Genomic DNA, 576,716 nt, shown 5'->3' on the forward strand with positions numbered 1-576,716 from the left:
GGGAATGTACCTAGCAGTGTGAGTGTGCTCACCAGCACCTTGAAAGACTGGGCTGATCTTTGGATGCAGTGTAATACAAAGAAAAATTAGAGTACAATGATAGAAAACACTGTGCTTGAAATAGGATAGCTTGCCACACCCCAGCAGAAAAACACAGAAATGTGAGTTCAGAATACCTGTGGGAAAGCAGTGGGACCAATTGTGATTTTGCTGATGCTGCAGGTGTGCCAAATGTAACAAGCTACTTGTGGAGCCACTGCTATTGGCAGCCATCTCTAGAGCAGTGATCTGCATCTGCCAAAGAGAGAAGCTGCTAGAGTGAGTTAGTATCACTGATGATCTGCGAGGCTGCTGAGGGCTAGTGAGCACTTAGGAAGGAGAGACACTCCAGTAGAACTACTCCACTCCCCTCAAGGTCAGGAGCAAAGAACTAGATTTACACCCCTTGTTTCCTTCCTCCTTTGTTCCTGTCCAATATACACCGTCCCATAAACACAGCAGATAGCTTCAGTACTTCGGTTTGGATTAAAAAAAAAATTTCCAATGCAAGAAAGACAGACAAATCTCACAATTTTAAACATTCCCTCTCCCCCCCACTCCCCCCATGCAAAAAAAAAGAAAGCCAGTGCATTCATCAAAGTAAAGCTCTAATGCAGAAGCACAACTGCAGGATGCTGTGAAACCAAGTAACAGTTGTTTTGGGCTCTCCCTCCCACTGTAGGAGGTGCTCAGAAAGCATAAATGAGATACAGGAGGCAGAAAGAAAAGACCCAAACGTGATGAAACAAGTACAGTAATTTCACGAATACAAGCCGCACCAATTTGACCAAAATTTTGGTGGAAACCTGCAAGTGCGGTCAATATTCCGGGGCGGCTAATACATTAACAAAATTCTAAAAGCTGCCAACACGGAAGTGAGAGCCCGCGGCAGCCCCAAGCCAAGCTGGAGCCCGGCCGGCCCCGGCAGAGGTGGGAAAGCCTGGCAGAGGCGGGGCCAGCAGTGTGGGGGGTGGGCGGCAGAGCCTGAGCCAGCAGGGCGGGGCAGGGGGGCGGCAGAGCCTGGGCCAGCAGGGCGGGGGAGCCCGGGAGAACTGGGGCTAGCAGTGCAGGGGAGCATGGCAGAAGCAGGAAGGCCGGCGGGTAGGGCTGCCTGGCAGTGGGGGAAGCCCAGCAGAATCGGGGCCAGCAGCGTGGGGGAGCCCGGCGGTGCGGGGGCCTGCAGTGCCGGTCAGGGCGAGGAAACGCGGCGGCGGTGCAGACGGGAGGGGGCGGCCGGCGAGCCTGGCGGCGGCGGCAGCCCTGCTGGCGGGGCGAGCGAACGCGGCGCGGCGCGAGCGAACGCGGCGCTCGCGAAAGCGGCGCTCGCGAAAGCGGCGCGGCGCGAGCGAACGTGGCGCGAGCGAACGCGGCGCTCGCGAACGCGGCGCGGGGCGAGCGAACGCGGCGCGGGGTGGCCGGTGAGCCTGGCAGCGGCGGCGGCAGCCCTGCCAGCCGGGCGAGCGAACGCGGCAGCGGGGCGGTGCTGACGGGAGAGGGGGGCCAGCGAGCCCGGCGGCGGCAGCACCACCCGGCCAGCCCCGCCTAGCCGTGGCGCTGAGCTGGGCCACCCGGCCCCGTCGGCAACCATGAGTGGGCCGAGCCTGCCTGGCCCCGCCCCGAGCCAGTAAAGCCCGCTATGCCGCGATCCTGTTACTAATTGGCCAATTTGTGAAAGCTGCGCACGGATTCTCGTGAACGAAAGTGCGGCTAATATTCGGGGTGCGGCTTATCTATTGACAAAGACAGCAACATTGTCGAGGCACTGGGGCTGCGGCTTATAATCCGTGCGGCTTGTATTCGTGAAACTACTGTAGTTGGAGCAGAAACCAAATTAATACAGATATTGATGATTTAAACTGCTGCATCAATATTACTGATTGGCAAATTATTTATCAGAGGCTTCTGATCATCTTTTGAAAACAAGTGATTTTAAGTGCTGCACAAAAGACGGATCTTAACCTGAGAAATTTTCAGGTTTTCTTGCCAAGATGTCTAGAAAACAAGTGTCATTTGCTGTTTGTAGCAGCGCAGAACACAGCCACATATCTCCCCTAGTCATGAGTTGAAATCTCACTGTGTTAGGGATGCTACATATAGTTGGAAGTGAAAGAGATGGAAAACAGCCAGATACAGGGAAAACCAAAATTTTATGAGTAAATACTTCTGGCAGAGGAGCCATGATCATAATTTACAGTTCACAGAGGTTTTCCTATAAAGATGCGTTGCCTCAGGAGCCTGACTCAGCTTTGCTTCAGTGCAGGTGAGAAAGCTCCTCCAAAAAAGAGGATCAAGAGGTAGAAGATCGTACAAGCTGGTATTTAAAAATTGTAGCAGGGAGCACTTGAGAAACCAATTAATGGTGGCTACTGGCTTTCAATTTGAAAAGACAGGGAAGACAAAGATGATAGGATATGAGGCATATGAATCTGAGGACAAGCCCAGAAGATCAGATGCAGCAGAAAGAGAGATTGTAGGGTGCAACAGTAAAGATGTTGAAGAGAAAGAAAGGTGAAGTGATTTAATTTAAAATAACAATTTTTTAAAAGCCAAGATTGTAAAGCATAACATAAACATCCTTATTGTATGAATATAAAGCCTCTTTTCATGATTTTTCTAATATTAATATTCCCATGTAAAGAAAATTCTAGCAATTCCCATAGCAATATACAGCCCAAGGTTCTGCCACTACACTGCTTCCAATCTGAAAAGTTTCAGAGTCCCTTTGGAGTGGCAATAATTATTTCCCCAATATAGTTTCCAGGTACCAAAAGAAAACCTGATTCCCTGTAAAATCCAACTTCAAATGTTGCACTTCGAATTCAAGGACTGACATTCATATGCAGCACTAAAAAGACATAAAATGTGTTTTAAGGCCACAAAATATATTTACTTAGGTAGCCCAGGGGAACACACAACTGTGCAGCATGGTCAGTAACTGCTGATGCAACTGCTGCTACACAAGCATCTGACTGTGAGGGAAGAACTACACTATGGTTTTGATGTGGAAGCCAAGGTAGAAATTTCATTCCTGGCTGCTAAGCAGTATTCAAAAAAGCCACAATACATATATATAAAAAAAGAGGTTCCCACTCTGTGTTTTTATCCCCTATTAGAGGGTGAAGAGTTTTTAATGTTCCTTAGCATTTAAAGATTTTCACAACATGGGTTGTGGGCTGTGAAAATGGAAGTATAAGATAGTTTTGGGATATCCAGCTACAGCTCCATATTGGTTAGAGCTGTCCTAAAAGTTGGGACAAGCAGGAGATGCTGAGCTGGCACATTACTCCTGCTACCCACAATGTGTTAGTGTAAGCACTGAGAGAAGCCAATAAGCAGCCTTGTCTGGTTGAGGAGAGCTGCCAGAGGATGTATTTTTTGAGGCCTTGATAGTGCCTCTTTCATAGTGTGCCACTTGTGGATGATATATATGAGCTATTTGCTGTAAGCAGTGACTGTAAACCTTACCTCTTTGATTCAGCCCTCTCGTTTTGCATGAGGTGCAGCGATGCAGGGCTGGCTGGCAGATGTAGCTGGGCTCTGCAAGTAAGGGTTGGAATCAGCTGAAGAGCAGAGGACATGGCTTTCACAGGCTCACAGTACGTGTTCCAAGTCTGTGTTACCATTCTGGTGTCTTCACCTACCTTAACAGTTGTCCACCTCCTTTGGAAGAAGCTGCTGATAGGAAGGATTGCAGACATTCAAGAACGTCTGCAAAATGGGAGCAATTTCATGGTGAAGAGGTTGATGCGGCAGCTTAAGGTTTCTAACCTCAGCTATTGCTGCAGCTTTTCTGAAAAAAGGTTTAAAAGCTTAATTTCCCCATGAAACAAGGATAACAGGACTTACCACTCAAGAGTATTTTACTAAATACAAGCCTGGACAGGGATGGAAAATAAAGACTAAGCATTGCATTCATAATGATTAAGCCTAATGCTAATCCTGCTTATATTTCCACATCAGTTTAGCTTCTGAGTCAAAGCTTCACTGCTTCCTTTCTTTTAACCATCTGTTTTTCTTACCTCTTACCTTGACTTTTATGACGTCCTTCATCATAGAGCCTAGACTTAATGTATCATTTACTTATGTGGGTTTTTTATTTCTCTATTTGTTCAGCAAAGTTTTTAGAGCTTATAGTGGTATTCTGTGGGGGAAAACATCATTAGGGTCCAAGGGAGATCTTCAGTCAGTGGTTGAATCGGAAGTTATCTTCAGCTTTAAGTGGCTTTTTGATAGGAGGTTGAACCTGGCTGATGCAGAAACAGAATTAGACCTTGACATCAAACTTTCCATAAAACAGTAATCTTAGTAGGGGAAAGAACTTAGCCCTTTAAGATGGAAAGTTTTAACAGGAATGATACTAATAGATATTCATTGAATCACTTGCATTGTAGGAGGGCAGGTGAATGACAGACAAGAAGTGTTGAGGTATTGTTTTCCCTCCTGCCTCACTTGGCAAGGTTTTCCTCACTATGGAGCTGCTTCTCTCCTTGTAAATACAACAGTGTCTTCATCATAGATTAGTCATAACGGGATAAGAGAAATTCGAGTAGATCCTGCCAGCACACCTGAAATAGCAATGCAATATAGGCATAAAACCCCTAAGAAATAGCAGCTGAGTCTTTGCCTTATGAATTAGGAATACTTTGAGAATCTATGGGTAAAATAATGAGTTCCATTAATCCACACAGAACAACTGCAGTATGAAATTTATAAATATTTTTAGTTGGGATATACACCTTTTCAAGGAGAGAATGGCCTGATCCCAAAGGCTGCCTCTGTGACTGAGCTCTCAGAGGGACACCCCAGCTTTTCTGCAGACAGTAGAGGGGCACTCTTCAAAAGCTTTTCCTCTCTAGTTGAGTAGCTGAGTGAGGGTATTCAGTCACTACATGTGCTCATTGTTATGAAAGCAGAGACAGCCCCACAGTTTAGAATACCACAAAGGAAAGCTCTTCCAGCTCTTGATTGACTCACATTCTAAAAGTAATTTGTCTTCTCTGCTACAGTCATGAGCTCTTGTCATGTTTCAGGTAACACTCTCCTCATAGTTAAAACCAGAATTTCCCATATATAGGAGTCAATAAAAGTAGAGCACAAGCCGAAGGCTTTCCTATGGCCTGGCTGTGTTGTTCCCTCTTAAGGAAAAAACCTTTCAGCCCTAGAGAAGTTACTTCCTACCTCCACCCATAAACTGTCAACACCTTGTTAATAAACAAAATCCTCTGAATTTGCTTATGTTCGAGATGTGGGTTATTACAGCATGCTAACTGCTTCATGAAGACCATCTTTCCAGAGTACCTTTTTATATTCTGCAGATTTACGTGAGGAGACACATTATCTGAAAACTTATTTCACACATAAAGAGATAGGGTTCAGAATTATGAAAATCCAATATATTGGTCTGAAATGCTAATGGTGAAAGACCAGCTATCACTGGCAAAACCCCAAAACTAATCTAGCTGCCTACTGAAGCATGAACAAATGCAGTCCAAATGTCTCCAAAATAATTAAGAACTATTTCTTCACCCCACATAAGATTCAATGTACTTCTTCTGAATGGGACAAAGGAAGGCAACTCTATCTTCCAGGGCTGCAAACCAGGTCCCAGAATCCTAACCAGAAGCCAGATTGGAACTAAACCAGCAGAAATTCTGCCATCCACATCCTCAGCAAAATCCTGGATTGGATTTGATCATATTTTTCTGGCAGTAGATTTTTGAAAGAAATATTCAAATCTGACTTTATTTTACCCTGAGATTCAGAATGGCAAAATCAGTGTTTCATGTATTTGATTAGCACCTAAAAATAATTTCTGTCATCTTTTGCAGCTTCTTGAAACACATCTACTCTGCTGCATTAGATTCCAAAGATATGTTGTTTTGATAAGAGACTGCAGTAACACTCCCTTTTGCTTCACCTAATTTTTCCATAATCTCATGTCACACAAGTTGCAGGTGTGATGCTGGACAGTGAGTTATGCATGACAAGTTAGTCTCTTGCTGGCAGCAAGGAATGTTAGATGTTGCACAAGCAACATGTGGAGGAGTAAAACACAAAAGGGGTAGTAAAGACAGCCTTGTCCAATCCTGCCTTTTCTCATTCATTTTGAATCAGTTTTAGGCTTCACAATTTTTTCTTTTTAGCACTATTTTCGCTTTCTTCATGGATGTCACCTGATTTACATCAGCACTTAGCTCAGTGAGACAGCTGCTAATTTCCTAAATTTCTCTTGAGATACCAAAGGCCAAAGAGGTTTTTAGGATAACTTTTAGAAGGAAGGATAAGTCAATGAGGAAAGGGAACAAATACTGAGGATCCTGAGCCTCAGCAACTTGAATGGTAATGAAAGAGAAGAATCCCTGCAGGGACTGAACTGCAACTTTTGAGGGCTTTACTGTCCCTCCATGGGATATTTTAGTGTTTGGGCGGCAGGGTGTGGAATGAATTACTTAAGGTACACTTTTACTGTAGGTTCAGAACAAAAGCATATGTAATCTTTGTGTTGGAAAGGCACACAACCCCAATGGTGTGCCTTGTAACAAGAAATACCCTGATGGAGAAAGGGTTTGTCATCCACACAATCCAGGGCATAACACAGATTCAAAGCATGTTCTTATTTTATATAAGAAAAAACAGGCAAGAAATACTCCATGAGGGTCTCCAGGGAGGGGCCAGGAAGAGCAACAGGGAGTCCGACACCCCAATCTGGCTTCCCACTGACCTCTGGCAGACAGATTCTCACCAAGAAATCCCAGCATTGGCAATTCCATGTGCTAGATGAGCCACCCTGGCCCTGGTGATACACATTTCATCTAGATGAAATCAAGCACTTTTAATAAAAAGTATCTAAAAAAAACCCCCACCTACACATATATCCCTATTTTCCTTCTGTACAAATGATAGTGGGCATGACACAGAATCAAAGAATCATAGAATGTTTTGTTTGAGAAGTCCTTAAAAATCATGAAATACCAGCCTCCCTGCCATGGGCAGGGGCACCTCCCACTAGATCAGGTGCCCTAAAATTCTTTATAGCCCAGCCCTGAACACTCCCAGGGATGGAGCACCCACAACCCCTCCAGCCAACCTGTGATGGTGCCTCACCACCCCCACAGCAAAGAATCTCCTCCCAATATCTAATCCACACCTACCCTTTTAAAATAGGAAGCTATTCCCCCTTCAACCTATCGCTAAATGCTCTTGTCAAAGTCTCTCTCCAGTTCTCTTGTGTGCCCCCACTAGGAACTGATAGGCTACTATAAGGTATCCCCAGAGCCTTCTCTTCTCCATTCTAAACAACATCAATTCTCTCAGCCTGTCTTCACGGAAGTGCTCCAGCCTCTGAGTATCTTCATGGCTATATATGTATGTATGTATGTATGCATGTATGTATGTAATACATGCTCATGAATTAACACATTCTTTGAACTTTTCTCCTGCTGCCACTTAGAATGACTTAGGTCTTTCTTGAAAATTTTGGTCATTTTGGCAACTTAACTGTTATAGCAAATGTCTTGCCATAAATAGTTCAATTTCATTAATACTTGACAACAATGCAATTTCTCTGTCTCACTGAAGAAGAGCCCCCTGCCTCTCCAATGAAGTTTATACTACTCGTCTCATAATCTAGAAATATAAATAATATTTTATTTGCTGCATTTGCATTATAGATGGGATTTTTTGGGGGGTGAGTCAGTAAATATTGAATTCACTAAAAAACATAACCATGTTTTGTTCCTTGTTAGCTTGGCTTGTACCACAAATACATCCTCTTAATCCTTCCTAATTTTTTTTAAAACAAAAAAAGATACAACTATGTTTCCTTCTTGTACTGCTGTATCTCTAAAACAATTTAAAATGATACCATGCTAGTTCAGCTCTAAAATGAATATAGCTCAGAGCACTCTGCTTCAGGAAAGTGAGTAAGCAAGGACAGAGGTTGCAGAGGGAAGTGGTAAGAATGATCAGAGAACCAGCAAATGTGATTTCTGAGAAAGTCTTAAGATGCTCAATGTACAGAGAAAGAGTCCCAGGGAACAAGACGGTATTCAAGCAGTTGAAAAAAACATGTTTCACAGAAAGAGGAAAAACAATTTCCTCTGTGAGATAGAGTAGATGAGGCAAGAGTAAGTGGGCTTGATTGAAGAAAGGGAATTCATACTGGATATAAGAATAAAACCCTAAAAAGAAACTCTGAAATACAGAGAATCACTGGTTTTATTATCAGATGAGCCCTGGGAGCTCCACTACTAGATAATTTCAAAACAGATATTTTGGCAAATATCTGTGAATCATGTCAGAAATGCAACTGATCTTTCCTCAAAGCAGGGGTGAGTGATCTTTTGAGGTTTTTCTGAATGCCTTTTCCTATGATTCAGTCTTTAGTCACATCACTTAAAGCAGTGTGGAACATCATCCTATGTGGCAAAAACTGAGAAGGGAAATTAAGTCTAAAAACTGCACCTTTGCTACAAAGAGACACGAAAGCAAGAAAACAGTAGTATCAAGAGACACACTAACCATAAATCTTAATGACTTGAATAGGGAGTGAATGGTTCTATGAAATGAAAACATATAGTATTGGCTATTAGTTGTCAAAAGGATTTCAAAACTAAAACACATCCTACATTATATTTAGCAAATTAAAATGGAATCATTTATGGTATTCACTGCATGATAATGTGACATATACCTTGCATTTAAAAAAAACCCAAAAGCCAAAAAAAGTCAAGATAACGGTATCAGGAAAACTTCTAAAATCCACTTAGCCAATTGTATAAGAGGAAGACAATGCCCAATTCTACTCCTTTTCACTTTCATTTCAATGAGGTTTGTCATTACCTGACAAGGCAGCAGGGGGTTCCCTTCCAGAGGGCAGTGAGTGAAAGACACCTGGTGCACACAGGAGCTCTACAGCTCCACCACCCTGCAGCACAGCTGCCTTCAGTAATGCCACATGAGATTTCAGGGCTCTTTTTCTGCATCTTATTGGAAAAGTGAAGGCCTGACCTAAGTTAATGTAAAGCTATGAAATTAAACTTCCAAGATTTAAAAAAAATGTCCGTGTCTTAATGGAAAAGTATTATGAAAATGACACTGGAAATTCCAACACTTTGTAACTGAACCTGCCCAGCACACAAATAAGCAACTGGCTCTTTCTTGCCTCCAGTCATTAAATTGATTCCACATTCAATCTGTGATCTGAAAAATTATTCTCCTCTGTAAGCTCACAAGCACCAAGACGACAAAATTTTATCCATTCAGATCTGTAGACAACAGAAAACTAGGACCTGTGTTGTTTCTTATTTACAGTAATTTCACGATTACAAGCCGCGCTGACTATAAGTCGCATCTCCGGATGTCGGCAATTTTTTGTTCTTTGTCCATATATAAGCCGCACCTGATTATAAGCCACACTTCAGGTTCAGACCAAAATTTTAGTCAAAATGGTGTGGCTTATAATCGTGAAATTACTGTACATGACCAGGCTCTGGAATTGCATAAGTCTGAACAAAAGAAGAAATAGACTACTTTGTTTTTTTTTCTTAGACATGTTAATTTGGCAGCTATAGCAGGAGGAGCTTGTTTTTGTCACTAAAATAAAGTTCAACCCAACTCTTACAGGGAGCACATTACAGATAATAGCAATTTCCCAGTCACTTTTCAGACTGAAATGGCAGTTAAGGTGGAAAGGCACACATTCTGTTAATGGCAAAAGAAAGCTGGAAGAGGAGTGAGAAAGGTTTCCAAACAATTATAGTTATGGAAAGAAAGAAAAACTTCATGTTTCCCTAATGGCAAAAGGAAAAGCATCATCATTTCTTAAAAAGCTTTTCAAAATAAACGTATGATAAAAGGGAAGGCTTATTTTAAGGGTAAAATGTATTTTAGTGTTATTATTTAAAGCTTATAATTTTGATTTTTTTCTGTAAGGATGTTTTAAGGTTTCTTTTTAAGGTAATTTTAAGGCATTGTTTTAAGCTGTAATCAAGTGGTATCATGGAGGACACCTGACAGATGACAGCAGCAGGGCAGTTACTGGCTCACAAGTTCATGGCCAAAATCAGCTGAACCAGCTCAGGATCCAGAATAGATCCACAGCCATAGGACTATGGCAGCAGGAGAACAGATGTATTTTCCTTCTTAAGTTTCATGTGAGCCTGCAGTATTACAAATAAACCTTTCAGATTTCTTAAAACAGTTGTGGAAATTCCTAATATTGCAGGTGCTTTCATTAAAATAATTTTAGCCAAATTTCCCAACACCTTCCCAACACACTTCAGCCTTCTTTTGGGTTTCGGGTACACTGGGAGCTAGAAATGGAATGTGGCTCTCTCACTAAATTACACTTACAGGGGGATGAAAGGTACATTTCAGCCTTGCCATCCTACCCTGAACGGTCCTCTGCAAGGCACCCAAACATGCACCAGTTCTCCTACAAAATCTGGTCGTTTTGCACCTGCAAAACTGAAACAAAATTCAGGCAGAAACAGACACAATTCTACTTACCCCAGACCCTAAATTTCCAGTTCCATTACAGATCTCCATTGCTCCCCACTATAGTCAGACCTTGAGCTGCCAACTGGAAAAGATAACCAAGTCATATGTTGTTTTGCCAAAAGGGTTGGCATATAACAGAACCTTATTTTTCTTTACATAAACCACCAAAATGAAATGAGAAGTACAATACAAAGGCTTCCAATCCAACTCTCCTTTCACAGGGGCATATGGCAAACACAACATAATTGTGCAATGACCGTGGTGGTTTAAGGGGATCATGCTGTGCTTCACAGTGGACTCTCATGGTGGGCAGTGCAATTCCAGTAGCCTGGGAATTCTTGCTATACCAAATGTCTGATAAATTACTCAAGTGAGATCTGTGGTTCATGTTTATCACACAAGACCTTGAAAACACCAGAAAATCTAATTTGTTAGCACTTTATTAGACATTCTTGTATGTGCTTTCATTAGTTCTTGGAGACAGGAAATACAGGAGAAATTTAGTACAGCAAGAACAGAAAATGCCAGTATTGACTGCTTCTCTGTAGGCTTGTTAGAGGACCAACACATTAAAGGTGATACCCCTCAAAATAAAACATTTTCATTGTGCAGCAATTGTACAAGGATTTACCATTCTTTCCTCCAGATTCAGAAAACAATGCTCTGGGCTAATGCAAATCAAATTAACTCAGCTGGAAAATGCCAGACCTCTAAGGTGAGAGGAGACCTGGGAATGGAGCAGAACAGCACAATTCTGGTGTACAGGGTCCAACAACCAGTGGAGACCCTGAGTGGATTATCTAAACCCCAGATGTAGTTCAGGTAGTTGGTCATTCTTCTGTGAACCACAGAAAGAAGGATTTGCTGCAAGAAAGTGAGAGAACAAACCTGGACGAAGATACAACTCAAATACTCTGGATTTCTGGTCTGCTTTTAATTATTTTATCAAGCCTTCCCTCCTCTTCACATGAAATCTCTTAATAATATTTATGAGATACCTTATTCCATGAAAATTTGTGTTAATTAGAATTAGTCCAATTTCCAAATATGAGTTGAGTTTGTTTAGTCAAAATGATGGAGGTACAAAAAGAATAGAAAAAAAATACTCTTATCATCTGTTAAGACTTCTATTTGGACTTGAGAAGCACATTTTAAACCCCTCCTATCACCTCCTCCAGAATAGAGTGGATGTAGGATAATATAAACGAAGTTTATTTCAGTATCAACAGGTCAACCTGCTTCCATTTTGTATAAAACATTTACTGCTGGCCAGAGCAGGGACTGATGGTTGGGCATCCCTGGGTCATGACCTGCTGATTAGCTCCCCGGCCAGCCAGAGGCACAAGTGTTTCCACTTCCTCTAAAATGGGACCTTTTTGGCAGAAGAAAGGCTCCATAGCACAGTACCTACTGGGATGACAAAGATTAGTTTTGGATTTCTGTCTCTAATCAGGAAGAATAAGGGTGAACTTATCTCAAATGTTGTCAGCATATTCTGGCCTTGTGTGTATCAACCCATAACAGCACCTTCTGAAGCTCCTTTAAAACTATTCACTAAATTTCTTTTCTTCCCAAATTGTCAGTTGTTTCAGGTTTGGGGTTGGGGCATTTTTGGTTTTCTGTTTGTTGTTTGCTTTTGTTTTGGTTTTGTGAGGTTTGTGTATTTGTTTTGGCTTGGTTTGGGTATTTTTTTTCCAAATCTTCTGTCTTAGAAAGCAGCAGCCCCAAAAGCTGACTTTGCTGCATGGGAGCTCATATATATTGTTTCTTTGATGATGAAAAACCATCTACTGGAGTACAATGTGAAAGCACAGTTTTCAGGTCATGGGTTAATGCTGAATTCTATTTTCAGTGGTTTTTTTCTTTCTCCTTAGAATCTACAGTTTAATCTTCTGAGCAGAGCAATCCTGGGAAAAAAAATCTCACATTTTTCTGTCTTATCTGCCACTCTACTTCCTATGCAAAAATTAGAGTAAGCCACTTCCATAAATATTGTTATATTCTGTAATTTTTAAAGAGTATCCACAGCAAAACCCTCGAAGTAGCTTTACTGGCAAAATATACATCAATAATAAACTATAACCTTTCTACATTTTTTTTCACATTCTGCTTCATTCTCTGTCCTGCTGCACCCTATATCTGCTCTATCTATGGATCCCTAAGTATTTATTCTTCCTTTGGCAGTCCTACCCTCTGGCATCAAGTGCAAAGGTAATGGGGATGCTGTGAGACCCAGCTGTGAAACAGCCTGTTAGACTTACTGATGTTACAGTGTGGATACTGTGACACTGAATGCAGGCATGGAAAATAGCAGTCCCCTCACCTGCATATTGCCTAGAGGAGCAAAGCCACTTCTGTAAGCCTTCTGGCCTTCTTCCTGGTATGGAGCCAGCAGACACTTCCACAGAGACCCCCCAGAGGAGGCTGCACTGGGGTAGCTCTGTCTCAGGAGTGCTCTAAGCAGGAGCACCTTTCAGCCACCACCACACAACCTGTCAGGCACCAAATGGGGTGGTGGTGATCAGAGGGACAGAAGATCCCAGGGTTCACCCTTTTACAATCAAACTGGCCATTGGCTTCTGCCACACATGCTTTATATTCACTTAATGAAAAATACTCAGTATTAAATGAAACAGAAAACAATGGGGCTATTCCATATCTCATTTCCCTATACGAGTCTGTATTTCAGAGCTACAGAAGGATCTTACTAATGCCAGCATGGCCTAGAGATCCCTGCTTAGTTCAATTGCCTTGTACTCAGCCTCGACTTTTTGAAAATGCTTTGTACATAAATGCTTTGTACACAATGCACTTTAAAACTTATCTATGTGCAGTGATAAATATTTCATTTAAGCTTGGCTTGGGTCTCAGTTGTGTGAATTCCTCTCTGCTGTGACCAGAAAGCATGCTTACCTCCGAGATTTTATCAGCACAGCACTGTCTTTTTCATCATCATCACTCTGTAAATATATTTAGAATTTTATTTCCTTGGTGGCCCATGTTCCCAGCGTGATATACCATCATGGAAAAAGGCAAACGTTCTGATAAAATCTTGATGGTTTATATAACCTGTTTCCTAATCTAGTTCTTTACGCCATAGATACTTTCAGACCTATTTCATGAAATTGTTTCTGAACCTCACATGCCTCACATTTTCATTAGTATGATTTCTAACACTGAAATGGGATGTGGCTCATGCACCTTATATTTTTACAGATTGGAAATTGATATTTCTGTACCCCCAAAGGGGTACAATGCTTGATGCCAAAGAGAAATATGACATTTGGTACACTCAGCCAATTCCTTCAGACAGCCAGGCTGTACTCCACTTTCAATCACTGCCCATCATTTATCTAAAACTCAGGTGCTGTTCCTATTATTTAATATCCATCATACTAACTTTATTTACATAGATACCTACCTAAAGATGCTATTTTACACTTAGTGCAAATCAGCAAGCTTCATCAGTCCAAATCAAGATCTGAAACACATACCCATAAAGGTATGGAGGAATTTACTCAGGGAACCCTTGATCTGAGTCCCAGTCACAGCAAAAAAGAGAATAACCCAATTCTCTAATTCTCATTTAAGATAATTGCTGAAGAGTTCAAAAGTGCATGAGGAATAAACCTCTCCTGTGCTAATGGAACTGCAGGAACATAAGCTGCCTGCATGCTGCCTGCATGTTTTAGATAACATTCTGATGCAAGTTGCTGACTCTGACTGGCATCACATCCTGCTGCTTCTTATAAGTGTTGGTTTGTTTTCTTTCTGAAAAGGAATCCTGCTAAATAAATTTCATTTTTTCCAAAGCTGTAAATTCAATTATTCAGCAGCATTATTAAACTGAAAACCATCAGAAGTGAAGCACTGAGAATATTTTCTGAATGAGAAACAGAAGCAGATTTACTATTTCTTTATGCTGTAGTGTTTTTTTCTCAGATGTTTGACATAGCACGAGAGAGATTTAGCTGATCATTGCACAGCCTTGGCCTTCCTACCTTCATGTTATTGATTTTTCACCAAATCCTGCTCATTTGTCATCTAACAATGTGCTTAGGGGAAATGAAATGTGGCCCTTTTAAAGACAAAGATTTATTTTAAGCTTAAATTTCCAAAGTGACCTTTTGGTCACTTTTGGGTAGAAATGAGATAAATATACCTCCAAAATTTGCACCATATCTGCTTGTGTCCCGATCTTCTGCAATGGTAAAGTGAAGAGCAACACAGTCCCACCTCCTTCCCTTTAGAGAACTGAAACAGGCCTGAGCTGGGAATCTTGCTCTTCATTTTCATATCATATAAAAGAGTTTAGCCTGGGGCTTCTACTTTTATGTTCTTCCCCGTCCCCCACCCCCACCACCCCCAAAGTCAGATTAAAAAAAACCTTCTTTTTGAAAAGGTATAATTGGAAAATATAGGCAAAAAACCATTTTCTGTAATATTCTTTCTATAGAGTTCTTTGGCTAGAATATAAAGCAAAAAAGTTTCATAACTTATATTCTGATGGGGGAAAAATCCCCAACCAAAGAAGAAATCTCAGCTCACCTGTTTTTGTAACTTGTGCAGAGAATGCATTTAGCATCTAGATTTTCTCAGAAATCTTCACAGTATTTTTCTCTGCTCCAAGCTAGTTCCTGCTTAATTTTTTTTAAATTTTGCTTACGTCAAACCAAAATTGAAATAACATCCATTTACACTTGTAGAGAAGCCAATATCCCGAATAATTATTTTTCCTTTCAAAGTAAACAAGCCTAGCTAGCAACTTGCAGCCTTAACATGGTGGTCACCAAAGAGGAACACTGATTGGTGAGGTGATGGGAGCAGCCATAAAGGCAGCCTGTTTAGAAAAGGCAAGTTACTTAACAGAAGAAAATATCTACTGGAAAAACACTCTCAGAGGAAATTCCTGCCAGTCTGGGGACTTTGAACCTATGACAAAGAAGCATTCTCAACAAGTGCTCATCTGGCATCTTTGAAGTACACCTGAGTATCTAGAAATTGGAAACCTCCAGAGATATCATCAATAACTGCAAAAAAAACAAGGAACTGTAACAGCAATTTTTTATCTGCAAAGGTGAAAAATAATCTGGAAAAATGGGAAAGTAACCTGAGAAAGTATGAATTAGTAGGTGCAATTGGCTGTTCTATCAGCAAGAACATGATAACAGTTTGAAAAAAAATTGATCAAAAAGAACAGAAAACATTATCATCTATCATCCACCCCAGACAAAAATCACCAACTAACATCTATTGGCTGCTCAGAGTGGTGGTGCCCTGAGTACTCTTATGTCTCTGTGATACAAAAAATGCTTATATTTTTTATCCAAAATTGAGCTATTTTCTCTCTTCCTGTGCTGGACATAATTTTCATTCCCTAATCAGGCTGAATTCCCTACATGAACTTTCTATAAAGTCTTGGATTGTCACTGGGGTGCCTCACTGACCCCAGTTTCCATCTCTGAAGTAAGAGTGTTGGTTCCCTTTGGACCCATTTCTGGGGCTCATATGATTTGTCCTCCCATTTTTGGACAGTTTGTCCCCTTCTAATTTGCTTAATACTGACATTATATGTTCATATAAGTAATCTAAAATAAGTATATCTGCTGTTATATTGATAAGTTGCTTTACTAATTAAGACTTTTTAGTAACCTGTAACAGTACCTACCTACTTGGCTACTGCTACAATACTGATGGTCACTCTAGTTGATCGTTGCTATACCATTGATAGATGCTATATTATTGATTGCTAGTCTTATTGATTGTTGACATACTAGTAATTGCTGAGAGAAATTTTTAAAACTTGGGAGATACATATTCCCTTTATTAACATAGGCCTATTTGCTAAGGCTGATTTTTGTGGTAAAAAGTGGTAAATTTGAACAGGCTTCTCAGGGAAATGATGAACTCACTATCCATGGAAGTGTTCAAAAAAACAAGTAGACATGTCACTTTGAGATATGGTTTAGTTGACACTGTGGTATTCAGTTAAAGGTTGGACTTGATGACCTTGGATTTTTTTCCAGCCTTAATGATTTTGTGATTTTATGCTCTGTAATTTAGAGGATAAAGTCTCCATGTCCTTATGTATCACAGAATCTTTAAAACCCATGGTTGTGATCTCCATACATCCACAGGCTGGGAAGCCCTTCAGGCATGACATGAGGAGAAGAAAAGTCAATTTCCTCAAAGAGCTCTGAGCCAGATGTATGTATGTGCTTGCGAGGTTGGCATTGGTGATGCGGCAGCACCACGGCCAAGATGGGTGTGCTGAGAAGCGAATGTGGAAAACTGGGAGAACAAACACATAAGGAAAAGCTATAAGCAAAACAACACGAGTCAAAATATGCAGTATGTCTGCATTTGTGAAATAACTGAACTTGATTAATTTTGCAGATAAAATTGTGAAAATCATTGAATGCTGCTAGGAGATGATGGTTGGACTTGGTGCTTTCCTCCGCTACATACGTGCATTTAATGAAAGGAAAAACCAATTATGTCCATTTGTATTTAACTCTTCTTTTGCTTCTCTTGAAGCACTTCAGGTCCAAATCCTATTTATTTACAATGTCAATTTACTTTTAGTTCTCAAGCCCAGTTTTACTGCTCACCTGGTAGTTGTTTATACAGGCAGTTGCTAGGGAATAGGATTAAATAGTCTTCAACTCAGCATGTGAGAAATCAAATCTGCTACCTTGCTGCTGCATTTGGAAGTCAATAGCAAAGACAGAGGAGATAGGAGAGAATGAGCTTTAGGGTATCTCAGCAAGAGCATCACTATGAGCTGATGGAGATAAGATGACTCTCTGACTGCCCTCCTCCCAAAAAAATGTAAAAAACAGTTTTAACCAGGGCTGTTTAGAAAGGTGTTTTTTAAATCTCCTAAGTCCTCTTTTCATCCATTGAAATAAAAATCTGGAGATCTGAAACTTTGACATTTGCTCATATGGCCCAAATGTGTTGCTGCAGAGGAGCTCTCCACTGCTTGCTCCTGGAGCCAGACTCTTCCCTCATTCACTCTCTCTTCTTTGCAGAGATGCCAAAGCAGAACCGTTGCCACAGTGCATTTCAGGAGACACCGTCATCCGACAGCTTGGTGAGGACAGCAGAGGCATGAGACAGCCAAGGAGTGACTCCCACAAACCATTGGCAACAGTGCCAAACGAATTTTTTCCACACATCTGGCCAAAATGTTTTGGCTTTTGCCATTTAGTCTTTAGAGGGAAGAGAAAAAATATATAAATTTTCCATTCAAAGCAAGTTCTGTCTTGTGAACAGAAAAATGTAAATAGAACTTCAAGAGAGTTTTGAGAGAGATTTTCCAACCAGTGGCCTGGTAGAATGGAGGGTTCAGAGACGATGGTTGCACAGGCAGTGTCCTCTCGTGCCCTGGCAGCTAAATGGAGATTGTAGGAAATCTCCAGAGCTCCATGGAGTTACTCAGGAGGGCCTGACCCCCTTTGCTTTGGAGGCCATGCAGCACTCTCAGTGAGCTCACTAAAAGGATCTCAGCAAAGAAATGAAAGGATCCCTCTTGGATCCCGAAATCTGGAGGACTAAGGGGCGCCCTGGAGATCAGGAGTTCCTTCCTGAAAAATCAAATTTTGATATTCAAACCACTTATTATCCTCTTTCATGTGTGTTTTCTTTCTTTTTGTGGTTCTGATTCTGCAGCAATATTATTGTCACTGGAATTTATGGATAAACTTGCCCTTGCTAAGAAGGAAACCTCTACAGCAGTGACATATGCCCAAATTGGTCATTTTATTGCTTTTCCAAAGTGCACTGTTTGCAAAAAAAGGTGGCTGCTCAGCATTTTTTTTCCCCACTTTAATATCTGCAAGATTTTGGTCTTGTCTTCTCTCTTTCATGCGCATTAACTTGAGAAATAAGAACTGTTTCTTAAATCCAGATAAAAAGAATACATAATAATCACCATCTGTGCAGCTTCCTGGGATGGTGTCTCCACCATGCTCTCCTAAATTAATAAAACTAAATGTGAGTAAGATATCATTATTACTATTCACTGGCCACCATATTTGCTCACAATGGCCAATTTTTCCTTTTAATAACATGCAGAGGTAACTCACAAGCAACCCCAATATCTGTATCTTTGCCCATATAATCATTCCAGTTCCTCTTCTGCCCCCACACTTCAAAATCTCATCTCTGATTCTCTTCTAGAGACAATTTTTGTCAGGCAAACAGCCTCTCTTCATGGTCCTTTCAAAGGCAGATTTAGAACATTTATTCTCAAGGCTTTAATTCAGCTCTCTTTCTTAAACTTTTTTTTAAAAGGAAAGACTGAGTTTCTTTTGTAAGTCTCCTAGGTATCATGTTCTATACAATTTCCTCGATTTATTTTTTTCCTGAATTCTGAAACTTGCTAAATAACAATATTTCAAAAAAGAAAACAATATCTAATATGGTACTGCATAGTGTGCATTCATGCTGAAAGGGAAATAATTTATTACAAAGGAATTCTGCAAAGGAAAGTACTCCTAAGAGGAACATAAAACTACTCTAAAAAGATTAAAAACAACATATGGTATTTTTCCCTTTCTCCCCCCAATACTAGATCGACCAAACACGTAATTTAGCTTTTTATGATCTGGCATCAGCGAGTGCCAGCTATCATTGTTCAGTTGCCATCACACAGCTCCTTAACAGATTGCAGTATAGTTGCAATTAATTAGGAGAGCTTGCTGCTGGCACTGCCACTCCAGGTCTCCAGCTCTCCTGGGGAGTATGTGGTCACTCCCCAGTGGAGAGCTCTCAGCAGGCAAAAGCCAGCAGGCTCTGCAGGACCCTTAGCACAGATTTTTCCAGAGATTCATTGCATTTAGCACTATGTAATGACAAAACCTCAGCACCAAGGGAGGTGTAGAACAAGCTTTTGAGTACAGGAGACAGCTACAAGTGGTGAACTTAACAAAATACAGGAGCTCACTAAGTCTTTTAGCTGTCACCTAAATGCATAGCTGTCATAGAAATGTTCAAGTATCTCAGTGAAGCTACCACTCTGACACCATCCAGCTCCTCCCTGGGGCAATTCCACAGCTTTCAATGTGACATCTATAGGCCTTGAGGGGCCCAGCACAGCACCAGCAGAGCTGCAGTTTCAGTGCTGTGGGATTTTGAACTCCTGTCTATCCAATAAATCTCATTAAAGGAAGCTAAAAATAGAATAACATTATTTCTCCACTTGCTTGACCAGTGAGGGGAGGCCTGTGCTGGGGACTGGGAGAAGCAGTCTGTGTACGTGTCTGCAAAGCCAAGGAGGCATGTCCTCCAAGACTGATTTTTATTAAGCTGCATCTCAGTGAGAAAGTTGGTGAACTCTACTTTAAGCCCAATAAAGGCTTTTAGCTGATTTATATTATTAAAGAAAGTACATAATTCTCAGACTACCAGTGAATTAAACATTTGTGTTTGGCAATGATAAAGAATTAAAGTTAATTGTCAGAGTATGCAGACTGTACCCTCCCTTACAGGGCTGATCTTAAAGCAGAGAAGGCTTATGCAGTTGCAATGAATTTTTGCTTAATAAATCTCTATCTTTATGTATATGCAACAAGAAATGCTGAATACATGAAATATTTTAATTAGAAAATTTCCCTTCACTGTTGTTTCTTCTATTACACCTTTCTTCATAACGAATGAAGAAGTAAGATCTCCATCACATTTTTAATACTGTGTTGATATGCTGTCCTCTGCAGTTTTCAGTGACAGATGTAAAAGTGAAAATGCCTACAATGCAGTCCCAGTTCAAATTATATGCAACAGTGTTTTCCCTAAAAGTAAAACACTCGCTGCCTCCTAATATACTTTTACTAATTTGGCCTTGTACTTCTGTGATAATCCATTCACGTGTCTCTTTCAAAAGCCCTGCAAAGCAGGAAAAGACTGGTGTCTTCACAGATCCTGAATCAGGGAATAAAAGAGGATTATTTAACTTGATTAAAACTATTCAATGAGTCAAACAAGTGGCACCTATTATCCAGTGTTCCTACAGTCTGTCTTCCCCTCTTCCCCTCTCAGTTCAGGGGATCTTTTCATTCTTATAATTTCTATTCAGAATATATTTTTTTTTCAGTGCTACTTTCATGCTCTTCAAGGAATATGAGACAATTTGAAAACAATTTCAGAAAAAAATTACATAAAGAAGTCAAAACAGAAAATATGAAAGGAGTTTTCTTCATTCTGGTGCATAAATTTTGTGAAGCTTCTTACTTCACGTTCCGTCTTTCATGGGAAAATGTTTAAAGTTAAAGACAAGGGGAAAAAAGCACTAAAAATCATAGAAGGAAGTAACAGGATTATTTTCTGAAATATTGGAGATGTTTCTGGCAAAACACACTTTATAATGTGCTTTCCAATGGATTTTGTATTATTAAAATTAAATAGTGTAAGTTAAAATTACTTTCATTTCGCTATGAGGAAATTGATAGCTGAATTAAAAAAGGGAAATACCATCTGTGTTCCAAGGTGATTGCTTACAAATATTTTAATACTCATGACTGAAAATGCTTATGATTTTCAGACCTGATAACAGAGGGAGTTTTTCCTGGCAAAAGAATTTGAGGCCTCTGTTGTTGTTTTTCTGGGTGCTACAGTCCAGAGCCATGGAGCAGATTCACATCAGAGAATGTGGACAAATGCAGCCTAAGCATACAGAAAAGGGAAATAAAGGGTCTCTCATAAGCAGTGAGAGTTTCAAAAGCCTTACAGACTATTAAATATTCTCCCTAAAATTAATTTACTTGTTTTAATGACATAGCTTGACAATCAGCTGCAACTGATCCTCAATGAAGCACAAACAGTCCAGGAAGTTTCTGGAAAGCACTGGTGACAATGTCCTGCATAGGTAGTGGAGGATTGATCCTACAAGGAATTGTGTGCTGTTACTGCACTAACAGGGAAGGCCTCTTTGGAGATGGGAATGCTGGGCACAGCCTTGGCTGCAGTGACACTGAGGTTGTGGAGCTCAGTATTGGGCAAGGAGGGAGCAGGGCAACGAGTAAGATGACAACCATGGACTTCAGAGAGATCACCTTCACCTCTTCAGGGGTCTCCTTGGAAGTGTCCCATGGGGAAAGGTCCTGCAGGGAAGAGGGGTCCAAGAGAGCTGGTTGATACTCAGAGATCACTTCCTCCAGGCTCAAGAAAGATGCATCCAGAAGAGCAGATAATTGAGCAAAGGGAGAAAGAGACCTGCAAGGACGAATAAAGAACTCCTGTCATTACTGAAGTGTAAGCAGGAAACACACAGGAGATGGGAGCAGAGTCAGGTCTCTTAGAATGAATATAGAGGGGTTGTCGGAGTAAGGAGAAATGAGACAAGGAAGACCAAGGCCCATCTGGAATTAAAACTGGTCAAAGAGGTCAAGGACAACAAGAAAGGCTTTTTCAAATACATCAAAAACAAAAGGAAAACTAAGGATAATATGGGCTTGTGACTTTGTGGAGGGGGGAACCTGGCAACAGAGGTTGCAGACAAGGCAGAATTTTTCAATGCCCTCTTTGCACTGGTCTTCACTGACAAGACCAGCCCTTGGGAATACCTGACCCAGGAGACCAGGGTAAAGGAGTGTTGGAAAGAAGACTCCCCTTCATTAAGACAGATTGTGTTAGATGAAACTTGACATCCATAAGTCCATGATCCCTGATGAGCTTTGCTGCTATGCAAAGTTCCTTTAATTTTTTTTTTACCTTATGTGTATCTTTTGAACTGTGAACAAGCACTGTGTCCTTTCAATCAGAGAACTAGTAAGCTCCTTCAAGTAGCTTGCTAGTTTGCAAAACTACTGCACCTACCTTCCTTTCCTACCTCTCACCTCAAGTTCGATCCTGATTCTTTGGGGAAGGACAGCTTGGACATTGAAGCAGAAGCCAAATATAGAGAGAGCTCAAGTACTATATAGCATTTTAATACAACTGTCAAAATAGCAAGTTTTAATGTTAATGTATTTTAACAAAATGCTATGATTCAGAAGTGAAATTTCTTGTCCTTCTCTCTCAGGGAGCCTGAGTGCTCAGGATGAGGTGGGCATCAATGTGGACAATGACAGAATTTAGGATTGTGCATGCAAACTGGATTTTTGAGAAAAAGACAACTATACAACCTTTATTCATGGGGCTGGAAAACCCATTTCATCCCTGTGCAGACATTGGCTGGTGTGGGGTGAGGGTCACAGCACCCAGAGAAAGGCAAGGTACCACAGATTTATCAGCTATATCAGCTACTGTCAGAGGAAATTGCCTTGTTAGATGGCCTGGAGGCAGCACAGACAGTGGTGACTATAACCTGAGATCTACAATATTATCTAATTATCTTTTCACAGAATCTGAAGAAAGGACATTCAGTCTTTTGCTGGGACTTTATAAATACCTCTTTTTAAAATACTGTATGAAAGCACTCAGCAGTGCGCACCTCTAAGTAACACCTGAAATTTCTTCCTCACAGCCCTCTGTGGTACAGGATAAAAGCATGGATGGCTCTAACTGCATTTTTAAAAAACATGATTAAGAAAACGAATTGTGCAAGTTCTTTGCCTCGTGATTAATATTAAGGAGGAGAAATCTCAACTACTAGTCAAAGCATGTTCTTAATAAGAGAACATTTGTACTAAAATAAAATGTCAAACATTTTCTGGTCAGCTGCATTCTCAGCTTGATGTGCCTCCTACTCTCCCACAAGCTCAGCGTCACCTGCTAAGCTCCAGAGTGAAATCAGGCCTACATCTTGGTGGCTTTTCCAAAGTGTCCTGGTGCCACTGGGGAGTTGCAGTGCAGTAGTGGGAACAGTCAGCCCCTGTGGAGAGTGTAGGCACAGTAGGGAGGCAGGAGACCAAGATTTGAAGGGACCTGAGGGGAAAGGCACCTTTTGGATTTGCAACTTTGGAAGAAAAATGAAAGTTGGAGAACACAAGTAAGATAAATACTCACAGATAATGTACAAGACTTTCAAGAAGGTCTACTCTCCATGGCCAGAGGTATTCCTTTCCACCCTAGGGAAAGCCATCAAGGGCCAAAAACCTGAAGGATCTCTGGGCTTTACCAGCATCCTTGTGCCCAAGGCATCTGGCTCCCTTGAAGCAGTACCATAAGACTGTGTGACAAAAGAAAAGGCTACAATGGAAAAGAAATGTTAGGTCAAACAAGGCATCTGCATTGACCTATATATTTACAAACTACATTTCCAATCTCTGCAATTAACAGTGTATACATCAATGACAAAAAAAAAATTTGAAAAACTTTCATTGGAACATGATCAAAGAGGTCTTCTTTAAAATATAGCCCTCACCTGCACAAAGTATTATTATTGAAGAACTGGGAAACATGAGGAAGTGGTAGTCTGAAAAAAAAAGATTACTCATAGCTGCAAGCAACAGAAAAGTGAAGCTTATGAAAACAACTGTTTCATAATCAAAATTATGGTAAGTGATAAGGCAGTTTATCCTCTAGTGTGGAAACTAAGAAGTTGTTTTCATATAAAGATATTTGGCTTATTAAGTTAACTGAGAAGGTCACAGTGAAGCAAAATGATGTTCCCAAGAAACAAAACCCCAACAGTTTTTCTCATTATTATATCTATATTCCACACAGTGAGTAGGCACCTAGATGTTGTTGCGACTACATATTAGATTAGTTGCAATGATTTCATTGAAACCCTGTGTTCTGCCTGGCTTTTTCTCTCCTTTTCAATTCAGACACTAAACTGAAAAAGCTGCAGTATTCTATCTGTTTTACAGTCTACTGCAGGGAGAGAAAAACTCCTAAGTTCTGGGATGCAGGTGACTTTGGGTCAGCTCTTCCAAAGCCAAGGTGGAAATATAGTTCTGCAGGACCATATCTACCCACACTTGTGGGGCATCTTTGCTGATTTACAGCAGGAATCTCAGCTGCAACTCATCACCCACAGAGTTTACAGAGCTATGCAAAGGAAGGAAGGGTCTTCCTAAGCCCCTACAGCCCCTCTTCCTTTCATCCCATGGATCTGAGATGTTCAATTCTTCCTCCTATGTTTTGAAAAACCCAAACTATGAATTCAGGACCATTTGGATCTCAAATTTGATTCAGATTTATCTCCTTTTACTGACATCTGTTTTAATCTTTAATGAGGAAAACTGTAGTGTGCAATTTGGAAGAGAACCAAGTAAAACAGGGTTTGGATTTTCAGTTCATTTAAACACCAGACGGTCAAGAAACATCATCCTTCCAGTTAATTGAAGTCTGACTGCAGACTGCTGCTAATCTGGGCCTGAGTTGTGAGCTGTATTGTATTCCTGTGTCACCAATCTGCATGCAGCCGCCACACTGAAATGTGTGCAAAACAGATAATAGGAATACTTCAGTAAAACAAACAGGAAAAGAAAAATTGATGAAGTTGTAGGGCCAGAATACTGTAAATGGAAACTTTCTCTAGCCAAAGCTTTAAGCATCTTACAAAGCAGCTGTAGAATAAAAATTCCAATATGACCATGGACCTCTTGTATTCTGTGCTTGTCTGGAAGGGCACATTTCCATGCTGCTGCAGGTGTGGCTTTGATTTATTCTAGCAGCACATGAGCTACCTTTACATGAGCTGAGATGGAGACCAGCAACAGACCTCCCACAGCAACAAGGAAATTAATGTAACTTTATTTACCTGTCCAAAACCTGACACAACTTCTGTGCAAATACACCTCAAGTTCAGAAACTTAGGGTGACATATGTTTCTCTTTCTAAGTACCTTCAATTGTGTTGAACACATTAGGCTTTCATTTTAAAAAAATTTTGGTTTTATTTCCTGCTCAGAGGTTGCCACAGCATTGTGACAATCAAAAGAAATAAGATGTCTCATATGGCAATTAAAGCAATGAGCCTGGTGAATTCATCATGATTGCTTTAAATGTCATTCCTTGGGCCCACAGTTTGTTCTTACCGTGTTTTTATTATTTTTTTTCTTTTTAATTTTTTTTTATTTTTTCAATGCTGATATCTGCACATTTATTAAGAATAAATAGAAAAGATACCATTGTTTGGAAGATGCTGTGGAGTTGACAAGCCCCTGGGAAACCTTTAACACCAGAATGATAATTTTTAAATTGGAATCTGAGAAGACTATGGCCTGACTGAAAGTCAAATAGAGTAGAACCACTACCACATTATTTCTGGAAAAAGAAAATATCTTAATATAACATTCAGAGCTCATTAACATTTATGTGGCAGAAATCCAGTAAAACACACAGAACAGAATCTGGATTTGTTGGTCTGGACAGGTGAAGAAATCATCTGGGCATTCGTGAAGAAGCAAACTGAGACAGAGATGAAGCATTAATAATGTTTTTGTTCTGGTGAAAGGTAAATATTTTGGAGGAGGACTTGGCAGAGTGTTCTGGGAAGGCTGTGCAGGGGCTGGGGTCCTTCTTGACTGTGCCACTCTTCTTTAGCTATGCTGCTTGGAAAGTACTGTTTAGCCTACAGGCAAGTTTATAATGCTGTGACATATTCATCTCAGTCTGAAAGCACAGAGGACACTGCAACTCTATAAACAGTACTCTTTGCTTCTATTTTTTTTTCCCTTTCTTTCTTTCTTTCTGGCCACAGCTAACTGCTGTCTCCATTTCCTCTTTGGGTTATTGCTAGAATTAATCTCTCCAGGGAATTCAACTGCAGAGCTCAAACTTACTGACTGCTTCCTCAATGGCAATGTGACAGACATTTGAATAAATATATAGACATGTAGAGGTAAAGGGATAGAGTTTTGTAAGTATATTTTAGTCCCTTAAATAATTTTTAGCCCAGCTTGACCTGGTGTGCCTGGCCAGTAATACCAGCTTAATAATTTTTTAATTCCCTGGGAAAGAAAGACCAAGAGTTATTTAGTTTTAATGATCTCTTTAAGTACAATATATATTATATTTTACAAGAAACTGTATCTATGATCTTCCCCAGAAACCCAAGCCCATTGCATTTTATACATTGTATGAGATTATTGCCAGAAAGACTGAAGCCAAAGCCGTTCTGATGTCCTTTGCCCAGCAAAGAATGGCCACCAGGGAATGTGGTGGTATCTCCAGCTCCTGCCTCTGGCTGCTTTCCAGCCTCTGGTCCCCCACAAGGAAGATAAGTGGGATGGCAGGAAGAATGCTCCTCAGGCCTTGCCTGGGAGCCATGTGGAAAGTTTCTGATGGGAAGCTGGTTGGCAGCAAGGAAAGTTTATGGACGGAGTATGTGAGCCAGCAGAGAAGATGCTGGGTAAGTCTAAAAATGTCTGGGCAAAATACACAAGCCAAAGTACATATACACAGGAGAGAGAATGCAGGGCAGCGGGTGGATAAACAGTAGAAGAATGAAGTAGCTGCATAAACATTACTGGAAAACTTCAGACTGGTACAGAAAGGACTGTGAGGCCACTTAGATAAATGAAGGCTTCTATAGATGTACTGGGGTCTCAATTTCCACTACTGCCATGAGATCGAGGGAGCAGTTCAACAGGTCACTCACGGGCAACTGAAACGCCTCCTAATATGAGCTGGCTGTTCCAGCTGCTCTTCCAGAAAGGCAAGGGTCACATCTGCCAACCTCTTACAAATGTCTGGGCAACCCTAAGGCTCTTCAAATGCTTTGAAATGACAGGTATAGGAAACAGAATAAAGCTCTTAACCAGCAGAGCAGTGGAGCATGTCTTGGCTCATAGTATACAGCCGGGCTTCAGTAAAGTTATGCTGTTCCAAGCACAATGGGATATGCCACGTGGGCTCTCATGCATCCTGCATCAGATCTGCCAGCTTTATGAAGCTGCTGAGTGTCTGTGGTACCTCTAGTGACTCCCTAGGCATATGAATTTTATTTTCCCATGGCTGGTGAGCTTTAGGCTCTACTGGCTCCATCGACCTACCTTCTATGTTATGCTCAGAGCTCAGACACCTATAGATTTAAAGACATTCAACTTCAGGTTTGCCACTCTTGATCTGAGCGGCATCCCAAATGTTTATCTAACCAAAGTAAAATGCTGAAAGACCCCTTAGAGCTACTCATTCAACCAAGAGAAAAGAGAGTTTTATCAAATGTTATCAACAATTTGAGGAAGATTGTATTGGCTAGATTGGATGGGGTTTTGTCTTGAAATATTTCTTGCCACTGAGCAACCTGTTAAAAAAAAAAAAAAAAAAAAAGCAGTAACAATTGAATCTGTAAAATAATCTATAGTATTCTCTGCCCTGAGACATTGGATGGTTTGTTTCAAGAATTTGTCAAAGAAGCCTATCAAAGGAGAATTACTATTTTTTAAAAAGGTATTTGTTATTGCTTTTATTGTTTTAAAAGCGGTGTGGAAAATTTCACCAAATTAAACTGGGAACTAAATAGTACAGCAGTTTTCAGTACATTTTCTCAGTTCTTGGAATGGTTATAATTATTCTTTCAGAGACAGCTCCTAGGGACCAAAATCTATTGCCTGTGTACAAAATCAGGCAAACAGTCCCAATCTCTAAAAATTTACAACCTGACAAAAATCCTAATCCAGAAACCCATCTATTCATTCATTTTACAGTAAGAGTTTAAATAGCTAGGGCCTCTTAAAATCATACTTCAACAGATGAGCCGTGTGAATATAAAATATGCTTGTCACTTTCTGAGTTTTGCCAGAATTTCCATAACTTATATAGACACAGATCTTAGGAACATGAGAGCTGAAATTCCAAGCAGTATTTTTATACATACACACATACATATTCTGTGTGTGTGCGTGTTTGTAGTATATGTATAGATCTGTGTATAAATAAGTATTCATGTACAGATGTGCATCCAATCACAAACCTTGCACTACTGCTGGGAATCTTAGTCACTGTTGTGAACTGGAAAGGTCACTTGAGCTGTATGAATTCAGAGAACTTGCTCTGGGGACAGAGTCTGGAAGCATCAGCCCATATAGCTGTCCAAGTATGGGAAAATAATTCTGGAATATTTTTTTTTAATAGGGATGAGCCTGAAGAGCAAAACATAGAGCCAAAGCATTCAAATGCAGCAGAGTTTGAAAGTGAGTTATAAATTGATTTCTCAATACAGAAACAGTCATTTGTCATTTGGAAGGACAATCAGGAGGGTCCAGTCATAATTCTGGGTGGGAGCCACCACTCAGTCCTTCAGCCCCAATAAGGTCATTCATTAAAACACTTGGCAGAAATGTGCTACATACCTCTCTTTTGCATTGCTCTTACTGACTCAGAAAACTACAGTGGTCAGCTGACTGGACAGAGAGCAGTAGCAGTTTGAATATTTTAAATTCTTTTCTGGATGACCCTTCATCCTTCTCTCCCATGTCAATGTGTACATGAGTTTTCCTCCATGTCTGATGATGCTTTTAGGTCCTCAGTGAAATTTATACCAGGACTGCACATCAAAGCACAGATCTTCATCTTTTGTGTCAGGGACTCCTGGCTACATTTGACCCAAGTGACAACATTTGCAAAACATGTTAGTGAGCCATGATTACGGGAGCCGCCGCTCACCCGTCCCTATCCAAAGCCAGCTGTATGGCCCCAGAGGGGAGGAGATCATAGGGATATATATTATTACTTTGGGAAGAGTACTGCAGATGTCAGGAAATTCCCTCCACTGATGGAGTACAGAAGGAGCAAAGTGGGAAGTGGGCAGTGCTCTGTTGGCACTGCCTACCCCTTAACAGCGTTAGCACAGACTGATGTTGGAAGGGGCACTGAGTGTGTAGTTTAACTTTAGTTGACATTTAATGCTCCAGGGCATTTACCTGCTGAGGGATAACTAGGGTAGTTGTAATGTGCTTATTTACATGGCACTGAATACAGCACAGTAATCTCCTTTAAGGAACATTTGTTCTATTTTCTTGCATTTTGTTTCCAATTCCTCAAGATGTAGTGGTTGCTCTTGGCAACATTCTCCAGATTCTTCCCAAAATCTATGAAGACAAAATGGCACATTTGAGGATAAGCCAGTTTGGAAATTGAACAAACAATCTCCTTCCATTCAGTAGCAACGTCAGAGCCATAGGTCTTTTGCCTTGGTAGTTCCCTGAGATTACTGTCATCTATTACCAAAGCTACTGGGTCTTGCATGAAAAAGCCCAGTATGCCCCACTCCCAGGACAACCCATCTCTTAGCACATGGGTTGCATCTTGGGATGTGCACAATCCTGCTACTCAGAAAACAAGAACTACTTCATCAAAATACTTGATGAAATTATCCTCTTTGAAGTTAACCATCTAATAAAAAAAAAAATTATTTATTGTATCTTCATTCCATACTACTTTGAAATATTACCACATACTTAAAAATATTTAAAATTAATATCAGCTCTATAGTGGTTTTCACAGAATTTTTTATCTAACATTCCTAAGTGGATGACCTGCAACTGAATAATGTTTCCGTGGCCCCCAGGTAGTTTAATAAAAATAGGAAAGCAAAATAGACACAAAACTACACAATGGAAAAGAAAAGTGAGAAAGATGAAGGAAAAAAATCAGTTATTCTAAATAAATCCTTAACACCATCTGCACAGTATTTAATTATAGGAAAGAAAGAAAATCAAACCCTTTAGAACCAATATTTTCAGGCAATTGACACATCTTGGCATTAATACGATCGTATTACAGTGAAATAGAGTACTTAAGCCTGAAAAACCTTTCTGTGGCTGTAAAACCAGATTTTCCCGAAGATGGATGAATGTAGAAGAAAAGAAATATTATTTGCTTACAGACTGAAGTACCAATTAGGCAAAACTATATGCAAAATAGGCCACAGAGGTTAGAAAACATGTCACTTAAATATAAGTTGCTGAAAAGAAAAATAATTTGGAGAAAGCAATGTGGTGAAGTTAATTGAATCAAGATTCCACCAATTCAAGTTAATAAGGAGTTAACTCCTGGTTTAGGTTTTTTTTAAAGAAATTTTACAAACTGTGTTGGCTTGAAAAAAGGCACATACTCACAGTGCCAGTAACAGACATTTGTACTTGTCAAGAAGGAAATGGAAACTTTCCTAGTAAAAGATGTACTGCGGTGGGGCTAATGTTCTGATTTTGACCTTGTATGTTAAGATTAAAGCATATTGTTGTGGCATGGCCATCATTTAGTCCTTGCCGGCAGTACAGTACATCTTCACTCTCTTGATCTGGAAGTCTATTATCTTTTTAACCCCTTTTATTTTAAGAGGGACCTGAGTGCTTTTGTTGTAGAGCAGGCACAGGTGAATTTATCACAGGTCAGCTTGACAGAGGTTTTACCAACCCACCTGCTCAGAGCTTGACCAACCAGACAGGAATTAAGTAAGAATTAATTCATAAACTATTTTATCCCTAATTTCTTAATAATTCGGACAAAAGTTGATAAATAGAATCAGTTGTCTAAAAATCAGCTGTTATATAAGTAAATGAAGTTAAATGAATTTACTAAATTTACTCCAAAGAAAGATTATTTTCTCAGCTCCATATCTGAACCACTTCAAATTCCATATCTGCAGTTTAAAGCTGACAAATAAGCAAGAGGGGAAATACTGTTCAAATGAAAACTGGACTCCAAGAGAGTTTAGGGTGAAATTCCCAAAAGCACTTTCCCATTACCTAATGGGGATGTTACCACTTCGCTAGGAAGAGTGGCATTGAGCATTTCTGAACCCTCAGAGATGTCCTTCTCATCTCAGGTGGGCTGTATCCTGTGAGGTTTCACAGCAGTACCCACCACAGGGATGGATAGGTTAAAGCTTGTTGCCTTCAGTGTTGTAATAAAGAGATTTTATAGTGGTTTAGCCACCTAGCCTGGCTGTGGGTGTAACACATCAGCCCAGTCTGGCTCATGGGCTGTTCTGCTCTTTGCTAGCTGACTTCAAGATGGGAGCATGGCTTCCCAGAGCCAGCCACTCTGCCTGTTACCTGTGCAAGTGGATGCTTGAGCTCTGCTCCCAGCCTGTCCCAGCAGGATAGGGTAGCATGGCCACAGATCCAGCTGGAAGACATTTGCAGTGCTTTGCTTCACTGGGATCCCGTGGGAGCATATTGCAGCCTATCACCACAATTCCCTCCTGCAGAACCTCCCCTGCCTCCTCAGAGCACTGAGCATATTTACCCAGGCTAAATTATCAGGTTCACGACAACATTTGAAATTAAGCTGCTGACCCAAGTTAAAATTGAACAACCTGCTGTTCACTACTCTTTAAAAACAGGTTAGTGAACCTAGATTAAGAAGATACCCTTTTTCCTATACTAGTAAAGGCATACTTCCAAAGATGCTCTCTCAATTGTTTTGTCAGCTTGTTTTGGCGTTTGGTCTCACCAGGTTTTATGTACTTTACACTGGTCTGCTCCTTTTCCACCCAAAGGCAAACAAGGAAGGCCATTTCTGTGCAAACTGAATGTATACTTGTGTGAGATGTTTTAGTAACAGCAGCCTTGGAAGGTAAGGACAACATGCCCAGCTCTGTTTACAGAAGAGGCTGAGGATGTTACATATATTTACATATCATTATTGTAATAGGGAAAAGTAACTTTTCCATACCTCTGAGCACTTCTCTTGCATCCAAAATCGGAAGAAGAGACAGATCAAATGAGGAGTCTATCAGAAATAAAAAAGGCCTGATATAAAGGACATATGACTGAAGGCAAAATATGACCAAAAACCCAGGGTGGCAAAAAAAAGAGCTTATTTAAAATTACATCTGTAATTATTAACAGTTCACCTTGTTTGTGTATTTGGTTCCTAGAGGAGATATTGTTATGAAATTAAGGTGAACATAACATGCTGTTCAAAATAATCATCTTTATATTTTCAATACAATTCAAATGTAGGATAGTTCACTTAAATGTGAACTTCTGAAGTTCATACAATAAGACAATCAGATATAAGGAAAAAAAATAAATTAGTCCCAGCTTGGATATAAGTACCCCATCCTCCCTCCCTTAATTCAAGGACATGTAAGTTAATCACAAAGCAATCTCCTCTGAGACTGCTCTTGCTGGAGAGGGTGACAGGCAGTAACAAGAGATCTGCTCCTCAGATGGAAGACTTTAGGTAGCAAGGGGAGCACAGAACTGGTCTAAGGCAGGAGGGTTGGCTGAGGGAGCAATTACTGGGTACTGCCAGTGCAGTGGGCAGTGACAGCTGTTTTAAAAACATGGAGAGGAATGTATAGGACATGAATAAGAAACATTACATTAACAAGAATGGATTTATAGCTGTAACTGGTCTTACTTATTCATGAAAACATTGGTCATGCTGCAGGAGGAAATGCTCTAAGGTCTGGCCTCAAGTTCTTGGTGTCAAAGTTAATGGTGTCAAGCTCCAAGAACACTTTAACTGCCAACCTTAATTGAAAATATGTACTTTTGCCAGGTCCCAATAACAATTAAAGGGAGGGGATTAAATTCCATCTCTCTGAGGGCCCTTTTCCAAGAGTTTTCTGAGCTGAAACCTCCTCAGCTCCACTGGCAGAGGGCTCCTTCTCAACCCCTGGGAACAGCTGCAAAAGGAGACGACTGAAAAGGTCCATGACAGCCCTAACCACATTTATGGGCAATGAAATATGCAAAACCTAGCTGGCAAGTCAGGACAGTGATTAGCAGCTCAGTTAAAAGTATTAGTTATTGAGTTTGGTGAGGTCCAGGAGACTTAGTCATGCAGCAGCTTAGTCAGCTCTGAGTCGCTTCAGCCTGTCCCAGACCCAGAGGGATCAAGATCATTATGTGGAGAAATTCAGAGCCTGCAGGATGGTCTCCTGTCACTGAAAGTCTCAGCCATATTCATTGTCTCACCTTTAATACTCCATCCAGCACCTAGGCGATAAGGATCACTCAGGTAAGCGACAGAGATCCAGGCCTATTTCCCACATAGCTGTGAGTACAGACAACTGAAAATGGAAAGTTTTCAACTGAAACAAGAATACACCATCTGCCATGGTGAGCTGAACTTACATTTGACCAAGCATTCTTTCCTGCGATTAAAGTGTCCCATTGTCACACAGATATGAGTTTCTCAACAAAGAGTCTCTCCATTCCTATTGGAAAGGATACTGTAACTTTCCAAATACAGCTACAACTACTTTCCAAAAAGTCAATCCCTCACCACTGGCTGTGTCAAAACGGCTGCTGTGGCATAAGCTCACATCTTTCCACAGCCATACAAATTACTGAGTAGCTTATTAAGCTTAAAATAGGATCCAGAGTAATTTGGAGAGCATGTGAGCTTGCTTCAATACACAGAATGTAGCTGCACTGTTGATTGATTGACGCTTTTCTACAAACCTTTGTTTTTTGGGAAGTACAAATGTGTTTCTACAAATGCAGTGGAGGGGGATTAGCTCTCAATCCACCACTGTGGCCTTTTGTCTTTCAGCTTTGCCATGGAGTAACAAACAGAGCTGTCACCATTCTCCTAGTTACATTTCTTTCTCTGTTCTTACGTATATAAATCCCTAATCTCTTATGTAAAAGCAGTGGTACACAGTAGGCAAAAATCTTCTTTAGAGACGCCTTATGGAAGGTTTGGATTACAGCCCGGTTAGAACATTTAATAACAGCAGCAGTGTTCCCAAATTCCTTTTTCAGAGTTTGCACAACCAGTAAACGAAGCTTTAAACTCACACTGAAAATTGATACAATTTGTTTGTTGATATAGTTACCGTCATCTGCAGTTGTATAATTTATTATCACCTACCGCTGCTGGGGATAATAAAAGAGTGAGTGGGTTTTGAGATGTGAGTAAAACATGAGCACAAAATCTCCACTGGAAATACTGAGTCACTTAATAAACATGTAGACCACAAATTCATTGTACATTATTCATTACACAGGTTACAGATGGGCCTGAAATAGAGGAGTCTGCCTAGGTTTGTGTGCACATCTGCTCGAGCAGGGAGGAAGGGAGTCCAGCTCTGGATGTCACTTCAGCCCATCTGCAAAGACAGAGGCCAGAGGGAAAGCTTGGATGCAACAGAGTGGACTGGAGCCACCTCCAGGCCCATCAGCATGCAGTTTTGTAGGTTTTGGGTATTCTCCAATGTAAATAGTGTTAAAGATGTTGTTGAAGAAATAGTGATCAGGTGTGTCTATATTCTTATAAGCAACATAAGATATTGGAGATACCACAGCTTCTTTTTGACTCTGGTGTCTACCCCAGCACAGCACCAGCAGCAGCTGGGCAGGGGCAGCATGGCCTCCTGGTAAGCAATGCAGGCAGGGACAGAGCCCAGGTATGCCCACAAGGTGCTCTGTTATGGTCATGTACATGTGCCAGAGCAGTGCAAGCTGACCAAACATCTGGTGGGACCATCATCCGACCATCAGCTCCATGGGACCAATCCTGCCCTGAAGGTAGAGCCTGGGCAGCACTCACTCACAACCTGAGAGTCAGACCACAGGTTAGAATTGGTAAGGTTAGCACTCATTTTAGATTCCTGGCAGGAGAGAAGCACCTGCAAAGAGAAATGCAGGGGATGTAAACACACTGGTGGTTTCACAGCTGCAGGGAGCAGGGATAAGCTGGCCTTAGAAGGTGGCTCTGAAGCAGGTTTTGCCTCAGAGCTTTAGCCAGAAGAATAAGGGCAGTGCTTCTTCTTGGTGCACTTGCCTAACCCAAAACAAGCAGCACAACCTGTCTTTTCAAGGCTGGAAACTTGCTCACCTGCTTGGGGGCGGGGGAAGAAACCAAACCTTTGAAGATTTCATGTAGCTGTGCCAACTGGTGACACCTGTCATAACATGAATAAACTACTAGGAGTTTGCATTTGCCATTTGAAGTGCACTTTGTAGCAGAAATACAAGGAAATTGGTGTTCAGTGTAAGCCCAAACGTTTATCCTGTGTATGTTTTGGAATGGGGGAGGGAACAGCAGAAATTGTGGGAGTTCTATTTTAACTAAGTAATCCCCATTGTTCTGCTAATTTCTTTCCAGCCATGGACCATTGTAAGTTGTGGCTCTTGTGAGATAAGTAACCACTTTCAGATTTAGCCATCATGGCAGAACTGACAGACATCAGGAGAATTCCCCCAGACTGAAGCACTTAGTTGCTTTTTCATAGTTTTGTTGCTGTATTTTAAAAAGGCTTATTATTGATGATTTCCAGGAAAAGCTCTGCAGTCACATTTTTGTTCATTGCATAAGCCTTTAGATGCATCTCAATCATTAAATGTCTTTTATTGTTCTTTTATTTTTTTTCCTCCTCCCCCCTTTTTTTTCTTTTTTGGAAATGGTTGTGCAGTGCTGCAGTCCAAATGTCTAGAAAGGCTGTAACTTCCTTGGATCATCATAACTCTGTTGTAATAAAACGGGCAAAGTGCTTAATAGCAACCTTAGTACTGTTTTTTGCAGTCATGATTTGATATTTAGATGACTGCTAACCCAGGTTACAAACACGAGGGCATTCAAGCTCAGGTGCCAAGGCATGGCCATGCATTCCATCTGTGATCCCTTTGTACAGCTGTCAGGGTGCCTACAAAATGCCAATCAGAAAGATAGAACCACCATCTTGCCCAGAAATCACATTACAGGCATTTATATTTTCTGTGCATTTTACACTCTTCCCCACCCCTTGAAAAGCCACTGTACTCACTTGCAGTTGACAACACATCCATCCAAATTCAATCCCACAGCAGTTTCCTAGGTAACTGGCACAGAAACCCTCTATACAGCAGAACAAGCCAAAATACCCGTTAGCATTTCCACTTCTTTTCAATCCTTTTGAAACACGAAAAGATACAAAAAATCCACCACAAAAGCATTTTAAAAACTCAAACCCAAAACTAAATCAAACCAACCAACAACAAGAAAGCCAATGGCAAGGTAAGTTCAACCACTCTGTTTAACCTTCATCCAGGGAATTCTTCATCTGCCAAAAAATTAGCTCAGATCTGGAGACAAGACTAATTTAATGTCTGAAATGATTTCTCAAGGGTTGGAATTCTTTGAGTTATCTTCACAGATCGCAAAGATCTTTCTAGGCTCTGACTCACACCAGTAATGTGGACAGATACTTCTGAATCATGCCGGGAGCTAACAATTTGTGTCTCTGCTCTCCTAGCCCCCCTTACTGTAGCCAGTTTCCAGTGGGACTTTACAAGGGCTGCAAGGCAAGGACCATTAACTCCAGCCTATTAGTGTACTTGCAAGGAGGTGTTTCCTCAGATTGCCTTGTAACATCATTCGGTTCAATACTCCCCTGGGATCATGCCAGCTCTCATCTCTAGTGCTCTGTATGTGGCTGCAGCTCACTTACAAAGGGTTCCTCTATCCAGCTCGAGAGACTCTGCACTCCCCACTGTGGGACTGGTGTCTAGAGACTCTAGAGGAGGAACAGCAGTGAGGAAAGGGTGAGGCCAGCAAGTGCATCTGGTTCGACAGTGCAGCTGCAGTTGCAGCAGCTGTGGTGAGGCAGAACACATTTCCTTGTTTCATGTGCAAGAAAAATCACATTCTTGCCCCTGCCTAATATCCACGTGTTGCACTTAAGCACTGGGGGAAAAAAACCTGCAGCCTGAAGCTATAGGATCATAGAAGAGATTGGGCTGCAAGGCTACACTGACAGCCCTTCCTACCATTAGCATGTGCACACACACACAGAGCTGATCCCTACAAAAAGGTAATTAAGGTGAGGGGGAGTGGCTGGCATAAAATACCCTGAAGGGGAGGAGTGGGTTTAGGAATGTGCATCTGAAGGGCTTGGTCTGGTATCAACTTTTGTGAACAAGTCCTGCTGAATCTTGCTCGCATACCCAGGTGAAGCCAACTCGGCAGGCTTTCACCAGCCCCATTCACAAGGAAGTAAAAGAGCTTCAGAACTGGAGGCTGCAGCTTGCAAGCAAGGCCCTCCCTTCTCTGTCTGCAACTGTGATAGTGTGCTGAAGGGCAGCATGGGTACATCAGACTGGAGCATAGTTCAAAAGAACTAAGTGTTGCCTGCAGCTGTCTTCACTTCAGAGCATGCTACTGCAGGTTGAAGGCTGCTGTAAGATGTGCCAATCACTAACTAGAGAAGCTTTTCTAGCAACCAAGAATTGCCAGGACATAAGGATACATGAGCCATGTCCCCTGGAATGGCCTCTTTTCCTGGAGCTTGGTGGAAAAATTCCAAGGACACTTTCTGTTGACCCCCTGTGTCTTACACAGAGAGGGAGCTTCAAGCAGATGGAGATGCAGGGTTAAGTTATGTTCTGGGACCTAGTGCAATGCTGACACCAAGTCCAGCTATCCTGTCATGCCAGCTAATTTGAGAACTGGTAGGTTTTCCACTTGCAGACTTTTATGCTTGGGATCTTCCAATGCATAAAAAGTAAGCACTTATAATAAGTAAGCACTTCTCTCATTGCCATCTAACAGAACACTGTTGCTGAAGCTAAACAAGCAGGGGAGCAGCAAAGTATGTTGTCCCCTGCTCATTTTCAATGTTATACCAAGTTGAGCATCATTCTTCTAGCTGTGCTTCCTTTTTAGATTCCCAACAGCTGGGTTAGAGTCCTAAGCCAGGGTCCTGTGTTGTTTTCCCACTGAGATTTGTGCAGAGAAGCTCTAGCACTGGCCTTAGGGCTCGGCCCTTGCACATTTGCATTGTCTGATGGCCTTCAGCTGAACTGTATAGTGCCAGGTCAGCCTGTGCCCAAATCCCAGAAGAATTTAGGTTTTACTGTTTGTTGGTGAGCTGAAGGCATGTAGACTTTAATCCATTCATTTGGCAGCTTAAAGGCCATGCTAAGCTATATGGTGCTGCACAGAACAGTCCAGTGCAGTTCCCTACTTTAGGCTCTTCATGGTGTTGAGTGCTTTTTTATGGCTCAGGTTAAACTAGACCTTGCTTCCCAAGTTCCCTCTGACTTAGCTAAATCTTTCATTTTATACCACTGCTGACTTAGCTTTCTTAGATACCAGCTAGACAAGCAGTACCTGAGTTTTCAAACCCTTTTGGTTGTCAGCAGCAATATCTTCTTTTTCTTCTTAAAGAGGTTATCATTGAAGTCTAGTAATACTCCAGCACAAGGTTTCGTTGGTTGCCAGAAAATTCTCTTGATGCATCTGACTTGCAGCTTAATGGGAAAGTTACGAAGGTGTAGTGAGGGTACAGCACAGCCTAACAATAAAAGCAGCACTTGGAAAACAAAATGAGCCTTGTCGCCGAATGACACAGTAGCCTGACATTAATCTGTCAGAGCAGCCACTGGTAATAATGAAGGAATGGGGAAAAATGTGTTTTTTAAACACTCCTTAGAGGAACTACATTGATTTAAGTGAGTTCATAATCACTACTGAATCAGAGAATAGGGTGGACTGTTAAATATAACCATTATTTCTTTGTGTGTTTTATGAATTCCCCTTCAGAACTTTCGACTGTTTTGAGAGCTATTACGTGTAACCAGCAGACAGGCACAGCCAGTGATCACACACCCGGTTTCACTGCACACGCAGGGAACATCCGACACTTGGGGGGGAAAAAAAACCCATACAGCTGCTTTTTTTCGTTTTCCCTGCCATAAGAAGCGCCTGACAGAGGCAGCCGCCCGTTCCCGCACTCCCGCCGGGGCCCGCGCAGGGGCGAGGGGCGGCCGGGCCGGGCCGGGCCGGGCCGGGCTGCCCGCGGTGCTGCGGCGCCCCCCTGCGGCCGCGGGCCGTGAGGCGCCGGGGCTGCCGCTCGCCCCCCGTGCGGCTTCCAGGGCGCTTGGGCTTTTCCGCTGCTGGCGGCCAAGCGCGTCCCTCCCGGCGCGCTTCCCCGAGCAGATTCACGTCTGCCTACCTAACATTATGTACTTAATTATCAGTTATGAGATTCTACATAGCTAACGGTACTCGCAAGGCCTGGGCTGGGCAGCCCGCGGTGGCGGGTTCTCCATCCCGCTGCCCCTCCGCCGCCCCAGGGCCGCCCGGGCTGCTACAGCCCGGAGCCCTGCTCTGCGGCCGCTCTTCTTCTTCCAGAAGACGCCAGCTTTTGCTCTTATTTGCTATGGCGTTTGCATTATGAACATAAAAACTGAGGGCGCTCATCCAGGAGCCAGGCGATGTCCTGTCGCAGGCAGAGGCACGGACCGGCGCCTCCTTGGAAGGCAGATGGAGCCCTGTGCTTTGCGTACCTAGAAGGGCTGGCGTCCTGCTTTGGAGTTGTCCCCAGAACCGCCATTCCACACTGTGTGCACTGTGTATGTCAGGCACCTTTTGTCACAAAAGCACTTTGGGTTAGGCCTCGTTGAAATCAGTGGCCAAGTTCCATGTTCTATAGTACAGACAAAGCAAATACAGAGTCCATAAGAATGCACAGTGTGCATGAGATACATGAGGAGGGGGTAATAGTGGTGTTAAACCAGCTGCAAGACCAGCCACATACAAACTGAAGAGCAGCCCCAGAGAGGAGAGGTAAATGTAAATGTTGTCAAATACAACAGATATTCTTTGGAGACAACAAGATTCAGCTCTGAGTTGGTATCACACAAAAAAACGATGGGAGAACAGGACTAAGATGAGGGCTGGTGTTGGGAGGGTGATAGGGAGATACCTAAAGAACAAAGAGGGAAGGTTAAGCCCTGCCATGGCGACATCTCCCTCTCCTTTACATTTTGGGGTTTTTTTTACAGAAGTATGATTTAAGCTTGGCATAACAGACATCTAACAAAGAAGTCCACATGTAATTGTGGAGCTGAAGGATTATATGGATAGCACAGCAGTGACTTGTGGTGCGGCTGGAATTTAATTCTGTTTTGAGCTCTCCAGGGAAAGAAAATTTGATGTGTTTTTTTCTTTTGTCTTTTTGTGCACACGATAAATAAAAAACGTCTAAGGATTGCATTATTTGTGTTTTAATATGAATGGTTTAGGGATGCTGGTCTGTTCCACCAATAGGCGTGGGGATCTACTGCACTGCTGGCAGCAATGAAGCAGAACAGCTGAAAGCTGAGTCCAGGCACCAAACTACACTAAACTTTGCCTCACAGTTTGGCAAGAGCAATGATCAGAAAAAGGGTAAGAGGAGGGCATAAGAAAATTTCTTACATTTTCTAGAAGAGCAGATACTGTACTTCAGCTGTCTCACAAATCTTGGGGCCTTTTTCCTACCAGGTAAAAAGAAGCAAAACCAGTCAACAAGCCACTCTCTCGCTGCCTGCGAGAAGCTTGTTGATGCTTCCTATTCCCAGCAATTACAGACTTCATGTGCCCTTTGAGACGAGGTAACAGACAGCAGCCCAAGTATAATGCTGTTGCTGGCTTTGGCTTCTTGCAGACTTTGCTCAGTAACTAATGTTTAGAAAACATTTCCCTCTAAGCTCTCTCTTGCTCTCTGAATTAGATAGTTTTAGATCTTTTTTGATGTTAGTGTAATATTGCTACATCCTTCCCTCTGTGTGGATGCTTTCTGCAGTATGCATATACAGTTATCAAACAGACTTAAAAATGTATTTTTAGTATATACTGTAACATTTAATTGAATTGCTATTTTACGGTATTTGCTGAATTTGAAAATCTTAATTTTTGGTTTAAATTGCATGACAAGAGTTCTTAAAATATCTAGGATTGTCTTACTGTCCTCTGTATGACCTTGTTGTAAATGGAATTATTATTCTGCCTTCTGTAATCAGTGGTCTAGCATGGACATGGGCATCTTGGTCCTGTGGAGACCTGCTGTGATGAAGCAGCCTAGGCCAGTCAGACCACACAACAGGAGGGTGCTGGAAATGCTGAGGTGATAGTGCTGCTGTATTTCTTGGAGAGTAAGGAGACTGGAACATGAGACATCTTCTCTTAAAAATTCTTTGTATGGGTGTTGGCATAAACTAAAAAAAAATCAGCATCTTGCTTTGGCTCAGGAACTTTTATTTGGCTGTAGCTGGTCCCTGAGGACCTCACAAATGCTTTTTGAATATTTATGTTCTGTTCTTTCTGTATTTATGCAATATCTCTTAAATGGGGAATTACACCTACCCCCATTTAATTAAACGATGAGTGCAGAAACCCATAACTAGGTTCTCAAAGTCACACAGTATATCTCACTGATATAAATAAGAAGGAAATGTGGAAAAAAAACCTCAGTCTTCACTGAAAGGAATTCTTTCGGACTTAGTGAAAACCCACATAAATGGTGATATCACACAGCCTTTCATTACATACCACTGCTTTACCATGTGGGCCTCTGCTGATTTGTAGCTGCATTTTGGCAGGGCTCTGAAGCTGTAGACATGTTAAAAGCAATCAATTCTGAGTTGTCCAATGAGCATTCTAATAATGAGCTGCTGCTCATGACCTTTTGAAGGCAAGTTTTCCAGAGACTACCTAAGAAATTCTGTAAAACCCTTAGGTGTCACCCTTCTAGCAGCAAGCAGCTGAAACCTCCAAAAGACTTGGCTCTTGAGAATGATGTTCTCATGCCAGCAGAGGTAAACATACAGCTGTGTATCTTCCTTATCTGAATTTCTTTATTGGCAAACTGTAGTCTGCAGATTTTGACAACTTTATGCCTTTTCCCTCAGTACCTTCTAAGACATTTTGACTTGACAAGACAATGTATAAGATTTTATGTCCCGATGCAAAACTGTGGCTTCAAAACATACCAATGACTAGAAAATACCTAACTAATGAGCATTTTGTTAGACCAGGGTCTAATGACCCTGGGTCTGCAGCTAAATCATTATCATCACCCAGAAGACAGTTTCCCCTCCTGTCTCTGCACCCCAGGGAGGAGTTTGGATCACAAAATTCAGAAGACCATTTGATCTGTGTGACATGCCTGCCACACACAACCTCTTTCATAAGTATGGTATTTAACTATCAGCATACATCGTCATTCCTGGAGACACTGAGAAAATTCATACATGACTTGTGCATTTTCTTCTTCTCCTCGAGAGCAGCCAATGGACTGAGAGGAGAAGTATTGAGACTCTACTCTTGATAGTTATTAGAAGAGTTTGTAATCACTTATGACAACCAGAATGCTCATCATCTGGCTTGAGAATGAAATCTCATCCTTTGACAGCAGTAAACTTTCTTGCAGATTGCTTTCTGTTATGCTTGCTATGCTTGCAGAATTGTAGTAGGGTGTAATGGGATGAGCGTTTGGGGCTTTAAAGGAAGACTGCCATGATTTTCTTCATTTAAGGCAAAAGAAGCATAAAACTCCTGTAACTCTTTTTCCTTGAGTTAAATGGGCTGTAGATAGGGGAGTAAATGACTGCACAGGAGCTGCAAGCAGTCAACTTCATAGAGGACAAGTTACAGGCGTTAAGTTAAATCTTGGAGGACACAGAACAGCCATTGAAAGCCCTCTCTGATCTTGTCTTTTGTGTATACCATATCATACATGGGCTGAACCTGACTTTGGAGAAAACAGGCAGCCAAACTGTACATGTAATTTATCTGTGAATTATGAAAACATGAGGTCATGAAGCTCTGGTTTTTCATATCCATTCACAGCTGTTCTGATGCCACTCTAACACAAACGTTAAGGCCAAAAGTTTTTTCCTCCAAAGAGGTACACAAAGAGGGATATAAATTTGCATTTAAATATAAAATTTAGAGCATTTACTCATCACAAAGAAAATAACTGTCTGATTATATGACAGGGATTATGAGTTTAATAACCATTGCTTTTCCCCTGCATGACATATATATATATAAGGCAGTACTGCATTCTTAAGGGAAAACCAAGAGGGAACTTCAGCTGATTTATTTATGTATCATAATCCCAGCACTCAGCAATGAGTTTTTAAAAGGCAGCAGTCCCTGGGAAAGGAGTTTAGCACACAGCTTATCTGACCTAGAATGCTCTACTACCTCATTCCTGAAATCTTGGCATTTATGATCCCCGTTCATCAGAAACACATAAATGAAATAGTTTAGCATGTTCTTTTGCTGCTATATTTTCTGTCCTCTAGGGGGAGATCAGAAATGCTGGACTTTATTTATTTCTCAGGATCAGTAAGGAAAAGATATCCTAGTATTGGACACAGTGTTCAAAGTAATGAGATTAATAAAGTTGAGGGCTTTTTGTAACAGCATGAAAAATTCTGTATTTAAACAGATCATTCCCACCACACAGAATAACATGCCTTTTGTTCAGAGATTTACCATGTTTAATTAGTAATTTTTTCAGTATCTTAATCATGTATTCAGTTAAATAAAGTAATAAACAAAAGTGTTCAAAGTGAGGCAATACTGTCTTTATGTTATTTTTAAATTGTGATCAGATATCTGTGGGACATGGAAAACTAAAAAAAAAAAAGTACATAGTCTTTGCTTCTCTAGTAAAATTTTAGTGCCAAATTCTGCTCTCAGGTAAATTTCTATAAAGCATTGTTCATAACAGCATCACAATACAAGGGCATGTTCATGGGTTTAAAAAGTGCCAAAGGTCAGTAGTTGTTCTCATATCTTAAAGGCTCAGCACATGCCAAGTGGACCCCTGGTGCCAGACTTGCATCACCCTGCTGCCCTACTACGTGCAGCCACAGCATCATTCCTGTCCAACAAACTGATTTGATTTAAACAGATAATAATTTGGCTAATTTATTTTTTAACTTCAATTTGCCTGCTTCAACAAATGAGAGCACAATTTGGCTGCTTTCTCAAGGAAAAGGAAGCCAACCAAACATGACTTTCACCAGGCCTCAGTTTTTGGCCCCAGATTTCAACATACACTATTACAGCAATCAAAAGAACCATAGAAATTACTTATTTTACTGTTCCTTAACACATATCACACAGTCCTGCAACAAGCAGAATCACAGATGAACCTCAGAACATACAGAGAGCACAACTACTACACTGGACATGAAAAGGAAATTTTATTAAACATGTTTACATAACATGAGTTGGAAGTTCATTTAAAAGCACAGGGGAGTGTTAAGACAAGTGGTCAAAATAGAAAGATACTATCGAATTATAGCTAGTTGGTTTTTGGCCACTAAGACAGAACAGGATCTAGTAGTAGTGCACCAATGCTTGAGTTCTTCCTGCTCAGCAGGTCGAGCAGTAACCAATCTGTGCCCTATGGAAAGATGGGCAGAATAATTCCCATGTGTTGAGTAATAATAAATAGTTCACTTGGTGCAGGCAGTATGTCTATGAATTAAAACCTAGTGTGTACACAGTTTCTACATGTGTTACAGCCCCACAGTAGGAATCTACACCAAAATAGTTATTAGAAGGAATTTGGTCCGTACTACATCACGTTTTCCATAGGGTAAAAAATAAAGTCCATCTATAGACATTTAGCACCAGACCCACAGACCTAGCCTGGCTAAAACCTGCAAAATGTCTATAAGAAAAATGGATGGCTTAGATTTCTTGGTTACTTCAGTATAGTAATTACGAGCAAACTGTACAAGTACATGCAACATACAAGCTGGCCTATGTGGAACTAACATACATTATTAAATAACCTTTTTCATCTCTTTTTACAAAACGTGCATGCAGCTTTGAACAGTTCCAAGTCATGCTGCTCTATTTGTGTGATCACAAAATTGAATGGCCTGTAAAAGGAGGGGAAACATATCAATGCACCTGCAGGAATCTGCAGTTCTTCGCACATTTACAGAATATCACAAGGGATTTCAAGGCCAAGAAGAACTCAAATGAATAAAAAGCAAATTTAAATTTGATTTTTTTTTCTCCAAAAAGTAAGATATCTTGCGTTAAAAAATCAAGCCTTGTGCTTGCATCAATCTCAAAGAAATGTAAACTAAAATTTGATAAAAACATTAGTAAGTGCAGAATATTTCAACTGGAATTTCCAGTGAAACATTGAACAACTCATACCATGCTCTATCCAGGGCAGACAGGTGCGTCTGAAGCGACACACATCAGAGAAGCCTGGGTACAGCTGAAAGTGTCATATGCTCAATTCATTCCTGGTCAACATTTTGGGAAGTCAAATATACATTTATACACAGAAACATAAGTATTTCCTCTCCATTTCTAGGAGGAAAATTGCATTACCAGTAACATATTCAATGTCAAAATTAAGACTAAAGCTGCTTTATACCAGTCCCCAGCAGTAGTTGCAGAATTCTTCAAAATTCTTCCATGCAAAACATCATAAACAGAAAAGTTATTTTATATATATATATAATGCAAACATATCTGCTTTTTACAAAGAAAAAGTGGCACTGTGATGATTTCTACTTTTAAGAATATAGCTTAGATTGGTCATTTGTTCTGGGTTTCCACGTGAAAGACTTGTAAGTACCAGAACTGAGAAACAATTTGAACTCGCTGGAATTGTAACTGTGGCTGTTGAACACTTTAACGATGCTTACAGAGATATGCTTCAGCCCTTTTTTGTTTGGTTTAGAAAAAGAAAGGAAGGGTCTCTGTTAGCATTGTGAGGACTTCTACAAAACTAGCAGAATCACGTGGTAAAAAACTAGTGGAAGTGACAAGTACAGAAAAACTGCTGAAACACCAGGAAGGTAACACTGCTTGAGGGCTCTCTCAAAATGTGAAAAGTACAACATTGTTAACAGAGTGAGAGCTTCCAGTTTGGGTCATCTTTGACTTAGGTCGAATCTAAAGGTCCCTCTCTTTTTTCTTTTTCCTTTTTTTTTTTTTTTTAATCATTATAAGCATCAGTGATAGCTGCTAATAGATTAGCTGTATGTGATATACCTTTGTTCTGTCAATTTAAGCCATCTCTGAACAGACAGACATATGTTTGAATAACTACTACAAGCGAAAACAGAAGTGATTGTCTCTCTCCAACAGTGTTTCTTGATCATGTGAATATCTGGTTCCGATAGTTTATCCTGGGTGATGTTTTGAATAGACAGCACCTGCTACTATGATCTAATGCAGGGAGGCCCAGTTGAACTTTCCAGAGATGACTGGGAAGCCCTACGTGTCAGGGGAGTCAATGTTGGATCCACTAGCGATGAAGGTGGAAATAATTTATACCAGCCTATTACCACACTGGACAGATCCAGTTCCTCCAGAAGGATCTGGGCAACTCCCATGAAGCATTTGTGGTCCATTCGGCCATAGTCTCCCCAGACTATTACCTGGAAGAAAATAAAATTAAGGTTCATGATTGTCCCCAAATCCATGATTATACAGTAATGTATGTATGTTCACTCAATATTATATGTGCTAACATAAAATGTTATTCTCAAGAGTGAATGATTGTTTTCCTTTCATGGGAAAACCTCATGGGAAGACAAGAACAAATTCAACAATAGAGAAATGTTTAATGCAACGAGACATTTTGCAGATCTGAAACCATAAGCCACAAGGATGTGTTTAATGGTATTTATAAAATTAAATGCTTAGTGAATTGGAATGGATTTACACATACTGGTTAAATTTAAGTAAACACACAAGTGGTTCCCCAAATGACAACCTAAAATGGGATTAAGAAAAAACTGACCTGAAGGACTTTACCCTGTGGACTTTCCTCAAAAACCAGTGTCTGTTGGTACAGAGGATCAAGCGTCTTCCTTGCAATTCTTGTCTTCTTCTTAGCTATACATGCTCCGTTTTCCAGTAAATACACTTTGACATACGGAGCTGCAAACAGAACATCAAGACTGTTATGTTTGGATTTACAGTGCACATCTGAAATGGAGGACAAATGCCTTAAAAGGAAGCAGAGTATGAAGAAAATGACATACGTTATTTTCATTTTATTCTCGCAATTGTATAAGCTGCATACAATTATATTCATAAAACAGATGACACAGCCCACAAGAAATCAATTTGATTTTTATAAACTTTGAATGTAATTATCTAAGATGTTGCTAACAATTACATTTCATATCTGTTATTAAAAAACATTTTATTTTTCCAGGAATTAACAGCTATTCTAAAGTCTCTATAAATGCTTAGGGATCAGAGATAGTTCAAAGCAAAAGGAATATTTAAAACTATGCCACTCCAATGACACAGACATGAATTGCTCTTTCATCTCTAGCTTCTAAGGAGATTGCAAAGTACCATTTTCACTAAATATTATATAAAGAACTGTTCCAGGTGTTACAATAAGCAGTGGTTTGGTATTGATTCTAAATCTCTTCTAATAATTGTTTCCATAAATAACTAGAACTTCAACAAATGTCCTTATAAAATTATAAAATATTATTACAATAGACATTATGCAAATTATTGACACTGACAGTTACACTAGCACAATGCCTTCTTGAAGCATTATTGTGTACAGTTTTTTCCCATACCTGGGGTAGATTTGGAGCCAGGTTTTTGTGTGAGGCCACGGGCTCTAATGACTTCTACTTCTAACTGGCCTTTTTTATCCACCATTCCAATCTGGATGTCGCCTGAGAGGGAGAAGAAAGAAGCCCCCATTTTAGAGAAGCAGTACAGCACAGGAGATAAGGTACATGAGTGAGAAAGACTAGTTTGATATTATTCTTCTGCATTAGTGTGCTTGTTGTCTCCTGATGATCCCTTTAGCTTCTCCATCCTTAAACAAGGGCTAAATAACATATATTTAGGGAGCATGGTGCCCTCTCTTGGTATACAGCTCATATCAGCTAAAAAGTGGTATCTTTTTTTTCAACAGTCTCCACCAAGCACACAGGTGACAATTTTCCCATTTTTGTCAATATTTCACACACATTTTTTGTGTGACTAAAATGTCACAACACTTTAAAAAAAAGAAACTGCTTTCATTTCTAAGTAGTCAAACTTGTTTCCTTGCCTGACTTTTGACAAATGACATTTCCTGCAGAAAAGGAAACTGCTTTCTCAGAGACCAAGCGCTGTTCTGATCTAGATCAATAAAATATAAGGGCAGTAAACTATGTGCTGATGCTTAAAACATTACATCTCCATGCTTTCATATATCATGGAATCAGCTGAGTAGAAATCTAACTTAGTTTAAAAGAGATTAAAATAGGCCATTTAGGATAAAATATGCACAGTATGACATGAGCAGTTACATGACACTTGAGCAAATAAATGAACTTCATCCATGCAACATATGAGTATGTATATATTTGATATGTAAGTTGATGATCTAAAAAACACAAATTCACAAATAGATGATCCTGAACTATAGAAATTGCAGTCTGGATTTAGAGAAACAGCATTGTGAAATTAATTGGCCGTGAGATTTTCTCGTGTTTCTCTAACAGCATATTAAAGCAGTGTTGATACCTTGGTACGTGAGGTATGACAGAACAGAAACAATTTTTTTTTTATCAATTAAACTTGCTTGGATAAACATAGCCATGTTTTGCACTAAAAATAGTTCAGAGAAAAATTACAACAACCTTTTTTAAGAGCACATTTCTGTATCACATATCCAAAATAAATGCAACAGGTAGCCAGAAGGGGGAGTGGTAATCCAAATATTTTGAAATCATCTCTAGTGAAAGAATATCACAGAGCATGTATTCTAAAATTTGTTTAAAAACACAGTGGAGTGTTTTTTTTTGGGGAGGCCAAAAAAATGAGCCTATAGTAGATAAAGTTCTAAAAAAGTCAGAATAAACGTTTTACTCGTTTCTCTGCAGAAAAATCTTTAGTTGCAAAACAAGATTAAAATAAAGAAACAGAAGAAATGCAGACCCTTATATGCATACCAATAAAGCCATTTATATATTTATTGGAAAAATAATCTCACGAAGACATTTTCTTTCAAAATAATAATAATAATGTTAATTTAATAAGTTTGATGTTTATGAATGTTTTAGTAGCAGTCATTAGAATTTATACAGCAAATTTTGCCTAGAGGGTCCTCAGAGCATTCTGAAGATAGTTTGCCTTCTTCTCATGAGTTGGGAAGGGAACACTGTCTTTTGCAATTTTTTTTTTCTCTTTCTCTCTCCTTTTTTTAGATTTGTCTCCATAGCCCTTCCTAAAGGTGGTCTTCCCAAGACAGTTGTATTAAAACTTTGGCCATTTATAATTTCCAGCAGGAGAACTATTATTACAATAGTAGCTCAAGGACTCCTCAATTAGCATCCTAAAGCATGTCTAAGAACTGCCCATATATAAGCAAAAACCTCCAAAAAACTCCATCAACAAATCTTTCAAAAAACACTTACACAGTTCTACACTCTTGCACTCCTTATACAACTCATATTCTGTTCATAAACAAGCTACAGTTAATGCTGCTAAAGGAAATTACAGACTGGTCTGCAAAATAGAGAAGATCACAGACAGCCCCCAGTAGCTGTTATAGAAAAGGACTTTGTGTCTCTCATGACAAGCACTGGCTTTATCAGTGACTGATTATTGGGCACTGCAGATGTTCCCAGAAGTTTCACTTTCTGGAGTTAGATTAACTAAGCTTGAAAAAGTACAGTTTGGCCAGAAACCCTCTGTCACATCCAATACAACCTGTGTCAAGTAAATATGAACTCTGAATGGTTGAGCTTTTGCAGCAAGCTACTATTGGAGAAGCCACAATAATTTTGTGCAGGAAGTAAAATCCCTATCTTCAAATTTCAAAAAAGATTAGCCAATACCTCAAATGGAGCAAATACTGTTTCTCACCCCACTTTGGATGCTGCCATAATAGGAACACCGGTGACTACAGATAGGACCTTCATGTTGACAATGAAGGGAGACGCTTGGTACAAGTCCTTTTGGTGCTATAGTCTGGCAGTGTGTGCATTAGTTAAGTGTCTTATTATTCATTTAACAGAGAAGAACATATAATTCTTACCCATGGCAGGGGTTGCTAGTGTTTGTCGGCCTACTAACTGTGCAGGTCCCAATCCATCGAGGAAATCACTGAACTGACTATCAGCGCCCAGCCGTACGCCAGGAAATATTAAGCTGAAACAAAATAGAAGCTGGTTAAGCATAAGAACAGGATTAATTTCTGTTGTCCTACAGTATTTACCTCAAAAGTACTACTGATACAAAGCAAGCAGCTCAGGATGCACAACCCCAAATCATTCTGCAGCTTCAGGGACTCCAAAGCAATGTAGAGAAATTCTGCACATTGACTTGAAGAAGTCCATAAAATAGGTCTTGCTAAGGAGGTCTCTGGGAACAGTGAAGAGTCTAATAGGTAAATAGACTAAGAATGACCTTGTATGAGAAAACATTAAAAGCTTGATGAAATTTAATGGCCTATTCTTCATTAGTGAGTGTGAGATTTACATAGATCCAAATCTCATCAGTTAGAACAAACAGGGAAAACAGATGTATACACTAAATCTGATTGCTGCAGCTGTTTAATGAAGCAGTAAACTGGCAGGTAGTAGCAGTAGTGGTGATTAGAGCTAAACTAAGGCCACTCACTAGCCAAAATATTCTGGCAGACAAATCTGGAACCACAGTTGCTACCCACCCCTCTCTCACGCTATGTAACACATCAGCACAATGTATTTGGAAACATTCAAGGCCAGGTTAGACAGGGCTTTGAGCAACCTGGCCTAGTTGAAAATGGCCCTGCCCAGGGCAGGGGATAAGACTAAATGACCTTTGCAGGTCCCTTCCAACTCAAACTATTCTATGATGGTATAATGTGTATTTTGCCAAGCTGTTTTCTTATATTCTATAGTGTCCATTAATATTTTTTCATAGATAAATAGTCTCCAAACAATAACAAATGAAAAAAGACAAAGAGTTATCTGTGGTGGGAAGACTCAGCTTTGACTTCCTTATAACAATTATGAGAAATTAAAGAACAGACTCTGAACCAAGTCTAGACAACATATTCCCCAGCAGGCCATCCACCATTCTATATCTTCTTATTCCTCAAAGGAAATCTCCTATTAGACTGCAAAAATAATAAAAACCCTCCTAAAAAAACCAAAAGCATATAGTGTTAAAAGCTTTGATTTCTGCACACCAGGCTTGTGTGCTTCAGCCATTTAATTCACAGTTCTTTGCAAACCCAGTGGTTGCATAGAAAAAGTCCATTAAACGCTTCTTGAACTCTATCAGGCTTGATGCTGTGACCACTCCCTGGGCAGAAATACTTTTTCTAACGTAAAGATCTAACCTAAATCTCCCCTGATTCAGCTTCATGCCATTCCCTTGGCACAGTATTTTTCTTTAGAACTGTGAGGATGCTGGAATATTTCTGGATATTTTTGCGTCAGAACTGCCTTTTTTCTCCTTTCCCACATATCAAATTGTTCAGCAGTGAATGAAAACAGCTGCCCCATTCCCCACAGCTGTTCTGTCTTACTTCAGCTGATGGGGCAGTTGGGCTCTGGATTTACAGCTCTTAATAAGAGACTTAGAACAACCACATTAAACTTTGTATGTAGTATTACTGAACACAGTTTCATATCACAGGGATTCACATACAATATCTGAACTTTAACTCTGAGGGAATCCAAACACATCTCAAAGGAAAAGTATTCCTGTGTTGTGTTTTGTTTTGAATAATGCAGTCTTGATTTAGTTGTCTTTTGATGAACAAAATGCCTCACTGGCTGACAGGGAAAATAAGAATTCTTAAGAAGTCCTGTCTCAATTTCAATTTCCATGAAATTTGTGTTATGTACCTAAAACAGTTCACTTTTTCAAATGCTTCAAGAGGAAGAATCTTTACACAGGGCTATCTCCTTTAACTAGAGTTCGGGACATCCCAAGTAATGGGAAAGAAAATTCTACTACATTAGGAACTTCTCCTACATTACTGATATTTTTAATGCCACTTACTTGCCCTCGGAGCTATAGCTATTTATGCTGCCGTCAGTGGATTCTCGACTTGGCTGTCGAACCATACGACTTCTCATCTCTGCTGCCATTCCTGTTTCTGTGCTTCTCTGTATCGTGCTCTTTAGCTTCTTGCTGCCAGCCTCTGAAAGAAGAGAAAAAGAAGCAACAGTTAGAATAACTTGCAGAAAAGCCTTCCCTTGCACTTTTCACCAGAGAACAGTGATCTGACTTGGTCATTACTATTTACTAATATAAAAAGACTATTCTGATTGAAGAACAGTCTCTCTTCCTCAGTTGCAAACTGGAAATGACTTCTCTTTAAAAGGCTGCAACCTGAAGATCTTCATTAGGGCAAACTGTTAGAAGTTAGATGTCTTGTTAATAGCCTTTACAAAGCTGGAATGCAGACAGGTCATGACACTGTCTACTAACCACATACTTGGAAATGTGCCTCTAGCCACCTTGCTAGGTTGGGTGAATGCAAAAGAAGATACAATTCTCACAGAAAATACAAAAAGGGAAAAAATCCTTCATACATGCCACAGAAAAATGTTAAATACTAAGATACTTAGTATCAAATGTATAATAATGTATTTTAACATGGCAAAATCTTACTTCTCATCGCAAAATGTCTTCAAAGTAAACAGTGAACTTTACAGAACGTATGATCTCAGCAGTTCTGAAACAGAAATAATTCTTGGGCAATTTATTTGGGAAACCACAGAATAGTTAAGCTGGACAGGACTACAGTGGAGCATCTGGCCCAACCTCCCTGCTTCCTAGAGCCCAGTGCACAGGATTGTGTCCAGACAGTTCTTGAATATCTCCAATGAGGAGACTCCACAACCTCTCTGGGCAGTCAGACTCTAGGCTTGCAACTGTAAGATTAGAAAGTAATGTAAATATTTTGAAATTGTTTGGAGACTTCGTCCATTTGGTAAAGCTTCTATCCCACATCCTTTAAAATGCAATTTGATTTTCACCAGGAAGTTTTCATGTATCCCTTGACCAAGAGGAGTTTCCAGTCCTTTGCAGGTTCTCTATGTGTTATGGCTGATCTAGAGTGAATTCTGCTGTCACATGGCAGAAATTATACTTCTAGATGATGATAAATGTTGTCAATGATCTTTAAATTTCTTCCACCTCCATGTGATGTAATAACATGTGTTGTCTTCAAACTCAGTGTCCTGGTCTTTTTCATTTAGTTCAAAATAGGTACCCAAAGTTCAATGGGAAACATCATTTTCTCTGAGAAAGTTATAGATTTGACAAAGTACATGCTAAAACATTCTTCTGCATTTACCCCTTCATTTCCGTGCTCCTTTATTCACCTCTGAAAAGTCTGTGCACATCTTTTTCATGGTCTGTTCATGGAAACAGCTGAAAAAGCAAATTATTTCTTCCATCTCCACCTGCTGTGGAGACTGAATTGCTCTGAAAAATTTTTCACCTTCCTGTTTCACAGGCACATTGTTGAGTTTGAAACTGACAGATCTGGACAGATCTTATTCACCACAATAAAACTTAAGACTTTTGTAGCCCCCACACAGCCTGTCCATTCCCCAGGCCGTTCAAGCATGCTGCAGAGATCAGCTAACCCTTGCTCTTGGGTCTGCAGAGCTGGTGGAGGGCAAGGAGAAATCACACCATATAGCTATCAGAGTAACCTCTTTGAAGCTCTCAGGGAAACAGCAAATGTCACCAAAATTAAAGAATTATTATATTGGGCTTAGAGGACACATGCCCACAGCTAAAGGGGCTGTTTCCCTCTTAAGCTTTTTGGAGTAGGGCTGTTTATCTACAGCCACTAAGCCACATCCAAATGCCTCTCAGTGGAAGAGATCAGCTACTTCCACAGATCCTTTCCTCCCCTGCGAGGCCAACAGCTCTGCGGTTTTCCTCTGAGCCACTACAGCTCATCCACATTGCCAGTCCTTGGTCAGCTGAAAACACATTATCCAGTGCTGCTAAATGTGAGGTAGAGTAGGGTAGGCAGGGAACACCAGGCACACCAGGCTCCACTCTTACACAGTGCAGGTGGCTGTGGAAGGGATTTGCTGGAGCTTCAGTGACTCTGTAAACCCAAACACAACATTTGGTCCTGAACTTTCTCTTTAAAAACTGAGGGTGTGTTCAGCATATCAATGCTAATAGGCAGGATGAGCCTCAAAAATAACTCAAAAAGGACCTAGGAAGTATAAGCCACCTACAGAGTTGTACTCCAAAGCAGGATTTTCACCTTTTCTGAAGGCATGCATTTTCCACCCGCATTGTTTTCTCAATCTCACTCTCTCTTTCTCTCTCTCTCTGTCACCAGGACCTGTCTGAAAGTGCCTCTGTTTCCATCTGCTCCTACAAAGCATGTGGTTTTCCCTGCTGCCTGCATTTCCAGAGCCAGCCAGATCAGGAAGCATGGCCTGGATGCTATAATAGGGTAGAGCCTGAAATGTGTTCAGCTTAAAAGGGATGCTTGTGAGTATTCAGGGCTCAGGAAAAGTAAATGAGGAGACTCTAGAGGTAGCTACAAGACCATCATGGTCTTGGCACAGATTGGCAAAGATATGTTTTTCTGGACGAACTGGACAACATGGTGGGTGCTGAAATTTAGCAATGAGAGCCAGGTTGTTGGGACAGATAACGAATACAGCGATAGAAATAATCACTGTAAAAAATGCCCATTGACTAAATTACAAAAATTTGTATTTTAGCTTTGAGCCACAGTAGAGATTGAAAACAGCAGGTGGAATTTTTGTTAAAGAGCAATGTTACATTGTCATGGATAGCATTGATATTGCTGGATAAACACACTTCTTTGCTCCACAGATTTGAAAAGTACAGACCATGAAGTAGGAATCCTTGTACGTGGCCACAAGCAAACCCAAAACTTTGTCTCCCTGAGCTGCAAGTAACGATTGTCTTTTTCCAAGTACTTTACAAGTTACTTCTCTGGGTCTTAGTGTCAGATTCTACTTCTTTTTCTTTTCTCATCAGTATTTTTTCTTTTCAGGTTGAAGAATCAAAAGCATCCTTTTGCCTCCCCTTATAACTGCTATTAACACTCACAATGTTTCCCAGGAAAACTAGAGACGTCCAATTTATTGACTTTTATAACCTCAATCTTAATATTTTGAAGTACAATCAGAAATAAAACAGTAACCCAACAGAATGATAAAACACAACAAGAGTTTTATGGCATAGAGAAAATTGCTTTTGTCCATGGATAAGAATCAAAATACTTGTTGCACAGGTTTAGGAAGTTTTAATCTTGGTCACTTATGTATCACATATCTTACATGATATAATAAATTATTTTTCCAATTTTAACACAAAAAGTTAAGAGATGGTTTATCTTGTTAGTCTGCTCATGTAAACTTCTCAGCAAAACCTATTTCTGTAAGGGAAGGAGGTGCTCAGCATGCAGATGAGTTGGGAATGGTTTCTATTTCTAAAGATGCCTTGCTAAAATAAACTCACTGTGAGGTACAGTTCCAGTCCTGCCTTGACTGCACAATGAAACAAGGGATCCAAACAACTACTACTGTATTCTCTGCTATTGATAATATTTCTTCTAGAAAATTTTCACTTTCATCTTGTATTACTTTTAATCTAACAGCTCTGCATATATCTTTGGAATGCTGTCTTTACATGAATAATAGAGGTTCATAAAATATTCAAGTTCAATATCTATGCCATGACATACTGAGAAGATTTTCTGCTCTTGTCAGGGTGTCTGTTGGAGAATGCTTGATCCTGCTCCAAATTTTTATTAGTTTGATATTTGAAATTAAATTTTATAATACATTACAGTTATTTGCCTGCACTGTGTAAATTACACTGTATTCATTGTGCAGACTGAGGATGTCTCTATACTGGATATCATTTCAACATAACATTTACTCCAAATGGTCTGTGTGCTTCTCTGCTGCATCGATTGTGTAAGGATTTCTGCATGCAGGAATGCAGACTGATGTGCATAAATTATATGCAAACACCTGGCTTAACAGGTACAAGCTAGAGAAAAACTATTAAAAAGCATTGGTGATGAACAGTTTTGCGGATTTAGTAATTGATGCCAAAGCATCATAAAGCACCCACCTGCAGCTAGGAAATAAATACATCTTGTAAGCATTTTGCAATTAATCAACTGGCTTGTTGCAGCAGTCCTGCTATAACACGCTGATGAGTGTGTGCAATGTGCTATTTCTTATATTATATATATAATATACTCATTATAAATATAGATATTCCTATTTGGTCTGACAAGAAACTGGCTCCTGATTTTGGTTTTCCCAGACAAAGCAAGTTAACAAAGAACGGAACCTGAGTAACCAAGTGCAGCAAAAAGCAAGTATGCTCTACCTTATATCTGCACAAAATATCAAAGCAATTAATGTGTTTCAAATTTCTGTACTTCCTAATCACTCTTAAGTCTAGGAATCGGGAGCTACTGACAACAGCATTATAGTGAGAGGGTCAAGGATATTATCTAGAGATTTAAGATGGCCTGCTACAGATACCTTTACATTCTAAAGGCATCCAATTCAGAGAGGACAATGCCAGACATTCCCCCCTCCCAGCCTCCCCCACTTAGCAAAGGCAGGGCTGCACATGGCATCACCATTGGCCTGGCTTTTTTTCTCTGCTCTGTGTGGTGCCTGGAGGCAGTTACTACATTTTGCTCTTGTTTCAGTTCAGGAAATCTGAAATGACAAGAGGGGCTGCTGGAGCAAAGCTTTCATCCAAGGTGCCAAGGTGTATGTTGCATGCCATGGGTCAAGTTAGGGGACATACAAGAATGTCCAAGAACATGAGCTTGGCAGCTTAGTCAATAGGACAGCATTAGAGACCACTGTAGGGCAGAAGGCAATCCTGACATGACAGAAGCAAATTTACACACATGCAGCACCCGAGTATGGGAAAATTCATGACTGGTTCAAAAGAACATACCAGAGAACAAAGCATACAGCACTGATAAATCCACTAATGAATCACAAGAAGTGTCATTGCATGGCTCAAGGGCAATTCATTCGCAGTATCAAATATGCTCCTGTGTCCAAAGAAATCCTAAAAGTACTACAGCTCCAAGCCAGCTCAGACCAAAACCTGGCAGGACTGTGACCATGTGGCTGGTTTGTACACTGACTGTGTGAGACACAATGAGATTATGCCAACTGGAATAGTAAGGGTCAACCTTAATTCAAAGATCGAGAAAAAGAAAAGCCAAGGGGCACATTTCCTTCTGGTCCTCTCTGATGTATTACTGATTTTTACAACTTCAAATTTATCTGCTTGGAGACCAGCTGAATTACAAATTCTGCAGCATCCCCCTCACTTTCCATGTAGTGCTTTTAAACAAAATTTATTTGTGTATGAGTTGACAAAGTGCCCCGTGGCTTATAGTCCTGAAGCAGAGACAGAAAGAAAAGAATAAATAATTCAAAGACCTTTTTTTTTTTTAAAATATGTGTACATCTCTCAGATGAACTCAGCAGTAGATTAATCATTAAGACTGAAAGTGCATAGTGACCATGGACAGAAGATAGATAGTAAAAAATTGTACATTTAAATACAAATTTCAACAATACAAGTTTCTAGTCTTTATATCATGCAATATTCCCCTGTATTTTTCATTCTGTGTATTGTGCAATACTCTCCTGAATATCATGTTCTTTGTAAAAAGACGTGAAATATTGCAGTAATTGTCTTTTAAGTGTTTCTTCCAAACATCACACAATATATTCAAAGAAAGGAGAATGCTGTTGCTGTTCTGTGGTGTTAGATCCTGAGGTTTAAAATCCAGATATAAACCATCATGTACTTCTTCCCATTTCTATTTATTAAAACAAATCTATAAACTAAATTTACACTAATATAAATTACAAAACCTTCTAGAAAGAATATTCACCTTTTCAACTGGAAAAATTCATTGAGAAGAAATTTTATCAGAAGTTTGGAATAAACTGTATCTCACAATGGCATTCACAAAGTCACAAACTCATGGCAAACACCCAACTTTCCCAATAAATACTTTCAAATAATACATAAGAGATAATGCAATTTATCCCTTAATATACCCCATATCTTTTTCTGACATATGTACATCAAAGGAACAAAAAGCACCAATCCTGAAAAAAGGAGACTTCACTGAATTGCTGTCAATGATTGTATCAATGCTTTGATGGCATTTTAGACAGTGTACACCAGAATCTCACCTTTTGACTGTATTTTTCACTGAAAATCAAACTTGCAGATTCAGACTCTTAACAGTTTTAAATTTCTAAGTAACTTATCCAACAGCTCCTAATGACTTGCATGAAACTGAAGTAGCACTTTGAGAGCAAATTAGAGGAATAAGTCCATGCTCAAAACAAAAGCAAACAAGACAAAGAAAGCAAACATTTTTTACTACCTAACAGTGATCTCAAAACCTCAAGCAACTTCTTTTACAACTTGTATCTTCTTTAGATGTCTTAGACATATTTAGTGGAAAAAAAAGTAGAAACAAGCATGTGTTTTATATGTTAATTCTGATACTTATTGTTTTTTCATGTCAGGAAAGAAAACCTGTGTTTAACCAGGAAATATGTATCTAAAGGCAAAGCAGGGATGTCTGGCCAGGAAAAAATCAGTTATGGCTTCTAAAATTACTTAATGAAGATTAATTATTTCGTCCACATACTTGAAGAGAAAAGAGTCACTGTCTTTCAGCCAAAATGAGGCAATCAAAGATGATCTATAGCAATGAGTTTCTACTTCTGGGATTGTGCTAAGCAGACTTTACAAACATATAGAAATGAAAGCATCTTAATTATCTTCTTCACACATGTGTAAAGAGCTATACAAAGCCAGAATTTGTCAGTAACGCTGATAATAGATACACATGCCATGTTCTTCAACTCTGAAAGCCTATTTCAATTAAATTCCATTAGTAAAACAACAAACCCATGTTTCAAACAAATTATTTACTATATAAACAGTTTATAATATATCAAGCACTCACTTTCTCATACACTCTGTGCTTTTTTGTTCGATGCAAGGAAAATGGGAGACAGTGAAATAAGTTCAGAAGAGCTATTAGCACTTCAACAATAGCATTTTTACATTAAAACACAGCCCTATATAACAACATTATACATCACCAGCCAAGCCCTCTCAGAGAGAACTGACATATAGTATAGAGATAACATTTGTCCAAGGCAAGGGTGCTGGGGCACAGCTTGCAGTTAATACAGCAGGGTAAAATGAAATGGAATGCAGGAAAAAAAAGAGAGATTTTTCAGATAAACTAGACCAACATTTCATTTCATTAGGAACTTATACATATTTAAGTAAATTTGAGACCTTTTAAGTAAGTTTTCACAATTACAAATAGTTCACTATTTATTAAAAACATAACAGTATGATTAATAAAAGACAGTATTTTACTACCAATATGACAATTTATAAGGCATCAATAATAAAGAAATTCACTGTTATTGTGCATCTTCAGAAAGTTTCCTGAGAGCTATGTACTGTACATTATGGCAGCCCAAAGTCTAATTATTTTAATAACCACCAAAAAATTGTAAATTGAAACATTGTCAAAACCGTTGGTGCTAAAGTATCCTCCAGTAAAAAGAAGTTACATGTCTTTTTGTACAGTTGAGAAGTTTCTGAATAATAGCTCAACCCTAATACAATTTCACAGCAAACTAATCAGGAGACATTACAGCTTTAGAAACAGTCCCTTCCTTTTCATCTCAATTACCAACCATGAAACAATCTGAAAATGCTGTTTACCGTTTCAGTGGTTTGATTTGCTCCGACTGTAACTTTCAAGCCCTCTAAATTTTATTTTACCACTACCAGCAACTTTCAGGTGGATATCACATTTCCTTTTAAAAATGTTAATAACCTGCTTTTAAGAGCTCATTTCTAATATATCAGATCAACACAGTGTCACACCGACTGGTTTTTCTTCAATGACTGTAGCATTGCAAGGTTGTAACTCCAGACTACCATACACTGCTAAAGCAAGACTCATGAACAGGCTCATCACAGTAAAACACAGAAAATACAGGCTTACCTTCAGTTTAAGCAAAATTAAACACTGGCTATGATCAAATCCTTAGCAAGCAGTCAGCACCTAAAGCAGTTTCACCTTTGTTTAAATAACTTGTGTGGTTTCTGGGAAGAATAAATCTTTGGGGTCCTGGCGTTGCCTCTCCCTCATTATCCTGTAACCACTTGGCACCGCAGCACTGCGAGGAATGATCAAGTTGCTTCACTCACAAGTTCCTTTTACAACTGTGATTACATTACAGGGCCTTGTAGTGAAAAAGGTACTGAACTACATGCCAGCTAGCACTTCATAATATATTGCTGAAAGGTTAAAAAACTCAGTCAGCAGTGCATTTTCCAGTTATGTGCAAGCATAGAAGAGCACAAAATATTCTTAGCAACCTTGGTCAATGCATTTTTTAAAATGTTGCTGGTCAAACATTGATGAGAAGTCCGATAAATCCAGAATCACATTTCTCTGTCCTGTTGATTTTGACTAATTTTGCATGAATTTTGGTTAAAAACACCTGAAACATCAAACACCTGTTAAAAAACACCCGAGAAAACATTGAATTTGCATTAAATAATGTTACATTTATGCAAGAGAAGTCCAAATAATGTTACTGTCTTAGAGGGATTTGAGCACAGAAGAGTTAAAAAAATTTCACTGCCTCTGAAATGCCCATGTGCATTCTGAGAACAGAAGTTCATTTTTTAATTGCTCCTTTCATCTTTAAACTTCCTTTTCAGGAAATGGACTTTGCAATATTTGTTTCTATGTCAAATTGTTCCATTTCTCTAATACTCTATTCTGACAATGTATTATACTTTCATTTTGTAATTGGTTAAGAATAAATTAATTTAACACACCTTTATCGAATGGAATTTGAAATTGTAGGAGCCAATGTGCCTTCTCAGGGTGATTAGAGACAGAAAGGAGAAAAAAAATTACTCAGCATTTGTCATGCCAAAAGAAGAGAATTGTTTCAAACAGAATTATAATGAGGAAAAAAATTAAAACATCGCAATACAGGTCTGTAGATCTTCAAGTTATGGTAAAGTTCTGATCATTTAAAGTATCATAAAATAATCAAGGAGAAAAATGCCAGAAATTAAACTGTTCATTTCAGCTAATAAACACATAACAGGATTTAAGATTGCAAATACTGTAGAGGTGACGAACTCAAAATCCTCCCCAGTAATGGTGCAGTATATCACGTCACTTCTATGCAGAAATGTTCATGTATTTTCACTGCTTAAGCACAGATTTCATATTTAGTGCAATAGTTGAAGTAATCTTTATCTTCTTGATAATTTTAGAAATTATGCTTAGAAGGTGATATTGGCTTTTGGAAAAATACATAGCTGTATGGTATGTAATTCTTTCATGATGTGTGTTAAATGAAAAAAAAAATAAAATATGAATAAATGGAAAGACTTATCTCAGTACAATACCATGGTAGGAATGAAATACTGATATTGGGAGCTGCTAATGTGTGCAAGTCAGTCTCCCAAGATCTGCCTCCAGACTGCACCTGGCAAAGGCTCCAGGACCTGCCTGCCGCCTTGAGCAGTTTTACACAAAGCACTGCACTTGTGTCAAGTGTACAGAAGTTCCATCCCACACAGGTTCTTCCTTAGGAACCTCAACAGGGGTTTAAAGTTGAAATAAAAAACACACAGAGAGAAAGCTCCATAGTTCTACAGCTACAGAAAGCTCCTTGGGTCACAGCCTTTCCTCCTTTATGCTCCTTCTCCTAGTCCCTAGGAAAAATAATCCAAATATTTCTTATTTTTAGGGACAAACCCCCTTTCCAGGACTTACTCTTCTGGATGTGTGACACAAAGGTTGTCCAAAAACTTGGTTTGTTCTTCCACCACTGAATCCTGAAATATTAATCTCAAACTCTCACAAATTTTTTCTCAGTAGCCTCCAAAGCACCACACTTCAAACAAACTTTTATTTACATTTTCCACAAATTTAGACAAAATTTTGCATGTTGTTTTTGTAACCTTGTTTGCACTACTGTCCCTTGTACCACCATCAGTGATTCCACTGAAGTTTTGGCTACAGTAAACTATAACCATGCTTTTTTTCCGCCAAATACCTGTGATAATGTTTACTTTGCTCTTGAATTTCTTTTAAAATGTAACTACCTAAAGTTCCAAACCAGCTAGGTTGTGATGACGTACAGACATACCTCTCACCTCTGAAGCCAGCCCGGGTAACAACTTCCAGAAAGGAGGCTGAAAACTCAGGAAATGCTCCTTCTTTTGATCAACTAGAGTTCAAATCCAGTTAATAGTGGTGCAAAATATATCTTTTGAAACAGTTTTTTATCCACGTTAGTAGTTAAGAGAGGTAAGTAGTGAGGTAGATAGTAATTTAATGTTTCTGTTTCCAAAGAGCTGTTTGTGGCATTATGCTCAGACTGGTTTAGTTACAGCCATGTGTGGGTTAAAACACCTATGCCTTGTGCAGCGGATCTGGGCTAGATAAACACTGCATAACTCTAAGATATAATTGTTCCCTTTGTGTTTATATTCTTGAAAGTGGACAACTGCACACAAAGACCTGGTTTAGAGACAGATCGTTCAGCCAAACTTCCCAAATGAATACTCCAGCATAACTCTGCTATAAAATCCTAGGGTTTACATCCAATATTGCTGGTTTATGTTCATTATCAAATACGCTCTGAGGAAAACCCTACTGACAAGATATAAAAGTTCAGCTGTGCCACTGACAGACACCAGCACAAAAAACATGTCACAGCATCAGTATTGCTTTGATATCTGGGCAGTGTGAGACAGCAGGATTTTCTGTAACACCTTGCATTTTGCCATCAAAGACAATTGCAGGTTATTTTTGCAGGTCCCTATGGCTGCTCATTTCTCATTCTCCCCAGCTTTCCTCTCTTGGTTACAAACTTTGTTTAGCAAGGAAGCACTTGCCTTTCTCAAAGGTGAAGCAGATGAAACAACAGTCAACAGACACAAGGCACAAAGCACACAGGAAGAGTTGTTCTGTGATTTCCCTGGTAAATCACACTACATTTTTACTACAAAGCAAGATTTTTTTATTGTTATTGTTGGTTTGTTTTATAATAGATTTATCGCATAAATAATCTGTTATAGACATGATAAAAAGCTAAGAGAAATGTAAGCACACGGGAGAACTAGCCATATATATTATAAAATAATATTTGAGAGCATCTGAATTACAGCCAAATAAATATAAGCAGACAGTGAGCGTTTACAAAATTTTAAAGCCCTTTCAAACACAAGGCAGAATGAGATGGGGAAAGAAAAGAAGTGGTGTTAATACAGCCTATTTCTACAGAAAAAACGGATTCCCTCCTGTGAACGGCGGCGTCCTCCCAAACTTCTAGTTACTTCTGAAGTGAAAAACTGCTGTGCCAACTGAAACAGAACACTATATGAAATAAATCTTTTAATGCCACCGTGCATAAATACTAGTAGGATACTGAAGGATCAATGGCACTTGTCTTGAACTAACACAATATCCAGAAATGTTGTTCCATGTAAGCTAATAACAAAAAAATACAATACAAAGCTAATTTCACAACTTCTGAACTATTTACCAGGTCATTTTCCTCCCTGTGTATTATTTAAAAGCAGACACTAAGACTGAGCATTAAATTTTCCTGCTGTATTGATACAGAGGGCACTAACAAACCTATCACAGATGAAGAATTAAAAACTAGTTAATAATAAACTGAAAATAAAACTTGCACATCAGCATCAGCACCAAAGAAAATGAGAAAGGACAATGGAAAATTGCACAGCTCTGTACAAAGAGAAATTTTCAAATCCACATCATAATGACAAACATGAAAAAGCCAGTCTGAACCACAAATTTCAAATTCTGAATTTACTTGTGGATACCACAGAAAAAGATGGCGCCCCAGAGTACACAGCACAAAATTAAGATATAATAAACAAACCTTATTTTTATGGTCCTAGGCTTACTATTGGTTAAACAGAAAAGTGCCTTTTAGAGTAACTTTAGACTCTATTACTCAAGCCAAGCAGTACTAAATCTTTCCAATGATTTCAATATATATTAGCTCATGGATGAAGATCATAAAATACAAAAGTAAAACAAACTTGCCTTTCATAGCAGGATTACAACCATGGTGCTTGAATCTTGCAGAGCTAATGGTTTGAAGGTCAGGCTCTTTGGAACAGATGCACTAATCTCTTATTATCTCTATATTACACAAATTATTTCAGATAGTATTTTTTCTTGGAACCAAGAGATAAACCTCTGTTTGCTGCCTAGGATTATTGTGATCATTAATGAGAGTGGTTCTTTTTGGGTTTGTTCAAAGTGTGAGAGGGTAGCTGCTATTGAGTACAAGTTGGCATAAAAATAGCAATGGCCAGTTAAATAGCAGGGAAAAGTAAGACACATAAATTCCATGCAGGTAATATGCTGTCAAAACAAGGATTAAACATAATGCACAGAAAAAAAGGATTCCTATGTACACAATGAATCAAAATCACATAAGGTAAAATCCAAGATCAGAGCACAGTCTTGCTTTATTATTAGGAAATACTGTTTAAGTAAACATGCAGTTTTGTTATTTTAACCTCTATAATAGGTCAGACTTTCAAACTCCATGGGTACAATAGAATCTAATATGACAGAAGATTTGAGGTAAAACAAAAAATAATAAAAAGTGCATAAACCCTGGCTTGTTTATATATAGCTGATATTACTACCTTCCTGACTAATTAAGGTCTGATAGGACATAATAATTATCTAGTTGGCAGTCAACTTCTAATAAAATCACAATGAAAGATGACATCAAGAACATGTAAATATCGTAAAACAGAAATTTTGAGAATCTCCTTGATAAATTAAAAAAATAGCTACTGCCAGAATAAGAACAATGTAGAAGTGACTGAATAAATAACTATTAATAAATAAATAACTATTTCCCAGCCTTTAAATCACCATAATTATATGTTATTAAACACACCATCTCTGGGCTCTGAAAAATATCAAAACTAGTATGTCAGGTATTAGAAAAAGAATATTTTTGAAAAAGAGTCTGCAATCACAAGATTTACCCTATTAGTGACAGCACTGGAGATAGGTAATGAAGACAATCTCCTCTTCCTTTTGAAGTGAGTTTTAATCTACATTTCAGTGGTAAAAGAAGCCAATGTCACTGACAAATGACTCAAATCCAAAAATTATTTTACTTAATGATCCTTTCATACAATGTGCCTGATTGCATACTGTTTTCAAAAGATTATTTTTATTCATGGTATCTCCTATTTTCCAAAGCTGCTAATATATGTATTTAATTTTTAACAAGAACTTATTCTAGCAGAAAATTGAAAGCATTTCTCTCAAGTCAGGATCTTACAATATATAGTCATAAAAATTCTTAGAATAATTTATGATATTTTCCATTGAAATGTTTAGAGTAAAATCAATTTTTCTAACCCTTGCTCAGTGGTGGTCTTTCTCTGAAAACTGCATTATGTGTAATGCCACATTGGGAAAGAGGAAGATGCCCAATGAAGACCAATACTTTTTCAAAGGCCTTAACTTTTCTATACATTTTTCTGTCATCCTCAAAGGAACTTTGGGCTACACAGAGTCATTGACTACATCAAATGAGATATAAAAGCATGGGTTATTTAAAACAAATCTGAAGTGCATGGCATTGTTAAATATTTTCTTTTTCCCTACACACAGAAGAAGTGGGGTTTTTTTTTGTTTTACATATTCACAAAAACACGCAGAATTTTCACCAAGTCCAAGTTCATCATGTGCAGATCTCCATGGAGCTATTCCCTGTGAAGCATGCATAGGACTGGACCTCACTGTCACGAGGATACCTAATACATCATATTTAAATAAAATTCCAATACTTTTGTAATGTGACATTATTTGTTTCAACAGTGAGGAAACTGAAACACTAATATAAACTCCTGTTCCAGCACATTGGTTCCTGAAAAGTTGAAATATTTGCTACTAGCATATGATTTATATTAAAAAGTCTTATGTCTTTAATGTAACTCTCAATCTGTGAGTTTATATTATGTTCTGTTCTATTCATCCCAACAACACAATGATAAATAAAGCACCAACCCAGGACCATGGTGAAATTCTGGTCTGCTTTTCTTCAGAATTACAAAGGCAAAGAAGAACATTTTGTGTACACTTAAACAATCTCTTATCATACCATCTTCCTATTCAGCAAGGCAAGTAACCACAATATTTTCAGATATTTTGTAAGGATAATTTTGACAGTGATAATTATTATTTTGGCAAAAAAGCTAGCAATTGTAATGAAAACATCTTGTTACAGAGTTCAGCACTGTGCCATCAAGTAGGATAACAAATGTCACCATGCTATGTTCTGAAGTACAAAACATGAGCTAAAAGAATAGTCAAAGGATGTGAGTATAAACATACACATTTTCAAGGCAACCCAGTGATGGATGAATCTGTTTTAATTTAATTAATGAGCTGTTCACATATCCTATGCATTTCCTCATAGTTCAACTGAGTTCACATCTTAAAAGACTTTAGGGATGTTCTTACAGTCAGCTCCCAACTCAGCTTGTAGTCCACATACCTTCTATAATATCACTAAAATACATCAACTAATCAGGTACCACTACTTGCTTATTTAGCTAACTTTACACTGCAAGGCATGATCTATGGTATTTACCCTTAAAGCAAGTGACCTCTAATGAGTAATTCATTAAAATCCCCCAAACGGAAACATTCTTACTGGGAGGACACTAGAAATGAAACTGGGATTAAATGTGTGCATGGCCCACATTATTCCCCAGCAGCAGCCAGCTCTGTCCTACTTCAGCATGTTTGGGCATCAAACATTATATTGCATTCAGCCACAGATTCCAATTTCAAGAAAGCTAACACTGTCCTGGTTTATATGGTAAATGTTATTAAACAAGTTTAATATGTAAGTGATACACAGATGTGGTTTAAATTATGGAAATTTAATGTCCCACACCCTCTTTCCTTAAAACAATATCCCTGTCTAAAGATAACACGCAAGTGGTTACACACGTACATACACACTATATTACTGTTTCTGTTATCATATCCTCCTAGGCAAACAAAGAGTTACAGATATATTTTAATCTCATAGTTACAGTTGTAAGCTCTTAGGAAGTCTTGGCTCTTCTGCAGACTGTGAGATTTTTCAATGGGTCACTTGCAGTCCTGGAGTTTGCTCCTCAATAAAATGGGACAATGGCACTTACCGTTCCTTTGTAAAAATGCTTTAAGGTCTATGGCTGCCAACAATGCAAAGAACAAAGACCCATCACTACTATTAAAGAGGGCTGACGTGAACTATAAAAGTCAGAACATAAATTAAGAGCACATAAAATAAATTGCACTACCAAGTTCAACAGTACATATTTACATAGTAGCCATAGCAGTTCTTCCTCCAGTTGGGATTGCAAAATGACTGTTATACTGCTACTGCAACTACAAGAGAATAGAAAACTCTGAACAACAGGAAAAAAAAAATCAGCAAAAGGTCTTCCATTTATTTTACAGAAGAGTCTTATTGGACTGCTAAATTCTTAAGCCTTGAAGTCACTGGGATTTTTAAGCATAAAACTCTCAAGAGCAATTGATTTCTTAAAAATAAGCATATCCCACCAACAAAGAGACCATTTTTATGCATGAAGAAAACTACCTGTGCATCTAACATGTTGACTGGTGTGTCTGTGGAAAGCTCTTTAAGTGAAAACAGAACGTTACAAAGCAAAACATCAATGTTCACTTCTCAGTTTTGCAAGTTCATTTCATACACAGTTCTTGTAACAAAAAATGATGATCCTACTTCTCTATGGTATATGGCTTCTGTCATAAGTACTGTCAATATTGTAGTCATGGGCACCACATGAACACAAATAAAGAGTAAAACATGAGAAGAAAGTCAGGAGATATCACATCTGGCACCCTAAATTGATATCACAGAGTCACAGAATGGTTAGGGTTGGAAGGGACCTCTGGAGATCATGCCGACCAAAGCCCCTGCCAAGGCAGGGTCACCTAGAGCAGGTTACACAGAAACACCTCCAGGTGAGTTTTGAATGTCCCCAGAGCGAGAGACTCCACAACTTCTCTGGACAGGCTGTTCAGTGCTGTGCCACCCGCAATGTAAAGAAGTTCTTCCTCACGCTGAGGTGAGCCTCCTTATGTTTTAGTTTATGGCCGTTACTCCCTGCTTGACATTCTTTGAGATACTCATATGCATTGATGAGATTCCCTCTCAGTCTCTATCATCATTCAACCTCCCTATGGGATCAACCACTGATCCAGCTGGACATTGACTTGCCTTCCTGTTTCTCTTCCTCACTTTAAACTTGACTGAACTTCATGCTGCCCAAATATTTTTTCTCTTTTAGCAACAGACTATTTGCAACTATAAGCAAAAAGTAATATTTAAACAATACTAAGAAAGCATAGTATGGACAAAAGCATTGGCACACAACTTCCAAGTAAGGCTAAGATAACAGATTTACTGCTCAGTGTACCAGCACCAGGCACAGGGCAGCACTGGGTGAGTGACAGCACCTGGAGCTTGCTGTGCTCCCCAGTTGCCCTTTGAAGACTGAGAGCATTATTATATTCCCAGCATGCAAAAACTGGCAGTACCATATCCTAGAAAAAAAGTAATATTTTTATTAATGGTACACACACACACACAAAAATGATATTGTTAAAGCACTTACATTTTCATCATAAACATTGTATCATGGGTGCTGTTATTACATATTCTCCTTGACCAATGACAATGTATGAAAGGTTTAGATCATGACAACCGTGCTGAGAGCACAACTAATTCAAGTTACAATAAATTTGCAATTCATTGTGTCATTTCCATCTACAGTTATTTAGTTTTTGTTTTGACTGGAGAGATGCACAGCATTTACATAGTATTAGTTTTAATGATGACATTTGCTCATCAGAAAAAGTAGGGTATTTAAGGGGATCACCAGACATTTGATCACATTTAAAACAATTAGCCAATGGACTTCTTAAAGATTTTTCATGGCACTACTTCTGAGGCTGACGACCTCGCTTTCTTTAACATGAACTTATTAATGGTTCCTTTAGTGCAAAAAATTTATACAAAAATATGAAACAAACACATAACTGTGCCCCTTAATTAGCATTCACAAAGAATCTTAGAAAACTGACTTTACATCTTATGAATGCTGAGCAATCAGCATAGCAAATGAGAGAAACCACTTATAAGGTAGAGAGTTACAGCATCTCAGCAAGACTTACAAAAACAGAATCAGAAATTTTAAGATAGTTGTACCTATGGAAAGTAAGTGTGCCAAAGGCACTCCTGCATTTGTAATTTGAACTTAGCTATCATCCAGCAATATCAGGTTCAAGCCTGGTGTTCTGACACAGTTTGCTTCTTGCATGTGGTGCTGCAAGAACAAGAAAGTGGCTACTTTCTGTAGCCCAGAGGTGGTTATTTGTTAAGTAAGACCTCCTCTATCCAGGCACCTCTACCCTGTGTCTCTCCTCCATGCAAGATGGACAATAGAAAACTTTGCAGGATTCTGCCACAGGATATGAAGGATTGGGGCTGCTGAAAGCCCTTGTTTCTGTGGGGGACCAAGGAAAGGGCTGGGAGCAGAAACAAGAGGGGCTGGGCGCAGGGCAAGTAGGACTCAGCTTACTACATTTCAAGCATCTATAGAGGTTGCACTGGAGCTAGTCATGCCAGACTCCTTTTAGAACAGAAAACCAGACATTTTAGGGGGCACTTAGTTTTCACAATTTCAGACATTTACTTGAGGATGGTTAAGCCATGGGTACAAGTGAACATTTCTCTCTCCTGGCTAGAAAGAAAGCCTGAAGTGATGAACTGACAGCTATATTGTGGACACCTGTACTTGTTTGAACTACTCCCAGCCTTTCTGATAACAGCTCCTGGTCCACTTTGAAAAATGGTGCCTTTCTAGTTGTCAAGGACAGGGTTCATTTTCTATTTCACACAATCCCTCTTCAGCTCCTGAAGTACAACTGTACCATGTAGGTCTATTGAGAAAAACACAATCTGAAAGAGATGGACTCCTGGGATTCCTTGAAGAGCTAAGCAGTGGGAATTAGTGGCTGGAAGATTTGTGCTCAGGTCTTTCTAGATGCAACCTTGGGTTTTTATATTTTTTAAATTAAAAATGGAACAATCCATGACGTCAAATATTCAGTCACCAGTATTTGCACAGAAAGATTTGTTTCTGGACCACAAAGACTAGGACTGGAAAGGGGCTTTTTGTCCTTTACAGAGTGTCCCCTGGCCCAAATCAGTAAACTCTGAATGGCACTGTGGTAGCCTGCTACAATCTAAAGGTGATTACTGGGAAAAGTCACTCTCCTGGAATTTTGACCATGGAAACTTTGGACCAGAAACTCTTGTGAAGCAGACTGGAAGAGCATGAACCTTGGCTAAAAGGGGATCCCATTAAATTTCTTGAGATTGTTCCCAAGGTGGTTATAAACATAGCTATCTCTATGAAGCAGAGTATAGGATAAAGGTCTATATGCAGGCATGGAGCATAAACATACTTCTTGTGCAAGAATAAATAAAACTGTATTTGCAACTATGTAAATGCTGTTAAAGAAAACTGTAAACTGCATCTCAAACACGTCACACTTTCTATGCCACCTTCTCAGTCCCTTTTTCTCCTGGATTCCCCAGTCAAAGGTTCAACTCTTAAGAGCTAACTCCTGACCTGTGACTATAGTCCCTGCATAAATATATTTAAGTTGCCTGTCCCAACATGTGCTAGAGATGACAGCTCTCCTGCTGTGATATGTAGGCAGAGCTGTGAATTTTTCAACATCCCTGGAAAAGTAAGCACAATATGAATGCAACTCAGGTCTTTCAAGCCCAGCTCCTGGGATGGTTGGGCCTCACAAGGACCCTTACTGAGACTCCAGAGACAGGGTTTGGTTACTAGATTGGATCCTATGTGTGACCTTTCTGAAGAGACCCCTTCACAGTGCAGAGGAGTATCTCTACCTAGGCAGAAGAACCTGATCCTAACATGGTTAGGGATGCCATGCCTCTAAGTTAAAGACAACTGATTCGCTCAAAATGTTTTCCTGGTAAATTATTCCTTTCCCAGCAATAAATACTACTTCAAAGGAGAACTTTCATTATGCAAAAAGCAAACCAACCCTACCATGTATAAAATCTAGAGGATTTTTTCTATACTCCTTGAACATCTTTCCCAGTTAATATTTGGAGTCCAAACTGAAGAGAGCAGATGAGCCTTGTCAAAGAAATCCCCTCACCCTGCCCTGACCATGAACTCTAGAAAAGAGCTGTTCAGACAGAAGATCATTAGTAGAATAACTTTTAAAGACAGAGTAATGGGTCAAACTTACCTATAAATCTTATTTTATAAATCCTAGGTCATATCTATCCCTAATTAATTCAGTGTTTAAGTCTGGTCATGCTCTGAGAGAGAACACTTACACCATCAAATCTAATCAAATGGTAGGACTACAAATAAAGCCACCAAGAGCCATGTGGGAGCAAAAGTAATCAAAACAGCTACTCTGATACTCCTGCATCGAACAGCTTTTGGATATTTTAACCTGCTTTGTAAACAGGAAATCCATTTGCACACACCTGCATTGAGGTAACTTGTCAATCTGACAAGTTCTCTTCTGAAACCAGAGAAGTCATCACAAATAAATGGATTCCCAAGACACTGATTCTTTTCCCAAAGACACAAAATCCACTATTAACACACCACCACCTCCTCCATCCTTTTAGTAGTGTTTCACACTGATACTTTCCAAGCACTACATAAAAGCAAAGTTAACCCAAGCTTCAAAGGCAGAACTGTTTTGGGCAGCCACCCTATCTTATCTAACCATGAAACTTCAGTGCTTCACAGATCACAGAATTAAAGCTGAAAGACAACTGCCTCCTCTGGGTTTAGCACTGACCTGGCTCAAACGGAAACAGAGTCAAGTTTCCATCACACAGAGAATTTCTGTTAGGATGGTCAGGCATCTAGAACTCCTGAGAATTAAAACATCTCATTTCTAAGATTCCTGGTAAAGTGAACCTTTTGGAGTGATTAGACACCAGAAACTGAATTCTTTTTTGCAATATTAAAAATGACTGTATGGGTAAATGAAGTAAACTATATGGGTCTGTGAGCATCAAATATGCCTATAAATATTAAGTAGTTTCAAAGGAACTCTCAAGGTAACTTAACTTTGAGGATAAAACCAAAACAGTTCATACTTTAATCTTTTAGGCTTTTGAATGTCTTCATTCTATGGTACTGCAGTAAAATATTTGTAGACTTCAGTCTGAAAAATCTAAATAAATTGTCCAAGTTCAGTAATTTCAAGCAAGCTGAGACAGAACTAAGGACACACAGAGGCCACATGTACTTTACTGAGGACTAAGTAACTATACTGAGGTTTGTACAAAAGGAAACAGCAATTCAACTTCAGCACTGCACAGCATTTTAATGCCATACTCAGAGTAAGTTATACCAAATAATACATACTTAGCACCTAAGACCACCATAGAGATCAATACAGATATAAACAAATATCACTTTTCACTGTTGTACCCCTTTTGGAAGTTACATGGAAATCACTTCTAAAAATTGCTTATCAAAATAAAGAAAAGCTGGCAGAACATCCAAAAGCCTAATGAAAATGGTAAAAATATGCCACAGTTGATAAAAAAAGAAATAATTGTACTTTGACAACATGCCAGTGACTTAGAGATCCCATCATCTCTGACTTCCTGAGATTACTTTTTTTCTTTGTCTTTTCTTGGTAATTTGAAGAAAATTTAACATGCAATAAACTGGCTAGTCAAATGAAGTGGTCAAAAATCACCCAAAATTTAATTTAAATACTTTAAATACCACTACATGTAAAAAGGAAAAGTAAGTGTAGAAATGAAATGATATATTCAAATATGGACCTGTAAAATTCTCACTAGAGAATCTGACTGATTTGCTGAGAAAGCAATCACTTCTGGCATGTTTTGGTGAAAACCATTCACAAGCAGAGGGAGCAGACACTTCCAGGGGATAAAAGCCACTGCTCATCAGCCACATTGACACAAGAGGTGCAAGCAGATGCCACTGAAGAGCCAAGCTTTGTACTGAAGAAGAAGAAAATAATTGGGCACCTCAATTCCCCTTTTTCCTTCCAGTTGTTAGGAAGCAAGTTTGCACTAGCAAGGAATATGAGGTGCTTGTTTTCATCTCTTCTATCTTTGTTCTATTGTAAGACTTGCCAAAGTGGTTATTACTTATGTTAATTTAATTTATATGCCATCCAAAGTATGAAGAGTACTCTGGGTAATAAAAGTTATACAATCAGAGATCTAATTCCTTTGACACACAGTTTACATTAAACTGCTGCTCCTTCTCTTCTTGGAAACAAAGTCAACACTGGACTGGCCAGTAGCCCTGGGGAGCAGAAACACTGCCTGACTGATGCATGTGGGACCAAGGCCAGTGCCTGTCCTTGTTCATGATCTGTCCTCTCGTGTCCTGCAATGCTGCTGTTACCTGGGTCTCAGACAGCTGAGCCCAACCTCCCTTCTTGATAGCTGAAAAGTCCTGGAGAAGGGAGTTGCTGTAAAGTGTGCTCAGGTGTGCTCAGATCTTTCCTATCCATATGCAAAGCTACCAATGGAGAGACTGCACCAAGAGCGTTCTGCAAAGCTGGGTGAAAGTTTTCAGCTGAAATTTTTAAGGAAAAAAAAAAAGATTCAGCAACACTGAAATATGTTGTGAACTGATACCTGCTCTGACACTGTTAGCATTTATTTAAAAATCTCATTCATATTTATTCATATTTCAAGCTAAATTTTGTCCTTTCAGGATCAAATCATAAACTTTTAGATGGGAAATAATGTTTCATCTACCTTAACAACTTGCAAAAAATATATAATTTTTAAATTTTAAATTAATATTTTTCCATAACTTTACTGAATTCTGCATATTTCATTACTTATGATACAGAATTTGGAGTATCTAAGGGCCACTAGCTAGATTGCAGACTTATGTAGCTACCTACATATGTATACAGCTTTTTTTATAAATATACAAACACAGTCAGCTGCAGAAAAAGTAGCAAGCTTTATTATTATTATTATTATCATCATCATAATTATAATTTTACTTGAAAATCTCCTAAAAACAACAGTATTTTGTTCTAGGTTGGGTTTATTGCTTTTTATTTGGATTCTGTTGCTAATAGTTCTATTCCTAGCCATAAAAAAATTAACTGAAAAAACTCTCAAAGTGGTTCTTTGGATTCAATAAATGAACCTTTTTTTAAACTCAGCCGACCAATATCCTATAATCAAAAGCATGATTTTTAAAACTGTTCAATAAATTAAACATCCCCCCTGCCAAAACCACAACCTCCCCCCCAAAAAAACGTACGAATAACAACAAAGAAACCACCAAAAAAATCTTAAAGATTTTTTGCAAAGTCAGATTTATTTTCTAAAATTTACCAAACTACATATTTTCTTGGTCCTACTGGATTTAGAGATATATCACCTGTATCTGAAATACTGTGTTGAACAGGCTATTTCAATTAAAAAAAAAAAAAAAAAAATCAAGGTTTATGTTAGATAAGAAAAGGACTGCTTCTGAATGGAAAAAACCCCCAGGTCTATCAAAATTAAGCTCATTAATCTGACTTTAAACAAAGAGGGTTTTATTCTTCCATGACAAAGGAATTAATTCCTGTGCCACAGAGGAAGAACATTTTTCCTCTGAATGACTGCAGCTACTCTAAAACCTTCTACAAGTTCCAGAACACAATCTGTGGATATAATCAGGGAAGAAGCATACAAAGAGCAATAAAATACAAGTTTTAGATTGACATTCTCTTAAAGAGAGGCATTTAGATAGAAATTTTTTATGTGAACATAGTACAATTTTTTTCCCCTCTTGGTAGTCCTTTGGCACCACTCTGTTTCCTTTTTCTGCTATAATTTTGGTATTATTTCAACTCTGTGTTTATACTTGCACAAAGTAAAGCTTGTGAACACAGTGTGAATCAGATAAGAAAGCAAATAAAAATTTTTAAACAGAGCTCAGTTAAATATAGTCAGAACTATAAGTAGGCCTTTTTCTAAGAAATTTCATAAGAAAATACAATACAAACATAGCAGTGAAGCTACACTTATTAAATACATTTGACATACTTTGAAATTATACAAGACATACATTAAACAGTTTAGGCATAATCAAGATTACAGTAAATTCACGACTATAAGGCGCACCTCCGGGAGTCGGCAAATTTCGCAACTTTGTACATTATATAAGGCGCACCGGACTATAAGGCGCACTTTTTTTTTGCAGCGAAGATCCGTGCCATGCGCAACAAAGTAAAGAATTAGTAACAGAATCCCGCGATCGTGGAGTTTACTGGCAGGTGATCAATTTCCAAACATTTTTCACAGATTGGTATAGCCTTTAAATGCAGCCCCAAGCGTCCTCCCTGTGCGCGGGCCCTGACACTCCCGCCCGCCCCCGGCTGGTGGGCAGGGGCTCAGAGCGGCGACAGCTCACGGCTGCCGCGGTTTGGGGCGGTTCAGGGCTACCACGGCTCACATCTCGGTGTTGCTGCGGTTCAGGGCGGCTCAGGGCCGCAGCGGCTCGGGGTGGCACAGGGCCGCCTGCTCCCTCCCTCCCCGCGGGGCTCCTGCTGGCCAGGAGCTGCCCGGTCTCGCCCCTCCTCACAGCTCGGCTCACAGCTCACACTTCTGGGTTGGCAAATTTTGCAACTTTGTACATTATATAAGGTGCACCGGACTATAAGGAGCACTTCCGGATTCGGACCAAAATTTTAGTCAAAAGGGTGCACCTTATAGTCATGAAATTACTGTATATTTTCAGGAAGCTATAAATTTTCCTAAACCCCACACTACTTACATATTGGAAATAGCCCTAAGAACAGTTATTGCTGCAGTTATATCTCTTTAAAAGTCTAGGGAGAAGTTGCAAATACAAAAGCAGAGCAATACTTTGAGTACAAGTCAAGCAACTGCATAACAGGATAAAAAGTCACAATTTGCATTTCAGGAAAAAGGAAAAGAACCACATGTAACACTAACTAAGCAGAGCAGTGGGACTTTGAAAATACTAGCCCTTATTAGGAAATCTTCTGGAAGATGAGTAACTGGAACTGAACTGTGTTTCTATTAAGGGTAGTGAATTCCTCAGCAAGACGGCAACAGTAAATAAAAGAGAACATGCTTACATTCACTCAAGAGTTTCAAAGAACTGAGTATCATTACTAGAACAAAGAGCTCCTCAGGTATTTTTCTTTTTTTTTCAATATTCTTTATCCACTTGCTCATCACCCTCCCCCTCTTCCCCACTCCTTGCTGCAGAAACATTTGGTTGCAGGATCAGCTCAGAGTTTTTGCTGGGACCAGGGCTGCTCTTTCCTGTTGGGTGTCAGGTACAGAGCCCAGATCCTACCACCATCCCTAAGGCACCATGAGCATCCCTGCTGCCTCACCACAGACTTTGTTTAGATTGGCTAAAAAGAGAAATCCTTCTAGATGTCAATCTCCCTCCATTCTTCTTTTTTGTGCAACAGAGCCATTATCCTCACAGATCATCACAATTATGCAGAGCAAGCTCTTAAGGGCATGATCTGGCAAAAAAGCCAACCCAGATAGGGAAGCTCTCACAGAGATAATACTGAACAGACAAGCAAGGCTATTGAGGGAGCTGCAGGACAGACCACCACACTTCTACTGTGCTGCTGAAACCTACTTTTCAAGTACACACAGTCTAAGGAAAAGATTTTCAAACCATGCAGACTTAAGATTAACAAAACAGAGATATCTGTAGGTAAGGAAGCTCATATGTAAATTTGAAGCATTCTTGCAGAGATCAATGCCCAACACAAGCAAATACCTCAGAATGTTCCTCTAAAAACATCACAGAACAACATGTGAATTACAGTATTCCAGGTGCTACCTGTGAGGTAACTCTATAGCTGTAAGACTCATGTTAATTCTGAATTCCAAGCTAATTTTTTGAATCTGCCATTAGAAAATCTGGTATCTTGTAGCATTCCATTTGAATGAACAAGAAACAGCAATACAAAAAACTAATATCAGAAAAATCTACAAAAACAGCAAAGGGGTATTATGCTCAATAAGAAACAAACTACAAGAAAAAAAGGCTCTTTCCCTATTGTGATAAATGCTCTGAGATGTTCAAGATACTTCTCTCCCTGTTCTGACTGTTAGAAACTTTATTGTGATCTTGATACAAATATAAAAGTTATTTATAACCAATTTATACTTATTTGCTATTACAGCAGTTTCTATCCTTTAGATTCAAAAGCTCTTCCACGTTTTTTTTCTTCATCTGAAAATTTTCATTACTCATTCTGAAAGGAGTGAACTTGCAATCTGCATTGTCACAGCTTTTCTGAGTTCTACTGAGAAAAACTATTCTATCCTCAAGTTCATCCATCACAGAATAAGCAGAGTTGGAAGGGACCCACAAGGATCATTGAGCCTAACTCATGGCCCAACACAGAACCATCCCCAAGAATCCTTCCCCTAGATTACCAGGAACTGACTTTCTAAATCAGTTTCATCATCATATTCTAGCAGCATAAACACTAGCTCTCAATAAAATATTAACAAAATCTGAATTTTTTCTTAAAGTTCAGCTAACAGACATTCTCTGGCTCGTTTTAATAAAACCTGTTGATGTCTCCCTCCTAGCTGGTTTCTTCCTGACATTCAGTATTCCTTACTGATTCCCATGCTTTCTATCAGAGGGGATGCTTGTTAACAGTCCCTAAGTACCTCCAGTGAACCATCACATCCTCCATCAACAGAGTATTGGATGAGGTTGACTTTTCTAAATCTTTACCTTAACTTCAGTCAGCCAGCCATGAGAGAAAGCCATCTTGAGACCAGTCTTGGAAGGTGAAACATGGGGCCATCAAGTGGATGAAGAAGAGTTCTTTAAGCTGCAGTGAGCTCACAAAAAGAGCATAAATATACTGTAGGGTACACGGTTACTATATTGCTCAGTGACAATTTTCTCACCTAGATGATACTACCTTATCTGAAATTGGGAATTTGGAGCTTAATTCAAAAGTACACAGGGAGAACCACTTCTTTATAGGGCAAAATACATAAAATTACAGAAAATATACTTTAGCAGGAAATTCTATTTTTTACATAGGGAAATATGTTATAAGATAGTGCTTTTGCTCAGGTTGCAAGTTACTTCCTGAGGGAGGCAAACAAGCACTTCAAGATTCCCTCCAAGAATGCACTTCAGAGACACACATAAGTGAAAAGAATTTTTCTTCATTCTGTTTTCACCTTGTGACAACACTTGATTTCAGCTCTGCTTCATGCTATGTCTCTGAAATGTCAATGCCTATGGCATCATTTCAGGTTTTTGATGTTGAACTTCACCAACAGAGATGTAAAGGAAGTAACTTTCGTTCTTACACAGAAAAATCTCATTGTGGTTCACACCATAAACATGGCAAGGTACTTTCAGTTGGAAAATTGACCTGGCATCAGTGTAATGTCTAGAAATGCTGCCCATTGTTCCAAGCTCCTTAGCTCTCCTTCTCTGCATCTCCTCCAAAAATAGTGTCAAAATAGTTGCAAGCCACTGTTTGCACTTAAAGAGAAGGAAAGTGTGCTTCTAAAATAGATGACCTTTCTGAAGCACAACCTTCAGAACAGGGAGTAGAAAGCAAAAGGGAGGAATTAATTTGCTTTCTTAAGGCACATGTCTGCAAGTACCAGGAGAACTGAGAGGGATCCAGGAATGGGAATACCTCTGTTTGGTTTTCCTTCTCTACAGAACTCGTTTTACTGATGATACCCCTCCTATTGCCTCTATCCACTTTGAAATGCATCATTATGTCTCTAAATATGGTACAAATTTTGCAATAAAATTCTTCCCTCCTATTACAGAAGTTTTCATCTCATTCAAAACCTAGAACCCCAAATCAATGCAGAATGATCAATACCATCCTCAGTCACTCATTGCTATGGAAACTACAAGATAAGATTTTCTGTAGAAGGGAATAGAGTGTTGTAATACAAAATCAAGACAACGGATGATGATTTCTTATCCTAATCTAGTTTCTATAACCTTCCTGTGATTTAAAGTTTAGCTGCTGTATTCAGAAAATTTTCAGTTACATATTTATTCTATATATATGTATATATTTATTTACCAAAAATAAAGCTGACAAAGAAAGCTAGAAAAGTTGGATTATAAGTAAAATGGTTGTGTATGCCTGGAGCTATTTTCAATTTTCTGTGCCCATTTTGGGAGTTTTGCTTCTTTTTATTCCCCCTTTTCCTTTTCTTCTTTTTAACTGTTATAAGAGCTGGATTTTCATTAGGAATACTGTCAGAAGATTAAAAGTTTTTTCAGGTGAACTATCTAATCTACCCAATTTGTGGGCACAAGGAATAAATACATAGTATTTGTTATAGAACAAGTAGGGATTTCACAGAAAAGTTACTAAAATATTACAAAATCTTAAATATAAAAGGAAGTGCAGCAAAAATACATAATTTCGTTGGAGATTTACATAAAAATAGAAAACAATTCTTTCACTGCCCATCTAGAAGGCACATATTCTGAATAAATATTTTCCAACAGCACTGAGCAGGGTATGTAAAATAATGATCGCTGGTCCTTATGACTCCAATATGCAAGTGGATTTGCTCCATGTGTGCAAAGAAATCCATGTGTACATGTATAGACACGAACATGTATACACAGGCCCATGCACACACACTCCTTTTTCAGCTGAACAGAAAATCAAATCTTACAAATAATAGCTACCTTGCAGCAGTTCCATACACACCCCTTCCATTTTTATGTAACATTAAACCCATGCAGTATGCTGAAAGGAAGAATTATGTACAAAAAGTCAAATTCAGCCCTTTTTGACTATTTCTTCAAGTGAAAAAAAGCGAGACGATGATGAACTTTACTGGCTTTGAAGAGAACAGTAAACTAGAATTTCAGATCTACTCAATCCATAAAAATATAGAACCTATGCTTTTCAAAAAAAATCTGCCTTTTTATTTCTGATCTTCTATTTTGAGTTTTCAGAAACAAATCTGTGTCATACTTCCCTTACTTATACTCATGTAAGTCATAGAAATAAAACCTGAACAATCTACGCAGGCCACACATTTTTTTCTATATGTTTATACTTCCTTTAAAACACATATACCACATCAACAGCACACCTCCAGTTCCTGAAGATCTGTCCCAGAAGTTTCTAATTGGCACCACTTTTGGAGACCCATAAATTTTCACACCAGTTCCAAAACTTCAGAACTTGGCTATTAGAACCAATTTTAACAAAATACATTTTAAAGAAGTACCCAGTATATATTTTATTATCAGAAATTTTCTATAATTCTCTATAAAGGAAACATTAGTGAGTTGCACAACACATTAAAATTAAATGGACACTTTTAGGTTTCTCCTCTCATTTTGTATAATATAGGAAGGAAGGGAAGTGGGTCCCTGATTTAGGACATGAGTACTTAGTCTCCAACAATGTAATTTGGAAAATCTATCAAGTCTCATGCACATATTGTTCTAAAAAATGTGTTAATTCACTGATTTTTGACAAATTCAAAATTAGTGACTGACAAAAAATGACACATTTTATTTGCTCTGATTATGCTACAGATAATACTCTTTGCCTGAGTCACAAGACAAAGTAAAGATAATTCTAAACTGTTTTACAATCATGAACAATATGTAACAATGTTTTTAATATTTTATTTGCTCTTTGAGTTTCATTAAAACTTTAGACGTTCCATTCCTTGCAAAATTCCTATTGTTTTGAAATTAACACCAAGCAAAACATGGAGAGCTATAGTACCTTTCTATAAAGAACAAGAAAATATGAGATTTAAACCAATGATACTGAGAAGTGCTTGGAAGTGACAGCTCAGATTTTAAGTGCGCTAAAATATCAGCGTAGAAATCCTTTCTACATTACACCACCACTTTTGTTTACTTACAGAGCACGCCATTGATTCTGATACATCTAAAATAGCATCTTACTGTATACAACTATCTATATTCTAGTCTCAGTGCATTCTTGAACAAAACATTAATTACAGTTCTGGCTTCAAATACACCAGTTTCATTTATCATTTGGTTCAACTGCATGATTATGTACTTCTGCCTTAAAAGTAAAATAGAAAAGTATAACGATCTTTTTTTTTTTCAAAGCTGACCAAGCTTTAACTGTGAAAGGATCAATTCTACTGCTCATCTGGCAATCAGAGAAAACCAGAGGAAATGGGGGAAATATTTGATGATCTAAATAAACAATATTGTTACTTACCTTAGTTTATATACCCTGACTATGTGAGAGGAATGCTCAAATGTGAGTGCATTGCCTGCTAGGCTGAAGCTTTTCCTCTTTGTTTTCCTTCTTTTAGTAAGAAAGGACCCTTAGGGTAAGGTCCTGCACCCACTGAAGACAAAAGCAGAACAGTTCAGGAGCAGGACAGTGACTTCAAACATTCTTCTTCCCTTTTTAATCTTTCTGTATGAGTTTTTGTTCCTAGAGGCTATGCTGATATGAAGCTTTTAAGATTTCTGGAGTCACAAAGAGAGTTGGAAGGCTTATGCTCCTAATGAAGCATCATGTTGTCATCTAATTTATTTGAAATCATTGACCACAATTTGCCAGCATTACTTTAAAAAGTATAAAGTACTAGATTAACTCTTGACTTAAAAAAACAAAGAAAGTTTTAAAAAACATATTTTTTGCCACTACAGGTACAACCTCTGATCCCAGTTGCATAACTGCCATTCATTTGCTCAGATTTCAGTTTCCACATTCATACTCAATTCTTCTGCTAAAAGAAATTTCCTACACATAAAAAGTTGGTCTTAACAAACCACTGCTGATACCAACACGTCTCTTTGCATTTCCTGGCCTACCTGTAAACAAGGTTTCTTAGAGACAACAGTTTTCATTGATCAGGACAGAAAGCACTATGGCATATATTCTAAAAGACATTTGTATATTGTTTCTTGCAGATGTTTAATAATCAAAGAAAATTAGTATCTCAGAAATTTATTCACAGCTGGAAAACCTCCTCTCTCGAGTGGTCTATATGCATATACATGTAACACAGATGCCACAGATGAAATTATGGTAAACCACGTTTGGTGAGAGTCCTGCTTCCAAAGAGTGCGTGTCTCACTCACCTGTTTGGCTAAGTTGAGATGTGCTTCTGCTCCTTCGAGACACTATGGCAACCACTTTGGCACTAAAGCTGGAACGCCTTTTCTTCCCACCTGTTCCAACCATGCCGACGGCCGTGTCCGATTGGCTCCCATCAATGTGCTCCAGCTTATACATCTCCCCGCTCACACTTGTGCTCTTAGTGATTCTCCCTGAAGTCCCCATCCGTCTGCCTTGCATTTTAGGAGTAAATGTACTACAGTTACAAAGTAAAAACAAACATGTTAATTTGTCTGTGTGACAGCATTTCCAAAAGCCTTTTTGGTTTTTTTTAATCAGTAAATTAATTTTAAGTCTTGATGCATTTCCCTTTATTTGGTTCACAAGTGAAAGCTTAATTTGATGCTCCTCATAGTACGTATTTCCAATACTATTGTTTGCTCTCCACTTCTTTGAGGGAAATAAATTAAATTAACACTTCCCCATGTTTTTTCAGAGCGACAGAGAGACATTTAAAATTTATGTGAAGCCTTCCTATCTATATCCCCACAATACAGAAAAAAATAAACCAGCAATTTTACAACCAAAGAAAATTAACATGGGCCAGTACTTTAACACATGCATCTTATCAGTACTGTTCACCAAAGCCTTAAGACCTAACAGAAATGAAGACATCATCATCTAAATTCTCATACTTTTCATGGAGATAATGTAATATGAGGTATGTTTTAAGTCTTCAGTCTCTCACTTCATTAAAGGTAAGTGCAATAATCACAGTATGAAGGCAAAATAATTTTGAGCTAGAATCCCTAATAAACCACTAGAATTTTTGTCGATTGACAGGAAAATGAATCACTCTGTCAATTCTGTTCAAGTTCCTTTAGCTATAGAGTTGCATTTTAGTGTTTCTATACAAATCCTTTTTCTGCTCCAGTGTATGGATGCAGGATAAAGTGTCCACAAACACAGTTTGGAGAGCAGTCTCAAATACGCACAGGACATCCTAATACACAGTCCTAAGTCTGCTGTGACCAAGCAATGCCCCAGCTCTAATGGCAATATAAAGTGAGTTGTCACTCTGTAGAGACACAGAAATTTAAATTGCAGCTGGACTCACTTCAGTTGCAGTTGTTAAATCAGCCAGGCATGTAGGAAATTCCTCGATCTTGTATTGCTGATTAGTAGAGCTACTGGTAACATGTTATTTTAGGAATTTTTTTTCAGTCTTTCACTATTTTGAAATCAAATTTATTTGTTAACCAACAGACCTGCTGTCTCTCCCAGCAAGTTCCCTCCTCAGCAGATAAAAAGGCTGCTCCGGTCCCCCATTCCCATCCACCCCTCACTACCTCTACCCCAGTCAAAATTAGAAAGAGTGTGGTTCGAGGCTTTTTTATGTCATGGCAAGTTTCAGACAGATAGGAAATCAGGTCGGGAAAAAGTGAAGGGATCAGTGGGAGAAAAGATGATATCCTGTAACTTCTATGGATCTGGGCCCTGCTGGAATTTGAATCGGTCCTGTCCCAAGAGAGATCCAGGAAAGAATAAAAAAGTTTATCCCTAAACTATAATTAAAACAGTGCAGCCCTGTTTTACTGGCAGTTAAGAGTTACTAATGTGTGAAGATAGGCAAGAGCACATAAAAACAGACAGTATTCTTTGAAAATGAAGGTGGAAAAGTAAAGTCTTTGAATAGACAACACTTCATAGAAAGATCACTATTGACCTTTGCATAGGTTTTTAACTAGCCTCAGCAATCAGAATCTGCTCCTGTTAAGCTCAGATAAAAAACCATTCATACCATCAAACAGAACAAGCTGCTAAGAACTCAAGAATTCTAAAGAATTCAAGAACATATTTTAGTGGACTAGCTGAGGTACACTGAGCTTAAAATAGGTTCTGCCGTGTCCCCTCCTATCCCAGAGAAACATTATTGACTGGCTTTTGGGTTTGCAAGGCAAAATATAAGACATGTATTTTAAAGTTTCTGTATAGAATTCCTTTGCATTTTATCACCGTTCTCCCCAGCACACACTCTGTCACATAAATGTGAGCGCACACAAACATATTCAATCATTCCCAGAAGAATTTTAGCTGGGAAAAAAACCAACACAAAACTCAAAAAATACCATCTTCCACACATATATACACAAGTATCAAAGAAAAAGCCTCTAAGGTGATAGAAGGCAAATCTTAACTGGTTTCTTCTCTGGAGCAAGAGACACTTCACTATTTCAAGGAGAGGGGGGAATCACACAGGTCCCATTTTGAAGGATCCTACTTCCTACTTGGATTAGACATGGACAACTCCTTTGCATATAGATAATTTCTTTCCAACAGAACTTGGAATCGGATTTCAGTAACTGTTTATACGTTGCCAACAATGGCCCCTACACAAAGCATTCTGTAGCAATTTTGTTCCCACTTTTGAGCCTCGGAGTCATCAATTCTGTCAATTCTTGAGTTTATGCATCACTATGTCAATAAGAGAGGGGAAAGAAACTGAAAATACTTCTTTTGAGAGCATCTGTCAACATTTGAACTATATTGACATGTGCTTTGCTAAAATAATAATCTATAAACCTATAATATCCAGCACTAAAGTTCAAAGGACTATAAAATCTGCCATGAAAAGAAAGAACTACTTATCATATTATTGAATTTCCTCTACTGAATTTCAGGTGTTTAAGAACATAATAAATTCTAAAATCTCTATGTTTTTATTTTTTTTTCTTGTTTTCTTTTATTTTACCTGAAATGCTCTAATCTCACTTCATTTATTATGCATTTAGGAGGCAGTGATGTCCATCAGTTGAGAAATAATAAAGTTAGTATTGTAACTTTTGGAAAAAAAAAATTGATGCATGAATTCACTAATTCAGGGAGGATGGAAAGTTTCTGAATAATAGAAAAAATTGATTTTTACAAAGACTAACATAAATTTCGTTTTTGACTCTTGGCAATAGGTAGAGAGAACTAAAATATTTATCTTAATTAAAAAAAAAACAAAACCAGAGAAATTTAGAATTCAAATTAACCTTGTACTTGCTTTTACCTTGCACATATAAAGTCCTACTTTCCTAGGAAATACGTTCTAGTGTACTAGTACAAAACAGCAATTAATTTGCTAGAAATGGGCATAGGACCAAGGATCCTACAGCTGTCCAGTATGCCCTCTTGTCATAACAAAGCAAACAGATTAAGTTTTCTTTGCGTCCATCTAATCCCTGTGCTAGTTTATTATTTTTCATTAACTGAAACAGTCTCAAAAGAATGGGCATTTAAAATTTAGCATTCTTATACCATCTAATTGAGTACCCTTAAAACACAATGTTTTACCATTACATTACTGTTTATCACTTGAAGAAAAAGTTCCTAGCTCAAACTCTTGCTTTATTCACTACTGTTAGAGTTTAGTTTATGAAGCACATACAAGAAAAGGACCTGCAGGAATATATACCTTTGCACTTAACTGTTTTGATAATAACATACCTAAATTTTTATTTTGTTTTCCACACTTGCTGGGGTTATTAACACATTCATTTAAATGCAGATGCAAGTTTTTGTTGGTTTGTGGCTAAAATTGATAAATTATTAAATTATATTTAAACCTAGTAATCATAACACAATAAATATTATTTTCTGTAGCAGGATAATGAAGTGTAACATACTTATCAGTATACTCCATTAAGTCATAAATTAATTAATTCACTAAATTTTTATTTACAATTATTTTATGATCTTCAGCAATTCTTCTGATGAATAGTTCGGCAAAAGTCATATGTTATTTCTAAGAATTTCTAACTATAATCATAACAACATAATTGATGTGCATATTAAGAATGGTTACAGGCAATCTATATGGGCCCATGTATTACTTCACAGATATTCAGTATAGAGAAAGAGAAATTGTATTTTTAACTTCTTTGTTTGTTTTTAAATATAAGTTAACCTCCAGAGAAAACCTCCCTCTAACCCCAGCAAGAGCAGAGAAGCCTCCCCAGCACTGGGGTCAGACACTACCCCCAAGTTCCTGCATCAGCAGGGAAGACACTGCTCCCTCTACCAAGAGAAAAATGCTTATATTTTTTGCCAAAACTTATGCAGCTGAGACAGATCCCATCTAAAGTTGTATCTGAACTACACAAGACAACATCAAGACTGCATTCACACGTCAGCCATCAGAGCTCTGAAAGAAAGCAACACATTTGGTTTTGCAAGCTGCCCCTACCTGAAAGTTGTTATCTGTGGGAATGAAGAATGGGCTATTAAGACAAAAAACTTAATCAAAGAGTAGTTTGAGTTACAAGCTAGCATAAAAACTAACCCTGAAACAAATTCTGTAAGATAAACATGCTACAAGAGCATTGTGGATTATACTTGCTTATATTAAAGAGCAGCACACACAACTATATAGAACTGAAATCAAGCCAAGTACCTGTACTAAACCATTATATATCTTTTTATGTACAGATAACTACTATATATGTATTCAAGAGCCATAAAAGCATACTGGACAAATCATTTGATTTGGGAAAACTGGTATATAGATATACATTCAGTATCTCTCAGTAATTACATAAAATACCTGCACATTCCACCTGAAAAAGAAAGATAGTAAGACAGTGGTAAGAAAGCTAGAAAAATACTTGTCCATAAACTCACCTATCTGGAAGTATATCCTTTCACAGAAAAAATCTGAAATGGTTAGGCATTGCTAAAATGACAGCATTTTCTTTCATTCTCTTAGAATTACTGATGATGTATTAAAAAATACTTTAGGTTTTTATTTTCATGAGCCCTCATTTTTACTCCACCCATTTTCCTCATAATGCAAGCCATGAGTAAATAAATGAAGCTCTGTATTCCTTTCTGTGTAGATGATGTTATATTTTAAGTTCTTTGCAGACAGTTGCAGCAACTTGAATCTTTCAGCAGAATCCCTGGCCCTCGCCAGCACAAGCTACTGCACTTCCCCTCTCTCCTGCTGAATGCAGCATCACGTACTAACTCAAAGCCCCTATGGCACCCTTTTGCATGAGGTAGCTCATGAATACTAATAATCTCCTAAACACATAATAGCTCTGGACCAAAGGGAAGATATTTTTATAATGAGAAACATTGCATTTCTAAAAATAAGTGTCTTGTTATTAGTATTATATGATATATAATCAATAAATACAAGCACTTAATTACTTATCTACAAATTTGTCATTCTAAGAAGATATTTATATTTGATATTATATATGATATATAATATTTGCTGCAAGATAAATTACTGTAAAACTTTTAATATATATTTATAAATATTCATCAGCATTTAATAAATTAATTGAAGCATGGTGCTTTACAAACTGAAGGACAAACATAAATCCTATATTATAATTCTCTCTAATTAGTCAAAAGAGTATTTTAGACCATAAAAGTGGGTTTGATCAAATAAGTGTTTCATACAGTCTGTACCAACTGGAACTACATATTGATTTAACATGCATATTGATCATATATTAGATTGTCCTAGGATGAAATATGTCCTATGAAATAGCTATTAGAATCACAAAAAACCCTTGCTTATGCTGTCAATCACCATATTAGAGTTCTATTGGTGTATTACAATATTTAAAGATCAGTAATTTGTAAGCTATGTCTGTTGTTGACAATGTTCTTATATTGCATGAAAGTGCCACTCAGTGACACAGTTGTTCCCCCTGGGATGACACATCCCCAGCCCCACTGTGTTCAATGTGCAAACTCTCACTGAGGGAAGGGCTGGGGAAGATTTTGTTACGGCAGCCTCTGGTTAAAATCCTACTTTGGAAGATCAGGAAATTTCCATATTGGAATACAGTATATCAGAATCTGAGTTGTGATAATCTTTTTTCAGGACACTGACCACTGAATTGTGCCAGCTTCACAGCTCTGACAAATTTCTACTTTTTAGACTTGTAAAACTAGCATTTCTCCATGAAATGAAAGAATAACAATTCAGAAAGTAAGTCTGAACATCACAAAAGATAAGCAGATTTTAACTATTTTCCAAGCAAAAGATAAGCAGATTCTTATTATTTGCCATGAATATTTCAACTTAATTTATATTCTCTGAAACAAGCATTCTCTGTCTCTGTATGTGGAGCCCGTGAGTCTGCCTGCACACACCCAAGGCACCATCAGCCTGAAGCCAAGTAATGACATGAATCATAAAATGAAACCAACACAAAAGCAACCCCAGGGCTACTGCTCAGGGTTAACTACTGCTATTAAAGCTGATGTGGAAAGGCTCATGTGAATCAAAGGGCAAACAGCTCAAATGACCCAAACTTGACTGTATATAGTTCCATATATATTATGTCAATGTGTACCAGATATAGAAGGGATGTAAATATTAAATCTTTATCAAGAAAATAGATATTGGGTGTGCATGTGTGTGTATGACAAATAAAAAAATGTGTTGTTCAATACTGAAGGAAGCTTTCTTCAGTGTCAAGAAGGCTGAATTCACCAGTTTTTCCTTCTCTGTATGACATTCAGGAGTAATGTTATTTTCCCTGTTGTTTTTTTTTCCTCTAAAGCACGAGGTACTGAAGTATCTGTGATCTCACTGCTCTTCATGTAAAAAATGCTATACCATTGACAATAAATAGATACTCATTGCTCCTTTTCAAAAGTAGATAACAGCAACAGGCAATAACAACAAAATATGAAATGCAGGAGGAGAATCTGAAAAGCTAAATGGGACAGTGCAAGGTCAGGGCTAACAAAAAAAATGTAGATAAAATTTTTAAAAATGTAGTAAACTGAGATGAAGATAAAACAAGTGAGCAGCACTATGAGGTCTGAGCCGTGGTTAAAACTATTTTTCTACATTTCTTTAATCTAAAAATAACAAGTACTGCCTATTTAAAATATTAGCATAATGTCCTTAAACTAAAAGTTTATGGATTACATTTCATCTTTATTAACTGCAGTAATTAAATGAAAAACCAATTAAAATAATTTTTCTGCCTTTTTCAAATTGTTAAGAAGGACTGCTGGTGATGTGACACTTTCTTTGAAAGAGGAAACATAATTAGATAATTAAAAATGCAGAAGCAATGCTCCATAGAACATTTTTCATGTACAGATGTTCTGAAGGGATTAAAGACTCCATCTCCCTCCCTCTCTGACAGATACATAAAGCAGTTTATAATGATGGATTTTCAAAAATCATTATCTTTAGATAATGAATAATTAGAACATTAATTACTCTGGCTTCACCTTGGTGTTGTATATAAATGACCTCAGAACCAGAAGTTTCCATCTGTAATATACTCTTTGGGGGTAAAGAGGATACATTATATTTTTTAAGCAGCTTATCTAAAATGTTTTCATTTATATATTGCCTTCATGGTAATAATTTGGAGACTACTGCCCTCTATTTCCCCTTGAAAAAAGCAAAAGTTGTGACTCAGGTTAAATCAGTGCCTGTCCTTGCCACCAAGACAGATCATCTGAGCAGCAATATTAAGTAATCACAGTACATGTTCAGTGTGTTTCTCTCTTTAATGAAATGTACAGGTAATGAAAACTTTTTTGAATTTGGTTTTTAGCTGCACTGATTTGGATAATCAGAAACAAAGTAGGATTGGCAATTTACTTCAGGTGTTGCAGTGGATGCTTGCACTGAGAAGATTTTAGACAAAAATTACATTGCCTGTTACTTGTATTTATTCTGTTTGTCAAACATGAAAAATTTAGGCAGAAAATTTCCATGTCTGGTTTCTGCCCATGGTCAAGTTTCTTCTTTTATCTGTTCTAAGTTCCCGCTGATAAACCATGGCAGATTGCCCTTTTAAAGAAATTACAAGAAAAAAAAAAAGAGCAACAACAAACCAAAATTATAAATTCACTTCACTTTGAGAAGAGGTTAATGCCAGATTGAAAGATTCCAATGAGGTGATTCTTCTATTTGGCACAAATAGAGTACCTGCCAATTCTTTTGATCACCTGTCAATTTGGTGAAACAACTTCTTTAAGTCCTACCTCCCATGTTAGATTTCAAAGAGATAACTGTTAAGATACCAGGGAACTTTCTTCTTACAAGGTGACTTTGCACTCACTCACAGGCCCTGTTGCTAAATAAACTGTACATTTCCTGAATATTACTATTTTGCCTTCAGGTCAGAGGCAGAAAGTCAGCATTTCCCAGGAATTGCACCCCTTGTCTATTCTGCATTTGAGAGAAATTAGCTGGACTGTCCAGGATGCAGGGGGGCTGCAAGTTTGTTGGCCATCAGGCATGACTCAAGACAAAGTCACCTGACTGGAGTACAAAGCTAGTATAATGGTCAATAATCCCTGGAGGGAAAGAATTTATGGTGATACAGAAATAGAAAGAGAGTAAGAAAACTGAGGAATGAATTCTTTTTATCACCCTTTCCAAAAACAAAACATTGCCAAAAAATTCCTGTGGAAATTGAACAAAATAAGTATTTTCAATATCCCATTACAATTATTTAGTATATTATGATCTCCCAAAAGATGCTCAACTTATCGTCTGTAGTCACAGAACACTCACTGTCTTCTCTGCTTTTGCAGAGGAAGATTTTTCATGTGCCATCATAACATTTTGCATGGTGAACTCAGCAACCATGCACCTGTGCAATCTCTTACTCTGCCACCGGGTTAAACAAATCAGAACCTTAAAGAATTGTGTGTGAGTTTTGTTCCAAACTTCCCACATGATGGGGAATTGAATCCACAGCATCAAGACACAATGAACTCCCATGCAACAGGCAGCATATGACCACCAACAAAGGCATGTCTGAAATGACTTGCCACTAACCACATAAAAACTATGGGGCAGAGAGTCATTTCCCAGAGCAGTAATAAACTAGGCAAGAAGGCAATTCGTTATCTTTCTACAATTCCTGCCCCATTCTCTAAACGAGTTTAGAGAAAGCTTTATCCCTATGACTTCACCTCAAAATCTTGATAAGGCTTTTTGCTATGTAAATACTCTTTATTTTTGCAAACATGAACACTATTGCCATCCTGAACTTTTTCATTTATCAGTTTGATGTCAGCTACAACACAATTGTTCACATCTGTGAAGCTCTTAGCCCTTGCTAACCCTGCTAGGGAATTTGCAACAACTACAAATTTCATTTTGCACTATAATAAAACTGTATAATCTTTCTAGGCCTCCCCTGTTTTTATATCCATGGGGTTTTTTTTATATCCATGTTTCTCTATTTTAATTCTTGTATTTTAAACAAATTAGCAGTCATACTATTGCCACACAAAAGCAAAGTAGCAGTCATACTATTGCTACTCAGCACAGTTACTTGAAAACTGACAAGTTTTCCATCAGCTCAAGCTTTTGCTGTACATAAAAACTAGACAAGGAGTTTAAATTTTTTGTTTAAAATACCTCTCTGTGTTGGTCAAGATCATTTACTTCTTTAGGAGGAGGTTGAATTAAGGAATCAGTTTGTTAAGCACACACAGAAGTCTCCTTGTTTTCAAATAAAGATATGAGCTAATGTTCTTTCAAAACTCAGATTTAAAATGTTACCACTAAGTCAATGTGTTCCACAGTACAATGTTATTAATAACCATTACAAGTATATTAATTCTAGTGAAAATGTACCACTACCTTGAGTGTACACTTGTTAAGGAGTTTCATGGGTTTTCACTTTCCTGTGAAATTCACTTTATTTTAGCTTATAAATTTCCAATCCAGAAGAAAAGACTGTTATTTGTACATTTTAATACAAAAGAAATATTGCATTAAAATATACTCATTACTTTAATTAGTGTAGACTAATTCTAGTATCTCTATTTCTTCCTTAGAAAGGAGGAATTCCAATTTACATAGAAGAGTAGGATTTCATTCTTATGAGAAATATAGCCGGATCATCTTAAAATTCTTCTACATGAAAATTGCAGGATCTACAATTTGTCATGAGAAAGGAATACTCAAGTCAATAAATACTCTTGAGTCAAGTTAAATTTGCAGAAACATAATTTAAAAAAAAAATAAATTGGGAACTTAGTATTTTGACCATTAAAAATGGAAACTTTAGAAAAGAGTATAACAGCACTACGTCTCCAAAGCCATGCCAGTTCACATTAAGAAAATAAACTAGTAACTTTTCAATGAGCACCACTGCACTGGAGCTTTGAGAGTTGATTAAAAACAATTTCTATTGAAGCACTGATTCTGGTGATCCATGGCCCAGCTGATAAACTTCAGCTTCAGCCATCTATACATTTGCAAGACCTTATAAAAGACCTTAGCTCCACAGGCTTTGAAGCAGGTATAATACAGAAGAGAAATAGCAAATGAGAACTTGGTTCAAGAATCTTTAGAAATGTGACAACTGAAAAGGTTGATCGGATTCTCAGGTGAATATATATGCAGCAGAATTCATCATTTTTGCTACTGCTGCAGGTATGTAATTTGACTCTGCGGTGCTTTAGGCCTGAGAAATATGGACCACACCTTCCATAGTAATGCTCTGAAATGCTGCACATGGCAGAATTTACGCAGAAACCCAGAAAACACCCCTTTGAAAATGCCATTTGAGGACCAGCTTTCAATGTGATACAGACTGATGCTCAACATCACTGGCTCTGTAGCTATGGAGATTTGTAGTTGATAGGATCTAGCTCTTCATATATTGCTAACATCTACTTCTGAGTTAGAGATCCAGCTCAGCATGCTGCCAGAGCCCTGTGATCATTGTTACCTGATAGCACACAGTAGTCATGCACAAGCCATAAAGGGGTTTGGGTTTTTTAGATCTGCTTGGCAGTGTCACAGCACACACAGCACACAAAATGATCTACTATGCCTTCTAGTATGACACTCTGAAGGCTCTCAGAATCCAAGAATGAGGAACCACCTTAATTCCAAGTATATGATACCTCCTCTGCCAGACAATGATCTGGGTTGATACCACCTTGAATAAACTAAGTAACATTTATTTTTTCACAGAGTACCAGTAATGAGAGCTATAAGCCCCAGGAATACCCAGTTTTACCTAGTATACACAAACAGATCTCTCCTATGCCAGGCTCCAGTACTGCATATTCCACTGAAAATTTATAAAGCTCATTCCCTTCTTTATATAATGTGAACTTGGCTTTACACTGGTCCATGAAGAAATATGGGATCAAACTTAGCAGGGTACAAAAGATCTGTTATATTCCACACATTTTCAGGATCTTCTCCAGGTTTATATAATGAGTGTGGCACAGTGAAAATCCTCCACAAAGCCTGAAACTAAGTCTGAAACTACTTGTGACTTTGTTCCCATTTTCCAGGTGATTTACTTATTCTGATGAATAAGCTTTAGTGTTCTTCTGTTGTTGCCTCCACTAGTTCTGTTTGCAATATTTATATCAATAATTAAAAGATTTTACAATTCATTTTTTGTGAGTAAAGTATCTTGACTACACCCTTAGTTACTGTAGCATAAATTCAATATAAAAATTTTAATTACTTTTGTAATTAACATGAAATGACTGGGTTTCTTTATTTCAACACAGACCTCATTTTTCATTCATCAAATGCTTGAATTGGTGTGTTGTTTTCCTTCACTGTTATGACATGAAGTTAAACTTTGTTCAGCTGGCTCTGTGGTGCAGTAGTGCTGCATTTTAGTGAGTCAGTGTTCTGAGAAGGGTGGCTGGAGTCCTGGTCTGCAGGTAGGGTGGGAGAAGGACTGAACAACTGTACTGCATCAGTGACATCACATAGATTTATGATGTAGCAAGCAGAATTACTGGGAAGTCTGAGAAGAGGTCAAAAGACCCTTCAGACTCCCTAGCCCCTCACCACTACAAATTATATGAAACTAGTTTCAATGTACTATGTGGGAAGATGGAAAACCTCTGGAAAATTCATCTCCAATCCAAAGAATGGCCTCTGGCTACATCACCCTGAGAGACCTGCAGTTCAACGCTGTTGGTTGTCCTCAGTGAGGTGGCAAACCTCCAGTCACTTCACCTGGCTCCAAACTAAAGATACTGAACATTTTGTGCAAGAGAACACCATAATAAGCAGCATGAAATGAAAATCTAAGAGTCACTGAACAGGTGAGGTTGGAGGACACTTTTGGAGATTGCAAAGTCCAACTCACCTGCATACTGCTAGTGTGGTAAGAGCAGGTTGCTCAGGGCCATATCTACTTGGGGTTTGGATATCCTGAGATACTGGGACTGTGCAAAATCTCTGCACCACCTGTTCCAGTGCTTAAAAAAATTTGCAGAAAAAATGTGATTTGTCTCCAGCTGGACTTTGTGTCACAGGTCACAATCTCCTAAGCCCGACATTCATCCAGTTTCCAATCTGCCTTATTGTTTACTTACCCAGGTTGTACTTCCTCAGTTTGTCTATGAGGGTATTTTAGAACAGGGTGTTGAATTTCTTACCAGAGACAAGATAGAGAACATCTGATATTCTACTCTCATCCATCAAGCTAGTCAACTAATGAAAAAAGGCCATCAGGCTGGTCAGGTTCAATTTGCCCTTTGCAACTTCATGCTGACTATCCACAATCATCCCCTTGTTCTACACATACATTTGGAAATAATTTCCAGGATTATTTGCTCCATCACCTACCCAGAGGTTGAGCTAAGGCTGTCAGGCCTATAGTTTCCAAGATCCCTTTCCCTATTTGAATGTAGTAGTGATGATTTTTCTTCCAGTCTTCAAGAACATCCCCTGACTGCCATATTCCAAAGATTATTGACTGGCCTTGCAATGACATCAGTCAACACCAGCTTGTTTAGTGTTCATGGGTACACCTTGTCACGTGCCAATAACTTATACATGTCCAGTTTATTAAAAGTTCCTTGATCAGATCGTGTTCTGCTGAGTGCTTGCTCCAGACCTTCCTTCCTGTCATCAGTGCACTGCAGATACCTCCTGAATTACTTGTGCCCTTCTGCATTACTCAGCCAGCAGATACCAGGATGGTTTAAGTTCTCCGTGAAAACCAGAACCTACAACTGAAAGAAGGTTTCATCTAATTCCTCTTCCTGATCAGGAAGTTCACAGCAGACAACCACAATACCATGACATTGGTTGAGTCTCTAATCCTGACCTATAAACTCTCAGCTGGTTCATCACCCACCTCTAGGCAGAGCTCCCTGCATATTCTGCTCTCACATGAAGGGCTACACACCCTCCTTGCTATCCAGCCCTGTGCTTCTATGGATTGCAGCTCCAGTAATATGAGATAACCCATCACTTCTCTGTAATCATGATAAGACCATAGCCCTGCAGCTGCACAACAAAGCTTTAATTCCTCTTGCTTGTTCCCCATACTTTAGGGCACAGGCCATCTGGAGAGCCACATACTTGTGCTGATTTCCCAGAAAAGGTATGAGAGCTTTCCCTAAATGCTCTTCTCTCAGTCATGTCCTTATTCATGTGCATACACTCAGGGTGGCTCCTCCCTGCCCTGTTTTGTTGTTTATGAGGTCTTGGCTGTCTCCATCTCTCTGCACCCATTGCCTAATGAACCCATCAATCACTTCCTCACTTGATTCTGAATCATCATTTCTCTACTTCATCATTCCTGTTTTAAAGCTCAAGTGTACTAGAGCTAAGTGTCAGTGTACTGAAGGAAGAACAGCTACACACAAGTTGTGTATTCTGTTCTGGAAACCAGGGAAGAAAACGTTTGTCAGGTAGTCTGACAGTAAAAACTTCAGTGACATACAGAGAACATAAATCCCAAAAAACATATATGTGTTTGTGATAGAAGCCATTCAGTGGCATGGCATAACATGTGAAATTAATTATATCTGGTTTAAATCCACTGTTACAACCCATTACATTATCCTCTTTCCTTGATAAGCTCATATAAAATATTTTAATTACACTTAAGCATTCAATTTTAAAAAGCGTGTAAAAACAGATTAAAATTTGGCACAGACATAATGATATTATATCACACATTGATCAAGATAAAAAACCAATTCTTAATAAGATGTGGTTTTCAAATTTAAAATGAGAGATAACAGTAATATTCCTAATGCAGGGTCAATTTGTTTGAAATCCAGATACAGTGAGAGATATTCACCTTAAAAAAAGTTCTTTAGTCTTTCATAAATTTAGTAGATTTTATTAAATTTGATTTAAGTCAAACACCTTATGGTAGCTTGTTATTCCTCCAAAACAGAAGCCTCCACCTCACCCTTACTATGCAGGACAGTTCCCTACTTAACAGCACTAAGAAGTCCAGGTATCTCTGCATAAACAGGCTACAAACAAAAAGTAATGCAATAACATACTCTAGAATAATTTTTAATTAAGTCAGCAAATGTCCTTCTTTGTCTGATCAAACCCATATGGTGTTGATTAATCATCATGGGTTCTTATCACTTGCATTAAACCATCAAAAAATTTCCTTCTGCTCCATTTAGGATGCGAGAAAGGTTTCACGCACACAGTAAGGTCTCCAGCTTATGAGGCACAAAGTACTGCATGACTCTATTATGGATGCATAGAGACCACGACTGATGAAAGCAAATCTCCATAAAGAAGGACTGGTAATTTGGCTTCACTCATCAAATACACACCAACTCCAAATTCGCAAATCTGATTCTGATTCAAATCAAAAGTCCCAGAATATTTTTGTTTGCATACTAAAAATTCCTGGTATTTTTTTCTGCACTTACAACTAGAGAGCATGGCAGTTAACCAGACTCCCCAGGACAGTAAGAAGAAAGAGTTTCTAACAATTTCATATGCAGAGTAGCTCATTCATACAAAGCTGTTTGCTATAACATATTCTAAACAAATTAGAAAGCAAGAAGCTATTTTATATACTTATATTTAGAACTTGCATCAATCACTTCAGGTTACTAACCTGAACCCCAGACTACAGTAATTTCACGAATACAAGCCGCACCAATTTGACCAAAATTTTGGTGGAAACCCGGAAGTGCGGCTAATATTCCGGGGCGGCTAATCTATTAACAAAATTCTAAAAGCTGCCAACACGGAAGTGAGAGCCCGCGGCAGCCCCAAGCCAAGCTGGAGCCCGGCCGGCCCCGGCAGAGGTGGGAAAGCCTGGCAGAGGCGGGGCCAGCAGTGTGGGGGGCGGGCGGCAGAGCCTGAGCCAGCAGGGCGGGGGAGCCCGGGAGAACTGGGGCTAGCAGTGCAGGGGAGCATGGCAGAAGCAGGAAGGCCGGCGGGTGGGGCTGCCTGGCAGCGGGGGAAGCCCAGCAGAATCGGGGCCAGCAGCGTGGGGGAACCCTGCGGTGCGGGGGCCTGCAGTGCCGGCCAGGGTGAGGAAACGCGGCGGCGGTGCAGACGGGAGGGGGCGGCCGGCGAGCGTGGTGGCGGCGGCGGCAGCCCTGCCGGCGGGGCGAGCGAAAGCGGCGCTCGCGAAAGCGCCGCCCGGCGAGCGAAAGCGCCGCCGCTCGCGAAAGCGCCGCCGCTCGCCGCGAACCGCGAGCCGCGAAAGCGCCGCCGCGAGCCGCGAACCGCGAGCCGCGAAAGCGCCGCCGCGAGCCGCGAACCGCGAGCCGCGAAAGCGCCGCCGCGAGCCGCGAACCGCGAGCCGCGAACCGCGAGCCGCGAAAGCGCCGCCGCGAGCCGCGAACCGCGAGCCGCGAAAGCGCCGCCGCGAACCGCGAACCGCGAGCCGCGAAAGCGCCGCCGCGAGCCGCGAACCGCGAGCCGCGAGCCGCGAGCCGCGAGCCGCGAACCGCGAGCCGCGAGCCGCGAACCGCGAGCCGCGAAAGCGCCGCCGCGAGCCGCGAGCCGCGAACCGCGAGCCGCGAACCGCGAGCCGCTCGCCGCGAGCCGCTCGCCGCGAAAGCGCCGCCACGAGCCGCGAAAGCGCCGCGGGGCGGGCGCGGCGCGGGGCGGGCGCGGCGCTCGCGAGGCACGGCGCGGGGCGAGCGAAAGCGGTAGCGGGGCGGACGGCGAGCCCGGCGGCGGCAGCCCTGCCAGCCGGGCGAGCGAACGCGGCAGCGGGGCGGTGCTGACGGGAGAGGGGGGCCAGCGAGCCCGGCGGCGGCGGCGGCAGCACCACCCGGCCAGCCCCGCCGAGCCGTGGCGCTGAGCTGGGCCACCCGGCCCCGTCGGCAACCATGAGCGGGCCGAGCCTGCCTGGCCCCGCCCCGAGCCAGTAAAGCCCGCTATGCCGCGATCCTCTTACTAATTGGCCAATTTGTGAAAGCTGCGCACGGATTCTCGCGACGAACGAAAGTGCGGCTAATATTCGGGGTGCGGCTTATCTATTGACAAAGACAGCAACATTGTCGAGGCACCGGGGGTGCGGCTTATAATCCGTGCGGCTTGTATTCGTGAAACTACTGTACTCTTCAAGGTAAGGATACTTGTTGAATGGCTTAATTGAGTGAAATGCCTAGAACTGAGCCACCTCCTTTGAGTTTCTGTGTGCATATTAGGTTCATCTCTAGAACATATCTGGAGAGCAAAAGTAGGTGCATTAAAAAGGCACTTCAACAGACTTTGTCCTTAAACTTAACATTATGCTCACACAGCCGCCATGGCCACTGGCCTGACACGCTTCCAAGTGAAGATGATGCTGGATAGGTGGTTTTGGAATGACAAAAACAAATAGAAAAAAAATGTTACTCTTCCTTCTCAACAATGCCATCCCATTCTATCCCATCCTGTTTGATAGATGTTAACATTGGGTTATTTGGAGGCAAAAATAAAATTTTAGTTTCAAATTACTAATCAAAATTGAACTTAAAACTTCTAATTCCTTGACCTTAAAGAAAATTTAGCAATTGAGAGAAAGAATACTTTTAATCTTAAATGCCAAAAATTAAAGCAACCAATCTAAACAAATCATCTAGGGTTTCTTCAACAATTAATGCTAGAAAATGGTGATTCTCCTGTCTTTGACATCTGTCTGAAGATGAGATGAACCCTTCAAGACAATAGGTGTTTTCTTCTTTTTTATGGTGGCTTAGGCAAGCTAAAAAAATAATTTAATAAAAACCTATTTTTTAGGTGAATTCCACTGAAGATATATAGCTTTTAAAACTGGAGTTACACAGCATGTATCTCAAGATGAAAAAAATTATTCCAAATACAATCAACCATTTCTCCAATCTTTTAATGTCTTCCTCATATTTCTACTGAAGGAACTGCATTGTAGGTTACTACCACACATTTTGTTCACTATGAAAGTACTAACTGAATTTAGAGAAGTTTAAAGCAAGCAACCACAAAATGTCTAATTTCTCAGGTATGGATTCTGTGGACAGTATCAGAAAGGAAAAGCATCTGAATTTCAATTACACCTCACTTTATTGGTCTAGAGTGAAGCTGAACTGGAACTCCCACTGGAGACACTTGGCTTTGTATACTAGGTCAGCCAAACCTGTACCCAAAGTGCTCAGCTAAGAATGGAAGAGGTTGAGGATTTGACCCCAGGTTTCACCCTTGCCAGGCTCACACAAGTAGTGGTTCTTCCAGTCCTGATATTTATGATCAGATATTCTAAACTCAAGGAAAACTTCTGATAAAAAACCTGTTAGATGCAATTATGGGGAAAAAAAATTCCTATTTTTGATGAACCTCACAAAGACATTGTGAGAAAGCCTAGTTGAGAAAAATTCTGTCTATGAAATAAAGTCTTTTTTGTATGAAAAAAGCCCATTGTAAGAGTCAAATACTGAAAATTCTAGGACACGATGAAATGCAGTATTTAGAGACATGAATTGAAATTACAGTAATTTCACGACCATAAGGCGCACCGGATTATAAGGTGCACCCGCCGGGAGTTGGCAAATTTCGCAACATTGTAGATCATATAAGGCGCACCGGACTATAAGGCGCAGTTTTTTTTTGCCGCGAAGATCCGTGCCATGTGTAACAAAGTAAAGAATTAGTAACGGAATCCCGCGATCGTGGAGTTTACGGGCATGTGCTCAATTTGCAAACATTTTTCACAGATTGGTGTAGCCTTCAAATGCAGCCCCAAGCACCCTCCCCGTGCCCGAGGCCTGGCACTCCCGCCTGCCCCTGGCTGGCAAGGCAGGGCTTGGGGCGGCCGCGGCTCAGGGCAGTCACAGCTCACACCTCAGGGTTGCTGCGGTTCAGGGCGGCTCAGGGCTGCCACGGCTCGGGACCATTCGTGGCTCGGGGCGGCATGGCGCTGCCTGCTCCCTCTCTCCCTGTGCGGCTCCTGCTGGCCGGGGGCTGGTCGGTGCCTGGCCAGTGCCACCAGGCCTGCGGGGCGGGGGCTGGTTGGGGGCTGGCCGCTCCCTCTCTCGCCGTGCAACTGCTGCTGGCTGGGGGCTGGCCGCTCCCTCTCTCCCTGTGTGGCTGCTGCTGGACTAAGGCTGGCTGGCGCCGCCCAGTCTGTGTGGTGGGGGCTGGCCGGTACCTGGCTGGCGCCATCCAGCCCGCCTGCAGGGACTAGCAGGGGGCTGGCCGGTGATGCCGAGCCCACGCGGAGGGGGTTGGTCGGTGACGCCCAGCCCGTGCAGAGGGGGCTAGCAGGGGGCTGGCTGGTGACGCCCAGCCCACATGACAGGGGCTAGCAGGGGGTTGGCCAGGGGCCGGCCAGTGCCCAGCTGGCAGCACCCAGCCTGCGCTGCGGGGGCTGGATGGGGGCAGGCCGGTCCCTCTCTCGCTGTGCGACTGATGCTGGCCGGGGACTGGCCGCTCCTGCCCCCCTTCGCGGCTGGGCTCACGGTGCGCACTTTTTTTTTGCAATGAGGAGCTGAGCCACGTGCAACAAAGTAACGAATTACTGGCAGTTTGCAAACATTTTTCACAGACTAGCGTAGCCTTTAAACACAGCCCCAGGTGCCCTCCCTGTGCTGCGGGCCCAGGCACTCCCACCCGCCCCTGGCACCGGCAGGCGCGGCTTGCAGCTCTTGGCTACCACTGTGCAGCCACATGTCCCGGCTTCCCCTGCCCGGCGGCTGCAGCTGCCGTGGGCCCAGGCACTCCTGCCCGGTGCTGGTCGGCAAAGCTCGGTTTGCGGCTCAGCTGCCACGGCCACTGGCGGCTCCTTCCCCCCATGGCCAGGCGGTGGCCGCCAGCGGCTCATTGTTGCTTCCACACCTGGGCTGCCGCCCAGCGGCTCCTCATTCCCCCCGTGCCTGGCGCTGCCCGGAGGCTCCTCATTCCCTTTGTGCCCGGGCCGCTGCTGCTGCCATCGCTGCCTAGCGGCTCCTCGTTCCCCCTGCGCCCGGTGCCGCCTGGCAGCTCCTCGTTCCCCTTGTGCCCGGGCCGTGCCCGCCGCCACCCGGCGGCTTCTCGTTCCCCCCGCGCCGGAGCCGGGGGCAGCTCCCTCCCTCCCCGTGCAGCTCCTGCCGGCTGCGGCTGCCCGCTCCCGCCACCGCTCGCAACTTGGCACTCCCGTGGCACCGCCCCCCCCATTGCGGCTCACACTTCCAGGTTTGTGAATTTTGCAACTTTGTCCATTATATAAGGTGCACCGGACTATAAGGCGCACTTCCGGGTTCGGGGGAAAATTTTAGTCCAAAGGGTGCGCCTTATAGTCGTGAAATTACTGTACTTTAAATACATTCACAGTTCCACTGCAGTGTTCTGCTGGATCATGGATTACTGCAGCTGTCAGGTAATACCTCCATCAATCTGAAATATCACTTGAAATATCCTTGTGAACATTCCTTGAAAAGAAAATGAGGTGGAACTAGCTCAAACATGGAGGTCAGTTTCTGAGTTTTCCTAACATCTTTTCCTTTTGCAGAAACCTACCAAACTCCTGCACCTGATCTTCTCAGAGACTGAGTCCATCTAGAAGTGTTCTGAGTGGTAAATTATCCCTTCCAAACTTTTATGAGGCAGATTTCCTAGTAGAGATGACTTTTTTTTTATAGTTCATCATTCTTCTTGTGTTTTATAACACTTAATGTAAAATCTTTGTGAGTTCAGGAACTGGCAGATATAATCAAAGATTACCAAGCTAATCCTACAGCCATTATAGTTGCTGAGAGTTTTGTTATCAAATTAAATGAAAACAAAAACGAATCTGTGCATCTAAAAAAGCCCTAACCTCAGATTTGTATCAAGGATGAAAGATGTATTTGATTATTGATAATGCAAATGAATTAAACTACTTTTGAACAAGAAATATCAAAATTACTATATAAATAATAGTATCCAATCTAGTAATTTATCATATACATGAAAAGAGAAAAATAAAGGCAGGTAGGTAGGGAAAAATACTTGGAGGAATAAAACCTAAGCTTTTATGAAAAAAACTTTAACTAAAAAATCTAGGAATATTTGTGCTATAATACCTTACTGACATCTTGATTACACTGATTCTCAGCCAACAACGAGAGGACAGCCTGTGATCAGGTTCAACTGGGAAAAATACATGAATCTATCATCTCCTCATGGGAAGTTTGCTTTCTGTTTTAGATGCACAACTGCAAAAATAATGTCATCTTCGACCAGTCATGGAAAGTAGTTTATACATGCATAAGATATTTCACAAATTCGTGTGTTATGGTTATCTAGTTTCAAGAATTTCTGGTTGTATTCTGATGAAAGAGGGAGTGTGAAGTTGCAGGGAGAACTCACCTAATCCTGCCCCGGGGGCGCTCAGATTGCTCTGACATGAAACTTGTGCTGCTGAGGCGAGAGGCACTGCTGGTTCGGGAAATGGCTGACACATCACTGACATCACTATCTGATGATTTGGCAGAGACGTTATCACAACTTCTGTACTGATCTGTTTGTATGTTATACTAGAGATCAAGAAAAGAAAGGATGAGGAGTCTCATCAAAACAACACATTCATTGAGACAACACATGACCTAAGTATCACAATTCTCTTTAACTGCTTTTAGATACAACACAATTGTATGAAATTCAAAGCAATGCCTACATTAAATAATACCTTTATGTCAAGTGCATAAATCAAACGTGATATTTATGGACTAAAGAAGATACTTGGAATAAAATAACACATTGGAAATTAAATAGGCTGTTGGTTCTTCAGCACACTAGAACTACAATAATGAAATATTATATGAAATATTTATGCAACAGACAGATATTCAAGCACATGCATACCATCCATTTGGCTACAGACTGTTTTTTATTTTTAAAATATTAAAAACATATGCTATAAAATATCTGCACACAGAACTGCATGTGAGTCTGAATGAAATGTAATGCTACATGATGCTATTAGGGACGGATTTCGGCTCCTAAGTTCTATTAAAAAAAAAAAGAGGAAAAGTACATATTCTATCTCAAAATATTTCTTTGTGTTGTGATACTAGAGGATTAGTTAGGCAGAAAGCTAACTTAGCAAATACAGTATTTGTTTCCAGACAGATTGGTTCCCTGATCTAGTTGCTTTTACATCTGCACATGCCTAAGAATTAGCAGAAGGAAGAATATGTGGACAGGGGTTAGAAGTTACTTTGTTTTTAAAATCAATTGTGACACCACACCACCTATTACTTACTGCTCTTATTGCTCATATCATCAGTCAGACAGGAGCAAAAGGAAGCTTCAATCTTAGCTTCAATCCTTTACTTAAATCTTCACTCATACAGATATGAGGACCAAATTATTTTCAGGCTCACAAAAGTATAACTCACTGTCATCAGAGGAAGGTACTCTTGCTGGAAAGCAACTAAACTAGTGGCATACTTCTCAGGGTGTATATGGGAAAACTTAACACTTAGGAGCACTAGGAAGTTTTTGACATTACACTCTAGGGAGTTCATTTTCCGGATCTGTGCTCTGTAAAATTGCAAGTCATAAAAGTTTATTTATGAATCATACACAAATCTGTGGCTGTCTGTGAATATCCAAACTCCAACTAGGCACTGGGTTGCTGTCTGAGTCACTTAGCAAATGCCATGACTTAATTTCAAAAGCCTGGCAAACACAAGCTTGAGTTTGTACAGATGAATGTATCAGGTCTCCTCTCCTTAAGCCAGGTTTATCTTCTCTGGCTTCAGTGCCTTCAGCAACTATGCCTGTGCATACTTGGAAAAACTTTGAAGATAAAATGAGGAAGTCAATAGGAGTAGAGAAGGGGAAGGGATAAAGCAATTCTAAGCACCAATTGTAAATATAGAAATCTGCAGGACAAAAGGAGTTTATATAAATGTACTGTCTCAGTTTGTCTTTCAGGTGTGCATTAGAACACTGCTTAGCAAAAACTCTAAGCAGTACCCTTTGAGGGCCTTGAAGTGGTTGAGTAAAAACATCTGCAGGAGACAAAGCTCTTGTTTATTAAAGGAAACTTTAAGAAAATGGGTAACAGAAAGGAACTCAAATACCCTGATATTCAGAAATATTTTCAATTACAGCAGAAATTTATCGGGAGGTTCTCTTTACAAGTGACTTGTGACTTTACTGAGTATAAATTCCCAATGGGGTTAAGGTATGACTGTGCTGATATGTTTATTCCGATCATCTTTCATTAATGGCTTTTAGAGTCTGTTAAACAATTTTGCTGATTGCTAGCCTTCAGACTGCAAGATAAAATGGCAACTCCAAAATAGAAACACAAAGTACAATAATTCTTATCAGACCTATTTCTTAATAAGATATCATGCTTTCCTTCTAAAGTCTAAAAAAATATTCAAAGCAAGAATACAAGTTTGAAAACTTTTTACTTAGGCTACCTATAAACATTCAGAGGCTAGAAAACTGAATGGTTAATTCTCTCCAGTGAAAGTTAAACTGCCCCAGTCCTGAGACAGACTTGATGCTTCATGCAAAATCCCTAAGGAATTCCTAACAAATCCTTCAAGCTACTCTAAATGAGACATGTAAAAATATGAAAACCATCTGGACACATGGAATGATCTGGCTTTCCATTAAGCTAAAGAGATTTGAAATCTGCAAAATCTTCCCATTAAATAATAAAATTTCTGTTGATTTCAGTGAAACAGGGATTTCACCCATCCAGTATACTGAGATTATATCTACAAACTATTCCTTTGAAGTTGAGGTTTCAAAAATTATTTGTTTAAAATATAACCAAGCAATCTCTCTCTAATGCATGGAGTTTCTTAAACACAGTAACAGACTGTTTCAGAAATACCTTCATGCTTTATTTGTATTTGCTGAAGACAATCTGACTCTTTCCCTCTGCCATTACTTCTCTTCCTCACAAAAAAATCTGTATTCACTTTGTGACCTTTGGTTTGAGAGTGTATAGAGTGAACCTGCAGTGGTAGAAGATTTAGGTGGTCCCTGAGTTGCCATGACATGGTGCTGGAGAAGGTAGACTCCCCCATCAAGAGAACCACCAAGGCCAGATGCAGTGACTTCTGCAAGTTGTCCTGCTGGTAGCCTTTCTTCTAATTAATTGAGGGAGGTATAGGCTGCTGGCCTTTGTTCCAAGCCACACCTGAATCTGCCTGTGTAGCACTCAACTTATTCTACAGGTGGACTGTGTATGTCATGAAGATCCTCTGTTTAATTGTACTGAATTTGCTCCACCTTTCATGGGGTACCTATGTGGGCTGGGAAAGATGGGGAGAGGGAAGAGAGGGAAAGCATCAGCATGGATGTGCAGTTTACTGGTTAGAATACTGGGAGAGAAGTTAGAAGCCCTAGTTTATGTACCAGTGGGATTTTTTGATATTTAGCTTCATCAACTGACTGTTCAGTATCAATAGGAAACCATTTATTGGTGCAAGGGTCTTCAGCCCAGGTATCATCCCCTGTAAGTGGGAACTATATAGAGATATTCTCCATAAACAGAGAAAGTTACAGTGAGTTGGGACATAAAGAAAAAATTGAATCCATGTCTTCTACTTGCCTTGTATTGCAATCACTCAGCTACTGCAGAAAATATAGAGCATCCCTTCCTAAATGAGATTTTCATAGCATGGCTGAGCTTTTCCTACCCCTTTATGCCAGGGCTGTGATTTCCAAGAAACTGAAAACCTTTCCCTTCAAAGAAATAGAGATTAGCACAAAAAATAGTGATGCTGAAAATCAATGCTGAGTGCTATAGAGTTTACATTTTACTACTACTACTTCCGGATTTAGCTTTTCCTTCTTATACCTACTGCTTCTAATTAATTCACTGACTTCTACAGGAGGCATACAAATTTTCCTACTGATTTCCTACCTACCTCTGATACAGTCCAATAGTCAGTCATCTCAGCTAACAGATGAATAAAATTAAAGCAACTTTGAAGTTCCTTTTTTTTCCTTCAAATACAGAGAGAAGTAAATAGTACTGTTCCCCAAAGCAGTGCTCATTAAAATAAGAATCTTTTACTGCTGCAATAAACCTGAATGTATAATTCAGAAGAAAAATAACATGGGCTAAGATTCTCTTATATTGTACCTGCAATGAAGTAATGCCTGCAGGTTTCCAACTGGGCTCAAAAATAATACGATAAAGTTCTACTGTAAAGCAGAAAACTGCTGCTCTTTACAACTGCACATATATTTGCCATAAGTTTCCCTGACATGTTATATTTAAACACTACATAATTTTCAAGCTTGAAAATGAAGTATATTTTCAGTGCAATCACTTTTCTTTCAACTCTATACCTTAGAGCTTATGTAACATTTCTTTTCCAAGGTGCACTATTTATCACATTAGGAGAGTTGCTGAAGTTTGCAGCAACTTCAATAGCAATTACTATAGAGTAGGTCTGGCTTTTTAAACATTAATAGCAGCTAGTTTCAAATGCCAAAAATATCTACACTGTCCATGCCTGAATTACAAAAAACAGAAGTCTATGAACAGCTGGAATGCAGTTCTTCCATTCACTTTAAACCACGTGTGAAGCTGTTGCCTCTTGCACACCAACAAAAGGAGAACAAAGGAGTATGATGAACTGCAGATGTGTTAACATCAATGGGAAGAGCACAGACACAAACCAAGACTGTACTTCACAAATAATTTTACACTCCTTAATGCCTAACAGTGTTAGCAATTTTACTGATTATAAGGCACATCTTACAAGTCATCTAACAGTCTGTTATTTAAAGTAAGTCTTGTTTCTGCAGCTTTTGAAGACTTTTCACAAATTTTGGCAGCAGAAATTTGGTACGGTCTTTGGTTCTGAGATGTCTCAGTTATCAGCTTTATCACAACAGCTGATATGATGTACTGTATTTTCATTAGAGCCATCCAAATCTTCATCTGTCTTGGTTATTTTCTTGACTGTTTCAGCATTTTCACAGGATAGAGAAAGACAGTAGCATAAGGTTTACTATTTTGTAATATTTTTAAAGTAATGTCTATCACCACAGGGAAATGAAGCAAACAACCACATCACTGAATATCGTGGAGTGTTAGAATGGGCTAATATAATTCCTTCTCAGCACTTAAAAATTAATTCTGTATTGGACCATCTTATCTTGGACTCCTACAATATCATGTAGAAAATACATGAAAATTTAAAGATTTAAAGTCCAGGGCAATTCTTCTTACTACTGTTTTAGCATGGAAGAAAGTACATGCCTATCAGAACACAAAAAATATTTCTCTATAACAACTGTCAGAGAATTTGCTTCTTCAAAATTTTCCTTAAACTTTAAGAAAAAAAATTCTGAATATAATAATTTCAGTGTTCTTTCGATTTATACTCATCATTATTTCAATTTTTATTTCCACATGCATTTAAAGTCAAAAGAAGATCCCAGAAAACTCAAGGTTCTAAGGATAAGAGAAATTTGTAACATTGCAGGTTGATGTTTTCTAACAACTATCTAACCATACATTGGACCTAAGCTGAACAAGTAAGAAAAACATATTGGACAGCCAAAATTATGCTTATCATAAATATTAGAGAGTTAGGATTAAAAAATATGTTTCAGACTGATAAATACATAAATTTCAGTCACTCTGAAAGCACATATAATCTAATTCAGAAACATGACGTTTGAGCTAAGGTCTCTGGTCATCCTGGCAGAAATCCTCAGATTGTATATTACCTCTCTCTCATGAAAATTTTATCAACCCAATTTTGACTATTTAACTATCATGTTAAGTAGTTAGGAAGTACCACAGAGATGACAGCACTGCATCTCATCCTTTTGCCTTGAGTGGACCCTTTTTGAAGGCAACAGAAAGCCCAGTAGCAAATGCACTGTTCTAATTAAACAAATTCTTGCTTCTGATTGAGAATCTCATTGAAATTTCCACCCCAGCTGTTGAGTTTTTTTTAATAGCATTGATATCCCATGATTTGTAAAGTCTTGTTTCTCTTGTTTCTCTTGTGTCTCTTATTTCTCTTCCTTTTGAGAATTGTTCATTTAAGTTCTTGTTAAAGTTGTCTGCATATTTAACTGCAAGAAGATCTTGAACCAATCTTTCAAATCTGTTAGATATTAAAAGTTAGCTGCCAAATTTCCCATTTAGCCACTCCTAAGTAAATTTGTGATTTTGTTTTAGATGAGAACCCCACTTACACATTATTTTAACCCGTATTTCCAGGAGCATCCAGTTCCTCACAGCTTGAATTGTAAGCAGCACTGCAGATGTGCAAGACGTTTTCATCAGTTTGCTTAGAACCCTATACAGCTTAAATTACAAAGTTATGGGCTATCATTTTTAGCCTTATCAACGAAATCCCTTTATACAACTTTGTTAATGTAATCTCAATATATTTCATTATCACAGAAACTTTTTACACTTTTATTAGAAAAGGAACTCCAAGTAATCAGTAGGTACTTCAAGAAAGGAAATACTTTATCTCTGACTTTATTAGGATGCAAAAAAATATACAAATATGGGAACATCTGCATGGGACTGGACCTAGTTCTGTCTAGCTCTCTACACATCAGACAGCAACAAGGGCCAACCTACTCTTTCATGGCCTGCTTTTCCAGATTCCAGGGAATGGAAGAATGTGGACTTCGTAAGCTAGATGTGATAACTTTCTTTTTAACAGCTGTTGAAGGATCTTGTTTTCCTGAATTAGTTTTTAAGTATTTTGGTTTTTACATTTTAGTTGATGTCAAAGACCAAGTCTGATGCACATCAGATTGGGGCAAAAAATATGCTAAAAAGCTATTACTTGAAGACATTTCTGTCAGGCTTTAAAACACAGCGTTCTTGAAAGTAATATAATATTTTAAATAAATAAGTTTATGCCTTCAATTTTCAAGCCAAAGTATCATTCCAAGACTACTGACTTTACCTTGGTATATTGCTCACGCTCATGTTCTTGACTAGAACCAGACCCTGATGTCTGATTATAACGGTGCACTTTCATTTTCATCTGTCTCGTTCGCTCCTCCACTACTAAGCTTGCTGCAAAAACACACAATGAAAATCAATTAAAAATAGAGAAACATTTTTGGAAAAAAACAAATGGTTTAGCAAAAATTTTAGCTTATTTCCATTTTAACAAAACAAAGAAATGTACAAACATGTAGAACAAAGCAGGGTGTAAGCACAGAACAAAGGAACACTAATGTCAAGAAATCAACCACTTTCATTGTGAGAGTCTTTACCTGAAACTGGGCAGACATCCCAATTTCTACACATAATCAAGCTGGTGCAACAGATATGAAAAGAGTGAAAAAATTTAGGTAGTAGGCTAAATTATAAACCTGTTAAATATTCTAATTACAGGGGACATAAATCCATGATCATCTAAGCATGTGTTTGCTTAAATGTAGAAAATATTACAGTAGCATTCTAAGAATTAATGCATGAAACTTATTTTTAAAGTAATTATCTCCTCCTACTATCTTGAAACAGAGCAGTTTAACATAGCTAAGACTATTTGAGAGGAATAATTTCTCCATTCAACCAGTCATATCAAAAACACAGTCATTTTCTAGTAATTTTTTTTTTTTTTAACAAGACCTCCTTTAATATCACTACTTTTCTCATAATGATCGCCTTTACTTCAAATAATTATTTGTTCTAGTGTTTTCAACTTTTATACGTCAGTGTTTCTTTAAAAACAGAAATCTTGCACCTTCAAGGAGTTGTGGTGCTAAAATGAGCATCTTCTTCAATTTGAACAGATGCCTTGGCACTAACAGAGTGGTGTAAAAGCCCCTGGGCCAAGGCCTCCTCCAAGGAACTTAACCTTTGTGGTAGTGAATAAATTTCAGAGGGGTCTATATATTCTGCTACTCTTAAACTTTGTAGCATTTTAAATTCAAAGCAATACAGGTAACATCAATACCATGAAAACTGGTACTTTTTAACAGTTCTAGAACTAGACCCATATTTATCATATTTATTAGTAACTACGCTAAATCACAGGAGTATTCACTACGTTCATTGTGGTTCAACAGGTTACAACATCTCAGAAAAACTTCTTTTAAGTTGGAAGTTTTTGTGTGCCACAAATTTAATTTTATTTGAGGCAACCTCTACAAAATCTTCAGTTTTTGTGCCAACCATGGATTTATATTACTCTCTACAAAAGAACTACTTTTGTAAGTCAAAGAGCCCCTCCCTAGATCAGTGACAGGAGAGAGGCACCTATATTAAAGCTTCATGTAATCAACTTGCAATCACAAAACACAGTAAGTTTTAACTTATTGGAAAATAAGTACTCTATATATATTTTCAATTAAGAGGTACTAAGGTTCTCATTTGTGGCTTTTATGCTGTTAGTTCACTGTGGCATTATTTACAGATGTATTTTTATGTCTGTGCTTTGCTGCCACAAAGGAAAAAAAAACCAAAAAAGCAGTTCACTTAGGATTGGATATTTTTGACTATAAGCTACTGCACAAATCACAATTGTGCCTGCACATACCATTTGTAACATGCTCATGGAAATGATAAAATGTCTGTGTGCTGGTTGGGTATGAAAATATATAAAAAGGCATAATTGTGAATTCCTTCCACATTTTTTATTTTAAAATAAGAAAATTAAGCACAACAAACTACATTAAATTTCTGCTACAACTACAAATTTGGCATGGAATAAAGTTGCCAGTATCTTCAATCTCCCATAGGCAGAGTCCAATCTAGCAAATTCTGCACATGCAGAATGTCACACTGGGCCCAGCAATTATTCCAGATGACTAATTATGTCAGTAAATGTGTACCTTAATTGCAATGAGTCCAGTTCCACCATCAGATATGCAGGCACAGCTCCAATTACTTCAATGGAAGTTGCATGGAGACATCTGAAGGCAAAATTGAGCACTTTAGGTGAAATTTTTAAAGATGGTCTCTTTTTTTAAGGACAGATATGAAAGGATTAAGATAGATCAATTAGGGACTGAAGTAAAAAAATTAGTATCTTAATCCTATCATACATGCATGAAATAGACTGAGGATATGAAATCAGAGGGAAAAATGAGACCCCTTTAAAAATTTATCCCTATATGTGTATGGCACACAGATTGGAGTTATGCTATACATTACCCTTTCATTGTGTGAATTTTAGGTCCTTTAGCCTGTCAACTGTAATTTATACTAAATAATATATATGATATGTTACCCTGTATTACCTATGATACCTGAGAAAGAATATTCTATTATGTAATGAAATGCTATTTCAGAGGTTATTACTTCAGTCAAGACTGAGTAAATATTCAACCTTAATTCTGCAATTCTTGATTTTTGGTATGTTTAAATCCTTAAGCTAAACACGTTTATGTTCTGGTTTTCCTTTATATATGTATGACTACATTAAATAACATGAGAACAATTATTGAGGACTGAGAAGTAAATCTAAATTCTCTAATGGAGAAATTTGATTTTGTGCATGAAGTGCAATGTAATTTAGCACCAATTAGCTGTGAATTTATTTCTAAGCATGCAGTTGCATGAAGCTACTCTAGAAAATCCAAGTGTGTTTTTTCCAGCTTTGTTTACCCTGCACATCTGAGCATATGTTGAATGTAGCTCAGTTCTGATATGGAAAATTTTATCTGCCTGACTAATGGCTTGGTAAAACCTTTACATGTTAATCATGAGAAGAAGAAAAAAAGTCTAACACAGGAGCCAAAGCACACCAGCAAAACTGTAACAACCATAGGGAACAACACCATATGATCACATTGCTTTCTTGAAACATGGCTGTTACCACAGGTAACAAAAACTTGACATAAAAAGGACTTAGCCTGCCTCTTAGAAAAGTATGGATATACTTTCTTTTAGGACATCACTATTTACTGAGTGTTTTTCCTGGAGGTCTTGAGAGGTAGAACTACACAATAATTAACAGATCAAAGCACTGTAATCCCAAGACCTTTAAACTCTAGAGTGGCTCTAGAATGAAAAAATTAAGATTTACCATAAGTTTCCTAAAATAGTGGTACAACTACAATTAGTGTCAGTTGCGTCAACATGTTACTCTCTGGTGTCAGAAGTCACATTTCAAAGAGCTGTAACTGTCATCTCTTCAAGGGCTGATGATTCAGATGTGAGATTGATCCGTGTAAAAGCAACTGAGAGAACTCATTGATCAGACTTCTTAAATAAAGGGTGCCACTTTATAGCCAAAGCTTACTACTAATCAGCCATGTGAAGGTTAACAACAATGATGTACATATACAATCAAGCCATGCAGGAGCGAAAAGACAGACATATGAATGGAATCAAAATGTTGTATTTCAATTCCATTAATCTAGTTATAAACCCGTCTGACTCCTGTAATCCCAGGTGTACTGGGTCTGGCTGGGAAGGAGGCAGTTTTCTTCACAGCTGCCTGTTCTTCTAGTTGTGACTAAGTGTTGATAACACACCAGTGCTTTAGTAATTGCTGAGCAGTGCTTGTATAGCACCAAGGCCTTCTCTGCTCCTCATGCTGCAGCCCCCTGCCCTGTCCTGGCTTGCCCCTGGCTGTGAGAAGAAAAAGGTGTGACAGGTGACCCCAACTGACCAGAGGGACCATTCCATACCACATAGCATCATACTCAGCAATAAAACCGGGGGTAGTCTAAAATATGCAATTCTTTAAGAGACTACTTACAAAAGGCATGGAATAAACTAAAGAAAATAGCTACAGATCTTATTTTCAACCTACAATTCACCCTCGAAGAAAGTCAGGACAGACTAGCAGTTGTTTTCTTTTAAAGGAGATAGCCACTTAATTTTTCTAAGACTTTACCTGTTTACTAACATTTTATGTGCTAGTCACATTCCTTTTAATATATGACTATAATGTTAAGATTCATAGAGTTATATCTGGTGCCACTAACTAGTTTACACCCCTCATCTTTATTACTATCCTCAGAAAACTACTATGGGCATGTTTCAACCCCTAAATGCTGTTTAACTGAGGGAGAAGTTAGAACTGAATAGAATCCTAAATGTTTAGAATATATGCTACCTTTTCAACAAAATAACACAACAATAATCAATGTACTATACTAATATATCAGATGTGGTAGGGCAGACAAAGTTTTCCTTTTAACTTTAATAAAACTCTTTTAAACAATGTGTCATATGGCATATTTCTGTTACCCACAGAATATGAATCTAAAAATTCAAGAAATATGACTTCAAAATGAATTAAAGTTGCATTAGCATCAACAACAAACCAGCCTATGAAAATCAATGAGAGCTACAAAAGCAGCACTGAGAGGAGTGGCCAGTGCAAAAGAAACAGAAGTAATTTTAAGGTCTCAAATCCTCCCTTTAAGATTTAAAAGAGGATCTAAACTCTATACTGTATAGAATATACCTTACACCCATCTATTAGGCTGACAGCATACTATATGAAACTTATGTGGGATTATTTGAATAAGGATTGTATCACAGGCAGCTACACTGAACTAGCAAGGAACAGCAAAAATGCTTAGCTTCCTTTCTAGTTCCAGTTCTTTATTCCTGAGCTCTAACTCTTTGCATATCCACGTCATATTGCAACATTCATCAAAGAGACTCTACATTCTGAAATTTTTGGAAAACAGTATATTTTGTCAATAAATAACATCTAATAAGAATCCCCTCATTTCAAAAAAGGTTAGGTAAGTCAGACAAGTAATAAGATACATGTGTTAAAAGTCAGGTGGTTAAGCACAGGAAAATATTTCCATCCCTTGCACTCATTAAGTGAAAATACCTTCCTAAAGGACATTCTTGCCCAAAGCCAAGTATGGGCTTAATGCCAGAATGACTGGTGACATTACATGGTCTGTGATTCAAACTGATAACTATACCATGCCTTTCTACATGGTAGAAAACCTATGGATATCTTAGCACTAGCCATAACATTTTCTGTGATGATGAAGTCTGCAACAAATGCAGAATTTTCTCTTGAGGCAGTTCATATTTCTGCTCAAGATGGTCAAGACAGAAAGAGGAGGTGCAGGCAAACAGTATGACTTGGGAATCCTCCAAGTCTTGCCTGCACAATTACATGTCAGAGTAAGCTACACAACAGGAAGAAATTGGCATCAAGATAGCTGTACCTCTTTCCAGAATATATAGCACATCCATCCTTTATGATGCAAACTCTAAGAGAAAAGGTCTACAAGTCTAAAAATAACATAAAGATTTCTTACACAATGAAGTACTGAAAAGTACGATGAACCAAAAATTTATCTCATAAACTTTTAACAGTGCTTCGGGGGCAAACCCAACTGGTTCAGATAGGGGAACAGAGAACTGCACTTTTTCTAGAAGACGAGAGATCTGACCTGTTCTTCAGTTTCAGTCTTCATATTAAGAAGAAAGGTTGAACAGTGAAAAACAGCTAAAGCTCTAGTGCAGTCTAGAAGCATGTACACAGCCTTTCTACATAGCAAAAGCTAGGAGATTCATCCATGTGAGCAACTCAGATGCCCTGTGGATGGCAATCAGGTGAAAAAAAATCTGATGCCCATAACAAAGACAGGGAAATAAAGCAGCAGTGAGATTTGCATGGGAGAATCTTCTAGTGCAGAGATGGTTGTGTGACACGGAAAAGTCACACTGGTGTTGGACCAGGATGACCCATTTCAGAAATAATGCAGAGAATCTCTAGTTCATTTAACTGTTATCCTTCAGGATGAGTTTTGCAGTACGCACATACAAAATATCCTTGTAATAGGTTTCATGGCTTTAAAAATTCAAAGCAACCTCCACCATGAAATTTAAAAAGCACACAAAATCATGAGCAGATAAATGTTTTGAAATATAAGGTAAGTAACACTGAAAAATCAATTTGTTTCCAAGATGAAGAACTTGCTACGACTTCTTTGAATAAACAACTTCAAAAAATAATGGCAACATGCAGATAGTGAAAGAGATGGCTCTGAACCCTGCTCTGCATGACCAGAACCTGCTGTAGCTACCTTGAGCTTGTGTGCCTGGATTTCCTTTCCCTGGGAGCTGAGAGTTCCTCCCAATCATAATTAAGGCGTGACCAAGGCAACAGTCAGATTTCCAAGATGGGAGATGAGCTTGGATCTCTCAGTACACACAGAGGCATGGTGGCCACCATGAGCTTAACAACTCACTCCAGAAGGAAAATATGCCAATACAGAAACTTGAACTGGATGATGAAACATTCAGTTTTTTCTCAAAGAGCTTCAGGGGTGTTCCCCAGAGAAGCCTCTATGTGAAAGGAAACAACAAGAAAAAAAAACCCAAAAAACAACAAAACAACAAACCACTGATTTTGGCAGCAAAAAAAGTCACCATTATCATAATCTGCTGAAGACTTTATTGCAACCTTTTCCATTGATTACATGGATGTTTGCTTTGTTGCAGACTAATATGGTCACTGTTGTTCACTTCTGTAGTATACGCTCTCCCTCATATTTGTGTCTCCTTTCACAAAACATCCTGTAACTCTCTCATCTCTATTTCACCTACTGTGTCCTTTTTACCTCTTGCAAGAAGCTACAGGGGGCTGCTAGTGCAAACCAGCTCAAATTAAGATACATATGGTCCCCTAGATCTGCCAGTACTTCACTCTTCCTGCTGCTCTTCTTTTGCCCAGCTCTTTTTAGCCCCTGAGTTTCATATGCCATCAGCTCCCTTGAGCCAGAGGAATCTGTGCATGTAAATATCCCACCACCTTCTACACATGCCCAAATATTGGGCCAGATCCATCCAAATCTTGTGGAAACAAGCTCTTTTACAAACCTGTTAGAGACAGTCTAGTTTGTCTGCCCAAAGTCCATTGTTTTAAACAAAAAAAATCCACTGCAGCCCAAATCTTGACAGAGGCATAACCAACAAAACAGGTAAGATTGATTTGTACTGTCCTGTTTGAGAGAAATATAAATACTGAGACAGAAATAATTTGTAAAATAAACCACTCTTAGCACTTGCTTAAGACATTTCATAGTATATTCTAAAAATAACATATAATTGCTAACACCTAAGTTACATATTTCTTTTTCATCTCTTTTTAACGTTATCATGAAAACATACTTGTGTGTGTTTGACATGGGTGTTGGAGTTCATACCTATTGGAAAAGTTGCTTTATTTTTACCTAAGCATTCATCCCTTCAGAAAGTAAAGCAGTGGCAGGAAATACTTTGATTCAAGTTCAACTCACAGTTTGGCTGTGACCCACCCAAGACTGTACTCAGACCAGATTTTCCCAAGATGATCAGGACTCAGGAATAAAGGTTAGAAAAGGTTAATCAGTGCTAGTAATGTTTATGTATCATAGCATTTTGGTTTTAACAATAAAAGGGTGAGGTGTTTATTTAATTTTTTTTTTCCTCTACAGGCTTCATTTGGATTTCGAAATAATTTCTACTTTCAGCTAAAAGGGGAAAAAATAGGACTTTTCTGAAATGTGGCTTTGACAGAGACATAACAGACTACAGTTTTCACTTTTTGGGACAGGCTGAGATACCTGTTGTTTGAGCTCACTGATTCCCTGGTATCAGCCCCAGCATGAATTCATAGGAGGTGAGCACTGTATTTCTGCCCCTACAAGAGTAACTTTCTGACATGGAACTGACATGCAAATAGAACACAGCTGATTCCTCAGAATCTGAATACAAAAAACAGTCTCTGACCATCATGACCTTTATCTATTCCAAGGCCACACTTAGGAAACATCCTTTGCAGCCAAGGACCATGGCTGCATCACTAGAAGCATGTGCTGAGCAGAACTCAGCAACAGTTTAGGAAAAATCTTAAGTCTTAGTGTGGACTTAATCAAGCACCTTCTAAGCCATGTAAAACATGATTACCTCTGTTAAATCCAGTATATTGCATTTCAATAGGAGCATGAGAAATCATAAGACAAACCATTTTCAGATTCTAAAGAGGGGCATCAGATGGCATAGATATATTTGAGAAACAATCTTTTTGCATGTTAACACTGTTAACTAAAACCTATATACTGACATCGAGTAAAATGAAGGAAAAGCCAGTATCAACAGTTGCCAAACATTTGTAAAAAATTGCATAAATATTTACCTTTTGTGGGAGACTTAAAATTCTCTTGCTCTTCAATGAATTAAATGCACGGAATGATGGAAACAGAAAAAGAAATCAGCAAATTTAAAGTTAGATAAAGAAATGTGTTACATGTGACAATGGCATGTACAGTAGGCAGTACTCCAGCATATGTAAAAGTAATGTAGAAAATTAAAGTGATAAACCATGACAAATAATAAAGCCTATGACTTTTTCTTTAAAATTAACAGGAACAATGATGTTACAGAGAACCAGATTGTGGAGTCTTCAAGTATTCTGCTAGAGAAGCATCATAATACCCAAATCTATGAATGACATAAAAATCTTGTTTTAAACATCACTTTTACTTCTGAACCACACAGCACTATTTGAAGCCTCTTCTGCAATAATGAGCATTATGCATTTATTATCTATCAACTGAAATCTATAATACTCAATAATCACCAGACTATTCAAAATTCGTCTTTAAGGAAAACATAAACCATTATGAGGCTTGAACTCATTTGCGAAAGTTATCAGTGCTAAGAAAAATACTCTCTGGCATGAGTAAAGATTCCACAAGCTGTCTCAAAATATGCAGTGCCACCTAATAATTTAAAAATAAAACCAGAAATATGGAGACAAAACAAACAACACTGATAGACGGAAATCTAAAACTGAAAGGACTTTTTCTTCTGCCAGTCAATTTTTATACTGATAGATTTGAAAAAAATTTTGACTAAAAGGGTTTGATCTTTTACCATTACCACAACCATACTCTCACTGCAATGACATTTCAATGACCAAGTGCACAAACACAGAACTGTTTTCACTAGCACTTCTTTTTCTTTTGGGATCTAAAGTTTGTTAAGTATAAAAAGATACTTGCAACTCATTGTATTATTTGACAACATACTGATTTTCTGCACAAAATTCCAATTCTTATTTGTTAAAAGAAAAAGTACTGGACATCAAGACACCTCGTTCCTTATGACATCACTACCAATGTACAAATATCACACACATGAACTTTATGCATGTAATCCCCACTGAGTCCCAGCAGAGTCTTCATGTCCTTTTCCCTCATGCAACAGCACACACACACATGGGCACTTCACCTTCCATACAAGTGCTGTACAAAGCCTTTTCCAACATGAGCTAAGGTACAGCCACACCTAATGCTGGACACACACTCGCTTTGCTCGGTGTCACCATGTGAGCCCTACTGCTGGAACACACACAACCAAACTGCTTCAGTCAGGTTTACAGATGCTCTTCACATGGAAACAGACTACTGTAATCACAAACCTTACTCTCATTATGTGACTTCTGAAATAGGAAACTACATTGTCAAAGCTATGAAAAAGAAACCATACTGTGAAGACCCAAATACAGGCAGATAGAGGGAGTAAGATCTGTTTTGTATGAATTACCCTGAAAGACTGTTGCTGTATGACAACCGTTGCACATTTATATTGCTGGTTCATAAATTTCAATATTTTCTTTTGCTATTTACTACCTAGAGTAATAATATAACCCCTACCCTCTGCTGGCATATTCACTTCCTTGAGCAATACAATGAACAACCATTATGTAAAAGTGTAGAATCCCGCTCTCAAATCTTATTCAAAGAAGAATTCCTGTGATGTTTGATAGCTGCAATGACAGACGACGAACTGAGTAAAGATCACAAAAGCATCCTTTATATGAAAGTATAATTTAAAAACCAAGCAACTACATCACAAAGTTGTTATAGAAACAGCTAAAAAGCAAAGTCAATGCAGAATCCCCATCCCTCTTAACAATTGCAGTGTTCCACTCAAACACGATGCAAATGAAAAACCAGTGATGCAAATCTCTTACAGCCCAGCACAGAATGATATATTGAGAATACATCATTGTCCTTACCATGGCTTAGAGTTTCACTGTTTAGTCACTGAACCAAAACATCTTCACAGGATTAGGTCCTTTTATAAAATCATCAATATGAGAAAAATCAAAACCACTTCTTTAGTAGCATAAGGTAGGGAAATTAGCATTAAATTGTGATGTCTTGAAAACACACACAGACGCACCTATACAGGACTAATTTTCAATATTGAAACATCTCAAGACCTTTCAATACAACAGCTTCCCAGTCTCGTGTTCTAAGAAATACTGCTGACAGGGTAGCAAAGGAAAGAAACGCAACTATGTCTTCCTTGAATATGACCGTAATAAACATAAAAATCACATTGCCTAAAAAATTACAGAATCCTACAGTCTTACCTGCAACCACTTTTTAAAGTCTGCATGCCCTTGAGTTCCATTATTTAGTTAGTATTGTCTCAAGTGAAAATAACTATTCCTCTCCTCCACTCCAAAGCTACACAAAATTGCTCTCCCCTTCAGAACATAATCACCAAGAAGCCTGTTCTTTTTTTGCATTTTTTTGTCCGTGTGAATTATAACGCTGTTTCAAGGTTTTAGTCCTTAAACTTGACCTTTTCCTCAACATTTACAGTTGTTTCTCCATTCCTATCAGTAGTACCAACTGTTTCTATAATGGGATAAGGATCACTACTTTGGCCTTCTCTGTATCAATTACTTCGGTGAGCTTTTTTCTTTTTTTTAAAGGAAGTATGTGTATTATTCAGAACCTTATAAAACTACCTGGTTTTCTTGTAAGTTGAATTTTTACAATTCTCAGACTGCCAACCAGTGTAGTACCTAAGACAGCATCATTTGGTAGAGACAAAGAAACCAAGCTTTTGTTTAGTTCTAAACTACATAACAAAATGGAATGTCTGAAATATGTCAGTCAAGCCTTATTAGCATTAATATGACCACTTACAAATGATAGCTAAAGATTAGAGATTAGTACTTAAAATATCTCTATTTCTCCACATGAAAACTGCTACCAGTCTCTTGCTCCTTCAGTAACTCTCATTTATTCCACAATGAGGACTTTAATGAGTAATAAAATTACTTCACTAGATTCTTCTATGTCTCCCAAATGTGCAACAGAGCAAATAAGAAGTCCATTCTTGATATACAAATATGTGATCTTTTTGCAGCAATCACTATGCCTTGTATAACAGACTTAAATGCATATATGTATATATTTAGATTCATAGATATATCTATTTAATGAGTATTTGACAGGAAACAACAGGAATTTTATGGAACATAAAGAAGTACTTTACTAGAGAAATGATGCTTTATGGCATATCATACAGGTTTTCCTCGAAACACATGATGTCAAGATGACCATCAAAGTAAAGGAAGAAAATGCATTTTTAATTATTTCTGATATTTGGATATTGCACTAGAATTTGACATCATCTGTATCTACGTGACTGTGAATTTAAACCACCAAGGACACACACCAGTTCCAAGCACAGTTAATGTAAATCTTTTACAGAACTCAGTATGTTCTGGGTTCGATATTACATTAAAGTTGGATCACTTCTGGTCACTACATTTGACCCTGACACTCATTTGAAAGGGATTACAGAGGTGAAACTTATATTAAAATCTGGTCATGTAAATCAAGTACTGAGGTCTTATGGCTTTAGTGAATTTAACTTCTAAAAGGAGTATTAAGTCAGACATAGTAGCATATGTAGTTCAACAGATACTGACACAATTTTTAAAACACATATTATAAAGTCTATTAAATTTAGTACTCTGCAAATACGTTCTGAGCCTGAACAGAGCATTAAATGTGGGTAAAATAAAAAGAGCTCCCTTTCAGAAGCAAAGACAGTCACTTAGACGAAACCAAAGTACTGTGTAGAGAAGGAAATCTCTTTAAGCAATGATTCCATGTGCTGTAAAACAGCCCTAGTGACACAGTTGGCACGATTTGTAACAACAAAGCAAACCACGGCGCATCCTACCTGCATGTTTTATACGTAAGGCGCAAGCATATTGAGCCCAAGTGTAAACAGGAGTTCACTGAAACAGCATTACTTTACAAGTATTCATGGTATCAACAACTTTATAAACCTTGAGTAGCTTTCGTCTCCGAACTTTCATTTTTTCTTTCCTCTTCTGTACACATCCCATTTTTACTCATTTTCATGGTAAGTTCTACATTCATTTCCAATGCCTTCAACAAAACATAAACTAGTATTTTACTCTCACACACCAGTTACCAAGACCAGCAGAAAGATTATAAATTAATATGCAAAGGAAAGCCAAATTAAAATTAAATTAAAAGCTCACTCATCATTATATATTGTAACAAGTTGTGAAATTGAAGTAGAAATACGGAAGAATTACATTTCCCTATAAAGCTCCCAACTTGCTAATATGCAAAAATAGAAACTCTGAATGCAGTTTTTAACTAGTCTATAATTCAGACAGTACTAGAGTCACTACAAAATGAGAAGACCTGAATAGAAAGTATGAAGTTAATAAAAGCCACTTATATATTAGTCATTCAAAATAAATACACTTAAAAAACAAGAGTACATTTTATATGTGATAATGGAGGGGTTTGTATGCCATCACAGCTCAAAGCCTTAACATTAATACAAACTGATTGGAGATTAATGCAAACCATCGTACAAGAAAACCTCACTGGTAATCTGTCATGATAAGGTGGTCATGGTCAGCAACTTTATCCGTTCAAGAATATGATCTACTAACAGTTCTGCAATGCACTACAATATTTCATCATTATAAACATTTATTTAATTCCCACAAAGAAAATCTTGTAGTATGTGGCAATCTTGGTTGTTGCTTGTAGTCAATGAGAAAACAGGATTTTTTAAACACAGAAGAAAACATAAATGTACATATATTATCCATTGTGCCACTTTGTTTAACCATAACAGCTCATTCTCTTTGTGCAGTATGTTGCTAGAAAAGGAAACAGCAATGTACATCCTTATTTGATCTTAGTATGTAAGAAACATCTTCCATAATCATCAGGCCTACATTGTCTTTTCAGGTCTATGTTGTCTTTTTCAGAAAAGAGAAGCACTCTTTCCCTTATCAGTTTATTCTTAAGTGAGAAAGGACTGGTGACCTGTACTCTCACATTTCCCACATTAATTGTTTTCATTCTTTATTCACTGAACTATGAACTCCAGAAGAAAAACATTTTCTGTGACATTTATTATTAATCTGTGTTAATAATACACAACAATAAATATAAACCACAAAATAAGAAATGAGAAAGACTGTCAAAATCCTTGTCCCTGTTGTTTTGTTGGGGTTTTTTTGCTGATAACTTACTAGATAGGTTGGAAACTACCATGACTCTAATAGAAAGTTTAAACATGAAAGGGTACTAAAAAGTAAGGCAATTAAACAACATGTAATTATCCACTGATCAAACTTCACTGGATTTCCCATACTACAAAGATGCTTTCATTCTCTTCTATTGCTTTACTGGTAGAATTATAGCACTGGACATGTAGTTATGCAAGAAGACTTAAAGTAAATAAAGGTAAGAAATCAAAGAGTTTGAGCTATCACAAGCTCATTATTTGATACCTTGCTCTATACTGCCACTTCTTACGGGAACTTGCGGTAGCTGTCTTCCCCTACGACTGCTGAAGGATGTGTCTGCAGGAGGAGACTGCGTGGGACTTCCTTGCTGATGTGTTCTGCAAATGAAATTGAGATGAAAGCAAAATAAGGCAAATGAAGAGACATTTTTTATTCTGAATTCTTCAAACAAAAAAAATTGCTGGTACTGAAGATGGGTTTGCAAAAGTTTGCATTTGGTCTACGCCACGTGCACATACCCAAGTCTAGATACCTAGTCAACTTATATGGTCTTACATTTAATTTCTCCGGCTACCTTCAGCTTTAGAAAAATTATTTCCTTTTGATTGTTTGTTTGTTTGTTTAATTTATTTATAGGATTGTTTGTCTTTGAGGTTTTTGTCATTTTGGAGGGTTTTTTTGATAAATCAATAGTGAAAAACCCCTTGAATGAAAAGCAGTTTTCTAAGAACCACTCATGATTATTACTCACAATTTATATACATTCTCCCGCATGTTACAAGAGCTATATAAAATGCCACTTTTATGTTTTATTAAATTTAGTATTCCCTTTATGCTGACGCAATAATTGCACAAGGCCACTGGACAGCAAGTATCTATTTCCAAAGGATAGCGTGCGGTTTTTTCCCAGAACTCAAAGAAGGAAAAAGACATTAGGGTGGGGCAAGGGAAGGTGTGTATCTATGAGTGCATGCAAACCATGCACAAGACTTTTGATATTCATATCTAAGTAAATATCCTAAATCCCTTTGGCTGAATTCTAGCTAGCACTGTTCCAGAATATTTTGTCTACCTGATGTCTTATTCACAGATACAATTTCAGAGTATAAGGCATCAAACACCTTTGGAACTCTCACATTTAAAATAAGTCTGGGCACCTATAATAACTATAGAGAAAGGGTTTAAGAAAGTAAAACCAAGATGAGAAGCAGCAGATCACTGAGGATAGCTTACTGTGAAATGCCCTTGCCAGTTACAGTAATGTCACACTCCCTACAGTGGATAAGCACTGCTTATCCAGTTGCAAGTAGATAATTTGTAATTTAAAGTAGAGCATTTGTCTTTCACTAGGTAGATCAACTGACCCAGCCTACAAGATCAGAGTTTGCTGTGTGAACATGTGATTTTCTGCACAGTGTTTAAGAAAAATACTTGGATATTTTCACATGGATACAGAACAGAACACAACAAAGGAAGGATGAGACACAGCCAGTCTTCTAATCTTAATTTGCATAACTAGTTAAGTTCATCAGCAAGAAGTGCCACCTGCATGGTGAAGGTAGGTGGCACAAAGGATATGGGAGAACTGTAAATACCTGGAAGAGAGAATAATCTGTAGTGCCAGAATGACTGAATGTGCCATGTGTGCTCAGAGCACACCACCACACTGAAACCTTGGAGGCAGAAAGTTGTGCTGTACACATTATAGCAGCCTGGTGATAGGCGGAGAAGGTGGTGGTGAGCCTCTGGATGTTGGGTGATGAACAGAGCACAAGGGTCTGGCATCAGCCTGCTCACTCAGCCTGGAGCCAGCGTGGTGTTTTCCCCTAATGACTGGCTGCTCAGCCATTCATGGGGCTGGAAGTGCCCTTCTAGAAAGACATGGTAGCAGACCCCTGAAACATCAGGGCCAAAAAGAGACTCTTCAGTTGTTAGCTCCAGGTGCACCTTCCCAGTGCCTCCCTCCATCAAAGAACACTGCAAATCCTGGCTGCAGGACCAATGCTGAGGTATCAGATGGAAGTTGTTAGTTCTGAATACAAATACATTTCCAAAATGACAAACTGCAGAACACTCACCACTGCATATACACATCACCCTAACTGTGGAACTGTTGAACTTGCAGTGGACAGTTGGCCAAAAACTCCAGCTGCACCCTAAATACCAGCCAACAACACATATGACAGATGGACTAGCACAGAGTAGGCTATGAATACCTGGGTTTACTACAAAGCATTTCTGTTTCTAAAAACATAAACATTTTTATTAAAATTATTAACTGCATTTCAGTTAGTGACCTAAAAAAGGACAATATAGAAGCATGTCTGTGATTCGCTTAGTTTCCTTTAAAGTTTGAAAAAAATATTCTCTTTAAGTACCTATTAGTACTAAAATAGTAATATAGTTCTAAAGGAACTCTAATGAAAGCATAACTACTATTATGCAGTAAAATGATTGGTCATGTTAGTATAACAGAGCATAATTATTACTAGTTCAATAACTGCAAACACTGCAAGTATAAGATAACCTGAAACATTTGACGTTTGTAGAGTGCCAAAATATTCTAACTGTGCCTTTTTACTCTTGTTTGGCTTTCCAACAGGGCAGCCTTTTGTGAATGGTACTACTGTATCAGAAATGATATTAAAAATTTCAATTCTTGTGCCATCATTTCATTGTGAGATGGTGTTTTGGTGGTGGTAGTCATGGGTTTGGGGTTTTTTTGGGTTTTGGTTTTTTTTGGATGGTGGGGGTTTGGAGGGTTTTTGTTGGTTTTTATGGTTGGGGTTTTTTTAATTTCTGCAGACTTATGAAGCCTCTCTTCATATACCCAGCACAACTTCCCCACAAGATACAGTCAAGGTATCCAAGGAACTGTCTTGTTCACATGACTATCATACACTAAGAAGTAATCCTAAAAAAGCCCCTATATATGAAATAACAAAAGGATGCCTACCAAGGATAACAAACAGGTTTGGATTCAAAATCATTTAATCAGTAACAGTCCCTGTGGAAGGTCAGTCCCAATGCAAAAAACCCCTAAGATTCTGTTGCCTGAACTTGCATTCACTCCCTTAAATCCTAATATTTCTTAAGCTAACTCCCAGCTTGCCCTAGTGATAACCATAACATTCTTGCAGACACTGAACCTCCTGATTCTGAAAGATGTTTACATCTTACAAAGATGATCTAACTTCTGAAAATTTCTGTTTCTCCATGCTGACTGCAAAAGTAAACCATGCCAACTATTCCACATAACCAAGTTTTAAGCATCTATCAGATGTCTAAACATCATAACATCCATAACGTAAATATGGATATCACTCTGTGCCAGAAAGTTCTTGTTTGCTTTTACTAAGGATAAATGCTTCAATCTAACAAAGTCATCATGTTCACAGTTCTGATTTTTTTCCTTTTAGAAGCTAAATATCCAAGAATTTATCTGAGAGCCCAGTGAAACACTAGAAGTCTGGTCAATCATTACAGAAAAGGACAGGACGTATCTGCAACTCAGCAACTTGTCTCCTTCTCCAGTAATATTCTTTTTACAGACATGTCCCCTTCCAAGAGATAGATAGAGGATCTACTTAACTCAAATGAAGACAAATCAGGTTTAAGATTTGCATTAGCTGGGGTATTACAATAAGATGAATATGCTTCTTGGGGTGGAAATAAAAAGAGAGATAAAAGGCAATTGAAGAATAACTAGAATAGTGTTGAGGACTTGCCTTCCTAGGGGAAAGATCTGTTGCATGCAGGAAAAAGCCTGAAAATGGCTGAGACAAAAAGGAACAAGGAACAAATATAGAAGACAAAAGCTAGTAAGAAGATGAGACAGAAGTGAGGTAAGAAGTAGAGAGAGAAGAGGAATCTATACCTGGTGAGCATTGAGACTGCAATGAGCATGAACATGTGCATCTCATCTGGCTCCTCACAGAGGAAGGAGACACTGCAAGCAGCAAACTTATTAATTCAGCTGGCAGTGGCCTACAGGGGAATCCCACAGGTTCCAGTCTGCCAGCACACAAGAAAACGCAAATTCCTTTCCCTTCAGACTGATACCTCAGTAGCATGCTGCTATCTAAGAAACTATAAAGAAAAACTAAGAACAAGAGAGGGTCACCAATCCAGCTCACCCCTGGAATAGTGACCAATGCCAAATATAGAAAATACAGATCAAGACTGTATGTATCCTAAAATATGACAGGTAATGTCACATCTGAAAATTCTAGGTTTATGGCTGAAAGAAAACAGAATTGGAATGAACAAATTTTTGCTCATTCACACAAGAACAGAAAATTATTTTTGTGTAATCAATTTTACTCCAGAACAGGTTACTGAATCATATCTAGAAGGTTTATCTCCTTGAAATACAAGAACTTTTAGGCTTTATAAATGATCTTATTTTTTTCCCATTTTATGTACATTTCCTAAACTATCACACTACACAGATAACTTAATCTTATATAGCATGTTGAAATGCTTTATAGAGATGTTGACAGCATGCTGATAGGTTATTCCAGTAATCTGCATAACTAATATTAGACAGGATTTGCAAATGGCAAAACAAAGCCCAATTGTATGACAAATATGAGTATTTGAAGAAGAAATAGTCTCAAGATATATTTGACAGGAAAATTCATTGCCTGTCCTATTAACAAAACTTTCTGCCACTAAAGCAACATTACATCTATGATGGAATACTGAACTACAGCATTCAGATTTATTGAAACACTTTTGTCTTACATTTAATACTAGTAAATTATTTTATGGAAACAGAAGCCTACCACATGTGCCATGGAGATTTAAAAAGAAGCAGTAGAATTCATGTTTCCCATTGTTATTGTTTTCTGGGTTCATTGCTGAATTACCAAGAGTCAAACCCCTTGGACATCAGTTACTTTTCAGAAGTCAGAAAAAAGAGTGGAACAAAAAGGTTTCACTAATCTCCATGGCACAAGAGTCTCTAATTCAATCATCACAAGGATTTCAGTCATCATTTAGGTAATCTCTCCAACTCAAATTGAAAAACCACCTGGGTTGTTGTGACAACAGAATCATCTGGCGCAAGGAAAATGTCGCCATTTCTTTTGGATTCCGAACAATAATCTGGGACCAGAAGCAGTAAAACCAAAGAAAAGTGCTGAAATTTTGCTACATAATGTGCTATTTCATTGAAAATAGAGATATCTGTGTTGTTCATGGAAGTTTGAAAGCTCTCACAATGTAAACAGATGTACATTTCACCTCTGAATCAAAACAACATCAATCGATTTCTGACAAAGGCAGGATTTCATCCCTCCTCACTGCTCTTACTTCAGTCAATATACAGAGTTTGAAACTTAACTAGATGTACTTATTATTCAGTATATATTTTCATTTTTTTACTTTTCCTTTAAAAATTTGAACATGCAACCCCATAGTACTGTAACATCAAAGTTAAAAGATATAATGACAATAAAATTAAAAAAAACACAATTAATAAAAATGTTCCAGTCTTTATATTAATTTTATGCAATGATAGATTTAAATGTGTAACTTAATTTTTTAATATTTTAAAGTGAAATTAATTTGATCAGAGACATCTTGGGTTATTTATCTGTTATAGCTATCTATCTATTTATATAATCCATTGTGGGTTTTCATCCTGAAAGTTAATGTGAAATAAGGATTATTTGAAAAAGAATCAGTGTTAAAGTGCAGAAAAAACACTTCTAGTCTTTGCCATTGGGCTTATCTGCAATGATGGAGAATGCCAGAAAAATTCCATATGTGTGCAACAAAGTGCTAATAATACAGATACAAAATATATAATACTGTAATTATGGCAACATGCCTTTTGATACTGTCATAGATGTTCTAAAAAGTCATATTAGAGGTATATTCCAAAATCTGGAATTGGACTGATAATAAGAGATGCTTACACATTATTAAACACTCCTACCTTTCTGTTTCAGCTGCAGGGCCTTTCCTAGTTTGTTTTTGGCTGCTATATCTTTCCACTTTTCTGGACTGCCTGTGAAATGACATGTCAGAAAAGAAATAAACAAAGAAGAAAAAGAATACAGAAATATGAAGATTATTTATTAATGTATTATAAAGGTAATAAAAGAAACAGTTGACAGATGAGAAAGTGACAACTATCGTCATAACCAGGCTGGTGAAGTCAAGGTTTAACAGACATTGCATTAATTAGGTTTGATTGAGGCTCATGGTGTGCAGTTTATGAGGTATCAAAACAGGGAAGAAAACATTAATCCTGACTGAGCCCTCAACTAGTTTCTACTTCACAGCCTGCATTTGAATGGAAACAATGACTCCTCATAGACATGTCTTAACAGTATGAAAAACAAGTTCAGAGTAGACAGCAGGAAAAAAACCTTGCAGAAAGAACCAGAAATACTATTTGAAGGTTTAGAAAGATTTAAAAATTGCTTTTAGATCCAAATTTCAAAAGCAAGACAAATACTGCATCATACCAGACTCTAAAAAGGCTGTCATTATATTAATAAAAACTTGGTTTTTTCAAAAATCTCATTCCATTAAAGTTTTTAGAAACAGATTAAACCATTTCTATATTCTTCCTAGTCAATATAAGTAAGTTAGAAATTATTTCACTTCTTCACTCCTTTCCTACACAAATCTTTTACAGAATTCATCTGACATTTGGATAATGAGGCATTAGTTACCTCAGACAATCTCAGCACTTGCTTTGATATTTAATAAGGACAATGAAGAGTAATACGAGTCTATGTATTTAAGAGTCTATATATTTAAGAACAAAGGTAAAGCCTCATTTCCCATTTATTACTCAGAACAATAAATATATGTAAATCTTTGCAAGTCTTGTGTTCTGTACTATCTATAATAATGTTAGCATTTGAAAATTAGGATTTACTACTTTAAACCTCAGAAAATCATCAATATGAATTATTTTTTCAGAAGAAAAAGTGCATACAGTGTTTCAGGATTGGTAAAATTAAACCAGGGAGTGATGATTATTCAATCCTAGACCAAAAATGCTGAAAAACTTTAATACATGCAAGATCTTGCAATGATACAATCAATGTCATATATTAGGCTATATAAATTACTGTGAGAAAAACAGAGAGACATAAATAATATTTAAAATAGCATGTTTTCCTTTTAAACTTTTATGGTTATAAAGAGTAATCCAGTGCCTGAACTGCAAGAGACCAAAACAGCTGTGACACCAAGTTATGACCAAAGAATACAATCATAGTGGATTTTAAATATTTTTACCCATTGCAATACTTTATGAGTGTTTTATTGTGATGCAGTGGATTCAACAAAAAAGAAAACACTGCAGCAAAATACAAAATGCTTTCTGCATGAGCAGAGGTCATTACCTGATGCTTTCTGGATTTTAAAAAATGCATTTTCTCACAAAAAATAGTATATCAGATTAAAAACTGAAATCCCTTTTGTTGTCATTTTTTTTTCAGATTAATTTTTAGTATATTTTCATAGCTTTTCAATTTTTTTCCTTTACCAGGACAAATATAAAGTGGATACCAGGAAAAAGCACATATTAAATGCTGCAACTTTGCTTAAAACCTATAGATAGCAAAGTTTTTAAAGTTATGGCTAGATGCACTGTATGCAGCAGCATTACCATTCAAATTACGTCACCCTCTTCTGGTTTTGGTTCTGTTTAGCTGGTTCTGTTTGGGGTTTATTTTTTATTTTTCTCTTACTCCTTATGTTGCTCGCCTAGCTTGTGACTTGGCATGCAGTGCAGAAAGAGAGCACAGTGAGTGGTTTCAGTCAGGTGGAAAAGCTAAGAGCAGGATGTGCTTTGCTGTGACAAGTAACACAGGAATATACTGAGCAGAATACACTTATTTCTCTGCTCTCAGGGCTGCCCCTAGAAATTATTTAAAATCAGCTTCCTTTTTGTTTCCTCCCTCTGGCTAAGATGATGCTGTATACATTTCCAATTAGCTCAACATGCTCTGATTTACTTCCTAAACATACTTCATAGGAGAAAAAAAAATTATCCATGAATGATACATGCATATATGCAGTTGCACATAAAACCAGGGGGAAAAACAAAAGAAAATGCGTGAAAGAATGCAGAGCATATGAAGAATATACTATAACCAATACCTCATTTACTTGATCTACGATTTCAGTAAATAAGGATACCTCTGTGCTGCTCCAGGTTTAGCACTTAGGTGGTCTACACTGTCCTGTTTTGGAATGCAAGACTCCAGCGTCCTTGTTCTTCACAATATTTGGAAACATGGATGTGAATTTGGACGAATGAGCAGAAACAGAGAGATGGTCACATGCAGTGAAGGTGGAGACATGCAGTCAAATACATAAACAAAAAGCATTAAGTCACTATCTATTGAGAAAATCTGTATTTCTCATTTTCCTACACCAAACACTATAAAATTTTAGATGTAAGATCAGCAGTCTAAGATGTAATGAAGTATAGAAAGAAAGCCATACCAGCATTTTTAAAAACCATTACACTCTACATGCTGAATGACAGCACTGTTATTTAATAGGTGCTATTATCCTTCTTGAGAATATATAAACATATAAAAAAACCTCTTTGCTTAAGAAGATACATATTTTGTCATTATATTGTGAAATTCTCCTGAAAATGCAAGTAAATTTCCTAACTTAATGTATTTTGATGAAACCTTCATATTGTATTGCCACATAGCTTCTACAGTAGCAATTAGCAATAATTCAAGAGTAAAGTAGAATCATTGACTCAGATTTTTTAAAAATAAAAAGTATATGGGAATATTTCTGAATTTCTATGGTATTTTAATTCCTGCTGAAGCCACAGAATGTGTTCACATCTTCCAATTTGGCAAAAATGTTCTTATCCTGTTGGTTTATTATTAGTTTTTAATGAAATATAAGATCTATGAATGGAGGCTTGGTTTTTTTCAAATTTCAGAATTGGATTTTAATGAGAAAAACTCAGCAAAATTTGTGGTCCACTAATAATCTAAGTTTTGTAATATATTTGCATCTATACATCCATTAGGGTCAGGAAAGGCTAGAATTTCTCTTTAAGATCATAAATCTTCCAACTATCACATCAAATCATTGAACAATATATATCATATACAGACAAGTACTACATGTTGTTTTATAAACAGACAAGTTATTTACAGCTCATGTTCCAATGTTCTACATGCCTCCGTATATTTAACAGGTTTGTGTTGGTAAATCTACACACAGAAATTTGACAATATTCCTACTGAAATTAAAAATTACTACTTCTGAGATGAAAACATAACATTTTTATACAATCCAGTGTCCAGTATTTTTAAATTATTTATTCCTGTCTTATACAATAGCCCTCAGTGGTTTGCAGTGTTACTTTATGCAGCCTTGAAGTCACCAAGAATGTCCAGTTCAGTACTTCCTGACTTTCACTGAAGTTTTCTTAAAGGCTGGATTTGCATGGTACCTGCAAGTACCAGGAGGGCACTTGCTCTGCAGCTGGCTTCAGCTGACTCTGGGACATTCTTTTACACATGCATGCAGACAGACAAAAGCTACTTCTCTTAAATGAAAATATATGAGAATCCCTTTTTTTTCAAAGGCTTATTTTATCCAGTCTTGTTATATGCTGATATTATATGCAGATTTTTCCAGAAGAACAGTCTGAAAAAAATGTTCACCTACCATTAAATGCTCAGCTTTCATTAACCTTGTTTTTATCATCACTTAAAATTTCACAGTTCTCCAGATACCCATCTGTCTACGCTGTAGACACTACAGATTAAGACTTTCTAATTTCTAATAGAAAAAACAAAAAAAAAACTTTCAAGGAATTACACTATCAAATTCAATAGAAAAACTATCCTTTAAAATGTCTTCTAGAAATACATGATACTAACCAAACATTTGCAAATTTTTCGCACTGAAATAATACATAACTCATGTCTTCATCTCATCAATGTATCAAGGAGTCACTTCTTCCTGACATGGCAAGTGAACAAATTCCAGAAGAACAATCTTGCCACAGCTTTTATCAAAATTTATGCTAACAACCATTAGAAATAAATACAATGTTGCAAAAGTTAATTTATCAAAATTAGAAATAATGCATAAGTCATAGATTTAAGAAATGTATTCAGAAACAGATCTTGATTGCATTCTATATGCAAATTGGACCCATTTGTAATACAAATCTGTAATGTACTCAAATGAAGAGTAAGATGAAGTCTGTCATAGTCAATTAATCAGTGAAATATTCAAAAGTTGTGATAAGCAGTTAGTTTTTTATCCCTGCTGATCCATCAGTCATTTCCCAACAGCCACCACTTCAGCTGTGATACAAGCATATCTTAAAAAAACTTTAATTATTGAACTGAGTAGTATTGGCCCACTGCAATAAACATATGAATTAATCAGAACAAATGTAAGCTTATAGAGTAGACAGCAAAGGTAAAGCACCTTTGATTCCCTCACGGATGTTCTCTCTACAGAGATGCAATGCAAAAAACTCAGTGTTCTCAGAATTTCTCTTAACGGCAAAGAAAATCCTGGAACTGGTAGGGTGCAAACACTCATCAGCACTGAGGTTAGCTTAAATTCCTTCTGTGTTCATCAGTGCCTGACTGCCCATCATTGGGTTTTGGTGACCAGATTGCATGCAAGACTTAAAAATACAAGAAGGCACCAATTTCATATAGAAAATCATACACCTGTTTATACATCTCAAAAACTTTCCACAACAGATTCCATATCCTAAAGATGCTTCATTGTAAGATGTTTGCTGGTGGGTATTAGATGATTTCAGCCTTTCTACAGAAAATTTCAGCTGACATAAAAGGGCTTACTATTTTGCATTGAGAATGGTAGTATTTAGATGAAGACCTCATTAAACTGATTTTTTTCAAGTCTGATACTCTGAAGCCAAAGGCAATCTTTCCATTGACTCAAAAAATGAGAATCAAAATTACTTTAAAATGCCTAGAAGACATAAAGTACATTTGTAAACTCTTAATAGCTGTCCCATCAAAGGGATGTGTTGGCAAAATTTCTGGAAATGCAGTATGTGTAAGGGAGGACAGATTTGAAATGATGTTTCACTGATTAAATTTTGAAATTTATAATGCTGTTTAACTCAAATTTTAAAAAAAGAAATACTACCCACAGCTACAGACTTGCCACCTGGTATGAGTGGAATATTTCCAGTATCAAGTAAACAAGATAAATCAAAGCACAAATATCAGTACTGTGGGTAGACTTTAGCAGAAGGTCAGGACTGACACCACTGGTATTTCACTCTTACAGTTTTAAGTGAAAGCACATAAGTTCATGTACAGATTATTTACATTAACCTGTATTTACATCAATCTGTACCCTGTCACTTACTGCAATACAAAATACTGAAAGAAAAATTTTGAATTTGCATTTAAATATCAATTGCAATGTCTGCTTAAAATACAGCCAGATCTATCTGGAAATAAAATTTTAAAAAAATTACTGCTGCCAAAGCAATGGGATACCAAAACTTACGTGATTAGAAAGCTTGTGAGAAGTAAAAAAAACAAAGGTACTTCTATTAATCATAGGTGATATTCAGCAAAAAAATTTATTTAAAGCCCTGATGTTCTTAATCAAACCTACCTTATTAGGAAAACCTGCTCCATGGGGGCCATCCTGATTTGGATAGAATTTATAAACAGTGCCAATTTTTACATACATCAACTAGAAAGTGTTACCAAGACCTCCAACATATCAGCCTGTGGGGTTTTTTCCCCATTAGGAACAGTTTGTTGAAAAAAGGAAAACCAAAACCAATGAAAACAAACATGTACACAAGAATATGCTCTACAACAAGTATTTATCACATTATAAAGCACCACCAGCACCATTTACAGAACAACAGGTAAAAACAGACTAAAGAACATTAACACAGATAATGTTCTGTTGTATCAGACATCATATTTCGTGTCTTGTCACTACTCAGACAAACAGAAAACTTCAGAAGATATTCATTCTTCTGTGCTTTATAACAGTTCGACAAAACGCAGAGATGAGATCTAAACTGCTGTTTTATTTTGGGCTTCTGGAGGTTGTAAGTCTCCACATATATGCACACTTCTAAATTTCAGAGTACTCCTTTGAGAGTGCAAGATGCAGTAAGGCATTTTTCAGCTGGGAGGAGTTGACTAGTACCTGTCATCCTCCGGAGATGCATGCTGGATATGAATCCTGGGACTAGTAGGTCGTCTCCTCTCTAGGGAGGGGGACCATCTACCCCTGTTTGCCCGTTCAATAAAACAGGAAAAAAATATGATATTTAGTTTGTGGTGAAATTATATATATGGGATTTGGGACTGGAAAAAATACCCCAAAAAGTAATGAAAGTGTGTAATTTAATTTTTTTTTCTAACATCTTTCCAATTATACTTTATTTAGGGCTGCTTAATGCAGAAACATCACATCTGAAAAGAAGGTGTGCCCAAAGATGTAGAATTTAGATCAATATAAATCTTCTATACAGTGTACCATTAAGCTTTCAAACAGTCTCAATGCTTGACTACCTAAAAGCCTGTCATTTGTTTAGGAAGTTGCAATTCCAAATTAAAAAAGACTTTCAAAGACCATACAATGGTCATTATCATGGTGTTTTGTTAATCTTATTCCTCCTCGGTAAAAATGTAGTGCTACTCATTGTAATAAAAGTTCTAGGGCATAAAGTCTGTGTTTTCTGGAATGCAGTGAAAGAATGCAGGTAAATTATTTGACTAAAACTAAATGTGTGTGTAACACACATTTGTGTACAAGTACTGGGGTAATTTTTTTGTCACTTGAAAACATACGGTGAAAGTGTGTGCAGCCAGCTTCCTCTTCAGCTCATTTCTCTTCATCCCTGCAATACATGCCAGTATATTATGCTACACAACTAAAGTCTACAGAAAGAACCTGAATTGAGAATGAAAACTGATGCATTATGTAATTTTTTTCTTGAAAAAGGTCATTCAATGTAGAATTATATATACTATAATTACTATATATATATCTATATGTAATGTATTATGTATATGTACTAACTGGACTGATGATGCTTATTTTTTTGGGATGCCATGTGTTTGTAATGCAACAAGTGTATACATAACAATTTACAATACTAAAACAAACTGATTTACTGACATATAGCAAAATGTTTGCACAAACTCAGCACAAGTATCTAATATTTCCCTTTCTGAGGCATTCTTCCAGTCCATGTAATAAGGAAAAGGGTTTGATTTATGAAACATGCAAATAACAAAGGTTTCAGGGACATGAGCATTATTTGAACAGTTAGGTAGGTCTTTCAGATGTTTTAAGAGCAAATACGTGGTTAGTAGTTTCTTTTTCTCTCTAGAGCAAGAGTTATAGAAAATGTTAATGCATCAGTGCACTCAGTCAAAGCCCTTAATATGCTGATATCCACCACAGATATTAAAGAGCGTTTGATAGAATTAACTAGGTAATTCAGTAAGAATTTCCAGAACATGCTCCCTTTCATTGAATGCTGAATGACTGTGAGCCACAGTACAACACCAACATGTAACTGCCTATTTATCTGCATGGTTGGGAAAGAACCAGAAAGACAGTATGTCACAAACCTAATGCAAACAGTTATTTCACTGCACATTATTGTAAATGGAAATGGGGGTATCTGACATAACTGTTAAGGGCATGCAATATAAAAATCAACATGAAATCAGGACAAGCTTTAATTGGATCAACCTCCCTGGTATCTGTTTATGATTAGGCAACAGGTAACTAGTTCTGTCTCTTGTTTAGATAGTAGTGACCAGATGACAGAAAACCTCTTGCTTTGATTCCCACTTTAATGAAGCACCTCAGAACAAATATAACACAGCTGTGGGGCTGTATTTTGCAGGTCTGCTGACCCTTGTACATGATCTAATCCCTAGGCTGTGCTCCTCAGTTTTATTTGCTCAGATCTCCACTAAGTCATGTCTCAGGCCAAAAGCATACCAGAAGTACCAATCATTGCAACTATTCTTGTACTAACTGCTAATACATACAACTACTTGCAACAGCAGAAATTTCAAGGGTAAATAATAGCCATACCACATATGATTAACTATCACTGACAGCAATTCTAAATCAGTCTGGGAAACATGCTATTATGACGAAAAAACATTTCTAAATCAGTTCAGAGTCTGCCCTTGAAACTCATGTCTATGTGTTTTCCTGACCAGAGATGGGTGTTGAAAAGAAATTTCTGCATTCTAATGAAATAGCACTCAATTTACAAGGAAAAAAGCAGAAATTTTGAGACACAATGAAAAAGATAATGAAAAAAAAAAAAAACCAACACTTTCAATGGCTATAGAGGACAAAATATAAACTTAAAGATGTCTTGCAAATAATCAAAGGAACTTCAACCACACAATCATTTTGGAAAAAAAAAATTAGCAAAACAGCTTGGAATAAACAGAGGGTAGATGGTTGGAAAAGAAAAAAAGGCAGGCATGGTGCAACTGCATAGAGGAATTAGTAGGGATCAATATTTTTGAATGTCCAAGAGTATACTGTGCAGAAGAGAAGTATATGAAGGATTAAACTGTACGAAATCAGTCCATTTAGCAAAAAACTTCAGCAGGCCTGTGTCAAAGGCAAGGTCAGTTTGCCAGTCAAGTTATATGGGCATTAATTGGTCAAATGACGGAACTTATAGGAGGAGAAAAGGAATTCATTGTTCTTTCAGTTCTGCTATACTGAAACTAACTGTACTTTCACATCACAAATTCACATATACAGCTGAAAGTAGTTTTCCGCTGGTATAAGCGAGTCAACAGAATAACTTCTGGCAAAGCAGTGTCTAAAAAACCAGTAACTACTCTGACTATTCCAAATGACATGAATGATATTGTATAAAGTTCAAGGATTCCAGCAAATCAGTGACAGAGAGAAATAGGGTTCTACTGTCCATCTGTTACAACACTTCCATTTTGTTAAACGGTGGTTTATTTTAGCTCTTGTTCTCAAATATAATCTAATTCACACCCTGTGAGTCAAAAGGTTAGGGGGAATAAATAGGGAATAAATAGAACTAATTTTCCATAGGTAAGTGCATTCCTAAATTTGTTAAAGAAAATATAAAAAGCTGTATTTAGAAGTCTATATTTAGAGGCCTGAAAGTCTAGACTTTAACATCTACAGTGCTGTCATTCATTGAGGGGAGAAGGAAGAAGAAACAGCATGAAAACAACTAACAACATCTTCAGCATAAGTCTCTCAAACATACTGATAAAGTGCTGTAGACTGGACCTCACAAGAGTGCTTCTCTTTGATGGACCAATTCTAGATCTGACAAGTGTCTCATCTCCTCTAAGTCTCCAGTAACAAACACAACCTTTTCCATATTGTCTATTACATTGTAATTTCTATTGTGTTTAGTATTTCATTATAATTACTTTCAAAAAAGATTTCCTACACTTAAGGTGAACTTGTCTTATAATATTTTAAATGTTTTGTTCTCATCTCGTCCAGCACAGAATCAAAATGCGTTCTACAGACCCTGAACTTTATTCTCTGTTCTTCAGACGAAAGAGTCCTCTATCATCACATGCAACTGATGACTAACTTCATGTTCAAGTGAAAACAGATTCCACATTCAACAGAGGAGAATAAAATCCTATAAAATTTATGTTGCCCAAAACAAAACTATTAATTTGGTGGGGTTTATCTATTAAATATAACACCCTCCTCCAAAATTTGAGCTGCATAGGGAAATCTGTGTCACAAGAAAGGAAGAAAAATCTTCTGCCATAGCCACACATATCTTATTATTTTCAATGAAACGATTAAGAAAAAATTGAATACTAATTTCCTTAACAAGAGTTTTTCTCATCTATGAAGGATCCCAAGTGAAAACCTCCTATTTAGGACTTCTAAAAGCAAACAAAAACTTTCAGAGGATGGGCAATTTTTCTGTATCAGACTCACTGATGATTTGGCAAAATCACATATTTAGTGGTAACAGAGGCCATTAATATGGGCTGAACACTTTCCTTTAAGAGGAACTCATGCAAAATGATGCAGAGTCTGCACAGGGCCCAGTGGACAGAGGTTGCAGGATAAGAATTCTAAAGACATAATAGAACTACTTCACATCAGGACAGACGTAGTTTTGAGTATAAAATTTTTACTAGATAGTTTATAATTACCAGTTAGTTTCATTGAATATTCAACTTGATGGGTGGCATCCTGAAGCAAGTACAGAACACAGTGCTCACATTTATATGCAATTATAATAAGTAACTGCTTGTAGATGAAGACAGTTGTTATATTTACACACTCTGTTATTAATATGATGTTTCAATATTTTTTAAAAATATCTGGAAAAATATCTGTATTTCATTCTAAGTGGCTCTACATTAGCTGACTTTTTTCTGTTTTTTAATAACCATGTTCATATTATCTGTAATGACTTGAGCTCAGACTTAAAAAGGAATACAGTAATTTCACGACCATAAGGTGCACCAGACTATAAGACGCACCCCCCGGGAGTCAGCAAATTTCGCAACTTTGTAGATCATATAAGGTGCACCGGACTATAAGGCACACTTTTTTTTTGCCATGAAGTTCCGTGCTGGGTGCAACAAAGTAACTAATTAGTAACAGAATCCCACGATTGTGAATTTACTGGAAGGTGCCTAATTTGCAAACATTTTTCACAGATTGGTGTAGACTTTAAACGCAGCCCCAAGTGCCCTCCCTGTGCGCGAGGCCCGTCACTCCCACCCGCCCTCACTGGCAAGACGGACCTCGGGGCGGCTGCGGTTGGCAGCTGCCAAGGGTTGGGGTAGCCATGGCTCACACCTCGGGGTTGCTGTGGTTCAGGGCGGCTTGGAACCATCCGCGGCTTGGGGTGGCGCGGCGCTGCCCGCTCCCTCTCTCCCTGTGCAGCTCCTGCTGGCCAGGGGCTGCTTGCCCCCTCTCTCCCTGTGCAGCTGCCGCTGGCCGGGGACTGGGCGGTGCCTCTCAGCCCGCGCGGCCAGCAGGGGCTGGGTGGTGCTGCCCAACCTGCGCAGCCGGTGGGGGTTGGTATGGGGGGCTGGGCAGTGCCTCTTAGCCCGTGCAGCCAGTGGGGGCTGGGACGGGGGCCTGGGCAGTGCCGTCCAGCCCGCGTGGTTGGCCGCTCCTGCCCCCCACTCGCAGCTCGGTGCTCCTGTGGCACTACCCCCCCTTACGGCTCGGCTCACAGCTCGCACTTTTTTCTTGCAGCGAGGAGCTGAGCTGCGTGCAACAAAGTAACGAATTACTGGCAGTTTGCAAACATTTTTCACAGACTGGCGTAGCCTTTTAACGCAGCCCCAGGTGCCCTCCCCGTGCTGCAGGTCCCCACACTCCCGCCCGCTCCCGGCACCGGTTGGCGCGGCTTGCATCTCCTGGCTAGCATTGTGCCGTCGCGGGTCCCGGCTTCCCCTGCCTGGCGGCCACAGCTGCTGCAGGCCCAGGCACTCCCGCCCGGCGCTGGTTGGCACAGCTCGGCTTACGGCTCGGCCGCCACGGCTGCTGGCGGCTCCTTCCCCTCACACCCGGGCTGTGGCCGCCAGCGGCTTCTTGTTGTCCCCGCGCCTGGCGCCACCCAGTGGTCCCTTGTTCCCCCCCCGCCAGCTCCTTGTTTCCCTTGCGCCCGGGTCGCGGACGCTGCCGCCCAGCGGCTTCTCGTTCACCCCGCGCCAGAGCTGGGGCCAGCTCCCTCTCTCCCTGTACAGCTCCTGCTGGCTGCGGCTGCCCGCTCCTGCCCCCGCTCGTGACTCGGTGCTCCCGCAACACCGCCTCCACAGTGCGGCTCACACTTCCGGGTTTGAGAATTTCACAACTTTGTCCATTATATAAGGTGCACCAGACTATAAGGTGCGCTTCCGGGTTCGGGGGAAAATTTTAGTCAAAAGGGTGTGCCTTATAGTCGTGAAATTACTGTAAACTACTGTAGTTCCATCAGGGATACCCTCAGTAGAACATTAGTCACTTCTCTGCAACAAGAGCATAACTTAAGAAGAGCACAGTTCCACCCAAGAAGCAGCAGGAAGTGGGGAGAAAGGAACAGGAAATTATGAACGAAAAAAGAGGAAAGTGCATTCTTAGTGCCTTTTTTCACACATCCTGTCCCACAATAAAGAAAATAACACAATTGTTACTACCGCCACACCTGTATCAACTGAAAATGCACTATTAACTTCCATACTAGTTAAATATGTACTCACAGACAAAATCATAATTCTGTCCTATTTCCATGCAAAGGGAGCCTAATATTGCCCTTAGTGAACCTAAAATCTCTCTCTAAAGTTATACAATTGTTAGCCAAAAACATGGGTAGTGATGAAAAGCTCTCTCTCATGGAATCATCCTTTTTACACCAGTAATATTTGATTCAACTAAAATTTTGAAGCAAGTTATCATAATTGTAAAAGTACAGAAAGCATCCATAACATGCCTGCACAATGTATGTGACACAATAATAGTTTGTTTAAATTGCAAACATGTTTTAAGACTTATGTGAACTTTAATATAATATCAGACCAAAACAACCTTAATGCAGTTCTCTGCCTTGCAAAAGCAGATGCAGTAGATTAAAGAAAGCAATGATGTTTGGCTGTTTTGTAAAAAATATATCAGTATTGATACCATTCTGGTTTGAAATGTGAGAGTTTTGTTGCACTTTCTAATTTATGCCACTGCTTTATTAGCAGTCCACAGAACAAGCACGAAACAGATGTAATGCTTTTTTAGCAAATGATGATGAAGATTCACAACCAAGTGGTAGTTTCAAAATACTTAACACTGCAATGCTATTATCAGCATACTGAGGACTTTTGTAAACAAAGACATTAGCTTGAACTAAAACAAAGGAAGTAGCCAGAAGCGGTTATAAACTCCAACACACAATTTACATGACATACATGAATATAGGAGCAAAAATGTCTACAAATACCAAAGCAGACAAGAATGTACAAGAATGTAGAATACTCATATGAAGAAAAACAAAACTTATTAAGATCACCAGCACAGATGACAAGAAATTAATAAGTTTTTATTTTATACCTTTCTCGTTCTGGTGAATGCAAACTAGTATCTGGTCTCAAGCAGTTGGTACTAGCACTCCTAGCCCTGTCAAGGGAGGGCTGCAGTTCACTAGTGCCAGTGCATTGCATCCAATGGTAGAAGAGAAAGAAAAAGAAAACAAAGAAAGGAATACAATGTTAGATATTAACTCATAAAATAATGCTCTTTTTACAGAAAATGTAGAATCACAATGATTTAATTAAGGAAAACATAAAAGAGTTGACTGGATGATAGTGTCAAGATTTGTTTAGAAAGTAAAAGCAAACAAAAGGCTGCTAGAAATTTTTTGCAAATATCACTGAAATGTTTAAAACTGAATGAGACAGAACAGCATCCACTTGTAAAAAAAGTGGAATGAGAAATACCAAACAATAAAGTTATATCCTTATAACAGCAGTAAGTCATAAGCCAACATAAAAGGATGTGATCCCCTATATGTCATGTGAAATCCCTTTACACTGAAGTTCATTTATTCTGCAAAATCCATACCAGATACCAAACAAATGGGGGGATTAATCCTCAGTGTCTTACCTAACCAGTAGATCATCTCCAAATTTCGATATTCGTGAATTAAGGCAATCATGAAGGAGTGAAATATCCTGTCTAATCACGGATTTGGTCTTAGCACATGCAGGAAGAGTTGAGCTTTGTAAATTAAAATTATTTAAACAAAATGAAAATAAATTTAACATGTAACAGAAATCTCATACATAAACAAAAGAATGTAATAAAGAAAAACATGCAACATAATTTTAACAGTGAAGACAACTCCAACTAATACAAAGTAGTTTAGTAGTTTGGTTTAGGTTTTTTGTGATACAGGTGTTAATTAAAACAATTAGATGAAGTTATTTTAGGATTTTATCCCTTATGTCTCAGTCACAAAAATGTATGAAACATTTTGTTATTTTTTTTCTTTAACAAGGGAAGTCTATTTATGTTTTCTAAAAAGAAGCTAACTACTTAAAGGGGACTCTAAACGCTTCTTACCTGTATAGGTTCCAATGAGTACCATTTTCTAGTAAAGGCATCTTGGGTGGTAATGTTTTATAGTGCCTAACAGAACTTCTTGAATGTGGTGAGTCAGAAAACAACACAGGACAACATAAAAACATGCCAGAAATAAAAAGACAGGTAAAGGCAAGCCAAGACTGATCAGAACATAAAATAAATGCATAATATTCTATTATTTTGTATAGCTGTAGGAATAGATATCTCGCAGCTCTCCAGGGGCAAAATTTTGCATTCCTCATTTTCTTAATGAAGTGCATAAACTTATGCAAATAATAGTACAGCTCAGATGTTTTCTTGAAATGAAAGTAATATATATTCCATTTATAGATACTTCTAATTAAAATATACAGACTGCTTTAAGCTGATATTAAATTTACATTTATTTCTCTCAGAGATGCCTTACTTAGACCTGCAGAGATTTTAACCTAAGTTGCTAAGCATGGAAGTCTTGCTAAAACAGAGATATATAGTATAACAAAATTAATTGCAGATGTATTAGCAGCTGGTTTTTTTGAATGTGGGTCTTCTGAAAGTGGCATATCAGCTTTAAAATGTACGAGTAATTAAATGTTATTAATTGTAAACTATTTTAAAAACTTAGGAGAGGTACTACATGAACCAGCACAGCAGCACTAAGTTATTACATGACAACAGTCTAATACCATCATAGATTTTAGAGAAGGAAATGTTTATTTTATCAGCCAGCTCCACCCAAAAACAACGGAGAAATTTAAAGGCAGGCAGTGCTGCTGAATGGAATTATGGCCATTTAATGGCTAAGGTTTAATAAAAACATTTTAACAATTTTCCTCATACCCTACTAGGGCACAGCTATAGATTTACTAGGAGAAGAAGCAGCAGGCTTGAGGATTTTACAGCATCAAGAACAGCCTGTCCTGATAGGACCTTTTGATTCCACTTAAGCCTCGGACTAAAACACAGCAGGCTCAACATTAGAAACCTGTCTGATGAATCAGACAGATGAATCAAATCTCTGCCTGGAAATATCAGTGTTTGTAAAACCCTGAGGGATTTAACAGAGGAACTTTGACCCTGCTTGTGTGGGTTTAGTGGACACCATAGGTGATTTCTCTATCAGAGGTCACTGCAACGTCACAAAGCAGGAATAAAGGAATGGTTGTCATCAGGCCAATCCAATATGGGCAGATATTACCAATCAAAGTAGGGGTGATCTAAGACATGGAATGTGACAACCCATGATCTGTAGCATAGGTACACACCTTTCCAGCATTTCTGCTATTAGTTAATCATTGCATACAGAGCAACAGGATGGACAGCAAGGATTAGTATTCCAAACTGGTGCATTAAACTCACCATATATCTTAACTTTGTAGCTTGGACTACCTAATTTCTTTCATTTTACATGAAACCATTAACATTTCTTTCCCATTTTAAGCTGAGGCTGTCCCAAGGACTATTAAGCCATTGCTCAGTGAGCTGCCTAGAAAACAAGGATAAAGCCTTATAAAAATGCTAACATGAATAAATGTCAGAATATACTAGAAATAAGAAAGGACAAAAGAAGGCATAGAACAAATTTTTCCTGAAACTGTTCTCAAAACTACCCTTTCAAGAATGTACATTGCCAGTTTTGGGGTATTATTTGGAATTGAGGTGTATAAGCTTCAGAGTTAAATTTAAATGAATCAATCTATTGTCACCTATTGCATTTATATTCACCTTCAACACATTATTGTAAGTACCACAGTATACCACTACTGTTATTTTTACAGGGTTACTTTTTGGGTTTTTTGATCACAAAAGTACAGTAACAGTAAATGGAATAAAGAAAAAGGCAAGGAAGAGCTCAAGGCTCTGAATTCAGCATAGCTATTATCTATCTCTACTGCTGTCCTTGCACAACTTTTTGCTGTGGCCAGACTAGTTTGGTAGATTTGTAAAACTTTTAGACAGCTAATGGCTGGACAAAGTGTACCAAAAGCTTACAATGCTGTATTTACTTCATTAATTGAGACTTTAAGCAATGTAATTGAAAAATTATAAAGGCAATTATAATCTTTAAGAGGGAAAGGAGAAAGCACTGCTCTGGGGGCAGGTAGAGGGTGAAGTTACAGAAGATGGAACAAAAAGGACATGGGAAAAAGGCAGGAAAAATTGCTATTGTCTGACAATAAACAGACATAAAATAACAAGAAGTTAAATTATTAAAACCTAAAACCTAAAATCTTGAGGAAAAAGCCTTCTCAGCTGATGTATGAGAATGAAAACATTTCTACTGATAGTAAAGACTAATTTAACCGTTTCACTGAAAGCTGATTTTTTTTTTTTAAAGTGTACACATTTATTATTTTAATTTTATACTACTCTGCTTTACAACAGAACCCTATTACAGCATCTTCAATACTGCTTCAAATTTGATGATGAAGATTAAAGCAAGTCAAGGCATTTAAAAAAATTAAACCACGTTGTAAGAGAAAATCCTACATTAAGTAAATGAATAATGGCACTAGACAACATGGTTTAACATTTGATGATTTTAAATATCTAGCACTGACACAAAACTCTGATCAACAGCCAGATCCTTGAAGCGACCAAGGGTAACTACCTGGTTGAATTAGTTGAATTATTAACTACTTTAACTTCAACCTACATTTTTACTTATTGTAAATGAAAGATGTTCTACACAATGTAATGGATTTTTAATAATGTTAACAGACATGTGGAAAAAAAGGTGGGTGAGTAGACTTTGATTTTTTAGATAAAGATATTTCAGTCCTGTTTAGTTTCACAACACTGGAAAATGGTAAGACATTGAGTTCCAAGCTTTGGAACAAAAGATTAGTGAAGACTAAGATGGGCCCAAACTGCAAGTTTACATGTGGATCCAAATTACAGAATAATTTTTCAATGCAAAACAAGTAATATAAAACCCCTCAAATCTGGGACTTCTGGTAAGCCCAGTCCTCTGCAAGTGACTAAATCAGCATGAAATTAGGTGTCACAAGAAGCAAAGATTGTTTAATTGTGCATGGCTGTTATATAAACAGAAAAATGCAAATAAAAGGAAACAAAACCAACTAAAAAAACCACAAAGTTTGAAATTATTACCATGTTGTCATGCATTGGGAGATCAGGACTTTTGTGACTAGACAGAAAATATACCACAAAATACAACTGCAAAACCAAAGTTCCTTCAACTCCTTTAATCCTTACTACTGAGGTGCAAAAACAGATATGCACATCTGAATTAAGACAAACAAAAAAGGACAACTGACATCTGGACCACAATGTACCTGGAAGTTCTTTATTTACTGGGACTAAATACCACCATGGAAAAAACGTTGGGCACACAAAGTATGGACAGCTAACCAGATGTGTTCATGATTCCCACATTCCTGTATTTACCTGATGGTATGTAGGCACTCTGCACTTCTTCCTCGCTTTGCTCTGGGCAGCATAAGAAGCTCACTGCACAGACAGGATGGGTGGTGAGTGAAACAGATATAGTTATGAAGCATTAGATGACATGGGTTATGCCAATGAGAAGCAAATGAAAACATAAAAAGAAATGAGAAGCCTTCACCCAGATAGTCTGATAAGACTGCACGTCTCAAAAAATATGAGCCAAAAAATGCATGTAATAACTACAGTTTCAACAAATTCATTTTAATGTGGCATCTCCTTATGTGATATTTTTCTTTCTAACTCAGAATTACTTTTTCATAACTCTTCATGATGAAGCAAATACATAAAATGGCTACAGTTTTCTAATAACCTCCTGTCTCATGAACTAATTAATGGAGAACTGCTTTAGGAAAAAAAAAGATGCCTGTTGTTTGTTTAGTGTTGGGTTTTGTAGCTTCATAAGCTGCAAAATCATACACATAAAAGCACTGAAGGTTTGATCATGATTTAGTGCAGCTTGGTTTATGGGAAAAATAACCACTCACCCTTTAGGAAAAACCAAAAATATATGCTCATTAGAAATATTGTGTTTGGCCAAACATAAATTCTGACTCATAGCTTTCAAAGGTATTTTGTAATGACAATCCTAAAGAAACTAACAAAAAAGCTAGTCAGCCATCAGACTTTTTGTTTCTTATTCTTTCAAATTGAGGAAAATCAGTCATCTATTCTATTTTTCTTGTACTGCAACCAAACACATACTATAGCCAGCAAGATGGTAAAATTAATGCATATTTATGCCTACGGCAAACATGACTGTGATATGAAATATTCCTCAAATTAAGCCAGCAGTTTAACGCACTCCAACACAATCAGAAAGACCAAGCTCCAAATCTCCTATCATTGTAAATATGAAATTAAAGGTAAGCTTCATGGAAACATGCTAATTTTAAAAGAAGCAGGGAATCCCATGAAGCACTATGGCAAAAAAAAAAAAAAAAAGAGAGAAAACATTACAAAACAGATAAAGCAGCAGTTGTTCAATGTGTTTCACACTTCATGCCATTATAAAATGATCCATTTCATTGATACACTATAGGCATTATTTATCTAAAATTCTAAATTGGGCAGCTTGAAATAATGGTTTGTGAGTCATGTAAGATTTAATTACATCTGGAGCCACTAGCTTGATGCACCAATATGAACTAGAATTGAATTGAATTTTAAAATTTTCTTTCTAAGCCAAATTTCTATTCATAACCTCAGAGGACTGATAGAATTTATATGCAGGTTTCCTAACTACAAATAACTATGGATTTTAGGAAAAAAAGTTACTATTTTCTTTAGAGTTGCAAAGTAGATGCAAAGTCTACATTAAATCATAGGGAACATTGTTAATATTTACCTTTCCTAAGCCAAAGAGTATCTATTGTAATTGGTCCAATGCAAGCACTAATAAAAAAAGTCATCCTGAAAAGTGATATAAAATAGCAAATCCACATTAAATATTCTAGTTAAGAAAAAAAAAAAAAAAGGGAAAAGAATCATCAAGAAGATTAACAAAATTGTGAGAATATGCAGTTCTCTGATAAACTAAATCTGGTTTGGGAGACATAAAGTAGAGATTACTATTCTCAAATAAATGTTCTCTATACTCACAATTCAGATTTTACTTAGGAATAAAAGAAACACATTAAAAAAAAAAAGAAAAGAAAAGTGCCATGCTTTTCAAAATTGGACCATGATTTCTTAATAAAAAGCTTTTCCTAACAGTTTATATATATTCATACATATGTGTATATATGTATAGAAATATATATAAAACTGTTGAAGTGGACAAATAAGTTCCACTGTAAATTCATTGCAACAGATGCTTCTGTAAGAGAGTGGTAGTAACTATTTTTACAAAGACCTATATTATTATTTAATATTAATTTTGAACCAGTAACAGATCACTGATAAAATTATTGGAACTAATCAGCAGCTGCAATTTCTGGAATGCAATGATCAGAAAATTCCTTAGCTTTCAAGCCAAGTTTATATTAGATATCTATGTGAATGTACTTGTTTAGATGAAGGGTTCAGTAAATGTACCACACATAATATCTAAACTACTCTTAATATTTAACAAAGTCGGGTTTTTTTAATTCTTGGATGTGACAGAGGATCTTTCTCAAGAAAACCTAACTTGGATCTTTCATATGATGCTATTCTCTTGTACTGAAAGCTGGCACAACCTGCTAGAATTAAACAGCCTTCACAACTGGCAAAATCTGGGGGAAAAGATGAAAAGGAAAATGGGGAAAAGGAGACCACTGCAGACAAGATTATTATTCCAGGACAGTAGGTACATGGAACCATCTTTAAATCCTGCAAATAAGCCACATACATCCTTCATGTTTGATCTTTAAACTTCCGAAAAAAGTTTTGTGAACACTGAAAAGATTCAGAACAAATCCAGCAGCCCATTGCTCACCCCCAGGAAAGGCTCAGTGTAAACCCAGCTCTTCTCCAATCATAATCCATGCATATATCACCAGATATGTCTAGTTTTGAGGTTTTACTAGAAAAGTTAGGCAGTTAACCATCTATATTTATACTGACAAAAGTTACTTTTTAAAGCCTTTTTCTCTTCAAATCTGATGAATAAGAAATCAATTGAATAAATATCTTCAGGAATCTTTTGAATATATCATCACCCAAAATAAATAAAAACAGAAAAAATTTGCAACAAGTAGACATTACTTAATTAGCCTAACTATAAATCTGACTACTATATTTAGAAACTATTTTAATTCCCATCTGAAAGAAAATTCACTACAAAAATCCAACTTAGTCAATTCTCTACACACTTCTTGCCTATAAATTTGAGTTTTTAAATGTACCAGGTAACTCATTAATTCCTACACCTACATTACCATACTACAAAAGTAAAACAGGCAAGATCACATACAAAACTGAACTAGCTTAACTGCAATAGCCATCTGTTACTCAGACTTTATGCTGCTTCAAAACTGGCCAAAGATTTCCAGAGGTTTCTATGATTTAGTGTTTACATTTTTTCACCTCACTATGAAAGGTACTTTCCATATTGAATTTACTGGATTGTAGGGAAAGATTTTGTTATACTTAGTTCTAAAAGTAGTTACAGTAAATTCACTAATACAAGCTGCACTGAGTATAAGCCGCATCTCTGGGTGTTGGCAAATATTTCGTTTTTTGTCCATAAATAAACCGCACCCGAGTATAAGCCACTCTGTCGTTCCCAGCGAGGACCCGTGTGCAACAAAGTTGCCAAATAGTAACAGAACGGCGGCAGGGCGGGGTTTACTGGCTGAGCTAAGGCTGTGCAGGCTCAGCCCGCTAGGGGCTGCTGACGGGGCCAGGTAGCCCAGCCCGGTGCTGCCGCTCAGCGGGGCCACTGGGGGCCAGTCGCCGCTGCCACTGGGCTCGGTCACCACGGCCCGGCGCTGCCCTGTGGTGGCAGGCAGGGACGGAGTCCCCCCAACTCCCGTGGCGGCGGGCGGGGACGGAGCCCCCCGCCACCTCCCAGAGCCGCGGCAGGGGCGGCCCGGGTCCCTCCCCTCCTCCCCGGGCCGCGGCAATGGCGGCGCGGGGGCCCCCCGTCTCTTCCCCGGGCTGTGGCAGAGGAAGGAAGGAAAGAGCTCTCCCTCCTCTCTCCCCGCCCCCCGTGCTGCCTGCAGGCAGCCAGGCTCCACCCGCGGTGCAACAGAGTAGCGATTTGTAACAATCGCAAAATGCCGACTTTGCAGCTGCTCGGGTCGGCACTCTGGCTGGCACTTCTGAGGTTGTAAATGTCAGAAAATTATTCACATATTAGCTGCTCCTGAGTATTAGCCGCATTTCCGGTTTAGGAGCAAAATCTTAGTCAAATTGGTGCGGCTTGTATTCGTGAAATTACTGTACTTACTGCCAAGAAAAAAAAAATCAAAGACATTGCCAATTGATCTTATCTGAATGGTAAGTTTGCTATTATAGTCTAGATATATGATTTTTAAAAAATAAACAACATTCCATAAAGATTGATAATCTCCGTGACTGTCATCATTATTTTTCACAATTCCTGAGCTGAAATACATTTCTAACTTTTTTTTGCATCTATAAACTAAACAGAAATTCTAATTTCTTCCATTTTATCAGAATATTATTCCTAGACACCTGAAAACAGTGCCTACTAGGAGAGACCACATGCTCCTAGAGTGGAGCCACTCCATGTTTTCCAGGGAAAGATGTGTATGTGCCACACATCTAAGACTGGAAATTTTTGCACACTACAGCTAGTACTGCAACTATCCTTGCTATGCCTGGATAATGTACAAAGCTCACCAAAATGTTACATAGGATGCTGAGAGACTGCTCCTATAGATGTCCAAAAATTATAAGCATATGAATCCAAACCAGTATGCATCCAACTGCCAGCTAGGAAGAATTCATGTCCTGTATTTTGCTGGTTAGCACAACTGGTAAATTCTGGTACATTACAAGGAGAGCTAGGGCATACATGAAGATGTATGGCTTTCTAGCAAAAAACTCTGGGCTTTATTTATGAAGGAGCAGTAGAATATCTAGGACAAACAGACAAGAAACATTTATCTAGATACCTGCAATTACTGTCAACCCAGTACACAGTTTTACTAAAAAAATTGTATAGATTATTTGCCAGTGGCACTAGATCTATCAGTTATGATGAATTCTCTTCCTTCCCCACTGATATCAGTCACATTTCTAATGAAAACTTGAAAATTAGGCAAACTGGAAAAGATGTTTCCAAACTTTTTTCCATGTTCAGGCTGACAATGTACCTTTCTTGATCAGATAAATACTGACTATCCATCTCTCTGGATCTGTAATCAACTGGAGTTCTGGAGGCATCATGGTGTCTAGTTGGAGAACGTGACCTTCTCATTTGATGAATTTCATCTAAACTCCTGAAAAGCAGAAATACATAAGATAATCTTGTTTTCTCACGAATAACAATGGATCACAGCACAAGTTGGTTGAAGGAAGTTTTTTAATCATAAATAATGAATAGTTGATTTCTGAGAGAATTACATTAAAAATTATGCAATTTACACATGCCACTATTATCCTACAAATATACTTAAGTGGCTTCATAGAAGATTTGGCCACTGACTGAAAAAAAGATTTCCAAACCTATGTATTAGTTATGGTACACAGATGATGAATCACAGAGAAAATATGAGTAGAAAGAGGTAAGTCTTACAAAGTTATGATTCATCCCACGAGTGCCCTTGAGTGACTAATAAAAGCATATATCAAGTTCAAATACTGCACTAATAAATTCAGATACAAAAACAAAGCTTTAAAATCGTGAAAAATTCCCAAACAAGAGAATAATGACACATGATAGGAACGTGATAGCACATTGAGTTTCACTTGTGATGCCTACCTCTGTAATGGCACATTTGGTAAACGTGAACGGGGCCTGCCCTGATCGTCACCACGGTGAGGAGACACAGAACGTGAACGATGATGTGTTGTTGTTCTTTGCTGTTCTGGCACAGTTAGCGTTGTGGATTTACTTTCTCTAGTACTAGACCTATAACCTACTGGCAAGAGGGTAACAAAAGGCAATTAGACAACAAAGGTCTGGGTTTAGAAAGAATTCAGATGGCTAGTCTTCCAGGAACACGTATCCAAACGATTATACAATTTTCAGGTCATCATTCAGCTGTGGTACACTCCACATGTATCATGCAGAATAAATTACTAGCATTACCTTTAAATGTCTACATCTACAGAGACTGAAAAAATGAGACTTTTCAATTTACTGGAATATGTGGAGCAGTTTTCTTACTTGGGGAAAAATATTTTGGGTATTTTGTGTATATTAAAATATATTTGAAAGGAATCCAAACAATGCAGGTTTACCTCATCTAAAAAATGGAGAAACCATGCTTGCAGACACAGGGCTGCTGATATGTAAAGCATCTTTCTGCCTCTTGTTTCAGTTAAACACAAAGATGTTCTCCTTCTGAACTTGGCCAAAGCCACCTACTTTAAAAACGACTAGGATTTAGAGTATATTTTACTGAATATTGGGTGTTGCATAATTTGCAGAATAATTTTTCCAAATACTATGACTAAGTGACAAAATTTCTCTCAGTATTTTCAAATTGGATTAAAAAAAAATCAGTAAAATTTTAGTACATTTTCAATATTTCAATGTTGTTGTGTGTTTTTCTACGTAGCACACTCTTTGCCTTGTTATACATTTTGACTCCCATCCTAAAACAGACAATGAAGCTCAGTAAGGTAACAGTTTTCAAAAGGTAGCTTCCCAAAAAAGCCTAAGGAGATCAGCTCAGACTTCACTTGCTGCTTTCTAGACATTTAAATGAGATTACAAGAATCCCTTAACAGAAAATCCCTTAATTATATAGAAAATAATCTCTTAAATCATCCTTTAATCACTTCACAAATTCTTGCTTAGGTAGCAAAATAATAATCTTTCTTCTTCTCTGAATTTATCTAGCATTAAAGTTACTGTAATACATGATTTTGTTCAGCTAAAAAAACAGGCTATGTCAGAATTCTTTTCATGCAGGAAAAGACTGATTTTGTCATCCAATTGTCAACTGGAGAAATTTAATAAATTAAATAAATCACACTTTTTATGGATCTCACTACAGGGTTTTAACTAGGGGGGGAGTTTTTATATTTTATATAATTTGTATAATTATTCTAGTTCTTTCTGGTCTTCTACCAAATTACAAACAGTCCCTCTTTTAAAAGTGTGCCCTGTATACAGAGTATGCATTAGGCTTGATCATGTATTCAGTGACATTTAGCAACCTCTTTAGCTGCAAGTCTAAACCTTGACCTCAAACATCAAAGAAGCTTTCCTTTTTTTTCCCCAAAATGTATAAGAGTTTACCAGTGTATCCTAATGGCCTCTAAAAGCTGACAACATACATGAAACTAGCTACTGCAGTTTATGAGCCTTTTAAGAAAGCAGGACTCCAAAATAGGTTCTGTAGGTTTTGGAATGCTGTGATGCTGGAATACCTTACCCACCAAAAAAGTGTTTTGGAGTTCTGTAATAAAATTATAAAGAAACATGAGGATCTCCCTGATCTCAGGACAAGGATTACGTAAAAATTTTGAAGTAAAAGGGGGACTCCCTCAGGACTTTAATGGAGGTTCACGAACCAGGATTGCTGCAGAAAATATCTAGGTCTTTTGTCAGACAAAGAAAATATATCACAAAAGCTGGATGTACTCCCTTTCCCAGGATAACTAAATCTAAGCTGTATTTGCAAAAAGATATTTCATTTTCCAGATAAGCTTGTATTATAAAAAATCCTGTAATTGCTATCAGAAGGAAGAGCAGTTTACATATATTAAACATTTAAACCAAAGAAATCTTAAACTTCTTTAGAATCTTTAGGTAATTGTACTAAAATATATGCAATTTAAGTTTAAAAAATGAAATATTAATTTAAATTTAAAATATATTTCTAGAGGACTTCTGGTCTCCCTAAAAATCCATACATAGAATTATTGTAGGATTAGACTCAGAAGTCTCAGAAGTCTCTGAAGTCTAGTAGTCTAGCATATAGAAACACTATTTTACGTTATGTATTTTGCATAGTCAAGCTATCTAGGGAACAATACCTGAAACTTATGCAGTGTGTGTACACAAAGCTTACAGAACACAGACAGTAATTCATACTTATCCCAAGTATTAATTCAAGAACTGTTGAACTCGTCAAGTCACACCCCTACTTTCACACTGACCATGACACTGACAGCAACAATAACATTTCCTCCTATCCTCAAATACAAAGGCTCTGTGCTCTTCAACATGAGCAGAGAAAAATTTTGCATGGACCAGCATGATAGCAGCAACCAAGCTGATGGTAATTTATGCAGGAGTTTCTCACTTGCTCATGGGAAACTGTCAGGTGTGACAGGAAATGAATGCAGGATGGATGATGAAAATGGTTCTAGCAAACATTTGATACCAGTATTATATTATTTTTCCTTAAAGACAATACAGACAAGGACAAGGTATTGATGTCACCCCCCTGCTACACAAGCAAGGCAAATATATAGGTTACATGTGACAGAAAAAGAAACTGCTGTGAAGAGCTATCCATAGCATAAGCAATGTAGCTTGTTAAAAACACCACTGGGGATATTGCCAACTGTATATCAGTTTGGTTTTTTTTGCTTTGTTTTTAATTAAAGAAGCTACTGAACCTTTGTTTAACAGATTGGTCTCAAAACATGTTCAGATTTTATTAAAACCTTCACTGATCTTATGGAGTACTGGGTTACCCAGTAGAATACAGACCCAGAGAGACTGGTTTAAGAACAGCTCAGGATCACAAACTTCAGAGATTAAGCATATCTCATATATGCAGAGGTTGAGAGACTTAAAATAATATTTTCTTCATGTGAACAGATGTCAGCATACCACAAAATCATTTTTGTTAAACCTGAGCTTCAAATTAAAGTTACTTTCAGCTGTTGATATAAACTTTTATGAACATATCTAAGAGCTGATTAAAAAAAAAGGTATGTATATCACTGCAAGGTTCTACTAATAAATGAGGACGGTATAATTACATGAAAGATAATACTCATTGATTAGTGATATGACGAGGGAAAAATACTTTTCTTAAAATATTTTGGAATTTATTAAAGTACCACGATTTTTGATGTAACAATCTTCACTTCCACTGACAAGAAGTTATTCTTTGCAGCTGCTGAAACTTCTAGGAAAATATTTTTCTTTGTTATTCCTAAATTCTAATACTGCATTTGCCATAGCATTTGGTAAAAACTTTGAAACTATAGTTTTAAGGATTTTCAAGGTTAGTTAAATTAGTAAAACTATTTTTCTTCATGTTTTTAGCTTGCATGGAGATGAAGTGAAATTTTGTGCTTTTACATTTTTTAGTTATATGTTTATATTTTAGAAAATGAGCAATAACCTTTGTGAAAATCTTGAGATATTAAGGGGCTAGATAACTTCATTTCTTTTCCTCCATACTTCAGGAAAAAGAGAAAATTAATAACTTTCTGGAAGATTCTGCCTGACTAACCTGATCTCCTTCCGTGACAAGGATAATTGGGGAACATATTTATCTGACTTGTGGCAACTTGTGAATGAGAACTAGAAGAATGTGGTATCCAAGATAATCCTCAAGATTTTCAGTATGTAGAAATGCTGAACTAAAAGTAAAACCATGACAGTCTCTACAAGTAAATATTTATGAACATTTAGGGTAATGATAGTTCATGAAGGCTTATGAAAAGTATAAAAGATATAGCCATGCTACATGCATCTTGATCTATAGCCATGCATTATCAATAAAGTCCATGGGAGACTGTATTAAAGCTAAGTTTCAAGCAAAAAGCAAAATAATAAAAAAAATGCTTGCAATAAAAACTTAAATCTTAACTATTTTAAAATGTGGGGGTCATTCAATTTGCATTTTAAATAATGCTTGGAGTATTAAACACTAAAAAATTGACCAATTTGAACCAACCAGTGGGCCCCATATGAAGAGTGATAAGCAAAATAAATATAAATTAATGAATAGTAGACTCTTTTAATTTACCAGGTATGAGACAGGTACCATGGAATAATCAGGAAAGCTGTTTTTTCCACTCTCCAAAACCAGTATCCTCAATATTCCAAAATATTATAAAGAAAAAAGAAAATCCAAACAAGCAAAAAGGAAGAAGAAAAAGAAAGCAGGACCATGCTGTTCATCCACGCACCTGGAGGAACAACTCCAATACCATCATCAACATCAAAATCTGAGATGTCACTATCACTGATTGGCCGAGATCCTGCACAACAGTAAGGTAAACAAATACCTGAACATCTGGTCATGTTATACTATGTAAATATATGTTCATTTAACATAATAATGAAACCAAAAAGATGATTTTAAGTCAAAACAATAGAGAAGGAGAACTCAACTTCAGTGACTGATGCTTCACAAGACAGCTGAGCCAATTGAACATCTTACAGCTGCTGCAGCCTCCTTTCCTTCTCCTCCCCTCAAGTCCTCTGTAATCCTAATAAACTACTAGGATAGTTTATCTCGCTAAGCCTCCAAAAGAAAAGCTCAAGTAAAAGAAAAAACACTTCTGTGCTACTTCAGTGAATATGCTGAATCAGCTTGCTGAACAGGAAAGGAGATGAGGCAGCATATGGCAAAAGAGAGGAAGAGGAAACAGCACTGCTAGCTTTTAGAAAAGCTGATATCTCTCCTAAAAACTAACCTTGAATTTTCTCTCTCTATACATATCCTCCATTTGGGCATCTATGCAGCAATTACAGCAGTAACACATATTTATAGTTCATTCCTGAATGTGCACTGATTTCCTACGCATTGGCTGGAGTGAATGACTTTCATGTTTTAGAAAAATCAGAAAAATGGCTTGGAAATGTATTTTTAAATAATCCCCTACATCTTTCATATTTTTAAGTAAATCTTAATTTAAATGAACAAAGAAACTACAATGTTGAAATACTTCCTTCTTTTAACATGCCTCATACAAACCTGAAATCACTCATGAAAACAACGGTACCTCTCAAATACATGAATACAATTTCTCTTTTCTGCACACTTTAATGAGCATATTGGAGGTCGAGATTAACTTTATGATGAAAAGTGTTTTTAAGCCTTGTAAGTCTTTAAGGACTTCTTTTTATAAAATAAAATGCTTTTAATTTTTTTCAAGTATCCAATAATTAAAAAATTAATTTTTCTATTTAAAAAGAAATTTATGAAAAAAAAGTAAATCTTTGAACAATTTTGTTTTGCTATTGAAAGCCAAATCAATTCCAGCAGGTTTCACACACTTCAAAGTTATATGTCACAGTTGCAAGGTTGACATGTCATACTGTCATAATTTAAATTGCCTTTCTGCCACACATTTTCATGACTCTTAAAGACTATTAAAAAGTATCTTTTTTATTTTATTTGGAATTTAAGTACCATTACACCATATCCAGCATTTCTAATTTAAAATTTAAGAGACCTTAATGGAATTTGGACCTACTTTGTAATTTTTTGCTAGTGCTTTCTCCACCATGAACATGTCTTCTTGGCATGAATGGTGATGGCTGAGGCAGAGGTAGTGAAGATTCATCATGTGTCTGTAGCTTATACCAATGTGGTTCATCATCTAAAAGTGCTGTCTCCAGCTCTATAAGAATCTAGCAGAAAAATCATCAGGTTTCAATTTTGGTTTGAAGGTACACAGAGGAACACATATACAAAATACATATGCATATGTGCTCGAAACCAAGCAATGAACTCAGAAGAAATGTGATTGTATGCATCACCTCTCCAAGAAATTCACTTTCTTCTTCTTGTACTCTTGGCTGATCCCATACAGTAATTTCAAGCATTCGTTCTCTAAAATCTCTACGATGTACATGTGAGTAGAGAAAAGTTTGATTCCATTTTGGCTCTAGACTTTTCTTTACTGTTTTGGTCCTTCTTTTACTTTTATCACTGAAACATAAATATTTTTTGTAAATTATTCATAGAGATAAATCAGAAAATACCATGCACTCATCAGCCCATAACTGTTCTCATTTTCCCTTAGGCGATAACGCCTAAATGAAGAAAGCATTTTCTGCACAGTGGATCACATTCTTACAAAAGTACACAAAGTTAAATTGATACTGACTTGCATGATTCAAGTGCAGTTATTTGTTATAATTAATCTAGTTATTAAAAAAAAATTAAAAGGAATTCTTTATAAGCATTCATTAAAAGTTGGTTCAATACATGGTAAATTAAACCATAATTTTCCAAACTGGAATACAGTTACCTTCTGTCTGGAAGAAAATACATTTTTACATAGGGATTTCTGGGGCGTCCATCTACTCTTGGTGGCAAATCTGTTGCCTGTAGAACATTTACTATTAACTGATGTCCCACTTTGTCATACCAGAGTTTAACCTACAAGATACCAGAAAACATTACTGAAAATGAAGAAGAAACAATTTTCAGATTGCATCAAAAATAACCACAATTTAAAAGTAACTGTTGGTGTTTTTCCCATAGACAATGAGATATATTGCATTTAAAATCCCTTAATATTTAATTAGACTAGATGGAAAAGATGATGGTATATACCAAAGACTGTTGTATTTATCTCAGCTGAATAAAATTATGATGCCTGATTATACTTACATTGTTTACTGTACTCACTGCATAATCTTGGATCTGTAAGTGCACCTAAACCAGCATGTCTTAGTCCTGCATCTTAAAAGCTACATTAAATAGGAAGCTCTGCTTGCATCTAATCTCAAGGAATAGTTGAAATCTATCTATTCAAATTGTGACCCTTTCAAAAGTGTTTATGGAAATAATAATAAAGAGCTACATAATTTTCTAACAGAATCGTAATGTTAGGAAATTTTTAATCCTGCTGTATACTCATGAATTAATATGATCAATATTAAAAAATAAAAGAATGTAGAAAAAAAAGTCTAAGTACTGACAGTATATTTTATAAGCAGGACTTCAAGAAAGTTCCAAGATGTATCTAAATTAAAATGCACTACCGAATAGTGTAATGCTAAACAAATACACAGCCCTTTAAATGCTCCCATAAAGAAAATAGTGATATTATGCTTGTTATCGGCAACATGTACAGCAAAGTCACTATTTTCAATGCAAAAGCTACAAAATTATAAGTTTCAAGGCTCTTCTTTACTTTTATGGGCTCTTCTCAACATAAATTCCTGCACTCTTTGGTGTATTAAGACAACAATTTCTTATGTCTGCTATGATTACAGTGATAGCTTGTTAGTGCACACAGAAGGTGTTAAAAATCTTTTAAAAGATGTTAACCTCTACCACTGAACATTTATCTTGGCCTCCCAATAGGCCTTGGGAATGTGCAGGGCTGAGGGACCAGCACTTCACAGATTTCCATTAAAATCTCAATAAAAACAAAATATGCTCACAGAAAGCTGCCCTGGTAGGACCTGAGGTGCATCCCGTAGGGCTCCAGGGCTAGTCGGAGATATAACAGAAATAGAAGGCCTTTCCATCTTCTGAGATTCAAAAGAACTTGAACCTAAAACCACATGAGAAACACGTGAACTTACCATCCAAAATTTCGATAACTTATGAACTGCTTTTTCTTTGAATTGTATAAAGGTGATCTAGAAAACACAGTGAAAAGACTGCTTGTTTACCCCTACATCCCAGATTAAACCTATCATTTTCTGGTGTATTTGAAATAAAAAATAAAAGAAGTGTACCTCATACATCATAGACAAACCATAGCAGGTGTTTAAAATAAAAAACTGTTCTCTGACTGAATTACACATCTCCCCACACAAAGTATTCTGATTCTATGATCCTAAGTCTTTGATGAATAAACCACACCTGTTGTGTGAATTATACTCCCAGTACCCTCTGAAATTTTAATAGGAAGACATGCAGGACATGCATCTGGCATGGAGGATATTTCACCAAGTGCTGGACGTCATCAATTCTCCCCTAGTGAAACAGCTCTCACTAGTGATGTGAGCTTGTGACAAGTGAACACACTTTCCCTGTCCCAGGGAAGGCTTCTAGCTGCATCTCAGAAAAGGTTCAGATGGAAAAGGACTGGGAGCCATGGCCCTCAAATACTCAGGCCAAAAACACTCAAATGGCATAGTTATAAAGCACACCAGTCTTTTGAAGTACACACAAAAAATATACCTAACCAACGTTTTCTTGTTTAAAAAAAAGAGAAACAAGAACTCTGGACTTCGCATGGTGCAGGTGAAATCCTGACACTGTAACTTTGGCAGTCCCTTATACCTGTTCTCTCTCTTATGTTAGGGGAAGTAAATTATTATTTTGGCAATAACAACAAAAGATATAGAATGAAAAAATAGAATTCTGCTAACATTTGAAATCTGTATATGTTTAATAAAATCCATATTGCTTCAAATTTAATACACAAGACCAAAACCCATTGAATTTTGTCACGTAAAAACCTCAGTGCCAATGCAATTTTCACAGATCATCTTTCAGAAATTTCGTAGTTGAAATAATTTTGCTAGGTACAAGATCATGCTTAAAGAAAGGAACAAGGTGTGTACTCACTAGACTCTAATGGGGGGTGGGAAGTCTCAGGAATCCGTGGAATATCACTGAAATGTGAATACATAGTAATTAGAAACAACAGCGATGATCTATGGCTGTGACAAATACATCACTGGGACAGGTTTTTTCAGAAACATGGATATGTTTCTGTTCTAAAAGGTTACAATGAAAGAAAGAGGAAATACTTAAAGGCTTACTTTCTACTACCACTCATGAAAATTGTACAAACACAAACTATGTCCAGGGTAAAGAACTAGCAGCTGTAACAATATGAGCACTACAACGTTAACATTATGGATGGATTATAGGATGCTTTTAAAATTGGAACAATAAAGAAAGAGAACTTCTAGGAAGAGAAAAATACATAGTACATAGCTATACTTCCTTTGCCAAAAGGAAGTACCGCTATGGTTGTTCAACTATTTTTTGGAGGAACAAAAATAAAAAAATAAGACAAAGATTAACTCACTAGTAATTTTTATATAAATGTCTCAAGGAGTTTCGAGAATGAAACTGATGAAAATGTCTTACAATAATAAAAAAGGAAAATAAAGAGCATTAGCAATCTGAAATAAACAAGTAAATAATGCATTTCTCCAAAGGAGAAAAGAAAATGAAACCACATTACAATTTGGTATGGACATTTTTCAACACATACATATCCAACACATATATGGATATAAACAAGATAAACTGATTAACTCCACGCACATCTATCAGCATTTTCCCATCAATAAATTTAAAGTAATTTCATGATTACAAGCCGCACCGTTTTGACTAAAATTTTGCTCCCACCCTGGAAATGTGGCTTACACTCAGGGGCAGCTAATATGTGAATAATTTTCTGACATTTCCAACACTGGAAGTGCAAACCAAGGTGCCGAGTCGAGCAACTGCCAGTAAAATCCAGCTTTTCGCGATTGTTACAAATTGGTTACTCTGTTTCGCGGCGGGCGGAGCCAGCTCAGTGTCGGCAGCGCGGGGCGGGGGAAGGCAGGGGAAGGTGGGGCAGCACAGCCGGGGGGAGATACGGGGGGCTCCGTGCTGCCATCCCCGCAGCCCGGGGGGAAGGCGGGGGCCTCCCGTCCTCACCTGCCGCCACTGCCGCAGGAGCAGGCAGGCTCCTGTCCCCGCCTGCCGTGGGAGCGGGGGGCTCCTTCCCCTCCTGCTGCCGCGGGTGCCAGCAGGCTCCATCCCCGCCTGCCACCATCGCTGCGGGTGCCGGTAGGCTCCACGCCCCGCCGCCACCGCGGCGCAGCGCCGGGCTGGGGCGAGCGAGCCCAGCGGCAGCGGCGGCCGGCCCTGAGCGGCCCCGCCAAGTGGCAGCGCCGAGCTGGGCCACCTGGCCCCGTTGGCAGCCCCGATCACTCACGGCCCGAGCCGAGTCAGTAACCCCCGCTCGATCCCGTGATTCTGTTACTATTTGGCAACTTTGTTGCACGCGGGTCCTCACTGTGAACGACAGAGCGGTTTATAATTGGGTGCGGCTTGTGTATGGACCAAGAACGAAATGTTTGCCAACACCCAGCGATGCGGCTTATAGTCAGTGTGGCTTGTAATCATGAAATTACTATACTCTTCCATCAAAATCTGCATGATGCCAGTTCCTGGCTCTTTCTATTCTCAGCCATCACTGAAAATACATTACACAAGTAAAAATCATCTAGTATTGCACAAATCTTAATAAAGCAGCAGAGCAGGGAAGTGGAAACAAAACTCTTCAGTGAATTACTTGAATGTATTTTCATGCACACAGACTAATCCAAAACTGGAACTGTAATAACATTTCTGAAGAACATTTAAGATTTTAAGTCTGTAGTTGAGAATTTTAAATATATTCAGACAGTCTGCTCAGTGAAACAGAGAAATCTTTCTGACTTGGAAGTCAATCAAACTAAGATTCCTGGCTATATAAAAGTCACTTATGAAAAAGAAACAGATACTTGTATCAGAAAAAGACTGCAACAGTGCCCAACCACTGAGCCTAAAAGGCACTTTTTGTGTCCTGCAATTTAAACTTGTGGTGCCTGTGTTTTAAAAGAGGCTATTTCAGCTCTGTGTTAATGTTTCAAATAGCTTAAACCTCGCATTCCTAAACGAGAATGTGCTTCTCCTTGTCTTGACTTCATGAGTCAAAAATAATACGGTTTCCTCAAACTCCTGGAATTATAGCTGAATTGGTCATTCTTGACACGACACAGTACTACTCTACAAACATATGAACAGATTAACGACCTGTTGCATGGCAGGGCTGCTGTGCAGTCTTTTTCCTCTTAATATTTTCTCTTTTTCAGGTCAGACTTTCCAGGGCATTTCTCATCAGTCTGAAGTATTTACTCACCATAATCGAACAGATTTTTCTGTTCAATACCATGTTAAGTTTAAGCAATATTTTCTTGTGCTAGAATATGAACACTCTCATCTGCAGTATAGCACTTCAACATCAAAAGTGTTGCCCACACTGTTCTTTAGTCCTGACATGGTTAAAGAAAGACACTAAAACTAATTATCTCTGGATTTTTTTGTATTCTCAACAATACAGTAGGAAAAAAAAAGGCTAAAAATAAACTTCAAATATTAACTACACATATAAGCACTTAATAACTGTTTTATATTTATGCTAACACACCGTCACACTATTACAACCAACACAGAACAATTTAACAAGAAATCAACATGAGAAACAGATCCACACAGATTACAAGAGGATTAAATGTTGGTATTTTAATTAGAGAATGAACATTCTAAAGGGAAACTATAATCTAAAACTTTTCATGTAAGAAAACTATTCTTATCTAGCCTGCTTTTAATTTTGCACTGCAGAAAATATTCTGACGTATGATTCACAAAAAAGCTCTTTAGAAGAAATAGTAGCTCATCACTTAAAATATTCAAAATTAGACTAGCCGAAGAAAAACGAAGTGAAAAGTTGCACAGTTGCTTATCTATTACAGTAACAAAATTTTACTCCTATTTTGGAGCAATATGAACTTGAGAAAAGTAGTGTCAGACACACCTCCAGTAAAGAGCTGCCAACTTCAAACTTCGTACAAAGGTACTTTGGGGTCTTCCATGATATTACATATTATTCTCTTATGTCTGATCCTTTCACATCTTAGTGACTACATAAATTAAACCAAACTATATCTTAGGTTGAAACTACTCTGTGCAGATATATAGCTTGTGAGAATCACTGTTTTGCACAGGAACAGCTATAATTTCTCAGAGGGATATTGTCATGAAGCCGATCACTGAAGATGACCCTAATTTAAATGTGGTTGTAATCCACACTTCCTAGGTTGTGTATCAGATGTAGCATATTCTACACCCCAGAGAATTTCTAAAAAGTTTCTGAGTACCTCTCCCCAGTGCTCATCCTGCTATTTCCAAATCCATTCCTTTCCATCAGAACCTGTAGATCAATCTGCAGTTTGCACTAATTACTTGAGTAGCTCTCTGGAGCTCAGCAGTGCCCTGGTTTATGATGGAGATTCAACCTCCTTGCCAGGACCTAGACCACAGTAACCGACCCTTCACAGAGAAAATGAATCTTATCAGAGAAACAACAATTTTGGCAGCATTATCTGTGGAAATCTAAGCAAAGATAGCTAGCATCTGACAAAGAAAATAGAGACAAATGAAAAAACATTTGTTTTACCTTCACTATCCCATAGAGCACACAAGAGTGGTGTTAGTTACCATGTCACGCCTCTTCTCCAAAAAGTATACTGTCAGAGGATTTTCTGTGCTGTCCCTATGTTAACCACCTCTCACACTGTATGCATATTCATAGGTAATTCTTCCCCTCATATTGAGATAGCCAACCCATTAATTCTACTTTTTATAGGTTTCTTATCTACCTTGTGCTGCAGTCATTAGAATTAGTGTCAATTAGTTTCTATGGAGTTTCCACGGTACTATTGCGGTTATACTGTTTATTGTTGTTATGCCTTTAGCTGCTAATAATGTTATGTGCTTCACCTTTTTCTCTAATAAACATCCTACAATTATCCATTATTTAAAATTACATTTGCTGGCAGACACAGAAATCCAAATTTACAAGACTGAACAAATTGTTTAGACCGCAATTTTGTAACTGGCAGTCAAATCTGTGGGCAGTCTAATTTGCAGACTTACAGTCCTTCCATTATTCACTTAAGGCAAACTGTGTCATATTTGGGCTTTTTAGACCTAATATGCTAGGAATTTTTAAGTGCTGGTACATTATTTGCATTATTAATACTGAGAGATGAAAACACTTAAATTATGTAGATGAAATACCATTTTCAGGCATTTCGGGAACTTATTCCCTCACAGGAATTTTAGCTGTAATGGATTATCACTTAATGCTGTATCAAGCAACTTCAATTTTGCTTAGTCAGCACCTAAAAGTACCCATCAAACTTTGACATACTAGATGTGTTGGATGGGATGAAAAAAAATTCCTTGTCATGAACCTGAAACCATCACATAGTTCAGAAAAGAAGACAAAGCAGAGCTAGGGGCAAAATAAAAGTAAACTGTTAATGCAAGCAAACCATATTCCATTATGCAATACAATTTACATAGATCATAATTATTAAGAAAAAAGAAAAAAAAAGAGAAAAATAAAATCCTGTGCAACATGCTCTTTCTTTTGATAACTACTATTATGATTTTCTCTGTTCTACAATGTCTGAAATTTTTCTTATTTTCAGATGACAGACAGGTAAATCCCAATCTGACATAAAACAACTGGACTTTGACTCATTACTGCAGTATAGAAGGGATCTATCTTTAAATTTTAAATTTCTAGGCTCTAGGGATATTTATTTGTTTTCATAAAAATGCAAAAAAATAATCTGACCCTCAAGATGAAGAAAAAAATTAAAATCTATCGAGACATAACTCTACACAAAAAATATTGTTCTACTATGCAAAAACCTCCATGCCAAGACTCCATTTATCTCAAAATAGAAGCAAAATTTGATGTGCTCTATTTTTGACTATGTATTGAAAAAATATGTATGGGTCATCCAAAGAAAACCTTTACATTTTATTGGTATTATTTCTGGGTGCACTACTCCAATATAAAATCAGATTCAGGAACATTCTTTGATTTTGAACAAACTTTTAAAAAGGGTGGTATTTTTTCAGTTTTTCCTCAGGAATGTGGCACTGGAATGCAGTCACCTTGCACTAAATTTTTCTAAACTAATAGATTTATCAAATTTGTAAACTAAAAGAATATAGTTGGTAAGTTATCTTAGAAGTTAAAGGGCACTCAACATTTGCAATATTGACAGCAATAAATATATCTCTACCTAAAGTCCATCATTTAATATGCTAATCTATCACTTTCCTTTTACATCAGTTGCACAGTTGTACAAATCCATTTCCATGTTTTCTTCAACTGAGATACAGAATTCAACTCATGTCTGGTATCGACATATTTCTTTTTGCTGATTAATATAAAAAAACTAGACTTCCAAAAATCTCCTTTTTTAATAAGGCATGTTATTTTTAATAACAAAGACATACAACTGAATTTTCAATTTCCTTTAAAAAATATCTCCTAATTTATCTGACTCAATAAAAAAACACAAAAAAAGCTTCCACTCCCTTACAATCTTCAGTTGGATGGTAATTTTAGCATTTAACAGCCACTATTATTACATCAGACTTTCATTTTCCATTAGAAGGTCAAACTGATACGTGGAATTACCTATTAATGTCAATTTTATTTAAGTACTTTAACAGAAATTGCCATTAAAAAGGCAAAATTTAAAGTGCGAAATATAGCTACACTCCCATGGCAAAGACAAAATCAATAATCAAAATGTAAAAGAAGAATATTTTAGTCAGAAAGAAAATGAATAGCTTTTTGTTTCTAAAACTGAAAAAGTGTATTTGAGATAAGTAAAATTTATAATTAAGACAAAAATAGCAAATTCAAAAGACTCACTACTTACTGTAAATCATGCGACTGTTTCACAAGGTCAATGTGAATTTACAATAAATTATGCATATTCAATTCTGTAAGACTTAGCTCAAAACATTAAAACATTCCTGACATCACTAAAATCACTAATGCAGGGTCAATCCCCCTAATTTTTTCAATTCAAAGAGATTTTATTTTCCTTCTAAGGTTTATTCAGGAAATGGAGAATAAAAAAATTGTTGTCACAAAACTCCGAACCTGGATTTATAATTAAAAAAATAAAAATAGAGATTATAAACATAGCACATTAATGCTAATTTCTTATTGAAGCTTTTGCTTCCATGTTTGACTTCAATAACAATCATTTAAGGGTAAATACAGTCTTTTCAATTACGAGTTTTGTGTTTGCTTTTTTAGCTCTTTAAAGAAGGCCTGTTTAGAATCCTACTAGTACTAGCTTATTTTTGTGTTTGTCATCCACACTTGTACCTAATCCACTAATTTTCCTTTGCCACTTGGCAAAAGCCTTTACAGTGCTTTGACCACACAGAAAACAACATCTATGCTTGTACATCACTGCAAAAGCACCAGACTTTGGTAGTGAAGGAAACAAACCATACAGAATGTCAATAAAAGAAAGATAATTATATCCCATTATTAAGCAATAAAAAATAATTAACTCACAAATAATCCCTTTAGGATTCCTATTAACAGAAGTAATAACTGTGCTTAAGAAGCAAGTCTTTAGCCTTACCCAATAGGCCTTGAAACAATGATTTCAACTTGAGGTTCGGATTTTGATTCTAAAATAATGTTGTAAACTTCTTCATTTGTAGCTCCAGGCAAGGGTTTACCATTCCATTCTAGAACTTCATCCCCTTGAATTTAAAGAAAATTAAAGAGAATTTATCTCACTTTCATATTCTTTCACAAAGAATGAAATTCATATTTTCCACTAAAAATGATGAAAGAGCTGTACTAAACCTTCAAACACTTTATTGCCAAGGTGCTTTTTAGCTGGCTGGCTCCCAGTGCTTATTCTTGCATGAGGATGTTTGTTCCTCATGCAAGACTTAATATTTGCAATTCTTAAAGTTTATGAAGTTTGTACAGTTACTCAAAGTTTTATCAACTACCTAAATTTTGGACGTATTTTATAAGGACAAAAGGGTTTTTTTTGCTAACTGCAATGACTCATCCATGCCTTTTTTGTGTGCTCTAGTCCCATGCAATAGGATGAACAGACTTTTACTCACTGGAAATGTGAAAAACAATATATTTTTTTCTGGGAAATAATTTTGGCTCTAAAACTACTTTTAGAAATTAAAAATAGCTTTCATTAAAAAAACTCAAAAAAAACCCTAGATCAGAAAGAGAAAATTAGGATTTCAGCCCAAGTGGTTTAAGATTAGTGGAGAGAAATTTATTTTCTGTAATTATAATCTGCACTTAAAATCTATCAACAACTCTAAGAGTTGGTGCTAGCAACCCCATGTATATTCATTTGGTAAGAAAGAAATATTAAAAATGCCAAATAAAGTAGAATATTGTTAGAGACTCATTCTTCTAGTTTTTTATTACTACCTGCTTCACACAATTATCCTAAAGCCATACACATTGGCACTGGATCTTCTGGGTTCTTAAAACACTACATTGGTACTTTGGTTTGCTACAACACTTGAGCTATAGTAAAAATATAAACTATTAAGAAGTGACTTTGAAAACCAAATGCTCTGCATGATTCTCACTTCATTTAGAAGCTTGAAAAATGCCATTAGCACAGCCATTTATTTTTAAGTGCAATATATACATCTAATACAAATATCTTATAATTTTTTTTTGTTTGTTTTCCATTTTCATTTGCAACGCTTAACACTGAAAGGAACACTAATAAAATCCACTGAGTATGCAGTGTATCGTCCCTCCAGTGATGAGAATTTTGTTTGCCACAATCAGTTTTTAAAAAAATGTTTGCATTACTTCTGTAGAGTTTAATAGCAGCTCCTGAGCTAGCAAACAAAAATTTACCAGTGTCACTCAGTCCTGTTACCAGTATTCCTCAGGAGTGTATTTTATTTAGCTCATACATCCAAAGCAATTGGTGTTCATAATAAATTAGAAATGTAGGTAACCATGGCATTTTATAATAACATTACTGTTCTGTATTTTAAAAAAATACCATAATACATGACAAATGTTAATATAATCTAAAGGTTGCATTCAATAGGCCACTAACAAAAGATAGTATATTTTGTATCCAACTGATTGATTTACCTGCTCTGAGATGCCCCACCACATCAGCCAAGCTACCTTTCTTCACTTTGGTAATGAAGGCACCGAGTCGTCCTAATTCTGTCATTTTTCCTCCAACAACCTAGTTAATGACAAATTTGTGAGTCTCCAAGCCACAAACAAGATGTCACACAAAGCACAGATCTATAGATTATAGTAATTTCACGATTATAAGCCACACCATTTTGACTAAAATTTTAGTTCGAACCCGAAGTGCAGCTTATAATCAGGTGCAGCTTATATATGGACAAAGAACAAAAAGTTGCTGTTTTAGTTTGGAGGACAGGTGTCTGCTGAGAAAGGCAGGAGCTTCTCTTTGAAATGGAGAATGTAAACCCCCTCCCTCCAAATTATTATAATTTTCAAATCAAGCGCCTCTCAGGCAAAAATATGGTAATTAGGAATAACAGTTCTTTTCTAGGGAAATTAAAATAGAAATACAGTACTACAAAGAAAAAAACTCCAAACTCTGACAAAGCCAGAGTACAACCCGACACCCCGTCAGGTAGGGTGTTGGTAGCAGTCCCATTAAATGGTGGCTGCAGTCCTCCTGCATTGACAGATGTGGTTCAGTTGAAGCAGTGCTCCTGTAGAAGGTGCAGTTTCGCTCTGGAGGTCCAGTGGAGAAAGGGGCTCCCTTAGTGTCCCAAAACCTCTGTTTTTATCTTGGTAAGAAATGTTGGGCTCTTCCCCCTGGCTGGAGCAACTTCCAATGGGATGCAGTAATTTTATCAGTCACACCGTGGGACTCAATAGCCATTAGCAGAAAATGACTCTCTGGAGGAAGGATGGGTTGTGAAAAGATAAAGAACACTGCCCCGCCTGGTTTCAATGGCTGGCCCATTAGCAGAATATCTGCTGTTAAGGATCACTGCCCCCACCCTCAACAGATGGTGATAGAACAGATACCTTTTATCACACTCTGTATTGTAACGTGCGGCTTATAATCAGGTGCGGCTTATGTATGGACAAAGAATGAAAAGTTGCCGACACCTGGAAGTGTTGCTTATACTCAGTGCGGCTTATAATTGTGAAATTACTGTAATCAGTTTTCATATTATTTTTTAAATTACACCTGAAATGTTCATAGGCAAATCTATTGTCATTTAGGGTTTTAGAGAGGCTTAAAGACAAAAAGAAGTAAAGCTGACACAGAATTAACAAACTTGATATTCCTTTTACTGTGTTTGACTAATCAATCTTATGCAGTTTCTTAAGTACTTGGATTTGTTGCAGAAAGAACACTACTTAACAAATAACCAGGCAAATGTAATTTTTACAAATAATTGTCTGTCATGTACACAAATTTAAATTGCAAGTGTGCATCATTTCATATGTATGAAATCCCAAAATGCAGTCGATCCATCAATTGAAAACTTAGCAAATACACTTCTATTAAATATGAGTAACGAGTTCACAAGAGTGTTGGTACTGCTAAAACACCTCTAGACACTCTAATCCAAGAACATGACAGGACAAACCAGCAACTTCCGGCTTTTGTTGAACAGAAGAGAAACTGAAACTGTAGAGATCTGTTTTTGAAGATGACTACAGCATACAGATATCAGGAACATCAGAAAAAAACCAAAACAAGTGCCCTCAGGAGGCCAGATTTTAAATAAAACACAAAGAAAATACTGTCTTGCTGACTTGCTATCTCCTAAACTATCTTAATCTCTCCAGTCAGGTGAGGGGTTTGGTTTTTTTTGTTTTTTTTTTTTGCCAGGAATATCCCAGAGCACTTTTGTAATAAAATGAAACAGTAGAATGATGGTTCATTAGGTATTAGTTCCCCATGTTACAATCACAGTAACTAGCAGGAGCTTTAATACCAAAAATAGATCCAGAAGCCTATCTGCCAACAATATTGTCACATGATAGTAAAATTTATCAGTGAGGGCCTTAGTTCATATTATGTACAACTGAAACTTGAAAAGTCAAAGAGAAACTCTACAACTCTACATTTCCTACTAGGACCAACATTTTTTTTTTTTTCACAAATTCAAATAGAATTGTGTGCTGCAGCAAAGATCAGCTTTGTGTTATAGACTAATAAACATTTAGTAGAGGTAAGCTGTTTTCATCTTTTGCATTACCGTGCCACACTATCTCACTTCAAGGTAGGAATATTTCAGATCTTGCATTCTTTCTGTTGCTCTCAATGGAGAGGGAAGGACACCCAAATTAAATTCTATCAGTCATCTTTGTTGCTCCATAGATTTAAAAATATATATGGAGAGAAATGCTTGAAGTGGTACACTGTATTCCCCACTAGCTTCAGAAACAGCACTCTTTTTCAAGTGTTCTGGCAATTTAGACACATGAACCTAAAAGTGTGCTAAAAATGTAAATTAGGGATTTAAATCAATTGGACAGTGTTGCTAATATTTCAATTTTGGGGTGCTAGATTAAGTGGAATTACACTTAATATAACCTCTACTATAATTTAAGAGGGATTTTTGCAAATTTTTCCGTAAATATTTGGGTTCTTTCTACAGAATTTCTGTTTTCAAATGGCTGTGTGGCTTTTAAACTCTAACCTTGTAAGCATTTGTATTCAGAAGCCATTTATGTATGTGGATTATACGATGAATTACTTGACTAAATTGCAAACAGCAGAACTAGAAAAGGCAGGAGGACTCCATCAGTGCATTGACATGTGCAGTACGTATCTTGCAGACAGGAAGCTGAATAAACATATCCTTTTTAATCAAAATGGTTCAGCCCCTCTGTCATGGACAACTGAAGACTGTATAGAATGAGTAAATGTATTTATAGACATAATTTATCTGTATAACTTTCAAAACTGAGTAGAAGAGAGGAATATATTTTTTGTCAAAACATCATATGATAGGAGAGTCCTCTGATTTAAATGTTTTACACCTCTGTGTCTAAGGTCAGTAAACTTCCCTTCATTTAGCACATAAACCATGTAATACTTACTTTTAGCCCCAGTAATGCACCTGATTCTTTAGGCATGGTTGTTCTCTTGTTAAGAATGACACGCCCAATTAAGCGATCTCCCTCTTTGGAAGGCTGCCACGTTACGGGATGCTGTTAGAAAACAAGCAGCGGAATTAAAGAACTGTGACCACCCCCCAGTATTTAGATGCACACGTATGAACCAATAAAATTATTGTATTTTCATGTCACAGTACACAAAAATACCCTTCAGATGTGTTATGTACTGCAGCTGAGTTTTCTTTGATTACGTCTGTTGGACCTGGCTACATTACATAGTTATGCCTGTTGTAAGAAAACCTCTGCATTAAGTCTAAAGATAGGACTATGATCCAGTTCAAACTTCATATTTCAATACAATTAAACATTTTAAACACACCTTAGATAATAAAATTAAATAATTACTTTTAAATTACATGACTCTGAAAAGCACATTCAGAAATTCTGTTGCTTAGAATAATATATGTTATGCAGGTCTACCATATGAGGGTTCATTATATAATAAAATCAAAATGATGCTTTTCAACTCCAAGCCTTAAAAAAAAATCACTGATCTTTCCCAGAGCAGCACCACATTCAAAACTGCTTTTTTTGTGGTTCATAATGAAATTTTCATGTCTATAAAGGAATTAAATTCAAGTTAAAATTCAGGAAATTTTACAAATACACATTTTTGATAAAAATTTATTTCTGATTTTCATTTCCATGGTCCTCTAAAACAATTTTTTATATCATTAGCGTAGAATATTTTTACAGTCAAATATCTATGCTGAACTGAAATAATTAGCAAGCATTTTAACTCATACTTATGAACCCCTATTTTTCTATTTCTTACCGAACTAATAGGGGACGTCTCCCTGCTGTGCCACGTGGCAGGATCCAGCCAGTAATAATCCAAGTCACCTGGAAGAATATGAATAGAAAGAAATGTGTAATCTCTCAAACAGAGAAAGAAGTACAAATGATTACTTCTGCATGCATGAATTTTAAACTCCAATAGTTTGAGGAAGAAAATATAAAACCTTGATTATTATTCAAATCAATATATCAATTTGAAAACAATAAATTGTATCAATATAAAATAATGCTTTTATTTGGACCTCTGCATTTTCATGAATTGCACCATAGAATTGGTTGTGCACGCAGTCTATTTTTACCTTTGCTCATTTCAAGAATGGACCTCAATGGAACCAATGGAACATTCAGAGCCCTCCTCCTCCCCACCATCTCCATAATAAACACACAGGACTACAGCTAAGGATGACACGAGAGGGAATACTCCACAAAACAGGCACCTAGCTATAGTTAAGGACAGAACAGTCAACCACGCTCTAGAATCTGCAAGGATCAATGCTGTGACAACAGGTACTGTACAGAGGGAGAGGCACAGGAGCTGGTCATAGAGTACCAGAGAGTACAGCCACACAAATACAGCAAATAGTACCAACAGCAGGTACAAGGCTGCAATCTTCTCTTTCACTTGGGACAAACTCACACGCTGTGTACATCAAGAAAAAGACCATAAGTTACAGTGGTCTGGAAGCCATCAGCCTACCAGGACAAGGAGGGCACTTCTGGCAATATACCTTCAAAATCTTACTTTATAAAACAGATCTCTGCAACACTACTGCTAGATGCCTGTGTTCTAGTAAGAATAGTGATATAATAGAAGCCTTAACAAAGCATGCAAGAGAAGATAGAGAAGATGCTTTTACATGCAGAGATTTTTTTTTCTTTCTCTACAAATACTTAGATGCTGATTATGAAATTCAGGTTGTAATATTCTCTATAACTCATAAAATCTTTAATAGCTTACCATCCACATGATCATATGCCCAAGTTTATTTTTAAACAGCATATTACTATCATATGCATAACCACATGAGGCAGTTTGTGGTTTCATTAGCTACTGCAGTACTGCAAGTTTGGAAAACACATTAAATCACATTAAAGATCTTTCAGTTTTATTTTTAGGATCCTTCCTTGTGTCTTTATAAACTTCAAAATTACAACAAGAACAGCAGCAAACCCACAAACTACACTGACACCTGCAGTGCTAGCAGTAAGCTCAAAACTATGGTACAGAGTTCTCCAAGTTTCAGTAATGGACTCAACAGTAACACCAAAAATCAACTATCTCCTGCATGGGCTGGCCCACCATAGGCCAAACACAACACGTCTTCTTGTTTCATTTACTTGCTCAGCAATAGAGGAATGTTCAGGAGGGAATAAATGCCAGCTCCAGCAGCAGATGAATGCACCCAAATCCTCAAAAACGTTTCTGCTCATCCCCATTGTTTCCTGCTTTCTTTTCTTGTCTTCCTTCCTAGATTCAGCTTCTTGCTCGTAGTTTCCTTGCTGGTCTTCCTCCTGGTTACTGCATGACCATTTAATTAATTCACCCACCCTCCTTCTCCACCAAGTCCCTACTCTAGCAAGATCCTCTCATATATCTTCTGTCTTGTCTAACCTGCTGATTTTCCTATTCTCACCATCTACCTACCCTTTTCTGCCTTTTCTTCCCTGCCCATTTTTTTCTGTCATCCATCTGCTTCTGGATTTGGTGTCCTTTCTTAAGGTTCTGTATTTTAATCCCTCTTTAACCTCAAACCCTTTGATGCTAAGCTGCATTCCTGCACCCTCCTTCCCACATCTAAACCTTCAGGTGTATGTCCCTTTCCCCGCTTCTGTCTGCTCATGCTTTGCTAAATTCCAACCCATCAGCCACATCCAGAGCAGCTGGCCATGACACCAATTATCTCACCCTCTGCTCTCAAAACTGAGAGCAGAAACTGCACTTCAAATGCAGCTCTACTGAGCTGGAACATGAATAATGTGCTCAGAAGCTATAAAGGTAGCTATCAAATCAAACATCTTGACTGAAGGTCACTGAAAGTGGTAAGTCAACCATCTGGTGAATACTTTAAAAGCTGCAAAAATACAGCAGCTGTATCTGTGGAGAGAAAAGTACACATTCTTTAAAAATTACTTAATTTTAAAATTTCCATTAAATTTCAGTATGATACAGACCACTGGCACACAAACGTCTGGGGGAATTTACAACTATAAAAAGATATCATATAATGGAAAATTTCAGTTAATCTATTCATAAACACTCATCAAATATAACATAAAAGTTAAGAGACAAATGAAAAGAACTCCCCAAATGGGCACTGAAAGTATTTTATGCCAGCAACACTAATACTAGGGACATCTGCAGTTCATTACTTTGAAAATAGTTTCTCCTTGGTCATCCTATGCCATTGCTGCTTCTTTGCCTAATGCCTACTTATGCCATTCTTGCACTGCCATATTCCAGAACTCACTCTTGGTTTAACTGCACAAAATAACTTCACTGGAGCAGCATTATAGAGATCAAGGAATAGGTAAATAACATGCAAAAACTTACTAAGAGCATAGATTAAAAAATTCAGGTTTTCTCCAAAAAACATCCACCAAAATTGACAACAAAAATCCCTACACACAGAGAACAATCTTACATTGGTAAAAGTAATTAAAAATAACTAGTAAAATAAGAAAAATTTAAGACATTATATAGAGGGGAAAACTACTTTCATAAGGAGCAAATAATACTTAGGCTTTATAAGGCTAAACTGCCTTTAAATTCTTTTTAAACCATTCTTTAAAAACATGAACAACTTAAAAATAATAAGCTCCCATGAAAATACACATATACTATATCATTATTTTTTTGTATTTTACTGATGTATTTCTAAAACATATTATTAAAAATGCATTTGCAGTTTTAATGCATGATCTCCTTAAGACCAACTGAGTAAAACAGAGTATATATTTGTAAAACCTTATTCCCTAAGGAAAATATTCAAAAGTTGTATCATAACAGCAAGGAAATGTTTTTCCTATTAAAATGTTGCTGCTCAATTACTTTACTCTCAGATGCACATGGATACAATAATAATTTGCAAGACACAAATGTATTGAGCTTTTTCCATGTCTTTTGCCACCTGCCATCAAAATTCAAGATAGGAAGTAAAAGTCTTAATAAATTCTCATTGTTTTATATCTTTAAATGTGTGCTTTCAAAATAAAGGGAAAGCTAACTCATACTACCAAAAAATCCATTTTCTTGAAACAAAAAAGTCTTCAGCAGCATTATTCATACCAAAAGCTAATGCTGGGCTACTTGTGAGGTTAAGAACATCCCTTGAGTCACTGACTCCAACAGGTACTGTGATTTCACGTAAGATCCGGAAAAACTGAGAAGTTCTGGGAAAAAAAGGATTGTCCCTCTCACAAGGCCAAAACAAGCACAAAATATGAAAGGGTCTGTTATTGTGTATGAACAGTCATGATGATTTTCAAAAAGCCTTGAATACTGCAGATAAAATATCCCAAGATGTTTTCCCAAATCCATCCGGAACATATTCAGAGACTACTGGTATTCAGCAAAGAATATGCCTCAGTGATTTGCTCAAATCCATATGTGCTGGATTTGCAGGAATTACTTAAACAAGAAGCAGTATCTAATGGTAAGAGTCATCAGCCCATGTTAGGTACCTAACTGACCATTAGCAGCATGTGGCTGCTAATTAACACAGCAGTTCTAACAGATACCTATGAAACTTAGACAAATATTTTTCAGAGCTACATCTAAAATTACTCTGCAAACTGAATAGTCAGACTACGTCTCTTTAATTAACCCACAGAATCACTGAATGGCTTGGGTTGGAAAGGACCTTAAAGTTCATTTAGCACATTCAACATGGCTTTGAACACTGCCAGGGATGGGGCATCTGCAACTTCTCTGGGTAATCTGTTCCAGCACCTCACCACATTCACAGTCAACACCTTACCTAAATATACTCTTTTCCAGTTTTAAGCCATTCTCCTGTGTCCCATCAAAACAACTGCTTGTAAAAAGCCCTTCTGCAGGTTTTTTGTAGTCCTCCTTCAGGTAGTTAAGAGCTACTAGAAGGTCTTGCCAGAGCCTCCTCTTCTTCCTGATCAATGACTTCGACTCTCTCAGCCTGTCTACACAGGAGAGATGCTTCCATCCTCTGACCATCTTCACAGCTTTCTCTGGGCTCACTCCAGCAGGTCCATGTCCTTCATATATTGGGAGCCCAGAGCTGGATGCAGCACTGCATGTAATATCTTACCACCATGGAGCAGAGGGACAGAATCACCTCAACCTGCTGGCCATGATGCTTTTGAGGCAGCCCAGGTATGTATTTGGCTTTCCAGGTTACAAGCTGCCAGCTCAAGTTGAGCTTTTCATCCACCAACACTTCCTAAGTCCTTCTCCTCAGGGCTGATTGGGCTCTCAATTCATTTCCCACCCAGTCTGTACATGGGGACCATTGATCAAATCCACATCTCTCCCGTTTAGAGGCAAGGATGCCATATATGGGACAGCGTCAAATTCCTTGCACAAGCCCAGGTAGCTGATGTCACTCTTGCTTTATGCTGTAACCTCATTATAGAAGGGAACTAAATTGGTCAAACATTATTTGCCTTTAGTGAAGACCCGTTGGCTGTCACCAATGACATCCTTATTTTCCAGTTTCCTTGGCACAGTTTCCAGGATGATCTGCTCTATGATCTTGCTGGGCACAAAGGTCAGACTGACTGGCCAGTAGTTCCCAACATCTCTCTTTTTTCTCTTTTTAAAAATTAGGGTTATATTTCCACTTTTCCAGGTAGTGGGACTGCCACAACTTCACAAATATGATGGATAGTGGCTTAACCACTTCATCTACCAATTTCTTCAGGAGTGGCAGACACATCTCGTCAGGCCCCATGGACTTGTTCACCTCCATGCTCCTTAGATGGCCTCAAAACTGATCTGCTGCAGTGGGCACTTTCTCCATCTCGCAGTTCCTGCCTTTGCCTGTGGCAGCCTGGGCAGTGTGGCCGGAGCACTTCTCAGTGAAGACTGGGAGAAAAAGTAATTCAATACCTCAGCCTTCTCCATATTCTATGTAATCATGCCTCCCCTTCTGGAGAGAGCCCACATTTTCTCTAGTCTTCCTTTTATTACTGACACACCTAAAGCTACTTTCCCTTGATGTTGCCCTTAATGTCCCCAGGCAGATTTAATTCTATCAGGGCTTTAGCTTTCCTAACCTTATCCCTGGCTGCTTGAACAATCACTCTGGTGAGCTGCTGTTACAGATGTGGAACATCCTATTGTTAAGCAGGAAAGCATCTCTACACCCAAGAAAAAAACATTCTATTGTTTTATCAGAAAAACAGTTCAGGGTATAAAAAACATACACTAAAATCATTCTAGTTCAAGCTGCTAACTAACCACATAAAGAGAATATGTAAGTACCCTGCCTTGGCAAAACGCCCTAGCATTAATGCGGCAAGCACTGAATTCAAAAGCTACCTTTTGCCTATTTATACAGAAAGCTTCACAAAAATGTTCATTATCTCTTAGTCTCAAACCAACCCACTTCAGAGGTCTGCAGTTAAGAACTTAATCCTTGCAGGACAAGATCTGTGTTTTACTATCTACAGTTCAAGTACAGACTGGCTCATGAAGTTTGTGGGAGGAATGTACCACAAGGCTGTGAAATTTAGGATTTTCTTTTGTAGTGAAAATACATAATTGCACTGGACTTTAGTTCCCTGCTGGCAAATGTCCTAAGCACCGAATATTAACATGCTGAAAGATTCCAAAGTTAAAAGAAAGACTAGCACACCTTAGAAGTTTATTTATTTATATAGAACACTCCTATTTCAGATATAGACATGGTACATAGGTCCCAAATCTAGAACTAGCCTCTTAAATTGCTCCCTCAATTCAGTATTTATTTAGATATTTTCATATAATGATGAGACATAAAATTATTTTTCTGTATATTAGTTAAATTTCTGAGTAACAAAAAAAAAACATTGGAAAAGGGTCTATACAGCTTTATCAAGCACTAGGCTTTCAGATTTAGATAACTGACAACCTGGGCTTATTCAATACAAACTGAAAATAAATGGTTATTCCTTGCTTTTGCATTTAGGAGGTAAGGACATTCCATACTCTTTCTCATACAAAACAAACATTTTTATTTTGAAACAAACCCCTTAGTTTAAAAATCTTTTTTGAAGTGGTAGTTATATTGTGAATAAAGTGATGCTGACTGATATTTGCAAACAAGAAATACAGAAATAATTAGGCAAGGAATCAGTGAATTTATGAAATATTATGCAGATAGTTAAGGGCACTAATATTAAGCTAAAATCTAGTGAAAAAGAAAATCCATTTGACTTCTCCCCTAGTTACCATGGCAAAGCTATTCCTTTACAAGAGTTTGCAAATTCATAATTATTTTTTATTTTGTAAAGGAATGATTTGTCTGTTGCTGGTTATGAAAAGGTTTTTCAATGTATTCTTTTTCTTTTGTCTGGGCATAAGGACAATTTTCTGTGATCTGTTTAAAATATAGTATGAGTTTCTTACCCAGGTATTTCTTTAACAAAGAATTTTTATGTCATAGATTGAGATGTTTTCAGATTAGACATACACTTTTTTATAATGAAGTATTGCACTTGTGTTCCTTGATGAATGAAGGATGCCCAAAAGATAGACTTGCAAAAGACCTTCCGACACAAAAACAACCTGGTCCATTTCTATGTTTCACAAAATGGACTTCCTACCTGAATTATTTCAGTGTTGTTTTAAGGCTTTATAAATTACTGAGAGCAAGGGCTACCAATTTTGCCAATGGAAGCTATCCAGTAAACAAACTGAGGATTTTTGAAAGATTCTAAAATATTTATCACGGACACAAGGGACATAACAAGGAAGCTGTTCTAAGTTTCCTGAATGTCTAGGGAATCTTCTCATGAATTCCCTGAGCCAACATTATTTAGTAAGTTCACTCAAACACCCAGTGTCTTCAAAAGTTCATCAACCCCTTTCCAGCTAGATTCTTATTTTTATCTCAGAGACCACTTAAACTGTTATTCTGAGGATGTGTAAGTCTTATTGCAAGCATGTGAGTCCAAGCATGTGTATGATTCACAGAGGGATGGTCCTCAAAAGCATGCTCTGTAGGGTCATGACAAAGTGTGACACACTTAGAGATATAAAATATTAAGCAAGATGAATGAACTTCCATTAATCTGAAAGTTATTTTACAATGTTCATCAAAAATATTTTCTTGAGGATACCAGAAAAATGGTTAGCATCAGGAACTTAAAATCAACAGGCAAATACTTTGATTTTGATACTGTGGCATTTAAAGATTTAGGAAAATTTTTGCTGATTGCTGTCTCTGATTTTGCTGACTGGGATTGCTCTCTTGAGAGGAATCTAATTTTGTAGATGGATGGAAGGAGATATCCTTCTGAAAATTTAGAGCTTCTCTGATTACATTTATTATTTCTATTTCATCCCAATTCAATATTGACACTAACTTGCGTCAATAGTTTCATTGAGTTCCTGTTTCATATAATTAACATTTTCAGTTTTGATATGATTTCTTGATAATATTTTTGTTCAGCATATAATGAAATTTCAAAAATGCATAGCAAGTTATATCAAAAAGTCACATGGTCTCATAATTTTGGATACATATGTACATATAGCTACCTAAAGGCCTGACAAGTTCTTAATATTTTTTCTGCTGTTCTGAAAGAATTGCCAGCACTTCAAATACAGCATGCTGTTCTTCAGAATAACATTTTTTCCCCTGTGGGTTGGTTTAGCGCTTTTTTTCCCACTATCTCCTGTGCACATTAAAGTAATTGAGTGGGTGTTTATTGCAAAAAATAGGTAATATTTCCATTTTGGTCTTCTTTGGTATTTTTCGTTTGAGGGTTTAAAAATCTTAATTTTTTAATTTTAGTATTTGTTAAAAACTGATTTTTAACAATTTATCATCAAAAATCAAAACTGAAAACAAACTCTCCTCAAACCCTGGGCTGTTTCTATACTGCCAGTAGCTAGAAATTTTAACAAGAATGAAAACAACAAAAAAGAAAATGTCTGAAAGGCTGTAAAGCAGCAGCTCACACATTCAAAGTCTCATGGATACAATACCCAGTAAGGCGTCAGTGCCCTGATAGCACACACAGCAAATAAGGCACAAAAACAGGTAATGCCCACAGAAACTTGAACACACATTTTCTACCATTGTGTGGAAAGAAGAAAGGCATTTCTGCTCAGACACAGAACACAAAATGTTTATTGACATGCTGAAAGAAACAACAGCAAATGAAAGCAAAGCTTCTCGTTATCCACAGGACCAGGGAAAGGGAGAAAGACAGAGAGCCTTTCTGTTATCCAACATCCACACACAGAGTCCACCATGCAAACCTGCACAAGATACCTGAGAAATGACAATATCATATTTCATAATCATGTTATTCATAATTTTATCTTCATGAAAACTGGGGGAGATAATTGATAGTCTAATGAAAAAGAAAGTCTGAGAATGGGAAAGAAAGAGAAAAGGCTCTTGGTTGTTCTGAGCTTCAGGACTGTAGAAGGAAATACAGCATATGAAATTCTCTAATTAAAGAGAAAAGCACTTCAGCAGTATCATGATGGGGTCATATTCTGGACAACTGAGGAGAAATTCCAGTCAAATTTGGACAACTAAGTCTTGTGAGGGTTTTGTTGTTGTCGTTGTTTTCTGGGGTTTTTTTTCGTTTTGGTTTGGTTTATTTTGTTGATTTGGTCTTTTTTTGTTTGGGCTTTTGTTGTTATTCTGTCTGTTTGGGTTTTCTCAATTATCATTCATTAATATCCTCAATTGCGCTGCATCAGAAGACAATGAGAGATTTTGTTTCTCCACTTCAGAGGGGAATACTGCAGGGAGAATCTTTGGAGTGCACTCTGAGCTTTGCCTCCCATCAGTAGAGAGGAAATAGTTAAGAATGTGAACATGAATAAACCTCATGATTTTCAAAAAGGGAATGAAGCCGAGCAGAAAAAAAAACCAAAAACCTTCCTATAAAAAACCAAAACCAACAAAAAAATCGTATTGCCAAATAACCAAAGCAAAACACTCCAATCTGAGAGAAAACAAGGAAGCAACCACAACAGCAAAAGGAGTCCAGCAATCATGGAAGCATTTAAAAAATAATACCAACATCAATAATACCAACGTTAGAAGCAGAACCAGGCCAATTCAGAAGAGGGAAAAATGCAGTCAAAGACTGACCAACCAAATAATAAATGTTTCATTTTCTGGAAGAATCAATGGAAAGATCCCTTTGAGGGTATAACTTACAGTGACCGAGTATCAGGAAGCACACAAAACAAAATTAGAAACACAAAATATAATGCAAACAGCGATGTATGTAAAAAACAACTGAAATAATTCTGAAACTATTTAGTCCCTACCACTTAGTACCTAGTACCAAGTAGTTGCCAGTCTAGAATACTATGTAAAGAATCTGCTACTATTTGGTTCAATCAGCAGATGTCAAATACATTCAGTTGAGCAGGAGTTTATGAGCATGCCATGTGAAGAGCCACACCAGAAAAAGTGTCAAATATAAGGTGAAAATCTATTTAGAAAACAATATTCTAAATATATTCTAACCATAGGCAGCTAAAATTGGTAACAAATACCTCCCAAAGTATTCATTAAGCTGGTTCTGTAGTGTTTATCTGGAACATAGTACTAGTCAACACACACTACTGTTCCATGTAATAAAACAGGAACATATTTGACTTGTAAGTGACTTGACCCTAAGGACAAAGGAATGACTTTTTGCAGGAGGCCAGAACCAGACTTCAAAGCTATTCTGACAAACTAGAAAGCTGGAAATAGAGGATCAGGCTCAGAGTAGACAAGGAAATGGCTCCAGACTCAGCCTAGAATAAACAAGTGTAGAAACAGGGAGACGCCCACCAGCTGAGAACTAGCAGTGCAGAAGATGATGAGGTGGATATAACTGATCTCAATGGTAACAGGAGAGGATGGCACAAAAGCCTGCCCTTTGGGAGTTACAGGGTTGGCCAGAGACCAAGATTCCAGTGCCTTTCCTACTTTTGCTACAAAAATACCTCCAAAGGTCAGACTAGTGAGGAACTTCAGGTTTTGTTGTTAATTTTCGGGGACTTTGTTTTGTTTTGTTGTTCATCATGGTTTTTTGTCTTTTGGGCAGCCTTGCACTTAACCAATACCCTGACATAAGAACTGACCTTGATGAGAGCTCGTGCTCTCGGGTTCTGTCCTTGCAGCACACAGTTCAGTTTTCAGAGAGGAACACTTAGGATACTGATGTGTCATTATGGGGGAGAGATGATATAAGTTTAATGGACAGAGAGTTATAGATAGCCTGGTTTAATAATCCATTATATCTCTACAGTCAGGAGCTGTGGGGCTCAGTGTGATTTTAAAGAATCTTTGAGATGTCCCAGGTCCATGCTATTCCGAAGGCTGGAGACATGCTGCTGTTTGTCCACTGCCCACAACACAGCCTTGAATCACCGCAACGCAGGGTGGCACTGCTCTGTATTCCCCAACACCAATCCTATTTCACCTTCTTCATCTACTTTTGCCAAAGAAGTGCAAGAGACCTCTGGAATGCAGTTTACAGTCACCTACACAGTTAACAACTTGTAGAAGAAACAGGGATTTAGCTTCTTCACGTACATATAAACAACTTATTAAGCATGAGAGAGTGTGAGGCTTTGATCTTAGCCAAAGGTATTCTCCAGTCTTATCCTTTAAACTCCATGCAGAGCAAAGGCTGTCCATTGTCTCTCCCAACCTCAGCATTTTGTCTTCCTGATATTCCTGCTGCTGTTTCTATTCCATCGCTGTTTTGACTGCTATTAAATCGCGTTTTCTGCAATGCATCCCTCAATATTCTGCCCTCAGAAACTCTAATTATCCTCTAAATTTTGTTGAAATTAAATAGATTTCTAATATATATGTCTGAAAATGTAGTATCTAAAACATTATATTCAAGAGGATAAAACCTCTTTCATGATTTATTCTATCATACATCTTTAGGATTAATTCTTCTAGAGAAAAAACTACTTTTTAAAATCAATTTTTAGATACAGTGTTATCAGCTACTTAGATAGAGGATTTTAAAGGTATTTGTTATTCTCAACACATTACATAATTCCCAAGGAACTTGCAATGGTGAATTCTTCCTCTCACTTTCCCCTGTGATCCGTCAGTGATTTAGCTGAGTACCTTATTTCAAATACAAAAGGGAGAAGCTGATGTCCTTCCCTAAGCAGAAAGTGCAATGCATCAACATGATCAGGCAGAAATAATATACAGAATAATTAGAACTGCACATTTATTATAACCCATATATTATTATAACCATAACTTCATCTTATGCTAAACAAACATATTTTTATTTTATGTACATGAGTCTGATGATTTTTATCCCCTAAATAATATGCAAAAAGAAAAGTAACAGAATCACATTTCATTCTGAACTTCTTAAAGCTCCTAAGAATAGAATAATTCAGGAGATTAAGGACTTGTCAATTGTTTTCTGCCAAAAAGAAAAATACACAGGAATGTTCATTTGTTTCCTGAAGTAAATTTCTAAATTCTTTATCCTTGACTTCTCCAAAATACAGAAGTCATATGCAATAGGAATATTATTACTTTTCAGAAATACATTTCTATTTTGATGTGCAGTCTCCAAATACAGATTTTTGTTTAAAAGCTCATCCCATATAGCATCACTACTGTCAAATTATATTTAACATATGAGCTTTCAAAATATAAATATAACTGAAACACAGACTTAAAGGCAAAATGGTTCTTTATTCCATCTTTAAGCTGAACATTACTACAATTAACATTTTAACATTCAGAGGATACATCTCCACTAAAACTGCACAGTTAAATAAGTCTGTTCATAAAAGGATATAATTTTCTTTAAAAATAAGAAATAAAAAAATATAATTAAAATCTAGGCACTATATAGCTCCTTATTTACCTGTCCCTGAATGCAACGTATGGAGCAGAAACTGAAGAAACCCAGCAAACATAGCAGCTTCAGCAAGAGAATGTTTAAAGCACAACTGGCATCTAGGTTGCTGAATCCAGCCTGCAACTGTAGCAAAACCGTAATGCCAGCAAAAATCCACTTCAGTGTGAAGGAGACGATATAAAAGAAGTCATGAGGTCCTTGAGTCCTGATCCTAAGCCAAATTATTCTGCAGTGTCAAACACTGAGCACCGGTGACAGCAAACAGGGCTAACGAGAGCTCTTGTCATCAGAGCAGATCTCTGCAGTGTAGTGCAAGCATCGATTACTGCATTAGTTCCTACAGCTGCAATGACAAGGAGTTCCAGTCTTTAGAAAGAGCTAATGATTTTAGGAATCCAGAATCAACCATCCTCAGCAAACTAAATGGGAGGGGGGAATAGAACAGGAAAGAAGTTTCCGAGTGCTTTTAAGCCAACATTAGACACAAGCTCAGGCACCTAAGTAATCAATACTACTGCTGCAGTTATTTATATTCAGCAGTGGTGCACTGAACAAGTTTAATCAACTGCATAGACGAAGTAATTTTGTTTAGGAAATGTAGCTTTTTTAATTTATGTAAAACATCCCAAACTGCAGGTTTACTTCTAGCACAATGAAAACACAAATGGATCTGGAGAAAAACTTACCACTTTTTACAAATTAATAGGATTACTTAATTATTTTCACATATAACAGATGTGTGCATGGAAACATAATTTTATATGAGAAAAACATACTCCAAATAAAAACCCCCAGGAAATAATATTTTGTATTCCAAATCACATGTTCAAAATAAAACAGAAAGTCAGAACTTGTATTTGCAAAAGCCAGATGATTAGAGAATTACAGCTAACAGAATTTACTGAAGTATTTAATCTACTGTAATGGTATCCAAATGATACAAGAATAAAACCACTTCTGTGGCAGAGATAGCCTTCCTCTGTACAAACAGATGGCTTTCTGCAGCCTATCTACATACTGCAGGACTTCCAAAATACAATGCAGGACATCCAAAATACAGAAAAATCTGCCGTTTAGAAACTAAAATCTGAGAAAGCAAAGCAAACAAAGAGAAACAAAGATGATTTTCTGGAGGAGGAATGTGTCCAGTCTTTATATATTTTAAGAGACAGTGATCACCCACTACTTGACTGAGGAACACATACCCAGCTTTCTTCTAAAGCCAGAAACATTTCTTGCAAAAGAAACAAAAGACCAAGTATGCCAAATGCCTGATGCTTCCACAGCACATCACTGACCCCTCTGCATTACTCTTTGAAGGATGACTCCTCTTGTGCCAGGGCAGGCATTGAGGGCTTTGTGTCACTTTGAGAACAACACACCCGGGTCCTGAACACTCACCTCACCTCACCTGACTGCACCTACTAAACAAGGCAGGGGATTTTGTCGTAACTCAAGTCAACAGGTGAAAAATTCTTGCTTGCTAGAACCTCAGAATTTGTAAATGAGACTGTACTATAAAGGGCTTGTTTTCTGACTTATTTCAAGTGTTCCTGTCATTCCCAAGGCATATACGTGTCTGTGAAAAAAATAATGACCAAACACATTTAGAAAGGTTGTTTGTGCCTCCTGGTGTTGCTAAAGCTCTCACTGTCCCCCACTCCCCTACATGATAACACCTCCCTCTCCAGCAGGCAGTTCTCAATGCCCATTTTACCACTGCTATCTCTAGCCATGAGTTCTGCTCAAGTCCTGCCTAAGTGGCCCAGCCTAACAGCTTCAGATGGCAGAGGTGTCTGCAAGTATTTGCTGAAAATAAGGGGAGAGAGGAGCAACAGAAGAATGTTCTGAGGTCAGAAAGGGCATTTTGCAGAAAAGAATAGTACCAGCATCCATTGCTCATCCCTAAGGGTAGATTTCATTCCTCCCAGCCCCAGACTCATCGAGCCTTTCTGGCTGCCCCAAAGGTTCATCTGACAGCTTAACAATAATGTGCTAATAGTTGGTACATTTACTTTTACATCCATTAATAGTATCAAAGCACTTGGAAACTAATTGTAGAAATGGACATCATTCCATTTTCCTACTAAAAACACATAATTAAGTTATAACACACTTTCAGACTTCGCATAGGATACCATTGCCTTTGTAATCTCTGCAGGTTCTTACCCCTGCAAATGATTTTATTTCACTATCTTCTGAGGCACGTTACACTATGCATCTGATAGTTAGATATTGACCACCATATTTTGGCCCTTCATACTCTTCCTGCTAATAGCTGGTCTAGGTCTTAATCTGTGTATGATACTCTTGCAGTTATAAAAATTTCTAAGATGATTAGAAAAACATGAACAATTGGTCAATCTCACACAACTCTACCATTATTCAAGTTTTAAGAGAACAAATTCCAAGCGTTAAACATACTCTTCAGCTTTAAGACTGGGTGGAAATGCAACTGTCCTCTAAATCAAAAGTTTTACAAAAATTTTTTTAAAAAGGAAAGTCAGAGAATGGTCCCAAGCTTAATTCTGTTGCAAAAAAAGAGAAATTCAAGTAAAGAAACCCCTCTGCCTAAAGTGGGAATTTGAATTAGAAAAATCAGAGAAACAACAAAAAAGACCTGTGTTACAGTCTCCAGTCCTCAAAGTTACAGTGGGGACGATATTCTAATACAATTGCAGGAGTCTTAGATAAAATATTAGATATTTTATGTGACATTTTGCACTGTAGCCCTGACTGATCTGCTTCAAAAGGTCCTGGCTATTGTAGGAGATGAACAGTGACTAGACAAGACACATACACAGCTCTACAAACAGGGCAAGACCTGGGAAACTACATACTGAGATGATTAGGGAACACATCCTTCTGGAATGCAGTCCCGAGCACATGCAGCCCAAGAAGGTAGCTGGGAACTGTGGGAAGATAGGTTTGTAGTGATAGTGCAGAATGCAATCTTTCCCAATGGATTACAGCTGTACTGATTACCGAGGAGTAGAAACAGCCTTGCCTGCCCAATGGGTTATAAAAGTGTGGCTTAGCTAGACAAGAGTGAATTGTAATTGCAGTTTGGGAGTCTGCTGGCTGGGAAGAGTTAAGGGACATGTGGTCATACAAGGTAAGAAGATGGTGTGTGAGGGCCAGACAGGGTTAGGTGGCTGGGTAAGGGACAGGTTGGGGTTTAGTCAGTCATGTAGAAGGAAACTTGCAGAGAGGAGAGAAGGAGTCAGTCCTGTGTGGAGCTGCCTGTAAGAAAAGGAGTCAATGCTGTGTGAAGCAGCTAATGAGAAAAGGAGTCAGTGTTGCCTGAGAGAAAGCATGAAGAGCTTTTAATAAGAGACTGGTGTTGGTGCCAGTTCTGTCTGTCTTGATGTAGTTACTACAGGGAGCCACCTGCACAGCTTTACCAAGGGCACATCTTGCCTGACCAGTATGGCTACTGGATCTGCAGGCAAGGAGACAGCAGCAGATGTTGTTTAATGTAAGCATAGTACAGCTTCCAGCTAAGTCTCTCACAATATCCTTCCAACCAAATTGGAGAGCTATGGATTGACTGGTGAAGTGGGTGGAAAACTGACCTAACCATTTGACTCAAGTGATGGACAAAGGACTGGAGTTTCACTGGTGGTAAAGTGTTGGATACATAAAAAAAAAAGACTAGAATAAATATGCATGGGGAAGAAACAAGTGCTAGCAGCACTCCAGACTACAAAAAGCTCTACTGAGAGCATAGGAAACTTGAAGCAGTCTTCAGCTTTGCATCCAGAATCAAACTCATTAGAAAAAACATACTTGCTTCTGATAGGCTTAAGTGCAGTCTTTAGCTAATTAACACTCTTGCAGCATAAGTACATTTTCTTTTCAATAAGGGATTGCCCAGTGAAGAGATGGACTATTTTTCAGTCTGTTTTTTTGGATTCTTTGGAAAAATAGTTACAATTTTGCAAAGAAAATATTTGATCATTTACTAGAAAAAGATTTCTATACACAAATACACATTTTCACATACTTCTGAAAAAGAGGTAACAGATTGGCATAGCACCAATTGTGAATTTTTTTAAAACTACTGAAAAAAAGAAGTTAAGAACTTCTGGTGAAAAAGACATATAGCTCTTTAAAGGAATGTCTTAACATTAAATTCAACATTCCTTAAACACACACCAAACTTATTAGAGCTCATCAGAGTTCTTTTCCTTTCAGGCATGAGCATACTTCATTTATATTCCTAGCCAAGTAACAAAATATTTAAAAAGCACCAAAGCAGAAATTAGGTTGTAACATCAACAGAGTAATATGCTGAAGCTAATAACTTTGGTCTTTTATATCATGCTGTTGTTGCTCCACAGATTTCAATTCAAATCTTGATACTAGCTAATTAATTCAAAGTGAAAGTGAAGTAACTTGGCATGTCTGAATAACACCATGTAAAAGCACACACTGGGAGCAAGCCTCCCATTGGCATCCCAGAATAAGGGCTTGACCACATTGTTTCTGAAGGTCCCCTAGGGGAGTTTTACAGAACATCACCCACCATTTTGCAGCAGACCAGAAGACAGAAGAGCATTTCTGCACAACTGATAGGAACCCCCCCTTCAAGCACACTGGTCTGAAAGAGCCAGCAAAGAAACACCACCCTGATATTTATTACTTTTGTAACCAGCATTCCAAGTTCCACTGTCAATTGTGCATCTCCCCTTCTTCCACCTGTGATTGACTTGCTCGTTCTTGACTCCTTTAGGGATTGTGCCAGTGCAACTGGACAGAGACAAAATGAACACTCAACCTAGAAAACCTAGGCTGGGCTTTCAATTCCATAGGGGTAGTGGCTGAGATCTCTGTTATCCAACCTTCATGATGCAGTAACTGCAATGCATTTATCTTAGTTACCTTACTAAAAAAAAGTCAACAACCCTTCAGAATAGGTCATTTTGACAACTGGCCTTGACTGAGGAGGATCTACTGACAATCAAGAGAGAACATCAGCACAAATCCAAGAGCGCAGCCACTGTCAGATTTACAGATTTATGAACTTTCTCTGACATCACAGGATGATGAATTGACCTCTGTGTGTAAGGAGATTTTGTGGAGTATTTTTCCTCATGATAAGGGCAGTAAGTAACATACTAACTTACAATGTCTAGAAAAGATCTGCTGGGTAACTTTTTTTTGACTCAAAGGTCATCTTAAACCTTAATTAAAGCAATTTGCTCAGCTATCCAATTGCTAACCAAAGCCAGATGTTTTCACTTAAATGGTGACCAATCTGCAGGCATTGATTTTTCAATTTACTGATCAATGGCATCAAAAGATTATTTTTGTTCCCAACTTCTGTTTCTAGCTGTCGTGTTGCTGTCTCCACAGAGCCAGATCTCCCCCAGCTCCCACACCCCACAGCACAGTGGATGTGGAAGATCCATATTCAAAGTGTCTTCCCTGCCTGATGCAGAGTAAACTGGGTTGAAGGGTTGGAATGCCAGCACCACTTTTGATAGTTATGCTCAAGTACAGGCTTGAACTGACACAACCAAATTGCTGCAATCCATTCAGCCTGTAGGAAGAGGCGCAGGCATCCACCCGCACTTGAGTTTTTCTGCCAAAAGAGAAGTCAAGCAAAACACATTCCATTCAAACCCAGCCTATATCAAAAATAGGATATGCAACCCAAGGTCACAATGTCACTGCAGCTTATTTAATTCAGACACACAGTCTTACCAAATTTCCTTAAAACAACTTATTTTCCTCCCTGTCAAGTACTTTCCACCCCCATTACGAAGTAAAAACCAAAAGACTACGTATGTTCTGAACTAATTCCTGCATAGGCTGTGATTGAAAGGTTATACAGCCATAGGTGATAGGCATTTGTGAGTTATTATTTTATTCTGTTTCTGTGTTTCAGGATAATTTTGACAATTTAACTCACATTCTTTCCTTTTATTTTCCCTACTACCTAAATGGATGTAGACATGATTTAATTTCTGAATCCTTCTACAATTCAGATTCTTCCTATTCCTCCCTTTAATTCTTAAAAAATGTCAGGTTTGAACCTGTAGGAGTAGAAGAAGAGATTACAGGTGACCTTGCCCCTGCTAAGTCACAGTTGTCTTAATTACCAAAGAAGAGGAACAGCCTTGCCCTTAATGGGTCACAGCTGTGACTAATAAAGTGTGATAAAAGGGGTGGGTTGGCTGTTAAGGGAATCTTGGAGGAAGATGACCCCCGAGGAAGAAGGCATGATCCAGAGAGACACAAAGAAGAACAAAACAAGGAAGAGACTTGTTGCAGTAAAAGATCTGCTGTGAGGTCAGTCTGGGTCTGCTGGAGTCAGAGCCTGCCGTTATGGTAGAGATGGGTGAAAGCAGAGTCTTCAAACCAATACTTACAGTCACAGTCCAGCAGGAAATAGCTACAGTCAGAGTCTGCAGTTGGACCCTGCAGTAAGAGCTTTTGCTGTAGTCAGTCAGGATGGCAAAGTTGTAAAGAAGAATAAACTGGGACCCTTTTCATGTTGTTGAATGAGAGTCTGTCTTGGCTCATTTCTACCCCTAAAAAGAGGTCTGCTGCAACATAAACCTAGAAATTAAAGCTGCAGTACTATATGTACTGGCCATTCCAAAAGGAACTTCTATTAATCAGCATTTTCTATTACTTCAAAATGTTATATACCATCCATACAAGCTAAGCAAAATAATTACTAAAACCACACATCTAAATGCAGGGTTTAATGGTGACCATGTTGTTTAAACACTGCCAGAAAATTCATTCCTAATCCTTATAGAAATTTTCTAGGGCTAAGTAAGATTAGGTCCACAGTAACACAGATAACTGATGTTATGATGGCAACATGCCTAAAATTAATATCAATATTTGTTGCTGCAGCTTTTTTTTAAAGGGAAATGATGTTGATATATTAGAAGTTTTAAGGACATATTTGAAGAGAAGTCAAAAGGTAAATGGTACATTTGTTTAAGACAAAACCAGCTGCTTACTGGAAAAATTAATGTCTTCCTAAGCGTTTCAGTGGCTTGTAGGAACAGTCATTCCCTAAGACTTTCTTATGTGTGATCTTCACAACTTGGTAACAGGAGCAAATCAACCAAATTGTTTTACAACTGATTTCAGAGCAGCCTTTATGTGGAAAAGAGCTAGCAGCAGGACAACTGGATTTATTCCTAAACATTCAGTTCCTGTTCTATTCATGCAGGACTGTTCCACTGTCTGCTTAAAGAGAGTGACAACTCCCCTATTGGCAAATCCATAATGCCTCTCCCATGGGAGAGAACTGAAACCTACCTGGATGCACTGATAAGGCTCAATGTGTTACACAAAAATTGGCAGAAACAGCAAACACCAGGAAGTTTTGAGAACCTACATCTACTTAAAATTGGATTTCTGAGTTCATTTGTAAGGTCCTAGTTTATCTATAAGTGCAGGTCGCTTTTATACTATATTTTAAGTAAAATCTGAGCTTGTTAAGAATGCAAAATTCCTTGGCATACCATGTATTTTGATGCAAACTTACACTAATTTGCTGTGGTAGCACTCTGGAGCATGACAGGCAAGAGCTGGCATTACACTTCTGAATGACTTGGCAGAGTTGAAAAAAATGTGGCTATCACCAGCCCTCAGCTCATGACACTGGCTAGCATTCACTGGCAGAGCAGAAGTCTTTGCACATCTCATAATTCAGCTGAGAACTGTATAAAGTGCATGTGAGTTAAAGAGAGTCTCCTGGGGAGCACTGCTTTGCACAGCATGAGCTTCCTGCTCTGCAAAGCCCTGTGTCACTCCTACCCAGAACTGACAGGACACCAGTGCCAGGATCTGAAATTCCCACCCCAGAGGTGGGAGTAGGGCTGAGGTACTCAAAGGACTAAATCCAGCTGCTTCAAAATGACATTTCCTCTCTTGTGACACCTGCTGACGATCTTTAATACAGAACATTCTAACTTTCAAAGGCAAATAATAAAAGAAAATATGCAGGATTTTATATTCACATATATTCTCTGTCTCTGGGGTAATGCCCTGTTAAGTACATATCATGATCCCTGAAGTATTTATATCACTGAAGTATATATGTATCACTGGAGTGACTTCTAATAGCACACAAATATTCTATTTCATATAAACATATATATTCACAAACTTGTACACCTCCCAGAAAAATCTTGTCTTAGTAATGCTATGAAATGACAGCAAAAAAAACCCCAACAAAACAAAACACAAAAAACCCAAAAAACACAACAAAAAAACCAAACATTTGTTCTACATTATTGTAGATTTTATTTTTGTTCCTGAACCCACCTGACTGCAGCATTCTCGAAGCAGATAATGTGGTCTCATTAAACAAGTGTTTCCTATGCATTAGAAAATTATGTTGGAAGGATACTTTGGGTAAGTAGGAAGAGAATATGCAGCTTCACCAAGATTTCTTAAGCACAAACACAGAGAGTCATGTGTAAATGTGTAACTCTGAACCTCTCAAATTTTGAAACTCTGGCTCATGATCCTCAAACAAGAGTCCCTTTTCCTTGTTATGTTTCATGGGTTTTTTTCCTGAGGATAGGACTCAATTCAATAAATGAATAACTGCTTCCGTAGAGCTGTGTGTGTCAGTGTAATCTCCATATGCAGGCTATGTCCCGTACATAATTTGTATCACTAAAGCTAAAGGACAATGTAAATCTGCCCATGGAAAAAAATGCACATGCAGATAATATCTGAAAAGGGGTTTTTAATTTAAATGGTTCAAGTAGTAAAGTGTGCCTGCGTTTCCAGATTCCCTCTGTGCTCAGAGAAACTGTCTTGCACAGAGGCTGATAAAAAATGTGAGATTTGACTGCTCCATCTAGTGGCTCATTAAGCACAATTTTAATGGTTTAATCACATGTGGCCTTATGGTTTCAAAAGGGCCATGACTGGAGTTTTTGTTTTCTCTGAGCACATGGCAAAATATATTCTTAGAGCCTAATTACTTTAACAGCATAGAATAAAAACATAGAAGTTTTTACCTACTTTTAGAATGCAGCTATATTAAACTTTGATGTAATTTTATTTTCTATTTTTAGATTTTTTTTCTATTTATTAGCTGATTTATGCTATTTAGTTAGTCAACTTTATTAAAACCAGCAAATTTTTACAAATGGTTCTTTTGAATTTATAGCAAGTTACATTTCTATTTGAGTTTACATTTCCAGTGAAAAGGTACTTGTGTTTTCACTAAAACAACAAACCATTAAATCTTGTTACTACAAGAAGTAAATTTCAAAGCTTACGTCTGATTCAGCAAGTGACTTCTACTCTGCGACTGACAACTCCTAAGCAGATCTAGAGCACCCACAGAATTTTAGAGGACAAAAGAATTGTGTCCTAAAATCTAGTCAAATCTATACCATGAAAATTCTAAAAAATACTGAGAACATGGGTTCTTTAGAAAACTAGTAAAATAACATGACAAATTGCTTTAAATAGAACTTTTTTTTTCCCAACAATCATTTTGAGAATAGCTAACTAGAATTGAAGCTCATATTGCAGAGGAAAGAATTACAAAATAGAGGACTAGGTTAAAAATACTGGAACTTTAAATTCTAGAAATGTGTACATGTTGCTGCATGTCTGGAAACATTTTATCTTGAATAACATATGCCTGAGAAGTAGTCAAGGAATGTAAAGTAGAGGGAGAGTGACTTTTTACACAGGCAGATAATGGTAGGACAAGAAGGAATAGTTTCCAACTAGAAGAGATTTAGATTAGATGTGAAAAAGAAATTCTTTACTCAGAAAGTAGTGAGGCACTGGAACAGGTTGCCCAGAGAAGCTGTGGATGCCCTTGAGGTGTTCAAGGGCAGGTTGAATGGAATCTTGAGCAACCTGATCTATTGGGTATCCACCCATGGCAGACAATCTTTAAGGTCCCTTCCAACCCAAGCCATTCCATGAATAACCATTTTATTTATTCCTTTACCATACATAGTTCCCCAAACTAATATCACATATATTAAGCTAGGACCTGATAGGCAATCAAAACCTCTGTGTAATGGAATTTAAATATATCAAATTCTCTGCAGACCTGCATAGAAAATTGCAAAATAATGCCATGCTAATTATGGCCCAAATGAACCATACAATACACATTTCTCAACTTGCTCAATGGAGCAAGTTAGACTTTGTCCAATTTGCACTTGAGGTACAGCAAAGACACAGGTTACAGAGTAAAGAATGATGAGATTTTCTTTTTAAAAATAGAAAAGGTCATGTTTACAGAGAGGAAGAAAATGTAAAAGGAAATTGTACCAAATAAAATGTTTTATTAGAAGTTCCCTCATGACTTAAAAGAATGTGTAATAAAATATTTAATATTGAGGGTATAAAGCAATACACTGATGTAAGCCTGCATTTACTGCATAGCATCACAGTATTCCCAAGACTTCCACTCTTACCAAAAAAAATTGAAGTTGTTTAGCAATTAGAAAGCTCTTCATATACAGTCAGTCAAGGGTATGTGATGAGGAACTCATGCATGAGAGAGGTAGTTTTAAGATGTTAGACATCTTCAAATGCAGAGAGTTAAAATGCTGGAATACCTAAAAAAGTAACAAATTCAGCTCTCAACATCTAGAGCAGCTGGGTATCTACAGAGGGAGTGGTGAGCTGACTGACAGCATGTTGGACCAGCAGCATGTAGGTCCTGGCTGTCTACTACGTGCTCTAGCCAATCAGTAATTACTGTTGCATGTTACACTTTGCACATGTCATGCTTGCAGACTATTCTCATGGCAAACTTATGCAGGAAAGCAAAAAACACCTATCAAACTGAAAACAGAACTGTAAAACTCTGCCCTGTCCTTAAGGTGAATGGCAAAATAAAACCCCTGTCTCCCTTTGAACTAAAACCTCAGAAGTGTCTTTTCCTAGGACCAGAAAACAAAAATTATCAGTTATCAGAATTATTGTTTTAAGGTCTTAAAAGTGCAGGAGGCAGGGGGGAGGCATAAAAAATTAAAAGAGCAGAAAGGGCCACTGCACACAAATATCACCTTGTTGTATCTTTTTGTGGTGGCTCCATAAGTAAAACAAACGAATTAACAAAGTCAAAATAAAACCCCAAAATGCCATTTGAAAAAGGAAAAAGGCCCACCAAAAAAAAAAAATATACACCAACCCAAAGGATGAAAAAGACTATAAAGTCTGAAAAAATGAAAGAGTTTCACAATATTTATAAGCATAGTAATATACATATATACACATGAGTCACTTTGATACCTTATAAGAAAAACAAAGGAATTTAGCTGATTAGCAGCAAATTAGTATGTAGTGAAAACAGGCATCTAGGCTCATGGAGGCAACCAGCAGATATCTATGAGAGAATGCAAGCATGTCAGAGGACACTAGAACATAACCTGAAATTCTGCTGGATGCTGATAAATGGACTAAAAAAGGTTTTTAGCAACAATACATCCTTGCACTAAATAAGCATTCTAATTTATTATCATCAAGGCAAGTTGGAGTCTCAGTCACGTACTGAAATCTCACAAAATTAGGCAATGCAGTATGATAAAAAGAAAATCTGGACTCCACTTGCAATTCAAATGCAAGGCAATAAAACAGCAGACTAATAAATAAGGAACAAGTGACTACACATTATACCATTGTGTTAGCCAGTGCCAAACGGACTGTTATTCACACCATGCCTTTAAAGTAATCCCTGGAACAGTTGTACTCTGGTCCAACTAGTACTCTCTGTTTACTACTAGGCAGGACACAGGCCAAGAATAAACCCTAACAGACAACTTCCATGCACCCTTCTCTTGAGGAGTTAAAAAATGTGCCTCAATTCATCACTTGGCCAAAAAAATTAAAGAATGACCCTTCCATTTACTAGTCAGTAAATATCACCAATGGGATTGGCACATTTGCAACTATAACACTTACTGTGCTTGCATCACAATGAAGAAATGGAGATAAGAATCAGCTTAAGAGATTAAAAAGTGTAGATTGGGAGTCTCTAATTTTGAAGCCCATATGTTGTACAGGAGAAAGAAGGAACAAAGAAATTATCAAAAGAATACAAAAACACATGAGCAAATACAGGAAAATGATTTTCAGAGGGACATTCAAAATGGACAGGAACAGAATGAAACCTGTTCAAGGTTCCTTATTCAAAGGAAACACAGGCATCTCATAATTATTAACCTTCTTGCTGACACAATCAGCAAGTTTTTCCTAGAGCTATTCATCAGTACACTGATTTTAGAAAACTCATATAGACCAGTCTATCTACTCAAAGTAATGCTTAAAGAAAGAAACTGGAATGGTTCCTGTGTATTACAGTAATTGTGTTATTGTACACTAAAAATATATGGAAAGATATATAATATAAGGTATATATAATATATAAAAATTATATATATAAGCATATATATATATATATAAATAAAGGTATATATAATATATAAAAATATAAGGAAAATATCAGAAAAATATTAGCTCAAAGTGTTAACCAATAATACTCAGTACCTCACAGTATAACCCTATATTTGGATTCAACAGGATCATCAGAATGAATACACTAAGAAAAGGACACAGAATTAATATCTTCAGAAAATAAGAGAATCAGATGGTTGGTTGTTCATAGATAACTCTATAATTAACTAAAATTAAAATCAATAACAGTGCATGTATTATTCTAGAAGCCAGTAAGTAACCTTTTTCTTTCATAGGCTTTCATTTTTCACCCAAAATGGGACAGATTTCCCATACAGGTGAAAAAATGCAAAGGTTTGGATTTCAGTTCCAAGACCTCAACTCATCCTTCAATACACTGCAAAGACTATCCAGTTATGCAGCTTTACCAAACTCAGTATGGTTCATCTTTCACATTTCATCTTTTTCTCTAAGTTCTCAGATCAAAAGAGTAAAAGTAAATGCTGAGTAGCACTTCACATAACTTTTATGGTATACAAAAAATGCATTAATATAAAAATAGAAGAAGTATAGGAAACACCATGCCATGTGTCAAGTTACTGAGTTGTAAATCCATAAGAGTACTTTAACAGTTAACTCCATAGCAGTACTTTGAAAAGTCCTGCTCAGCAGCTAAAATTAGGGCAAGCTTTTCAAAAGCTTTTTCATCTCTCTCTTGACCCTTAAAAACTGCTCCATGACCCAGAGCTCACACTCACATTCTCATGCCCTGCTACCTGCAATGGTTTCTGTATGGAAAAAACCTGACTGCTGAATGTTCTTGAGAATTATCTTTCATGGAGAAGCCTATAGAACTCCTAGGTTTCTTTACAAGTTCAAACACTCTCATAGCTCTTCAAAGTAAAGGTACCCTGATGTCAAACATTGAGTGTTTTTGAATATAAGACTCCAATCCATCCATACTTCAGTATCTGCCCTTCTGCGATTAAAATAATCATCTTACTACTGGAAAAACTACTACTACGACAAATTTGTTGCTTTTTCATTAATTAGACGTGCAGAATAAAGGTAAAAAACAGAACAAACAACTACTAAAGTCATGAACTTGTGAAAAATCAAGCAACCTAGAAGATGGCATATTAATAGTAATGAAACAAGATCTTGACAATTGTGATAGATATGAAAGAAATCAAGACTTAGTTTGTGACCTCACCTTGGTAAATCAAAAGGTACATTTCTTGTTTCCTTTTCAAAAATCAGATTATTAGGTAAATTTGTACTGGAAATGGCTTACAGGCTGACAAAAAAGAATAAGGTACAGATAGGGGTACTGTGAATTTAGCCCCAGATGTTCCCAACTTAGTTCAGATGCTGCCACAGGAACAGCAGCAGTATTTCTAACATACAGCAATCTCAGTGCAGGCTCTGAAGAAACTGATTTTTATTTTCAGGAAACCTCCATTGCAACAGAATAAGAAATTACGACTACAATCTGTCCTCAGGGTTTCTGGCAGCAAGCTTCAACCTTCCTAGAAGTAACTCAGCCTTCCAGGGGAAGAGGGGAGCATTCATTCAACCTGTCGCCCTCCAGCCACTTCTTCCTGTTTTCTTTTTTCCCCTCTGCTTCTTTCCTACATTATTCAAGCACAATCCATTCCACCTTTCCTGATTTATCATGTTTTATAGACCGTGGTGATATTTTGCTGCTTCCTCTGAACTCCCTCCAGCATGCTCACAACCTTCTTAAGGTAAACTAGAAAAAGGGCTGTATTAGGATTTTAGAGGAAAATTCAGCCATATATCTTCCATGACATCCTCATTTATATGGTTACATATTTCTCTGAAATGCAGAATATCTTGGAAACAATTTGACTCTTCTCCGCACTCATATTCAGCTCATCTTATTTGTATATGCACGTACAGTAAATTCACGAATACAAGCCGCACTGAGTATAAGCCGCATCTCTGGGTGTTGGCAAACATTTCGGTTTTTGTCCATAGATAAGCTGCACACGAATATAAGCCGCTCTGTCGTTCGCAGCGAGGACCCGCGTGCAATTAGTAACAGAACCGTGGGAGGGCGGGGTTTACTGGCTGAGCTAAGGCTGTGCAGGCTCGGCCCGCTAGGGGCTGCTGACGGGGCCAGGTGGGCCAGCATGGTGCTGCCACTCGGGGCCGGCCGCCGCTGCCACTGGGCTCGGTCACCCCGGGTCGGCGCTGCCCTGCGGTGGCAGGCAGGGACGGAGCTTCCCCCGTTCCTACGGCAGCGGCGGCGGGCGGGGACGGAGCTTTCCCGCGCCTGTGGCGCCGGCGGCGGGCAGGGACGGAGTTTCCCCGCTCCTGCCGCGGCGGCGGCGGGCGCGGACAAAGCACCCCGTCAGCTCCCCGAGCCGCGGCAATGGCGGCGCGCGCTTCCCCCCCCTCCCCGGGCCACGGCAATGGCGGCGTGGGCTTCCCCCTCCCTCCCCGGGCCGCAGCAATGGCTGCGCGGGGCTCCCGTCGGCTCCCCGGGCCACAGCAATGGCTTCCGCGGAGCTCCTGTCGGCTCCCCGAGCTGCAGCAATGGCGGCACGCGCTTCCCCCCCCCTCCTTGGGCCGCAGCAATGGCAGCGCGGGGCTCCCGTCGGCTCCCCGAGCCGCAGCAATGGCGGCGCGGGCTTCCCCCCCCTCCCCGAGCCGCAGCAATGGCGGCGCCGGCTTCCCCCCACCTCCCCAAGCCGCAGCAATGGCGGCGCGGGCTTCCCCCCCCTCCCCGAGCCGCAGCAATGGCGGCGCCGGCTTCCCCCCACCTCCCCAAGCCGCAGCAATGGCGGCGCGGGCTTCCCTCCACCTCCCCGAGCCGCGGTAGGGGCGGCCCGGGTCCCCCCTCTCCTCCCCGGGCCGCGGCAATGGCGGCGCCGGGCCCCCCCCCGTCTCTCCCCTGGGCTGTGGCAGAGGAGGAAAGAGAGCTCTCCCGCCTCTCTCCCCGCCCCCCGTGCTGCCTGCAGGCAGCCAGGCTCCACCCGCGGTGCAACAGAGTAGCGATTTGTAACAATCGCAAAATGCCGACTTTGCAGCTGCTCGGCTCAGCACTCTGGCAGGCACTTCTGAGGTTGTATTAGCCGCTCCTGATTATTAGCCGCATTTCCGGTTTAGGAGCAAAATCTTAGTCAAATTGGTGCGGCTTGTATTCGTGAAATTACTGTTCTTTAAATACTTTCATATACACAACCCAGACTTTTTACTGCCCAACTCTAATTTAACAAGCACTTATTTACAGCTCCACAAGCACTGTAAATAATTTCAGCTGCTCAAAAGCACTGAATACTGATAGCATTGAATAATGTTAGCAATGAACAAAACTCTGAAATTAGAGTAATTTTAAATTATATTTCCATTAAAATCTGACTCAGATGTAGGTCTAAATTACTGCACAAGGACTAGAAGATAAATTTGAACTAATTTCTAAAAACCAGCAATCTTCCTAGGAAGGGCATTTTATTTTACACTAAGTTAAATCTCAGCTGCACTTTTAAACAAATTCTGCTCCAGTTTTAAAACTCCATGCCCAACTCTCCAAACAAACAGATGTTAAAATATGCTAGCAGATGTTACAGTACAATTTGATGTGCCTACACTCCAGACTGAAAATACCTCAGTCAAAAAGTTTAACTAAAAACATTTCAAACCAGCCTCCTCTTCTCTACAGCCCTTTGCTGATGTTCTCTTTTGGTTCCTTTACAGGCCCTACCACACGTGTGTGGTTTCTCTCTTAGCCCCCAAGCTACCTTCCATATAACAATGCCTACAGAGCTTGGAACAAATCGTTGGGGCAAGGATATAATTTATTCTCTCCTTCCCCTGGGAGCACCCCACCCCCAAGCACAAGGACCCAAAGGGACCCTGGAAACACCAGAAAAGGATGGCGTAAGGGGCCAGATCCTTTCCTCCTGGAGCTGAGCCAGCATTGACACATTTGTCAGCAAACCACAGCATCCCTTTCTGTCCCTGACCTCCTGCTCACAACCCCCTGCCTCACACCTGAGAATAAACCAAGAAAACAGCAAGATGCCTGCCCACAACATTTTCTAACCAGAAATTAACATCATAAGAATGATATTAAATTAAATTGGGTCACCCTGTTCCTCACAGTACTGTGAGAAAGACATCATGAATGAAAAAATCACCTCTTCACTGGAAGAAAACAGAAAGCCATTTCAGGAGTTTGTTTTTTAAAGGTGCCCATTCTATCATGCTCTCCTTACTCCCAAATAAATCTATTACCAAGTATACAGAGTGAGTTTTACTTAGGTTTTCAACATTTTACTACCAATTTGTGAGTATTAGTTATAATTTCAGGCCTAAAGTGTGTGAACAAAATACATATTTAGGCAAATATGAACAGTAAGTATGCAAAATGTAAAATCATTAGTACATTTTCATTTACGTAAAAGTACTGGAGCAGTACCTCCTCAACATTGCTCCAATTTCCAACAATACTTTATCTTCCAGTTTCAAAGGTTGCATGACAAATTCTGGAGTATCTCTTGTATCCATCAATGGATATAACAACTTTTATACAACCCCATCGGGACACAAATCTATTAGTTCTACACAAATTCTTATTTTTCAACTTCAAAGAAAATACTTTTTCTCAAACTTACGCCAAATGCAATTTGCATTCTTCACTGGATGGCAGAAGACAGAAACTAATACTTTTAAAAGGAGATCTGGATTTAATTTTTATTAGTCTGGTTTATGCTATTCTAGCTTGTCTTTGAAGTAAGTATGAATGCAATTTATGTCTTCTACAAGGATTCCTTTCACATTGCCAAGACTTCATTGGAAACTCAGTCCACCTATTGTTAAACTATTAGAGATTTCAAAAAAAGACGTTCTAGAGATTCTATTAATAATAATTATCAACAATCTGTAGCATCCTTTAAAGGGTGTAGATAATTTAATAAGAATTTGAGATGCACCCATCAGTGTTTTTTTGGACACTGCAAAGAGCTCTTTCTCCAGATTTACTCCAACATGGAAACAATTTGACATAAATCTTTGGATTCTCCAACAAAGAAGTGAAATGCCACTGGATTGCAAAAGACTTTTTTTTTTCTAGAAAGTACCTCCTGGTGTTTGTGCATAATTATTTGAATAATTTTGAAGAAATACATATTAAAGACTACAGTAAATAGCTGGGGATGTGCTAGCTAAATTAGGTTGCTTTTTTGAAGGTTTTTTGGGCTCAGAAGATAGGGTAATGCAATATTAATCTGTTTCTAGGAAATGCAAATATTTGCACAGTATCTGCTTTATATGACATATTTGGCTATTCATTTTCAATACAGTCTTATCTGCTCTACCTGTACTGTATCTTCCTCTGGGGCATCATTTGCTTTTAAACTTTTCTTTTTCTAAGCTTTTTCTCACAGAAACTTCTATTCTATTTGTTCAACATAGAACTGAAAATAATACATCTTTATTACTTAGTTGCAGATCATTTCATATTGGCACTCACCAAATGCAAACATTAATTTTAAGATCTTGGAGTTTTTTTAATAGGGCCATTCAAAGTTTCTAGCTCCATCTATATTACTCTGGCACCAGGTTTCTGACTGAGCTGACATTTAGATAAGAGAGGACGGATTCCAGACCCTCCTGGGCTTACTAAGTAAAGCACTATAACTTTGAACCTGTGCAGTATCTCTCCCAAGTTACAAGCACAGAACTGAAGAAATTCTGATGAAATTCTGCTTGTAACAATGCTGTTAAATTGTAAAGAATGTGATTATGACCCCGGTTATAATAGAAGCATTTTAAAATTATTTATATATATATATATATTTCTTGAAAACTGAATCCTTTTACTGTGGCATATATTCTTTTAGAGTATTGGGGGATTTCTAAAATATTTTCTTAGGTAATAAAATATCCTGCTTTTTCATCTATTTTTATGAAATACACCAGAGCATTTCAAGTACTGATGAAAATTTAACTGTAAAAATAATTGGATACTTCATTATCAAAGATACTTCTGCTTTCTCATTTGTATTCACATTTCCTATCTCATTTTATGGGCTATACACCCCATCTTCAAAGGCCTTCCATTTACAATCCTTGTTATAAAAAAGAAAAGTCATATCAAAAATCAGGCAAAGAAAATTAATGGCTAAATATCATTGCTATTAAATTAATAAATACACCTCTGTAATTAATGCATTGAATACCCCTCCCCCCACCCCCCAACACACACACACATGCAGAAATTTATGCTGAAAATTAGATACAAAGTCCCAAAGAATGCTCAACAGTGGAAATCACATATGTCAGGTCCCTAACATACTCCTATCAATAATTTTTATTCAAATACAGTGAGATAGCACTCTGATCTGTTCTGATACAAACCCAAGGCCTCCACTCTGTAAAGGGGGACACTAAACATGAGTCTAGGAAGTAACCATGAACTTGATTCAGCCATTGAGAACATAAGCCTTTATCAACATTTGAAAATCTCTGGAATTCATAACACTAAAGGAAAAGAAATCCAAGCCGTAGTGTTTTAACAATACACTGGGAAATTGGTCAAAAGCTGAGATCAGTGTCATGAGCCTCAAAGCAGCTACTGAAAGATTTGATTTACAAAAGACTATTATACACAAACTATATCAACATAATTATACCAGTATCAGTAACTTTCAGCCTGGACTTGACTTACTCAGCAACAACCTCTCACTTTATAATAACCTACAGTGATTATGGGAAATTCTGTTTACTTCATAAGCAACCTCAAACTAATAAACACAATGAAAACAAAAGGCGAAGATGGAAAGAAATGCTGTATTACTGACTTTTACTACCAACAGATGGAGTCAGGGAAAATTGCACAAATCCAAAGTCAGCTTAAAACATTGCCACAAAATAAGGGAAGGAGATGTGTTGTCATAGAAAAACAGAGTAGTTGAGACTGGAAGAGACCTCTATAAGTCCCTAATTCAAACACCCATCCTCAAAAGTTGTGTCAGCAGAGCAGATTGCTCAGGGCCTTCTCCATTTGGGTTTTAAGCAAGGATGGAGACTGTACAAATCTCTGTGGGATACATTCCAGAATTTGAAAAAATTCAGTCAAATAAGGGAGATTTTTTTATGTTTGAGTGGAATCTGGAATAAAATTTCAGAGTATGATCACCATTCCTCCTTAAAAACGAGAAAAAAAGCAAGTTTCTGTATTTTGAATGGAAAACCTTGTGCTTAGAAAGTTAAAACAGGTAGTTATTCTGATGGGATAGGAGGGAAATCTGCTATCTTTGCTATGTATTCCTGAAGATTTAGGGGATGCTAGGAGACCACAACATCAGATAAAGACAGACAGACAGATTAGCATATATGAATCACAGACATGTCAGGAAACAGTGCCAGGAACTAAAAGTCAGGGCAGACAAGCCTGTGGCATTTTCAGTATGAATACCAGCAGGAAACTTTCAAGGTACAAACACAGGAGCTAAAAGCTTCTTCCAAAGACACAAAAAGCTTTCAGCTCAGTGTACTGTCACCTGAAGACAAAGTAGGATTATAAGACTGTTGCTAAATTCTGCCACAGTCTTTTCTGACAATGCTTATTTTATCTGTTCACCATTCCTAAATTTGATTAACTTCTTCAGCCAGAAGCTAAGCTTTGTTTAAAAGCACACAGTGTACTACAACTTACTCCTTGATGCTGAGCGTTACCATCAACAGATGAAACTCAAATAACAGATTTTAAACATACTTCTTAGCTTGAGACAAAATTAATCAATTCTTATTTCTTTTCTACATAACACTCCCTTTGTCCCATATCTACTTGTCCTCAGTAACAACGAACTCTGGCTGATTTTTGATATTTTATTAAATGTAGTAAAAGTTTGCATAGCTTATGATGCTTTATAATGGTCTCCTCTGATTGTTACAGAACTCACTTTTAATTTCAATCCATCCACAGAAAACTGTTCTACATACAGACAAAAGGATGAAGTAATGACCAAGAGAGTACAGATATCATCAAGAGAGTAGACTAGAACCCTTGAAATCTGTCACTGCCAAGTGAAAGAGGGAAGAGAATGAAAAGGAAAGTCATCAGCTGACGCTACCTGTAACCACCTCATCTAAGAATGCAAAAGGAAACATCGTAAAGCAAATGTAATCAGGAATAAGACACTTCTCAGTCGGCAAAAAAAAAAGAAAGGCAAGGGGAAAAAAGTGTATGATTAAAAAGAGGAAAAGAGAGAGAAAAATACAGATTTTTTTTTCCCCAAATCATGGCCATGTGCATAATATACAGAAAAGTCCTTACCTTTTTCACTGACACTTTCACTTTCTATCTCCACATCTTCACAGCTAGTATATTCTGGTGTTGATGCCCCTTCTTCCTCTGAGCTACTAACTGACATCTGCCTTTTCTTTCCGCCTCTTTTTGCTCTATGAGGCTTTGGAGGGGATGGCCGCACTGATTCCGACTGGTCAGAGCTAAGGGAATCATTCCTTAGCATGGTCTCCATTTTCTCCCGCTTTGCTTTTCGCATGAGAATAGCAGAGCTAGGATCAAGGCGGCTCTGTTTTATAAAGGAATCGTGGTTCTTGTATTCTACGTGTTCTATAGGAACTGGACTATGCCTGGGAGTTGGTGGGCTATGATTAGTTAATTGTTTAGAAACAGAAATTCTTACATCACCTGTTCTGTCTATAGAGTACGACCTCTGAGTTTCCACAAGAGATTTTCTGTCCTGAGTTCCCTGTAATTGTGAGCGTTTTCCTAATTTATTCTCAGGTACCTCCGCTTCCTCCATTTCTGTGTGTGGCAAAGCTACATCACTGTGTCTTCTCTCGTGTCGTGCTTTAGAAACTTTTGCATGCATGCGCATCTGCTGCTCCTCGGGGTGTGGTTTTACAGGATATCTTGCCAGATTGGGGTCACTCCTGTAACGGGTATGATATTCATCTTCCTTCCTTTGTTTTTCATCATCAGGCACTTTGCCTTCCTCAAGTTTCTCTGGCAAGTCTGGGTAATCCTGTGACTTGCCTTTCTCCAGCCTTCTACCTTCATGCCGCTCTTTACGCTCCCTGTCATCTGTTGGTCCTTCTTTTGGAAGTGAGGATTTTGGCACACGCTTACGCTCACTCTTTACACCTTTGCCATTCTGGTCAGAAACCAGTACTGCCTTCTTCCTACAATGAAAAGGAGTACAGTAATATGAAGAATTTAATGGAAAATAGAAATACTTGCATACAGTTATGGAAAACAAATTCAAAACCAGGATAAGCTATGGCAAGACAGAAAAAACTGAATCCATTAACATAAATTAACTCTATTAAGCCCTCCATCTTAATTTTATTTTCCAGTAGCAAATAACTTCCAGAGTCCACAAAAACATAAATTATGAATGGTCCAATTAATGAGTAAAATAAAAAAAAAATTGACATGGATAGAGATAATTTACCCACATAAGTAAGAAGACCCAGAGTTGTCTTTGTAGTAACTGCAGCATTATGGCAGAGTACTGGCGTATGTTCTCCATTTTTCTGGCAGCAGTCATGAGAGTTACAGACTAACCACACAAATCACTTCAAGTGCCCTGACAGCATAGATATAAATACCACCAAATGGAATGTCTACCACAATAATTCTACAGAAAGAAGTAATATATATAAAACAATGCAAAATATGATATATCTGGAAATAATGTTTAAACTAGTTTGATTTATCTTATTGAAACCCTAAAAAGAAGAGTCCATTTCATAAGCATGTAAAGGAAAGCAAATTGATTCCTTGAGATAAATTAATGGCATTCCTTTCTCCACTAATAAAGGAGGATAAAAAGTTTATTTCTATATGCAGACATAAGTATAAAGCAATACATGAGGCTGCATGTTTGGTTTTTTTCTCTTTCATATTCTGCTTTAGGAATATAAGCAAGCCAAATAATCATAAAATTCCCTTACACTGCTAATTTATATTTCTCTCATCATTGCAGCTGCCCCTTCATTTAACAGTTCACATATGAATCCATTGATTTTGAAGAAGGATCAACACAGCTATACAGCGTGTTTGAGAAGAATGCACACCAGGACAAAGTCACTAGGGCTTTGCTTTGTGGCACTCCATCATCACTTCCACAACTGACACATCTTTGGAATACATATCAAAGACCCTAACAAAGAACATAGTTGGACATCACCCACATTATGCTCCCTTCTTTTTTTTTTTTTTTCCCTATCTTCTGTTTCTCCTGAGTTTCTGGCAATTAATGGGAACTGAGCTTACTGGTCTTCAATCAGAATGCTTGTAATTAATTTGAAACTCTCAGTGACAAGTAAGAACACCAATTTTGTATAACTAATATGAACATCTCACTTTTGGGCAGCAAAGCAGAAATATAAAGTGTTTTTCTGCCCCAATATTACAATTGCTCTGGGGGCCTTCCCTGTGTTGGGGACAAAAGTGAACAGAATTAGGGGAGGGCATCATGTGTTCATTTACACAATACATATACCTAACACTAACCTGAATTTAATAAATCTCACCCACACAGTAAGGTACTAGCCACTGTTTATCACCCATTTTCAGCTCCAATAGCTAGGGGGAAAAATCGTTAACCATTCTGGCCAGAATCTGCAGCATTTTCTATGGCAGACTCCTGTTTTGTTGTCACAGGCTCCTTTCTCAACTGCTCTGCCATCTGCCAGGCAGCAGCCAAAAGAACAGCAACTGTTTCATCGCATTAGCCTCTCTTGATTTGATCAACTCCTCAACCCATTCATCACACAGAATGCAGCTCAGGAATTACCTCATTTACTCACTTAAAACAGTTTTCTTCTGGTTGCTTTGCTCTTGCAAACAACTTGTTCTGAATTCAAGGTAGTACTATTGCTGTTCTAGATCAATGTTAACTTCGCACATGCAAATGAGGTCTTTTAATTGCATTATTTTTAACAGTAAAATTGGAAATATCACTGATAAAGACAGCACATAAGTTCATCTGAAAGAATTCCACAGGGTGGGCTTTCTGAATGCTTAGGTGTGGATTTTTTAGGAGACTGTTGCTTTAAAAAATTGAGTAAAGCTAAAGGCTTGTTCTTTGTTAATAACTTTAAACTACCAGTCAAATTTAAAATTTAAAAGTTACCTACAATTCTATATTAAAAGTGTACAACAAAATATATTTAAGTATATGGGAATATCCACAAAATACTTTTTTTCCCTCATTTTTGTTGCACAGACCAAAATAAACAATGTATTTGCTAGTAAAAATGTATCCTTCCTTGGTCACTACATCAATTTACCCTTCGTTTTAGCATGATAGCAAACCTACCACAGGCCCAGCTGATCTGGCATTTATAATTGTAGGCCCAATCTAGACAGAAAGCATTACCTCTCTTTTGGAGGCTCACTTCTAGACCTTGAAGCTTGCTTTTGGTCTGGGCCCATAGCCGGCTGCGCCACTTCTGCTCCTTTCCTACGGTCAGGCTGCACACTGGAAGAAGAGATTTCCTGCGCCGAGGCAGCTGCTGTACTTAAGGGAGTCTGTGACCTCGATCTCTCTTGCAGTCTTGCTTTCTTTTCTCTGGGTGCATCCGAGCTGGCGCCCGTCGCTGTATCACTCAGCGTTCCGTCCTGACTGGGCGAGGGCTGCGGCCCGCTTCCAAAAAACCACGCTCCGGATTTCGTTAGGATTTCTTGTTGCTTTCGACATAAATTGCATACCCACATAACCTAGTTGAAGACAACAAGAAGAGTCAGTGCAGCTGCCTCCCAGAGCCTGGAATGCATGCTCACTAGGGCAGAGCAGGTAGGGCCTCTGGCTCTCTGAGCTAGGGAGGCTGGTGCTCATGACAGGACCCAGAACATGCTGCTCCACTGGCGAGAGCCAAGCATCCTACAGGCACATGCTATGCGAGCTTCTCCAAAATGTGTTGTCAATATACGTCAGTCCTACCTGTGGCAATCCTCCCTCAGCCCAGCCCTAGTTCTCTGAACAGACACCGACAACATGACCAGCACTTGTTGGGGGGGTTGATGCAGCGGGGGGCGGGTTGGGTTTTTTCCACTGGTGTGGATCGCTGTCAGGACAGACAAGCCCTCCAGATTGTAAACAGGATTTGTATCGCAGGGGGCAGTGTCCTGCCCTGCTAACTCCCAACTTCCTTTCTGTGCTCACAGAAAATTGACACAGTATCTTCTTGTGATTAAATTTTCTCACATTAAATAACTCCACATTACTCTGCATATATTCATAAATTCATTATGTACCGTGAATGATTTTAGCTACAACTACTGCAACTACCTGGAGGTGTAAAGTAAAACCGTAATAAATCTACTAACAGAAAACTAAATATACCAATGAGAAGAATGCAAAAAGTAGCATATTTGCTACTACTTTGCTACTACTTGCAAATTATCATCATTATCTCTTTAAGTTATAGCTGCAAATAAGAAATTAACAAACATGTGACCCTTAAAATCACAATTAAGCTGTGTGCATAGACTGTGGTGCCTATGATTTTTAATTTTTTTTAATGGGGGGGTTTAATTCCTTACAGACAGATAAACAGGAGCACACACATTAAAGCAAGACTCTATGTTTCCAGCCTGTACACTGTAGAGACAGTCTTATGTACAGGAGCAAGTCGCCAAAGAAAAATAAATGGCTAATCAAGACCAAAGTACATGAAAATTAAAGAAAAAATAGAGACAAAGAAAAAAGCAGTTTTCAGAAAGAAGAAAAAACAGACAAAGTGCATGAAGGATATAAAAGAGAGGATTTTTGTTGGAAGTAAAAATAGAGATGAAACTAAACAAAGCAAATTATTATTACAGAAAATGGTAAAGAAAATCTCGTAATTTAATATAGAAAGTATATAAGATGGGTAAAATTGCAATGAGCCTAAGAAGGATGACAAAAGTTGGAAGGAAAAATATGCTTGAATTATTTTGTGTAAACACAGGAATGATGCAACAGTCACAAAATTATACAGTGCTTAAAATTAAAAAGAAGAGGAAAAAAAACACTTCATGGAAGAAACTGAAACAGAACAAAGTTCTTTTACAGAGCTGTCTTACTCTCTGGCCTGTGGAGGTAGTGCATGGCTTACAAGGCATGATGAAAACTTTAGGCATTTTGCATATTTAAAATAATTAAAATTTATTTAAAACACTCTAGAATAGACTGTCTTTTTAGGTCTGAAAACTAAATCAGATCTTCCAAGTGCATTTCTGCATTGTTTGAGCAAACCAAACAGAGAAGACATCCAACTGTTTACCCTCTGTCAGGATTGTACGTTTATCAAAAGATTACTGTATTATTTCTTCTATTAAGAAGAATAATAAAGCATCTACTAACATATTAATTAACAAAGACCCAACCTTAATCAAAAGCTACAGTTATTCCAAGAGGGGCATAAACATATATCATGAAAAAAAACAAATAACACTCAGTAGGATAATAGAAACAGCAACTTTGACAAAGATAAATGCTAGACCTTTAAAAGAAAAAAAAAGGCACCTGATTCCAAAATGTCTCATTTATTCCATCTAGTGCACCTTGAAAACCAGCAATTCAGTTTATCAGACTACATGTTCTAAATAGAACAGACTCTTAGTCTACCAGATTATTATTACAGGTATTCAAAAAAACCAGGCTAAAAGTAAAAGAAGCCACATTTTAAAATTCTTGCATAGGATCTGCCACAGCTGTTAGCCCATTAGACAGCAAGTGTGCATGCATATGTGTCTATGTATAAAATCTATGTCAATGCTATAAACTAATGTCAGTAACAAAACATGTCATTAGCTGTATTTTATCAGTTTCCAAGAAAGGTTGAAAAAAGTGTTATTAAAAAAATTAATCAACTAGAGTTTGTTTAAAGGAGAAGGAATACTAAAGTACAAGTAAATTATCATAATTAAATTGCATGTATGTGTATGTATGCAATCCCAGTAACATAATTCCTTTACAACTTAATGTATTCAATAATTTAAATATGTATAAATTATGTAATAAACTTCAAGAAAATACCATTAATGTACATAGTTACCTTTGAAACTGTAATTAATTTTATGCAAAATATTATGAGATACAAACAAATAAGAATAGCTAATGTACAAAGAGACTCCGAAAAATACAGAATACTGAAAGAAGAAATACTAGACAAGTAAATACAAACCCATTTTCTTACAGCTATTTTTAAACTCTGTATCGTGGACACAATACGTACCAATCACCACAGATTACACATGTAGGAAATTTGTATTATACTCACACAGAAGCTATACTACCATCCCTGTTTAGGAATCTCTTCAGGAATTAAAAAATGCTACAGTTGCCTTGAGATCTATTTGGTCCAAAAGGAAAAATAATAAAAGCTCTCCATTAAGAGGGAAAAAAAAATCAAAAATTGAGGTGACAGAAGAGTTTCAATGACAAAACTGTATATTGAAAAACATTTTTAGAGAAGTATGTGGAGCAAGCAATTTAGCAGCATGCAGGAATTATACCCTGATTGAATATACTGGGATGTGGTCCAAACTAATCTAAACTAAAGCAGGTCTGTGTAATAACTTATCTTAACAATCCACAGATGTTAGGCAACCAAACAAATGCTCTGATGAAGGATTACAGTTCTCTAATGTGACTTCTGGACCTCCACGCGATGCATCAGTAAAATGAAGAGTGTTAGACAATGTTACTCTGGCCTGTCACTTCAAAAATAGTTTCTGTTTACTCTCTCTGGACAGTGAGCTCTGATGAAGTGCTACATTAAGTCGTTCAAGACATCCAGAGTCTGTTTTTTGTTTCTGGGTTTGTTTCTGGTTTATTGCATCCTCGCACATGTCAATGCGATTTCACACATGAAGCTATTAAAGAGAACCAGTAAAAGGGTGTTCTTCATTCAAAGGGTTCATATGCATGGCTCTGGAAAAAGGTGCATTTTCACAGCATAGCAAAGGGTTCTGGGCTTTACTGCTACATAACAAAAAAGACCAGTGGCACACACAGGACTCAGCACAGGTGGGTCAACAGTTCCCACACAGATTCATGTGGAAACTTTACAGGCTGCGTGAAAACATGCTAGAAGGATCCCATGCTTGCCTTCATGTGGAATACAGAGTATTTCATTCACAGAAAAAATATTCCTCAAACTTACTCTTACAGGTACTGCTGAATGTGATCCACCATGAGGAGGAACAGTATTCCTGTACTAACACAACATGAAATTCCAACTTGAAAGAGCCCATAGTAAGTAAAATATATGTAACTATACACACAGAAAAAGCATTTTCAGTTACAAAAATAAGAACAATTCTACATAACTGCATATTTCAAACCTGCATTTCAGAATGCAGAAAAAAGGCTTTTTATCAAATTCAAATTTGGAAACTTCCAAACATGCACTGGGAGGCTAAATTCACATTGTGGGGGGCACAAATGTTATCCCAAATTTACATGACACATGCCAGGCAAAATTCAAGACTTGAGGTCAGAGTAAGTTCCCCAAATCCTTCACCCAAGCCCAAATTCTGAGGAGGATCATAAGGAGCACACTCCTTTACACTTCCTGAGTTTAGAAATTTAAATCCCACAGTTAGGATGACTCCCATGCATCCTGCTTCATCCCTATGCAGCAAATTAGGTAACACATGTGCTAACAGAGCAGGCCACAAGCTATTTCTTACTGAATCCTCACACTATCTTAATTATTTCCCTTCTGAAGGGTGTACACACAACATTTTTTCAGGTTGTTGATTTAATTTACATTCCTTCTACGCACTCTTGGAAGACACTAGTTATTTCAGACAGATCTAATAGGGGGACCCTCTTCACTGCCTGAGGCACCATTAACTTCAGCAGAGCTGTGCCACTACCCTACAAGTCAGCTTTTGAAAGTCAAAAAGAAGAAATGATAGCAATTAGCTCCTACAAAATTTTCATTCACAAAATTAAGTCAGATTATACATCACTTAACCTTTCTGAGATTACATAAAAATATGCAGCAAACCGTAAAATTATTATACAGCATTGCATTTATCTCCTGTGCTATATCAGAATTATTTCTGTAATAGAATCCTAGCTAAAATGTCACGATCACTTCACTCCACTAAAATATAAATAAATAACATTGAATACTTACATTAGTCCAAAATCTTAATAAGTAACAACTCTGCCTTTCTAATGAAAGTATGCTTGTGAATCCAAGTTTCCATTAAATATATTTTTCAAAATGTACAGACAGCTGGGTGCATCCAATAGCTCCTGCTCAGCAAAAGGGAAGGTCTTCTCCCCAACTCCCTCCTCTCTTGTTCTTCTTTCTTCCTATCTGGGTTTGTTCTCTCCCTTTCTTGCTCACAGGAAGGTTCCCTGTGCCACATACACACTTGTGTACTGTTCCTTGATGGTCAGGTTCTCCCAGGACCCACTTCTATTTAAAAACATTGCAGAAACTTATCTGCATTTTCTTTAACTGGTTTCATTCTCTCTCACATCTATATTTTTCATGGAGGGAATGATGAGTAGTGAAATCATGTGACCAGAAACAGAGGTAAATGGGGATAAGGGTATTTTGTGCCTACAGCACTGTCTCAGCATCTCCCATTAAATTACATCTTGAAATGACACTAGACTTGCACAGAAACATTTTTGAGCACTGAAGCCAAATGACACAAAATAATCAGTATCTTTGCTAGGATCTCTGCTCTACTTCAAAGCAAGGTGACTCCAAACAAGTTGCTTCCTGGAGGTGCACCACTGAACACTCCAACTCCTCACCTCCCAGGAAAAGTTGGTAAGAAAATGCTACAGGTAGAAGACCATGAGCGTGCCAAGTAGCCTTGTGTCAGTTTACTTGACTGACTCTAAAAGTTAGGAATAGTACCAGATTGTGATTAATTTCTTATTAAAGAAGTAGCTGAGGAGTCTGGTTCTGATTTCTCTAAAGCGTCTCCTCTAGACTGAAGGGTACAACAGGACCATGCAATTCTCTGCTGCCCACCTTTCCAATCAGGGAGAGGACCACTTTTCCCACACTGATGGTCATCAGACATACAGGACAGTGACAATAAAGTCATTTTAATTTAGTACTCTCTGTTCTTCCATTCCTGTGAAATCTGCTTCTTCCAGAGCAGATTTTCTTCAGAACTTAGGTTTTCAGCTAGATACTTCTATTCCAATTTGGCTGATTATATTCCAGTTAGGTGATTACATTCTCAACAGTTGCATAAACCATGCAGTTCTATAAAAGCCCTTTAAATATTTCATTAGTGCAATCTTTTTTGGAGTCACAGAATCGACATGGCAATTCAACCACAAGACATGTTCATAGCAAATGAGGCTGCTCACAGAACTATCTGTTGCTTTAAAGCCTGTGGTGCCATTTACAAGCTTGACTGAGAACTTCCAGGAGGGATGTTTAGAAGTCTACCTTACCAGAATTTTAATTTTCACTTGCACAAGAGACTGCACCTCCTACCCTTTTTCTGTCTGCCTTTCAGTTTACTGAGATGTTACATTTTCAAATGAGATTCTATGTCTACAAATAAGGATTAGAGTAAGATGCCTAAATTGTTTCTGTGTACACTGAAATGACAATAGGCATGTCCGGTATTTAGCTCTCCTGCCAGAGTCCATTCACTTTCACATAGAAACAGTGAAATAAAATAAAATCCTACGTCTAATGATAGCCTAGTGCCTTTAGCAGTAAGTCAGCACATCCCGCCTCGCTGCCACAGGAGTTAGGTCCCATGTGCCAGCCATATGCATGTGTCTTACATACTCAGGGCATAAAAAGTGGCATCAGATGCCTACTTTTAGGCAACTGATGTACTGGTCCCAATCATGTTCCTGGCCTAGGTTCCTAAATCCACAGCTAAAAACTGCCTATAGGAGGGGGAAAAGATGCAGCCGAACAGTGATTCAAGGAGCTAACATCAAAAGGGCATTCATGATAATTTTGTTGCCGCTGCTGTTAGCAAGTGTTACTAATCATTTTAAGATTAAAAAAGGAAAAGAAAAAACACCTTTCTTCACATGCCCTTCCGCCAAAATCTCTCAACTACTGCTGCCAATCTTTCAGAAAGCTGCCGACAACAACTTACCCAAAAAATCAAACGTTATCCAAAATAATCCTGCAGTAAACTGAGTGTTGGAACTCAGACACTTGGGCAACTCTAAAGTAACAACATGAAATAGCATCGCTAAAACTGCACACAGACATGTTCTAGACATATGTACTTCTCTGAGAATATCTTTGGAGCTCAAGAAAGGAAGAAAAATCACTAGTGGTGAAAGCAGTAGTTGTGTCTAAAAATTCACACGAGCACATAGTTTAAATATTCTTCCCCTGCAAGTTCTTTTCTAAATCTGCTACTCAAAGAAATTCATTAACGTATGGTACTAAAAAAATACCATGAAAACTGCATTGTTATAGCTACAGCTGTGATCTTCTAATGCAAGACTACAGCTCTCGTCTCTTTCCTCATAGATTAGATTCTTTTTCAACTTTATTTCTCTTGCCTGAATTTCCTTCCATTTCTTCTGATAACATAGTAGCCATGAATTGCTAGTCACATTTCCTGTAACATCAATCTCCATTTTTCATACACCATTAAGTTACCCTAGAAATTATTATCTCACAGATAATTTTTGTGTATTCTTCTAACCTTCTTCAAAAAAAACCTAAAAAGTTTTGTATATCTATTTGAACATTTGTCTGTCTTGAGCCACAGAAGCCGTACTCTTCTTAATCATTTAATGGTTCCCATTATTACATAAGCACATAGAACACAAAATATTTTTTTTTACATTACAGAAATCTGACAAAATAAAGTAAATGGCATGAAACAGCTTTATAGTCAGGACTGACATAAAGTTTTAGTTGCTACTCGTAAAACAGAGACAATTCTGTTTATCATTTATATATTTACAAACTGCAGTAAAAATTTAGAAATGGTCAGAGCCAGACTGTCTTTAATCATGGATGGGTGTGTTCATCATTTCTGTGAGAGCTTTCACTACAACACCATTATTTATCTTTTTATACTCTTCTTTTATATACTGTAATACATCTTACATATATATATAATTATTTATAAAAAGTTCATGGAAAGGAAAGTGAGTGGGTCAACTGGTGAAGGCCACAGGGGAATTGATAGGATGAAATAAATTTTGAATTTTTATTTTTATTTTTTTTATTCTTAGACTACAAAAAGAAATAAAAATAGTGTTACGGATTCTACATCTTTGCAGATATTCAAAACCCAAAAGAACACAATCCTGGTAACCAGATCTACTTGGGCCTGCTCCAGACAAGGATTTGGACTTGATGATCTCCAGAGGCGCATTCAAACACCAAAAACTCTGTGAAACTCTAAAGAATAAAGCACTGAGAAATAGCCTAATTGTTCTTCAGCTATGTTACATACTTTACTGTTAGAAGGTCTGCCTTTTTTTTGTCTCACTATCTACACAGGTTTCTGCCCTAAAGCAAACCATATATGTAACCTGAAGATCTGAGTGGAGAGGCACTATGCTCACATGAGGGACTGCCCACAACATATTGAACGATTTTCTGTATACACCATGATGTATGAACCAAGCTATGAACAGAGCTACTTCCTCAGCTATCCAAGAGCTTAAGATTACTTCTACCAAAAGCTGGTGGAATATATATACATACACACACACACACACACACACCTCCAGAGATTTCAAAGATTAGGTTCTTTATCCTGTGTTGAAGTAAGGTGTGAACAGCTGATGGCATCCCCTCTAGGTTTGAGAGGTTGTCTACCTAAAACATGTATTTGAGGTTCCCAACCTGTACAGTGCCTATCACTGTTGAGCTGATAAGAGGAACACACTGGCCTTGACAGCCACCAGGAGCATGGGGTCACCAGGAGATCTGTTCTGGGCATCTGTGTCTGCAGAGGAAATTCAGGGAAAGAAAAATGGACACAGGAAACAAGCAAAGCTTACAGATACTGCTTGGATCCATAGGAAATAACAGTGGAGCTGAGACTAACAGAGCACTATAAAGACATGATGCAAAAACTCAGGGGCTGTGAGGAAGAGGAGGATTGTCACTGTCTGTGTAAATAGGTTTAGAAGGCAACAGAGAATGGCTGGCATCTCAGGAATACTCCAGTGGGAATGGACTGAATATACAGCAGAGTGACAATCATATTAAGACAAAGATTTTTATGGATGACATAGCAAGCTGCCAAGGGAACATAAGGGAACATGTGCAGTACATTTGGATCTGTCAGTTATAACAAATACCCAAAATGCTGTTTGGAAGAACAAAATCTTTGGGAGAACAAAAAAGCACACTTTTGACATATTGTAGCATCATCTCAATGCAGTCAGTGATCTCTGCCATGCAGCTTGACAGAAATTTTCTCCGACCACTTGGATTGATCACCTTTCCACATGCAGAGAATCTGCTTGTCTGCTCAGACAGAATTTTCCTCTGTTCCCCACCAACTCATATGCTGGGAAGTTCTGGCTGCTGAGTTTTGCTCTAGAGCTCTCACACTCCCAAGTCCACGCAAAGCCTAGAATAAGGCTGCCAGAGCCTTGCAAACAGATTGTGAAATTAGGCATCTAATTTGTGAGTGATACAGTGGGAAGAGAGTGGCACCAAGCATATGCTTCCTCCTGTGCCTGGGCAGCGCCACACACAGCCCTGGCTCACCACCACTGTCTGGGACAGTCTCCTGAGGCTGAGCACAAAGATGTGAAATAGCTTCTGATCTGCTACAAATACTTTTTTACATCACATACAGATAACAGTACTGAACAGAATCCAGATAAACCTGGAAATGTAAGCTTAAACAAAATCTTTACAAACCTCCACCAGATTGACCCCGCATGTTTTAGCTTTTCTTAAGAAAACAAAAAATTCTCAGTGGAAGAAAGTAAATTCTCAGTGAAAGGGAAAATTCACCAATTAATATTTGTGAAATATCTAGTTTTCATAATTTAAAAAAAATTGGCACCATGGTGTAAATGTAGCTGGACAGAACTTTTCATGCTTGTCAAATGTTGAGCATCATATGGTATCTTTAGTATTTTGCAACAATTACTACTACCCAGTAAGGGTTTTGGCAAAGCACCAAATAGGATTATACATTTCATATATATTTAGGTTTCACTATCTATCCCAGATTGATCCTTTAGTTTATAGTTTTCTGCACATAATTAGAAACACTTAAGTCTGACTTCTTGTTAGGAATGTAAATGCATGGAATCCTTATAATTACAGAAAGCAGATTCTTCCCACTGATATCACCACAGCAACTTCTTACATGTTTAAAACAAACACATACTTGAACAACATTCTACCTTACGCAGACCAGCAACCTGATCTCTTCATACAAAAAAGCTACCAGAATATCCTGAAGAAACACAACATACTCTAAGATTTGGCTCAATATCTAATTCTAGCTACTCCCTTACCAAAAGGATGACACAGGTTTTTGTTGTTTGGGTTTTTTAAAATTTCATCTTTGTTGATCCTACCTTCTGAGATGTCCATGGTCCTTTCTTTTAATTCTCCCACCTCTCGCTCCAGGTGCAGAGTCTGAAGCTAAGTTGATTAAGTCTGTGCTATCTGTGCTATCAACCTCGAGCACAAAGGAATCTCAGTAAATCTGGGATGGAAGATTTGAGGAAGGGGAAGAGAGAGCATCAGTGTTCTACAACAAATTTGAGTGGATATTTCAGATTTATTTAAAAAAAACAAAAAAAATTGGGGAAACAATGTTTTTGGTTAGGAAAAGTGTAGATTTTTAGGAAAGCAAAGACTATGGGAGACTGAGAAAGGGTTAAAAAACTGTGGGTCTGAACATGGAAGATTCAAAAGATAAGGAAAAGGAAAATGGGGCAGGAAAATGCACTTAGGAGTTTTGTGCCAGTGTGAGCATATTGCAATATTTTAACTGATGTAAACAGCACACTATTAACAGCCAAGTTACAGACTATACCCAGCATTAATATCAGAGGTTTACTGTTCTGAATTTGCAATACTACTGGCAGACCACACAGGGAAAGAGGGAAGTTTCAAAAAGGTAAGATGATGTAAAGCAGCTTAAAAAAATCAAACAGTAATGACATTTTGTTATCTGATGAAGCTACTGTTACAAAAACAGGTTAAAATTTGAGATCAGAACTTTGCTAGATGAGGAGAACCATTCTGATCTTCTGCACTTACCTGTGTATTCTCAGATATCTAATGAGGTTTTGTAATTCCTAAACAAATAAAAGGCAGATAGTGCAGTGACAAGGCTGTTTGGGGAAGAGGCAACAGTTAAGGATATTTTGCCTCTTTATTATCTGAAATAGAGGGATGCCTACTCCATGGTAGTACAAATACAGGGGCCATGAGCTGGACTTGTGCTCACATGCTTGTTCAACACAAGCAAGCAATCTTTTTCATCAGATAAAGAATTTGTGTATTTAATGGCCAGCTAGATCCCTTACACAAAAGAGAGAGAACCATGTCAGCAACTAATGAGAGAACTTTCTTATTCCCTGCTTGGTAGAAGGTAGCTTTGCCATATCAACAGCTTCCAGAGCTGGTAAGGTCCATCTACTGTTGCCCAAACTTGGATCACCTTTCCTGCATACTGCTCAATTTGCACAATATTCAATATTCAATATCTGAAGTAGCTGAACACAAACACGGAGTTTGCAGGAAGCAGGAGTACCTCTGAACACACTGTATATCAAAAAATAACTTTCAGATACATCAGCCTTCTGCTGGGTTCAAAGACTGCGCCCATTCTGTGAACTGCAAAGATCATTTTGACCAAGCTGTGTGATAAACATTCTACGCTCAGTTACTGCTCCTCTCAGTTTTGATTTGATCCTTGCGTGTTGTTGTGACTCCATCTTTGAGCTTTTTTAATTCAGATTATGTAACACAGCCAGCAGAATGATCTCAGCCAAACAAATCAACCTCAGTTATTTAAATCCAAAACAGACATAACAGACAAGTCAGACAATTCTACCCTCATCCACAGTTACAGGGAGAGGTTTTCTAGAATATTTTATTTCAGTAGTATCTACTCTTTCTAGAATCTGAGTTAATAATTCCTTTGTATTTCTCTCTCATTTATAATTAATTTTAACTTTACACTGAAATCAGGTCAGTAGACTACATATTTATAAGGTTAGTACTGTTTTATTCTGGTTGTCTCTGTAAGTTTTAGGTGATTATACTAAAACCAGAGGTTTATCCCAGCTTAAATACAACTGGTTTACTGGAGGTCAGGCTCTTCTGGCCCTGTTGTCTTTAGTAACTTTCCCTTAACCACTTCAGTTCTTTAGACAAAAGAATACAGGGAAGAAGGGAAGACTTGTGAGATGAGGTGGTCAAGAAGAACATAGACAAATGATAAAAAGGTTCAAAGTAGGGTGAGGAGAAAAGATAGAGAGGTAACAAGCTGAGGAAAAAAAATTGAGAGTTGAACAATAGGGAGAAAGTAGGACAAATATCAGGGATTATGAGGAAACTAGTGTGCTGAAAAGCAACGAAATTGGATTGTTTTGTTGTCACATAGCAAAAGTTATTGCATTTGGAACAGAGATGACACATGGACAAATAAAACTTACTTCAGAGAAAACTCTACTTTCTTTCCTTGGTTTAAAGTTTTTTTCTTTGGGTTTAAGCTTTTTCTTCAGAAAAGAAAGAAAGCATTTGGGGATGCAGGGTTGTCTTTTTCTTTTAAGAGAAATGCTTTTAGGTGAGTTTTATATCTCTTCAGGCATAATTAGCATGAGACATTACCAAGCCTACACACATGTGCACTTTGACAAACCACCTTACGAATAAGCTTAGCAGGACTCTCAATGCACAGCAGAAAACAGCAGCAGATTGGTTGTGAGACCCTAAAGCTCCAAATGCAAACTAAGCACATCCAGCAGCTTTTGTAATAATCATGTGGCACTGCAGTCTTTTAGTCTTTTCCTTTAAAGAAACAACCTATTCTGAAGTTTAACCTTCAACCACTAGAAGAGGCCACTATTTTTTTGCCCTGAGCATAAGTGATGAGAGTATTGCTACCCCTGTAAGAATTTGCTGCTTGCAGACTATGACAGAACTGAAAGGTTTAAGATCTGCACTGAATGTCATGCTCTGCATAAATGAGACTATAGTACCAAGTCCCCTGTATGATTTTAATGACTGTCTTTCAAATTAAATCAAAGCAGAAGTGACTCTTCAATTTCTAAATCTACATATGTTTATTTCTCCCCCTCTCTACTATATAATTAGATTCAAGCACTTTGTTTGAAAGTTGCTGAGACTATGCCACGTCACTTGCTGTGCAAGCACAAGGAGCTTTTCTTTTTGAAACATTTATGGTATTTGCTAAACTTAGCCATCCCAAAATGTTTATTATAAAGAAGCCTAAGAATTGCTGTATACTACATTAATCTTGAACAATGGTCTTTTTCCTTGCTGTTTGAAGTACAGGAATGTAAGTTCTTTGCAATCATTTAATACAGTAACGTGACATTTAAATTGAAAAAGGAAATTACTGGGCAGCTAAAGTCAGCCATCCAGAAAGCTCTCTGAAATAAAGAAGCAAAAAAGATTGAGGGAGTACATACCTGGCAGCTATTCCATAAAATAAACTGCTAAGAAATAGTAATTACTGTTAAAATCTATGCTGGAGAGGTTATATACTTAAAAGGATAGAAAAATAAAACCAAAATAGAAGCAAGGAGGAAAAGGTGATTTTCTTACCCAAGACACATTGTGGCAGCTACATTTATAACATAGACATGGCAAAAAATAGAGGTTTTAATTGGCAATGATCATCTAAGGAAACATTAAAATGCAGATTCCTACCAAACAAACTCAAGGCTTAACCCAGTGAAAGGGCACAGAGCACCCTGTGTTAGCCAACTTACAAGTAATATAAGGTGTTGTACATCAGGAAGCTCTTCTAGTCATAATTTAGCACTTTCAAAAGAGTGGCTTTTAAAAGCAAATGTTAAAATAGCTAAACCCCAAATGTCATCCTTCTGGAGCTAAAATAGGAAGACATCCATTTTATGTTGATGTTAGTTTACAGTTAGCTCTGCAATTGTCATTTAACTCATTTTTATCCACATAGTGTATACAAAGTTGCTTTTATATGATTTTAATTCATTACGCAATGTATAATGTAACAGTGGGATGCTAAGTGCAGCATTATTATCTACTAAATATTAAATTATAAATTAGCTTATAATGGAAATAAAGCCTGTAACACTGGCTTAAATTTTGCTATGATATGGTTTCAAAATTTAAACATAATCAGAAAAATTAACTGAAGTTGAGAAAAAAATGATAAATTAAAGCAAGCGTATAAGGATGACTGCAACCCATGTGCCACAGACTGCTTAAAGGCACTTCTACTTTTAAAAAAAGGATAGAAAATTAAGAAAAAAGGAAGTCTTCCAAAGTAAAGTTTTAAAAATAAGCTATTGTTTCATGCATCAAACCTGAGGATTAAACCCAATCAGTTCACTGAAGACTAAAGTAACCACAGGTATTTGTGGCCAAAGAAGAGGAAGTGATTAAGTAGAACATGGCAAACTGATTTCATGATATGCAGAGCTACAAAAAGAAATGGGCCTTGGCAGCCCCAAGCAAAGGAAGGAAGAGGGGAGGAAGTACTGCAGTCCCCTGAGCAAGGATTCCCCCACATCCTGCAGAGAAGACCATATGGGGAAAGTTTTCCTGACAGAAGATGCAGCCCCAGAGAAACCACAAGGGAGCAAGTATTTGTCCTGAAAGATGCAGCCCATGAGGACTCCAAGGGGGAGGAGGAGGAGCAGCAGAGGACAACAATTGTGGACTGGTCCCAGCCCATGCCTGATGCCCTGTGCCACATGGCTGGACAAGGCAGAGGAGTGGAGAAGTTGAGATTTGGAAGAAAGGAGGAACAGGGAGGTATTTTAGGTTTTGTCTTTGCATCTCACTATCCAACTCCATTTTAGCTGGCAGTAAATTCAATTAACCATCCCCAAGCTGAGTCTGCTTTACCCATGATGGTAGTTGGTGAACCAACTCCCTATTATGTGAGTCCATGAGCTTTTCCATCTCATTTTCTCTCTTATCCTGTTGGAGCCTCTAGCAGCTAGACAAGGCCAATCCACCACAGAAGCTTCTCTAAAAAGACTAACAAAATGAAGAAATGTGTAAATCTTGTATTTGTGAAACAAACTGCATAACAGTTTTTTACAAATGACTGAAAAGCCCATCTACAGTCCTTGGAATCCTAACAGTTTATCCCTGTAGCTTTCAACAGCAGAAAAAAAGCATCTGGATGCATTTCAGCAGTAGCCTGGATAGATTTAACAGCCTTCTTAATCAAATTTAACTTAGTCATGAACTTTCATATCAAGAGACTTAAAATTGAAGTTATTTTTCATGCATTTACGTCACTGAAGCATTGATTTCTATTTATCATTGCGCCTTGCTAATAGAGGGCCAGATCTGTCAAGTTTTCAACTCTCCTCTCAATGGGTAACTTGGAAATTTATGCACACAGTCCTGAGAGAAATGTACCTAGCAGTATGCAATAGATGTTGAGACTCCATAAAGCTTTTGCTGCAGTAACTTTTGATAATGAACTCTCTCTCTAGCATTTCAACAGGAACACAGTTTCTGAGGAAAACACATTAGGCTAACATAAAACTGCCTACCAAACCTGTCTGAAATTTGTGTAGCTTGAAGCATTAGGCTTGTTCCTTGTCTTGGCTCCATAGCTAACTGCACCTGCCTTTTGTATCCTGTTATCTTCTTCTTAGAAAAAGAAGTAGTTTTTCCTAAGTCAACTAGACCAACTTGATTTTTCTCCAATCACCATCTTACCCTCAAGAAGGCTAAAACATTCTATCCTTGATTAAGGCTTTATATTCCCTTAGCTGACTTGATCTTTATGAAGCTGAGTACTCAGCTGAACTCTACCATTCTCATTATCTGAAGACTGGGTATAGCAAATTTTCAACAAGAGTTTATGACTGTCTCATTGCATGATCAGAAAGTTAAAAAAATATTTTGGTCTTCACAGGCCTATGAATTGTACTCAAAAAATGGAAAAGAATTTACCAACATGAATAAGCATATCCTAAATAAAATACTGAAAATTTAAGTGTACAATTTAGTACAATTTTCAGTAAAATATATTTTCTTGTCAGTGACTGTCTGTAATGTAGGGGGAAAAAAGCCAAACTGAACTCTCTCTCGCAGAATATATTCACAACTTTCCACATATCACAGACTGCATAAGACCATATATCCTCTTTTAAGGAGGTCAATTCATGTAGGAGACAAAAGCCAAAAAAAAAACCAGCTAGTGCATGAATTGTCAGGTTGCCTGTAGAGGAGAGAACGTGTAGGTTTGCACAGAATATTCAGACTGAGCGTGTAGAGTTTCACTTGAAACAAGACTAAATATAGGTTTCTAAATGCTGCTGTACGATTTCCTACTGTAGATGATGAAAATCTATTGTAGGATTCAAATGCCTCAACACTGGTATTTATTTCCATCTTCAATGCCCTAAGATGTCCAAAATATGAGTGTGGAGCTGTAAGGTAGGACGTGAGTGTTACCCTCACTGGGGCAGCTGCTCGGAGCTACTGTAAAACTCTGCAGTACCTTATAGGACACTTGATGACTTGGGGTCTATCTGGCTAAACAGGAGCCACATCTGAGAAAGATTCAGAGCTGATTTAGTCTAGTTCAGAGCAAGCTGAAGCACTCTGGGGCACACTGATCTTACCCCAAGTATTATGAAAGCACACACCCAGCTCACATTTAATGTAGAGGTTCTCATCGGGAACTGATTCCTGCTCAGTCTGGCTGGTAAATGTATTTACTTCATCTCCTTTGGACACTTCACCAGTCTCCTCTTTAATAGTCCACACAAGCGACCAAGAGGTAAGCTCATCTAACATGAGCAATAGGCTCTACTAAAAACTCACTGGTTGATTAGGAAAACATCAGGTGTATGCAGTGAAGGGGTATAACCTGCAACCCAGGACATTCACAAGAGTATGTTTACATCTATGCTGAAAGCTTAGGGGGCAAAAAAAAACCCCAAAAAACAAACATGAAGTAAATGGAATCTTCCTTAATTCCCTTGTTGCTTTTTCTGCTGCTTTAAACTTACATGGGCAAGAAGTTGCCTCTGTGGTCTCTTAACCCATCTCAAATGCAGTGAGATGAGTCCCTGAAAAGAAGATTTCTTTACAGCTAAAAGAACTGATCCAAATAATCCAAAGGGGTAAAGCTGTCAGGCTGACAAAGGTCTTAAGAGCATTTTGCTAATGAACTTTCAACTGCCCTCTCTCTGTTTGTAGAAGTCATTTGGTCAGAGAAAAAAAAGTAGAAAGAAAGATTAACTTTGTTGATGCACGCACAGGTATGAGCTTTGATCACTTACCATATGTCGCAGAGAAAAAGTTACATTACCAGTATTAAAATCCCAGCAACATACAAAAATTTCCTCCAGCCATGACAACACAGCCATCATCCTCATGCTCATCTATTTATACAGAGTTCCAGCAACATCTGCTCATCTCTATGATTAATCTGCATTTCTCAGTAATACTCAACTTTTTAGAATGCAATATCCCAAATAACTTTCCAAAACTCACCACGACAAAGGGTCTTAATACAGGAGCCTGTTTTTTATGGACAAGTTAATAACAGATATAATAGATTATTGAGAAATTAACATTTAATTCCAAAGACTCTGTAAACCTGTTGCATGCAAGTTAGTTGACAGGTGTTTTAGCTGGAATACTGAAATTGCACAGTACCTGATTAAACTTCAGCCTAAATAACACACAGCTTTTTGGAAACCTCAATCTGGATTTAACAAATTATTAGGTTTTATCTGCTCTTTAAGGAAATTCAGATTACATTTTGTCCAGATTTTCACTTAATCTCTGACCAGTCATTAAACAAGTGGTAACAGATACTTAATATCATTTTATAATCACAGTTCTGGAGAGAGATTTATAGGAAGGCTGATTTGCAGATAGGTCGTTATATTAAAGGAACTTGAAAAAACTCACAAAATATTACAGAAACTTTTTCTATAAATTTCCTTGCTTGAAATATACACTTCTATCTTCAATTATGCTTAATAAAATCATGTAGCTCAGGTATATGTATAACAAACAGCCTGAAGTCCTTTCTAATTGCAGCACTGGAGATGTATAGACAGAAGTATCCGTCCCTTAAGTAAAATTACAAAATGCTCCAGAATGCAAAATAAATAAAAACATAGATGGAAGTATCTTTTATCTAGGACATTACATGGCTAAAAATACACTGAATTTTAATCCTGGATGAGGATTAAGGTTATTTATGATAAAAAACGAAACAGCAAGAGAGCACAGATTACATTTAGCCCTCATAATTACTTTGTTCTCTTGAAATTTTTTCACCTACCTGTTGATTTCTCATAATGCATAATAGGTCAAAAATCTTATGAAATCTCTCTTTGCAATAAGATCTCTTTTTGGATAAAATACCTCTGGTTTTGTGGTGCCGGAATAGCCCAGGAATTCAGTTTACTAAATTTAGCTCTATTTAGCATTCCTGTGTTATTTGGTAAACTACTAAAACCAAGAAATTTTGCTTTGGCAGCGTAAATAGCTATGAGCATTTAAAATATTAGAAGTCCTTACCTTAGTCCTAACCCCACATATCACATTAAAAATCCCATCACATAGAAAAATCTTACATGAATGAGAGCTACAATGATTCAAGCTGAAAGACACAAATTCCAAGAAGAAATAAAATGATCAAGTAAAGGTGCTGGGCTTAAGGGGCACACATTGGGCTTTTAAATCAGCCTGAGCTCAAATGAGTGCACTCTCACATTCCTGGGAGCTGGCAACTGTTTTTTGTATGACCATACAGAACAAATGTATTCAGAGGCTGAACAAGGGGATTTGGTTAATTTGCCAAAAGCTCAAGTCTTTATGAAAGGATGATGACGATTAGAAGATGTCTTTCATTTTATGGGATCATTTTACAAGAGGACTTTTCACAGTTACCACAGCTGGGCACAGTTTGAAATAAGGGACATGATGTTGGATTGATTGTCCTGTAGCAATAAAATATATCCAAGTATATCTAGAAAACAGGTCACTGCTGGAAAAACTGAAGATGCATTGCTCAGATAAAAACAAATCTCATCAGGTGCTGCCACAGGAGTACAAGTTATGACTGAGCTCTGCTTGGACATCAGCAGTCAGCTCTGCTGGTGCACCATATCCCCTCAGGCATCCCACAGAAGAACACACTTCAAGTCTCCTAAACACATCCCTGGACATCTGCATGTTTGCTACTCTGTTCTCCCTCTATGTTTTTGAGAGAGGCAAAAAAAAGAAAATTAAAAGTGTCTGCAGTCTCTAAAGCTAAGCTTTTATTGGAGTATCAATCAAAAGAGATATGAAGGTTTCTATGGGATGAATTAGATTAAATTTTAGATGGTGTGAAATATTTTCCTGGCTAGTATGTCTTTGTAAAGTGATCCCTTCTCTTTAGCCCTCCACAGCAAGGAGGGCTTCCAGACAATGTTTTTCTACACTTCTAGATTTATTTTTTTTTCGCATCACAACTGAAACTGCAAATGACAAAACACAAACCCACCTCCCTTGGCTTGCCAATAGATGGAACATTGTTATGTGGCTCTCCATCCAGAAACAGATGTGTTAATTCTGGATACATCTACCTGAAGCATTCAAGAAATAGCTCGAAATTATGACATTCAGGGTTCTGTCTGACAGATGCCTCCTTCATTGATAGGCCACCTCTCACATGAACAAATGCTGGGTGAGTATATTAAGCATCTGATTCTACACCAGTACACACGTTATATGTTTGACAACAATAATAATGGCATTTTTACTTAATTTCTGTCTTCAAAGCACTGCACACTACAAATTCCTTTCCAGTGATCAAACTTGCCATGCAGAAGCACATTGGAAAGGTGGGTTATATCCAGACTCACCCCACTCTCAGGCAGATGCACTCCCCAGGCTTCCCTGTTGTCCTCCACTAACCCTGCAGATCACTAGTTTCAGAGAGCTGTAAATCTACCCAACAAAATTAACTTATTCCCTAACATGCTGATATAATAAATACCTGCAGAAAAACTAGGCATATACAAATTAAATTAACCTATACCAATCACAGTCTCTGGATTAGTCACTTATTTATTCTAAACTTATGTTTTAATACTCCAAGGTGATTTCTTCATAAACTGAAGAAAGATAGTTTGCAGCACAACTTAGGCAGCTAAATATTACAGGACATCACATTTTTAAAATTTAATTTTTTAAGGCAATGAACATACTTTTTCTATATCTTCTTTATTAAGATAGTATATTTGCTTATTAGTTCTGTATTCCATAGCCAAAGAAAATAGTATGTTTATTATATGTGGTATTTAGTGGTTTAGAGATCTCTAATCTCGTCTATGATTTCTGCACTGCCAACAAGTAACAAATTATTCCATTACAGAAATGAAGATAACAGAAATATAATAAATACACAATCCCTTGCAAGGAAAGTTTTTGGCTTAATTTGAAATGCAATAGGGCAAACTGAATTCAGAAGTAACAATTGCAAATTCGATGTGGCAATGAAAATACCAGTGGAGTTTTGGATTTTAAGACACCATAAAGGCAATAGTCCAATAGTAATAGTAGTGAGCTTCAATTAGACTTGTTAGCAAGAGGTAACAATAAATTCAAAGTGATTCATAAAATTAATTAAAGGACTTGAAAAAATAGCACTTTGTGGAAAATTAACAAAATTAAATGTGCATAATACGCTGAAAGGATGCAAGAAAAATTCCAAATAGGTTTAGTGATCTCACAGGTGAAACTGCAGCTTGCAATCTACAGGTTTTGCAGGGATTTAAGGCTGAGTTTGCTTTCTACTGATTGTAACATTACTGGAAACATGCTGAAATAATGAAGAACTGAAGGACTCAGATTCCTGGAGTGACTGTGCTTTGAAAATTATCATCTACACAGACAAATCTGAACAGACAGCCTAACCCTAACTAATAGGGTTAGTAGCTAACCAAACCTATTCCCAAATATCTGGAAAAAGATATAAACCTGAAATATATATTGTATGATCCTTAAATATTTATGTAACTTACTATTTATGAGAATGTTAGCAATGATTCAGCAATAATGATTTTTTCATAGGAATAAAAGGTTCCTCTTACAATAAGAGCCCTCATTAAAGAAGAAATGCTCCATTCAAAATTAGGATTTTAATTGTACATATCACTATTATTACAGCTAACTACATTATTGATGGCACAACTGCAAGCAAAAGGTGATCAAATACTATTCATGTATTTCCAGTCTATCAAAATTAATAACCATAAGCAGTAATATGTAGAAAGAAAAATTTATTTCATGCATATAAAGATATAATTTTAGCAATTTTTTAATTGATTGATTTTTTTTTTCTCCTGATTTTATAAAATTGTATACATATTCTGACTAGTCAGAGATGATTAGTGCTGTGTCTGGTTTAAACTGTTCATTTTTTTTCCTTCTACCTTACACCAGATATGCATACATTTTCATATTAAATCTATAATGTCACATTTGTTCATTTTCAACACTGTATTCACTGGGTAGACAAGGATCAGAATCTACCATAAAGTTACAGTCCACAGATTCATAATCACATTAAGGTATATGAACACATCAAACAGAAGCCATGACTTCACTACTGTGTTGCACCACTGGCATTTTCTTTCATTACCCCCTTTCTTCTTAAGGTGCACTGCATTAAAAAAATCTCAGATTTCAACTGTTATAACAGCTTAATTTACTTGTCTTTTTAATATATATCTGCTGTTGAAACTAATTAACTAAAATTATCTTCCTTTACACTAGACCCTGAAACCCATCTCTTTACTTACAGATATTCAGGGCATGGATGAATCATATTTGACAAAAAGTGAATAAAAATATTTCTATATTATATTTTTTGAAACCAGTACTCATTAGAAAAGTGCAATAAAAGCAGGATACACAGTTTTTTTGAGAGAACTCTCCTGCTCTTCCTCCTCAGCTTTTATCATCAACTAAATTGGACCAAACAGAATGTGAGATTATGAGTTTTAAAATTATAAAAATACTACGCTGAAAGAAATGAAAAGCCTAAAGTTGATTTGGTAGCTTTGGTTTTTCTTTCTCTCTGAACGATGAGCTGAAAAAAATCATCATAGTGTTAGTGCAGTTTCTAAAGGATTTTGTAGAATTCTGAAATTCATTTGTCCAAAGCTGTAAATCATAGAATTATTTCCTAACTGAACTTAAGGAGATTTTGTGTAAGGCTATGAGTATAGCTACAATAAGCAAACAAATAACAAAAATCACATGAAACATCTCTGAGTTTTTCACTGCAGGTTAAAAGACACATGAATATGCCAAGCTGTGAGGACCAAGTTCCCTTAGGTAGCCCTGCCTGAGCAGGCAGGATTGGATCAGATGACCTCCAGAGGCACCCTCCAACCTCAATCCTTCTGAGATTCTGGGACTGCTATGGCATAATATCTCTTTTTGTCCAGATGAATGGGTGCATAAATGATAACTCCTCAGGTGATTTAAATACCTTGAATCATTAACAGATTTCAAAGGTCAAAAAACTGGCTTGCCCTGCACTTCCTGTATTAGGCTGTGGAGTAGGATGGATGTATATCGTATGTATGTATATTTACTTACAAAAAATCTATACAATATATGCTTATGCATACATATACTATATATATATATACACACACAGACATATGACATTAGACAAGAGGAGGTAGAATGCCTGAAATGCCTAATTGACCTTTGCAATCTTTTTTTTTTGTTGTTTTAATGCAATTTTTTGCAGTAAAAGGAATTATTACACTCAAAGGTACTGCTTTAAATTCAAAATAATTCCCATAGTCTCAAATCAGTTAAATTGAAACAACAATACTGAAAATACAATACTGAAAATACAATACTAAAAATAGGACAACATGGCAAGAAATAACACTAGAGTAGATTAAAAGTTTGGGGGTTCTAGGCCCCATTATACTACATGGAATTTCCAATAATTTTCATGTCAGGTATCCACAGATGTCTGTTACCCAGCTTGCATGACAACAGCAAGAACAGATATAAGAGATTCCTTTATCATATATACCTATTCCTATATCATATATGTACCTTTATCATAGGTTAAGAGAGAGGGTTGCAGTAGCAATTAATTTTCTTGGTCATGAAGTGTAGAATCACACGACAAGTCACAGTTTAAGAGTTTGGCAAACAGGTAAGCTAAATCTGGGTAAACCACAGAGCTTAATCAAGTGGTTACTGATTTAGTGATGATTTAAGGCTATGGTGGGAAAAAAAAACCCCTGCTGTCTAGTGACTCTTCTACAGTCCCATTATTAAATGAAGAAACGCTGATCTGGTCAACTTCACAGCACAAGCATCATCTGCCTACTTTTTTTTTTTTTTTAAATAATATAAGGAAGAACTGTTTTTGTGATCTGGACCCCATAAAAATTGTATTTCAAAGCAAACATGTTTCCTCAGGAAACCTGGTGAAGAGCAGCTAATTTTAGGGATTTCCTTAAAAATTGTATACAGTCACACTTGTTTGAAAGCAAACTAACTTCCAGAAGCAGAGTTATCCCTACCTTACTTGAAATAGAATTCCTCAGTTTCTTGCTGCCTTTTATTATTTTTTTCTGCCAGAAACAGTAGTTCTAAGGGGGCACTACTGAAAAGCAGTGCTTCTTTCATGATGCATATAAACCCCATATCTTTTGGGAAACAAATTATGTTGAATGCTACAGAGAGAAAATGTATCTGCCATCAATTTGCTATGTGGTAATTCTGTTGGACTTTTTTGCTTTGTTCTACAGCTGTGTTAGTGAAACCATACAGAAATTAGCCTTTTAATGGACAACTAGACCTAAGAGTTCTGTTCAAGAGATGTAAAAAAAAGTCCTGACAATCCAGACATTTTGTTCTGACAATATTACCAACTTCTGTTAAAGCATTTGTACACAGCTGAATTGAACGCCATGTGTACTCAAGTAGATAAGGCTTAAATTAGCAAGCCATTATGTAAGTAAATTTTAAGAATAATTTACATGAACTAAATTACAAACTCCCTGAAAAAAAACTTGAATTAAGGAAATGTTTCCAAGTTATCCTTCTTTCCACATATAAATCACTGATATTATACTAAAATGAAAACAATCTAAGAAAAAGTACTCTCTTCCGCACTGATTACCAACATTATTTTCTGCAACCACATACTACTAAGTTCAGTGAAATAAATTCTCATATATTTATAATGTATTTTACATCTGGATTTCCTACCAGTTGTCCTTTATGTATGTAAATAGAAAAAAGAAAAAGCACACAGCTCTATTCTGCAAAACACAGGAAAATTGTGACAAAATTTTCTTTTGTCATTTGCTTCCAATTTTTTCCATTTGAAATTTTATAAAAAATAGTAATCCTAATGAAACCTGTACAGTGGTAGACTGATTGCTATGGATAATGACATGGCATAATCTGGAACGTGGATTTTCCACCCAATTCTGTCAATGTCATAAAAATTTCACTTAGTTCAATACACCCACAGCACCTCACAAAATACTTGAGTTTTGATCAAAAGAAGCTACATTTGTACATTCATATTTGTACTGTAAAATGTATCTCCTTTCTATAGAAACATGTATTAGGTGATCACAAAGGAAATATGTATTTTTGCATTATCTAACCAAATATTGTCAATTGGAATGAGGAAAGAAAAAAAAGTTACATTTTCAGTCATTTTTCTGCTTTACAAGGTTGTGGTACCATGGCAGGGAAGAGCAGAGTGGCAGCCAGGCCATCAGGAGGACTGAGGTTGGGCCCTTCCTACCCCTTATCAAACCATGGACAGCAACTAATTGCTGACTTCTCCACTGCCCTAAAAACCAAAATATTTCATATCACAGGGGAGAGTGAATGGAATAGAGGGAAGTAACTTAAACCCACTACCATTTTGGCAATTAAAATCTTGGTATATGGAATATAACTAAAATTATTCAAAGTGAAAAGTGTAGGCCCACTATAAGAAACAGAGGGGCCAAAATAGAAATGTCAGCTTTCTCTAAAAAACAACAACAAAAAAAAGAAACCTACCTGAGTTGCTTTTGAAACGTTATCTCACATAAAACTGAACTAAACCCATTAAATGTGGTCTGTCTACAACTATATGAAAGCAGACCAAACTCAGGTGAGAGGTGCAAAGAGCTAACCAACACTCAAAAAACATGAAAGAACTTAAGAAACATATTTGGGTAGGAATTTTGACATATTAGAACAAGAATCATTGAAATTTATGCAATTCATTAGCCACTAGAATATGCCAGTTATTGCCAAATAGTTTTATAAGTGTAATGGATTAATTTCTTGATCAGCCTAGGATGCCTACCAACTCTCACTACAAGGTGTTTTGGGATGTCCTTCATGATTTTAAATGAGGAGAGAACATACTAATTTGTGCTACATATATTTGAAAAAATCCTTAAGAATACTTGGCACTTACTTGAAAAGGTCAAGAACAGCTTCAAAGCATTACATTTTTAAAATATTTAGCTACAATCAAGAGCTGCAAGGGACCTTAGGGACCTTATACATTGCCCTACAGCCACAAGCAACCACATCACATGAATCCTTTCCTAACCTCATTAAATTTAGCCTTTAAAGTTTTACTGGGCTCTTTTTCTTTCCAATAAGCCACATGAAATATATTCTCAAGGCTTTACTCTAATGCTTGTAAACATATTTTTTCAAGCCAGGAGTGTTTAGGCCCAAGTTATACACATTTGGTCTCATGTATTCAGTGTTCTCTATTCTTATTGTTTAAATTTCCTGCATTTCTACATATGAATTCCATACTTCCATGTATCAACTATAATTGCTTTAGTAGCTCTTAATCTCCCTAGCTTTCTCCCACATGAACAGCTCTCCATTTCCTGGATCATCCTCTGATTGACTTTCTTTGTGCCTATCACAATTTGTATTTCTCATAGATGAGTAATGCATGGGAAACAACTCCCCAAGAGAGGAGGTATCATTAATTCTCCAACTCTACAAGAAACACCTTGAATCTAGGATAACACTTTACTTTGGTAATTCACACTTCATCATCCTTTCCAAATGATGCACCCTAAATCTGAAGAAACTTGGTGCATGAGTTTTGTATTAATAGAATTTATTGTGGTAAAAATTCATGCGGACACTAAGGGATAAATATGTTTTAAATGCTTTTAGTGATATGAAACTTGCCCTATGTAATTATTCAGAAATGTTGAGCCACTCAAAATAATTTAGAAATAATATTTTTCTCATGTTAATCTATTTTAATTATACCAATTGTTGTTATAAAACATTTTATTTATAGCTATGTATTAATATTTTGAAATTATTTAATTTTATGTATTCCATTTACTTTTAGAGAAAGACACAGCTAAAGCAATGGTACTTTAAAGAAGTGTTCCCCATGTTTCTCACACATTGAGGACTTGTTACTGGATACTTTCCCTCTGGTCACCATTAACTTTTTAGGTGTTAAAGAGTTGAAGCTCTGCTTTATCGCACCATATAGAATTTATTTTCAAACATTACTATGAGAGCATTTTCTTGGCATGTGGAAGCCTGGAATTCAACATCTAAACTAACCTAAATCTTTAGGAAAACTTAAACTAAATGCAAATAATAAGGATGTATTTAATTGAATTTAGGACAAGCCAAACGAGTCAGACATGTCTTCAGAATACTTCTTTAGAGCAGCACTAATACTGACATATTAAAAACCTACTGCAGTATTCAAATGTGATAGAAATAATTTTCTCCAGGTATTGAACAGCACTAAATTTCAGGTTACAGGTACACTAGGGTTTAAATGGGGGCATAACACCATATCACAAGCACAATTCAACAAAGAACGCATCAAAAACCACACTAGCTAATTTCCACACTTAATCCTCCAATTAAAAAAATCGGGACTACCACCTTTTTCAGAACTGCCCCAGAAGAGGTGGTAAATGCATGTGCACTGTTCTGCTCAAGTACTGCCACCCCTGATGCCATGCACAGGGTGCAGAGATGAACAGGGAACTACCCTCACCTACTGGAGACTAGGCACAAGCAATACTGGTGAATATGCCTCTACTTGATCTCAGAAGTTCTGCAGATTTTTGAAATCATAACTATGCATTCAAAAAGGATTCACTGCACTTTGCTCACTATAGTTAGGTCCAGGTGCCTATTATCTATTATTCAAAATGCCAATCAAAAAGCTGATTTTACAAGAATTCCCTGAATTTGTGCTGCAGCCTGAAGTGAAACACAGCAAACCATGTAAAACAATGTAAAATTACAATTAAAAGACTAAATTAGATTTCCTGAAGCTGATGGAAAGACCTTGCATGCAAAAAGTCGAAACTGTAAACTAAGTATGTATTTATTAAACAAAATTTTGTTACACTTTACTGGCTCCCCTGTTTTTTGGGCAATAAATAATTCTCAGTTCTTAATTTCTTGTCATAATTTTGACAACAGTCTTGGGTTTCCTTGTTGAGATGTCTTTAAGGTCTATGTTCAGCTAAGGGATATATAGGGCCTGGGTGTCAGGATTCCTGTTTCTCCCCCCTCCCCTGTGGATGATTATGAAATTTCAGTTCAGTTTTTCACATTAATATGTATCCCAGTTAACTAACAACATTATAATAATAAATTATAAAAAGCATGGATTCTAACCACTTTGTCCTCCTTTGGGAAAGCATCCAAGGAAGCAGAATAAAAAGAGAAAAGAAAAAAAGAAGAGATAAAGAATAAAATAGGCAAATATTAATAGACAGATTTCAAAGAAGTGCAATGCTAGTAACTCTCTACAAATAGACAAAAACACAAAATTAAGAAAAAAAGGAGCTTTAAATTAAAAGATGATATTACTGCATATGTTGAAAACATCCTGATCCACAGAAGCATAATCAATTTAAGAAACAAAATTCAGATGACAAATGAAATTACACTCTTCCATTTCTGTGGCTTGAAATACTGGGTGGAAGATGGTTAAAATATATATTCAACTTTTTTTCTGAATAAAGTTATGCAGAATCATATGCACTGATTAATAGAAAAATGTAATACATCAAAGTAAACTGTATTTTCAGAGACTTGCTCTAATGACACCACCTACAGGTGATACAATGTCATGCATCTATTTTTACTAATATAATACATGCAAATTTTCATTCAATTCACCTATATAGTTTTCTTCAGAGTGTGAATTTAATTTAATGGACTCACAGGAATATCAAAACTATGGAAAACTTGTAAAATAACCATGAAATGTATCTTTTTGAGGGGATATTTTTTGTTTGCATGATATTTCAGAAGGCCTATTCAACTGATGTCCATCTTAAAGAAAGTGAAAAGGCCACAAACTAGTTCCCTTGTGGAAATTATTATCTGCTATAAAATCTGTGCTCTCTTTTAAGTGAATTTGTGTTGATACCAAGAGCACCCACAAATTTATACTACAAAAGCCTGGCATCTTAGTCATATGAGAAAGTTGCTTCATCTCATGACAGAAAACAGAACTATTCATGTAATAAAATGAGATGTGTAAAATGTTTTCCAGAACACCACAGTACTTGATGACTAGCCAAAAATAATCACTGGACAGCAGTATTCCAAATTTAGATCCTACTGCTCAAGACAAGAGAGTAGTCAGAGGCTTGGAAGGGACTGACTGACCAGAGGGTACTCTTGGATATCATTTGATTTTGTGGAAACCTATTGCAGCTAACTCAGGCAGATCACAGGGAGAACTCTTCAGTTCATCTGCCTGAAAGTAGGATGCCTAATGCAGACTAATCTGAAGTTTCATTCGTTAAATAAATTTTAAATAAATTGGCATAACACTTTCCCTGTACTCAGAAAAGTGGTTGGTTTTGGGTTTTTTAAAAAATTGACTGATTTAATGTAAAGGAAATTTATAAATGTTTATGAAAAGCTCTATGAAAACAAAAAATATAATCTTAAATAAGGATTCAATAGAAATTTATTAATGTGGAGTTGTACCTAAGTAAAAGGGTCATCTTTTATTCTATGAAAAACAAGTATATTTTCTACATTCCATGGAACTAGACACTATAATTTTCTTGCTTGGAAATAACTGTGTGATTCCCAAATACCTTGGCAATCATTAAATATGTTTTACTTGCATGATTTTACATTGATTTACTTGTATGATACACACCTCATAATGAAGTAATGAATGAAACACTTAAGTAAAATGAAGCATGAAATGCCAGACTTAAGGTGAAGAATCTGCAGCATAACAAAGTCAAGGAGGCTTTTTCTTAAGAGTACACATCAGAAGACTTACATTGTTTGATCGCAGAGAGACACGACCTCCACATCGAGCACAGAACTTGGTCCGGCAATAAGAGCACAAATGGCCACAACCATCTGCAAACTTTGTTTTATGACAGATTCCACATGTTGGAGCATCATCCTTGTGCTCTCCCTGGTAACGGCGGGCTTCTTCCCCTATCTTTCTTACTTGTTCTTTATAGCTTTCAAATTGTTGATGCAACCTCCTGCATAGATGAGAAAAAAGTTTATATAGCATGAATACGAGGAAAGACTACTACTCTGCATTTCTTTCAGTTTGAAACTCTACCTAATATTCTGAGCCTATTCATAATACTACATGTACCTCATATCAAATACATACTGCATACGGAACGCTGTACAGGGCAATCTAAAGGAAAAAAAAAATTATAGACATCCTTCTTTTTGAAGGTTTACTTCAAAGATTACATGCAAATCATTTCACTCGACAAGAAAATGATCCAAATGCATATACTGAACAAAAATACCTACCATGTACTGAATAAAAGAAATAATTGTGTGATCAAATTTGCAACCAACTTAATTTATACACCAGGTGTAATCAAAATATGTAAATCAATCTCCAGTTTCAGTGCTTTCAAAATCTAGATTACTAACACACATAACAAATATTTCAAAACATGGTCTACGATGATACTGACCTTAGAAGAATATGAGAACATATTTTTATTTCAAATTTATATATTAACAGTCTGTCTCTCTTATTGAGAGACTACTTCAGGTTTGCTAAACCTCATTACAGATACCTCTTCCAGCTTAGCTGTAGGAGTATATAGAAGCATTAGCATGTACAGAGGTTCCTGTGATGAAGACTGTTGCTCAAAGAAGCATCACTTCTCCTCCACCTGTGCCAAATAACAAACACACTGACCCTATGCCCATCATCTGCTGCTACACAAAAGACTCTCCTAATCACAGCTCAAAAAGACCTGAGACAGCCTAAGCAGGAGATTCCAGAAGGGCAAGACTTGGCCTTTGCACCATGCTATGTAGAACTCAAGCTTTTCCAGCTGTTGCTTCAAATCTACATCTCCATAGATAACATTTTAAAATAATGAGCAACTACACAGATTGTGAATAGAAACAGGGAATCTTGAGTTTAATAAATGGAAAAGTAGGTGTGTGTCTATAGAGGTCTTGATGATATCCTTTATCTCTGCTTTGAGCTACCTACTTCCTTAATTAGCACTGAGACTCACACCATTTAACCAGTGTATTTTTAGTGTCAGAATTCCTTGTTTCTGTGGGCTTGTGTGGGTGGGTGGGTGGGTGGGTGATGAACTTGCCTGGAGTTTAAGATATGAAATACTTTTTTGGTTAAGTGGATATTTTTCTTTTAACATTATATTCAAGCCTAAAAAATGACAATTCAACTTAACTCACAGGAATTGTGGTAAAATACACATAATTCAGTTGGACAGGAATATTATTGTTTGTAAATACATAAATCAAGCAGGTCTCACACTAAAATAGTAACTTCACATGGGTGCATTCTAATGAGAATGCAACAACAGCAAAAGCTAAGCAGCCAAATAATCTATTCTCCCTAACTACAAACATGATGCATTATACTTAATTCTTTATGCAAATAAAAAGCTTGGCAGAAGCAGCAAAGGGGTTTGTTTTGTTTTACTTTTTTACTAACCTGCTTAATAAACCTTTGCAGTATTGAGTAAGATGAGAAAAGTAGGTCAAAGAATTAGGCAAAATACTGAAGAAACTTAATACTTTTGGCCATATAACTGGATTACACATATGAATTAACTTATCTTACACAGCTGCTCACTTATATTGCATAAAAACAACTGAAGACATTCAGGAATTTTTGTAATAACCAGCTTAAAGAATGCAATTAAATAATGGAGAGGTCTGTAGGTAAATCTCTTATTATATCAAATATTCTATTAAAAAATGAAACCATGGAAACTAAATTCAGTTCTCCTCCACTAAAGTAAAACCAAAAGCCCTGGCTGTTCAATAGCATGGAAAGGGAAGATAACAGCAAGCACTGCCTCTCCTCATGTTCTTTCCCAATTAGACCATCTACATTTGAACTTTTCCTATTTCAAATGAAGCATAGGAAGAGCATTACTACTATTATGTTTTTGTCCTTCGGTGTGCACCAACAGGTAGATGAACATGCTACAAACTGGACAAAACTTAGTGAGATGAAAGGTTTTTTTATAAACACGTATCACTTGTTCATAGATTTTTAAATTTCTGAATCCATGTAAGACACATTTTACTTTGAGGGATTTGAAACCGTCATCTTGCATATCACACGACCCTATGAGGAAAGGCTGACATTTTATCTACAGCAAGAATGGAATTGGAGAAAATGACTGCACATTTCACAGAGCAGAAAGAACCGTACCCAGCTCACAGCAGGTCTGGTTCAATTGGCTCTTTTTATAACCACCTTTTCTAGCTTTTTGAGGAAAAAGCTGGATCTCTGTATCTCTGGCTATTCTATAATGGTACCAGCAAATCCCTCTCAATAGTTTTGCCATATATAGAAGTATATTAAGTATTAAGCAAGAACTAAAATACAGATGGGTAGGTTTTGATTTGGTCCTTAACTTCCAGGCTATTGATCACATTTTCATCAGATGCAAGGAAAATTCAAATCAATTAAATATTCCTTAACATAGACAAGCACCTAAAGGTTAGACTAAAGACCTAATAACAGCATATGATGTAATGACTTGGCAGACCCTTGAAGCAGATACCAATTCTGAGAGAAAGAGCAACCAGAGTACATCTGCATATACCCATGTGATTTTTCATCATGCACCCAAGTGCAGGGCACCTGCAGGATTAGCTTACTTTGAAACATTATTGCAGTACTTCACTAGTGCAGACCTCCCACCACTCTGAACAAAAAGCTGCATCCGCACAAGCTGACGTGTCTGGGGAGGGTGCTGCTATTTCACACTCACAGGCGTGCCACATATGCATGAGCAAAAAAAGATCCCACTATGGAAGAGTCTTTGGGCACATTACATCCCCTATGACTAACCCACAATCATCTGTTGCTAAAATGCTGGAAGAGACTGAACTGCTTGGGACTTCACTGCACCTATGAGGGGTCAGCATCACCACCCACAGTGCACGAAAGCCAATACACACTTTGCATGTCTGCAGGGAAATACTTAACTCACTCACTTTTACAACCTATGTTTAGGTTGCTACTGTTTTTTTCTCCAAGAAAACATGATGGTTTCATCATGCCTTTTTTTATTTTTCAAAGACATTTCACAAAAATCCCTGCTTCAGCTGTGTTCCACATGTACCATACTTTCATTTGAATATTCATTATTTTACTTTGACAGTATAAACTAGTAAAAAAATTCCTGATAGCAATTCTTCAAAGCTTTACCCACATCTTCATATACTTCATTTAGCAAAAACTGTAAGCCTTGGAGAACACTTGTGATAAATACCTTGCATAACTTAAACCTTTCAGACAGCTCACTGACATAATTAGAGGACAAACAATGAACATTGAGGCCATTTATAACATTGACTAATCAAAAAGTGTTACATCAAGCCACAGAGAAATTATCATTTATATTGTTGCGCTCTTTGGAGCTGGACCAAGATGTATATTTATATTCTTATTATTGAATTTCTTATTATTTTCATTATTGAAATTACAATTCAAGGCTGTAAATTTTAACAGACTATATCATTGCTTCTTTTGCTGTCTCAAATTCATGTATTAAATTCCATGTTGCCGTTTTGAATACCTATCTAAAATATTTGCACATATATGCTGAAGATTAGAAAGCTTCAAAACACTGCATTTGCATATATATGCTCTGTCTGCACAGATTTCATAAAAATTTTATAAAGATTTGTCTCTTTCAAGCAGAGTAATGACTTTAAATGTAGTATGAAATTGTATTTTGTACTTCCTTAGAAATCCAGTAGATGGCAATGCAGATCGCATTTTCACTCTCCCAGTTCAACTCAAAAGGTTCAGTCTTGAAACTCTAAACACCTGATGTAATGTTATAAAAATATTATGCCCTGTCATGAGTTCATGCTAGTAGAAAAAGTGCTGCCTTCTAAGTGACATAGCCTTAAGTAACTATCCACCAGCAGCTACTGCATGTCTGAAAAAAAGCTTAGTAAAATGCAGTATTTTGTCCTGTTCACCCACGCCACAAAAACACATCATCACACAGCTCAGACAAGTTTTTCCATAAGACAAGCAGGCGTTTTACCAAGCTCTGTTCTTGGCATTCTTTTTTTATGATAAATAAATAATTTAAAATGCAAACTGCAATACTGTGCATGCCCACGGAGGCAACAGCTAGAGCTGAAAACCTGTTGGTGATCCTTAAGCATCTACGTTGAAGCTGTGACCTGAAAAAACGTTGTTCAGCTGCTCTGTAAAGCTGGAATTAGCCCAGTCAAACCGCATGCCCTGCTGGTCTGCCAGCACTGCAGGCACCCATCTCACAGAGGGGCTTCCTAAGGGAGGCTGGCTTTGGCCTCAGCCCCACCAGCACCTCAACTTGTCACGGTTTTGGGAACACACACTTCAAACAACAAAGTCAAGACAGGCCATTTTAGCAAGTTGCTGTGGTAGCTTTGTCTGAATAAAGGAAAATGGGGGTTTATGGGGAATCCAGCATGTGCTGACTACAAAAACAGCTGAATTTGAGTGGAGAAGTCTAGATATATTTTCTAGTTACTTCATTAAACATCTCACAACATGTTAATCCGTTATTAAAATTTATACCCTCTGTACAGGTAGGACAAATTCAGGTTGAGTAGTAAGTGACATATCTAACTTTCAAGCTCCCAAGTTTTTGATGTAGCAATGTTAATCTATTTCAAGTCCAGGATATTTTTAAATGTTTGGGGGTGTGCTGCTTCTTCAGCATGGGCAATACTTGGTTATTTTGTGAAGATGAGATAACTGCGGGATGTACTCATATTGCAAAATATTGGACATCTGTGAATTTGGATTTTAATATTTCCATATTAAGCTATTACTGTACATTTTTATTCAGTGTGAACTCCTGTTTTAAAAAACAAAGGCAAGCGAGACATGGTTTCCATAAGCCGAGAAACAGGTAGCAATATGATTAATCAACCAATCTTTAGAGTAAAAAAAGCCATGTTTCTGTAAAAGAAGTACAAGCATTAATCAAAGGATTTCAGATGGTAGAGTTAGTGGCTTCCACACCCATATTTCTCCTGCACATGCTGACTACTTCTAGTCTCTTTGCTGTTTCCTACTGTCCAACTTGTCACTTTTCCATCACAAGTTACTTAGACCCATTAGACCATTCCCTATCACATTTCCTGTAGGTCTTGTCTCTCACTCCTACGCATTTTTAATAAATATATAAAAATAGTTATTATAGACAACATATAGTATGTTCTCTATCCTATAATAAAAGCAACTAATTTTCCTCAAAATTCCAGATTTCACCTGGCTTGAAGCTTTCTTCATTCTCCACTGTTCATTCAACACACAACTATGGATCAACTCAATTTTCTCCCAACTTGGTGTTCACCTGCCATCCATTACATTTTTCATCTCACCAGCAATCACCTCAATCCTGCTGGGGATCAGCCCTTCCTTCTTCGCATGCCAAGATCTCTTCTTCCTCCCTATTTCATTGGTGCAAACACAAATCTCACCACATTTGTAACTCACAGGTCTGTCTCCCGACCTCATATTTTTCTCCTTCTCTCCAAACTGAAGTGTTTGGCATAAATACTGACTCCTTTCCAAGGTGACTTGTACACCAAGCTTCAAACATTGAAACAGAAATTTCCTTCTACCTCCAGCACAACTTACCACCCTCTCCATTCTGTTCTGCACTCGGGAACAACAACCACTGTGCTACACACTGGACTCAGACCTACTAAGACCTTCACCTAAACTGTTGTATAAGTTGTGGGGGATAATTTTTCAAATAAAAACCAAACCAAACCAAACCAAACCAAACCAAACCGAAAACAACCAACCAAACAAAAAACCATACACCCAAAAGACCCCCCCATAACCCCAAAAAAAACCAAAAACCCACCACTGAAGTTTAGCTGATCTCACATCTTTCCAGCTTAAACATTCAGCTATCACCAGCTCATCCCTCGATTCCTTTTCCTGCCAGTGCAAGCCTGTCAGTCTGATAGTCTAATCACAGTTCCACAACAAATATAATTTAATTTATTTTACCTCTCTCTTTGTATTCCTCTGATGAATCTGCTTTTCTACTGCATAAAACATAAATGGCTTATCTTCACCTCCAAAGACTTTGACAGCCTATTTCCATCCTGCCTATGATTTCTCATTGAGCACTGAGATGCTCAAGTTAAACTTTCAATCAAGAATCACAGAATGGTTTGGGTTGGGAGGGACCTTAAAGATCATCTAGTTCCAAGCCTCCTGCCATGAGCAGGGACACCCTTCACTAGAACAGGTTGCTCAAAGTCCCATCCAGTCTGGTCTTTGAGGATTTCCTTTTGTTGCCTCTAGCATGGGAGTATTAGGAACACCACTGTTATCACATTATCCTCCTTAAAACTCTCCTTCACCTTGATGCCTGCAAAGATCTGGACAAAAATTAGATAAGTCAAAAGTAACAGGCCAGGCAGTGCAGACTCTCCTGTCTTTTCTTATTATTCTTTATTTGCCTAATACTTACAGTGCAGGCTGCCCCTGTGGCAAAGATCACCTTTTCTTCTACACTGTGAAAACCCCCACTCAGAAGGGTTATAGTCCATGACAAGTAATTCCGGGCAACATAGTAACACCAATCTCCCAACACGATTAAGAAATACATGAAGTTAATTTTTAAAATTTATTTTCATCATGTTATGATTCTAGTAATTTGCTTTTTACTTTCCAACCTTCAGGCAATATTCTTAGAGCTTTCCCCATGTCCATAAGGGACAATGCATTTTTAATGAATGTTAGCATTTTCCTATAGGTCTATGACACCAGTCCACAAGACGCAAAACCAAAAACATTTTGTTATGAGAATCATGATAAAATTCACACTTGGCCAAGACAAAGGTTTAACTTACAGACCTCATACAGGAACTTAGACTTGGCCATCACCACTGGAAAGTTGTTCACATGCAGCAGATACTTTTGCACTCTATACAAGTTGTCTTAATTCCAATTCCTTCCTATAATCTATTATCAAGCACATACTACCTGGCAGCATCCTCACAAGCTTGTACAGGCTGTTTCAAAAAAGTCCCACACCTTGTCTAGAAAGTGTCCCTGCTCATCACATCAGAGAAGAGACACATCAGTAAAGTGGTGTGGGCTGCAGTTTATTCCCAGAGCTCTTATCTGGTGCCTTTTCAGCAGCAGGAAGAGTCATTTTCAAGTTAACATTTTACTTAGGGCAGGTTTTCTGCAAGCATATAAATGAGCTCATTAAATAACTTGTATAAAATGCAATTTTTCATCTTCCTGGAAGATTTCCTAATGTAGATTATTGGAAAACTTTATTTTCATATACTTCTATTTGTTGGTGGTTTTTTAAAATAACTACAGCCCACAAGCAGACTTCTTCCTTACACAACTGAAGAACTGTGAGTCAAAAATGTGCAATATCTACAATAAGGAATTTACATTCCAGCTTCCCACAGTTCCTCCCAAATGACCGATATCCTTTCTGAGGTAAAAACGAGAAACCAGAGAACGAAGCAAACCACACATAACAGTACTAAAAAAGGCATAGCTGAGGAATTCAGAAAGAAACTGTGCATGTCTTGTATTAAAAAGCACTTACATGTTGAGATATATTTAGTACTGAAGGAATCAGCGCCTTCTGCTCAAACTCTATTGACAAAGTGACAGTTTGACTGGAGCCAGTAGAAGGGTGGTGACATCACTCCACAATATGTCAATGACTCTTCCTTTGGTCTTAACCAGTATGGCCATTCTCACACACCTCTTACCTCTGTAGGCAACCTCACCAGTATCAGCTCTCCCCTTTAACCATCACAGCTCTGCTAGATTTTCCTGTTTAATTTCTTCACCACTCTGTGTTAGCTGTCTGTGCTAGCTCTCCTAACACAGACAGTGCAGCAGGAAAGTAGCTGGTTTACTCTGGGGAGTTGTCACCAATTCCAAGTGAGAAAGTTCAAAAAGTTTCATGAGTTCATACACACAGAGCTGTTAGCAGCCTCAACTTTACCAAGTGCAACATCTAAAAGGATTTTTGAAATGCCACTGTGTTACAATCCCACTCTTACTGCAGCATTAACACACACATTCAGGCCAACCATTGTCTACATAACAAACACAGGACCTGTAAACACATTCAGCTTTTTAAAGATTGCTGAAACTACTCATGCAACAGCACTGCAGAGGTAAATGGCTGTATTATTTTATTTCCCATTATTCGTGCAATACCTGTTGCAGAAAAAACAGCCATAATCACCGAGGGACAGCAATACCCATACAACCACACAGTCAATCATCCCAGGAAACTCAAGAAGGAAAAACTGATTCCACATAGTTGCATTAATGTTTATGGATTAAAAAAAAAAAAAAAGGCAGAAGCAGCAGAATCAGAAAGTGTGGAAGGGGATTTGACTGCAGCAGAAGTGTGAGCTTGAGCATCTCTTGTAACTGCACTGTCAAACTTGGGCATTTTAAGAAATAAAACTCTAGCATAGTACAAGGTGCCAATATGCTAATATTGCTTGTATGCAACTTTATGAGGAATACGTGCCCCTTAGAAAAAAAAGGCTTTTCTTACTCAAAATCAAAAACAACATGACTTGCTACAAAGATTGCTTTAAAACTGGATTTGATTTTCTACAGATATTGCTTTAAAAGTGAATTTCAGTTCCCAAAATTTTAAGCTTAGTATTCTCCATAAGATCCACTATAAAAAAGGCCTGAGAAATTTTCTCCTGTCTAACCACATTACCAGACCACAGCAAGAAGATCATCTTCCAGCATCTCTTCAATTCACAACACTTTCACAATTTAACCCCTACTAAACTTGGAAGTAAGATCAAGCTGTTCTCAGCTGTTTCAGAGACAAAGATCCAAAAGATCTATTCACCAATAAATTATATTTATATATATATATGGTTCTTTTGTTTGATACTTATTAATATATAAAGTAGTTTTATGCAAGGCTTACTGAAATTATGAAATCAGGGCTTACTCTGACAGGAGGAGAAGACAGATAAAAATACTAAAGGCAATTAATTAGGGTTATTTGCCTTTTCTCTGAAATGTTTTCATTCTCTGTGTTTTCTTTATATAGCATAACAGAAGAACTGCTTTTGTGCAGGTGTATGGCAAAAAACAAAGATGCCAGAGACACCCAGCCACACCACTACCATTTGTGACATTACAGGGCGTATCCTTTTACATTACTGCATTCATAGATACAAATAATTTTCATACACAGTTCCTTATTTTAAAAAAAGTAGCCATTAAGTATGTTAGACACCACATTCTCCTATAAAAACTTCTAAAAGGACTGCTGGGAAGTCACATAAAAATTTTTCCTTATCTAAGTGATGACTAAGTGATGTCTTCATTTTCCTCATTTATTTAAACATTACAGATCACTAGTATTCCTGATCACTTAAATATTACTGAATTTAATCTATCACCCCACTCTCTTCCCCATGTTGCACAACAGACACACAGAACTTGTCTCCTGAATGAGCTGACCTATGTCAGCTTGCAGTGGCGTAACAATGCTTTAACGCCACGGAGTGATCCTTTAAGTGGGAGTCTCTGAGCTCCATAGGAGATTTCTGCAGTAAAATACTATTTTGTGAAGTGGCTCTGTCAGCAAATGTCCCTTAAAATACATTAAATATATGAGTAAAGAATGGTTCGATTTATTTTCTCTTCAAAAATGTCAGTTTCATTTTATTATGGAATACAAATATCATTTATTTAAGCTAAACTTCACCACAATCAAATCTTTGTGAACAGACAAAACCTAATCTGTTTTCAGACTGACATGAAAGAGAATTAAATAGTGTTGTCTTCAATTTATTGAATTAATTTATTGAATAATATAATATGCTACTGCTGGCACTCTTTTTTTTCTAAGGATGGTCATCAAATTGCAACCAACCAGCCATAAAACCCAGAATATTATGAAAGGAGCAAGGCAGGGGGAAGAGGATAAGGGGTGGGGAGGCAGGGTGCTACAGTAGAAATGCACAGTTTAAGAATCGAAGAATGAGGAAAAAAGATTAATGAAAATTTTAAGGAAAAGTTTTTAAAAGTGAGGCACAGATTTGCACCTACACACAGTTACAAGCATTTAGCTCTCTTGTTCTGAACACAGAACTATTAACCAAAAGACATATTATGGAAGCAACGCATGAGAAAGAAAGTGAAAGAGAAGCCCATTTATCCAATTGAACCAATTTAAAAAACAATTCCTTAATGCAACCCTATCTAAATTGCAATTAGCAACCAGAGTAAGAATAGAACCTGCTATACTCTGACAATATTGGTTTTGCTAGAGTCACACAGTGGGAAAAGCTGTTTAAACACCCTAGCGCCTGCTACAAATAGTACAATGCACATAAGGTTAAGAAAAAATCCTCAGTGCTGGAATATATCCCTTCAGTCAGCTGGCACCTGGTAAAAAGTTTGGGAAGATGAGAGGTATGGGTCCTGATTCAACATTAACAGGAAATTACTTGGGAGCAATGCTTATCAAAACAGCATTCTGAAGCAGTCTTTCTCATACATGCATTTGTGAAAAAAAAGAAGAAATTGAGTATTTTTGGCATCCAATGTGTTAAACAGATGATAGGTATCAGATGGCAATACAGGGTGAGTAGCAAAAATATGACAAAGCACAGTGGTCTGTAAACAGAGCAAAGCTACTGAAATTCTAACTACCATATGGTGGTAACAAACAGGACACGTGCAAAACAGGAAAAGATCTCACAGTGAGGGGTGTGATAGGAGCCAGCAAGATGCAGAACTAAAAAAAATACAATAGGACCGCAAGATTAACAGTGATAACATTTCAAATTAATTTTATTCAGCTGATGCTCAGTGTGTACAGTATGTCTTCTACCTAAAAATAATTTAACAGCCTTGTTGAGAGCATCTCTAATTTATCATCTTGTTCACCTTCCTTTATAATTTCCATATTACAAGGAACAAAAAAGGTTCACACATCTATTTTAAATATACCATCAAAGTGCTTGAACACAAGATAATGATTAAGCTTGTCTCCAGCATTACTTAATTCTCTTCATTTTTCTGGATGCCAAAGTAAACACAAATGAAAAGCATATGGCATCTTAGTGAATTAGAAAATCAGAAAAGGAGAACATTAACCGGTTTATTTTATGCTTTAAGCAGAGCACATGGTAAAATTAAAAATGTCAAGGCTCTTTATATTCATGATTTACTTTAATTTCTTCTTTTAATGTACTCTCTATTGAAGTTAAATGTTCTCAAGAATACTGTTTGTGAAAGAAAACCAGTAGCATTTTTCTCCACATTTTTAATGTCTGCTTTTTCTCCAGATTATCACTGCTCATAACTGTTTTAAGAAAATTGTCTTGAATTTGAAATTATTCTCAGTAGAAAAATGGAGCCTCTTTCGTATGAGTATCCTTGCTTCTTGAAGCTCACTGAGAGTGCACAAGCTAAGAAATAAACTCGTATTATCAAAAAAAATTCTGCAAAACTGTCTCACCTGATGAAGCTGTTGAGTAGAAAGTGTAAGTCCAAAATTTGTGTAAACTATTTTTTCCTTTGATCTAAATTTCCACAGCAAGGCCTACAGAAAAACATGACGTTCAATTTCAGGTTTTCTTCTCCTTCCCTTCCTGTATCTATCAACATTTTGATTGATTCCCAAGCCAACTATTTATGCTCTAACTCTTATCAAAAGACACTCCCATAAAAAATTTCAGTCCACACAGTTCAGTACTACTAGTATTTCAAAATATAGATTTTATATATATAATAATGCATATTGGAAAAATGCCATTTGGACAACATAGCAGGAGGACATCAAGAGGAATGCTTCAGTAACCACGTGCTCATTCATCACATCCAGCAGACCCACTGCAGTGCTCTCCTGAGGAGTCATACTCATCATAGGCATGATTTTAAGAGAAGAAAAGCTTCTGCCAACCTATTTACCATTTCATTCCTAGCAGAAAACCCCTAAGGCTCATTTTAAACCAATAATGTCTTAAATAACAGGAGTCAGTGTCCCTTGGGAAACACTGCACAAAGTCTGCTAACCTGTTTTATGATTCTGCCTTCTACTCTGAAGTATCAATAAATTTGGCAGAGAGACATTTCTCCACAGGCTTTCCATGGTTAGGATTTTTCTGCTGTTCCATAGTGGTTCTCACAATAGCCCACTAAGCAGTGTGCAGTCACAGAGATTCAGGCTACCTGATCATTTTGGACCACCACAGGGTCCACAGCCATCACATGCCATAAGCTCAGACCCTCAGGAAATTTGGTTTGGATTCCACAGGAGGCTCCAGGTACAAATCTGATACTCCAGTGTAACTGTGTCCATAGACAAAGCAGTGAAATTTTTCAAGTGACCAAGTCAGAATTTGCTCCAGGAGCACTTGGATCTAACCATACCATCAGTCTCCTACTTAGTCTCTAGTAGGAATAGGTATTCCATTTCCCTTGGCTAACCCTTTGCAGAGCCAAACGCTGTAAAGATTTAGTTCCTGTCATAAATCTGTTTTCTTAACCTAAAAATGGATTTCCAGATGGAGCTAGATGTAAAGGAGGAATATCAATCTTTACATCAGGCTTTCTTACTGTTTCAGCCAGTAGCCTCTATGCAAAGTTCTTGTCGTTTGATGACACTGGTTCGCCCTTCTGCCAAACTCACGGATTTTTCACAACAACGTGGAAGAGTCACAGAATTTCATCACTATTTTGCAGTCTTGTTCTGCACCACGTTTTAAAAGGCACTCCCTCCCTTTACATGGGGTACGTAATTCAAAACCCAAAGCTGTGTGTCAAGAGTGCTCAAGGGACATTTTTATCCAGCACACTGTACCATATTCTCCAAAAGCTGAACAGAATGATGAAGAGTGAAGCTGTATGGGTATCTGGAGTGAGATCCTTCAAAATGGATGATGATTTCTTATCAGCTCCCTCTACCCAAGTGGAACAACTAAAAATTTCTTTCTGTCAGCTATAATCCGAACAGCCACAGTGCATTTCTGAAGTAGAAGTGAAAATCTGGAGGCTTCAAGAAAATTCCTGGAGCTGGCTAACAGTACCAATACTGAGTTTTTCAATGTTTCAAAGAAAATCACCAACCAAGCCATCTGTGCATAGCACCACGCTTTGGTCTATGTCCAGGACAGCAAAGAGGTGAGCTGGACCCAGAACACTGACATCATCCAACCATGTCACTGATGTGGCCTCACACGTGCCAGCTTCCCAAAAAGTAAGAAGCTAGGTACAACTTGCCAGGAAAAAATGTTATATTTAATGATGGCACAAAAAATCTGACTTGGCTGATGAAAGGCAGTAATTTTCCTACCTGAAAATTGACAAGGAGTAGGTATCTCTTAGTAGCAGCAACTCTCACCTTTTTTTTTTCTCTAAATACATTGCCAAGATTATCAAAATAATATCCTGGTATGACCAATAATATGTCTTTATTCAAATAATTCAAATGTTCATATATACACATATTTGACAATATGTGTATATAGGATTGCACCATGTGAAAAGCCATTTATAGCCATTTAGGAAGAGGTCACTTAGGATATGGTGCACTGAAGGACAGACAGGATCTATTCTTCTGTGATGAGGACTGAGATGTATGAGATTTTTTGTGTGTACTACATTTTCTGCCTGTGCTCACTGCCACTACTATTGTAATTCAGTTATGCCACAGGTCATTAGAAGACCAAAATATATATGTGAGGAAGACTGGAAGAAGGCAGAGTGTTAGGAACTCAAATGATAATATCCCTAGAGAAGTTTGAACCAAAATCCATTAGGTACCCTATTTTATGCAATTTTGTTAGATCTAGTCACCTGGGGGATTATTTGGTATTTGAAATGGATTCCTCAGCCAAACCATTACACCCTTAGGAGCCTGAAACAATTACTTCTTTAGCCTGGAGGAGTGTGGAAGCCTGGCTTTACACACTTTGTGTTACACCTAGTTGATTACCAGGAGTTATGATTGGTGGTATGTGTGACAGATGGCTGAGAAATAGTGGAGTGGTTGCAACCATGATACTGGAAATATTATCATCACCTACAATTAAATATATTAAAACTTTAAGTTTAGGTAAGTTGTCGTAATGAGGCCATAAAACATCAATTAGTGTTTTAGGAAACCTGTTCCTGAGTTAGGAAGATCTACAATATGAGCTCACTAATATTCTTGAAACATGATGACACCAAAAGCTTTAGTACTAGTTTATGTAATAAAACTGGCCCCTTCTGTCTCTTCTAGGGGAATCAAAAATACGTTTTTAATTAAAAATACAAGAAAACAAAACTAAAACAAATAAAGTCCTGGAGTTCAGGAAGTGTGTAACACTGTGTTGATGGGATCTGATGCTGTGTAATGCATTAACTTTAAGATAAGAAGCAAGTCTTGTTCAGAGAATACTGAGAGATCAACACCTACTAGGTGAATCACACTCACCATTAAAAATGCATGCCCTGCTTCCAAGGACAGTCACTTCAACTCTCATCCCTCAGTGCTTATTCTGCCTTTCACCACTAGATTAAAAAGCTTTTAGTGGTGAATACTGTGCATGTATGAAAGTGTTTACACTTTATAATTAAGTCACCTTTTGATCTCCAGTGTGATAAACTAAAGAGATTGAAATCTCTAAATCCTCCACTGCAAAGTAGTTTCTCCAGCATCTGAAACGTTACTGTAGCTCTTAACTGAACCTTTTGTGACCTTTCAACAAGCTTTAAAAATACAATTGTGTCCTTCCTTTATCCTTTTTCCAAATGCTGTATTACGAATGCCAAGGGTGAATTTCAGCCTTAATGGTCCAACAGCCTCCATGGTTATCCAAGTGTCTCCTCTGAATACTGCCTCTGTGTCAGAAGTCTAATAAATTTACAGGATTTTCCTAATTCCCAACATTTAACAAAGGAAAACAGATCATCAGCCAGCCAGAGACCTCTCCAGCCAAGTCTTCAGTCTTCTTGTGCACAAATAATTCAGGCCTACTAATTTTAAAATATTTATCAGAGGCAGATGATGTCATCACTATCAAAGTCAGAAATTACTTCTTGTCCTCACAGGATGTAAATACAATTTTCCATTTTTCCCTATGTACAAAAAGAAAAATATAGCAAATTTTTGTACATCTGAAAAAGTACATCTTCCTTAGGGTATCTTCTGTCTAAAATACACTCCAAAATTATTAATTTGCTATCTCTTACCAACTCCCTGTATTTCACACCCTATCATTTTAAACAGTTTGTGTTTATAAGGAACAAAGATGAATAAAGATGAATAAAGATGAATAAAGGAAGTTGGTGCTGCATCATTCCTAAGGTAGGTATCAGTCAGTCAGTTGAAATATCACATTCCCTAGAATACATTTCATATTAAACTTGACAGGATACTGTTGAATGCAAACAAATGAAAGTTTCAAAGTCTTACATCAGTATTTTCGTCTCTGAAAAAAACCAAATATATTGCCCTATTTTCTTCTTTGTAGCGTCTACAAAGAATTGCATGAAACCTTTTCTTCACATAAAATCTTTTCTATCCTCAGTAAGTACATTTGAAATTTTTTTAAGGATTTACAGATGAAGAGTCCTACATAAGCAGTTAATGAAAATTAAAATAAAAATTAAAAATGCAAAATGAAAAGTAGCAGTAATTTCTTATGAGAAAAAAAGCCACCATAATTTTCTTGGCTAGTCAGGTGTATGCTTTTCCTGTGATCATTTGTACTATTGAAAAAAAAACTATGTCGAAACATAGCTTATTTTTATGAAAAAAAAAATCAACAGTCCCTCCTTAAGAAAGAAGTCTCACTCTTCTCATGCAACTATTCTAACCCCGCTCCTGTCAAAAATTCTAGATAATGTGAATCACAGTAGAATTTAAACAAATAAGATCTATCTTACTTTCACCAAAAAAATACATCTATTAATTGCAGCAAAATACTTCACTGTGCTCTATTCTTATTTTCTTCTACTAATGTTCCTTAGCTAAATCCCAAAGTCTTTACCATGGAAATTCCTTAGAAACAATTTTGAAATCCTTTTTTCACACTACTTGCTATTTTTAGGTTTCAGATATAGGCAGGTATAAAAGTCAATTGCTTGCAAATCCTGAATTTCAGCAGAGTTCCTTTGACTTCCTTCTTCGAGGTTGCAACAGACAATTAGTATATCCCCGCTGTCAGAAAAGTTCTTAATTAAGTTCATGCAAAGGCTTTTGAATTGTTGACTGAAGTGGAACACTCTTGTTTGCTGCTCGTGATGCCATTCCTGCCAGGCTATGAATAGCTGTTTCGCTTCCCTTCACGCGCTCTCCAGCAGTGGAAAGGCTGCGGCCCCTCGACAGCTCCGCTGCCATGATCGCAAAACCTTCCCTTCCCTGGCAGGGATCACCGTGCCACTGCTGGAGGTGTTCTCTAACAGGCTTGGTCCTTCATCTTAACTCAGACACATCCAACTCCTACAAAATCCACCATAAAGCAAAGAAACCTTGAGTGTCTAACCTTCAATTATTCTTGCCATCTTCTATGAACTGAAACTGCTACAAAAACACCTAAAAAGCCTAATTCAGAAACAGGGTATTTCTATGAGCTGAAATTCCGACATTTTTATATAAAGTTTTAGACCTCCAAACAATAATGTGGCATTCTGCGACTTTCTTTAAATGAATCTCAGTTTTGACCTTCAAATATTTATTGTGATTTTACTTAGGTAAGTGTTTAGCTCTGGCAAGGATATGATTTGCATTTTATTTATAAGGAGAGCAAATATGGATTCACACAAAAAGAGAGACTTAGAGAGACAGGAGTTGGGAGACAAAAAAAATTTTCCAGATTAAATTTTTGCAGAGGCTGAAAACAAAAAGGAAGTAGATGACAATACAAACACTGCTCTTGGAAAAAAGCAAAAAAATTAAAGTACAGTGTCAGACAACTTTTGCCACTTGTTGATTTTTAGCACTTTCAGAATCTTGCAAATATACAATATTTACAAAATATGCTGTTCAATTTTCTCCTTCTTTATTTGGGAAATACTAGCTGCACTAGCAGGCTTCCACTATGGCAAGCCAGTATCGCTCTATTTTTAATTCCTTTCTTATTTATTAGCTGAAATTATGAAATCAAGAGGATTAATAAGTAAGAATTTTTCTGTTTCTAGATCTGACAGTGCAGCAAAGTCTGAAACATACCAGATTCTTCAGAGATACAGGCAATTAAAATAGTTTTTTTTTTTAGAGAATGGCGACTATATAAACAAACTAAACAATAGCTGCTTATTCTGCACCTTAAAACGACAAGCCCTTCAACATAGATGTTCCAAAAAAAAGTCCCAAATAGCATCTCAAATGGATGCACTACATTCCCACAGTCAGGCAGCTGAATCCTGCCCCTAGTGGAGTATAATAATGTAATTGTCTCTCACTAAAGCAGAAATCTGCTTTTGATTGCTCTGGCCCTGCCTGAGCTGCTTTAGTTTTAGTTCTGAAAACAACTGTCTAGCACTCAAAATAACAAGAAAAAGCAGAAGCCTGTTACACTCTTTCAGAAAGCCACTTTTTCTGGGGAAAAAAAAGGCAAACACCTCTCCCATGCACATATAGGCACAACTCCTTTCTTCCCTACTCCAAAAAACCAAAATATCCAAACAAAACAAACAAACAAAAACAACCCCTAAAAAATAAAACAATACATCCTCTTTTGAAAAGGAAGAGCATAGTAGGATGATTTAATTCAGACAATTAAATTGTAACAGCACTTTTTAAAAAAATCTCATCCACACTTCAGAAATTAAGAACCACAATAACAGCATTTGTGCAACTCCAATCTAAACAGCGTGTTATCAAATTTGTTATTATTCTGAAATAACCTAAATTTACATTTACAAGGCACAAATCCACACTCAATCTAAATATTACCTTTTTTGCTTGTGCTTTAATAACAATCATATATCATGCCATCCTTCAAAGTTGATAGTAGTGCTTAATAAAAAAGGTTTACCCATGCTGAAATAATTCTTCAGTCTAATATGTTTCATACCTACAGTTAATGAAATAAAAATACGTCTGTCACTTTCTGTCATAATTTCCATGTGCTTACAGTGTCTCTTGGGATGTTGTACGTAAAAATTTCATGCAACATATGTATAGAACAACTGTATGTCCAACATAGTTCAAGGACTTGATCATATAAATTAATAAAACTATTCCAATCAGATCTGGCTGCATTTGTACAAACCAGACAATTACACATTCGACTCTTGGTGAAATGCTTTATTTTTCCCTCATTTGAGGTCTTACACCCTCAATCTGAACATGAAAAAAAGTTTCTTCTTGGGATACCAGAAAAGTAAAAGTAAGCAAAGAGATCAAATCTAATAAAATACCTGATTCAGATGAGAAGAAAAAAAGGGATCTCACAATTTCCTGAATTACAAATGTACGTGAATTTTATTCTTCAAGATCTTTCACCCCATGCATTCTCAGTATGGCAGCATATTCTAGGGATTTGAAATTACAGTAGCTTCCTCAAGTTCACAAAGGATCCAAAGCCAAGAATGTAACTTGAGAGGTCTTATCACGACCCTTAATTATTTCTGCAGCACAACTAGATCAAGAAATCCACAGCCCAGCACACAGCAAGCATCTTCGTGCTTAACCATAGAGTCAAGTATATTAAAAGTGGGGGTGAAGAGGTGGAAGGTCTGCTCATAGTCAAGAGGAGGATGGTAAGAATAGTAGATTTTTGGTTTGCTGCTGAGTCACACTAATACAAATTGGGTCTTGTAGGTACAAGAACAAGAGGTACCTACAAAAGTGACTGTTGCACTGGATGGAGTGGGAGGTGAAAAGGTGGACACAAGAGAGCTGATGAGTGAGGTTTCATTCCTTAGAACTTAGCTGGCAGTGAAAAAATTTTACTGATTCTAAGGTAAAAGGGACTGACCCAAATAGAAATGCATGTAGGAGACTCATCTAAAATGAGGTAAGAAGCTGCACATTATTAGCTAGATAGAGTTTAAAAGCAGGAGAGTGGACCAGAAAAATGCAGTAAGCAAGCTACCAAAGCTCAAAAAAATAAGGGGGGAAGGGAGGGGAAGGGCTGCATTAATCACTTAAATGCAGTTCTATCTGTCATTTTTATGAAGTCACTAATTTTCTTCTGATTTTTAAAAATAATATGTTCTTGCTTTATACTTGGAGACTGACCATGCCTAAATTTGTCTCAGAATCTTTCAACTAAATATGATTTCATTTCTTTTACTACACAAGAATATACAAACCTAAAAATCCATAATTTCCTTATTCCTTTTCCCTAAAAAAACCTAAATTCCTTAACAGTTAATTAAAAGAGGAAAGTATCAGTCAGAGTAGGTAATTTTCTGAAGTTGTCTTCCCCATTTTTTATATGAGGAAATAGATGGCTATATCACCTATGTGGATACAAGTAGAATTCCAAGAACAGGCACTTAAAATTTTGGCGAAGTAATACCTACTTAGTAGAAGTTGAACTTAGGAATCTGAACACTTTATTGGTCTTTGCTGCATGTTTGTTATGCATGCATTCATCTTCTCTCTTTGTGGGTCCTGGTGCTTTGCTAGTCTTTTATTTCTTGTCTTCATACAAGGTGAGAATCCAGAGGGATTCAAAGTCATCCAGAGTCATAACAGGATGAGACCTACAGGATCATGCAAGTCCTCTGCCTTTCCCAGAGTGCCATTCTCTAATATGTTTAATTAAAGAACATAAAATTAACCAAGTTTAAAAGAGCAATACTTGGATTTTTTTTCATTCTCTCATAGAGCTTTTTAACAATTGTTTTTAAAAATTATCTCTTTAATATTATTGCCTAGATTACAGCTTGAAAATAGACCTTTGATCCTTTTTCTTGATTTTCTTCATTGTAAACATTCAGAGAGGAACTTTTCAGCTATTCAATACTGTCTAGTATGTTCTATTTTTGAACTGAAATGCCATTCCATACACACCAGAGGATAGCAATGTTACAAGCTACTACTAAGAAACATAGAGTCAGAAACCAAAAAGATGCCATTACCCACACAAAGTCCATACCCTGAGAGAACCTATAGTTAAGAATTTATGATTTCTACAGGAAAAAAAAACTACTGCAGCAAGTGGTTTGAAGAATACCACTAAAAGAAAGGAAGATTAAACTAGATTTGCTTAAAAATATAATGGATGAAATGAGGAACATGCATTTTATTCAACTTTTTTCCCCAATCTTGTGATTCTACTCATGAAGGGAAAACACTAGAGGTAGTCCACGACTGTCTTTTACAACTTCCAAAGAAGTTGTACAGGATTTGCATGGCCGGGTGGGGTGACAGGGGGAGGCTACAGGGGTGGCTTTAGTGAGGAGATGCTAGATGCTTCCTACATGTCTGGTAGAGCCAATTCCAGCTGGATCTAAGACAGATGTGCTGCTGGCCAAGGCTGGACCAATCATAAATGGTGATAACTCCTCTGTGATAACATACTTAAGAAAAAAATGTATTACAGTTGTAATTGCAGACAGAGAAGAGCGGGGTGAGCACCTGTGAGAGGGACACCTCTGCAGACACCAAGCTCAGTGGAGAAGGAGGGGCAGGAGATGCTTCAGGTGCCAGAGCTGAGATTCCCCTGCAGCCGCTGGTGCAGCCCAGGGAGAGGCAGCTGAGCCCCTGCAGCCCAGGGAGGGACATGGGGATGCAGAGATCCACCTGCAGCCCATGGAGAACCATGGGGATGCAGAGATCCACCTGCAGCCCATGGAGCAGACCCACACCAGAGCAGGTGGATGCCTGAGAGGAGGCTGTGACCCCATGGGAGACCTGTGCTGGAGCAGGGTCTTGCACACTATGGAGAGAGGAGCCTACACTGGAGCAGGTTTCCTGCTAGGACTTGTGACCCCATGGGGAAAGCAGGAGTTGCCTGTGCCTGAAGGACTGCACCCTGTGGAAGAGTGACACATATTGGAGTAGTCTGTGGAGAACTGTCTCCCATGGGAGGGACCCCACAGTGGAGCAGGGGAAGGACTCCTCTCCATGAGCAGCAGCCGGAACAACCTGTGGTGAACTGACCAAATTCCTATTCCCTATCTCCCCACACTGCTGAGGGGATGAGGTAGAGATGAAAAGGAGGGGTGAGGAAAAGGTGGTTTTAAGGTCTTTACTTCTCATAATCCTGTTCTGATTTTGTTAGCAATAAATTCAAATAATATCTCCAATTAGAGCCCTCATGATGCTATTTGGTGTGTGATTTCTTCTGGCACTTATCTCAACCCATAAACACTTCCTTATATTTTCCCTTCACTGTCCAGATACGGAAGGGAGTGATAGGGAAGCTTTGGTGAGTACCTGATTCACAGAGAAGGTCAACTCACTACAGAAGTGTAAAATAAAGACATTTCTATGATTGCTAAAGAGTATCACAATTATTCCCCTATTTCAGATTTTCTTTCATTCTTATTACACCACAATAAAGTCCGCAGTGGCTTTGCACTGTAAGTTAATACAGAGAACGGTATGACAGAACAAACCCATACCTTCCATCATGAAAACCTAGGATGTCATCTCTAACACATTCCCTCAATTTGACTCTGAGGTTTGAAATGTATTCCCATGCACGTCTCTTTGACAGATTAATGCATTGAATACGGTAGCTCATTAAAACATTTTAAAATAAAGTACAGTTTGGGGATTTCTAATGTGAATATGATTTCTAGAATTACCTCAACATGGAATTTCTCCATTGCAGTATTTCCCCAGACATCATTGCAAGTACAGAAAAGCAAAGCACCAAAGCCCACTTTTCATTTTAATTTGTAATTGCTCAGCACCATAAAGTTGCAAAGGGAAGGCTGCTGGTGAGTAACTGTTTGGTGCACATATTCAGTAACTCCTCACTACAAGCAAATGAAATCAACATATTCTACTAATGGATAGAGTATCAGCAGCAAATGAGCTGAACGTCCTGTTGCTGCACAATACAGAATGAAGAAATGGAAAACGAAGATGTCTCAATAATGATGGGCAGAACCACTCTGCAAGTTACTGCCTGCCATCTCTGTACTTCTTCTCAACCACAGTTAACAGTGCTAAGCCTTCCTGACCAAAACACCAAAAAGATCTAGTCTTAAATACAAAGAATAGTCTGTGTATAGCCATCCATCATGTCTATAGTCTTGGTGGGGGAAACTGATTTCCTTCAACTTTTTCATACCAGAAAAACGGACAGTGTGGAAAATACTCAAAGTGAAGGAGAAGGTGGACTATGTAAGACAGTAGATGAGCAGGGAAGTTATGTTTCCAGCTATTCTGTGCTGGCCACAAAACTTGCTTCCAGCAGGCATTGATTTCAAGAATCTCCAGAAGTTAAACATCAGTTAATAAGACCAGATCCATGGTTAGGCTACTAGAACACAAACACTCTTTTAGATTCATTTTGCTGAAAGTGGATTTTTATGTCAAAGATATTGCCCATACAACAACTGTGAGAGTAAACATCTCTGCAGCCACTTCCCCACATTGACCAGTGAGCAGGCACATTTAACACTACAGGCTATCTGTACATATGCAGGTAAGAATAAAATAAAGTGATACATTCAGGGCTTTGGAAAATTAACTGCCTGACAGAAGATGTTCAGGACCAACATTTGCTCTGATTATTCCTCCTGTAAGCAGGAAAAAAGACTGCCATACCTTCGATCTAAAAATTTAGAAACAGAGTCTCTCCCCCTTATGCGCTCTTTATTTAATTCCCCTTTCCACTCACCCGCTCCCTCTCCTTCTTTGTTCTATTTCCACCTTCATTACCACCTCCTCCTCACCTCTCACATTCTCCCTTTTGTCTCCCTCACTCTCTCTCTCACTTTCTCTCCCCCTTTTCTACTCCTCATCCCACACACCCTCCTCTGTTAGCTTCACTATGTGAGAAGTTAAGAGGAAAAGAAGAAAGAGAAAAGACAGAAGGATTTACGGAGGTGGAGAACTACAAATAAAGACAGAGAGACAAAAAAAGAAAGATGTGCTAAGCCATCCTATTTGTGTCAGTGAAAGCAAGGATATGAACCCAGAGCCCCTGATCCTGCAGACAGATGCTAACTAGTAGGAAGCAATGCTGCCAGCAGGGACACCATTTAAGAATTCAATCAATAGCAAATCTCTGGTGAAAACAAATAAGCATGCAATATTCAAATGCAGATTAAAAACCATTAAAATCACACTGGGTTTTAGTAGCAGAGTTGGAATTACAAACCGTAGTACAAATCAAGTGACTCCCCACTCAGAAAAGCTTCAAATACAAAAATGGCTGCACACCCATCCTCCCCCAAAAATACCTGCAGCTGCTTATTTGTGTACAGACCATCACATGTACATCTACTTATTCATATAAATTACCTGGAAAGCATACTTTTTTATATTGACATTTTACTGACAATATTGCTATTTACCAAGTTTATTCTTAGGTATTCTCTGCCCAGGATTCATGAAGTACGTGTCAGTTTGCAGCAGGGATCCTCCAGAGTTGCTAAGCCTGCCTAGCTTTCACTGTTTCATGGCTTTAGAATCAATCAGGCAGTATAGAGATTGGTGATTGCTGTTTGGTTTTTTTTAATTAGATCGTATCAGGATTGTAATTAGCACTGTGTAGGAGCAGAATTAAGGTAACAGCAAAATGCAGAATGATTCTACCCTGCCTGGCATGGCTAGTGCCAGCAGTACACCAGCTATAAGCATCTGATCACTTCTTCTTGCCACATCTGCTTTCGTTTCCAGCACAAGCCAGTGCAACCTGCTCCAGGAGAAGCGAGCAGAGGGTGCTGCCCAAATCCCCCTGTTGCAAAGCTAGCAGGGTGCAAAGGTGTCACAGTCACTTTCAGTCTGGGTATTCCTGGCTTCCAGGAGCAACTACAGACCTGCTGTGTCATGCACAGATAATGTGGGTTTGACATGGGGGGAAACACCTACTTGGCTTGCAGGCACCTTTTCACTGAGCTGCTGTAAAGAAGACCAAGGTGTTGGAAGCAGACTATGCAGCACTCACTCTTTCTCACCCTCTCCCACTGTGGAGCACAGTTAACAGCTGAACAGAAATAAACTGAGCCTCCCCTGTCAGTAGTTAATCCTTCGGGGCAGCCGCACAAACATCACCCCATCACACAGTGTAAGACAGGCACAGCAAACCTCACTTGTTCCTCTGCCACACCAGGGGACAGGTGGTGTGGAAACCAAGCTGTACTGAGACAAGCAGCAATCATGACAGAGATGCCTGCTCACCACAGTTTGCAGACCACGGTCCTTGCAGCTCTGGCATAGTGGGAGATTGCGCCTTCAGAACTCCTCTAAGCATGTCCATGGAAATCTATGGAAGAGCCCCTAGCCATCTGCCCTCTCTCTCTGTCTACATGAGAGAAAGTAGAATGAAGCTCACCTTGTTCATTTTATCTCAATAAATTGCTGCCTGAAAATCTATATCTATTTTAACAAAATAAAAAAACCTAAACACCAATAACTAAGGCCTCACAAAGCAGTCAATATGATTTAAAGCAATGTGACTACTGTAAGAGAGGTGAGCTGGAGCACTGGCACATTTCACAAAATAAAAAAATATCTGTAGGCTGTAAGGGGTGCCTGGGCTTCATCTAGTCCAACACCCTGCTCAGAACAGCAAGGGTTGGAAGATGCACTGCTGTTTCTGAGCAGAAAGAGTACCTCTGCAAAGCAAGGGGAGCCAGCCACTGAGCAAGACAACCAGCAGGCAGCCTCCGTGACAAGGCAGCCATGCCCTGAGCCCAAACGAGGGGATCAAAACAGGTTTGGTGACGGTAGCCAAGCTCAGCCAAGAGTCCAGTGTTTGCCAGGTAAGTCTGCAGTAATGACAGTTGTCCCATCAAACATGTTGCCCATCTTCAGTTCCTGAGGGATAGCACTAGTAGCCAGTTGTGAATCGTATTTTGGATGTGGACCACCAACCTCGGAATGTAGCAATCCAACCAGCACTCACCAGTCCTCAAGCTGTTTACCAGGATACCACTACTTGCAATATGTACGACTTGTTGAAGTACATTTGAAACAACATTCATATGCTTTTTAACACTAAGAGTTTGAACTACACCTTCACAAATAAAAAATACTTAATACTATGCTATGAAATCATAGCATAGCTACCTGCCCAGTTCTCCTAAAGGACACTCTGGTTAGGAGACTATTCCCTGCATACTCACATAGAGCTGCTTATCATTATTTATATATACAGCTAATATATATATTTTTATATTTACAGTTAAATTTATAATTTCAAGTCATGCTCATTTACCAGTGGAAGAAGAGAAAATTTAGCAAGTCCATAATGCAATTATGTTGGTCAGGTATGATTTGTCATTAGTAAAGCCATCCTAGCTATTCTTAACACCTTCTTGTCTCTCACATGCTCAGAAATGGGTTCTAGAATAAATTGTTCCATAATCTTCCCTGATACTGTAGAGAGACCAACAAACCAATAGGTGTTGTTCCTCTTCTGCATAGGTGCAACACTTACATTTTCCCAGTCATCAGGGATCACTCCTGATTGCCAGATGATAAAAAGCAATCTTGTTACATTTACAAGCTTCCTCCACAACCTTAGCTACATCTGTACCAAGATTTGCAAGAATCACTGCAAAAAATTCCTTAAATTATTTCTAAAATATGTTCTATACCTAGCAAAATTTCAGATCAGTTCCATACTTTGCACAGGTTTTACCTGACCTGGGGTCCAGAAACTGACATTTTCACATGCCACTAGAGACTTTCAGATCCTATTGATAAAATTAGCATAAAGATTAACATTTTATCAACCAACAGCACTTGAAATGCCCTGGACCAAGGAAAAGGATTGTCCCTCTCATCTAGACAAGATCCCATTCAGTTTGATGGATTACATTTGCTGCCAAACAAGTTTTCTCCAATGCCAAAGCCATCCCTGTGAAGTTGGATAAGCTGGCTTTAAAGATATTTTCTGTTAATGCATAGCAACAAGACATCTTTCAGTGGTTCGGATGTGTTAATCCATGTCTGTGTGTGCAGAATGCATTTTATCCTTATATGCATCTTCTGGCTAACTTAGCCACTTGCACTGTTGCATATTCAGAGGAATGCTCCATGTCCAGTCTCCACTGTGATCAAGTTCCGACATACTTTCCCATAACGGAATTTCAGCAAGATACAGTAGTTTTGTCAGATAATCAGTTAATTCCATAATTCCATTCCATATTTTTTTCCGTTTTACTGAAACTAGGATATAGGCATTCTCTCCATCCTGCGGAGAATTGGTTGGCTGCACTTCTCTGCTTCTGTTCTGCCTTCACTACAAAGGGAATTACATTACACTGGCAGAAACAGTCTCATGGTTTATTAGTATTTTCATTGCTGATCTTCAAAAAGTGATACTCAGAGAGGAAGCTTTTAAACAGCTAAGAAATGAGGCAAAGAAACACAGTACTTGAAGACAGTTCTCTCTTCTCCAAAGTAAAAAAATATTTTTACTAGACTGATTAAAAGTATTATACACCCTATAAAATTAAATTAAGAAATCAGCATTTACCCAAAAAGGTCAAGAGAACAGTCATGAGATTGCTCCACAAAGTCCATTTCCTGATGTGACCTCTACAATTTCTGTCATTTCCCTACATCCCATTTTTTCCCTCATCACCCTCCTAAATCAGAACTATGGACTGAATCTTAGAAATTAATAACCAAGAAACATATAATATCCTATATAAGAATATATAATATATTTTGTGCTAAGTTTCCCACTTACTTTTCAGCAGATGCTCATGTTATCACACTAATGAACCAAAATACATCTCAGGTAACATGATTATGATTATTAAAGAAGGCATCCTTTTTTTCCCCTTACCTACTGTTGTCAAAATAGTAATAGCTTAAATCACACTACCTGATTTTTACAATTTCAAACAACTGTATAATTTATACATTATTTGATAATCACATGACTTTTATTTAGCTTAAATTCAAATTCACAACAGCCCCCAGCAAGTAAGTACAGTTTATCATCTTCTGATCACACTGCCTAAGACTAGTCAGGAAAGAGAAGTGAAGAAGCAAAAACCCTGCAGGTGCCTTCTGGACAGAAATCCTGGAGAAATGTGGGGCGGGGGAGGTAATTCACCTGCTGATTTTTCACACCTCTTTGCCTCAGGGTCAGGTCCCATCACTACTCCAGGAGAGCTGGATTTTGGATCACTGCAACAGTTCTCCTGAACTAGGATTTTATTAACCTGTAATCAGTTGCTGAGACACACCTAAGGGGCATCTTTAGACTGACATTTCCTCTTCACTACAGCATGCAGAAATTTCAAAGAAAGCACCTTTTACCCTGAACTGTTTTGGGAAGTCACAAAATGAGTACCTCTGGATGTCTGGCAGATGCAGATCTTCAACTAAAAAAGAAATTCCAGGCTGGTATGTATCAATCAAAAACCCTAAAGATTTTAAGTTGTGACTGTTGAAAACACCTGTTTCTATTAAAAATTGTGTGGGAGGAGGAAGGGAAGAGAACATAGAGAAAATGGGCTGAACTATGAACAAAGAGACCAGTACTGCTAGAAAACCTTAAGGTCTGTCTGTATCTTTCCTCAGTTTTAGGTAGAGCTTCTAAATATCCTGCTGCAGGCAGATCTTACAGTATGTCCCATTTTCACCATTTTCCTCTAACATGTTGAAGAGAGAGGTTCTGTCCTGGATTTTGTGTACTTGACCCTTGACACCAAGACCATAGTTCTGAAGGATAGTTACATGCCTTCATTATAGAGAAGAAGTTAGCCTAAGGTCCGCAGAGCAATACACATCAACTACAGAATACTAAATAAATGTCAATGTATTTGATCTGCCTAATGATCAATAAGGATTTTAAAGGTTTTCTCAACCCGATGATGAAAAAGGCTGGAGAAGCATGTGGGCAGTGCCTGCACCATCTGTGGGACAGCAGTAGTTACAAAAGAAGCTTAACACAAAAATGCCATGATATTGTTAGAAATAAGACAAGCCTTAAATCCTCTGTTTCTTCACTAGGCTGAGTAGCTGCTACCCAAATAAAAGGAGTCAATATCACACATACTCCAAAGATACTGTGACAGAATATTCAGTGACACTATCGTGTCATATAAAAGCCAGTACCAAAACCCACTGATTTGAAGTGGTGGTTGATCAAAACCATCCTGCAAGCTTTGAACAATCTCTGTAAGCTAGCATGTACACAGTCTCAGCAACAAGCTGGAAGACTGAAGTCCCAGGGTGTTGACTTGGTACCTACTTTGGTTAATACAGAAACCTTTAAACATTTTACAAGAAAATAAAGTCAGCGGGATGTCTTACAACTTAGAATGTTCTGATTTCCTGTGTTCTCTGAAAAAAAAACTTCTCAGCACGCTCCTGTAAACTGGGTCTTCTGTTAAATGGCATCAGTAAAAAGGCAGCTGCCCTGGAGAAAATTTAAACTAAAGAAAGAATCCCTTTTTATTCTTAAAAATATAATCCCCTGGAGAAAATTTAAACTAAAGAAAGAATCCCTTTTTATTCTTAAAAATATAATCCAGAAAATTCACACTTTAATTTTATACATACATCCCAGAAAGATCACAACTTCAGAGGCACTTTAATGACATTTGCTAATCCAGAACTCTAAGATCCTTAGACCTATATTTAGACCATTCTTTGGGACTGGTCTTAAATGCAGAAACCAAAGAAAAGGGAAACCATTTGCAGAATTATGTGAGAGAAGTTCACATTAACACTGACTTAGTGATTTTTTGATTGAAACCAATTAGTGTGATCTGGATTCTGCCAGAAGGAGAAAACAAAGTATTAAAAAAAAGCAGCTGAGATTTCACCAAAATGAGCATCCAGTCTCCAGAGCTCAGCTCTGATAACAACAGATAAGGCTCCACAGTATCAGCAAGATGGATCATTTAGACAATAAGTACAGTCCTTATTTACACAGACCATTAACTAGCTATATATATACACACACACTGAGAAAACACATGCAAACTTTCTTTTGGCGAAGGTTTTATTTTACAATGAACTTGGGGAGAGATGGGGTTTCATATGAAGTTGCAGAAAAAGTCCTTAAAAAGCAATTTTAAATGAATGTCAGAACATCTTCTATTACAGCTTATTTTTGATGACTAATGATTTTTGCTTCCTCCAAAATCTATTTTAAAAAATTTTGCCTAATAGAAGCTACTTCTAAATGGCAACACACAACTCCATCTTTAGGCATGCCATGCATTTCAGAGGTCACTGCGAAGGAGGAGTCGGGAGCTGGCTTTAGCTAGCAGGAAAACACCTCTTGCAGTCAGCCCAGAGAAATCCTGGCACTGGCCCCCTTAGGGCTGCCTGCACCATGATCCCAGGGGAGCCCCCTGGGCTCCAGCACAGCAGGACATGCTCTCCTCATGCCTCTGAGTGACTGTGCACCCCGAGGAGCTGCCATCCTGTGCCCCAGGCACAGCAACAACACCCGCCGCTGACAGCTAATCAAGCAGCTTTATATTAATACATAATTGATTCTTTTTTTTTAAAAAGAAACTTTCAAAACATCAAACCGTCTTCGGTCATTAATTCAACCCTCTGAATATTTTATATCTCCAGACACTTCTACTTGTGCATACTTATTTTAAGAGCACTTCATCCCAGCGCTGATGCTACTTGTATACGTTCATTGCTTCTTAATTTCATTGTGTACGCAAACACAAATAGAAATGCCTGGAGTTTGATGTCATTACACTACCCAAACTATTGGAAAGATGTGAAGCCACTTTTACTAGCAATGGTGAAACTTAAAATCAAAAATTTGTCTGGTTCCAAACACAGAATAGCTAGGCCTACTTACATAAAACTATTTCTGGCAAACAGAGCCTTTTATTATTTATAAAACAGTGGCAACTCCTCTTTCCTCTGAAAAGAAAAAAAATTTCCCTTGTGTGAACATCTTACTTTGACATAACTACCTTCATATTTTTTTAATTCACAGCATACATCTTCTGTTTTCAAACACCAAATATCTACATTATTAATTTGATCCAGAATAATTTATGTGGAATTATGTATAAAAAAGCAGCCTGGAAGACAAGAGTTTGGGTTTTATTTCCCAAGTGTTGTAGAATTGATAATTTTATGAAAATTCAACAGTCAATACCATAGGCATAATCAAACTACCAACTCCACCTCCTGCATCACCTTCCTAGCGTGTAAACCAAATTCCCAAGGAGCAAAGCATCATCCGCCCACTTCCACTCTTCATGTATTTCCAGCTTCAGATTTTCTACAGATTAATGGATTAGAGATGGGGCTCGTGTTACTATCTTGATCAACTATCTGCAAAAAATATGATGCACTGTTTTCTTGGTAATCAAGAAACTGTATCATAAAAAGAACACCCTGCTGAATTCACCTGCTAGCTTTTCCTCCAACTCATCAATTCAATTGCTTGCAACTGCTGTCCCAAATTCAATCATCTAACTTAAGGCTCAATAAGCAAGAAGAGGAGCAGATATAATGAACATGTCCCCCAGTGGCTGCTTTTTAAAAGACTTCTTAGAAGTCTAATTTTAAAAACAGGATGGGAAGAGGGGGAAAAAATGACAGGAGCAGTGGTGAGGAGTGGGGAAATAATTTGTATTCTTTTCCTGTAAAATTACTTCTATGAGACCTGCTTCCAAAAATAAAAGCAATGCTAGTGGAAATAAATATTATACCACTTATGTTCTGCATCTTCTTTTTGAAGGCATTGAAATATTTTCAGTAAAATACCAGCTAAAAATTAGGTGTTCTACCAATTTTTGGCTTTTCTCAACTCTGCACAGAAAAATTTAGTGCCCTAGTATTATCACACAGTGCATCATCAACTGGCAATGAGAAAATACATGATGATGAGATAAACTGGTGATGGAAAATACAAGTGGATGCCAACAGTGGCACTACATCATACCAGACCTGGTTGTTGTAAGAAACTAAATTCTCCTCAAGGACTTAAATGTTTTCTCATTAACAAAGATCTACCTCAGCTGAATAAGAAATCCCAAGGAACCTAGAAAAATATTCATGACAATACATGCATAACAGAGAGTTTGGCAATTTGTCACATCTAAAAGCAAGAACAATAAAAGGAATAATCTCATTTGAAATTAACATCAATACACAGTTCTTCACATTGATCCACATATGCATGATCAATTATTAAGAATATTTTTAAAGAAAGAGTACACTGAAGTTTCATGTGGTTCCTCTAGGAAAAACAACATTACTCTTTATCTAGGTAACTTTAGGTATTAAGGAATTAAACTCCAGCCTTTTGCTATTCGGACTGTTACAAAACCAGAGAACTTAAATGAGAGGCTACAAACTTGATTTTTTTTTTTTTTTTTCAATGTAGAAGGCCAGCTTTCTCACCTCACTAACCTCTCCCCAGGGAAAATCAGCATGTTCCAGCGCCCAGGTGGAAGACAATGCTGTAATGTAAATAAATGACTAAAAAAGAACTTGTGAATTACTATTATTTTTTCAGGTAATATGCACACCTAGATCACACATTCAAAGCTGACTAATCTTTGTCAATGGAGATAAATCAGGAAACTTTGCCACTATTTTTTAATTCTTTTTTCAAAACCTAGCAACCTTCCATAACACCTTCTAAAATGTTGGGAGTGGCAATTTTTTTCAGAAAATATCTACAGTGAGAAACTGCAGTCGCATAACTGGCACATAACTGAGTAATTTTCAACATGATTCCCTCACAGACAGAGATGGCAGCTGCTTTTTTCCAGCTCCTTCCCACACTGTACCTAACTACTGCCATCTTCTTCCTCCATTAATTATCCCTTTGATTTTCAGTTGTGCTATTTTTTCCCTATTGCTTATTCTGCTATGGTTTTCCATGTTCTATACAATTTTTCAACTTTCCTTCCTACTTATTTTTTCTAAAATCATGACTTTCTTAAGAGTCCCTACCTATTCTTGGTATGGCTGTAGGATATATGTATATTATCTTCAAAGCTTCCATTTTACCAAGGGGGAAATTTTAAATGTTTATGATGATAAAATCCCCAAAATCTCCCTTTCATTTTCTGTTAATTCTCTGTCTCATGAATCTATAAGTTTGATATTAAGTGTGATAAGTCCTGTTTCTCATGGAGAATCATTTTGGTTAGTAGGGACATCTTGAGACCTTCTTGTCTAATCTTGCTGCTCAAGCAGGGTCAGTTAGTGCAGGTTTCCAAAGATGAAGTCTCCAGGTCCTCTTCTGGAAGACTGCTTTCTAGATATTCATTCCCTAGCCTGTACCAGTGCCTACAGTGATTACTCTCCAGTGCAAGATCATATATTCCTTTGTTGAACTTCTTAAGTTTTGTCTGCCCAGGTCCTTCTGAATTGCAACACACTCAAATCATGCATCAGCTATTCCTTCCAGTTTTGTGTTACCTGTTCATTTTATCTTCCAGTTCAGTTCATTAATGAAGAGATTAAACAGTACTGGACCCAGCACCGTGTACTAAAAGACAGCACTGAACACTTGCAACGCTAACTACTTAGGAGAGACTTATAAAAAATACCTCAAGGTTAACTACTCACTAGCTTTGTTGAATGAGTTAACTGAAAATAACCCAAGTATCATTTACTTTGAGCTCCTGTTTACTAGAAAATTGACAGTACAGGACTGCTGAGGCCGACAGGCAACATTTATTCACACCAACTCCGTTTTCTATACTGCACATTGCAAGGCAACTGCTTAATAGGCTGGCATTTCTTTGCAATATAGCTCAAAAGAATGAATTCTGTTGTAGACTGCAGCAGGAAGTTCTCCAATATACAACAAAAACCAAAGGAGGGCTATGCACAGCTAAAAGGCTGTGCTCCCATCATAGGTACCTGAGTGCACAAACTTTGCATCCATCCCTTCAGTTGACTGCTGGAACTGATAGAACTGGATGCCAACTTTGGTACATCTGTAAACCCCTCTATTGAAGACAAGTCACCTCCAATGAAGAAATTCCTTCAGTTTAATTAAAATAGCCTTTCCTTGAAATCATCAGAAAGATCATCATTCCAGTCTTACCCTATTTTTAATTCTTTATTAACAAACAGTTAACAAGCAAGAAACAGTTTATGCTCTGTAAGAGGCACATGCTGTAGTTTGAAGACCTAATGGATAACTTGAAGAGCACAGAGCAGATTGGGTCAACAATTCTTATCAACAGCACATTGTGTTACATATCACTGCTTCCCTCATTTGCAAGTATGATGTCTCTTGACTCAGTCCCAACTTCAGCACCACCTGGGTTTCTCAAAATGGTTTTAAATTCATTAAAAATATGTTCTTAATTATCATAATGCAATAAATAGCCCATCTGATGTACTTTTTGATTTTTTTCCACATTCACACTCTTAATTTTAGGTTAGCAGTTTAGGATATTACTTTAAATATTTTTACACATATACATATTTCTAAATACAAATTTTATTGATAAGAAAGAAATCCTCAAAGGGTGTTACATCCTTCTCAGTGAAGCACAATTAAATCTATTCAACCAGACAGACATTATTTAGTAAGTACATTCCATAACCTACTGATTCTGAAATTATGCTGCAATATAAAGGAACCAATTTCCACATTAATTTGTATTAATGCAATGAGTTAAGATCAAGAATTCTCCTTATCCTGTTCTTGCCTAGTGTGAAACCATGGCCTGAATTCCAGAAACATCTCACACTTGAAAGGAAAAGCCCACAGCAAACTCCCATATTGTGAAGAACAGCTTTCACTCCTGTGAACAGATGTTTTTTGTCATTCTCTCAGGATTGACATTATTTATCCTAACATTTAACTAAGGAAACCTTCTAGAAGTTGTTCTTTGCCAAAATTTGTGTTTTCTTCAGAAACAATCCAAAGAAATTTAGAGTTCAGTAACTTGCCTTTTTACACACACATACACAAATTGCAGAGAAAAATAAAAATCATTGCCCTGAAAAATAGTTATTATAAAAAAGGAATGTGGAAGGGTTTGGTGAAAAGCCAGCACTTTGGTTACTACACTGTTCATAAACACCCTTAGTCTCTTTGAGACTTTCTAAAAGATAGCCAAGCTTATCAGAAGTAAACATATAACCAAAAAATCAATATTCCCCCACCACTGTAGATCATGTTTGATCTCTAGGTCTTGGAGATGGGTCTGTACTAAGCCCCACTACAAAAATCCTTGTCCCATGACCTATTTGATTTGCATATCCTGTATAGTACAAGAACAATTCTCTGTATAAATTATCCCTGTTCGTGATTCATCAAGCTTCTTATCACAGACATGGTTTTCTGCACCACTGGACAGAATGGCTCCTACAGGGAGTGAAGTCAGCCAAAAGAGAAGCAACTCAACCAGAAACAAAAGGATTAATTAAACCCACCAATTTATGAAAGAAAAGAGGGCAGCAATACCTATATGCTGCAATTTACAGAAGTTGTATTTGTCCATCTATTCAGGAAGAAAGGCACCTACAGAGCCTTCCCTAGCTCTATGATGACAGTGACTATTTGAAATGGTATCTGGTTAAATTTATCCAATTCTATTTAAGAAGCTGTAAAACCATTAACACATCAAAAATGCATGACTTAGTTTTCCCATGGCAAGCTATGTTACATAAACATTCACCTGCTTACTCTCCAAATTGCACTATATTTTTAAAGCTATTATGAATTCATATTTTATCCTACTTCTGTTTTGATGGCTTGTAACAGATGGTAGAATTATTTAGTTTGTTTTCAGTTTATCATGTACCTACTTTACATGTGTTTAACCCAGAAAGAAGCAAGTGAAGAAGAGGATAAAGCCACTCCATTGCGTTGCTCTACCTGCTTCCCTGGGGCCACACAAGATACTGCTTTTCTCCTCAGTCTCCTCTGCACTGGCAGCTCATGCCATGGACCATCAGAAAGGGAGGGCACAGAAGAAATCTAAATTTGAAAACCAGGGAGACTTCCAAGGCAAACCTCTGACAGACTGGAAGGAAAGGCACCGTCCTCGAGATGAGAGGAAACTGCATGGCTTGGATGGCTCAGGAAAATTCTCCAGTTGGACCAGTTCCTCCTTTTTAAGATGCTCAAATAAGATTGACCTAGCAGACCAGAGTTACCCCTAGTTAAAAAATTATCTTGTTTTAGATTATCTGTCAAACATAAATTTAGCTAATTGGAAGGTTTCTGCTATCACTTAGTTTGTTCAGCTTGAAGAAAGCTGGGTACCTTCACTCAAAGACCCAACTAGTAGTCTCCTGGTGGAGGTTCCCTACTTCTATGATATATTAATTTCATTTCTCCTTTTGAGATGGAGAAGTAAAGACACAAATAAATGATCTACATAAATACAGCAGCTGTCAGTGCTAATACAGAGAAGTTTCTTAAAGCTCTATGGTTTGGGGGAGAAATAGTGATTCAGTTACTCTGAAATAATTTTGTTTTCTAAAAACAAGGAACTAGTCCACCTGTAGTCTCTCAACAGTTAATGGTGAAAGATGAAGATACAAAGCATTACCAATCAACTTATTACAGATGCTTTTTTCCAGTACACAAGCCCACTAAAAGTACTTTTTTTAACAGTACTAAGTAGAAGAAAGTTCAAATTACAAGAAAATGTATATGAGAAGAATCTCACTCCAAATCACCTGCAGAGTTCGGAGTTTTCAGACACTGACTTTTCCCTGCATTGCCTCTCATGTTATCTTAGAAGCAGAAACAGAGATCTATCTATACATGGGGTTTTAGAAGTGGTAAGTGCTTTATTTGCTGTAACTTCAAAAAGATGAAAGTTCCTAAGGGCAGTTAAGGTCCCCCTAAAATATGCTTGATTCATATAATAAAATCTACGCCAGTAATAATGAAAGTAAAAATGGTTTGCATTATTAAAGCATTTATCTTAAAAAGAAACTAATGTTTGAGGCCAACACTTATACTTGTACTATGTTCCAAGTTCTGCCAGTCAGAAGGTCTGGTTGGAGGACTGGAATTACAGCGATAGGACTTACCATAATGCAGACCTTAAGAAAAGGCCATTAGAGTAGCTGTTCTGAGTACAAGTACCATTAATGACTTCAGACTGGCAAGCTGCCTGACACAGACATGATCACTGCCCAGCCAACAGTATTAGTTGCTGTCAGGACCACTGCTAATGATGGTGTCTGTCACTTTTGACACTGTTGACTGTGACATCCAGTCAACAGTAAAATGGCTTACAAATCTCTGGCTGAATGTAAATCTGGTTGAGTAAAATGATTATGCATTATGTGAATTCAAAGCACAATACTTATTTAACAGGGCTGTAAGAGATACTAATGGACATTCCCAAGAAACAAAGCATTCTGTGTACACAATAGTGAAGCATTACAATAATGAGGATGTTGAAATACCTGCACAGAACTGTAACACTTTAAATAATGCTATCCTGATGATATAAGAACTCAAACTGAATCAAAATAAAAATCCAGGAAATCATTTTTATAATGATTAATGAAGAATTTCTCATTTAAAAAGACAGACATCTAAGAAAACTAAAACATACAGACATGCTCAGATTTGGGTGAATTCTGTTGAATTTCATTTTAGAGAATCACAGCATCCTTGAGCTTCAGAACTGCTTGAGGTCCATCATCCAACTCTACTGTGCTCAGGCATGGTTTATTACAGCAGGTTGCCTGGGACCATGTCCAATCAAGTTCTTGATTATTTTCAATGATAGAAACTTCATGATCTTCACATGGCATGAAGTTAATAGGCATTTAGTCTAATGGGCTGAATTTTTCTGAGAACCTTTTCATTCTTTGGTAGCTGAGACAGTCAGCTGTCCTCAAAAAAAAAAACCATGCACCACACATCATGAGGTTACCAACAAGGGAGAGCAACATTGCTCAGAGCAGCACATCCCACAGCAGGCTGGAAGGCTGGCAAGTCTTCACTTTAATGGGCAAGACAGTGGTAAAGTGGTTTACTTTCCATTTTCATGCTTTTCTATTTTGCCATTATTGCTTCATTGAAAATAGTTTTTACATTCAGTATCTTTTTCATGTTTTTAATTTTAAAAGGCAACCAAAAAAATCTAGCTCTAACTGCAATCTTCTGACATCAGAATCAACCCAAGATTTGGTTCAATATTACCTACATCAAAAAAAAGCTACCATGGTTGGTAATTTGTGTTGCCTCACACTATGCTAAAGGCTTAAAAAAATCATTTGACTTACAGTAGTACAAAACAAATCCAAATTATTTTAAGATAATTTCTCAAGATGCATGTAGCTTAAAGAGGCAATCAAATTTACCTGAAATATATACTCTTAATGGGAGACAGAAGTATATTATCAGAACAAGTCATGTTATTAAAATTTCAGCAGCTCTAAAGAGTTGAAATTATTCCTTTCAAGATTTATCAAGATGCTTGAGGGGAAGACAAAGACTCAGATAGACTGCATACTACAAGAGGAGGGAGGGAGGGAGGGAGGGAGGGAGGGAGGGAAGGGAGGGAGGGAGGGAAGGGAGGGAGGGAGGGAAGGGAGGGAGGGAGGGAGGGAGGGAGGAAGGAAGGAAGGAAGGAAGGAAGGAAGGAAGGAAGGAAGGAAGGAAGGAAGGAAGGAAGGAAGGAAGGAAGGAAGGAAGGAAGGAAGGAAGGAAGGAAGGAAGGAAGGAAGGAAGGAAGGAAGGAAGGAAGGAAGGAAGGAAGGAAGGGGCTATTGACTATTTCAAATGGCTCTTCTTTCAGTTGACAGATTTCAAGATGCTTTAAAAAACCTAGAATTATCTCCATTCTATTGATAAGGGTGTTACAGTCCACAGGAATAAAAATAACTCAGTGTGTACGGCTGGATAATTAAACAATGAAGAACAGTGCAATCCAAAAATCTGGTGCCATCTTAGGAAATGGCAGAGTGCTCTGTGCACAGATACTGTGGATTTTTTTTCCTCTCTTCTCCTATATTGCTGCTTGCTTTGCTGGAGGACCACAGCATACAAAAGCAAGCAGAACACGACATCAGACTGCACATACAGCACAATAATGACAAGCTGTGTGAATTTCTGAAGAACGTGCCAATTATTTTAAAATATGTATGGCATTGGTAGCCAAAGTGCCAGGCTGATGTTGCATGCAATATGATCTAAGAGCACATCACATAATTGGCTTAGAGGACATTGCTGGTTTTAGCTGCTGAAACACTCTCCACTTCTTGCAAAAAGCCATGCCAATAACTTAAAAGGAACATTGCTTTCAGATTAAATTTTAATTATGTAATTTAAAATACTTATTTTTTCTGAATATATATGTGGTGGAGTACTATGAAATATGTCTATTACAGTATATCACTCTGAAGTGCATAAGTAGAAGTGAAGTACATCTCTTGAGCTTAAAAACTTACATTTTTAAAGCATTCTTGGAATTATAGTAGTCAAAAGCCAGAAAATCTTGAAGCATTTATTCCAAACACTGACAATCTCAAACAAAATAACTTAATGAAATTTAACAATTCTAAAGGTACAGTTTTTAACAGTGTATGATCAGCAGTAGCTTCAGCTTAAGGCCATGCAAAGTTCTAAACTGACAGAAATTACTTCGTTCTGTGTAGCAGAGTTTATCATCTAGTGAAGAAGCAAGCATGAAAATAGAAAGCTTACTGTATCAGAATATTGCAAAGTAAAATAAAGAAAAATCTTATTTTCTTGCTTATACCTTAGAGTACCTTCAGAACCCCAATCTCTGGGGTATCACTAAAATCTGCTGGGTAAGATCTTGGTTTGGTTTGATTCTAAGTATGTAGTTTATTTCTCTAAGAAAAAATTGGATAGTGTAATTTCTCATTCTGTAACCTGTTAAGAGAGGATTTTTTCCCCTCTGAGCTCTGCTTCTCTTCAGCCAGCCCCACACATCCTGGACACCATTCCTGCACACATCTCCATCTGGGCAGAAGTTCCAAAGCAGTTCAGACTTAATTCTAGCAACTCCTATTGAGATAACATCAGTGTAAGGAAAAGGATGACAAAGTGACTGCTCCCCCCAACTCGAGAATACCAGCTTCCCAAATCAAAGATGTGAATGGCACACTCACACATGCTTGAAATTGCAGTCTATGCTAGGAATCAGCACGAAAGAAAGAAAGAAAGGAAAGGACTGCTGGTACTTTATCTATCACTTTCCTCTACTAGTTTTTGGTAACAAAGGCAAATGCTGACAGGAGTCTCACCTGGTTCCTAGTAGCGGGAAGATGAGAATCAAAATAACGAAAGGAGAAAAATTCCGAGACATGTCAGAGCTAAGCTTTCCAAACTCAAACCAAAAAATTCTATAATGAAGGGAAAGCAGTAATCTCTCACTTCAAATCACAGTTTCTAATGCAATGTAATCATTCACCCTCCAGAGGTAGTCAAGTAGTATTTTGATTCTTGCCTTTCAGCCATTCTGAACAACTTAATTATCATCCTTTGCTAAAACGGATGCAGGAATGATGCAGGTTTATTCTCCAGCCATGTTTTATGGTGTGTTTGGTTGTCAATGTGAATACTGCAATTCTATAAAGCAAGCTGAATTAAAGAAAGCTAAAGCTTTTTTGCCTGTATAATGATTTTAAGAGATTTCTAAATAACAACACTGAAATGCAGAAGGACATATTGCAAAGACATGTTGGAAGAAAAACTACTGACATTTGCAAGCCTTACATAGCAAACATCTCCTTCACCTTACTTCTTTTTCAGATCTGCTCTCTTGCTTCAGCATTAGTCCTATGCTTGTACTGTGCATGTATGTCAAACACACCAATTGGAAATACTTTGAAAGCACTAAATTTCATTTAGTAACTAACAAAAATTATCATTCCAGAACATTTCCCCTTCCCATATGAAGATTGGGGTTTATTTATAATTTAAAGCACAGATTCATATTTATGTATTTATACTATTTATGTGTTACCAGGCATATTTAGTTGCATTGATTTATTTTATTGATACATTTTCAAATCTGCTTTATTTTATCATGTGATTAAGTTACAATCTATTGCTCAGTTCATATTTCCTGTCTGACTTTCCTGGAGTTTAGATTAATAAATGTGTTTATAGTCATTATTTACACTACCACTTTGGTAGTGTGTGTATATATATATATATATATCACAGTCTACTCATATTTGTGACCGAATCCAATTAACACAGACATGACTAAATTAGAATTAGTAATTAGTCTTTTGGTTTAAATGCTAGTAATATGGAGTCACAAATTAGTTTTTGGTTTTAAATGCTAATAATATGGATGCAGGAGTCCAAACTAAAGCTGTATTTTGAAGTTACATGTGCATTTAACACTGTGATGCAAAATTTTAAAGATGCTTATTTACCCAGAACACCGTTACTCAATGAGTCGTCTCTGTGATACTGGTCACAAGCTGATAAAATACTGCCTAATGCTTTTATTGCAATAAAAAATGCTAATTTTCTACATATTTTCTCTGTCTTAAACACTGACTGATTTCTTTACCACAGGGTGGTGGTAAAGCAGTGTAACACTTTTGAACTGTTCACTTCCTCCGATATTTTAAATCTAAAAATAATAGTTAACTTGCACTCCAGAAAGATAATTTTGGTTTATAAAGATGTTTTTGTAAATTTCTTAGCTCTTTTGTCCACAGAGGACTGGAATATTTTGTTGGTCGACTGCAACAGTATTTTGACGAAACACTGTATACATCTCCAGCATAGATGTGTAACGGGCTGTCATTTTTGTCAGAACCAAAGAAATTCTCTATCTGATTAATATTGTAGGTTTTGCTGCAAAAGAGCTTGTTAAATAGACCCTCAGAACAGTCAATTTGCTCATTTAATTGGCTCAGTATTCTTTCCTACTTCTCTTAATTGGGTGAGTAGCTAGAATATAGATAATGCAGTATAAGGATAAAATTACATGCTGTGTAAATTCTGCTACAAAAAAGTGATGTTAAAACAGTTCAGAATGAAGCACATTTCAATTATATAATAAAAAAATATATTATAGTGATATTGCAAGTTTCCCTGTAACAGTTCCCAGCATGAAAAAAACAGTGGGATGGTTAATTTTAAAATAACTTATTAAACCACATGGGTCTAAATGCAGAGTCAAGACACCCAGAATAGCATTAACTCTGACCACTGAAAACAATAGATGGCAATCACATAACTAGTTCATTTTTTGTATTTATAGTCTAAGAAAAAAATTAACTGGATTTTTCGTTTTTAAAAAGCATTTCTCCTGGCTTCTATCATAACATGTCAAACTCACTGAATTATCTCTCTGAAATTGCAAGGTTCAAGTAAAAAAAAATAAAAAATTAAAATATCAAATTACATCAAGACATGGCAGAAAGGTGGTGATAAAGGCAACCTAAGAAAATCCCCAAGACACTAAGCAGCAGAGCAATTACTGAAGCATTCTCTCATTTTCTACTACCAAGACAGATCTGGTTTTCTCAGATAATACAAAGAAAAATATTGCGTTCCTAGGAAACATTATCAGATGCAGACAGTATCAAACACGCAGAACACCTAATCTCCTTTACTGCCCTGGAAATTCAGAAGGAGAGGTCATCATTCCTCTGCTAAGAAGGAGTAAAGTCACACTGGAGAGATTTTTTTCTGTACTACAGAACTCTCCATTAAGCCAAGCTGCCTCTGTTCATTCCCTGAAGGGAATACCTACTCCCACAGGAAAGAGGCATGAAGGAATCTTCTTTAACTGGCTCCCTGACCAACATACATGTAGCAGGAGTACAAAGCCCTCCTCCGAGCTCAAGCTTTGTTACCAAAGCTTGGTACTTTTTCCAAAATGACCTTTTTAAGGAGGGCTGGTACACTGTGGATATGTACTCTTGGTCATGGTAAGTCCTGTCAGATATATCTGCCCAAACATCAAGGACTCCAGATGCAAAAATGTAAAACCAAAATGTAGTCTAAGGCATAATAGCTGGACTCAGTTTTTCTGCCTGGCTTCTGAAACACTTTGGCTTGTGGGCATTTCTGTCTTTGATCAAAAAAACTAATCCCTGAATATCAGATGATATTCACAAACAGTTTTGCTTGACTGAAAATCCAAAATTCTTTCAAAATAAGCCTTAAGGAAAGATTTAAGCAGAATTACACAGCATACCATATTTTTTCTCTGTATCTATTGTATATAACCCTTACCTATGAGCTAAGTAATCTGTTTCTCCTGAAAGCAAGAAAAAAACACACCTGCCCCCCAAACTGCTGTCACCATTTCTACTTCTGAATCTAAGCAAAATGCAATGATGATAAGTGTCTTGTAAGCACAAAAAGAAAATTACAGAAGAACAATATCCCAGCACAGCTTCATTTCAGGTAACTTCAAAGAAATGGTCTGTTTTTCTGTTGAGGTCCTTACTTTATGCAGATCCCTATGGTATCTGAAGGGTATCTCCCATCCATCAAACCTAAAAGCTTCATAGTTACAGACATGATCAGCAGCAAGTCTACTTCTGGACTCAAGGTACATTTCATTTTAAAGTCCTCTCCAGTTCAGAATTCAAATGTGTTCCATCTGAACATATGTGTGAAGCAAAAACATGATTGATACTGAAATCAAAAGATTTAGAAGTCATCTACAACTCACAGCTCAAATACCACAAAAATTTCATTTGAAAAAGAAATACTAAAAAACATTTCCCAAACTTTTGGTCTTAACTATTTTTTGGTAAAATTTTGTATTTTGTTTTCCTTTTGTGTGAACAAGCGTTGTCATACCATTTCAAGCCTGTCACTTCATTGCAGCTTATCTTTTAATTTCATTGATCTTCTAAATCAGCAGATTCCTACGCTTTAAATACTACCTGAAATGTAGTTCTGGGTGCTAGCATAGGAAGACTTAAAAAATATTTAGAATAGCATGACTATTCCATGTGAAATATTTTCTCTCATTCATGCCTGCCTAGGTACTCTTACTAATGGATGGGGGTTTTCTGTGCATTTATTCAGTGTTGCTGCTCCCCTGATCTTAAAGGTCTGCTTCATTAAGATGGACCACTTGTGCACATTTTAAAAGCAAGCTATCATCACCATAACCTGTAGAAATCTTTCAAAGTATTAAAAAGCAAAATAATTTAAACTGCAGTAACAATACATAGTAACATATCACCATTGTTTTAAGACAGAACCGTCTGACCAACTGAAAGCAGTTTTCTCCCCTGAAGCGGTTTTGAAATCATGTCTAGAAGGGTCACTAATTCCACAGGTATCCAAGCTGAAAAAACAAGAGAAAAGTAAATTGCTTATAAGCCAGTAACTCTTCTTTCAGACCAGAGCATAATGTTACTACTGTTCCTATTTGATTCTCTTACAGCATGACAAACTTTTAATCAGACAACTAGGTTCTAGAGAAGCATGTGGCATGTCATATTTTTGTTGCAAATAATCAAGATAAACTCTCTTTCCAAAGACTCGTATGACCAAAAAAATTATGCCAAGAAATTATTTTCAGAATATAGGAGGTAGAGAAACACTTCCATGATAAGCAATGCTCACAGAGCTTCACAAGAGTCTGCTTAAAGAGACTTTCCAATATATGAAGGATGCAAATAAGAATCCCGACTTTTATTTCTAAGGGCATCCTGAAGAAACTACCCTGCATGGTCTGGTCCTTTCTGCAGAAATTTCAAAATTTATAGCTTTACAAAACTAAAAATACAGAAAGTATCTGTGATTTTTCAGCTGCCCTACATCACACGGTAGATGTCATACACCAGAACAAGGATGCAAACCACTAAAATCCCTGTAGGGAAATACAGAGGGGCCTCCTCAGAATTGTGGTCCTTCCTTCTCAACAGCAGATTAAGCTTTCCAGAAAGCTGTAAGCAGCTTTCCATTCTCCTGCCTAAGCCTCTCACAATTACAGAGCCTCTGCAAAAACAAGTTAGATTTGCAATAGGGTCTTTTTTCAGGCTTTCTTGTTTGCTGTAAATAAACAACATCATGGAATCATCAAATTGTTTAGGTTGGAAAAGACACTTAAGATCATAGAAAGTGATACAATCTCCCCTGAGCCTTCTCCTCTCCAGGCTGAACACACCCCCAGCTCTCAGCCACTCCTCACATGACTCATGCTTCAGACCCTTCCCCAGCTCTGCTACTCTTCTCGGGACTCACTCCAGCACCTCAGTGTCTCCAGGCGTGGCCTCACCAGTGTTAAGCACAGGGGAAGAATCACTGCCCTGCTCCTGCTGGCCACACTATTTCTGATACAGGCCGGGATGCCATTGGCCTTCTTGGCCCCTGGGCACACTCTGGCTCATGCTCAGCTGCTGTTGACCAGCACCCCCAGGTGCTTTTCCACTGAGCATTCTACACCCCCAGCCTGTAGCACTGCCTGGGGCTGTTGTGAGCCAAGGGCAGGACCCAGCACTTGGTCTTGCTGAATCTCTTACAGCTGGCCTCAGCCCATGGATCCAGCCTGTCCAAATTCCTCTGCAGAGCCTTTCTACCCTCCATCAGACCAATACTCCCACCCAACTTGGTGTTGGCCACAAACCCACTGAAGGTGCTCTTGATTCCCTCATCCATTGATAAAGATATTATGCAGGACTGGCCCCAATGCTGAGCCCTGGGGACCCATAGTGACCAGCCGACAACTGCTTGTGACTCCATTCACCATCTGTGACTCCCCCCGGCCCAGCCATCCAGATGGTTTTTTAACCAGTGAAGAGTGCACCAACAAGCCATGGGCTGCCAGCTTCTCCAGGAGTACCCTGTGGGGCACACTATTAAAGGCTTTACTATTTACAGATACACACATCCACATTCCTCATCCTTTAAGTATGTCTCTGTCAAAGCAGGACCTGCCTTTGCTAAACCAGGGCTGGCTGGGCCTGATCCCCTGGTTGTCCTGCATGTCCTGCACAATGGCACTCAGGAAGATCTGCTCCATGACCTTCTCTGGCACCAAAGTCAGACTGACACGCCTGTAGATACTCAGATCCTAATTCCAACCCTTAATGTAGATAGATGGCACATTTGCCATCTTCCAGTCAGCTGTGATCTCCCTGCTTATTCAGGACTACTGGCAAGTGATGGGAAGCAGCCCAGTCAGCACTTCTGCCAGCATCCTCAGGTGAATGCCATCAAGGCCCATAGACTAAGCAGTGTAGCAGGTCACCAATAATTTCTCCTGGATTATGGGGGTATAACTGTGCTCAGATCAGATCAGGGGTCTGGGTATCCAGAGAACAACTGGTCATGCTATTAAAAAATAAGGCAATAAGAACCTCAGCTTTCTTATCATCCTTTGTCACTATGTCTTGTCCTGCATCTATAAAGGCTGAAGACTATCCTTGGGTCTCCTTTTGTTGCTGATATTTTTACAGAAACACTTTTATTGCTTTTTAGGGAACAGCCAGATTAAATTCTACTTGGCCTTTGGCCTCCACCATAATATTACCTAGTCTGCGCTCCAGAGAAGAGAAACCCAAACCACTCCGTCTACCCTAGCCTGACTGAAAAAAAAAATACCAGTAAATATTAACAGAGAAAAAAACTAGAAATATCTAGGAGCATTTGGGGACATTTTCACAGTTATTTTGGCAGAATATGATCTTTTCCATCCACGTCTGTTTTGCTCTGGCGGAGCAACAGCTCTTGCAGCTCTCTGGTCTCCTCCACTTCAGAGCTGTCTTATCAGCTCCAACCTGAAGAACACAAGAGCTGTGCCTGCATTACTGAAGTGCCATCCCTTCATGTGCCTGGATGACCTCATAGGGCATTTGCTCATTTCTCACCAGCTGATGCAATGTGTGAGGCTTGGGTTTGGACTGCCTTAGCTGGGGAGCCCTTTGGGATGGACCTTGAGCACTACAGCCATGAGCAAAAAGAGCATAAACTTGAAGCAAAAGTGATGGCTGCCAGACTATGGAAAAAAGAGCAGCTGATATTCCAATGAGAATGATGCAGAAGCCTGATTCCCACCAACCTTAACTGTGCAGTATTAATTCAGTACTATTTGTCCTTTTTGAGACTTTATTCTTCCTTTTGTTGTTGTTTGTACTAGTAACTTAATGTTCTTCCTTTCATTGTGCTACATAAATTATCCTTCATACTGAATAAATGTATTCAGTAAATAATAAATGGAAAAAAATGCTAAGTCAAAGAAAAGAAAACAGGAAAGCAACAAAGTATAGAAACAGGGATACCCTCAAACCTAGAATGAAAAACTGGATCAAAATGGCATGCAGGACAAAGTGAGGAGTGTTTTTTCACAGTCTTGCATACTCCAAAGAATTTACCTTCAATCAGGAAAAAAAATGTTAAAATGTATTTTGTAGAAGAATTATGAAACAGATCCCTCTCACCACCTCCTTCACCATACAGACTGCAAAATGGCGATAAATGGGACAGGACAAGAAGTGATTTGGGCATAGACTCCATGGATAAACTTAATAATTTAAGAGCAAGAGAAAACCACCATTGTTCACAATACCATATTTTGGTGCATTTAGATCAGATGCATTCAGAAATCTGTCTGTATGGCAGATGTCCCATGAAAGAGCCTGGAACAAAAAGCTTGTTTTAGAAATGGGCTAACAAGATACTGAATTCTGAGTCAGTAACTGGCTGTTCAGGGAGAATGTCTTAAATTGCCTGGTATCATATTTTATCTGAACTCTAGGGTACTCTCAACTGCTCTAAATTTATTCTGGCTTTGGGTTTTATATCTCAGTATACTTGGGTTCATTATGTTACAAGCCACTAGAAAAAAGCTTCTAGAATATGGGCAGTCTTCTAAGAGGATTTGTTTTATGAATTGGTAACTGATTTTTAAAAAAATTGAAGAGATGTCAAAAAGAAGAGACATCTCTTCTTCAATGGGAGAGACATCTCTAATCACTTAACTTTTATCTAAGTCATTAAAACAAAAATCACGGGGAGCTAGGAGGTATTAACTACTCTTTATCACAATTTTAAAAAAAAATTTATATATATGATAGGAATTATATTTTATACAAATATAAATAATTTTTTTGTCCCGGGGGATGGGATCAAAGCTATACTGGATTTTTATGCAGCAGCTTCAGTTTTTCAGTGCACTGAAGCAGCATCACTGATTATAAATTCAGCAAGTCATGTGTTTTATTACTTCCACATTTCTGGTCTCAGTGATGACAGCTGGACATTATTTGGGCAAACTACAGCAGAAGTTTTCCCCTTCTCATCTCCCTGTGGAGGAGCAATGGCTTCACTTATCTATCTACAAAATCCTGTGCATACCCACAGATGTGTTCCGCAAGCAATGTGTGGAGTGTGACCACTGAATGCCTCAGGTGGCCAGAGCAGGTGTGGGAAGGCGCGTCAGATGATTCACTGCGTGCACACACTGCTCGCGCCTGCTCGCTTCTGCACGGGCTCCACTGACTCCACAGTAAGCACAAAGCTTCCCTACACTCCATGTGGGCATGTGGCTGATTGCTAACACATGGCAATTATTTGTCTGGGATTCCTAGGTGTCTCACAGTCCAGTCAGTCCAGTCAAAAAAGGCAGCAGCCCCACAAACATCACAGAGAAAACTGCCAATTCCTTTCTTCCCCATCCCCTTCTCCTCAACCTGGATGAGGCTTTTTAATATTACACCTAAGCAATCAATTGGAAAAAAATGATGAAAGGGATGGTTTCTGTTTATCAGGAAGATTACAACTAGGGGGGAAAAGTGGATTTTTCTTTTAAACCCTTTTGCATGAAAGGGAATTCTGCAAACAGAGCACACCGTTGCCATAGGAAGCTTGTGGTAATGCAAGATTTTAACCCAGGGCTTACATTTAAAATTCTTCAGGTCTAGAAAAGTCTAAGCCTTAGTCTAACCCCTAGCACATCAGGCCTGACACCCTGAATCACAGTATAATGACAATAAAGGATTTATGAAAGAAAGTACAGTAATTTCATGACTATAAGGCGCACCCTTTTGACTAAAATTTTCCCCCGAACCCGGACGTGCGCCTTATAGTCCGGTGTGCCTTAACTGATGTACAAAGTTTGGAAATTTGTGAACCTGGAAGTGCAAGCTGCGAGCTGAGCCGGGAACCGCGGGAGCCGTGGCCACCGGGTGGGGAAAACTGGGAACCGGCATGGCCGCCGGCTGGGGAGAAGCAGGGAGAAGCAACGGGCCGCGGGGAAGCACCAAGAAGCACCATGGGAAAGCGCCAAGAAGAGGCGAGAAAGCGTTGTGGGAAAGCGCTGAGAAGCGGCGGAAAAGCGCCGCTGGAAAGAGCCGAAAAGCGGCCAAAAAGCGCCACGGAAAAGCAGAAAAAAGTGCCCCGGGAAAGCACCGAAAAGCAGCAAAAAAGCACCGCAGGAAAGCGCTGAGAAGTGGCAGAAAAGCAGCGAAAAAGCGACGCGGGAAAGCGCCGAAAAAGCGGCGCAGGAAAGCGCTGAGAAGCGGCGCCGCTGCCGGCCGAGGGGAAGCCGGGATGCAGCGTGGCCGTGCGGTGGGAGCCGTGAGCTGCGCCAGCTGGTGCTGGGGGTGGGCGGGAGTGCCGGGGCCCGCTGCACAGGGAGGGCGCCTGGAGCTGCGTTTAAAGGCTACACCGATCTTTAAAAAATGTTTGCAAATTGAGCACCTGCCAGTAATTCGTTACTTTGTTGCACGCCGCACGGCTCCTCGCTGCAAAAAAATAGTGTGCCTTATAGTCCGGTGCGCCTTATATGATCTACAAAGTTGCGAAAGTTGCCGACTCCCGGGGGGTGCGCCTTATCGTCCGGTGCGCCTTATGGTCGTGAAATTACTGTACTTAATCCACAGATGCACAGAGCCTTCACCTACATGTGAACCTGTTGTTTGGGGAAGTCATTGACTCAGTTGTGGTTTCTAGATGATAAGTTCATGCAAATTACCCTTTCTCCCAATAGGTAGAAGGATTACAAAACAGGACTTTTGGAAGCATGAGTCCCCATATTTATACAAGATTTATACAGCTAGGAACCTAAAATAAACATGATTTTCTTCAAAACTTGAAAATCTTTGCTCTATAAATTTGTTTAAAAAATTATACAAAAGGTGCATTAATTCTGACTACACCTTTCCCATTCCTCCCAGCTCAGAATTAAAAAGTAGCCATTTCTAATCATAACATGGAATTGAACATTGTTTTTTCAGATTTTTCACAGACTGGTAGACTTACACTTTCTGACCAAAAACCCTATGGTACCCTATGGTTCAAGGAGTTAAAAACCACACACATTTCCATTCACAGAGTATATGCCTTCATTCCTCCTACTCCCTATCCTTTGCATCCTCTTTCCTTTTTCTCATGTGTGCCCCTGGGCATTCAAGTTATTCTTTACAATGCAGCAAACACACTTTTTCCTGCATCTAAATCAGCTTTTCTTTTTTTGGTTATTAATTTTTTTTCTCTGTAGCAAAGAAGTATTGAGACTGCAGTGCTTTCTGCAACAAGGCCAGTCTTCAACATTAACTTAGAACACATGAACAGAATAGACATTTTTGTACTTGATGTTTATCAAAGTTCTCTTGGATCAGACAGTATTATCATCTTCCCCTCCATCATCTCACAGGGCTGTGGCTTACGTTTATGTCACTCGCACTGTGAAAAAAGCCTGGCTATCACTTTCCAGCTCTGTACATTTGCAGAAAAGCAGATATAGGTTTCCCAAAAACCACACACTACCGAGAGACTAAGCTCTATGCTTGTCAGATTATATTAAATAGTAAATATAAACAGAAAGAACTTCAATAGGATTTGGTCTGCCTGCCACTAGGTTCATACAAACTCAAAATGGAAAAGGTGCTTATAGGGTGCATACAAGGTCAGGCTCTGCTTTCTGAATCTCAAGGAGGGCAATACCTGCCTTTCCCATCTGCTCCACTGTCAGCGAGGGTTGGGTGCTAGGAGCAGGCTAGGGAACACTGCCATGGCACACATGGTGGTGCCTTGCCCCCATGTCAGAGATTCCTCCTCATGTCCAGTTCTACTAGAGACAATTCAGCACTAACTTCTAGAATCAATCAGATGAAGACTCCCAAATCAAAAACAAGCAGATAGTTAGTTTACCTCAATAGGTTCCACTACCCTTCTTCAAAAAGCCACACAAGGTGATATTAGCTGTCTTAAACTCTGTCTATTCTACTGTAACACAAGAATAAAGGGTCAGCTTTCTAGGAGCAAGGGATTTTGAATGAGACTACACGGCAGTTCCAACAGAAAAAGCTAAGAAAATAGCCCTTAGTGTGGAAGGCTTTTTTATGGCTCTCCCAAAAGCCTCCAAATACATTTTTCCTGGAAATCTCCATTACAGCCATACAAGACAGAACTACAAGGGGAAGTTTGCATAAACATGTACTGCCTTCACACAGAAACAGGTCCTTTGGGAAAGATTTTTGAAAGTAGTAATGCTTAAAGGGAGGTTTTTGAGGGGTTGATAAAGCCTTATCAAGGACATGAGAGACTTCAATAAAGAGTCTATCTGAATTTTTAAGTTCTTAAACACTGTCCAGATTTTTGTCCTTGCATCTAGGCTGCAAGCAATGACAGAACACACAGCTACCTAGAAAGATGGAAAAGATAAGTTACCTGGCTTAGGAAATAAAGTTCCCTAGTCTGTCTCGGAATGGTTTGTTCATATATAGAGAGACTTGACTCCTGTGACTTTACTCATCCACATGACAGCCAGTCCCCCCTGTGGTTCTCACATAGCCAGGAGAAAAAGGCACAGCTAGGAATATCATATTTGTTGTCCATATTTACTTTAGACTGAGCCACAGGGAGCCTAGATACAGTTTCCTATCCCTTTCCATTAACCAGCTTTTTTTTTTTTTTTCCATAACCAACCACCTTAGAAGAAGTCAGGGATGTTGCAGATATTTATACCCAGTCTGATGCATCCTATTTTAGCTACCTGGATGGCAACTGAGTACTAGTTAGCCAGTAGCACCAGGTCTTTCACATTTTCCCATTTTCACACAGAAGCAAGCAGAAAACCACAGTAGTAGGTAGAAGCAATTTATGAAAATCTCTACTGAGAGAAGATACTGGTTAGAATGTGTACTGGAAGCAAAAATAAATGTTTCTTCAGGTAGGTTTCTCAGCCTTGCAGCAGCCATGACACTTCTGTCACAGAGGCATTTGCATGTTTTTTCTGTTTTTTAATGCTCCAAACAAAGAATCAAATACAGGACTGTGATTTTTCTGATCAAATAGATCTATTTCTGAAGTAGTTGTTAGCACTGGACTCTTTAAGAATAACATATTAGCACAAAAAATAATTTATTTGGTTGGGCAAACAGTCCATTCAGACCTATATTTTGGCTCTAAAACTAATAAAAGATGGTAGATGAGGCTACATAGGAGGGAGAGCACATGAGCTGCTCAGCTTTGCATAGCCCTTTCCCTTCATTCTTCAGAAGTCTCCACTGCTGTTGTTTGGGGGATGCAAAAATAAGATGGGCCTCCCAAAAAATTGAGAAGATATTCACTATATCTGAAATGTCACAGAAAGCTGTAGCATGTTACATGGGGAAGTTGCCAAGTTAAAAATAGAAACTGCCAATCTGACTACAGCTGTGAGATGCATTTCACTGACAGACTGGCTTTTATCTCTTTTATTTAAAAAGATGAATCTCTTTAAAAATCCCCAACACTGTAAAATGTTACCTACTTTGGAACACCAAAACCTGCAGTGCTGACTGCAGAGAGAAATTAAAAGCAACCCAGTGTATTGCAATACATGTACTCATCAGCAGTAGGTCAGCAGAAAGTACTGTGATGGATCTGCTGCTGCTCCTGCTTTTCTACTTTCTGACTGTTGCAATAAAAGAGATCGTTAGGAATCTAAAAAGGTATCCTTAATGGCTGGATACAAGTGGGACTAGCCTGCCTGGGTTTGAGACTGTTTCCAGAGCATCACATTCCCCTACATAATGTTTAGAGCTGTACATAAACAGCTATGTGTCACTCATCTCTAATATCAGCTGCTCTCCAGTAACAGAGACAAGGACTTCAAAGCAGCCTCCAAATACCACCCAGCTTAACTGGGCTGAAAATTAACAGACATTACATTTCCTGAAACTTCTGAAAGATGAAATATCAGGAAGGTGCAATGCAAGCTTACATTTTATTTCTTCCCTGTGTTCTGAAATGTGTCCTAAAATCGAAGAGAGATGGTTTTAAAAATTGTATCTGTGCAGCACTTCATTTTTCAAAGTGTAAGGAACCAAGCACACTCATTTAACTCCCACATAATCTTATTAACAGATTTTTACAGATTTTTTTAGGCATCTGTAAATCACTTTGATACAGTAAATTAATTGCACATGTACATATGAATAAGAAAGGCTTCAAACCCATTGTGTGCTGCTGGTTTTGAGCAACTGGTCATTTCTCCATCTCAAAAGAGGAAACCAGTCTTCTGAAGGAAAGTGTATTGAATGGTGTATGAGATTCTGCCAGTCCACTCTATGAGAAAAAGTAACACACCTGGAGAAGTCTCACCTCCAGCCTGGTCTTGCATACACTAATCTCTCAGCAGGTCATACAGAATATTCTTTCTTCAAGTGTTTATTTTTCTTTGATGTACATAGATTACACTTGTTAATACTAATGAGAACACTGAGAAATTCTTGAGAACAAAGACAAACCAGAGCCCCAGGGGATATGCACTCACTCCTACTGAAAATGGTGACTGCTATAGTTTCAGCTCCCTGAACTACAACATGAAGCTTCCTCAAAAGGAGATAAAGCATACATGCACTTTCTTTGGAATATTGCCATAGTGATGTTTGGCTTATATATATATATTTTAGTCAGAGCTTCTGAAAAAGCTTCAAAGAGCCTACAGTGTACAATTTAATTAGCAATTTATTAGAGAGAGATTGGGGTTGCTTTGAAATTCTGCCATCTGATAAGGAACAAACACATTCAGTGCCTTCTAAACCATACACAGACAGTGCTCCCGACCTTCATTTCAAATGAAATCTCCTAGCCCAGCATTATATTCTTCCACACTACACTTAGAGCAGTACTGGATGCAAGAGTCCATCTCCAAACAGGTCAAATACAGCAAATTAAAGAGTGAATATTCCATTTCTCAATGGAGATTTTTGGTTCTGTAAGGGAGTAAGTGTTTAGAGTTTAGGACCCTAAACCTCAGCTTCACCACCAAGAACCTTCTACTTTTAGGTGAATTCATTAAATTTAAATGCAATGGCAGTCTGGACATAAACCCAGCCTAAAATACCATGTCCCAGCCAGTTGTAGATCAGCCTGCAGTGACAGCTCTGCAGCTATCTGAGAAGCTGGGAACTGCATAGGCCAAACTAGAAGAGAGGAAACAGCTGATACAATAGCTTTTACTCATACTCAGTTTTGAATAAATCAGATTTGTAAATTAAAAATTGAAGTCTTTCAAGCTGCTGTAACTTCCACATTTTGGATAAAAAGATAAAATAAAATCTTGTCGAGACCAGCTATGAGATTGGCAGTCATTGCAGTGAGGGGAAAAATATAGATGCAGCAATTTTTAGTGTGAGAACATAAAACATGGTTTGCTGCTTCTGACACAGCCTCTTCTTGAAATTAAACATTTGCTGTCATTTTTGTCTCAAAATTATGAGGTTCAAAAATATATTCCCTACTCACCTCAAAATTTCCCTTTTATCTCTGGATCAAGACCCATTAATTTCCTAAAACTGTTTATTTTAAAGGCAAAAGACATACTCCAGAAGTGTCATAAACTAGATAGCAGTCCTTGAAAGTGATTTATTGCCTTTACCTGAACATAGAACTATTAGAGCTCCATGTTCACAAACCATTGTAGGTTTAAGAAGAAAAGAATTGAAAAGTTTTTTTTTTTTTTATTCTAAGCAGCCCCTTTCAATTAGATGCATTTAGCACACATCTTCTCATTGCATTCATCATACCATATTTGAGCAGCTTCTCAAATCGCTTGTGATTGCACAAACTCGTCTTCTGCAAGAGCCTGAAAGGCTGCTGCTGCTGGCTCCACCTCTCAGCTCTGCAGTTTTTTATGAATGACTAGCAATCACTGACAATGAATGACTGCCAACTGCCCACTCAACCCTTTCTACTCTTCCCTGCACGTACATACTAGAGAAGCAAACAAGCGTCGTGACTGCAAATGAGCCTTCAGTACACTTTCCAATATACGGCATTCATCTTTCAAAACAGGAACTAAATGTTCTTCCGGATACTTAGAGTATAGAAATTAAATATTAAAAGCTTATGCAACATCCTTTTTCTTTCTTTCTTTCTTTTTTCATTTTCTATTTTTTTATCAACCAGATAACTTTTTAGGCATTTAATCAAAGTGAAATTGTCTTTTTGTGAATGCTTCACTGCTTCAGCAACAAACAGGAAAACTAGAATTAAAGAGCCCTCACCTATTTCCAGCAAACTGAGATTTATCTGCAGCCAAAACACAAAAATCTTTCAGTTGTTTTGAAATACTCTTTGGTAAGGTTTCAACATAAAAAATACCTTCTATCCAGAAAGCAGTTACTTCTATACAACTAATTTATTAATTTAATGGATACATTTTAAAAATTAGTATTATTTTGCTAGTTTATTACAATGAGAATGGCCTATGAAAAACGTTAACGTTACAGCTACTATCATAGCCTGATCAATCTAAATTTGTGACTGTAAGCAGAGGGTAAAACATTTTAATTAGTTACTAGGGCAAAATATAAATCAAGGAGTTGCTCACTGCATGCTCCGAAAAGGTTCTGAAATAACTGAAAACTAAACTAGACTAAATTAAAATAAAATGCAAGATATGCTCTATTGCTTACTGCTGAAGTTGCCCTTTCAGTTCTTGCATCCCTGCAGCCCAGTATTGCCACTTCCAGGAACAAACCATGAGCTTTTCACTGAGGTTTCAAGGCTTTGGGACTAACACTTGTCAGGCCTGCTTTGTCTGAACTTCCCTTGGCCTGTTTTCTGCTTGGTTTGACTTAGTTTAGCTATAGCAGCAAATAACAGAGCTTTGTATCTCCCATTATCTAGAAGAGAAAACAGGACATATTTGGGACATGCAAAGATGAATGAACATGAGCAGGTTGCAATTAGCACACTCAGAAATATGAAAGCAGCACAGGTACAGCAGTGCCTTCACCAGCCATTATTCCATCAGGACAAATATAAAGGATCTAGAACAGAAACATATAAAATTGTCAGAAGATGCTGTCGTCAATGTCCTAGTGTCTCACAATTATCAAGAATAGACTTGAAGATGTACTTTAACACATTGGAAACTTTTACACCATGCTTCAACATAATTATTGCTAAATAATTATCATTAATCACAAGTAAAGGCTGGGGGAGAATACGAGGGACTTGGGAGCTAAAGAGATCTTGTCAGTATCCTTAAAATAGCAGCAAATTTAAGTAATTTAATGCACTAATAAATGTTTTTAATGTAAACATGTTGATAACCAAACAACAGTACACGGGCTTCAAATTCCATTCTCCGTACACTTTCTCTAATTCCACTGGGCTGAAGGAAGCTCCTACTCATGCTCTACTCACCTGAGCATGAAGAAACTAATGTAAGTAGTAATGTATGTAGTGAAAGAAGTATTTAAAGAAGTATTTAAATACCTTTATCTTCATGTTAAGGACTTAACTTTAGCTGAGACCCATGAAATCATCACAAAGATCTATCAAAATGTTTTAGTGAACTCCTCCTTAGGTGCTGTGCCCTAAAGGAAATTGTTTCCTCTTCTCCAGTTCCCCAAAAATACTGGAACGGGACATGTGAAGTGGTAGAGCTAACATTCCCATTGTGTTCTGAGGAACACTGTTAAACTAAACCCTTAGTAGCAATTTTTTTTTTTTTTTGCTGTAGTTTGGGTTTTCTGGTGTTTTGGGGGGTTTTCTAAGCTTGTTTTGCAAAAGAAATTAAAAAAACAGAGCCGAAGAAACAGACTTCCCTACTTAAGTAAGATCAAACGGCTACAAAGGAATAGCAGTTAAGGAGGTCTGATGATAAGCAGACCATTTAGTTTTCCATCTCTAGCAGTTTTAGGCAATCTTGTGATGATCACTACTTTCTTTTCGCCATTCTTACTTACATCATTACACTATCACAAGCTAGCACAGAAGTGCTATCAGAAATGTGGAAGGCACCAGTTATAGACACAGGCTTTGAAGGTCTCTAACCCTGATAGAAGCTTGGTGCCTTTCCCATCCCACCCCAGAGGTCCATCTGTAAACAAAGCATGTCCCCTCCTTGATGTTTGCTGCACACAGTCTTTGAGAGCTGATCACTGCACTGGCCGGTTTCTAGGCCAGGCACCCAAGGGATATGATCAGCCATTAAGACTTCAGTAGTCAAGTAAGGTTTTTGCTTCTGTCACAACAAAACCCAACATTTTCCACGCAAGAACAGCATTACTCAGTTTGTAGTTCTCATGATCATCCTCCAGCTTGAGGTACATCTGATGATCCCCACAGGTGTTTCACTCACTACCCCACAGAAAGGTGCAAGCAAAAGGATTGTAAAAGCATCCAAACGACTATCTAAAACGTCCCCAAATTTGTCTTCTTTTGTATTGGTTCTCCAGAGTATGTTGCATTTTCAGTACAGCCAACATGATTGCTTAGCACATTCACACTAGTGCTATTCATAGCAAGCAAATCTCAGTAATTCCACTTTTTCTTTTGATCTATTTTTGCAGGTGTTCTGATGCTGACATGATTAGGTTGAGAGCATACTTCTTTTTCTGAAAGTAATTCTGAGGCAAGACCAAAAAACCTTTATGACTGCAAGATCTGAAATACCATCAGTCTTAGGGATATAATTATGGGGTTTTTTTCTAAGCTATTTAAGATTCTTATGACAGATTATGACTAAACAGTACTAACCATTCTTTCACATCCAATTCAAACAATGTGATCATGGAGAAAGCCAACATGTTAGGCATCCTAACATATTCAGAAAGACGGTTCTGTTAACATAGCACAAAATCAGCTCTTCAATTATTCTTGATTACATCTATGCTGCCCAGTTGGAAATATCTGAGAGATGCATTTAGACTACAGTAGGGGACATTTATTGTATGAATTATTTGCAAACTGTCAAACACCAGCATGGTGTTTACCTAGAATACATGTATCACCCTTACTGTCTTCACTTTAATAGACATGAAATAGTTCAGGTGCTTGAAGGGTTGTCTCCAAATAGAACAGCTACACTGATATTTTGAAAGCTGGTTTTTCCACCTTTCATGCTCTATTCACCACATAAATGATGTAAATGGAAGTCATTTATTAAATCTTTCACAGAGATGCATTCAACATGAATCCAGGTAAGGAATATGTGCATGAATATGGTGACAGCATTTCAGACTTTGCTGGTTCTGGTCTAAAATAAGATCTGCAAAGAACTTTGGAGGCAGAGAAAAGCAGATACAGTGGCATTTTATTTTTCTTTTCACAGAAATCTGAATATTCCTTATTTTTAAAGTATACATTACTTGTCAAAAGTGAACCACTTTTGTGGCCTCTGTGAAGACATGTTCCGTATATGGTGTCCACAGAACTTATTCTGTACATAATCTATATTTACATACAGGATCACAGGATATTTGAGGTTGGAAGGGATCTCTGAAGATGATCTAGTCCAACCAACTGCTCACAGCTGGGTCATCTCTGACATCGTATCAGATTGCTCAGTCAGTCTTGAAACTTCAATGGATGGAGACTACACAATCTTTGGGCAACTGCTCACTGCTTGACTATCCTTATGATGAGAAAGCTTTTCCTTATATTCACTCTGAGTCTCTCATTTCAGTTTATGCCAAATATCTCTCACCCTCCAACCAACAGTGCTTGGGAAAGCCTGGCTACATCTTCTGAATAAACTCCTTGTGGGTACTGGAAGGTCACTAACAGGTTCCCCCTAAAGCCATCTCTCCTCCAGGCTGAGGAAGACCAGGTCCCTCAGCCTCTCTCAGGACAAGTGCTCCAGACCAATCCCTCACCATTTTGGTGGCCTCTGTTGAACTCACTGCAGCTCATCATCACCTATTTAATATTGTGGAGTCCAATACTGTATGTATTGTATCAGGGAAGATGGCAAAGGTTCAAAAGGTGACACCTAGTGAGTGCTGACTAGATTTCCCGGCTGCTGGATCCTGTTGGCCTTTGCTACCAAGGTACACTGCTGGCTTATATTCAGTTTCCCATCTGCTGGATTGCCAAAGTATTCTGCTGAACTGCCACCAGCCAATTTCCAGCCCACACTGGTACATTTTTTCTCAGAAGCAGGAGTTTGCATTTGCCCTACTGAATTTCATAGGGCTCCTGTCAACTCATTAAACTTATTTATCAGATGAAAATCTGATATAAAATCCTACAGATTTAAATCCTGTCCTATCTGCTGGCCCTCTCAATATGGCATCATCCATAAACTTAAACTAAAATGCATTCTGTTGCCTTTTTCAGGTCACTGAAAAAGACATTAAATGGTAGAAACCCCTGTGGCACTCCACTGGTATGCAGGCAGAATATGCTACACTCTGAGCCTAAATATCCAGCTTGGTTTCTGTTTGTTGCTAGTCCATCCAGACAGTAAGGCCCCAATTTGGACATGAGAATATTGTGGGTAACTGTATAGAACTTTCTGTTAGAGCCAAGGTCGATGACATGGTACTCTCTCATCCACAACAATAGTGATGTCAACATAGCAAAGCAACTTAGTTGGTCAAGAATGATTTACCATTAAGAAATCCATTCTGACTGTTTCAATCACCAATTTGTCCAGAAACTCCATTATTTTCCCAGGGGTTGAAATAAGGTTGACTGTGGAAGGAGCAGAAACCCTGACAGGGCCTCCCTGGAAAATCATCCCTTAGATAAGAAATTGCTTAGCATGACTAATAGTAGAAATATTTCATCACGTTTTGCAGACCCCTGCTTTATCCCTTTGTGCTTTAATTGGTCCTTTTTTGATCCCTTGGGTGATTGGTCACTTTTTACCTAAAACCTTTAAGTAGTGGGCTAATTTTCAATCCTTGATATTACTGGTTCATTTTCTAAGGCATCCTAACCCTATAGAAGTCCCTTTAGTACCCCATATATTTCGACTGCTGTGAGGACCCCTTCATGGATGAAAATAAAGTGTCTACAGAACATCCATGCAGCATTCTCGTTCTCCCACTTTGCTGGCTAAGAAGGTACTTGCAAGCAAAACTGAGCTGAAAAGCACAAAAGAGCTGATAGCCTAGGCTCTAGGCATTGCTTGCATCCAAGTACCTTGTGGCTGAAATCTGCCTGAAGCAGTCAGGAAAAGCTTTTCCATACAGAACGTTTAATCCAGGCTTGTTGTGGCAGCCTGGGGCAAAACCCAAGCCCTGGCAGCTACAGCTGACTGGCTTGTAGTTCTTCAAGTTAAAATTCTGGGATTTTTTGAAGATGAGCACATTTGCATTTATCTACTCAACACAGAATTTGCCTGACCTTCCTTTTCAAGACAAGACAGCAACCTTGTAAGGACAGAAGCCATAAGCCTCCAGCGTTCCTCAACAAAGTGTTCCTCTACTTATATCAAAACTGCCCACAGACTCTGGTTGCCTTGTTTTGCACAGTCAGGACATTCAGGTTCTCATCTCTGCAGGGTCTCTGTGAGGACACTCTCAATCCTTTTTCCATCTTCCCTGATACCATATATACAGTCTGCTCCTCTTTTCCTTCAGTTCCATAACTTGGCCACAAGCTCCCATCTAACACACCCCTCCAACAGACAGTCACCACCTCCAACTGCTCCAACTCAGTGAGTCTGCTGTTAGGGAGGCTAACATGGATGGGTTCTTCCACAGGAACTCTCCTGTGATTACACGGCTTCTCTGGGCAGTTCCAACCATCAAGCCGGTCGGCTGCAAAAACCTCTTTTAGATACTCTGTTTTCTTCAACAGCCACAAAAACAGCCTGAAAATTAATCCAGCCAGCCGGAGCATTCAGATGAACTTGGGAGTTGTTCTCAGCATTCTACTAAACTGAAACCTTCAGGACAACCAGAAAATTAAGTACCTTTTTAACCACTGGGACCATCCTGGAACATGGGAGCCTGAAGTGATTTTTGGGCACAGGTTGCATGAGAAAGAGTTTCTTCACAGCAATGGCAGACACAGAGAAACTGGGGGCCACAGCTAATAAATTTCATGTGGCATGGGTTTCTCTAAGCTAGCTAAAAAAAGACTCCTCATCTGAGAGATTTTATGAACATTATGAGGCTTCCTTCGAATTTTTCGATTATATTTCAAATTAGAACCCAAATCACACTGCAATATGTTAAAGAACAAAGAACCAGTGCAATCACTCTGTCCAGTTCCCTTTTGTTTATGGATACTCATTTCTTTGGTTCAGGTAAATCAGAATGGATCTCCAAATAGAGAATCAGTACTGAAGGTCTCAGACAAGAAATAGGACAACCATGAAATGAAAGAGCATTAACTAGGGCCAGACATAAACTTCTGGCAACATACAGTCATGGGCAGGTGTGATTCTGGGAGAGGAAGGAAGCAGAGAATAATTTGCTCTCATGCATTTTCTCAGACAAAACACTTAGGTCTGTAATTCAGGTAAACAGCATGTCAGATATCATATAATCAGAATGGATTGCTTTCAAAGGGACATTAAAGACCACTAGCTCCAACTCCCCTGACATGGACAGGCACACCTACCATTAAGACCAGGTTGTTCAAGGCCCCATCCAACCTGGCCATGAATATCCCCTGGGATGGGGCATCTACAACTTCTCTGGTCAACCTGTGCCAGTGCTTCACCATTTTCATAATAAAAAACTTATTCCTAGTATCTAATCTAAACCTACCCTCTTTCCTTTTAAAGTCTCTCCCCCTTGCCCTATCACTACATGCCCCTGTAAAAAAGCCCCTCTACAGGTTTCTCATAGGCCCCCTTCAGGTACTGGAAGGCTGCTATAAGGTCTCTCCAGAGCCTTCTCTTCTCCAGGCTGAATGACTCAAACTCTCTCAGCCTGTCTTCATGGGAGAGCTGGTCCAGCCCTCTGGTCACGTTCATGATACTCATCTGGATTCACTCCAATAGGTCCCTGCCGTTCTGATGTTAGGGTTTCAGAGCTGGATGCATTACTCCAGGTGGTCTCACCGCAGTGAAGCAGAAGGGGAGAACAACTCCCTTGCCCTGCTGGCTATAATTCTTTTGATGGAGCCCAGGATGTGTTTGGCTTTCTGGGCTGTGAGTGCACATCGCTGGGTCATGCTGAGCTTCTCATTCACCAGCACCCCTACGACAGTCTCTTCAGGGCTGCTCCTAATCCATTTAACACCCAGCCTGTACTTTTACTTGGGATTGCCCTCATCCATCCGTAGAACCTTGAATCTGCCCTTGTAGAGCTTAATGAGGTTTACACAGGCCTGCCTGTCCACGTCCCTCTGGATGGCATCCCTTCCCTCCAGCATGTTGATCCCGCTGCACAGCTTGGTGTCTCTGGCAAACTTGTTGAGGGTGTACTTGATCCCATGGTCCATGTTGCCAGCAAAGAAGTTAAACAGTGTCAGGCACAACACCAGTCCCTGAGGAACATCACTTGTCACTAGTCTCCACTGAGTCACTGACTACAACCCTTTGAGTGCATCCATCCAGCCAATTCCTTTTTCACCAAGTGGTCCATCAGTCAAATCCATGTCCCTCAGGTTAGACACAAGGATGTCGTGTGGCTACAGGCACACAGTAATACCAGGGTACAAATGCTACAAAATGTACCATATAACCACAGGTATAAATGTTTCATGAGCTCCAGCAGAGCCTAAAGAACATATTGCAAATTGGGTGGAAGAAAAAATGATGCTCAGGGAAGGGGAAAGTGGGTCTTCAGCACTCAGGTCCTTAGTCACCCAGCATGTGGGGGAAAAAAAAATCAAAACAGCTCTTCATCTTATTCTCAAGACTAAATAACTGGAAGCAAGGGAGAGGGAAAACACAAAATAAACTAACAAAGATAACTCACCCCTGACTATTCCCTACAACTGGCTTTTATGCAAAGCCAGCAGCAGGAGTATTTTAGATATGTAACCACATATAACTGTAATAAGAAGACAGTTACATAAAAATGGAGCTTATACAGAGACCTCCTGTAGATGTCCTAGTCCCTTGCCCAGTGCCACCCCAAGGCTTATTCCCAGGCCAAGAGATTTCCCAAGAAATACACTGTACTCTGGTGGCTCTTTAGGTTGCTTTCGTTGATCACTGAAGCCTCTGTGGGCAGTTGTCTCATTGCCAGATTGACAGTTTCTCTCCTGTAGTTTACTAGCACACATTGTTCACTTCACTGAGGCCATATCTTGCCATTTAAAAATTTAATTCAAGCTAGTTGACTTCTCCTAAAATTTTACTTCCCTCTAGTGAAACCTGCCACACAATGCTAGACCATATAAGCTTCACAAAGAAGGTCAACACCATCCTGACCTGCATGAGGTGGGGGCACTGCCAGCAGGTCAAGGGAGGTGATCCTGCCCCTCTACTCAGCCCTGGTGAGGCCACACCTGGAGTACTCTGTCCAGTTCAGGGCTTCCCAGGACAAGAGAGACATGGACCTACTGGAGCAGGATCTGCAAAGGATCACAAAGACAAGTGAGGGTCATACAAGGGGAGGCTGAGAGAGCTGGAACTGTTCACCCTGTAGAACAGAGGGTCAGGGGCATCTCATTAATGTGGGTAATATGTGAAGGGAGGGTACAAAGAAGACTGAGCAAGGCTCTTCTCTGTGGGAGCCAGTGAATCCACAAGGGCCCAACTGAAATACAATAAATTCCTTTCAAACAAGAAAAACCTTGCTTTTTTTAATCAAGAGGTTGATTAAACACAGGTTTCCTGCAGAGATTGTGGAGTCTCCATGCTCGGAGATACTCAAAATCTAACTGAACTTGGCCCTGAGCAATCTGCTTCAACTGATCCTACTTGAGCACAGGAGTTGATCTAGACAATCTCCAGAGGTTCCTTCCAATCTTAACTATTCTGTGAGTCTGTGTGCACTGGGTGCCTTGTAGGCATATGTTCTACAATATTTTGCAGTGTGCTAAGATTTTCTCTTTATTTTTAATGTGTATGCTTCATTATTTCTCAGAGAATTGGGCTAGAACTACAGCAGTATAACACAGTAGGTTCAAAACTCTTCATTCAAGAATATTGTTTCAGAAGCTGAACATGGCAGTATCACCAGAGGGTGGAGAAAATTCATGTTTCCTTAGTACTTCTTTCAGTGGACACACCTCTCTTGCTTATACTTGTGAAAACATAGTCAAGAAGTCCCAGAACACCAGCACCAAAGTTTCCTGCACGGTCAGCAATGTAACTCTGATTATAGCCTCTACACTAAGTTCATGTGGGGGAAAGAGGGAAAAGGGCTCAAATCCCTCCTGACCAGCCAATCACACATTTACATCAGTTCTGCATCCCACAGTCTGGTGAATTCCAGGGAAAGAGGTCAGGAGACTAGCTTGCTGCTAGTAAATAAAAGTGTATCTTGCCCCCAAATCATAAACTGTCATATATTTTCAGGTAAGCAGTGGAATAACTAGTCAGTGCTTTCTGAGCTGCAATGGAATCTGGACAAAGCACAGAGGAGTTCAGAAGGCTACTAGCATCTGAGCTGAGTTAGTTTGTAACCAGAGCCTAGGTTACAGTAGCAGCTGCTAATCTGCATTAATTCAAAGCTTTGCATATAGTACGTGAAAATTAATCAAAAAGGGTGTTAAAAGCACTGTCATTTTAAAGACAAAAGGGTTGTATGCCTTCAGGACCCAAATTACAGCAATATCCAAGTTAACTTCAGGTTGAACATCCCCTCCTCCACATGCAGTGGTTGCTCAATAGTATCCTCACTAAATGAGATCCAACTAAGTGTGTCTGAAAATGGTTAATAAATCCAGACTTCTGCACAGTTGATAACCAGGTTCCATGTGTATCAAAAATACAAGCACCTTCCTTGCCATTGACACTAACTTTATCCACTGGTAGCAGAAGCTGAAAATAAACATAGGGTTTTCAGTAGATACCGTTTTGACTAATTGTCAAAGGTAGAACCAACGTAGTTTTTGAAAGCTATTTGACAAATATAAAAGACTAACAACTTCCTTTTAATAAAATCCAAATTTAGCTTTAATAATTAGAATTTTTGTAAAAAGGAAATTGTCTTTCAAAGCAAAGATTGGCACTAGTTCATGTTGTCAGATTTGACAGCACGAAATCATGGAACAAATGACGAAATTCTGCAGCTGCTAAATACTGTCAAATACACTTTACAAGTTTTATTCTTATAAATTCATTATTAGGAAATCCTGTTTTTGCAAGGAACTGTCTCTCTTCCCAATGTACAATTAGGGCAAAAATAGTTCTAAAACGCTCCTCACCATTTATAATATGGGTTGTGATACTTCTGACATTTTTCAAAAAGCCTTGGTCTGCACATAGCATTGTACCAGAGCCCTTCACAGTTGGCAATAATTCAGAAACAGCTGTAACAGTTTAGGAGCAAGTTCCTACAGTTGTTTTTCATGAGAGGCTGAACAACCACAGGCACCACCAGCCAAGGCATAAGCTAACCCAGCTGACTTTGCACAGAAGTAGGTGACAGCAAACCCAACCCACTAAGGCAGCTCAGTAGCTGACTGTGACCTTCTGCTGGCAGAGAACAGCTACCGAGGAGTAATGTTTTAAACCACTTCAGCTACATGTGTTGGATCTCATTTTTTTAGGTAGAAAGGAAAAATATAAACTTGGGTAACAGATATTGCATGTATGGAGTCACATCAACATTAGCCTGATGCAGGCTAAATTGCTGTACCTGTGTGGTTGGACACACAAGGTAGCACGTCTTTAAAAATGTAAATGCAATCTCAAATATTTTAATGCCTAAATCAGACACAAATCCTTTGAATAATTATATTGCAAAAAAGCATATTTATTTTAGAAAAATTTTGCAAAAAAGTGCTGCAAGAATTTTAAAAATCCCATTGGTTTCTTCTCATTGTTGTTAAGGAGAACTCAAAATCAATGTGACAATAAAATCACTTTTAGAAAAGCATATACTAATAAGATTTCTTATTGGACTATTGAACTAGTTTTTTCCCTGCATATTCCATCTGATTTGTTGAAAACCATTCACAATTCAATGTTTCAAAAGTCAAAAATGTAACTGCATTCAAGGCAACTGTGGTGCATTTGCCATTGTAATTTTTAATAACAGCACATGTTGGCTAGACACAAACAAGCCCTGCTTCGCACATTCTGCTCAAGACTGTCTTAGATAATTCACTTCCTCTGACCAGGGCTGCAGACATAACATACTTTTTTGCAGACCTCACTGTAGCCATTTACTTCAGCATCTACTGACTACATTCATTTCTGCCTCCAGACATCATTGTGGATCACCTCACTGCTCCTGGTGTCCCTCAATGAAAAAAACACCAATGCTGCTTTACATCAGTTCATACTGGCAATGACTGCAATCACCCAGATCCTCTACTCCCAATCTCTAGAAAGATTCTCACAGTAAACATCCATCCTTCTATCTCAGGGCAAGGCAACACAACATGGTGTCCTGAAAAACACCTGGACAGGTCATTTTTATACCCTGTGACACTGTGTTAATAGCAACAGAGAAGGTAAAACACTATTGCTATATGGCCTAGACTGGGAGAATTTATATGAAACACCAATAAAGAAAGGATGATGTTCTTGTAGAGGTTAAAAAAAATGAAAAAACATAAAATATCGAAGAACTGCTTAAATTAAAAGCTCAAGCTCTGTGATTTAAGCAGAATTCATATATGGCAAATGGAAGAAACCTTACCGTAGTCTTTAATCAAAGATCAGATCAAATCACAATCAAGGAAGGTTTTTTGGTCTCTGTCAGATTAGAAGCCAAGCATGAACACTGATTCAGTTCCTAAAGAACATGTTTTATTTTATCACTAATATGAAAACCTTCATTAGGTAGTACTCGTGTATTATTATCACTATGTTTTATTTAGTTTTATGTCAATGGAGATATCTGTTGCTTTTATAAAATCATCTTTTCCTGTGAAAGATAAGTGAGTCTATTTTTTGTTTATAATAAAGCTTGCTTCCTGACCTCTGCATATTGTAAACATGGAATTTTTCTTTTACCACTTTAAGTCACCTAATTTCCAGCACAATTAGAGCTACATTTGGTATACTCTACCTGTAACTTTTTTTTTCTCATCTTTGGTTAAGTTACTGCATCTATTCAAATAATATTTCTAATGCTATCTTATATTAAGACCCACTGACTAAAATTAAATGGCAGTTCTACAGTACTTTCTTGGAACTCCATACCTCTCCAGTACACGGAGAAAACCCTTCAGCACTTGCACAGAACCTCCTCATTTGGCCTGACAAAGGGTGTCCTAGGTAACCCAAAAAATGTGTATTACATTCCATATCTTTCCATATCTTGTTGCTCCTCATTTCTGGGCAATCCATGGGAATCAGCACCTTTGTATCTAGTAATTTTTACTGTTGTTTTGCCTTTTATTGTTTCAGTTTTTAGTGAACTTTTATTTTTTCACTTCCATCTTCTCACATTTGTCTCTCCTTACTGGTAAAAGGGTAGTCATTAAAACTAAAGGGGAGGTAGCTTATTTCCCAATCTCCATCCTGTAAATTGTCTTAAACCAAGACAAAGGGGTTTGCAAGAAATCAATGCCTTGTCCACATTACATTTACTGGGAACTAGAGCTATAACAAGAAGAAAAAATATTTTCAAGGTCATCCAGTAAGATACTGGAGAATCTTCTAAGTTCCTAGTCCTGGACCTGTTAGTTTGAGGGATGGGTTACCTTGAGCATTTATTGACAGTTCATGTTTCTTTTCCTTACAACTTCACATCCAGCTCCAGGCAGGCTTTGCCAGCTCTGTATTCACAGTCCTGATTGCAAATGTGAATGTTCCCCTTAAGGTTATTTTTATGATTTCTCTAAGTGTTCATTAACACAGATTTTGGAGCAAGATATCCCCCTGTGCTGTAACTTTGTGATGCACAGGACAGGCATCCAGGAACTGCTTCCAATTTCCTGATCCTGAGAAAGAGGATTTAGCTCTGACACATAGCTACTGGCAAGCAGCTTCATGTTGCCTCTCTGCCACAAGGAGTGAGATTCAACTTGCCTATCTTCACACACCTACCAAAAAAATGGTATCGCTAGCTAAGTTACTCACTCTAGATTACTTTTACAGTCAGCATAGAAAAACATGGACCTTAGGATGAGATGAATCTACCCCAACAAGTGCCCATTCCTCTCCAAAGACAACTACGGAGAATTTCACATTATAAACTTGTATGGAGATTTCGGGTATAGGCATGCATTTATTTTTGTTAAGTTGAATCCCATTGATGGTTTCTAAGTGAGCACACATTAGCACAGGCTTGGATTTGCATGTAGTACAGACAACATACCAAGATCATCTGAGGCCAGATTTTTTTTCTTCTGAACAGCACAGGACTGCCAGAGAGCTTGACCTTTATACATCCAACAGTGATCAGCTAACTCCTCTCAGCTCCACAAGGTTTAAGTAAGATCAGCATTGCACCAGCCTGGAAAAGACACTTTCTCATTGACACTTCATGTCTAAGATCAAGTTTCAAATGTGTCACTCAGTTTGTCAGCCCACAATCACTAATTTAACGTCCTATCAATCTGGCTGGGAATTCCAGACCCCTGGATTACACAAGCCCCTAGACAGAAAGTTTTTCCTTTCAATAACATGGGAAGAAGCCTGAAAAAAATGGCTCTTGGGCCAACCATCAGGAGTTCTCCAAATTCAGATGGGAGAAAGACTAAGAAAAACCCAAACTCTCATGTAAGTGGTTATTCACAAGTAAGATAAATTCTCAATGGTTTCCCTCTTTCCTACAGTCTAAATTGAACCAAATCTGCATTATTCCAAACCATAATTTCTGTCTTGGTACAGTGAAGACATATATTCAGGACATCTGCCTAGCTAGTCACTGAGATCACAGGGTGCCCACCCTGGATGGTGGTGAGTAAGGTGTCTGGTAACAAGATACCCCAGAGGAGCAGTCAGGGTCTGAAAACTCACCAGTTAGAAGGCTGGAGACTGTGAACACAGTGCTGGCACCCTGGGGGAATGGAGCACCTTTCCCACCTTCCATCAGGGACTGTAGAAATCACAGTCCCATGCCACACTCAAGGAACACACCCATGTGTAAAAGGGGAGGAGATGTACAACCCTATTTTTTCCCTTCATAGCTGGTCCTAATCCTCTCAACGCACACACCAAGTCCTCTTTGACCTCTGCCACTCCTGTTCCTGTGAGACAGAAGCACGAGTTGCCTTAGTTTCCGCACCCTATTTTTAAAATCAGTACTGCTTTCTGATTTTTTCAGGTCAAGCCAAGCTGCCCACGAGTCTGTTGATGCTCCATATGCTGCTGAAAGCTGGAGAGGAAGAAGGGCAAGTGAACACTGGCAGAGATCAATCAGGAGGAGTTGGTATTTCAATGCCATTGCGTGTGACTGAAGGTGGAAGTCATTCCCACTCAGTGCTTCCCTAAAAGAAAGTTTTTCTTTTGCAGATCTTTACACATAAATCCTCGGTGAATATATTGCGTACTAAATGTAAATGCTGAACACTGGAGGACTGGGCCATGTTTTCCACATACAAAATACACAACTCCATTCAGCAGAAACAATAAATACGTAGCACACTGGAGTCCACCTCCGTTTTATTCTTCACGTGTACGTGGCATGTGGGAGGGGATGTATGGATTCCTAACATTGTGAAGAGAAGTCACTGCCACCATCACTAGCTGGTTAGAGCTGAAAAAGAAAAGGCTCTTTTTTCAGTTGGCTGAAATTGAAATCTCATGAGAACAGCTGCTGTCATTTGAGTTCAGGCCAAAATGGCAACATTTGAGAAAAAAACAACTGATCTTGTGAATTTCCCACCACTTGGAACTGAAATTTAGAGATGCCAGCATCAGATATTTTTAAGTACAGAATCAAAGCTTAGGCAGGAAACTGAACTATTGAAGCAGCTACGCAGCCATCACCTGTGTCATCCTCTCACCCACACCTCATCTCCAGGTCTTTAAAGGTCCAGGAGTTCCAGAAAAATCCATGGCTGGAAACGGTGGACAACAACCACCTCTGATTGTTGGCCACCACTTTGAACCATGGAGCTTTCTAGAGATTGCAAGGAACCTGACACTTCAAAAGGAAAACCCCACTTGGCAGGATCCAAATTTCTCATAGACCAGCTGAAATGAGGACTTCAAATCTCACTAGGTACAGACACCATCACTGCCTTCTGCTCCAAGGACACATCTTCAGGTCTGCTGTTTCTAATTCAGGCATACAGAAATACAATTAAAATTAACTCTACTAAAATAAATTGTTATCCTACGTACCCAGCTTTCTAAGGCTGACAGTGAAGCACACACGACAGATGTTAATCGTGCCACTTAACGCATGACTGGGTGGATGCTGTGGAAATGTGGGTGGTTTAAAACTGGATATAATACCAACCTACAGTTGCAGAAGTAACTGAACTCTGCCTCTGCTTTAACAGCAGATCTATTATTTATGTGGACTTACTCATATAACAGAAAGATCCTTTTAAAATGGCCTCATACCTAAAAAGTATTAGCCGAGCACTCAAATCACTACTGAAGAATCATAAGATAAGTTTTCAGAGCTAGCACTTGGTAATGCTAAAAAACAAAGATTATAATTGACACCTGAAGAACTCTCTGTACAGGATTGAATGCATTCCTTTATTTTTGTTCATTACAAAATCTTACCGAAATATCAAAACTCTCTTTTAAGACCTTTTGTTATTGAAAATTATTCACATTGAAAGATCTGCAAGTAATTTTCACTTCAAACAAAGCTTTCAAAATACTAATTATCTTAAATTTGATTTATGTGAATGATTAGAATGCATTATATACTTCTGCTCCCTCCCTGAATGAATCTGTAAGGCAGGGCTATGATGCAAACAATTGTGATAAATTCACATTAAATATCTGCATCAAACATTTTTAGGTATTCCTTTAAACATGCAATCTGCTCAAAGAATCCTATACGTAAAGGTGCATGGAAAGCAACAGTAAAATGATTATCAATACAGTGAAAATTTACTTTGGTTTTAAATGGCAATGAAAATGTGTAGAAGACATTTCAAACTTTTTCTACTCAGGGCACTCAACAGATACTCAGTGAAGAAATGCCTTTGAAATAGGAAAGAATGCAACTTTTTCAGTATTCCAGGTGGAAAACTGCTACATAGATATTCCTTCACCTGTACCTACAGATGCCAATACTGCCTTTAAAAGAGTAGTTATCCTAAAAGCTAATAGAAGCCATAAAATTCTCCATTTGGAATACAGGCAGCAATATTGTGGGCAATACTGTCTCTATGTCAAAATTCAAGTCATTTAAATTATCAGTTCAAGTTCTTTCTTGGTTATATTTTGTGTACTTGAAGAGTCAGAAGACCATGATTTGACCTCAACCCATCAAGATGTTCAGTTTAACATCCTGTGGAAAAGATGGCAATAGCAGAGTAAAACTAAATTTTAAATTTCAGATTATATTATAACATAAAAGCTTACCTCAGAGCTGTCATACTGTGTCTGAAACCTAATAATTTCAGACACAGTGGTAGGTAAAAACCTTTTTTCCTTTCATTAGAGATAAGTCATTAATATTTCTGTGATAACTATGGTACATAAAAACTGAGTGCATTAATCTGATCAGTCTCCTGACATGCTTTTAAGTTTTCAATTGCTTTCTTAAAAATGGCCAATGTAAATTGCTTTATAACAGTCTATCTGTATTTTGGTTTTAATGTTTATATCACTTAATTCACTATTACAATAGGATATCTAGGTTTAAAATATTATTATGTGAAAATATTATCTAAATCACTACCAATTAGCAAGATTAATTAGGCATGAATAATCACTCTGAAATATTTCCTTAAAGAAGACTAGTTTTAATAAAAAGCTATGATTTTTGACACTATGATTGGTTTAGAGGATTTTCTTGCATTTTTTTGACCAAACAACTAGTGACTCTCTTAAAGTAATTTTACACTCATTTCTGCAGTGTGCACTTTTGTAATTAAGAGTCTCTCAGACAAACTATTCTAGGTAAGAGTAAAAACTGAGAGATTAAGATAGTGTATGAAATTTGAGGGAGGCTCTTTCTGCAATATGTGTGATCAAAGTCTCATTGAAATCAGACAACGCTTGGTCAGCATGGAGAGCAGGAAAGTCATGTAACACATGCTTAAGGTTTAAATTATTCTTTTGCTTAATTTAACACAATTGCAGGTGTGGAGAAAAAGTGGAGAAAAATCTACAGAAAACTGCACCAATCTTTTTCCTAGACTGATTAAAAATAAGTAAGCAATTTACATGGTTTGGTTCAGTGACCTGTAAGATAACCCACCGATACTAACTGTGCTGGTAATGAATTACATTCACGATCTTTTAATGTAACACAGTGTTCTGTAGAAACAGATTCTGCAAATGAACACATCAAAGTGCTTTAAAATTATTATTTAGCAGTAATTTTAGAATCAATATTATTCATTACTACATAAACTACGCTCACACTCCCCTTTCTCTGTCATATTACTCTTCTGAGTGGGCTTAAACTATTAGCCATTAGCCTATCATCTGAGAGAGTCCCAAAAGAATCATGATTTATCTAAGTTTTATCAAATATGCAGCCAGAAAAAGATATGACAATCAAATGATGCATTTTTATTGTTGCTAACCAAATCATTAAGTTTACTTTTTTGAGGGTCTTGTTTTCTTTTTTAATTCGGCTTAAAATAAAGCAGCGACAAAGCAAGGAAGTTCACTTAAGAACTAATTTACTATATTTTAACATATATTTACATTACTTATTTGTAAATAACGTGGGGGTCATAGCATTTTTTATTCATTATTTTCAGTCAAAAGCATCCTGCCTCTGCACACAAAAGTAAAACAAAGACTAAAATTTCATTGCAGACCAGTTTTTAACATTAGCCAAACATGAGTCAGTGCACAGAAACTGGCCCTTATCAACCAGTCCAATAGTTGTTACCAGTAGGACATTCAAAGCCCTTCAGATTTCTGAATTTTTCAGACAGTTTGTTCAAGGCTTTGGACCCACACCCAGAACATCACAACCAGGAAGCTCACCAGAGACACTTTGCTTATGCTTCTTACAAAGCAAGGAAGGTCTCATAGCATCACAGAATCATTTGGGCTGGAAAAGGCCTCCAAGAGGTCATTGAGTCCTACCACTAAGCCAGCACTGCCAAGTCCACCCCTTAACCACGACTCTATGTGCCACAGGTACAGGCATCTCATACACAGCACTGTCCTCCGCACAGGACACCACAGTAAGCAAGAGGGGACCAAAAAGAGAACAGGGAAGCAGCTGCAGTTCAGTGTGATTGAGCCAATTCCTTACTATTTGCTCCTGCAAGTCACTTCAGAACTCCAGAGATCTAAAACTCAGGGTTATTGACAACAGCCAGAGCCAGCAGGCATGCAATACGGAGATGCCAGTCTATTTAGTGTTACTTGCATGGCTTAAGTAGTTTAATGGGCAGAGTATGCTTTTGTCAATAAAAAAGCAAAACAGAAAGGCAGATAAATTTTTGTTTCCTTACTTGATTTTGAAAAAAAAAAATTTGATGTTTCTAATGTCAAAATGTAAATAAAATAGGAGCATCCCAATCACTTAAGAAGAATTCTCCAGCTACACTTCAGACTCAGTAAGTGAATACTAATTAGCAGATAAAATGACAGCAAAATTGTTACTTCGGTGTAAGTAAATATTTTGATTTTATTTTTGTTTGAATTACAAGTAAAATATGGATAGTCTTATTTATGACACTTTCTTTTAATGCAACTAAGGAATTGAGGTAATCAAATAGGCCTTCCCTTTAAAAGGAACAGATTTTCAAACACTGACAACCTTGAAAATCCTCTAAGGTGTTGCATCTAAGAACTGTCATATCAGTGACAGTTTTTAAAATCAAGGCCACCATCCTTAATAAGCACATTTTTTTCTATATTGGTGAGCAACTATGATGTTCTGGTCTGGAAAGTGCTAAAGGACTGTGAGGAATCATCAAAACCAATTATCTTGAACAGATACTGCAACTGTATGCTGAAATGCAGTACATGAAAATTAAAACTACAATGTTAAAAACACAGGCATGTTTCAACTGGCAACAAACACTAATATCATATTTCAAACACCTAATGGTAAACAGCAAAAGCAGCTAACATAAAATATCAGCATGCTACTGAATTGCATTATACGTAAATGACATTTACACTTTAGAAGATGAGAAAAGGATGGTTAGTACTGGCTTACGTCCCTCTAACTTATTTCAAATTCTAAAACAGTGTTTTTCATCTCACTGATTAATGATATACTAGTATGGTGCTGGACTTTCAAACACATAGCTGATAAAGAGATGTACAGTTAGGTTAACACATTACAAAACTTTTTAACACTATGTATCTTCTAATTTTAAGTAAACACACATTTTGTCCTTACACCTAACTCCCACTTACCAGATTTTCTATACTGAGAGAAGTGCTACTGGCTGCACAGAATTCAGCATCAAAGAGCTAAAAAACAGTCTCAGTTGGCAGAGACTGGCATATTCTCAAGTACAGGTTTGCAAAATGACTACCGGAACTTCCTGGCTATGACTCTGTATGACTACAGGACAAACCTCCTTGCTGACTCTGCACTTTCAAAAGCAGTCAAATTTTGTTTGAGACTGATTTGTTGAACATTTGTATTTCAGAGAGTATTGAAAAAAACTTCTTCAAAATAATTTATTCATTAACCTTTTCTTGTTGCCCCTGGAACAAGTGGGTTTTCTTTTATCCAGAACAATCATTCCCAGGTAAAGACCATGAAGCTTCTGGATATTAAAGATTATCTCCCTCCTCTGTTTGGGGAGCTCAGCAATAATGAGTGCTTGAGAGGAGAAAGAATACAGCTCTATATATCTTTCTCTGAAGACAAGTGACATCAAACACACAGGACAAACTTCTACCACTTTTAGAAGGAGCTACTAAGGGAAGTAAAAGCTTCTCCAAACAGAAGCCAAAAACCAAAAAAGTAAAACTCTGACAAATCTTATTGATCATACCATTTTAGCCAAAGCTGTGGATGCTCTGGATGCTGGGTGCTCTAGGTGTGCAGTTAAAAAAGCACAGCCCCTGACAGCAGATTATCCAAGTACAGGGAACACCACAACACATGGACACCAACAGATGGGACAGCAGAAGGAAAGCATGAGTCAGTATTGGTCCATGTGTCAAAAGAGCTGGCACATGAAATTCCAGGTATAACTGCAGGTCTGGCCGGGGACAGTCATGTAATGAGGGAGAACAAAATTTGCAACTGTTTGCAGAAGGGTGATTAAAGCACTCAGGAACCTGGGCATCCAATGTTTTATTGTGATCTACGCAGTACATGTGACTTTAGCCAGGCCTCAGTCATATGCTTTGGAGGGAAATGAATATCAAAGATGAAGGCAAATGTAAGAAAATTGAAAAGAAAGAATTTATAAAAATACAAGTCAACTCTGCTAAATAAAGGGAGACACAGTTGATGTAAATTTCAGTAAAGCATTTGATTCAGAGTCAAATGAGAAATCATTGGTTACATTGAAGAAGGTTTCTTCAGCAACCAAGCTGAAGAAAAGGCAGGAAAACATTTATGTGAGAGGGGTACTACCAGCCAAAAGAAGGATGACTAATCAAGTTTAACAGAACTGGGATTAGGATTGCCTGTATTTATCATTTGTCTCAATAGCATTTGCAGAATAAGTAATAACTGTAATGAAGAAATTTTCTTCAATAATTAAGGGAAAGATTGAACTGTACACAAAGTCAAATGACCTTGAGTAGCACAATAAGACTACATTCAGTAGTACAAAACGTACTGTCAGGCAGCTACAGATTAATAGCATCTATTACAAGCTATGAGTTCAGTACCTGGAAACGAGTGAGGAAAGAGAGAAACCAACCAGCCCAAGTCTGCTCGTTCATCACAGCACGGCTGTGAACAACAAACACAGTCCCAGAATTTGGTAAATATAGCTCATTACTGATAGAGATGAGAGAATGCTACCACTGTAAAAGCTCTCCCTATAAAATCTCTCCTTACTGAGAAATGCTGTGGAAAACCCAGTGGAAGCCTAACAATGTATCCAGCTTTAAAAGTAGGTTTATGTAATAACATAGAAACAGGCAGTCAAGGATGGCCTACAAAACTATATTGGACCTCCCATTAAAGTATTTTGACAATGTTGCATATATTGTTGTTTTTAAAAATTAATGTGTTTTATGTATTGTAATTATATACATATTTAAGTTCCACCTAAAGGCTTTCTAATCCCTCTTTAATGAAAGGTGTATTAAATAAAGACAAGAAATTAACTAGTGAAAAAGTAGGAAACAGTGGCCCGTGATGTTTTGCTGTACAGGAAGGTTCCCCTCATTTTGTTATGTTTGCATAACAATAACAAGTAAGAATAAGCAACATATACTCTCAATCAGTCCTTAAGAATTCAAGGATTTATGGACTTGAAATATGCAATAGAAAATATATCAGGTGTAAGGGCAGAATATAAAACTAGAATGGAAAGAAATGAAAGGCACCACTGGAATGGCCAGTAAAAAAGCATAAGAGGAATGAACTTCCCTACCATCCCAAGAGCCTCCTCAACTGAGTGATTATTTCAGCCTAGCTCAAATGATGAATCTGTCTGTAAGTTGCAGATCTTGGTAGCCACCCACTGAGAATTCTTGGATTTCAAGAATATATTATGACTCTGGCCAACCTCCTTCTGCATTTGTGGGAAGAAGGGAGACAGGAAAACCTCTTGGAACATGCTGCTGGGCAAAAATGTAAGTAGGATGACTTCGGAATGAAGCCTGCCTGAGCAAAGCAGACCAGAGGAGATCATTTGGTCACCCAAACAAATCTTGCAAGAACATAACACAGTCTTTACATGAGGATAAAATGCACAGAATGGGAGAGCTGAACAATAAATAATACACATACACTATCTAGAAAATAAATTCAGCCTGAAATTTATAATATCTAATTACCAGGCCAGATGTGATGATTGATCTCTTCTAGCCAGCATCTGGGGTCTTGTGACAGAGGAATCCTTTTGCAGGGATCTGATATGTATGCATACAAAAAGCATCACTCCTAACACATCCGAAAATACCAAGTCCTCCTCTGCAGCTGAATACTGGAAAGTGTAATTTTTAAACAGTTTTTAAAAGCATCCTATGAATATTAAAAAAAAAAAAGTTACAGAGATACAAGAATGACCAACCTCATGTATTTTACTCTTCCAGAAATACATAGCAGCCAGAAGTACACTGGGAACATCACTGAACAGACCAAATATTTAGATTGAGCTTTTCAGGTCAGGTAATAAACACCACACAGAAAATCTGAATCAGGCTATAGCATGCAAGTGGAGGAGGACAGACAGAGTATGGGAAACACCAACAGAATTACATGGTTACTCAGTTTGAATATAAATATTATCCTTCTGATTCAGATGTGCGATCATCTTTTCATTGCTGGTCCTTTGAAGTGCAAACACAAAATCACGAAGAGGTATTTTTATCAATTATCTGAATTATTTTCTACCATCATAATACTTGAATTATAAGGGAAGTTGCTACTAAAAGCCTTTTTATCACATAAAAGCAGTATTCTGAAGTAGTTATAATTAAAATTATGATCCACCTATATATATATAAGTAGAAATTTTAAATCCAGGAATCATTATTTGACAAGTATCTTTCAAAACAAAAATTTAATTTACTTTTGTGTGTGTGTATACACATATATATGTTTTTTCTTCAGATAAGGATTTTAAAGCAAGTAATTCAACTACTATATAGTGGGAAGAAATTTAGAAAGGTGCTGTCTTATAAAAACTCTCTCCTCAAACTAGCACAGAGAGGAGCAGGCAGCATCCACACTGATTGTCTGAGGTTTATTAGCACAGTGGCTCTCACCTGGAAGAGGAACATCATCTTTCCAGGGACTGGCAGAACTCCAGCCCTGCCTTTGCAGGTAGTTGCTGACACACTGATTTGAGCCACTTGGTTCTGTGAGCCGGCACACGGCTGTCCAGGGCAGCTCCCATGTAAGGCTGCTGTTCTGGATCTGCCTGCCTTTGGCTGAAAGGTAAGGTAAGCAGCCAAAAATAGCCTGCTGCTCACTGGTGATGATTCTGACCAAATGACTTGAGCACAAATCACTGATCAGTGCTGACAAAACACTACCAGCTGGGAGAAATTCAGTGCTGTAGCCAGTTCTCAGCTAACTCCGCAGCTTCAATTTAACAGCACGGCGTTGAATTGATCTAGCCAGAACAAAACCCAGTGGAGGCATTACTTTAACTGAACTCTGTTCTTGATTCAGAAAGATACACTGGATATTTCAAACACAGATTTCATAATGGTTCCATAACACAGATACTGCTCTTTTTTGAGGGCTTTCTTCCTTTTTGGTAGAGAGAGGATGGTAGAGGCAATGGTGGCTTTGTCTGGAAGTAGGAGGGTGTTGAATCCAGTGATTGTCCACCATTCTGTGTCACTGTAAGACTACAGTTCAGGCCACAGTCAGGCCAAATCTTACTTATCATTGACTGAAATCTCGCACGTCTGGATTCAAAACTGTCCAGATTCACAAGTGTCAACAAAGCGATGAGCCTTCTAAACCTAGTATGACTTGGCAGGGAAGGATTTTCTGGGAATTAGATCCGTGATCTGCAGATTTCACAGAGAATACTGCAGATGCATTGCCTCTGATATACCATGGCTTCATTCATGCATGAAAATCAGCTGCGATTTACACAGCTACCCAGAATATATCTCCAGGGTCTGGATCCTGAGTAAGTTTTAGTTTGCAGCTCTGATCACCAGAGAAGAAGGAGCTGTGACCCTTGTGTGTGTTACCCCTTTTAGGGTATCTGCGTATGCTGACTACATAGGAAATTGGTGTGCTGGAATCTACTTACTGGATCATGCTCCGCAGGCCAGGTGCCTAGAGTTAGGGCGTGCAAAAGCTCAATTTCTACCAAAAGCCACCTTTCTGGACATACTCTAACTACAGATCTAACCCAAACAAGTTTACTCTCTCTTTCAAATAGAAGTTCAGCAGTTTTATTTGTGTCAGTCAACCATGCTTATCTGTGCATACAAAACAGAAGATGAAAAGAAACCATAAATACTATATTACTGGGCTGTCATTATTTGCCTTATTTCATTGGCTGTTTCTATTTTAATATCATTCACCTCTTTGTGGGAGGATCATATATCTCTCACAGTGTTTTCAGCTGAGGGGAATCCACACAGATTTTCAGTGGCACCAGCACCACTGTGAATACAACTTGTTTCTGAGCCCACCCTGGCTCACACCCCGCGTGCTGTGGCCGATGATGTATTGAAAAGCAAATATGGGAAGACAGATTTCCTTTCTGCGAGTAGCATTGCGAGGTCTTCACATATACACTTATAGCAGACTCCTCAGGCTGACTGAAGACAAAGGTAATCTGACGGAGACATATTATGTGGTTTACACACAGAGCGAAAGAGACTACCTCAGATGTAGCACTAAGAGCTCACAGCTCCCTACGGCATCTGGAAAGCATCAGACATGTCTACCTAAGAGCAGAGGGCACACAGTTTCCAAAGGTGGCTAAACAAACAGTGGCATCACCAGCTACAAAACTGATGTGCTGACAAAGTTTTGAAAATTTACTTATTACAGTTTTTTAATTATTTGCTGATACATGCTGAGGAATGTACATACAGGAGAAACATGCTAATTCAGTTTACACATTTCTTGATTTCTAAGTTCTCCCACATGGAAACTTAAAAGTTGTCTTTAGTTTTTCAAGGAATTTCTATGTGGAAAACTAGTGCATTTTTTCCTAGGACTGAATACTCACACAATCTGACAAAAGTACATGCAGGTATGCACCAGAGCCACAAAGTGCCATGTATATCTCATCTAGTTTTTGGGGTGCAGAATGCAGCCATCACATTTTGGTTGTTACCCCAACCTCTTTTACTAGCCAAATGGGCACTTTCAGGCTATGAGTCATTTTATCTTAGCATAGAGGTAAAAAAAAAAAAAATAGGTTCTTCAAGGGTGTGATTCATCTGTCCTGTTTCTTTCCATTCCCCACACAGGGAGCCTTGGGTGACTAACTCAGATATAGATGTCTACATTTTGCCATATGAATCCCACTCACAGTCTGTAATTTCCCAAGCGTATCATACAAGAGCATGAGATTTCAAAACCAAAGAAGAGAGGTAACAGAGACAATTTCCCCATCCTGCCCCCACCTGTGCCAAGTTAATTATATATGTTGCTCTTATACTGTATGTAGCCGCTAGAATATCTGACAACATACCTTGACTTGTAAGACTATCAACATATTTTCCAATACTACTTTTTTTCCGATACTCAAGTTGAATGTTATAACAGAGTCAAGCAAAAGCTCACAATGAATATCGCATTTTCAGGAAAGGAAGGAGTTAGATGAAATTGCTATTCAATTGACTAGACGAAAATTGGTTCAAAGGAAAGAAATCTGCATGTCAGAAGGCTTCGGCATCTCAGAGGACAACCTAGATTCAGGCAATCTGAGAAGAGAAAGAGGGGTTGATCTGTATTCTCACAAACAACCAGACCTAATCAAATTTTCTTAAATTGATTAATAGAAACAAAAGAAGAAGCAGGGGTCCCTGAAACTGCTCTGAATATTAACTCGAAAACTGTAATCTCAAGATGAACCTCAGTCCCGGCAAAGCTGAATTCTCAGCGACGCCTGATTTTTAACCTCCCCTGGAGGTGGCAGCAAAGGGGGAAGAGAAGCCACTATTTCCCTCACTTGCAAAGACACGGAGATGAGAGGAAGAAATAGCACAAGGTGGTATCTCAGGAAAGAAGGAGCATGAATCATTTCACAGAAGTTGAGAATCATCAAGTTTTTTCCTTACAGCAAGGAAGAGAAATTTCTAATCCTTCTATGTGGAGAGCTAGGGTAGTGCAGGAGGGATATCTTCCCCAAAGACCAGCAGCAGTACTGATTGCCAAAGAAGAAACATCTGTGCCTGACCAATCAGCCTACAGGATATAAAGGAGTAGGTCAGCCTTCCACCATACACAGGTACTTGAAGTTGGAGATAGAGAGATCAGAAGGCTGCTGGCTGTGCTGAGAAGAGCCAAGGGGCATGTGGTTGTGTAAGGGCCACATAGGGTAATATAATGTTATATGAGGGACAGTCCAGGGCTAGGTGGCCACGACAGGGACAGCTTGGGATAGACAGCCATGCAGAAACAAAGTAGGAACCAAAGGTATGTGAAACTGCTTACAGGTAAAGGAATCAGTACAAGCTGCTAATAAGAGAAAGGAGTCAGAATTAACAGAGAGGTCAAGAAGAAAAGGACAATGTTCTATGAGAAAAAGGCCTGTAGAAGAAAATGTGTTGAGTTCAGAGTTGTATGAGAATAAGGACTGAAGATGAAAATATGTAGAGTTTGTGTATGAAGACTGGTAAGGAATGCCAGTGAAAGGGCTGATGGTGTTGCTAGCCCTAGCTGTCTCACCTTAGCTGTGACACTTCTATGCAGAACACGCTCACTCTAGAAGTTGAGGCTGCATCCACCTGAGCATCCTCAGCTATAAGAAAATAAATCCTTCACCTCATTTGCCCCTTCTGCCTGTGATGCTTTTTTTCCTTGTAATTTCCACTCTTCTGGGCAAAAGCACAACTACTTACTATTCTGAAATATTTACTGTTGTTTCTTGGTATACAAAGCTAAACTAGATGATAGATATGGAACATACTATTTTAACAGAGGAAGGAAAAAACAAATAAAGCAATGCTGCACACAGGTATCTTTGAAGTACTTAGAAACAAAGACATATATCAGGATCTCAAGCAATAAGATGTCTTCCTTAATAATCTGCAAGCTTCTATTTGAAGAAGGTTGTCAGATGAGAGATCCCTATTAGTGAGTATTTTCAGTGTTCCCCTGGGAAGAGGCAGACAGTGAAATTACACTTCATGACTTTGGAAAAACTGCTGTCACGAAAAGTTAATGATATTACCATACTGTGTGAGATATTAGTATATCACCTATAAATACACTTTACAGAAATACTGGACTGCCACTACAGTCCATGTACACAAATCTTGTCTGGAATCTCTACAAGACAATACATCTCTGCTTTTCTTTCAAGACATTGATTTAAGCTGTTTTACTTTTTTTTTCCGTTTTGTTGTTAATCTTACAAGAATTTCCAGAGACATTTCCATATTAACATACTTGTCTTTTTTAAAGTGAAGCACAAGAACATTTCGATTTTCACAACTAAGAGCAATGTATTCCTTCTATTAAAATACTTTCCAGACTCATTTTCTTCCAGTACGCATCTAATGCATTTAGGTCCCGAACCTGCAATGAGCACAGATGCAGGGGTCTGCCCACACACAGCAGGAAAAGGGCCATAATTCTGACTCATCTGGTAATTTATGCTTCTATACTGGTGTTACAATAATGTTAATATTGCATGAAAATATTTCTATAACACTTATAATATTTGTCAAAAAATAATATTCAGAATTTGTCAAATTGCCACCATCATTCCTACATGATCAGAATATCTCATCTTCCAGTAGGCTGCACTGGCAAGGGCATGTAGGAACACAGCAAACACAGCACACATTCTTTAGTATTGCTACTGTTTGTAATGACCTGAGCCACAGAGAGAGCTCAGAGGGGCAAGGAGACAATATGCCAGCAAATAAAGATATCCAACTCAGTTGCTGTGAAATGCTTCCAAATTCCATGGCATAAAATGCTTTGCCTGCTGCCAACCATATAGTTAGCAGCAGACCTTTAAGGTCTAACACCACTATCTCTCCTTAAAGTGTACATTCAGCTCATGTTCATATCTCTCTCTTAGAAATGCAAAAGACAACCACAGCTCTCAGAAAGTGCTTAGCAAGTAAAACCAACAAATTTACACTGGCCTATGTGTAGTGATGACTGTACAGAACAGGTCTAGTGTACAAGCAGGATAAGTCACATGTAGAATAACATGGGAGTTTTAAATTTTTACATCACATCCTCAGCCAGGATAAATTTCAAACTTGAGACCAAAATTTAAACTTTTGAATGGCATTCCTACTATCTCATTTAATCAATTAATTTGGTTAAATTAAGAAATGTCCCCCACTATTTTTTCTCTTTTATTTAACTTGTAGTATCCATCACTGATGGAAATATAAAATATAGGTAGTTTTCTAATTTTTACTTGGATGCACACAGCCAAAGTTATGCAAGTTTGCCAGTTAGATTTCCTTTTGTATTTTGCCCTTCCATGCTTGTATTTGAGGTATTTTTAATCTTTTGTCATTAAGTATACTAAGAATTACACAAATGCAACTCCTAAACTCTCAGTAAGCAGTGATGGGAATTCCTGGGATGCATTTCTTTTTCTTTTTCTTTGCCAACAAAACAAAACAAAACAAAAAGAAAAAAAAAAGATTATCAGAAAAACAGAAAAAAACAAATCTTCAAACTTTTGGTGAAACTAAAAGGAAATACACAAATGTGCAAGCAGTGGAAACAAGAATGAGTATCCTGTAAAGAGAATACAGGTGAAAATCAGCTGCATGGGGATGGGGTGAAAGGACAAAGTGAAGCTAGAACTGCAGCTTACAAGGGATGCAAACAGGAAGGGGTTCTACAGGATGCTAACTAGAAAATGAAGGTCAAAGAAGGTGTACTACCCGATAAATAATGCTGGAAAACTCTTAACAGTGGATAAGGAGAAGGCTGAGGTGCTCAACAAATTTTTTTGCCTCAATATTCAATGACAACCTCTAAAGGAGGTGGACAGCAAGATGGGGACTGGGGGAACAAAACACTTCCCACTGAAAGCAAAGGTTCACTGTCACCTGAGAAACCTGAAAATAGCTACATCTATGGGATACAATTAGAGCACCCCAGAGTCCTGAGAGAATTGTCTGATGTGGTTGCCAAGCCATTCTCTGTGATATTTGAAAGGTCATGGCAGTCAGAAGTCCCAGGTGACTGGAAAAAGAAAATCCTATATCTACCTTTGAAAGAAGGACCCTGGGAGCTACTGACCTGCTAGCCTCCCCTCTGTGCCTGGATAGGTCATGGAACAGATTCTCCTAGAAGCCTGTGCTCAGGCACATGGAGGACAGGAAGGTGATTTGGGACAGCCAGCACAGCTTCACCAATGACAAGTCCTGCCTGACCAACCTAGTGACCCTCTATGATGGAGTGACAGCAGTGGTGGACAAGGGAAGGGCTACAGAGGTCATTTATCTGGACTTGTGTAAAGCCTTTGACAAAGGTCCCCACCACATCCTTCTCTCTAAATTAGAGATAAACTGATTCAATGGGGAGACTTTTAGATAGAGGAGGAATTAGCTGGACAGTCACATCCAGAGGCTTATGGTCAATGGCTCTGAATCCCAATGGACATTGGTGACAAGTGGTGTCCATCAGGTGCCTGTACTGGGACCAGTTTTACTTAATATCCTCATTAATAACAGAAACAATGGCATCCAGTGCACCCTCAGCACATCTGCAGATGACACCAAGCTGGATGCTGTGGTTGACACACCTGAAGGACAGGATGGCATCCAGAGGGACCTGGACAAGCTCCAGAACTGGCCCTGTGGGAATCTCATGTGCTTCAACAAGACCAAGAGTAAGGTGCTGCATCTGTGTCAGGGCAATCCCTGGTACCAATCCAGTCTGGGGCATGAACAGACCTAGGGCACATCTGCTGAGAAGGCCAAGCACTGCTACTCCATGTGCTGCTGCTGGAGGAGAGGCTGGATGTGACCCAGCAATGTGCACTTACAGCCCTGAAAACCAATTGTATGCTGGGCTGCATCCAAAGCAGCGTGGGCAGCAGGGCCAGGGGGTGATCCTGCCCCTCTGCTCTGCTCTGCTCTGCTGAGACCCCACCTGCACTGCTGCATCCAGCTCTGGGGTATCCAGCTCAGGAAGGACCTGTTGGAGCAGCTACAGAGGAGGGCCACCAAGTAAATTAGAGGAACGGAGCACCTCTCCTGTGTGGAAGACTATGAGGGAAATGTGACTGTTCAGCCTGACCTTCCAGGCTCTGGTAAAGAGAGCATACAAGAAAGCTGAAGAGGGACTTCTCACAAGCATGTAGTGACAGGACAAAAGAGAATGGCTTCAAACTGAGAGTAGGTTTAGATTAGATTTTGGGAAGAAATTCTTTACCATGAGGTATGTGAGGCACTGGCACACATTGCTCAGGGAAGTTCTGGATCCCCCATCCCTGGAAGTGTTCAGGGCCAGGTTGGATGGGCTTTAAGCAACCTGATCTAGTGGAAGGTGTCCCTACCAACAGCAGGGGGTTTGGAACAAGGTGATCTTTAATATCCCTTCCAATCTCAGCCATTTATTTGATCGTTCTACAGTTGAAACAAAACTGTTGCTCTGAATGAGATGAGTTTATTAAAAGAATCTTTAACACACTCGAATGACAGACCTAAGTATAAAAGATATGACTGTATGTGTGTGAATGAATGTATGTGGCAGAGTGGGAAGATGTGGAATTATGTATATATGTATGTATGTTATAAAACAAGCTCATATTTGGGAAGAAAATAAAACAGATGCAATTACTATGGTCTTGAAATCTTCCTTGGAAAGGTCAAATCATTAAACTCTTCTAGATCCTTCCTAAGTTTTGCAGTTACTGGGTCAATGTCATTCAAGCTGTAACACAATGAAAAACAGAGTGCTGTTTTTTTACTTCCTACTAAATGATTAGAAACCCTCCTCTGATTCATTTCTGCCCACAGGAAATTACAAATAAAACCAAAACCAAATAATGCAGTATCTTTTCCTACCACCAGGTGAGCTGTGGCCTGGGATGTGCAAACACAAGCACTGTCATTATACTTTGAGGGTCCTTATCCTCAGGGAGCTGTAGCACAAGGAGGAATGAACAGAAGGTTACCTACAGGCTTATCATTCTGAAGCTAGATGATAAGCGGCAGCTGGAGTTCATTAGTTCTTCAGTCAAAGTCATTACTTGACTTTTTTACTTACTTGCATCAAATTGAGATTGCTTGAAGGCCTGTGGAGCAATTTACCTTATATGAAATAAAGGAATTAACAAAATTGCTTAAGAAGAAACCATTATCTGATCCCTGGTTGCAATACTTCACACTTCCTTAGCACCTCTCATCCAAGATCTCAAAACATTCAGAAGCCAAAAAATCTTCTAAAGATGATCTTCTACCTAGATCAGAGGTTTCTGCTTGCACAGATTTGTGTCTACCTCTCACTGAAGGTGTCTGTGAGGCCTTCAGAGGTCCAAGGCCATACTGATGGCAGAAGTGTGAAAGTCTGAAAAGAGCAGATCTGCAGGCACAGGTTCATGCACAGCTGCAAGGTGGACCAGGAGGCACACAGAGACCAAATACACAAGCAGGGAATTCTCATCACCACATCTCCACAGCTCTGCTTGCCTAGGTCCTACAGCACTGGACAGGAAAAGCACTTGAGCGCACAGTTTCTGCAAATAGCTGTATTTGAGACAACTACTTTGGAAAGGGCAGACACACCCACTCACCCACAAACACACATCTTTGAATTACTTCTCATTTCCTGCAAAGGAGTTTGTCCTTTCCCTTTCTCAATATACTGTAAGAAGATACAATTGAAAACTAAGGATATGAATAAATAAGAAAGACCAAGCACATTTGTTGGGATTTTTTGGCCACTAGGGAATCCAAATAGCAGCCTCCACCAATGTGTGATATATTATGGAGCTTCATGAATGTAAAAGCCGTGGTCTCACAAAGAAAAGCATTCCTCCAAGGAGTGTAGACAGGGAACTGTGGGCAGAGGATTGAATTTTGCACTTTTAATTACTGGTATTTAATTTTCAACACTGAGCTTCCCTGATAAGAGATGAAATTCTCAAGGTGTGGCACTGAAGCAGGATCTTGACAGCTGAGGACAAATCTCGGTATTTCTGACTGTCAATTTCACACCTGTAGAGTTGATTGCAGTGTCTGAAACAATCCAGAACTGCACAGGTACAATGCTGACATAAAGCTTTAATAACTCCCTTCCCTTTTATATGCAAATTCTTTCCTGGGCATCACAGAATCTCATCCAATGACCTAATTTCCTACACTGAAATTTCTAAACTGATTTACAACAAATATACTGGTGGATATGCACACAAATAGACATATATATATGTGTACACATTATACAAAACACACTTAAGCATACCACAGAAAGACTGCAGAAATTGCCAGTAAGGAGTGGTCAAGACCCTTACCTGATATGATGAGTGATATAACACTTTGCATCAAAAACAGATTTTAGGATTCAAATTTATATTCTTCATGCAAGATCCTTAGCCATTAGGATCCAGAGTATTTGGATATATTCTCTCCCACAGTTGATGCAGCTGATATAAAAAACATTGAACTTACTAACTCACTGTAGTTGAAATTACCAAATTAACTTCATAGCTCACTAGTTAAGACATATACTTAGGAACCTGACTGGGTATGATCCACTCTATACCAAAATTTAAATTTATAAATTCACAGAATGTTTTGGGGGTTTTGTTCTTTGACTTTGGCAGTGGGCTTTTTCTCAGAGGGGAAAATGAGTGAGAATTTTCTAATTAAGCACAGTTTTAAAATGCACTATTTTTGGTTACTGTATATAAAATTTTCTTCTTTTCCACTTTGGGACTACATCCCAAAAAATAGCAATCAGCACATACACAGCAGTACTGACTAGAGGGTGTGTCTGACTCTTTTTAGTCTACATGCACCACGTAACACAGTAGGGCAAACATTCAGAAGGGTTCAGTTTTCTTTCAGGCATCAACACAAATCTGATTTCACAAGTATCTGGCCTGCTGAGTGAGCACTGCCACCAAGTTCTTGAAAAAACCAAGGCAAGAAAAGGACAGGCACCCCTATGTGCTTGCGAAGTACAGCAGACTCCTGGAATTCAGCATGCTGGAGGCTGCATCAAAGCTACAGCACATGGGTAGACACCACATTAGCAGTAGATACCACATTACCACAGAGTATCAGCAGAGGCTTTCAATACTTTCAGCATTTCATCTCTCTTTCAGAAACGGCACAACTGCACTGAAAGCAGCGAGGAGAGTGCCTACTGACTTCAGTGGAGAAAGAATATCACCATGAGTCTCTGTAGAGAGTATCACACTTAACACATAACACTTTTCATATTTGTCATGATATATTACAAGGTAAACTTCTACTGTTTATTCAGGATTTGATTTTTCAGAGACAGAAAATACAGTTAATAAATGAAATTCAACAGAACATTCTTTTTTAAAAGCCTAAACAAATATCACCTCTTATTAATATGCTCTGTCTTTCCTTCCACACCACCACATTCCAGGATATTTTGAGTGATTCCAACTTCTACCAATTTTCATTAAAGACTTGAGGGTCTCCATAAAATGTAAGTTAATCAGTACATCAGAAAGAAAATATCAGCCCTTCTGCTCTGTCTGTAATCCATTCCTAAATCACAAAAAATTTAGCTGTAGCGCATTGATATTTTAGTTTAAGATAAAACTTAGAAACATCTTAATTTGAAAATAACTGACATTTAATTGTATGTAGTTTTAACCATTTGTAAATTCCTATAAGTTAAACTAATACAATTGACCACTCAGTGTGTTTGAGTGGATTTCTTCGGAAAGTTTTAGTAAAAAGCTTTTAAACACTTCTCTTAGAATCATAGAATCATTTTAGATTGCTGAAGATCCTCAACTATTAACCTATTCCAGCCAAAACCAGCACACTCAGCACTTGCCAAGTCAACCACTAAACCATGTCCCTAAGCTCACATCTACTACACATCTTTTCAGTACCTCTAGGGACGATGGTTCCACCACTTCACTTCCCTGGCAGTTCACCTGGAACAGGGCAGCCTGTTCCAGTGTTTGACCACCTTTTCAATGCAGCAATTGTTCCTAATCTAAATCTAAATGTCCCCCAACACATCTTGAGGACATTTCCCTTTCTCCTATTGCTTGCTACCCGAAGAAGAGTCCGACCCCCACCTGGCTGTAAATTCCTTTCAGGCAGCTGTAGAGAGTGATAAGATCACCCCTGAGTCTCTTTTTCTCCAGGCTAAACACTCCAGCTCCTTCAGCCACTCCTCACAGGACCTGCGCTCCAGACACTTTGCAAGCTCCATTGCCCTTCTCTGAACTCGCTCCTGCCCCTCAATGTCCTTCCTGCAGTGAGGAGCCCATAACTGGACACAGGACTCAAGGTGTGGCCTCATCAGTGCTGAGCACAGAGGGACAATCACTGCCCTGGTCCTACTGGCCACACTATTGCTGATACAGGCCAGGATGCCATTGGCCACCTAGGCACATACCAGATCATGTTCAGCCACTGTCAACCCACACGTCGAGGTCCTTTTCCCTGGACAGCTTTCCAGACACTCTGCCAGCCTGTAGTATTGCATGAGGTTGAATGGTTGGTTGAATATACAGCGACTACGAAAATTATTTCTAAGCAGTTATGGATGGGGCAATACACCATTAAATGCAGACAGAGCATATGGAGACAGCTGAAAGAATTATTTTCAACATCTTCACTTCTGAATAAAACAGCTTCCTTCATAGGCAAAGAGAACTAGGTAGGCCCTGATGAAGTAAATATTAAACAAATGATTCTACAGAAAATTTCCTTGCCTAAATTATTCTAGTGGCTTCCTTGTACACAGGAAACATACAGACATCACTGTTTCTATCTTGTAAGCAAGGCACTCATCAAATGTACCACCAGAGACAATTTCCCTGACTAAATTTGCCTCCTCAAATGTAATACCTTTGCAGTGATTACTCCCTATTTCTTGCAGCTTATTGTAAATAAGCATTCCCTACTGTTATACTGACTTACTAGCTTTAGAGAGGCAGTACATCCTTCTTCCACCTTAATATAAGATAGTCAATGCTTAAAAAATAAAAAGGAAGGGGCTTGTAAGGAAGACTAAAAATGTACTCTTAAAAAAAAATTATTTTCTTTATAACTTATAACTAGTTTATTTGCACCTATACATATATTTGTCTAGATGTTTAGACCTCCCTAAAACTTCCAACAGGTATCCTGGCTGCTAGAGCAATAGCACAGGGAGTCACAGTAGCACAACATTAAGTCTCTTCAGTGCAATTAGTGTTTTGATAGAAATAACTCTCTTTATCCTAACAATATTCTTTTGGAGGTTTGTCTGGGAAGTGAATGCAGTCACTTCTGGTGCCACATCTAGGACTGTGCACCTGGAGATTTCAAGGACATCTCTCCTTCCCAAGACATGTCTAACTGACCACTGCATGTAAGGTCTACATAAATATACATTAATATTTCTAGAGCTGTGTATCAGAGCATTCTGCAACTATTTCATATCTCAATTTTCTTCTATCAGACATTGTTGAGACTAATTCCATTAAATTATTTAAAAATACATTAGTAATAGGCATACTGCATTCATTTTGTGCAGAATTCAGGAATTAAAAAAACCCTTGACAGTCCTCCTTCAAAGTTGTAAGAGCAGATTTTAAAAAGCTCAGACCATCCTAGAAAATGAGAATACCCAGCTTTATCCAACCCCTCTTTTATAACAAGGACTATAAAGTGATTCAGAGAATCTGGAGCCATTGAGCTTTACCTGTCAATACCCCAGCAGTAAAAAGTTCATGTGTCTGTTACCAGTCACAGGCTGCTCTTACAGGTTCCTCAGGAAAAGAAAGCACATTTTGGGTCCTGTCATGACCACACCTTGGCCAAACATAAAGACTGGATCTTAGTAACTCTCACCTTATCCTGACATGACTCTTCAAAGCTATTTCTAAGTGATTTGGTTCTTCCATCTTCATTAAAGATTGACCTACAAATTCCTTATTTGTTTCACTAGAAACAAAATACTTTTTAGCATGTTTGGAAAGGGGCTGTTTTTGGGAATACAAAGACACAGCTGTTCCTTTTAGAGTTAGAACAGAAGGATGTGTGCTGTTTAAAATGTGCATGGTGTTACACACAGCTGCTTGCCTCAGACAAAGGTGTGGTGGATTGGAGGAAGGATGGGAGTCTCAAGAATAACAGCTTTCTCAGTCTTTAAATTTCCCAGTCTCTTAGAGGAGCTGGGACTACACAAACAAAAGCAGGAATTGTCAGGACAAGAGGGCTGAGGCTAGGGAGAAGAGAGGATATGAAGCTGGATGTGGAGAGAAGTAAATGGGAAAGAGTACAGAAACAACACATGATGAAAGATGAGGTTAAAATGACAGATGGCAAGCAGGAATGCAGCATGGCTTATAGCTACACCAGAAACCACTGATAACACAAGGATGCTAGCTATAGAATCATGTGTATGCATATTTTATATATGATATATTATATATATACACATACATTCAGAAAAATGCTTTATAAGACATCTAAACAATACTTAGATAGAGGTCTCCCCATCCCTCTGTTCCCTCAGCCGTGGCTTACCAAGACATACTAATGAAGCAAGCCTCCACCTCAAACATACTCACTTGAAACCAGAAGTAGTGGTTATCCTTCTTGCTGCTTCTTCTGGGCTTATAGAAAACAAACACTCCTATGCATATTTTCCATGCCAGCCTAAAGGAAAATCTGGTGGCAAATTATAAATATGGGGGAATTGCTGAACAAACAGCACACTGAAATATTGAGCAAATTGTGAACAACTTTCAGAAGACTCCATCTAGCACTTCTTAACATGTTGTATTTTTAAATAAATCATCATCTTAAAATAGAGCAGTGTATGAAAAAAAAATCTGGACAGAGACTACTAAAAGGCCCAAACTTTTCCCATTTCCATAACATTCTTCGTTCCCTCACAATTACAGCATCCACTCTTATCTCTGCTTCTTACAGTTGTAAAAATGTATGCAAACAGTAATGGAACAAGTGATTGCAAAATCCAATTTTCCTGCTCCTCGTAGAAATTTCCAATACACTGAAACACCCACCTATGTTATCTTACTCACTGCAGGAAAGCCCATGTGCTAGCTGCTACAAAATGTATTTTAAAAGACAAACTTGGACCTCTAAACACACTTACACACACAACACCATAGATCACTGAAAACAAAGAGATAAATAATTGTACTCCTAAGATTCTGCTCTATTTCCATACTGTACTTTAATAAAAAATCAACTTCTAGGATTATTTAATGTTTTAGATATTATGTTTCTAATGAAATCTCTGCACTTACTAAGCCATCAACCTATACCCAGTACTTCATTTTCACTGCAGAATAAAACAAGCAGGAAAAGGAAAGTGTGAGTGCCATAAATTGACAATGGAGGCAAAAAGGAAGGACTAAAGGCAACGAGAACTCGCTGGGCCCTTTAAAAGGAGTGCCAGAGTCACAAATGGGTATCTTTTTCACAGATTAGCTATTTTGCCTTACACTTCTTTTCATGCATTTTTCTGTTCTTCAGGACATTAAGTTCTCTGGACATTGCTAAGTAATCCCTTCAAAAAGCTGACACAGTTCCATGGCTCCTTACAGGAGCTCTGAGGAACTCAAGGTTTTTAACCTTTAAAATGAGACACTTAGTCACAAGTTGCTATTATCATCAAAATACCATCAGTATAAAAACATATACATATACATTCCCTTAGCTGAGTGCAACTCAGTGTACATTTGTTAATCTGCAGCATGCCCTTCCTGCTGAGGTTAAATAAAAAAATTAAGTAAATCCCTTGATATGTACAACATGCATCTTGTATACAAAGATTATCACTGGCTATGAGAAAGGAATTTTTTCAGGGACCACTTAAACTTCTGAGCCACTTGTTAAACTGCTGAAAGCATACCTCTCATTACATACAGCCTATGGCTTCTAAAACAGACAGTAATTTTTCAGTAGCTTCCTGTACTTCAGGGCATAGAAGACTGAAACCACTGTACTTGGAAAGAAAATTGTATTTTGGAGTATGTACTTTATTATACACTAAACCAAGGTTTATGGTGTTTTATTGAGGGCAAAATAAGATCTAGGAAACAGCGAAACTATTCATTCTAATACAATTTGAATTCTACATTAGCAAGAATATGATTTCAATACAGCTTTACATTAAGAAACAAGACCCACAGAAAAGAAATGTTAAAAAATCAGAAGATCCCCTTGAGGAACTATTTTAGTTTTCCTTTTTATGTAGACAAAAAAAGATGTTCATATTAAATGTCTCATGAAGAAGTGTGGCCTTGGTTTCAAGCTTTCAGTGAACAAAAACAACAGAGAAAATTAACAGAAGATGTCAACCGTATTTTTTAAATCTCTTTTGTTAAAGTTGGAGAAGCATTTATTCTCAGTGCTATCTGCAAATCCTATGTGGCTAAAAAAAGTACTAAAATTACCTCTTTTCTGTATATTGATTAAATTTTTTTTATATAAAAGTTTGCAGAAAAGGTTTGTATTAACTCCCTTCAACATTTTTTTAATTATTTAAAAATTAAATTACAGTAATTTCACGATTACAAGCTGCACGGAGTATAAGCCGCATTTCCAGTGTGTCGGCAAAGTTCATGTCTTTGTCAACACACAAGCCGCACCCAATTATTAGCCGCACTTCCGTTCGCGGCGAACTTTCACAAAGTCATCATTTAGTAACAGAATCGTGGGATCACGGGGCTTACTGCAGGTGCCGACCTTGGAAACATTATTTCCAAGTGAAAAAAGACACAGACCATAGCTGCAGCAGCGTACCCTGCAAGTTTTATTTACAAGCCGAAAAAGACACGAACAATAGTGTGGTCATTTTGCGAGCATTCCCAACGGATCCACGTTGCCTATAAACAGCCACTCAGCCGCGCGGGTGAGCAGCCAAGCTCCAAGTGGAGACGCATCTCCGTGCTGGAACAGCCAGCTACTCCTCTGCATGAGCACGGCCTGGTCCCTCCCCTCATCTGCCCCAGCCCAGCCCCCCCGCTCATCCGCGCCAGCCCAGCCAACCCCCACCATCCGCGCGAGCATGGCCAGCTGCGCAGCCGCACAAGACTGAAAACACTTTAAAAAGTACAGAGGAATATCACACACTTTTATCAAACTTCCGAGGTAACTCGCCGAGGTAACTCACCGTGATAATACCCCCCGCCCCTCAGTAAAGCCGTCATCCACAGGCAGGCAATAAGCTGTTCTCTGATTGGTTCATCATCGGAACAACGGGAAACCATGGATTTCAAACCATTTTTGCTCGGGACAGGACCGGCACGGTACCAGGTAAGGGCAGATATCGCATTTTTGTTAATATATTAGCCACCCCGGATTACTAGCTGCACTTCTGGGTTTCCACCAAAACTTTGGTCAAAATGGTGCGGCTTGTAATCGTGAAATTACTGTATATCTAAAAAATATAAAAACTTGTGTGGAGAGGTAGGGCAGTGCAGGAGGGTATCTTCCCCAATAACTTGCAGCTGTACTGATTATCAAAGTAGTAACAACCAACATCTGTGCCTGGCCAATCAGTCTTGTGGATATGAAGGAGTAGGTCAGCGTTCCACCAGACACAGATACTTGGAGATGCAGATGGATCAGAAGGCTGCTGGCTGTGCTGAGAGGAGCTGAGGAACATGTGGTTGTGTAAGGGACAGATAAGGTAAGATGATGTTGTATGAGGGACAGTTCAGGGTTAGGCAGCCAGGATGGGGTCAGCCTGGGGTAGCCAGCCATGCAGAGAGATAGAAGGAACCAAGGATATGTGAAACTGCCCATAAGAAAAGGAATCAGTACATGCTGCCAATAAGAGAATGGAGTCAGAATTAACAGACTTGTACAGAACTAACAGAGAGGTTTATGAGAAAAAGAAATGGTGGTGTATAAGAAAAAGATATGTAGAAGAAAATGTGTTCAGTTCAGAGTTGTATGAGAATAAGGACTGAAGATAAAAATATGTAGAGTTTGTGAATGAAGACTGGTAAAGAATGCCAGTGAATGGGCTGTTGGTGTTTCCAGCCCTCACTGTTTTGCCTTAGCAATGTGCTAAGAGAGGAACTCAACAAAGGACTCTATTATCAGAAGAACTACATGGGCACCTTGACCAGCATGGAAAACTGCTGTCTGGATGGCGTTTTTCTGAAGGCAGAACCCCAAAAAGATAAACTCATGACCACTCTGCCAGTGCAGCAGGAATTTCAACTGAGCAGATATTTTCACTTCTTACAATAAGGACTCCAGCGACATTAAAAATATGAACTAGAGGAAAATAAAATATGGCATACAGGACCAAGTCTGCACAATTATGTAAGAAATAAAAACTTACCTTTACAGCATTAAATAGTGCAAATCTGCACTGTTTAAACAATTCAAAGATGGTCAAAGTGCAGTACATGGATTAGCAGCTGCCTGAAAGGAGGCTGTAGCCAGATGGGAATTGGCCTCTTCTTCTGGGTAACAAGCAATAGGAGTAGAGGAAGTGGCCTCAAGATATGTTAGGGAAGGTTTACATTGGGTATTAGGAATGATTTCTTCATGGAAAAGGTTGTCAAGCATTGGGCCAGATTTCCCAGAAAATGGTGGGGTCATCATCTCTAGAGGTATTGAACAGATGTGGGACTTAGGGACATGGTTTAGTGGTGGACTTGGCAGTATTGGATTAAGTTGGACTCAATGATCTTAAAGGCCTTTTCCAATCCCAATGATTCTGTGATTCTTCTTCTGGAGTGCATTTTAATGCAAATACAGTTTTGTTAAACATGCTCCCTGCTCAAGCAATGAACAATATGCCCTGTCATCAAACACCAAAGCATGAAATTTTAAGAAGAAATGCTGGTCACTAGCTATTTCATATGTGCATGCAGTCCCAAATAACTGCACAATATGCAAGGAAGCCACCTATTAAATCCACACCATGGTACCTTTGCCTCTTTGGACACATCGCTGAGCTGCATGACTGACTTTGGACATAAAATGCAAGTGGAGAGATTCAAGGATATTCTCAGCAATACATTTTGGTAAATGACAAAACTGTGCCTATGTGGAAGATGTGCTAACTAACTGAATTAGGTAATTGAGTTAACTCCATCAAACCTCTGAGTTTAAAAGCATCAAACGAACCTTTCCCATGAGCTAAAAATGTTGAACTTGCTGTTAAACTACCATTGTAAAATAGTGATCCCTAGTACCATGTATCATATACATTTATATATACAATATATCTGTCTTTGCCACAAATATTTGTATTCATATCTGATTCTTAGGAAATTATCACTCTGAGTACAGCATAAGGCTTCACTATCCAGGAGGTAGCAGGCCAGATAACACAGTTTGTGTTCTGGTACAGAGTGTGAAGTCACATCCAGCTGCAGACATCAACAAAGCTGGTTATTTGGATTTTTTTATTGTTATTGCTTTGCCTTGCAGAACAGAGTTCTGAAACCTTCACTGAGACCATGGATTCTTGAGACCAAAGCCTAGAGATTATCCAAACACACAGGAAAGGAGGAGTGACATTGAGACGAGAAACAATCTGAAGAAAGAAGATGGACAACTGAAAGAAAAAGTATTATCTCAATTTAACAAAGCAGACCTGAGGTACAGACAGACTTCAACTTCCCCAGAGTGGCAGCACACAGAAGTTAACTGTATCTCAAGTCTCTGTCCAATAACTTAACATCCAGACTGATTCTTTCTTAAAGTGAAATCAAGAAGTATGAATCTCAGAGTAGCACTACCAGAACAATGAAAATTTTACTGGATGACAATGATTGATCATTGCTCCTGCCAACAGGATTACTACAAATCTTACAGCTACAGTTATACCTAGCATCACAGCAGCACAGTGCACCTCTGCAAAAAAATCAGATACTCTGATTATAATTTCTGGCAAGCAAGCAGCTGAATTAGCAAAAGCCCATCACAGTTAGCACTTCTGGCAAAAACCTATCCTCTAAGTACAACCAAAAGTATTGAAGACATGGGAAATAGATCATTAAATTGTCTTAAAGTGACCCATCCAGAAGTGCTGGATCCCAGCACACAATCTGATTGTTGCATGTGAGTGTTGCATATCAGTTGTGATTAGACAACTCAGTATCAAGGGCTGCTACCTTTCAGGTGTTTCACAATAGTTAGATTAGAGAAAAAAATTGTTTTAATAAGATTAGTGTCGTTAATTTCCCTGCTTTCACAATGGATGATCATCCTTATTGACATCAGTGACAAATGGTGTCCATCAGGTGCCTGTACTGGGACCAGTTTTACTTAATATCCTCATTAATAACAGAAACAATGGCATCCAGTGCACCCTCAGTACATCTGCAGATGACACCAAGCTGGATGCTGTGGTTGACACACCTGAAGGACAGGATGGCATCCAGAGGGACCTGGACAAGCTCCAGAACTGGCCCTGTGGGAATCTCATGTGCTTCAACAAGACCAAGAGTAAGGTGCTGCACCTGTGTCAGGGCAATCCCTGGTACTAATCCAGTCTGGGGCATGAACAGACCTAGGGCACATCTGCTGAGAAGGACAAGCACTGCTACTCCATGTGCTGCTGCTGGAGGGGAGGCTGGATGTGACCCAGCAATGTGCACTTACAGCCCTGAGAGCCAATTGTATGCTGGGCTGCATCCAAAGCAGCGTGGGCAGCAGGGCCAGGGGGTGATCCTGCCCCTCTGCTCTGCTCTGCTCTGCTGAGACCCCACCTGCACTGCTGCATCCAGCTCTGGGGTATCCAGCTCAGGAAGGACCTGTTGGAGCAGCTACAGAGGAGGGCCACCAAGTAAATTAGAGGGATAGAGCACCTCTCCTGTGTGGAAAGACTGGAAGAATTAGGACTGTTCAGCCTGGAAAAGAGCACACTTTGGGGTGACCTAACTGCAGCCTTCCAGTACCTAAAAGGAGCCTACAAAAATTACTGGAGATGGACTTTTTATAAAAGCATTTAGTGGCAGGACAAGGGGGAATGGCTTCAAAATGAAACAAGGCAGGTTTAGATGGGATATTAGTGAGAAATTCTTTGCTTTGAGGGTGGTGAGGGACTAGAACAGATCACCCAGAGAAGTTTTGGATGCCCCATCCCTGGAAATATTCACAGCCAGAGGCTGTGAATGGGGCTTTGAGCAGCCTGGTCCATTGGAAGGTTTTTCTGCCCATGGCAAAGGGGTTTGAACATAATGGTCTTTAAGGTGCCCTCCAACCCATTTCATGATTCTATGATTCTCTGATTCCGAGATCTATGAGTGATCATAGTATCACTACCATTTCCTGAGACTTCTTGAAATTACAAATTCAAAATTAATAGACACATGTTGGTACAGGAGCAAGACATCACGGATAAACCAGGTGTAGCTGATGTCAAGTTTTGTTTCTACCAAAGTGTTTATTCTGGGAAAGAAATACAAAATTGTCAGTTCCAAGCTGCAACATATACAGATTTGAAATACCCATCTCTTTCCTCCTTTTCTTAGTACAACCCAAGGTGTCCTACATTCTTCAGTCTTCTTTTCCAACTTAACTTGTGACTTGTGTCTCTACCTCTCCCTCATCTTCTGTCTTAAAAGTAAAAAAAATATTTTTTTTAAGGAATATCCCACATTCAGGAGCAGGGGTTTTTTTGCGGGGTGGGCTGTTGCTTCTAAAGGTGCACACTTGTGGTCAGCAGCACTCTGTGAACAGTAGCATTTGCTTGAGTAGCTGTGAAGGCATGATTATATCTATCTCAGTTTGAGATTTCATTGTGCATACCTTATAAAGCACACTGGGGCAGACACCTGTGTTACATCCTATAACCTTAAGGTCATTCAGAACAATCAAAACTGAAGTTTCATCCAAGGCAGTGTCCTGCTGTCATCCCTCCCAAATGTGGCCCTGATATACTTTTTTGCTTCTTCCATATCCATCTTCTGGCTGCCAAGACACAAGACAACACTACTGCTTATCTCTTTCTCATCACTTTGGAAAATTCATTGCTTTCTCCAACATCTGGAAAAGAAAGAGCTAGCCCAGGGGAATCAAGGCTTAGTTAAGTGTTAATCACAGTATTAATGTGTGGCAATCTTTAATTGTGAAAATAAGATTCATACTGTAGCCAAATGGGAGTTTCTACACTGGAGGGGAAAAGGTAATAAAGAACTGGAAATGCTCCTCTTCCCCTTTCCAGCTGTTTCAGTGCAGGATCAAGGCAGAGACACCTATGTTACCTCTATAGGGTTTACAGGCTGTTTCCTCTCTCCACTTCCTTTCCATTGTACCACTGGGGAGAATGCAGAGAGGAACAGCCAGATGTTCCAGGTGGTGGGATCAGTACTAGAAGTGGCCAATCAGGCCCATGATACCAAAGCAGCAGTAAAATAAGACTGCATTAAAGCATGCTTCCTCGTCCCAAATGACACTATGGAGCCTATGAGATTATCTACCTATGTGGTTTATCTTAAAAACTGGAGCAAAGTTTTCTAATGCTCTCTCTCAAGGTCCTATATATGACAGGCATATGCACAGTCATGCACACAGCAGGAAGACCTCCACACACAGGGGACCTGGGAACCAAAGAGTTATCCCTACATACCAGAATGTGGTACTGGGGAAAAAACTACAGAATAGTGCCAAGTTCTCCCAGCCAAGAGCAGCTGCTGATTTAGCAAAGCAGGGACTTTTACACATTCTGATTAAGGTCTCCCTGCACAGTGAATTCTTTGGCCCCCATTATTCACCCTTCTCACCTGCTGAGGCTTTAGATGTACTTCCCTCAAATGTCAACATTCTTTAGTTATTTTTCTTTCCATTTAATCAATTCTTTTTAGGTCTGTTCTTCACCTACCCAAAAAAGCAGAGATGCCACCTTTAATTAAAGACAAAAACACACAAACACACACCGTTCCCCCAGGCACTGAGCCTGCACAGATTAATATGTACATGCACATAACCTCCAATATGTCAGGCTGGAGATGACAAGGCTGGACAGACGCAGGGGACATGGCACCCTGCCTATAAACCCTGAGACTAACAAAACATTTAGAGCTTACAGCAGATCTACTTAAATCTCACCTCACTCCTCTCTGCTTACTCTGCTAGGAAGGTAATCTCCTGGTTCAGGGTATTTCTACAAACTCCGTACAGCTCCTGTGATAGCAGGGACCCTTTCCTAAACAGAGGAATCATTCTTCTTATGAGTAAAAAGATTAAAGCAAATCTCAAATACTCAAAACCAATTCAGGAGCTTCAAAAAAGTTCCAAAATTCTGAGATTCAATTAACATAGCAAATTGCTTTGAAAAATAATAATGTGGATTGCTACCATCAGGTTTAGGAACTCTAAGATGTGGCTGAGCTTGGTTTCCAAGTCCTCTGCTGCAAACAAGGAGACCTAACCATCCTCTTTTTAAATAAGACCAGATCTTTTATGTGGATCTATCTTTTAGTGAGAAGGTATGTGACAACCAAATAGTAAGAAAATACTACAAAATTATTATTTTCTGGGAATGTTGGATTCAAATGAACTGAGTTGTGCACTTCCTTCTTCAGTCAAACTATCCTGTGTTTCCGGGCACTCTTGCTGTACCACCTGAGATCTGTGAAAGCAGCTCTGCCAAGCCTCAAGTGTCTGAACCTAATGACTCAGACCCTTCTCTTTATAGTCATGAGGCTAGCTTACACTCTAAGAATTTCTAAACCTTTGTGTTTTCTACTTGCCTTCTAATTTATTTATTATCACACTGAAAATAAACGTTCACCTCCTCCTGATTTGTGTGCTTAACCATCTCCAGTTCAAGCCCAAAGGGAAACAGACACATAAATAAGCAAGTCCCAGGTCTGCTACCAGAGGATCCATCACTTTTCATTACCCAATTCTCAGCGTGCAGAAGTGCTAGTTTACACTTTTTCTGTACTAGACAAATAGCCAGCTGCATCACTCATAGCCTACATCCAGACTCCCATCCCAGCTAATTCTAGGCTTCCCCTAACATCTTGCTCCTGTCATATATTCCTCCTCTTCTGATCCCCACAGCACTGCCTGTAATCCCCTCTGAGTCCAACCCCTTGTGCCTCAAGGAACATGTATTTTCTTAGTTTCCCACTTACTTGTGTCCTTCCCATTTTCCTGCTGTCCCTCACATGGCCATAGACTGCACTTTCATCCTCTCTTCATTCCTCTTCTCCCACAGCAACCAAGCAACCACAGCTTTTCTAGTGAATAGCCTTGCCAGCACAATGCAAAATGCTGACTATTTTGCAGAATTTTCTCATTAACCTGGTGGTTACCTTGTGAGAGCATTTTAAACACCTTAGCTAACATGAAGCTTAAGTTAAATGTAATAAAATAAAATAAAGATGTTATCAAAGACTCTCAGTTTCACTTATGGCAGTTTAATGATAATTCACATTCAAAAGGTACTGCTTCTCATGTGGAAGGAAATATACTCCAACCTCAACAGCTATAATACTCTTTGATAAATGAAAGATCCCCAAAGGAAAGATTAGCCATCTCACAAATTACACAGGAGAGATCTGAAGAAAGTGGCACACTGCTGCACAGGTCTGAAAACCTAGTCAGAATCACTGACTGAGATTAAACCTTTGCCATTGCTGTCTATGTCCAGCAATGAAACATGAAGAGTCTGGGGACTACTTCCACTTGAGGAAATACCCAGGATGTGTCCAAGGGATCTCCATGTTGGTCAGCTCCAGAATCCAACACCTTCTTACAAGCTCCCTCCACTATCTGCTGCCCACAGCTGCAAAACCTGGTTTACAATAGCAACCAGCTTCCCACCCACTCCTCTCTCCTAAACTCAAGGAGTAGTACCATTGGACATCTCAAATACCAGTTAACACCTGTGTTTAGACAACAAAATCCCCTCCTGGGAAACACCAGCCCAGCTACAGTGCTGTCACTACACCCCCAGGGACAGTGCAGACATACCCTCTGCCATGACTGGACAGTGCTTTGTATCTCTGAACACTGACTGCAGTTTGTCCTCTCAGCTATTTTTTATGAACTGAGAATGACATTTTCACTGAACAACACTGCATTTCCCTTACAATTTTGAAGGTAGCTCACCTTAAACAGAAATGTAATTTATTATGTTCACAATGGCTCCTTAACCCAGTTTGATTTGACTAAGGTTTTATTTTATGAAGAATATGATTATAATGCCTGGAATGAGGAAAAAGAAAAACTGCATGTTCTTAAAATATTACAGATTGAACCCTGCTGTCCTAGATACTCTGTAGATATAGATGTAATATGTATCTTTGTAACCATAATGATTTAAACATCTGTGAAGTAAGTAAAGTTGAAAGTCTTAATGCAAAATACAGTATGAGATAAAGAATCATACATTATAACTTCATAAACTGTTTCTTAATTCAGCTAGGAAGAACTATGTTACTACAGTGCATGACTTGAACTGTCTTCTAGAGAACAAATTCTAGTGGTACTTTTCAGGCTTACAACGTAAAACAAAACATATTTTGGGAACTAATAAAAATATGCTGATAGCCCATGCAGCCCTCCAAAGGATATTTTGCTACCAAATAAGAAAGGCTCAACTTCACAGTGTAAAAAAACCTTGGAGACTGCTGGATTCTGACAAACAATGGAACTGCATGGGGTTTGAGTGGCAAGGTTTTGGATCTACAGAGTGACTCCTGTGAGAAGCTGCTCAAAGCTTTCCCCATGTCCAACAGTCAATGCCAGCTGCCTTCCAAAATGGACCCATCACTCACCAAGGCCAAGCCCTTCACTTGTCAGTGTTAGTGCTGCTGGGATAATCATAGAATCACAAAAACATTAAGGTTGGAAAAGGTCACGGAATCCAACTTTTCACCAAATGTCACCATCATTTAAACCTTAGCACTAAGTGCCACATCCAGTCCTTTCTTGCACACTTCTGTGGACAATGACTCGACCACTTCCAATGCTTAACCACCCTTTCCATGAAGAAATTCTTCCTGATGTCCATTCTGAACCTTCCCTGGTACAGCTTGATATCATTTCCTCTTCTCCTGTTGCTGGTTGCCTGGGAGGAGAGCCCGACTCCCACCTGGCTGCAAACTCCTTTCAGGCAGTTGTAGAGAGTGATAAGATCACCCTTGAGCCTCCTTTTCTCCAGGCTAAACACTCCAGCTCCTTCAGCCACTCTTCACAGGACCTGTGCTCCAGACCCTTTACCAGCTCCATTGCCCTTCTCCAGACTTGCGTCAGCCCCTCAGTATCTTTCTTGCAGTGACAGGCTCAGAACTGGACACAGGACAGAGCTGTGGCCTCTCCAGTGCTGAGTACAGAGGGACAATCACTGCCCTGGTCCTGCTGGCCACACTACTGCTGATACAGGCCAGGATGCCTGGGCACACCCTGGCTCACATTCAGCTGCTGTCACCAGCACCTCCAGGTCCTTTTCCATCAGGCAACTTTCCAACCACTCTGCCCGCAGCCTGTAGAACTGCAGGGTGTTGTTGTGACCCAGGTGCAGGACCCAGCTCTTGGCCTTGTTGAGCCTCATACAATGGCTTTGGCCATCGATCCAGCCTGTTCAGATCCTACCCTCCAGCAGATCGGCATGCCCACCCAACTTGGCACTGGCTGTAAACTTACTGAGGGTGCACTCAATCTCCTTATCCAGATCAAGACACTAAACAGGACTGGCCCCAGTACTGAGTCCTGGAGAACATCACTGGTGACCAGCCATCAGCTGGATGTGACTCCATTCACCACCACTCTCTGGGCCCAGCCATCCAACCAGTTTTAACCCAGATAAGAAGACACCTGCCTAAGCCATGGGCTGCCATTTTCTCCAGAGGAAGTCAGTGTCAATGGCTTTACTGAAGTCCGGGTAGACTACATCCACAGTCTTTCCCTCATCCACTACGCAGGCCACCTGGTCATTAAAGGAGATCAGGTTGGCCATGCAGGGCCTGCCTTTCCTAAACCCAGGCTGGCTGGGCTTGATCCCCTGGCTGTCCTACACACACTGCATGATGGCACTTAAAAAGTTCTGTTCCACACTGGAGTAGGCGAAGACTGTGAGGCGTTCTCCCCTGAAAAGGAAGGAATGGCAGAGACAACATGTGATAAATTGACTGCAGCCCCTATTTCCCATCCCTACGCTGCTCTGAGGGAGAAGACAAAGAAAATCAGGAGTGAAGTTGAACCAAGTAAGAAGGGAAGGGTGGGGGAAAGTGTTTTAAGATTTGGTTTTATTTATCATTATCCTACTCTGATTCTGACTGGCAGTAAGTTAAATTAATTTCCCCAAGCTGAGTCTTTCTTGTGTGTGGCAGCAACTGCTCAGTGATCTCCCCCTGCCCTTATGTGGGTCCATGAGCCTTTCATTATATTTTCTCTCCCCTGCCCAGCTGAGGAAGGGAGCAACAGATCAGCTTTGGTGGCCGCCCAGCATCCAGCCACATTGAACCCAGCAGAGCACACAGCAATAAAAGCTTTCCTGAACTCTCTGTTGGCCTCAGCTTTAGCCTGAAGGAAAATGTACTTTTCCTTTTTCTTCAGGGAAAACACTTTTAATTTTCTTGTTCGTTCAGTTCTTGGCCTCTGACAAAGGAGTCAAAAGGGTGGCAGTTGCCAAAGTCACTTATTGATTTTCTTGGTTTATTTATGAATTCCAGACATGCAAGTGCCCATCTTCAAATTTTAACACCTGGTATTTCACACCATTAAGTAAATTTCCAGGAAGACTACTTCCTTTCCACCTCTGAAACTTTCACATAACTAGTGAGCTGCCCTCACAGAAAGTTCATCAAACTTTGGCTTTCATAGAAAGCTTTCAAATTCAGGTCTTCTTCACTAAACCTGTATGTGAAAGTTACCTGCCTTTTCTACTTTAAAGAAGACTTTCTTCTGTGATCTTAAATCTACCAGTACACAGGAAGGAAAGCTCTGTATTAAGATGAGAAGTAATAGGAAGCAGAGGGAAAGGTAAAAGGTACAGTACAAGATCAACAGGAAGTTTCAAGGCTAATCCCAGTACAATACATTGTAGTAATCCAACAAAATGAGAGAAAAACCATGAATCACTCTGTCGAGGTCTTGATTTCAGAGAAATATGGCAAACACTTATATGCAGGCAATAAAAAACACATGACCATAAATTCTTCAAGGATAGAGCAGAAAGCACTCCCAAACCACAAACCCTGTAAAAACTGAGAGGGCAAACCCCCTCCATAACAGGCAGCATTCCTGTTGCACTGTTCTCCTCAAGATTCTTCCTTCATATTGTTCATGTCATTAATTTTACTTCACATCATGGAAATCTCAGCTTTTTTCCTTTTGATCTCATACAGAGCAAAAACCAAGAAAAATCAGATCATCTTGGCTGAATGAAAGACAGAGCATTGTTTCACAAGCCATGTAACCAGCTCCTTTTCCACACGGACTGCTCAAACCTGGTCAGACAGGGACAAGCCTCGAACCTGAAACAGGCCCACCAGAAAAAGGGATGTTACAACTGAATAAACCTGTAAATTCCTGCTAAATCCCTAAACTGATCAGTTGACTCCCAAGAACTTGTGTTAGCAGTTTTTTCATAGTGAGTGGTAATTGTTTGAAAATACCTTTTTAAGGAATGATGTTTTGCTTCAAGCTGATGAAGAAAGATTTAAAAACCCTTGCAAGATAAATTATGAAGATATTTTGCTTGAAAAAGTGAGAGCTTTTAAATTTAAAAACTACAATCAATATGAAATCATCTAAAACATAAAATACAAGAATCATAATATATTAGTGAAGTTCTATATTCTTCAAATAGATTTCTCATTAAAAAATCAATATCTAATTTTGCTCTGAAATACAAGAAAAATGTACTGTGCATTTAATCTCAAAGGAATTTACACACTTTTTACATATACACTAGCAGAATCAATTCATATAATTCTGCAATTTCCACCTTTGAGTAAATACAGTTCCTTTCTGTGAGTATATTGAAAAACAGTTTCTTGGAGAAACCAAAGGAAAACAAAATGCAGTATTAAGACTGCAGGAAGTATGCAGAACACAAAGTAATTTAAAAAATACAGATACACTTCTGAAGAGTAATAAATAAAGTGAGGCAGTGAGGTGCCTTTTTTATTTAATAGGTAGCCATGCCTTGCTTTCACTTCTCTTAGGTTTACTTTCTATGTAAGGCTTGGGGTGTAAGTGAACAATTACTGGATGCATTTGGGTAAAATTTGCTTCAGTCTGCAAAACACAAGATTTACACAGACGTATCCTATTTAAACAAACTGAACAACTCTTCGGTTTTACTCTGGTTAACAGATGTGCTTCCAGTGAGGTTTGTTCAAGGCAGAGTCACCACAGTTCATCAAACTCAGCAGAGACATGGGACCACAGAAATATAATGTTTTGCTGCTCCGTGGCAGCAACTGTCACTTGTCCTTAAGATATGACTGCAGACAAAATTGTTCCTAATTTTCAGCTCTTGAACAACTTTCACCAACACGCTCTGCATGTTTACAGCAATGCTAAGCAACATAATGTTGTAATTAAAGTCCATAAAGCAACCTGCACACATTTCTGTACAGCCTAGTTCCATATTCTTAGGTGCAAACACATATACACATATAAAGCCTCTTAATTCTCATCCATAAAGTGCAAACCCATTGCCCTGACACTTTCCAGGTAGCATCCTGGGCCAAAATCAATAGAGTTAACCTAGGATGATCTAGAGTCCTCATAAATTCTGTCCTTTCTTCTAAACTGCCTCAGCTCATGCTCCATGTGCTCCATCAAATAGCTGCCTTCTCATTCTACATCCGTAGCTAAAAACACATGACCAGAAGAACATTAAACCGTAGAGATGAAGTTTGTTGTGCAATGTCAAACTTTCTGCAAAACAGTACCAAGGAGACTTATCACTTAAAGTAATTAAAATATTCTTAAGTTTTTCACATTCTTTTACTGCCCAAGCTTTCACATTTTTTCATCTGCATCTTTAGATATCATTTAATCAATACAAAATTTAGTCTCCTGATGTCAAATGTCAAAATTATTCCAAAGTTAATACTACAAATAAGAAAAAGTGCAATGACTTTAAATAGTCAAAAAGTTTGAAAATAACTTCATATAAAAGGCTAATTAAAAACTTAGAGAATAATAAATATACATGAAAAAATACTCTGCTTTCTTAGAACTTGCAAGTGCTAAAGAAAAAAGATGAGAAAGCTCAGACATGTAGCTATTGCATAGCTCTTCATGCTTTTTCCAAGACCAATGGAATCACTAAAAGAAAACAGTCACACTAAAAAATCATGATTCAAAATACAAGTAAACATATTCAATCATCCAGCCCCCAAATTGGCCTTTTCTCACATAAACTGCTTCATTGTCATTTCTTTCAAAATCCTATTACTAAAATTTTAATCCTTAACATGATTAATACCCAGAAATGTAAATAGTTCATGGTGAAACTGGATTGTTTGTATAGTGTATGACCATGGATTTTCTAAATATCTGGAAGGAGAATGATGTATTAGTAGAAGTATTACAAAATCCTAGTTTATGGATATGATTTTGAACACTTCACAGTGTATTCAAAGACTTTAAGATTAATATAGATTTTACAAAAACCAGAAAAATTTTCCTTCATGGGCAGTGGCTACAAGACGTTTAGTGCTCCTTAGGCTCACAATCCAAACAAGATTCAAAAAAAATGCATAATCTTTTATTAGACCTACTAGCCTAAGATGTAGACAAGAGTTTTGGATACATAAATACTTTGACCAATTCAGAGTATGCAGTATTGGTAACCTAGAGAAACACTTGAGAAGACACTTCACACTTAGGTCGTTCAAGCATGTGAAGACTTCCATTAGCAATTTTCAGAACAGAGTGCTCTGCTTCTTGCTAAAAGAATAGTACCCTTTTCCCCTGCAATATAACAGTACTTACACTAAAATAGTGTTGTTTGGCTGCTCTCCATTCATTAGCAATGTCCTAATAAATTTCATATAATGAAGTTCAAAAAGTAACTCTCAATTAAGGATCTTAAATAACTGCATTTTGATGCAAGACATTTAAACAACCATTCTAGAAATATACTAGAATTTAGTGCTTATCTAAAGTCCAAAATACACAGGAAATTATTCTTGGTTACACCTCAGATCCTCAAAATTTGAAACAGGTAATTTTCTAAATCTACCACAATCATCACTAAAAAGTGTAGTTTTATCTGCTAGGTTCATCCCTGATCAAAAAGCAACTCTCAGGGCATATACTGATCTTCAGTGATTCCAGAAGGCTTTAATGTAGGAAAGACAGATGAAAACATTAGAAGATTCTGACACTACATTTTTATTACAGATATCTGAAAAAACTCCATATACAGACAGGTACATTCTCTTATCTTCAATATTATGAAAAGAACTTACCATAGGCAAAGTGTACAAAGTCTTGACACCGCAAATGAGATACACATGATGTGAATAAACTAAATAGGTGTTCTAATATAATCTAGAACTGTCTGGAAACAGGTACTCATCATGCCATATCTCTTCATGCCTCTGAAGCGGCAACCGTATGAATGGTTTTGTGTGTCATTATTCTGAAAATTGCAACTAGCTCTTCTTGCCTCTGTAATTTTCTTGCTTCTGTGCCAGAAAATATATTTGGAACATGGCTTTCCTGCTTAAAACTCTCTCTGGATGTAAGTATCTGACAATGCAATCAAATTTTGAGGATGATTACTTCAGTTCTAAGTACTAACAATTACAATGCTATCCTATCAATTGTCTTATCTAAGAAACCATTAAATCAAACTCATGATGGTATTCTTTTCTGCTGCTTGTTGTGAATATCAAAAGTAAGTCTGACTAACATTTACTGTCTAGATTCCCAAACTAAGCTACACTATAAACATTGCATAATATTTTACCATATCTACGTAGTAAAAAATAAGGGATAAAATGACCATAATTCTTGAGAGATATAGATATCAGATAAGGTATCTGCATCCTTTCAGATCTAATACCTGGATTTGACTGAGGCAAATCATACAGAGGTGCAAATCTGGTGAGGTGTAAACCATTTCACTAATTGTAAATTTATGCAAGTATTTTCAAAAAGCAGAATAAAACTACTCACTTCTGTATTTGTAACTGATGACATAAGATTTTTTTACATGTTTTATCACTGCTGGGAAATGAAGTCAGACTATAGGCACGCAAACTTTTTCCCCTAAAACATAATTGCATGCTAACATCTATTAATTAAAACTGATAGGCCCAGGGGAGTAGACAAATGCAGCAGCCACCAGTGGGTAGAGCAAAGGAGAAGGTAAAATGAGCTAGAAATTATAATTGGCTCTAACTATTGGCAACCCATAACAGAATTTCAGTTTTGTCATTTTCCACTTTCAATAATGCCTGCATTTCAACAAGCTTGAATACAAGGGCAGCAGTATTTTTAAATAGCCTTTTCTTAAGGCATTAATCTCAAGTCTTAAAATGCTTAGTAACCGCTTGATGAAGGAAACATGCTAAATCTTTGTTAGATGCTTTCCTATCCAAGGATGCAAAAAACTTTGTATGGGTCTTCAGAAATAAAAGGGTATTGACAAGACAGAATTTCAAATCTCTCTTAATGTTGTTCTTCCTCTGCTATTTTCCAGAAAAATAAACAATAGGATAGTACCCTCCCCCTCTAAGAAGAAGCTTCTTCTGCATAATTCCTTTCAAGATAAGGTTTATAACAACTCTGTACTTTGAGAAGTTCCTGCCCAGAGATCATGTTCTTTCACACAGTCTTTGTCTTCACCCTTCTGCAGGGCATAGATAATGCCCTGAATTTGAAGAATGACAGACTTCTTAGTTAGAAAGTATTACTGCAATGTCAGACAAAGCTGCCAATTAAGCTCTGGCAGAATCTTGTATCAAGTGGAGAATCATGGGGGAAGACACATGCGCAGAAATAATGCCCTGTGCATTCCAATAAAACCACTTAAACTGGGGCCAGAAAGAGCTCTGGACAGCAGCTTGCAGCTCAGACGTTCTGAAAGTTCAACATACGCTGATCTGAAGCCTGTGTTAAAAGATGGTAGGAATGTTTATTACTGCCTGTCATCCCCTATCACCTCCCATTCTTCTGTAGCTTTTAAGAAATGCCTATCAATCTGCTATTGTCTGCTGACAGTCTCCTGCTCCTCCTCAGCAGTGAGATGGCTGCCCAGTAGATCAGTCAATGACTGTCTCATAATTGCCTTGCTAGTGATTGTGTTCAATTGTGAATGTGTTTTGACTCCTCGGTCTCCTTAGAAAACTCAGTCCACTCTCAAGTGAAAAAATCACTATCAATTCTCTGAAATACCCTGAAAGGCATGAAAACACTCCTTGTTGTCTGCTTTGTCAAAACACATTTATGGCTATACCTGCCCTCTCAGACTGATGAAAACTTGAAGCTTCAAATTGGCCAAAAGGCCACAACAGTTTCTGCACTGTTCAATTCTCTCTCCTCCTTTCTGTGCAAAGGCCTTGGGCAGTAAAGAGAAAAGGGTGAGGACCAGTGACTAAAGCAATCTTTGAATGATATGAGAACATGTTTAGATATCGGTCTCTCTTGTAAGCCTGAAAACAACCAGTATAAGGACATGCTAAGTCTTGCACAAGGAGAATAATCCCAGGGGGCCAACCAGCTGGGAAGAAGCTCTGCAGAGAAGCAATTGAGAATGGTCAACATTGGTCAACACCAAGCTGAACATGAGCCAGCAACATACGCTTGCAGCAAAGAAGGCCAATGCCATCCTGGACTGCACTGAAAAAGCATCACCAGCAGACTGAAAGTGGTGATCTTTGCTCTCTGCCATGTCTGGATGATAAATCTACTTCTGGGCTTCTCGATATAAGAAAGACATGCTGGAGCCTGTGCAGCAAGGAGTCATAAATACAGTCAAGAGATTGGAGGACATCATGTGAGGAAAGGCTGAGAGAGTGGGGACTGTTCAGCCCGAGGAAAGAAGACCCAGGAGGATTTTTATACATGTAAATTCCCAGTGGAGAGGACAAAAGAAGACAGAGCCAAACTCTTCCCAGAGTCACCCAGTGACTGGACAAGGAGCAATAGACACAAACTGAAATGCAGGAAGTTCCATCTGAATGATTACTGTGAGGGTAGCTGAACACTGGAAAAGACTGTCCAGAGAGGTTGCGGAGTCTCCATCCTTGGAGATACTCCAAAGCCACCTGCACTTGGTCCTGGGCTACCTGCTGCAGATGGCCCTGCTCTGAGTAGAGACAATCTCCAGAAGTAAGATCACTTCATCATGGATTTGTACACTCAAGTGTCAGGATCAGAGCTGGCACTGTCAGGAAGAGGTGCAAGGTAATATTTGAACAATCTTTCTAGGTGATTCAGGGAGCTTAAAATATCCATGCACACAGTAAGCAACCTGCACTCTGCTCCCTCTACCACCATAGGGTCTGAAACATTATGGTTCCAAACTGCTTTAAGAACAAAGGAAGAAATAAAGGCTCTCAAGCAGAAGCCTCCATTCCTCCTGCTCCAAAGTGAAATTCATGCAGCCATAGAAGGACTAAATAAGAGGGAGGCTGAATCGGAGGAGAGTCTTGTTATTGTTTATCTATTTCATCCTTTAATTCCTTGGTGCCAAATGCACAACCAGTTCCCATAACTCTAAATTCCTCCATTGTTTCTCAGTGGGATTAAAGATAGGTTTTCAACCCTACATCCTAAAGATAAGATAAGGACAGACTTCCTCAAGATGGCCCCTTCACTCTCATTTCTGGAAAGTGGCCCAGTTTCAACAGAAAGGAAGAAGAATGATCCTACCTCTTCCTTCCCTGCTTTTTATGGAAGGGCAATTATTATCAAGGGACTTGCAGCACACAAGCTAAGAAGGTCTTGGAATTGTACTTCCTCCTGTTCCCCATAAGTACTATACAAAATGAGGATGGCAGCAGCTGCCACTTTGAGCAGCATTCAGTGTTTTCTGACAATGATAGGTGTGGTCCAAGTGCTAGAAAGGGAGAAGGAAAGACATTGTCTCCAGGAAACTGATTGAGAGCACAAGCCTCCTGGCCATTGGTTAATCTTCAGTTACACAGTAGTGAAGGCTTCCAGGTGCCCCAAGGAAATTACATAGAAGTTACTCTGCAAACCCTGAAACAGATATTCTCACCAACTGCAAGTGACCAGGATTTGGCAGCCCTGAAACATGAGCAGCTGCAATATCCCTATTGATTCTAGAGATCTGAGTTATATTGAAATCAAGCTTGTGTACCATACTAGGTGGTCAAAATAGGGTGTTAGCATCAAATTTTCCCTAATTAACTGCCATGAAAATTCTTGAGATATCTTTTAAGATGGAAAGGTTTCAAGTACATGCTACCCCCTCTACTGAAGCTACTCAATTAAGAGGTACAAAACTACAAAGCATCTCCTGTGTCTTAGCTAACTTTCCATTGCCACTACCTCACAACACAGCCAACATAGCCAACATAGCCATTGTTGCCACATAGCCAACAATCTCACGGCTTTGTTATGTCCCATCAGAAGCTTAGTAAGAGCTTTTATCCCCACTTAAGTTTGCTCCAGCAAACAAATGCCATGGTAACTAGGAACCACTTTCTAATTACTGGCCAAAATTTGAGCAGAACTGGAACTCACTAGCTGTGTTCTCAGCTGCCATAGTTTCCAATTAATACTTGCCTAATCCAATGAGATAAGGCACACAACTGCATATAAGCAAAATTCATCTTAAGTACACACATATATATACTTCTGTGATTTCTCTGTGATTCAAGTTTGCTGTACATAACTGTGGTTTTGTACATAACCTTATACTCACAAGCAAAATAGCTTTCTCAGGCTACCTAGTTTAAAATGTACCCTCTAAACCTCTAAACTATTTTTTCTTTCAATTTTACACACACACACACACTTTTGCAAATAAAGATTTGTTTCTCTCTTCAGTTTCATTGAAAATGTACCCTTTCATGCTTCTTCACAATTTTTTAGTCACATCCGTCACCTGTTGGGCAATATCTGGACTTCAGGCTAGACATCAGTCACTCAACAATGAAACTCTTCCCTCCAGCTACAGGAGTATCTACCAAGTAAAACAGGAAAAAATGCCTCCCATGTGAATTAGGCTGCGGAGGAGGCCATTTTACTACTGTTCTATGCAAACATTTATTCGTACAAAAACAGCAAAAGCTTGGGTGTCTAAGGCCAAGTACTACTAAAGAGATTATAGAGACTATAGTCTTCAGAGATACACACAAAAATCTGGCAAAGTCAGTGTGAAACAGTGAAATAAGAGCAGATGAGGGTTGAGTATACCTTGGTAAAGCCCCATATACCCAACAGACTGCTTTCCATATAGCTTTCAAAGGTGTGGCAAATAGGTAAGTGATGCTCTCACAGCCACAGAGGAACACAACACAAAGCTCTGAAGCTCCGAGATGAGACAAAGGACTTGCTTCCTGTCCCAGACTGTGAGACTGCACTGAAGAGGTTTCAGTTTCTACTTAGTGCCTGGCAAGCATCAAAGTGTTTATATGGATCTGAGTCTTCTTCAGTGCCATCCAACAGACTAGGACCACAGTTCATTGAATGAAGGCATGGTAATGGTCTCAGTAATACTTGGTGACACTGTCCCTGTTACAGAAGGAATGCAGAACCTGCCTTTGGAAGGCAATTTCAAGGCAATCAATTAATGACAAAGTGTTCCTCAAGCCAAGGTACACCTGTACATAAAACACGCAAAAGGAACCTTCACAAAAGCCCAAACTCCTTAACACATTACTGCCTGGTATTCAACAGGTCATAGGACACCAAAGTGTTCCCCTTCCACAAACACCATCCACAGCAGTGTGCAATCAGCTATTGGAAGGGTGTGGGGAGCACAAGGTCCCTACTTCTGACCAGGTGTCCCTAGAAAAAGAAAGCCACACTGGCCAGTATAAGATATATCTTTACCCTAAGGGGGTGTCAAGCTCTGTTAGCCCCACACAGCTGAAGGAAACTCAGCAGACCAACAAACTGACAGACAGAGGAAGTTCCTGGAAAGCAGCGAGCAGGTGGTCTCATACCCAAGGACGCATCTGTAATGCTCCAGTGCAAACAGCTCAGTGTCCATGGTCCCGCACCCTGTAACAGCGCCCTGTTCGCAGGCTGGCATGCTGCGGTGCGTGCTGATGTCAGCATGAACTGGCGGAGAGGGTTTACAAGAAGGCTTTTAGCTCAGAGTCAGAAACAGGGATCAGGAAGGAGAGGGACACAGCCTCTTCACCAATGACCCTAACTGCTTTCACTTCTGAAATCCATACAGTCCACTCACAGAAACACTTCAAATTCCACTGGATCCAAAATTTTATGATCACTGTGTGAAGAATAAAGTCATTTAACCAATACTTCTTCCTATGGTTTTCTCCTGTGAGGAGTGCTGGAAAGGAAAATTACAAGTACTGTTTTAGAAACTTTCATTGCTATCAGGACATCCAGAACAGGAGAGAAATTCTGCACCCTTTTTAGCCCTTATGATTCATGAGACAGCACATATCCGGCCTCTGATCAGCCCAGGATTGAAGGTAGCCTAGTTTGCAGCACTGATTCTCAGCTTCACTTTCAGGGAAAATTACAGATTTGCATGTGGGTGTTACAGATGGAAACATTTCTCCACCAGGTGGTTTTAATGAAAACTAGTGGCAGTTTTGTTGAGACATTTGGATAATCAGAAAATCTTTTAACAAAGATAATAAGAAGAAGTGGTGATGATATCTGATTTTTATAATATAGCTGTGTCATCTGATAGCACCACTGTATATTTATAACAACCCTTTATAAAATTATGGAAGTAAATTCTTGTCAAAATTCCAGTCTTAAAAGAGTTACTCCATGGAAAGGTGTGTCAAACTCTTATTCCAAAAAGAAAGTAAGTGCTCAGTATACGGAAAAGACAAATGATCCCAGAAAATCTAGTGGCTCTCTCTAAGAGTTGAATCATAACCCAAAGGAAAAATATTTGCATGACTTTATTTTTACAAACTAACAATGAATTAAAGTGAGTATACAGGTTTGTAAGTTTTCCAGTGTATTTCCCCTTAATTTCTGACTCTTTAAATAAAGACAGAAATCTATTTAAAATCACAATTTCTCAGGCCAATGGAAAGTTATTCCTATTATTTGAAAGAACTTTTGTAGGGAAATAAACTTTTTAATTTGGATATCACAAACCTTTGAAGATCATATAAAGTAATTTCTAGTTGAATTCACAAAGCACTTCATTTTTGCCCACTTCTAAAAATTATATTTGAAGTGTCCTATTTAGCGAAACTGCTGAAGATTCCCATAATCTCACAGGAAAGGAAATACCAGTCCAGAATTCAGAAACACCAACGAAAAAGGAAAAAAAAAAAGAAAAAAAAAAAAAGGAGAGTGAAAAAAGGAGGAAAATGTAATGTATTCTCTACCCAATGTTAACAAGAATAGGGCTGAGAAAATACCATCTCTACCAAATGAAGTTCATTCTCACAGCAACTGTAAGATTTATAGTATTCCTCTACAACATCATCACAGAACCAGTAATCTTCTTCACAGAATAAAAGCTAAATATTTATAGAGAAGTAGCTGTGCTGGAGGACAAGAAACAGAAGGATACATATAGAGCCTTTGAGCCTTTTTTATATTTTCTTCTGATTAATAGAAACTGAGAAGGGATCCTTCACTCACGTTTCTCCACAGTGACTAACACAATGCATCTCCACAGAGCATTTCTCATTCCAATCACCCCACCTCCAAGGGTAGCCACACCCCAAGCACAATGAACTGCAACAGCAAACTGAACTCTTCGTCTCGAACTGAGATCCAAGCACCACAGTCCCGGACAGCTCCCAGCCAGCACAGCACAGGCTGCTGGGCCCCAGTACCCACCATCGCAAGGATCTCTAGTAGCCCCTGTAAAAATTCAGTCCAGAACGAAGAGGAAGGGGCAGGGACAACAACGTACTAAAAGGCTGTCCCAGCTTCACCGCGCAGAGCGCACGGGGCCGAAGCCGGGAGCCTGCGGGGCTTTGGTGCCCAGCCCTGGGGAAGAGCTGGCACCTGCATGGCTCAAGTGGGTATTTCCGATGCGGCCGAAAGAAACACCCAGATCACGTCACAGCCCCAGCGCATCCCTTGCAAGCACAGGTGCACGCAAGCAGGCGGCAGTGAGGTAAGGATACACCTCCTGTGGCACGGAGGGGCTGCGTGGCGTCAGAGGCTCGCACTGTTCAGCCACCTCTCCCACACCTCCCGCCCGGAGCGAACAGGCCTGACGGGCTGTCATGAAGGGAGAAGCCGTGATTCTCCTCCACAGGCCACGACTCCGAGCTGTTTATTCTCTTCACTCGCAGTAGGCGATTCAGCAACGTTACGTTTGAAGCCTCCGACTGACGGAGGAGGCTAAAAAATGTGATCACATGCGATGCTTGGCAGGGACGAGGGAAAAGGTTCAAAAGAGGCTGTGGGGATCTGGTTTCCAAACATGGCACCTACCCACACCCCGCGTTCCCCGCACCCCTCCCAGTGCCGCCGGCAGCGGGATAAACCCATTCCTCCGCCGTCCCGCCACCACGCACGCCCGCCCGCCCGCTGGAATGAGCAGTGCGACTAATTCCATCTATTTCCTTATTACGAACGCCCCGCTGCCCCACAGCGCGCTGCTGGCGCGGCTGCCCGCCCTGGAGCGGGCGGCGGGCGGGCCGGGAGCGGCGGGCCGGCCGGGCGGAGCGGGGCCGGGGGTGTGCCGGGCGGGGGCAGCGCCCCGGCCCCGCGGCGGGCGGCAGCGGGGGCCGAGCCAGGCGGGGGCAGCACGGCAGCCGCGGAGGCTCCCGCACGGAGGGAAACCCCACCCAGCGGCCCCTCCTGGCAGAGGCGGGGTTTTGGGGACCCCAAAGGAATCCCACCTCGCCCCTCACCCCCGTGTCGGGGTTTCCGCCCGCCCTGCGCCGCCGGCTCCCTCGGGGCAGGGAGGGCCGCTGTCCCGCTCCGTCCCGTGGTGCCGGGCTCCCCCGGCGGTGCTGGTGCTGCCTCGGAAGGAGCTGCCCGGGGTGGGGGAGGAGGAAGTTACGGGCCGGGAGCGGAGCGGGACCGGGGCTCCGCGGCGCCAGCCCCGCCGAGCAGGGCGAAGCGGCCGGCTCCGGGCACCGGCCGGCTCCCGCTGTGGCAGCGCCCGCTCCGCCCGCCGGCGATCGGTGCATGAATGAGTGCCTGAATGAATGAATGACTAGCGTCTGCTTACTTGAGCATGGCCTCTTCTTTTTCTTCCTCCTCTTTCTGCCGGTCCATCACTGCCATGATGATGTTCCTCTCCTCCTCTGTCAGGTGGCTCAGGTCGGGCAGCTCCTGCATCGGGGGGGGCACCGTGGGCGGGCGAGGGCCGCGGGGCCCCACCGAAGAAGACATTTTCTTTCCGCCTCTCCCTTACACCTTCTACCTTTGCACAGCGAACCCAGCCAGCCTCTCCTCCGCCCCCTTCACAGGGTAGTCCTCCGAGCAGCGGCAGCCGGCAGCTCTCTGGCAGCAGCGGAGGAGGCGGAGACCCAGCCTTTCATGGTTGCTTGCATCCACCCCGGCCCGGTGCTGCCGCTGCTCGCTCCCTTTGTTTCCGCGGCTTCGGGGAGCTCAGGGGCTGCCGCGCCGCCGCCCGCAGCCCATCCTCCCGGCGGTGGGCGTGCGGAGCGGGGGTGCGGTGGCGCGGAGGGCTCCGGATCGCCGCCGGCGGGCTGCGTGAGGGAGCGGGGGGGCGGTGCGCGCCGCCGGCCGGCCGGGAAGGGCGGGTGCTGCCGCTGCGATGCTCCGCCGCTGCGAGCCTGGCGCTGGAGGAGGGAGGGAGGGAGCGAGGGAGGGGAGCTCGGTGCCGGTGAGGCGGAGTCCGAGGCGCGGTGCCGCTGCCCCTGCCCGCGCCGGGCACACGGGCCGGCCGCGCCTCTCTCTCCTGCCGCCCCTGGGTTCGTCCGGCGGCCGCACGGCCGCGGCGCTGGCCCCGGCACCGCCGCCCTCCTCACGTCCTCCTCCAGGTTGTCTCACCGCAGGTGCTCGCCCGTGTTCCCGCCAGGGCTGCCGGCTCACCCGAGGCAGGGCCACCCGTGGCAGGGTATGGGTTTGCTGCGGGGCTGCCTGGGGCGCTGGGGAGCCTTGGGCTCCCAGTGCAGCCGCCACTCCCTCGGGCTGGAGCTGTGCTGGCCCCAGCTGCAGCCCGCTTTCCTTAAGCCAGCGCTGTCACTGCTCGACCATCCCTTCCTTAGAGTCCCACGCTTCAGCACTTTCTTCACACGCTTCTTAAACCCCGTTCGTGCCACCCATGCCATGGTCCACACACACCTCCCACGCGGGTGGCAAGTGCTCTTATCTATCAGACCCATTTTTAACTACTGTGACCCACTGAAACTGGCCACAAAACATGTCACAGTGCCGACCGCTCAACTGAGGGGTTAGTGCACACTGAAACAAAACGTCATGTTGAGACAGATCGCTTTCCTGTCACTTTCTGGTCTGCTAGCTCTGAGTAACTTCATTTTGGGAAGCTGGTAATGAATGCAGCAGATTTCTCTACAGGAGATCATCTGCATGTAATCCACTGGCCAAAAAAGCTCATGCCTCTAGCTCTGAAATGTCCTCTGCTCATACGTGTGCCTGTCAGTGAATGAAATCATTCAGGCTACTTAGAAATGCAAAGTTAAAATACAGAGAAAACTGCACTTTCAGGCAAAATGTTAGTTACCACTAACAGATGCTGATACTTAAGACCTCTCAGTTGTACTTCTGCTGAGGTCACAGCATGGAAACAGCTCTGGTTTCTAGAGAGATCATCTGATGAGCACGAACCAAAGGGGGAAAAAATCTATGCTGGCAGTGTTCAATGCTTCTTTCTGCCAAACTTGGCAAGTTTGGAATAAGGGAGAGGGACCAGATTTCTCCCAGCCACGCTAATACCTCTCACTCAAATTCTGGAAGCCATGAACCTTCATGACCCTTTGAATTTGAGTGGAATTACTGTGGCCATCTGCCTATGTCCCCCAAGAGATTTTCTGCAGGACACAATTTGATAACATAATTTATAAAGAAAAAACATAATAAGCACTATGGTTACCACCAGAACTTTTGTAGGATAATGCCTGAGTTCAGTTCAGAAACTGAAGTCTCCCAACTTTTCCAGTTCATGAAGGAAACAGAAACTTGAGTGACCGACAGATGGCTCAGAAAAGATCACAGTGGTGTTAATAAGCAAAGCACTATGAAAGGCTGGTGAATATAATAATGTCACACTCAGTTTAAGACACAGACCCTCCACTAACTGGTGTGGTGATTTGTCCCAGGGCCTGGCCACATTATTACTGCTAGATGTAATCCTTCTAGCTAAGTACTAACAAATCAATAAAATCACTTCCCACCATCTGTGACCGGCAGGGAAGATAACCTTCATGTAGCAGGCTGGTGCTGAAGAATTTATCCATTCATTAACAACAGGCAGCCACTTCAAAATAAAGGAAGCAAGACTGAAAAAATAAGATGATGAGAAGAATGTAAGGTACCACCATATGTTTAGTATCAGAAATAACTAGAACATGACTGGAATGGTAATACTAGATATAATAATTATGTTGTTACAGGTATACATAGGTAGTCTATACTCAATCCTTCAGGTAATTTGGGTGGACCTGCATATGCCAAGTAAAGGATGTAGCTCAAGTAACTGCACTCACAAGAGCAATGGCCTTAGTGTTCAAGAATCACAGCTTTAAGCACAAACTAACCAAAACATAAAAGGTCTAAGACATGCAAGCGTCTCCAAGATAATTTTATGAAGAAAATACTACATGAGGTTAAGTTATCCTACTCACCTTTCTGCTTATTAATTACTGACACAGTTATTTATATCTGTTCTCTATTCTGTTAATTGCTTTTTACTGGGTCAAGCACATGAATTCTTACTGATCTGTGGAAAATACAAAATTAATTCAGAGAGTACACGTTTTATATATACACTTTCTTATAACTTTAAAGGGAAAGCTGAAAACTCTTGCAGAATACAGGTTTCAAAAGTTATGGAAGTTGGAGTGTAAACTTGCACCAAGCCAATACTGTGACTAAAACTGTTTTGCTGAAAAGCACATAATCACAGAAACATTCTGATTGGAAGGCACCACTGGAGGACATCTGGTCCAACCAACCTGGTCAAGCAGGGTCAGCTAGAGCAGGTTGCTAAGGACTGCATCCAGATGGCCTTGAGTCTCTCCAAGGATGGTGGACTCCACAGCCTCTCTGGGCTACCTGTGCCAGTACTTAGTCAGCTGCACAGTAAAAAATGTTTTCTTGTGTTCAGACAAGACCCCCTGCACTTCAGTTTCTGCCAATTGCCACTTTTTGTATCACTGGGCACCGCTGAAAAGAACCTGACTCAGTCTTGCTTTCACCCTCCCATCAGATATTTACTCACATCTGTGAGATGCCCCTGTGCCTTCTGTTCTCTAGGCTAACTAGGTCCATCTCTCAGCCTTTCCTCATATGACATGGCTCCAATTCCTAAACTATCTTCCTTGCCCTTCACTTGACCAGCTGCTCTATGTCCATGTCTTTCTTGTGCTGGGGAGTGATGAACTAGAATTGTCACTCCAGATGTGACTTTAACAGTGTTGAGCAGATGGGAAGGTTCACCTCTCTCAGGCTTTTGGCAATGTTTTTCCTTATGCCTAAAAAGTCCTAGACACAGCAAATGATTTTGTGTTATTTTTGTACAAAAGCAGTAAAATTTACTAGAGAGAAATAAAGAAAAAACCGTAAAAGTCCATTTTTTATAGTCTTCATGAAGAGACTGAGCTCTTATTGACAGTATTTACAACATTTAGTGGTTGTTTTCTGATTTGCACACATTTATTTTGTAATGATGAAATATCTGACACTGTTGTCCAATCAACAGTGTGTGGGAAGCCCAGTCTAGTTCAATATATTATATCCCAAAGTTGGAATGATACATGGGAGCCTTCAAGAGAATTTCATTGCCTGGTTAGTGAGTTACCCTTGCTTAGTAACATCTTGTCACTGACAGGTGTTCTATTAAATCAATTTCTCTGAAGTCCTGTCTAGAGCAAGCTGCTGTGAAATCTAGAAGTGGAACATCAGTATAGCTATTGTAACATATCAGGTAAATTACTTTCCTAAACTTGAAAAGCCGATCATTATAATGGAATCCATGACCTTTTCTTCTCAGTACATAACAACAAATGTTCACTTGTTGTCATGCATAGGGCATCATAACATATTTCCTATGCATGACAAATGTATATCTCTTTATGATTCTAGACGTCCCCTCAATCTTGGGAATCTTCCTTCTCCCCCATAGCTTCCTTTTTTTTTGACCAAATGCCACATTCAAAATTTCTCAGTTCCGCCAATACTCCCTTTTCACTAGCTGTAAGCAATCATGATCATTTGTTTTCTTGCATGAGGCAAACTGAAAGAAGAAACAAACCGTTCAGAGGGTTTTCCTGTAGGTTCCTTGACTAGAAGAGTGGTGATCTTTGAGACTGATGGAAAAATGGAGATATGAAAGCTATGGAGGAGCTTTCAGACTCAGTGGGTTTGCCATTTAAGGGACAGCCATGAAAGGTGAAATATCCTGTAGCACCAACGGCTCACAGTGATTTCTCACAATACATTAATGAAAGTGGAACACTATGATTTCTCTCTCTCTCAAGAAGTTGAAGGATTTAAAAAAATTTCAAAGACTGTCCAAATCCAAAGTAAAATATATTTTATCAACATACCATAATTTTCAAGAGCAGGCATTTTTGTGGCATCTGACTCATGACTTTTCATTTCTTTAAGTTTGGTGGCACCACAGTATTTTAAGAAAGAGAAAAGGGTCAGAACTAGCATGAGAAGAAACGGAAGCAGTCCTTTCCAGGACAGAGAGAACGCACTGGCCCAAATGGATTTAATTTCAGGTAGGAATTTCAAGGCCTGTTCTAGACAAGATCTGGTATTATGCATAATTTTATAATGAGTGCCAATATTCTGCAGTAATGAACCTTTTAAAAATCATCTCAGGCAGAAGTCTTTGGTTTAATTTAAATATATTTTATTTTAAAAACAAACAAACAAAAATCCCAAACAAACAAACAAGTAAAAAGTGCTCCTACCTCTAAATGACAAACAAGCAGTTCTATTGACAGCAAACCTTATGGAGCCTGCTTTTCAATGACAGCTTTGGATTCTCTTGTATCAAATAATACAGCTGAGTTCACACTTCACTTATTCTTTACTGGGCACAGAAATCTAAGTCTCCTCTATCTGGCTGCTGATTTTTGTAAAACTCACAAGTGCTCAATGTTTCTAAATTTCTCCTTTTTTGTCAGGCTTTTTTCAAATTGGTAAAGAGATTCAAGTGTTATTGCTGTTGTACTGACAGAAAAGCAGTGCGATTGCACAGCTTAATTTCCTTAAGAAAATAAACTAGAGACCCTATCCCACCCCCATAGTTCTCTTACTCCCTTTGCTCTTCTCAGTTCCCCCCTGTTTAGCTGTGTATTTCTGGCATGACAGTTTCCAGAAAATCATCCCATCCTTCAGGTGCAGCTTGCCAAAAATGCATAAACAGGAACTGTCACCTTCTTCCTCCCCAACATGATGCTTCTGTATGTGCAGCTCCAAATCAAACCCTTTTAGTGTGTTTGCAAACTCCTATCTGATCTGAATCCATTAAGAGCTGATTTTTATTTCAGTTAGAAATTAAACTACTTTCCAAATGTGTTTGTTAAATTTTTTAACTCAGAAATACTAACAAGGTTTTAAGTTCAACATAATTTTCTAAGATACTAAGATCAGTTTCCACTTTTTCCCCTTTAACTAGAAGAGAGTGGAAAAGTGATGTAACTGATATCACCCTCCATCCTAAAAAGTCATCATCTGCTTTTTGTTTCTATTCTGGACCTATTGTGTAAAGCTGATAGTGTAGACAGATTCAACCCCATTTAGTTCAGGGGAACTCTGCATATGACCATTGCATAGAAAGCCCCTAAATTAATAATATAATTTTATATATTTCAGAAAGTTTGAGAAGTGTTAGAACTCAGAGACAACAAACAGAAGCCCAGTACTTTTAGTCAACAATCTGGAAGTTGGGAAAGTTGTAAAATTTTCAGTTCAAGCATTGAAATAACACAATATTTTCTGTAGCTGTAGCCCATATCTTTTTGGAATAAGAATTTTATTGTTGCTTCAGTATTTTTGGCGAACATGTCTAATATAATAGTAATACTAATAATCTATTTACTTCCAATTAAAATATCTTAACATTATTTTTGCTCCAAAAGAGAATCTTCAATAAAATCTTAAAAGTTTTAGTCTATGACTGCAGTAGATAGTTCAGTAAGGGTAAGATCTAAATTACCTAAATCACCAAAAAACAAAGTACACTGAGGTCTTTTGCTGTACATGTAGGCACAGGCCTTCCAAAAGCTGCCAATAACTCAGAAATAGTATTGTTGAGAGAATACAAGAAACTCCTGCAGTTTTATCAAGCCTAATTGGCAGTAAACATCTGATTCCCTAGACAGGCTGTAAAGAAGCAGCAGGTAAGAGGATTGCAGTGAGAGGAGAATGGTGTCATTTTCCAAAGCTGTTCATATAGTGGAGGATGTGCTAGGACAAGTTCAGTTGTACAATTGCAACTGAAATCAAAATCTCACCCATCTCTATTCATAAATTGCAAGATACTTTAAAAGTTAGTGTTAGTAATAAAATGGGCCCAAATGTCCTGATGGAAAAGTCTGCCTGAAAAAGAAGGGGGGCAAGTTTTTAGGAGAAAGTATCTTTAATTATCCAATGGATATAATCAGAAGAGATGAACAAACTTTAAGGCACACAAGCCCTTTTACATTCAAAAAATTCAGCAAAATTCACGCTAAGCAGAGCCTGGAAACACTTGCTTTGAACCTAACTTCATTATTTTAATCAGCCAGACAACATCAGGAGAAAAAAGAATGTTTGAAATATGTGGAATAAAGAGGATATTTGTAAGAGGAGTAAAGCATTTTGGAAAAGAGGAGGAAAGACAGACAGAAAAATAATTATTACCTGTGAAAGAAGATGTCAGATGGGAGGCAAGAACAACCAGATGTCATAAAACCAATATGCATACTGAGTTAATGACTTCAAACAAAATGTAGTTTCATCAAAATGAAAGCATTTGTCAGGAATGTGTCAGGATCAACTGCATTGTTCAACTGGAGGAAAAACGTTTTGTTCCTGTGGTGTAGAACTTCTTAATTTTGATTCATTTTGTTTGAACTTTATACTATACTAAATTCTTGAAAGAAAAACCACTGATGAAAAAGATGTGACATATATATTGTATTTAAGAAGTCAAACACTTCAATTCAAGAGGCACACCTGTATTACAGAGAAAACATGAAAATCGAAGTTGTGATAATTCCAAAGCAACATGTTGGGGAATGTTTGTTTTGCAAATAATTTCTTTTCCTGTTCCAATTCAGTATCCTGGAAAAAAGAAAATAATCAAATCAGAGATAGTCCCATTCTCCTCTAGTTGCACCATCTTTATAGCTGGGAAACTGAGGCAGGGATTGAGTAAGTGACATTATTCAAGTCATCAAGTGAGTCATTGGAAATAAGGAGAAAATTGCAAAAGGTTACATCCAGTTTCTGTGGTCCTACTAGGGTGCTCTTACAATCAAGCTGAATAATCTATGTAGTTACTTCCCTTAGTCTTTTTTCAGTTGCTATAATCTGAGTCACAAGAAAGATTTGTAGTCCACCACCATACAGGGTAAAACGTGTAATCTCAAACAGGTGATTTAAAGGTTTTTTTCAATATTGATATGTAAACCAGCTGTTTTCTTTTCTCATTCAAAAATGTTTTTTTACCAAAAGCTGCTTCTTATTTATGTGTTAAATATATTTTAGCTACTTATATATAATCCTCTCTATTTATTCTGAGTCTTTAGCTACACACATACTTTTTAATGCATAAGGAAGTATCAAACAGTGAAGAGGGAGGAAATTCAGAACCATCGCACCTAAATTGGTGTGTCCCCACCAAAAGCCTTGCCCTGAATAATCTTGTTTCAGTATTAAAACCGTACAATATAACAGTTTTCATGAAGTTCCATGCTTCATAAATGCAAAACATAGAAAGAAGTTTAAAGTAAGTAATTCACTGATGCCTGGAGACTATATTCCGAAAATTACTTCCCATTGGTCTCCAGCAGTCATTTTGTTGCCAAAGAATTGTACTCACCGATTACTTTGCAAGTCACTTTTAAAAGCTGAAATTTTGAAAGCCAAGATGAAACTCAAGCTAGGTTTTTACTGTTTCTCATGGTGTATGAAATTATGAAATTACCGAACTCCTAAAAGAGAGGTCTGTGATGTCTCATCAATACTTGAGATTCAACATGGAAAGAAATATCTATGAAGTGTAGTTTCATGTTTAAAATAGAATCAGAATTATATATGTTGAAACACTTTTTGTAGTAAAAGCATAATTAGAGTGGAGAATTTTACAAGTAGCAGAATGTCTTCGGTTACGGTCAATATTGTTACCCTTCGGGCTAAAAACGAAATCAAAGTGCTAGAACAGAAGATTATCAGGATGAGGAAAATGGAGTAGAATTAATGATTTTACAATGAAGGTGAAAGCATTCAGGTCTCAGCAGAGTAGCAGAGAAACCATAGATGGAAGTCAAATGTCGGTAATAGTAGAGTGAGAGTAGCAGGCTCCAGGGTCAAAATACAACAGCATAAGCTCTGATGCAGTCTGAAAGCAAAGGAATTGTACCAAAATTCCTAATGATATGACTGAACAGTTACCAATTTACAACTGGTTTAGGTCCTTATTTTTTCCTGACAGAACAAAAATAGTCAGTGGTGTGCTCTGATCCTAGTGTACAAAATATAATGGGATGAAATAAGTGTACCATGTAATTTGCTACAGTAGAATTCGGTGTTTAGTTGGAGCTCAGAATCATATTGAATTAACAAACTAGCCACTTAAAAGGTAACACAGAAGCTGGATTGAAGTGCCAGACCCAAAGTGGAAAGTTACAGAATAGGGTCAACATTATCAGCTTTCCAACCAAGGGCAGAGATAGGCTGAATTAAGTTGTAAGAAGCTGTCTGAACATGAGCCAGTGTGTGCCCAGGTGGCCAAGAAGACCAATAGTTCCTGGCCTGTATTAGCAATAGTGTGGCCACCAGTACCAGGGCAGTGATTGTACTCCTATACTTGGCACTACTGAGGCCACACCTCAAATCCTGTTTCCAGTTCTGGGCCCAGCAGTTCAGGAAGGACATTGAGGTGCTGGAGTGAGTCCAGAGAAGGGCAAGGGAGCTGGTGAAAGGTCTGGAGCACAAATCCTGTGAGGACCAGCTGAGGGAGCTGGGGGTGTTCAGCCTGGAGAAAAGGAGGCTCAGGGAAGAAACCTTATCCCTCTCTAAAACCCCCTGAAAGGTGGCTGCATCCAGGTGAGGGTGGGTCTCTTCTCCCAGGTAGCAGGGGACAGGATGAGATGAAAGGGCCTCAAGTCATGCAATGGGAGATTTAGATTGGACATTAGGGATCATTTATTCATTGAAAGGGTGATCAGGCACTGGAACAAGCTGTCCAGGAAAGTGGTGGAATCATCATCCTTGGAAGTACTCAAAAGGCCTGTGGATGTGACACTTGGAGATATCATTTCGTCATGTCCACACCAATGCTGAGTTAACAGTTGGACTCTGACAACCTTAGAGGTCTTTTACAATCATAATGATTCTATGATTCTAAAGTCAGAGTGTTGGCAAGGACAAAAAGACACTTCAGTTACTGTGTAGAAGAGAGAAATCTCATTCAGGGTTATAAACTGTAGATTAAATTGTCAGTGATTCTTTCCTGGACCAGCTGCTAGCAGCCCCACTAGAGTAAATGAAGCCCTTGACAAGATAGTGACAAAGATCTGTTCCAAACTTTCCTCTGAAAGCACAATTCTAAAGATAATCGCAACTCAGATCCAGCATCCATGGCACAAAAAAGATAAAATCTTCACAATTGTGCCATACATTAGGCAATAAAGAATTAAGTTACAGGTGGTTTAGAGGCTGGAGAACACCAGAGTGGAAGCACAATAGCCTTGCTTACTGTATATTAGAAGAGGCTTGGAAATCAGCAGAAGGAAGATGAAATGACTAAGCCGCATTCTTGGAATTCAGAATGCATAATTTAAAAATATGAAGTTGTATTTTAAAAAAATTTTTAAAATAAAGTGAGCATAAATTTGGGTAGATGAAATGTAGATAATGAAGCAGATCAAAAAAGAATCAGATACTTTCCTAAAAGAGCTAAAATTATACTACATTCTTCTCAGGACATCAGGAGAAAAATATCTGGCAAACGTTTTGTAGCACTTCCTTGACCAGAGTAGAAAAGGAGCAGTCAGAAGGGTAAGACCTTGGAGAGAAGCTAAACAGATTATTAGCATGTAGATTTGTTATAGAAAAGAGAGGTGATTACAACACAGGCCTCATTTTTAAAAGGGGAACTCAGTGAACCATTTGTCTGAAAATTGAAGCAACTTTGGAAGGGATTATGATTCAAAGAAATACAATGAAAAGTAGCAAATACCAGGGCTGGGTGGCATACCTAAAAACTTAAAGAAGAAATAGATTAATTACTAATGGCACTATGTTTTCATTCCATCCACATCTGATGATGACTATGATCTTGAAAAGAGAAAACATGGCTCTGCCTTGTAATCCTCCTGGAGTTCTCTGACATGACTAATAAGTAAGAGGTTCTGGGTGATCCTGTTGATATAGTTTACTGGGATTTCCAAAAGACCTTGACAATATCCTTCAAGAAAGGACACTGAACAATCATGGGAGAAGATGGAAATTTCTGTCCTAAACGTATAGGAACCTGTAATAATTAAGGTTTCAATGGACTTCTGAAGATCATATTGTCCAACATCCTGCTCAAATTAATGCCTGCTAAGAGCTTAAAGAAGGTGTCTTGGGGTCATAAACAGTCAAACATTGGATACTGTGAAGGATAGTAATCCCACAAGCTCTTTGGGTGCCTTGGTGCACTATGAAATAAGTCTTTCATTTGTCTAATCAGAATTTCCCCTGAAGCAACTCAGGTCTATCGCTTCTTATGCTATGTGAACCTGTGAGTTCACCTCTGTATTCTCTGTAATCTCATCTTTAAAAGGCAAACAAAACAAGGAGATTTCCCTTTAGCCTTCTCTTCAAGCTGAACAACACAGCCATAAGCAAAATACAATAGGAACTAATAGTCAAAATTCTCAGTAAAAGAAGAGTTTGACAGAACTTTGTGCTGGGACCCACATGCTTTAGCAAAGCCGAATGACCTGGAAAAGGGGATGAGCAGTGAGATTCCAAAGTTTCCTGATGATAAAGTTATCAATGTGATTGGAACTAGGGCTGAGCATACAACTGCTGAAATATCTTATGAGGCTTCATTGCAGAGGAGTAAAATGGCTTCATGACAGAGCAATAAAACATCTTGTGAAATGCAGTGGTGAAGAACAATCTTGGCTTCATATATCAAATAGTGGACTTTGACCTGACCATTACCACTCAGAAGTGAGAGAGTCTTCAAGGTTAGGATAAATAGTTCCAAGAAAGCACTTTCTCAGTGCTCAGCAGCAATCAAAAATAAATCAAACACTACAAACTATTAGGAAAGGAGTAGAGAACAAGACAGAAGACACTGAATTAATGCATGCTTCTTGTACTTTGAATACTATCTGCAGTTTTGGTGTCCTCATTTAAGAAAGGACACATTAAAGCTTAAAAAAGATTCAGAGAAGGACATTTTTGACAAATAGTAAAGAATGGCTTCTATATAATGAATGATTAGGTGGGCTGGAATACTGCAGGAAAAAAAAGGATGATTTGTGGGGATGTGACAGAGATCTACAAAACTGTAAGTAGCACTACTGAAATGCTGTTGTCTCTTCCAGCAACATTAGGAGGCATCGAATGAAGTTTAGGATAGTAGTTGCTCACACTTTGTGTCCCAGACTTGTGGACATCCTTGCAGAACACATAGTGGAAGTTGATGTAAGTTCAGAGCAAGAAGTACTTGGAAGAATGATTCATAAAGTGTTGCTAAATAAACAAACTATAAAAGACTAAGATTAAAGACTGTACGATTAAAACTGTAAGAAGTTAGAAGACTTTCAAGGGTAAAAGTCTAATATACACTTACATGGTTCTTATTCTTCCCTTCACTTTTAGAGACAGACATTTGTTTTGAATCAGTATGGCAGTTCTTATGTTCTTCCTACTTGGCTTTTTTTTTCCTTAAATGATCATCCTCATAATTAGGCCCACATTTCATCTGGGTTATGCTGCTGCCCAGCCTGTCCTGCTCCATTACAATATCAGCTGACATGTAGCCTAGAGTCTAGTCCTTTTTATTGCTTTCCAAAACAAAGAAATACATATTTTATCACAACATAACAACTATTACTCCAACCACAGAATAAAATAAGCCCAAGTGATGTGTTTTCTAAGCACAGCCTGCTCCAGTATACCCTCAGAACAAAGAGATGTTCAATATCTCATTAAACACAATGCTTAATATATCTTCTGTGTTGACAGGATGGGAAAAAAAAAACCTTTGTAAGACTAGAGATGGATGAGATTTCCTTATTTAAAAAAGCTCGAGCCAGTCCTGTAAAGGATGTTTGATAAATTTTTTATAGTGACCTGACCCAAGCCAGATGCTCTGAAGAAAACCCCAGAGAAAACTGCCAGCTGCTGCTGGTAGAAACTAACAAAATGGATGTCAGACTAAATAGCTCCTTCTACTCTACAATGCAGTGGGGTATACAAGACACATTTGGATCTTTGTTAACTGTTGGTACTATAGCACATAGGTAGGCTGATGAGAGATTTGTATTAAAGAAAAGCCTTGGTCAGCAAGGAGATAGCAAAAACAAATTTCAGTTCCTTGGAAAGGATTCTTGCTTGGCCTTCTTACTTTGTGTTAGGGAATCTATATTTTATTCCACTTTGATTTAAAAACCCACATTTTTTCCAATCTAGTGGCTGTACCACAAAGGAAAAATCAGGAAACCAGAAGTCAAAGCTATTAGACTTCAAAATAAAATAACTTCTTTCTGAGACCCAGAGATAGTTGTCAAAGGAAAGGTAAATCTATTTGTGTTGTGAGAATTGACAGGATCAGCGGTCCTCAGAGAATTTTCCTCAGACTCAGAAGCATCACAAACAGAAAAGTATTGGTGATAATGAGGAGAGGCCCAAGGAAATCAGAGACTGTACTAAATCTGTCCCAGTATTAATAACTACCCACTATCATAATTTAATTTATGTAGCTGTACTGAAACAAACCTGTAGAAGAGATGTAATGTATGGATGTGATGCATTGTAACTTACAGTCTTATATACAGTATACTGGTTTAGGTTATAATTCACATTAATAAAATGTATTTCCTTTCAGGGAAGGGCAGGCATTGCATCTGCTACAACTCTACTTAACTATAGGAGTTTCTTTGAAACAGGTTTTTCATTTTATAGTAGTGCATCCTAGCAAGAGGAGTTCTCTGCTTAGCTGTTTCTGTGGAAGCAACAGCTTCTACAGAGGTGCAGCTACTGAAAAGAGTATCCCCAGAGAGACAGCACACCAGCTGAACGTCTTCAGGCATAGCCATGATTTAGCTCACATGTTTCTTGCACAGCCTTGTGTCCTCAGACCACCCTGCTAAGTCTACTGACTTCCTGCAGTGTGATTATGGCCAAATCCTGGAAGCACACCTGAAGTTCTGTGAGAGTTCTTACCCTAGAAGCTGCAAGTGGCAATTTGCAGATCAGTAGTTTAGTGGATATCTGGCAGCACAGAGGGTTTCCTCAGAGACACGGTGCTGGAATCTCAGGGATAAAGGCCCTTTATGCCACCCTGAGAAGAAGCATGCTGACAGGCAGTCATGGAAGCAAGTGCTTTCTGGGCACTCAGACTCCAGCTATGCACTGGCTTGCAGCTGGTGGGCCTAGATAGGTCTGATTTGTTAGTAATAGTGCCACCAACCCTGCAGAATTCAGCATTAATGGCAGTCTCTGTCCTGCAACAGCTGAACTACAAGCTGAAGACAAGATGAATACTATATTGTTGAACTAATATATAGTTAAGATGTCTGTCTAGACCTCCTAGTGCTTTTTCCTCAGAAGTCAAAAACCTGCTTCATTCTGACTCTTCTATTTTCTGGCACTCTTTGAAGGGAAATATCCCTGGCATGTATCCCACCAGGCTCAGAGATCCTGTTTTTTTGTTTAGACCCTTACTTCTTCTTGGCTCACAAAGACTCAATCTCTTCAGACCTCAGAAGCCTACTTTGCCTGGAGCTTAAGACTGACTTACAGCATTGAGTATTACCATTGAATCAAGACTAGTGCTTCTGTAGTCTCCCATGAACCGTTCAGCAGTTAATTCCTTCCCTGAAGAGTAGGATATTTAAGCATGCAGCCAGTGTGTACCAGGAGAGGGAGCATATCAAGAAACTGTATCTGCCAGCATGAGAGGTGATAAGCCTCAGCCAAGGACTGCTGCTAGTGTGGCAAAGGAGAGTGTAAGGAGACACTTTAAAGGAATTAATGAGGTGGCTTTGTGGCTATTTACAGCATTTTCCCTTGGTGTGAAGGGCAAGGAGGGATTAGAAACCACAGGTGATGTTTAGGTTTTATATGTGGTTTGGGGGTTTTTTGTGTTTTGTTTTGGTTCTTAATTTAATACGAAGTGGCAACTGGCAAATTGATTGAAATGGGAAAAAATTTAAGTCTGAGTCCTAGCACTGCTATTCGAAAGGCATAAACTATCCTTTGTTGGAAATTGCCAAGTGAAATGAAATGTTATTGATATGCCCTAAAACATTAAAAGTATTCATTTACATTATTTTGTTTCCCAGGAAATCTTCCTGTATGTTAAAGTTTCACGTAAGATGAGGTAACAACACCTTTGACTCCCAGGTACAGTAATTTCACAACTATAAGGTGCACCCTTTTGACTAAAATTTTCCCCTGAACCCAAAAGTGCACCTCATAGTCCGGTGTGCCTTATATGATGGACAATGTTCGGAAATTTGCAAACCCGGAAGTGCGAGCTGTGAGCCGCAGGGGGAGCCGGCAGGGCCACGGCTGCCAGGTGGAGGCAGGGTGGAGCCCCGGCAGGCATGCCCCTGTCCCGTGCAGGTGGAGCGGCACCCCGGCAGGCACACCCCGGCCCCGTGGAGGCGGGGCAGAGCAGCGGCGGGCATGCCCCGGCCCTGCTGGGTATAGGTGGGCCCGGGGGCCCATGGCTGCCAGGTTGAGCCGGGGCCTTGGCCAGCAACCACGTGGGGGGAGCTGGGGGTGGATCCTCGCTGCAAAAAAAAGGTGCGCCTTATAGTCCGGTGCGCCTTATGGTCATGAAATTACTGTACTCCTGTAGCCAGGAGCTACTAAACCTCACAACTGTCTTTTAGCCCTTATTCTATCAGATGGCATTTACAGAGCCTGTGGCCTGTGCATTGAAAGATTTCCTCCCTTCCAAATGTTAGTAATAAATAGGGCTTCTTTGAGAACATATATTTGAATCTGTTTATCTAATGTTCTTAAATATACTTGTCTTCAGAACTCTGAGTAAAGATACTGGAGGTACCAAAGATGAGGAAATTAATCTGTCTGGATATTTTAAACTAGTTGAATAATCAGCCTTCACTCTACTAAAGAGAGCAATTAATGTATTACCATCGCTTATAGGCTTTCTGTTTTGCCTATTTTAAGTGGTTCGACTAAGGGTTTAGTGTGACAAATATGAGTCCCTCTGGTATCTTAAGTAATTTCACGATTATAAGCCGCACTGAGTATAAGCCACATCTCCAGGTGTCGGCAACTTTTCATTCTTGTCCATATATGAGCCGCACCTGATTATAAGCCGCACGTTACAATACAGAGTGTGATAAAAGGTATCTATTCTATCACCATCTGTTGACGGTGGGGGCAGTGATCCTTATCTCAACGGCAGATATTCTGCTAATGGGCCATCCATTGAAACCAGGCAGGGCATTGTTCTTTATCTTTTCACAGGGAGTCATTTTCTGCTAATGGCCCATTGAGTCCCACTGTGTGACTGATAAAATTACTGCATCCCATTGGAAGTTGCTCCAGCCAGGGGGAAGAGCCCAACATTTCTTACCAAAATAAAAACAGAGGTTTTGGGACACGAAGGTAGCCCCTTTCTCCACTGGACTCCAGAGGAAAATCAGATTTCTCCACATCACCACTGGACCTCTGGAGGGAAACTGCACCTTCTACAGGAGCACTGCTCCAACTGAATCACATCTGTCACTGCAAGGGGACTGCAACCACCATTTAATGGGACTGCTACCAACACCCTGCCTGACGGGGTGTCAGGTTGTACTCTGACTTTTGTCAGAGTTTGGAGTTTGTTTCTTTGTAATACTGTATTTCTATTTTAATTTCCCTAGGAAAGAACTGTTATTCCTAATTCCCATATTTTTGCCTGAAAGCTCCTTGATTTCAAAATCATAATAATTTGGAGGGAGGGGGTTTACATTCTCCGTTTCAAAGAGAAGTTCCTGCCTTTCTCAGCAGACACCTGGGCTCCAAACTAAAACAGCAACTTTTTGTTCTTTGTCCGTATATAAGCCGCACCTGATTACAAGCCGCACTTTGAGTTTGGACCAAAATTTTAGTCAAAATGGTGCGGCTTATAATCGTGAAATTGCTGTATATAGAATCACTAAAAAAGCAAGTGAGAAGAGGATTCAGGAAGTCCATCCTACTGCCCAAAGTAGGATCAATCATTCATTTACAGTCATCATTGCTGGTAGACATTTGCCAATCCAGTTCCTCAGGACAGCTGAACTATTCCAGAGACTGGCTATCTTTATGCTTAGAAAGCTACACCTAAAGTCAAATCTAAGTCTGCTGCAATTTTACCCCATTTTTTCCCTGGTTTGTACACAGAGGGAATTCTCATCCTCTTTGCAGAACTCTTAACACATCTGCAATACTACATCTCTTCTCAGTATTCTCTTCTGCAGTGTTCACATCCTGGCAATTTCAGACTTCCAAAAAACCAAACTTTTAGAATTAAAACAGAATTCTAAATTTCCCTCCTCTAATTCTATCAGGAGGGAAGTGGCTACACAACTCTGTTGAGACACTTGAGAGAAAGGGGCAGGAAAGTCATGGGCAAATGAAACAGCCCACAATAACTGTACCTGTTCATTTTCTCATTTCATACTTCTTTGAATATAGCTTCTGTATTCTAATATGACGGAATTTAAGCATACTTTGATTTTGACAAGTGGGATCTTTGATTTTAGATTCTCTCTTACAGTCTGATCTGTGTTGGAACTAAGACAAATCTAATAGGACCTCATGGATATGTAATGATTTATCTGCACAATCCATTTCAAAGTCTTTAGGTGCGCTGATTTACAAATGAAGCAGCTCCACTGAATTAAGTATCCTTTAGGTATAATATTACAAGAATTACTATTATAACAAATTTTATAACTGTTACCTACAAAAATAGTGCATAAATATTTTTTTGTATATAAACGAAGGAACCCTTAAAAAAACCCTCAAGTGTTAGAATCATGCCCTAGGGTGATAAAAAAGCAAAAATTAGATAGTTACAAATTGCATTCAAAGGTAGGAAAGACTGGCATTCTGATTAGATATTTATTTCTCCTTATGATTACAAATGCAGCTTATTAGACTAGGAGCCTGTCTTGCTGCTGAAGGTTAAGGCTCTGCTGCAGCACTATAAATGCAAAGGTCAGCAATTGCTAGGGCCCTTTCAATCTCTCTCCTCCATTTATAGACTTGAAAGGGAAAAAGAAAAAAAGGTAGAAAGAGATTCTGTTTCTATTCTTGTTGAAGTTAACACAACAGTATCCTACAGGCCGTAGGTGTTGCTAGGAAAGTACTGCACAAACTGGTCTGCCTCTTTTTTACTGTGCTAGCTCTCTGCCTTCTACCAGCTGAGAATGCCATGGAAACAGAGGTTGGGAAGCAAAAGCTGGTCAGGTTGGGGATCGAGGATTTAATTTTTTTTAGTACCAGTATCAAAGGAGACTTTCTTTGGAATGGCAGTGTGAAACATTCTGCCCCATTTATAGTGGTTTCTATGGCAATGACAATATTCCCACTGGACAAAGCAGGACAAAACACCAGTATGACAAGGTAGGTGCAGGAATTGTTTGACTTGGTATCTCCTAAGCAGTACTTAAAAATCTGAGAGTATTTAGAAAAGTGAAGCATGTAGTTGCAAAAACATATTTGAATGCAAGCAAATAAACTCAGTTTAACTTACTCAGTATTGGTGGACCCAAGTGGAAGTTAATGAATAGCATGCATCAGCAAGGGTGAACAACAACAATGAAATAAATATGGAAAAAGTCTGATTTTAATAGTGTTATTTATATTTTAATTAATTATTTGTCTAATATATTAGAAAATATCTTGTAAAATAACATTGTCTTTCTAGTTATCATGCTGTAATCACTTCTTGTCTATGTCAGTAAGAGCCTGATCTTAATGGTTGCAAATAAAGAAACTTATCACTGCAGTATCTCAACCCATTTCAGAGGCCTGGAGTTGATAGGTCTGTAGCTCACAGTGAAGTTGCTGTGATTCAACCATTTGTCCTTGTCAGGAACCAACGAGCACAGTTTTAACCTTTGACAGATGTGGGATAGCACATCTTTAGTGTTTTAATTTGCAGGGAAGAATAATCAAAGTAAATGGAAATACTTCTAAAATTGCTGTTCTGGGCCCCAGTGAGCTAAGTTAGTGATTTCAGTGAAATTACGCTCCCATGAGCCTATGAATCCAGATTTTCAAACATGTACAATTGCTGTAGAATTGTTACAGCTCAGCTTAAATTATATGACAAACAGTTCTATAACTTGCTACTAAGGAGCTTCAAAAAACATTAACCAGTCTCTAATAATCTTATTTGGAAGTAAAACAGAACAAAACCCTTGGAAGACCTAATGACATGAGAAGAGTAAACCCCTGCATTACAACAGACTGCTGTCAGGGGAAAATGTATGCCTGATTTGATACCAATTTAAACTTACACAGATTGTCAAGGTTTTGTGGTGCCTGACACTGTCTTGAGCTGGCAAATCTCCTGTCATTCATGGTTCAGTATTAAATGAAAGTTTAAAGATATCGTTGAAATTCGTCAGAGGTATTTATATATATAAACATGCCATTAGTGATAAAGCATAATACATTTAATTACAATACTTGTGAACAAAAAAAAGTCTAGAACTACTTAGCTGGTCTTGTGTTTTAAGGTTCATCAATTTCCAGTCAATGAATAGTTTTTATTAAACGTATATTGGTACCCTAAATCAGAAAAAAGAAAACTTACACAAGGCAGTCCTTGGAGTTGCTTGGAGAGGTCTAAGAACATAAATCTGAGAGCTGTGAACAATCCCATTTCTATCATAAGAACTATTTTAGATAATCAACAGTGTTAATCCAATTAAAACAATTAGCTACATAAAAAGAAGCATCTCATGGAAACCTGTAGGTGCTGCAGACTCTTGCATGGGCTTGATAGACATGACTAAAGGGCATACAGGACTCCAAGCAGAATATTCTGTAACATCTAACTGACATTAGATAAATTCATTTATAAATCTGATTTCTGCCCTAACTGATATATTGTAACCTTTGCACTGCTTGTGAAAGACAGAAGATGGAAGTTCACATTGATAATCTCAGAACGAGCTTATGATTGGCACCTCTATTTGGCATTGTAAAATGGTTCCGAGAAGAGCAGGCCTGTTTATTTTGCTTCACGTGATTTTGGTCATTCTGACCCACTAAGCCAGAATATCCAAACAGTATAACTAAGTCCGAAGAGTATAGCATCATAAACTGTGCCTGTATTGATAAGTTAGAGTACCTCACAGTTGGCACAGACATTTGGAGGTCAGTTGTCTCTACTTGCAGCAAGGTTTTCTTCTACTCCAGCTATCACCTCTGCCAAACAATTCCTTTTCATGGTTCAATACAACACAAGCCAGTCAGTTCCTACAAATAACTTAAATAATCCAATGTTGGCTTGAAGGCTAAAAGTGTTTTTTTTAAAGTGTGAACTGAGCTAAACTTCTCCAGCAGGCCTTACCTAGTACCTCTAATACAAGAACCTCTTCTTGCTCAACATACTGGCATCAAGCAGGTATAGGTAAAGAAACCCTTAGGACTTCTTGTCTTCCCAAATCCCAGCCCCTAAGTGCAGAAGTCAGTCTGATCTGACAAGAACCAAGAGGCTTTTTTCCAGTCTTGAAATGGAATAGTTTCTTTCTCAGCTGGACAATACGTGCTGGCTCAGAAAGACCTTTCCTGTTTCCAAGTTTCATACACTGTGAAGTCAAAAAGTAAGAGTGAAAGTAAGACTCAGATACCTTCCGTACCCAGTACTACTTTAGCCTTCAGCTCCTAGAGATACAGATACTGGGCCTGCTTTTTAATCTAGACAGCACATCAAATGTTCACCAAAGGGGCCCTGTAAAAGGAGTGCAACATGCTTTGTGCAGTATCTTGCGTTGGCATTTCAGGTGGGAGAAAATCGGCTTAAGTTGGATAAGATTTGACAGAAAACTACCAGTATCTTTTTTTCCAGTGTGAATGCTGACTCACTTTGAGAGTATGCTATACACTGAAGAATTAAGCCTCTACCAGTTAAAGGTTGGATTAAGACATTTTGGTGGTTTAGGGCTCTAATCCAGAAAGCAAATGGGTTAAAGCCTCTTAAACTGCATCCTCCCTTGAAAAGCTTAAAAGTCAAAGACATCAATAGCTAACTGCAACACTTGTTTATATAGCCAAAGACTAAAAAGTTCTGACTGACTGTTTTGAAAATTGGGATCCAATGACAAAATTGTAAATGGACTAAAAATCATTATTCCCATGCCTCTGGTTTAGATAGTAAACTATACGCTATGTCAAGGAGCAACAAGAAGAGAGTCACTTCATGAGAAAAGACGAGGAGTTGACCACAGTGCAAGTAGGTAGAAACACATGACCACAGACAAGAGCACAGTCCCCCACTATCCAAGCAAGACTAACAGCAAGGCTGGTGACAGCAACAGGCTCAGACAACAGCCTGATCAGACAAATTCAAAGTGACATGTTAGGCTTCAGGTCAATTCAGGCAGTCCAGCTGATGCCCTGGACTTGGATCCAGCAAGCCTAGATCATGCAGGAACTGGAGTTCAAGTCTGTATCAAGAACTGGATACATACATACCTACTGTGTAGTTCAGGCAAGTACTTGGGCCTGAGCCTGAGCTTAAAAGGAGCTAGTCAGCCAGAGGCTGAGGATTTAGAGGTAGAGCTACCACGGGTTCTCAGGGCAATTAAAGTTAATTGGTGCACTCAGGGGATACACTGCATTTCCTGTTCCTAATGCCTATCAAAAGGAATCTTAATCATTGCTATTGTTACTTTTCTGGAACTTAAAATATTTTTCATTAAATGTATGCACAACTTTGTTTTTACAATGTTACAAGAGCTTCCTTATTACACTTTTGTAATTATTCACCATTTTCATTAATATGATGCTATAGTAATAATATCCTTCCTACAAGGTAAGTAGCAACAAAACAAATCTTTTGACCCCATCACGTCCCAAACCAAAAGTACATGCATTCCCTGAAAGGTAATGTGCATTGGGAAAAACAATGGAGGAAACCAATGAATGCTGGTGCCCCCTAAGGGAGATCTTACCTCACAACAAAATTGTCTAAGCATGGTGTTGGACACCTCTGTGATAGTGCCTGAACAGAGAAATGAGGCTTCTAGAAAGGCAAGAGATGTAAGTTATCTTGTTTGTGATTGTAACAGGTGCTGGAGTTGAATAAGTACATTTGAATAACCAAACATCAGCAGCTGCTGGAAATTAGAAGACAGAAAAACTAATCTGATAGGATCTGTCAGAGAGTAAGAGTCACGGATGATGTAGCATTTTCCTCTTCATGTGAGACCATTTCATGTGAACTGTTCTTCCTTTGGTCTTCTGATGTGGCAGATAAAAGGGGTGAGGTTGTGACCTCTTCATTTTACTAACAGAGCTGATTGACAGCAAAGGGCACACCAACAGTGACAAAGACCCAGCCTATACTGTCCTCTGACATCCAGAGCCTTTTGTTGCATTTTCAAATCTTTTATATGACATCCCACTTGTTCTTAGAGCTTTGTCTGTAAAGTACATTTGTGTACAGAATATTTTATTTTCTAAAGCAGAGGATAGATGCAGAGTGCAGATATGATGGCACTCTTGCATTAATGTGTTTACTTTAAAACTTGCTCTCAGTCCAGGAAATCTCATTGATTTCTGTGTTCGGCAGGGGAGCCAAATCTTCAGCTGAACTTTGTCATCCAGTAAAAGTTTGTCTACTTCTGATAGTTAAAGATCAAACCTGCCTGGACAGTTCCTAAAAATGGAAATTTATGGAGAAGTAATGAAAATTACTAGGGGAAAGAATACTCCTTTGAAAGTGAAAATGAAAGAAATTGCTTGCAGTAAAGACAACTGCAACAGCAAGTATTTGGTTAAGAAGTACTAGCACTAGCCTTTAAAGATTTCCTCACACGCAAAGTGACGGTGATTTAGATGCTTCACCATAAAATATTCAAACTAAGATGCCTCAACCATTTTTCAATTTCACAGGATTGAATACTTGCTTTTCAGAAATCAGATTCCACAAGTTACTTTGAAATAATTACACAAACCAAATGAATTCCTGAAATTTTAGGCCAAGTTTTAAATGTATATTGCATCACATGCAATGAAGTTATTGATGGACCATGGAGTGATGGTGAATAGCTAAGCCCTCTTGGCATCCAGTCACAAGTGGGATTCCCCAGGGCTTAGTACTGGGGACAGTTCTCTTTAATGAATTTATCAGTCATCTGGATGACATCATCAAGTGCACTCTCAGTCAGTTTGGAGATGACACCAAGTCGGGTGGGAGTGTTGATCTGCTGGAGGGCAGGAAGGCTTTGCAGAGGGATCTGGACAGGCTGGGTCAATGGGCAGAGGCCAATGGTGTGAGGCTCAGTAAGGCCAAGTACCAAATCCTGAACTTGGGTCACAGCAATCCCCTGCAGTACTGCAGGCTGGGGGCAGAGTGGCTGAAAGGCAACCCAGGGAGAGGACCTGGGGGTGCTGGTCAACAGCAGCTGAACATGAGCCATCAGTGTTCCCAGGTCGCCAGAAGGCCAATGGCATCCTGGCCTGTATCAGCAGTAGTGTGGCCAGCAGGACCAGGCAGTGACTGTCTCTCTATACTCAGCACTGGAGAGGCCACTGCTCTGTCCTGTGTCCAGTTCTGAGCCCCTCACTGCAAGGACATTGAGGTGCTGGGGCGAGTCCAGAGAAGGGCAATGGAGCTGTGAAGGGTCTGGATCACAAGTTCTCTGAGGAGCAGCTGAGAGAGAGGTGGGGTGTTCAGCCTGAAGAAAAGGAGGCTCAAGGGGAACCTTATCACTCCCTACAGCTACCTGAAAGGAGACTGTAGCCAGGTGGGGATTGGCCTCTCCTCCCAGTTTGCAAGTGAGATACATGAAATGGCTTCAAGTTGCTAGGGGAGGCTTATATTGCATATTAGGAAAGATTTCTTCACTGAAAGGGTAGTTAGGCTTTGGAACAGGCAGTGAAGTGGTGGAATCACTGCCTGTTGAAGTGTTAGAAAGATGCGTGGGTGTGGCACTTGGGGATATGGTTTAGTGATAAAAAATTGTTAGAGGTTAGACTCAATGATCTTAGAGGTCTTTTCTAACTTCAATGATTCTATGATTCTGTGATTAAAAGTTCATTATTGCAAAGGTGTTTTAGAGACCTGATGGAACTTGGAACTCTCTGACTGTGTGAATTTCTAAATATAAGATACCAAATAAGTTAATAAGTTTTGGTCAGGAAAGTATTTCTTTCCATATTATCACACCTTTATGGGTATTGAAGATAAATTCTATGCCTTTCTATTAAATTTATGAGACAAGATACCAGAACCTCCACATTGCTTACTTTGTTAGTCACTCTTCCTTGACTTTTTTTTCCAGTAAAGTATTTCCAATAATCATATGAATAGCAAGATAATAATCCTTAAAAACTTAGAACTTTTTGTCTTACATAAAACATTCCTCCTCCTATTTTCTACTAAAAGGCATTCTTTCATCCCACTAAGAATGCAATTAAATATATATGGAATAATAAGATGCTGATATTGATTAAGAAGAGCTAGGTAGTTTTATAGTTTAGTCTGGGTTTCATGTTACCAGAAACCAAATAATTCTTTGGTATAGCAGCACATATGGCACATAATATCACCCACTGTTCTGAGGCACCCTGTTAGACAACCATATGTGCTTAAAAAGTCTCTGGTTGTTCAGGGGCTTGTTCAAGATTGACTAGCTGCTTTTTCCCAAAATGTCCTTGATTTACTGTTTCATATCTAAATTAGAACCTTTAAACTGTAAATATTCATGCTCAGTTTTAAAATGTTACAGTGTGTATAATTTTGGCCTGAAACACCAAGCTTCATTTCTACCAGACAAAACCAAGCAATTCTTTGACATTCAGGAGCTATGAAGAAAAGTGTATATCCTAATATTGCAGTCTAAACATTATTAATTTCCTTGCCTAAATATTTTTCCAACTTCACTCCCTACCAGTACAGACCTCTAGATGTGATTTTCTTCATGGTTGTATCACTACAGCCTTATTTCACCTCTTATCTTTAGTATCCAGTTTGCACTCCGTCTCTGAGTTCTCTGTGGTTTGAAGAGTGGAAACATCCCATAGGAAATGTGTGTAAATAGCAGCAGTTATGGAACAACAAATAATGAATCTTTCGTGAGTCAGCTTTGGCTGCTCTGAATAATACAGTGTAGAAGATAGCTCACCACAGTAAAAAGAATAGTGTAGAATATTTGCTTAAAGGTAATGTTAAAGCATGGGAATATATAATAAAAATAAGAGTGGAAGAGTATTTTACAATGCAAATTTAGCTTAAGAGCAGTACAGAATAAAACCACACAATATTTGCAATGAAATCTTTCATAGACTGTCTTTAATGGAAATTAAAAGGTAGAAAGATAAAAATTCGAGTCAACACAAAAGTAGGTAATTTTACTTCTTTGACATAAGAATTCCTTTGCTAAAAGTACTGACATGATTTAATGCAGACTTTAGTAAAGAGTATGACTTAGCACCTTGTGCCATTCAGTTAAACAATTAGGACCACACAATACCTGCAAAGTGCATAATAAGGGGACTCAGAAATTATAGTCTGCCGCATTCTCTGTCAATATGGAATCATCCCAGGGTAGTGTGTCTCTGATGGATTTCCTTATGACTAAATTTCACAGTATTCTACATTCTCCTCAGTGACCTAAAAGTAAATATAAAATCAGCATTAATAAAAGCTGCAGATGACATGAGGGTTGGCAGAATGGTAACTAACAGTGAATGTAGATAAGTCAGTGTGATTTGGGTCAGCTGGTAGACCTGTCTATTCAAACAAACTGTAATTTAATACAGCAAGATACAGCTATCCCTGCAGAATACTGAATTCTCAGCTGAAAAATAGTGAGTTTAAAATAACGTGTGGAGTCACAGTTGACAAGAATCTGAGTTCTCATTGTGATCCTATGGCACAAAGAGGTAGTACAAATGGTGAATGTGCAAACAGGTAGTGACTAGAAACAGAGAAATGTTTTTTACTCTGCATATGGTATTGGTGACACCGCTGTGCCACCTCCAGGTGTGCTACATATGTCTTGAAACTGTGCTAAAAAATTAGAGGAAAGGGCAGAAATGAGCTGCAAATATATCAGGAAAGACTTAAAGAGCTAAGTGCTTATTTTTAGCAAGGAGGATATTATGAAGTTAGTTGGATATATTTTCCTTATAAAGAAAATACCAAGTTCTCTTCCCTATCAGAGAAAGTAGCAATACTGGGGGAAGGGGGAAAATACTCTCTTTTTTAAAAAATTCAGGCCTATCTTCCTTTCAGAAGGCAATTTTAACCACACCAATATCTGAGTTCAAGGCAGGGATAAGTGGGTAAAATTCGAGGATTTATGAAAGGTGAAGTCAGGCTAAGTAATCTAGCACCTTTTTTGATGCTAAACACCATGAATCCATGATACATAGATTAATTTGTTTTCTCCTGCTCCATTTGGTTGTTCCACAAATAGATTTAATTGTGGTAAGTGTTAATCCCATTTCTTTTCAAAAAGCATTGGTATTTTCAAAAGGAAAAATGTCAGTTAATGTGGAAAATCTGCAAATATTAAGTGTAAATGTTTCTGTTTACATCACCCTGAGCTGAGTGGGCAGGTGCCGATATCCATGGGGTAACAGCATTAATATGGATTTTGAGTATAAGCAGGGGAAAAATTCATTTATTCTTAGCTGATTCTTGCACCAGTCCTCTAAGTATATGGTACTTTTAAAAGTTGCGGATAAACTGTTGTTTTAACTATTAGTCGCTCCCATGGAAGTTGTTACTTCCGACAGGAGGGGAGGGTCGCGCTCAGCACCATGGCCAGCGCCCGGCGCCCGCTCGGCTCCCGGTGAACAGCCCGCTCCTCCTGCAGGCCTGACAACAAAACCCTCCCCGGAACAAAACCCTTTCCTTTGTAACCTTCGGTGGATTACTCTGGCTATCGTTCACATGTAATATCCATAATAATCATGGGAAAAGTTGAAGACTCAGGTTTTGACGTCCTTAAAGATTCGTAGGTGCATGTCAAACTGCCAAAAAGGGGCGAGTGAAAACCTTGTCCTGCTGGTAGCCACTGCTGACAGGATGCTTTGCCAAGTCTGGTGTGTAGTGGGATGGCTCCGACCAGCTGCCAAGCACCCACAGTTTGCTCACTCCTTCTCTTCTCACAGTGGAAATGGAAAGAAAATAAGGACAAGAATGAGAAAACTCACGTATCAAAACAAAGATCATTCACCAATAACTGAAGTTGTCACAGCAGACTCAACCTGTGAATTTCATCTAAAGCATTTAATTGCTGTTTTGAGGTTTGAGAAACAAAAATAACGAACATCTGAACACTTATGAAAGACACCTTTTCTCTCCCAATCGCAGCTTCAACTTTAGTGCAGACACCACTCCTCCCTGCTTCCCAATTCCTTTCCTTTCACTGCAGCTTACACTCATTTCTGACAGAGAGGCAACAGATGAAGCAGGCTCCTGGGGCTAGTGTGTAGCTGTTTCTTCGTGCTTTGTCCTTTTTTTTATTCCACTTCACCTTCCTTCTTAGTTTCTTCTGCTCCAGTGTGGATTCCTCCATGGGCCATAGTCTCTTCAAGGAAGTACCTGCTCCAGTGCAAGCTCCCCATACAGTTCCTTCAGGGATATGACCAGCTCCACCATGGAGCATATCTTACTGCTGTGGTCTTGTTGTTCCCTCTCTTTTTCACTGGTTCCATTACCCTTTGTGTTTTCTGCCTTTTCTTAAATGTGTCCTCACAGAGACACCACTAATTCCTCCAATTTACTTTAGCTTTGGCACGAAGTGGATCCATTGCTGAGTTGGCTTGAACTGTCCATGTCTGGCACAGGGCAGTCTCTGAGCTCCTCCAGGAGAGGCCACCCCTGCAGGTCCCCCACTAGCAAAACCTTGCCATTGATACCCTGTACATAATGTCATATCCAAGCTGAAGAAAATAGTTTGGGAAGAGGTCAATCTGTTGGGTAGAAGCTCAGCAGTCTTTTTTTTATATGACAGGAAATGTCCCCTAAGGACAAGGGAAAGGAGTCTTTGGTTCACTGCATCTGAGACCAAAATAAATCCATTATTTTCATTTGCCTTGGTTCCACAAGGTCTTATGGACTCTTTCCAGATTTAAAGCACCCAAAGTTAAAAGGATAATGGGGATAGAATTAATTTCTTGTCCTCTTTGATTGAATTGCCCCCGCATTGTACATTGGATAATTACTTGCAGATGTGCAAAGAAAATGTAGGATGCTACTTCATTGATTTTCAAACATGTAAAAATCTGTAAAGACTCAAAGGATTTGGAAATTAGGTCTCTTTCACCACTGGTAAAGTAAAGTAGACCTTTGAAGAAGTACAGGTATTCTTGACAACACAAGGTGTTCTTCATAACAGCATGTGGCATAGAATCTCTGTAAGATCAATCTTGCTAACTGTTACAAGGAACATGCAGCACTGCAAACTTCCAAAAGTGCACTCAAGAACTGGAAGAAGTTTTGAAGATACTACACTGCATGGAAGACTATGCTATTGTATCTTCACAGTTACTACTTGCACTAGTGTGGTTAAGCTGGCACTGGCACAATTGCAAATGCCAGATCCATAATTCCACTTTGTTTTTAGACTCTTTTCATGTATCAGAGACTGGCTCGGTGCAGCTCTGTTTACCTTTTGGGATTCCTTTGACCTAATTTGTCTGGGATTGATACCAGTGCAGCTTCATTAATTTCAGAAACATGTATCCAGACTTACACCAACATAAATGTCAAACTCATATTTATAATGACATCCACATATTCTTCATTATATTCATGGACAATTGTCCACTAACAAGTCAATCAAGTTCCTTCCAAACAAGCATATTAGTGAAAGTAAACTGATTAATATCCAGCTGGTATTTTTTTCACATATAAAATGAAATCATATCAAGCAAACTAAAAAGCCTCAATGTGTCTTTAACACAAAAAAAAAAAGGAAAAAAAAAAAAAAAAAAAAAAGAAAAAGGCAACTATTTGCTGTTATGCATCCAAAATTCTGCTTCTGGTGGATTATGATTTTACCAAGGTTTTTTAGTCTGCACTGCATGAATGAAAGAGTAATTAACTACCATTTAAATATTCATGAGTAGAATTTGTGTCATAAACAGACCAAACTAATATGTCAATACAACAGAAAACTGCAGTAATTTCACTACTATAAGGTGCACTGGATTATAAGGCGCACTTCCGGGTGTCAGCAAATTTCCGAACTTTGTCCATATATAAGGCGCACTGGACTATAAGGCGCACTTTTTTTGCAGCAAGGAGCCGCACCGCAAGCAACAAAGTAACAAATTAGTAACGGAATCGTGCGATTGCGGGGTTTACTGGCAGGTGCTCAATTTGCCGACATTTTTCACAGACTGGTGTAGCCTTTAAACGTAACCCCAGGCACCCTCCCCGTGCCGTGGGCCCTGGCACTCCCGCCTCCCCCGGCGCCAGCTGGCACGGCTTGCGGCTTGGGGCTCCTGACACGTGGCTGCAGCTCGGCATTCCCCGCTCGCGCCATGCGGCCATGGCTGCCATGGGTCCTGGCTCCTGCTGCGCGGCCACGGCTCCCACAGGTCCCGGCTCCCGCCACACGGCCCCCCACTCGCGGCTCCCACCATGCAGCTGCGGCTCGGGGCTCCCGCAGTGCAGCCCCCCCCTCACAGCTCGGCTCACGGCTCACATTTCCGGGTTGGCAAATTTCCGAACTTTGTCCATATATAAGGCGCTCCGGATTATAAGGTGCACTTCTGGGTTTCGATCAAAATTTTAGTCAAAAGGGTGCACCTTATAGTCATGAAATTCCTGTCTATCATTGTCAAGCATTGTTCTTCAAAAATTGTATTAAATGTTATCTACAGAGAGCTGTAGGTTCTGTTCTAAGATTGAGATTGCACTGAAATTGGGTAGTACATAGAAGATGCAGAAGTCAAATCATGACAAGTCCTCATGAGGCATTATCATCAGTCTTCCATCACTGCTGCTATTAACTCACATATATAACAGGTGTGAGCCTGTTGCACCCAAACCAGGAGAACTAAATTTTACTAGGACCAAATGTTTTTATTTAGCAGCAATTTCTGTCACTTTTGCATTCAAAATACAATGATTAAGCATGATTCAAAATATCTGTGTCTAGACATGCATATGCTAGACATCCCTACAGATATTTTACAGGGTTCAATTGGGTATTTTTCAGTTTTTCATCATATCAATATTTCAGTGAAAAGATTGTTAGGGAGTGAACAGGTTGAGAAAAAAAAAGTCAGAACATCGAGTACCTCCATTAACACAAGAAGTTCTAAAGCTCTGGAGCAGCTTTTCAAAAATACTCAGGGTTCAGTGCTTCTCAGTGTTCCCTGTAGGAGACAGGATATGAATAGGCTGTGAGAAAACAAACTTAGCCCAGGTTTCAGGAAATGTTCAAGTAAAAAAAAAATGCACTGGTAGCATCCTTGAAAATTATGAAGATACATTTCTAACCTCCTCTTCTCTCTCTCTTCCCTCAGCTCCACTTTCATTCTCAAAAAAATTCAAAAAAACCCACTTGATTTTTAAATGAAACTTCCAAAGCTCTGATTTTCCTGTCATGGCTTTAATGGACAAACAGATAAACTGTCACTAGCTAAAGATAGTGGCACAGTGGGAGAATTGTGATGATTAGCATAGGTCTTGTGGAAAAACACCTCTATGCAAGAGACAAAGGGTCTTGTTCAAAGGAAGTCCATTGTTTCCATAGAAAGTAAATACTTCAGCAAAACATCATAAATTATTACCTTTATTGTTTTAGTAACTTTTTTTACTGTAATTTTAGTTGATGACCAGAATTCCTTGCTGAGATCTTCAAATCCCCACTGTTTCAGTAATAGAGGCCGTTAAGCAGAGATCACCTTCTCTTTCACTCAAAGTACCTACATTTTTAATGAGGCTGTGCTTAGATTACGTACCTAATAGGGACAATAACTGAAGTATGTAAAAAAAAAATATTTCTATACTTCTGGTTGTTTTGACACTTGACAAAAGTATTGTTGCCTTTAAAACTTGCCAGGTTTTCTATTTACTTCAGTTTAGTCAGTAAGCTCAATCTTGTGATAACCAAGTCTGCTTTCTTATATTGGTGGGGCTTTTCAGCTATCATGGGTCTTCAGACAGAATGTTATTAAGAAATTAACTTTGCCTCTCCTCCAGCAAGAGGTTCACTTTTCATTACAGAAGTCCCCATTTTTATTTTCCTGTCATTTTGCTGTCCTGCAGAAATGGAAGATCTCTATTTTCAATCTGGGCCTTACATAGTGGTTCATGTGGGGTTTCACCTCCTGTTGATGCTGACATGAAGGAGCTTCTACAACCGCCTTGAACTGACAGGAAACAACAATGAAAGGTGAAAACTGGCAGCTAGAAGCTAATCAAATAAAACTTCACAGTTCATAGCTTGCTCTGTATAAAAAAGGCTAATTACAGCCTCAAGAGAGTTTTTGGGGTGTCTGAATCTCCATCTACATCTAAAATTACGATAGCAGATTTATATCTACTCTGTTTTTCACCTGCACTGCTCCTCTTAACATTGCATTATTATCATGCTGGAAGAAAATGGAAAGAAATACAAACAGCAGGAGTGAAGAGAGTCAAGAGGAGATTTCTGAAAAGAGCACTTGACCTTAACAAACCCTTGTCAGGTCAGCAGGTATCTTGGTGTATGCACAATGGAAGGCGCTGTGGGTAGCAGAATAGACAAAATGGCTGCATAGAGATTATTGTTTTCAATCACCTGAAAAGCATGGACTTCAGCTGATGAAAGTAAAAAAGGAAAACTAAAAATTCCAAAATGTTCAAAAATTTCTGATGTAATGTCTAGCATTTTAGAAAATTTTCAAGTCTGCAACTGGAAAAATAGATTCCTCTGACATTTTTCTATGAATTAGAATAATCAAGTCAAGTTTTATTAAAAAGCAAGCATTACTCAAAACCACAAGCACTACCACTAACAATGTTATCCCAGCTGTCCCATGAGCACATGGATGTCCAATCTAAAACCAGATATCTGTGCACTTTGCTGTTTATTCAGACTTCTTTCACAATTTCCCATGAAATGTTATCAACTATAAGAATGAAGAATTTGGTACAGAAATATCTCTACTGAAATATGAAGTGTTCTTGATGCTCTTTTATCTTTCTCAGTAGTCATACCTCTTTTCAAATAGTCATACCATGGTAGGTTGTTGTAGAGATTTTGAGGGTTTTCCTAATGTTTGTTCCAACTTTTCTATTATTTATTTTGCTTCACTGCTTCTATCATTCTCAATCGTGTCACTTCTTGGAATCTTCTGGTTTTTTGTATCTCACTCAAGCAGGTTTGGTCTGTTACTCATATAGTTTCTTCTTCACTCTTGGGATATTTTCTCTTGGCAGAAGAAATTTCTTCTCTTTACTCTTGGAGCTGGAAGGAAGGGAATGCTCTTCTCTGTTGCTGTTCCGGAAGGAGCACTGTTCTGACTGAAATGGAAAGACATTTCTGGTGCTGATTTCCACCTAAATACTAAAAGTTTCTTCCCTAGAACCAGATGGTTTACTTCTCATTCCCTGATTTTAGATGTTTAGCCAAATCTTTAGCTGCACTTTGTAATCCAGTAGAATTTTGTCTGCTTCTGGCAGCTGAAGTTCAAACCTGCCTGGAGAGTTCCTAAAAATAGAAATTTATGGAGAAGTAATGAAAATTACTAGGGGAAAAAAATATTTCTTTGAAAGAGAAAATGAAAGAAATTGCTTGCAGTGAAGACAACTGCAAGTATTGGGTTAAGTACTAGCACTAGCCTTTAAAAACTTCCTCACAAGCATTTTCAAAAGTAACTGGTAATGCAGGTGTTTCACTTCTCATTATCTAATTTTAGCTGTTAGCTGATTTTGACCTTTTCATAGTAATTATTGTCCCTTAGATCTCATAAAGGAAAAGTTTCATCCAAATTTCTAAGAAGGGTTTCTAATACTGCATGCTTGAATCTGTATTACTTTGCCTAACTTCCAGCTGAGCAGCATACTGCCTGACTCCTATGAATTCCTGTCAGCTCTGAAATAAGTAAGGTGGAAAAATAAGATAACATGAATTATAGTGCTAAAAATCCTCCTTTTTCTGTTAGATTGTCTACAGAGAAATTCAGTAATAGCTAGGTAGTCCATGACCCCTGACAAATCAACTCTTTGTTTTCTCGGGCTTTATGTCTTTTTTTCTGAAACCTTGCCAGTACCCTCTTGAAGGCAGCTACTTCATTTCAATATTTTTGTGCCAGACCTGCTAACTTGGAAGTTTCATTGTTTCTTGATTTTTAGTGTGCAAAAATAATTTTAAAAATTTACTTTAAAAGGTTAGTGCCAAAGTCTTTAGAGTTTTAATAAGTCCTATGAGTTATATCCAGTATATTATTAAAGTTTGGTACTGGTTTCACTGCTTTGTATTTGTCTGTCTACAAAATTTGGAGGGTGAAGGATGACTGTAGTTTTCTGCTGTCCTTAACGGAATGACTTACTGGTTTATGGTTGTTTGTTGGGCTTTATCAGTAATAAGAGGAACAAGATGCCTGAAAAATGTAGTTTGGCCCTGTGCTTGGCAGTGGTAGGCAGATGGATCAGTTTGTATCTTCAAAGTAGGTAAAGTATGTATCAGTAGGCAGATTTCATCTGTGTATTTGGGTACCCTAGGAACCACTACCAGGACTGTGTACTTCCTATTGATCACTTTATTTGTCCAAAGACACAAAGAAATATTCCAGTACTCAGGATACAGCTTACTGTATCTTTATACTCACTGTAACATTTATAATAAAACTGGGCCAGATCCACCAAAAAATCACCATATCCATCTAAAAATTACCAGTGCTGGGATTAATGTACTTAAAATCCACATAAGTAATTTTCCTCTGCGTTCATTTTGCTGCATTTTTGTACTTAGGGAAGTCCTCAGTTTTGTACTTCACATTCACTACTGGTCCCAGCTTTAGGTGAGTTTTGGTTTTCTCAGCTTCATCCCTGCATTCTTTACCAACCATCTTTACATTCCTCCTGAGAATTCCATTCCTTCTTCCTCATTTCAGGTACAGTAATTTCATTACCATAAGGCGCACCAGACTATAAGGCACACCCCCCCGGGAGTCAGCAAAATTCGCAACTTTGTAGATCATATAAGGCGCACCGGACTATAAGGCGCATGGTTTTTTTTGCAGCGAGGCTTCAACCCCAGCTCCCCTCGTGCAGTTGCTGGCCGAGGCCCCGCCTCAACCCAGCAGCCATTGGCCCCTGGCACCGCTTGTACCCAGCAGGGCCAGTGCCGCGAGCCACCGGGCCCACCTTCACCCAGCAGCCATGGGCCCCTGGGTCCACCTTGACCCGGGAGGGGCGGCACCGCGGGCCCCCGGGCCTGCCTTCACCCGGCTGCCGTGGCACTTCCGGCTCCCACCACGGCTCACAGCTCACACTTCCGGTTTGGCAAATTTTGCAACTTTGTACATCAGATAAGGCGCACCGGACTATAAGGCGCACTTCTGGGTTCAAGGGAAAATTTTAGTCAAAAGGGTGCGCCTTATAGTCGTGAAATTACTGTACTTTTTTTTTGGTGTTTGAGCTCATTCAAGAGTTCCCTATTAATCCATGCTGACTTTCTGCCACACTCGCTCACCTTCCTGCACGTATGAATAGAAGGATTTTATTCTCTGGGGAAATTCAACAAGCTCTCCTGTGCCCTGGTGTCCTCTGTTCCTACTGGACACTGCCAAGAAGATCACAGAACAAGACAAAATCTGTTCTCCAAATGACCAGGGTTATGATTCTAACATTTATCTTCTTCATTTCACTCATGATTTTAAACTTTATGATCTCATGGTCACTGCAATTGATGCAATTCTCAACTGGTAATGGTCTATCTGTTAGTTTTCCATTTAATGGGATGCTTTAGGTTGTTTCAACCCCTCCAACCCCTCAGTCATGTAGGGATTTAATCTACCTCATTGACTGATACTGTGTTTTCTCTCAGTTTTAATAAAGATGTTGCACAAGATACAACAAAGAGAAGATCTCTGCAGGACCTGCTAAAAACATCCCAATGGATGATTTGCAATTTACATATATAATTACATTTTGCAATATATTACTTGGTTAATTTTTAATTTGTCTGAAGTCAGTTGTATTGAATTTTTATACTCTTAATTTTTATCAGAATGTCATAAATTTAAAGATATTATACCAATAACTTGTATTACCCATGCTTTTAATCCAAGTATAAGCAATATCAGATTTGCTTGATAAGACAGTTAACAGAGCCATGTTCATCGCCATTAATTAAACCCCAAATTTGCTTCCTTGCTGATTGCATTCTGTATCAGTCTTTTTGTGATTCTGCCTAAAATTACTGTACAGCTGATGGGCCTATTGTTTCAAGGTGACAACACTTGAAAGAGAAAAATATGAAAGGGAGAGAAGGAAAAATTGTAGAAACAAGTATTTCACATCTGAATGTCTGTTTTCCTGCTCCCATGTTGGAAGAAGGCCCAGCACACATGTTTAGGATAAAACCTGTCCCAGTCAGGAAGCCTCAGCAGAGAGAGAAGGCAAACAATATTTTTTACACTATTTTGCTGCAACAAAAATTACTTCAATTTTTCAGTGTAAGAGGTTTTTTGTTTTTAACAAACTGCATATCCCAAACTAGCATAGAATAAGAGGCAAGGGTGATGTTTTGTACCCTGCTACTCTAAGGGGTTATTAGGAAGACAACACTTTGTGCCTGTTGAGCAGAGCTGGTTGCTACAGAAAGCATCCTCTGACAAAGCTGAAGGAGACAGAACTCATCTTAAATACAGAGGACAGAAGCTCACAACTGCCATAGGTCGAGTGTCTTATTGCTTATTCATTAGGTTTTGTGTTTTTAAATATAGTTATTCATCTGTGTAAATTTTTAAATTTAGGAAATGGGGCTCAGCTGACACTTTCTTGATTTCAGATGTTCCTCACCACACCCTTCTCTCTGCTAGCCTTTGCAGTTTTGATTGAGCTAGACACCACCGTGTAGAAATATATCTACTGCAGCCGCGCTTACTCAGCCACTGCCACTTCTTTTCCATTAATAAATATACTCAATGCAATTCCTCTCTAAATAATGTAACCTTTTTGTTTATTAGAAAATTGAGCCAGAGACACATCCTTGAAGGTTGACAGGTAACTTAGTATCAATTTCCATTGTAAAGGGACAAACATGGCAAGACCCCTGCCAACTAGCCATATAAATGGGTAAAAATGTATTTCTAAAGTTATCTGAACATTCAAATCTTTACAAATATTTGCCTGGGATCTTGTGAAAACTGTATTTCAAAGTCAGGGTAGACTTGGATTTTAATGAGATGCTTTTTTTTCTCTTTCCAGGTGAGTTTCACTGCTGATTACATCGCTAGAGCAATTCTTACAATTTTTAAAATTTATAGTAATTCTTATCATCCATAAAGTTTATCTGGCCCTTTTCAAAGACCAAAAGTCCCTCACAAAATTAATTGCATGTTAACTGGGACTGCACTGTTGTGTGGCTCCTCTTCCTCATGTGCTTGTAGCCTGCACATAAAACAAAGGCTGATACTAATAGTCTTGCATATATTATATACTAATTACTGTCACTAAATTCCCTAGAATTCACCTCCTCATCCTTCTCTTTTCACAGTCAGTCAATACCCACCAATATATCAAACACATCTACCATATCACTGGAGAAATCCGGATAGAAGATCTATGAGGATTTTAAACTCTCCCCTCGGGAGCCCATATTCTAGTCAAGAATGTCTCCATTTGGTGGGTTTCTGAGTTCTTGGGCCCTCTGAAGTTGCCAAGGACTTTTTACAGACTTCAAAAGGAACGGGATCAAGATAGTAACATATATGCTCACTGTTCAAAAGATTCATAAATATTCACACTACTTCTGGCAGGTTATCCAGGATAGAAAATGGCAGGAAAAGAACTCTTTTTGTCATTAAAATCTTAATGGTTCTTTTTCTCTGTTCATCAGTAGACTTTGCCTTTTTGCCCTTCCCAGGCAAGTCCTTCATGTCACATCTCAAAGATTTGCCCAGCAGTGCTGCTATCAATATCTTCTCTCTACTGAAAACTGCATTCCTTTTTCTCCAGTTAAAAATCCACATTTTTGCTCTCTCATTTCTTCTCCTAGAAAAACGAAATTATAAAAATCCATCTGAAATTGCCTAAATACAGAAGGTAAGAAATCTTGTAGAAACAAGATACACAAATATTCTGTTTTAGACCAGGACCCCTTTTGACCTGCAGAGCATGGGGACAAGACCTGTAGTAGTAGATTAACTGAACTAAAAAAATACCCCACTCCACTGGCATCTCATGTGAAAATAACCTGGGTGATTGTAGCTCCTAATACTTTCAAGTGCAAACAAACAAAACAAAACAAAACAAACAAACAAACAAACAAACAAACAAAAAAGTTGTTTATTTGGCTCTTACTGGTAGCTATTTTCAGATGATACTGCTTTTTCCTTTACAGACTAAAGTCACCCTGGATAACTTTGCATCTACGATTTCTAACTCTAAATTCTTTGGGCATTACAAGAAAGTTTGTGTGTAAATACCTTTACAGAAGCTAAACTTTCAAAATGCTGTCCATGTAAAGCACAGCAACTCTGCATTGGTATGTATTTTAATTGTCTTATTTGTTTCTTAGTGGCAATAACATTACTAGTTCTTTTACTTCTTGCTGTCTACTCCATTGCTTCAAGCAGGTTGAAAAATAATCTAACTAAAAAGGAATTCTAAACCACTCAGTTAATATGCTTTCCAATTTACTATGCTTGGAATACTGCCATTTGAAAATAAAGGCCACAGAATTAGAAGGAGTACTGTGCCTTGATGCTTTTTCCCTGCATTATATATAATAAATACTTATTTCCTCCCTACTGATGAAGAGGAAACTCAGAGTGATTAGTTTAGCAGTAAGTGGCTCTATTGTAGACATCCAAAGCTAGATGAGATGAGACTCATCTTTCTTAGTGGAATGTTTCAACACTGCTGGCTGAAATCTCTCGCACTTGCTGGGACTCCTTCAGCATGTTTGAGTGAGATTGTCCTTTGGTGACCTAACATCTCCACAGCTGTAAGCTCAGTGAATATCTGCAGCAAAGCAGCAACCTCTTTCCAAAATGAGATGTTACATATTATTCAACATGGACTTAACGTTTGGAAACAGCAACTTGAATTTTCAACTTTTTTGGTTGAGACTGTACCTTTACGTACTGGTCAAGATAGCAAACTATATGCATGTCTGCAATAAGTCTCTCTATTATTGCTGTCCAACAGACCATAGACTGGATTATCCTCCTCAGAGAAGAATAAGATTCTTATAAAAATTCCTTTCTCTCAATGGTTTTGTTCATGTTGCAGTCACATAGCTGTTACAGGTATTGCTTTCTCACACTTTGAATCTGGAGATGGCCAAAAATCATGGAGATAGCCAAAAAACATACCAGAAGAATAGGAAATAAAATTGAGAACAACTTTCTGCTTAACAAATCCAACTGCAGCTGCCTCAAGCAATCATATAAAACAATCTCTTTCATAACTCAATCAAGCACCAAACTAAAATATTTTCACTTTGTTACTGTTAGAAGATTCTTCCAGAACCTGAATGTTTTGAGTACTAAAATCGTTCTTTGAATTTCAAGCCTGGAATTAATTCATGCCAAATTCTCTTCATCTATGCTGTACTGCTGCCCCTTAGTTTAAACAGCTCTACTCCTACACTGATCTTTATATTTATAGGCAGTGATCATTTCTCCTTCTAACTCTCGATTTAGTATACTGAGAGCCAGTCTCCCACAGGCTCTTCATCACCCTAATTGTCCTGTTAACCATTTCAAAAATGCATTCTGGCTTCTCTTTTTGCACACAGACGAACAGGACAGCATAAAGTATCCTGCATGAAAACTCATCAAAGTATTCTAAACTTGCATTAATATTTTCAGATCAAAGAAAGCAGGGTTGGTGGAGATTTTTCCAAAGATGCAGGCAAGGATATATATTCTTTCTATCTAGGATACGTACAATAGCCACTCCTCTTTTTAAAACTAAATGAAACTGTTTCAGACAATGTCCAGTACACACTGGCCTGATCAGGAGTTAGAAATGCAACCAATTACACACACTTTGCATCCCAAGTCATTGCTGCTGGTGCCCTCCTCAGGGGTTTTTGAGATTGCACTGTGTGTATTAAATGCAAATAATAACGGATAATAATGCCAACTGGATAAAACTTATCTGCTTGTGTATGGAAAAGTGATTTAAATAACCACTAAAGAAGATCCGCTGTTTAAAGAAACTCCAATGCTGAGGTGCTCAAATGCTGGTACATTTTTGACAGAACAAAATGCGAACTTCTAAAGCAATCCAACTCTACAGCCATGACATCCATGAACTCTAGAAATTAGTACTTATGTGCAGGACGTGGCACAAACCAGAAATTAAATTTCTCTTATTTTACTGACATGCTTTGAATGGAAATCCCTGGCATGACATATGCCCATACATAGACATGGATGGCATTTTTGCCAGATGCTGCAAAGGCTGCTGGAAAGGAAGACTGTATCTTCACAGTACAGGATCTATATCTACAAATCAGTATGTCTGTAGAAGGAGATCTGTGATGTTCAGTGTTCTCAAGGTATTGAAAAGGATAGTGGGACATCTAGGTGAAATATTTTCTTGTCTGTCAATCATTCAAAAAGGCAAAGGTCCAGTTGTTGGTCTCCACAGTAGCTCTAGTTACTTGCTGCTGATTCAAGATACACCACTTAGATTACAGCTGACATTTCTATTTGAACCAGATCCAATCCATTTTATGCTTATTCCACCCTTTCCAGTACATGAGGAGGCAGCAATACAAAAATCAAAGCATAAATAATACAGAAATACCTAAGTATATGTACCTAATTTATGCCATGAAAAATGCATTTTAATTAATTTTTTTAAAAGGCAAGGATGAATTAGATGACCAGAAATAAATATTATACACCAAATTACATAAAATTTAGACTATTTTATAATCTTGAGTTTAAAATGGGTGATGGCCTTACATTTTAAAAAGCTAAGATATAAATATTCCCCTTTCAGATTTGGAGAATTTTGACTCAACTGCAAAATATGCATAGATAAAAACGCCTTCCTGGGTCAGAATCATGGCTTAACAAGTCGCTAGTAACAGAGAAAGTTTCAGAGCCTGATGAAAATTCCTTGGATGACCAAATTCTGTGATTCTGTGAAACAGTAGGAACACTAAAATATAAAGGAAAAAAAATCCCTTTTCCTTGAGATTTCTTCTAAATAGCAGTCAGATGGTTTTCTCACTGAAATGTAAAAATGTTTAGACTTCGTAGCACAGTTATTTCTGTTCAATTATCAACACTTTTTGAATTTTGGTGAGATCCTGAAGGCATTGTTTTGAAGAAGTAACTTCAGTGGACTAATTATGTACATGTGGAAGTGCAATAATGTGTTCCCCTTCTAGTCATCCCTTATAAATGTAGCAAATTATAATTTTACAGATTTTGGTAAGAAGTTTTGTTGAAACAATACGAACATTTTATTGATAGAATAAGGCAAGAATTAAAAGTACAGAACAAGAAAAGAAAACTAAAAAGAAGAAAAATAAATGATCTTAAAATAATTTGTAAAGTAATTATAATTTTGGTGACTCTGGTCTTCATGTGACCAAAAATCTATTCGTATGGAAATTTGATATTAGGCTATAGGAAGAGAAATATTTTTCAAAATAAAATATTTTTCAAAATTACTACTCAAGAAACCAGTTGGGGGTGAAAGTAATTATGTAATTTCAACATCATGTATGAAAAAAAAAAAGTTTGAAAACAGACCCTGTATTAAGGAAGAAATTTGTTAACTGATCAAGAATAGGCTAATAAAAGAATGATAATACAGAGAGTGGAGACAAGTATGAGAAGACTATTTTAAGAAACAGCTACTATTATGTTTACGTAATTCAGACAAGAAGAGAGGGGAATCTTCAATGTAAAAGATAGTTCAGTAACGAAGCACTAAAATAGTTGAAATGAAAGAAAATTGGTCTGACTAAAGACAGTGAAAGTATGTATTAAGACTAAGAAAACAGAGGAGGATTAGATTAAATACAATAAAAATAGAGGAGGACATTCCTACACAGAGGATGCTGAAAATTAGGTAAACGAGAACGACAATATGAAAGTTTAGACTGCGGAACTTCTTATAAATAAATGTTTTGAAAAAAGTCTTCTCATGTCTGAGAAGAAAAAAGCAGACTGAAAGGCAAATTAAATGTTGCTTGTTTAGTCACATCTCTTAGGCAAAAAGATCCACAGCTTTTATAAGTCACGCATATTGTCATGGAAACAAAATTGGAAGTCTTGCTTTGGTAAAGGGTATTTCGAGCCCAACAAAAGCTAAGATGCACATTTGCTTGTTTCAGTTATGCTAAACAGAGGAGGTCTGTTGTCAAGTTATCTTTGAATAACTCTGTTATAAAGACAGCTTTACCTAATGCTTTTAACTTATCATCAAATACAGAAAGAAGAAAGAATAAATAAGAATACTATTTATTGTAAACAAATATTACTTTATTTTCACCATTTCCATTTAAGTTTCCTGTTGGATGAATTAAAACAAGTTTATTTTCTGGATTACTAGGTTTATATTACCATCTTACACAGAAAGAAGTGTTTAGATGTTCTTGGGATGCAATTAAAGACTATATTATCTTTTAGATAAATCACATATAAAGGGGAAATGCAACTTTGGTTTCTCCTTGCACTATTCAATTCACTGATGGAAAATATTATGGATGACATCTGAAGTTTCTGGCCATTCTGCAATGCCAATTGATTAATACATTGTTTAAAACCACACTGGTGTGACATAATAATCATGCAACCTAGAAAAGAGTTATCTTGTCTAAACCAGACTTTCATTTAAAAAGAAAGAAAAGTAGGAAGAGGAAAAAAAAGGTAAAATAACCTAGAAGTGATTGAGAAAACTCTTGCATGCCCGAAGTGTTTAGGATTTATCTAAGCTGGAGTTAGGTATGCTAAGAACTGTGTCTTTCTTCTGAAACTCTAAATAAGGAGATACTTTCAAAACAGACCAACAATAATATTCAAACCATGGAAATGTCAAAATATTTAAAATTTGCTGCCCAAACAGCTTAAAAATTTGAGGTTTCAGTGAAGAGTGTTCAAAAGGCAATTTTATCTCATTAGGCAGTCAAACATATCTACAGACATTAATTTCATCTCTAATGGGCTGTTAGAAACATTTTCCAAGAAAAAAAAAGAACTTTAAATGAAGACAATAGGAACCTGGTTCAAAACAAAACATAGAGGAATTGTTTAGGTGAAAGATGGCCTCACATAGGGATTGCTTTGCCAGTGGGGTCTGGATGTTTCCATTAATTCAAAGGACCACTATAAGTTAATTGAAAATAAATCCCCTGAAGGTCACAATAAGCAGAAATCATATGAAGCACAGAAGTCCCCAAGATGAGGATGGCTAGAGACTAGTAGAGTGTCAGGTGTAAGTATCAGCCTTGCTCTTATGTTCTTCTCTATTTGCTTTGGCTGCTGTTGGATACAGAAAAGGTAGCCAGTGTGAACTTTGGTCTGCTGTATCATGTCTGTGTGCTCTTCTAGTCTAAGTACTTCCTCAGTTAAGAAACTTGCTATCATACTGCCATGCCACCATGTGTTTCAGTCATTTAAACCTTCTAGTCACAGGTCTTGAAAAACACAGTCCTGTTTATACAGTTCTTACCAATATCATTTTTTTCCTCTATCAGAATAAATTCTACTCCATATCAGCCATTCAGCATTTTTTGGTGTTGATTCAGTAGTTTCTTTGTGTTTGAGTTATTTTTTCATTAACTGCTGTTTCTAACACAGTTGTGCCACAGCAGTTCTGCCATGCTGCCCATCTTTTAATATTTTGAAAATGCTTGGGAACAGCTTCATGTTTTGGCAACTGTAATTCAAAAGCAAAGATCTTTTTTACCTCTGCTGTGCAGCCTTCACCTTCTGGAAGTCACATCTCTGAAATCTCCATGGTAGTCAGTGTGATCAATTTATGCCAAGCACCAAGAGTCCTGTAGTGCCTGCAGCTCTGTCCCCTTCTGAGAGCCAAAGATATGGCTAAGACAAGCATCTAACTCATATCTACAGGCAAAACACTTTTCCCTAACTTGCATACACACTCGCACCCAGTGCTCATCTAACTCTTTGTCTACAGTTTTCAGGTATTTCTTATGTCATTCCAGTGAAGAGATGTTTCAAATAGCCTAGGAAACTGAGTACTTGTCCCAGCCTGGACTTGTGAGGGGTCTTTTTTGCCACTTCAGGTGAAAGTGCTCCATCTGTGTACTCGTTCTGAAATAAAAGATCAGTGCTTGCTTGTACAAGGAGCTTACACAAATCAATAGCAAGCAGTGATCAGCAATGTCTTAGCCTCTCAGAGGACACTGAAGAAAATGACATACCAGCAAGAGTCTGGCTGCTTCCTCAGGAAGGAGCAAAGGGTGACCCCATCGTAGGCTGTGTCCTCGCCAGCAGGTGCCATCCCCCAGGGGCTGAGCACATTGGGTGGAGATTGACAACACTGACAGCCCCAAGCACTGCAAACAGTGCAGCTGCTCCAGGAACACTGGTTCCTTCTGCTGAGGGAACCAGTTAGGGGTACAGCACACAGGGACAGAGACAGGAGTGGCCACATGCACATCCATCATGCAGCTGGGCCAGGGACTGATGGCCCCAAGACAGGATGAAATGAAGGTGCTGGGAGTCAGGAGAGGGTTGGGGGAGGCCCTGGGAGGCTGGGCTGGGACTTGCAGGGCTATCTGTACCTTCCACTCTCAGGCATTGAGTTAACCTCATGTCCAGCAAATATTGCAGTACTATACATGGGAAATGGAGATGTCATAGGGAAAGAATAATAGAGTATCATGCTAGGAACTATAAGCTCAAAACTTTTTTTATTTAATTAGTATGTCCATGTTAACAATTTGGTTTTATGCTGGCAAAATGTTAATATAGCATAGAAGTTGATAAAACTTTTTCCTCTTCTGGGCAGTCTAAATTAATAGTGATCAAATTCTTCCTAACTAGGATATCACATATATATTTCAGTTTTCATTAATCCCTCAAACAATTAGCTAATTAGTTAATAGAAACTATCTGGCAGTGAATTAAATCCAATTGACTGATTGAAAAAATCAATATAGTAAAAATGGAAAATTAATTACAGCACATTCTATAGGTAGTGGTTTAGTTGATCAGATTCTGAGACGTTCTGAAGATCTGTGATGGGTCCATTGTAATGACTGGCATCTAAACTAGTTATCCTAGACTTCCTTTTAAATCTGGCAAGACAAATACATGTTTTTTAGGTGTGTTTATACTAAACCTTGCATCTAAAATATGCCATAGAAACATGTACTTCTCTTCATGGACCATAAAGTCTGTTGGCTACTTTAGAGTGTAAATACTGCACAGTAGACAATTCATGATTAGGTGAGATGAATCCCACATTGTCTGAATGAAGGCTAAGATTTCATCTCGATTTTCCTAAAAACGCTTGTTCTTACTTTCTGGTGTGTAAATCATCCTATCAGCAAGATATTTACTGAAGTGTGTTCAGTTCTGTCTAGCTTCCTTTAACATCTGTCTCTCAGCAACAATAGAACATGCCTTGCAGAAGGAAGCAAGTTAGCTAGAAGTCATTTGTCAACTTTGAAGTCTTCCTTCCAGACACCCAGTTCTGTGAAACTTTCCCTTACTCAGTTAGACTGTCACAGCTCATTATTGTCATGCAGTAGCCTGATGTATTAGCTTTGTAGTCTCAGATAGTTTGATAGCCATCAATCATTTATAATACAAAACTCAAACCCCTGGATAATTTTTTTATGGGGGTACCAAACCAAATTATTTTTATTACAATGTCACTCTGCTTGTTTTCTTTGTTTGCATTTGGTCACATGAAAGTAGGGACTATATTATACTTCAATCTTTTGGTCATATCTTTCAAGAAAATTTTGACGCCAAATCAGCCCAAAACAATCTTACATGTCTAATTATTTTAGTTCTATTGGAAGCTAGCCTTTATAAGACATTTCTCAAAACTATGCTACCATTAGCCCTTTCTTAAGTGAGAGCTACTTGTTAGGCCATTGAAAGTTAAAATAACTTTGTTAATTAAAAGCATAATGTTTTTATAATGAGGGTATTTAGATTAAAAACAGTTATTTGAACAAAGTTCTGTTCACTCACACATAACTTGTATAGCTGGTTGAAAAAATTTTGTTGTCACATTTTTCTACAAAAATGCTATTTGTTGGAAATCAAAACTGTAGGAATGGACCAATTATGATAGCTTTTCATAAGGAAAAGGCAATTCAAGTTGAAGGATACCAGTGAGATCAAAATACTACACTTTAATCTCAAGTTTCAATTTTTCTTATTAAAACCTCTCTTCATTTCCAAATTTAATTTTTCCATTGTAAATTATAAAACATAAATGATGAAAACATGAGAAAATAAGCTTTTCTGTTTACATAGAGGGAATTTTTAATATGTAATTTTCTTGAAAATTTCTTGAAAATATTTTTCTTCATTCTAGTATTGAAGAAAACCAGTTCTTTAAATCTCATTTCCCACAGAATATGAAAATCATTTCCTGAACAACTCCAATCATTTCTGAGGCATATATTTCAGAAAGAAATCCTTATCCACTTACCATTTCTTCTAAGATAGACAGATGAATCATGCCCTGGAGGTGCCTGCTTCTTTCAGCTGGCTATAAAGGGAATCTAGGCTGATGAGTCTAGACATCGACAACCAACTTTCAGATATCTACCCTTAGGCAAGACAACTACTTTCTATTGAAAAGATGAAAATAGTTTACAATTACTTTTCAGTAAGCATGATTTTTTTAATAGTGCTTAAGGGAATGTTTATCAACAGTTTGTCTTATAATTACACACTTTGAAAGAGATTAGCTGGGGAGGTGATAAAATCCCTGCCATCCCAGTGCAAGAATTTACTGAGAATAACAATGGATACCTGACAACACCTTTGTATAATTTCAAATTCAGCAACCCCAGTTTTATGAGAAAGCTTAATAAATACAGATATGTTGAATTCTATCCTCACTCTTCTTCCCTTGGGGACAGCAGCCCTGGGAAGGCTGGTAAAAATCCCAGTGTCCTGCTCCCAGTGAAAGGAACTGCAGCATGTGGCAAGAGTAGTGTGGGTAAGCTGTGGGTCCAAGAGGAGGATGTTCTGTGCAGTAACAGGAGCTCTATCAGACCTTGACATGTGATCACAGAAAAAAGTGATGTGCTAGTGCCTTAAGACCAATAATAAACTACATTTTGCCCAAAGAAAGGAAGTTCAGGAGGAACCTTATCACTCTCACAACTACTTGAAAAGAGATTGTATCTAGGAAGGGTCATTCTCTTCTCCCAGGCAACCACTGACAGGACGAGAGGAAATGGCCTCGAGTCCCACCAGAGAAGGTTTAGATTGGATTTTTGGGAAAATATTTTCACTGGGAAGGTGGTCAGGCATTACAGCAGGCTGTGTTGGGAAGTGGAATCAGCATCCCTGGAAATGTTCAAAAGGTGTGTGAATGTGGCACTTAAGGACAAGATTTAGTGGTGAACATGGAGGTGCTGAGTTATTGGCTGGTCATGTCCAATCTCAATTTTTCTACACATTTTAGAAATTTCATGGAGAAAGATGGTTAGAGTCAACTTAGAAGTATTTTTGTTGTCAAGCCTTTCAACACTGAAGCTGCAGAATAATATAGTTTGTATAGAGGCTAATTGAAAAAAGAAAAACAAATAGTGTTATATTGTACATATGCATCCAGCTAAAGGTGATGTAGCTGTAAAATTTAGCAGGTGAGTTGTATTTTTTCAGACTAGCGCAAATATGACCACAGAGAAAATATAAGCAGCTTCTCTCTCATTACAGTTTTTGAGACAGAAAGAGAGGAGTTATGTTTATTTGGTAATTTTTCAAATAAAGCAAAATTAAGGTTACTTGAGAACTGAAAATAACTCTTCATTTTGTGTTTTCTAGAACTCTAGTATTTGTTGACTTTCTCAATCTGAAAGGGAAGAAGATATGCCTGGGTTGTCTTTACTGCCTTAGGAGAGTTTTGCAGCTGTGAATTACTTTAAAGAGAACGCATTTACATTCACTTTTGTACATGTCAGTGTAAGTAGCTGCAGATAGCCATTTAAGATGTGGCTATAGTGATGCAGTTCAGGTGCAAAATGGGTGCTTTTCCTTGGCACTTACTGGAGGAAGGAACAGCACTATCAATACTACACAGAGAAGGAAAAGATCAACTCACAGAGCACAGACACAAGTGTCCCCCAAAGCCACTGAGCAGCTCTAGGAATCCCACATTACTCTTCTCTCCACTAGCCCCAGGGGTGACAGAAATGCCCAGTTCCCTTCTCTAAATTTCTTATTTGATATAGCACAATGGAGATTGGCTAATGGTTGTCTGAAATACTGTATCAGAAGAGAGAAAATAACTTGGCTCTATAGCTGATGAAGTCAGTGACCTTTCATGACTTGATGGTTACAGTAATAGTAAGTACTTAAAAGCAAGTTGATGTCTGCCCCTGTCATCATCTACTTCCCCATTACAGAATATAAAAGTTATACCCATACTGGCCATTCAGAGCCTGTTCCTTTATTTCATTCCATTACAGCAACAATATTTAAGAAGCAAAAACATTCATAGAATCGGATAGTTGTTATAAAAGCTTGCTCTTGCTTTCTCCAAAGGTTTCCTTTGGAGAACCCCAGGTCACAAATTCCCCAAAATACATCTCAGAACTTCCATGTCTACAATACAATCAAAATTGAACAAACCTACATATTTCAGAGCACTTACATCAGCTATCCTTTCACATGAAAAGTTTCTCTGGGTCATTATCCAAACACTGTTAAATGAGTGCAGGTACTCCTGGAGCAGAAACGACCTGGAACAAAACCATCTCTGGCCATGTCCCCCACACTGGGTGAATGAGGTCTGAGATAGCCCTCTGCCATGAGCTTCTATGAGAGAAAGGTGAAATGCTTAACACTGACTAGGAGATATCCCTTGTTTTAAACATAAGGGAAGAAAATGAGTAACTGAGGAAGACAGCAAGCCTTATCCCTCTTGCTGGTCCATCCTTCCCTTCCTCTCTGACCAGGACTTCCCTATACTACTTTTCCTTTACCAGAATGATAATGGTTCCTGCTCTTGCCTCACCCTTTACTTTACTCCTGTACCTCTTATATTTCCTTTGTAAAACACAGTCATGTCGGTTGCCTTACTGTATACTGTATTCTGTTCAGTCTAAGTGAGAGATCTCCATGGACTTCTATAAGTATTTGCTCAGGATCAAAATCTGCTAGAAATTCTAATCTTAAAACCCTCTTTTCCACCCTGTGAAGATGTACTTAAACATCTGGTGTAGTTGCTTGGTAGTGTTTTCATCTCAGAGGAAAATTAACAGCAGGTGAACTCTTATCAGGATTCTATGGTAAATCTATTCAATTTAAGATATGCATATTTTCTCTAAATTTCATTTATGCATAATATCTATGAAAAATTAATTTGCCATGTATGTACCTCTGAAATACTTGCTTATTTGGAAAAAAAACCTCATAAAATTAGCACTCTATACCAAATTACATTCTGTTAGAATGCTAAAAATAACTAGATTTCTTCATTATATGAAGCAAACAGCGCAAAATTATTCTGGGAATCTTTTATCATACCTTCAAGTATATTAATTTTAATTAGAGTTAAATGAAAATATTCTTATTTATTTGATGCATTTTGTCTTTTTGCTGTTCCTATGTTGTTTACAACTAGACCAAGCCTTTCTGGAACTCACTCTTGATTTACATTGCAAAACCACTTTGAAAGTATGGCATTCTGAAATCACAGCTGAGGAAACATAACCCCTGAGGTTTGGATACAGCTACTCATGGGTACCGGGAGGCTCACCCAGTGATGGAATTTGCCATCCTTGTTTTGCCAACATTCCAGGACTGAAATTTGAAGAGGGGCAGGATATGGTCACTGAGCCACCAGGCTGTTGCTTCCAGTTTCCCCAGATGGTTGCTCTTCCTCATCTGATACTATCTCACATGTGAGACTGAAAGGTAACCCACTAATATCTATATACTTGATTATTTTTAATAATAGTTTAGAGTATATTGAGAGAAAGATGTTTGGGGAAGGAGGTAAATTCATTTTGACATCAATCCTTTCGAAAAGAATTTGCTGCAATTCCTTACAGTGTTAGATAAAATATCAGAGAACCTTTAGGGTAATTCTGGTGACATTCTTCAGCCCACTGCTGAAGAACAGCCCACTGCTGTTAGCCAGAGATCAGCACTGCCCAGGATGAAGCGTTGTTTGCTTCACTTATCTCCAGCAAGGGCCCGGTGCCAGCTGATCTATCCACCATCAGCAACCTTCAGAAGCTCTAGCACTGCTGTATTAGTGAAATCTCATCACTGTGAGAGCACTTTATTTTATTAAAAGTGCAATTAAAACAAAATCAAATACTTTCATTAACTGCAACAACTAAAAATTATACTCCCAGTTGCTTTCTTCTCATTAAGAAAATTTGCATTTGAATAACTTTTCAACTGTGTATATTTGTAATTAATGCAATTACAAGCCAGAGATATGTTCCCAAAAGTAAAGAAAACTTCTTTATCAGTTTTACCATTTTAATTGAAATAAGACTTTGTATAGTGAATTATTTAATGTCTGCTATCTGAAAAGTACATACAGAGATAACAAGTCAGCCTCGGTATTTGGGACTGTGCTCATTTATTTTAGAGCTAGTGTAAGACCTGGGAGCCACAGAGGATGAACTGTTGGGTTCAACCCTGGAATACTGAGTATTTTGACTTTGTTGGTTTAAAAACAGGGACTATTGTTTATTTAACTCTGTAAAATTATATTTTTCTTTTCCAAATTAATATATGAGAGATAGGAAGATAAATATTCATTAAAAGGAAAACAAATTTTAGCTAGATTGAAGGAAGATAAAACATGTTCATGGCAAGAAGTGGAAAAATTATACAATTTATAAATAAAATAATGCTACCTGGAATTGTCACATAGTCCAGGCTTTCAGACATAATCAAGGCAATACCAAGCTAGATGCTGCACAAAATCATGATGTTTGGAGCCTTTACTTAAAATAATTTATCATCTCTGTTTTCAATCCTGAATCCTTTTTTTTTTTTGCAAATTTCTTCTGAACTTCAGAGAGCCTTTCAGTCAGGCCTCAGCATTGACAGTCTACATGTAAGTATTACTGCAGGGCCCTGCATCGTCATGCCTGCATTCCATGAGGAAGCCTAGTTTTGAAACAGAAGCCACAGGTGTGCCCTACCAGTAAACTGCCATGAGGCAAAAATGGTCTAAAAGATATAAATTGGACAGTTCACAAACAGCTTAATAGGTTTTTTTTAAAAGGTCCATTTATTGCTAGATATTATTGCTTGGTAAGAGCTTGTCATCAGGGAATTTTCATTAAATTCCTTCTTTTCTGTGACTACACTGAAATATCTTTCCTTAATTTTTATTTTTCATTCTGAAAATGCATTCAAGATGCATAGAATTCCTTTAAACATCTTCTCTCCAGTAGTGAGAGAATACACATCTTCCACTAGTACTATGACACAAATGCATGAAGATTTTTCTTATATTATATGTTCAACAGCAAAACAAACCATATGCAGAAAGTAAGCAAGTAGAAAGAAATTTAGTAGATAATTTTAGTAGATAATTTTCCAAACTTTTAGGCTCCCCCCTCCCTTTCCTCCCTCACAAGTACAGGACTCACAGCATGCTCTCAAACTGTCTATCTTCTAGCTTTGGTTCATTGCTGAAAAAATATTCCAGGTGAAGAACTGAAAAAAGAAAAAAATAGCATAATGACCTGAACACCAAAGGTGCAAATATATGTAATGGACAAGAAGGAAATCTAATCCAATCAAGAATATCTTGTCTGCTACACAGTAGATCAAACAACATTATCTCCTTCAGGGATATATTGTTGTTAAACTAGGAATTTGCCATGAGTTACATCCCAGATTCATAGAAACATAGAATTGTTAATGTTGGAAAATACCTCTATGATCATGAAGTATAACCATCAACTTAGCACACCATCAGGTATCCCTACAGGATTTTTCAATAACTGCTGTTTTCCCAGTCTTTTACTGGTATTTTTTCCAGCCATTTACTGGTGTTGTTCCATTATAGAAGGTTTCCTCCTCTTTCCTTTAGGGGATTGTTGCAAAAAGGAAATTTAATATCACAGGAGCTGAGTTCTAGAACTGATCAATACAACTTTTCTTCATTTCATCCTCAGTTCTATACTGTTCATTGAAGTGTATAATTCTCATCTTTTCCTGTACACTGTTCAAGTGTATATATAAATTTTTATTGTGCCTTTGTAGAGTTTTGGCTATCATGTAGCCAAGTGATATAAGTTTAGTTTTCCTCTTTCTCTCTTCCATTTCTACGATGGTTTTTATTGCATTTTTGGTGTTACTCTGACTTGCTGAGACTTTCAGGACACTGACTTGCCCACAGCAAAACACACTAAACCATGCTTGGTATGTCACCAACACTACAGAAATCTTCAGCTGCTCTGTATTGTTCCCTTGTATACACCAGGTAATCTCCAGGTCCCGGCAACAACTTTCACTGTATTTGGCTGTCTCTGTCACAAGGATTTCCATCTTGGATCAATATTCTCATCTTTATAAACCAAGAACAAAAATACATCAAATTTTGTGACACCAGACGACCTATAAGGAACTCCTAAAATCTAGCATTTAAATTTCCTCTGCAGTTAAACGCATTTTAAAAATTTGACAGCTTTTTCTTATTCATTAAATTAACGAGGGACAATATTGCAGTATCTTTTTCAACACTCACCAGATTCACTTAAAATTTGAGAGCATTACAGGAACACATATTCCACCAATGAAAATTTTAACTATGACTCAGCACTTCTCATTTCCATTAAATTTCCACTCCTGTAAGCCACTGATGACATTATCCCTCTTTATTTCTACTGTCCTTTTAGTAACAGTACACTAGTTCAATATAATACATAAATTATTAGAGAACTTAAAATTTGCATCAAAATCTTTACTAGAGACTTTTTCACGGTTTCATATTATTTTACAGTGATCTCACATATATATTATTTGGAATTTTTACTTTAAAATATTTGAATAATTCCTCTGAAGTAAAAACCCATGCTAAGGAATTTAAAAATCTAGTACCCTATAGATATACCACTCAGGTTTGGACAGAAACATGGCTTCCTTGAGAGCTTTTCAATAAAGAATGCTCTTATACACAATCCTTCCTTCAAAACTGTTGAAGGTACCTCTCCTCTTTGAACATGAAATTCATGAAACATTAATTCATGAAACTTGTAGAAAATTACAGTAAATTCACGAATACAAGCTGCACTGAGTATAAGCCGCATCTCCGGGTTTTGGCAAATATTTCGGTTTTTGTCCATAGATAAGCCGCACACGAATATAAGCCGCTCTGTCGTTCGCAGCGAGGACCCGCGTGCAATTAGTAACAGAACCGCGGGAGGGCGGGGTTTACTGGCTGAGCTAAGGCTGTGCAGGCTCGGCCCGCTAGGGGCCGCTGACGGGACCAGGTGGCCCAGCACGGTGCTGCAGCTCGGGGCCGGCCGCCGCTGCCCCTGGGCTCGGTCACCCCGGGTCGGCGCTGCCCCGCGGTGGCAGGCAGGGACGGAGCTTCCCCCGCTCCTACGGCAGCGGCGGCGGGCGGGGACGGAGCTTTCCCGCGCCCGTGGCGCCGGCGGCGGGCGCGGACAAAGCACCCCGCCTCCTCCCCGAGCCGCAGCAATGGCGGCGCGCACTTCCCGCCCCCCCCCGGGCCGCGGCAATGGCGGCGCGGGGCTCCCGCCAGCTCCCCGAGACGCGGCAATGGCGGCGCGCACTCTTCCCCCCTCCCCGGGCCGCGGCAATGGCTGCGCAGGGCTCCCGTCGGCTCCCGGAGCCGTGGCAATGGCGGCGCCCCCCGCCCCCCCCCCCACCCACCCACCTCTCCTCCCCGGGCCGCGGCAATGGCGGCGCGGCCCCCCCGTCGGCTCCCCGGGCCGCGGCAATGGCGGCGCCCCCCCCCCCGTCGGCTCCCCGGGCCGCGGCAATGGCGGCGCCCCCCCCCCTCCTCCCCTGGGCTGCAGCAGAGGAGGAAAGAAGAGAGCTCTCCCGCCTCTCTCCCCGCCCCCCCGTGCTGCCTGCAGGGAGCCAGGGCAACACGGTAACACTGTAACAATTGCGAAATGCCGGCTTTTACTGGCCGTTGCTTGGCTCGGCACTCTGGCTGGCACGTCTGGGGTTGTAAATGTCAGAAAATTATTAATATATTAGCCGCACCCGACTATTAGCCGCACTTCCGGGTTTCCACCAAAATTTTTGTCAAATTGCTGCGGCTTGTATTCGTGAAATTACTGTACCTCAAAGTTTTGCTTTTTCTCAAATTTGGTTGAAATGGGGCACTAGATTCAATGGTTCTGAAGGATAAAATAATATGTTCTATTAAAGTGTAGCTATTCCGAGGAATCTACTTCAATGAAAAAGAAATTATATTTTAGAATAATTATATAAAAAGGAGGTAAGGTATTTCTAATGAGGAAATTGATGATTAACAGGTGAGTCTGCTGTCATCTACACATAATGGGGGAAAGCATATTTTGTCTCACAGGAAACTGAAAAAGGCAATCAAATTTCTCAAATTTAAAAAACTCATGACAGGTTTCCAATATTGTTTTGCAGACATTACTGACTGTTCATAATTCAGCCTTTAATTCAAATACATATTCCTTTTACAAAAGAGTTACTTGGGATACTTGTGTGCAAACAGAAACAATCTCTGTGCTGCTTAAAATAGACTGGGGTCACTCAAGCTGCATCAGTTTTTTATGTCAGTCATTTCTTAACAAAGGCTGTAAACTCAATTTCAACCCTCTTTATAGAACATACGTGCTGTCAAAATAATCTTGAAAAGAAAATAGTAGGTGTTAGGAAATACAATTTATTGATAATGAAAAAAAAAACCAACAAAAAGCAAGCATCAAAACCTGCTACCCAAACTGTATTATATTAATTATCTAAAATATCTATTCTGCAGCGATTTCCTGGGTTTTTATGCTCTTAAAAGTCTTTTGCTTGCACTGAATTGCCATGCAAAATCCAGAGTCATTTCAGCCAGGAAAGATCTTAACCCAGTGGTTTAAGGTGGTGTTATTGGTGTGAGGTATCTGAAGGTATTAAATCTGAGAGACATCATATGAAATCAAGTTTGAGCCTCTTTGCTTGGAGACACCTTCTGGACTGCAACAACTGTATTTACAGAGGTGTGTATCACAAAATAGGCATTTCTCTTCTTTAGCAAATGGCATTATCATCAGATAAGCAGAAGCTGGAGTCAGACAAAATCAAGCACTTCAAGGTGGAAATTTCGAATTTTGTGCTTGTATGATACCCAGAAAAATGCAGCATATCCTGACTGAAGATATCACAATATAAAATAAAATAATTTAATATTCCTTGAGCAGTCCCACTTCACATTGTCTCAGGTTTTTTTCATCTAGACTGTGGATTGGTAAAAGTATTTTGGATCAGTGAGCTAATGTAAAAGCACATATTTGATGCCTATTCTCATTTTACAGTCTAATCTTAGGCATGTTGAAGCCATGAATGAAAGAATGCAAGTGCCTTATGAAACGTCCTGATATGTGGATAGCAGGAGCAACCACTCTTCACAAAGTCTCCTGTGAAGAAAACACTCTGTGTGCCCGCCAGACCTAATCATACCAGCATATGGTGCTCTGCCAAGAAAACTTTTTTTACAAAACCTCTCTGCTACACCTTCTGACAGCAATTAGGTACAAGAGCAGCATTAGCACTGACCTTCTGGATGCTTCTTTTCCACTGCCTTTGATATTCTGGACACAGTGAATGAAAACAAGGAGGAAAAAAGAATTTATTACAAATACCAAAACCAAGCTCTATTAAGTATTAGAAATTGCAGATATTTAAGTATTAAATTGTCCTAAAATGGGGATCTGTTGAGAAACAGAATTCAGCATATCAAGACCAGCCCTGGAAGATATTTAGGTAACCTACTTCAGAAACTTTCCAACAGGAATGTTAAAGAAACAGTAATATAATAGAGCTGGTCTTGCTTTAGACAGAAACTCTTCTTGAATACAGGTGTTTTAAAAAGATTAAATTGCTGTCCTTCTGCTCAAGTGGCAGCTCCTGCCTTGGTAACAGCTTTCTACAGACTGGAAGAGTTAATTAGTGTCCATAAAGACATTCTCTATATCCATAGATATATACATACAGATCTCTTTAAACACTAGATATTATTCACTAAACAGACAAGGCATGAGTCAGGCACCTCAATGGGAGGCAGTGTTCTTCATTCCCCATTTCTACACTGTATTCTGCTCTCTCTTACATGTCTTATTTTCTACCATGTTTATATTTGTTTTTGTCTTCTGTATTCTCTCTAATGGTGTGTTACCCTCTAGTAGCCCAGGTGCCACACAGATCACATACCTCCAATGCTTTATATATGATATGTATTTAATGCACCACAGAACAAGCTTTGGCTTTTCAAAACAGCATCAGATTGTCAACTCAAATTGAATTTGCTGTCCATGGTGCTGTTTCTTTTTCTCTGTTGTCCCAGCCTACTGAGGAGGAAGGTGGAAAAGGTGTTATTCTGATACAGGGACCTGTGGGTGGGATGAGATATTGTGAAGGAGTGACACTGAGATGACAATATAAAATCAAAGCTAAATTGAAGCTTGACTATTTACTTCACCAAAACCAGAAGTAGATATTATGTTGGAGAAAAACTGCAGATCTTATTCAGTGCTTAGTGTCAAAGGCTTCATACTCTCTTTGAATTGTATCTTTATGCATATTTGCATGAAGTTATTTGTGAAGTTTTATTACCATATTGAATAATAGAGTCCAGAGCTGGTAGGGACCAAATGACATATCTGGTCCCAAGGCAGTGTCTATTATCTCTGACAGATATTTGTCTGACCAGCTCATAAACAAGCAGTCCCAGTGCTTTCAATATGCCTAGCAAAAACAATGTAACAACAATATTTAGCCTGAAATTTTCCTATGATTTAAGCCCATTTTATATTCTCCTACTCCCATTAGCCCACAGCACAGCTTATTCTCTTTCTACTTTCAAGTCTTTTAAATATTTGATATTTGTCATGTCTCTTCAGCACGTTTACTTTTTTATAGTAACACAACACTGTTGACTCATGCTCAACCTAAGTGCCATTGGCCATTCCTCATATTACATTTTAGATAAGAAATACTATCTAAATAGAGTAGTACCTTGAAATTGTCCCTGAACTGCATCCTAATTTTCTCTGACTATTTTTCCTCATCAGTATTAAACCTCTCTTGGGTGTATTTCAGTCCTCCCAGCTTTAAATTTTCTGTAAACATAAAATAATGTAATCAATATTGAAAAATATATCTCATGGATACTATATATCTGCAATCCATTGAATACAGGTATTTTCTGCTTTTTGAGATCAATGTGAGACAAGAGTAGTCACACCAAGTACATTTATTCATAAAGACTGGAGAAGTGATTCATGTAAGGAACAGTATCCCTAAGTAATTCTAATTTATATATCTTACATTTACAGAACATGGCAGAAATCCACACTTCCCCAGCTTTAATGGTATGCACATCCATACGCAAGCCTAGCCTTAACTGTGCTCTTAAATCTTTTTTGTACAGGTGTTTAAGAATGTTGAATATTTTGTATTTTAGTAAAGTTTAAGTTTAATGATTAAGTCACTGTTTCCAAACACAGTCCAGCTAATTTCTTGTTGCTTTAATCAAACTGGTAGGTATATGTTCAAAAGGAACACTAATAAATCAGTTAGGCTTTTCTGTATCTTCCCCAAACCAAGGCCCATTCCATGCTGCACAGTTTAAGGTTTCTATTAATCTCCAACCATACACACAACTCAGCCATCTGAAAATGTGCTGTTTAGTCCTCAAATACAAGTTTTTATTTTGCACTTACCCTTTACAAGTTTTTTATATAATCATCCCAGAATGCTTTTACTTTTCATTCTGTGAGATAACCATGGAGATCTGAAAGGGTTGACGTTTCACAGCAAGGAGGAGTAAGGCAGTGCTCCAGAGTCTTTGTAGAAAAAGTAATCCAAAACTAATCCTATTTATTGAAGCAATAGTAGTTCTACAGCCTTCACAAGTCAACATTGTTCAGAATTTCTAGCAGATTTTTTTTCCTTAATCTGGATACAGTTCTAAGAAAAAAAAAATCAGAGAAAAATAACATTTTGTTGTTGTGGACAGTGAGCAACATGAGCAACTATAGCAGAAAAACTGCAACAGCAGCTTCATGTGTTGTTCCCAGGCGTGTTAAAGTGAACCAATTATAGCAAGCCTTATGTATTCTCAGAACATGTGTTCATTCTTTATGAAATTGCGGGATATCTTAGTAGAGGGAGTTCATGTAAATTATTTATGATTAATCCTGTGGTTGCCTTATGTTATGTCCACTCTCAGTGAAAGAACTTTAAACTTTTTAAGTGGAAGCATGATGTGAAATATTAAAGAGAAATATTTATATATATATATATCTTCTCTTTCTATCTATGGATTTCAGACATGAGATAAAAGGTTTCTATTGTTGATTATTTCAGCTCTCTTGGTACTACTGCAAAGCACTTTCTGCCAAGCTTGAAGCTACAGCTTGGGGATTTCAAACTGACAGAGAAATGCTCCAAACTAGCAGTATCCTTTTGATTTACCAAAAAGTCTTCTGAGCTAGCAACAGCAGTATTCTGGTATGAAAAAGATCAAATATAATGAATCATTCTCATCATCCTCTAGAGAAACAATTACATTGCTCTATTAAATAAAAGTAGTTTGTATGAGGTAATGATTTCAGGAGTCCATAACGGAATCTATCTATATTATGCATCACTTAAAGTTTTGCTCCAGGTAAAGGAGATGTTAGCTGACAGCACAGCCAAGTTTATATTCAAAACCAGCAAACTTCTCACAGTCCTTTTTTAATGGATGCACTCAGATACAGAACTTGCAATGCTGTCCAGCCAGTTATCTTTAGAGTATGTTTAAAATGAAAATTAATTCAGTGGCTGCTCAAGTAATTTCCATTAGCCTGTTTAATGCTCCCTATTATAGACAAATCTTCTTTATGGAACCATACAGTGACAGATTGGCTTTCCTTGTTATCAGGTATCTAGCAAGTGAGCCTCATCAAACAACTCTGGCGACTATAAATGATGTTCTTGTTCCCCTGGATACACCCTCGTGTCCTTTGCAATTTTACCTTCCTTTGTCTTTTATAAGAAGAATTACCAAAGAACAGAATTTTAACCTATCCACCAGATTCAAGGTTGTTTATTGTCTTAGATGAAACATTCCCTATTTCTTATGGCTACCATATTAAAGTAATTTTGTCACCTAAACTCCTTCATTGGGAGACAATTCCAAGGGTACAGCACTTACAGATGCTGCTTATCTTTTGTAACATGCCTGCATTTCTTCCTGAAAGTCTGGAAACTCCTCCTCCTCCAGGTGCTAATATAATATCCTATATTGTGCTTTTTCTCCATGTGTGTAATGAAGATTAATCAATGCTGATTTGTGTTCATGACTTCACTGTTCACTGATTTTGTGCTTTATTCATAAACTTGGACTTCCATATTAAACGAAAGGGAAATCCACAGATCTCAACTTACCATGACAATACATTCCTAAACTCTGTAGATGATTTTTCAAACTGTAGTAAATCAGTTAACACCCTGAATTTCGAGGCCCTGTACAGTCTGCATAAAGTAATATATAACCAGTTATTATACTTTCAAAGCTACAGCATGAGTGTAGTGCTTTAGGTGAAACAACTGTTGACCAACAAAGAAATTATAACAATTCATTGTGTTGTTTAATCCAAAGCACTGTATTCTGACTCTCTGAATGCAAGGACAGATGAAGAAGGCCTTACAGTGTCTGTGCCAGGCAGCAGTTTGCTACTCAGGGCCTTACAGACACAGCAGAGGTTAGAACTGTTTAGGATTCAAAATGAAAGCAAATTTTCTGAGAAAATCAAACGGATTTTGCTGATTATCCTGGACATCCAGGGGGTGCTGTTAATCATGTCACAAGAAAACAGTTTAGAAGTCAGCATGCTACACAGACTACCTACACACCACTACATTGTATGCTACTACATTAACACTGCTGAGCATACTATGTATATCAACCATGCAGCAGGCACTTCTAGTGCACATGTGACAATCAGAAAAATATTCTCAATATATTCAGAAAAATATTGTACTCTGAGTTGACAAGGTATTACTAATCTAAGAATTATTATAGCACACAACAAGAGGAATATTCATGTTGCCCACATCAACAGCCTACAAAACCAGACTAGGCTTCCTCCACAGTAAATATAGAGGGATAAATAAGTATCTGTGAGATTATTTCAGAGGATTCAAGTTAGGCAGCAGCAGAAGTCCTCTGGAGGGCAAACAGAGCACTACCCTCCTGCTTACCTTAGGTGCTCCGAATTGTTCCCTGGAGGTGTCAACTCTACAAACAAATGGAGCCTAGACTCCTTATTTAGGAACCTAATTTGGTATCTAAAATCAGATGTGGTGAATAATTCCTGAATATTCCCTAAGACCTCAAAATTTTCAAATCTGGTAAGTGATAGGTTTAAATTAAATATTACTGTTTAAAGCTTAAATTTTGTAACTTCTAGAAAAAAAAAGTGCATCTGAAGCAGCTGACAATGAAGTTAATGCCCTGCAGACAGCAGATCTTCATGCTGCATTTAAGTAAATACATGCTAACTGTCTGTTACACCCTGCCTAATGGATTTTACATCCCATACCACCAGTATAAATACAAAGCAATTTCAATAAAGGAAACTGATGCAGAATAAATACCACGTTCATTGCTTCACAGGTCTGTGTAAAGTAACACTTATCCCTTTTCAGAATTGATTTTTAAGATAAAAAATAACTTATTTTCCTCACCTTGATGTAGATTAATTTAACAAAAAATAAAATCAACATATTTATGAAAGATACAGGAGGATAGTAGTGCAGGTCCATCTCTTTTTCAGCATATACTGCATGATAAGTGGTCATACAGACTTCTTCATTAATGACTGCATACTTGAGCCTCTTTTCATTAAAAGAAAAGGACATTGGTGCTGAGCTTTCTCTCCTATTAACTACCAGTCCAAAATTTAGCTATCTATGGTAAGTTAGTCATCTAGGTCTCCCTCTGTCGTCAGTAGAGTGGCAGGTACTTCCAGAGGATGAGTCATCTCATCTATTTTAGACACATCTTAGAACTGTATGAATCACCCTGAAAATCCCTCTCCCCACAGTTACACAGGAAGCCTAGACAACTAGCTTAGCCAGGACACTTAACTTTTTGCCAGCTAAGGCAGGGGCCTGCTACTTCATGTTCTTGCAAAAAGGATGTCAGTTAGGAAAGTGTTTGTTTGAATGCAGACATGTGTCAACTGATGGCAATATAGAGTCATGTTCATGCTGAACCACCAAACCATAGGAGCATTAAATCAGTATGAGCCTGCCTTGCTACTGACCTTGAGGTGAAAAATTCCCTATTCCTCTGCCAACTTTCTGTGCTAACTAGCTCACAGTTGAACACCTTGGTAAGGCAGGTGCAGTTGGGCAAATACCCTAGCAAGCATCAAGCCTATAAACTAGTGACTGGGCAGTAAATTTTTTCGAGCCAGTTCAGACAATCTTTAATCTCCACTGGTTAATAACACTTACTGCTTTTTATATCATTCTGATATAAATTTATACAAGAGTGCTTTCATACAAATTCCATTCAAAATATGCAGTTAGATTCAGAAAAGAATGAAGTATTATGACACACACACATATATATGTATGTTCTTTTTTTTGCCCCACACTTCAAAATGGGCTAGAGAGGGAAAAGAAAATCTGCTAATTAAATTACAGTATTTTGAAGAAGTCAAAATAGTGTAACACACACCAAGCACTACTTCAAAGAACACAGGAAGCAGATTCAGATTTGTCATCCTTTGACATGGACTGTAACAATGTAGTCAGAATTTTGAGAGAAAGACGCATCTTTTACATTCTTTCTCTCTCTCCAGAGTCACTGCACTGTGATCTATTTTTACACAGGGAAAAAAAAAAAGTTTCCATTGTTAAAACAAGCTGGATGCTTCCATATCTCATATTTGATCAGAAAGCATTTCAGAAAGCCTAGTGTCCTCCTTTCAATCAGCTTTGAAGCATTTCTACTGGTTATCGACAGCATTCATCCACAATATTGCAATCATAAAAACTTCTTTTTTAAAAAAGTAGGGGGAAAGTGACTTCCAATAACTTAAGAATAAATGTTTTTGAAATTATTTCTTTAAAAATGCACAAGATAGAAAATTAATAATAGCAGCAGAAAGATAATAGATCTAACCACATATCCTTAAAATTTTAGGGATATTGATGCTCAGATGTTAACCACATTTTCTTCAAAATTCTTTTGCAGAAATAGCTTACCAAATATGAATCTCATATTATCTCATGTTTTTGAATTTTCCGTCAACTTGAAATACCAATTCTGCATTGCCAGTTTTTTTCACTAAGCCCACTGTACAAAAAAAGGAAATTTGGAGGAGGAAGGAAGGGAGGAAAGAAAAAGATGAAAAAAGTAGAGGAAAGGAAAGGGCAGTGATGGCAGTTGCCTTGGAATTGACAATGTCTTCCTGATTATAGCAGGATTGAATTTGGCATGCTAAACACAAAATATAGTTACAATAGCACAGAACACATTTTAACCTTGACATCCTAATAAGGAACAAAAGCTCCATCACCAATACTAAAAGTTCCAAGCACTATCAAGGCTCACGGTTGTGCTACTTTAGGTCCACAGCACAAACCTCCTTCCCAAATACTGGTCAGAATTCAGCTCCCCTCTATGAACTATTCAACAGCCGTAGAAGACCACAATTCCTGAGAGTCTCCTCTCCTTTCCTTTAACACTAGAAACTATCTGATATTCAAAACCAGGGGTTTTTTTGGCCTTACCTCAGCACTTCATTCACAAAGCCTGTTCCAGTTCTCTGGAAAAATGTGACACTCAGAACTAAGTTTTTAGATTCAGATTGAAACATTGCCCTTGAAAACCCAGCACCCACTGTCCTGAACATACATGACAAGTAAGTTTTATTGAAAGTGCAAACATTTGGATGAAGAAATAAATCTTTCCTGCATAGCCCAGCAAAACCCTCAATATAACTTCAATGTGAATGCCCTTTGCAGATCTGTTTCATATTGTTCTAATTTACACCCAACTGGAGGTGGATACTGAATATAAAAATATGCATGATGATTTATTTCAAAATTCCCTTTATAACATTTTAAATTGAGACTATATTATGAAATTATATTAAAATAAGGACTTAACAGACAACATCAGAGACTATTCATAAGGGCATGAAGTAGAGAAAGGAAAATTAGTGATTGTTAAAATACTTTATTTGCAGTTTACAATTCCACCTAAATCTGTCTGCTTTAATATAAGGTATCATGTTTGTATTTGTCTCATTTAACACATATTTCAGTGCTGAAAACAGTAGAATGGTACCCACATTTTGAACCCTGCTCTCTTGATCTTTTCTACACCCAATACTCATCCTAAACCAGTCCTAATTACATTTGCTCATATGTTTGTCTTTTGCTAGTACTGCAGTAATTTTAGTCTCTTCAATAAAATACACTGTGAATCCATATGCATTCCTTTATATTTACTCGAAGATCAAATGACAAATTGCCTCTTTTTGCAACCTTAGAATAACACCTAACCCTGAGGGTTTTTTCCTATGAGCTTGTTTAGGAATATGCTGGCACCAGCAACATGATCAAATCTTCAGGAAGATAACTCGTTTTGCAGCCACCTATCAGTCCAGTATGCATATGTAAGCTGCATTTTTGCTTACCTGAAGGCAAACAAAGTTTGCTGCTCTCAGCAGCTTTAGGAAGCTTCCCAGATAATAGTACAAAAATAAACAATATTCCCCACCTCTGATCAACACAAGTGACACTATGGAAATCTGTACATTTGGTCTTAAATTCTTCTCCAAACTCTCATGCAATGATCGTTTTCTGTACTGCAGCTGGGGGCAAACATCACTGCTTTCATCCCCATGATTGAGGAGAAAGACAAAACAATGTTCTCACTTTTCATCCAACTCCTGTGGTTCCCTATTCACATCACAATGAATTTAAAAGTGCTTTTTATTTCCAGTATGTTTGCATGGCTTACTCGAAGATCTCACACAAATTTCATCACCTGTTACATTGCATTTACAGACACCTGACATCAATTCTCACTATAATAGATCTATGTCTGTGCCTGGCAGATATCAAATTGGCTATCTCATTTAGTATTCTCATTTTAAAGTACACCTTTTGTCTTTTCCCTGCTTGATTAGTTTTCCCTACCACCAGCCTTATGATTTACTTCTTTGATTTATACTGTAGAATTTTCTGTTAGCACACTATTCATGGCCTACTCTCTGCAGTATTCTTGCATTTTATAAATAATATGATAAACATCTTAAAAATCCATCCAGAAATATGGCTTTTAGATATATATGAAACCACATAGGTTTTAGTTACTTCATTAGAATTGAGGTGCTGACTTAGGGATCAAAATAAAATAGAACGTGAAGTATTTGAAATAAAACCTCTTAGCTCCTAGCATTTCCCTTGTAATTTTCACATCAAAAACTACAACTACAGTGATGTCTTAACTGTAAGTTTTTCCAACTGCATTTTTATCAATTATTAGTACTGTATTACACATACTGTATGAGTTTATACTTAGGTGGAACTGAAGGGAAAAAAATGTAATTTCTCATCAAAAAACCAAAACACAATGTTTGTTCAAAACCAGTCTGACAGCAGGTAAGATTGATGAAAAAAACTGAAATTTTCATAAGAAATAAATTGAGGAAGAACTTTGGAGAGTAACCTTTCTCAACATACCTTTGAATCTAGTTTTATGTATGTGGCACATATTTTTTCTAAATATTTCTTAGTATTTACTGTAGTAGGAGATACTGTTATTGGATACATAAACCACTTGCATTAAACTAACTTTATCACTTAAAATTCCATTGTTCTTCTACTGTCACATCTCAGCTTTTTATTGCACTAAAAAACAAACATAATTCTAATAATATATTAAACATTGGAAGTAAGCAAAACTATCATGTCTTTATTTTTCTTTCTAATGGCCACACATGGTAATCATAATCCTCCTGATAATTGGGTAACTGCTATACACAAGCACACCTGCAATAAAACATACAGCCAGCAAACTTCCAAAGCTTAATTTTTCCCTGCCCACCTTTCTGCAGAAGTAAATACCTCCATAGGGTCACCTACAGGTAATGATAGTGACTCCCTGAAGCATCATTTACTAGGTTTTTATGACTTGATCCCCATTTCAAATCACAAGAGGGAATATTTTATCTGACATAGGAGCCCTGCAGTTCTCTCCAATGCCTGGAAACTCGGTTAAAAAGTTACTCAAGAGTAATTTCTTTAATTCCATAACTGTGTGTCCCAACTTAATTTTCTACTTCATCTATCAAGTTCAAGGAGCATCTCAGGTACCGTATATACACTTGGTATGTATCTGCCATGATCATGTTCTTTTATTTCCTGCATTCTGTGATTATTTCCTGCATCCTGTGATTAGGGTCACTAAAGGTCCATATATTTGAGTGATAAGAAGTCACAAAAAAAGGACAAACTTGGATAGATTTTTCATTTGATTAATTTTCATTCTATTCCCACATTGTAACAGGAAAATCCCTTGTGAATTATTTTAAACTGTTCTGTGCTATCTTTTCTCCCAGAAGTGTTCCATATATTGACAAATCCAACTAAAATCTTTATTGTGGATACTTGTACTGCCCTCAGTAAGCCTCCACCCACATCACAATTCTTAGCATTGTTACTTTTTACTGCTAAGATGTATTATATATTTTCCTGGAAATTCCTGGAATTTTTGGAAGCTTGAGTCCTTATCTCAAGCAATATTTAACCAAATATCTTCTAATGTACCTTAAAAAGTAATGATGGTTTTGCCTAAAATATGGGCTAAGCTGAAATCTTTTTTAATTAATGCCTTGAGCATGTTAATTGTGCATGTTAATCATTAAGAACTAAGAAAACTGCATTTTTCCTAATGTAATCAAAAAATAAGACAAAATAAATCCGAGAGTTACATAAGAGAAATACTTCCTAAATTCCGGGGTTTTAAATGCTGCAATTGTTGTGGTAGCTATGGAGTTTGAAAGGTTTTTTGGCAAGGGGGAAGGGATTGAACCAAACAATTGCAACCCTTGCCAGCTGGAGGGTGCCATTTGCTCTGAATGGATCAATCCAGAAGCCCCCTGCACTTGCTGGGAAGTTGTAAGCCTCTGACACACACACAGACAAGATTTCCAACACACTCTTGTGTTTTATGCAGATCAGCCAAAACAAGAATGTCTGAAAGTGTTTTACAGAGGGAATGTAAAGCTTTGGATAAACAGAGAATTGAAAATAACCTCAAAAAATTGAACTTGATCTGCCTTCTTTGAAGTTAAAGTGATTAGAATGGAGCAGACTGGGATTTACAGACTTCACAGGCTGTGGGAGGGACTTCAAAAGCATAGAGGTGACAGAGGAACCTATTTTTTTCAGCCCTGCAGTGACAAAAATGCAACATGGTTTCAGTGTTCGTGCAACAACAGGAAGAATAGGAGAACAAAAAGTTCTAATTTTAGTCTCTGCAGTCATCCATGTGTCAGTCTGACTGTCTTCTACTCAGGACACTCACCTCAAATGCACCTTCAGCAAAGCACACAGCTAATAAACACTGATAAAATCTCAGTAAATACACAGGACAGAGAAACAGGAACCACCAGGACCATTTCTAAACTCTAGCTTTAAAAACTGGCCAAATGCATGATGCGCACAGTTCCAAATTAGGATGTGAACAGGGACTTCCCGTGACCTGTACTGCAACCTATGCCACTCTCCCTTCTTCCCCTCACACAGGTGAGAATGCCCTGTTAGAACCATCCCCCTGCATGCAAAATGCTTAAATACTAGGAGCAGTAAGGTACTGTTAACTTCTTGTTTGGGACAATCTGCCATGGGGAAGACAACTAAGTGCTAGGGTTAAAATCTCCCCAAAGAAGGAAAAATGAGCCCATCTCCAATTTAATCTCACTTCTGTGCAGAAAGGGAGGAAACATCATGGGCACTGGTGAGCCTAGTGCCTCTTCCCAAGAAAATATTTCCAGCTGAACTATTCAACATACAGCTCATTAATCAATTAGAACTGATCACAACTGTGTTTTAGTGAATACCTCATCTACCATATACTGTCCTACTACCCCACATTTCACTGCTGATCTTACCTGAACACAACTCTAACTTTGCATCAAAATGCAACTCTCAGAGGAACTGTTTTTCCAGCTCCCCTAAATGGTGGCACACTCTTCACAGTAAGAATACAGTAAGAAGCGGTTTACAGACTTAATCAAATTGTGCATATGAACAAAGTTACTCAACATGCATGAGTTTTTCCAGAGTGTGACCTGAGCATCATAATGCTGCAGTGATCTCCATATGACAGTTCTAATATAAAAACATCCAAGTTTGCTGACTTTGTGAACAGCATTCTGTTTCTGCATGCTTGACACTTGCTCAAGCAGCCTTAGCCTTGATCAACTCTGCATGCTCCTCCAATCCAATTAATAAAATATAGAGCACTGCTTTCTGTGCTACACCAGATTTTGAAGATTTAAAAATAGTTTATGGATAAGCACACAAGTTGCTACATAAACATTTATTTTTAAATAGATTTATTATAAAGAAACATTAAAACAGTTACTTTTACAATGTATTTAACTTGCTTTGCTGGTTCCTAAAATTAACATTGCAATTAGAGTCTAGGGGAATTCTTTCTCTAGAAGGAGGGCATGTCCTTACAATTTATGGATTTTGCAGGAAAATAGAAGGCACAAGTATAGCTGTATTTTAGTCACTTAAAGCAGAGTAGACCCTGTGACATCAGAGTGTTTTCACACACATGTTCCCTATCCACATGTGCTTGGATCATTTATTTCCCTGCTTCAGCCCTCTACCCTTACTCACCTATGGTAACGTGATCCCACCTCGTTCAAATAAGGCACATTCAGCTTACAAGCAGGAAAGTTAATCTCCACAAGGTTCCACATGCAACCCTCCTAATTTATTCTGTACATTTTAAAATCTATTTCTTGGGTAATTATATTACACAAAAGTCTCCTATGAAAATTAGCAGGAACAAAATCAATAGATTTCTAGAGCAATTATTTAAAACTTATCCTAAAAGTTTACATAGCTTTAGGACAGGTTCCTGAACTGCAATTCAATGTGCTAATTATTAAAAAAAAAAAAAACCTAAATAATAATCATAAAACTAAATACTAATACTTTCCAGTCTGCTCTGAGAAGCTTTACAGCATTTTAAAAAGCACATAAACGATTTGACCACAATGACAAAGGCAGTGGCCAAAGAGGGCTTAAAATAAAAAGTTGATGTAGAAACAGATTATTCCAATTCTATCAAGTCACATCTTTGTTTTGATAAATCATAATGTTAGACTAATACTAAAATTTCAACTTAAAGTTACTATATAAAATTTGTGTTCAGCTATCCATGCAAACAACCAAAATGATTCTTCTAAACAGTTTAATCTAAACAGCACTGGTTTTCTGTCTTGGCACTACCTGAAAACAAGATAAATATTCTGCAAAAACAGACAGCACTCTAAATTAATGTAAGAAATTGTAATGCCTTTGTGTTAAGCCTACCAGGGACAAAAAAAAACTCCATCAGGAAAATTTTTTTTTAATTAAACCACACTAATTAAGTTTCAACAAACCTTCAGGATCAAAACAGATCTTAAATTGAGCGACTTCACATTGCCATAAAACCTTGTCCTTTTTGCATGGCCCTGAGTGGACGCAGGGAACATTCACTGCCTCCCTGCAGCCTGAACTACAACACAACTCAGCAGAGACCAGGGAGCAGAGAGGCGGTGAGCAAAGCAGGAGCAGTCAAGGGAGAATGCACGCCAGTAGTTTATACAAATGTTGAGATATCTTTGTTTACACTTCTAGCTAGACAGGTAAGGGGGTTCAGAATTACAGGTGGTTTTTTTCATAAAAAAAATTTTTACTTTTCAGAAAGAACCTTTAGTAGCTCTACTTTTGGTTAACTACTGTTTGTTCCACCGGCAGTATAACATCAAGCTCAATTTTTGTGTTTGTCATCGGTTTATACATACGTTTATATACAACACCAGTTTATAAGTCTCTGTCATACAGCTCATCATCACCTGTGTATATATAATGTAGTCTGTGCCACCGTGCCTGGGACGTGCACGATGATCCCCACACACCGAAGCTCCCTCGGCCTACAGCTCATTGCAGTTTGCAAAACTGCACAGGCAGCCCGAGCTTTGGGAACGGGAATAACCCGGCCCGGCCAGAGGGAAGGGTGGACACGCGGGACATGCTGCTGGGGGCCGATTTTGGGGACAGGTGCCATTTTTCTAATTTAACTCGAGTGGAAATCGAGCGGCGGCAGGCGGTGAGCTGGTGTGACAGCGCGGCTGTGGCCGAGCACAGGGTGGCGGTGGCGGCAACGCTGCGGCTGAGAGGGAATCACGCCGGCATGAGCAGAGGGCTCCGGCACCCGCTACCAGCAGCCCAGCGCCGGGCAGCGCTGCCTGGCCCCTGCAGCGCCCGGCCCTGCCCGTGCGGGGCGGAGACCGCGGGGCGCGGGCGGCAGCGGCGCCATGTTAGGTGCGGGCAGGCCTCGGCGCAGCCGCTGGCGCCATGTCTGCTAAGGGCGGCTGGGCCAAAGGGTCCCCGGGCCTGCGCCCGCCCCGCACTGTACTGCCGCGGGCACCCGCACGGGAGCGCGCCCAGGCCGGCCGCGAGGCACAGCAAGGACCGGACGCTCCAGGTGGGATGTGACCGCGCACTCCGCGGGAACGCCGGGGGCGGGCGGGAGAGCGCTCCGGGCCGCCCAGAGCGGAGGTGTCGCCTCGGAGCGCCGCGGGACTGGGTCTACGGCCGAGGGTAGCCTGTGCTGAGTAAGGGACGAGCGTAGCTGCTGGCTGAAATAAAAGCCTGAACGGCCTCGCTTACGGGATGCTGTGCCCCACAGTGGCCCCGGCTGGGATTTCCTCTGGTCCCCGTCCGCTGCCATCCCGCCTGGCCTCCCCTGGGGCAGCAGGAGTGCGAGGGACCGGAGGAGTGCGGGAGGCTCTGTCGGAAGGGTTTGCCTGTAGGATGAGAGGAAAGGCTCTTGGAGTCTATTCTTCCCAAAACAGCCGTCCCCGAGAAACTTTTCACGAGGGGAGTTGTCTCTGTGAGGTGCCCCAGATTTCAGTGGGAGATGAGTTAGCTGCTGCTTCTTTGCCTTTTTCTGGAAGCAAACCCCGCGATTTGCTTCACCAAATGCGTGTGGCGACTAGCAACAATCTCTTTGCTTGCAGGAGGCCGTGAGCAGAGACAACGACGTGTTGCCTGCCAGGTGTCAGTGAACACCTTGTTTTCCTGCTCGAAGTTCAAAGTATTGCAAGAGGTCGGAGGTCTGGTAAGCCTTTAGCTCGGGTCGGGTCAGTTGCATTTCTTTATTGTACTCTGACAACAGGCTACCCATAAAACAAAGAGCAGTTAGCAGGTTCAAGGGTTACTCAAATGCTTCTTCCCATGTAATGTATTAGCACCAGATAGGGTTGATATTAAACAAGATTGTAGAGTAACTTAGCCTGAAAGGGGATCCTTCCTGTGCCACTTGACCCTGTGCCACCTTCCTCAAAGCAGGGCTGGCCTCAGAGTTGCACCAAGTTGCCTGGGGCCTGATCCAGACTGAATTAGAAGCTCCTCACATGAGTACTTGGCTTCTCAGAAGGAAAAATGGTGGTAAACTACCCATATGTGTTACCTAACCTGCAGCCACTCTCTGTGTAGAAAGAAGGACGACCCCTTCCAATCAACTGACCTGAGTGCACAGCTGAAAGCCTGGGGAGCAACTTGGCAGCATGAAGCCTGTCATCGTGGTGCATGGCGGAGCTGGCCGGATCTTCAAAGAGCGAGAAGAGGGATGTCGAGCTGGCGTTGTCAGAGCTGCGCTGCAAGGTTACACTGTCCTGAAGCAGGGAGGCAGTGCCATAGATGCAGTTGAGGAGGCTGTAAGGTCAATGGAAGATGATCCTCATTTTAATGCAGGTAATGTTTTTAAGAATTAAGTGGACTTAGAATCATATTATATTTCAAGTGTTTTGCCCTGGTGCTTCTGAAAATCCTGACTTGAATTATTATTATTATTATTGCATTATTAATGTTTTATGTACATTGCAGTGGAGCAAATATTAGTGTCACAAAATAGGTGATTTCTCAGCATGGTATGTACTGTAGTTTCTCATGAGTACACTCAGGAAGGTGAGTTATGCTTTTCCCAGTCTTCATTGTTATATATCTACTATTTAATTTGAGTAGTGCTGTTTCACTTTTCTGTAAAACTTCTGTTACTGGCTATGTATATCCACTTTTAAGACATGGACTATTATGGATTATGTGTTAAGTTAATGTGTCTCTTTAAGGCACTTGGATGTACCAAGTGCAGCATTGTTTAATCCTGAGTGCTTGACCTTTACCCATTGCCACAGAGATACTGATGTTGGGGATTTTAGGTGTTTTTCTCTTCATTAATGCTTGCAATTAGTTATTTTTTAAATAGTACTAGAGAAGCACTACAGTAATGGTATATGAATGTCACGGTCCCCACAACCTGAGCGGGTATCGTGATGGTTCATTCGACCACAGGGTACAAAAGACAACAGCAAGAGACTAAGGTTTTGTTCAGCAACAAGCAGCAAAGCAGTCTTATTGAGGGCCAGCAATTCAGTTTTGGGGTAGTGGTAAGAGGGAGAGAGAGATAAAGGTGACGAAGTAGAGAGAGAGAAAAAATGAGGGGAATAACTACCAACAGATGGGACAGCCTCGGATCATCCATTGATGTCTTCCAGTTGTGGAGAGAAAGAAGTCTCGAAGGTCTCTTTGGAGAGTGATAATTTTATAGTCCATTTCAAGGTGAGGGGCCGCTGGCCAAAAGGTGGGGAGATTTATGGACTATTGTGTGTGAGGCCTGTCGTTCAGGTGCAGAAAGTGCGGTTCAGCCTGCACCTGCTTGAACGCAGTGTACCGTTGTCAGTACGGCGCACACCTGAACACAGTCCATTGGCAAGCATCCACCTTGGCCAGACTCAGTGGCTCCTGCCCAGAGTGAGTGGTAGGGATCTCAGGGTCTCAGTCTCTGATGATTGTGAGGCAGAATCAGGCAATCTTTGGACTGACCCTTGCAATGAGTCATAAATATGTACCTTCTTATAGTAAGGGTTTGTAACTGGATTTCCTGATCAGTAATGTGAATTAATGTTAGTGGTAGTAATCAAATACTTTCTCCTCTTTAGGACCTCAAGTTTATTATTTTGATGAGTTTCAGCAAAAATATCTCCCCACTTTCACCATGGTATGTCAGAGAAGAACATGAAATGAAATACCTGTAGATGCTCAGTATTTTTGATAACATGTCTATTAGTTATGTGCTCAGTTGGTTTGCAGAGGTTCATTTGTTTTGTCTCACCTTGCAGTCAAGAGCAGCTTTTATTTAATATGAAACTTTAATTGTTTTGTTATTGACTTGGGTTGAGCATTTTGATTTTTAGAGCATTCAAGCTACAATCATGAAGTGGACTTGGAGATGTAGTGTGTACTTTTATATAGTTTAGCATCAGGGTGGCATTCTCTCATTTAGCTTTTACTTAACTGGGCTTGGGCCTTCACCTGTTGTTCAGGTTTGACTATGATGGTCTAAATGGCTTACTTACAGATATATCTAATTGTGTTAATGTTCATTAGGTACAGCTGCTCTCAGAATCTGGCAAAAGTTAGCTGAAAGCTATGTGAAAAGGACCCTGATTGGAGTGGCTGTTTAAAACTCAATATGTAGTATTTATCTTCATAAAAGGCTAAAATAATTTTTGCTGTAATATTTTCTGGGCAAACACAGACATTGCTAAGAGACAATAATAAAGATGGGGAAGAATGGGCAGAACAATCAGATTGTGACCTGTTTTGCATGATAGGGTGTAGCCATGCTGTGTAGGGTCATCTTGATGTAGGCTTGGTGCAAGGGCTCAAAAGCCATACTGGTGTATAAAATTACCATTTTAGTGACTTGTGCACTGTAATAAAGTAATTAAGTTCTACTTATGGCATGGTTATATTTCTGTGTGATCTCTTTGGCTTGCAGTATGTACCAGCTTGGCATGAGTACTCCATTGATCATTGACACTATTGATCCTAGCATACTCTTTCCTATGCAGCCTTTGCAGGACAGAGGACAGGTCTGTCTGCCCACAGATACAGGGAGTTGAAGTACTCCTCTCAGTATCCTAGCTGTGATTAGGCTTATGTCAGACATGTTGATTATTAGTTTCTTCCTAGATTTTCTGTCTTCTGTTGTCTGTCTTTTGTTTTCCCTGCCCTTTGCTTAACAAGCGAGCCAAAAACTTTATTTTTTCAGCCTCAGAGGCTGGTAGTTCCTACCCATTGGTTTGGAAGGCAGGTAAAAAAGCAGCCTGTAACCACAGAAGGAAGGATTCATCCTACCTGAGATCACTTGAAGTTCAGTAACTAGCTTTGCTGTAGTATACACACTTTTGTGGCGGTTCGTGGAATGAGAAAAGTTGGCTATACAGCTCTCAAAGCTGTAGAAGTTGTGGATGCCCCCTCCATGCAGGTGTTCAAGGCCAGGTTGGATCAGGCCCTGAGCAACCTGATTTAGTGAGTGGCATCCCTACCTGTGGAAAGGGTTTGGCACTAGATGATCTTCCAGGTCCGTTCCAACCCAGGCCTTTCTGTGAGTCTATGGCAAGTGGAATAAATTGTCCTTAGAAGGTATCTGTCTCTCTTTACCACTTGTAAAAGGAGACTTTTTTTAGAAAGCTGCCTTTGATTACAGAAACTGTCTGCAATTGTTTTCTTCTCAGCAAATTTTAGAAAATCCTAAAGTGTATCCTATGAGATATGTCCAGTAGACATGGGATACTCTTAATGCAGTGATAAAAGGGCCTTGTTGAATTTCCCCTGGAACCATGGTTCTGGTCACTGATGCTTGAGAAAGGGGTACCCGAGTTCTAGTGGGAATTTTGTGATCGTGGATTAGAAAGCCTACCCTGTCAAAATAAGTTAAGAATATGGCAGGGTTTAACTAAGGAAACAATTCTTTACCAGCATAAGGAAAAGCTGGAAGAATGATTTTAACATAGGTGGCACAAGGCAATTAACCTGTAAGCTCTTTACAGATCAGTCTAGAAATTAACGTACTGTGAATGATGCAGGACTGAACTGTGGAATAATTTTTGCAGTTGGAGACAGGTAAAAAATGACTTTTGGGGGTTGTGTCTTTATGTGGCGCGACACTTTTTGAGATTACAAGAGGAGGATTACAGGATTTAGCTACCTTTTGTCACAGGATTTAATTTCATACATTCAGGTCTGAAGTACATTGGTATAGAAGTCTTATGTCTGTTAATAACAGTGGTTTCTGGACTGCTTCAATGTTGGTTTAACAGAAAGAAGAAAAACCCTACTGGATTAGTTATGTGCAATGCTCAGGTCTTTTTACCTGAGGTGCTGTGCAAGTCTGCCATGTTTTGGTTTGGATTTTTACCTCTTTTCAGGTTTAGTCTTCACTATCTGTATGAGCAAGGCCTGTGCATTTGATGACTTACAACCTATTATTCCTCTGTGGTACAATTATTGGCATTATTTAAAAAAAAAAAAAACCCTTTTGCATTGTCTCATTTTGTATGTCATTAATTTTCAATTAGGTTGGTGATAGTACTGATAATTATAGAAGAAGATAACTATCTGATGTTTTATTACTTAATTTTTATTTTTTAAAATTACTTCATGTACTGTTTTTATTTGGTAATGGAAGAACTTGTTATTTCAAGCTTTTGCTGTGGTAGTGAGAGGACACTTATTCTGCTCCATTAATTTTGGCAGTTTTTTGGAGCGCTGTTTGGAGTGTGATGTTAACCTGTTGATAGAATCAAACACTATACTATTTCTTTGGGTGGTGTTGTGTCCTCCTTTGGAAGAACTGAAAAGGCAAAATAGTTTTGTACACTTAAAAGTGATCTGGGGAATAAAGAATTCTGCTAATGATGGTTTGTTGATTTAACTTTAATACCAAGTGTATCGTTTGGATGGGATTGAAATTCTTCTTTTATAAGAATAAAACTCTGTTTTAAAGTAGATACACTCTCTGAGACTTCTGTTAACGGCTGAATTTTGTGGTTATACTCAGCAGTGTTTCTGCTGTTTTGTTTGTATTTGGGAGGTACTTTCAGTAAGTCAGCAAAGTGGGAAAGAGAAAGGTTGCTTGATGAAAGCTCATAATTGAATCACCTGGGTGGTTAGCACTTAATGACTTTCTTTTTCTCTTTCCCCCTAACTTTTTTTTTGTTTTTAGGTTGTGGATCTGTTCTAAATGAAAAAGGCGAAGTAGAAATGGATGCCATTATCATGGATGGAAAAAATTTAAACTCTGGAGCAGTATCTGCAGTTAAGTGCATAGCAAACCCAATAAAACTTGCTCGACTTGTTATGGAAAAGGTATGCTGATTATCTACTTAAGTATGAAGCATTTTCTTCTCCTTTGAACTTCATCCAGTATATTGATACACCTCAATGATGATATTTGTGTAGTGCTTTAAAGCAAGAAGGAAGGGAGAAATCGATTGGAGTGTTTGGAAACTATGGTCATGACCATGAAGCACTTACTTTCAGGATTTTGAGAAATATGTATAAAAAATAGCATTCTAAGGAAACATAACTTGACCTATACATGTTGATCTCCTGTAGTGCCGCTGCTGGTATTCAAGGTTTTTTTTGTTGTTTTTCACTTGTGTTTTGAAGAGCTTTTATTTTGTCACTCAGTCTTGTGCTTGATCTTGCAAGATTAAAGTGAGGTAATACACTGTTCACTTTGCAGTGATATGGAACTGAATTAAGTGACCCAGTTACATATTTGGCTGTGTAGTACACTCCTATGTTGTTCTGGGTAGCCTTCTCCATTGTGACCTGACCACGGGGTAGGACCAGTACAGTTGTAGGTCTTCCACCAGTAGAAGATAATACTAGCTCTATGTGGTGCTGACAGATTTTCCAAGAAAATCAAATTTATCAGGGCAGTAGAATATTACTTGACCTTCTGTATGAGATCAATCCTGACTTACTCCACTAAGAAGTCCATCTAATGTTTGCCGCAGCAGATTTCTCTTATTTTTCGGATACGGTGCAACTGATCTATGTCGGGATGGAGTAAATGATCTGTGTCTGTTTTACTATTATGAGGCTGTGACAGTGATCAAAAAGTTTGTCCTGTCTTTGGAGTTCACATTTTCATCCTACTTGTGCAGCTGCCCCATTGTTGAAAAGGTTCATATTTAAAAAGACACTTATTAATAAAGAAGACTTTGTTTCTTTAACCTTAAAGTGGCTTTTGAGGAAACAAAACCTGTTTTGGCGATCTCTAAAGATTATTGGCATTTATCTTGACCTCAGTGGTCTCCAAAGCAGATAGAATTGTTTTTGTGTACTTAATCAAACAATAGTTCTGCTTTTAAGATCAGAACATTTGACTAAAATATTGAATATAAATACTTAAGTGAAATGCATGTAATGTTGTAGAAAACAACATTAAAATATGTGATGAATAAAATTTTGCTTTACTCCATATGGATTTTATTTTGTCATTAACTAGATCAATAAATAGTAGAGGTGGTAGCTTCACAAGACAAAATTTGAGATTATAGATGAAGGGGTTGGGGAAGAGATGTCTCTAGCATGATAAAGTGAATGTTGTATTTTATTTTATTTTCTTCTGTAGAGAACCTATTTTAATTTTTATTCTATAATCACTGATTTATTTTCCTTGTTTTCTTGTCCGTGAAAAAAATCCCATTTAAGTCGACAAGAATAAGGTCAAAACATTTTGAGACTATAACTTTACAAAGTGTGTTTTAAAAATAAAAGAAAAAAGCCCCAAACCAACAAACAGAAAGCCCTCTCCTCTGTCTTGTCTATTGCAAGGTCTTTCTTATCATGGCATGGTGGTTCTGGTGTTCAAAAATGTTGAGACTAAATTTGAAATGAAATAATAAAATTCTACTGTACAGGATGAAGCATAATAGTTTAGCCCTAACACCATGACATTTTGTGCTAAAGGTATTACTCTTTGCCAAGATGCATAAAAAAAAATCTGTGTGCATGATGATAAATTTCAAATGTAAATGTTGACTAAATTGTTTGATGCATCTTGAGATGAGTTTCTGTGCTTCTCCATCTCCCGTAAATGGTTGCTCTTCATCTCATTGTTGCCCATCTGTTCATCTTGGACAGGAATTTTGGGACACCAGCCCAAGGTATTTCACAGTTCATTTCATAATGTGTTTTGTTGTGCTTAATTAAAAAACATTTTTAACTATGTGACTTGGGGGTAATAAGGGTGGTTTTCCTGGGATCTTAAGTCTGTATGTGTAATTCCCAGTGGTTTTGAGATGCCTTAATGACATAAAGAATTTTGAAACATGTGGCTCCCAAAAACAAACAAACCAACCAAAACCACCCATATATCTGCTTGTAATTATATTTCCATTCCATTATGGAACTGTGTGGGCTCCATCTGGTGGCCAGAGCAGCTCCCCTAGGTTGTTGTTGCAAAACATTTATCCTTTTTGGCTGTCACTTTCCCACTGGGCTCAAACTTGTCCGAATTCATGGAGTAGGAAAAAGGGAGGACACCAGAACAATTTCCATTCATGATTTACTGTACTGCTGTTCACAGGGGCTTCTAGAGGTGGAAGACTTCTAGTAAATTAACTAAAGTAACAAGTCTTGAAAAAGCGCTTAAATTTCTGTTGAATTAGTCCTGTTTGTACTGAGCATAAATAGAATGATACATTGAAATTTTTTTTTTTTTCCAATTTGGGGCATCTAACCCTTCTCAACTCCAACTCTTCATTAGATGGGCTTCTCATGAGCATTAGAGCACTAATTCATTGGTATACATAAGCTGTGTATGTTTTCTCCTACTCTTATTGTGCATTTACATTTGGCAGAAGAGAATTTAGCTTAGAAAACAGACTTCTTGAGGCAAAGCACCAGGTTTTTTCTGAGCTCTGTGCTGCCAGAATTGTTAAATAAAGAACTCTCATAGTCTGAACTTTAGGCCAGGCAGAAATTTGGGGTTTTTTCCCCATTTCCAGTGAAATTAACTAAAAATGCCGGGATTTGTTGCTCGTTTGTAAGATCTCTTGAACCCTTTTCTTGTCCTTTTGGATTACTTTATGTAAATGTCTTCTAGGAAAAGTAGGCACTTTACCTTAGCAAGCATATTAATGAAACTGGAAGAATGAGACAGAAAAATGTACTTTTGCATTGTTTGACAGTGTTCTACTAGTTCTTTTGATTGACAGCATCTGCTGAAGACATCTTGATGTCTTGTCAGTGAGGATCAAAAAAGAAGGAAAAAGCCCCCCAAACACAAAGTCCCATCATAGCAGTTTTTTAATCAATATGCAAGTATTTCTTGTTTGTGTAGCCTAGGAAGGTGTATATGTTATGCAAATTTGCATATGGGATGGAATCCTATAAAAAACTTCTTAGAAATAACTTAAATTTTTTATAATAAAACTTTATATTTTCAAAACTTATTTCAAGGACGATACAGTCTTAGTTGCTGAAGAAAGCAAGGGATGGAGGACATAGTCTTCTGTTACAGGTCAAGACAAAAGCAAATTTCCTACAAAAACCCACCAAACAACAAAAAAACTCCAACACACACCCAGAAATGAAAAACAAAACTATTTTGAATGCTGTATTGAGTGCTTCTTGTGGGTTAGTGGTAGTGGCAGAGGGGGGCAGTATTGTACAAAGAAGTTGGCTTTCAAGTTGAAGAACACTACTCATTAGTTTTGTTAGAAGTAGGTAGGTCTTACATCATCTCATAATATGGTAACAGCACTCAGCGTGAAAGCCTGATGTCCACTTTGATATAGACAGGGGACTTCTACTTTGTTAGCCTTAGTATTCCCTAAAGCAATACTCTCATGAATTAAAGATTAGTTAAAAAGGCATTTAAATTTTCAAAAATGTTTGATATCAGGGCAGCAACATCAGAAATGTTTCCAAAGTGCTCCTCTGTCCCTGTCCGAAGGGCTTAATGCAGAGGCTGTAATAGGCTTAAGTAGCGATCAGTTCTGACTTGGGAAGAGGTTTGTCAGGAGTCCTTTAAAACAATGCAGTGCTATACCTTGTCATGGTAGTGATTACTTGTCATTGCTGTAGAGATAACTGCAGTTGATGGTCTGCCGAATCTTAACCTGAAGCTTTGAGACTGTAAATGTCCTCCAGAATGTAGCGTGGTGCAGAAATGCCCAGCCTTTGCTGTGGTTGCTTCTGACCAAGAACTGGGACTGTGCTACGTGGGTGCTTCGCAAAGTTCTGCAGGCCTGCTGCATGGTTCTGTTTGGACTTCAGCTTGTCTGTGTGCTGTGCTGCTGCAAGGCTTGCTGTAAGTTCGGTGCTCTGCTCTGAAATTGTTCTGTGCTGTACAGTCAGACCACCACTTCTCTAAAACCTTCCAGGCTCTGACAAGCAATTGACGGCTGTGTAACTGTGCAAGAAGCTGCTGCTTACTTTTTGACACGTCAATACAAAAAAAAAATTCAGAGCTACTACTAAAGTATGAGGATAAATTAAACAAATTTAGCTGGCAAATTTCTCTAAAATACGAATTAACCAAGCTCTACAGACTTTGAAGTATGGAATTAACTAATGCTGTTGAATTAAAAGCTGTTTTGAAGTGCTTTGTAAATAAAGGAATCAAAATAGAACTTTCAAGTACTATTAGAAGAGAGTAAACATTTTTTGGACAAACCGATTACAAAGTATTCTGTTCTTAAATTTGATCCTCTGAGTTAATAAGAATAGCAGCTTGTTGAAGGAAATATTTAAAATTAAATTGTTCAGCTAATGATAACAAACATTTTAATTGTATGCTATTTACATTTGTTGGTTGTTTTCCTAGGTGTAATGTCTCTAAACAGGAATTTATTTAGCATTCTTTTGAATAAAAGTCTTCTAAATCTCTTAGTTAACTGGACAAAACAGATAGTTATGTAGTAATTTGGCAATTCTTTTGAGACAGTACAAAACAGTAGCATACAAATTTGCTAAAGAACAAATTTACCAATTTTTCTTCTCTCATTATAGTATGTGTTAAATAGATAAGTACAATTCTTTTCTATTGATGGTTATAAACTTTGTGGTTTGGAGAACTGGAAGCTTTTTTAGCTATAGTGGAAGGAGATATGGACAGAGGTTTAGAAATTTTTAAAATGAAATTTGTAATTTTCTTTGTGTGGATACTTCTAAAATTAGCAGTGATACAAAGTACAAGACAAAATAAAAATTGTCAATGAATCTCTTGTCTTTCTGCAGACAAAGCACATGCTACTGACTGACCATGGTGCACACCTGTTTGCTCAGACCATGGGTATTCCTGAAGTTCCAGGGGAGAAACTCATAACTCAGAGATCCCGGGAGAGATGGAAGAAGAACCTTGAACCAGATTCTAACCCTGAAGAGTTTCAGAAGTAGGTAAAATATATTTTATTTTTAAATTTGAGTAATTTAATCTGCTGTCTGGTTACAGAAACACTCAAACCAAAAACCCCCAAAAGAACAAAGTGACTAAGAAAACAAAACCCGAAGCAAAGAAACACAAACCTTGAAGGCCTGTATTTCCAATGTTAGGTCATTTGATAGAGTCTTTACAGTATGTCTTTATTGAAAGCTGTAGAAAATCAAACTATCAATGGATTTGGAACAAATGACTGGAACAAACTTGATGAAACTTGTTGCTGCTTAAGAAGATTATTGGTCACTTTGACAATAGCATAGGTTTTGTGGCTTTAGTGGAGAGCAGAGTTAGAACTTGTTACTGCTCTTAAAATCATCAGTTACAGAAGCACATAGAGTAGCTTTAAAAAACAGCAGATATTAATTTCTATTGCTTTTTCTGTGGAGGAGCTGATTTTAAAAAATCTCCAGTGCACATGCTAAAACAAATTACAGTAATTTCACGACTATAAGGCGCACCGGATTATAAGGTGCACCTCCGGGAATCGGCAAATTTCGCGACTTTGTATATTATATAAGGCGCACTGGACTATAAGGCGCACTTTTTTTTAGCAGCAAGGATCCATGCGGTGTGCAACAAAGTAACGAATTAGTAATGGAATCGCATGATCAGGTGCTCAATTTGCAAACATTTTTCACAGATTGGTGTAACCTTTAAACGCAGCCCCAAGCTCCCTCCCCATGCGCGGGGTCTGGCACTCCTGCCCACCCCCGGCTGGTAAGACGGGGCTTGTGGCTGCCGTGGTTTGGGGCAGCCGCGGCTCACGCCTCGGGGTTGCTGCGGTTCAGGGCGGCTCAGGGCCGCGGTGGCTCGGGGCTGTCTGTGGTTTGGGGTGGCGCGGGGCTGCCCGCTCCCTCCCTCCTCGCGTGGCTCCTGCTGGCTGGCAGCTGCCCGGTCCCGCCCACCCTGTGCAGCTGCTGCCAGCCGCGGCCGCCCGCTCCCACCCCCCCTCGCAGCTTGGTGCTCCCATGGTGCCGCCCCCCCTCGCAGCTCGGCTCACAGCTCGCACTTCCAGGTTGGAAAATTTGTCAACTTTGTCCATATATAAGGCACACCAGACTATAAGGCGCGCTTCTGGGTTCAGGCCAAAATTTTAGTCAAAAGGGTGCACCTTATAGTCGTGAAATTACTGTAATAAAAAAAACCCCAGGAACCTAAGAAATCTCATCTTGGTTAAGTATTAAGTAGATGATCAGATTTGTCTTTAAACTGGGTTAGATAGTTAAACATCAGACTTTGACCAGCAATTCCTTCTGAGTGGTGGTTGTGGCTGTTGATTATGAAAAGGAATGTAAAAAATGACCAAGGTTAGTGGTGGGTGGGAAGAAAGATGTTGCTGGATGTTGTTGCCCATCAGCAAAATGAACATCACTTGGAAAACAATCCAGAGTGGAGGTGAGGTGGACAGTAAAGGGATGAAACATGTCAGGTGTCAAGAATGCTTTCTGTGCCTGTGAAGTAGGCATAAACATAAACACTAAATTGTTTTTAGCTGCCATTTGTACGTCCCTGGTTGTGGTGTAGGAAAACACTGTATTACATTAGATAAATGTATTATGTGCTGTTCATCTGCTTTGTGAAACAGGAGTAATGGTAGGAGCAGAGTTGGATTCAAAGATCTGGAGGAAGAAATCTTTTCTGTGGCTATGTTAATTAAAGTCCATGAAAGAGGCTATAAATTACAACCTGTATGTTACTTTCAGTAAATTGCTGGAAGGAGAAACAAAGTAATGAGACAAGCATAAATATGGTCTTGTAAACAAAGTGATGTTGTTCTTGACCATAAGATCTTGGTCATAGTTTGTCTTACATGCATCAGAAGTTTTCTTTTGATCTGTGGTATTATCATTCATTGTGAAGAATTTTGAGGATGGTGTAGCCACCACTGCCTCTTATTCTCTTGAACATATCAGTTGAAATAGCATGGCATTTAAGTCTTAATTCATTCCTCATAACTGCTTCATTTTTTACCTTTTTAAAATTTTTTTTCCCCCTGAAAACAGTGTTAGGCATCTTCAATTTCACCATGGACTTCTTCTGGAATATCTGATAATAAAAAACTTGTGTGTTTCTGAATGGCTGAATACTTTTTCTTGTCTTGGCCATACTGTTATTTTTCTGAAAACCAAAACATCTGCACAAATTCAAAAAGTTGAAAACAAGTCTTTCTTAATGCAAACCCATTTTGTTCTGTGTCACATGTGGAATGTTCTTGTTCCCTGTTATGTTCACAGTGATTATGCAGAAACTTGCCTGAGGCGAACAGACAGAAGGTGAAATAGTATTAGTCAGAGGCAACATAATACCAGATCATTCTGGGAATTCGAAGGTTGGTGTATATTTTAGTTCCCTGATCTTCACAGTGTTGGAAACCCTGGGGTTTCATGGGCTTTGCAGGTAGTCTGGTGTCTCCATAAGAGATACCTTTCTCCTCTGCTGTTTAGAAACCTGCATTGATTTATGCTGAAATCTTAGGATTCCATTGCATGTACAACATCTTTTGCCAAGAACAAGGTGCGATTTGATTTATCTGCAGTCTCACACTGCAAAGACTCTAGCAATACCCTTGTTAAGAATTACTGGAGTTTGCCCGAGAATCCCACAGAAAGGGTGTTGAGTCTGGCTGTAAGGTAGTAAATGGGCTCTTAGCCCCACTGTGAATCACACTACTAGCGTAACTTGAGGAGGTATTAACTAACAAGGACCCTAACAACAATAAATAGAAAACCCCACTATTGATGCAGGGCTGAGAGACAAAATATCAGGTAACTCATTAGTTAAACGGGGATAGTGTAAGTACATGCCGCTTCATGGGTATTGGATAATTAAAGATGTAGACATTCTCTATCACAGTATATGTGGTATATGGGAATAATGCTGGATTGAAAAAACCCCTAATAGCATCCTCTGATATACCACAGGTACTTGTTGAGGTTCTTGGTACTGTCACAAACTAAAAATAGAGAGATGGCTGTAATTTGATAGCAGTTTTGTCTTCCTTGTTGGCATTTTGGAAACAACTAGCCGTGCAAAAAAAAATTATTTGTATCTTCTTTGCCTTTATCAAAGGAAAGGTTATATTGAAGCAGTAAAAAAAGGGACTGGAAAAAATCAAGTGTAGTTGTCTATCTGCTCCTCTGCAGATGAGGTGTGTTGGACACATTCACTTTATTTATTGCCAGTTGTGGTCTCAAACCAAACAGGTGATTACTGCCTGTGTGATCTGTGTGCTTTTATTTTCACAGTTGCTTAAGGTAAATACTTATCTAAGAAAATGTACATCGGGATACATCTTTCTTAATTTCTCAGGAGGATCTAACTTTAGTTGGTTGAAGGGTGCTACATGAATGTGCAAGGGAGTACTGAATTTACTAATGTTCTTTTCAGCAAATCATTTGTAACAGATGGATGGGTAGGAAGCCCATCTGCACCATCATATCAGTTTGAGATGAGGTCCGTCTCTACATAAATGTCAGAGCAGCTTATAAGGCCTGTGATTCATCAGTCAACTTTGAATTGCTGTGAATGAAGTGTAGGGACTGACAGTATGATATTTTACATAAGCAGGAGGGAACAGGAAGTTGGGTCTCTGAGAAGCCGACTGTGGGTTTCAAGGTACACAAAGACTTTGTCTGACTTAATTAGCTGAGATTTTGCAGAGCTCCAGGGAAACCCTCACCTGTGTCCAGGTAAACTCAAAAGGTATTCCTTTTCCAGTTGCCTGTTGGGTAGTTTCGTGAAGGATTGTTACAAATTATTTTCCTGTGTGGAGGGATTTAGATTATTTTTGGGGTGTGGTATACTTCTCCTAGTCACATACTGGTTTATGTTCCTACATGAATTGCTATGACTGGTATATATGGTTATTTAAACTGTTGCTTCTCAGTAATGTCTCACTTCTCACTGCAGCAACTGTTACAGTAAGTCACGACAGACCTTTTTTTTTCCCATACGCAACTACACTCGTATATTTTGAGCAGGCTATTGTAGATGTCTTTTCTTTGTGGAAGAAATAAAGATATAATCGAGACGTCTGTTTTCTTCAGTGTGTGAAGATTTTTAAACCAATATGCAGTTTCAGCAGAGTCTACTGGCCAAGTGATTTAAACCTCAAGATTACGTAGCTACAGAGTACAAAGATCAAAGTATGTCTTAATGATGCATTGTGAGCAGTTCTAGTTGAAAGGAAAATAAATAAGCTTTTTTTTAACAGCATTCAAACATTAAGGGGAGTAAGGAAAAGGAAAGAGGAGGAACAGGAAGGAAATGATTCAGTGCATGCATAACATTACTGTCCTTTTCTGTATTCACTCATTTACGTGCATTGTCATTAATAATTCCGGTTAGCCTCCTGTTGAGACAGTGGAGCCAATTGTTGCATCTTTGAGTTGCCATTTAGGGGAAAGTTGTGTGTCAGTTTGTGTGTCAGCCAAAAAACTACTCCAGAACTATAATGACTAGAAGTATTTCTGCCCTGTGTGCTTTTGTTTTGCGGGTTTTTTTTCCTCCCCAAGTTTCCATGCTATGAAAGTAAACAAGTCATGGTGGAAAGATTAAAAAAAAAAGTATTTTCTACTCTGTCAAATACAAAGCTTGTGAGAATTGTTGGATGTTTCTTGTTGTTTTTGTAATGAGAAACATGGCCAAAATGGCTTTATGATGAGCAGTAATTCTGTTGTAGAAATCTTCTTTAAAGCTACCTGGGAAATAAAGGCAACGTGCTTTGGCAGGTATGCTTTAATTCTGTCTAATTTTGTGAACTGTTTTTCTTGGCAGAGACCTTGGAACAGTCGGTGCTGTTGCTATAGACAGTGAAGGCAATGTAGCTTGTGCAACATCCACGGGAGGACTCTCTAATAAACTGATTGGTCGTGTTGGTGACACAGCATGCATAGGTATGAGGTGTGGGATCTTGCCTTTCACTTTTTGGGGGTATCTTATTTAAAGAAAGAAAAAAAAGTATTAAAGTTCTCCTTTTCATTAGTGAAACAAAACATAAATACTAATCCATCTGAAATTGAGGTCTAACATTCAAATCTATCTAGCTAACTAAAGCTTCATACAGCATGGAGATTTGTAAGAAAGAATTGGGAGTTGTGTGTGGAAAATGGGTAAGGGAGCTTGTTTTTTCTATCTTTTCTTCAGTGCTAACACCTGTGTTTCCTTTCTGTTGATTCTGATAAAACTCTCCATTTTTATGGCTCTGCTTTCCACTGAGTCAAAAAATGTAGCCTGCTCCATATTAAGATGCTGTTTCCTTGATACTTAAGGAAGTACATGTAATTGCAATTACCACTTGTATCAGTGAGCAAGAATTATAAATTGACTCTTAGAGAGCCCTGATAAGACTGTCTCAGAACCTAACAGATGTGGTGTGGAATAAAGGAAATATTTAAAGAGATCTCTTATCCAAGTATAAAGAGACACTTGAAATCCTTTCCACAGACTTCTTCCTCTCATGAAACAGACTTGCTATTTGATTGCTTCAGGGTTCTACCATACAGCTGAGATATGGAAAATAATTATTTTTAGTAAAACATGTTCCAAACTCAAATAATATTGCTGTTGGTAATATATGACTATTATAAAACTGTCTTTCTTTTGCATACAAAGTTGCTGACATTTTGTTATCCTCTGGATTTTGACTATGGTTTTCAGTTTTCTGTCTCACTGCAGCCTTCTGACTGCAGATAGCCTCCATCCTGTAGATCATGTTTGGCGTTCTTATAGTTTGGGACAAGGGTTTGTGAAGGACAAGTGAAACTGGGCACTTTTGAGCATATTGCTTGCAACTTTTGGTCTCGCTAGGCATCTTCAGAATTTGATACCGAAATGTCAGCTGTGCTAAACATCAGAGGCTTTGGTAAGGGGGCATTGACTTAATATGGCAATGGTTTTTCACGTTACTCAGAGTCCATTTAAAGGATCTGATCAAGAAAGTATAGAAGAGATTAAGTTTTCATGGCTCTTCTAAGGCCTCTTTCCCCTCCCCCAGTACCTTGTGTATAATGCTGTGGCATGTTTCTTCCTAGCTCCTGGGACATATTTTTTTAGGAGATGTGCTAGAAATATGGGTATTGAGCAAGCACAAGCTTGGTGGAGAACAGGGTGTGGAATGTGCCAACAAAACAAGGATGGGAGGAAAAAAAAGGAGGGATGGGGAGTTCAACAGAAGAAACATTCTGCTTGTGGTGAGGACTTTGAAGATTCTTCAGGGGTTCTTTGTGATGTTTTCTGAGAGCCCAAGCTCTTCAAATCTCTTCCATGCTGTGGAGAGTAAGTTCTCCTCAAACTGGTCAGCTCACCAATGTCCTCACTAGATCTTCCTTCATACCTACTCAGTTGATATGACCTGGCATTCTGCATCCCGACCCAATCTTGCTGATCTTCAATATACCCTCCCTTGCTGTTCTGGAAAATATTTTTGCCCATTCCTGTGGAGTGTTGGCCTGCTTCAGCCTTTTGTACACAAACAGATCACTAGTCTTCTCTCAGCTTGGCAACTGACTTACTCCAACTGTTGTTCATCTCTTTCATAGATTTTACTTTTCAAATTGTGGCAGAAATGAGAAAGAAGCTTTTCTGCTTTTTTGCTCTCAGAAATGCACAGAGCTAATGGACCTAAAGGAAGAAATGTTTGGTACCTATTTTAAACAATGCAGGATTTTTAAATCGTATTACAGAATATTGCCTTCTTTTTTTTTCTCTTTTGAAAGGAAGTGGAGGTTATGCTGACAACCATTCTGGTGCCACTTCAACGACAGGACATGGGGAGAGCATTATGAAAGTGGTCTTAGCCCGACTGATTCTCTATCACATGGAGCAAGGTATCTTCCAGACTACTTGTAATCTGAAATAACAAGCATAGGAAACACTGCCTAATCACAGGTTTCAGTGTATATGTGGTCATCCTAGAACAGTTGTCAGAAGAGTTGCTCTCAGGGGTATGTGGATGGCTTAAAACAAAAATTCAAAAACAAAGTATTAAATTTTTAATAAAACTAAAATAGCTAAGGCAAACAGAATTATCTCTGCTGCCTGATACTGAATCGTGCTTTAGATCAGTGTACATTGAAAGACATTACTCTATACTTTGTTTAACAAAAGATCTCTGTAATAATTTTTTCCCAATTATAAATTAAAACTCTGTGAACAAGAAAAAGAAAATAAGTAAAAATAAAAAATATTTGAGGGAGCAGTAAGGGTGGGCTTAAAACAGGTAACTGGAGCTGAAAGTATGGGATACTGCCTTTCTAATAAACTGTAAAGGTCTTTATTGTAATAACTGAATACAGCAACAAGAATTTTATTTTAAGACTTTTTAATCATTATTTCAATATACATTTTGTTTTGGAAAATGTACTAAACTGACTGGGCGGGTATGTGGTAAACAGCTGACACAGTATGTCTTATGTGACTGTAACACAATCTGACTGTGGGATGACCCTTTGTAGCTTTACCTTCATGACTTGGTCTGTCATCTAAACCCTTGATTATGTTACAGCCTGTAAACAGGCAACATACTTGTGTTGCATGCAGTTCAAGAATCATTAATACAGATATCACCATTATTTTTAGAAAGCTGTAGCTTTGGGGCAGTACAGTGTTAACTTGCTGTGAGATTGACCAAAGTGGAGATAGTTGGAAAACATTCAATTTATGTTTTCATTGGAGAAGCAGTAAGTAGAGAGACAAGTAACAGCTGCAAATATTTTTTTGTGCTTTACAGGGCTGTTTGCATATAATGGGTGCGTTTCTCTAAATCTCATAGCTGACGTGACAGTTTCAGCATAAAATACAACCTACAGATTATTTCCCAAAGCTCTTAACATGTTATGCTCTCCCTTTACTCTCTAAGTATTCAATTTGTGAACAGCTTTCTAAGCTCTTGTCTAAACTATGTAAACCAGTTTCTTCTCTGGCTTGAAGTTAACTGCATTGCAAGACTTATGCATTGATAGCAGTTGTCTGGCTTGTGATTAATCAGTTTGAAAGGCAAATGAGTCTCAAATTAAAAAGTTTATTGGAAAAAGAGGAAAGGAAAATGAACCCACATGTATTCATGTCTAATTGGTTTGCACTTGTTCACCCTGCCCATGCTTGCTTTACTTTCATTCATCCTGCACAGAAGTATAACTCAGCTGCCAGGCAAACATGTCAGCAATTAGATTCCTCCCAGCCCCTCCACCCAACATGTTTTCCATGAAGGCACTGAAAACAAACCCTCAAGTTATTACAGCTTTTTGAGTCCTTGAACGGTGAGCTGAAGTTGCATATGTAAGAACAACTGTAGAGCCCTCATAATTCTGTTCAGCTATTTGGTAATTCACATACTAACATCCTCTTTTGGACAAATGCTGCAAATTTACTTCTGTATTTCAGGAGTGAATTGCTTTGCCAGTCTTAACAGCTGTTGGAATTTCAGTCTTATGGTGGCAGCTGTTGTCTTGGTGGAAAATCAAACAGTGAAATACTGACCCTTTGAAGACAGTGCCACTGACTTGAATAGTCACAGTGTCACCCGTGCGTCACAGTAAGGAGCTTTATCCTGTCAGTCACCAGTGCTGTGAATAATTCTGACTCTGATGGTTTTATTTGGTTTTAACTTAAAAATTGCGGAGAAGGCATGAAGGTCAGATTTTGTTCTATAACCTAAGCTTGCATAACATTTCTGAGGGTCTGTGTCTTAGGGTAATTAGGCCGAGCCAACTGCATTCCTGAATGTGTATTTAAACTTGTAGTGAACAAATATTTTGCAGCTATTACCAGTCTGTGTGTATGATATACCTAGTAAATTTGATTTATTTAGCAAATACTCTTGTTAATATGAACCAAGTAGTGAAAAGCTGAGTTGCATTGCTGTTCCTTTGTCTGATGTCTAGTACATTGAGACCTCATTTTGCCTGATGGTTTCAGAAGTTTCAGGAAGAGTCATGCTGATGTCTGCTTTTGATAAATTATGACAATGTGTAGTACGTGCTTTGAGCTCTGTTGCAGCCAGTGGAACTGGAACAGAGACGATGACTGAAATTTTTGATTGTTTAGATGTGTCTTTTTTTCAAATTGTAAATGCTTTAAATCTAGCTTATCACAAACCTTCAATGAAAACCTTGCAGATTGGCATTTTTTTCCCAGGCAAATGATGGCATAAGAAATGGTGTATCTTGAACATAAAGTGAGTTAGTTTGTGTTTAACACTGAATCAAAATCTGAAACTATGTAAATAAATACTTGGAGCAGTACCACACCATAGCGGCTCTTTGCAACTATCCAGAGCCTTTCCAAAAATACTTCCTTTGTTAGACTGGAAATTTCTTGCTGATTTAGTTGAAAGAGAAGTTAGATTTGACTGGTTCCATGGGGAGGGATGAAATTTAAAGAGAATTTTTAAACTGTCAGGAGGACAGGTACTATGAAGTGATTTTGTTTTTCTTTTCAGGAATGTCACCAGAGGTAGCAGCGGACACTGCATTAGACTACATGAAAGACACGAGTCGGGGGTTTGGGGGGTGTTATTGTTGTCAACAAGCAGGAGAGTGGGCAGCAAGGTTTCTCCACCAAGCAGATGTCCTGGGCTACTGTAGAGGATGACAACCTGCATTATGGGATTTATGCTGGGGAGAAGTATACAAAACCTGTTGATGAAGCACTTGCATCTGAAAGGGAGGGACTCTAAGAATGAAGAAATTTGATGGAGAAAGAATGAAGGTCTCCAGTTTTTATTGGAGGACAGTGACAGTTGATTATGTCTTTTTGAGAAATCTTTTGGTTCACAGGCATTATCACATTTACAGTCAAAACAAAATCTGGACGTAATTTTTTAGTGGACATGTATATATGTGTAGTCTTTTAATACGATTGTGAAGTCAGATTTTTAGCTAAGAAAGAGAATGGTCTGTAGGTTCCTTGGTTAGCATGCCTTAATCTTACATTAAAGGGAATCTGAGTTTCAGTATTAGAGGAACTCATTTCTATGTACATTCTCAGAGACTGCTGCCAGGATGATTTGAGAGATAAATACCTATTAATTAAAAGCTGAATTTTGAAAGTCAAGTCTTTTAAGCAGCCGTCTTGTGATAACAACTTGATAACTGTCAGTGAAATAACACTAAAGAGCAGTGAAGGGTTAAGATTAAAATCATTGTCACAGTCTTGAGGTAACTTGTCACAGGATATAATGAAGTAAAGAAAATAACTTTCTCCAGAGAAGGGAAAGGGTGATGTTAAGGAACTGCAATTCCGTTCGTTGACATCAGACAGGAAATCGCAACAAAGTTGGCTACAATATTTCAAACTGTACCTGGTCAGTTAACAGGAAAGATGCTGCTGACCAGTAGTATTAGGGGGAGTAATAAAGTCATGATTTCAATAAAAATAACAGCAATCTTTACTACTCAAATTTAAAGGTGATAGGCACCTTTTAAGTCAAAACTTGAGACAGAGATGCTGATTAACTGGAAAAATAATCATCTGAAAGTGAGTGATCAAAGCAGGTTGTACTAAAAATAAATAAAACTGCCTGTTAACAAGCTTCTTGTGTGAAGTCTGAAACATTGTAGAGATTTTTTTAAATTACAGTAATTTCACGACCATAAGGGGCACCCGGACTATAAGGCACACCCCCTGGGAGTCAGCAAATTTCACAACTTTGTAGATCATATAAGGCGTACCGGACTATAAGGCGCACTGGTTTTTTGCAGCGAGGAGCCGCATGGCGCACAACAAAGTAAGGAATTACTGGCAGGTGCTCGATTTGCATACATTTTTCAAAGATCGGTGTAGCCTTTAAACGCAGTCCCAGGCGCCCTCCCCGTGCAGCGGGCTGCGGCACTCCCACCCACCCCCAGTGCCAGCTGGCATGGCTCCCGGCTCCCACCGCACGCCCTACGCTGCGTCCCAGCTTCCCCCTGGCTAGCAACAGCGGCGCTTCTCCCCCGCTTCTCCCCCACTTTCCCACGGCGGTGGCAGCAGCCGCGCTGCTTCTCCCTGCTTCCCCGCGGCTGCACTGCTTCTTGCGGCTTTCCCGCAGCAGTGGCCGCTCTGCTTCTCCCCGCTTCCCCGCGGCTGCGCCGCTTTGCCGCGGCCACAGGGGCTGTGCTACCGCCATTTTGCCATGGCCGCAGGAGCTATGCTGCCACCGCTGCTTTCCTGCGGCCGCAGAGGCTGCGCCGCCGCCGCTTTCCTGCGGCTGCCCAGGCTGCGCATTATATAAGGTGCACTGGACTGTAAGGCGCACTTCCAGGTTCGGGGGGAAAATTTAGTCAAAAGGGTGCGCCTTATAGTCGTGAAATTACTGTATATTCTGTATTACTTCTAATACATTTTCTTCATTATGATTTTGTATTTTTAAAGAAAAAAAATCATTTTTTATTTTCTGATTCTAAACTATATAAATTTTTTGTGTTAAGAACTGTAATAGATTTATGCATTTCAGCTGGTGACTAGATTTTCTCTTGCATGCCATCATTCTGTGGAATGCTCCCTTCACAAGATAGCCGAAATCAACATAACAAAAATCTTTAAACATGGTTCAAAACTACTCATGTGCCCCAACTACAATAAGCTGTCTTACTGAGTTGGCACATACAGAATAGTAAGGTTGCCAAGACTGTCTGAACTTGCTCTGTACTTTGATCCATGGTTTCTTGGACATCGCAGATGGTTCAAGAGAAGATGGTGGATGCAAAACATGACCATGGAGTACTTACACACTTTTTTCAATGGAAGATCATATTGAAAATGGTTTTACCTGATCATCAGAAGTTCATAAAACAGTAACACTAATTCTAATGTGCTCATTGGTAGAAAAAAGTTCCTTCTATTGAGTTAATTAATTTCCCCTTTTGCACGTAAGATATCAATTCTACAGGGCCAGGCTGTTCTCTGGGGGTAAAAAAAAACTTCATTTCCAAAATACATCCAAAATATTTGTCATCAATAATCTGCTTTGTTTATCTCACCTATCCCTAGTGGAAGGTAAAATTGAGGACAGGCAATAGAAAAACAACCTCCATGAGTTCAGCCAAAATTCCCTTTACAGCATTATTTTAATGGAATTGCTCAATGGGTTTTTTTTAATGAAAAGTAATCCAACTTGAAGCATGTTTTGTAGAGCTAAATGGTGATGCATAGGGGCATGGATGTAGGCTGTACACAAGAAAACAGATATCTTGTCATATATACTGGCTTTGTCAGATGAAAGAGTGTATGGAAGGCACACTCCTCATAACCTCCCTTTGCTTTAAGTAGGGAGGTTTGTTTACCCTGTACTGCCATAACACCTGGCATGCCTTCTTTGTAAAGCTGTTTTTGTGTTAGTATTTTTTGTTCTGATCTGCTCCAAGCTGACCAAAACCCAAAAGATGGTTAGTGTAGCAGCAAGCATAAGCTGATACACCTGCTGGGTGGTTGATTGGCGAGGATTTGGCGCTATGCTAACCCCACAAGTTGGCTTTGCGTCGGCTTTGAACAAGTTCACATCGGCCCAAAAGGCACCAGCCACCAGCATGTCAGGGTTGTGAGAAGGAATAGTAAATGGCTACTGTGGTTAATTCACCTCAGCTGTTCTCAGGAATACGATGTAATAAACTTCTGGCACTTGACAAAGTCATTATCCTCTATAGGTTCTTCTGCCACTCATAACTAGAGTCGCTGGGCACCTTCCAACAGTGTGTTAAGTGCTCTGGCTACCATCTGCTCTCTATGATTTCTTCTGTCTAACACACCCCTTGGTACCATGCTCTATATTCCTTTCCTATAAAAACTGGTTTTCAGAAATTTGCATGGGCTGTTATGTTGCCTAAAATCAAAAGACAAAAACTTAAAACTGATAAAAAGCAGATCTTGTATGAAAGCTTTCAGGTGCACAGGCATAGCTACCTACACATGTGGTAAAGGATTTCTACAACTTTTATAAGGTTACAGTAAATTCACAAATACAAGCCGCACTGAGTATAAGCCACATCTCTGGGTGTTGGTAAATATTTCGTTTTTTGTCCATAAATAAGCCGCATCTGAATATAAGCCGCTCTGTCGTTCGCAGCGAGGACCCGCATGCAACAAAGTTGCCAAATACTAACAGAACCGCGGCATGGTGGGGGGTTTACTGGCTCAACTAAGGCTGTGCAGGCTCGGCCCACTAGGGGCTGCTGACGGGGCCAGGTGGCCCAGCCTGGCGCTGCCACTCGGGGCTGGCCGCCGCCTCTGGGTTCGCTCGCCCCAGCCCCGCTCCCACCGCGGCGCCGGCCGGGCACGGAGAGAGCGCCCCGCTCACACTGCGGCGCCGGCCGGGCACGGAGAGCGCGCCCCGCTCACGCCGCAGCGCTGGCCGGGCACGGAGCACCCCCTGCTCCCGCCACGGCGATGGAGGGCGGGGGCAGAGCACCCCCCCTCCTCCCGAGCAGCGGCAATGGCGGCGCCGGGCCCCCCCGTCTCTCCCCTGGGCTGTGGCAGAGGAGGAAAGAGAGCTCTCCCGCCTCTCTCCCCGCCCCCTGTGCTGCCTGCAGGGAGCCAGGGCAACACAGTAACACTGTAACAATCGTGGAATGCTGGCTTTTACTGGCAGGTGCTTGGCTCGGCGCCCTGGATGGCACGTCTGGGGTTGTAAAATGTCAGAAATTATTCACAGATTAGCCGCCCCCGACTATTAGCCGCACTTCCGGATTTCCACCAAAATTTTTGTCAAATTGCCTGCGGCTTGTATTCGAGAAATTACTGTAATTAATTAGTATATCTAGCAGGTACATCCAATAGGAGATTAGTTGACCCAGTAGAACCACTCTTGGGTCAGTCTCTTGGAGTTGATCCAGGGCTTCCTTCCCTATTTGTTTGTCTCTTAAGTTCTGGTGGAGAACCAGATACTCTTGTCAGAAATTCTCTTCTTAAGACTAAACAGAATTTCAAGAATGTGTTAGAAAGAGTTAGCTTATTATTCTAAAATGAGAGAAATGGCAAGAAAAGTGCTAGAGTCTGTACAACTGTAAAGTAAAAATCTACAAAGCTACAAAAATACGAAAAAGCTGAAAATCTTCAGGCATCAGTTACACGTTTCCAATTCATATAGGGCTGGGAATCACTTCCTGTGCCTTACATATGGATTGATGGCATTTGATAATCTTCAGGCTGTCATTTGCTCCATAGTTCAAATTTTACCTTTAACAGCTTTTATAAATGTAGTTGCAAGATGCTGAACTTAAGGGGGGATACCACAGCAGGACAGGAAGCTGCATGCCCCTGCTGTGCACTGCTGCTGGAAATGAGCCTCTAATCCAAATGGCTGTGACCTGGATATCAAAGAAAGAAAATTAGAGGTTTGTTGCCAAGAAACTTGGTGTCCTTGGCATCTAGCAAAGCAGAAACAGTTTTAATTATCTAATTAAAGTGGGCATCCCGTTATTTTATATCATTTAGAAAGCCAGTTGTGGATGTTGTCCTTTTGCTTTCTTAGTACTCTGTAGAAAGGGTCCCCCTGACATGCACAGATAGGTGAGATGGGTCAACATATCAAAGCAAAGATGTTAACAAAAGCACCAGGGTGGTGATCCTTGACTTTGTTCTTATATTGTTAGTTCTGTGTAGGTTTTGCTTCATAATCTTTGCAAATTTTAATAATCAATACCTGTTCTGTAGGACACCAGTGTTTGGAAAACTTATTTTTTTTTTCAGTGCTCTACTTTGTCCTACATTTTAGTACTTTGTCTCCGTGGTGGTTTTCATTGACTTTGAAATCTAACTTGGCAAAGTTTAATGGCACTCTCTGTTGTGCTTGTTTTCTTTTCTGGTCTGCTTTTCCTTTGATATGCTCTGATAAATATTTGCTGTGGGACAGATTTCAATCTCAGTTACGTCAGTATAAATGAAAGCAAAAAGCACATCACTGATGTCTGTGATTATGCTAAAGGAAATCGGACATGGGCTCTCCTGTCCAAAGTCAGTAGCTCTATATTGAAACAGCCTTTTCTAATGAGGGGAGAAAATAGAGAGGACAGAGAGCCTGCTGCGGGGAGTCACTGCCTGAAACAAGACTCTGTCAGGGTAAAGATGATGCCCAGGGAAATGGTTAATATGCATACTGGGAAATAAATAAGTGTCAAATGATTCACATGAAAGAGTCTTAAGAGCACACAGGGTGAGCAAAGAGTCATTTTGTTTTAGACGTGTAAACCACAAAAGGACGGGAATCTCATTTTCCTTTCCACTGCACTCCTTACGCTTGGTTTATTGGGGGCCATGTAGATACCCTGCAACCTCTGTGTAATTGAGTTTTGCCAGACCTGGTCACATGTGCTATAATTCCAACTATTTTTTAAATTTACATTTTTTAATTCTTGCCTTTTGGCCTTTTAAAGTTCTCCTTGCTTGGAATGAGGCTATTTCTTGTGGTTCCTCCCTAAGTTCTTTTCTGCTGAGGACAGGATGGGTTACGATATAGTCTGCGTGGGCTTTAGCCCTCCAGCCCTGCACTTTTGACCCTTTCCTGCTAGGGCTTTACTACAACTTAAGCTATGTAAATGCATGGTAGCATGCAGCTTATTAAATACTCAGCCTCTTCCAGACTTAATGGCTCTGCCGGGTCCTGCCTGCTTAGCAGCATAGCAGGCTGTGTGCTTAGCAACCCCGGCTGCCCTAAGTGATCATCCTCAAGCACTGCCTTCCCCACTGCCTCACCATTGAATATAGCAAATGATTCCAGCTTTTTCTGGAACAAAACTTTGCCTAGGTTGGGTGCAACTACCGCCTGCCAGCCACAGCCTGTGTATTTTAACAGCATCATGAGGCTGACAGGAGACAAAACCCTGGGCTGTTAGAGGTGCTCTACCCCTTCTGCAAATACTAATGGCTGTAAAACAAATACACATACCAATAAATGTAGACCCAATTAGTTTAGCACTTACTTTTACTTAGAAATTTCAAAAATTAAAAAACTCATCGTTTCAAGAACAATTCATAAACCACTGCTCTTTTGGGCTGGAAAATGCACAATTTGCTAGGATATGGGTGCTCTTGTCCTCTGTAGGTGGAACTAATTTCCTGCATGGAAAAGAGATATAGCTAGTAAATCTCTTTTTTCCTATATTATAGAAGGTAATTGGTCAGTTAATTTCTTTATTTGTTTTGTTGATTTTATTTCTTAAAAGCTGAAGGTTATTGTGACTTTATTTATCTTTTTTTCACCTCAACTAACCATTCTGAAATCCTCAGACACAAGTACAGCTCAGCTAAGCCTCCAGTAAGATGATCACTCAGAAATTACATATTGGGGAAAATTAGTAGCAGGCTTTCAAGTATTTTAACCCAGGAGAAATCACAACTATTTTCTAGTCATAATGCCTAAATAAACAAGCCATAGGTCCTTCTCTCTGTTATTTCTGCATTAAGCAAATAACTTCTGTTGAGGTGTGGTGTACTCTGGCCATGGTCAGAATGAAAATGAAAATGAGGATGCTCTCTGGAAGAAAACGTGAAAAAGGAGGAGGGGGAAATATGGTATCATGCCAGATGTCATTGCAACCTTCTGGGCTGTCACCAGGCTATGCTTCAAGCATCTATGGGGCAAAGGCATCTGCTAGAAAACAGACCTGAATTTTCAAATCCAAAGATACTTTTCCCAGAGACAAGCCTCCAGAAGTCCTGCATGTAATGGTAATATTTATATAACAATTCAGTTCTTCAAAGAAGTATACAGAAGCTGTGAACTGATCTGCACAGCAATTCAGTGGAGTTTATTATATTTGAACTGTTTTATCTCTGGCAAGCATGCAGGGAGATTAAGCAACTACTCTGGAGCTACCAAATGCATCTGAGGTAGGGCCAAGATTAGAATATTGATTTCTGGCTTCCTGAGTCCCAGGCTCAGTTCACTACATTATGTTGTCTTTACAGATAACATTTAGACAAATAGATCTTGACATATCAAAAGCTCAGTAGCCTCTCAGTAAATTGAGCAGGGCTTTAGTTTTCAGTTCCTGTGATTTGTGCATGCCTCACGCTTGGTCCCAGTAATGTCAGTAGCTATTGTATATTTACAGTGAAGCCCACTTGTATCCTGAGGCATACTAGACTTCTTTTTTTCTCTGAGCAGAAATAAGCCTGATTACAATACATTTTCCTCTTGTCAGATTGAGATTTGCACATACAATTTCAAAGAAATTTTGCTTCAGCCCTCTTACAAAATTCCATACATTGGTAGAGATTTTCAGTCCTGATCAATAGTAGCTTGTCACACTTTCTAATTTATTAAGAAGTCAAAAAATGGGAAAAGTCCTATATACCCAAAGTTCAAATCCAAGTACTTTTGAAATCACCACATACCAAGGATACTCAGTTCCTGATATAAAAATGCCAAAGAAAAGACAAGCATGTACTTGAAAGCTGAAACAGATTTTACACAGAGAATAAAGACGCATGTATACAGGCATTAGAAAATTTGGCTCTAGGTATCCACAGAGGTGTGAGAATATTGCCATCACTACAACTCAGTAAACTTCCAAACTCCACCTGAGCTTGCTGAGGTTTAGGCTAGAACCCCTTTTTTTCCCATTTCTAAACTCCAGGTATCCCATCTGCAGCCAACAAAGGACCCTGCTTACTCACACAAAAACCTACTTGAAGGTTTTACAGTCCTACAAAAGCTGTACTGGTGTTTCAAACACATCAAGTTGTCTAATAGTCTTCTCCACCCTTCTTTGTTACTTGATGCAGCAGCATGATGTCATTTGTCAGAGGACCAAAACTGGAGACATGCTGAATATGTGAATACCAAGGAAGTGGTTTCCTTAGCAATAACAGGCATGTGAAAGTCAAAACTTCCTTTCCTCCCCATGTGACCTTTTTCAAAGCAATTCAGCCTGGGGACAATAGGAGTGAATTCCAAACACCCGCAGTGTTCCTGCATGGCTCAGCAAGGACCCCCTAAACGGCAAATTTATCTTACCTATTTATTAAGGTAAAATTATATTTCCCTTTAGTTGTTCTTCTCTAGGGATTCTGTATGTTTATATGTACAGGAGAGTCCTTCTTGAAAGCAGAATTACCTAATGCCACATAAACAAATACGTAGAATATAAGTAATTTTCTTGCCTTTTTGGACCTAAAGTTTTGTTATGCATAAAATCCGAAGTCCTTTTGGTTGTCCGGAAATAGGAGCATGAAAATTCTTACCAGCTTGTTTTAATAGCTGGACTTCCCTGATGACATCTTGCCCATTTAATTTAAGGTGAAAATCAACACTTCTAGGGGGAAAAGAAAAAAATATGAGAGGGGAGATGATTTATGAAGGCAAATAAGAGGAAGATGACATTCATCTCACCCATCCTGCACACAAGAGCAGTATCAGTCCTCTGTTGCTATTCTTATCCTATTTAGTACAGCCTTTTCTCATCCCTAAGGAGACAGCAGTGATAGCCAGAAGTGCTTGCACAAAGCTGCCTGTCCAAGAATCCTGAGGTATTTTCTAAAAGTAGCTACTAAATTTAAACCTGAGCTGTCTACTGAGTTAGGGAATTATGCTCTCATTTATTCGAGCTGGGGAGGTGATACAGCAGGTAGTTGTCAGAAGGTCAGAGAAAATTCCTGTTGGAGCTGGAAATGGTCACTCAGCATACTTTCTGTATTATAATGTGTGACAGATCGTTTTTGGGTTTCAGAAAGTCAAATAAGTTCTGGTAATTACACCTGTCCCCAGATCAGTCTTGCTGGACCACCCATACACATCCTGTTGCCTTGCTGCCCACTGACGGGGTCTGTATTCAAGTCCCTGGTGATTCACAGACAAGGGTTTAGGCCTCAAGGACCACTGATTAGCATCTCACTTTTAGTCACACATGCTGTGGTTTGCTTGGGTTTTCCCCACCACTTTCAGCCTATAGTTTTAAATTCCACAGCATAAGTTTTCAGAAATGAACAATGCAATGTGAATAGCTGAGTTTGGAGCTGGTCCCATCAGGCAGAAGAAGAAATTTGACAGGAGACAGTTCCTCTGCAGCTTTCTGTGAATCTGAGAAAGAGATGTGCTGTGGATTTGGAGCCTTGATGTCTGAAGGAAAATAGGCAAGCCATCTGCTCCCACAGGTGCTGGCGCATCGGTGCTTTGTGCCGGTTCCTCCAAGGCAAAACGTATTGTCTAGCCAAGCATTCATGTCCAACAGAGTGTGAAAGTACCTGTGGTGAGTTGTTGTATGAAATCCCAATCCACCCTTGGCAAAATGTCATACCATGCATGTTCATGTCTAATGCCAGGAGCTATTCAACCGCTCTGCAATATTCCTGTGGGTGGACTGTCATGAGGATGCTTGAGGAAAGATGCAAGTGGACTGTTTTGTGTACATGGCAGCAGCCTCTGTCAGGGATTCAGTGCCCAAGGGGGTGACATTCAAAACAATTTTTGATAACACCCTCATAGCCAAAGCCAGACGTGATCAGAAACAGGGGCAGCTGAAGCAAAACAAACACAACTGTGGTGAACAACTGCAATGAGCCTTTCTGGATATGGGACACCTGTTCCACACACGGAACAAAGAGCAGGAAAATCAGGCCTGTGCTTCCCATGGGGGTGCAAGCGAGCAGCAGCTGGGTCGTGGCTCTGATGGCACCATGGAGGTGGTGCAACATGGAGGTGGATTTTCTGCCATCAGGAGGCTTAGCAAGTGATGCCATAAGCCCAAAGTGCCACATTAGTCAGGCTGAGTGAAGTAGGTACTTGGAATAGCAGTGGTGGTGAAACCAAAGACAACCAGTTGCTCCCAGACAGTGCCTTGACATAAGAAAAGAGTACTGATAAAAGGGCCCCTGCATTTAATTTTTTTCCTGAAAAAGGTGTAAGAAAAGCCCAGAAAATGGTCTCTAGCAGAGGAAAGGTGGCACAGGGCTGCCCACAAATCCCCTTCCGACAATAACTACATAGACTGGGAGAAAGTGGAGCTAGGCAGTATCCTGGTGCCACACTAACACGCAGTAAACTGCACTACCAAACTGCTGATTTTGTTACAAGTTATTGCCAAAATGAGTAATTCAGGACTTACTGAACTGTCTCCATGTTGCTGTTCTGCGTGCAGTGCTTTCCTTTCTGCTGTCACCATGGCCAGGGGTTAAGGACTGTCCCTGTCTCTGTGAAACCAGAAAGGCACAGTGAGATTCTGGGATGAAGGCGAGCACAGTGAGGCTGCGGTGGGCACAGGGTTCCTGGGAGCTCCAGGAGAACAGGGCACTCAGGAAGCGTGCTCCCCTCCCAGCAGAGTCACAGCAGAGCAGAGGTCCCTCCAGCCTCCAGCCTGCTCCACACTGGAGGATGTCTCTCTGGCCAGGCTGGGGGTTTAGAGAGGTGCAGATCAGCAAGGGCAAAAAGCACTTCACCTCCCTCAGACAGCATCAGCCCACCATTATCCATGTGTCTTGCTGCCAGCACATGAAGAATTCAAATGAAATTCAAAGGCTAGAAGTCTGACAGTGGGGAAGCAGTGCTGCACATTAACCACTCCAGATTACAGGAAGAAGAAAAGACTGGTGCAAAAACAGAACAGCAGAAAAAAAAAAAAAAAAGAAAAGAAAAAAAAAAAGCAAGATGGGAGAGGTTGGGGCTTAGGGGAGACAGGCACCAAGCTGCCTATGTCTGGTTACAGAGTAACCTGCTGGGGCCCGGGGAATAGTTTTCCTATCAAGGACAAATTTGAACATACAGGCTGAGTGCATTGTAATCACCCAGCTCAGAGCAGACTGCAAGATGTTTGTCTCATGCTGTGGGACCAGGCACTATTTACAGCAATCCCATAGAAATGTCATAGGATGACACTCTCGGTTTCCTTTGCTCCTTTGTTCATGTTAAGACATGCTCTATTTCTCTCAATGTGTCATTTAGCTCAATAAATTTAATTGAAAAATTACTCAATGAATGTTTAAGCAAAGATTCTTTCAAAGTTTTAGTCCCTTTTGGAGAAAATCTGGCCAAATACCTTTCTGTTCCTTTGTAGGAGAATAATACAGTCAGGATATGCCAGCTCCTTCTGTGTAATCTAGGTTTTTTTTTCACTTAGTTTTTGCATGCTTCAGTTTTGTGATTGCTCCCATGGGTCATAATAAACCAAGATATAAAGAAAATATATTCAGCATATTTTGAAAAATAACAAGCAATATCCTTTACAGGAAATGTGGGCTGAGGCATACTATTACAAACTTTTGTCATGTCCTTTCATCTCACTTAAGAAGGGCATAGTTCAGCCATGCTGGTTTCTTTAGAGCATGTGCTGATAGGATTTAATTAATAAATCAGATTTCAGATTCTGTGACTACTACAAAATGGTTAGCAGCAAAGTCACTTTGACAGAGCTGCTTTTCAACATATTATCCTTCTGCTGAAAGATCTCCCAATGAATCCAGTATTTGTCTCAAACACTGAAGACAGCAATGACCTGCTATAAAAAGCACTGTCTGGCGGTCAGAGCTTACCATCATTAAGTTACTTCTACAGCAGCTCATTTGCAACCTTGCTGAATACAAATATGTATTAAATCATTCAGCTGATGAAAAAAATGCAGATTTTATTCAAATTATATGTACTACGATGTTACTTGACTTCAGTTTTTGAGTTGTGTGTTTTAACAAAACTGGCTTCTGGGAGATTGGGAGTGCAAGCTAAGGCAGTGCTATATTCCAGCACAACAGTGCTGTCAGTTCAGTGCACTTTTGAAACTTGCTATGAAACAGTTATGACAATAATGAGAATCAGGCTCATCATTCTGGAGCTGTTTCAGGTGAAATACCCAGCAAAATGAAAAGTTGAGCGGCTGAGAATGAGGGCAGGATGCAGAGACAAGGCTGGGATGTAGAGACAAATGTGGGATGCAGAGATGAGGGCAGGATGCAGAAGCATGGCGGGTTGTGGAGGTGAGAGTAGGATGTGAAGATCAGGGTGGGATGAGCAGGCCTGGACATTCACTCAGCTCATGTGAAAGGGCTCTTACACCTAACACCAGTTGTATCCTTTCTTTCAGCACAGACACACAACCTTGCCTCTTCATAGTGGGTCTCTAGGCCCTTTAGTGTTTGAGAGCCTTCAGGTACCAGGAATACATTAGAAAGCATCTCTGCATGAAATCAACAGTGTGCTCCAAAACTTTCCTGATCAGTTTGAAAACATGCAATCACCCACAAAATCTATTTGCTGTTGCAGACAGCTGAAGAACACACAGAAATTCAGCATCTCTACTATTGCAACTACCAAGACCTGAAAAACAGGTTCGTTACCTGTTCTACAGGCGTAATGATCTCCTATCTGTGGTTTCACTTTTCTTGGTGCTCGTCACTTGATCAGGCAGATTTGGCCCTATTTCTGGCTCATTCTTTCTTTGTTCCAATCTGTTTCACAGGCAGTGTTTGGGGAAAGCACTTGCCTCTCCAGCATTGTTCTGCATCAGCAGATCTCCAAGAACTTTCCAAAATGAAAATAAATTGAAGGAATGAGGCAGATTTGGGGCAGTTGGCAGGGGCAGGTGATTAGGGAAGCATTGTTGATCAATGGATCACCCTTGAGAGGAGCAGATGGAAGAGCTGTCACGTGAAAACAGTGTGGCAGGTTCTGGAATGACAGCCAAGCTCCCTGAATACTCTGTGGCCGCCACTATTGCTGAAACCCACTGAGCAGACCTGTTCTTGTGCTGGTCCTCCTACAAAGAATAAGCTTCTCCTAAAGCCAAACAAATGCTGCTTCAGGCAGGTGTGGTTTCTATGGGGAGCCTAAACATTTCAGCCCTAAAATGTGCCAATGTCATGATGCTTCAGGGGTTTCCCCCTCCAATTTTTAAAGAAACGTAAAAGCTACATTAAAAGAAAGCCACAAAATCAAGCACTCATTTTAATGTAAGAATCACAGTTATGGTCTTTAATTCTTTGTTCCTGCATGATACAATCTTTAACTACACTCCACCAGCTGCACTGTTAAGAAAAATTCTGATGTTTACTTTTCCTGGTTATTTACTATAAGAAATAATACTGTAATGAATGACATGTTCAATGATTTAATATTACCAAGTAACAATGTGAAAAAATATTGGGGCATTATTTGTTTGCTCCTTATACTGTAGTTACTGTACAAACGTTTTAGTGAACAGAACAGAAAACCTGAAGCTTGAAAGCATCTTTTGAGAAAAAATAAAACAAAAACTTCTAGCCAATGAGAAAAATTATCTCAGAAAAATGCAGAGTATGGACTAATTACTTTTATTTCTTGTCCCACACCTTCAGCTAGTGAGGAGGAGCCTTACAAAACTCATATGATAGTAGCAGTAGTTTCCAAACCAAAATTGTTAGTTCATGCTGTTTGATGGCATCTCCCCAATGTACACAGGGCCCTGATCCTTACGAGCTGAAGCACAGTGCATCTGTTCATGTTATACACATTTACTACCACAGAACTGTCCAAAAATGAGTAAATCATAGTTCCTGAAATCCAGTATTTCATGTTTTCCCCTCTCTTGTTTCTGTATTCACCTCTACTCCAAATTTTAATTTGTTAGGGAATAATACATTTCATATTTTCTGGTCTGTTCCTGGTGGAAGATGCAAAGAGCTACAGACATTTACTGTTTCTTACAGTATTACGAATATAAATTGCTGTAAATTTAAAAAATTACATAATATCTTATACCAGGAGAACTGCTTTTTTGTCTCCAAAGACATTTATTAGAAATATTTATAGCTGTAATTGTTTGCCACTTATAACTAGATTTTTTTTTTTTTGCTAATATCAAGTGGCACTAACCAAATAGTCCTGTTGTCTTTAGCAAGACAGCTTAAGGAGAAAATTCCTTTGATACCAGAAGGGCGAAACCAGGCCCTTCGTTCTTTAAACAACGATTCAAAGTCACGTTGCCCTTATTGTTGGCTTCAGTACTAAAGATTTTTCTCATGCCTGGCTTCACTTTGACTTCATGGCTAAGGTTTCATCTAGTGATGCTATCAGACAACAGCAGAACACAATTCAAAACAGCCAGTGGAAAAATCCCTACCATCTTCCAAAGCCACTAGGTTAGGGTAAAAGAAGAGCTGTGACACCACCTACTGTGAAGCAAACAGTTGCATTGAAGCTCTATGGCACATATCTGTACTTTGACTTGCTTATTATTCTTTAGGGTTTTGTTGTTTCAAATGTAAGTTGCAAATGGTTTGGTAACAAGGCTCAAAAACAGATAGAGCTTCTGCATATTTTGAAAATTTGCTATAGTATTTAATTTAATTTAGTTTAATTTAATTTAATTTAATTTAATTTAATGTTTTTCAACCACAGAATTTCTTTGGAGTTAACTATTGCACTGTCCAATGAAGCTCACCAGAAATGACAAGTGTATGCTGTCATGGTCAGTACGTAATATCTGGTCATTTTCTCGGGGAACTCAGATACTTTTTGTTAGCATAACTTCTACTATGCTATATGGAGGTAAATTGTAGTATTAATAACTGTGGAGAGAGAAGAGAGTAACTGGTAATAGGAGGCATATATATTACATGCATCTCTGTGAGGCACTAAATTGAACCCTCTCAGTCCAGATTAATGTTTCTTTATAGCTGAAGTCTAAAAATCACCTTTGTTTAAGGTGCAAAATATTATTTTCTAAGTATTTTCTAAGCTGTGTTTATTTTACTTTGAAATTCAGACAATATTCCAGTTACTCTGATCATATGTTTTGAAGGTTAAAGACTACATACCTCTTCCTAATTGTATCTCACCAAGTGCATGATAGAAGTACTGAACCGAACATCTGCCGCTGTCCTCTTTACCAGAGGGGCCACTTTAAAAAGCTGTCTGCTGTGCTTTCAAAGAAACCCATTGCTGTGTTCCAGCACTGAACACAATAGTGGAGGGCAAATATGTAACCTCTCTGGTCCAAATGTTATATATTCACATTGCATCTCCTGCAGATGAAAAACTGTCCTCACAACGAAGAAGAAAATTAATTTTGGAACAGTGTATTTTTCTGTATTATTGTTTCGGTCAGAAATGAAGTGGCAGAACTGCCCAATCTTAGTATTATTCATTAGGCAGATTCATTATGGTTGTATCTATCAGCCAACCCCCATCAGATCCTCTTGTGCTAGACATTATAAAACCAAGAGCTGTTCTGAAAGTTGGACTATGCAGAAAATCATTTTGTACCACTGAAATGTGTTGCTTGGAGGGGTGCCTAGCTTCGTCACTTTTTTAGTACAAACATTTTTAGAGTAAGAAAAATGGTGTCATATTAATTACATCTAAAACCTCAGATTATATAGGCCATGCATCAAACAGAATGTGTTGCTTGTTTGTGCCTTGGAAAAGCCAGATAAAAGGTAGAGACAAGTGATCAGAGCTGCAAGGGAAGGGTGGGAGCTGCTCCTAACTGTACTCTTGACTTGGTTTTTTGGTGGAAATAATATGTGAGACCATGAGTATTGGTTCAAAAGGGATGTGAGACACATTTTTTGAGTTTGGATCAGAAGAGGCAAGAAGATATTACTGGTTTTACCCTTAATGTTGCAGTGTGTTTGTCCTTCATTAAAAAATAAAATAAAATGACTGTTCTTTTTCTCCCTTCCAGCCCCCCATCCAGCAGCTTCACTGCAAATCAGATGCCATGTTGGGTAGGTATCTCTTCTTTCCAAATGCCTTGTTTAATCTCCTCCTTACCTTCTGTTCAGTTTCTCTTACAGGACAATAAATGCTGGGTTTCGTCCACCAGTCTGTGTGTATATATTAGGTCCTCAATCTTATTTGTATCTATGATGACCTCTGGGGAGAATATATCACCACTTTTTCATCTCACTGCAACAGTGAAAGTGAGTAAAACACAGTTGTTTTGTCTTTGAGCAATGGATTTGATGAGGTTATCTTGGTAATTAAAAAACCCCAACCCCCTCCACCCCAAGAACTCTGAATGACTTCTCCATTAATCACTACAAGAGCACCACTGACTTACTATGTTTGTAAGAGACATGTGACTAACAAAATAGACACAATTTTTTTCTAACTCAAAGAATGTTTTATTAGGTGGTCTAATCACTTTCATTCACAGATATTACAATAATAGTGAGTGAAAAAAAACTGTAATAAATACAGGCCTGCACATCTTAATTTAAGTGAATATTAAGTTTACTAATCTACTTCAAGTGTAAACCAGTAATGTTCAGGTCTTCAAAGGTCAGCAAGATTGGGCTAACCCAGCCTTCTGCTTGATCCATCTGGGTGTTAAAAGCCTGGTGAGAGTTCACCTCTGATAGGGTTACCAGATGTCAGCCAAGCAGCAGTGCCCATGCCTACCCTTAGTCCATACTGTAGTGAGATATGTCACTTACACAACCCTCTTCCCCTGTAAAAGCAGCTTAGGTTTTTTCTCACATTTGAAACTGTTTATGAGGAACATGGACAATTACCCTTGGCCAGACAGAGGTAGATCATAAAGGCTATGCAAACCTCTATATATCTGCTGTGACCTGTGTCTTACTTCAACCAACATTTTGTGAAGCTGGGCTTTTGCAGGAGGGATTAGTGCACTGTCAGTATGAGTAATTACAAAATTTTTGCCCCTGCTCTGCTGCTGAAAGTTGATTTAATCCTTTAGTAACTATTCCAGTAAAAATACTAGATGTCATTGGTCCTTCAGCATCCCTTACACCTTGGGCAACTTGAACTGTGGGTTGTTAGTGGCAGGTTTATCCTAGATAGACATCTGTAACAGAATGGCATGGCAAGGCTCTGTCCTTGGCTGTGATGGAAATATAAGCCTTGTAAACAAAAATAACGCCTGAACCTCTGTGCTAAAATCAGCAGACACCAGAAAAGTAAGAAATCAGATCAGTAGGTCAGATCTTAATTGAGAAACAGAAATGCAGCAAAAAAATCTAAGCCTGGGCTCTGTTTTGAGATGCACAGGAGGGGTGCTTGCACACTGATATTTGTCTTTTAAGACTAAAGGCTGAGAAAGAAGGACCATCATGCCATGTACAGGACAAAAATCCAAGTTAGCCAAATCTATTTTTGTTAATCATAATATTGATGAGTCTTCCATGGCCACAAGACACAGTGTATGGCATATAAGCAGGAATTAGACGCTATTACTGTCATACGTATGGTGTGGGACTCCTACCATGGCAATTGTCATCAAAGGGCAAGAGATGTTCTTCCCTGGAGAAAGCCCACATGGGGTACCCACCAGTGAGCTTTTACTGCCAGCATTCATAATCAGAACAAAAACTTCAGACTACTTGTCTGCTGCCATTAATCACTAAGGATTGACAGCAAATAGGTAAGGAGAATACAATTAAATAGGTCCAAGTGGAAAGTGGGATAAAATGCAAAAGGACTCTACCAAAGGTATATTTTGTGAAGCAAACCCAGAACCCTCTGTGAGCAGAGGAAGGTTCCTGAATAAGGAGAAGGTAGGAGATTCAGCATGACTAGACCTCAGTCAGCATTTGGTATATGATTTCACAGAAAGCTGGTGCAGGGATTGGTGAGATGCTGCAGCATGGGTAAGAAGTTGGCTAAAAAGAGATACCTCATGGAAAGAAACTCCAGAAGGATCAAGCACCACACCTATCTAAAATGTAACAGGTCCATGCATGCACTGAATTATGGACTGTACCAGTGACATTTCTTGATGGTGTAGCTGGGAAGAACAGTCAGGAGAAAAAGCAGGATAGCTTGGAAAAGGGTGAAGACTGAACGTGAAGACTGGAATAATGGCAGAAGTTCAAGCATCAAGCGATAAGAATAAGTATTTTTAGAATAAACAATAAACATATTCAGTTTTGAAGTGCTTAACTGTGACGTACAGGGTAGGACTGAGTGGTGCTTACTTGTGGGTCACCAAATGAGCATAACATAGTGAGAGGACTGGAGGAAGTGGCCTTAAGGTGAGATTCAGATTAAAGATTTTTCACTATTACGGTGGTCAGGCATGGAATAGCTGCCCAGGGAAGTAGTGGAGTCACGATCCCTGGAGGTGCCCAAGAAGTGTCTGGATGTGCCGCTGGGTGATGTGGTTTAGGGTTACAGTGGCAGTGCCAGGTGGACTCAAATCCCGGTAATTCCATGATAGCCTTGGGAAAGACAGCGAGACCCCAAGGCGGCACTTTCACCTCTGAGTTACCATTATTTCTTCAGCTCACTTATTGTGGAGGGACTTGGTGTTCCCTACAGTCCAAAACTGACGTAAGGACGACTCAAGGGAAGCTTTTGGTCTCCACCAACTCCTCTCTCTGGATCCCTGTGTGACGGGGACGTCACTCAGCTTCTTCGCAAGTCCTTTTTCCCTTCCACCCCTGTCGCCTCTCCGAACGAGCCTGCGGGCGGGCAGGCGACACAAGACAAGACAGGACAAGACAAGACAGGACAGGACAGGACAGGACAAGACAGGCCAGGCCAGGCCAGGCCAGGCCAGGCCGATCCGCGCCGCCGGGCCCCTCAGGACGCGCAGCCCGCACCGAGCCCTGCGCGCCTCTGGCGGCCCCGCGCGCTGCCCCCGCCGGCCGCCCCGCGCCGCGCCGCGCGTGGGAGGCGGGCCCGCCCGCCGCGCCGCCCCATTGGCTCCGCGCGGGACTCTCCGCGCTCCCCCGGTGCCTCATTGGCCGGGGCGCCCCCTGCCCCGAGCCGATTGGCGGAGCGGGGCCGGGATCCCCTCCGGCGGGGGGCGGCGCTCGGACGGGGGCGGCCGCTCGGTCACCTGCGGCCGGGGCGGCCCCGCTCCGCTCCGCCGGCCCCGCCGGGGCGGCCGCGGCGTCACCGGGAACGGCCGGGAAAAGCCGCAGAAACAAAGAACATGGCGAGGGGAGGAGGAGCTTACGGCACCTCAACCGCTGGGAAGGACGCTCTGGGGGCGTACAATGCCCGCCGCGGGGCGGGCTCGCTTCCCTCCGCCCCCTTTCCCCGCCTTGTGGCCGGGCCGGCGGGGGGCTGGGGCGGAACGGAACGGGACGGGACGGAACGGGACGGGCTGAACTGGACTGGGACTAGACTGGACTGGAGGTGGCCGTCAGGAGTGGGTCCGATGTCTGCGCAAGTTTCGCCTGGAGTTGGAAAGTTGGGCAGGACCCGTCCAGGTAAGGAGCGGGCGGGGGTCCCGGGGCACCTGCGGGCCGGGCCGCGCTCCCGCTCCGCCCGCAGCTCCTGGGGCTCCGGCCGGGGCCGCAGGTGCGGCAGGAGCGGGCGGCCGTGCCCAGCGGGCCCCGCGGAGCCGGTGGGGTCAGGCAGCCCCCGCCTCTGGAAACTTTTTAGGAGCTTGGAAGGTTGTCCGCCCTGGTTTTCTCCCTATCTGGGGAGAGCCGCCGCCGTGCGCTACCCCGCGGCACCTGGTCCAAAACCTGGCGGGACTGTCAGGGCCGGAGCGGGAACCTCCTAAAAAACTCTACCTAAAATTGCGTGGAGTTACAGTCCTACCTGTGGAGAGCTGCCGGGACCGCTGCCCTTGTGAAAGGAAAACTCTCCAACCCGTTTACTTCTGGCGTCTGCACAGAGTGCGGCTCTCTGCTGGTTTTTCTCAACTCTCAAATTATTCTTTAGCTCTGGTCTTGAATAAATATTGCTCATGTCAGAATGATTATGGTACTGTTGAGAGGCCTTGGTCGGGATTTTGATCTGTTTAGTTTGTACTGAGATGGAGACTTTGTTTTTTTGTGTTTTTTTTAAACTAACTAATGATTTGAGCATCGGTTTGAGGGGTAACTTAAATGAATCGTTCTAAGCGTTCAGCTTTTCGGCGTTTGATTTAAGATGTCCTGAGCTAGTTAGCTGAAGTTTGAATTTTCAGAAATGTTTAGAAGTGAAGAGATAAATCACTGGGCTGCTTAAAGTCATGATTAATGCGTTCATAATTAATTCAGTTACGGTCCCGTCCCCCCTCCAATCCTCCCCCGGAATCACATCGAGGCAGCTCAATTGCATATCAAAAGCCTCTTCTCATTTTCATTTAGTAAGTTATTAGACTTTCAAACTGTTCTTGCTCCTTTTCTTCTCATTTTGCTCACACCCTCAACAGTTGAAATGAAGTTTTGGGGCAAGTCTCAGTGTACTTGCTTAGACACAAGTAATAAAGACAGCTTAGTGATAGAAAAGCCAGGAGTGTAAATAGCCATTATTTTCCATCAAAGGTTAATTAGTTATCATCTTTATATCTGTACGTGTAAGTATAAGACGGGTAAAATTTTAGGATGAAAGTGCACAGCAGCTCTGGAAGGTACTGTTACACATTGCTCCAGCTTAAGAAGAATATCTCTTTAAAATGTGTTGACATTTAATTGACCTTTGAAAGTTCATTCTGTTAATCATACTCAAAGCACTAAAGCTATGGTTGACTGATCTGGTGCTCGTACATTCAGCCGTGCTCAGCATATAAATTCTGCAGCATAATTGCTACTTATTGAGCAAGAGTTTCTTTTCTTCTCCGAAAATGAGAAAGTTTTGCTTCGCCTCCGGCTGGGTGCTACGGGTAGAGTTGTGAATCCAAATGCTTTTCTGCCATCAGTTGTTGTGGGCGGGTGTGGCCTCCAGCCAGGCAAGAAATTCCTTTGCTGAAACTGTGGTTTTTTTCCTTCCTGAGGCCGCACATAGGGCAAGGTAACCTTGAAGGTTACTTCTGTATCTACTCTGAGTCAAAACACAATAGGTCACTTAGCTTTTTATGTTTTAAACTCTTCTATGTGCCAGCTTTTTGAATGGAGAACGCTGAGTTTTAAAAGGTTGATTGAAGAAGATAACTCCCCTCTCCCCCTCAAAAATTTGGCTCTCAAAGTCAAATCTAATACACTCATGTTAATATGCACGCTACCTTTTTATGGCTGTTGTCCATAGCTTTGTTGTAACTCAAACTCATACAGATACAGGGAATGGAAGCATTAATTATGACCTCACTGTCAAAAGATCTGGGAAAGATTAATTTTTACTGGGTTCACTTTCTGGAGAGATTTCCCAATGAGGTTAATATAGTTGGTAATAGTTTTTGTCTGTTGAGACCTCTTGTGTCATATAATGGATTTGTAAGACTGGGGAAACACTAAATGTTAAGTGAAGTGTCAGTGATTCCTAATACATCGTTAGCTCTTTGCTGTTACCACTGAAAACTAATTAATATCTTTTATTCTTAGTGATAAATCTACTTACAAAGTTAGAGATCTGGCACTGCTGTTGTAGTTTTCTAAGGTATTTTGTCAATGCTGCTTTTGTACTGGATTCCCCTTCCCCTAACCGTGAAGACAGATGTGATGTTCAAGGTGCATTTGCAGCCAAGTAACTGCCCTGCCACTGTGTTGAGTTAGGAGCTGTTAAAGCCCACAGAGGGAGGAGTTCTCATCTGAGCAAGGGTTTTCGTCAGGGCTGTGTCCACCAGCACACGAGTGCTTTGAATACTAAAAAGTGATCCTGCAGTTGAGTTTTGTTTATTTTAGTATTTAGAAGAGATACAAGTACCACACGTGATTCATTTCACTGATTCGTTATGAAGCTGAGTGAAGATAAATGTGTCCAGAGTATGTCTGTACTTTCTGTGCAGTTGACAGAAGGAGGAGGCGAAACATCCAGGGTAGCTTAAGGACTGGAGTGTGCAGATGCCTGACCTGCAGCTGCCCTGATGCCTGTAGCCCAGAGCTGGCACTCGCTTTGTCTGTGGGACTTGGAGGAAAGAAGCATGCAAGGTGTCCTTGGTCACATCAGAGGGCAACGCTCAGAGCCTCGGGGACCACCAGGACATGTAGAGGGAGATCTGCTCTGCAGCTTAGCTTTTATAGAGGCTTAAGTCTCGGGTCTAGCTAGGTGAAAGTGTCCAATCCATTTGTTATTTGCAGTTGCAAACAGTGCCCTGGAATAAGACGCCTGAGCACGGTCCCCTTTTCTAAAGGGGTCATCTTAGTGATTTGGGGGAGTGCTTTGAATGTGGTGGCTCTCCAGGGTGGCAGAATGGCAGAAGCTAATGGACTGAGCCTCTCCTGTTGAAAGCAGTGGTCAAAGCATGTATGGCATCACCACATACGGGCACAGGCATCCAAGTGGGGCAGTGAAAGCCAAGTTTTGAGTTGTGCCTGAAACAGGCCTAGAGGAGGATTTAAACCTGAACTCTTCTTATCCTAGTGTTTGTATTGTACAAAAAGGTTTCTGGTGCAGCTAGTGTATTCCCAAACTCCTTATTTTATTATAAGGGTAAAGGACAGATCTGGAAGTTACACATTCTTGCACTTCAGCAGTTGAGGAGTGACAGAGTGAGCAGGGGATTTGAGAACCACATGATGGTTTGGACGTGCAGTATTGGTTCAGTCAGTGTTATGAAGGCTTCAGTGTTGGTACAGGTATGCACTGGCAGGAAGCTGTGTGCTTGGATGGTAGTAGCAGCCAAGAACGGATGTTTAAAGTTTTAATGATATCTAAAACTTTATCAGACACCTCAACCTTTGAGGATTAAAAGGGAGAGTCTTATAAAGGTGATGGTTGATGTTCTTTCTATCTGCATTCCTAGATTACTCTGAGGAGGATAATGTGAAGTCATTCTCTGAAGATCATGGCATTGCGTGAAAGGAATGTAACACTGGGCCATAAATTAACAGGAACAGGAAAAGCTCATTCTCAACTCCAGTTGAATTCTCAGCTCAATCATTTGCATATGTAATCCTTTGTACCAAAAACTTGTACTGTATAAATATACTTTTTACAATAGCAACCTACCACAGCAAAGAGATTTTTGTTCTCTTAAGTTCAGGTGTGTAGAAAATAAGTTAAACATTATTCTGTAAGACTGCTTCTGTCTATGGCACTTCATGTTGAATAAAACACAGGATAATATGTTGTTGATCAGTGTTAGATCCACAGATGCTTTTCCTCTGTAACCATTTAGAGTGCATACATAGACAGGTTTAGTTGCATTTTAACATACTCGCCGGTCAAGGTGAGCCCAAGCCATCCTAATGTGACATGCCTGACATAATCCCAAGGGGATTAGTTCTTAAGACATTTGAAAAATAAAGTCAGATCTCGCTTCAGTGTTTTTCCTAAGTGACACATGTTCTAAATTAAAGCTTTTGCAGCAAGTTGATTATAAACTTTCTATGAGTCTAAGCAACTGAGAGCTGTTCTTGGAGCTGTCAAGAGATGTACTCATAGCTCTAATTTTTAGCTGACTACTAAATCTATATTTATCCACCAGGGATTTTCCTCCTCATTGACCATCAGAGAAGTGGGGGGGGGGTTAACAGAAAAAGATTTCATATGTGTCCTGTTTCTTCTGTTTGTTTTTGGTAATCTCTGGGCAGTTATTTCTGCTATCGGGGTAAAATGCAGTTACACGACCTGTTTGCATCTGTGGAAAGCTGTGTGGGGGCAGCATTTAGAATATCGCTTTGTGACTTATACTGAAAACTTTGGGATGAAGGTGAGGAAGAAAGATAATTCTAAGTTCCCAATGTCTGAAGTTAATCAGTAGGGTTTTTTTCTCTCTTTGTGTCCTCCTCCTACCTCTCATTTCTCACATGCGGTTCTATTTTAACTGTTCCAGAAGGGCTCACTCTGCCTCTTCTCTTGCAGAACTCTGTAGTATGTGCATTCTTTGGCATGTCTGTGTTGATTGCTGTGTAGTAGTTTTTTGAGAACGTTGGAACTTCCCCAGTTTCTTGGCTAGGGGATTTAAGCTACTAAGTCCTCTCTTCTCTTGCTTCACTGGTCAGTCTAATGCTTTCTCCTTGCTTTGTATGACTGTGCCTCTCTTTTAACTTGGTGGGCATTTTTTTGTCATGTGCCTGTTAGTCTCTTGAAACTTCTACTTCTGAAAAGCTGGAAGGAAAGACCTTTTCACAGTGATGAGGATACAGTTAACATTAACAAGATTCAGGTATGTGGCCCTGTCAGTATGATGTCAGCATTTTATTTGATAGATCAGAATGTTTAATTTCAAACTGTGGGAACAAGCAAGTGTTTAACTACTGATGTTCAGTGTCATTCTGTTCCGTCGTTTCATAAACCTGGTCACACCCAAGAAAAGGGGAGGCTGTTGGAAATAAGTGACGTATGGGACCTGAGTAGGTGTATTGCTCCAATCGGTATGTGTGCAGCATTTGCTGCACATGAACTCTAGTTTTGTTCTATAAATGTTGCTGTTATGTTTCTCTTGCGTAGTGGTATGAATAAACAAGCATTTTCTGAATTACTTTAGAACATGCTATTCTTAATAAAGTTGCTTTCTGCACACTTTTAGTGAATGTTTTGCTCCATATAGTACCCAGTAGTTCACTTTCATCTAGAACTAATTACTGGTAATGTTCAAGTACCTTTGGGACAAGAGCCATCAATGCATTGCACAACTTCATGGGTTAGGATGTGTAAACCTTGAAGACTATTCTGCAACATTGGGGTCTTGTGCCGTTCACTGTGGAGTGCACAAAGTTGCAATAGTGTTGTGGGCAGAGCCTGTATTTGTTTTGATCTACTGGAGATGAAGGATGAACATTGTGATTGTACTAATTATTTTGAGAGTCTTTATGTCCCAGTTTTGTGTTTGAGCTCTAAATGAGGAAAGGAGTGATGGGAAAAAAATGGCCTCCCTTGTATTTGCAGGGAATTTGGGATGGCTGCAGTGTCCTACCTATAGGCAAGCAGAATTTTTTCTTGCATTAACAACCTGACCATGAAATTAGAAATATGAGGGTAAATTTGCAGCATATGAGATATTAGTCACTGGACTCTCAGGAGTGTAGCAGGGTATAAAATAGTTCCCCCTGGATGTGACTTTCTCACAAATTGCATGTCCTGAAAAAGGAAATAAGAAATGTGAGTTAGGAGACAGTTTGCAAACTACAGGATGAAAGTTCTTGGAGGATATGTTTGAATATGGTTCTGCTCGGCCCAGCATATGTCTACTCCTGTGTGCAGGGCATGTGCCATAACTGTAATGTGTCCCCAGTGCCAGAGGCTTATCACTGCAGCTGTATTTTGCCTTTGAAATGGACAGTGCAGATGAAAGAGTTGTAAATGCTGTAGTTATTTTGTACACTGTTAAAGCTAAGTAAATGTTCTTTGCTAAGCTTGGGATCTGTTATGTTATGCTCCCTTGGACAATGCTTCTCCCATAAAACTATGAGAAGTTACTACCATTGGAGCCTGTTTTCTAGTCTAATACAAGCTCTTTACTTTTGTACTGACCCAGTACATGGTCTTAGTATTTATCTGTCATGACAAGCCGCCAACTTACTGATTCTGCACGGGGAGGTGACGAGCATTGTACGGTTCAGCACAGTTTCAAGCTGGATGCTGCACTGCTCATGGAATAGCAGCTGGCACGGCACTTGGCTCTGCCAACAAGGAGAGAGAAATGCTTCACACCACCTGGGTGTCACCCACTTCTGCCAGCTGATACCAAAGAACAGTTGAACCTGTTGCATCTTCCTTTCTGGCCAGTACTTAGGGTTTGCAGGCTTCACAGCGATTCCCTCATGACATTGAAATGGAGAGGAGTAAACAACACAGTACTGTTCACTGATGCTATAGCAGAACATAGTGTTCATACTCCTCTTTACCTTTCACATGTTGCTGCAGCTGGTGGTGGAGATGTGTTTATCAAAGGCATCTTTGTTTCATGTGGCATATCCAAAATGAGTTCAAGTACCTTCAAAAGGTGTCAGGAGCGCAAATCGATAAATATTATGTCTTGAGTGTATACATTTCAGTTAGTGCTATGTCCTGGACTTCTTTTGCTTTTGTTGTGTGCTCATAACTTAGATTTCATGTGTGTATTCTCCCTCTAATTTAGGTTGGTTTACTGTAGTTCTCCTTATTTTGCTTTTTTCTATGCTCTTCTCAATCTCTATTTCTTTGGGTTTTGCCTAATATTGTAGTTCTGTCTTGTGTATCTGTTTGTTTATCCATCTTCACAGGAGTTCTCTATGTTTTTCTTCCTCTAGAATGATTGCATGAATAAATTCTTCTCAGTCTTAAAGGCTCTGGGGATTTTGCTTTTCTGAAATGATGTTAAATCTGAGATTGATTATGTGGTTGGTTTTGGTTGTGTAATCTGTACGTTTCTTAATTTAATAAATGAGAAGTCATTATGCCTACTTCTGGTGGCAAATTTAAAATTTTCAGTGTTCCTTCTGAATACTTATGCTGCCTTAGCAGTTGACCTTTATCTACACAAACTGAGAGACAGCTGCATTCAGGAGTAATGTGTCGCTTTAAACACATTCTAAGTTTTAAATGACGGTGCCAGAAAAGGACACAGTTCTAATCATGGTTGTTAAAAGCTATTTGACTTCTTGCAGTCAGTCCTAATAATGAGAACTATGTGATCTGAACTGCTGAACTTCTGGAATTACAGTAACTTCTGTTCATGTATGTGATACAGATTCCTGGAAATCTGAGGAGCAGTCTTGGGTGGACGAAGAATGCAATTCTCCCCGGAGGTGTGGATATCTCTTATGAAGGGGACTGAAGTAGGATCGGCTGATATCCAAGGAGTAAGTTCTTGGGCTTTTTTCACCAGCTATATTGCTAGTGAGGTGCATTGTAGTATTCATTCACATAGGTGGATTAGAAGCTTAGGTGGATTAAAGTCTTTAATGATTATACATTGAGGAGAGAATTTTGGGAAGACCTGAGAAAACTAGGCACTACATGTTGTTCATGATTTTACCAAGAGTTTTGACATCTCGTTCCCAAATATTTGGATGTTTTGTGTCTCGTTTAGTTCATAATTTCAACTGCTTGTGTACAACTGCCTGCTTAGTGCAGGGGGAGCCTGCTGCTTCAGGCATTTTAGAGCTCAGATGCAGTTGGGAGAATTGGATTCATCTGTAACAGTTGGAGATACTCTTGCTGTATCGTAACAGCTGTGAACTTGAGTTCATATAAGTAATGTGTGCTTAATCTTCCTGTGTTGTCAGTGACAGGAAGAGGAGGAATATTTTCCCATATTTAATGATGATCTTAAAGTTTTTGACAAGCAAATTTGAAAATGTAAACTATGAAGCTACTTAGGAAATAATTGCCACAAGTTAAGCTACATAGAATTTGCAAATACTTTTCATTTGCATTTTCATCTGTTGATATTCCAGTGTTAATCTGATATAATTAAAAACTGATTTACCGGTCTGAGTTACCCTATCACCTCATCTGTACGGAAGGTAACAGAAAAGATAGAGACCCTGTTTTTGAATTCTAAGAGCACTTGGCAAGTTTTGGTTTAGTTGCTTTGTTTGTAGTTTTTTCTTTGTCACCAATAATCCATTCATCTGACTTAGAAAAGTTAGAATGTTCCTTTTGTCTTACCTGTATTTTACCTGTTCAGGTATGTTTCACCTTATAAAGATTGGCATGTATAGCCCTGTTGAGTCTTGGACACTTTCTTACAGAACACCTCTGTAAGAATACTTTACAAATTAAATTTCAGAATGATAAAGACAGCTCATTGCCTTCTCCTGCATAACAATCCATACTGTGTGACAAAGTGCCTCACAGTTTTAGATTGACCTTCTTTTGACTTTCATACAGATATAATCTGTTTGTGTTTTTAAAATGGAAAGGTAGCCATATATGGAGTGGAATTGCATATGGTTGCTGATAGAATGTCCTTCATCTAATTAATTTCATTTTATAGCCTTCCTACATTACCCCCCTTTAAGGTGTAGATATTAAGCCAGTATATTTACAAACGGAATGATAATTTTAGTGTCATAAGTAAGTGTAATTAGGCTGGAATACTTTAATTTTGCAGTCAGTGTTCTGCATTTGGGGGTTTTTTGGTTTTGTGGTGGTGTTGTTGTTGTCGGTTTTGGTTTTTTTTTTTTTTAAACTATCTATGTATATTGTTTTACAAGATGATGTAAGTGCATTTTTAGCTGGTTTGTGATAAATAAGATGGAGGTTGCCAAGAGAGAAAATGTTTTCCTTTTTTCCCAAAGTATTGTTATAGTCAACATATTTTCTTACTGTCCTGTTCTTCAGTAGATCTTACACAGGAAACACCATTACCTCCTCATATTGCCAACTTTGGGATAAGTTGGGGTCCTTACTGAGACTTTCATAGTCATAGCTCTCCTAAGGAAAGGGTGAGTGGATCCTGTGGCTCTGGTGTGGTATATAGATGCCAAGTGCTAGGAATTCCTGGAATGTAGAGTTGTGCAGCACTGATAAAGTTTGCTTTGTTTCCTTAGTGACTTGACCCATTGAGAAAATGTGATTCCCTAGGAAGGTTTAGCAGCTCGAAGTTTGCGTTGAATAAAAGGAAAGGCCCTAGCATAATTCTGCTTGTTTTCACCTGCTGCCTGAAAGATTAATTTTCTTAACCTTAGTGTAGAAAATATAACCCTGAGTTTTGAAAGTGATTTATAGAGATCCTTCACACTTATCAGTTTGAGTAAATACGCCACAGGCTTCTGCGTTCCAGCTACAGTCTTTTCATAACCTTCTCGGTTTACAGTGTGGTAATTTCATTTGGGGTAAAGAAAGTTTCAAGGAAAAACACCTTCTAATTAGAGTGATATAATCACTCTATTTGCCTGCTGCGGTTTCATATGACTTCAGAAAAATAGTTGAGTGATTAATCTTTAATTTTCCCCATCATTAACTTAATAAGGAAATGGGAGCTAGAACAAAAAACAAACAGCAGAACTGTACAACTAAGATGTTGTTATGCCAAATCTTTTTGGCTTTTTCGTTTGGTGAGAAATGCCATTCTGCCAACTCTACGTGAAGTGTAGCAGCAACTGGTTAGCTCAGATAATTCATAGAAGTCTGGAACTTTATTGAAGCCTTTGCAGAGCTTGCTATACAACTTCTTCCCCTCTTCCCCACACTCCCCTCTGGGCTGGGTGTTGTTTTTTTCCTATGGTTTTATTTAGAAGCAAATATTGCATAAGCTAAACTTCTAATATCATATAATTTCCTTGCACCCATTTTTCTGAGGGAAAGGAAGCCATCCCAGACACTAGTGAAATACCCTTCAGAAGGGTTTGGTTCTATTTTTGTGGTGGTTACTATCTTTAGTTGCTGTGCTGATAAGTGAACTTTGTTGTAGTGTAATGCATTTTTTGTATGAATCTGACAGGATTGGTCAAGTCTCTTGGACAGCAAAAACAAATACCACAGTGGAAGCAAGTCCCTCTTTTTGTATGTCTTCATTTAATTCTTACTGTGTGTAAAACAGGCAACATAATACTAGGAGTGCAGTGCTTGAATAGAAAATATGCCTGGCTGTTTGCAAATGTTCATCTGGAAGTTGTACTTTTTTTTCATTAGTAAATACTATAAAAACAGTCCGATGTACATCTGCGGGCAGCAACACAGCAACAGAAGTTGTAGTGATCTTAACTAACCTGCTTGGAGGCTTCTGCATGTTAATAATATAAAATAAACAGCCAAGGAATGTGTGTTGCTGTTGACAGTGAGCGACTGTAAACATCCTCGACTGGAAGCTGTGAAGCAGCAGATGGGGCTTTCAGTCGGATGTTTGCAGCTGCCAACTGCCACAGACGTCAAGAAATGTTTGACTCTAAAACATAGCTGTCCATTTAAAACCTTTATTTCATTTATCACAGGCATACAAATTAGGCCAAACTTTTCTACATACCGCTTAATCTTTCTTGTGATGTCTGTCTTAATATCTAGAAATCATCCACTCTTTGTTAGGAAGAATAAAGAATGGAAACAGGCTATATTTTTAGCTGCAAACTCGGTTCTAAGTTTTCAGAGTTGTTTGTTTGTACAGGTTGCTTGGCTTTGTTTTTAGTCTCTGCTAGAAAGTTTTCACAAAATTATTTCACATCTTGTGAAAATCATCTCTCCAATGATTCATTTAGAGTTTGAAATCCTAAGCCTTGTAGGAAATAATCACTTAAAGGACTTCTGGAAACTAGAAATTCACCAGTAAGCAAAACTTGGTGGGAGAGGAAGTATTAAAAATGTATTTTTCCTGGAATGATGGGAGGTCAGGAAGATTTCATGTCTCCAGGTTTATCTCAGATGTATCATAGCATCTCAGCTGTTTGAGGTTCAGTGATCTTTCCCTTCACCCTCCCTTGCAACAAAAAAACCCAAAAAACAAAAAATAAAAGGAGGAAGTGCTAAAAGTTGATTCATACTTTTCATAGTTTTCTAGAAGTCACTTGAGGCAATTTCAAAATTCCAGTCCTGCGAACTAATTATATATGTGGGCGGACCCTGTTGCTAAAATAAGACAGAAGAATTTATGTGATTGGGACACTACTTAAGGGTGATTGCTGATATACCTGAAAAAGAGCAGTGAGGTTGTAGCACATAACTGATTTAAGTTGATACTGAAAGCACTAGTGAATTTCTTCTTGAGAGAACATAGAGAAGATATGCATGCTTGGTACATGTGTTAAATATCTATGCTTTTGGTAAAGCAAGTTGTGTTACTTGCTTTTTTTCTTGTTGTCAGTATTTTTTTTTCTCAAATATGTTAATGTGCATGTTTGTATGAAAGTATGAGAGGACATAGTCTAAACATTAATCTGTCCCTTCACATTTCACATAAGATACAGATACCCTAAGACTCTACAGACTTCATGACTTTAAGGAGTTCATGTTCTGGTCAGAATCCTTAAAAAAGTATTTTTGTCATGTAGGTAGGTAAAACAGTATCTGCAGTGTCAAAACCCTCATATTTTGTATTTGAGACACTTCACTAATCTGTGTTTTGCAAATAGCATTCAGTGAAGATTCTTGTCAGGTTCAAATTACAGTAATTTCATGAATACAAGCCGCACTGAGTATAAGCCGCATTGCTGGGTGTTGGCAAACATTTTGTTCTTTGTCCATAAATAAACCGCACCTGAGTATAAGCCGCTCTGTCGTTCACAGGGAGGACCCGTGGCAGGGTGGGGTTTACTGTCTCGGCTCGGCCGTGCGGGTTCAGGGCTACCAACAGGGCTGAGTGGCCCAGCTCGGCGCTGCCGCTCGGTGGGGCCGCTCGGGGCCAGCCGCCGCTGCCGCTGGGCTCGTTCGCCCCGGCCCAGCGCTGCCCCGTGGTGGCGGGGTGGCACAGAGCCCGCTGGCACCCGTGGCGGCAGTGGGAGGCGGGGATGGAACCTGCCTGCTCCTGCGGCGGCGGCACGTGGGGACGGGAGCCCCCCGAGCCGCGGGGCCAGCAGCACGGAGCCCCCTGCCTTCCCCTGAGCCGCGGGGCCAGCAGCACGGAGCCCCCTGCCTTCCCCCTGGGCTGCGGGGCCAGCAGGAGGGAGCTGCCCCGCCTTCCCCACCCCCTGCGCTGCCTGCACAGAGCAGCTCCACCCACCGCGCAACAGAGTAGCAATTTGTAACAACCGCGTAAATGCCAGGTTTTACTGGCAGGTGCTCGACTTTACAGTTTGCACTGACTCGGTTTGCACTCCCGGGGTTGAAAATGCCAGAAAATTATTCACATATTGGCCACTCCTGAGTATAAGCCGCATTTCCGGTGTGGGAGCAAAATTTCGGTCAAAACGGTGCGGCTTGTATATTCGTGAAATTACTGTATATTGTATTTCAGTAAGGCTGGAAGGTTTTATTAGGATTGGCACTGTACATCATCTTGCACACTTCTTGTTCATAGTAAAGTATGAGGTGTCCCAAAAAGGATTTACAGTCTGATCCAAGACCAGTAGCATCAAAGTGGAATGTAGATGATGTGGGCAGGAGTCACATGGGAAGACTAAGAGGAGGAGGGCAGAGGGATGAGCATTTTTAGGCTTTGAGTTGTTTGCTAACTAAAATGTAGGAAGACAGAAGACGTGTCTTCTTAGCCAGTTATTTATTTGGCTGTAAATATTTGGAAGATGATGGTTTAATTGGATAGTAGGTAGATTTGAAATTAGGACAGATAGTGATGAAGCTGTGATTTTAGGCTGATTTTTTTTCTCTGCAGATGGAGCAGGTGAAATGGGCAGAGGTTTCCAAAAGCCTTTTCTTGCAGATCTAAGTGACTCTGACAAGCTTATAGTGAACTCAGAAAAAGAAAACTCAACAAATACAGCATTTGACTTAAAATAATTGCAAATTTAATTCAGGGCCAAGGTAGTTGTTCAGGATATGGCTTACATGGGTTGCAGAAGTAGCTGCATTTTTGTTATTTATGGCAGAAAAAAAAAGGGAATTACAGGCAGCAGTCAGATTACATTCGAAAATTATAGAGGTGGGTGTTACTGGTGACAAAGTAGAACAGTAATGAACAGAGTTGTGGTTTAACAAGTGCTTAGAGGCGTCTTTCTGGGCTTAAAACTGGCTTTATTGACAGCCACTTTCTAAGTGAACTTGTAATGAAATTTATGAGACTTGGATGCACTTGAGAAATGCCATCTAGGCAGAGGATTCTTGACATAATCTCCTCATCTGGAAAGCTTCGCAATAGTTTTGAAGAGGACTGAGCAATAGGAAAAGACTTGCATAGGCAGTGTATTTAATATCAAAAGCATGAAGTACCTCCTGTGAAGATTTACATATTGATAATATTTGTGCTTTGGCAGGAAATTCTTTCAATACCCATTCTATTACTCTTCTTCCTGAATTACGTACTGTCTCAAAGTTCAGCATGTTTCTTCTTGGAAAATGTAATAATATGTTGGGACTGTGTTCTTCAGCCTCCAATCACACTACATGCACATGAGTTTTCTTCGTAAAAAGCAGCTTCAGACATGTAACCTGCTCTTCTGCCAACTACCTCTTAAAACCTGCTAGGGCTAAACTTCAGAAGAATGTATGGTGCTTTGACCCTGGCTGGATGCCAGCCACCCATGAAAGCCACGCTATCACTGCCTTCCACAACTGGATGGGGGAAGAAAATAAAACAAAAGGTTCATGAGCTGAAATAAGGACAGAAAGAGATCACTCTCCAAATATATCATATATTCATCATGGGCAAAACTGACTTGACTTGGGGATATTCATTGAATTTATTACCGTTCAAAATTAGAACAGAATAATGAGAAGTAAAACAAAGCTTAAAAGCACCTGTTCCCCACTCCTCCATCCTTCCCAAGTTCTACTTCCTCCCCCATAGTGGCAAAGGGAGATGGAGAATGGTGGCTACACTTAGTTCATCACAGATTGTTCCTGGTGGTGCTCAGGGAGAGGAGTCCTTCCCCTGCTCAAGCGTGGGATCTATCCCTTGAGTGACAGTTCTCCAGGAACTTCTCCAATGGGAATCTTTCCCATGGACTTAAGTTCTTCGTTGACTGCTGCAACATGGGTAGCTCTTCAAAGGGTGCAGTCCTTCAGGCACAACCTGATCCAGTGTGGATGCCCCACAGGGTCACAAGTCCTACCAGGAAACCTGCTCCAGCATGGGTTCCTCTCTCCATGGGTCTCTGGGTCTCTGCTAGGAACCTGCTCTAGCACAGACTTCCAGCAGTGTTACAGCATATTTTGGGCTTCCACCTGCTCAGGTGTGGGTCTCCTCCATGGGCTGCAGATGGATCTCTGCATCCCCCCAGACTGCAGGGAAATCTCTGCTCCTAGAACGCCTCTTCCTCCTCCACTGACTTTGGTGTTCGAGTAGTGTTCCTCTCACATATTCTCACTTCCCTCTTCTTTGTGCCAAATTTTTTTTGCACAATAACTTCTTTTCCTTTTTAAATATATTATCATGGGGCACTACTACCTGGTCAGACTGGCTTGGTCTTGGCCAGCAGCAGTTCCATCTCACAGATGGCTTTCCTTGGCTCTGCCACACACAGGGAAAGCCTCTGGCAGCTTCTCGCGGAAACCACCCTTGTAGTCTCAACTGCTACCAAAATCTGACCATGCAAACCCATTACAAGAGTGTTAGGACAGTGGCTCTTGTTTTCTGTCTGAAATAGCAGCTGTCTGTTAGATTACCATACCTTAAATACTGCTGTATGTTGTCCTACCTGGTACTTGTTTAGGTCACCATCTCCCTGAGGAGGCAGGGTGTTGTTTTCAGGCCCTGGCTTTCAGATTTGGATAGGTCAAGTCAAGCCTTCTTCACGCATCTACGGAAGTAGCAATGCATTCTCAAAAAGTTTCTTTGCTCCCCAGCCCTGTTTGAAAGAAAAGAACAGGTCTTTTCTGAGGGGTTTTGGTTTTGACTCTGGGGAAGTTGTGTCTGCCAACCAGGAAGGAGGGAAGTAAAGAGGCAAGTCAACCTGCACTATTTACATCTGCATACTGTTTATGGAAATAATCTTTAACATGACAGGGCAACTGTTGGAAATGGCCTGATCCATCTACCTACATATGCACTTGTTCTGAAGAAAATGGAGGTAATGATGTGAACGGAAAGCTTTCAGTACTGAGTTGCTGTTCCTACTCAAACTGCACTCAAAATGGTATATTGTTCAGATATATGCTTTAACACTTTGCTTGGAAAGGTTTAATCACCCTGTTTCTTGGGAAGGTCTCTTTGTTAATTATATGTGAAATAGACGCTAAACAATGTGCTTGTGTTGTTTAGAAACAGAATAAAAGAAGATTAATAAACCTGTATCACTAAAAAAATCTGAGCTAGAAAAAAGGATGATTCTTTTGAGTTGAAGTGAATTGAGCTGAAATTGGCATATAACTTTTTCTCTCTAAGCAGTAATTTATAGACCAAGATGCATGAATGCCATTTTTTTTTTCTATTGACATATACAGACTGTTTTGGTTTTTTCCTAGAGCTTCAAATAGTTATTATGAAACAAATAAATGAACAAAGGATATGGGAAGGAAGCCACGTGCCATGCAGTGACATAGTGTTTTTCCAGATGATAGCTTGAGGCATCTTTTTAGCTGTGGCCGTCAACGTAGCTACTTTTATTTAACAATACATCTCTTAATTTCATATGGATAGCCAGCATTTTCCTCCAATTCAGGCTTCCTGTTATTGGCACTTGGATTTTTCTTGTGAATAAATTGGAAATACTTTGTTGCTTTGTCTTGTGTTGCTGAAGTATTTTCTCTTCCCCTCCTTCTTTGTACATCCTTTGAATAAATACATACCTCCTTTCATAGTGCAGAGCATAGAAAATTAATTCAAGAACTTCTGTCTGTAGCAAGGCAAGACTATCAGTGGAAGAGAGGGATGTTGCTCCAAGCAGTTTTTTGCAGTCTCCTTTAGGCATCCAGGTGTATTTCAGTCAGTAGTAGGTTTTTGAGCATCAACATGAGCCATTCTGTCTTCTTCATTGCACTCCTTTTGTAACTCTTCTAGCTCTCCAGGATGCTGTGCAGAGATCTCGTCTCTTTGCTTTCACCATATCACTCATTTCTTTGCCTTTCCTTGACTCGCCTTTATTCATTAGATGCAACTTTAACTGCTTGCTTTTGTCTTCCTCACAGCCTGTACATGAAGTAACTCACAGATCCAGCTGTTCTGTAATGCTGTTCTTCTCTGTTATGGACCTGAACTTTTTCAATCCCTTTCAAATTTTTTTCCTTGGTATCAGAAATAAAAGGTTAATCAGTCAACAACCTTTTAAACTCGATTTCACGATTATAAGCCGCAATGAGTATAAGCCGCACTTCGAGTGCCAGCAACTTTTCGTTCTTTGTCCATATATAAACTGCACCTGATTATAAGCCGCATCTTACAATACAGGATGTGATAAAATTCTATCACCATCTGTTGAGGGTGGGGGCAGTGATCCTTATCTCAACAGCAGATATTCTGCTAATGGGCCAGCCATTGAAACCAGGCGGGGCATTGTTCTTTATCTTTTCACACCCCATCCTTCCTCCAGCCAGTCATTTTCTGCTAATGACCCATTGAGTCTCACTGTGTGACTGATAAAATTACTTCATCCCATTGGAAGTTGCTCCAACCAGGGGGAAGAACCCAACATTTCTTACCAAGATAAAAACAGAGGTTTTGGGACACTAAGGTAGCCCCTTTCTCCACTGGACTCCAAAGGAAAACTGGATTTCTCCACATCACCGCTGGACCTTTGGAGGGAAACTGCACCTTCTGCAGGAGCACTGCTCCAACTGAACCACATCTGTCACTGCAGGAGGATGCAGCCACCATTTAATGGGACTGCTACCAACACCCTGCCTGACAGGGTGTCAGGTTGTACTCTGACTTTGTCAGGGTTTGGGATTTGTTTCTTTGTAGTACTGTATTTCTATTTTAATTTCCCTAGAAAAGAACTGTTATTCCTAATTCCCATATTTTTGCCTGAAAACCCCTTGATTTCAAAATTCTAATAATTTGGAGGGAGGGGGTTTACGGTCTCCATTTCAAAGAGAAGCTCCTGCCTTTCTCAGCAGACGCCTGTCCTCCAAACTAAAACAGCAACTTTTCGATATAAGCTGCACCTGATTATAAGCCACACTTTGGGTTCGGACCAAAATTTTAGTCAAAGTGGTGCGGCTTATAATAGTGAAATTACTGTACTTTGCTGTAGTGAAAGCTTTGAAAAGAGTTTGTGCACTCTGCTGAAGACCATAGGCTGTTAAGGGATGTTCTTTCAGTAATATTTATAGTACAGTAGTTTCATGAATACAAGCCGCACGGATTATAAGCCGCACCCCCGGTGCCTCGACAATGTTGCTGTCTTTGTCAATAGATAAGCCGCACCCCGAATATTAGCCGCACTTTCGTTCGTCGCGAGAATCCGTGCGCAGCTTTCACAAATTGGCCAATTAGTAAGAGGATCGCGGCATAGCGGGCTTTACTGGCTCGGGGCGGGGCCAGGCAGGCTCGGCCCGCTCATGGTTGCCGACGGGGCCGGGTGGCCCAGCTCAGCGCCACGGCTCGGCGGGGTGGCCGGGTGGTGCTGCCGCCGCCGCCGGGCTCGCTGGCCCCCCTCTCCCGTCAGCACCGCCCCGCTGCCGCGTTCGCTCGCCCGGCTGGCAGGGCTGCCGCCGCCGGGCTCGCCGTCCGCCCCGCTGCCGCTTTCGCTCGCCCCGCGCCGCGCCTCGTGAGCGCCGCGCCCGCCCCGCGCCGCGCCCGCCCCGCGGCGCTTTCGCGGCTCGCGGCTCGCGGTTCGCGGCTCGCGGCGGCGCTTTCGCGGCTCGCGGTTCGCGGCTCGCGGTTCGCGGCGGCGCTTTCGCGGCTCGCGGTTCGCGGCTCGCGGCTCGCGGTTCGCGGCGGCGCTTTCGCGGCTCGCGGTTCGCGGCTCGCGGCGGCGCTTTCGCGGCTCGCGGTTCGCGGCTCGCGGTTCGCGGCGGCGCTTTCGCGGCTCGCGGCTCGCGGTTCGCGGCTCGCGGTTCGCGGCGGCGCTTTCGCGGCTCGCGGTTCGCGGCTCGCGGTTCGCGGCTCGCGGTTCGCGGCGGCGCTTTCGCGGCTCGCGGTTCGCGGCGGCGCTTTCGCGGCTCGCGGTTCGCGGCTCGCGGTTCGCGGCTCGCGGTTCGCGGCTCGCGGCTCGCGGCGGCGCTTTCGCGAGCGGCGCTTTCGCGGCTCGCGGCGGCGCTTTCGCGAGGGCCGCTTTCGCTCGCCCCGCCGGCAGGGCTGCCGCCGCCGCCACCAGGCTCGCCGGCCGCCCCCTCCCGTCTGCACCGCCGCCGCGTTTCCTCGCCCTGGCCGGCACTGCAGGCCCCCGCACCGCCGGGTTCCCCCACGCTGCTGGCCCCGATTATGCTGGGCTTCCCCCGCTGCCAGGCAGCCCCACCCGCCGGCCTTCCTGCTTCTGCCATGCTCCCCTGCACTGCTAGCCCCAGTTCTCCCGGGCTCCCCCGCCCTGCTGGCCCGGGCTCTGCCGCCCCCCTGCCCCGCCCTGCTGGCTCAGGCTCTGCCGCCCGCCCCCCACACTGCTGGCCCCGCCTCTGCCAGGCTTTCCCACCTCTGCCGGGGCCGGCCGGGCTCCAGCTTGGCTTGGGGCTGCCGCGGGCTCTCACTTCCGTGTTGGCAGCTTTTAGAATTTTGTTAATAGATTAGCCGCCCCGGAATATTAGCCGCACTTCCGGGTTTCCACCAAAATTTTGGTCAAATTGGTGCGGCTTGTATTCGTGAAATTACTGTACTCTTTTTCCTCTTGCCCTCCTCACCTTCTGTATACTTAGAGAATAGGATTAGTATTTTCATATTGCAATGTTGACTTTGCAGAGTTGATAGCTGCATTTCTGATGTGTGCTGCTATTTCTGGGAAGCTGTCTGCTTTGTTCTGTGTGAACAGTGAAAACATTTACTTCCTCCAGAAAGATTTTCACCATTCTTCCTAACAACTTGTATATCCTTAATGTTCCTTTATATATATATATTTATATATATATATATAAACTTGAAACTAATTGTATTAAGAAGTTCCACTATACAAGACTGATATACTCTGCCTTGTATTTTTATTAGGGTGTGTACATATGTATATACACCCCCACACACCCCTGTATCAGGACGAAGGTGAAGAAAGAGGCAAAGGAAGCTGTGCAAATGGCTTGGTTTTTTCCTACTCGTTGCCTAGATGTGCATGCTGTGTGAAGTAAACCAGCCTTGTGTTCTAGAATTTCTTCATACAATTAGTTGCTTGCTCAGATATTAGTGACTTAAAAAAATAAAACTGAATACTTAGTCTACCTGCATTATGTACAAATGCTGCTGTTCCATTAGAGCAAGGATCTTACTAGTGTGTCAGCAATTTAATTTATGGAGGCTAGAATGGTCTGTGAAGTCCCTCTATTTTGATTGGTAAAAACTATGTAATGTGAAAACCTTTCTAGATATCTGATCTGATTCTGGGATTCATAGCAGTGATTAATTCTCTATAAATGTTCCTCATCAACATCCAAAAATGTTTTCAAAACATACATAGTTTGTTTCAAACAAACTAAACAGTGATGAAATGGCAGAAAGCCTACGTGAGGACACACTTACTTGCTATGTCCCTGAAATCATACCTGCTATGAGAGAGTTTAGTCTTTTGTTTGAGTAGTGATGCCCCTTAAGAAACTCCAACCAGTAATTGGAGCTTCTGTGTAATGCATGGAAAGCAGTGAAAGCAAGCAAACTGGCTTAGGTCCTGGTCTTAGGGCGAGACACAACCAGGAGCAGAGGGAAAAGAATATAAAGCAACACTCACACGGCTCTGCAGAGTTGGCACAATGTCCTGTCTGCTAAATCTTCTCCAGCTCTTCTTGGAGAAATTTGCATGTACAGAAGCATCTTCAGAAATACTTAAAAGACACAGGTCAGACTTACTTGAAATGTCTGCATTTATTCTGCAGAGCTTGTTAGATGAGGCCTAGGGCTATGGCCCTGCAGATAGACAGTTCTGAGCAGAGGTGGCAGCTGTTGACAGGTCAATAATACAGGTATCAGTGAAGTGCCTCTGAGCTGCTTATTTTATGAATACATAAGCTTCTTCACAAAGAGACTAATAGGAATTATTAACATTCTGAAAATAAGTATGGTCGTGTCTTAAGGTGGAAATCTACTGGAAATATAATTTCTCTGTCCCACTATGGGTTAGTGTGGTTATTACCTTTGAATACTCCGTGGGATTCTAATTGTTCATGAAAATTGGTAGGAAATACCTATGATAAGCATTACATTTCTGAACTTAGTACAGCTGTATTGTAGTTAATTATATTTGATCTGCACTGTTCTAGGCTTACATTAATGAATAAGGAGAGGCCCTTTTACATGACAATTTTATATGTTTTATTTTAGATACGTATTTAGGAATGGGATGACTTGTCCCCAGTTGCCCTGCTTGTTTCTCTCCTTTAACTTCAAAGTCAGTCTGGGATAATTACCTCAGGTGTACGTACCCTTGCTCATAGAAGAGCGTTTGTAGTCATATGAATTTAGTATTTTTTCCTCAAAGGAAGAAATTCAAAAGGTAGAAAGCTTTTTAACAACACAAGGGAAAAGATGAAATATGAACTGGAAAAGTGTGGCATTTTTGAATGGCTTACTTAGTCATGGAAAAATCCATAATCAAGTGAGATAGCAAAGATAAAATGTCTGAGAATAGAGGTGGAAATGGTGCTTTAAAATATTCTTTCCCTTCCTCCTGCCACAGGAATCCCTAAATAGATGTGTGTCAGTTTTTATTCCATGAATATAAATTAGCAGATAATGAACCAATGTGTAAAATTAGTAAGAAAATGTCATGGATGGAGGGAGGACAGCTGGACAGTGAGAGAAAAAAAGACTTTTATTAGACACAAAAGGATTTTAATGTTGGTGCTTCTGATCAGGTAAAAGTCAAAATTATATAGTAGTGCTTAAAAGCAATACTCTTTAGACTTGTCAGGCTTGTGATTAAAAAGCTGGGGCGTAGTCAGATACAGATGTTGATGACATTCTTTCAACTTTAGCAAGCCAGAAGGATGTTTAACAAAAACTATTAAAATAGGACATAGCTTAGAAGATGCCAATAACTTGTATCAAGGAATTGGATAGCAGTAATATAAAAAAACTCTGTGGATGCCTAGCTAAAATTAGTGTACTCCAGATTACAGAGAGAAACTGAACTGTGCCAGGGCTTAACTAGGTGAGTAGAGTTTACGACTGCTTATAGACTGTCAACTTGACATGGTTTTGGACAGAAATACTGAAATAGGACTTGGACCAAAGTAGGTAAGTTGAGTAGATCCTACCAGGAAATGGAACTCACGTGTTAACATTGTCTATTTATTTTATTTCCTGTTAAGTCAGGCAGATGAATAGCCTCATACAAACATTAGCCTTTATGATATATTCCATGATATTGGATTTAGCAGCCCAAACATCCTGATAGAAAAAATTGAAATACTAAAAAATCTAGATATGATGTATCTGGTGAACAGATTTAAAACTATCAGTGAAGAACAGTCACTGAGGGGTATATTTCCCTGGGGTGGAGAGTGGCCGGCTTTGATTCTTTATTTTCTCTTGGTTTCCTTTTTTTCTCTGGAGAAATCCTCAGGTATTCCTGTTTGCTTTCAAGTGAATTAAATATTGGAAAGGTACAATGAAGATGGGAACGGGTCATATGGTAGGTTGCTTGTAACTCTTAGGAAGCAAGGTGGTACTGTTCACCTTGAATGCAATCAAAATACATACATGTAAACATTTAGAAACCAGAAGCGTAGGGTATGTTTACACATCTTCCAGGCTGAATTTATAACAGTGAGGAGTTAGAGTGACACCCTATAAGCCTAAGTGGTATTTTGTACTTTTTTCAAGGCAATATGTGCTTTGAGGATAGGTGGACTGTGACTATGACCTAGTGCATAGCTTCTGTGTTGGAAAAGGGAAGGCAAGTCTATTGCAAGGCAGTGGGCAGTGCCAGGAGTTTTGGGAATAGAGGGAGGCATGAGGAATGAATGTCTGGCTTAGCAAAGAAAAAAAAAAAGAGAAAAAGCAAACTAGTAAAGCTGAAAATGTGGAATGGACGAGCATGGGAGAAACAGTACTAAAAGCTTGAAAACAAGTGCTGCAGATAACATTTTTGAAATACTTAAATATTTTCAATCTGTTTTTTGTGTTGAGCAGTAGAGCATGACTCTGTCAGGCAAAATATGTCACCAGTGTACCTCTGATGCATCTGATCAAAAGCATTCCTGCGTGCCTCACTGACAGGGTGGAAGCACAGAACTGACCGGCTCTGTGGGGAGTGAGGGTGTGGACAACAGTACAACAGTGAGAGGGATCAGCCTTTAACTTAGGGTGTCCTAAAGAGATGTACCTTTGTGTTTGAGAGAGAAAGAGAGGCAAGGATGCTTGATGTCTTCTGAAAATGAAGCCTTCAGAGGATTCATCTCCATGCAGTCAGCAAAGCGTACTGATGGTTTGTTGTTTTTTTTTTTTTTTCATAAAGCATGATTGTGCTGTTTTGACCCCTAAAGAGGATTGTCAGCGTCATCTTACAGCTTGTGTTCGATGGTATTTTTGAGAGGGATACTGCTTGGCTATATAAGAACAGCATGTTAAAAGTGTCATTTGAGAGTTCAGAGAGCTGGCTGGTCTCAGACTTGAAGTAGCTACACTATGGATTACTTCTAACACCGAGCATGCTCTGTTGCTGTGAGCTGAGGTTAACAGATCAAATTCCTAAGTTAGTCAGTCTCTGATTCATCTTTTAAATGTTGTTCCAGGTCTTCAAAGTAAGCCAAATTCTCTACAGCAACAAATAGTTCCACTTCTCTGAGCATACTGAACAAGTAAATAAGTCCAGCAAAATCTAAATGCAGTTTGGCAAGACAGGATAATGCTGGAAACACTTGCCAAAATCGACTTGGCAAAAGCTCTTCTGTTTTTAGTATTTGGAATAAAATCTGACAAGATCTCAGCTCTCTCTCCATGGGAACTGTGTGACTCTCTTAAATATTCTTACTATCGGGTAGGTTGTGTGTAAGGAATATAGCTATAGAATTACTGGATGCCTTTCTTGCCCAGTATCCTTTATCTCCAAGATGTGAGAAATGGGTTATAGCTACATTAGCAGAATCATTCTGATACTTGTTAAATAAATGGGAAAGTATGCCTGTAAATATGAAGGGGCAATGTTTTCTCAAGTGTTTAAAACTTAGTAGTTGTTTTGTCCCAGTCTGGCCTTAGTGAAGGTCTGATTTCTGTCAGCAGAATGCAGTCAGGAGAGCTTTTGAGTTGACAGCCAGCAGATTAATATCCCATGGAAACAAATCCCAGAAGATGGAAGAACCAAAAAAATAATGGAAAGAAATCTAGACCAGTAACCTCCAGTGTATTATTTTTTTCTTCTTCAAATTTCTAGTGATGCTTGTGGTAGCACAAATGCAGATTAGATGCTGCTGTTTCAGTTAAGGCTATTTTCACCAGTGGGGATTAAATGGTTTGGGGCATTGTTAAATGTTCCAGGCATATGTGACAATATGAAAAATAATACTTTTACACTTTGTGCAATCAGTAAGCAGGTAAAGAAAGAGAAATAGATTAAGGCAGGCAGAAGCTCTGGGGGCAGGGGATAAATAAGTATCACAGGCCTTGTTTTGTGGGGTTTTTTTTTGTTTTTTGGTTGTTTTGTTTTTGTGGGTTTTTTTGTTTGTTTGTTTGTTTGTTTTCTTTTTGAATTTTGAATTCCTGACCTGACTGAGCTGAATATTCAGGCTGTACTAAGATGCTAGTGGCATCACTGATGATGCCTAAGATGGATGTTCATAGCAATTTAAATGCTGAAAATTAGGCAGGATCTCCCTCTGGAGGTCTTTAAAGGCATCTCTGTCCATGCAGGGAATTTTGTGCTTTTTTTAGAAAGACTGCATCATTTAGTTCCTAAACCTTGGAGTTATCCTGGATCAGGTGGTTGCTTCTACTTCACCCTGGATGTTTAGTGGAAGCACAATATATGACAGAACCAGACTGGTCATGACTGAATGGGAGAACTAAATTGTGCTATATGAGTGGGTTTTTTACACCATATTGAAAACAAGTTGGTTAAGTCAGTTCATGCAGATAGGTTAAATAGAAGGTTTTGGCAAAAAGGTTCTGGTCTAATCTTTTGGCAAGTGACTTGGGGATCTAAGGAAAAAATTACATTTGGCAGTTTCTTTAAAACATGAGACCCTAAATAAGTAACTGCGAGGGCCAAATCTCTTGCATACCCCCAAACCACAATAAATAGCAGTCTGAGTATTCAACAAGTGATAACTATATTCCTATCAATTGTCAGAAGAATAAAAGATGCATTCTGTTCATGATTGACAAAGAACATTTAAGATTTATACTTTTGCACCAAGTTTTTGTGCTATCTGTCTTTTAGCTGGAAAAAAATGTCCTTGGTAGAGTCAGTGGGGCTGGATAGTAGCCCTCTGGTCATCTGTCTGAACTAGGTGCCTGCATGGAGCTCTAAAGCTTTGGTAAAAATTGCACAATGCTGATGGATACAAGGTTTACAGGAGGGCCAACTGGAACTGAGGTGAAACTTTCAGGACATTTAAACTAACAGCACTTACATGAATTAGACCCTAAATGTCTGCTGTAGAGTAAGCTGAATCTCTCTATAGCCTTTTCGACTGTAGAGGACTGCATGGTTTAGGTGTTTTACTGTAAGTTTAATCCTAGCCTAAGTGTCTTTGTCTTATTCTTCTTGAATCTGTAAATAGACAGGCATACCTGTTGGGATAAAACCTGTGTAAGAAGTTCTCAGAAGAATCAGGATTTTGCCTGAGAATGTCAAAATGGCGTATTTTTAAATAGATCCATGCAGTGTTATATTGTGGTGAAGCGTTGACAATGTTCAGAGATAATCTGGCATTTCATTCCCAGAGTAAGTCTCTTTTCCCTTGAATAAGTCCTTCAGGATTTAGTATGGCTTTTATTCTCTTTGAAGCTATATTGTCCCTCCTGTCTGTTGCCTAATCCATGTGGATGTTTTTCTGTAGCTCTGTGCAGAACATGTGGGGGCTTTGTAAAGTTGCTAACACTGTGTTTGTTCTCTACCATCTGACAGCCTTAAGACAGGAAGCTAAAGGGTTTCAATTTCAAGATGGATCAAGTGGAGCATATTGGAAACCTGTAAACAAGAAGTCTGATCTCCCCTCTTTTTCCCCTTAAGTCTGCACCATAGCAACTATCTACACAGAAGGATTTCATGTCTTGTATGAGAAAATCTGTAAAGGAGCCTTGTTGTTCTTTTGTTCATTTCTATCACAAAGATATTTTATACAAATATATCTGGTGCTGTCCTGGAAAGCTGGGTGTTTCATTCCTGGGAGGAACTGACTGCAGATAGCAGCTTTGTTAAACGATCCTTTTTTTCTGTTACATTTCCTTCCATGTCAGTGTGCTGAGCTGAAAATCTGATTGTAAAGGAGAACCCATAGTGAATAAAGCTTGCAAGTTTCCTAATCTGAGCATTCTCCTCCTCATGAGGAAGATCTGCAGGTTTTTCACATTAGTAAAATGGAATCAAAGTGGTAGCTTTAGGAAAAAGAGAACGTGAGTGTTTTAGTATGGGGTTTGAATAATTAAAATTTGGAACTTGACACATTTTTGCCTCAGGCATTTTGTAGTTGCTGCTTATGAGAACAATGTTGTTTTGGAATGTTTAGAATCTTCTGTCAGTATCACTGATATAAGACTGGTTTAGCCCTTATATTGCCAAGTGGACATCCATTGAGGGGGAAGAAGGTGTAAATGCTTCTCTTAAGACACAGGCAAAAAGCTGCAAGCATGAAATAAAGGTATGAAAATAATATTCCTTGCACTAGTGTCAGCTGGACCCAGGTCTAAGCCTGTTTGCCACTTTTCTGTGGTTATAAATGTTAGTTTTCTCCGCTGAATGTTTGATGTTTGTGAAGGTGCTTGCACATCGAGGCTGAAGTTTAGATATCCCTGCCTGGGTACTCTCCTTGAGATGCACACAGTTTGCCTTGTGTTCACAAGTGGCTATTGTCTATAGCTCCTCTTGACTATGTAAGAGTACTCATTTACTCATAGCTAAAACAAATTTAAAGTGTGTCTAGAAAGGGTATTGGTGCTTTGAGTCCTTCAGACTTCTGGAACTTACTCTCTGACGTCATGGGACACGGGTGATTAGACTTGGTCATATCATTGTCAGTGATTCTCTTGCAGAGTTTTCTGAACTGATGGCAGACTACACTTGCTGGGTGTATTGACTTAGAGGCAGTGTCATGCATTCTTGTCCATGACAGCTATAGAACAAGAAAATGCTCCTAATTGTATCTATAGAATGTATGCTGTCTATTTTGGATACTAGTGAGATATCTTTGTTCCTAGAGATTCAGCAGGCCCTATTAGAATATGTACAGATAATGCATTTTTGCTTAGAAGTAAGTAATTTTTAACTTTTCAAAGATGTTTCTATGCTTGCAGCAAATCTGTTATGTTGTGAGTATATGAGTAGAAAAAGGATGTGCTAAAATTGCATCATGAACTAAAATCAGAGTTGTGACATCTGTCATATACTGAGAAATAGTTTGCACTGAATTTCTTGAACTCTCTTACAGAGTATCTTACAGAATATTAGTTTTTTACTGAAAAGACATCTGAAGATATATATCCTCTACTTTTCATTATAAGCAATAAATCATAGTTTTTATTTGATTGCATTTTGGCTTATGTTGCTAATGCTCTTTAATTTGCTGGAATAGATTTGTGGGACCAGTGTTCTCCTCTTAGGAGGGAAATATCAGCTGGTGGGACAAACATTTATTTGAACTGACCAAAATGTAACTAATGTATCTTGAATGCAGTTATGCTTGGCAGCTAGTGTATGTCACAGGTTTTAACTGCAGTCTATATCTGCTCTTATTTTAAGCATCCAGACACTTTATACAAGGAGCGAAATATTTGCATTTTAGAAAATGAGGTGTATGCTTTCAGATCTCACAGGAATTGCTGTTGTTGCAATAAATTCAAATGTAGAAGATTTGTGTCAACTTTCTACCTCTCCAAAAATTTCAAAGACACATTATATAAAATTGAACATCATTTAATCCTCACTTCCACGTTTACCGCTTCAGAATGAAGGACTTTTTAAAAAAATTGCAATCTGAACCCAACTTAACTTTCAGTTTCCTCTTTGGTTCCCGTTTTAGCATGCTTTGGCACTGCTCTTGTGTTGGTGGGAGGTGTCGCTTTGCTGAGCTCTAGGGAACAAAGTTTCCTTGCTCTGGCATGAGCAGCAATCAGGACAGACTTTTTGTTATGGAGGAGTGTATGTATTACTGTGCTTCTAAAATTTGGGTTTTGACCTTTTCTGAAGTGTCTAATGATGATGACAGAATCATTTCTGATACCATCCTGTGGTAACCTCAGTGCAGTTTGTGCAGCCCATTGAGGCTGTGAGCAGGCAAAGGTCAGCTGCTGCAGCTCGAAGAGAAAGTAGAGTATGTCTAGCTAGAAACGTAAGTCAGGTTAGGAGGAAAAGTAGTCATCATGGCTGTTTAATCACCATCACGAGGTGTTCTCACTATTTTACATAGCCTCCTAACAAACAGCCTGTGTGCCACTTGCCATCAACCCTCTCTGGGTTTGTGTTTGGCACAGAAGGTGAAATCAGAATGTTGCTGAACTCTACCTAACAATCAGTTCCCTCAGTAAGACCCGTGGAATTGCAGTGCTGGTAAAAAATATCTCTAGAAAGGAAGTACCCAAGCTGCTTACATCCCTTTCTTCTCCCTTTAATATTTGGCAGGCTTTCACTTAGCTTGGTCAGGAAGTTAATATGGGGTCTGTCTGAAATAACTAGCTGCCTGGCCTCATCTTTAGCCAGAAAGGACACAGGTAGAACTGCATGCAGTTGCTTTATTTATTTAAATTGTATTTTACCTTACGATTTTCCTTTGTGGCAATTTTGATTTCCTGGTGGTTTAAGACTTGCGAAAGGAACTTACGTAATCCTCTGTCCACTGTTTGGCTGGGTCTAGAAGACTCTTTTTGCAAATCAGGTTTTCTGAGAAGTAGCAGCTCAGTAGTTTTGTACAGAGAGAAGCTCTGGACATGAGTAGCACCATTCCATGCTAGCACGATTCACAGCCCTGTAGAGGGGAACATGATGAGATTTTGCAGCTTCAATGTGGGAGGCATTGGGCACAGAAACTTTTTAAGATATTATTTCTGTTGCCAAGCCATTTGCTTAAAAAGTTCATGTGCTGGAGCCTGTCTCTGCCCTTATCTTCTGCAGCTGACCCTTGAGTTTCTTCCTTCCTGCTTCTCGGATGCAGCCTGGATTTTCACATTTTCTCTGACACTTCTTTGCCTCTTGCTTGATATCAGCTCTGTCTCTCATAGTCACCAAGCAGGCTGTAGGACTGGAAGTGAGGTAGAAACAAGAAAAAAAATGTGGTACCTTTTTCTGTTGTGCCTGTTTGCCTTGTGTTATACATTGACCATATGATGTTATGTTTGATTTGTTGGCAAAATGCATGCTGAGAGCAGCTTTTAGCTCCATTCCTGTGTTAGTAACTGTGAGATTGAAACCACTTCAATTACCAGATGGGACTGGGTTTTCCAAAGGTTATAATTCTCATGAACTCTGTGAAAATTAGAGTTTATATTTATACATCCTACCCTTGGATTATAGTTTTCGGTATTTATTTGTTTAAGTACAGGGTACAGCATGTACTATTTTGATGTACTATTTTTGATGATCACTGTATTGTTCCACTTCCTTAAAATAAATAAAATAAAAATAGACTAATACTTAGCAGCGTGCTAAGGGGTGAAAGGTTGGTACTAATTAAATAATTAGTAATTAAATAAGTCTGTCAAAGTCTATGTATGAAGAATTGCTGATGATCCAGAACCTTTGTAAATAGTTTAGGTACTCTGCCTTCATATTTTGACAAAGTTTGGGTAGTCTAAAGTTTTTCAGTGCTTTTAAAAATAATGAAAACAATTCCTACAAGAAAAAAGTGTTCCTTTATTTTATACTGGCATGACTTAGGCCCCTCACGTGCACATGTGGAACTTAAGCAGTGAGAGGAGAGGTGGGGATGGAAATATAGAACTGCTGCTAAATTGGTACCTTTCAGTTCCTTTGTTCAGCATAAGATTTACTTTAACCACAGTAAAATAGATGTGTTTTTTCAGGAAACCTTCATATGAAATAGCTAAAAAAATGTATCAGCATTTGACTAACATTTTATTTACTACTTTTTCATGTAAAAAATATACCACTGCTTCTCTTTCCTTTCAAACTATTTTTTTTCCAAAGTATCTGAATCTGTCCTATCAGTGACGTTGCTGTTTCTGTAAACACTGTCCATGGGCTGGCTCCAGGACTCTGTTTGTTCAGAGCATGAGCTGGGAGACTCCCTTCCAACAGAGGAAATAGGACGATGTGTTAAGCTTTCACTGCAGATTGTTCACTTCCACAGAAGCTATATCCTCTGCAGGAAAACAGAGCTTGGATCCCAGCCACAGTATGTCCGTGATGTTAACGAGTAGGAGAGGCTGTGCCTGCTTCAGCAGCAGTCTGCTACTTCAGAGAAGGGGTTAGAGAACAAAGTGGAGTTTGATGAAATTTAAATGCGACACTTAATCCTGTTAGCACACAGAGGGAAAAGTTTTTTGTTCCATGGAGGGGAAGGAGAGGAGCTATTGAATTTACCTGAAATCTATGCATCAGGAAGAACCATATCAAATGGAATCTGGGTCCATGCCTTGTTTCAAATACATCGTCTTTGCCAAACAGAAACCTCAGCTGAGTTTCTGTACAGCTGAAGCCCTGCTTGTTTTCAACCTGCAGCAACTGTTGTTTAATACAGATGAGCAACTTGATCTTCCTTGGCTTGCTCACATACCATAGTGATGAGCCTTACTGAAATACTACAAAAGGACTTTTAACTTTACTGCCTATTTAGGAGAAAAGAAAGTATGTTCAGGTGAGGGGTTTTTTTACTGTGTTCACGGTCAAGTGGTGATTTTATTGCTAAAAAAAAAGATTTTTTCAGTTTCAGCATTGCTGCTTCAAGTAATGCCTGGTTTTTCTCAGATTTTTCTTTGACATTGCTAATTAGTCAGTCTTAGTCAAAAATAAGTTAAATGACTTCATAAATTGTCAGTCAGATGTTCAGTGTGACTGCAGCACATGGCAGTGCTGAGCGCCGTGACTTCTGTCGAGTGCCCGGCACACTTCTGGATTGCAGTGGGTACATGAACCTACCCATGAATGGGTGGAGATGGGGCAAGGCAACACTGGTGTGACTGGTATATGTGGACAGTGTGAAGAAGAGGACTCTGAGGGAGGCTGTGAGGGTGGAAATTGCATTTCTGTTAAGACACAGTGAAGAAGAAAGCATGAATGAGCTGTAGTAGAAACTGTAATGTGGGGTGCCAAGTCTGTCCTTGTGTGATACGGAGGTAGAGAAGAAGGCTTGCTAAGGGCAAGGAAGGTTGCAAATCTTGATAGGCCTAGACTATCACAATAGCTGCTGTCTGATTCATCTGAGAAGGGACAGGTGGCCCTAAGAGGATATAAAGATTTCTTAGAGTATTCTTTCTGACAGGAGTTTTCTGAATCTGTTCTGGTCACAGCAAGATTTTTGCCTTTGCTTCACTGGAGAATGTCGTGTGAAAGTGAACCTGGAAGACAAGGAGTTGCTGGATGGGCTGGAAATATAAGGATCAGTTGAAAGGACTTCAGTTTAGATTGTATGCATAAATAATCTGCAAACCTGGATATTTGACTAGGTCTGTGGAGTTGTAAGTATTAATTATGTGTTAGAGTTAGCAGACATATTTTTTCTTGAAGTGTCAAAGAGATGAAGAAAGATTTCATGTGTGACATTGGACACAGAGTAGAGGCAGTTTTCTGGACCATGTTCACAAAGGGGATGTATTTTTTTTGATTGCAAAATAAACTACCCAGATTGAATGTGCAGAAGAGCTTTTAAGAATCTCCACTCTAAAAACAAATGGAGTATCTTCTGAGAAGGAAGGAAGGAAGAGGGGTAGCAAAATAGAAGACCTGGCTCTGGATTGTCACAGAAACGATTGGCAACTCAAAATACACAGGGATGGAATAGAGCAAATATCTTTGAACTTTGGCAAGAACACTGTTTGCCAAGTTAACCTGAAGAAGATCTGGAATGGAAATAGGAAAGTGAAACTTAAGGCAACCACTGTGCCTAAAGAAGAAATGGAAATCTGAGTATTTAAAGAAGAATTGAGTCATCTAAGAGGCAAAATAATTAAAGGATGAAAATTCCCTAATAAGGCATTCTTTGCCATTAAACTTATTTCTAAGTCCTTGAAAGGGGGATATCTTTAAAAACAAACTAACCAACATAACCACTTTAACATGGTTATAATAACCATAAGACACTAGGAATAGGAGATGGTTCCTGCATTGCTCAATTCTTACTTATGACTATAATAGAACTTTTAAGCCGGCATCGGCAAGAAAAATAAAACTTATTTCAAGCATGGTGCCAGATATTATTCCTACTTGTCCATGTAGAAATGACAGCATTTCAAACTGTCAATTCCCCTTTTTAAAAAGCATTTTTAACTAGAACTTTTTTCATCGAGGAAAAAAAATGTGTCCACCATTCTCCATCTGCATGGGCCTGCCAATACTGCCGTGTAACTATTGAAATGCTAGCCTCTTTCAAAGTCTCACAGGTTGAATGCCATTTACCATAGTGCATTCAGCAACAGAGCTAACTGCTTGGTGGGTGTAGAGGAAACACCTAGAAGATAGCTGTGCATAATTTAGGTAATGCAGAGAAGAATCCAAAAACACCTTTGATACTCAAGGGTGAACTTTGATTTCAGGAAATTACGTTGTGCTAAATAGTAACTGACTGTAAGCTTCTTTCCATTCAAGTTTTGCTGCTGATGTGAACTTTCAGTAATTTTATGTGCATCTTTGCAGTTTTGTTTCTGCAGAATCTGAAGTTTTTTGTGTTCTTAAAACTTTGATTTGAAGGAGTTACATGTCTTGGTTGAAAGGAGCAAACTATTCTATTATTCTGACATAGTGTGCAAGCTAGCTGTTGAGTCATGTGCTCTCACTGCTGGTAACGTTCTTGAGATTTCCTGAATAGACTGTAACTGGAATAGTACTTATCATCTGGACATAGTGAACTTGATCTGAGCAAGTGGCACGTGAAAAACTGAGACACTTGGGTTTGGTTTTTGCATGGTTTGAATGTGCAAAAAGTGGGGGGAAAATGACTTGCAGAAGAGCCGTTGTAGAAACAAGTGTTTACGTGTGGGGAATTTAAGGGAGGGAAGTTAACAGAGAAACTATGAGCCTCAAGGGTCCTTGTTACAATTAGAGCCAAGACTCAGGAATTAAAAATTCCAATTTAGAGAGTGCACATAAATTACCTCTTGTTTTAACCTGACAACTATGTGCAGTTGTATGGAACAAAATAGGAATTGTGAAAGGTTTCCTAATGAAATTCAAAAGCAAGGTGAAACATGCTTATAGTTTTTATGTTTAATTAAGCACTTAGTCAGGTTTGCAACAAACCTTGCCTTTCCTCTTGAGTCAGTGATTAGGCTCCTCCAGGAGAAACTTCTGAGACTACAAAGCTCACCTGAATTGAAGGGAGGTTCCAAGGCTTAGTTTAGGTATGAAATTAAGAGGTGCTCTACTTTAAGTGGTTTGTGGGTTTCCTGTGAAGTGATTTACTTAACATTCTTTTTTTTTTGCATTTGCTGCTGCTCAACTTAGAGAGTTACAGGCAGTTTGTACTCCATCTCCCCTTCAAAATTATATGACTTTCAGGATGCTGCCTCTCTGCATTTAATTTTTTCTCTTTTTCATATTAATATCCCAAGTTATTGAGCTATCTATGTTAAGAAAACATAAATGCTCAGAAAAAAAACAAAAAAAACCCTGTGTATTTGTATTTCTATTGCTTTCTCAATTTCATTCAACCTAAGATATGAAACTGTACAAAGGAAATCCAAAAGTGTGGTAGGGTTAAAACTGAAGCTGAAACCTCAGAGCTGTGCTGAAATGGCCCTATAAGGCAAGACAGATATTTTAGTAAGATCTTTTCCAAACCATTGACCTAAAAAGTTGATTTTTTTGTTCATGGTTTTTAACTCACCAAGTTTCTTTTAATTATATAACTTTTAAAGTTTTTTTGCATTAGACTTAATGAGATACATGCACTGAGTTGATTGCATTTAGTAAGACCATGCAGTAAGCCAGTATTAAAATTACAAACATTTTTTACATTACTCTTATGTAAGGAAATTTTCCTGGTGTAAGTTTCTACAGGTTAATGTATGTTGCTTTGCTTAGCTGAATATTTCTCACAAAATAGAAATTGCAATGTCATGAACATTCAGTAGTTCTATGCCAAGCAAAGGTTTTAAGTTAGGTTTCTCTTCTTGGTTTCTACAGTTTCTGGTGTTCTCTTAATACATATTTTTGTTTCAAAGTAAGACTTGTTGGTTGTGGTAGGACAAGAAGCTCAATCTGTAAACTTGCAAAGCTGAAAATTCTTGCTGAGACTAAATAATACAGATTATATTTTTACATGGGAGAGTAGTTTTAGTTTCTTTCCTTTTTTGATTGTTTTTTTTAACCTGAGCACTAATGCTCTGAAGTAAGGCCTGCTCTTTAAGTAGCCTGTGAAACCTCTCTAGTTAATAGTTTTAGTTACCAAGTTTGTAACTGAATTTGGACATGGAGCAGAAAAAATGTTTATATGCCACATGTCTTCCTGAAATTAATTTCTACCATCAAGAAATCACAGATTTATGTATATACTTGTGTGAAGAAGTTAGATAAAGTCTGCTGTTAGAAGTTTCAAAGCAAAAATCACCTAAGCTGGGGATGCTCTGAAAACACTTTCCTTTGCAATTCTTATAAAAAATCAGAGATGGGGAGAGTGTGGGGAGAGCCTGTGCTGTAGCACAAGGACAGACATGATAATGCTTGTTTTGCAGAAAAGCTTTATTTAGCTTAGCAACCTCATTGCTAAATATTCCCTGTCACTTTGCAGCATAATCTAAGGAGACTAAACCTATTTAGGAACAGAGGGAATGTGAATGTAGGGGGCCAAGACTCATTGCTAGAGAATCTGATGAGCATGAGAGAGAAGGGCATTGAACCTTAATAATAGATTATTTAGTATCGACTGGTTCTTGTTGTCTTGAGGCAGTAGAAATTCAGGCCTATTCATACAGCTTTGTTGGGTTTTGTTCATGTTGATAACGTGCAAATGAGATCTATTGCATGTGATTTTTAACATTCAGGATTTGAGGAAAGGCTGGAATTGTGTACCTGGACAGATGGGAGGAATGTTAAATAAACACCCTTATCAGCCTGGAGTAGGGAGTTGTACTAGCAATTTTCTAGGCTGTACTGACATCTGGTGGTAGTTTATATATTTATATAGTATTTGAAATACTTTCCATTCAAAGGTAGGCAACTTAATTCCCTCTCTAGAATATGCCTGCTTATGTATTTTGGGCTGTTCCACCTTATTTTGTGGCTTGTGTGTAGTGGCTGTTCTTTTCCCACTGTCTTGCTCTGACTCTAAGAGGCAGAAAGTTTAATATTGTTGAAACTAATCTTTCTTTTACCTAGTTTAAGAATATATTGACTTTGTTTTTAGATTTTTTTGTGTGTGTCTTATAGCAGTTATATGGAAAAGGAAACTTTTTTTTTTTCTTTCCCTTCAAATAGTTGCAAGGCTCATGAAGAAAATGAATGGGATACATTAAGAAAATGAATGGGATAGTTTTCTTTCTTTGAAGGTGCAAGGAGAACTGAAGGAGAGCTCTGAGATTCACCTCCATTTTTAGGTCTTCCCCATCAGAGATTCTGGGGTTCCTGTTTACATATCCACATATATATATAAATATGTCTCTAAAGTGAAACACAGAATATTTATAATGGGGAAAAACAGAATTTGTTGCCATGGGCTTGAAGTAATCTTAGAAGCAAGCCAGGCTTTTTTTGAGAAAGTTTATAGCAAATCATTGTTGCCAGGATCACAAGTTGTTCACTGAAAATGTGTGGCCTTGCAGGAACAGGCATGTAAGAAAGAAAACTTGGCAATTTTGAGAGACATTGTCCTTCACGTAGAAGAAGAGCAGAGGTGTAGTGAGGGGTTTGTAGTTTTTGTGGTTACCACACAGAGATGGAGACATAGGAAGGGACATCCACCAGACTCTAGCTAAGCTCTAAGGATGCCTGACACTGTGACTTCTCCTTCCCAAGTCCGAGTCTCAGTTCTTACTTCAAACTGACATGACTGTTGCACTCTATGCCAGCTGCTTCTTGAGGGGAGGCTGATGAGTGAAGGTGGTAAGTTGGGACTGTCTCCTGATGTAAAGACCACACAGTCTCCAGGATTCCACCAGGCAAAGAAGGAAGAGTTTTAAACAGCTTGCAGTCTTCCCTGGGCCTGCTCCTTTTTAAGCTGTCTGTATTCAGAAGGGGGATTCAGCACAAGTATTTTGCCTCTCCAGTGGGTCACTGCAGGTGGGTCAGGTAAGCCTCTGTGTAGGCAGGTTAGCCTTCCCTGTGTGGGGAAGGCTAATACAAATATTAAATAATACAAATACAAAATTATGTATTTTGAGAAAGGTTTTGAGAAAATTTTGAGTTTTTGTAAAAGGCAATGTAAGAGACCTTCCTGTATAAATAGTGCGTCATTAGTTTTGTTAATGGCAAAATATTTATAGTGTTCAGAGATATTTGCCCTCATTTTAATGGTGTACTTGATGCAGAGCAGAAAGATTAGCTTTTTTAGAGGACCATGAGTAGACAGGAGGTAGCATAAAGTCAGCTCATCTTACAAGCCTGCAAGGTAGTTAGACCTTACACTAGATATAATGTTCTCCCTCTTTGCAGACAGGGTAATTTTTCTTTATTTTATGGTCCTCTGCTGTTGGGTGATATAATTGAGTGGTTCTGGTTATAACAAGTATTCTCTAAAGTGAGCAGTGAGTAATTTGTGCATGTTGACACCCAACTTATTGTTACTATCAGAAATTAAACATATAACTTGCTACAGAATACATTTTCTTTTCAGTCCTTCCCTTTTGTGCTTAGTTGTAAAATGAAAGCAAATTAGTGACTGCAGTTTCTTTATAGTGTGGCATTTACTGGGCAAATCAGTCTCTTCTTTCCAGGTGATGGCAGAGCAGTGCTTCAGTTTTGGGTTATTAGTTTGTTGTTGCACTGCATTCTTTTAGCAGCTGCTTGTTATGTAACTCTCTGTACTACATTTTACAGTCATATCCCTCAAGTGTAGGAGTGTGAAGCCAATAGAAGAGAGGGCAGGTTTTAGGATCAGGTAAATAACTATGTCACTAACACCTTGCCTCTTGGAGATCTGGGGGAGAAAGCTTTTTTTGCATACTTAATCCTTTTGGGATATGTTTGCTGAGACCGTGATCACTTGTGTGGCTATTGGTGCAGGTAGGGCCTTCCCTTGGATCCTCCAGGGGAAGGATTTTAGCCTAGCTTTGTGCAAGGCTTACTGGCAAATCACCAGCTGTATTTCTCAGACACCTACAGAAGGACATGGTTTGCAATGGTAGCTGGGGCAGGCAGGTTGCTGTATCTGGGTACCTAGGCACAGATGAGGAACTATGCCTGGCAAGTGGTCAGCATCTCTCTTGGCAAGGGGGGTGTGATCTATGTAGCTTCTTATTCTCCTCAAGTACGTCACCTTAAACACATCTTTGGCTACATAGATATTAGTAGAAAAGGGAACCTTTTCCTGAAACAATTTGGAAGTCAAAGTAGAGAAGCAGTGCAAATACAGTAGACCTGTGCTTAAAGTCATAATTTAATTACTGTCATGTTCTTCTGTCATTTGTTTTTATTGTAGTTCCCTTTAGAATAGGAATTACTGTGTTGAGTATGAATGAAGTTCTTGCCAGATTTTCTTAAATTATTGGAACTTATCTTGTACACCTTTCAGAAGCACATCTGAAATATATATGTAAAATGACTTTTAAAGTCTTAAGTAACTTGGGTTATTCATTTAAATGCTAAAGCTGAAGATTATGTAAGAAGTCTCAAAAGTGTTTGGGATTCTTTGAGACCATAATATGTTAACTTAGTTTTTATTCTGATTTTTCTTGCTCAAAAACTTCGGATTGTTTTTGCTTATCACTGCATCATTTGCTGTGACAAGTATTCTTCTCTGCATGCTCACAATATGTTGCCTGTTAGAGCATTGGCTTTCACAATTTTCTTAGATATGAGACCCACAACTCTGGTGTTTTAGGCTTATTTTGAAAGCAGAATTTTTTCCTGCTATAGACAGTTTGGGGTTTTTTTTCTTTCTACTTACTTTTTAGCAAATACAATATCAATGCTTTCTGAATTTACGTAGTTATGTGGGGTTTTTTGTATTGAGGACATACTAGGTTATTGGTAGAGGGGTAATTTTTTTGTTCCATATATTAAACTTGGAAGAATGGTTGTAATATTAGAGTGTAAAGTAAGTTAATGTTTTCTAAGTCAGCTGTCTGATTTTAAGGCCTGATGTTTGAATTGTACTGAAAAAGTAATTGTAAATAGCAATTCTAACCAATGGTAATAAAATATGCACATCAAGATTATATAATGATTGATGTTTTAAATATAAAAAAGAATCATCATAGCTCTTACAGGATGAAAATAGGATCCATTAGCAATAGAAATATCAGACACCTGTCAACTAAAGATTGAGCGTACTGTGGTATATTCTATCAGAGACAATATTATTTTTCAATTTTCTCTTGTAAAGGGCTGAAGTGCCTTCTACAAATCATACTTAATCTGCAAAACCTTGAATGAAAAATGTAAGGTCTCTTGCAGCAGTTCATGTGAGATTTCAAAACTGACTCTGCCTCCAGGAGGACCTGGGACTGGATTATGTACTGAGATGTTTACACCTGGATTATTCTAAGATTTACTCCTTTTTCTTGCTCTGAGAGAGCAGCTCCATGACTTTATTTCTGCACTTTATGCTTTTGTTTCTACTGCTGGATTCATTGTTGAGCCAATGCCAGGCTGTTTCTTGCAGAGCTACTTGGCAAATCTGATTGGTGTGGCTGCTTAATTGGAGAAGGGATTTTCTTATTCTATTGTACGCCCTAGAAAGAGACCCAACCCACAGACCTCACTGACATGTGAAGTTGGTGGAGTGATTTAGGAGAAATGCTTCTTCTTAGTGGAGAACTAGAATAGGTTGCTTAACTGCTGACCAGAGAGAATCATTTATTGAGGACAGACAGCTTGAGAAAGAAAACTTTTAATTTTTAAAATCTGTACCACCTTTGCCCTTGCAGTCCGTGTTCTTTTATAGCAGACTAGAAGGTAAAGATGATCTGTGCCTTCAGATCTATTTCAGCTTTTGAGCCTTCTGCAAATCTCTAGGCCTCCTTATGAATGATCAAGCAATGGACAATTACATAGTCCCCTTCTTTCCCTTCCTGCTGCTACTTTTGTTTCTTGACCAAAGGGATTCCCTCCAGGCTCTGGCTTTTAGATATCTGTCCTGAATTGGATGCTATGTAGGTAATGGTAGAGGAAAAAACTGTATAGTTACTTTGGTCCAAATGAAACATACTTCATACCCACAGAGCAGCTGTTTCCTCAGAAAACTGGCCAATATACTGTGCTATAAATGGTGTTCATATGATGATGAGTATTGTACTAGTATTGTGGCAACCCTTCTATGGGTTATGCTCTCAGCAAAAGCTCCTCTACCTTTTCGGTAGTAGATTCATTTTTTTTTAAAGTATATTACTGTGATTCTGTAACACAATTCAGGTCCCTGGTCACTTGAACATGTTTTGGGGGTTTTTGCACATGTATTGTTTTTTAAAGCAGAAACTATTAATAATCTTGTCCTAAAGTTTTTCTTATGTTTTACTGAAACCTGTTTAAGTGGAATTTTTTTCTCTTCTGAGGACTTTGATTTTTGTTCTACGTGAGAATTTTTTTCTGGTTGGATTCTCTTTTTTATAAAAAAAATTGGGGTTTTTTTTTTTCTCTTAGAGGTGATGCCTTCAAGGGAACTGAGTACTTAAAATATTTGAGAGGAAAGGACAATCTTAGATGTACTTATACTGCTGTTAAAAGCCACAAGTTAGTTAACCAAACTCTTCAATTTACCAAGCCCTATCTTTAACAGTGTTCTTTTCCTCACAGCATTCAAAAGGGTCCCCAAACCATCATTCCTCTATTAATTAAAAATAGCTAAATGGTGTAGGCATTCAGTGAGCCAGCACTCTAAATAGCACCTTTAAATCATGATAAAAGCTTCCAATCCTTTGGAAATTACATGACAGCTCTTACTTGTAGAATGCAAAGACCATTTTTCTCGTATGTGCACTCACTAAAATGGCGAATTCTCTGTTTTCTGCAGGCACAACTTCAGGACAGGCACAACTTCAGGACATGCAGGAGTACTTTGGAGTGAACTGACAGTAAGCCTTGCAGTACCATGCTGGCAGTAACTCTGGCTGTCCTCTGAAGATGATGAAGCTCATCCTTACTTTGAACTTCTTTCTTAGACCCTCCAGCTTGTTCACAAAAAACTTAACACTGATTTGGATTCATATGGTCATGGGTATGGATTTTTTCCTCCCATTACTTGACGTCTGCATGTTTCCAGCAGTCAGTGATGAAGTCAGTACTAGATCTGCTGACAGTAGGTCTGTTCTTGGGAACTCTGAGTGACAGGTATTGTAAACATCCTACACTCTCAGCTGTGGAAACTAAGAAAGCTGGGAGAAGGCTGTTTACTCTCCCTGCCTTGGAAATCGTCTGGAGGGCAAGGATGAATATTATGTTGATTTTATATCTGACAGCCTGTATTTCATGCTTTACATTATGGTGTCAGTAAAAAAATTGTCATTGCATCATACCATCGGTGTCTTGTGTTCAGACCAAGGTCAGAAGGGCCTTATGATATGCTTTAGCTGTACTGCTGGCTTGAGGGGAAACTTAAACAGTAGCAATAATGCAATGCAATACTTCCGTCCTTAAGCAGTGATTGAAAAAGACCTGTTACACCATTTGTTTATAGATAGTGATGTGTAAAAGTTGCAGTGTGGACATCCTCAAGTTGACACATCAGTATTGTATGTAATCAAAATCACCCTTAAATGGTTGGTACTTGTTTTCTAAGATCTACTCAATTCTTGTTTTCTACCCAAAAGAGCTAGAAACAGAGGCTGGAAGGCAGAAGGGTTCTAGAGGAATTCAAATTTCTTTCTTTTCAAAGAAAATCAGAGGTGTCAACATCAACAGTAATTTCACGATTATAAGCCGCACCATTTTGACTAAAATTTTGCTCCCACCCCAGAAATGCGGCTTACACTCAGGAGCGGCTAATATGTGAAAAATTTTCTGAAATTTCCAACCCCGGAAGTGCAGCTGAGGTGCCGAGCCGAGCACCTGCCAGTAAAACCCGGGATTATGCGATTGTTACAAATTGGTTACTCTGTTGCACAGCAGGTGGAGGCAGGCTCTGTGCCAGCAGTGCCGGGGGCAGGGAGGCGGGGGGCTCCCTCCTTCAGGCAACCCAGCCCGGGGGAGAGGCGGGGGGCTCCTACCCCCGCCTGCTGCTGCAGGAACAGGCAGGCTCCATCCCCACCTGCCACCGTGGGAGCCGGGGGGCTCCTTCCCCTCCTACCGCCACCACTGTGGGTGCTGGTGGGTTACGTCCCCGCCTGTCACCGCGGGGCAGCGCCGGGCTGGGGCAAGCGAGCCCAGCGGCGGCGGCGGCCGGCCCCGAGCGGCAGCGCCAGGCTGGGCCACCTGGCCCCGTCAGCAGCCCCGAGCGGGCCGAGCCCGCACGGCCTGAGCTGAGGCAGTAAACCCCATGATCCTGCGATTCTGTTACTAATTGGCAACTTTGTTGCACGCAGGTCCTCACTGCGAACGACAGAGCGGCTTATAATCAGGTGCGGCTTGTGTATGGACAAAGAATGAAATGTTGCCAACACCCAGAGATGCGGTTTATAGTCAGTGCGGCTTGTAATCGTGAAATTACTGTAAATTAAATTAGGATACAAAAGTCTTATACTTTGTTTTCAACTTGGTGTTCCCTACCACTTGCTCCCCAGTCTGTATTATACTTTGTGCTTTGTCCTGGCAATCTTGCTCTTCCTCCTTGTCTTTCTTTCATTCTTTATGCTGTAAGCCAAGTAGAATTTCTCAGTTTAAATGTAGAATAAGCTGAAAAAATATTTTTTCTTTTAAATCTCATATCCTGCTGTCATGGTCCTAAATACTCTTAAAGTCAGTTTTGCAGCTTTTCTTAAGCAGGAACTCTGGCAGAAAGAATATTGTTTCTGTCTTTTCTTTTTCCTTATTTATGGGGAAGGCATACACCTTCTGTGTGTTCTTTGAGAAACTTTTCATAATATAGTTGAATTCAAAGATCACCGTCTTGTTTCTTTTGCAATAGTGTTCTTAGGTCTTCAGATCCTGCTGCTTCAGCTTTTTAGAGAAGGCATTTAAATATAAAATTTTTAAGGGCTTTTAGAAGAGTTTAGTTTTCAGGGTTTGGAAAGGGATGGAAGTGGAAAGACAACAGGTAAAAGAATATGTAAGGATTTGAAGTAGTACTCATACAAAATGGACCAAAAGGAATTCAAATTTTTATGCAGAACTTTTTAAAAGTCAGTTATTTGAAGTACAGTAAATTCACGAATACAAGCCGCACGGAGTATAAGCCGCATATCCGGTGTGTTGGCAACATTGATGTCTTTGTCAATAGATAAGCCGCACCCGGAATATTAGCCGCACTTTAGTTTGCCGCGAACTTTCACAAAATCGTCATTTAGTAACACAATCGCGGGATCGCCGGGGCTTACTGGCTTACTGCCGACCTCGGAAACATTGTTTCCAAGTGAAAAAAGACACACCCTTTATTTACAAGCCGAAAAAGACAGGAACAATAGTGTGGTCATTTTGCGAGCATTCCCAATGGATCCGCGTTGCCTTTAAACAGCCACTCAGCCGCACGGGCAGGCAGCTGAGCTCCGAGCGGAGCCACATCTCCGTGCTGGCACAGGAGCGGCCGTTGTAGCCCTCGCAGCCCGCGGGGCGAGCGGCCGTTGTAGCCCTCGCAGCCCGCGGGGCGAGCGGCCATTGTAGCCCTCGCGGCCCACGGGGGGAGCGGCCGTTGTAGCCCTCGCGGCCCACGGGGGGAGCGGCCGCTCTGGCCCTCGCAGCCCCGCGGGGGGAGCGGCCGTTGTAGCCCTCGCAGCCCCGCGGCCGAGCGGCCGCTGTAGTCCTCTCCCTGCGAGCCGAGTGGCCGTTCTACCCCTCTCCCTGCGGGCTGAGCGGCTCCCCCAGCCCTCTCCCTGCGAGCCGATTGCCCGCTTCATCCCTCTCCCTGCGGGGAGAGAGGCTCCCCCAGCCCTCTCCCTGTGAGCCCAGCCAGCCCCGTAGCCGCACAAGACTGAAAACACTTTAAAAAGTACAGAGAAATATCACACACTTTTATCGAACTGCCGAGGTAACTCACCCCGATAACAACCCCCGCCCCTCAGTAACGCCGCCATCCACAGGCAGGCAATAAGCTGTTCTCTGATTGGTTCATCGTCGGAACAACGGGAAACCATGGATTTCAGACTGTTTTGGCTCGGGACTGGACCAGCATGATACTAGGTAAGGGCAGATATCACATTTTTGTCCATAGATTAGCCGCACCGGAATATTGGCCGCATTTCTGGGTTTCCACCAAAATTTTAGTCTTCTTGCTGCGACTTGTATTCGTGAAATTACTGTAATAGTTCTTTTTCAGCTCTGGCTTGCTTTCCTATTGGAAGAAGCAGTAAGAGAGAAAGCGAGGGTCACAGTGCTGTAGTGAAGGACAAAGTTGATGAGTTAAAAGAAGGCTTATGATTTGTATATTAATTTCCAAGAAACACAAAGTTAACCCCTGGAAATGATCGTTTTAAGGAGATTTTAGCTGTTCAGACTAGTCAGACGATAGAGGGTAGCATTTCCTAATGCACATGGTTCCCTTGGCACAGAGAGATTTCTGGGGATGATGGTGCTCAGTTACTTCCTCCACTGCATATGACAATACTGATTGTAGTTTATGCTGTCTGGTAAAGACAACCTCCTGAAGGAGATAACTTCCTGAATTCCTGAAATGTGGGTTTGTGCATTATTTTTATTTATGCTTTGGGTTTGGAGTCATTATTTTGTGTCAATTAAAATTACTTCTCTGTATTTAATCTTCCTTGTGCATTTAATAGTGAAATTCCATTTTTAGTTTCATCAATGTAAGTCTCCAATAGTCCCAACTTTGTCATACGTTTTTCCTGGCCCACACTTTCCAGGCTTTGTACTGACATGATTTGTTTAAACTGCAAACTAATTCAGTGGCTTGACCTCACTGAAAACTCAATAAGCAAAACAGCTTTTATGTGGATCAGCTGCTTATTCCAACACTGTCCTGTGGCCTGAAATGCTACTGAAAGTCCTAATTCTTTCAAAGACTGCCAGTTTCCTGAAGAAGAAAACAGTGTTTATTTTTAATAGATTATGTAGTCCTAAAACAATAAAATAGTGATATTACAGGATTCTGAATACTTTACTTGATATTAAATTATTCTGTTGATGCTGTCTGAACACAATTGCAAACATGGTGCTAAAATAAATTCAGATTAAATTGTTTTAATTAAAATGTTTCTTTTTTAAAACACCATTTATGCTTCTCCTTAAAAGATTTGTTGGTAAAGTCTAAATAAATAAAAGGGAGCAACTGGTAATTTTGCTATCTCCAGACCTTTAATTGTAAAGGTATCTTCCGATGTACCTGCGCCATACTGAGCACTGTATAAATTGCATCATTTCTAGATCACAGAGGTTTTTTCCCCCTGAGCTATTGTTATCCAAGTCAAAAGCAAACATTATGTCCTTTTCTCTTTTTAATCCCGGACTTCAAAGAGTTGAAGATTCTTTCCAGTCTATCAATTAAAAATAGAGTTTTTCCATTGTGGAAAAAAAAATGTAACAGGGCTGTTTCAAAAGCCTGTTGCCAGTAATGAGCTTTGGATTGGGTCCATGGAGAGGTAATCTGGATAGCTACCACTGCAAGTCATCACTGGGAAATTGCTGATTGTAGGCATGGCCTTTTTTCTTGAAGGGTGGTTCTGCCAAGATGCAAAAATTACTTGTTCCAAGTGATTCTTGGCACCACCCTGGACAATATTATTCCTGCCTGTTATGGTCAATGTGCTACATTGATTGTTTCTAATTTTTTTTTTTTTTTTGAGGAAAAAGACAGTTCTTGTTATCATGTTTCCTAATTTCTAAACTTTGTTTGGTCTTGGGTTGTTTGGTTTTTTTAAGCTACATTTTTAGTTATGTAGTCCTTCAAGGTAATTGTCAAACATCCATTACATTTGGTAATATAGGGAGTGACCGTGGGAAGGAAGAAAGAATGTGTGGGCGTACTCAGGCAGAGCTGTTACTTTTACTGAAATTGCAACCTGAACCTGAGGTGTACATATGAAATATTGGGAAAATATTGTATTAAAAGTTTTGAAGAGTTGCTGGTGAGGGAAATGAGAGGTGAAGGGGGACAAGAGGTCATTGACTTGTCATCCAAAGGGTGAAAAGTAATATAATGTTGATTTTAAGTGTAAACACTTCGTTGATGGTGCAGTGAAAGAAGGCAGCAATTTCCCTTATTGCTTATACAAAAGTCAAGTTCTGTTTTATGCAGTAAATCTCACTATCACTGATTTTAATTCAGTTCAGGATAATTTAAAAGTCTATGACAAGTTATTCTACTTAGAAGACCTATACTGAAATTGAAAAAGAAAAAAGAGTTTGCTTTGAGTGAAGAAAACCACATTATATGGGCTTCAGTCATAATGGCCCTGAAATGAGAGATGGAGTTCTAGATCTGAGCTTTCTCTGTGCTGTGATTGAGATAAAAACATGTAAAAGCAACTGTCTTCCTGCAAAATGCAAACAGGTGTGGAACATCTGCAGTACAAATATTCATTCATATGCAAACATTTTTACAGCTTAAAAATACATTAACTTAAAATGTGATCAAACACTTTGTTCAATTCAGGTTTTGTTCAAAATTAGGTTCTGTTTTTAAAAAAATCTTTTTATATAAAGTGATTCTCATAAAAAACATGTTTAATTAAATAGAATGCAAAAGTTGTAGTTTCTGTTAATCTTGTGAAGATTTTGGTTCTTTTCAGCTCTGGGTTCCATCCAAGACCTACTTAGCTACAGTTAAATTGTTGTTTCCTTGGTTTTGACCTTTGGTTTTAAGGATGTTAGCATGAATTAAATGGAAATATGCTTTTCTAGCAAACACTTTATAGAATAAGCAAACTTCAGCTGAGCAGTAGAGTCTATAACTACAAAGCTGAGGACTGAGCTCATTTTAAATGGTGTAATATGATAGCTAAATTATACCTTATTTAACTCTTCCAAAAGGAGAAGAGAGGTGATGCTGTGTTCCATAAGCCTTATGTTTGCAGTGCTGACTACTTTACAAGAAGATTCAGTTTTGTTCCTGCATAAGTTAATAAGGGATTTTTGTTTGCTGCCTTGGTGCTGTTATTATATTAAACTGTTAAAATAATACTGCAGAGAACTGGGCTCTAATCCTGGTTTTGGACAGATTCTGCTTTCTCCAGTGTGAAAAAGATAACACTTCCTCTGTAAAGGCAGAACCCCACATTGTTCATCAGTCTCAACTGCAATAAAGCATGCTTTCTGAAATCATGGCATCAGAAACTGGTTTGTCTCATTGTGTTCCAACCTTTCCTGTGACTTAGATTGCATTGCCCACTTGTGTTGCTGGGACAGCAGAAAGGATGTTAGAGACCTAATGCAGGGTTATTGTAGAGGCTGCTGAGAGCTTATCTTTGTCCTTCTGTTGTGATGCTGTCTTTACATGGATGAGAAGAGGGCATACAGAACTTCTAGGGGTTTTAAGTGTGTGTTTTTAGGGCAGCCACTGTTTGTGCAGGTGTACCTGGCCAGCTGAGGGAGTGAGATCTGCCCAGTTATGGCACCATGGAAGTTGGCTTCAAACCATCCTCACCCTGCTTTGGGACCCTGGGTATATTTTTAGCTATGGGAGTGCCCAGATGACCTTGTTTCATGATTCAGTTTACGAGAAATACATTGGGTATTATCTCCACCCAAGGATTTCTGGGCTTTCCATCATTTGAAGACTGTATTTCTCCAGTTGTTCCAGTATAGCCTAGAACATCTACTTGCTCAAGTGTTCTGAAAAAGTACTGCTAAAATAACTCAGCTCTGAGGGGCAAAGAATAAGTTAATGTTGACAAATTAAATAATTTCAGGATCTGTGAAATTTATGTTCTGTAGCTTGGCTAGAAATAGATGGCTCTGTACAGCTATGAGCTTTGTAAATAGTTAAACTTTGTGCAACTTACCTAACTTGCAAAGTTATTGAAGGATGTGGGGATGCCACCAGATTTTATGCTTAGTTCACAGAGTACAGATGAAATATGCACAGTGATAATTTTTTTCTTGTATGTGACCATACTCACAGCACAGATAATTAATGGAGCTGCTAATTAAGATCTTGCTGCTTGACTGTGCTCAGTTTAATGTGAAGTATTTAAAAGGTGTGTAGATGTGGCACTTGGAGACATGGTTTAGTAGTGGAATTGGCAGTGTTAGGTTTATGGTTGGACTTGATATTAAAGGCCTTTCTAACCTAAATGATTCAATGATCCTAGGACTGATGAAAAACTACAATATGCTTTGTACCTGCATGAAAGAGCAGATCAAATCTAAATTGAAACAGATCACGTTTTACTGCCTTGAGGTAATTGTGTATAGCATAAAGCTTTTAAGTTAGAGGAGACAAACGCAGTAATCTCTGTTGCCTCTCAGAGCAGGTGTGTCACAGTGTATACATTTGCAAAAGCAGAAATGACCAAACTTGTCTGTTCTTTTGCTGAAGTCCTGATACTTGTGAGAAGTCCCTCAGCTACTCATGTCCATGGCTAGGAGCCTGTCATGTTGACTTGGGGACCTGTCCCTTTGGATGCCAGGAAAGGGCTCTCCAGAGGGTATTTGTTACCTCTTGAAAGTGAGAACTATCAGCTGTGTTTTGTGATTAGCCTTGCTGAAGTTTGCATGCTCTAAATAGATTTAGCAGGTAACTTGAGGGGAGCTTGGTGACTCTGTACCTTTGAGAGACAAGCTCTATTGCTAAGACAGATCTCTTTTCTGTTACTTCCAGTGGCAAATCTTATTCCTACAGTGCCTTTTCACCTATACTTAAAGGTTTTTTCCTCTCCTGCATAGGTGGGGAGTGTGTTTGCCCAAATGCTCTTTAGTGAGGCTTTGCTGTCCTTTAGTTTGGAGATCTGGTTAGAGCTATGTGAACTGTCATATGGCTTAGAGTAGGAGAGGAGCAGGACTAAAACTCAGACAACAAAAGTAGTAGGATTGAAAATACCTGGTAAGATTTTTCTATGAACTGCTGGGCTTTTCCAAGTGGGGGAGAAAAAAAAAAAGATCAAAAATTAGGAGTATTAAAGATAAATCGATATCTGTATTGTCAGTTCAGGAAACTCCAGAGATAAACTGAATGGAAAGTTTTCCCCTAAGGTCCCCATGGAATTTCTAAAGACAAATCTAAATGGAGAACAGCATGGATTTACATTCTTGTCGACAGGAACAAAATAATTATTTGCAGCCAGAAACCAGGTTCTTGGCAGAAAAAGAGAGAGGTCTGGCTCAGAGACTTGAACTGAGTTGATTTAAAGTCTTTCAGGGGCAAGTAAGGTTTTTATAGATACAACAGAACAAATTTGTGAAAATGCAGAGGCAGGAGATGAAAAATGTTGCTCTGTACTTGAAAATATGTATACATGGATTTGGTTTGCATGCTCAAATGTACTATGCCAAATTCACTATTTACAGTAAGCAAGGTAATTACCTTTAAAGGAATATACAGTAAATTCACGAATACAAGCCGCACTGAGTATAAACCGCATCTCTGGGTGTTGGCAAATATTTCGGTTTTTGTCCATAAATAAGCCGCATCTGAATATAAGCCGCTCTGTCATTCGCAGCGAGGACCCGCATGCAACAAAGTTGCCAAATACTAACAGAACCGCGGCATGGCGGGGGTTTTACTGGCTCAACTAAGGCTGTGCAGGCTCGGCCCACTAGGGGCTGCTGACGGGGCCAGGTGGCCCAGCCCGGCGCTGACACTCGGGGCTGGCCGCCGCCTCTGGGTTCGCTCGCCCCGGCCCCGCTCCCGCCGCGGCACCGGCCGGGCACGGAGAGAGCGCCCCGCTCATGCCGCGGCGCTGGCCAGGCACGGAGCACTCCCTGCTCCCGCCACGGCGGCGGAGGGCGGGGGCAGAGCACCCCCCCTCCTCCCCGGGCCGCAGCAATGGCAGCGCACCCCCCCCCCGTCCTTCCCGGGCCGCGGCAATGACGGCGCAGGGCCCCCCGGCAATGGCGGCGCGCCCCCCCCCCCCCCGGTCCTCCCCGAGCCGTGGCAATGGCAGCGCAGCCCCCCCCGCTCCTCTCCGAGCCGCGGCAATGGCGGCGCAGGGTCCCCCTGTCTCTCCCCTGGGCTGTGGCAGAGGAGGGAAGAAGGAGCTCTCCCGCCTCTCTCCCCGCCCCCCGTGCTGCCTGCAGGGAGCCAGGGCAACACAGTAACACTGTAACAATCACGGAGTGCCGGCTTTTACTGGCAGGTGCTTGGCTCGGCGCCCCAGCTGGCACGTCTGGGGTTGTAAATGTCAGAAAATTATTCACATATTAGCTGCCCCCGACTATTAGCCGCACTTCCGGGTTTCCACCAAAATTTTTGTCAAATTGCTGCGGCTTGTATTCGTGAAATTACTGTAATATATTCCGGCTTCTGGTTGCGGTCTGCAACTTAAAAACAATACTTATTTTTAATATTTTAACAAAAATACCATTTATATTTGATACTTCAATCTGAAATTACAGGAAAGGTAGATGAGGCTATCATCATCTCCCAGTTTGAGGAATCTGAAAAATATATGTGGATTTTAGGTGCACAAAAGTTCACAATGATCTCTTGATTGCTGTGGGAAGTAGTTCTGGGTTTTGGCTTGTTGGGTGGGGTTTTCATATTTTGGTTTTGTGTTTGGATATTTTATGGTTTTTTCCTTTTTTAGTAGATCATGCTGTTCTTTTGATGTTTGATGTTGCTGGAATCATTAAAGCAGCATTAGGCTGGTTTTATTCCTTCCCTTCTCTCTCTCTAGTCTGTATTTGTTCCTCGGGCAGCAGAAAGAGTAAGAATTTTGCTTCTGTCCATTTGAGTGAAGATTCCTGTGCTTTGCAGGTTTTTGGTGAGGCCTTTGCAGGCTTTTGTGGGTGGGTACTAAACCGGCAATTAGTTCTGCAGTATGTGACAGAATGAGTCAGGACTGTGTGCTTTGAGGCTTGCACAGAGCAAGATCCAGCAAGGCAGCAGCAGTAGACTGGGCTCTGCTTCCTCAAAGCCTTCCCATCTGATACCCCTGCTAAACTTTAAAGAAACTTCACAGGACTGTCCAGATTAATTTCTCTTCAGATTAACCAGAAAAATGGAAAAATGCATATGGCTGTTACCAGTAGGGATAGTTCACATGGTGTAGCAATCTAAGGTTTTTTTTAGTTGTCTGCTTTTCTAAAGAGAATTTGAATTGAGACTTAAAAAGGTGAGCAGGGGAGAAAGCTTTACTTTTTCAAGCAGGAATATTGACTTTTTTGTGGCCTGGCTCTGAGGACTTGCCTCTACCTGGGCTTATTCTGAATAGCTCTCCACGATATCTTTGTGAGTAGAACATGAGCTTTGAAATGTAGTTTCATATTTGTATCATGCATTGTATCTGAAATGCATTCTGCTTTATTACTAACAGACTTTAGGCAGAGACAAGTTCTTGACAGTTTGTTGAAAACAAAGTCTTCTTGTGGAAATATTTTCTATTTTGAAAGAATTTTTGAGAAATGTGTTTGGATCCACACTGGTTTGTGTGTGAACAGAGAGGGCAGACCTGCAGCACAGGCAGTGGAACTCAAGTAGGATGTGTGAGACGGAAATGCACATGTCTCTTACTTGATTCAGAAATGAAAGTAAGTCTTGAAATCAAATACAGTTCTTTTACGCTATGAACTCCTTGACATTCAGCCCACTTGAGAGTCTATTTTTTAAATTAAGTCATCCTAATTTCTCATTTCTTTAAATATAGAAGCATCCAGTTACATTTGGGATGCAATTTTTGTGGGAAAGGAAGGCTGAGGAAAGAGTCAATCAAGGGCTGGCCATGCACAAAGTAGAGAGACATTTTTCAAATGGCCAAAAAGTACAACTTGATCCTTGCTGATGCTGACAGACCTGTGGAGATCAACATTCAGCAGATGGCTTTATACCTTTCTGATATTGTGCCTTTAAACTTCACCCTTCTCTGGAGTAGTATTTTGGAGGTAGCTCTGTAAGGTTCATGCAGTGCTGTGGTGTATGACAGGAGCTGTCTGTGTCCCTGCTGTTCCCTGGATGGCTGATGCAAAAGGACCTGAGGCAGGGCTTTAAGAACAGAGCAGAAAATAAGTTTTATAACATGGATCTATGTTTGGGGATTTTTTTATGCCACTGGAGGCTGCAGGACTGCCAGAGGCAGGGCCTGCCCCTGCTGCCTCTGGAATGTTAAAAAATACTAATAATAAACCAGTCGTCAGTGCTGCTCCTGGTTTGGTAGGATACAAAATTGCTACTCTCCTCAGCACTGTTCTCCATTCAGCTGAATAACATCTTTTTCCTTGGATTTGAAAGGAATCAAATTGTCTCCTCAGTTGTCTGTGGGACCTATTGTCTCAAGGTACAGTCAGGTACAGCCAGCCAGCCTCCTCTGCCATTGCCCAGCTACCACACGGCCTGCCAAGGGACTCATCCTTTGGCTCAAATACATGAGATAACTGCCTTACACTGCCTTGAGGAGAAACCAGCAATAATTGGAAGTAATGATCTAGTAATAAAGGTTGAATTTTAATGAGCAGGGACACGGCCTAGCTTAATAACTCCTGTTTTCTTTTTCAGGACAAGAAAAGTAATTTGCTTCAAGGTAAATGCTGTACTCTGCTTTGTCTCCTTGCTCGTTTAGGGTTTAGGCAATAGGTAGTTAAGGCAGTCTGATTTTTTTCTTTTTCTTTTTTTCTTCTTTTTTTTTTTTTTTTTTTAAGCTAGCTAGTCTGTGAATTATAGCAGATTTGGCCTATTTTTGGAGAGTTTTGAGGCAGAGATGCTTACAACAGCTTGCAGAAAGGACAAGACTTGCTTTTGTAAAATCCTCCTTAATGTGCCAGCATCTGTGTAAGTCAGTGTTGCTGTAATTCGATCCGTAGGTTTCAAGGACTTCTTTTTTTCCAGTTGTCTCCCTGTTTCTGGAGGTAGAGAGGGGTAAGACCTTCCAGCCTGGTGAAAGCACAAAATCTGATTGATTTCAGATTAAGCTTCAGCTGCACAGCTAGCAGTGGTCACACCATACTTCTTGCTAGCTTTTTTCAATATATTTTTGTCATCCCACAAGTGCTACCTTCTCTGTCCTGCTGCATTCTAGAAGAATTCTTTGAGGAAAGACAACAAAGTACAAGATGATAGCATTATACCATCTGAAATGGCTTTCAAAGAATGGTATGAGACTCCAAATAATTCCTTTGGTGCAGAAAAGATGAATGTTTTATTTGAGGAAAAGTAGAGGACAACTCTTAAGCCTGGAGCTTTCAGTGACAGTTTCTTTCCTATTTTTACCTTGCTGGAGTTCAAGATAAATTCTTCTATCAAGATTTCTATATATAAGTGGGCAACAGAGTGCTGGGGATCTCTGATGGCTTTGCTTTTTATACTTCTTGTAAGAAAAGGTCGGGATTTTTTAATTTATTTTAGGAGAAGGTGCAGTGTGCTGCCTTGTCTGTCAGTACAGTCAGTACTTTATCCATCTGCTTAGGCTTTCTGTCAGCAACCGAGTTGAGCAGTGTGGTCATGTTGATTTCTGCCTGCAACACAGAGGGTTTCACTAGACAGTGATTATGCTATTTAAAGTCTAATCATCTTTATTATTTGAATGAGGGCAGAGGGGAGGAAAGCAGAAATGCAATTCTGTGTGTGTGCCTCATGTTTGCTGGCACAACTTCTGTGGCAGCCATTGGGACAGCACATTTGTCTCAGGCTTAGCGCCCTGGTATTACTGCGTCTTACAACACAAGTACTGATTTTTTTTTAAATTGTAACTCATCATTGTAGTGGGTTTTTTGTTTGTTTAACTGTTTTTCTGGAGTTTGTTTTTTTAATTTCTCTTACAGGAAGCTTCAAGATTTTGCTCAGGATAAAACTTTTCTGGTGAGTGCTGCACTTTAGGCCTTCACACCTGAGTATGGACTTACTGAGGGAGTGACCAGCTCTGCTTGAGCTGTGAGCTTGAAACACATGTAAGTAAGAGGGTGGTTAGAAATCAGAAGATTGGCCTTGTGCTATGTTAAGGCAACTGTAGGACCAATAAAATGAGCATTCACAAGTCAAGAAAATCTGGTTGCAAAATACTTGCTGTATCAACCCAGACACAACTTGGCAGTAATTGCTGTAGGATATCTAAATTAAGCAATGAGACTTCTGTGGTGGCAACTGCTATGAAAGACTTTGCAATATGCATCAGCTCCTCCAAGACCCAAATGCACTTCTACATTCAAAGGGAAGTTGTCGACATTGAGATCCTCACAAACAAGCCACTGAGGCCCTAAATCAGCAAAATACTTTTAAGCATATCCTTAAGCACTTTGTTGTTGATAAGAGGAGACATAAGCTCTTAATTATTTGTGCTTAACAAGGGAGAAGGGAGGCTCCTTGAGTGTATTTTAAAACACTTAAATGCTAGCTGTGCTCTGAAATGCAGAGCCTGAGACACTGCTGCCTTACCCTCTCTCAAGCTGCGCTTGTCCTCTATGAATATGCTTACTAACCATCAAGTAACTTGCCTTGCATCTGATTTTTTGTGGGACTTTTGCCTATCCCAAGTGCTTATCACTTTAGACAAATAGGCATGATGCTGTATTCAGCTTTAACTGAAACACATTTGTCCATCTTATTCAAATACTGCTGAGCATGGGTTTATTAAATAATCTGAAAGACAAATGGAGGATGAAGCCAGGAGGGGAACTGTCTTTGTCTTTTATGTGTTGGCATGTATATCATAACCAGCTATTGGTAGATACTTGATCCCTATCAGCACAGCTAGCATTTTGGAGTTCACCACAGGAGGCAGAAAAAGGGAGAAAAGAACTCCCCATCCCCTCCTCAAAACAGCAGGCAGTTGCAGCTGTTCTGAAGGAGAAGGTTTGTGTCAGCAGATCTTATACAGCTATGCTCAAAAAGTTTGTGTCAGCAACCATGAAAGCTGGCCCATCAGCATTTCTGTTTTATTCCATACACAAAATGCATATTACTGAACAATTATGCTAAAGGCAGGGAATATTTCTTGATAGGACAACTTGGAAGTAGCATCTCCCTGTGGGAGCAATCATGTCACATGCCATAGAAGTCTCTGTGGGTTTTGTTGTAAATCCTCGTTGCAGGTCCTTGCTATAAGATTGTGTTGAAAGCCAAATCATTTGGTGGTACATCTTGGCCAAGGTAGTCTTGGCCTCATCCAAAGTTCAGGGAAAGTAGTGAATTGCTTGTAATTCTAAAAAGCTTGTTCAAGCATGCTCCCCAAAAGTGCATCCATTATAAAGGAAGCTTAGTGATGTTTAGATTTTTGGCCTATAAAGTCTTCAGAGAATACATAAAACACAGTGATTTTGGTGTGCACTTCAGTCTATCTGGAGAGAGTAGAAAGGAGAACTAGGGTGAATTTTGAATAAAAATTGATTTACTGCTTTAATATGTGTTTACTGCTCTAGCTCAAGCACCATTTAACTCTGTTTTGGTTGTCTCCATTAAGAAAGATGTTTTCATTCCTCTTTTGTCAAAAGTCACAGTTCAAAACACTTATTAAATAACTTTAGTGGAGGAACAGAATTGGGTTTTAATTTCACTTTTTGTTGAGCCCTACTTTTCAGTGAATAGGCAGCAACTTGCTGCACAGTCCTCGTCTCTGCTTATGCTAAGCACAATTCTATAAGAAACAAACCAAAGAAACTCAAGCAAAACATCATGCCTAAAGTAGTTAAGGAAGGAGGAGAAGAGAAGTATAAAAATTCACCAGCACTCATTGAGGATTTGATACCTGTCCATATACAGGAGCTTGACTAATTAATTGCCTGAATCTCCATGTCTGATTTCTGATAATACAAACCACTTGTGACATGGAGACTCTGCTGATCCAAGTCAGTGTGGAAATCTCTGTGATGCTGAGATTAGCCTTGCCTACTTGTTGGTCGTTTCCCCCGGTCTGCTGCTGGAGGTAACTGCTGCAAACCCCTCAGCCAGCACAGCACATTTTATGAGACTCCCATTTATTTTAAGCAGCCTTTGAGAGGAATTATCATAGATCTGGATACTTGTGCAAGGCAAGGAAGGGAATGCAAGGATTAGGTGTGCTCAGAAGTTTGCAACCAGGCCACTGGTACCACGTGATAATACCCAGATGGGAGGAGGTGTGTGAGTCACTATGGCAGCTTTAAAAATAACAAACAAAATGACAAATCCCAAAATGAAACAAAACAAACAAAGCCCACCAAAAAAGAAAACCACCATCAACAAGAACGGCAAAGTCTGTTACAAAGTCATCTGACCAACAAAGTCAGCTGAAGCCAACTTAAAAGAAGACCCTATGTAAGAGCTGGCATAAATTTTAACAAAATGAAAGATACAAAGTAGAAGAAACGTTTTCATGGAGTTGCAGTTTTTCTTTCTTTCTCTTTTCCTTCCTTTCTTTCTCTTTTCCTACCTTTCTTTCTCTTTTCCTTTCTTTCTCTTTTCCTTTCTTTCTTTCTTTCTCTTTTCCTTTCTTTCTCTTTTCTTTTCTTTCTTTCTTTCTCTTTTCCTTTCTTTCTTTCTCTTTCTTTCTTTCTTTCTCTTTTCCTTCCTTTTTTCTTTTCCTTTCTTTCTTTCTTTCTTTCTCTTTTCCTTTCTTTCTTTCTCTTTTCCTTTCTTTCTCTTTTTTTTTCTCCTGAAATCAGGAGGCTCTCAGAAAAAAGAGAAACATCATTAAGTATGCAGTATTTTCTGTTTTCTCCATGGACCTTCTAGTAATATGGTATTCAGTCAAATAAATGAATACAATAGATTTTACTGTGTTGTTTTTCTGTTTCTCAATTATTAATTTGTAGCCATATATGCAGGCACAATCTCAGAAAATGAAAACAAATGCCCTGAGGACTAACTGTGGATGTTTCTATATAAGCTAAAGAATAGTTGCAATATTGTGCCATCTTGAGTATCTCCCCGCCACTTAGGGACTGAGTTGATAGTTATGTCCAGTGTTTTCTCAGAACCTCCTCTACACTAGTACCTTAATGGCTCTGATGTGCAGGATACCTCCTGCCTTCTGTCATGTAAGTTCAGAGTTGGCACTGGCCAAGAACGTTTGTAGGTGCCACACAGTGTTTCTAGAAGGTTATCTAGAAACTAGGATGTCCTCTCTCCATTGGTTAATGGTGTCCATGAAGTGGGTGAAACTAGAGGAGAAAAGCTCTTGAGAATTTTTAATCTTGTAATATTTTGACAATTCAAATAACTTTAGTGACTCATGAAAAGATAAGGGGCACCAACTATTTTTCTTTGAGAAACCTCTTTAGCTGCCTAGGAGAGAGGAAAGGAAGGGGATCAAGCTGATTCACTTGAAAAGCAGTCAGGTTCCTCTTTGTCCAGCCAACCTTAGTGTTTTCAAAAATACTTTTTCCTAATACAGAGCTTAAATTATTCTTTTTTTGTTTCAGCATCAGCCCTTGACACTAGTGCAACTAATACCAGTGAAAATATTTTTCTTCCTTTCAATCATTTTTTTCCTGTGAATATTTATATAGTTATTTAGCTCTTTCATTTAATTATTTTCCCCTTAGGCCAAATAAATCTAGTTCTTGTTATCTTACTTTCAAATTATATTTTTAAATAACAAAACAGTGTTAAATATAGTTTAAATCAGACAACATCGTGCATCTGAGAATTCACAATAATTTCAAAATTAGGCTTTAGAAGACAATAGTGTCCATTATATTAAGACCAGCAGTACAGTGTTATTAATTAATCCCTTGTCAGAAATTTTTGAACATTTGAAATAATAACTGTCTTTTAAAAGTAATTTACTGTGTGTTACTGGCATATAAAACTCTATTGTCAGACTTTACATGAATTCTCCATCCTATTTTAATACTAATTACAATGACTACTTGAGTGTTTAATTTTTAAACACTGAATTAATTTTTCTTTTGCTTGTTAAAACACTGTGAAATAGCTTGGAAAATTTTGTGACATTTGACATTGGATTTCATAATGCCTGATGGAAGGTGTTGCATATTTCCTCACATCCTGCTCTGGCAATGTTAATGCTATTCATTCTTTAGCAAGAATGGGGCTGGGAAGAAGTCCAGGCATATCCATCTATTCCTGAGGGAACTGTAGGATCCAAGGGCTTATGGGATTCAGAGATTCTTAACTTCCAAAGCATTTATTTGAATTGCTAGTAACTGAAAAGTTTATATACTAAATATATTTATAAAGCTTCTTACATACAATTTGTATACCAAACAGATGCAGGACTTGAAGGAATACTAAGTAAGTTTGCTGACAATACAAAATTAGGAGGAACTGTTGACTTGGAGGCAGAGAGGCCCTTCAGGGAGACCTTAACAAATTAGAGAAATGGGCAGTAACCACTCTGTAAAGTTTCAGCATCTGCTCTTGGGCTGGGGTAATCCTGGATGTGCCTTTGTTCTGGGGAACAAGCTGCTGGAAAGCAGTGAAAGGAACATGGGAGTCCTGGTTGATGGCAAGTTGAACATGAGCCAGCAGTGCCCTGGAGCCAGGAGAGCCAACCCTGTCCTGGGGGCATCAGGCACGGCATGGCCAGCCAGGCAAGGGAGGGATTGTCCTGCTCTGCTCTGAGCTGGGGCAGCCTCACCTCCAGTGCTGGGGGCAGCTCTGGGCACCACAATGTGAGACAGACATTGAACTATTAGAGAGTGTCCAAAGGAGGGCACAAAGATGGGGAAGGGCCTTGAGGGGAAGCCGTGTGAGGAGCAGCTGAGGGCACTGGGTCTGTTCAGCCTGGAGGAGACTGAGGGGAGAGCTCAGTGCAGTTACAACTTCCTTGTGAGGGGAACAGGAGGGGCAGGCTCTGATCTCTGCTCTGTGCTGACAGCTTTAGGAATGGCCTAAAGCTGTGTCAGAGGAGGTTTAGGGTGGATATTAGAAAAAGGTTCATCACCCAGAGGATGGTTGGGCACTGGAACAGGCTCTACAGGGAAGCGGTCCCAGCCCCAAGCCTGACAGAGCTCTAGAAGCATTCGGACAATTCTCTCAGGCACAGGGTGTGACTCTTGGGGCTGTCCTGTACAGGAAGCCCAGGAATTGGACTTCCATGATCCTTGTGGGTCTCTTCCAACTCAGGATATTCTATAACTCTATGAAATGGTATGCTGCCATTTTTCTGTGGATATTCTCTCCTGAAAAACTTCCTGAGAAGTTAAGAAAGCTGTAACAACTGGAATCTGACAGAAATTATCTCTTAGCTCAATAATGCATTGCCGCCTATTTGATCACTATAAGTTTTACATGCAATATTGCTAAGTCATTACCTGGTAGTGTATGTAGATCTTTCATTCAGCTCAGATTTGTAGATACTCTCTTGAAATTAAAACTGGAAGTGATGAGGATTAAAGATTTATCACTGCTGCCTCACTAAGATTTTGACTATCCCTGGTTAAAACTTCTAAGTGCACTTTGAGGCAGAGTTACTGAGACACCTGCAACATGACTAAAAATATTCTCAAGATGAATCTTTACAGTGTTTTGACCAATAATTTGAGTTTTGCAAACTCATGCCTTTAGCTCAAGCACTGGATATTTTAAAGCAAGCTTATAATGAGTGATGGAAGTTTACATTTTTCAAGTGACAGTCTAAACACATTGCCAATATACCTGGTTCAAATTTACTAAGCAAGTAAGCAATAAAATAAAGTCTACAGAGGTAAATAAAACCAGGGTTACTTGGATATACTGAAAATAGATGCATGATGAGTATTATTAAGAGGCAATTTATGCTGACTTTCTAATAATTCTCTGCTAAAATATGTATTTCAGGCAGTTCTGTCAGCTTTATTCTTTTTAATTTTGGTCTAAGAATTTTTATCTGATGTGATTGTTTCCTTTGGGAATTATAAAATGCGTAAATTTCTCAGGATGAGAGAGTTTCTGTGATTCATTTTTCTTGGGCTCTGTTGGTTGAGACTCCTTATCAGTGTCTGTAGTGTTGTTTTTTACTTTGAATTCTTCTCTTAAATCTTCAGTTTGATTTAAAACTACTTATAGCATAGAAAAAGTTTCCTTTCTGTAGGAGTGCAGAAGGTCTCTGTACTGGTATCGATATTGGAAGCCTTATTCTTTTCATAGGTGGAAAGAAACAGGGTTTGAATTCCCGTAATTTTGTTTGTACTACAACTAAGTTCAGCTTGTGATCATGTTGAAAGAAGCTAGAAACTAATTCCTCTGGGATAAATGTATATTGTTTTATTAAAATTTTCAAATGCAAGGGATTTAAGCCTGATGTCTTTAAGTATTAAAACTGTGTTCATCCTACTCATGACAAAAATGTGTCTTGCTTGTTCAGCACAAGCAAATACAGCCCCTGTTCTGTCTGGCTTTTTGCTTCTGGATCAAAAGGGCACTGGTATCTCATGACTCCTGTGTCACACTGATCAGCCTGTGTAGATATAACTACACTTAAGACTGCCTCTAATGTCTAGAAAGGCCGTAAAGAAGAAAAAAATTAGAAGACTAAATTTTACTCTTACTCAGAAATGGGTGGATGAAAGTTGATACAGATTCTGGTTTAATTTCTTCTAATTACTGTGACTTTCCAGTACTAGCCTACAGAAGCAACAACAATCTCTGGCTGGGTTCAGTTCAGATCCTCACACATGGTTTTTTACTACAAATCCTGCCTAGCCTCCAGGTGCTGCTCCAGAAGATTCTGTTGGATCTTCTTGTGCGAGTGTTCAGGCTACAACGGTATCTGTTGTGGATCAAGCTGAATCAGTCTCCAGGCTCTTTGACTGTGTCGCCTTGACTTCACAAGTAGTTCACACCCCCAGCTCTCAGATAGACATGATTAGGTGTCCAGTGTTAGCCAAGATTCCCTTGTGCTGTCCTCCTGGTTCCTAGTTACTGTTCCAAAAAGACACTGGTCTTGCAGAAATCTCTTGTCATCTGCAAGCCCTGTCTGGACTCCGGAGTGTCTGAGAAGTATTAGACACTGCTTCATCTAGAAGTTGGTGTCAAAGCAGTGGGCTCTGCTCTGTCTGTTACCAAACAACCACAGCTGTCCTTTTGAAGAGGCTCACAGAGACGAACCAGTAGCAGCCTGTTCCACCTTCAGGAAATTGTATGTAGTAAGGGATGGGATTCCTTTCACCTAACTTTAGAGATCAAAAACTTAGCTAGTCTACAGAAGGAGTCTAGACAACTAGCTTGGTAATATGAAAAGGGGTTTGTGATGAAGAGATGCCTGAGCCAAGTGAGATGATGGTGCCTACTTCTTCCTCATGGCTGAAGAGCAAACCTGGATGGCTAATCTGAACTGCAGCCATGGAGTGTAAACCTACATGGTCTGCTAATGAAACCATGATTAGACTGCAGGTGTGCTCTAAGCCACAGTCAGGCTCCAGAACAGCCCAGAAACTCAAGTTTCCAGGGTGCTTTGTCTGTTGCTGTGTGGGGGACTGCACCACAGCAAGCATCCAGGCCCTGCCTGTGGGACAGGAAGGGGGAAGGAGGTGAAGCACGCCCTGCTCCTGGCTGCTTAGGAGGAGACTCCTAGCAGGTAGATGGGTAAGGCTTTGACACATTTCCATTGAAGATATGAATCCACTTCATGAGTAGAGCTGTAGCCCACTAAACTATTCCCACCCTCTTTCAAACACCCTTTTATGAGCTTGATGACTACATTAAGCCATTTTAAGTGAAATTCCATGTGGACTACTTGCTTAAGTACTACCCAGTTTCTTAGGGTGGGCCATGGCATATGCTAAGTTCCACATTGCCACTTCTACACTACAGTAGAATTTATGTACATTACCCTAAATAAGGTAACTTTTCTAGAATGATTGCATTAAGTCTACAATGGAGACATAGTTCTTTTCCAGGGAATTTCACGTAGGTCTTGAGCAAGCCTTGCAATCCTCAGAGGCAAATGAAGACACTTGAAGACATTTCTTCCCTGTAGCAGGGAAGGAAGTTTGCCAGGGAATATCCTGTGGTGCTGGCCCTAGGTTGACTAACCAAGTGTGCAAGATTGTTGTCTTTGAGTACATTGCTAACTTCATAGTTGTATCATGATCTAAAAGCTGACTCCTTTTTTGTTCTCTTTGTCATTCTGTCATCCTACTATAGATCTATATATATATACCCACACATGCATAGCCACACAGTTATATATGCAAACACACTGTAATGGGGAACGTGGGTGGCTGTTCTCAGAGTTCTATTTGGAAAGCTAAAACTAGGCTTTTGATGTTAAAAATGGTGTACAGTGCCCAGAGCAGTGGTTCAGCTTTGCCTCCTCTCCCTGTTTGTTGGGTAACCATAGCTACTGCACTTTCCTTAGCAAGAACACATTTGTGAGAGATTCCTTCTGGCAGAATTACTGATGTAATTACAAATACCAGCAGAAAGCGTCTGCAATGGAAATCCGCTTTCTTCTACTGCTTCAGCCTGTTTTCTGGCATACATGGCTCAAGCCATGAGCAAAGCCTGCCCCTGGTTTGCTCAATCACATACCTGTCACCCCTTTAATTGGTTTTGGTTAACAGGAGCAGCTGACACCACCAGTCCCTCCTCTAAAGAAAATAAACAGTAGTTCTGCTTCTGCTGAGTATGTTGATGTTTAGCCAAAAAATCCTAATAGAGCGATTATCCTGAATTGTTTTCACCAGCTATTGGAGATGCAAGTGTTAAAAGTACAAGCCCCTTCATAAAAAGCATGCAAGGATTTCAGGTCTCCTGCAGACAAGGCAAGCCAGGGGGGAGAATAAATCATCACAGCACTGTGGTACTGATGATTTGTATTCTTGTAGCACCTATTCCTTAGACTTGAACAGACACAAAATAAAAGGTATTCCCCTGCCCCAAATGATGGATAATCCTGGCACAATAGAAGGAAGATAGCAGATGGGTATAGATGCATCAGGGAATACAGTCAGCCTGGGTCAGGATAATGCCAACCTTAGCTTAGCAACTGTCTAACTTAAGTTGAATTTTTGAGGCTTTATGACTTTGGAACATTTCAATGCGGAGATACAATGCAAACACTGTCATTGTGCTGTCATAAAAAAAATACTATTTTGTAACATTTCTAATATGTAAGAGAAGGTTAGATTTCCTTTATTCTTTTAGTGTTACCTATTTGCAGTGTGGTTCTTGTGTGAATGTCACCAGACACCTGAGCTCAGGCAACTGAATCACAGCCCTCTTCCCCACTAACATTGAATATGTCTGATCAGAGCATGCAAACATGGTGTACAATCTTCATTTGGGTAACCTCAAGTATTGGCACAAGAGTAGCAGCTGAAAAAACAGCTTAGTGTTGGAGGGATGCTCAGCCTAGACACATGCAGAGCTAACATTGCACTGGGGACAGAGAATTTGATATGGGAGTGGAAGAAAGCTGTTTTTCACTAGCTGGACTGAGTAGGCAGAGATCCTACACAGCACGTTCTCAGTTAAATTCTTTAGGTTACCATTTACCCGAGCAGCTTCTCAGTGCAGTATTCTTGTTTTGAATGCCTCGACAGGTGTGTCGCATCAAACTGAACACTGTCTTTGCACTTTGTACCCAGCAACTCAGCTTTGCAGGGAATAGGTACAGAGGGAGCTATCCCTCAGGGGACAGTGCTGTGGGCATTTCTGTGGCCTGTGCTGGTGTCAGCCTGGGTGCAAACCTTCTGCCTCAGCAGCAGGCAATCCCACCTGCATCTGGAGAAGCAGGGGTCAGCTCTACTGCCAGATTCTGTGCCCTCAGGGCAGGGCTCTGGTACTGATGTGCACTTCATGTGCTGCAGGGGAATAGCCTTGCACAGGATGGGTGATGGATGGTATTTCACAGACATCTGCCTGATGGGAACCCAAGGCAGACCTTGGGGCTGGGAAACCAAGTGATCCATCCCTGAGTCCTGCACCATCTGCTTGCACCCCACCAAAGTGAAAGCACATTGCTTTCTCAGCATTACCCATCTCATCCACCCTCCCATGCTCTTTATGTTCAATTTTCACATCACTTGGTGGCATTTTGAGCAGTTTTGAGCCCTTCGTTTTGAGCAGTTTTGCAGGTGAACAGTTGTACTGCCATATGCTATGTGACTTGCAGCAGTGCCTACATGAGCTGAGATCCCAAGCATATCAGTCAGGGTAAGGGAAGTAGCCTGCCATGGCTTTGTACAGGGACATGGAACAATAAGTCCTTGATTGAAACCTCTGGATGCTAGTCAAATGCAAGCAATGACTGATTCATTTACAAGGAGAATGGGAGTGATGCTGCTGTTATGAAAAGTAGACATGAGCAAGGATGTAACTTTTGTTCACAGCAGAACCTGTATGATTTTTCTAAATTGTTGTATTACTTAGGTTTTCTTATCTGTCTCCACTCTGGGGTAAAATAAATGCTTTCAGTAAAAAAAAATCTTGGTTATTTCAATGTATACTTCCTTTGTAAATGAATAGGAAGAGTTGGAGAATGAAGAAGCAGTATTACTTTAGTGTGTGGAGCTGTATTATAAGCAGAGATACCCACAGAGGACCAGAACTGTCTCTATTAGCATGCAGAGAAAATACAAGATTATTAATGTCTGATTATATTTGAGGAAAGTAGGAATAACTTGGAACAAAAATCACAAAGACTGATTTTAAATTTTAGGTTTTAAAGAACATAAATTATTACAAGATGTATTGCATTGTGTCCCTTTAGTCTTGTACAGAGTATGCAAGAATTAAATTTTTGTGGTTCCATGTAGAATGTTATATTTAGCCTTTCTGGTGGTTTTATGCTATGTCACAAAATCAGTGCAACAAATTTTCAATTTTATAGTTATAAAGTCAGAATTGTTCTACAATTTTTCCTTGATTCACCTGCTTTACAGAGCAAACCACTAATGAGATAGCTTTGTTCAAATATACTTCAGAAAGGTTGTGTTGTTTGGGTTTTTGTTTGGTTGGGGTTTTTTTTGTTTGGTTTGCATGTTTTGTTGGGTTTTGGGGTTTTTTTAAGTAAAAGATGTTTTGATCCTTTACTAGCAAAGAGTTTAATTACCTTTAAAAAAAACCCCACACCAATGTAACTATGGAAACATACCAAAACAATTTTTTAAAATCAGAATTATTAGAATAATTTCAGTGGAAAAGGCCTCTGAGATTTTTGAATCCAGCCACTAACTCAGCACTGCCAAGTCTACCACTAAACCATGTCTCTCAATGCCACATCTGCACATCTTTTAAACACCTCCAGGGGTGGTGACTTAGCCACTCCCCTGGCCATTCTGTTCCAGTGCCTGAACAAAAGATGCTAGAAGAACTAGGTTTGCTAAATATGAATTTTTTCCAACCGAGAATAAAAGTATGTGTTTGTTAACAGGAAGGATAAAGGGTTTTGTAACTTCCCCAAAAGCATGCAAATAGATTTCATGAGAAAGACCTTAAAAGTGATGAAGCAATGAAGGCACTTTTAGATGTCATGTAAAGCAATTCTTGTAATGATAACTTGGAGCAGTAGCTGGGATGGAGTTAACTGAGTTCTTAGAACTTCACATGGCACCATGTTTTGGATTTGTGGCTAAAGCTATGTTGGTGACACTTCAGTGGGTCATCAATTAGCAGTGCTTGCCCAGCCTGAAGGTTTTCTTTTTCCCATCTGTCCACCATTGAGGAGGTGGGTGACACAGCCAGGACAGCTGACACAAATTGACCAAAGGGATGTTCCACATCATATAGCATCTTGCTGAGTAATAAGAAGTGGGGTAGAAGGAGAAGAAAGGACAGGGGCTGGCTTCCTAAGTGGCCAGTGTTCAGAGCCTGGCTGGACATCAGTCTACCTATGGCAGGTTATTTGAAGACTAACTTCCTTTGGTTATGTGAGGGGTTTTTTTTGTTTTGTTTTTTCTTTACCTTTTAAATGATCTTTATCTCAGCCCATGAGTTATCTCAGTTTTGTTCTTCCTGTTTTCTCCCTCTGCCCTTCTGCAGTGGCAGAGTGAGCAAGCAGCTATGTGGGTGCTTGGCTGCTGGCCAGGGTCAGCCCACCAGAGTCTTTTTTGGCACCTGATGTGGAGCTTGAGAGGTTTAAGATGACAGATTTGATCAGAGTGTGCTAGACTGAGTTTACAGCTGTTACAGATACTTAGCTGTTACTTGGCAGGCTAGTACTTGCTCTTCCTAGCTCCGATGATGGCATATTTGCTCCCTTACCTACTCCATTACTTTCTCCCTTTATTGCTGTACATTGAATTCCAGGGCAAGTCAATGTCTCCTTTCTGCTTTTGCTGCTTTCTGTGTTGTTTGTTGCTTTGTTTTGCCTTGCCTGGGAAACCTATGATAAAAGCACTGTCCTGAGGCCAAGCCTGGTATTTGCCCTTGCATCACTGCCTCCCAGTCTCTGGAGAACCCTGTTATGAACCATAGGTAAGATGTTGGAGAAGGTTTCTTCTGAAGGACTGTGACCATGGATAGGTCTGTGCCACAGTAGGTATAACCCTGATGACACTGTAGCTTATAGAGAAGGCTCCATTTGGAGCAGGTACAACCTGCAGTCTGTGGCGAAGGCAGCTAGGTTGGTAGTGCTGGAAATGGTCTTGGGTGCTTTGTTTTGCAGTTTGTCCTGTTCTTTTGCGGCCATTAAAAGTTAACTGATAGGTAATAAAGTGATAGTTTAGTATAGTTTATACTTGGATGAAGCCCTGAAGCTACAAAAGCCCAATTTGTATTTTGAATTTACTGATCATATCTGATAGAGGTAATCAACAGGTATTTTACATCCTCAGTTAATTCACTACCTTATGCCTTGTGCCATACTTGTTTCTGCCTTTGTTTAATGGATGCTTCCTTTGTTAAAGGAATAATTTCACGATTATAAGCTGCACTGGATTATAAGATGCACTTCTGGGTGTCAGCAACTTTTCGTTCTTTGTCCATATATAAATTGCACCTGATTATAAGCTGCATGTTACAATACAGAGTGTGATAAAAGGTATCTATTCTATCACCATCTGTTGAGGATGGGGGCAGTGATCCTTATCTCTGTGGGAGATATTCTGCTAATGGGCCATCCATTGAAACCAGGCGGGGCATTGTTCTTTATCTTTTCACAATCCATCCTTCCTCCAGCAAGGAATTTTCTGCTAATGGCCATTGAGTCCCACTGTGTGACTGATAAAATTACTGCATCCCATTGAAAGTTGCTCCAGCCAGGGGGAAGAGCCCAACATTTCTTACCAAGATAAAAACAGAGGTTTTGGGACACTAAGGGAGCCCCTTTCTCCACTGGACTCCAGAGGAAAACCGGATTTCTCCACATCACCACTGGACCTCTGGAGGGAAACTGCACCTTCTGCAGGAGCACTGCTTCAACTGAATCACATCTGTCACTGCAAGAGGATGCAGCCACCATTTAATGGGACTGCTACCAACACCCTGACTGATGGGGTGTCAGGCTGTACTCTGACTTTGCCAGGGCTTGGGGTTTGTTTCTTTGTAGCACTGTATTTCTATTTTAATTTCCCTAGTAAAGAACTGTTATTCCTAATTCCCGTATCTTTGCCTGAAAACCCCTCGATTTCAAAATTCTAATAATTTGGAGGGAGGGGGTTTACATTCTCCATTTCAAAGAGAGGCTCCAGCCCTTCTGAGCAGACATCTGTCCTCCTAAAACAGCAACATTTTGTTCTTTGTCCACATATAAGCCGCACCTGATTATAAGCCACACTTCAGGTTCGGACCAAAATTTTAGTCAAAATGGTGCGGCTTATAATCATGAAATTACTGTACTGAATTTTGGAAAACTAGTCCACCATCCATTTGGTGGTTATTTGTTCCATTCACTTTAAAGTACACTAATTCAGCTATTTCTAAACTCCTCCACTGGTTAATGAAGCAATGGATTCTTCCAGGATCCTCTTCACTTTGAGATACATTAGAAAGTAGTGCAAGCCAGTGGCAGACCTGAAGAACAAAATAGTCAGTTTTGAGAATCTGACACCCACACTACTAAATTTAGTGATTTTTTTTTTTCCTCAGAGTAGTCCTAATCTGGTCCCATGGGCTTAATGCCCATTGCATTTGGAGTGTATTGGATACACTCCTGATCTCAAACTTCCAATTTATTTGATCTAAACCAAATAAAGTTTATGTTCCCTGAGACTGTGTGAATGAGTAATATAAACCAAAGCCCAAAAGGGGGAAGAATTAGGAACTTACCTTTAAAAGCTGTGCTCTCTTCTGATCCAGGCTAAAACACTGATATAGATGCAGCCTCAAAGCACTGATGTCAGATTACAGTTCTGAATTTCTTGCTGTAGCAGTCTCCTCCTTTCTTCATTTCCCATAGTGCAAATCTGGGGAGACTCAGCAGCTACTTCATTGCAGAAAAGTTGGATGCTGAGATTCATGCTGTGACTTCCATGTGACACCACTGCAGTGTGGACCTTCCCTCCTGGCAGGACCGAACTTTTCAAGTCTTTTAAAGGAGCCAATTTGTCAGTCATTCATCGGATGGCCAAGCTGAATAAGCTCATGTAAATAAAAATGTTTCTAGGTGCTGAAGATGAATCATTTCTTGGGTGACTTCAGATGTCTTCAGTGTTTCTGTTTGTATGCAGGCAAGTCAGTTGCGCTCCCTTCACTAAGTAGACAAAGAAAGAGGTACTTCATCAGACCTAGTTTAAATGGCTGCTTAAGGATTTAAATGCTTTGTTACCTAAATGTTTCACTTTTTCTCCCTGAATGTAAGGGTACTCTGAGCAACCATTTAGACATTCCCAAAGCTGCATCCCACTTCTTTCCATATTTGAGCCAGACTTCAAAGATATACTTGAGGGTTGGTTTGTGTTTGGTTCTTCTTGTCATTTTTTTTGGTGGGTTTTGTTGTGTTATTTTGGGGTTTTTTTTGTCAGATTGAGTCACTTTTCTAGTTTTCTGTGATTTTCATATCCCCTGAGCTAATGATGACCACTTTCACATGTTTTGTTTAGTTCCTGGTGGTTTTTGCCTTACCCAAAATGTCTCACAAACGTATCAACCATCACTAATTCTCACCCCATGGTCAAATCTCCAATCCCATTTAATCTCAGGACTGCATACAGAAATACTGGTGCTGGAACAACTTTAATTTATCTCTTGGTGGATGGTTGACAGCATTGACAGCCTGCAGCGTATTACCATACTGAATTATCAAGCCCTTTAAAGAAATAATGAATGCTGCATACACTGACTTTCTGCCAAAAAATCTCTTTGTAATGTAAATGAAAGAACACAGCAAAGCAGTTAGATACACATCCAACCGCTGTGTCTGCTCAAACACGCGGTGCTAAAAAGGGCTGTTCCTATTCTATCTTTTTAGCCCTAACATGATGTTTACATTACCATAGGTGCTTTATTTTTTCACTCTGGCACACCCTCAGACCTGTCAAGTATTTCCCTGCTTAAGGATAGCTATGAGTGGTGTTAGAGGGTGACAAATTTCACACAAATGTAATACAGAAATGAATCATTGTTTTCAGCTGAAGCAGAACCAGGAGATGATCATTGCATTCTAGAAAGAGCAAGCACCTGCATCAGAGTGAATTGCTTGTGTCAGAGTTTGAACCAAAAAACTCATCCACAGCATTCAATATTGTTACTCATGCAAGACTAGCAATCTTTATTTTTTTATCTTGTTTCCTTTGAAGAATTCATTTAACGAACACAAACGTGCATCATGCATTTTTTTCTCCTGTGTTCCATACAATGTTAACAGTATTTCCTGTTCTTAACTTGTAGCCTCCTGCCCCAAGGAAATACCACCACAAACACCACAAGCCAGCAAATACCATTGCTTTAATGGTGCAAAGCAAAAACAATGTGGCTTTGTCCTTTTCAGCATCAATATGAAGAAGAAAAATTGCCCCTTTTCTTTTTAGGCATAATTTGTTGTAGTGTGGGGATTTTTTTTTTTTTTTTTTTTTTTTTTTTTTTTGTTATGACAACAGTGACAAAAATTTTATATTGTTTAGTTGTTCTTAGCCTCTTGGTAAGGATCTTCCTGTTCCCTGACCAAGCTGCATTTACCCTGCAAGGAAACTGCTCCTTGCTTCCAGTCCCTAGCCTGGATCAGTCCTTTTCTTTTTTTGTCTGTTCTCAGCTCTGCCTGTTGAGTCTGAATTTGGCTGTGCTCTTTTGCCCGTGTCCTGCTTTGTGTTTTGCTTTGTAATGACCTCTAATTTAACAAATGTAATGTTTGATAAAGTATCTTAACAGCTTTATCCACTGTTCTGATTTCATCTGTATGGATTCTCTTTATTTTAGCACATTACCAGCAATATTTTGCTGACCCACTTTGCTACATGCAAAAGGATGTTGATGTACTTACTTACTCATCTCTTCACTCAGGACAGGAGTGAGCCCGTTTGGATGGTTCATTCAGCCTGGTCAAACAATAGTGTGAAAATGTGCAATGTCTTTCCTGAGCCTGTCAAAGGCTGCTTGTATTCCTGCTGCCAGGCAGCTTCACACTGTAATAGGGCATGTTACAAAATGAAACAGGCTAGTTCTGCAATAGTGCATGTGCTCACTGTACTCTGATAATTTTGTTCACTGCCTCAGATTCCTAAAGTGGACATTTGTTATGTTATTTGTTAACACATAACTCAGATTTGTCATATCAGGAAAAGATCATCCCTATCCCTTCTTAGCTCTCCTGTGTCGCTAGAAGCAGAATTTAATCTCTTTAAACTTACCATCTTGCATGCTCTGTTGGGATGACAAGCACTCTTAATGTACTGATGGCACCAGAGATAAACAGGAGAAGGCTTTTGCAGGCTCTACTGACATGTTTTCTTCAGAACAGAAGAACACGACAGCATTATGATGAGGCTGATCTGTTGTGGTGATCCAAGGAAATCTGAGATAGGGAATATTAAAGGGGCAACAAGATAGGTAGAGGGGGAAAAAATCACTTCTTTCATTCCAGATATATGTGCACCAACTGCTGACAGGGTTTCCTCTGAGGATCACATTGTGTAAATTATAACGTGCTTCAGTCTCATCTCAAATCACAAACTGTGGGCCATGTCTTGCTCCTCATCACTCCAAAGCAGTTGAATTCCTCAACTCCGCTGTCATCTCCCTCCAGCCCGGCCACCCTGAAGTCACACAGAGATTGGTAGGCATGGAGAAGGGTTGCTTTGAGGTGCCATCAAAGACCAACAGGCAGGACTGATGTGGACCTGTGCTTTAAAGCTGTGCAGCATAGTTTAACTAAGTGAACTAACTCAGAAGGTTACAAAAATCACTGGGGCTATAATAAGTACATTAATTTCACGATTATAAGCCACACTGATTATAAGCCACACTTCCGGGTGTCGGCAACATTTCGTTCTTTGTCCATGTATAAGTCGCACCAGATTATAAGCCGCACTTTCGTTCGCAGCGAGGATCTGTGTGCAACTTTCACAAAGTTGCCAATTAGTAACAGAATCGCAGGATTGCGGGGTTTACTGGCTCAGGGCCTGGCTTGGGGCCGCCTCCCCGGGGCTGGGGCATGCCTGCCGCCACTTGGTGCGGCCCCTCTGGGGGAACAGGCTTGTATTTCCGGGTTGGCAAATTTCTGAACTTTGTTCATATATTGGCCGCATCTGATTATAAGCCGCACTTCCGGGTTGGAACCAAAATTTTAGTCAAAATGGTATGGCTTATATTTGTGAAATTACTGTACATGAAAGCCAGTGTTGTTAGAGGTTTCAGTTTCTGGTTGTATGTGTTTGCTTGCTTTTGTATCTCAGGCCATCCATCTTTGCCTTAATCACAAGCTAAAAAATATAGCATCAGTGGAGCATCAATGACTTGATTAAAAATGGCTTCCCTGATGAACTTCTTCCCTAGTTCATGTATTTATATAGGTTTTCTACAGATGATGTAAAAAGCATGATATGAAAAAGGATGAAAAGCAGGTGGTGGCAGAGTCAGGGCATGCAGTCATCCCACTTGTGTAATTGGGTCTTGTGCCAGCCTCTGGCTGGAACTAACTGCTGAGGAGTTTGTTGAAGATCAACGACTTTAGGCACTTTCAAATTATCCTTGATGAAGTGTATGAAATCCACAATCATCTGCCAAGAAGCAAACTATAGAACTGCACAAATGCATGTCATTTAATCTGGACTTTTTTTCACTGGTAGGGATCCTGTGACTCCCATGAATCACATCAATCTTGACGTCAATTAGATCTTTGAAATAGCTATGCTGCACCATCACGACTACATTAAATTCACACAGTCATATAAAAAGTCAGCTAAGAAAGAACGAGCAGAGTCTGTGGTCTTGAAATAGTGCTTTATTAGCAATATCTTTTCCAGGGACAGCAGGAGCTCCTAGTCTAGTCAAACTGAAGTGTTACTGCTTGTGCATGCTCCACTTTCAGCTGACAGAGGTGGGTCAAACTTGTGATGGCTCTGTATTGGTATTGCTTGGCTGCACTCCCAAGGGATGCTCTGACTTTATGTCACCCTGAAGTGAGGCCCTTTAACCCAAGCAGAGTGGAATGGGATTCATGATTTACTGCTCATTATGGATGGAGAAGGGGCTCTGCACAACTTCTGCTGTGTTTAGGTGAGGAAATAAATCACAGCAAATGACACACCAGGGTAGTGTGATGCTCTGACCTCCTTATAGCCTTTCATACTTCTCTGTTCATCAGAGAGCCAAAGGCTGGCTATTCATTCAGAGACCAAGGAGGAGGCAGTTTTCTTGTTCATCTCCTTACCATTTTGATCTTATGCATAAGAAATTCAATAGGATATGACAGGAAGGTTAAAGCTCTGTCTCTTCTTAAAGAGATTTGTACTCTTGGGTTCTGCATACCTAGCAACAGACACTCTGAAACAAGAGTCCTCTCAGTCTCTCACTGGAAGTGTATTACATGATATGACCTGATTACAGATATTCTTCATGCCAGGGAAAGGCATGCTCACCACCAGCTCAGTTGGATGCTCTCTCTGTTCCTATGGGAGCTGAGTACTTAAAATTCAGTGTTTTCAGGAAACCTCAAGAGTGTGGGACTGGGTCATGTAATGTAATATTTACAGCTTGAAAATCTGATGTCTAAACCTGAGTTTGACTAGATCTTGGCTTCATTTATAATCAGTAGAAACAAACAATATTGTGATTTAGCTTACCTATTTAAAATGCTAGTTTTAGGATGTTAGGGATTATCCTCTGGAGGTTCCTGTTTTTCCCTGTTGGAGTACACAAGGAGTACTGTATGATTAGCTCAGGTTTAGTATTTACAGGTTAGATGCCTCAGGACATAAATTTCCCCAAATGAGAAGCCTTCTCAAGCTTCAGAAAGATGTCAGCCCCTGTCTCTGTTTAATGACCTAGAGGAGAAAATCACACATCTTTGGGGGGATTGTGCCTATTCTGAGTACATAAGTCATGTCCTACATCTGGCCTCGTTTAGCAATTCAAGAAGACAACAGATACTGTGTGCTGTTAGGTCAAAAACGTCCACTTAACATCAGTTGTCAGAGGCAGTCGGTAGCACACCTTCCCAACAGAAATGTGGATGCTCAGGGACATTAGGGGCAGGATCAAGTTTGTAAAGAAACACCTAAATTTAGTTGTTTACACAGAGACAAAAGATAACAAGGGGTGTAATAGTCCATTAGATAAATGGAGCACTGCTCAATACAGACTAGCAGCTTCCAAAGTGATTCAGCCAACCAACCAGTCACATAAGGACATAGCTGGCCTATGCTATATATGAGATAAGCATACACAGAGTAGGTGCATCATTTCCTTGGAGATGACCTAGAGTAGCCAAAATGTCTTAATGGGGCTGGCAGCTACACCACGGGACCTCCTGAGCCTTTGGAGCAGTAGTGCCCTTCTGCAGCAGAAGATGGATACACTAAGGGATCTCCAAAGGCACTTGGAGCCCTGCATTTGGGCTTCTGCATCACACTCTGAGTTTGTCTTTCAGGGAGAAGAATTTCTTACTGGGTCCCACTGCCAAAATTACTAGCTTACATGGTGCAGCCCTTCAGTAAAACTTAATGGCATTGCCTAATCCTGTGTGAACTTCTGACAAGTGAATGTCATTTCTTATCAGAGATGTCAGGCAGCTGACCTGCTGATGCACCATAGACAAGCCCACTACAGAAGAGCTGGTAGTGCCAACCTGTGGAGCTGGTTCCATTCCATCACAAGGGTGATTTTGGACTCCAGCTATACATCAAGGGTTTCTGCACAGCAATTCATTTGGACCATATTGCATTCTAGAACTGGATCAGTTTCCTCTCAAGAAACTGGCTGCAGTTTTACACTCTATTTGAAAGACAACAAGCAGAATCTTAGAGGCTTAAGGACTACACTGAGACTACCTCATAGACAGATCACCTTAAAGTAAAACACTCCTGTATTAATTTGTTCTGAAGTGACCTTTTACAGCCTTGTAGTGCAAGACACTCCAATAAACAGGGCTTAAGATCTTCAGGTTTGTAGTCATAACCCAGCAAAAATGAGAGAACTTCCACTGGCTTTACCGAGCTTAATACACTGATCTGTCACATCTAGCATGATTTATGTGAAGTCTTTTCTTCTCTGTAAATTAATTTCAGATCTCAGTAGAAACAAATCTAGGCAAATATGCAATCTGACGTCTGAGTTTACAGTTAGTTAATCATTTCCAGTGACACTCACTAGAGAGAAATTATGGAAAACTTTATAAATTAGATTCACCTTACATAGCTACTATATCAAGCTTGGCATTTACCAATCTGGGGCATTACTGGACTAAAGAAGAGAATTAAAATTCACCATAGTCAAAAGATAAGCAAATGAGGAAATAAACCCCATTAAAACACCAGTCAGCAAGAAGCTACTGCATACAAAACACTGTCATACCTGTATGACTTTGAACACTTTCCCAAATATATGTTGGTGTCCAAATATATTTGGACCCTTGTCTGAATGTATGTAAATAATACTGTAGCTCCCAGACATTTCTGTCATATCAATGCCTTTCTGCACTTCCTACGTCTACCTTTGTATGTTTAAATAGCCACTATGCATCATTTTACATTAGCTCGACTAAATTTCATTTTACCAGTGTTATTTATTTTACTCTTCTCTGTCATTTATCAAAGTGGTTTTGTAGTCTACTATATCCTCTACGGATGCATAATCTCTCCCAGCTTTATATCACCTTAATATTAGGTTGGTAAGTCTCTCTGCAGTTGTTAATTGACCTCTTTGGTATCCTATTCAAAGCATCCTCCCAAGATAATGATAAAGTATTACAATTACCTCATTTTTTATAATTTTTAAACAGGATTAGCTTTGAGAAAGCAATGTGGTTTCCACTTTGAAGTCCTCATAAAACCATGTCCTCATGAAAGAAAAAAAATGTAGCTTTGACTAATCTAAACTGTTTAAAGTATATAAATGTATAAATTCAGAAGTGAAGTACTTATTTGTTGTAAGTGCTATGAAAGTCTGTATTTGATGTACAGTGATTTGCAGTCCCCTGGGTCTTCTGTTGTTTTTCACCTGTGATATGTGACAGTCAAACTACTTGATTGAAAAAGGTCCTCCTGGCTTTAGCACCTAGTCATCTTCCATTGAATTAAAGGAATACTTCAATGAACTCAAGTGCCATAAATTCACTACCTTTGCAAAAACAACTTCCAGTTACGACTGTGAAGTAATGGAATTTATTTTCTTCTATTTAAGATATGTCTGTGGGAATCTGTTCAAGCTCACAAATACCACCCTACAAAGCCATTTAAGGTGCTAGAGCCTCTTCACAACCAGAACCAGCAATAAGCCACAAATCTGAAGGAAGACATTGTTCACAGAAAAAATGCATACACCTGGCAAAGGGCAGATCCCCCCACCACAGAACAAAAAAGCCCAAAATGCCAGGGAAAGAAAAAAAACCCACCATGGCTGGCAACCTAGTGGGGAGATGGTGACAGCTCCTGTCTCAAGGAAAAGAAAGCCAAACCAAAATGTTCACACAGCTGCTCCAGCAAAACAGAGCAGCCCCCAGCCAATTCTCCCGCTGGTTGGTCCCTCGGATCTCAGACCAAAACCAAACCGTAAGTTCACTTTGAAAAAAAAAAAACCACCCAAGGATTGCTGCAACAGCCTCTCCATGGCTGGGGAAAATGAAAAAAAAAAAAAAAACCTTCCCGCCTAAGCTAATAAAAACCAAGCTAGCTAAGCAAAACAAAAAGAAGCAGTCCACACGGCGTGAGGGATGCCAGGAGAGTGAGGCTTTGAAATCCCCCTTCCTCTCAAGCTGCCATAAAGCTACAGCAACCATTTCTGGACATACAGCAGATGATAAGGGAATAGAGTACTCGTCCTAAAATCACCCCAAGACACCCATCTTGTAGGTGGGCATCATATTCATTAACCTCCAGTCACCTGAGACCTCCCTAGTTAACCAGGACTGATGGTAAATGATGGGAAGTGTCTTGGTGAGCTCTCCCACCATTTCACTTAACTCCCAGTTCTTATCAGTGCTCTGAGATCCAGATCTTTTAAAAATCCACCTAAAATTCTGTTACGAGATTTGGTTGACAGCTTTGAGACTTGGCTGGCAGCCTTGCTCTTCAGGTAAAACTGAGCTTTCTATAATAAGGTGCAGTTATTTGCACAAGAAATTGAGGTTTCTTGCAGGAAGATCTTTAGTTTGTGGGATTAACTTCCGTGCAAACTGAATGTCATCAAAACCTTCCCCTGATTTTTGATGCATGTGCAAGGCATGCTTTTGAGGCTCCACTGTCCATAATATAAACCCAATCCCAGTGAGGGAACATTGTCAAATGCTGTAGCAGGGGAGAGGAAGCAGAGCTGGTCTATACTGGGCCAGTAGGTGTTGGCCAATGGATGTAGCTTGTCAGCAGGTAGTCAAGAAAAATGTGTTCCAGACATCAGAATTTCTTAAGTCAGTTCCTTCACACTATGCCAACAACATGGGAGGAGATTCTGTGGAAGCAGGAAAGAAATACTTTCCTGCAAATAATGTCAAAGAAGAGGGAAGTCTCTTATGTGATACATAAGCATGAGTATGAGTGTTACAAAAGACTCTGCTCCCCCAACTGCAGCCCTAGCATCTAGTCTAACTGCTTGCCCTCTTATAACCCTTCTTGTGCCTGCTTAATGGGGATTTTTTATTCTTTATTAAAATTATGTCCACTGGTAAAAATGAGACTGAACTTTCCTGTATGCTACAGGCATTCCTTAATATCCCATATCAAAGAAGTTCCAGCATGCCTTGAAAACCTACAGCTTTGGGGGCAGAGGGGTTGTCTTGGCTTGGACCACCAGCTTTGATCTTGGACTGCGTGGGAGTAGTTGGATCCTGAGGAGGGAAGCAGCTGGCATGATGGTGACTAAGGGATATTGGAAAGGCTGAGTGGGCTTCATTGATCTCCATGAAGAGCACAGGAGGAGAAATGTCTTGGCCAAGGCAGGTGATGGTGGGAGGCAGCAGGGGTAGACTGAGCTGTATCACAGGCTCAGGGCTCAGCCATGCAGCTATGACTGTATTTAGGTGAGCTGCTACTGCAAATAACACTGGCCTGAAACAAGGTCTGACAAACCAGGGCATTCCCAGTAATTTCTTGTGTTTGGTGTCAGTGTGTGCAGCTAACGTGCTTCAAATGGACCAGAAGAAGGGTGTGTACAAGAGGGACACGAGTGCATCCAAGCGTGACACTGTGGCAACTTGACTTAAAATGATCCTTCAGTTTATATAGAGTGGATAGGGAAACAAGAATATATAGATGAAATCACCTCTGTATTGATGACCCTGACAGCGACTTAAATTGTGTTGGTACCTGCACTTGAAACATGCTAAAACATTCAACACAGCAGACAAAAAAGGTACAACTTGGAGCAAGGGAATGTGAAAGGGAATTTATGGCGAGTGGCTGAAGAAGCTCAACTTGTTTGGTTTACCAAGAAGAGAACCTAGATGACTTGATGATAATACACATCTTTAGGAGTGGTCACCAGACACCGTAGAATTGTCTTTAAGAAGAGGGCAGAAATCCCTGAGCGTGAACTGAAGCCTTCTAACCCTGGTTAGAAATGAGGACACATTTTTAGCCATGAGCGTGAGAGTAAGCACTGGAACAATGTGCTAAGCTGTCAACTCATCAGGTCTTCAATCCTGGCAGTGTTTCTGTCCAAAAGGCATGTACTAGCCAAATACAAAACACACTGTGACACACTGTGACTGCCCCTTCAAATTGGTCCTTGAACCAATTTGAACCTGCGAGTTTCATCCCCAAACTCGCAGGAATTTTAGAAGCAGCCAAAACTGGCTGGTTACCACAGTACTGCCCCCTGAACAGTCCCTGTATATTCTTTGTACCTGTATACTCCGGGGTCTACCTCACCACAACTGTTCCCATGCGCAGTGGACAGCCGGAGCTTGCACACTGCAGGTGGCACGGCCACTTCTGTTACCCAAACATCTCCTCCCCAGACCACTGCTCTGGGGCAGCCGCCATCCCCACTCCTCTCGATGAACACCCGCACCCACTTGCTCGTCTAACAAGCCTTCGGGGACACCGCGGTCGCCCCCGGGAAGTGAATTGCCCGCACCTCCTCGGAGGGAAGATTCCCGCTGTCCCCTGGAGCTCGGCTCGCCCGGCGCCGGGGCGGGCCATGAGCCGCCCCGCCCGACCCCGCGGTGCCGGAGCCTGGGTGTGCCCGGTGCCGCCGCCAGGGCTGGGCGCGTGTTTCTTGTGGAAATCCCGGCGGCTCCAGCTCCGCCCCGCGCGTGTCCGTGGGCTGGGGCCGGGCGGGGGAGCAGCCCCGGCCGCCGCCGCCCCGCCCCGCCATGCCGCAGCCGTAGGCAGCCCGCGGCCGCTCCCAGCCCTCGGCCTCCGCGGCCTCCGGGCCGATGGGCAGCCTGCTGAGCGGGGTCAGCTTCAAGGAGCCCACCACGGTGGAGGACTGCGACTCCACCTGGGAGACCGACTCGGAGCCCGAGGCGGCGGAGCCGCGGCGGCAGGAGGGGGTGTGCTCCGCCGCGGGAGGCGGGGAAGAGCCGCCCGAGCCGCGCGCCGCCGACTGCCGGCCCCGGGAGCCGCCGGCCCCGCCAGCGCAGGAGGACGCGGAGCGGGCAGAGGCGGACGCCGCCAGCCCCGAGCAGGTACCGGCAGCGCCGGACGCGGCCCCGCCTCGCCCTGCCCTGCCCTGCCCTGCCCCGCCCGCGGCGGCCGAGCGGGGCCGGGGGAGCCGAGCCGAGCCGAGCCGAGCCGAGCCGCGGTCCGAGCAGCCCCGCTCCGCTGCTCTGCGGCACTGGCGGGCCCGGGCTGCTGCCGGCGGCACCTGCCGCGCCCGGAGCGGCTGGGTTAGCACAGCGCTGCGCCTCACTAAGGACCAGCCCGTTTCTATCTCTCCCCACCCCTCCCCTGGCATTATTGGGAGAAAAACGAGGCCTTGGTCCCTACCTAACGCTGCTGCTGTTTCCAGGGAGGGCTGTGTTTTAAATTAAATGGAACATTTATGGTGGCCTCTTCATTAAACGGGATAAGAATCTGAATATTTGATCCTATGTGGTAATGGAATTGTGACTTCTCAGTGGGTGTCATGAATTTTCAGAGCGAGTTTCTCTTCTTTAGGAAGCGTAAAGCCGAGCTTAAAGAAATAAAGTGTTCTTTTGACAATAATTTTGAGTTAGAGTACCATGTAGGGTGGAGCAGCTGGGTTCTTTTTTTAGGTTGCTAGATAGATCGTGTTTTGATTCAGAGACTATACAAAATTAAGTAAGCCTAAGAGTCTTTTCCTTTTCTGCTAGTTCCCTGGTGATACTAGTGCCGGATAACCAAGTGTCAAAGGGTGTTTCTTGTTTTGTCTGCAGGTATGGTCAAAACTGTCTTGTGAAAGGAGGAATGAACATAGTTGCTTGTTTGTCATTAAAGTGCAGTTGATAAGCCATGGCATGGGCAGTAAGAACGGCAAATGCCCCGTGTAGTCCCGGAGAATTTCCTGTTCTAAGTTTGACTTTAACCTACTACACATGTATTGCAAGGAGTAGAATGAATTTTTTTAAAATTTTTTTTAGTAACTAATCGTTTTCTCACACAGGGTGCACTAATAGTAATTAGGTCTATGTACACATTACTTTTTTTTTTCTTTTTTCTTTTTTTTTGCAAATAGTATGATTTCCTCCTCAAAATTGGTGGTGTCTCTGCGTTTTCAAGTTCAGTTACTTATTTCATCTTGTGTTAGCACTTGCCAGTTTACTTTGAAGTCTCACATTTGGAAATGACAGACTGGTGATTTAATTCAAACTCAGCCTCATTGCAAGGCAAAATTCAGTCTTGCTTTTCTATTTTAATTTTTTTTAACTTAGGTTTAAAGTGTGTTGAGCAGGGAAATTTCCAGTGTTTGACCAAACAGTAGGCAGATGCATGAACTTATGTTTGTTTACATTGCTGAAATCTGTAATGAAAAGTAATTATTTTGATATTATACAAATTTGCTATTTAGGGGGGTTGTGTAAGATGAATATCTGCTTTCTAACTGTTTCAGAGTGGTGATGGAACTGAGCTGACAGCCAAGCCAAAGAGAAGCTTCTACGCAGCAAGAGATTTATACAAGTACCGACACCAGTATCCAGTAAGAATATTTTATTGCCTTTTCAGTAAAAAACAATATTAAACCTTTGTTTATCCAATAAGTACAAGAAATGAGAACCAAAAAGCCAATACACAGGCACAACATATGTCAGTGGGAGAGAAGCAATGTCTTTTCATCCCAGGCAAACATGCAAACACATGATATGTGTAAGCTTGGGAACTGTGCTAGGAGCCCAGGAAAACACTTGTGCCTTGGATATCAAAGACAGTAGATTACAGAGTTTACCTGACTGATTATTTGTCTCTCAAGTTCCTTGAGACTGAAGGGAGGGTGCTGCTATGTTTGCTGCTGCCTCAGTAAGAGAAGGTACTAGCCAGAAAGAACTTTCAGATTCTTAAACTGAGTCTTTAGGTGCATGAATAGAACTTTGTGGTTCCTAAAACTCTGAATTTTTTTGTCCTTAAATTATTCAAAGAGCCTAATATCACTCTCTGGATAGTCTTGGTAGGTGTTTTTAGGCTGATAATGTCCTATTTCCTTTCTTTTAGCAGAACTTTAAAGATCTTCGGTACCAAAATGACTTGTGCAATCTCCGGTTTTACAAAAATAAAATCCCATTTAAACCTGATGGTGAGTAATCTGCAACAATAATAGGGATAACGAAAGAATTCTCACTAATGATAGTAGCATATTGAAACAGTGGTGATAATTGAGGCAAATTAAAGATTTGTAGTAATATATTGTAGGGCATGGACCTCCCATGTTGGAGTAGCACATTAATAACACGAGAACAGTTTGTGCTTAAAGCAGAGTTAACTTTCACTCTGGGAAGGTGGTGCTTTTCTTAGACATTTATCAACATGAAGTAGTGCAAGGCATCGTTAGTACCACTGTTTTGTGGCAGTACCTTTTATTAAACAAAGATAAAATTCTTCTACTATATTGCACAAACTCACTGTTTGAATAGGAGTGGCAGCGATCTATGGGTGTTATTCCTAGAATTGTGTAAGGGGAAAAAATGTGCTGTAATCTTGTGAGACTATTGTAATAACAATAATAAAGCCATTTCTCAGTGTCCCTAGTGGTTCTGGTAGTCAAGCAGGAACCTTGTATGTAACATTCTGCACAAACACAGGAGAAGCTGAAAGATGACAAATGCTACTCTAGAGAGTTTGCAGTTAACGTATGAGAGACAGTAGGAGAGCAGACAGATCAGGAAGCAAGAGGAGGCAAAAAGCAACCTTGGTAAGGGTGATAGAAGGAGTCTCAGCACAAGAGAGCATAGCCATTGGCAAAAAAAAAACCCAAAACAAACAAACTGAAGGCCAAAAGTAAGATTTTCTGAGTTTTAAAAGAATAATGACAATGTTACTTTGAAGGTATTTGCAGAAAGATCCTTTGTGTGAGAGCAGTTTGGTAGGGAATAGTGAAGTGCACGTTGGAGTGCAGAAGGGGTGAGATGTGTAGGCTTCCTCTGAGGCAGGATCCTGTTGGAAGCAGGAACAGTCTCATAGCAACAAATGGGTTCTGATAAGGAAGTAAGGGACAGGTCACAAAGGCTTTGGAAGTGAAGGTGTATAGTTTTTGTTGGATGTTACAGAGCGGAGTTTCACAATGGAAGAATGCAAAGCAAAAAAAATGGGTCAGTATAAAAAAGTAACAGTCTAGAAAGATTATCTTCCCAGCATTCAGGTAGCTGCATTCAGCAATATTCAGGGTAGGTGTAAGCATGACAAGAAAGCACTTTTCAAGGTCAGGAAAAAAAGGTTTAGATGCAAAGTGTGAGAGTTCAGATAGGAGGCTGGTCAGAAAGGAATGTTACACAGAAGGTGGTAAAAATGCACATATAGGAAAGTTTAAGATGAGAACTGTTAGGGACAAGATAGTGGTAATACCTTTAGCAAGTGAGAAAATAACTCAGGGTGTGAAAGAAAGATAAGACTTTTGCTGTAACCGACCTGAGCTTTATCTAGATACCCATAGGCAGATGCTTTTAGTCAGTTTTAGCTTGACTGCAAGAAAGGGTTTTCTCTGAATTGCCAATAAAGTAGATTTAGGAGATGTTGCACAGAGAACAGAAGGGCACTGAGGTCTGTGTGAACCTGGGGACCATATGGCTCTAAAACTAAAAGAAAAGGTTGTGAGGAAGAATTCCTTTAAAGTCCAAAATGAAGGAGCAGTTCAAGGATTAGCTACAAGAAGAGGTAGTTGTGAAAGCTGTAGGAGGGCTTCCCTCACAAAATTTGTAAAACATAACATTTCTCTTCGTATTCTAAGAGAAAACCACAATTAGTAATGTCAAAGGTAGCTGATAAGCCATGTTGGCTGTGAGCTCTGGCTTTGTAGAAGTTTGTATTGAGAATGGAAAAGAGTACCACCACCTTGACTCCAGTCTGTGGATCTGCAAGAGTGTTCAAGAGGGAGTGTTAGCTACCAGCTTAAGGACTGAAATTCTGGAGAATGAAATTCTGGAGTATGAAATTCTGGAGATGAAAATCCCAAAATATTTCTAGTGCAATACAATATCTGAATTTCCATGACCCACAGATTTACCTTGTGGTTCTGGAGCAGAGCTGGCCTGTTTGTCTCCCTGCCCTGAGACTGATCAGCCAGTTCTCCAATACTTGAAATATAGGTTGGATACAATGCAGTGATGGTGAAGGTCCTCTTTCCGAGGTCCTTTTCCAGCTTTGCCTACACTGGAACCCCCAAGTACTTAGCAGCCCCTTAGACTGCTTTCTTCACTTCTTAAATAAAAGTATCAAATGTGTCCTCCTTCACCATTGAGACCCAAATGGAAATTTTCACTTTCGAAAGGCAAAGAGGAATCTTAAATGTATAGTAGGAGACTATATACATGGGGCTTTGGGTTTTTTAGGCTGCTCCTATGCTATTTGACTTTGGAGATGCTGTGTAGTTATTGTTGGTTTCAGAATAGAAAACTGTTGTTGGCTTCAGAACAGAACAGAAACAGAAGAACACAGTGCTTATTCATGGAAAGCTATTGTACAGCTTTGGGAGCAAGGATCATCCTTTTTATGTACTTTGTGTATCTGTGTAGTACCTGGAAAAGTGCCCTGGCCTGTGACTGAATTTCATGGGCACAGTCTCAGTGTGATGCTTAGCCACCATTAATTAAGAAAGATTTCCTAATCATAATAGTATTTGCAGCTGGAGAGATTCCTGGTGTGGGAGAGTTGAGGCTTTGTTCTATGAAGATTGGCTGGCTGGCTGGCTGGATGTATGGATGGATGGACAGATAGATAGACAGATAGCTGCAGAGTTTTGTCGTGTAAAAGCAATGACAGGTAATTCACTGCACAGTATTTTATGGAAGCAGTTTGTTAATTCCCAGTCAATGGGATAAAGGATTCTGTGACATGAGAACTCTTGGATCTATTTTACACAGATTGCTGTCACATATTTTCCCTTGTTAGTAACCCAGTATATGTCAGTTGGTTTTGTTTGTATTGACATTTGATAAGTACCTTATTTTTAAATTGTTTTAGTAACTAAATTAGTTTTAAATTAAAATTAATTTATTTATGACTGTAATAGACCTTATTCCACATAGTATGTGAAAGACAATTAGAATATGTGTTCTATCATTATTTTAATATGCATATACTTTACGTAGCTGAGTGCTAGTTTTGATGGCTACCTAACAGTTTTTCAAATTATTTTTGTGCAGGAGTTTATATTGAAGAAGTCCTAAATAAATGGAAAGGAGACTATGAAAAACTGGAGCATAACCACACTTACATACAGTGGTTGGTCAATTATTACCTATTTCTGTTTCAAAGCATTATTTCGATTAAGTGTTCTTATACTGAGCCATAATGCACTTCTTCTTTTAACAGGCTTTTTCCACTGAGGGAACAAGGTCTGAACTTCTATGCTAAAGAATTAACTACATATGAAATTGAGGTAATATCAATTGAGCTCTGTACAAACCATCACAGTAATTTTAATACATAACTGCTTTTTGTTATGTAGAGTTGTCTTATACAATGCAGAAGTACTTGCTTTAGTGCCACTTAGAATTTTGGACATATTCTTTGTCCATTAGGAATTCAAGAAAACAAAAGAAGCAATTAGAAGATTCCTTTTGGCTTACAAAATGATGTTGGAGTTTTTTGGAATAAAACTAATTGATAAAACTGGAAATGTAGCACGAGCTGCTAACTGGCAAGAAAGATTTCAGCATTTGAATGAGTAAGTAATGACATGCACTTCACTTGCTAGAATTACTATAGAATGTCTTCATCCTTTTGTTTTCTAGAGAAAGCAAAGATATTTTTTCCAAAGACTGCCAGGAAAAAAAAGGGCAAAATAAATAGTTGATGCCTGGTTTGGGCCTCTGTCTGTGTGTTCCTCCTTCCCCTTTTTTTGATTGTCCTTGTCACTCATTGCCAGTTGGACCGACATCATTGAATTCCTTGAAAATGCAACTTTAGATGGTGCTAACAAAGATCCCAGCTCCAAACTAATTTGTCATGATACTGAATTTGTTTTCACCCAATCCCAAAGTGCTGCTTTTCACGTGATAAAAAACAAGTGGGTTATCTTTGTATTTACATTTATTTTTGAGAAAGATCAAATTCTGCACAACTTATGAAAGTTGAGCAACAAGATTTCCCTCCCTCCTCAAAACATGAAATACTTAGTATTAAAGTATTTTCAATTGAAATGCTGATCTGGAAAGGTTTAAACATATTATGTCAAACCTTAGGCCAATGTTCAGCAAATTATATCAGTTGCTTTTAACTGGTATTGTGTGGATCCTAAGTTTGCACTGAATTTTGCCTCATAGAGATTAATTGTACCAAAAGCTCTTTTCAAATCTTGCTTTCCTTACATCTCTGACCTTAAAGCTGCAGATTGTTTTCTTGCAGCATTTTGTTCTCCTGTCATGATAAAAAAACTTGTGGGTACAATTGCTGATGGATTCCAGGTGAATAGCAGGAATAACTTGTTTGTAATTTTATTTAAGCATTTTATGAACCAATATGGGTGTGGGCTCAGACTCAGGCGACAGATAAAACAGGTTTTCAGGAAGCCCAAATGTTACTGCATGTTTTCATTCCTGTCCTTTCCAGTGAGTAGCTACAGTTTTGAGTCAGGATTTGAGACTCTCCTTACCTAATTTCATCCATCTAAAAATCATACTTAAAAGTTTTACTGCATACTAAGATGTGCTTTACGAGGGAATGACCTTTTCACAAACACTTCCAGAAGACAATTAGTTCATTTTCTCTTAGATATTTCGTACAACAGTAGGACTTACTCTCCAGAGGTGCCTGTGTTTCCTCCAGCAACGACTGTATCAGTAGTGCAGGTGCTAGTCTAGACTGGAGACCCAGTTTTTCAATAACTTGAGTGAAGTGCTATAAACCCTGTTTTGTAGCTGCACTATAAATACAATACAAACCCTTTCATTTACAAAGCAACTGGGTTTTCTCCCCAGAACAGCATAGAATCATTAAGGTTGAAAAAAAATCTCTGAGATCATTGAGTCCAATCTTTCACCTAACACCACTGTATCAACTAAACTATAGCACTAAGTGTCACATCTGCTCATCTTTTGAACACTTCCAGGGATGGTGATTGCACCACTTTCCTGGGCAGCCTGTTCCAATGTTTAACCACTTTTTCAGGGAAGAAATTTTTCCTAATATTCAACCTGAACCTCCAGTTGGTGCAACCTGAGGCTATTTCTCCTTGTTCTGTCACTTGTTACCTTGGACAAGAACCTGAGCACCCCCGCCTCTTGCCACAGCCTCCTTTCAGGCAGTTGTAGAGAGCAGTAAGGTCTGCCCTGAGCCTTTGTTGCTCCAGAATAAACAAACCCATTACTTTAGCTGCTCCTCATAGGACTTGCAGATGCCAGACCCTTCACCAGCTTTGTTGCCGTTCTCATAGAGCAGAAGGAAAAATCAGTGCGTTGATTTTATTTCCTCTTAGCCCTCACCCCCAGTGCTTTTTACAAACACTAATTTGCACTCATATCACCCCAGCAAAGGAGGTGCTAGTAAGCTTCAGCAGCTTTGAGAAATTAAAAGACAGGACGTCTGAAGTACATACCTGAAGTGATAAAAAGGACTGAGGAATTGCTGTTCCAGTTCTGTATTTGTAAAGTGGGGGTTTTTTTTCTGATTCAATAGAGTTTTTTTACCCATTTCTTTCAAAGGTCTCAACATAACTACTTGAGAATCACTCGAATTCTGAAAAGTCTTGGTGAACTTGGATATGAGAGTTTCAAATCTCCCCTGGTAAAATTTATTCTGCATGAAGCTCTTGTGGAAGATACCATTCCCAACATTAAGCAAAGTGCTCTGGAATATTTTGTGTATACTATTAGAGACCGAAGAGAAAGGAGGAAACTGCTGAGGTTTGCCCAGCAACATTATACGCCCTCAGAGCATTTTATCTGGGGACCCCCAAGAAAACAGAAGTCAGAGGGAAGCAAAGCAAATAAAAAGCCAGCATCCCCAGTTTCTATTCCCAATAGTCATATTTCTAAGCATAAGAAACCGAAGGAGCCTAAGAATGCATCGGCAAGTGGAAGCTCAGCTGGTAAAATAACTGAAGAAAGAAAGGTAGAATTCACAAAAAATGGGGAAGAAAATGATCAGGATGAACAAGAAGTGAACTGTGATGCTGTTAGGCAGAACAACAGTGAAAAGAACAGTGAAACTGATACCGGTCAGGTTGCAAGATCAGAAGAAACTCATGATAATTCAGACAGAAAGGAGGACGCTTCTCATTCCAAAAAAGATGATGAAAATCTGAACAATGACTGTGGAAATCACCCGGGCATTATAGAGGTAGATTTATGTAACAGTGAGAATTCTTCAAGTGATGCATCAGCAGATCTACAAGATAACCTTGATAAGGATACATTTTCAGGGGGGACCACCCCAAAAGCTAAGGATGAGCTCAAACCATGAGTCTGAGATTTTAAAAATCGTTGTTTCACTTTGAATGAAGCAAATTATTCATTGCTTCTTCATTTTGGTTGAAATTTCCATCTAGTGTAAGTTCACGAGGCAAATGCTTGTTGCAAATGCATCAGATTAGGCTTCTCTTAGGTTAATGAATTTTGGTTTTTTTCAACCTCAGTTTATCAGCAGTCAGCCAGGTGTGTCTCTTTAAAACAATTGTGCATATTAAAAGCTAAGAAATTTCTTATCTTTTTCAGACAGATTGCACAGAAAAGCTTATCTACTTTTTAAAATTCATCCAGTATTTAAAATAAATAAATAAATAAATAAATAAAGTGTAACAACTCAAAAGCTTTGGAACATCAGAATTTTTAAGTTTCCTTTAAGTTTTAAGTTTCTTTTAAGTTTTGTTTTCCCTTTAGGAAGTTACTAGAAATTATTTCAAAAACAGTTTTTTACCCTAGTGGTTATTGTTTTAGGAACTATGTTCATTATTAATATCAGTATTTGCACAGTATCTTTACCTTAGATTGGCATCTTTGTTGGAGGCTCTTAACAATGGATAGCATATATCATGTCCTGTACAGTTGGGAATCACTGTACATTGAATAAAAGTTTTAACTTACAAAGAAACTGTATCCACAGCTTTTGGATACAAGGGAAGTTGTACTTTACACTTCTTTCAGTCCCTGTTAAATTCTCCCGTGACTCATTTATTGCAACTAAGCTGGGGGGAAGGATCTCCTTGATCTCTCAAATTTGGTCTGTTTGAAAGCTCTCTGTGATCAGCTGTAATAAGACAACTCCCCCAGCTGGGTTCAGCACCTGGAAAGGCTCTGGACAGCTGAAAAGCAGTGTCTTTACCCCAAAGCACTGCCTTATCAGCAAAACCATCAAAGAAGAGGTCACCAGGCATGTCAAGTTGGCTCTTATTTGAACTTCGATGTTTCTTAACCAGTTTTGGGTAGAATCTGCACAATACAGTCACTCGTTGCTGGCCTCAAAGACAAAGGCAGTCCTGATGCTTCTTTCCAGCTGTGTGTTTCCTCTAGTTTGCTCTATATCATAAGTCCCTCACAGTTTTATGTTACTTTGATAATCAGTAGCTTAAGGCAGGCCACTCTGTTGGCTGGGCTGGAGACCAACAAGTAGGAATTTCGCTATTAAGATCCTTCCCAGCTTCTACTGAAGAACTGTCTGCTCTCCTTGAGTAGCTCCTTCTGAGTTTCTGCCATTCAAGTCAAACAATAGGACCTGGCAAGTTGTGCGGAGTATGAATTAAAAAACAATGCAGGTAAAATTCACTCTTCCTACAGTCCTAAAATACTCTAAAACTTCTGTGTATGTATTTTCTGTTTGAAAGTGTACATATTATCCACTGCCTTTAATACATTTCTGATGAAATGTTATGAGACAAGAGGCTGACTATGGTTTGAGTGTCAAAATGCTACAGGACTTTATTCAAGTCTTACAACTCTAAATGGTGAAGTTTTCAGGGGTTTCAGAACATAGACAAAAACAAAATGTCTTGTGTTCTGTTTCGTTAATGCCCATCACGGCAATGCATCATCCATTTGTTTTCTTCAGATAGCGCTGGTTCTTGGGATCAGGTAGAGTGGCAGTTAGGGATCTTGGACCTATGGAAAAAGATTAGGTTGTTTCCACCCTAAAGAAGCAGAGAAGAAAGAAGATCTATTTCTCCTTCTGTGCTGACTTGTGAGGAAAGAAACTTACATACATGGATTTTTTTTAGGGTAACCGGGATCATTCAAATGGGCATTAAGCCTGTCTGAGCAGAAATGCCCCGAAGAATTCCAGCCACCACCTTTTTAAGGCCAGAAAGGTCCTGAGAAGCCTTTCACAATTCCCTGGACATGAAGTGGGATCCCCTTGTTTGTGTTTGCCTCTGACCTTCATAACAGAAGGGAAGGAAGTGCTGTGATAAAACTTGTATGTGTAGTTAAGGACTCTGCCCTTCCACGTATGCAAAGGGAGGACACTTCATTTTCTGCCTATGACTTCTTCAGTCTTGAGTGCCTAACTGTGCAAACGTCATAGAGTTCTTACATAGTTATTTTTTGAGTATCATAGGGGAAATTGATACCCTGTAAGGAATGTAACTATAGCATAAGAAGCTATACAGAGCCTTCCATTTGTGAACTTGAGTATTAATGTTAAACACTTTACAGAAAATGCAGAGTATGAAAGTGAAATAAGGGATGCCGGAGGTGTTATTATATTTATGGTGTAATTTGATTGAACATCAGTGACCTCAGGAGATCTTTTGTCTACTGAACAAAAAAAAGAGAAATCTTGCTCTAATTTTAAACAAAGTTCTTGGGATGTAATTCCAGAAGGTTACTCTGCAGTATTCCATTATCATGACACATCTCTCACTTAAACATGCTTTCTGGTTTGATGTTCATAATTAAGTGCTTAAAATACTTGTAATTTGACAGCTGTCTGCGTTAAGGGGCCAAGGTATCTGAAAATATTTTTAAGAACTTTGGTACTTACACCTGTATTAACTCTGCAATTTTATTTTTTTTTAATCTACAACTCAATATATTTCTCTCAGTTTTCATAGAAGAGCATTGGCATATCAGTTGCCTACAAAGAATTCTGGGGACTATGTAAGTGAGGGGTTTTGTGTCAGGTGGGTTCCTGCTCTCTCTAATTCTTGTTTTACAGCTTTATCAACAGAATTACTCCCTTCAGCTTTACACTTCAGCTTTAACTACCAGATTCTGCTCTCTATAAAATGTGACAGTGTATCATTCTTTTCATAGAGGAATTGTTTCTTCTGATTTTGCAAGTACTGAACAGAAGGATTTATTGCAGGGCAATCATACAGTGTAGCATCCCTCTGAGATTTGTGAGGATCAAGTGGGTGCACTGTATGCATTTTTGTTACAGAATCATGGCCTTAGCAATCAGAAGCACCCCGTGCTTGAAGCTTCTAAGTATTGGTTTACAGTATATATACAGTATATATATATGTGCTGAAATGTTTGTATTCTCATAGATGCCAGTACACAGTTGTTTAACCATTACTTCAGGAACTGAGGGTATGCAAAGAAAGTAATTTGCTTACTGTTAAAATTCTTTTTGTCATGCTACATGCTTAATTCAGGGATTTCTGCATACTTATTACAATAGTGTATTTTGGCCCAGTGTTAGACTAGAATCTAAACTACTCATATGTTTATTGAACAGAACCTTCCATATGAGGTTCTTTCCAAGTAAGTACATCTCAGTAGCCTCTGGTGCTGTTAAGTGGGAGTAATGTGTGCTTGCACATACCTGTGAACTTGATTTTAGGCATCTTATGGTGAGGGGATATGAATGTGCAACTCAAAACAATGTTACTGAGTATGCAGATGAGTACACACAAGGCAATCATACAAATCATGCAAAAATGCAGCACTTTGTTAGTTACAGCTCTGCCCCACTATGCCAGACACAAGTGTGCCTCACTACCTGATACTGTGTTGGTGTAGAGACTGAAGGCTCGGGTACATGAGGTGTGCAGCACAGACCATTCAGAGCAGAAGAATAGTTAGGTATATCCACGTATCCAGGAGCAGGTCTGAGGTCTTTGTGTCCATGTTGCTCGAATAAAATCTTGAAGGACGCTAAAAATAAGTGCAATAATCCTTTGAGAGCTGTTCCCTGGCTTGGGTCAGCTCCTCAGTTTCCTGCTCTAAGATTGCAGCACTCTAATATATTAGATATTTGTATAATCATTGTTAATATTTCATGTAAACTAGTGTAAGCCTCCCTGAACCGTTCCAGGATAATTCTAATAATCTGCAGTTGCATATACCTGTACTATAGACAGAAGATTTACAGACTTAGAAGCTTTGTACAATGTTCATGGACGATCCAATGAGGTAAGGCAAGTGACATTTACTGGATTTAAATGGAAAACAGCTCTTGTCTGCTTTTAAATAAAACTTATGTCTATCTGTTTAATTGAGAGGTTATTTTACACCTTTCTTCTTCTGACTGTTGTGATGGTACTGATCACAATTTATAGTTATATATGTTTAAGTGAAAATGTAATTTTTTTACATCACACTTTTGCAGGAAATATATCATATTGAATTTCCTTGACAAAAGCTGTATTTATGAATAAGATGCAAGTATGTGAAGCAAGTTTTACCATTAATAAAAGTGTGACAATATCATGCTGATGATGTATGTTGTCCTCAGAATTGCCAGTGGGGATCAGAACCAAAGATATTTCTAGTCTTGCCTAGTCCTGCCTCCAGCAGTAGCCACCAAAAGATGCTGTGAAACAAAGAAATTATACAGGGACCCCATTTTTCTCCAGGAATTTTTTAGTTTTGAACTCATGGTTTCTTTCAGCCTTTACAATCCCTTGTGGCTATGAGTTCCATGTTTTAATAATGTTTTGTGTGGAGAAGGTGATGTCTTATTTGCCTCAGATCTGTTTATTCAAGAATTGCTCCTGCATTTGAACACATACTAAAAGTACTGTAAGATGAAGAGTCATCCACTTCAAATCAGTTTTTAAATGCCATGGGAGATTCTAATGTCAAAATACCTGTTTAGGCAGAAAATGTCCCATGTTTCTTCTGTTTTTAGGCAGAGGATGTCTGCTGAGGCAGAAACATCCTAAGTTGATGACAACACTACCTTACTTACTCCTCCCTAAATACATTTTTGCACATAAATCCTTTTGTAGACTAGTGTTAAAGTGTAGATTAAGTGTTAAAAGTCAGATCCCAACTGCAGAACAGGGTTGATTTTTTTTTTTTTTCTTACTGGTGTAAAAGCAAAAATCAGTCCAATGGAAAACCTATTCCTAGCCCACATGAGTGAGTTGTCTCTGGATTTGGAGCAACCAGCATTAATGAATCTAACATTGTGATCATGTAGAAGATGAAAATGCTGTCTGGGGTTTGTTGAGAACCATACTCATCATTCTGCATTTTGGTAATTTTTTTTTTTAATACCTGTTGACAGTTCCAATTGTAGTTGGAGTAAATAGTCAAAAGGTATTTTTTATAGCTATCAGTCTAAAAATGATAGATAGGTCAAAAAAGACCTAAGCATATACAGCCTCCTCAATTCACATTCTGGTCAACACCATAGGGTTCACTACTTACAGATATTTAGATACAGTTCTCCAAGGGGTGTGCACACTGTGTCTCTGTAATATCTTTGTGCTCAATATTGGCTGTGAGCTGTTTCTTTTCCCGAAAGTTGTGTTCCCTTTCCAGCCCTTGTTCTTAAGTAGACTGAGTTAAGACCTTTGGTGAAGGCAAGAATTTACTTTAAAGAGTAGATGTATTACATGCTGTAAGTAATGGACTCCTAAAATGCAGTTCAAAAGCTATAGAGATCAATTCAATAGAGACCTCATCTGGCTTTACACTTGTAATCACTTCTACATTTATTTTCAGAAGCATTATGCTGTTTGCTATAAGATAAAAAAAATGTGAGAATTGGCAAGTCGTTCTGAAAGAAGTCTCTTTGAAATGTGGCTCTTCAATTCTACCACACTTACAAGTTCAGTGGTGTTTTCATCAACTAAAGTTTATTGTGAAATATACTGAATGTACTTACTATTGTGGCTAACCATGTGAAAATTATTGTTTTGCAGTAAAAAAGGTTATGGCACTTACATTTTTGGGATCTGCTGAAGCATGTTTGCTAATCATTAGTTGCTCTTTTTCTTCTGTGTTTTAACGTATTCCATGGTTGTTTGCACTTTATGCAGTTCCATTTCGGCAACAGATGAATAAGTGTTGTTTTGCATTGATAAAATTTGAAAATATCATAGACTTCATTGCTCAAGTGTATTCTAAGAAAAGAGTGCAGTAAGAAGAAAAAACCCCGAAGCCCAACAATTTTTACTTGCAAAATGGAACAGCTCTATGTCAGTTTTTATGAATGGTCCTGCTCTCTTCTCTGTATTCCTTTGCAGTGTTTAATTACAGAATGCCGTGCATGTTTGGTAGTACCAATACCATATCTATGTGGTAGGAGTGGTAACCAGTTTCTGGATTTGTAATGCACTATAAAAAGATATTTTATAATTCTGTATCTGTATGGCAGTGTTATGCCAAAAGAATTGTATAAACATAAAAAGCAATAGTTTATGTTGCTTACTGCTATATTTTAAATCATTTGTAAAATGAAATACTTGGATTTCCTTTCAGGTAAATATATTTTTAATAACAGCAGCCAAAAACTCTGAACTAATAAATCTTCTTCATTTAGCAGCATTGTTTTAGCAACATGTACAAATATTGTGTAGCTCTAATTAATGTGCAATTGTTGCTTGGTGCTTGTTTGTATAGTACTCTGTAAATACATTAACACTTAAAAGTAGGGAATTAAAGGCTCTGGTCCTCCTTTTTTTGTTGTCAGTGGCAAAATGACCATGGATAGTAAAGAAATGAGGGAAGGCCCAAAGTCAGCTTTTAGGAAAGTCCATGGTTTTTTAATTTAAGAAAAATGTAAACTATGAAAACTCTGTTAACATTAAAGAGTAAAATATCCACTATGATCATGCAGGCATAAACGTCTGGAGCAGTGTCAAAACCAGGCTACTGCTGCTTAAGTGTAGCAGGGAAACATTTAACCTGCTGGTTTTATTTACCCTGTGCTGAAGCTGTAGGATTGGATGGCTTCAGCTCTGGTTTTGTAGTAAGCTGTTACTCACATGATGTGTCTGTAGATGTATAAAGCTCTATAAAGGGCACACCAGATTTGGAAAGGGTTTCCTAATCCCACATGTTTCTTCTTAAAGAGGAGAAACAGGCTCTCCTCACAATGGAGGAGGACTTCCTGTGTGATCTGTCTCTCAAATCAAGCTTGGTGTTAAGATGGCTCTGTCAACCTACATCCATGTTGCCAGGGAATGGGATTGTCACCCAGGGATGGCGCTGAACTCGTAGCCAATACCATGGTGTGTCAGTATGTTGGTCTCCCCAGAAAACTCAGTTGCAGGTCCCTGACGTAGCTGCTGTGGCTCATCTGCCCCTTGGCAAAGAATGCTGTCAGTCAATCACCCTGCTCTGCCCTGGGAGCATAAACTGCTCCAAAAAGGGCCAGGGCCTCTGTGGAAGCGCTTACTGATGTTGCTGGCTGAAACACCTGCAACTCCAGACTTAGAGCACATCTGCAGTAAAAGTACTGCTCCTGTGTAAGCACACACCTCATGGGTGCTAGAGCCACTTGGGAAGTTTTATTGGTGTTCATTCCAAGAGTAAGAGCCTAAAGTGATATCCCAAATGTGGCTGGGATTTAACTTCAGTTAAATTAAGACTGCCTATCTTCTGGAGGAGGTGTAAGGAGGGGCTGATGAGCGCAGCACCCTGTACCTTGCCCACTGCCTCGCCTGGCCCAAGGGCAGGCACAGCCGGGGCTCCAGCTGGGAGGGGAACTGCCTGCTCTGTCCCACCCACCTGGATCTCCCAGGGCATCCATTAACCTACTTTGCATTTTTTTGGGGGGGTAAAATCTGGGAAATTTCCAGCTGCCGGGGTGATGGCGACACACAGAGCTCACTTCTACACTGGAGGGGAGAGTACACAAGGAAGGACCAAAGTGCTTGTGCAAGGTGAGCTGGGCAGCACATCCATTATGCACAGAGCCCAGGTAGAGACAGCCAAAATAAAAGGCAACTACCTCTGAACTTTAGGGAGCTAAACCACAAAGTTTTGTTTTGAAATTGTTCCACTGAAATATTTTTCTAGCAGTGCTGTGCCATAAACCTGGGATGATATTGTTTTATTTTGATCCATGCAGATGACCTTGAGAAAGGTCTAAATCATCTATAAAGGCCACATTAATTGCAAAGATGTGATTTAGCTAAGCAAACCTGGGAATGCTCTTCTTGAAATTACATTTTAATTGATTTATTTTGCTTTGTTTGCCAGGGATGGGTAATAATCTGGAAGAAAAAATATTAAATATCTTCATTCCCTGTGGTTAATCAGGCTAAATATTATCCCTGCAAACTTGAATCAGTAAGTATGATTGGAGAGTATCTACAGTTTAAAAATAATCCTCCAAAGGAGCAGAAAAAGTACCTACCAAAGTATTTTGCAACTAAATAAAGACACATCATGGCAGTGCTTTTTTGGATGTTAGATTGACATATCTTCAGAGTTGCATTATATTGTAGGCAAAACTTTAGTATGACTTTACTGACTTGTTTGTACCTATGATGGAAGTAGAGCTTCAGCTCCATGAAACCTGTTTTTGAAAACATGTCTCTCTTTGGTTGGGGCAGGTAGATTGGTTGTTTAGCAACACTGGTGTGCCCTGCTTTGTCTGCATCTTGGGAAGCTGTCACTCCTGGCTGGCACAGGTAGCCAGTCCAGCAGAATCTGGGGCCAGGCTCACAACATGGCCCTGCTCCCACCTCTCCACAGATGCTGTAATCCAACATGCTTCATTGCCCCAAAAGGAGATGAGCTAAAGATTTGACCTTTTCAGAGCTGGCTTGGGATCTGCTCAGGATCCAGGGCTGTTGTGGGAATTGTCCTGCCTCACCCCTGGGATCTGATTCCTGAAGGCTCTGTGAATTTATTGACCTGTCCCAGAGCAATAACTTGCAGCAATTAATGGCAGCTCAGATCTTTCCTAATCTTTAATCTTGGACTGCACTTTATGGGGTGAGATCAAAAAGAAATCTCGTAATTTCACGATTATAAGCCACACCATTTTCACTAAAATTTTGGTCCAAACTCAAAGTGCGGCTTATAATCAGGTGCGGCTTATATATGGACAAAGAACGAAAAGTTGCTGTTTTAGTTTGGAGGACAGGCGTCTGCTGAGAAAGGCAGGAACTTCTCTTTGAAATGGAGAATGTAAACCCCCTCCCTCCAAATTATTATAATTTTGAAATCAAGGGGTTTTCAGGCAAAGATATGGGAATTAGGAATAACAGTTCTTTTCTAGGGAGATTAAAATAGAAATACAGTACTACAAAGAAACAAACTCCAAACCCTGACAAAGTCAGAGTACAACCTGACATCCCGTCAGGCAGGGTGTTGGTAGCAGTCCCATTCAATGGTGACTGCATCCTCCTGCAGTGACAGATGTGGCTCAGTTGGAGCAGTGCTCCTGCAGAAGGTGCAGTTTCCCTCTGGAGGTCCAGTGGTGATGTGGAGAAATCCAGTTTTCCTCTGGAGTCCAGTGGAGAAAGGGGCTCCCTTAGTGTCCCAAAACCTCTGTTTTTATCTTGGTAAGAAATGGGCTCTTCCCCCCTGGCTGGAGCAACTTCCAATGGGATGCAGTAATTTTATCAGTCACACAGTGGGACTCAATGGGCCATTAGCAGAAAATTACTCTGGAGGAAGGATGGGTTGTGAAAAGATAAAGAACAATGCCCTGCCTGGTTTCAATGGATGGCCCATTAGCAGAATATCTGCCGTTGAGATAAGGATCACTGCCCCCACCCTCAACAGATGGTGATAGAATAGATACCTTTTATCACACTCTTTATTGTAAAGTGTGGGTTATAATCGGGTGTGTCATATATGGACAAAGAACGAAAAGTTGCCGACACCCAGAAGTGTGGCTTATAATCAGGTGCGGCTTATAATTGTGAAATTGCTTCATGATTTTTTCACTATGAAAAGCCAATTTAAGAAGGTTTGATTAGGCCCAAGTATTTACCTTATCTGATAAACTCACAGAATGCTTTAAAAATATTTTTATATTGTAAATGCAATGCATTAGACATTTTTGCAGGAAATATTCTATAGATATTGTAATTTCTAGTCTTACTGAATGTGGGGGAATGTTTAAAATTCAACTGGCTCTTTCTATTTTTATTTAATGTATAAATCAGACATAATTCATGCATAGTTCCTTCTAGGTTTAGACATTTATTGAGCACTGTGTATGGTTATAAACATGTTTTGACAGCTGTTTCAAATTTCAGAATAGAGAAGAAAAAAAAAACCTCGCATTTTCACTTCTCCAAGTTCCTCTGAAGGCTTTCACAAGGAAGCCTTGACTTCTCAGCATCCAAACTGGCAGCTGAAATTAGAGCCTTGAATTACTTCTAAGAACTAGGACTTGGGATCTTTAGTCCTACATGGGGCCCTCAGTCTGTTGTAGGTAGATCTGTAGTAGCTGAAAATGCAGCAATTTAGTAGAATTATTCAAAACTACAAAGCACCTAATGCTGATACTTAATTAACAGGTGCTCTCAGGAAATCTGTGAAGGATTTCTCTGCATCAGGAGCAGTTTAGTTATTCAGTCAGATTTGAAAAGATTATTATGGTATTCTATATTTTAACTCTTAAAATAAGTTTCTTTCTATTTTTCTCCTTTTTTTTTTGTTTTTAATGGTAAGAACATGGTGATGATGGCACCTTTTTTTTTCACGGTTTAAAATGTTAAAAAACCCCTTTGTTATGCTGACACACATCAACAACACCCCCCCACACACACTGGTGGTTGCTTCTTACCCCTCCTCAGTCACCACCACAGCGTGCCCAAAGCTGGCACTTGCAGTGATCCTGCCCGGTCAGGAGCTGTGAGTGCCCAGCACCATGGAGGTGACCTGTGTAAGTGGCCCTGCTGGCCATGGTCCTGCACGGCCTCGGGCACTGCTTGGAGGTGATCACACCCAGCTCTTCAATGAGGAAAGCTGTATCTACAGTAAGCTCTGTTTTGAACTCCTCCTCCCCAGATTTGACCCTTTTATTGGGTTGAATTTGAAAGCAATTCCCAGCACTTGACCTCCTCCCAAGGCTACACTGTCTGGTCCTGGAGGGGATGCTGCGTTCTAGGCTGCAGCATGTACCTGTTCCTTACTGTTCTTTCCTTGCTCAGCTGCTGCTCTCTTTTCCAAAGCAGAAGCAGCTTCTCCCAGCTTTCCACATTGCCCTCTTTACTCAATCACTGTCCATATTTTCAAGGTCTTTGTTGTTATCCCACCTTTGGACCGTGCAGACACCTGGTGCCAAGCTCCACTCACCCAGAGAGGTGGTGACAAACCCGTGACCCCTGTGCCAAGGCAGCTCAGTCTTGCCAACACTGGGGAGCAGCAAAAGGACACAGTCCCTTGGGAAACAGAGCCCAGCCTACGTGGGGAGTACCATTGCTTTTAAGGACAGAGGCGTAGGAGGTTGTAGAAATGAGCCTTCCTGTGGCTTTTTATGAAATTTCCCAGAAGGCTACACTCGGGTATTAGAGTTTGTTTATGGTAATGGAGGCCCAGTGCCATAAAGCTGGCAAGAATGTGTCCCAAAAGTACTTTTTAGAAGCTTTTCTTCACTTTGGATAAAATGCTGCTGACAACATTTCAATCTTGAAGTCTCCTGAAACCGTGAGATAATTAAGAAATGTTGCTGAGTCACACTGGCTTAGCATAAGAGCCTCCCTGGGGCAGGGCTGGGAACGCTGCTGCCTGTTTCAGATGTGTCCCCAAACACAGCAGATGTGAATGACTGAGTAACACACCCAGTGGCACATCCTCTGCTGACTCACTTGCTGCACTGCTACTGAGATAATAGGGCTCCTACCTGGTAAATTCAAGGCAGAGTTTGGACAGAACTTTGCAAAGATCTTTCAATATAAACTCAGAAGAATGATAAATTTATATAATAAAAGTCAGGCTGTAGTTCAAGGATCTTTGCTGGAGAGAATCTGTCTCCTCTGGGACATGTTTGTTGCAATTAGATGGAGGATGAAAGCTGTGTCAGAGACAACTCTCCCATTGGCACCTGAGTAAATCCCAGTGAGCATCATACACTTTTTCAGAAATAATTTGGGAAAATATGCAACTCCCAGTGTTTTGATATAAAAAGATTAAGAGCAAAGGTTAAAATAGTATTTTGCTGATCAAATCCTTTGGTATAAAATAAAAATATAGAATATAGAATATCATATCAAATGTGAAATTTGTGACCAGGTAACTCCAGTTTGGTGGTTGCCTAACCCTAAATTGTCTTATGTATTAATTGAAATGTTTCCAGCATCCCTGATATTCTCACTTGTGGGCTGTCTCTGATGGTAAAATTCCAGCATCAGGAGGCAGCTGGGAATGAATGAAACATTACAAGGTTCTGCACAGAGGGATGCTGAAAGAGCAGACACAGAAAGGAGTGCATTGAATTGGAGAGTTTCTGACACAAGCATATTTTTTAAGTGATGGCTTGTGACTGAGAAGAGCATCTTTCATGCCATTGTGAGATGGGGTGTGTATAGACTAGAAGTGGGCACTCCCCTTCTCTCCTACTTTATTTCTGATCCAGAACTGACTGGATGTCACTGACATGGAGATAAGTAGAAATGATGAATGTTTCAAAAGAGGCTTATGTTGCATCCAATAGCTGATGCATTTATGGATCCACAAATATAATTTTACCTTCCTATAACATGAACTAAAAGCTTTATTCAAAAGTCCTGAGCCTACCTTTGGTAGGATTTCTACAACAGTGGAACCTTTTAAACCCTAGTGGAACAAATATCCTTATGATTCTTCATTTTTTTGGTCCTGAATGCACCAACAGTCACTGCAGTATTCCATGAGGGGTTTGGCTGTCTGTGCTCAAGTGCAGCCCATTGCAATGCTGTAATGTGTGATCACACCACTGCAAAAAGAGCTGTGGGAGAAAACCATGAGACCCCTCGCTGAACCTAACCAGATGGCTTGGCTCATGGCTTGTCTGGACCTGCCTCTTCATTATTGTTATTTCTTTTTTTTTTTTTTTTTTTTTTTTGCTGTTGTTGTTTTTGGTTTGGAGGTTTTTTTTTGGTTGTTTTTTTTTGGGTTATTTTGGTTTTTTAAACTTTTTTATTTGGAGACTAGACAAGGAAAAGAGGAAATTTATCAAATAAATTGAATAGTGTTTGCTGCAAATATAATGAGATAGACTGCTGGTAAAACACTCTGGTGCCTCAGACACCAACCTGAAGAGCCCCTGAGAACATTTTTTCATCTTCAAGCACCCTTGTCCCACCACCAGAGCCCCAGACCATGTCACCAGCCAGAGCAACAGCTGTGAGCATCTGCATCACTACTGGTGCCTGCTCCCTTCTGGCACCACAGCCCAAGAGGCTGCTGACTTACATCATGGCCCATGCCTAGTGGATTTACTTGCACTTCTGTCCTCAGGCTTTCTCTTTCCCCATTCTTACTGGGAAACTTTGGGTTTTCCCTGCTCTTCCTGGTTTGAGCAGCTGCTTTCGTTGTTCTTGACTGTGGACTTGTCCCACCTCTCTTGCCTTCCACTCACTCTTTTTCTACAGAAGGTCTCAGAAGACAGCCCAATCTGAGGATGAAACTAGTGGCACTCACATATGTTCACATCTGTCGGTGGCACTCCCATTAGCCACAACTGTGTCACAGCCTTTCTCCCAACCCTGGTAATCATTTGGATGGTGGCTCCACTCGCCTTCAGACTGCATCAGGCCTGCAGATACCACCCCAGGCTCAAAGAAAAACTCATAGGAAAACTCAGAGCAGAAAGACCACATATTTGTCGCAATATTTAGGATTTACACAATGCTGTTCACACAGGTTATGTCAGCATTTCGATTTCTGTGTTCATTTGGCACTGTTTTCCTCCTGATTTTGCAAGGATAAGTATGGGCAAGATAAGAGAACCTTTGCTTCTCTTTTAGATGTAGGTCTCCTGTGAAAGAGAATTAGTGAAAATCAGCTGAACCCTTAAAGTGGTCTCTTTTCATGGATGAAAACTGGGAAGCTGTTGAGAGGTTAAGGTCATTATTTGAAAAATAATCCTCAATTTCTGAGATAAAGGATTCTTTGATTTTCTGTCTCCAATTTGCTTTGCCTCTCTCTCCTTTATATATCTACAGTGAAAGTTGAAAATATCTCAGGATGGGGATGGCTTGTAAATAAATGCAATGAGACCATAGGAAACTGATGAGATGCTTTCTCTGGAAGCGAAGCTGCAGGATGAGAGAGGCAATTCACAAGTGGTAGAACAGCTGGCAACTCCAACCCACACCATCTGGATTTGTGTGATTTTATGATATTTATTGTCACTAACTCTGAGAGGAATATGAATAGAGCTGGCTGCAAGTGGAAATGAGCTGGCTTTTCAATAGAGAGAATTGTGTGTGGAGCCTTGGCAGGACCACATGGCAGGGGGAGCATCTGATACCAGCCATGCATTACCACTTCATTGGTCAGACTGGCTACGTGAAACAACAACAGAAACATTTTCAATCAGGCAAGGGAAGCCCTGCTGGAAAACTGGCATTCCAAATCTATCATTTGGAGAGGGGAGATATAAAGTTGCCAGCTCTCCACCTTTAGTCTTGTGTGAAGCTTGTGAAAGGTGCATCATTATTTCCTGAAACCCTTAACATCAGTAGATGTCAGATTACTCCAGAATCTTACAGGTTAAGAAAATCTGTGACCCACCTCTACCTAACAGCTGCAGAAAATGGAAGAACCCCTGAGTGTATTTTCTTAAGTCTTCTAATTTGAGACAGCCTGTGTGTTTGGGATTCTTATATGTGATTGTGAAAACAGTGAGTTGTCAGTGTTGAGCATATTTGTGTCAGTAGCATGACTACTGCCTTAGGAAACTGTTCTGTGAGGTGCTTGTTTTGCTCCATGAATGCCAAAACAAGCACTGCTGCTCCTAGCACAGCTGTCCCAGTTGGAAGCTCAAACTGGGACAAGAAGTGTTTAGGCTTTTATGTCTCTGTTCTTCATCTGTGAAATAGCATATTTTTTTCTCTTTCTTCAGATCAGCCAAAGGATAAATTACTCTTCTTCTGATATCACAATCTGGTAATTGTATGAAAGTTCAACTGGTCTTACTTTTGCTTTCAAATGTTTTTACTTCTGGAGGGGAATTAGAAAAGTTTATTACAAAACCTAGGCTGAGGAATAGTGTAGTGAGACATGAACGCCAGAGAAGATGGGGTGCCTAGCAAAGCAGCAGACAAAAATTCATCTTACGTCCTGCTTGGGCTGACTGCAATGCCTCAAGAGCAAAAGGACAGAGAGTGGAGTTGACTTTGCTGTCCTTAGCTAGCAGAAATGGGTAATAAATGCAGAGTGGAATGAAAAGATCTGGCACTGGCCAGATTACATTAATAAGATACCGCTCTAGAAAAGCCTGCAATGGGGACAGAAATATCTTCAACATTGAGACTGCTAGTCTCTAAACTAGTATGCTTAGAGGAGAAGACAAAGTTTATGATCTAACTCAGGCACCATGGTGAAATTAAAGCAAGAAGCAAAGATGGAAATTCTGCTGTTTCTGTCAGCTCTCTCAGCATGGTGTGAGCTGACTGTGCATCCATTAAAAAGGGAGAGTTCAGCTAGAGGAACAGCAAGAGGGTCAGAAGGCACAGCCGATATGAAACATTCACTCTTCTCCAAATAGGCCTGGAGCAAAACCAAGCTGTGCTGGGATGGTCCCACTCTGGAGTGCCCTGTTCCGCTCTCCAGGATCAGGGTTTGTCTCTGAAAAGAATCTGTGCAGCTGGGAAAGCAAGTGGAGAAGAGGGGATCCTGAGCAAGGTTCAGACAGGTTCAGCCACTCAAAGCAGCTGGCTGCACAATAGAAGATTTGAAAACCTTTGTGAGAGAGAAATGCTCTGTAGAAATGAGTGCTTCATGTAGGCACGTCTTTGGCATCCCTTTCTCAAGGTGATAGAAGAGCCCTGACAGAGCAGGAGTGCTGAGAAGGAAACCTCCAAGAGGCAGTGTTTTCAAATCTCTCTTCCTTTACAGGTGATATCACTCTTCTACTTCAAGAGGAAGGACTGGGAATTTTTCAGCCTGACATTGACTTCATCTATTTTACCAGTTTTTATGTCTCTCTGGTGAAATCTCATTGTAGCTGAAAAAACCACAAGCCTCCAGGCACACATTAAAGAAGGGAATCCCAGCTGTTCTTCCTGGGCACGGGACGCTTCCCACACTGAATGCATGTGTGTACACCAGGATCTGCCCCTCCCAGAGGCTTTTCCTGAATGAGGCTGTATAATACTAAACATGTTCTTTTATGATGAACTTCCCAAGGGCATTTTGAGCAATGCTCCATTACAAAATTGTAAGTTTATTCCCTTTGTACTGCATTTTGTGGCAGGAGGGGAAAAATTGGTCCTGTTTCAGAAATGCTAGCATATGCAGAGGGAAAGATAAAGGGGACAGCAACATCTTCTCTTTTTCCTGATCATTTGAGCTCACCCAGAGCCCCAGCTTCTAGCAGCAGCTCAGACATTCCCAGGCACAAGTCCTGACTGGTTACAGGTTTCAGAGGATTAAGAGGGCTGGTGCTAACCCAGCCAGCTGTGCTGGACTTCCCAAAGATCTCCCACTCTTTGGCCTCAGTAGTCCGGGCTTGATGCCCCAGGAGACTCAGTGCTTGAGTGAGTGGGTTTTTATGTGTCCTCAGCCATTAAACAGAGTGTCAATGTGGTCTTGAAACAAAACTATTCTACTGAAAATTATTGTTAGCAATCATTCGCTCAGATCCATAACAATGAAATTCCTAGAAAAGCAAATATTCCACAGTCAGATAGCACATACACTATTTCTGAAAGAATAGCAGAGTTGTATTTATTTTAAGTGCTGCTGTTGAGCAGACAAATGGAAACGTGACCATTACATAGAATAAGATGTGTAGTTAAAAGAACAAATCTTTCAGATCCTTGGTAACGAGATTATATTTAAACATATTCAGCATATTGTCCAGGCATGTCCAGAAAAATATCAGTCTTACGATCAACATGCCATAAGAATCTCATTTTTTAATTTATCTCTCTAAGGCATTCTTTTTTGATCCTTCTGATCAGACAAGAACAATTACTGTGCCTCTAAGCTCTTCCCTGCCTCTAGTCTCCAATTTGTCACATCTGATATAATTTTTCAATGTAAAAATAAGGTCATCTTTTCCACTGTCTATGTCTGAACCAGGCAATACTATCATAACTAACTCAGAGACCAACAGCCACCCAAGGCTTTCTGCATCCAGGTTTTCAGAATCATCATCTTTTAAAAACTTTCATCTGGGCTGTATGAAAGCCACTGATTGGGTTTTTGTTTACTTGAGATACCTCCTGGTGTTTTGAGAAGTACAAGCACTTGGCTGGCTGTGTTTCATTTTGCTAAACAGATCTTCTGAGATCAATGGTGTACCAACACATCCCAAATACAGCCTGTACTTAAATGCAGTAAGTCCAGAATTATCTCCTCCACGCTTTTCCAGTTTGTTTACCTCTTTTCAAAACTTTGAACTGTGTTATGAATTTGTTTTCGTCTGTTCTTTCAATTCTCTTGTGGAAAGAGGTTACATTCTTCACAGTTTTTTAGATTTTCTTTTCTGATTTCAGTCAGGCCTCAAAGGCAGGAGCTTCTCACCTCCATTTGTGCAAGAGAAAAAGCCTGTTGGGCATGATGGCATGTGAGCTTATTGTTGAAGCACTTTCCCTCCCCTCAGGGTATCCTTTTCCTTAGGCAAGTACCAAAAAAGACTGCCAACCATTCAAAGCAAAATGGGTACTGGGAAGAAAAAACATGACTTTTTATTCAAAAAATGCCATGAAAAATGAAAGAAAAGGCTCAAAAAAAAAAAAAAAACCAACCAACCGACCAACCAAAAAAACCCAAAACCCCAACAGCCAACTCTTCTTCTTTCACATGGGGCCTGGCTCTTCCTCTGGTCTGGGGCAAAGATGGGGCCCCAGACCAGAGGAGATACCCAATGGCACAGGTAACACAGGCAGCCAACAGCAGGTGCTGCCTTCAGCTTCAAGATTTGTGAAATCCTGAGATCTTAGGGAAACTCCTGGGAGTTCCCAGGAGATAAAGCTGCAAGTTAATTAAAGGAGGTTTGCTGGGGACTCTTTGATCTGGGGTGTCTTGGAGAGGCTCCCAAGTCTTATCGGCTTTGGGACTTTTACCTGCTGCTGCTCTTCCATGGGGGCAGCAGTGAGGTCAGGGGAGACATGGAGTTTGTCAAGCATGATTACATGGACCCAAGGGTGGTAGCCAAGGACACAGAGGCCAAAGCAGTGTATGCTTGGTACCATCAGTGAGGGGAAGGTCTTGAGGCAAAATGGAGGAATCCTGTATGTCCACAGGGGATTGCACAGCTGGTGGCAACAACAAAGACAAATCTTCAAGACCTTGGGAGCCTTTCTGATGATCAAGAACTTCTGGGAAGAGATTGGATACCTCTGGCCAAACAGGGAAAAGATGTCTCTGCCAATGTGCTGGCCAGCCTGGGAAGGGGAAGTTTTGCACTAGAAGTGGTGGAAGAGAGGCGCAATGATGACCTACAATCAAGTGAGGAAGGGATTGGCAAGGAAGGGATGTGGGGTGATACAGACAAGACACCTTCTATCCAACATAAGGCAGAAAGGAAATGGGGCCATCCTAATGGTATGCACACAAATAAGGTCAGTCTACATGACAGCATGGTGGGGCAAGACCTGATACATTTTCTGGGAAATTGGGACAACTGAGAGTTTCCTTTACATGAGAGAGCAAGGAGGGTGCAGCTACCTCTGCACTGGGGAGAGCAATGAGCTGAGAGCTTATGGGTTAGGGTTAGAAGGTAAATCATCACAGATGACATTGTGATGGATGTCTGTACTGACCACCTGAGCAGGAAGAAGTAGAAGAAGCCTTCTTCAGACAACTGAAGAACCAAAACATACGAATGGTGTGTAAATATAGCCAAAACCAAAAACGTTTTATATACATAATCCTGAGACAGTGGTGAGGCACCATGGGACATGGTCTCCTACCTGGGAGGAAGCCTAGCCCTCAGCATACTGGAGACCTCATTCCAGGCAGAGTTGTGTGGGAGGATGCCACAAACCAAGGGTGCCAAGTCTCAGTCATGGCACCAGGCAGTGCCTGGTTGCTGCCCCAGGGCTCAGGTAGGGGACAGTAACAATGTCCTTGTGTCAGGACATGCAGCAGGAGCTTTGGCAAGCAAAGGAGTTGCAGAGGAGGTGAGCAGCTGCACACTGTCGGGACGAGTGAGCAAGAGATGGACAGGCTCTTTGCAGAGGCTGAACAGCCCCAAGGTCCCTTCTAAATGGAATTATTCCATGAATCTATGATAGGAGGACAAACAAAAATAAGCAGATCTACCTTCAAAGAAGCATGAAGGAAACAGAGCACAGGTAATTTAGTGATAGGTTGTATGAAGAGATTTGTAGAGCTACAGTAACTGAAGCTTAATAACACTGAATAATGCTGAAAGAATAACCTAGAGGTCTCAAGCCAAGGTTTTGTACTCAGCTTTGAGGATGATGTGAAGCAACAAGAGTGCTGAGATGGCTAAAAAATATAACTTGTAAAAAAATATTAAACAGACTCACACTGTTAATCAAAAGAAGATAAATTGAACGAAAAAACATTGTAGGAGTCTGCAAATGCTTCAAACTGTACTTGGACAGTTTGAAGAGGAAAGAAATCACTACTCTATGCTTGTGCTAGATATTGCAAAAACTCAGCATTCTAAATCTTCACAAACTCCTAAAGCAGTGGCCTTTGATCTATAGCTACATGGGCAGCCTATCACATGGAAAGCCCCTAGCAGCAAGAAGGGAGTTTTCGTTAAGTGTTTTCACCCACTGATCAAAATGCCATAACCTGCTGCATTTACCTGAGTTCCATCCTTGGACAATTGCCTTTTGCTTGTGGAAATTAATTGGTTTGCCTGTTTCCACAGATACCTGGGAAGGTTTGTTTTACCTTCAGGTTCCAGATTGCTTTGCAGCAGTGTTCTCTAGCTGAGGTGGAGGGTGGCATCACAAAGCATTACCAGGCTACGTGTCTTCATCAACAGAACTCTGAGCATAAAAGGAAACGAGTATCCATAGAACCACTGTCTCCATAAACATAAATGAATATGTAGGGGAAGCAAGGCAAGGGATTAGGAGAGTTAGTTAAAAAGAGGTGGAGTTTCTAGGGGATGTTTTTATCCCCTGAGGTAAATAGCTGAGTGAAGACCCTGTATTTTCTCCACACCCCTGCCTGATGGGTTAACCTTGGCCAGCTGGTAGATACTGAACCACTCTCTCACTCCTGATCCTCAACAAGACAGGAGGGAAAATAATGCTCATGGGTTGAGATAAGGACAGGGAAATTGCTCCCCAATTACCATCATGGGCAAAACATGCTGAACATGGGGAAGATTAACTTAAGTTATTGCCAACCACAATAGAGTTGGATGATGTTAAACAAAGACAAAACCTAAACAATCCAAAATCCTCACCTTCTTCTCAGCTTCAACTTCTCTCCTCCATTCCCAACTTGTTCAAATTTGCCATTAAAGAAGGTTCACATTCCTATGCAGGAACTTGAAGAAGCTGTTGTGGGTAGATGCAGCTGACTATAATATGTACAATATATAGAACAGAAAATGAAATAATGGAATGTATACATTCCTATTTTCTTTCTTTTCACTAGTAAAGAAGTGTATTCCTGTAAAAGTTAGGAAATAGGATTATTTTTCTAACTTATATTTGTCTTTCTCATTTGTCTTCTGAAATTTCCCTTTAACATACTGGACAGTATCATTCATCATTGTATGAAAGCAGCCAGTGACCAACAAAGAGCCATATGAGTAAAAAATTGGACCTCTCCAATCCTCCCCAAATTGCTCATAGGTGTCCTTACACATACACAGCTCAGCTCTTTGGTGCTTGACAGGTGAGGGGCCAGATAATACAGCTCAGTTTTTTGGACAGAGGTCAGTGCTTCCTCAGTAAGCCCAGCACACGGAAGAGCCCTCAGATTCACTCTAAAAAAGCTTGTCACTTGAGAAGTAGATGTGTGGCAGCCTGGGTGCACCCTGGCCATTGCAGACTCTGTTCATAAACTTCTGTCCCGGAACTCTGGGACATAGAAATACATCTAGTCTATGATATAGGTATACTCAATGTAAGTCATATTTTAAAAAGCAACTATATAACAGCACAAGGTCCATAGTCAAGAATCATACATTCAAGAGTTTGTTTCATCAGAATAGGATTTAGTGTATGTTTTCCCAAATGCTTATATTGTTTGTGTTTTAAACTTCCCAGTGCTTATGACTATTGTCTCCCTGAGGTTTGCCACTAGTTTGATAGAGAAATATTATTTAATATCTTCTCAAAATATGTACAAGATCATATCAAGCTATCCTTTTTTTTTTAATCAGGAGCCCTACAGGAGACAGCTGAACAATAATCATACTAATGGTCTGAATGTGCTTGTATCAATATGTTATTTCACTGCATAAAGAAATCAATGTTATTTTAAAAAGTCATGGCAATTACAGGGACAGGTAATTTGGGAGTGCTATTTACTGAATAGCTAGTGACCAATTTTCCAGTCTCCTGTTTAAATTAATGAATATTTAAAGAGGAGACTAATTCAATTTCCTCATAAACTGCCTGGTTTCATTAGCACAGCAGGGAAAATGCAAAATATGTATTTGAATGCCTAATTCTTCAGGAGAAGCAATTCTACCTCAGATGTGTGGAAGATTAAAAGAAACCAGTGATTAAAATAGTATTAACACAGTTTGTAGCACTCCTGTTATTTTTTAGTCTTAAACTCTGCCAAATGAAGATAGTTAAAGTCCTATTTTTTAATGAGGCTTTTCATACAATAATATACATACTTTGTGAAAAGGCTGAAAAAATGGCTTTTTTTTTTAATCACTAAGCAGCAACAACCATTTGGAGAGGAGGGTTACTCCAACATGACAAAGCCTGCTGCAAGCTAGGATGTCTCCCAAGTACAGTGATACTGTATGAAAGCCATTCGGAATGCCAACATGCTTCACTGTGCATGGAGATTGTAAACGATTCCAAAGCAGTACCTTATCTGGGTAGAACAAAGACTGTCAAAAAATGTTCCTTTATTTTTCTTCTTTTTTCTTTTTTTCTGGATGATTTTCATCTACCTTTTCAATGGATTTTAAATCTTTTGTAAAATACTCCAAGAGCGCATAGCACAGTGTGAGACTTGTAGTCAACCTGAAAAGAGTGACAGAAGGCTGGCTCATTTGGTGTCTCCCAATGCTTTCCTTTATTCTAACCTGTCTGTTTACAGCTTAAATCAAAGGAAATTTGAGTTTTTAACTCTTACAGCAGGTAGCAGAAAAAAGCGCAAAGGGACTTGAACAAAATATTTGAAGTAAAATCTACATTCAGAACAAAATCAAGGGCATGACTCACCTGCAAAAACCAATTATTGTACATGCATCACCTTCTTTTGTTGTTGACCCACCTGAAAAGTGAATGCATAGATTTAATATGAAAAAAATGCCATGCTTAGCTTTTCATAATGAAAGTCACTGAGTAAAGACAATTTGGGGGCAGGAAGGACATGTATGAGGTGTTGAATAGCATGAAAAACAGGTCTTGTTGTGGAGCTCTAGCAAGAAGAGCTGAAATGTATATGGCTAATACTTATCAGCCTGTTTGTAGAAGCATGTAATACAGGTCAGAGGTGTGCCTCAGCAAGCTTTGGGTCCCTAGGGAAGTGTTTGCAAGGAAAAGTAGGCATTTGTGGTTTGCCCCTTTACATCCTGCCTGAGTAAATAGATGCATATATTTTAGATCTCATCTTCAACCTCTTGGGATAAACACTGTCTTTCTGTTCTGTGTTGGCACAATAGCTGCTCTGCTGCATGCCTGGGCTTTCTAGGAGAAACAAATTGTGTAGAGGAACAAAGTGAAGTCTGGAAATAGCTGCCAAGATGAGAATATATCACCATATCAGGTCCCTTTGTGTGAGACTGGGACAGCTGCATTTTGCCTTTCTCAATTCCATCTGGAATTTCATGCACATGCTTCCCTAGGGATATTTTCTTTTTCACTTTGTGGTTTAACTCCAGCTGGCAACAAAGTCCCACATCCACTTGTTCACTTTTCCCCAGTGGGATGGGGAAGACAATCAGAAAGCTGAAAGTGAGAAAACTCATAGGTTGAGACAGAGACAGGTTAACAGGTAAAGCAAAAGCCTCACATGCAAGCAAAGCAAACTGAAGAATTCACTCATCAATTCCCGTGGGCAGGCAGGTGTTCAGCCATCCCCAGGAGAGCAGGGTCCATCACGTGTAACTGTGACTTGGGAGGACAAACGCCATCACTCCAAAGGTTCCCTTCCCTTCCTTCTTCTTCCCCCATCTTTATATGCTGAGCATGATGCCATATGGTATGGGATGTCTCTATGGTAGCTGGTGTCACCTGTTCTGGCTGTGTCCTGTCCCAAGTCCTTGTGCACCCTCAGCGCCCTTGCTGGTGTGGGTGGTGTGAGGAGCAGAAAAGGCCTTGACTCTGTTTATGCACTGCTCAGCAATAACTAAAACATCCCTGCTATTAACACTGTTTCCAGCACAAATCCAAAACACAGCCCCGTACCAGCTACTCTGAAGAAAATTAAGTCTACCTTAGCCAAAACCAGGACAGACTGCTATTTCTTCATTGTCTCCTAAAAATAAATACATAATTTAATTTTTAAGAAACATATGTTGAAGCCACTAAAACCAGTCGTTTTAATGCCATGTTATAAATATTAAATACAATTCCTTTGCTCCACAGATAGAACATGGAACAGGAGGGATAGGATATTGTCTAATAATGTTATTCAGCATCCCCATAGGTACACGCCTATATAATCTGAATATCTCTGTACTTAATATAAAAGTTTTATATAAAAGTTAATACTCTAATGTATATATGTCTCTGTTATTTGTGAACTGACTAGGACAGTACCTTCAAACAGCTAAGAACTTCAAAATCAATAACATTAATGAATGGCTTAATGAAAAACATGTCCTCTCTAAGTCTGACCAGATTCTAACAGAAGTAAAATTAGAACCCAAATTTTCCAAGGGAGCAGGTGGCAAACCATGCTGCAGTTTATGTTCTTTCATCCAGCTTTGCTCAGCAGGGAGAAATTTTGCCTTTCAGGTCCTCCAGGCTACACCTACAGTGCCAGACACAGCCAGGCACAAGGGAATTGAACATCCCCTGGAGCACCATCCCTGTTGTTTAGTTATTAAGCATGCTTCATGGAACAGCTTCAGCTCATTCAAACTGCACAGACAAGGCTCCCAGTGGGCACTCTGGGTGTGTCTGGTTTGCATGGTAAGGTTTTGGTAGTGGGACTGCTGCAGGGGTGGCTGCTGTGAGAAGATGCCAGAAACCTTCCCCCCTGTCCAACAGAGCCAGTGACAGCCAGCTCTGAATGGACCCACTGCTGGCCAAGGCCAAGCCCACCAGTGACAGTGGTAGCAATTCTGGAATAAGGTATTTGATAAGGGGCAAAAAAAACTTCTGCAGAATTGCAGCCAGAGATAGGAGTGAGAACATGTGAAGGCAATAACCCTGCAGACCCCAAGGTCTGTGAAAGAGGAGGAGGAGGAGGTGTTGCTGGTTCCAGAGCTGATTCTGCAGCCTGTGGTGCAGCCCATGGAGAGGCAGATGAGATTCTTCTGCAGCCCAGGGAGGACCAAGGGGTGCAGAGATCCACCTGCAGCCCATGGAGGGGACCCACACCAGGACAGGAGGATGCACAAAAGAGGCTGTGATCCATGGGAGCCTTGCAGGAGCAGGCTCTTGGCAGGATCTGTGGCCCCACGGAGAGAGGAGCACGTGCTGGAGCAGGTTGGCGCCAGGACTTGTGAGCCCATGGAGGACTCCCACTGAAGCAATTCATGAAGGAATTCCTTCCTTCCTGTTGGAAGCACTCAAATTGGAAAAGTTCATGGAGGACTGTCTCCCATGGGAGAGACCCCATGCAGGGACAAGGGAGGAAATGTGAGGAATCTTCCCCCTGAGGAATGAAAAACTGACCAGAGCCCCCATTCCCTTTCCCCCTGCACCACTGGGAAAGAGGAGGTAGAAAAATGAGGAACAAAGTTAAACCTGGAAAGAAGAGGGGGAGGGCAGGGAATGGTAGATGTTTTTTAAGTTTTGGTTTTACTTCTCATTACCCTACTCTGATTTGTATTTTAATTTATAATTTCACCATTATAAGCCGCACCATTTTGACTAAAATTTTGGTCCAAACTCAAAGTGCGGCTTATAATCAGGTGCAGCTTATATATGGACAAAGAACAAAAAGTTGCTGTTTTGGTTTGGAGGACAGGTGTCTTCTGAGAAAGGCAGGAACTTCTCTTTGAAATGGAGAATGTAAACCCCCTCCCTCCAAGTTGTTATAATATTGAAATCAAGGGGCTTTCAGGCAAAAATATGGGAATTAGGAATAACAGTTCTTTTCTAGGGAAATTAAAATAGAAATACAGTACTACAAAGAAACAAACTCCAAACCCTGACAAAGTCAGAGTACAACCTGACACCCCGTCAGGCAGGGTGTTGGTAGCAGTCCCATTAGATGGTGTCCCCTTGCAGTGACAGATGTGGTTCAGTTGGAGCAGTGCTCCTGCAGAAGGTGCAGTTTCCCTCCAGAGGTCCAGTGGTTATGTGGAGAAATCCAGTTTTCCTCTGGAGTCCAGTGGAGAAAGGGGCTCCCTTAGTGTCCCAAAACCTCTGTTTTTATCTTGGTAAGAAATGTTGGGCTCTTCCCCCTGGCTGGAGCAACTTCCAATGGGATGCAGTAATTTTATCAGTCACACAGTGGGACTCAATGGGCCATTAGCAGAAAATGACTCGCTGGAGGAAGGATGGGTTGTGAAAAGATAAAGAACAATGCCCTGCCTGGCTTCAATGGATGGCCCATTAACAGAATATCTGCCGTGGAGATAAGGATCACTGCCCCCACCCTCAACAGATGGTGATAGAATAGATACCTTTTATCACACTCTGTATTGTAACGTGCGGCTTATAATCAGGTGTGTCATATATGGACAAAGAATGAAAAGTTGCTGACACCCAGAAGTGCGGCTTATACTCAGTGTGGCTTATAATCGTGAAATTACTGTAAATTAAATTAAATTCCCTAAGCCAAATCTGTGTTACCTGTGACAGGAACCAGTGAGTGTTTTCTCCCTGCCTGTATCATGGCTCATTAATCTTTTGTTGTATTTTCTCCAGTCCACCTCAGGAAAGAAGTGATAGAGCACCTGGTGAGCATCTGGTGCTCATCCAGGGTCACCCCAACACACTAAGTCACCCCGCTTTGGGACAAAAGAGCATTTTTTAAAGAGCCCTTTGCCCATATTATTTGTTAGCTCTGACATGGTCATGAAGACCAACATCTAAGTAGAGCAACTACTGCCATGCACAGACAGGGATGCAGAATCACAGGGTAGATTAAATGGTACCCAGTAGGGTTGTTTCCATTTATGACACTCCAAGATTTGGCAGTTTGTGGTAATTTTACTTACACACCACAACAAAAGCTGTAATGAATTCATTTGTCCATTATACTTTTCCCAGGACACACAGAGCCACTTAGAATTTGTAAGAAATTCTCTAATTTCTACAGAAAAAGACTGCTCTTTTCCAGCCAAATTCATTTGAAAACAAAATCCACCAGTTTATTCCAAATCAGATTGATCTGCTGCATAATGAAGAATGCAGAATTTGCACTGGAATGGGTGGGGACTGCAAACATTCTTTCAGCTATCTCTGGCATAGGAGTGCCTGCAGGAGCAGAGGTTTGTGGTACTAGAGCCTGAGACCATTTTGCATATTCCCAGAGTAATTTTGTACCTGTCACATTAGGTATTTTCATGAAGGGCAATGTCTGTTCTGCTCCTGAGTAAAACAGTAAAACTGAACCCAATATTAAACTGTGGATTAAACCTTTTAGCTCAGACATCTAAGTATTCATGTTTTCAATTTGGCAGTTTATGTAAACAACAGTATTTCTGGCCCCATTCAAAAAGACACAGGAATTGAATTTTTTTCACTTGAATTCAGTTTCAGGTCTATTCTCCAGAAAGAGCTTTCTAATCAACAGGAAAACACTCCCCCAGTGGCAAATTTGATTTTGAAAGACAAGCTGTTTTCTTAAAAGTGATTCTGTAACATATGAAAAAGAGCTGCCATCAAAAAGTTATATTACAAAACTGTCCTCTATCTAGTAAATAAAAATAAGATGCATCTTATAATCTTCTTCTTGCTCTGGCAGAGATGGTTCATCTAAATAATTTTAATCCTTTCAGTGAGAAGGAGACTGCTTCTAAAAATCATGGAAAGTGCCTTGCTAGTGTTCTTTCAAGCTTTGACAATGTCACCATTGAGTGTGGTGATGTTCAACACAGATATCTGAGAATGCTGACTTAAGAAGTGGCATTTCTGCACACTTTTGTTATATTTCTTCCATATCAAAATGAGCTTCAGTTTGGTTTGGTAATGTAGCAGCTTTTCCAGGCTTATCTGTGAGGAGCTGCAGCCAGATTAATATTAGTCCTCTGTATTATTTAAAAGGAGCCACAGTTCTGCAAGCCACTTTATTTGTACAGAGCATATTTTTAACAGCAGCAGCTTCTGGTATTTTCTGCCTAAACTGCTGGGATTACGTGAAAGAAGCTCGAGTTATCTCAGCAAATGTTTTGTCTGGGCAAGGCCATAACAAGTGTGATCTTGCTGTATGAAAC

At 39.3% G+C, this 576,716-nt stretch overlaps 3 protein-coding genes across 34 annotated transcripts; 2 read left to right on the forward strand and 1 right to left on the reverse strand.

Annotated features, from left to right (window-relative positions):
• Positions 1–44,279: 44,279 nt before the first annotated feature.
• On the reverse strand, positions 44,280–354,721 carry RIMS1 (regulating synaptic membrane exocytosis 1). 30 transcript variants are annotated; one of them, XM_033054842.2, is made up of 34 exons: positions 354,267–354,718; positions 237,524–237,737; positions 235,888–235,899; positions 212,188–212,241; positions 208,416–208,756; positions 205,340–206,211; positions 172,544–172,611; positions 171,691–171,801; positions 168,730–168,829; positions 167,210–167,333; positions 160,536–160,582; positions 159,398–159,510; positions 158,254–158,384; positions 157,760–157,931; positions 157,474–157,630; positions 156,181–156,252; positions 151,835–151,994; positions 151,227–151,352; positions 146,404–146,466; positions 142,993–143,070; positions 142,534–142,647; positions 141,982–142,071; positions 135,085–135,168; positions 131,071–131,148; positions 128,846–128,917; positions 123,166–123,278; positions 109,546–109,658; positions 102,986–103,152; positions 82,461–82,693; positions 52,092–52,233; positions 50,134–50,246; positions 47,675–47,776; positions 46,873–47,012; positions 44,280–46,507 (listed from the first exon to the last, which is right to left on the reverse strand). In XM_033054842.2, exons 1-34 carry the CDS (start codon positions 354,428–354,430, stop codon positions 46,289–46,291), a joined length of 4,959 nt encoding a protein of 1,652 aa, XP_032910733.1. In that variant the 5' UTR covers positions 354,431–354,718; the 3' UTR covers positions 44,280–46,288. The 30 variants fall into 30 exon arrangements, with proteins under 30 accessions (XP_032910733.1, XP_032910719.1, XP_032910705.1 ...); XM_033054828.2 differs by lacking the exons at positions 142,534–142,647; positions 142,993–143,070 and having other exon boundaries at positions 205,718–206,211; positions 354,267–354,717; XM_033054814.2 differs by lacking the exons at positions 142,534–142,647; positions 142,993–143,070 and having other exon boundaries at positions 151,835–151,991; positions 354,267–354,717.
• Positions 354,722–423,048: 68,327 nt separating this feature from the next.
• On the forward strand, positions 423,049–444,526 carry ASRGL1 (asparaginase and isoaspartyl peptidase 1). Its single transcript, XM_033054846.2, is given in 9 exon segments — positions 423,049–423,176; positions 423,712–423,812; positions 424,175–424,447; positions 428,763–428,905; positions 433,796–433,950; positions 438,774–438,892; positions 440,714–440,824; positions 443,437–443,480; positions 443,482–444,526. Coding segments are annotated over 7 exon segments (951 nt in total). The 5' UTR covers positions 423,049–423,176; positions 423,712–423,812; positions 424,175–424,260; the 3' UTR covers positions 443,674–444,526.
• Positions 444,527–462,956: 18,430 nt separating this feature from the next.
• OGFRL1 (opioid growth factor receptor like 1) lies at positions 462,957–555,593 on the forward strand. Of its 3 annotated transcripts, XM_033054577.1 has the most exons (8): positions 462,957–463,058; positions 470,330–470,441; positions 542,212–542,298; positions 542,808–542,889; positions 545,951–546,029; positions 546,120–546,186; positions 546,329–546,474; positions 548,450–555,593. In XM_033054577.1, the coding sequence occupies exons 2-8, from the start codon at positions 470,370–470,372 to the stop codon at positions 549,207–549,209; spliced, it is 1,293 nt and encodes a 430-aa protein (XP_032910468.1). In that variant the 5' UTR covers positions 462,957–463,058; positions 470,330–470,369; the 3' UTR covers positions 549,210–555,593. The 3 variants fall into 3 exon arrangements, with proteins under 3 accessions (XP_032910468.1, XP_032910466.1, XP_032910467.1); XM_033054575.1 differs by lacking the exons at positions 462,957–463,058; positions 470,330–470,441 and adding an exon at positions 540,511–540,826; XM_033054576.1 differs by lacking the exons at positions 462,957–463,058; positions 470,330–470,441 and adding an exon at positions 540,511–540,826 and having other exon boundaries at positions 542,811–542,889.
• The last annotated feature ends 21,123 nt before the right edge of the window (positions 555,594–576,716 follow it).

Source organism: Catharus ustulatus, chromosome 3 (genome assembly GCF_009819885.2).
Source record: "Catharus ustulatus isolate bCatUst1 chromosome 3, bCatUst1.pri.v2, whole genome shotgun sequence".
Lineage (NCBI taxonomy): Eukaryota > Metazoa > Chordata > Aves > Passeriformes > Turdidae > Catharus > Catharus ustulatus.

Bases quoted from the DNA above. Each gene is read 5' to 3' on its own strand.
- RIMS1 (XM_033054842.2), bottom strand. From the start codon at position 354,430: ATGTCTTCTTCGGTGGGGCCCCGCGGCCCTCGCCCGCCCACGGTGCCC. The intron at 206,212-208,415 runs GTAATGCTTTCT...TTTTCATTGTAG, and splicing joins AGTGAGCCTCCAAAAGAGAG to GAAGAAGGCAGTACTGGTTT. The intron at 131,149-135,084 runs GTACTAGTCAAC...AATATTGTGAAG, and splicing joins GCATCTCCGGAGGATGACAG to AACAAGGACGCTGGAGTCTT.
- OGFRL1 (XM_033054575.1), top strand. From the start codon at position 540,575: ATGGGCAGCCTGCTGAGCGGGGTCAGCTTCAAGGAGCCCACCACGGTG. The intron at 540,827-542,211 runs GTACCGGCAGCG...TAACTGTTTCAG, and splicing joins ACGCCGCCAGCCCCGAGCAG to AGTGGTGATGGAACTGAGCT. The intron at 546,030-546,119 runs GTTGGTCAATTA...TTCTTTTAACAG, and splicing joins AACCACACTTACATACAGTG to GCTTTTTCCACTGAGGGAAC.